The 574,371-nt window shown below is 47.0% G+C and overlaps 9 protein-coding genes, 3 long non-coding RNA genes, 4 other non-coding genes and 1 pseudogene across 30 annotated transcripts; 8 read left to right on the top strand and 9 right to left on the bottom strand.

Moving 5' to 3' along the window:
• The first annotated feature begins 8,879 nt into the window (after positions 1-8,879).
• SERINC3 (serine incorporator 3) lies at positions 8,880-27,481 on the top strand. Its single transcript, XM_015099893.3, has 10 exons — positions 8,880-9,011; positions 15,468-15,629; positions 16,193-16,383; positions 17,955-18,034; positions 18,688-18,825; positions 18,952-19,121; positions 19,910-20,000; positions 21,926-22,106; positions 23,730-23,957; positions 24,819-27,481. Exons 1-10 carry the CDS (start codon positions 8,973-8,975, stop codon positions 24,955-24,957), a joined length of 1,419 nt encoding a protein of 472 aa, XP_014955379.1. The 5' UTR covers positions 8,880-8,972; the 3' UTR covers positions 24,958-27,481.
• A 3,436-nt stretch (positions 27,482-30,917) lies between these two features.
• Positions 30,918-49,723, bottom strand: TTPAL (alpha tocopherol transfer protein like). Of its 3 annotated transcripts, XM_004014585.5 has the most exons (5): positions 49,608-49,723; positions 44,806-45,265; positions 41,322-41,515; positions 39,574-39,684; positions 30,918-37,078 (listed from the first exon to the last, which is right to left on the bottom strand). In XM_004014585.5, the coding sequence occupies exons 2-5, from the start codon at positions 45,248-45,250 to the stop codon at positions 36,800-36,802; spliced, it is 1,029 nt and encodes a 342-aa protein (XP_004014634.1). In that variant the 5' UTR covers positions 45,251-45,265; positions 49,608-49,723; the 3' UTR covers positions 30,918-36,799. The 3 variants fall into 3 exon arrangements, 2 of the variants coding, with proteins under 2 accessions (XP_004014634.1, XP_060253790.1); XR_009596128.1 differs by lacking the exon at positions 30,918-37,078 and having other exon boundaries at positions 39,573-39,684; positions 40,363-41,515; XM_060397807.1 differs by lacking the exon at positions 30,918-37,078 and having other exon boundaries at positions 38,910-41,515; positions 44,806-45,917.
• An 8,469-nt stretch (positions 49,724-58,192) lies between these two features.
• On the bottom strand, positions 58,193-78,395 carry LOC114117633 (uncharacterized). Of its 2 annotated transcripts, XR_003591289.3 has the most exons (3): positions 78,313-78,395; positions 76,806-76,844; positions 58,193-62,847 (listed from the first exon to the last, which is right to left on the bottom strand). It is a non-coding gene; the product is annotated as an uncharacterized LOC114117633 (long non-coding RNA). The 2 variants fall into 2 exon arrangements; XR_009596127.1 differs by lacking the exon at positions 58,193-62,847 and having other exon boundaries at positions 72,686-76,844.
• LOC114117704 (U6 spliceosomal RNA) lies at positions 73,472-73,577 on the bottom strand. Its single transcript, XR_003591362.1, has one exon. It is a non-coding gene; the product is annotated as a U6 spliceosomal RNA (small nuclear RNA).
• A 13,165-nt stretch (positions 78,396-91,560) lies between the features above and the next one.
• HNF4A (hepatocyte nuclear factor 4 alpha) lies at positions 91,561-158,276 on the bottom strand. Of its 5 annotated transcripts, none has more exons than XM_042229601.1 (10): positions 158,125-158,276; positions 116,717-116,891; positions 115,545-115,639; positions 109,193-109,299; positions 108,158-108,313; positions 104,195-104,282; positions 103,159-103,314; positions 100,104-100,340; positions 95,803-95,955; positions 91,561-94,752 (listed from the first exon to the last, which is right to left on the bottom strand). In XM_042229601.1, the coding sequence occupies exons 1-10, from the start codon at positions 158,171-158,173 to the stop codon at positions 94,610-94,612; spliced, it is 1,359 nt and encodes a 452-aa protein (XP_042085535.1). In that variant the 5' UTR covers positions 158,174-158,276; the 3' UTR covers positions 91,561-94,609.
• Positions 126,206-156,937, top strand: LOC132657645 (uncharacterized). 2 transcript variants are annotated; one of them, XR_009596126.1, is made up of 2 exons: positions 126,206-126,407; positions 150,169-156,937. It is a non-coding gene; the product is annotated as an uncharacterized LOC132657645 (long non-coding RNA). The 2 variants fall into 2 exon arrangements; XR_009596125.1 differs by lacking the exon at positions 150,169-156,937 and adding an exon at positions 131,149-131,444.
• A 7,992-nt stretch (positions 158,277-166,268) lies between the features above and the next one.
• R3HDML (R3H domain containing like) lies at positions 166,269-185,168 on the bottom strand. The gene is made up of 5 exons (XM_015099892.4): positions 174,655-185,168; positions 171,493-171,611; positions 171,248-171,380; positions 169,924-170,039; positions 166,269-166,782 (listed from the first exon to the last, which is right to left on the bottom strand). The coding sequence occupies exons 1-5, from the start codon at positions 175,093-175,095 to the stop codon at positions 166,650-166,652; spliced, it is 942 nt and encodes a 313-aa protein (XP_014955378.3). The 5' UTR covers positions 175,096-185,168; the 3' UTR covers positions 166,269-166,649.
• An 8,874-nt stretch (positions 185,169-194,042) lies between these two features.
• FITM2 (fat storage inducing transmembrane protein 2) lies at positions 194,043-200,042 on the top strand. The gene is made up of 2 exons (XM_004014584.6): positions 194,043-194,247; positions 196,704-200,042. The coding sequence occupies exons 1-2, from the start codon at positions 194,075-194,077 to the stop codon at positions 197,317-197,319; spliced, it is 789 nt and encodes a 262-aa protein (XP_004014633.3). The 5' UTR covers positions 194,043-194,074; the 3' UTR covers positions 197,320-200,042.
• Positions 200,043-204,490: 4,448 nt separating this feature from the next.
• On the top strand, positions 204,491-204,564 carry TRNAV-CAC (transfer RNA valine (anticodon CAC)). Its single transcript has one exon. It is a non-coding gene; the product is annotated as a tRNA-Val (tRNA).
• A 2,575-nt stretch (positions 204,565-207,139) lies between these two features.
• GDAP1L1 (ganglioside induced differentiation associated protein 1 like 1) lies at positions 207,140-231,677 on the bottom strand. 4 transcript variants are annotated; one of them, XM_042230165.1, is made up of 6 exons: positions 231,430-231,677; positions 224,097-224,289; positions 222,745-222,918; positions 217,653-217,750; positions 216,805-216,919; positions 207,140-208,623 (listed from the first exon to the last, which is right to left on the bottom strand). In XM_042230165.1, exons 1-6 carry the CDS (start codon positions 231,607-231,609, stop codon positions 208,280-208,282), a joined length of 1,104 nt encoding a protein of 367 aa, XP_042086099.1. In that variant the 5' UTR covers positions 231,610-231,677; the 3' UTR covers positions 207,140-208,279. The 4 variants fall into 4 exon arrangements, with proteins under 4 accessions (XP_042086099.1, XP_060253787.1, XP_060253788.1 ...); XM_060397804.1 differs by having other exon boundaries at positions 208,253-208,623; positions 216,787-216,919; XM_060397805.1 differs by lacking the exon at positions 222,745-222,918 and having other exon boundaries at positions 208,253-208,623; positions 216,787-216,919.
• A 1,136-nt stretch (positions 231,678-232,813) lies between these two features.
• TRNAS-GGA (transfer RNA serine (anticodon GGA)) lies at positions 232,814-232,885 on the top strand. The gene has a single exon. It is a non-coding gene; the product is annotated as a tRNA-Ser (tRNA).
• Positions 232,886-253,741: 20,856 nt separating this feature from the next.
• LOC105610214 (uncharacterized) lies at positions 253,742-262,499 on the bottom strand. Its single transcript, XR_006055711.2, has 2 exons — positions 262,171-262,499; positions 253,742-261,995 (listed from the first exon to the last, which is right to left on the bottom strand). It is a non-coding gene; the product is annotated as an uncharacterized LOC105610214 (long non-coding RNA).
• Positions 262,500-262,731: 232 nt separating this feature from the next.
• Positions 262,732-272,497, top strand: OSER1 (oxidative stress responsive serine rich 1). 3 transcript variants are annotated; one of them, XM_004014583.5, is made up of 5 exons: positions 262,732-262,807; positions 264,673-264,781; positions 266,478-266,594; positions 269,450-269,563; positions 271,671-272,497. In XM_004014583.5, the coding sequence occupies exons 3-5, from the start codon at positions 266,518-266,520 to the stop codon at positions 272,353-272,355; spliced, it is 876 nt and encodes a 291-aa protein (XP_004014632.2). In that variant the 5' UTR covers positions 262,732-262,807; positions 264,673-264,781; positions 266,478-266,517; the 3' UTR covers positions 272,356-272,497. The 3 variants fall into 3 exon arrangements, with proteins under 3 accessions (XP_004014632.2, XP_012044612.2, XP_004014631.2); XM_012189222.4 differs by having other exon boundaries at positions 262,732-263,971; XM_004014582.5 differs by lacking the exon at positions 264,673-264,781.
• A 9,059-nt stretch (positions 272,498-281,556) lies between these two features.
• Positions 281,557-359,971, top strand: JPH2 (junctophilin 2). Its single transcript, XM_027977219.3, has 6 exons — positions 281,557-282,375; positions 308,671-309,451; positions 348,810-348,928; positions 350,061-350,788; positions 351,515-351,608; positions 353,425-359,971. The coding sequence occupies exons 1-5, from the start codon at positions 281,997-281,999 to the stop codon at positions 351,593-351,595; spliced, it is 2,088 nt and encodes a 695-aa protein (XP_027833020.2). The 5' UTR covers positions 281,557-281,996; the 3' UTR covers positions 351,596-351,608; positions 353,425-359,971.
• TRNAG-CCC (transfer RNA glycine (anticodon CCC)) lies at positions 337,397-337,469 on the bottom strand. The gene has a single exon. It is a non-coding gene; the product is annotated as a tRNA-Gly (tRNA).
• A 12,606-nt stretch (positions 359,972-372,577) lies between the features above and the next one.
• TOX2 (TOX high mobility group box family member 2) lies at positions 372,578-527,877 on the bottom strand. Of its 2 annotated transcripts, none has more exons than XM_015099889.4 (9): positions 527,713-527,877; positions 466,745-466,810; positions 426,464-426,709; positions 381,037-381,276; positions 378,599-378,826; positions 378,036-378,116; positions 376,603-376,998; positions 375,787-375,914; positions 372,578-373,569 (listed from the first exon to the last, which is right to left on the bottom strand). In XM_015099889.4, exons 1-9 carry the CDS (start codon positions 527,809-527,811, stop codon positions 373,533-373,535), a joined length of 1,521 nt encoding a protein of 506 aa, XP_014955375.2. In that variant the 5' UTR covers positions 527,812-527,877; the 3' UTR covers positions 372,578-373,532. The 2 variants fall into 2 exon arrangements, with proteins under 2 accessions (XP_014955375.2, XP_042086097.1); XM_042230163.2 differs by having other exon boundaries at positions 372,578-373,372.
• A 21,726-nt stretch (positions 527,878-549,603) lies between these two features.
• On the top strand, positions 549,604-549,971 carry LOC105610215 (DET1- and DDB1-associated protein 1-like; annotated as a pseudogene).
• The last annotated feature ends 24,400 nt before the right edge of the window (positions 549,972-574,371 follow it).

Raw genomic sequence — 574,371 nt, 5'->3', positions numbered from 1 at the left:
TCAGTACAGTGCGTACGGTGCATGCGTGCTAAGTCGCTTCAGTTGTATCCAACTCTGTGCGACCTCATGAACTGTAGCTCGCCAGGCTCCTCTGTCCATGGGACTCTCCAGGCAAGAATACGGGAGTGGGTTGCCATGTCCTCCTCCAAGGGATCTTCCTAACCTAGGGATCGAACCCACGTCTCTTACATCTAACCTGCGTTGGCAGGCGGGTTCCTTACTGCTAGGACCAACTGGGAAGTGTCAACCACGGATTGGCACTCGCCGTGGGTGCTTGCCATCAATCTCTACAAGGATTAAATCATGTGCCACTGCAGCTGCTGACCTCCAACACCCCCTGAAGAAGCTCAGGGTGGAGAGCAGAAATGAGGGACCTTGTGCTCTGGGAAACTGGCAGGACAAGTCTTCAGATAGTTAGATATTCTCAGGAGCTGATTTTATGAACCCAATTCTTACATTTCCTCAATCTAGAGAAGCACTCAGATCCTTCATGGTGGCTATTGCTTCTCGTAACTAGCACAAACTTTGAGACCAGCAGAGAGTTTCTACAAAAAAATCTGTGCTTGACTGCATGTTCAGTTCAGTTCAGTCACTCAGTCGCGTCCGACTCTTTGCGACCCCATGAATCGCAGCACACCAGGCCTCCCTGTCCATCACCAATTCCTGGAGTTTGCTCAGACTCACGTCCATACAGTCAGTGATGCCATCCAGCCATCTCATCCTCTGTTGTCCGCTTCTCCTCCTGCTCCCAATCCCTCCCAGCATCAGGGTCTTTTCCAAAGAGTTAACTCTTCGCATGAGGTAGCCAAAGTACTGGAGTTTCAGCTTTAGCATCATTCCTTCCAAAGAAATCCCAGGGCTGATCTCCTTCAGAATGGATTGGTTGGATCTCCTTGCAGTCCAAGGGACTCTCAAGAGTCTTCTCCAACACCACAGTTCAAAAGCATCAATTCTTTGGTGCTCAGCCTTCTTCACAGTCCAACTCTCACATCTATACATGGGCACTGGAAAAACCATAGCCTTGACTAGACGGACCTTAGTCGGCAAAGTAATATCTCTGCTTTTGAATATGCTATCTAGGTTAGTCGTAACTTTTCTTCCAAGGAGTAAGCGTCTTTTAATTTCATGGCTGCAATCACCATCTGCAGTGATTTTGGAGCCCCCCAAAATAAAGTCTGACACTATTTCCACTGTTTCCCCATCTATTTCCCATGTAGTGATGGGACCAGATGCCATGATCTTTGTTTTCTGAATGTTGAGCTTTAAGCCAACTTTTTCACTCTCCTCTTTCACTTTCATCAAGAGGCTTTTAGTTCCTCTTCACTTTCTGCCTTAATGGTGGTGTCATCTGCATATCTGAGGTTATTGATATTTCTCCCAGCAAACTTGATTCCAGGTTGTGTTTCTTCCAGTCCAGCGTTTCTCATGATGTACTCTGCATATAAGTTAAATAAGCAGGGTGACAATATACAGCCTTGATGTACTCCTTTTCCTATTTGGAACCAGTCTGTTGTTTCATGTCCAGTTCTAACTGTTGCTTCCTGACCTGAGTATAGATTTCTCAGGAGGCAGGTCAGGTGGTCTGGTATTCCCATCTCTTTCAGAATTTTCCACGGTTTATTGTGATCCACACAGTCAAAGGCTTTGGCATAGTACTGCCCCCTTTACCAAAATCACATATGCTGTCCTTCCCCCCTGCCTCCTCAGAGCAGTCTCTCAGAGCTCTCTGAGGTGCTGTCTCCCAGGCTGCAATCCTTGCTTTGCCCCCAATAAAACTTGCCACTCTCATGTTGTGCGTATTTTTCAGTCAACAACAGTGTAAACTCTTCTAAGAGCATTTTGTTTGCTCCCTGCTCTTCTCTCATTACTGGGAACAGTGCCTAGCACATAGTAAGAGCTTGGTAAATATTTCTTAAATGAATTAATAAGTTATGTGAAATAAGCAATGTTACAACACCACATGGTTGGACTGCTACTATAGGTAAAAAAGGGAGAGGGAGATAATACATATAGAGTTGGCGTGGGCATACACGAACTCTGGAAACAGATTTGGGAGACGGAGGAAGTAAGCTCATACATTTTTATTGTATGCACTGTATGTTCTCAAGAAATAAAATATTGCCTGTCAGGTCAGTAAACAAAGGATCTAGCCACTAGATTTCAGGCAGTGAGCCCTGAGGGAACTCAGGGAGGAAATAGACTACCAGCCATCTAGCAGTCATCTTGAGGAATCTCAGGATGAGAAAACGCAGGATAAATACAGATAGCTGAAGTGCTGCAGATGGTGACTGCAGCCATGAAATTAAAAGACGCTGGTGATTGCAGCCATGAAATTAACAGACGGTTACTCCTTGGAAGAAAAGTTATGACCAACCTAGATAGGATATTCAGAAGCAGACACATTGCTTTGCCGACTAAGGTCCGTCTAGTCAAGGCTATGGTTTTTCCAGTGGTCATGTATGGATGTGAGAGTTGGACTGTGAAGAAGGCTGAGCACTGAAGAATTTATGCTTTTGAACTGTGATGTTGGAGAAGACTCTTGAGAGTCCCTTGGACTGCAAGGAGATCCAACCAGTCCATTCTGAAGGAGATCAGCCCTGGGATTTCTTTGGAAGGAATGACACTAAAGCTGAAACTCCAGTACTTTGGCCACCTCATGCAAAGAGTTAACTCATTGGAAAAGACTCTGATGCTGGGAAGGATTGGGGGCAGGAGGAGAAGGCTGGATGGCATCTTGGACTCGATGGACGTGAGTCTGAGTGAACTCCAGGAATTGGCGATGGACAGGGAGGACTGGCGTGCTGCTATTCATGGGGTCGCAAAGAGTAGACATGACTGAACTGAACTGAACTACTCTTTGGAAGGAAAGTTATGACCAACCTAGATAGGATATTCAAAAGCAGAGATATTACTTTGCCAACCAAGGTCTGTCTAGTCAAGGGTATGGTTTTTCCAGTGGTCATGTATGGATGTGAGAGTTGGACTGTGAAGAAAGCTGAGCATCGAAGAATTGATGCTTTTGAACTGTGGTTTTGGAGAAGACTCTTGAGAGTCCCTTGGACTGCAAGGAGATCCAACCAGTCCATCCTAAAGGAGACCAGTCCTGGGTGTTCATTAGAAGGTCTGATGCTGAAGCTGAAACTCCAGCACTTGGGCCACCTCATGTGAAGAGCTGACTCATTGGAAAAGACCCTGATGCTGGGAGGGATTGGGAGCAGGAGGAGAAGGGGACGACAGAGGATGAGATGGCTGGATGGCATCACCAACTCGATGGACATGAGTTTGGGTGAACTCCAGGAGTTGGTGATGGACAGGGAGGCCTGGCGTGCTGCCCTTCATGGGGTCGCAAAGAGTTGGACACGACTGAGCAACTGAACTGAACTGAAATGAACTGAAGTGATTATCAAAGGAATGGTTTCAGTTGCGCCTAGACTCTTGCACCTTCCCATACATAGGAAAGCACTAAATTCCTTAACTTGAGATACCTAGTTTTCTTTGACCAACAGTAACCTTTTGTTCTACCTAGCAGTTGTCGCAAAACCTCTAAATATCCCGGCTTCTCCCCTTGTTCTTTACAACAGTTTTCTCAGCATTTATCTGAGATGCTGCATCCCGGGCTTGGGCTTGAAGTTCCAAGAATGTCCGCCAAATAAAACAACTCTCAGCTTTTACGTTGTGCTTGTTTTTTTCAGTCGACATTCTTTTATGCGGTATTTTTAAAAATCAAATACATGGGCTACCTTTTCAAGCAATATATAGGAATATAAGTGATGAGATCATTCCACCCCCAAATATGCCACTTTGGCATAAGGATTATCTCCAGCTGAACACAACTGAGAAGTAGGTGCAGAAAAGCTCTCTGCCGTCCCCTAGAAATTTCCCTTTGTTCTTAACATCTGTGTCTCTTTTGCTGCCCTGTATGTAGGATCATCGTTACCGTCTTTCTAATTAAAATAAATTAATGTTTAAAAAATTTCCCTTCGTGGAGGTGTCCCTAATCTCCTCTCTACCAGGAAGAGCAAAAGTTAATCACAGGAGAGACAACTCTAGATAAACTCTTATCAGTGAGAGGAACAAAAACAAACCTGACTGAAACAATCCTTATCTTCCTTTAGTTTCAGCTGCATATTTACTTTCCCATAGGTTGCCACTTTTTAAAAGCCATAAACCCTTATCCTTTGTCTAATCACTTCTCTACAAATTTAAAATGTAAGGCTCCACAGGCTTCACTGGCCCAATCACAGAGCCTCAAAGGGGAAGGGGAAATTTTTCCTCTGCTTTGCATAACGGTGAGCCCCTCCATCCCAGAAGAGATGTTGCTGAAGGATTCTAACAGGAAGGGGGAAAGTAGAATATGATCTCAAAGATCCCTTGATCTCGGAGAGGCTGTGGTGAGTGGTGGCTTGAAGCCAGATCTAAGTTCCCTGCCCAGGAACTGAATCTCCTTTGCCTGGAAGAAAAGCAGGAATCCTAACCACTAGACCATCAGGGGCGAGAGGCTAGAAGCAAAATTACCCTGGCCCTTGTGCCCACTGAAAAACGCCATTTCTCAAGAAGGCAGAAACTGTAAAAACAATTACAAAGTTTATCATTAATAATACAGTACAAGTAGGAGAGCACACAGGCAGAGAAACAGTTTGTTAACAGAAGCGAGGCACCCCTGAAGAGAAAGGTGTGGGCGTGCCCCTAGTAAGGAGGAGCAGGAAAGAGGGGGTTGGTGTTGTTCAGCTGCCTAGTCGTGTCCCACTCTTCCAGACCCCACGGACTGCAGCACGCCAGGCTTCCCTGTCCCTCACCAGCTCCCGGAGTTTGCCCAAGTTCATGTCCATTACACTGGTGATGCCATGCAGCCATCTCATCCTCTGTTGCCCTCTTCTTCTGCCATCAATCCTTCCCAGCATCGGGGTCTTTCCCTAGTAAGGAGGAGCAGTAAAGAGGGGGTTAATTTCACTCAAATAGGGCAGTTCTTCCGGTTCTTTGTTTACCATTGGCCAATTATCTGGCTTCTTTTTTCACACCTGACCTGTCCTAGGACCCTCACTAACATGCGTGTGCAACTTTTTTTCCAAGATGGATTCCAGAGAAGGGGCTTTGGCATCGAGTAAGCCCTGGGAGTTGGTGATGGACAGGGAAGCCCGGTGTGCTGCAGTCCATGGGGTCCCAAAGAGTCAGACGTGACTGACCGACTGAACTGAACTATGGGGTGGTGCCCCCTCTTTTTTGACCCCCAAGGAGTCTTTCTGCGCATGTGCAGCATTTCCCTTGCCCCCAGGAGGGGACATATGTGACCTTTTTATCTTTTTCTCAAACAGGGTTTAGCCCCTTTTTGTCCTACCATAACTGTTATCCTCAAATGTCCACAGGAAACAAAGCCTGGTCATTTATCCTGTTTCTGTTTCTATTTCTATTTTGAAGTGCAAGTAGGAGGCTTATTATAAATGCCTAACCTGGAGCCCACCTACTTCCTGTCTCAGGAAATGCAAACAGGAGGCTAGTTTGTCTGGCCTAAAGCCCATCTATCTCCTGCCTCACCCTCTCCCCCACCTTTGCCACCTAGATGAAGCACATTTAAATGTTTAGGGTCAGAAACTAAGGTCTGTTTAGTCAAGGCTATGGTTTTTCCTGTGGTCATGTATGGATGTGAGAGCTGGACTGTGAAGAAGGCTGAGCACCGAAGAATTGATGCTTTTGAACTGTGGTGTTGGAGAAGACTCTTGAGAGTCCCTTGGACTGCAAGGAGATCCAACCAATCCATTCTGAAGGAGATCAGCCCTGGGATTTCTTTGGAAAGAATGATGTTAAAGCTGAAACTCCAGTACTTTGGCCTCCTCATGTGAAGAGTTGACTCATTGGAAAAAACTCTGATGCTGGAGGGATTGAGGGCAGTAGGAGAAGGGGACGACAGAGGATGAGATGGCTGGATGGCATCACTGACTCGATGGACATGAGTCTGAGTGAACTCCAGGAGTTGGTGATGGACAGGGAGGCCTGGTGTGCTGCGATTCATAGGGTTGCAAAGAGTCAGACAGCGACTGAACTGAACTGAACTGAGGGTCAGAAACATGGAGAGATGGGTAGGGTCCCACATGGGAAGACTAATGCTTACAGGTCAGAAAGTGAAAAAAGCTTCAGTGGCTGGCTAGACCCAATGTTCCTCACTGAACATAAACAAGTGCTCACAGAATATAAGCAAATATCAGACAAGGTCACTCTGTATTTGGAGCAAGACATAGACAAGGAAGGCTACTTTGGAACCACAAATATGACTCAACATTCTCCTCTAACAGGAGTGGTCCTGCTTCGTTTTCAAAGGCAACTCTAGCCTGGCTTGAATTCTCCTTCCTTCTGGATAAAATTTATTAAGATACCTAGTTTCTGAATTGTCCTTGCTTCTTGGTGGTGGTTTAGGTGGTTTAGTCGCTAAGTCATGCCTGACTCTTGGGACCTCATGGGCTGGAGCCCACCAGGCTCCTCTGTCCATGGGATTTTCCAGGCAAGAATACTGGAGTGGGTTGCCATTTCCTTCTCCAGGGGATCTTCTGACCTAGGAATTGAACCCAGGTATCCTGCATTGAAGGTGGACTCCTGCACTGCAGGCAGATTTTTTACCGACTGAGCTACAGAGGTAAGCCCTTGCTTCTTAATTGTGTCCAATTCAAAAATGTTCTTCACTTCCTTAAGCCCCTCGTTAGCAGAAACCAGCACAAACCCAAATTCTACAATAAGCTCTTCTCAACTCCCTCTTACTAAGATACCTTGTGGCTTCTCTTAATGCATTGTCCCTTCAAACAAGAATTCTCTATGCAAGAATCCTGGAGTGGGTTGCCATTCCTTTCTCCAGGGGATCTTCCCAACCCAAGGATTGAACCCTGGTCTCCTGCATGGCAAGCTGATTGTTTACCATCTGAGCCACCAGGGAAGCCCTGAAACAAGCTAAGTAACTCTACTCTTTTTTGACTGTGGGCATGTTCCTGGTAGAATCTGATCATGGCTTTATCACAGTTTTAGTTTTTTCCTGCCCAGTCCAATGATGCCCAGACAGAGAGAAGCAAGGATTTTAAGGGCTACCTGGAAGGTTCCATGGTCCTGAAACAACCTGACTTGGGGAGGTAGTTTGCAGTGCAGAAAGAGAAAGAGGCTGAGGCAGGAATTAGGAAAGCTTGAGTAATTCTTCCTCTGCCATCAACCCTTTCTGTGACTTTAGGCAAATCATTTCACTTTCTTTTTCCATTTTTTGTACAAGAAAAGATTAGAATCTACGTCTAAGACTTCTTCCAACCTGAGTATTTTAGGATCCAAGCCCTACAGGTTCTCATACTCCCAGGTAAAAGTTCCCCTGCTCTAGTTATTTGTATAACACTGTCATCATTATTGTCATATCTACATACCACTGATTCTGTTCAGTTTGGAAGTTATTTTTTCTAATTTTTTTCTTTAAATGCACTCAACTTATACTTCAATTTACAAAGGAAAATTTACACCATTACTTGCAGGGAAATCAAGTATTGCTTGGTAGAAGTGGAAGCATTTCTACAAACACATACATACACACACCCTAAAACAATGTGATGTAACTGTAGATGTGATTTACTTTTTTGTGTGTGTGTGATTTACCTTTTGATGAGATTTGAAAAAGGAAGCCTTCATCATGTTAAAAAAAAAAGGGAGATATGCAAATGTCAGAAAAATGTTAAATACATCCTAGTCACCAACATACTTTCTCTTTAGTTTGAAACAAGACTTTCTCACTCTGCCTTTCAGTTCAGTTCAGTCGCTCAGTTGTGTCCGGTGACCCCATGGACTGTAGCACATCAGGCCTCCCTGTCCATCACCAACTCCTGGAGTTTACTCGAACTCATGTCCATTGAGTCGGTGATACCGTCTAACCATCTCATCCTCTGTTGTCCCCTTCTCCTCCTGCCCTCAATCCTTCCCAGCATCAGGGTCTATCCAATGAGTCAGTTCTTCGCATCAGGTGGCTAAAGTATCGCAGTTTCAGCTTCAGCATCAGTCCTTCCCATGAATATTCAGGACTGATTTTCTTTAGGATGGACTGGTTGGATCTCCTTGCAGTCCAAGGGACTCTCAAGAGTCTTCTCCAACACACAGTTCAAAAAAAGCATCAGTTCTTCGGCGTTCAGCCTTCTTTATGGTCCAACTCTCACATCTATACATGACTACTGGAAAAACCGTAACTTTGACTAGACAGACCTTTGTTGGCAAACTAATGTCTCTGCTTTTAAATATGCTGTCTAGGTTGGTCATAACTTCTTCCTTCTTCTCTTTTGCCTTTCAGTGTAACTTAATGTCCTGTTTGGGGCTTCCTTGGTGGCTCAGATGGTAAAGAATCTGCCTGCAATGCTGGATACCCGGGTTCCATGCCTAGTCAGGGAAGATATTTACATATAAGTGGATCCTTAGATCCTTTCATTCACCCCAAGTGATTTATAAATGCCACATTTTAGAAAACAGTGCACATCTTTTCTGCTTAATTCGGGATTATCCTTCCGTTCTTAGACTAATTCCTCAGGTTAGCTATAAAGTCCTTCCAGGACTGCTCCCTAATTACCTCCTCCTTACACAGTAAGCATTAAATAAACTTTTATTGAAAGAATATGCCCTCATACTACTTTTTCATAGTAGTCACAACATGTCATAGTGTATTTCTGTGTCTTCTTAACTTGGTCATACATTCTTGGGCACTTTTGTACCCCAGATCTTGACAGAGCCCGCTGCGAGGGAATACACAGGAGGCGAAGGAACGTAACCAGCTCCTCTTCTGCACGGGCCCCCACCAGTTGAGCCCCGCCTTCTCCCCGAACCCCCAAGGCTGGTGGGCGGGGCCACGCGGTGACGCAAACCTTACGTTTCCGGTCCGAGAAACCGTCGCGTTTCTGGGGAGACGCCTCAGCCGGCAGTTAACCACCGTGCTCTGAACTCGGGTGTCGGCCGCTTCCATCACCCGCGTCACCATGGGGGCCGTGCTGGGCGTCTTCTCCCTCGCCAGCTGGGTGAGTTCGGGGTCTAGTGTCTCTGTTGGTCTTATGGCTTGGGGCTGGGGTGGGGGTGGCGCGACAGGGCTCCCCAAGCCGTGAGCCCCGAACGGGTCTGGGCCCCGGAGGCCAGGGGGTTGGGGGGCCGGCCCTGGGCTGCAGAGGGTATACAAACCCGGGGAGGTCCAGGGTGAAATCCGCGACGCGCTGCGATCGGATGCGGCCGTTCTCCTCCTGCGTTTGCTGAGGAACGTAAGAGGCCAGGTCTCCATTGTTTACAATCTGATCGCCCCGCCCCCGCCAGCCTTCCGGCTCTGGGTTCCTCTGGAGCTGGGATGGGGCCGGGGCTGGGCTCCCTAGGCCGGGGCTCTCTGGTTCATTTCCAAGCGCCGCCTTGGGGTGGCGTCATTTATTTGGGCGGTGGGGGCAGGGGGTGTGTGTGGATAATATATTTATCCCATAGCACAGGATTTGCCAAAGCTACAGAGTCTGTGGCAGAGGTGAGATTTTTAACCAAGGCCTGGGTGCGATTCTGGCTCAAGAGAAAGAAGGCCTTGTGATTATTCAGAATTGGAAGTCATGGCCTGAACATTTTGGGGCCTCGTACAAGTCATTTCTTTCTGGCTTCCCTTAAGATGAGGACCATCATCCCAGCATTCCTCGCCTCCAGAGCTGTTGTGAGGATGAAGTGAATAAATGGGTTGAATCACTTTGTATATATGGGTTGAATCAGTTTGTAAATTGTAAACGTCATATTTGCAAAAGGAAAATTATGGTATCTATGGAAGAGAATATGCTGAGTTCACTCATACATTCACTTCAGAGGGGCATGATTCCTTCACATCATTTCCTTGTTTCCTAATTCCCCGCCTGACTTAATTGGCCAAGGAGTCAATCTCAGCTCATTCCACGTCCCTATCTTAGGGACAGACTATATTTTCCATCCTTTAAGATTGTTGAACATAAAGCAAAAGAGCTATTGGTCATTAAGGGCCTCGTGGCTTTCCAGTATTTTGACCTTGCCAAAAATAAGAAATCTTACATGGTTTATTTAATACACCTGTTTAGATACAAGTTTCATGAAATAATTCTTTGGCCTCTGCTGTACTTTTTTCCGTCACAGTGAAAAAATAATCCTGGCCAGTTGATTTTTACAGTGTTTTACAAAATAAGTGTTTTGCAAATACTTACAGTATATTTACAAAATTGCAGCATTTACAAAATAAGATTTAGGGGAAAATAGTTAAGAAGGTCATTAACTAGGGAGTAATATGGTAACTTGAAATCTGAAACACATGGTGGCTTTGATATAAAGCCAAGATTTGAGCTGATGCCATCAAAACATTTCTACCTATACATCACTTTTATAGTTTACTGATTTCTTTTGTTCAATGGGAACAGCAAGTAATTGAGTGTACCAGGGAATGGAGTGAAGGGAAGGAGAATTAAAAGAAAGGTAAAGGGAGCCAAGTCATGTAGATGCCCAGTGATCAACCTAAGGACTTTGGCTTTTACTCTTTCCTGATGATGGGGATCCATTAGAGAAAAGAATGATGTGAACTGACACCGTGTTGCTGTGTGGAGAATAGATGGTGAAAAAGAAAGGGTAAAGCAGTGCTAGGGGAGGAAAACCTTTTATCCTGTTCTCTGTGGATTAGTGGTCGGGCCTGCAAATTAAACTAAGACAAGTTAGCAAGAAAAAAAAGTTTGTACTTGTGCAACCCACATACCTGTAGGAGTTTGCAGAGATGAACAACTTGAAAGAGCGGTTAGAATATAGGATTTTATTATATGCCTTTCTTAACGGGTGGAGGGGTGCAGGAAAGCGCTTCCCTGGGAAGAACAAAGAGGTTTCTTTAGGAAAGGGGAATGGGTTTTTAGGAGAACAAACAGGAGATAAGAAAGTGTGTGATAATACTTGTTTATGTGAGTGCAGAGGTCTTTTTCTCTTCTTCAAGGCAATAAAACTCCCTTGGAGAGAGAATTTATGGCAGTTGCTACATTCAGTCAGATGAGAAATGCTCTGAGAGGGCATTTTTCCCCCTGTGTCTTTGGAATCTCACATGTTTTCATCTTAAGATAATTTTTATACTAACTCAGGGTTCTGAATGGGTTACTGTAGCAGCGGAGCTATTGCATTTAATCCAGGTGAGAGATGATAGTGGTGACTGGACCAGTGTGATGACTGAGGATGCTGTGAAAGTAGCTAGATTCCGGATACATTTTGAGGTTCGAGCTGGTGTGCGGATAAATGGAATGAGAGTTTTGGGAAAAGAAGGCATCTAGGATGGCTGCACGGTGTTTGACCCGGGCAACAGGAAGAGTGAGCCTGGGTGCTTGGACTCTTTAATCAATAGAAATTAGTAGGAGGCCAGACGAGAATTTCAGGCAAGCAGGAGGAAGGAAAAACAAGCAACAGGTGCCTTTGCTTGCTCCCAAGGGGTGGAGGATCTGGTTCCTTAAATGGGATGTGGGTAGGGACGGATCAGTGGGTTGAGTAAGAGATGTGGCTAAAGCTGTCTGCCCCCCCCCCCCCCCCCCCCCCCCGCCTTGCTGCTGTTACATGCAGGGACCATGCACAATACCCTGTGCTGTTTTGCTCTCCGCGGCTCAGAAGTAGCAGTTGGTTTATGGCCCTGTTGTATCTTATTGTTCATGCAGGCAGTTATTTTTAGTCCCTTACAGTTTCTTTGTATTCTGCTGCTCAAGGGTTGGTCCAGGTGCAAGCACTCTGGGAAAGGGTCCCAGGTTCCAGCTTATCTCAAGTAGAGTTATTTATGGAGATAGGTGTGGAGCCTTATACCAAGGTCACAGATGCGGAGCTCCACACCAAGGTCATCTCTGGAACTGTCTGAGCCCCATAGCAACTGTTGCCATGAACCCCCCTGATCTAAACCAGCCTGCTCCCTGACCCCATATTAGGTACAAATACTCACCGTAATACTCACCCTCTAGCACCCTAACCAAGCACCTAATGCCACCCTTCCAGCAGGGTTTTTTTTCTGTCTTGAGGCTATAAAAGTGAAAGTGATAGTGTTAGTTGTTCCGTTGTGTCCGATTCTCTGCCACCCCATGGACTGTAGCCTGCCAGGCTCCTCCCTGCATGGACTTCTCCAGGCAAAATTACTGGAGTGGGTACCGTTCCCTTCCCCAGGGGAATCTTCCCGACCCAGGGATCAAACCCAGGTCTCCTAGTAACTCTCGAAGGGGTCTGCTCTCCCTTGAACCGGCCCACTGTTCTAACAGGTGGCTCTCCATGGTCTGTCCGGAGGTTGGCCCTCTGTGCTAACAGCCAGACTCCCACTCCAGTAAACTCTTCTCTTATTCTGTCTCGTGTCTGGAAATTCTTTTCTAACCTGCACACAGATCATGAAAATAGGGGAGTGACGTAACATATAGTAAGATACGTTTGTTGCGCAGTTTGAGTACCTATTGTGTAAGGTGCAAAAGATAGAATGCTAGGTGGTCATCCCCTGCCCACTCCAGGTACAGACAGTTATAAACAAGTAAGAAGGTGTACTGGTTTGCCAGGGCTGGATAACAAAAGACCACAAAGTGGATGACTTAAATAATAGAAATTGATTGGCTCGTCATTTGGAGGCTAGAAGACTTGAGATTAAGGTGTCAGCCAGGTTGGTTCCCAGAACTCTGTTCCAGGCTTCTTCCCTAGTTCCTGGTGGTTTGGCAGCAATCTTTGGTGTTCCTTGGTTTATAGATTTCTGCCTTCATCTTTGCATGACGTTCTCTCTGTGATGCTCAGCTGTATTCAGATTTCTCCTTTGTATGACACCAGTCATGTTTGATTAGGGGCCCACTTTTCTCCAGTAAGACATTATTTTATGGAGTTATATCTGTATTGACCCTGTTTCCAAATCAGGTCACATTCTGAGGCACTGGGGATTAGGACATAAACGTATGAATTTTGGAAGACATAATTCAATTGATAGCAAACAGTGGGCAGTTATTATTAATTGGCTAGAGGAAAAACAGCTAAAGGAGTTAGAAGCATGTGAGTGCAGACGAAATGAACTGGAAGCAATTAGTGTCATTGTTTTTAGCTGTAAAATGTCTGTATCTCTATCTATGACCAGACACAGACTTCTGTTATGGTCTTTTGACCCAGACTGTAGTTAAGGATTGAAGACTGGGGCTGGGGGGTCAATTCCCCATGGCTGTTTTGATTATGGATATTACTGGTTATCGTGATATATGGAGCCCCTGCTATGAAAGAAATTATGCTAGGTGCTATATACTGCTGACATTATCTCATAAAAGATTATCCCTGGGGCCATACTGTAAACCAGAATCCCCCAGTGTCTGCATCTGCTGTTTCTGCTGATGATTCTGAATTAGCCTATCCTTGTAATGTGCCTTGATAACGTCACCTGTCAATTCAAGTGGTTTCCTAATCAGGCATATAGAAGAACGGCTCAAAGCATGTCCTCTCGTCTGGAATGCTCGTTAGGAGAGTTTAGCTGACCAAAGATCCAGGTGACTCTTTTTTTCAAGTGAGGGGAAGTTCACATAACATAAGATTAACTATTTTAAAGAGTATAATTGTGTCATTTAGTACATTCACATGTTGTGCTGTCATAACATATGTCTGGTTCCAGAACATTCTCACCACCGCAAAGAGAAACTCAGTGTCCGCTTAGCAGTCACCTCTCTTCCAGCCTCTGGAAACCACTCCTCTGCTTTCCGTCTCCAGATCGACCTGTTTTGGGTATTTCATATGAATGAAATCACATAGTATGTGACCTTTTGTGTCTGGCTTCTTTCACTTGGCATCATGTTTTCGAGGTTCACCCATGTTGTACCAGCTATCAGTACTTCATTTTTATGGCTAGATAATAGTCTGCCCTTTGTGGGTATCTATATGCTATTTATCCATTCACCAGCTGATGGGCATTTAGGTTGTCTCTGCCTTTCAACAGTTGTAGATGGTGCTGTTTGGAACATTCATGTCCAAATTTTGTTTGAATACTTGCTTCAGTTCTTTTGGGTGTATGTGTGAGTTGGAATTACTGGGTCATATGATAATTCTGTGTTTAATTTTGAGGAGTCTCTGGGTTACTCTTCAGTGGAGCCAAAAGTCTTTTGCTTCTGTTATTTGTAAGGGTTTCTGTGTAATGTTGCCTTATGCTGTAATATTAGATTTGGTAGCTAGGATTCTCAGAAATCAGCAGGTGAAGTTAGGTTTCAGTTTTTCTCAGTATTAAGATATATTGTTTTTAAACAAAATATGCTGTCTGTGGGAACATAACCAACACTTAGTGGGCCTTTACTATGTTTTAAGTACTGTGTTGAGTGCTCATTTAATATAGCAGTGTCTGAAGGAGGAAGATTCTGTTACTGAGTTTATTTTACACATGGAGAAATAAGCTTACATTTTGTAACTTGCTGAGGTAAAATGGTAGAAATAACACTGACTCCAGAGCTTGCTGGGGTCCAGCCTCAGCAGGATCCAGGGATACCCTCAGGATGGACGGTGTTGGCAAGAGAGAAACTGAGGCAGCCTCTCAGTCTTTCTTTGGACTGCCTGTTTATTTCAAGCTTATGATTCTCTTTTATACTTTTACAAAAGCATTAGGTCAGAGGTTTGATATTTTTAGTTCCCATTGACCCAGATTTATTTTTCTCCAAAAATCATTGTTGCCCCTCAAAAGGAGTTCCTTCCTCAGCGATTCTCTTATCTACTTCTTCTCATGTGTCCTTGTGAATACACTGTAACTCATGCTAACGTCTGGGCTGCATACCGCGTTCCTCAGTTTATTTCGTATCTTTCTAAGTCCTGTTTGCCCCTAGTATCCTAAGTTCACTATTTCTTAGAAAGGGCTTCTAGCTAATAATATCTCTAAAGTCCCTAATTTCTGTAAGCTATAGTAGAATATGCTAACATTACAGCAATCCTTAAATCTTTAGCTTCTAACTATTTAAATTATTCCTAAGCCCTAAATTCAGCAAACTTCTTTGCCATAAACATTTTTCTCACAAATGGGCCTCAGATAGGAATCCCTCCCATGGTCTCAAGCTGCGGCCTCTGTGCTCACCCTGGAACACTCTTTTGTAAAAGTCCTTGAACAAATGTCAGTGATTAACTTTATGAATTATTCTTTGAGCACAGCTGCAGAAGGCTTTATGCCTTCTCTTGCTCCTCTCAAAAACAGTAAGCACCTTAATATTCTCTTCAGTCAACTCAGCAGAGGAAAGGAAAACACAAGTCAGAATCACAAAGCCTAACTCCTCATTCTGGGTGTGTGCCTACGGAACAAAGGGAGGGGGTTTAGGGCCGTGCCTCTAGTTTGTCAGTAATGCCTAACGCGGCTCCGACAAGAGCTCGTGCTTTTAACCACTTGCTCCCAGCTCTGACTCTCAGAGAAGGCTCTCGGAGCCTGGGGTGCCTGGCCTCTGTCCTGGATGCCGGGAAGGGGCCGCTGAAGGCCGTCTCACGCGGCGATGCTCTGTCCGTTGCAGGTCCCATGTCTTTGTGGCGGAGCGTCGTGTTTGCTGTGCAGTTGCTGTCCCAACAGTAAGAATTCCACCTTGACTCGCCTCATCTACGCTTTCATCCTCTTCCTGGGCACCGTTGTCTGTTTTATCATGTTTCATGAGGGGATGGAGACTCAGCTGAAAAAGGTAAGTAGAAGTAACATTACATTAACATTACAATAACAAGTAACATTATTAATGTAGTGGTTTTAATTATTTTATGTTTTGCAAAAATTTTAGTTGTAATTAGTATTTATTTCTTCACTGTTGTGAAACTCAATCAAGTTCAGTGGATTGGTTGGGATCGTACATTTCAGTTCTAGTCAAGACAGAGTAGGAAGGTATTAATCTTTTCCCAAAGTAAAGGTAGTATCAGAAGCAACATCTTTAGTCTAACAACTTTCGAAAAGATACTAAAAGAGTGGCCTCAAAGCTCTTTTAAATAAAGTATATTTTAATCTAGACTAGCCTTTATTTGCAGAGAAGGGCCAAAAAGAGAGCACTTGACTTTTATTTTTAAAATGCAACTTGTTTATATTGTTCGGTGACAAGATTGTAAGTGAATTGAAAGCCAAAGCAAAAAGTCCCACAGGAGGGTCTTGCAGTTGTTGAAGTGGCCGGTTTTATAAATCCAGGCTTTTCTGTGGTGGGATCGAATCTCTCTTTAAATGTGGGTATTCCCTTAGCATTAAAATGTTTTTTCTTTCCAGATACCTGGATTCTGTGATGAAGGACTTAGTACCAGGATTACTGATATTATGGATAAAGATTGTGATGTGCTGGTTCGTTATAAAGCTGTGTATCGAATCAACTTTGCCTTGGCCGTCTTCTTCTTTGCCTTTTCTCTGCTCATGTTAAATGTGAAAACGAGTAAAGATCCCAGAGCAGCCATACACAATGGGTAGGTAGGAATTATTTATTGTTAACTTGTCACAGTGTTGTATCTTCGCCTTCAGCGGTTAATGTTGCCATTTTGATGAAAGCAGTGCAGTATATAATCAGTGGCCCAGATGTACTTCTCATCTATTATACATGGGAAGTTGTGTCAAGGTCATTTTCAGTTGGAGCCCTGCAGTATAGCGGAGGTAGAGTGGACAACAAGAATCTTTTTTTTTTTTTTTGTATTATTTATTTATTTAGTATTTTTTAAAAATATTTTTGCGTCAGGTTCCTATATTTCTCGGCACACCTATGAAACCGTTCGAGCATTGTACTAGGCACTTCACACACAGAAACACACACTTTTTTTTCTGTTGTTAAAAGATAAACATGTACCTGATATGTTTAGACAGGATACAGAAAGATAAATAGTGAATATATTTGGGGCACTGATTCACATGTTCTGTCGCTTCCCACTCCTGATCCCCAGTTCCTCTTTTACATGTATTTCAGAGAGGTTAAAGAAATTGCCTAAGATCTCTCAGCTAGAGAGGGTTGGCGCTGGGATTGAAACTCCAATCTGTTCAGCTCCAAAGCTGCTTGCTTTCCACGCTGCCATGCAAAGTAGTGTTTAAAGGTTGACTAAAAGCCAGGTTTGGACTTGTGATGAGCTGTGTGATTGAGGGCAAGGGGTTTATGTCCAGTTGCCTGATGTGCAGCTTGCCAAACTGAGATGCTGAGATTTGCAGCAGAGCCCAGAAGACACATCTTGGATCCGCCTCCCTGAAGGCCAGAGGCTGTAGATACTTACGGGATAAAGAAGCAGGGTAGTCTTACTTGTGGGAATGGGAAGGTAAGGAACAGGTGCTGTAACCGGTGTTCTGCACAGGTCTTTATCTTAATTACAAGCTTGAAATGGCAACCCACTCCAGTATTCTTGGCTAGAAAATCCCATGGACAGAGGAGCCTGGTGTCCATGGGGTCGCAAAGAGCGACTGAGCGACTTCACTTTCACTTTCTTTAACAGGATACTTAGCATAATCAGGGGGTGGAGTTTTTGGCACTCTGAATTCATTGAACACCCTGTGCAGGCCCTGTTGTAGGGTCAGTAGTCCCAACCAGTGTTAACCAGCTTGAACTGGACAAAAACTAACTCCCGGTTTCTGAAAAACAGCTTAAGTCCCCGTTGCTGTAGCAACCCATACATCAGAGGCAAGTATCTATAGGGGTGGTTAAAGAGTCTTGGGATATATTATCTAGGCTGTAGGTAGGAAGGTATGAAATTTGAAAAAATTTAGACAAGCCTTTTGAAGGCAAGGCCACAAATGGAGGAGTTCTTTAACGAGCTGTTAAAGCAGGGAAACTCTAAGGTAATGTGTTTCTTTCTTATTAACGTGAATGATTGGGTCTCTGCTAATATTTGTCCTCAAACCGTGTGAAATACTGAGTGAAGTAGCTTCATGTCAGATGAAGAAACAAGCCCAATCATGTTGAAAGTGGCTAGTAAGGCTTTATTTTTACATTTCAGAAGTTTATTTTCTCAATGAAAGGGAAAAATTAGCATTTCATAAGTGTACTTTTATATTTTAATAGATTTTGGTTCTTCAAAATTGCTGCCATTGTTGGTATCATGGTTGGATCTTTCTATATTCCTGGAGGCCACTTCAACACAGGTATGGTTCACTATAACAGGGGCTAATTATAATGTACACAAACTCTATAGATGACTGCATTCATTACTGATTTCGCAGAACTGGTAATTAAGTGAGATGGTGTTCAATTATCATGACTTGATACTAATATTAAGATATTAATTGACTGATTAAAGCCAGGAGACATTCAGCCCACTTCACAGCTATTCTGAAACCAGATGTTAATTGTTTGCCAGTATTTTAGGTTTCCCTTCTCACTTGGCAGTATGAAGTTAATCGGGCTTGTCAGCATAAGGACTTGTAACCGTGTGCTCCACCATCCCCGTTTTAACCCGCTTCCTTTTTGTGGCGTCATATGGCATCTGTGGATTTCCATTGTGATTTATATCCCTATGAGTAAAGGAAAGGGCTTACATCTTTTCCATTTGTAATGTTAGACCATGGGCTCTCCTTAGCACAAGCTAGAATAGATTTTAAAAGGTCTGAAACCCAACAGAACACCTGTCACAGAATGCCTTTGAGTTTGGAATTGCGATAATCTTGCTGTACTGCTCAAGACAGAATATGTCTTATTATTACCTTTTCTTACTTGAAACCTTTTTAGTGCGTTGGACAGTAACACTCTGGTATGTTACTCCTGTGGTAAAGAATAACTTTGTGCTTTTGGTTTGTAGCCTGGTTTGTTATTGGCATGGTAGGGGCTTTCTTCTTCATCCTCATCCAGCTGGTGCTGTTGGTAGACTTTGCTCACTCTTGGAATGAATCATGGGTAAATCGAATGGAAGAAGGGAATCCAAGATGCTGGTATGCCGGTAGGTGTCAAACCCCTATGAGAGCCACACTGCATTATACTACGTTAAACTGGGTGAAAATTGATCCTCGTTAGTTTAAAAGTTTGTTATAACTGTGAGCATTCATGTTCATTTTCTATTTTCTAGCTTTACTGTCTATCACAAGCTTGTTTTATATCCTGTCAATCATCTTTGCCGGGTTGCTGTACAAATACTACACCAAACCAGATGGCTGCACAGAAAACAAGTTCTTCATCAGTTTTAATCTGATCCTTTGTGTGGTGATTTCTGTTTTGTCAATCCATCCAAAAATTCAGGTATGGTTATGATTTCTGCTTCTTCCTCCTATGAGAGATTTTTAATTAATGCTAAACTTGAAACCTAGGTAACCTTTTGTATGAATTTATGTCCAAGTTTATCTACTTAAATGTTTTTCTACTGTAGCGTGATAAAGTCTTCATAAGTAATCATAAAATGTGCCATTGAATGTCAGTATTATAATTAAATGAATAATTTCCCTATTATTTAAGGGGGGAAAAACTATGTAACTTGAGAATTTATTATCCTTATAAAATTGTTTATATCACAAGAATGAGTCTTAGAAATCTTTAGCAGAGGTATTTTAGGGGAATTAAACTAGAAAAATATGATTTTAATATTTAAAACACAACTCATGCTCCTGAGTTTCCTCATTTAAATACCATATTTTAAAAATTCATGGATCTTCAGATATGAAATATGAAAAGAACATCACCTCTCCTTTTAAAAGTGAGAAAACTGAAGGTCCAGAGAGTTGATGAATTACCTCGCTAGTTAAGGGCAAGGCTTAGCTTTGATTTCACTATACCAGGGAACTAGTGGTAAATCCAAGCCTTTGTATGATACACAGGAATTTCCAGGGTTAAGAAATGCCTGAGAATAGGTGGTATATGCCTCCTCTTTCTTGGTTATTTTTCAAGCTAACTTAAACTGAAAGGTTACTTGTCATCTTTCATCTGTCAAGCAGGGTCAAAAGGTTCTCAATAGCAGCTCAGTGGGTCCCAGGAAGTACGTTTTTAGAAATCCAGCCCTTGCAGTTCCTATTGTTTTCTTTTCGATTCCATAGGAACACCAGCCTCGTTCTGGCCTCCTGCAGTCTTCTCTCATCACCCTCTACACCATGTACCTCACGTGGTCAGCCATGTCCAATGAACCTGGTAAGCAAATTTTAAAAGCACATGCATTTGATGGAAAGAAAGTAAGAAATGGGAGTTCTTTGGCAGTGGTTAGGACTCAGCTTTCACTGCTGTGGGTGTAGGCTTGATCCCTGGTTGGGAAACTTAAGATCCCACAAGCTGTGCCATGCACACCACGAGTAAAAGAAAGTACGAAATAACTCCTTTGGTGGGTGCCAGAACTAGAGCTGGAGCAAATGTCAGACAAACAAATGAACAAACAAAAACTTCACTTAAATGTACAATGCCTTTGGTATTTACCTCTCAAATTTTATTCTCCATGTCTGCTCCTAGCTGTTCAGAGCTGAAAGCCTAAAGGACCACCTGAAGGACCTTATATGTCCAGGCTTTTACCCAGACTAAATCAGATTAGTTAAGGGCTGAACAAGGCAACATTGTTTTGGCCCTTTGTAGAATTACGTTAATTGAATTTTATGTTGGTGGTACAGGCTTCAGAAGAAATAGCTGCAGGAAATCTCCTTTTGTAGGTCTTATGGGATTGTTTCTCAATATAGTATGTAGATGGGGAAGCAGTGGAAACAGTGTCAGACTTTATTTTTTGGGGCTCCAAAATCACTGCAGATGGTGACTGCAGCCATGAAATTAAAAGACGTTTATTCCTTGGAAGGAAAGTTATGACCAACCTAGATAGTATATTCAAAAGCAGACACATTACTTTGGCGACTAAGGTCCATCTAGTCAAGGCTATGGTTTTTCCTGTGGTCATGTATGGATGTGAGAGTTGGACTGTGAAGAAGGCTGAGCGCCCAAGAATTGATGCTTTTGAACTGTGGTGCTGGAGAAGACTCTTGAGAGTCCCTTGGACTGTAAGGAGATCCAGCCAGTCCGTTCTGAAGGAGATCAGCCCTGGGATTTCTTTTGGAAGGAATGATGCTAAAGCTGAAACTCCAGTACTTTGGCCTCCTCATGTGAAGAGTTGACTCATTGGAAAAGACTCTGATGCTGGGGAGGATTGGGGGCAGGAGGAGAAGGGGATGACAGAGGATGAGATGGCTGGATGGCATCACGGACTCGATGAACGTGAATCTGAGTGAACTCCAGGAGATGGTGATGGACAGGGAGGCCTGGCGTGCTGCGATTCATGGGGTTGCAAAGAGTCGGACACGACTGAGCGACTGAACTGAACTGAACTGTGGACTAGTTTTCAAGGAAAACCATTACCGCAGACCCTCCAATGATGACTCAACTTATTTTTATTGTATTCCTATATAACTGTGCAGAGACAGGAATAGGGATAAACTCCTTGTGCCCCTTTTTTTTTTTTTTTTAAATAACCAGGCCAATTTTTTGAATCTACCTTATTTTGCAAACAAATTTATCTTTTTTAAACTTTTTGTTTTATATTGGATTATATTTGATTAACAATGTTGCGACAGTTTCAGGTGTACAGCAAAGTGATTTAGTTGTACGTTTTCCCATTTAGGCTGTTACATAATATTGAGCAGAGTAGGTCCTTGTTAGTTATCCATTTTAAACATAGCAGTGTGTACATGTCCATCCCAACCTCCCCACCACCCTTCCCCCTGGTAACTCCAAGTTCCTTCTCTAAGTCTGTGTAAACTCCTTATACTTTAAGCGCACAACTGTAGAGCCCCAAAGGCTTGCTAGTTAAACTTCAAAACCAGTTAAATTGAGATTGACATTTATAAAATTGGACAAATACTCTGTTGCTGTAGTTTTCTTTACTCTTTATCAAAAACCAAGTCTTTGATTGCAATACAGAGGTGTTACTTACTGCCCAGTTGCAGGTTCTTTGAAGTATAACATTCTCATGTTTGAAATTGTGTTTTGTTACCATGACTGAGTGATGTGTAAACACACCCCTCACATCCTTTTGGACCCCGATGAGTTATCCCTAAAGACAAAAAGCAGTTTCTCATTGTCAGATCGTTCCTGCAACCCTGGCCTGTTGAGCATCATCACACACATGGCCTCATCCACCTTGGCCCCTGCGAATACAACTGCTCCAGCCCCTACCCCTGCTGTGCCGTCAGAGAGCGGGCCTTCTCTGAATAAGGAGAATTTCACTGGGCTGTTAGTCTTTGTTCTCTCCCTTTCCTATTCTAGGTAAGTTAAAAAGTCCTTGACTTGCCTCAGTTAACTCTAAAGTGATGTTTCTATAAGTTCAGTAAATCCTCTTGTGAAATAATTCCCCCCAGCCTTACTAAGAGATATGTTCTCCTTTGTATAGGAAGATAAAGCCCTTACCTGACCTGACTCTAGATTAGCTAGAATAGTGGCTCTGTTTAGGGTGATGTTTATTTTATGATCATTGTAAATAATATACGGAACTAGCAGAATCTTATGCACGAAATGCTCAAGTTGGTATTTAATCCAAAACCTCAGATACAATCTATGTTAGCAGTTTGTACTCATTCTCTCACCCATTTTTATTGATTGATATTGTCTATCTAATACTGTGTGATACTTTAATAATTTTAAAATGTGAAATAATACAAATAGGCCAGGATATATTTATATAAACTAACAGTGTAAGTGAGGGCAGTTTAAAGTAGGAAATGAAATTGTCCTCCCTCTAAATTCACCTTTTCTGTGGTTAAATTTTGGCACATATTATTTCAGACTTTTTTATTTTGCTTATACTTACTATCTATTAATCTATTTGTATCTATATTATTATGTATATTTTTATAAATAGTTACATAATTTTATATCACTTGATATATAATTTAAAAACAGAGAACATACTATATAATAGTATAATAGTACACTATTCTGGAATACATATGAATTTGTCATAATTTGGACAGCTTTGCACACATAATGTGTAGTTTTACCCTTTTTTTTTCCTTTTTTTCTTTTTTTAATTATTGCTTAAAATATGGGTTGGCAGCCATATTTTGGCTTGGGCCGACTTCCTATTTCTCTAAATAAAGTTTTATTGGCTTATAGCTATGTTCATTTGTTTCATGCTCTCTGTGACTATTTTTGTTTATTTCCTTTGATTCTTGATCTTAAGAGGGGAGCTTTTAATCTTTCACTATTAAATACAACTTTTTCATAGAGGCCCTTTATCAATTTGAGGAAGTTTTCTATTTCTAGTTTGAGTTTTTATCATAAAAAAGTATCAGATTTTTGCCAAAAAATTTTTTTCTTAATGTCTGTTGAGATATTCATGTGGAATTTGTCCTTTATTTGTATGTACTTTTAAATTCAGTCATTTAACAAACTTTTAGTGAGCATCTGCTGTATATTAGAAATGCATAGATGACTAAGGTCATTGCCAGGTCATTCCTTGTAAATAGCAAGGAAGACAGGAGTGGTTAAGTGATACAGCAGAAGGAAGAATAAGGAACTAGGGCAGTTTAATCCAGCCTAGTGATGGGGTGACATCAGAGAAGACTTCCTAGAGGACACGGTATGATTAGAGAGTTAAAGAGTGAGTGAGTTAGCTGGGCGAAGGCAGGCATTGCATTCTGAGCAAAGGAGAGATACTTCTGGAATCCTGGGAGAAGACACCGTAAGCATAGTGTATTCTGGGAAACCCCTCCAGGCAGTTAAAGCACCAAATTGTAACTGTTAGGATCAGAACTTTAAGCAAACCCTTCAGAAGCCCTTCAGTCCCCAAAGCAGGAGCAGTTTAGAAATAACCTTCACGTGTACAGGCCCGTGACAGCACTTCATCTTCATGGCCCCCTTCTGATTTACCTTCCTGGGATCACTTTGCAGCATCCGCAATTCCAGCAATAGCCAAGTAAGTAAGCTGACGCTGTCAGGAAGTGACAGCGTGATCCTCCGTGATACGGCTGCCAATGGCGCCAGCGATGAGGAAGACGGACGGCCTCGGCGGGCAGTGGACAACGAGCGAGAGGGGGTGCAGTACAACTACTCCATGTTCCACCTCATGCTCTGCTCGGCTTCCCTGTACATCATGATGACCTTGACCAACTGGTACAGGTAGGAGGCAGAGAACTGAGGAAGCCCACTTAGCTCCCTGGGGTTGCCTGTAAGAGCTCCTGACCTCAGAATCCTCTTCTTTTACCCATATAATGAAAGTGTGTTCAGTGCTCACGTTTTTCTGAAATACTTCTGAATTTTTTTTCTCCTCTTGCATTTAAAATCCAGTTGGAATGCCTACAGTGAAAATTATGGGAAGCCCTTCCAAACTTGAGTAACTCGAGAGAGAAAATCATGACATAAAGTGATCTGACTTGTCTTTGTTCCCTGAGTTTTCTTTGTCTAGAGATGGCCATGTAGAGTATTATGATCAAAGGAAACATCTGGTAAAGCAGGGAAGATTCAGTAAATTCATTTCAGTCTTGAATTTTACCAGTATGTAGAATAGCCAGATGTTCTTGAAGAACTTTTTGCAAGGAATGGTCAGAGGTCTTCATGCAGGCTAAAAGATAAAAGTTGTTTGAGCGGCAGAGCCCCCTGCTCATAAAAACAAAAAAATAGCAACTTTCTCAAGTCCCTTCTGGTAACTGACTACAGAGTAGTGAGTGTCAGGCGAGTTTCAGTGGAGACTTTCTTAGCTTTTGCTGAGGGGCCCCTATATGCTGAAATTAGGCTCCTTTACTTAACTCTCAGGGGCTTCCCAGGTGGCTCAGAGAATCTGCCAGCCAAGCAGGAGACGTGGGTTCGATTCCTGGGTTGGGAAGGTCCCCTGGAGAAGGGCATGGCAACCCACTCGAGTATTCTTGCCTGGGAAATCTCATGGACAGAAGAGCCTGGTAGGCTGTAGTCCCTGGGGTTGCAAAAGTGTCGGACTTAGTGACTAAACAACAGCAACCACCTAACTCTCTGCCGTTTTCTCAGCCCTGATGCAAACTTCCAGAGCATGACTAGCAAGTGGCCAGCTGTGTGGGTCAAGATCAGTTCCAGCTGGTTCTGCCTCCTCCTCTACGTCTGGACCCTTGTGGCTCCGCTTGTCCTCACCAATCGAGACTTCAGCTGAAGCTGAGTGCCAAGGACACCACTGAAATTCATAAAGGTCTCCTTTGCTGAAAGCTCCCTTACTGTTTACTTTCGCTTCAACTAATATATTAAGCAAATGCTTTGCAAATAAGACTATATCCAGGTTTATATCGGAGGGCAAGATGGAATAATGCTTGATGCAGGATCAGAACCTTTCATTTATATCTCTATTATGTTTATTTGTAAGGATAGAGAGCAAAAGGAACAGATTGTGTTTTAAAGTGAACTACAGCTGTGCTGTGAAGAGAGTTCTTTATTAAGACTTGTAGGTTCCTACAACTTTGATTTAAAATGTAAGACAAAAATGTTGGATATTTGAGGTTGTCATTAATATATTTCTATTGCAGTATCTTTAAAGAACAAAGTAATTATAATAATGCATTTATATGACAGTTTTCTTCTGTGAAAGTCTTTACTGTGTGATACAGGCCCTCTGTTCAGTCCTTAAACTCAGTGCTTGGGGAAAGGAGTCTGTGTGCAGGTCTTGCCCCAGAAGAGGGGTTGTTGGTATGGCTGCTGCTGCTACGTCTTGAAGTTTTTTTATTTCCTTTTTATTTTTTATACTACAGCATTGATGCTGCTTGATTCAAGCCTGTGGCTTTGCTAGAAATGTTAATTTCAATAAACGCTTTGTATGTTTGGTTAAGCTGAAGATTCACTTGAAAAACTGGTGCAGCTTTAGTCTATGTCATTATCTTGTTACAAGTATGTAAACTATAAATGCATGTGAATATATTTGCACTATAAAGGTATTTGATTAAAATAGAAAGACTTACACTTTTTAAGGTCCTTTCTTTAACAGCTTTGATGAGTTAGCAGCATTTTAGGTTTTTCATTGTTTTAGACTTTTTTGGGCAGTAAGACTTAAAAAGCATCTTCTGGAATGCTCTCCTGTTCCTTCTAAAATTTAAGGTCTGACCAGTGAGTAAAGTCTTGAACTCATTCAGAAGTTCTACTAAATGTCTTTCCTGGGCAAGACACTTGGGTAGATGAGAGATAAGGCTTGCGTTCTCTGGAAGCTTCTTTGGGAGAGGTGGCACAGAGGGAAGTAGGGTAGAGCAGCCTGCGTGCTCGGCGACGGTGCACCGCATGTTCTGTACCGGCCCCGTCAGGCCTGGGGTACAGCCGCAAACGGGACAGGCACCAGCTCTGCCGGCCTGGACTTAGCGTTTCAAAGAGGCGTTGCAATTAGTGCTGTGATTTAGGAATTGCAGAGAACTCACAGGAGAGGTGCCGGGTGGGGAGGGTCATGGTAGGCTTCCTGAGAAAAGTGATATCTAAGCCAAGAAACGTTAGGAGTTCACGAATGAGAGGAATAGGGGAGTGGAGTGGCACTGCTGAAGGATAGACTGAACTGCATGTGAAGGGTAGGGAGATTTAAAAAATAGATACACTGTGTTCAGTGGAGCTTTAATGGGGAGAAGTGGTCTGGGACGAGGCCACGAAGGGCTTTGTAAACCACACTGAAGAGTTTGGACCTTGTGCAGGGGCAGCAGGGAACAGAGAGTGCCGTGGGCAGATGGTCTCGTCAGTCACTGCAGCTGATGTATGGAGATGGGATCTAGAGAAGGAGACCGGGGCAGTCCTTATGAGATCTGAAGCAGAGAAGGCAAGTGAGAATAGAAATTGACAGCTGAGAGTTCCTCAGTAATTAAACGTTTTAACTTGGCAGTTGATTAGCTGTGGGAGAGAGGTTTATTCCTGAGTGATGCTAGTTTAGCCACCTGAAATCTCTGGTGGTGCTGTTTATATGGTGAGAAAAACCAGAAGCGGAGGAACAACCTGCGCTAGAAGAAAGATTGGAGGTGGGCTCTGAAGATGGCTGTTTGGGTTTGGAAGCATGCTTTGTTATTTTCTGTCAGGCTGGTCAGTAAATATTTACTGAGTACATACTATGCTTTACAACCTTAGGCAAATGACAAGCCATCTGAGCCTCAGTGTTTCCTTTGTTTGAAAGCTTATCTTGGTACAGAAGAGCATTTAGAGAGTAAAATTACTTTGCAAAGTGCTTAACCATTGTAAGCACGCTGGTGGTAGCCGCTCATCGCCACATGGGCTAAAATGAGACTGGTCAATAGTCAGAGGTCAGAGTTATTCAGCCGTAATCTAATGGAGGTGAGATTTGAGGGTTCTTACAGAATTAGACAGGGCCTAGAGCGGACAGTCTCAGCTGAGCTGTAGGTGTGGGGTCAGGAAGCAGGGCTTGATAGGAACTGTTGGAACTGCTACCATTTAAACCAGTACTTTATGCCTTGGCTCAGAGAGAAAATTGCCAGGGATGTGGAGGACAGTTAGGGAAGGTATAGCCCTTTACGCTGCCGGTGTAAAGCAGTCACCCCATTTTCCTTAAAGAAGGGCCAGCTAGATTAAGACCTTTAAGGGTCCTGAACTTTAAAAACATCACCATGTACCACCCCTCCCCCACCTTATGTCACTTAAAAGCAATACTAAACTGTAAAATAAGTGTAACAGAGTCCAATAAAGTTTTTATTTTTTTCTCATGATGATAACTTCGATATTAATTTGAAATAACAAATTCGCTTTTAAAACTGAAGGGGCAGTGTCCCTACTTTGCTTGGTTATGAAAGCAAGTTAAAACTGGCCTGTTGCTGGGACAGCCAGTAGTGTACTCAAGTTCAGCTCAGTTCAGTCGTTCAGTTGTGTCCGACTCTTTGCAACCCCATGAACCGCAGCACGCCAGGCCTCCCTGTCCATCACCAACTCCTGGAGTTCACCCAGACCCATGTCCATCGAGTCAGTGATGCCATCCAGCCATCTCATCCTCTGTCGTCCCCTTCTCCTCCTGCCCACAATCCCTCCCAGCATCGGGTCTTTTCCAGTGAGTCAGGTCTTTACATCAAGTGGTCAGAGTGTTGGAGTTTCAGCTTCAACATCAGTCCTTCCAATGGACACCCAGGACTGATCTCCTTTAAGATGGACTGGTTGGATCTCCTTGCAGTCCAAGGAATTCTCAAGAGTCTTCTCCAACACCACAGTTCAAAAGCACCAATTCTTCAGCACTCAGCTTTCTTTATAGTCCATCTCTCACATCCATACATGACCACTGGAAAAACCATAGCCTTGACTAGATGGACCTTTGTTAGCAAAGTAATGTCTCTGCTTTTTAATATGCTGTCTAGGCTGGTGTACTCAAGACTCAAGTGAATTATACATGTTGAGTGCTGAATCATACACATGCATTAAAAAAAAATCAGTATTTTAGGTAAGCTTAGGATTCCTCTGTAAAGCAAGAGGGTATTTTGAATCCTCAGACCTCATGGTGTCATCCCATTCTAGAAGAGTCCCCTGGTGTCTCATTGCCATGAAGCAGGCCTGTCTGTCCTGCACTGTTGCTGATTGGGGGCCCTGGCTCCGAGGTCAGCTGTGTGCCCTAGGAATTCATTAAAGGCAACAGTGTGGCTGCCACTTCTGCACGCTTAGAGCTGGGAGAAAGCTTGTCGGCCCTTCTCGGATTTCCCTTTCTGGGTTGCTCTTGCTAGGCATTCTGTTGGATGGGAAATAAAACTCTTGATAATCAAAGATACTCCCAAAGAATGGCTGTGGACCTGGTTTTCCGTGCTTTTGATGTTCTGGACCAAACCGTAACTCAGACCTAATTTAAACCCGACAACTTTTGTGTTCATTCCAGTCCCTGATTGATGATATTTTTCTTTTTAGATATTGAGGCTAAAGTGACTGTTCAGTACTATGAGACATGTATTTGATCTCCATGGATGGATGGCTGATGCCAGGCTCGTGCTTATTAATGGGAGCTGCTGTTCATCTCTTTACACGTCATGTCGGTCTCTCCATCCTGTTACTGCCCAAATCGGGCCACCTGCTCAGTAGTCTCCTCACTACCGTGGGGTGACTTCAGTCACATGGTGCCTGCATCCTCAGGTGAAGAAAAATGAGAGCTGCCCCCAAATAGCAACATGTCCCAAGGAAGGAACGGATATTATCCACAGCTTTGTAAAGTGTTGCTGATTCTCCCCTTTTGTAGATCACACTGAGGTGTAGAGAGGCTAGTGTCTTGCCCATAGACACTTTAGTAAGAAGCAAAGCAGAGAAACAAATCCAGGGCTGATTTAGATCCCAGTCTCCCTTGGCCCGTAAGGATGTAGGAGATAAACTATAGAGACTGCTTCATGTAGGGGTGCCAGGCCAGCTGACTGTCTACCCATTACTAATGAAGGAAAATTAGTAGCTCCTTGAAGGCAGTAACTGCTGTCCTACTGGGTCAGTGTATTCCAAGAGGGTTGGTACCTTATCAGATAAGAGAGCAAACATTTGGTTAAAGTTTCTCTTTTCTTCCATAAAAGTAGTGCCCCTAAAGGAATTTATTACCAGCTTTTAAAAGTATATATATAATTTTTTTTTGTATTAATTTGGCTGGGCCGGGTCTTAGTTGTAGCATGTGAACTCTTAGTTGCAGCATGTAGGATCTAGTTCCCTGACCAGGGATTGAACCTCAGGCCCCCTGCGTTGGGAGTGCAGAGTCTTAGCCACTGGACCACAAGGGAGGTCCCCATCCATACTCAGCAGCTTTAAATGCGATAACATGAAACATTTGGTGCCATTTATTGTATAGAAGTGCTGAACAAGTACTGTGAGGCGTGGTCACTGGAGAAAACTAAGGGGTATTTTAGAAGAGAAACCAGAAAGAGCTGACTCACAGAAAAAACTCCCAAAGTACCTAAGTTGATCCTTTTAACACTGTTATGGAGGTAAAAAGAATTGGATCCATGAACTCTGTCTTTCCAGACATGAGAAACAGAGTTCCTTTGAGAATGCTGACCTGAAGAGGTGGTATGTTGCAAGGTCAAGTACTTACTGTTGCGTCATCAAAGCCAGCAGTAACATGGATATTCCGAGGGTTTCTCAACTGGCCCATCGCCAACAAACCAGACCCGCCACAGATGGGGACCTAGCCCCTGTCTCCTCTGGGGAGATGAACAGAGGGCAGAGACAAAGCCATGAGGTCAGAGAAACAGCTAAGCAGCAGGCGACCAGAGCTGAGCAGGCCACACCCAAGTCACCCTCAAGGAGTTTGCGTTTACTTGTAGGTGCTTCCAGAATGAAGTGTTCAATTACAATCTGGGTCTCAAAAAACTAGGAACTTCTGCTTTCTATTCTCCAGGAAGCCAGAAAACAAGCCACTTTTTACACTGACGCTTTCTGACTCTATAAATACCTCCCTTCTTTCTATGGTCTGTCTGGGGGCTGACTCCAGCCATCAGGAGGAGACTGTGGGCTCCAGTCAGAGTGCCTGGCCTTGAATCCCAGTGCTGCTTAACTGTTAAGAGCTGTGTGTCCTTGGACAAGCTGCTTTTCTGTACCTTACTTCTCCTCCAGGGACAATAATACTATTTCATTAAGGGTGCTTGAAGATGAAATGACATTTTGTACATGAAGCGCTCAACAAGATGGATGCACAGCCCACAAGAGCACTCAGGGACTGTTAGCTATCGGGGTTCAAGGCCAGTCTGGGAAGTATACCTGGGCCTCGCGAGTGGCCCTCTGTATCACTGTGGACATCTCGCTCCACTTCTTTCTTCACACTGGTGTCCTCTCACCACACCTGATCTCCAGAGGCAGCTGGCCTGCTGCCTTGAAAATGCACGTGCTGCCACAGCGCCCGCTTCCGGCCTCAGCAGGTGAGAGGCTCTCCCCAGGTCACTGTGAGGGAGTGAAAGGCACTGAGTTGTGTCCAACTCTTTGTGACGCCATGGACTATTCAGCCCATGGAGTTCTCCAGGCTAGAACACTGGAGTGGGTAGTCTTTCCCTTCTCCAGGGGATCTTCCTGACCCAGGGACCGAACCCAGGTCTCCCACATTGCATGTGGATTCTTTACCAGCTGGAAGCCCTGGCCATGAAAAATAAAACACTTAGAATCTTTACCCAAACTGCCATAGTCACAAAAGAACTCCACACACACTCAGCCTTACAGAGATTTTTTATTATTTAAGACCCAGTCATGCATACTAAAATTACATGTTTTCACCATTTTGACTTAGAAAATGCACTAGAAAAATAAACTTTTGGTCAAAACAAACACTGAAGTAGATGACTCCACCACCACGTGTCCCTATACTTGAAGCCAAACTGAATTTCAGTTTGAAGCGAGGAAGGCAACCAGTGGCTGAAATGATGCCCCGATCTGGTCACAATTAGTCCATCTCCAACCCCTTCAGAGTCAGTGTCAGAGGCTCTTGGCCCCAGAGAACTTTCAAGTATTATAACAGGTTTCCACCTGATATGCCAAGAGGTCAAGGCATATCCATAGGAATCCCAGTGGATGGCAGCTACTTAACTGCCCAACTAAACATGGTGCCCAGTGAGATGAAAGGACAAGTGGCTAATTGGCAAAGAGCAGAACAGTCACTAGCAAGGCTATTCACAAATCACCCTGGGCCTTCGCATGGAGCAAGCACTATGAAGGAAGAATACCTGACTCTGACATTATATATTACTTGTATTTCAAGCCATTTCTGTGTCAGGAGAGCAGAAGGGAATTTATTCGAGATTTACAAAACTCACAGACCTCAATGAAAAGTGTGGCTTTTCAGATGTCTAGTGGGACTAGACATCTTTCCTGAACAGTTGCCATGTTTTCTGTTTGCGATTTCCACACCTCTCATGCCACAGGACAGCCACACATCATTAGCTTAGCGGACATTTTACTTCCTAAATGAAAGAAGTGGTTTCAAAGGAAAACCTTAAAGTGAGGTATTATGATAATACCACAACAGTACCATAGCTTTTGGCTACCCAAATGAAAAAGCGACCCCATAACTGATCTGAGAATCAGATGGCATTTAAAGTAACTGCCTACCCAGGGAGATTTCTGAAAGGCTCAACATCTCACAGGAATTCAGGGAAAATATCTCTTATTACCCTGACTCTCTTTCTGGCAAAAATGTAGTATCTTGTGAACTGAAATGTTTGTAAAGCTCTTAAGGACAGGCTCATGACATTGAGCAGTGTCAGGTTCGTGACATTGTACAGGAGGCAGTGATCGAGACCATCCCCAAGAAAAATAAATGCAAACAGGCAAAACGGCTGTCTGAGGAGGCCTTACACATAGCTGAGAAAAGAAGAGACGCTAAAGGCAAAGGAGAAAAGGAAAGATACACCCATTTGAATGCAGAGTTCCAAACAACAGCAAGGAGAGCTAAGAAAGCCTTCCTCAGTGATCAAGGCAAAGAAATAGGGGAAAACAATAGAATGGGAAAGACTAGAGATCTCTTCAAGAAAATTAGAGATACCAAGGGAACACTTCATGCAAACATGGGCACAATAAAGGACAGAATTGGTATGGACCTGACAGAAGCAGAAGATATTAAGACGAGGTGGCAAGAATACACAGAACTGTACAAAAAAAAAGATCTTCATGAGCCAGATAGCCATGATGGTGTGATCACTCACCTAGAGCCAGACATCCTGGAATGTGAAGTCAAATGGGCCTTAGGAAGCATCACTATGAACAAAGCTAGTAGAGGTGATAGAATTCCAGTTGAGCTATTTCAAATCCTGAAAGATGATGCTGTGAAAGTGCTGCACTGAATATGCCAGCAAATTTGGAAAACTCAGCAGTGGCCACAGGACTGGAAAAGGTCAGTTTTCCTTCCAATCCCAGAGAAAGGCAATGCCACACAATTGAACTCATCTCACACGTTAGCAAAGTAATGCTCAAAATTCTCCAAGCCAGGCTTCAAAGTATGTGAACCATGAACTTCCAGATGTTCAAGCTGGATTTAGAAAAGGCAGAGGAACCCGAGATCAAATTGCCAACATCCGCTGGATCATCGAAAAAGCAAGAGAACTACGCCAAAGCCTTTTTCTGTGTGACCCACAAGAAACTGTGGAAAATTGAAGAGATGGGAATAACAGACCACCTTACCTGCCTCCTGAGAAATCTGTATGTAGGTCAAGAAACAACAGTTAGAACTGGACATGGAACAACAGACTAGTTCCAAATCGGGGAAGAAGTACATCAAGGCTGTATATTGTCACCCTGTTTATTTAACTTATATGCAGAGTACATCATGAGAAATGCTGGGCTGGAGGAAAAAGAAGCTGGAATCAAGACTGCCGGGAGAAATAGCAATAGCCTCAGATATGCAGATGACACCACCCTTATGGCAGAAAGCGAAAAAGAACTAAAGAGCCTCTTGATGAAAGTGAAAGAAGAAAGTGAAAAAGTTGGCTTAAAACTCAGCATTCAAAAAATTAAGATCATGGCATCTGGTCCCATCACTTCATGGCAAACAGATGGGGAAACAATGGAAACAGTGAGACTCTATCTGGGCTCCAAAATCACTGCAGATGGTGACTGCAGCCATGAAATTAAAAGACGCTTGCTCCTTGGAAGAAAAGCTATGACCAACCTAGACAGCATATTAAAAAGCAGAGACATTACTCTGCCAACAAAGGTCCGTCTAGTCAAAGCTGTAGTTTTCCATACGTATGGATGTGAGAGTTGGACTATAAAGAAAGCTGCACGCCAAAGAATTGATGCTTTTGTTTTGGTGGTGTTGGAGAAGATTCTTGAGAGTCCCTTGGACTGCAAGGAGATCAAACCAGCCAGTCATAAAGGAGATCAGTCCTGAATATTCATTGGAAGGACGGATGCTGAAGTTCAAACTCCAATACTTTGGCCACCTGATGCGAAGAACTGACTCCTTGGAAAAGACCCCAATGCTGGGAAAGATTGAAGGCGGGAGGAGAAGGGGATGACAGAGGATGAGATGGTTGGATGGCATCACCGATGCAATGGACATGAGTTTGAGCAAGCTCTTGGAGTTGGTGAAAGACAGGGAAGCCTGGCGTGCTGTGGTTCATGGAGTAACAAAGAGTTGGACACGACTGAGCGACTGAACTGACTGAAGGAAAGATAGGCTGCTCCTTGTGAAAGCAGGATGAAGTACTAGGGAGCTGAGGCCACCTTTGCCAACAGAAAATCAGAAACTCAAGAGGGGAAGCCAGGGTTGTACTTTTGGCTATTTCTGTAGATTACTCCCAGCCTCTGGCCATGAAAGAACAGAATTCCAGGAAGAAGCACAATTTTCCAGAATTCTGTATAAAAGAGAAGGAAGAACTCCCCCACCCCATTACCCAAGCTTACAGACTCATTTGGAAGCATTAGATGTCAGTTCATTCAGACCTAAACTGCCTAAAGAGTCATTCAGATGGCGGGGGTGGGGTGGGCGGGGGAGAACAAATCCTCCGATGCCAGGAACAGAGGGTTCAGGGCTCTCAAGTGTAGACACTCTTCATCATAGGATGATTTAGGGATTGTTCAGCAGCTGACCAAGGCCACATGGCAAAGTAAAGCTGGAACTTGGGTCTCCTGGTTTACTATTTCTTTCCTTTGCGTACAGCACATAGCCCTGAATTGCAGGAAACGTTCCTTTTCAGGTGTCTGAAATGAGTCAGAACTTTTCCCTTAAGTAAAACACTCAGTTCTCCTGGTGTTCAGTTACTTGCTCCGTCACTGTCCCCCCAGTGCTGAGTGAAACTCCCAGGGTGCCCCTGTGGTCATTCCCCTGCCCTGCAGAGGCAGCCGTAAAGAGAAGTCAGGCAGAGACCCCCATGTTTTTCACCCAGGGAGGTCCTGCTTTCGCAGCTCGGACCAAACCTCCTGAAGTGCCAAAACCACTTGCTCTCCCTGGAGCCAACATAAAACACAGCAGCTCCAGCACCTCCAGAAGGTAGACAACCCTTGGCTTTGACTCCTTTCGGAAGCTGAACGAAACAGCTCCTTGATCTAACCGGGAAGGTCTGGGAAATGGGTGACACCCCTTCCTGGTCTTTGAGAAATTTCTGGAGATGAGCTTGGCCGTCCCCACGTTAAGACACATGGACAAAGGCAACTGGCCAGGAATGCAATGCACAGTTTAAGCCTTGGAAATTTGGTGGGGCTGTTTGTTTTTTAATTGTTTTTTTGTTTGTTGTTTGTCTTTTAATCTTTGTCCTCTTTGGGACCTAAGAAAACCTGTGACCAGTTCTCCCAGGCAGTTGGGTTCTGAACTCATTACTACAGCCATCCCACTTGTCCCATTTAGACCTTTCCAGCAATGGTGGTCACACCATCATTGTCATGGCACTGTCTAGACGGGACTAGAGGCAGCCGGGGTGTGTATTTTGACACCTCCCACCCAGCCAGGTCCTTAGAGCATCCAAGGTTAGTTTCTATGGTGAAGACAGTTCTTCCTAGAATTGGCACGAATGAGGTAAGTCATTTCCACCAACAACTTCTCCAGACATTTAAAAAAGTGCTAGAGAGAGAGAAATAGCTTATGAACAACTGATTGGCCTTTACATGTCAGAGGACTGTTCTAGTCCTAACTGAGTCTTTCAGTTTGCCTGCTGCGCTCTAACAAGTGCACAGAGAGGGTAACACACACAATGCGTGGTACTTGTCACTTTTCAACACCACAGTTTGCATTGGAATGAATGAAAGGAAATAGGTCAAAAGCCATCAGATGAACCACCTAATTTGATGCTTGGGCTAAGGCTAAGTTCTTGACAGGAAGGGTCTAAAGTGCTAAAATGCAGGACATGAGAGATAGAAACTCAGGTGGGTTGGGGTGCAGGTGTCCCAGAATAACTTGCCCTTATTTCCAGAGGCCAAATTTTAAGAATGCCAATTAATTTAACCCTTTACCATTGCCAAGTTTAAAATATAAACCAGAGTCTCCGAGTTGGAAGGAATTCACCCAAGATCATGGGCATCGCATCTGCCTTCACAAAGGCCATCATTTTCAAGTTTAACCCTCCCTGTGAAAGGAAAATGGGTATTGCTGAGTCCACTCATTTCGTTAAAGACAGGGCCAAAACAATGACGCATCCCTCTTGGGAAGGCCCATGCAAACCACAAAAATACAGAATCCAACCACTGGTTTCTAGAGAGTGCTCTTTCTAGGCAGAAAACCAATGTCTAACATTCAATAAATAACCAAATCGCAGAGCCCCGTTAGTAGACAAAAGGGCCCTCATCATCACTTCATTCAGCCTCATTTTACAGATGAGAAGGCTGGAGGCCCACAGAGGCTCGTGTGTCCTGTCCAGAGAAACACATCTAAGGCTGGGGCCCAGGTCTCATAATTCTTAGGCCAGAATTCTTTTAGCTACACAGGACTGACATCCAGGCTTCTTGGTTGAGTAAACTCATGTGCGTCTAGGATCATGTATGATTCTTTTGAGAACCAGGACTAAGGCTTAATGGGTTCGGGAAAACTTTAAAGTTCTATTGCAAGATTCAACCCATGAATCCCAAGGGTACATAAGGTCCCTGGTTCCCGAGTTTGATCAGGAGGTGCTGCTTCTGTCCTCTTGCATGATTCAGTGAAGGTGCTTTCCAGACCCTCAGACTTTCGAGATGAGAGAGGTCTATAGTCTCTTTCAAGATCATCTCACCATCTTACATGTGGCCCCCTGGCAGGCGTGGTCAAATCGTCTCACAGGAATGCTCTGCCTGGCCAGTCGGGGTTTTCTCCTGGAATGTGGGATCAAAGTGACGTTGGTCCTGATTTTTCTTGCTTTGAGCTCTGTAATTACCAGACACGGCTTCCATGTTCATGGCTGCACACTGGGATTCCAAATATTTTGGAATTGCTGGGGGACTTTCTCCATGTCTTCCAGAGTCATTCAAGCTACCCAAACCTCACCCTGTGGCTCAGAGCTCTCCAGGCTTTTCCCCCATGCTGCAGTTCCGTTCCAAGGAGCAAGACAATCCCTGGCACCTCGAATCCTCCTTGGGCCTCTCCGAAGAAAGAAGGAAAGGTTGTAAAGATGGTGACGTTCGCGGGAGACTGGCTAGTAGCAGGAGTACAGCTGCGATTTCACGGCCCGCATGGAGTCATCACAGGGAGCCTCTGAGCTCAGCCCCTCGGGTGGCAGGGCCTGGCCCAGGATGCTGTCACAGGGAGGGCCCGGCTGGCAGAACTCCCTCACGAAGTCCTCCTCTGAGGCCAGCAGCACCGCATTCCAGGCGGTGATGTCCAGCTCTCCAGCCGTGCCCCCGTATTCCCTGGGGAGGATGTTTCTTGGAAGGTTTGTATGGAGAGAGTTCAGGTCAGACCCGTGAAGGAAAAACTACAGAAAATGAAAGGAAAGCACACAAGTCCTTGGGTTACTCAGTAACCTTTACTGGAAGGTGCTCAAACACACGTCTGTTGAATGAATAAAGGAACAGTTGATGGCATCTCCACTCTTCCAGTGCTGTGAAAAGCTTGAGGACCCTTCATCCTCTTTTCCTCACACCCTGTATCCTGTTAGCTGGTCCTTCAAAATACCTCCAGCATTCTGGCACTTCCCTGCTACCCTAGGGGGACCGGTTCACCATCCCTTCTTACCTGGATTCTCAGAACATCTTCCTCCGTTCTGTGTTTACACCCTTGTCCCACCACAACCTAAGCGCTCTTCAACGTAAGTCAGATCAAGTCACTCCTCTAAAACGTGCGGACTTCAGTGCACCCATCTGACGCAGACTAAACGCCAGAGTCCACATGATGGCCCACACGGTCTGGCCCGTTACACCTCTGCCTCCCATTCCTCCCACGCCCCACTACTGCTCCTCTAGGCCTGCTTCCCCCACCCCCCGCCCCGCTCAGAGTCCCCCAGATCCCTGCAAGGCTCACTCCCTCATTGCATTCACGTCTTTGCTCAAACACCAACTTCTCAATGACACCACCTCTGACTATCCCATGGAATACTACCACTCCTCTCCTTCCAGAACCTGCTGTCTCCTTTCTCTGCTTTATTTTCTCCATAGCATTAGCACATTCTCATCCTAGATAACAGACATAACTCACTGTCTGTCTCTCTAGAATGTAAGCTTCTTGGGGGTGGAGATTTTGGTCTGTTTTGTTCATTGAGACCATACCTGCACAAAGCTGATCAAAAAATATTTTTGAGCGGATGGATTAACATACAATGGACCAATTGAACAGATTATTGGACACCAGTAAGGTCATTTCATAGATGTAAAAGACCTCATCCAAAGACTGCTTTGGTAAAAGCAGGTTCCAAACAGAAGCTCCAGGAAGCAACATGGGTTCAAACCCAGGGTGGGAGGCCACACCGAGAGGTCCTCAATCCTAACTGCATCAGAATCACCTAAGGAAGTCTTAAAAGCACAGGTTCCTGGGCTCTACCCCTGAACCGATGAGTAGAAATCTTTGGGGAAAGGGCCTGGGAATCTGGATTTCAAGTTCCCTCCCTCACAAATGACACGGTACATTTCCTCTTTGAAAGTGAGAACAAAATTGAAGAGTATGTGAGTGACCATAACCATTTTCCTAGGCCTAAGAAAGAAGGAGAAAAATACCACCCATCACATTTCAGTCATGGTCCTCGGAAAGTTTAAAAGATCACTGGCTCTTCAGGGTCAGAGGAGGACTATCTTTTTTTTTTTTGGCTGCACCTTGAGGTTTGCAGAATCTTAGCTCCCCAACCAGGGATCGAACCCAGGTCCCCTGGAGTGAAAGTTCAGAGTCCTAATTCCTAGACCACCAGAGAAGTCCCCAGACTGTCTTTTTAAAGTGTCACCTATCCTCTCTAACATAAAAATTAAACTATAAACTCACAGATCTCATAAACCTTGATTTACTCTATAAACTTCACGCAGTAAGACAAAGTAAATGGAAAGGCTTAAACAACAATTTAAGCTATAGGGACATTCCTATAGCTTGGATGGTAAAGAATCTGCCTGCAATGCAGGAGACCTGGGTTCGATCCCTGGGTGAGGAAGACCCCCTGGAGAAGGCAATGGCTGCCCACTCCAGTATTCTTGCCTGGAGAATCCCATGCACAGAAGAGCCTGGCAGCTCCCACTGTAGGAGCCCTACAGTCCATGGGATCTCAAAAAGTTGGATACGACTGAGCGACAAACACACAAACAACAATTTTAAAGCACAAGGAGCTACAGTCAGAAATTTCCAGGACTCTTTTTAATAGCCTGCCCAATGCCCACCCTTTGCCATGTCCTCATACATAAAATATGATGTTGGTTCACAACGCCCAGGCCAGGATATTAAAAAGCCTAAATGATCACGGAGCAGAGATGCTCCTACAAAAACAACCCTGGGTCTGCTCTCTCTACAGTCAAGTATTATTTTCCCATTAATTTCATCTTCCCCTCAGAGAAAAGACTGTTCACTTATTTTATCTGAAACCCTGTACTTTCCAACTGAGTAGTCCCAGGCAAGAAAAATAAACTGGGCTTCTCCGGTGGCCTAGTGGTTAAGAATCTGTCTGCTAATGAAGAGGCCATGGGTTCGCTTCCTGATCCGGGAAGATCCCATGTGCTGTGGAGCAACTAAGTGTGGCCCAGCTACGGAACCAGCACTCTAGAGCCCACGGGAGCCACAGCTGCTGAGCCCATGTGCGTGGAGCCTGTGCTCTGCAACGAGAGAAGCCACTGCAATGAGAAGACCACGCACAGCAATGAAGACCCAGTGAAACAAAACATAATAAATACGTAAATCTTAAAAAAAAAAAAGCTACGTTTATAGTTGTTGCAATAAATTTAGAGATGTCACAGAAAAGGAAGCATAAAAAAAAGTATCGTTGACAGGATCATCACTTACTCTGTTTGCTATCTTCTCCTTCAGAAATGGTTTTATGATGGCAAAAATACCTTTAAATATTCGAGGTTCATTCACTACATGGACTGCTTTGATCCGAATGGGGAAACCGTCCTGTCGGGGAAGGGAAGGGAATGTTAGAATCCCGATGTTAGAATCTGAAAACTGTTAGTTACCACAGCCTGCCTTCCCCATTTTTAGCCCCAACATCAGTCTGGTCTGATTCTCCCAGTCTCTTCAAAGACAGCCCAAGTCAGGGCTAGACAGGAAGAGGCAAAGAGTCTCAGGTAAAGAGTCTATCTAAGGACCCAGAGCTGGCTTAGGAAAGGGTTAGGCAAGCAGGTGCATAGCTGCCCTTCTTAGGGCAAAAAAGCAGTCTGAGCCTGTGTGGATGGATCTAACAAATATCAGGCCTTCTAGATCAGTGTTGCCCAAAGTGTATTTCTCAGAATGTTACTAGCGTGTGATGCAAAAAGGGTTCTCTGGTAAACAACTGAGTTTGAGAAATAGTAGACTAAATACAGTCAAACAGGTTTCCTTAACTGCGGGACCGGTCAGGCTTTCAGTATGCAAATGTTTATGTTGAAATTCACAAGAAAGGGGCATGCTATGCTGTATTTCCCAAACACATTTAACCCTGGAACATTTTTTGTCCCCCAGACCATCTTACAGGACTAGAAAACCACTGATTGATGCATTATCCTGACATTTGAATCTGCACAATATTTGGCAAAAGCAAAGAAGAGTGGAAGCTAAGGGAAGCCCGAGTATTACCTCCACGCCAGAACTCACATTTCTGATAATGACTGGAAGTGACATTTAAATGTTTAAATAATCAGCCTGGTGCGCAAGACAGGCTCAAACACCGTGGAATTTGATGGGGGAGAATCGTGGGATCACTGGTGCCCCACAGCTCACAGGAGACAGTACCCCATCGACTGGGTCTGATGAACACGGGTCCAGGCTGCCAGATTACATCCTGAAGGTTTCCTCTTCTATCAACAAGGAAAGATAACTCTTACCTTGTATGTCTCAGAGGATTCCCTGAAGGATTGAATGGCTTACCATGACTGTAAGTGTGCTTTGCAGCAACAACGATATATTGGACAGCACAGGGAATTATAGTCATTATTTTGTAATAACTTTTAATGGAGCATAATCTAGAAAAATACTGAATCATTCTGCTGTACACCTTAAACTAACATCATACTGTAAATCAACTATATACTTCAATTAAAAAAATAAGCACTTGGCATGTGCAAACCATCTCACACACTGCAGACGCATGAGGAACTTTATGGTTGCCAGAGACTTGTTCTGAAATGCACAACATGAGGTGTGAAAAGTATCTGACCCAAACAGCCCAGCAGGGTTCCCTGTGCCCAGATACTACAGAAAAAAGGAGAGACTCCATCACCTCAGCAGAAATGTCTCAGTTCCATTTGTCGAGAATTTCTCTGTCTTCGGGGCTAAAAAAACCCCCCAAACAAACAAACAAAAAAAGCATAAAGCATTTCTCTGGTTTTTGGGCTCTTGTCCTAAAATTGATTTTGCCCAGTAACTACTGGAGACCTTAATGAGAATGAGTGGTGAACGGACTTTAACATTTCTTCCCATAATGCTTTTGTATTGTCCTGACTGTGGGGAGGCGTGGGAGATGGGGTTTGTGTATTAAGTGGAATTGGAGGTAGACAGGGCCCTGGGAAAGACAAACAGCCACAGGACAGGTACATGACAGATAGGAGCCATACCTGAAGGATGCCAATCACCTTTTTGGCTATAAAAGGGCCAAAATGAGATGCCTTTGATAAGCTCACTCCTTTGTAGTCTGCAAGAATTACAATTCCATTCACCTGGGTTTCTTCAGACTGAATGAGTTTCTCTAATGTCAGGTATATGGCTCGGATGTTTTCCGTAATTGGGTAGTTGCTCGGGATCCACCTGTCTAAGTTCGTAAAGATGGACAGTATGTTACAGAAATGAATACACACACGTAATCAGATAGGCCAGGATTTATCTCCTTCCTAAACCGTTGCTTAAAAATGGAAAAGAATTCTACTGGCATGACTATTTAGATCTTTAAGTGGGAGCTGATGCTTCTTGACTCCAAACATAGCAGCACATTCTGAAATGGAAAAGCAATTGAGTGTTGAAGATGAAATCGTGAGCTCTGAAGTCAGACGCACCTGGGGGTTTGAATCTTCCTAGCTGTGTGACCTTGGGCAAGTTTTCTCCTCATTCTGGGCCTACGTCTCCTCCTAAGTAGAATGGGATGATAATGCTTGCCTTAATGGACATGCACGCCTTCTGCCATCATAAATGCCCTTATCTTTGTAAGACCACCCTCATCTTCCTTGGGGGAACTACTTCTTCCCATGCTAGCCATACTGAGTGTGTAAAGTGACTTCACTCCTGGGTCCAGAGGTGAGCTTGGCCAGTGTGGGCACAGTATCCTCCTGGCCACAGCAAGTAATCCAAGTGAGGTCAAGCAGAAGCACAGGGACTCAATTCTTGGCCCCAAAGGACCTGGGCCCTTCGGAAAGAGAAGATCTCTCTTCTCTCTTGTAGTGGTGAGGCTGGGAGCCTGAGACCCAGGGACCCATGAGGCAAGAGCTGGTCCGAGGATGAAGCCCAGACCAAGGACAGCAGAGATGCAGATGGGTTCCCAATGGTGTAGCTTGAACAAACTCCCCTTTCCAGGCTGGTTGCTCCCTTGATGCTCCCCATATGATTGAGGAGTCTTTCTCTCTTTGGGGAAAAGATGAGAATGACAACTTTTGAGTGTTAACTACTATTCTCAAGAAAATCCCACCAAGATATGTGTGTCTCTTTTATCTCAGAAAGATAAAACTCCACTGGATTGTCCCCAGTGCGATTTGTGACATGTGCAAAATTTCTATACAAAAAAACCTTTGTCCAAAAATTGTGCCAGCTTGCTGTTTGTAGTGCTGCCAATTAAACCTGCTTCTACAGACTGGCTGTCATCCTTTTCAATCACGTATGTCTCAAAAGAGCTTACAAAAAGGCAAACCCAACACCTTCCAGCTTTCACACTGAAGTGAAGGTAAAGTTGTTCAGTCGTGTCCGACTCTTTGCAACCCCATGAACTATACAATCCATGAAATTCTCCAGGCCAGAATACCAGAGTGGATAGCGGTTCCCTTCTCCAGGGGATCTTCCCAACCTAGGGATCAAACACAGGTCCCCCACATTGCAGGCAGATTCTTTACCAGCTGAGCCACCAGGGGAGGTAGTTGAGAACAAAAGTCTGTCTGCCTCCTGCTAAAATGATGAGTTGGTGGGGAGGTGTTCAAACCTGCTCCAGACATGTGGGGGGTAAAAATCCATCTCAGGAGCTAAGAGTTGAAACCACGCAAGCAAAGAGGCAAAACCAGTGTGGTAACATCTGATTGTTTTGTAATATTCATATGAGTTGAGTACAGAGGAGCAGCAGAAACTCCCGTCGACTGGTTTCTAGGTTTCCTGGTGCCCTGACTGCTCGACCACCTTGTTTATTGTAAAATGCATGCATGCATGCTCTGTTGCTCAGCCATGTCCAGTTCTTTGCAACCCATGGACAGCAGCTTGCCAGGCTTCTCTGTTCATGGAATTTTCCAGAAGAGACTACTGGATTGGATTGCTGTTTCCTCTTCCAGGGGATCTTCCCAACCCAGGGGTGGAACCCGTGTCTCCTGCATTGGCAGGCAGACTCTTTACCACTGAGTCACCTGGGAAGCCCTGTTTTAATATGAACACCTCCTAATTTTGGTAAACACCTAAAGCAGCAGGTAAAGCAGTTAACACTGTGCCTGGTACATAGAAAAGGCTGGTCTCCCAGCAAGCTTTGGTAAATGACTAAAGGAAATGGTAACGTGGGGTCTCAAGGCAGAGGGAGGGTTCCACTCCCCATCAGCTGTCCTGTCAAGAAGTATTTGCACAGGAGCAGAAAGGGTGGCCAGCAGGTTCTCATGTTCCTGGCATGTTTGGGAAGAAGAACACAGCCATCTTACTTTCACATTTGCTCTCAGCTCGGCTCTGATGGAAAATATTGAGGCAGGGGAAGAGCAGAGAACTCTCCTGAGTGTACTATGTATTCAGGGTCAGGGAAGAAGGAGAAGACAGAGAATCAGAATGCTTGAGTTCCAGGACCCCTTGGTCTCTCTGTTAACCAAAAAGTCTTCTCTGGCGCTTCTGATACTTTGGTGGGGGAGGGAACAGGGAGAAAACTACCCCCACTGCAAACTACTGCACCAAGGAAATGTCAGGCGTTTCAGTTACCATCATGCACTGCTGAGATGGAGAAGTGCATCTGAAGTGAAGCTTTTCACTGACTTCACAAAGCAGAGGGGCGGGGGGAGAAGTCAGAGGAGGCAGGCAGACACTGATACCTGTACCTCACCTGCTCACTAAGGAGTGACAGGGTGGGAGTCGGGGTGTCCTGGAAGCCCTGCTCAGACCTGATGACCAGGGTTGCTTTCTAAGCTCACCAGATTCCCGACCCTAGAAATCTGGAATCTGCACTGAAGGAACTTAGTTGGGTGGCCAGGTAAACCTGGGAGCTGAGGGGTGTACAGAGGGATCAAAAGCCAGTACTCGGACAGACGTGCGTAGGAGACGTGCAAAGGGCAGCAGAAAACGTGGCCCAGGGGGACACACAGACTGACAAACCGTCAGAAGCAGAGACAGGAGAACGGTGGTCTCGGCTCCTGTCCTCTGAGGAAGGATTCTGGGTCTAGCTCCCGACTGGCGAGCATTGTGCTCCCTCAGCTCTCTGGTGCTGTGCTCCCGGCTGCTTAGACTACATCCTCCCTTTGTCTTAAGTCAGTAGAGCAGGGTTCTGTTCTCCTGTGGTCAAAAGAGCCTTGACTAAGGCCAGGAGGGGACAAAAGGGAATAAGGCAGACAGACAGAAAAACAGACACACACACACACACACACACAACACACACACACAGAGGAGTCTTGATTAAGGCCAGGAGGGGACAAAAGGGAATAAGGCAGACATATAGACACACACACACACACACACACACACACACACACACACACACACACGAGCCTTGACTAAGGCCAGGAGGGGACAAAAGGGAATAAGGCAGACATATAGACAGACAGACAGACACACACACACACACACACACACACACACACACGCGCACACAGAGCGCCCTGGGCAGACACATCCCAAACTGCACCCACGCCCATCCCTCCCCCGCGCCCCCAGCGAGCACCGTACCTGGGCGGAGGCAGAGGACGTGGCAGCCCCTGGGGTCGGTGTGCGGCAGCACCGTGAGGAAGCCGGAGGCCAGGACTTCCTTCAAGGCGGAAGGCCGCAGGTTGTTGAAGACTTCGGGCCAGCTTCTCCGGCAGCTGTGGTAGTTGACGAGCAGCTGCAGGGCCCGGTCATAGTCAAACTTGCGGGCGCGGAGGAAGCGCAGCAGGAAGGCGTCCTCCAGCGAGGTGCTCAGGTTGGGGCACTCCTTGCGCACCATGTCCCGCAGAGCCTGCACGTCGCGGAGCCTCCATTCCGGCTTCTCCTGCAGCTCCTCCCTGGCTTTGGCCACCAGGTCCTCGGTCAGCGAGCACACGTAGCCGGCGGGGGCAGAAGGCGGCGGCAGCTCATTTTCCGAAAGCGAGGCCGCGGAAGGGCTGGTTCTCAGCGAGTCACTTTCTTCTGACATTAGCTCCCAGGATCCCTGCGAATCAGAAGCCCTGCCTGATGCTGAGAAAGCCCGGCACTGGCATCGGTCACTCCAAACCCCTGAGCAGCGTGAGGGAGGGGGGCAGAGATGCTGTCGTCAAGCCGAAGTCCTCAGAACAGTGGTTCTCTCCTGGAGGAGTATCTGAACCACAGTCTGGTCCAGTCCAGCCCAGCCCCGGGGCAGCTCCAGCAGGATACACACATCCCTAGTCACACACACACACACACACACACACACACACACACCCTTGCTCCAGCACCCCTCATCCTCACACACACACACACACACACACACACACACACACACCCCTTGCTCCAGCACCCCTCAGCACACACACACACACCTTGCTCCAGCAGGATACACATCCCTTGCTCACAGAGGTATGATCATCACACACACACACACACACACACACCCCCCATGCTCACAGAGGTATGAACAGGTGCTTGACCTTACTGGTAATTAAAGAAATGGAAACTAAAACACCTTTGAATCTCAGATTAGCAAAAATACAAAACAGGGATTCTGATGGGCTTGTTGTTGTTGGGAGAATGAATTGACATAGCCTCTTTAGGGCAGTGTGTCAATAGTTATCAAGATTCCATGGCATGGATGGATGTCATATGGTATCATTTACATGTGGAATCTAAAAAAAAAAGGGACACAAATGAACTTATTTACAAAACAGACTCACAGACGTAGAAAACCAACTTATGGTTACCAAAGGGGGAAAGATAGGAGGGATAAATTAGGAATTTGTGATTAAGAGATACACACTGCTATATGTAAGACAGATAATCAATAAGGTCTACAAGGACTATATTCAGTATCCTATAATACCCTGTACTGGAAAAGAATCGGAATACATATGTATAACTGTATCACTCTGCTATATACCTGAAACATTATAAACTGGCTATACTTCAAATAAAGAAATATGCTTTGGCCCAACCGTCCATTTCTATGTATTTATATGTGTTTGTTAAATATGGATGATCATTGCAAGTATTAACTGTAATGGCAAAAGACTGAAAATACTTTACCTCCATCTCCTTGTTGGAGACTAGTTAAATAATATTACCACATGCCCGGACATGTTAAGGAAAAAGAAAGCAGGTTGCAGGAAAGTATGAAAAGAAAGACTTGTATTTATATTTTAAAAATATATACTTGTGAATGCACCTAAAATTTTTGGAAGAAAAGTACAAGAAAACTGTTAACCATGGTTCCCTTTAAGCAACAGAACCAGACACTGAACATTTAAGAGAAAAGGAGACTCTTCACTGTCCTTTAAAATTTTTTTACCATACCCACACATGACTTGGCATGGCGGCTGTAAAACTGATCAGATCTCCTGCGGGGGTGGAACCTAACTGATGGGTGTTCCCAGCTCTGTCCCTCTGGATCCACCACCCAGTGGATGTACACTTCCCAGACTGTCTCCAGCCAATGAATTAGTGAAACATAGGACTCCTCAAACAGGCAACTTTAACCTTGAGGATCCCCTATCAGCCTGGCCGAGTCTTTACTGCAGTCCAAGACTTCTTGCCCAAACCTCCTGCACAGGGACCAGGCTCACATAGCTGTCTGAAGCTCTCCCTGATTTCTCCAGTTTCCCCTCCCTTTTATGTGCTGCCACCATTAAATGTCTTCCATCTGTAATCTCACCCTAGTGTCTGTTTCTTAGAAGAGCTGAACTAACACACTTATTAAATGGAAAACCAAAACCAAAGAAACCAACATAGCTGCCTTAGATGTTCCAGGAATAAAGTCCCAGCAAGGTTGCCCAGTTCTGAAGCCCAAGCTCGTCTGTCCAGGGGCTGTCATTCTTCCCCCATTCTGAGCTCAACAAGGCAGGCAGGGGTCATTTCGGGGCCTCTGTGCGTAGCCAGTCTTCCCCACAGGCCACAGCAGCCACAGTGACCAGGCCACCTCCTCCAAATCTTAGGTCTGGCCACACTGTCACTTGTGTGCTAACCTCCAGCCCTACCCAGCTTCTTTCACTTTCTCCCAAAGGTGGTTTTCTTGTCTTTGCACATCCTGTTTTCTCTGACTAGCAGGCTCTTCCTTCAGTGCCTCTAGCCAATACCAATTCACCCCATTAGATGTCACTTCATGCATTCAACAGATACCAAGCACTTAATAGGTACCAGGCTCTTGACTAGGCACTGGGGGATACAGCAGTGAGCAAAGAAAAAATCCTGCCTTCACTGAGCTTACATTTTCATTAGGGAGACAGAATATAAGCAAGATAAATTGTATAGTCTACTAGAAGATGATAAGGGCTATGGAGAGAAATAAAGCAGGCAAGGGACTTGCAGGCAAGGGGGTTGCTGGTAAGGGGGCTGGATATACCTGGAGATAGGAGGTGCAGTTTTAAGTAAGGTGATCAGGGAAGTCTGCACCCTGATCAAGTGACATGTGTGCAAAGATGAAGGAGATCAGGGAGCAAGCCATGTAGGTCTGTCGGGGGAGGAAAGTGCAAAGCCTGAGGCAGGACCATGCCTGGCTTTATCAAGGAATAGGGAGGAGACAAGTATGGCAAGAGCCAAAAGCACAAGGCGGAGAGTATTAGCAGATGGATTTAGAGAGGAACTGGGGTCCCAACTGGTACTGGGCTTTGTAGGCCAGTAAGAGCTTAGTTACTCTGACTTTGGAGGGTTTTGAGTAGAGTGACATGATCGGATTTAGATTTTAAAAGGATCACTGGGTTGTCTCGAGAATGTAAGAGGATGGCTGTAAGACGATGAGGACAGCAGCAAAGAGACCATTTAGAGGCCACTGAAAGCCAGGTCAGGGATGACCGGCTTTGAAGCAGGGAAGACGTCTCTCTCGGACTCCGGTCAGTTTAGGAGCACCCGGCGCCTCCTGCAGGAACTCTATGGCATAGCACTTCACTCGCTGTGGCAATCCTAGGCAATTTGTGTGCAATATCCACAACTGTCTTGTTTATCACCATAAACACAGCACTTAACAGGGTGTCAGACACATAGCCTGCGCTGCATAAATATTTTTTGAGTGCGTTTAATCTGCTTGGCAGAGGTATGCTGGGTGAGGAAGAGATCAACAATCATGGTTCACAGGCCCCACCCTGGGCTCTGTTTTCTTGGGAGTCGCCAACAGATGCCCGTAATTCCGATCCATTACTTAGCCAGAAAACCGACTGTAATGTCCATGCACTACAGACCTACACTCCAAGTCCCACTCCCACCTTTCCTCCTCTCAACGCTCCTCTAAATGTCAGTCAAAACAAATGATCAAACTAATGAACACCTCATGCATTTCTGATACCTCTGGGAGTTTCTTCATTTGTTTCCAAACAGGCCTAGCTTCAAAGTCACCTCCTCTATGAAGCCTTCCTTCACTTCTCCAGGGTAACTCCAGTGTCCCACAGCACTCGGTTCCTATTTCTCTTTTAGAAACTGCAGTCCAGTGTCATGTGTGTTTATCCGAAACTCTTCTGGAGTCAGTTTTACCCATCTATTCATTTATCAAATAACTACTGATCACCTGTGGCAGGCACTATGCTTAGAAGTGCTGGGCACACAGCAATGTTCAATATAATTGCTTGCTTTATGAAATTTAACTCAGTGGAATGATGACAAGAGATAACATGTTCATGCATGCTTTATCATGTATGGAGCACTATGATAAGCACTTTACATCCATCTCTCGTTTAATCTTCACAATATTTTGGTGAGAACACTAATACTGTTACTATTTCACCAAGGGGGAATCTGCACACTAGAATGTGAATTTCATGGGAGCAGACAAATTGCCTCTCACATTCATTGCTCTCCCCAGTGCTTGGACCATGACGGTGCTCTGTAAATAACAGTGGATGAGAGAGGTTAAGGGCCCAAGGGTACCCATCGAGTGAGGCAGAGCAAAGACGTGTCCAGCCCCACACTGGGCTCCACGCTGCACCTAGAGCTTCCAGTTTAATCTCCAGGGCCCTGGCGGTATCGAATACAGAGCACGACTCGGTTAGTCTGGTGAAGGAATCGATGGGTGGGCATATAGATGGGTGCAAACACCATTTGTTAGGAGGAAGCCGAGAACCTTCCTCACTTGGAGCCTAACATTTTTCGAGCATCACCTTCCTCCCCACCCTCCCCCAAGGAGAAGTCAGGAATCCACCGTTCCTGGAGCCCCAAGAGCCCCCACGCCCCGTCGACAACCCTCCAAGGCCCCCCACTTCCGGTTGTCACCCCTTCCCCAGGGGTCCCCGTTTCTTGGGGTCTCTCCCTACGCGGGTACCCCACTTCCGGTCACCCCTCCCTCTCGGGGGTCCCTCTCCCCGGTCCCTCGGGCACACGGGCTCGTGGGCACTCACCGGCCCGGCTACGGGGCGGAGCGCGGGTCAATCGGCGGCGGGAGCCTCGTCCGGCAGCGCGCACAGAACCGACCCGCACTCCCTGCCCAGCCGGCCCGGCCGCTCGCGCCGGAAGTGACGTACACAGAGCGTGGGAAGGCGGGGCCCCGCCCCCGTGAGTGCGCATGTGCGACCTTTCCTTGACAGGCAAGCATCGAGTCCCCACCCGGTGGCCGAAACCGCGCCGTGGGTTCCTGAACCTGGGGAGAGGGTGGCTTCGAGGCACAGGTTTCGGTGGCATAGCTGGGAAAGCTGAGGACTCGAGAAGGAAGGAAAGGAGCTGCCGTTTGCCAAGAATATATTAACTATGTTATCTGGTGTATTACATTCGTCACCTCATTAGATTCTGAAACGGAATCCTGCTATTTTATGAAAGGGAAACGGAGTCAACCAATGAAGTATAGGGCTTCAAACCTAGACCTCAGGGTTAGCATTTCAGAATTCCAGAGCTGCCGCCAGGACTGGCTGCTCCAAAAGTTAAAACTACAATACAGGGACCGACATCTGTCTGTCTTTAGCCAAGTGACTTTGAACTTGTCTCCTCAAGTCTTCCTCCTAAGGAGTCTTCCTCCTTAGGCCTCCTTTCCCTCATTTGTAACATGATTCTTGCTCTGGAATCTTGATTCAGTAGTTCTTTGCTTCCTGCTTTGGTGTTCATGAAGTCCGTTTCAGAAAATGGTAACCTCAAAAAGGCTTTACTAGCCTTCTGACCGCAGTCCATTAAAATCCTCAGCGCCCTCCACCTCCCCGCCCATATATTTTGTACAGTTTTTTGAGACAATATCCTAGGTCCCTCTTTCAAGCAGAATAATACTGATGTCCTGGTAAAGACAGTGAAACGCTTTGGGGGGAGAAATTGTGTGGTCCAGGAGGACTCAAGAGCCCAAAGCAGTATCTAGGAGATGGCTTTAAACAATCTAGCCCCTTTCTTACCCCTGGAGCAAGAGGAATCCCAGGGAGATGGGAACTGACATAGGTGGCCCAGAAGAACACAGAAGTTTCTGCTAGATGTTAAATGGGCTGGGAGCAGGGCGCAAGGATCTTGGGAGTTCAGCGTTTTCGTTCCTGCTCTGACTACCACTTCTGGGATAAAGTCCAGAAGGCTCAATTAAAGTTGAATATCTTCATACAAACAAGAATTTCTTTTTAAGTATGCAATTTTGGGGGTGTACTTATAAAAATTGTTGTCTATCAGAAATTCAAATTTCACTGGGCATCCTGCGTTTTTTTTTTTTAATTAAAAAATTATTTTGGGGGCCATGCCACACAGCATGTGGGTTTTTAGTTCCCTGCGCGTTTATGTTCAGTTGCTTCACTTGTGTCCATCTCTGTGCGACCCTATGGACTTCAGCCCATCACAAACCTCTGTCCATGGGATTCTCCAGGCGAAAATACTAGAGTGGGTTGCCATACACTTCTCCATCCAGAGATCGAATCCGGGTCTACCTGAGTCTCCTGCATTCCAGGTGGATTCTTTACCGCTGAGCCCCAGGGGAAGCCCCTTTAGTTCTGTTAGTTCCCCTGCCACTCAGTAATAAGAGCATGAAGTCCCAGCCACTGGACTGCCAGGGAATTCCTGGGTGTCCTATGTTTTTTGTTTGTTTGTTTGTTTCCCTTAATCTATGTTTTAGTTTACTATTGCTGCTATCAAAAATTATTACAAACTTACTGGCTTGAAATGACACAAATGTATTCCCTTATAGTTCTGCAGGTCAGAAAGTCTAAAGTCAAGGTATTGTCAGGGTTGTATTCTCTCTGGTGACTTTGCCTGGCGTGGGCTGAAGGGATTGGGTTGGGGGGTGGTAATGCATCTTCTTGCCTCTTTAGCTCCCAGAGGCTGCTAGCATTCCATAGCTCTTCTTGAATCACTTCAACCTTTACTTCTGGTGTCACATCTATTGCTGACTCTGATCTTCCTGCCTGCCTCTTTAAAAATATTTTAAAAAAATTTTTCTTCTGGTAACAATATTTAACATATGAAAAGTGAAAGTGAAGTCGCTCAGTCGTGTCCGACTCTTTGTGACCCCATGGACTGTAGCCTACCAGGCTCCTCGGTCCATGGGACTTTCCAGGTATGAATACTGGAGTGGGGGTTGCCATTGCCTTCTCCAGGGAATCTTCCTGACCCAGGGATCGAACCCAGGTCTCCCGCATTGTAGGCAGACGCTTTACTGTCTGAGCTACCAAGGATGACCTACCCTCTTGACTAATTTTTAAGTGTGTGTGTGTGTGTGTGTGTGTGTGTGTGCACGCACATGTGCAAGCTGAGTCGTGTCTGACAGTTTGTGACCCCATGGACTATAGCCCACCAGGCTCCTCTGCCCATGGAATTTCCCAGGCAAGAATACTAGAGTGGGTTGCCTTTTCCTACTTCAGAAAATCTTCCCAACCCAAGGACTGAACCTGCATCTCTTGCATCTCCTGCATTGGCAGGTGGATTCTTTACCACTGTGCCACCTGGAAAGCCCCATACGCTACATCTGGGCAAGATCGAAGGCAGGAGGAGAAGGGGACGACAGAGGATGAGATGGTTGGATGGCATCACCGACTCGATGGACATGAGTTTGAGCAAGTTCTGGGGAGTTGGTGATGGACAGGGAAGCCTTATGTGCTGCAGTCCATGGGGTCGCAAAGAGTCGGACACAACTGAGCGACTGAACTGATGAGATGTCTCCCATCTCAAGATCCTTAATCACATCTGCAAAGTTCCTTTTACCATACCAGGTAAGATATTCACAAGTTCCAGAGACTAGCACAAGCGTGTCTTTAGGGGGGCCAATATTAAGCCTATCACGGTCTGGCATCTCTATTCCCAGCTGTGTGACTTTGGCCAAGTCGATCAAATTTCCAAAGGCAAAATGCTGATTAAATAAGTTCGTGAGAGGAAACACCTTGGCCCAGGTTGGGCAAATAGGAAGTGTTTTTTTACAAATAGCAGCTCTTGTGACAAAGTGCAAGGGACGACCCTGTCCAAACCATGTTGTACTAGGCATTTGGGATAAACCCCTCTCCTCGGCCCAGACCATGGTGGCGGCGAGTCCAGGTTGCCATCCCAGATACTGCCAGCAGGAGGAGAGGTGTGGGTACCTCGTCGCTCAGTCTTGTCCCACTCTTGCCTCTTGTGCCTCCTCCTTCTCTTGCCTCTTTATTTTTACAAGATGGGAAACAGGCTTAGAGAAGGAGAAGGAATTGCCTGTGGCCACGCATGATGAGTTTGTGATTGAGTTGGGAACTGAGCTTCTGTCTTCTGAGTTTCTGCCTTGGATCCTCAGACGTAATGGACTTTGAACTACTCCTTGAGAAGGTCCATTTCTTCATGTGTGAAATGATAGGTGGTGTTCCTTGTGTAAGGGGTTCTTGGGAGACTTCAGTGGGATGGCATATGCAGAATTCTGATACATTGAATCATGAAATATCTGTTGATTGATAATGACCACCCCACTCGAGAACAGAAAGATCACTGGAGGGGGGACAGCTTGCCCTGCATCTTGGTTTGAAGGACTCTAAATATCCTGCCCTCTAAACCTCCTCCAGTCTCTGAAGAAAAAAGCCGGACGTCGAATGTGTGCTGGAGGAGCCTGTTTGTTTTCAAGGCACGTGATTCTAAAATAAACTCAGACGATCTAGAACCAGCCTCAGTATTTTTTTGTAATAACCTAAATTCTGTTGTTGTTGTTTAGTCACTAAGTCGTGTCCTAATCTTCGAGACGCCTGCGACCCCATGGACTGTAGTCTGCCAGGGACTCTCTGTCCATGGGATTTCCCAAGTCAGAATACTGGAGTATGTTGCCATTTCCTTCTCCAGGGGATCTTCCCAACCCACATCTCCCTTTGGCATCTTCAAACTCATATCTTCTGCATTGGCTGGTGGATTCTTTACCATTGAGCCACCAGGGAAACCCTCAACCTAAATTCTGACTTTTTAATGTTTATTAATTTGGTGGCTCTGGATCTCAGTTGCGGCACACGAGATCTTCGATTTTTGCTGCATCACATGGGATCTTTAGTTGTGGCATGCAAACACTTAGTTACAGCTTGTAGAATCTAGTTCCCTGAACCAGGGAGCCAACCCAGGCCCCCTGAACTGGGAGTGTGGAGTCTTAGGCTCTGGACCACCAGGAAAGACCCTTCTCTGAGTTCTTGAAATAGCCACCAGTTCTTCCAGGGCAGGCCCTGTGTTGGAGAGAAACTATTGGGAAGGGAATCAAAAAAAAGCAGAAGGACTAGATGAAGATAGGGATGGGAAACGGAGCCAGAAAATCTCAGAGAACAGGCCATAGTTTTTCTTAATGATACGCAGAAAGCATATTTATGTATATGTGTATAGACATACATGGGCCTCCCAGGTGGCTGGTAAAGAATCTGTTTGCCAATGCAGGAGACATGGGTTTGATCCCTGGGTCAGGAAGATCCCCTGGAGAAAGAATGGCAACCCACTCCAGTATTCTTGCCTGGAAAATCCCATGGACAGAGGACCCTGGTGGGCTGTAGCCATGGGGTTTCAAAAAGAGCTGGACACGACTTAGTGACTAAACAAACAACAACAATATACGTACATAAAATATACATATGTGTGTACATGTATCTATATGTTTATAAATATTTGTATATATATAAATATTTAGTTCTAGCCACTAAAATAGCACAGAAACAATGACTAATCTAGCAGTACCTACCACTCAGATTCTAGTCTTGAAAGCCTATTTTCTCTTTAAAAAAATATAAGGACCTCCTAGAGAAACTGCTGATTCCAGATCAGCAGTAGGAAATATGCAAGATAAGCCTGGAATGTCTTGTCATATCAGATAATAAGGAAGCTATCAAAGGCCCTAGGGTCACATCCAAAGGACTTGGAAATCAACCTGAAGATGGGACAATTTCAGCTGCAACAAAGACAATACTTGCCGTTAACTGAAACATCAAATATGCTTCAGTACCTGAGTTCATAATATTTGGCAAAAACACGAATTGCTTATCTTCTGAAGATGGAATTGAAAAAGTATAATGCCTTTCCAATATGAATTCTACCACCAAGTAACCTAATAATAGATTAAGAAAAGCATCTTTTTGTGAAATTAAACAAGACCGGGAGCTGACTGTGGCTCAGATCATGAACTCCTTATTGCCAAATTCAGACTTAAATTGAAGAAAGTAGGGAAAACCGCTAGACCATTCAGGTATGACCTAAATCAAATCCCTTATGATTATACAGTGGAAATGAGAAATAGATTTAAGGGACTAGATCTGATGGACAGAGTGCCTGATGAACTATGGATAGAGGTCCATCACATTGTACAAGAGACAGGGATCAAGACCATCCCCATGGAAAAGAAATGCAAAAAAGCAAAATGGCTGTCTGAGGAGGCCTTACAAATAGCTGTGGAAATAAGGGAAGCGAAAAGCAAAGGAGAAAAGGACGGATATACCCACTTGAATGCAGAGTTCCAAAGAATAGCAAGGAGAGACAAGAAAGCCTTCCTCAGTGATCAATGCAAAGAAATAGAGGAAAACAACAGAATGGGAAAGATTAGAGATCTCTTCAAGAAAATTAGAGATACCAAGGGAACATTTCATGCAAAGATGAGCTCTATAAGGGACAGAAATAGTATGGACCTAACAGAAGCAGAAGATATTAAGAAGAGGTGGCAAAAATACACAGAAGAACTGTACAAAAAAGATCTTCATGACCCAGATAATCACAATGGTGTGATCACTCGCCTAAAGCCAGACATCCTGGAATGTGAAGTCAAGTGGGCCTTAGAAAGCATCACTATGAACAAAGCTAGTGGAGGTGATGGAATTCCAGTTGAGCTATTTCAAATTGTCAAAGATGATGCTATGAAAGTATTGCACTCAATATGCCAGCAACTTGGGAAAACTCAGCAGTGGCCACAGGACTGGAAAATGTCAGTTTTCATTCCAATCCCAAAGAAAGGCAATGCCAAAGAATGCTCAAACTACTGCACAATTGCATTCATCTCACATGCTAGTAAAGTAATGCTCAAAATTCTCTAAGCCAGGCTTCAGCAATACGTGAACTGTGAACTCCCAGATGTTCAAGCTGGTTTTAGAAAAGGCAGAGGAACCAGAGATTAAATTGCCAACATCTGCTGGATGATCGAAAAAGCAAGAGAGTTCCAGAAAATCATCTATTTCTGCTTTATTGACTATACCAAAGCCTTTGACTGTGTGGATCACAATAAACTGTGGAAAATTCTGAAAGAGATGGGAATACCAGACCACCTAACCTGCCTCTTGAGAAACCTATACTCAGGTCAGGAAGCAACAGTTAGAACTGGACATGGAACAATAGACTGGTTCCAAATAGGAAAAGGAGTATGTCAAGGCTGTATATTGTCACCCTGCTTATTTAACTTATATGCAGAGTACATCATGAGAAATGCTGGACTGGAAGAAGCACAAGCTGGAATCAAGATTGCTGGGAGAAATATCAATAACCTCAGATATGCAGATGACACCACCCTTATGGCAGAAAGTGAAGAGGAACTAAAAAGCCTCTTGATGAAAGTGAAAGAGGAGAGTGAAAAAGTTGGCTTAAAGCTCAACATTCAGAAAACAAAGATCATGGCATCCGGTCCCATCACTTCATGGGAAATAGATGGGAAACAGTGGAAACAGAGTCAAACTTTATTTTTTTGGGCTCCAAAATCACTGCAGATGGTGATTGCAGCCATGAAATTAAAAGACGCTTACTCCTTGGAAGGAAAGTTATCACCAACCTAGATAGCATATTCAAAAGCAGAGACATTACTTTGCCAACAAAGGTCCATCTAGTCAAGGCTATGGTTTTCCAGTGGTCATGTATGGATGTGAGAGTTGGACTGTGAAGAAGGCTGAGCACCGAAGAACTGATGCTTTTGAACTGTGGTGTTGGAGAAGACACTTGAGAGTCCCCTGGACTGCAAGGAGATCTAACCAGTCCATTCTGAAGGAGATCAGCCCTGGGATTTCTTTTGGAAGGAATGATGCTAAAGCTGAAACTCCAGTACTTTGGCCACCTCATGCGAAGAGTTGACTCATTGGAAAAGACTTTGATGCTGGGAGGGACTGGGGGCAGGAGAAGAAGGGGACGACAGAGGATGAGATGGCTGGATGGCATCACGGACTTGATGGACGCGAGTTTGAGTGAACTCTGGAAATTGGTGATGGGCAGGGAGACCTGGCGTTCTGCGATTCATGGGGTGGCAAAGAGTCGGACACGACTGAGCGACTGAAATGAACTGAACTGAGCTGAAGTGAACTGATACTGTCTAGGGATGCACACTTGGATGCTTAAACCATTAAGAAATGCAAGGATATAATTACTATAAAAGTCAGGTAAGCAGCTATTTGTGTGGAGAGTGGCTGTGATTAGGATGGGGTACACAGAGGGGCCTCTGGGGCGACTACAGGGTTCTGTTTTGTGACCTGGGTGGTGCTTATAAGGGCATTTTCCTCGTGATAATTCACTAAGATACAAAATTAATTTGCATGATTTTCTGCATCTGTGGTTTGTTTTTGTAGAAAGTTTTGAAGAAATGAAAGTAGAAGCACCCACCTCACTGCGTGTTAATGATGTGTGTACAAATACACATCTCTGAATATATGGCTTCTGGGAGCACCAAGTGCATAGAAGGTGGTCACTAAACATGAGTTCCCATCCCTGTTAATCCTGTAAAACACCCTTACTGGTGTGATTTCAGTGCCACGACTAACTTGTGTGACTAATCAAAAATAGTTAATGCTTATCAAGTGATTATTATGTGCCAGGCACTTCTCCCAGCATATTAAATCTAACTAAATCCTCATAACCCTATTATTATTATTCCCATTTTACAGAGAAGAAAACTGAGACTCAGAAAGGTTTTCATGGCCACACAGAACGTGATGGGGCAGCCTGATTCTGAACCTGGGCAGCCTGGCTCTCCAGTGGGTCTCATCCACTGTATGTATAACTTACTGTTTTCTATTTGGTGTTCAGTGCCCCCATTTGTGATAATAACTCCCCCTTATTGAGTGTCTGCCAATGTCTGTGCCATCCCTTGACACTCATTACCTGAATCTCACAACAGTCCTGGAAGGTGGAGAAGCTTGTTAACCTGCATTTAGCAGAGGGGAACTCAGGGCGGTGAAGGAACTTACCTGAAGGAAATGGCTGTGTCAGGGGTTTGAATTGTGGATGGGCAGGTTCATACTCTTTGGCCCTGTGATTCTGAAGAACAAAATGTTCCCTGCTCTTAACCAGATGCTCACCTGATGGATCTGACCCAGTGTGAGGTCACGGGTTGCTCAATCAGCCATCCAGAGCCTGACTTGGCTTGACAAGTGTCCAGACAAGTGTCCAGACCAAGGCTGGAGAAGCCAGGGGCTTGGCAAGTGCCAGGCACGCCTGACCCCATGAGGGGGTCGTAACAGAGCTTGTGATCCATAACCCCAGTGAGCCAGAGATTTGTTTCTCTGCGTGCCAAACTTTTTTGCTCCTGAGAGCCTCAGAATCAGGACCCAGGATACAGCTGGTCAGCTCTCTGACTTGAGATGAAGACGTGGTGTGGGCCGGTTGTATGGATTTCTCAGAAATGGTGAGGGCCCAGCTGTACTTTTCTGTTCACACACTGATTTTCTAACCTGAGTCAGGATGACTGATGGAGGTGCGGGCAGGCAGACTGAAGCATTTCCCAGACAGGGCCTGGAACGGTGAGGAGACCAGAGGGGCGTGAGACATCTCACCCCCTCTCTACCAGGACCAGCTGAAGAGCCTGCCTAGCTCAGTCTCACTGTATTATTTTTTAAGATACCTTTCATTACCAATTGGGCTTACCTGGTGGCTCAGCGGTAAAGAATCTGCCTGCAATGCAAGAGACTCAGTTTTGATCCCTGGGTCAGGAAGATTCCCTGGAAGAGGGCATGGCAACCCACTGCAGGATTGCCTGGAGAATCCTATGGACAGACGAGCCTGGCGGGGCTACAATCCATAGGGTCACAAAGAGTCGGACATGACTGAAGTGACTTAGCATGCATGCGTGTATTATTATCAGTTATTACTTTTATTATTCCTTCTTTTAAAAACCTTTTTTTTTTTTTTTCATTTTTTGGCCGTGCCACACGGCATGTGGGATCTTAGTTCCCTAACCAGGGATGGAACCCTTGTCCCCTGCAGTGGAAGCACAGAGTCTTAACTGCTAGACCACGAGGGAAGTCTGAGACACACTTTTACGATGGGGCCATCTTGCTAGTCCTGAGCCAGGTCCTTCGTTACAAGACCTGTGGACCCCCAATCAGACTGACCTAGGTTCAAAACCCGGCACCATCATATGAACTGCTGTGTGACCTTGACCAGTACCTGGCTCCTACAACTTAGTTTTCTCATCTGTAAAGTGGAAGAAAACAATCACCCCCCTCACAGGGCTTTATAAGGATCAAACACACACAGGCACCAAGAATAGTGCCTGGTACCGTCAATGCCACTATCATTATTCTTCCAGGCTAACAGCACTGACTCAGCGCAAAGGAGGCAGTCATTACATCTAGTTGAGGTTGCTGTGTCCTGGGATACGTCACCAGTCCATAGAGTGGCTGGGGTTCACTTGTAATAAAATAGCCACCTTTTATGAAGCGTTTACTGTGCACTCATCTCTGTATGCGCCATTTAACTACGTCTTCACTACCTTTCCAACTTGCTGATCTGCTGTGCTCAGTCACATCTGATTCTTTTGTGACCCTATGAACTGTAGTTCCCCAGGCTCCTTCTGCCCATGGGGGTTTTCAGGCAAGAATAGTGGAGTGGGTTGCCATTTCCTCCTCTAGGAGATCTTCCCAACCAAGGGATCAAACCCTCGTCTCCCCCGTCCCTTGCATTGCAAGCAGATTCTTTACTGCTGAGCCACCTTTCAAAGCTGACATGATTATCTCCATTTTATACATGGGAAAACAGAGGCTCAGAAAATCTGAGAAACTGTCTATGGGATCCATAGGTTAAAAAAGAAAAAACTAGTACATCTAGAATGGTTAAAATTGAAAAGACTGACTATGGCACTTGGAACTTTCGTACACTGCAGGTGGAAATGCAAGATGGTACAATTACTTTGGAAACTAGTTTGCAGAAGTTTCTTGAAAAGTTAAATATGGGACTTCCCTGGTGGTCCAGTGGCTCGGACTCCACGCTCCCAATGCAGGGGGCCCAGATTCAATTCCCGGTCAGGGAACTGGGTTCCTCATGCCGTAACCAAGAAGTTCACATGCGGCTACTGAGTTTGCATCCACAACTAGAAAAGATCCTGTGTGCCACAACTAAGACCTGAAACAGTCAAATAAATACATTTTTTAAAAAGTTAAACATACACTTATCAAAATATGAACTAGCAATTGATGGCTCGGTGGGTAAAGAATCCAACTTGCAATGCAGGGGACACAGGAGACGTGGGTTCAATCCCTGGGTCAGGAAGATCACTGGAAGAAGGAAATGGCAACCCATCCAGTGTTCCTACCTGGAGAATCCCATGGACAGAGGAGCCTGGCGGGCTACAGTCCATGGGGTCACAAAGAATTGGACATGACTGAAGCGACTTAGCATGCACAGCAAACATACTCCTAGGTTTATTTACCCAAGATTAATGAAAGCATTTGGATACTAAAAAGTGTGTACATGAATGTTCTTAGCAGCTTTATTTGTAATAGCCAAAAAAACTGGGGAAAAAATGTTCATCCACAGGAGGATGGGATTAAAAAACTGATATATATATATTACTATATATGTATATGTATGTTTATACATATCACAGAGTAGATATGTGTGAGTGCCTGTATGCTATGTCACTTCAGTCATGTCTGACTCTTTGTGACTTGATGGACAGTAGCCCGCCAGGTTCGTCTGTCCTTGGAATTCTCTAGGCAAGAATACTGGCATGGGTTGCCATGCCCTCCTCCAGGGAATCTTCCCGACCCAAGGAACAAACCTATGCATCTCCTATACTGCAGGCAGATTATTTACCCTCTGAGGCACCTGTGAAGCCCATACATATCAATGGCTTCTTTTTATTGCGAATATATATTCATTTTATATTATTATATTTATATTATATTAATACAGTTATATATCATCATATAGTATAGCATTATTTTATATTTTATTATTATATATAATATATATTTATTACTTATATTAGCAATAAAAAGAAGCTATTGATATGTAAGCAATATGGATGAATCTCAAAATAGAATGAAAGAAGTTAAACAGAAAAGTACAAGTTGTATGATGTCATTTCTGTAAAATTCCAGAGAATTTAAAGCAATCTGCAGTGAAGGAAAGTCATCTATGGTGACCGTAGTTGCCTGAGAACGGGGATGTGATGAGAAGCCAGCTTATAAAGAGGACTGAGGAAACTTCTGGTGGGATGGAAATGTCCATCATCGTGATTGTGGTGATGAGTTCGTGGGTACATACATATATCAGTACTCATCAAATTATATGATTTGAACAGGTATCATTTATCGTCTATCAGTCATACTTCACTAATGCTGTTTTTTTTTTTTTTAAACTGAGAGTGGCACGGTTAGGATTTGAATCCCTGTATGTCTGGGGTGATGGAGAAGGCAATGGCACCCCACTCCAGTACTCTTGCCTGGAAAATCCTGTGGATGAAGGAGCCTGGTAGGCTGCAGTCCACCGGGTCGCTAAGAGTCAGACATGACTGAGCGACTTCACTTTCACTTTTCACTTTCATGCATTGAAGAAGGAAATGGCAACCCACTCCAGTGTTCTTGCCTTGAGAATCCCAGGGATGGGGGAGCCTGGTGGGGTGCCATCTATGGGGTCGCACAGGGTCGGACATGACTGAAGTGACTTAGCAGCAGCAGCAGCAGCATGTCTGGGGTGAAATCACTCAGGAGCTGGTAAGTTATTAAAAGGCCTCCTTTCTGGGCTGGATTCATAGAATCAGCCTAAATGGTACCACCTCCAGGAAGCCTTCTTATTCCCTCCAAGAACTGTGGCTTTTGGAAACTGTATCCCCTGTGGACTTGACCCATTCGTCCCTCCTCCCTGGCTTCAGGATTTGTCAGTGGCTCCTTTTCTCTACATGGTCCTCCCCACTATTGTCCTCCTGGTTGAGAGCCCGGTGCCAGAATCCGACGGACCCGGGTTTGAACCGCAGCTTGGCCATTTACACCAGCTGTCTGACCGTGGAGAGTCTGTTTCCCTCTTTGACCTTCAGCTTCCTCATCTGAATAACAGTAGAAGATACCTCGAGCCTGGTGCCTGCAGTCCATGGGGTCGCAAGGAGTCAGACACAACTGAGCGACTGAACAACAACCTCGAGATTGCCTCAAGGATCAAATGAGAGATAGTTCGTGTTAAACAATTAGTATAGGGCCCGGTGTGTAATAAAGCACTCAATAAATGTTAACTATTACTGATCTTCACCTGGGCAGTGGCTGCTGACTGTTTCAGCTTCAGCCTTTGAATCAAGCACTTGCCGCCCCAGCTATATTTATTGACATGGAAAGATGCCCAAAGTGTACTCTTGAGAGGAAAAAAGCAGGCTACAAAACAATATATGCCGCACAGGTCATTTTAAGATTAAAGGGGAAAATGGATATATATCTCTTAGCATGGTGCCTGCACAAGTGATGAGCTCACTGAAGGTTGTGATTATTATTAATGTGAAAGCCCTTCCAATGCTTCCAAATATTACCATGTGTTCTTGTTTTTTTTGTTCAGTCACTCAGTCATTTCTGACTCTTTGCGACCCCAGGGACTGCAGCACACCAGGCTTCCCTGTCCTTCACCATCTCTCAGAGCTTGCTCAAATTCATGTCCATCGAGTCAGTGATGTCATCCAACCATCTCATCTTCTGTTACCCCCTTCTCCTGCCTTCAGTCTTTCCCAGCATCAGAGTCTTTTCCAATGAGTCGGCTCTTGGCATCAGGTAGCCAAAGTATTATTGGAGCTTCAGCTTCAGCATCAGTCCTCCCAACGAATATTCAGGGTTGATTTCCTTTAGGATGGACTGGTTTACAATGCGAGTTTCTGTAAAACAGGATGCTGTTTGTCATTGCCCTTGGACAGTGAGTCAGAGAGGCAAACCGGTGCATCCTCTTCTGCCTCCCTTCTGATGCACTGCCGGGGGCTGTCTTGGTACAGGACTGGAGTTGGACTTGGGACCCATTAGTCTCATGTGGATTCTGGTACTTTCTTCTGTGATCCTGGAGCAAAAGAAAAGCAAACCATTGCCCTTTGGAATTAAGACTCCAAGCTTAGATAAAGGATGTTCTTTGCAGTAACTGAGGTGCTATGACAAAAGGTAGACACTTGGGGGCGCTCCAGACAATCTGCATTAGAGAAAATGACAGAAGAGGATGATAATGGCAGGCTTCAAATTAACAGTGGCTTCTATTTACTGAGTTCTTGCTAGGAGCTCCTAGAATGCGCTAACAGACTCACAAACTTGATCTCATTTTGTCCTTCCCAGCACCTCATTAGTTTGATGCTATTATCAAAGATTTTAAAGACAGGGTGTATTGCTCTTTAGAATTTAAAACATGTTTTAATGGAGTCACAATTCACATACCTTGTAAAATGCACAAGCCCTGAGTGTACAGCCTGGTGAATTGTTCTAAGTGTACATACACAGATACCTGCACCCAGATCAGGGTCTGAAACTGCTATAACAACCTTTCCACTCACCACCCCCTACCCAAGGCAACCACTATCCTGACTTCTATCACCATTTATTCATTTTGCGCATTTTTGAACTTCATATAAATCAAATTATACATATATCATGTTTAGAGTTGCCAGGTCTATCACATAAAAAACCAGGATGCCAATTAAATTTGAACTTCCTATGGGACACTGTTGTTCATTTGCTAAGCCGTGTCTGGTTCTTTGCGATCCCATAGACTGCAGCACACCAGGCTTCCCTGTCCTTCACTGTCTCCCAGAGTTTGCTCACACTCATGTCTATTGAGGCAGTGATGCCATCCAGCCATTCCATACTCTGTCGCCCCTTCTCCTCCTGCCCTGAATTTTTCTCAGCATCAGGGTCTTTTCCAATGAGTCGGCTCTTTGCATCAGGTGGCCAAATATTAGAGCTTCAACTTCAGCATCAGTCCTTTCAGTGAATATTCTGGATTGATCTCCTTTAGGATCGACTGATTTAATCTCCTTGTTGTCCAAGGGACTCTTAAGAGTCCTCTCCAGCAACATAATTTGAAAGACTCAGTTCTTTGGGACTCAATCTTCTTTATGGTCCAACTCTCACATCCATACATGACTACTGGAAAAACCATAGCTTTGATTATACCGACCTTGTTGGCAAAGTGATGTCTCTGCTTTTTAATATGCTGTCTAAGTTTGTCATAGCTTTTCTTCCAAGGAACAGCCTCTTTTAATTTCATGGCTGCAGTCACCATACAAAGTGATTTTGGTGCCCAAGAAAATAAAATCTGCCACTGTTTCCACTTTTTCCCCATCTATTTTCCATGAAGTGATGGGACCAGATGCCATGATCTTAGTTTTTTGAATGTTGATTTCCAAGCCAACTTTTCACTCTCCTCTTTCATGAACCTCACCAAGATGTTCTTTAGTTCCTCTTCACTTTCTGCCATTAGAGTGATATCATCTGCATATCTGAGGTTGTTGATATTTATCCTGGAGATCTTGATTCCAGCTTGTAATTCATCCAGGCCAGCATTTTGCTTAATACACTCTGCATGTAAGTTAAATAAGAAAGGTGACAATATACAACCTTGATGTACTCCTTTCTCAATTTTGAACCAGTCTATTGTTCCATGTCCAGTTTTAACTGTTGCTTCTTGACCTGCATGCAGGTTTCTCAGGAGACAGGTCAGGTGGTCTGGTATCCCCATCTCTTTCAGAATTTCCCACAGTTTGTTGTCATGCACAGTCAAAGGTTTTAGCATAGTCAATGAAGCAGAAGTAGATGCCTTTCTCTAATTCCCTTGCTTTCTCTATGATCCAGCAAATGTTGGCAACTCGATCTCTGGCTCCTCTTTTCTAAATCCAGCTTGAACATCTGGAAGTTCTCGGTTCATATACTGTTGAAGTCTAGGCTGAAGGATTTTGAGCATTATGTCGCTCACATGTGAAATAAGTGCAGTTGTACAGTAGTTTGAACATCCTTTGGCATTGCTTTTCTTGGGATTGGAATGAAAATTGACCTTTTCCAGTCTTGTGGCCACTGCTGAGTTTTCCCAATTTGCTGGAACATAGAGTATAGCACTTTAGTAGCAGCATCTCTTAGGATTTTAAATAGCTCAGCTGGAAATTTTTATACTAAAAAAATTCATTGTTTATCTGAAATTCAAATTTAACCAAATATCCTATTTTTTTTCTGATGACTCTAGTACTCTTTTGTGCCTGGTTCCCTTTAACATAATTGTGAGATTCACCTCCATTGTTTTGGTTATTTATAACTTACTCTTTTCCATTGCTGTGTAGTATTCCACTCCATGAATGTATCCTGATACATTTATTCTTTGTATGGTTGAGGAGAAGGAAGGGTTACTTTCCGAAATGCAGCCTAGAAAGTGTTAAACAGTGTACTCTGGCATCAGAGTCTTGAGGGATTTGAATCCTAGCTCCACCTCTTACTACTTGTAAGACAGTAACCAAGTGACTTAATCTCAGCTGGTTTGACTTTAATATGGGTTAGAATGGCACCCCACTCCAGTACTCTTGCCTGGAAAATCCCATGAACGGAGGAGCCTGGTAGGCTGCAGTCCATGGGGTTGCTGTGAGTTGGACACAACTGAGTGACTTCACTTTCACTTTTCACTTTCATGCATTGGAGAAGGAAATGGCAACCCACTCCAGTGTTCTTGCCTGGAGAATCCCAGGGACGCGGGAGCCTGGTGGGCTGCCGTCCCTGGGGTCGCACAGAGTCGGACAGGACTGAAGCGACTTAGCAGCAATGGTACCTCAAAGGGTGCTGTAAGGTTTAAAGGAAATATTACATATAAATCTCTTAGAATAGGACCCAGTACAGAGTTAGCACCTGATGAATGGTGCCTGTGTCATGGTTCCCATTAGATCTAGGAGAAAATTGAAGTTCAGAGGTGTTAAGAGATTTGCTGAATGTCATATACCTGGTAAGTCACGGGGCCCTTTTGTCATCAATACTGGCTAAATTATGCCGGGGTCCAGCCCCGGTGGATCCAGGGAAATTCGAAGTGGGGACGGCGTTGGCGAGGAAAGACTTATTTATTTATTAATATAAGATTAGATTAGGAAGAAATAGTGTAGTAGGAAAATTAAGTGGAGAACAAGAGGCTGAATAACTTGGTATACGTGGAAAGCCAATAAAGTTCCAGACGAGGGGCTTGCACCATCTACGTTAGGCCGCCGGTGCCCGTTTGAATATCGGAGAGTGCCCGGCCTTGGGCTCCCTCTCTTACGGATCTTAGAAGCCAGGACGAGTAAGTATACATGGTGAGCCTCCACGCCCCAGATGGGAATTCAGCCTGAAATTAGAGTAAAGAGGAGACACGGGGGAAACCAGTCCTTCCAATGACTGCCCCCCCCCTCTATTGTCCTTCAAGGCCTTTTATACTTTTGATTATACATAGAGATCAATGGGTAATACAAAATTATGTAGCCTTAGCAGCCCAGACTCTTTTTGTATATCTTTTTGTATACAAAAGGTCTCAAGTGATTTACATTATCTTCTGGCCAAGAGGCTTGCTAACACTTTTTGGTTCTCTTCCTTAATGAATGTTAATTTCGTTTCCCCTGAAGTGTTTTTCTTTAATCTGCATCTCCTTAAAGCTCTAAAGTTACATCTCTATAGAACAAAGGCGCAGTGGGTTATAACAAAGAAGGTACTTAACTCAAAGATCTAATGTTGCTACTTGTTTTTCTATATACCAACTATATCAACAAGTAAAAGATATGAAAATTTGGCAGCAAGTATTGGCTCAACAAATGAAATCTTTAATCAGTCCTATTCTAATAATTTTGACTCCTCGGAAGCCCCTACATTCCTAGGATGTTTTAAGCTTCCTGTGCCTCCTGCGGTCAGAAGGCCTCAAACAATCACATGCGCAGGCAAGCTAGAAAGCCATCAGAGGGGTTTTTGGATTGAAACACTCTTTCAAATGCAGAAGACTAAAGCCTTGCGATGACTTTTTCCAGGCAAGCATATTCTTATTTTGGGGGGTACACACTCAGGAAATACCAGGGGGAAAACCTGAGATCTGACTTAACCTTGCCCATCAGATCTCTGCCGCATGACCTTGTCACTGGTGGGATTCCTCACGCTGGCTCCCGGCAAAATTATTTATTTATCAACAATTTCTTTTGATCACCTGTTATGCATCAGGCCTTGAAGTAACACAATGAGCAAAAGAGCCAAAGCCCCTGAGGATGAAATATACATCCTCAGGGCTCTCCCGGTGCTGTCTGCCTGCTTTACATGGGCCTCTCATTAGTTATGTGGTATTGATGCTTTTGAACTGTGGTGTTGGAGAAGACTCTTGAGAGTCCCTTGGACTGCAAGGAGATCCAACCAATCCATCCTAGAGGAGATCAGTCATGGGTGTTCATTCCAAGGACTGATGCAAAAGCTGCAACTCCAAACTTTGGCCACCTGATGCGAAGAGCTGACTCATTGGAAAAGTCTCTGATGCTGGGAGGGATTGGGGGCAGAAGGAGAAGGGGACGACAGAGGATGGGATGGCTGGATGGCATCACCAACTCGATGGACATGAGTTTGAGTGAACTCCGGGAGTTGGTGATGGACAGGGAGGCCTGGCATGCTGCGATTCATGGGGTTGCAAAGAGTCGGACACGACTGAGTGACTGAACTATAACTATATAGTGTGAAAGGCACTTAGCATGGAGCCCCACAGGCATTACTGTTCCAGAAACAACAGCTATTATCCGGGTAGTAGCAATCTCTATGAGCCTTCCCAGGTGGTGCAGTGGTAAAGAATCCGCCTGCCAATACAGGAGATGCAAGAGACGTAGGTTTGATCCTTGGGTCCGGAAGATCCCCAGGAGTAGGAAATGGCAATCCACAACAGTATTCTTGCCTGGAAAATTTCATGGACAGAGGAGCCTGCGGGCTCCTCAAGGGCTACAGTCCATGGGGTTGCAAAGAATCAGACGCGACTGAGCACAGCAATCTCTATGGCAACAGTGGCTCAGCAGCCCCATTTTACAGATGAGAGAACTGATGCTCAGGGAGATTAAGAGACTGGCGCGAGGTGACGCAGCTGGTACTGGCAGAACAGGAATTCAGCATCATATCCATTTGACTCTAAAACCCTCCTGGAGAATTTTTCTGTCTTGGGTTCTGCTTCTGGAGTCCAGATGTGAGAGATTCAAGTCCCAGCTTTGTGACCCTGGGCATGTTATTTGCTAGTTCCCATACAACTACACAGAATTGCCTTGGGCGTCTGCAGAAAGCTCTCTGCAGATACAAACACCTCTGAAGGGATGTTGGTGGGGATCTGCAGTCAGAAAGGGGCTTTTGAATGTGTAAGCTGTTCAGTGCTTCAAAACCTTCCTTCCAGGGAATTCCCTAGCGGTCCAGTGGTTCCACTGCAGGGGGGATGGATTTGATCCCTGGTCGGAAAACCAAGATCCCACATGCTGCATGGTGTGGCCAATAAATTAATTAATAAGTCAATCTATTAATTTAAAAATTCTGATTGTTGTAAAAAAATGGAAAGCCTTTCTTACATAAATGAACTTAAAGACGTAGAAAGATGCCTAGACTATCTTGTTCAGTATATTTAAAAATCCACTTCATGGGTGTAGCTGTATGTATGGAGCATGTGTCAGAAGGATTCAGTGAACAGTCACTTAGGTAGGAGCACTCATTCTGTGTGGGTGCTATGCTAGGTCTTCTGGAAGTAGTGCTCCTAACAGCCTTGTGTGGCAGGTGCTGCCTTAGACAACCGTGCAGGCGGACAGTTAACACTCTCTAGGCTGCCCAGGCAGCACAGAGCTGCCACCTGGATCAGGGCACTTTGGCCTCAGAGGCTGTGTGCTCTTGACCCCGTAGCTCTGCAACTCTTGCCACTTTTTTTCCCCTCTGGGTAGTAAAACGTCAGTGTTTTGAATTTTCTTCTTTATGCTTCTCTGCATTATCTGAGCTTTTATGATATGTAGATTTTGTTTTTCGTAAAAACTAGATTTCTAATTTGGTGTCTTTAAGAGCTGTGGATGCTTCTAGGGATAAGCCACTCCCAGTCTTTTTTGTGGTGGAGAGACTGCAGTCCTTAGACCTGGAACCCTCTGCCCAGTCCTGATGTCCCCCTGCAGGGCACTCTGACCCTGGGAAAATCAGTGTTTAGTCATCACCTTCCCCCTGGCCGCATTAGAGTAGGCACAGATGGGGACCGCAGTAAACGTCCTCTGATGCAGGAGGAACAGGTCACTGTGCCCTCAGGATCTCACTCCACCTCCAAAAGTTGTTCCCTACCTTCTCCCAGGACCCCAAGAATTAGTGACTGAACCAAGTCACTATAAAGTGCTGATAGTTTATAGGGTTTTTTCACACGGATCTTAGTTGCACCATGTGAGGTCTAGTTCCTGGACCAGGGATTGAACCCGGGCTCCCTGCGTTGGAAGTGAGGATCTTAGCCACTGGACCACCAGGGAAGTCCTCTAGTTTATAGGTTTTTAAAGAGGCAAGTGGCAAGAGACCCAAGCCACAACCAGATGGATGACTAATGGGGCCCATGGGCTGGGGGATGCGGCTGTCAGAGAGCCCCAGAAATCACTGCCCAGGATGGCAGGGGAGGGGCTCAGGCCTCACCCCAAGAAGGGGCTGCTGGGAGTTTTCTGCCCATGACCCCACTCGTGACCCCAACTCCTATCACCCCTGCCTCAAAAAGGCTGGGCCCACAGAGCCATAAATTCCTGCTATCATTAGACCGTATCTCTCCAGCTCGGGCTGTTTGCCAGGAGCCCTACAATTATTTTTTATCACTTAACAAGTCGTATAATTATTTTTATCACTTTTTTCTCACAGCAGGGCTACTTTTGCCTTCTTTCAGTTTGGAGTTGGGGGGAACCCAGCTCCCAGAGCATTTCACAGCGTTTCCTGGCTTTGTCCAAAGCTCTAGCGCAGGTCAGGGTTTGAACTCACAGCTCCTATGGGAGCTAAGTGGGGGCTTTTGTGAGGCCAGAGGCTTGGGAAGACTGGGAGGTGGAAACTGGGAGCCCTTGAGAGCTAGAGAAAGGCTTTAGGCTCAGCTACTTCCTGTGTGACCAAAGCAAGTCACTCAACCACCCTGTGCCCCAGTTTCTTCATCGGTTAAATGAGGAAGTGATAATAATACCCAACTCATAAGTCAGTACACATAAGTGCTCAAACACTATGAGATTCAATTTAATCTTGAGTTGGGACCTAGATTCCAAATTGAGACCCTGGCCTCCTGGATGACTTAGGCAAGTCCCTTGCCCTCTCTGAGTCTTAGACTCCTCATGTGTAAAATGGACATTATCTTGCCTGCCTCACTCTCTGCTCTCACATCTCCATCTATTGGCCTGACCTTCTTCAGGTCCTCAAGCCCCAACGCTCCCAGCCCCAGCTTTGCCTGGGTAACTCTATTATCATCCCAGGCATCCTTCCTTCTCCCCCTCCCTTCTCTTCTTTACTTATTCAATATATATTTTTTGAAGACCTACTGTCTGCGCAGACTGTGCTAAGTGGTAGAGAAGGCAGGCAAAGTCCCTGTACTCATGACCCGGAGATAGAAATAAACTAAAAAGAGAGTCAAGGACCTCCCTGATGGTCCAGTGGTTAAGAATCCACCTGCCAATGCAGGAGACACGGGTTCCATCCCTGGTCCAGGAGGATCCCATGTGCAGTAAGGGCGACTAAGCCTGAGCACCACAACCGCTGAGCCTGAGTGCTAGTGCCTGCAAGCTGCAACTGCTAAAGCCTGTGTGCCCCAGAGCCCGGGCTCCGCAACAAAGAGAGGCCACTGCAATGAGAAGCCGGCAGATTGCAACTAGAGAGTCTCCCCCAATCGCCACAACTAGAGAACCCCTCCCTGTGCAGCCAAAAATAAAAACATTTTAAAAGAGTCAAAGTAAAACAAAACAAAACCCAAGGCAGTTACAAACGGTATTTAAACACTTCATAAAGGAGAATGAGAGCACCGTAAGAGGAAGTAAATGGGAAAGGTCACTTTCCAGAGAGGCCTCCCGAAGGAGACATTTCTGCTTAAAATTAAATAATCCTTGAATATGCGCATGGTATAAAATTCAAAGAGTACACAACATCACCCAGGATGGTTCTGCCCACCATCTTCCTGTCCCCAGCTTTGCAGTCCTCCCCGGAGAGTCCCCTGTGTTGTCCATTGCTTGGGAGTGGCTGATTTGTGGTGATATCTGAATCGCAAGAACCAACAGATAGGGACTTCCCTGGTGGCCCCGTGGTTAAGAATCCATCTTGCAATGCAGGGGACGCAGGTTCTATCCCTGGTCAGGGAACTAAGACCCCACAGGTTTTGCAGCCAAAAATGCAAAACATAGAGGAGAAGCGATGTTGTTAACAAATTCAGTAAAACCTTAGAAAACGGTCCACATCTAAAAGTCTCAAAAAAAAAAATAAAGAATCAGCAGACATTTGAAGAGGTAGGAGAAGAGATGTCCAAGCCAAGAGAACGGTGAGAGCAATGGCCCCAAACTGGACCTGCGTTACTGGAGAGAGGGGAGCAGATCGATGCGGGGCCTGCGAGCCGCAGAAGGAATTCGGATATCACTCTCTGTGGCCTGGGTATAACTTTCGAGGTGGCTAAGATAGAAGTGAGCATCATCGTCTTTTTTATTAATTTTAAATAAATAAATTTATTTAATTTATTTAAATAAATATCTTAAATAAATTTCTTTTTAAATTTTATTTGCTTATTTATCTATGGCTGTGCCGGATCTTTCTTGGGTCTTCACTGCTGCATGTGGGCTTTTAGTTGCAACAAGTGGGGGCTACCTTCTAGTTGCAGTTTGCGGGCTTCTCATTGCAGCGGCTTCTCTTGTGGCTTCCCTGGTAGCTCAGAGGTTAAAGCGTCTGCCTGCAATGCGGGAGACCTGGGTTCGATCCCTGAGTTGGGAAGATTCCCCTGGAGAAGGAAATGGCAACCCACTCCAGTATTCTTGCCTGGAGAATCCCATGGACAGAGGAGCCTGGTGGGCTACAGTCCATGGGGTCGCAAAGAGTCGGACATGACTGAGTGACTTCACTTCACTTCACTTCTCTTGTGGCAGAGTGTGGGCTCTAGGGTGCATGAGCTGGAGTAGTTGTGGCACACAGGTTTAGGTACCCCACGACAGGTGGAATCTTCCCACACCAAGGATTGAACCCACGTCCCTGGATTGGCAGGTGATTCCTTAACGGCTAGACCACCAGGGAACTCCAGGAGTGAGCATCTTCTGATTTGTGTTTCGTAGAAACACTCTGAGAAGAGCTGATTTAGGGGCCTGAGAGGGGCAGGGAGATGAGTGAGGTGGCGCCCATGGAGTTGGGGATGGTAAAGGTCAGGGCCAGTTTGGAGGGTGGAGGCAGTGAGGAGGGGTCCATCTGGGTTGTTTGGGAGGTCGGTGGAACCCAGCAAGGGTCCCAGTCATAGGCTCTGATGGTGTCTTGGCAGTGTTAGGAGTCCCGTCTTTGTGATTCTAAGATTAACTTGCACACTTGTAACCTGGCACGGAGTGGGCACTTGGGACGTGTTTGCTGAAGTGGTGATTAACGGAAAGAAAGGCCCTTTGTAAATGGAGACACGCCCTCTGAGAAATGGCTGCAGCCGCCCCTCCCCACTGCCTCCCTCCTTACATGGACACTCCCCTCCCATCATCCTTGTCCTTGAACCACCTCCAGACACACATCCTGCTTCTGATAGGCAGGATTTTAGAAGCTCAACCTTCAGGCTCTCGTATTTTCTTAGCCACGAAACCCCTTTCCCATGGAAGCCTGATATATAAATGAGATAGAAAGTTATTTTATAATTTCAAACATCCAAGAATCTGAGTAAAAGAAATGAAGGAAACCAACAGGATTCTCAGCAGTTATTGATATACAAATGATCCTTGAGAAAAATGGAGCTGTTTTATTGAATGCCATAATTTCAAATCAGTGCATTCCTGACAATGTGTTCTTTTTATATACCCAACAAAGAGCTCTCAGAGGCTTTCTGCAGGGAAACCCAGCCTCTGAAGTCAATTATTCCAGCATTTGGTTTCCTTTGTGTTCAAGCACAATCCTACTTCATCCATAGAAATATTTTCAAATGGCAAAAGTTTGTGTACATGTATGTTTCAAAATTTTTATATAATTAAAGTATACAGCATACATTAAAAAAAAAAAAAAAAAGCACCAAGCCTAAGCGTACAGCTCAGTAATCCTCACGAAGAGAACACCACCATGTCCCTGGCACCCAGATGAAGACAGGGACCCTGGCCAGCCCCTCAAGCCCTCCTTGTGTCTCTTCCAGTCATTCACAGCTCACCTCTCTACAGAGTACCATGATCTTGACTCTTAATACCCTAGGTTATTTTGGTCTGTTGGACTTTCATAGACATGGAATAAAATGGGGCGTATTCGTTTGTATCTGGCTTGTGTTTGAGAGAGTCATCTGCATTTTTTACAGCTGGAGTGTATCTGTTCATTCTCATTGCTGTATAGTGCTCCATTGTGCGAATATACCACAATTTTAAAAAGCGATTTTTAAAATGTTTAAATGTTTTTGCTGTATTATTATTTTTCTTTTTTTACTGGCGTTTAATTGCTTTACAGTGTTGTGTTTGTTTCTTCTGTACAACAAAGTGAGTCAGCTATATGTTACATATATCCCCTTCCCAAAATATGAAAGTTTCATGAATTTGCAAGTCATCCTTGCACAGGGGTCGTGCTAATCTTCTCTGCCTTTTTCCAGTTTGGTGTATGTGCTGCTGAAGCAAGCACCAAATAGTGATTAAAACAAAACAAAAGAAAACAGGTCACTAGGGGTAGTGGGCAGGGACTGGGTCTGACCCACAGATAAGTTTTGGCTTATGCACCTAGTGTTTCTGTTTTGTTTTCACTGTCTTGGTTGCTGTTAAAAATCAATGTCTGGCCTCTCGTAGAACATCTGCAGTTGCTGGGCGCCCGATCTCAAGTGCCTGGAGCTGAATCCTGGCTGCACCTTCTCAACAATGCTTTTGCCACAGTCCCCACCACCCCCTATTGCACAGGCCCACCTTACCCACCAATATTGCCCACCTGGCTCTGTAAGCATTTTATTTATTGTTAGTTACATAGGACCTCTATTTTTAAAAAATTATTTTATTGAAGTATAGTTGACTTACAATGTTATGCTGATTTCTACTATACAGCAAAGTGATTCAGTTATACACATATGTATATGCATTCTTTTTCATATTCTTTTCCACCATGGTTTACCACAGGATATTGAATATAGTTCCCTGTGCTATTCAGTAGGACCTCGTTGTTTGGTCCTGTAAACATCTGAGTCTTCCACTCCAGCTTTAGTTTAGCGGAAGCGGCCCCCAGCATGCTTTATTCTGTGGTCTACACAACAGGCAAATCGGATCATCTAAGTTAGACTATAAATTGTCTCTACTGGGTTAGAATTTGGAGGTATACTTAAATGCTTAAAAAATTTAGGACTTCCCTGGCACTCAGCTGCTAAGACTATGCTTCTGCTGTAGGGGGGGCACAGGTTCAATCCCTGGTCAGGGAACTAAGATCCCATAGGTCTCTTGGTGGTGCAGCCAAATATGTGTATGTGTATATATATATACACACATACACACACACACACATATATATATATAATAATTATTACTATTTTTAAAAGTTTTAAAATATATTTCATGATTATTGCTATTATCATTATTTCATGCGTGCATGCTGTTTCTTCAGTCGTGTCTGACTCTTTGAGACCCTATGGACCATTAGCCGGCCAGGCTGCCTCTGTCCCTGGGATTATCCAGCCAAGGATATTGGAGTGGGTTGCCAGGCCCTCCTCCAGGGGATCTTCCTGACCCAGGGATTGACTCCGCATCTCTAACGTCTCCTGCATGGGCAGGCAGATTCTTTACCACGAGTGCCACCTGGTACACTCATTATCATTATTATTATTACTCAAAAGATCTTTTAAAATATACAGCTGACCCTTGAGCAACACGGATTTGAACTGCGTGGATCCACCTTTATGCAGATATTACAATACTATTATTGTATTCAACCCATGGATTCAACCAACCACAATCCATGGTTGGTTGAATCCATGGGTGCAGAACTGTGGATACTGGAGAAACCACTGCTATGAAGGAACCACTTGGAAGGTGGGCTGATCTAAGTTATACAGATTTTTGACTGCACCAAGGATGGGTGCCTGTAACCCCGACTTTGTTCAGGATCAACTGTATTCAAATGTATAGCAAAGGCCATAATCATAAATATGATTCTGATGATTTGGAATCAAATCCTGGCTCTATTACTCAGGAGCTGTGTGACCTCAGTAATTGTGGTACCTCTCTGTGCCACAGTACAAAGGGGGATACTAATATTTACCTCACTGGGTTCTTATGAAGATTAAATGAACTAATACTTATAACAATGTTAGACAAGCATCTGACACATAATAAATATTCAACATATCTTAGCCTTTTATTATTTTTTAAATTCTGTGGGCCGACCAATCATCTGGCCTGCTAAAGTGACAAACCATCTTAGTTTGCCCAAGACCTGAAAGGGCTTTCAGCAATCAGGACTTGCACTGCTAAAACTGAAAGGTGAAAGTCGCTCAGTCATGTCTGACTCTTTGTGACCCCATGGACTATATAGTCCATGGAATTCAAAAGTGGAAAAGTCCTGGGCTAAAAAGGATCAACTGGTCACCCTTGGTCTGCCTGACAGTGCCCCCTCACTGTAACATAACAGACTGGGGCTCCTACTTAAAAAAAAACCATTAACATAGCCATTTTATTTATTTATACTTATCTATTTGCGACTGCACTGGGTCTTCACTGCTGTGCGTGAGCTTTCTCTAGGGGCGAGCGGGGGCTGCTCTTCTTTGCAGTGCTCAGGCCTCTCGTGGTGGCTTCTCTTGTTACGGAGCACGTGTTCTCTAGAGCGCATGGGCTTCAGCAGTTATGGCACACGTGCTTAATTGCTGCATAGCATGTGAAGTCTTCCCAGACCAGTGACGGAACCCATCTTCCCAGACCAGTGACGGAACCCATCTTCCCAGACCAGTGACGGAACCCGTTGGCAGGCGGACTCTTCACCACTGAACCACCAGGGAAGTCCCACCATTAGCATTTGGGGCTGAATAATTCTCTGTTGGGGAGAGGAGCTGCCTTGTTCATCGTGGGATGTTTAGCAGCATCCCTGGCCTTCACCCACTTGATGCCAGCAGCACCCTCAAAACCAGGCATGGCAACTGAAAATGTCTTCAGATGTTGCCAGATGTCTCCTGAGAAGCAAGATCTCCAGGTCGAGAACCACTGGCTCAACTGAGGCAAATTTAATGAATGGCGTGTTTACAGAGGTGTGGCAGGCTAAGGGAAACCTCAAGGAGCAGTAAGGCACCCAAGGTCTAGAATGTGGGGAACTGATCTCACCCCCAGACCTACAGGAATGAGAGAGGGAACAGTGTTGCTGCTCCTGGAAGTAGCTGGAACTGTGGAAGAGAAGCCGTGGAGAAATGCAGGCCCTGTCAAATGAGGGGCTACATGGCATAGAGATCCATGGTTCTTGCTCATCCTGCCTGTTAATCTCCCCTTGATGGCTCTCTTTGGCAGAATCCAGTGAGAAGTCAGGAGGCATGGGTGCCTCCTGGTACACAAAACAGCTGATGAGGGTGTGTGGAGGTGCTGGACGGACAGACAGGAACCATCTCAGGGAGCAGCACCAGGCCTCAGACACTGGACATTTGAGTCCAGTCTTGTAAATTGCGTAGGAGTTTTCCAGGTAGAGCAAACCAGGAAAGGGTATTTCACCCAGAGGGAACAGCATGTACAAAGGCATGGAGTTACAAAAGAGCCTGGCTCCCACTTCATTGTTTATTTAATCATGATTGTTTGTTTGATCGATTGACTCTGTTCTAAAACGCTTGAAAGGTACAAAGGCACAAAATTAAAAGGAGAGCTTCCTCCCACCCTTGACCCCAGCTGCCCAACTCACCTCCCAGAGGCCACCTTTCTCTCCAGGCTCCTCTCACTTCTAGAAATAATCAGTGCAAATACCAGTTAGTAATGTGTGTCACAAACTCCTAATTTGACTTAATTTCACTGATGTTTGTGGAGCCCCTGCTGTGTGCAGAGAAACAACAGGTAGAGAGCTCTGGCCTTGAACTCCAAGCCCAACTCTTCACAAAACACCATGTAGTTTTAGGCACCTCACTCTCAGCTTCTAATATCCTCTTCCAGGAAAGGAGGGTCTCCAAGGGTCCTGTCAGCTCTGTGGGGTTTGCCCACAGTTGTGTAGTTCAACTGATGGTTTGTGAATTAAATGGAATTACAGCTGAACCTGGTAGCTCAGACAGTAAAGAATCTGCCTGCAATGGAGGAGATCCAGGTTCAATCCCTAGGTTGGGAAGATCCCCCCTGGAGAAGGGAATGGCAAGCGTGTTCAGTGTTCTTGCCTGGAGAATCCCATGGACAGAGGAGCCTGGGATCCATGGGTCCATGGGATCGCAAACAGTCGGACAAGACTGAGCAACTAACACTTTCACTTTTTCAAAGCTGAATCACTGGCAAGAAGCAAATTGTAACGAAAGAGCCTTGGGTCTCTCTCAGGCCCACGTACTGTCATTTTGGGGAGATGAATGAGGTTTCTGTCTCCAAAGACATGTTCCTGAATGAGCCAACAGAATCTTTGTCTAAGAAGAGAGTGCCTACAGTACTATAGCCTTGAGCATGGGCTGACTTGGAAGCTGGTTGGCTCCAACCATCTGGGTGGCACTTAGCCTGGCTCTGAGCTGCTCAGGAAAGACTAGACCCTGCTGGGCTACCCCTAGCTGGTGTGTGAAGCTCTCAGGGGAGTTTAAGATCAAAAGGAGGAACTGGGAAGGCCATCAGGCTACAGTTACAGGGAACCTGATGGCCAACTGGTATACCTGATGGTACCTGGAAGCAAGAAAACAAGTCTGGGCACCATTTGCCCAGCCAGAAGCCCAGAAACCAGAGCAATCCAGGTCACCAGGAGCAGACGAGAATAGGGCTATTCCCTACTTGTGTTTTTTCTTTCTGATCTGTCTTGTCACCATAAAACTCAGTTCTTTTTTGACAATACCTGTATTTGCAGCACATGGGGCAAAGTTGCCTACCACAGATGGACCACCTGCCTTGTTTTAGATGCTGACCACACACCAGCCCTCAGTTCCTGGCCACTTTGCAAGGAAGGTCTTGATGACCCCCCACTTTGCAAACAAGGAAAACTGAGGCTCGGAAAGAAGAGATGCAGGGCACTGTGAGGTCAGGGATTGTAAATATATATAGTGATACCAACAGGCATTTTGTGTTGGAGAGGTATGGAGTTTTGAGCACAGAGTCAGAGAACCTTAGAAGTCCAGGAGGGCTGGGTTCATAGGTTACCAGTACAGTCCATACCCGCATCTGATCACCACACCACAGATTAAGCATCTCTCTAGGGCCCATTTCCCATGCATTCAGGCCTCTTCTTCTCTCACCTGGCATCTTGTTCCAGCCTCCTCCCTGGTCTCTCTTCTTTTCAAAACTACAAGCAGCAGCCAGAGGCATTTTTCTAAACTCTAAGCAGACTGTGTCACTCTTTCTCTTAAAACCCTTCATTGGCTCCCTTTTGCCCTCAGGATAAAGTTCAAATTCCTTGACATGGTTTACTAAATCGTCTGTCATCTGGCCATAAGTCTCTTGCCACTCTGCCTCTCTCCAACACCCCCACCCCCAGCTCTGCACCAACTCGGACAAACCTCAGTTTAATTTACCAGATATGCCACATACTCTCTCTCTCCCTAACCCCTGGACCTTTGCACTTGCTCTTCCACTCACTTGGAACACAGTGTGCTCTAGCACTCCCTTTCTCTGGTTGAATACTCTCTCTCCTTTCCTAGCTCCTCTGGGAAGCTATTTCTGCTCACAGCCCTCCCAAGGAGGCTGGGTTGGTGCCTCCTTCCAACCCACAGTTGGAACGTCCACCCCCACCCACAGTTCTCGCCTACCTGTGTGACAATTCACTGTGGGTCATATATGCCTATGTGCTTGCCTGTGTCCCCATGAGCTCAAGAGGGAGGGCAGGAACAGGGATCATCTTTTCTCTGCCATGCCCCTAGCTCCTGACATTGTGCCTGGAAAAGAAGAGTCTCTGAACAAAAATACGTGTTGATGTTGTTCTGTTCTTAGTCATATCCAGCTCTTTGTGACCCCAGGGACTGAAGCATGCCAGGCTTCCCTGTCCTTCACTATCTTCTGGAGCCTTCTCAAACTCATGTTCACTGAGTCAGGAATGCCACCTAACCATCTCAGGAGGTGACTGAGGATGAGAGGATGAGATGTATTGATAGATGATTCATACGATGTCAGAATCAGAGAATCACAAAGTCTTAGAATCGTGGACTTGGTGAGACATAAACCTAAAGTCATATAATCACAGAATATTAGCAACACACAAACAGAATTCAAGAAGCTTAGCATCTCAATATTGGAAGAATTCTTGCATAGGCACCTTGTCCAAGGACTGCTAGTGAATTTGCTAACTGCTAAGTCACTTCAGTCGCGTCTGACTCTGTGTGACCCCATAGACGGCAGCCCAACAGGCTTCCCCATCCCTGGGACTCTCCAGGCAAGAACACTGGAGTGGGTTGCCATTTCCTTCTCCAATGCATGAAAGTGAAGTCTCTCAGTCCTGTCCGACTATTAGCGACCCCACGGACTGCAGCCTACCAGGCTCCTCCGCCCATGAGGTTTTCCAGGCAAGAGTACGGAAATGGGCTGCCATTGCCTTCTATTAGTGAATTTGGAAAGTCTTAATTGTGCCCTTCTATATTATTGAGTTTATATTCTTACATGTTTATATAATATTACATTTATACCTTTTACATAATTATTTAAATGTATTCTTCCACAACATTTCTTAAGCACCTAGTTTTTTATTCATCAAAGTGTAGTAGACAGTTAAGGGCCTGTGCAAACCCTGCAAAAATAGTATTTCAGGTATCTGCTAATTTAAAAAAAGGAAGAAAACAAAAGACAGTTTGCTATTTAGAAGGGATTCAATTCAAACTACCACAAAATATAAAGGACTGCAAAAATGTATACCATTCCAACAACATATATAAGTTATTAAATAAAAATTTGATTTAAAAGAATATAAATGAAGCCTTTAAGTAGGTCTTTTCTACATGCATATTATTTCTTATTAAAGAAAAAAATATGTAAAAAGGCCATTGGTAATTGTTTGTTAACATTTGTAGAAAATGCCAATTCTCTGGTGACAAACTCCACTAGGTTTAGCACTTAAGGTCTCTGCAGTTATAAACGTAATTTAAAATACTGTTAATTCTGTAACTCCATCGGTAAAATAATGTGACTTGGAATATGGCAGAAAAAGACACAAATTATCATGCTGTGTTTTAAAAGTAGTAGGTAGGTAGAACCAATGTATTTTTCAACTAATAAGTATATACTCTTGGTATATATAAATTAAAAGTTGGTTTAAGATAGTCATTAAAAAGGTATCCAAATATTTAAAGTATACAATCATAGTTTCTGTAATGACAATGGGTATTCTGCTTGTTTTACATTGCGATTATAGAGGAAGATTATTGTTTTTAAAAATACACATTTCACAATTTGGGGGTAAACAGTAATCTGAAAAGAAATAAGCATTACATTATCATATGAAATATCTGAATTTCTTTGGTTCTGGGGATATCTTCTGAAAATAGCCTAGAGCTATGGCTGTAACGGAGAAGGCAATGGCATTCCACTCCAGTACTCTTGCCTGGAAAATCCCATGGACGGAGGAGCCTGGTAAGCTGCAGTTCATGGGGTTGCTAAGAGTTGGACATGACTGAGCAACTTCACTTTCACTTTCACTTTTTTATTAATCAATGCTTACTAAGCCAATCGTTGTGCTGGGCAACTGTTGTTTTTTTTTTTTTTAATCTATGGCTGTATAATAAATTATCCTAGTTTGAAACAGCAAACATTTTTGACATCAAAATTTTTGCATGATAGGGCTTCAGGAGTGGCTTACCTCGATGGTCTGAGTCTTTCATGAGGTTGCAATCAAACTGGCAGCCAGGGCTTGACCGTGGCTGGAAGATCCACTTCTGAGATGGTGCACTCACATGGCTGGCAGCTGACAGGAGGCCTCAGCTCCTCTCCATGTGGACCCCACCACAAGGCTGCTTGAGCTTCCTTACAACATGGCTGCTGGCTTCCTCAGAGCCTGTCATCCAAGATAGCAAAATGAAGACCACCACGTCTCTTATAACCTCGCCTTCAAAGTCACACTTTTAAATTTTCGCAATATCCTTACACAGGACAGTCCTATTCAGTCTGGGAGAGAACAACACAACGGTGTGCATACCAGGAAGTGGGGCTCGTTGGGGGCCATTTTGGAGACGGGCTTCCACAGCAGTGTTGAACAAGACTGACAGCAGACTAGAGCTGACAGTTTGGGCGGAAAGAATAGAGGAAGACAAATCATTATACAAAGGAATAATTTCAGATCGTGGTAAGCACAATGACAAAAATCAAACAAGATGATAAGTTAGAGCAAGGGTCAGCAAACTATGGTCACTGGCCCAATCTGACCTGCTGCCGACTTTTGTCAATAAAGTTTTATTGGAACTCAGCCATGCCCATTCACCTTCATACTGTTTATGGCTGCCTTCATTCTGTAACAGCAGACTTAAGTAGTTGCAACAGAGACCATCTAGCCTGCAGTGCTTCGTCTATTTAGCTAACTTGGTCAGAGAAGGCCACTCCAAAAGGCAACATTTGAGCAGAGACCTGAATGGTTAAAAGGAACTGGCCAGGAGGAGAGTTGAGAGAATGTTCCAGAAAAATGGAACATCAGGGTAAAGGCTGTGAAGCTGTGAGATGAGAACAGTTTTGGTGTTTTGAGGAACAAAGGGGAGGCCAAGGGGTTGGAACAGAGTGAACAAGGGGCAGGGTGATAGGAGAGGATCTCAGATAAAGAGTCAGGAGCCACTTTATGTAGGATGTTGGGGCCCGAGTGAGGAAGTTGGATTTGGTTCTAGGAATAATGGGAAGCCATTGGAGGGTTTTAAGAGGGAGAGGTTGGATCTGATGTGAATGGGAAGATGACAAGTATAATTTGGCCCCATCCTCTGAAAAAGACAGCGCCTCTACTGCCCCTGTAAGCACAGCGGTCCCAGAACTTGTGGGTCTTAGAAGATCCAGGTAAAGACCTTCAGTGTATTTTACCAACTACGTGCTCAGGGCTTGGCATCATTCTGGCCAGAAAGTCCTCCCCATCGACCTGCTTGGGGTCTCTGATCTCTATCCCAGCTTGCTTCTTCTGGATCTAGGACATCGGTGAAGTTGGAAAGGCCGTTCAGTTTTGAGTCCTGGATTCCAGACTTTTCCTGACACGGACTTACCTATGACCATGAGAGAATCAGGCAAAGCCTCTGGACCTCAGTTTCCTCATCGGTAAAATAAGTGAGAGTCCGGTCTGCTTGGGGCAAGACAGGCGATTAAAGGTGGGGTTGTGCTGGGCACGTGTGCCATAGTTCTCGCCTGAGCCCAGAGGACGCGTATTGGCCCAGACTGGGGTGGGCTTGGCCAGGCTGAGGTTGCTGACTTGGGTGATGGGTAAAAAAGGCTACTGGTCCATTGGGCAAAAGGCTTCTGGCAAGCCCTCTCCTGATTAAATTTTGAACAACAGGGAAGCTTGCTGCCTCCCAGATCTCCTTAGGGATGGCAGACTTTGCCTGGGGGTGAGACTGTATAGGGAGATGGGAAATCAGTGTCCAGGTACAAGTCAGCTTTGGATATTAGACAGAACACAGGATCTGTCTATCAGAGAGAACCCCGCCCCGCCTCCCTTATTTAAACCATAACCTCTTTTATCCCTAGTTTTCTCACCTGTGAAATGGGTAGAGTCCAACCTAAGATGTTTTAAGGTTGTAAGGGACCCTAGCATTTTGTGTACTATTATAAAAGAAAACACACTGATGAGTAAGTTATGACATAATGCTTTCTCATCACTTAGAATTTTTATTTTATTTTTATTAAAGAGCTCTGAGACTTATTTAGATGTTATCTTTAAAAGCATACAACACCCTCGCACATAGATATAAAGGAGAATCTAAGTGAAATAAATTAGTTAAGAACTCCTAAAACTTCTTCCCAGTCAGCATCCAGCTCATCTAGATAGCTTTTCTGCACATCTTCTTTGTCCATATTTTTTCATGCAGTTTTGTCCTCTATCACTGTTGAAAGATTTGATCACCCATCACTCCTTGAAAGAATGCTCCACTATGGTCTTCAGGACTTTCTTCCAACCTGTTTAGTCCAATTCTGCAGGTTTGACCCTGGGGCTTTCTTGCTCTTATTAGAAGATGTCAGTGGAAGGTTTTCAGGAAGCAACCAGGACTCAAATGGTCCTTAAATCAGTAGTTTGTGACGAATACACAGAGGGGGCAGTGGACCAGTCAGGCCACCGGAAATGACAACCAGAACCAACCAGGTATGACTGCCACCTGATTTGACCAGTGTGATTGTCAGATATGACTGATTTAAAGACATATCCTAACCTCAGAGATGTCATGTGAAAAAAAAGGTGCATTGAAGAATTAAAAAAAAAAATCACAGCCACTGCTGCCTGTTGGGTTTCTGCAAGGATGAAGGGTGGAAAGCATGGGACCAGCTCTGCAGAAGCCATCCCTGGGCAGCTCTCAACTGTTCCCTGACTCTCCTGCCCGGGCCATCGCCCTAGCACGGCTGCTCAGGTTTATGGCGACAATCGCTGCTGCTGCCAGACGTGATCTCAAAGCCATAAAGGCCTTTAACAGTTTCATTCTCCTCTGAGATAAGCTCAGGGAGCCCTTCTCAAGGCCGGGGAGCAATTTCAGAGCCACAGGGGGAGGGGCCAGGGTTGCACAAGTCGGGGAAACGGAACAGGTTTTATGGCCCCGACTTCTCTAAAAACACTGTGTTCTCATATCCTCCGTTTGAACTTGCTGGTGACACCTCAGCACCTGGAGCACAGTGACATTCATTCATTCATTCATTTGACAAACAGAAAAGAGAGTGCAAGGCGTACCGCTGTGACGGTCTGTGTGGACCCAGGGCAAGTCACTTACTCTCATCTGTAAATCAAGTTCAGTTCACTGAACCTGCCTCCCAGCCCATTGAGCCAGCCACGTGAGACAGGGAGTAAGGCAGCACCCTCAGCATACAGGAGGCCCGCAACCAACATTGCCTGAATTGCTTTCCCTCTCCATCGACATCTGTCTCACCTGTCCTTGGTCCCTTTTCCTCTTTCTTTTTTTCTTTTTTTTCTTTTTTAAAAAGTATTGAATTTGTTACAATACTACTTTTGCTTTATGTTTTGGTTTGGGGCTGCAAGACAGGTTAGAATCTTAGCTCCCTGACTAGGGATCGAACCCATATTCTCTGCATTGGAAGGCTAAATCTTACCCACTGGACCACTGGGGAAGTCCTCCTTTTCCTCTTTCTGACCAGGATGGTGGAGGGACCCAGACTACAGTCACCCCTACAGCGCTCTGCCACCTATACATCCTCTTTTAAATGAGTTCAAGCAACTCTGGCTTTTTTTCTTTAATCTTAAAAAAACTAAGGTATTAATTTCCATATTCTAAATCTGACTTCTTTTCATGCATGGCTCTGCAAGGTTTGGCGACTGTATATAGTGATGTTACCCCCACCACAGTCAAGATACAGGACATTTCCATCATCCCAAGACCCCGCCCCTATACTCCTTTGTATTTAAACCCCCAAGCCAGCCCTAGCCCCTGGCAACCACAGTGTCTGCCCCAAGAGCCTTTGCCCTCACATCAAATCCCTCTCCTGCTTCTAATTTTATTTGCCAGAAAGAGCTCCCCAGGACCTCCTAACCTCAAGTGTTTGCCTGATTAGGGAAGGCCCAACAAGGATAATCTATACATCATAAAGTCACTGGCTTGGGACCTTCATTATGTCTGCAGAATCCCTTCACGGCAGCTCCTAGATTTGTGTCTGATTGAGAAGTATAGAGAAAGTGCGCAGAGACCAGGGGGCGGGAATCACCTTAGAATTTCGCCTACCCCACCAGCCTATCCAAGCTGTCATTGTCTCTCCCCTGAACCACCGCACAGACCACCGCTGGGCTTTTCTGCTTCCATTCTTGTTCCTTGGAGTCTGCGCGCTACACAGCAGAGAGTGATCTTTTAAGAACGTGAAAGTGAAAGTGAAGTCGCTCAGTCGTGTCCGACTCTTTGCGACCCCGTGGACCTATGTAGCCTACCAGGCTTCTCTATCCATGGGATTCTCTAGGCAAGAATACTGGAGTGGGTTACCATTTCCTTCTCCAGGGGATCTTCCCAACCCAGTGGATCGAACCTGGGTCTCCCGCATCAGAGGCGGACGCTTTAACTTCTGAGCCACCAGGGAAGCATCAGATCACATCACTTCCCTATTGGAAAACGTCTGAGAGTTTTCATTCTCATGGCCGCACCTGGTCCTGCCCACCTCTCAGACTCCATTGCCTCCCACTCTGCTCCAGACCGGAGAAGGCAATGGCACCCCACTACAGTGCTCTTACCTGGAAAATCCCATGGACGGAGGAGCCTGGTAGGATGCAGTCCGTGGGGTCTCTAAGAGTCGGACACGACTGAGCGACTTCACTTTCACTTTTCACTTTCATGCATTGGAGAAGGAAATGGCAACTCACTCCAGTGTTCTTGCCTGGAGAATCCCAGGGACGGGGGAGCCTGGTGGGCTGCCGTCTATGGGTCACACAGAGTCAGACATGACTGAAGCGACTTAGCAGCAGCAGCAGCAGCTGCTCCAGACACATGGACCGCGGTGCTCAGCCTCTAAGATGCTCAGCTGGCTCCTGCTGCCGAGCTTTTACACTTGCGGCTACATGGCATTCATTTCCCCCAGCCCCTCCTCAGCCTCCAGATCTCAGCCCAGATTCGCCTCTTTGGGGAGGCTCTCCCTGACCCCTAACATGATGTCATCGCATCCTCAGTACTTTCAATTGAACCCTTTTTATTTCCTGTTCACTCATTCACAATACCTTGTTTTACTTTCAAAGAACTTGACTGTTGGACTGTCTGACAGCTCTCGACTATTTCAAATTATCTTTTTAAAAGAGTAATTGCATTTTTCTATTTAAAAAATTATTTATGTATTTGGCTGTTCTGGGTCTTGGTTGCAGCATATGAACTCTAAGTTGTAGTATGTGGGATCTAGTTCCCTGATCAGGGATTGAACCTGGGCCCCCTGCATTGGAAGCACAGAGTCTTAGCCACAGGACCACGAGGGAAGTCCCTCAAATTACCTTTTTAAATGTATTCACTCAAGTACTGTCTGTCTGTTCCCTCTAGGAGGTAAATCTCATGAAGTCAGGGACTTTATCTGTCTTGCCCACCTGTGTACCTGGTGCCTAGACAGCGACCCAGCACATAATGGGCACTCACTACATATTTGTTGAGTGAATGAATGAATGAACATTTCTTTTGGATTGGTCCCTTCCTCTACATCTCTTGCCTCCATATGGTACCAGCTTCACCATCTCTCACCTGGTCCAGCACCCGAGCATCTTCACTAGTCTTCTTGCTTACAGCTGCACCCCATCAAATCCATCCTTGACAAAGCTGCCAGAGTGATCCCTTAAAAAACACAGATCTGGCCGCAACCTTCCCCCAGTCTCCTATCTCCAGTGATTTTTCTATTTCTCCCAAAGAAATTCCAGTTTTCCAGTGTTTGAGGGCCCCACCCCCTGGCCCAGACCATCCAACGTGGCTTGCTTCCAGGTGTGGACTGAAGACTTCAGTGGGCATGCTGAATGACTTCAGGGTTACACAGAGATGGCATTCAATCCCATTCAAAGCCTGTCTCTTTACAAGTCTTCCTTCCTTTCAAAAACTTTACAGAGAAAGTTTGGTAGCACATCTCTCTAGATATTTGTCAATTCCCCATTTGAAGAGGAAAGTGCAGAACTTTCCCTGGGTGATCCTCTCTGACTCCACCTTGAAAATAAATCACTTTCTTTTTGCCCTAATTTTGCAATCATCGTCTATCTACACAGCAAAGTGATACTGGCTTTCCATTTACATCAGTGATCAACGTAAAGACAATGCTTGTGAGTTGACTGAAAGAAAAAACAGGGGGAATTCCCTGACACGCCAGGGGTTAGGACTCTGAGCTTTCACTGCCGAGGGCTGGGGTTCAATCCCTAGTCGGGAAGTAGGATCCTCTTGGCTTCGCGGTGTGGCCAAAAAATCATTAATTAAATAAAATCAGACTACCTTATTTAAAAAAAATAAAGAAAAACGGTAAGTAAGCAAGGTGCAGTGGTACTCAGGTGTGGAGGGGATGTGACGACTGCAGTGACTGCAGGCTGGGAAACACTGGTCTCCATCCTTCCTCCCATCGACGGGCTGCCTGCCAAAACTCGCTGCCCCGTCTCTCTCCTCTGTGAACACACACCCATCTTTTCTCTGTCTCACCCCTGCCTCTAAATCTTCCAGCAAATGAGACTTTCCCAGACTGCCGTCCTCCCCCCATTCAAAGGACCATCTCGCCTGCTGTCACTCTCTTTTGGCTCTTAATATTCAACTGCTTGTAATTTTTTTTAAAAATTGTTAACTGGTTTTTGCTGCACGGGGTCTTCTTTGCTGTGCTCGCGCTTTCTCTAGCTGCCACGAGAGGGCGCTACTCTTCGTTGCGCTGCTCAGACTTTGGGCGCATGGGCTTGGCAGTTGTGGTGTATGGCAAGCATGCTCTGTTCATGCCGGGTCTTCCCACACCAGGGATGGAGCCCGTGTCCCTGTGTTGGCAGGTGGATTCTTAACCACCGGACCACCCGAGAAGTCCCTGCTTGTAATTTTCGCTTCTATAAGAGAAAATTGTAAACTAAGAGGGAGGCACCTCATGGTTCTACCCCTCCGTAAATCCCAGGATTCATTGGCACAAGTCCCTGCCCCTCAGTATTTGTCAAATAATGAACTTTTATCCGTTCACACTGCTTCTGTGCTCAGCATGCAGTGACTGACTCATCGGCTTCCTCCCAGGTCCCATCATGGTGGTCCCTGGGGTCAGACAATGGACGTTTGAATCTCGGCATTGGGCCAGCTCTGAACCATGGACATATGCCATCCTCATTTGTAAAATAGAACAATAGGAACATCTGACTCAGAGTGTTGTCATGGGGATGAACGTATGCCCAACAATGTTTGGCAGAGAGAAAGTGGTCAGTAAATGTGGGTCTTGAAAGAGGATACGGTTGTAGCTTCTCCATCATTAGATAGCGGTGGAGAATCCTGTAAGACAGGTCTCTTGGGTCTTGCCTTGGAATTTACAGATGACACACTAATCCAAGAAGGGTAGGACAAAGGTGATCTGGGTTCCACAGAAGAGGAAGTAGGGTGGTCCCACCAGTTTGGGGTGATTGCATGGACATTCCTTTGGATGGTCACACAACCCATCACCCAGAGTCCCCCCTCCCCACTTCTTCCCATTTATTGAGGGATTCCATTTGGGATAAAGAGATCAAAGCACCCAGTGCCATGGCTGGGGAAGGAGCCTCTGCTGTGGGTAGGTGAATTCCCAATTCTTGGGGGGTCACGTGGGTTGGTTGAAGAAGGCTGGGTTTGAGTCCTGGCTCCACTGCTCCCTGGCTTTGTGCCTGGGACAAGTTCCTTCACCTCTCTGAACCTCAGTTTCATCACGTCTAAAATGGTAATCATGGGATGTGGTGTTTGCCACCTAAGCTGATGTTTTGCAACGAAAATGGAAACCAAGCTTGCAGCTCTGGCTGACCAGGCTGAGATTTGAGATTAACGGGGGCAAAGGGCTGATGAGGTTGGAGGAGCCAAGGCCAGAGGAATTTATGGCAGCCCAGGGTTTATGGTTTTGATATGGATTTATTAAGCACGCTCTAGGACTGCAATAGCCTGCTCTGTCCCCCACCCCCGCATCCATGCTGGCAGCAGCATGGATGAGGTTTCTGATGCAACATTCGAGAGATTACTTCCTGGTGCTCATGAGTGGAGGAAAGGCCCAGGGGACGGTAGGAGTGGCTCTGCTCAGGCTGCAGCGAAAGGGTGCTTTTGAAGCTGGAGAACTCAGTGGTTAGCTTCTCACTAGACAGGAGCTAAGTGAAGAGTCTACATTCACAACGCCCCCCCTGAGCGGGCACTCTGTACACCTTATATACACGGCAGCTGTCATAGCTGCTGTGATCTCATTCAGTTCAATCCTGATAACACCCCTGGAGGGAGGGATCATTTCCTTTTTACAGATGAGGCTCAGAGAGGAGTGACCTGAAAGTCAATCACTGAGATATGTGACTTCCAGGTCAGAGCTTTGGTCCCCTCCCTTTGTGAAACAGAAAGGGTCACCCTGCTCTACCGTCACCCTGCTCTACCGTCACCCTTGACCACACCTAGGCATCCACTGCCCAGCTATCAGCAAGCCTCCATCCCACCATCACTGAATGCTGTGTTGTGCTGGTGAATGGTGGACAATTGGCCGGCCAGGAAACGCCCTGAATTGCAATGTTTGCCATTTTTTGTGGTGTAAATGCTTCCACCATTGCTATCCGTGTGGCATTGCCCAACACAGAGTTGGAAAGAGCAGCTAAAAAATCAAATCTCCCAGGCCAGCTCCAGCGCACCGCTGAGCAAAGCAAGGCTGTGGTGGCCAAGGTGCAAGCCCAGCCTCCTGGGTTATCCGGGGACAAAGTGGGTTCAGAGCTGGCTGGGAATTCCAAGTTTTATATTGGAGTGCAGTTGATTGACAATGTTGCCTTAGCCTCAGGTGTACAGCAAAGTGATTGAGCTTAACGTATACCTATTCTTTTGGAAGTTCTTTTCCCACTTAGGTCCCAAAGAAAGGCAATGCCAAAGAATGCTCAAACTACCGCACAATTGCACTCATCTCACATGCTGGTGAAGTAATGCTCAACATTCTCCAAGCCAGGCTTCAACAGTACGTGAATACCACATGTTCCATACTGTGAACTTCCAGATGTTCAAGCTGGGTTTAGAAAAGGCAGAGGAACCAGAGATCAAATTGCCGACATCTGCTGGATCATGGAAAAGCAAGAGAGTTCCAGAAGAACATCTATTTCTGCTTTATTGACTATGCCAAAGCCTTTGACTGTGTGGATCACAATAAGCTGTGGAAAATTCTGAAAGAGATGGGAATACCAGACCACCTGACCTGTCTCTTGAGAAACCTATACACAGGTCAGGAAGCAACAGTTAGAACTGGACATGGAACAACAGACTGGTTCCAAATAGGAAAAGGAGTACGTCAAGGCTGTGTATTGTCACCCTGCTTATTTAACTTATATGCAGAGTACATCACGAGAAACCCTGGGCTGAAGAAGTATAAGCTGGAATCAAGATTGCCGGGAGAAATACCAATAACCTCAGGTATGCAGATCACACCACCCTATGGCAGAAAGGGAAGAAGAACTGAAGAGCCTCTTGATGAAAGTGAAAGAGGAGAGTGAAAAAGTTGGCTTAAAGCTCAACATTCAGAAACATAAGATCATGGCACCCAGTCCCATCACCTCATGGCAAATAAATAGGGAAACAGTGGAAACAGTGTCAGACTTTATTTTTTGGGGCTCCAAAATCAGTGCAGATGGTGATTGCAGCCATGAAATTAAAAGACGCTTACTCCTTGGAAGGAAAGTTATGAGCAACCTAGACAGCGTATTAAAAAGCAGAGACATTACTTTGCTCTAGGTCCATCTAGTCAAGGCTATGGTTTTCCAGTAGTCATATATGGATGTGAGAGTTGGACTATGAAGAAAACTGAGCACTGAATAATTGATGCTTTTGAGCTGTGGTGTTGGAGAAGACTCTTGCAAGTCCCTTGGACCGCAAGGAGATCCAACCAGTCCATCCTAAAGGAGATCAGTTCTGAATATTCATTGGAAGAACTGATGTTGAAGCTGAAACTCCAATACTTTGGCCACCTGATGTGAAGAACTGACTCATTTGAAAAGACCCTGATGCTGGGAAAGATTGAAGGCAGAAGGAGAAGGGGACAACAGAGGATGAGATGATTGGATGGCATCACCAAGTCAATAGAAGTGAGTTTGAGTGAACTCTGGGAGTTGGACAGGGAGGCCTGGTGTGCTGCAGTCCATGGGGTCACAAAGAGTTGGACACAACTGGGCAACTGAACTGAACTGAATTTCCCATTTAGGCTATTACAGAATATCGAGTTGCGTTTCCTGTGCTATATGGTAGGGCCTTCTTATCTATTTTACATACTTTGATTCTTTTTTGATAACAATGCTTACTTTTATGAGATTTCCTATGCCTGCTTGTTCCTCATTGCTGGCAGGTTGACCCAGGTCCCTGGAAGTGACCCAGAACAGGACTCCATCTTAGAGCCTGATGGTCAGTGACAGACCCTGGAAACTGATGGTCAGTGACAGACCCTGGAAACTTCTTGCCATCACCTCCTCTCTTACCCCTCCCCTACTCTCTCTACATACTGAGCCGTCAGAATCAAGACACTGGATTCCAGCTCCCACCTCTCAAGGAAAATTGCTTCCCCTGAGCCTCATTTACCTCATTGATAAAGCAAGAGGTAATCATGTCTACCCTGCTTACCTTGAGAAGATGAAAAAACCATAACAGATATGAAAGCTTTCTGCATATAGAAAAGAACTATCTGAATATTCTCATTCTTATTTCTAACACCTGAAAGGAAGACACTCACCCAAGGACTTAGAAAACATAGGCGCCATTTATTTCTTTTTATAAACTTTTGTTAAAATGCACAAGAGTAAGAAATCTTTTTTGCTTCTTTGCCCCGTTGGATGGCGGTGACAGGGGCTCCGGGGACAGCACAGGACCCGATGACATCCGCCATGGGAAGATGTTGATCAGTCTGGCGGGATGCCAGCCCACTCTCAGAACTGCTCAATGTGAATTTCTAACTTCATCACAATCAAGGCAAATCACAGAGCAATTTGGCAAAAGTAATTGGCTTGGTCATCACAAGAAATCGAGGAGCGTCCACTTCCAAGGCTCTGCTCCCATTTGTCCACCCTCAGGAGAGCTGTGTGGGTTCCAGAAGCTACTGAGAGACACCCAGAGAAGAGGTTGTCTCAGTGGAGGAATTACAGGGTCCATGCTTGCCCTCCAACCCTCTTTGAGTCCATGAGATCTTACGTTTTAGGATCACAACTCAGGTAGTGAAAATAAAGATTTTTCCAACGTGGTGGCCTCAGTTTAAAGTCAGAAAAGTAAATTCTCTTTGTGTTTCCTGTGTGGCAATAAAATTATTAAAGTGGCATGGATTTCTCCTCCAGGGAGGTTGATTTGGGGCCGACAATTGGCCCCTGGCCCAGAAGATTGGCTACCGTTAAAAATCACAGCTACCCCACCCCACCCCACAGGAACTTCTTATCTCAGCTTTGTTCCCATGGCAGAAGTCTGGGCAACAGTGAGGCAGGGTGAGGGGGTCGGGGTGGCAAAGAGGGGCATGACAATGACCAGAAATGATCCCAGCTTCCCCACCTTGCCCCAGACCCATCTGAGCGCCCTGGATGGGGTTTCTGGGGGAACGCCCCCGGAATGAGGGGCGGCTGAGGGAGGCTGGGCTGCCCTGAGCAGGGAACAACCTTTCCTGGGACTGAGGACTTGGCTTGGTGGAAGCCGAAACCCCAGCTCTGACAGGACTGCAGATGTGGTGATTGTTCTCGGACATCCTGTCCCAATACCCTTCCTGCCTCTCTCACAAAAGGCAGTCCCTAATGGTAGAATTTGGGGGGCACTGGGGTGCTGCCTGCATCCACTCAGAAGCCTGCATGGGGGGTAGGTAGTCAGTCTGACTGCTCACTCTCCTCCCTAAGCTCCAGTTCCAGGACACATCCCTTTAATTCCCACTAGCCAGTGGCACTTTGCAGAATTTTCACAAAGCCTCTAAAATTCTGCATGGATGAGTACTGGCTGCTCAATTCTGGGGTTTAATGGTTTCAGAAGGTACCCTGAGTGATGCTCCACAGAGCGGGTCTGAAACCCAGTTCTCCTTACCTCTCCCCCGCCCCTACTCACACCATCCCACGTCCGGAATGCCAGGTCACATTGGTCCCTCTCACAATGAACTGCTGAATGCCCCTTCCCCACACTTGGGGACTGAAAACAAAAGGGGTCTAGGAACCACAACTTCTCGATGTTTATCAGCAAACAGGATTCTGGACCCAAACTGGACTTTAGTGCAGCCTCAGGCCAATCTTAGGCCTGGGAGTGGGCAGGGCTTCTGGGGAGAATGAGGCTTCCAAGGCTGCTGAAGCAGGTAGGAAGGTTCTTAACTCAATCCCAGTAAGGACAGAGGGGGCCTTTTAAGAGATGTTCAACCTGAGGCTAAGAGTGTCTGAGCCTGACAGATCTGGGATCAAATCTGGGTCACTTACTAGCTGTGTGAGTTCCAGAAAAATGATTTAACCACTGAGATCTCAATTCCTTCTTCAGTAATGATTTCTGGGTAATAAGGAGGATGAAAGGAGATGGGGCAGGTCAAGTGCCTTAAGACAGTACCAGGAGGAAGTGCTCGAGACAGGCCTGGTGGGATAATTCCTCCTCATTGCTGCTCTCACCTGAGGTTCACCCATCTGTCTTCTCCATCCCCAGCTTCATCTCCCTCACCTGGATGACACCATCAGACCCCATCTGACCTTCCTGCTCTCTCCCAAACTTCTGACCTCTGGAGGACTGTGATCTTGCAGTTTCTGAAAGCTCGGCTCCTGCACATCTCTCTCCAGCTACTCACAGCCTGGGGACCCAAGTCGCCATGCCTCCGTCTGGCGTGCAAGATCCCCAGGCTGTCCAGTGCACCCCCTCTCCTCTAGAGAGCCCCGTCTTTCATCACCTCCTTCCATGGCCTCCTTCTGACCTCCCCGCCTGGTCTAGGCTATCTGCTCTTCCTTAGAATGTTCTGGCTCACTTGTTCCACCAGCCAGAATCCAGCCCTTCCTTAAAGGCCTAATGGATGGTCTGCCCCTTCCTGCCTTCTCTGACCCCTCCCAGCCTCCCCATAGGTCCTGGCTGCAGTGTCCACCCTGGATTGTTCTTTCATGTTCAGCAGCCTATAGGTACCATCACTCTGACCCGAAGGACCCTCCTAAGTCCCAGAAGAAGGGAAGAGACAGGGGTTAGAGGAGAAACGGCGTCCACCTGCTCGAGAGCATCCCACACTGCAGCGAGCTCGTCAGTGCTTTTCAAACGCTCCTGGGATGACTGGGGGTGTTGTTTGCATGTCTTCCTCAGCCTCTGGAGAGGTGGCTTTGGAGAAACGAGGATGACTAAGGAAGGGGGACAGTGGTGGCTGCGGCAGCAGAACAGGGATGTGGGAGGAGCCGCCATGTGGCCCAGCCCAGAAGGGCTCTATGTCCAACATTACACCAGTCTAAGCGGGGAGGGAGTGGTGCTTCAGCAAGGTCACGTGTCGTCTCCAGGCGGCAGCCCTTTAGGGGTGAAGAAGTGAGGCAAAGGATGAGGGGAAGGCAGTGGTTTCAGCAGGAGAAAAGCTGTCCAAGCAGCAGAGGATTTTCCAGCTGGGGTCTCCCCAAGTCACAGCCCCGATATCCAGAGCAAGTGGTGAAGGGGGGCAGTGAGACGCAACCCACAGCCCGAGTTCAAGGGCCCTCGCCTTTCCCATCACTGCTCTGGGACTGGCCCGTGGTCACAGCTTGCTTCACTGTGACCAAGTGACCATCAAGGGCTCTCGGAGGGGGCGAGGGGATCAGCAGAGCCCCCGGCCCCCAGTGACTTGCTAGATGACTTCCTGCTTGGTGATGGTCGGCTGCGGGATGGCGGAGGGGGGCTTGACGATGGTAGCAATAGCTCCGGGCAGAAGCTTGTAGGGCTCGGACCCTGAACCACCGGGCGGTGAAGGCTGTGGAGTCTCAGGGGTGGCTGGAGGGGCAAAGAGACAGACAGGGGCTGCTCAGAATTCCAGCCCTTGGTGGGTGGGGGTCAATGAAGAGCACTAGAGAAGTCCTCCCCACTCTCTGACACTTAATTTCCTCTTCTACAAAATGAGAGAATTAGACTAGATTATCTCTACTGCTACAGCCCAAACCTTCTGACTTCCAGATCACCAAGTCTAAGTTCCATCAGGTCTGGAAGGCTATAGCTGGGTGAGGTCCTGCAGTTAGGACCTTTTGCCCACGTCCCTACAACCCCCGTCTCCTCCACCCTTTGATACGGAGTTGGATGCTTCTCCCAAACTGGGGTCTAGGTCTCCCTAAGGACCGTGGGACATGTGACAGGATCAAGCTTTCTTGGAGAAAAGGAGGAGCAGTAGATGAGACCCAAGAGGCCGGCTAACTGGCTCAAAAAATACTCTCCCTTTGATAGTTAGGTAGATGAGTAGCAGAAACTGATGGCCCCACCCCCATAACAAGTTCAGAATGTAATTTTGACTATGACCCTCTTGGCCAACTTTATTCAAAGGCCAACTTTCCCAAAGAACAATCTCAATGAAATGCGATCTCATTTTAGCGGACCCTCTCATCCCAAAGATAATCTTCCTCTTTGAAGGACCCTGCCCGATGACAAACTGACTCTTTTGAGATTTCACCTGAGGACAGTCTAGCCCAGTGGAAGCCTTCACCCAGTGAAGAGTCTCACCTAGCTGTCTAACAGACTGGGAAGTCTAACTCCAGTGAAAAATTTTACCTAGTGGACAACATCACCTAATGAAATCCTCACCGGAGTGGACATCCTCAACCGATCTACCCAGATGAGGACTGCCTCATCTAAGGACGGCTTCGTTCAGTGGAAGCTGTCAATCACCTCACTGAATAAGCAGCCTTAACAAATGGACAGTCTTGCCCCTCGTTCCCTACCCTGGAGCACAGAGAACTGCTTTACCCTATTTCCCATCTTCTAGACCCAACCTTCTCCAGATTCCCTCTCAGGCCCCAACCTCACCCCTTCCAGGGGAGAGCCCCAGTTGCCCACCTGCCTGCCCCCTGGGCCGGGGCCACTCACACATCTGTCCGTTGCTGAGGTGAGCAGGCATCGTGTTGGCAACAATGACGTTGGTGCCCATGTGTTCCTGCATCAGGTGAGGGTGCAGGGGGTGGTGGGCATGAGGTGCTTCACTGGAGGACCCTGCAGGTAGAAGGTGCTCAGTGAGGATGGAGAGTCCAGGATGAAGACCATGGGTCTTGAGGCACCATCGTCCTCAAGGGTGGCCATCAACCTGCTCATCCAGTCTTCACGGGGCCTATTGGGCTCCTATTTGTGGGTTAGTAAACTGGGGCTTTCCCAGGTGGTGAAGTGGTAAAGAATCTGCCTGTCAAGGCAGGAGACACAAGAGATGCAGGTTTGATCCCTAGGTTGGGAAGATCCCCTGGAGTAGGACATGGCAACCCACTCCAGTATTCTTGCCTGGGAAATCCCACGGACAGAGGAGCCTGGTGGGCTACAGTCTATGGGGTCGCAAAGAGTCGGACATGACGGAACATGCCCACACACAAACTCAGGTTTCCCTTCCTATTCACAGGCTTCATGAAGGTATTGAGAGGACTCACAAACCAAGAGGACAAAAGTGATTTGAAAGGAACAAGGGGTATACAAGGAAGCCGCGATCATTTAGATATTGCAACGAGCAGTGTATTGATTGCATGTTAATATAATGGATTCGATCAATGTCTCTCAAAGCTCCGTGGTATGCGAGCCCTTAACCTTTTGGTCCCAACTCACCTTTCAGCCTCATCCCCCACATCTGAAGCCCAACTAGCCTATTTATGGCATCTCCGCATCCTCTGGACTGACCTAGCTCTCTATTTTTCTCCTGTGTCGCTAAAGATGCCTTCTACCCCACTTCCTCCAACCCCCACCAATATCCCCAAGTCCAAATTCCAACTCATACGTTCCCTCCTTTGGACCTCTCCTGATTCTCCCTGCTTCAGTAGAAAGTAACCTCTCCTTTTTTGGAATTCACATAGTCACTGATTTGTAACCCATCTTTGGGGAACAATCGCTTCTGTCTATGAACGTTACAATTACAGGTGTATCTTTCTTCTCTCTTTGAGATCCTAGCAGAGTGTTTGGAACACAGCAACTGCCTCAAGAAAATGTGTCAAGAGAATGACGGTACCATATGTATAGCATATGGTCTAGTAATAGGCTATGGCACTAATACAACAACAGTGGAATTTTAGGGCTTGAAAGGGGTCTTTAAAATACACTGTTTCAGGGACTTCCCTGGTGGTCTAGTGGTTAAGAATCTGCCTTGCAATGCAGGGGACTTGGGTTCAATCCCTGGTCAGGGAACTAAGATCCCACTTTGTGTTGCTGTTACGCTCATTCACGTCCAACTCTTTGCCATGCCATGGACTGTAGCCTGCCAGGCTCCTCTGGCCATGGGATTCTCCAGGCAAGAATATTTGAGTGGGTTGCTATTTCCTTCTCTGGGGTTCTTCCTGACTCAGGGATCAAACCTGCATCTCCTGAGGCTCCTGCACTGGCAGGTGGATTCTTTACCACTGAGCCACCTGGGAAGTGCAAATAAGTCCATACACCACAACTAGAAAGCCTAAATGCCAGAACAAAAGATCCCACAAGATGCAACGGAAGTCCTGCATACTGCAACTAAGACCCGATGCGGCCAAACAGATAAATAGAGAAAAAGATTTAAAAGTACACCTGTTTCAATGATAGCTATCAACATACTATGTGCCAGGTACTGTGTTCCCGCATTTTCCAGGTTTGACATAATTTAACCTTCACAACAGCCCTAAAGGCCAGGTATCATTATTAACCTCATTCTACAGATGAGATGACAAGGCCCAAAGAGATGAATTATTTTACCCAAAGTTTATCTGGCAATAGGACACAGGCTCCTTGCTGATCCTAGCCTCAGGACATCTGACTCACGGTGACCCTGCATTCACAGGGTCAAAGTGAGAAAGAAGTGAGTTACCATGTGACAGTGGTTCTCAGCTAGGGGTGATTTTGGCCCCTCGGGGGACCTTTGACAATATCTGAGTATCTGTCACCACTGAAGGAGTGTTACTGGCGTATCACGGGTAGAGGCCAGTCATGTGCCCAAAGAAGACACAGAAGAGCCCCCTCAGCAAAGAATGACTCAGACCCAAGAATCCACTGAGGTTGAGAGACCTTGCCCTTGGCCATCACCAGTGATCACGTCACCTCCAAAGTCTCACGTTCAAGCATCTTTATGTAGACCCTGCCTCCTATCCTTCCGGCTGGCTTCCTCTAGCACCATCACTGCAAACATTCTTCAGCCCCGTTGAGGCTGTCATTTCACTGGCCCCCACTCTTCACTGACTGCCACCTGTCTTCATCCGTCTTAGTCCAGCCGAGATTCCACGGCACATCATCACAATCACTCCCCTGCGATCAGCCTTGGCTCCCTCCCAGCTCCCTTCTGAGCAAAACGTTTTCCAAAGGCAGTTGACTCTTGCTGTCTCCACTTCTCCACTTTCCAGCTCACTCCGTCTGCAACACCTCCCCTGCTTTCCTTTCCCACTGACACTGCTCTCAACACAATCGCCGAGAGCCCCCTTCCCTCTCCTGTGGAGTTTAACACCATTAAATGCTCTGTCCCCACTAAAGCACACTCTGCTCTTGGCTTCTGGGACTTCCCTTGGCTTTTCTCTTATCCTCCTGGCTAGGCTTTCCTCCATTTCCTTCTCTGGCACCTGGTTTCTGGGACACCACTAAGCTGACTCTTATCCCCAACTTTGGGCTTGTTTGAGCAACAAATATTATCTGCCTCCTGGATAACTCAACGTGACTATTCAACAATCATTTCACACTTCACTAAATTCTACAATGGATCTTTACCCCCTACCCCCACCCTCAGTCTCAAATTAGTTTTTTCCCCCCAGTCCTCCCCATCTCAATAAATTACTCCACCACCATTCCTGTTCCTCAAATCAAACATGTAGGTTTCATCCTTGACTCTTACCCTTCCCCTTATTGCCCCTGTCTGATCAATCAGCAACTTCTGTGAGTTCTTCCTCCAAATAGATGTTCAAGTGCATCTGTGTTGATCAATTTCCAGTCATGCCTTGGTCCAAGCCTCCCTGTCCTTCCCCTCATTGAAGACAGTGACATTTCTCAGGGGTTTCCGGTCTCCATTTTCCCTCTGATGTTCAGTTTCTACCCACCATTGGGATAGTTTGTTGAAAACATTAGTCTGATTTTCCACTTTTCTTTTAAGAGTTGCAATGAGAATACAATGCAAATCTCTAACCATAGCCTCTAAGACTATATTTATGATTTGGTTTCTTCCCAATCTCTGTCTTCATTTCATACAGTTCCTCTTGCCTCACAAACTTATCTTTCTCCAACACACAAACCTCTGCTGCTTTGGGGCCTTTTGCACTCGTTACTTGTGCTAGGAGTGTTTCTTGTTTGGCTTTTAAATGTTCTCTTTCCTTCCATCAGATCTGTGGCATAAAAGCCACCACTTTCGAGAGGTCTTCCTTGACCAACCTATCTAAAGAGGCCCCCTTTCAGTTATACTCTATTGTATTACTTGGTTATTTCAAAATTTGTAGTTGCCCTCTTTATTATATACTCAATTATCATCTGTTACCCCAAGTGTTAATATACACTGGCATGCATGCATACACACGCACACGCATGCACACACACGCACACACACGCACACGCATGCACACACACACTCATATATACACTCATACACAACCTCCAGGAAAACTGACTCTTGTTCTCTGCTGAACCTCCAGCACTTAGAACAGCGACTGGAACATGGTAACTTCTCAGCACCTGAATTAACAGGCCATTGTCCCCATTTTCCTGATGAGTAAACTGAGACTCTGGTAGATAAAAGGATTTGGCCAAAGCTACAGAACAAAGAAGTCATGGAGCTGAGCAGAGAGCTCAGGTCTGCATGAGGCTGGTCTCTTTGAGAGGCTACCTCTCCCAGCCTGGCCCACTGGCTCAGATGGTAAAGACTCCTCCTGCAGTACAGGAGGCCTGGGTTCGATCCTTGGGTTGGGAAGATCACCTGGAGAAGGGCATGGCAACCCACTCCAGTATTCTTGCCTAGAGACTCCCATGGACAGAGGAGCCTAGTGGGCGACAGTACGTGGGGTTGCAAAGAGTCAGACATGATAGAGCAATGAACACTTTCACTTTTTCACAGAGTGAGGAAGTGATGGAGCTGAGAGGTGAACGCAGCTCTGCATGAGTGAGGCTGGTCTCGGAGAAGCGGCCTCCAGCCCCGCCCACCTCCCGGCCCTCCCGGGCTGGACACCAACCTCCCAGCAGCATCTCCTGCAGCAGGTTGTCGATCTTGGCCATGCCGAAGAGCTTGATAAACTGGATCTGCTCAATCATCTGCCAGGTGATGCTCTGCAGGGTGGGCAGCAGCAGCAGCAGCTCGCCGAAGCGGCCACGCGAGTCGTACTGGCGGTCGTTGATGTAGTCTTCCAGGCTCACCTGCACCTGGGAACGCAGCCTCTTGATCTTGCCTGGGTCACTCAGCCCCTTGGCATCTGCAATGGGAGGGGTCATGCCAGGAAGGCAGAGGGCCAACCTGGAGCGCCTGGGGAGATGGGGCCCAATGTCCCGTTACTCCGGGGGCTCTTGCTGGGAGGCCTAGTGGCCTGAGGGCACCTAGAGAATCCTAGCAGTGCTGGGGCAAGACTTCAGGAACACTCCCAAGAGGGCACCTTGTAACCTTCTCATCGTACAGATGGGGAAACCAAGGCACACAAAAAGGAGAGGACTTGGCCCAGACCACAGAACCACTTGTTGGCAGATCCATGATGTGGAATTAGGGCTCCTGACTCCCAGGTAAGGCCCCACTGGCAGTCCAGTGGTCAAGACTCCATCTTTCAGTGCAGGGGATGCTGGTTCAATCCCTGGTCGGGGAGTTAAGATTCCACATGTCTCATAATTCAGCCAAAAAGAAAAAAAAAGCCCCACCCTCCAGGCCTCAGCACTTGCTTCTTCTCCTGCCTCATTAGTCTCCCCACTTGTCTGTTCCCTTGCCTGTGTGGTCTTGGGGTCTCAGCTTAGATCACACTTCCTCTGGGAAGCCTTCTCCATTCCATCCTACCAGGTCTGCACTCTGAGTGTTCATGATGTCCCCAAACCTCTGTGGCTCTTTTGTCACTACTGAGCACACAGGGTGGAATGTCTCTTCCACTAGACTGTGATCTCTATACAGGCATACATACATCTTTTAAACCCACCACCTTGTACCATGTATCGTCAACATGTGTTGAACAGATAACTAGATGAAAGGATGGGTACATGGACGGAAGGGTGAATGAATGACAAAAAAAAAAAAAAGCAATGGATACATTTTATAGTCTTAACCAGGAAAGTGATTGAAGTGGTTATTCAATAGTTAATCTCAACCTTCATGGAAGACATCTATTGTCTCTTATGGATAAAGTAAGTAGCAGAAAGAGAATTTCACCCACATTTCCAGTGCAGGGTTTTCTCTCTCCTGGGCCACATTTGTGCATTCTATCATTCATTCAATAAACATTTATTGAGCACCACCCACATGCCCGGCCCTGACCTAGGTCACCAGCCCCTCCAGGCCAGCCTGCTGACCCTGACTCAGCATCAGTAATCCTGCACATTTTGCTGAGCAGTTACTATCATCCAGGCCCATGCCAAGCACCACAGGGAGCACAGCTTGGGCCAGGCTCTAGAGGAAACTGGAACTAGAAATCTTATCCCCTCAAGAATCCAGGAATAGTGTGTGATAGGTAGGAACATGGGCTTGAGAGCTGAAGAGTCTGAAGTTCAAATCCAAGCTCTGCCATTTCCTAGTTATGTGACCTGGGCAAGTCTATCAATCTCCCTGTGACTCAATTTTCTTATCTGTAAAATGGAGATAATAGCAGTTCCTATCTCACAGATACCATGTCGCAAGTAACAGGTGAGATCAACAAGAGCCTTAGTGAGTGCTCCATACACAGTGTTCATTTCTGCTTCCTTGCTATGCTTACTAGACTCAATCTTCACCCAGAAAGGGCTTGGCACTAAGGACAGTGCCTGGCACGAGGCAGGACCTCTCCAACATGGAAGGACAGAAGGAAGCTTTGGAGCCCAGGCGTCCATCTTGACATTATGAGATGAAAACAGGTTTTGCACAAAATCACTACTACGGAAATGTGGTACAGGGACTTCCTTGGTGGCCCAGTGGTGGGGACTTCCTCCTTCAAGGCAGGGGGTGTGGGTTTGATCTCTGTTCTGGGAGTAAGATCCCACGTGCCTCACAGTCAAAATACCAAAACAGAGAACAGAAGCAATAGTGTAACGAATTCAATAAAGACTTTATAAATGGTCCACATGGAAAAAAAAAACGAAAAAAAAAAAAAAGACGTTGTGTGAAAATTGAAGTGGAGGGTTGGTAGATGGAAGAGGGAGAATGCAAATACATTCTCTTTATCCTGCTAATGAAAGGTTAGGAGATACTGCCAACAGTTGATGGAACAAAAAATAAAAGCATAAGCGCAGAACATTATAGAGGCAATCAGTAGAGACACTGAAATAGTAAGAAAAATGTATTAGGACGATGAGAGAGAAAAGATGGAGTGGTGATAGGGAAAAATACATTTCTCAACTATCACAGGAGGAAAAAATATGTTCTAAAATGGATAAATCAAGAAGTAGAAGGGTTAGCATTTTATTTAGAGCTGGAGAGATGGCAATAAAAAGAAACAGTACAAAGAATCAGAAATGGTTCCTCCTGGGGAGTGGGCTTTGGACAGGAAAAGCAGAGTGGGGAGGACTATTTCCATTTTAAGTATGTGCAGATATTATTTTGATAAAAAAAAACAATTCTGAGGGAAAGAAAAGGAGGATGGGAGGAGGTAAGGAACAGAAGCAGACAGGAAGGGAGAGAAAGATAAAAGTGAAGCTGCTCAGTCATGTTCGACTCTTTGCCACCCCGTGGACTGTAGGCCACCAGGCTCCTCCGTCCATGGGATTCTCCAGGCAAGTATACTGGAGTGGGTTGCCATTTCCTTCTCCAGGGGAACTTCCCGACCCAGGGACCGAACCCGAGTCTCCCGCATTGCGGGCAGACGCTTTAACCTCTGAGCCACCAGGGAAGCCCAAGAAAGGTAAGATGGGAAAGAAAAAAACCAAGCCTCTGGAGTCAGTGTGCCCCGTCGTCACATCAGTCATTTGAGCCTTGATTTTCCTCATCTGTTAAATGGAGCTGATAAAGATGTCTTCTGATTGTTGTACTAGAGAGATGGAGTGGTAAACTCGGGGTTCGCAGCTCAGTGGGAGCAGTTCGACAGAGGGTCTGGAGCATCAGGGGAGGGTGGGAGGTGTGGGCTGTACCTGGGTCAAAGAAGATGATGGCTTTGAGGCAGGCGTACTCATTGTCATCAATCTGCAGCTCTTGAAAGGGCAGCACCAACTCATCAAGGATGCGCACGGACACTCGACTCATCTCTGCCAGCTCCGGGCAGTGCCGAGGGACGATGTAGTCATTGCCTGGATGGGTTAGGAAGGAGAGGGGATGGGAAGCCACCGGGGTGTACCTCTCTCCTCTAGCTTTTGCTGTTTGCAGTTATAATGCAGCAGCTGCTCACGGAAGGAGGGGCTGGTGGGGACTGTCACACCCATCTTACAGATGAGGAAGCCAAGGCCCAGATTAAAGGAATGAGTGACTTGCAGGCATTGGAGTGGGCCCAGAGCCTGACTTCTTAGGACCCCTTTCATATCACCCGAGCTCCATTCTTCAATGGCAACAACAGACTACAAGACTGATGACAAGCAAGGGCTGTTTGAGAGGCATAAAAGCACCACGCATAAGGGCTCAGGTTCTGGAATTAGACCACCTGGGCTGAATCTTGCTTTTTCCACTGACTAGCCAGATCTATCTGGATAAATTACTTTCTGTGCCTCGGTTTTTCCATCTGTAAAATGGGAATAAATTATAGTGCTTATCTCATTGGGTTATCATACTCGAGGAGTTAGTATTTGTAAAGTACTCAGACTAGGGCCCACGGTGTGCCCTATGTAAGAAGTTAGAGTAATAAACAAACACGTTATGAAGGCATCGGTGACACAGACTGGGGGTTTGTGCCGTTCCTGGCTGTCTTTTGCTCCCTCTTCAGAAAGTACATCTGAATGCACAGGTTATCCCAGGGCTAAGCCTGACCGCTGTAACGTGAATGCTGGGGAATTTAATTCCTCGAGTCCACATTTCCTTGCATCTGAATCTGGTATCCAGTTGAGAATACTGAGGACAGGACCGTTCTGATCTGCCTCCCTCACTCTGCATACCACCAGGGAAATCTCCCATGCCCAGGTGCACTCCGTGCTGGGCATGCCTCCTGCAGAGCCCTGACTGGGCAGAAAGCATCCTCACCTAGAAGCAGAACATCCTTGAACACCATGGAGCGCTTGGTGGCTCCGAGAAGCAGGTGCTCGCCGGCGTGGGCTCTGAGCAGGGCCACCTGGAAGAGAGAGGGGATGGCGTCCGGTATCCGCACGCCTGGGAAGGCATCTATACCCCTGGGGTAGCTGTTCCCCGCCAACTCAATGACCCAGAGCAAGTCAGCATTAGCGTTCTGCTTGCCTTTACCTGCCTGAATGATAAGATGGGCATCAGAAAGCTGCTTCCTTCCTCTCATAACTGACAAAACTAGAAACCAGGAAAAGCTTCAGCTGACCACTGAAAGGGGAAACAACCTGTGCTAGAGCTGGGACACCAAATGCCAACTCTGCCCTTGAACTGCTGCGTTTGGGGTAAGCTGCTGCTCCCCTCTGGGCCTCGTCTGTCTGTCTGTGTGCCTGGTAAAATTGTAACACCACTCTGTGTGTGTGTGTGTGTTAGCAGAGACTTAAAGGCTTTCATCAGACTCTCAAGAGGGTCCACAAACCCAAAAAGTTCTAAAACTTTTAGAGCTTTTTTGGGGGTTCTGAATTCCTACTCATGGATCAGCTATGTAACACGATGAAGGGTGTTTTGTAAGACACAGATTCTTAGGCCTTGCTACCCGAGGCACTGATTCTCTTTATCTGGGGTGGGCCCAAGGGATCTGAAATTAACAAACTCCTCAGTTGATTCTGATGCATGGTTGTGTTTGGGAAATCACTGCTCCAAGAGATCTCTAGAGCATCCACCCACTTGAAGCTGGAAGATTCTAGATTCTGTTGTAAGAATCTGGATATGGATGCTGGTTTCCGAGGCAAAGGGTGTGAGCAACGGTCCTTGGCCAGAGATCCGCTTGACCGACCCCTTCCCTGCAGAGAGGCCAGAGAGGCCTTGGAAGTCTGAGTCTGAAGTCTGGCAGGTGGGAGCCCTGCCAGCCTACAGGAGGGCATTGCCCGCCTTTTCAGAACCACCTGCTTCAGTGCTGGCATGTGGACCAAGGATGGGGCTGGTCAAATGGTAGCAGGCTGGTGGCCTCCAGGATCTTATCTGCAAGGTAGGGTAGGGAGTTTGGAAATTCTTTAGCAGACTAAACTAGGAAGCAAAAAAATGCTTTTATTCATTAATGCAATGGATTGCTCATTTTTGAAGTCATCAGATGTTAGTGCCTACTAAGTGCCAGACATCACTTTGCCAATAAAAATCTGTACGGTCAAAGCTATGGTTTTTCCAGTAGTCATGTACAGACGTGACAGTTGAACCATAAAGAAGGCTGAGCACTGAAGAACTGATGCTTTTGAACTGTGGTGTTGGAAAAGACTCTTGAGAGTACCTTGGATAGCAAGGAGATCAAACCAGTCCATCCTAAAGGAGATCAGTCCTGAATATTCATTGGAAGGACTAACGCTAAAGCTTCAGCTTCAATACTTTGGCCACCTGATGAAAAGAACTGACTAATTGGAAAAGACCCTGATGCTGGGAAAGATTGAGGGCAGGACAAGAAGGGGGTGACAGAGGATCAGACAGTTGGATGGCATCACTGACTCAATGGACATGAGTTTGAGCAAACTCCAGGAGTTAGCAAAGGACAGGGAAGCCTTGTGTGCTGTAGTCCACGGGGTCTCACACCAGACTGGGACACTACTGAGAGACTGAATGACAACCACAAGTGCCAGAGGCTTGTTTGGGGACATAATAGTGAAAAGAAGGGAGGGAGGGAGGAGGAGAAGGAAGGAGAGAGGAAGGGAAGGAGAAAGAAAGAAGAGATAGATGGATGGAAGGAAGGAGGAAGAAGAAAGGAAGATGAGGCTCATGTGATGAAGAGCAATGGGGCAAATCATGAAAGGCCCTGCTGAGGATGTGAGGTAGTTCTAAGGTATGGAGGTCACCTGGCACAGAGTAGGCATTCGATAAATATTTGTTTGGATGAAAGAGGAAGGGACAGGTGAAAGGATGAGCCACTCTACTTAACATCCTCCCGGATTGAGCCCCTGTTGCAGCCATGTCCTTACCACGTCTGTGAACCCCCAAGGTGAAGCCTGGTGAGGATGACAGGAAAAGAGGGGGAATGGCAAACAGCCTTGGAGGAGGGCGAGAACGCCCTTTCCATGACCAGGACAAAAGGAGACCAAAGCCTGCTGATTATCAAGCACTTCCTACACGCCAGGCACCAAGCAGGACTTTTGTCACTTACTCCAGTGTCTTTGCGATCAGAAGACCTAGAGTCGAACCCTGTGGCTGTCTTGCTCTGTGACCTTGGGCAAATCACTCTTTCTCTCCAAGCCTCCATCCCCTTATCCAATGCTACCCAGCCTGCTAGGTTTCAATGGGTCGATGCCCAAAACAAACCAAGAAGCAAGCACGCTTGGTTCCTGGGGCAATGTTGACAGACAACATCCCCCAGTTCTCCCAGCTGTGCCCCAACCATCACAGGTAAGATAAGCTCCTTATACACTATGAATGGGGAGGTGGGAACCCTCCTGGCCCTGGGTCCAGCCCCCTAACATGGCTGTTCTGGGGGTGGGCAGGTGGTGGGTGGTGATGTTAATGATTATTCTGTGTTACTGGCCACCCATCACTGCTCTCTGAGAATGCTCTGAGCCCCAGCCAGGGAGGTTTGGGTGGGAAATGGAGGTTAACAATTGCTCAGCTTGTGGGGGAATCTTGTTGTCCTGCTGAGCCCCTGGGAAGGAACAGGAGGGATTAAACATTAATGGAGCCTCTCCAGCAGAGGGGACCGGGGCCAGAACACGAGGAGCAGGGAAGAAGGCCAGGGCAGCCTGGCCAAGATCCCTGCCTTGTCATCCCTCCCGAAGCAGCGAGGAATCCGTGTGAGAGGGCATCCGATCTGGCCCCCGTGTGAGGACCAGCAAAGCCAGGGTTTTCACAGCCTGTTTCACCACGTGATGCAAATGCATTCCAGGAGCGCCTGGGCACCAGAGGACTTTGAGAAGCCCTGGGCTTCCTAAGGTTCAACAGCTGCCTTGCCTGAGGACTTCTGAGAAACTTCAAGAGACCGAGACACGTTGCCAATTTTCTGTGCAGAATTGCAAAACAGAGAAGCAAATGTACCAGGAGCCGGTATCTGGAACACTGTCCACGGGTGCCGCCCCGCTTCCATCGGAGCTGAGTCGATGACCCAGTTCAGCCCCTCTTCTCCAAACAAAGAAAATGTCTGCAGTGGCCTCGGGGGCACCCTGAGCAGGTGCTCAGGAACTCGACTGTCCTCAGGGCCCCATCCCTCAGCCCCACCTTCTCCCCCTAAGACATTTTTGGTATTCCAAAGAAGGTAGTTTGGGAAATAAAATTGCTGAATGAAAATCCATCTTGGTAGGATACAAGGAAGAAACTGACATTTAGGGAGGCCAGGACTGTGTAGGTGTCCCGTTATACCACTGACGCTTTTCAAAGGGTAATGTTCTCCATCCTCCCAACAGCTTTCTGAAGGGGACATTACGATTCATACTTTACAGATGAGACAACGGAGGCTCAGGGAGAGGAAGTAATTTGTCCAAGATCACAGAGAGAAGCTTTCTTAGAGCCAAGGCTTAGGCCCTGCCCCTGAGCCCCTACCCACATCCTACCTGGGAGAGCTGTCGGATACAGCAGGGCAGTCAGTGGCTGTGGGCCTGGACTTTGAAGCCTGCCTGCTTGTTCTAGCACCGCCTGTGTTGGATACTAGCTGTGCGACCTTGAGCAAATTATTTAACCTCTCTGTGCCCCCAGTTTCCTCTCCTATAGGATGGTCATAATAGCACTTACCTTACCTAGGGTTGTCGGAAGGATTAAATGAGCTAATATTTGTAAAGTGATTTAAACAGCTCCATGCACACATGAGCACTATGTGTTTGTGAAATAAATCGAATCAGTCCAAGGCCATATCCAGGGGGAGGGGGGCGGGCAGCAGGACCCACCTACCCAGGGCCCGGACCGCCCGCAGACCGTGTCCACCCTCACCTGGTCATCCAGAGGGAGCTCACAGAAGGCTGGGATGTACTTGGCCCACTCGACGAGCACCAGCAGCTGCTCTTTCATGGACTCACACACATCTGCGATGCTGGCGATCTTCTTCGCCCGAATGTCGCCATTGATTCCAGAGACAGGGGAGGTGATCTAGGGGAGGCGAAGGAAAATGCTGGGGTGGCAGGGGCCCCCCTCCATACACTCTGTCCCCTGCACAGAGGCCCCCCCCACCCCCCACAGAGAGCTTCCCTGCCTGGGAAAGAGGAGCTGGACTGTGGGTGCCTTCTCAGCTCTGAAGGAAGCTGTGGGGAAACTGGAAAGGGAGGACGCCAAGGAGGCAGTTATGGGGGAAGACGGCTCTCTCTGGGCCTTCATCTGCCGCTTTCCCCCTACCTCCTCTTCCACCAGCTCCTTTGAAGCCTAAAAAACCCGAGAAGCAGGGCAAAAGTCCCCATCCTCATCGGAAGGTGCAGATACCACTGGCAGAGAGGTACTGGAACTCGCCTAAGGTCACACAGCAAGGGGGGCTGGCTGAGCCCCAGTGCGCTACAGTGTCCGCTCCTCTTTTCTCTCGGGGCTAAGCCAATCTCAGACCCTCGGTGAGCACAGAGACTCCTTGTGCAGGCCCCACAGGGCCTCTAGGTGCCAGCAGTGGTTTATGCTGTGCTTAGTCACTCAGTTGCGCTCGGCTGTCTGCAACCCCCTGGACTGTAGCCCACCAGGCTCCTCTCTCCATGGGAATTCTCCAGGCAAGAATACTGGAGTGGGTTGCCATCCGATCCTCCAGGGGATCCAACCCAGGGATTGAACCCAGGCAACTGTAGGCGGATTCTTTACCGTCTGAGACACCAGGGTTTGAGTCTATGCTACTAAATGGGCTGTGTGACCCTGGACTCAGTTTCCCTTCGTGATGTCCGAGGGCACTCCTGTCTGCTGCTTTAAGGCCCGGGTGGGAAGGAAAGGGGTGGAGTTGAGATTCCTCTTTAGGATGAGGGGGGCCCAGGTGGGTGGGGGAGGCTCCCCTGGTACCTGCTGGGACAGGACCTCAGCCTGCAGGAGCGCGTTGATGGAGGGCAGGCTGCTGTCCTCGTAGCTGGACCGGCGAGTGCTGATCCGGTCCCGTTCATTCTGTACAGCTGTGAGGAGGCAGAAGGAGGTGAGAGGGAGGAGAGGGGTCCCATGGCAGGAGGGGTGGCTGAAGGACAAGGGGAGAGAGGTGAACCTGGAGGGCTGTCCTGCAGGGCTGTCCAGGAACAAAGGGAACACTTGGAGGTGGGAGTTGGGGGGCGGGAGGGAGAGTGTCCAGGCCAGAGCCCAGGTCAGTGTGTGGGGATGGGGGCCAATGGCTCCTCACCCAGCTTGTGGGAGAACCTTCCCAGTGCCACTACTGCGCCTCACAAAACAGGGTGGCTTGAGGAGTGATCTACCCGTCATGGGAGGCATGCAAGGCTGTGATGACTTGGCAGAGGGCTTCAGGCAGGTCTTAAATTTTGAGCAGGAGATCTGTCTCAATGACAGGCTGTCAAGCTGTGTTTAGAAAAGGGTCCCTTCCTTTCCAGGTGCAAGTGGATAAGACAAGCAAAATGAATTGCTCTGGGTGATGGAGATGGCCCAGGGACTCCTGAGTACAGAGGCAGAAGCCTGGACAAGGGGGTCTGGAGGCCCCACCTGCCCTGGGGTCTGTACCAGTAGGAAGCACATGTGCTCTAGGCTAACCTTCTCAGAGAGCTCGCGAAAGCTCTCGCTTCCTCCTGCCCCACCACGGGGCTCCCGTCCCAGGAACTCAGAGATCCGGGGCCTCTGTCCACCTGTGCCCCACACCCCCTTGCTTCTCCACTCGGGTCAGTCTTGGCCTAAGATGTGGGCTGGTCCTTCTGCCACCCTGACAGGCCCTCGGAACCTGGGAGGCCTTTGTTGAAGCTGTAAGAAGGGAGGACAAGGCTGCAGGAGACCAGGGTTCCTGGTGGGATTTGCCGCTCAGTCTCCGTGCGCTGGTGGGGGCCACACCCTCTCTCTGGGCCTCAGTTTCCCCATCTACAGGCTTTTCTTTCCCAGACCCGCTCCTCTCGGTCTTTCCCATCTCAGGAACAGGCAGCTTTATTCTTCCTCCGAGCCTGGGGGCCTCGCTATATGTCCCTTTCTCTCACCTGCCCACCACCACCCCACCACCACACACATACTCCAAATGCTGTCAGTAGTCTGTGCAAACCCACCTGCAGCTTCCACTCTGGGCTGGGTCCTGGGGGAGTCCAGACCCTCCTCTCTGGCCACTTTGTTTCCAGCCTTACCCCTGCAGTCTGTGCACCCCTGAAACCCGACTCGGGTCACTTCCCTCCACTGCGGAAACCCAGGACCTCCCCATCATACCTGGAGTCAGGTCACCCTTCCTCACAGTGGTCCTATCTCCCCCATCTCACTTTTTACTCTATCAAACCTGCCTCCCAGCCGTTCCTGGGACTCACTCAGCCACTCTCCATCAAAGTCTTCCCCACTGCTGTTCCCACTGCCTGGAATTCTCCTCCTACTCACACCCCATCCCCCACAACTCAGCTTCTCCCTCTCCGTTTGCTCATGTCTCCTTGCACGTAACACCTCTCAGAAACACCCTCTCTGACCACCCTGTCTAGTGGGGATATCCCTCCTGCAGGTTCTGCCACTTTCTCCTGTTTTATTTTTCTTCTTGGTAATTGTCTGTGTTCTTTCTTCACTCTCTGTCTAAGAGAAAGAAAGCTCCAGAAAGCCAGAGCATCTTCCCTTTCATCCACTGCTGTAGCCCCAGCAACTGGAACAGAGCCTGGCACGCAGTGGGTGCTCAATAAATATCCACTGAGTGGCCGAAAGAAGGTGCAGGGGAGACCAGCTTTGATTCTTGGGTGCAATCTACACCCCATTTCTCAATGGAACATTGACATTCCTCTCTTCAGCTCTCTCTTGATTTCAAACATTGTTGAAATCAGAGAAGGGAAGCCAGCTAGTGTAGGACTTTCCTGGAAGTCCAGTGGCTAAGACTGCAGTTCCAATGCAGGGGGCGTCAGTTCGATCCCTGGTCAGGGAACTAAAGATCCCACAAGCCACGTGGTATGGCCACAAAAAAAAAAAAAAAACCACAACCAGATTGTGTAAAGGGAACCCAGAGTTAGTGAGATGTAACAGAGGTCCCAAGGTAAGAAAACTCCTCTTCTCAGACCCACCACCCTGGACGGGGGGCCAGCTTCCAGCAGTGCTCCCCTACTCAGGTCCCACCCCGCCTGCGACACCCCTCCCACGGCTGCCAGCCCGCACCCACCAGGGCGCCAAGTGGCGGCAGGCCTAAGAAAAGGGCTGCTGTCAGCAGCTGGGGATTGGGCTCCTCAAGGTTAGGCTGGCGTTATCAGTGCCCGGCGCGAGCTCAGTCACGGAATGATGTTTTCCAAATGTTTGCTCAGTATTAGCAGGGTCGGGGACCTAATGTAACTTCTATTGAATATTAACCGGCCCGGGCAGAGGCGGAGAGGATGAGCCTGTCTTCCGAGAGAACCCCTGAGTGGGGGTGTGGGAAGGGGGGCTGGGCTGGGGACCCCAGGTAGGGCCCATCCGTGGGCCCCTGGCCTACCGCCAGCTTGTACCTCCTGCATCCCTGGCCCTGCTTCGTGGGCTGAATTTCTGAAGCCGGGCATCAGACATTTGTCCCGGGTCTGACAGCTTAGGCTCAGGGAGGTGTAGGTTTATAGGAAAGATTTGGGACCCGCCATTGGGCCCACTGGCCCCCACATTTCTTCCCAGAGTCTCCGTTCTTTAACCCACTTGATCACCATGGAATATCCTCTGGCCAAACTTACAAGACTTTGAGATTCAGAGCCCTTCTCTATGGTTGAGAGGAAGTTTCAGAAGACTTGACCAAATCCAGGTGCCTCCCAAGGCCATCAGTCCTAGTTCTCATCCAGGGAATTTGGTGTCTGCTCAGCTCTGGGGAGCCCGAGGTCTAGTCCTGACTTCCTCTGCCCTTGACCCAATCATATCACCTCTCTGGTCTCAACTTCCCCATCTGTAAAGTGGAAAGATTTGATGACCTCCTATACACCCAAGTGGTCTGTGAATGCTACATTCACAATCCATGCTTTGCTGTCCTCATGGACAACTTTGGAGTTCTCATTTCTAGATTCTCCTAAGGCCATCGAGGAAGGGAAATAAAAACTGGTCCCAACTCTCCCAGTCCCTGGGGCTTCCATTGAGAATTTCTCTTGGCTCTGAGAACCTCCCACCAAGCCAAGGAGGGGTATTGGGACTATAAGACTTAGGTAGAGCTAGTCAAATCAGTCAATCCTAAAGGAAATCAACTCTGAATATTCATTGGAAGGACTGATACTGAAGTTCCAATACTTTGGCCACCTGATGTGAAGAGCTGACTCATTGGAAGAGACCCTGATGCTGGGAAAGACTGAGGGCAGAAGGAGAAGGGGATTACAGAGGATGAGATGGTTGGACGGCATCACCAACTCAATGGACATGAGTTTGAGCAAACTTCAGGAGACAGTGAAGGACAGGGAAGCCTAGCGTGTTGCAATCCATGGGGCCACAAAGAGTTGGCCATGACTTAACAAATGAACAATAACGACAAGAGCTAGTCATGCCCTTACTTCCCAGAACTTGACCACAGTGGCAAGTGGAAGACTTTGCTACCCTGGCCGTGTTCTCAAAGCAGCTGAGCCCACCGCATGTGTCAGGATCTTCTGGCTAACCCAAGCATGCAAACAACCACCAGCCTTTACTATAGCCCACACGCACCTGCCATTAGTCGATCCTCCTCTCCTCCTGGCATAATGCCACCTTCTCCAAGATAAGAAGCAACTGGCTGTTTTCAAGGCTAAGCCAAGGCAGAACGGCTGGGGACTCTCCCTCCCGGGGCCTGCCGTCTCTGTGGCAGTCCAGTGGGAGGACCAGGGAACAAACACACAAGTCCTGGTGGGCCGTGTGTGCTTCCACAGGTAGATCAGTGGGCATATAGCAAGACTCACAGAGCTGGAAGCGTTCATTATCCACCCCTGTGATTTTACAGATGTGAACACCGAAGCCCAGATGGGGCAGAAACTTCACTGAAGTGACACACATGAAAGTGACTCTGAATGTTTAATAAGAGACACCTATAAAGACCAGTGAGATGCAGGAACAGGCTACCTACAACCTAGGAAGGTAGCCGTCCGCTCAGGTGAGCAGCCAGCCTTTCTCCCTCCCACCTGTCACAAGGCTTGGAATTTTAACACAAGAGATTTACTCTCTCAAACATAAAATCTTAGGCTGTCGAGCTGATAGAAACACTGGCTCTTAGAACCCTAAACTGTTCGGCTCTTAGACTGTAGCTCTCAGTCTTTTCCTTGACTCTAGCTATTCACGTGTGCGTGATCAGTTGCTTCAGTCGTGTCCGACTTTGTGACCGCATGGGCTATAAGCTCGCCAGGCGCCTCTGTCCATGGGATTCTCCAAGCAAGAATACTGGAATAGGTCGCCATGCCCTCCTCCAAGGGATCTTCCCAACCCAGGGATCGAACCCGGGTCTCCTGCGTCTTCTGCATTACAGGCAGACACTTTACCACTGAGGCACCAGGAAAGCCCCTCGCTGTTCACACATGCCTCATATTCCCACTCATGGCATTTCTTTTACTTATTTGTTTTCTTTGTTTGGTGGCCATGGCCTGTCGAATGTGGGATAGTAGTTGCCTGACGAGGGATTGAACCCTCGCTTCCTGCAGTGGAAGCAGAGTCTTAACCACTAGACAGCCATGAAAGTCCCTCATTCATAACATTTCTCATTTGACAAAGTTGTGCTTAAGTTCAAGGCGAGAGCAGTGCGATCCCACTGAAAACTAGGTGGGGGAGAGCTGGGGGTATCTGCCCTTTGAAAAAGATTCTCCTTGCTCTTGAGAACCACTGAGGTCCAGATGAGAGAATCGTGGTGTTGTGAGCATCACGGTGTGTTCCTGAGGGTCATAGCCCAGGTTTCACAGCAGGAGTCATAAACTCTCAGGGTCCTATGGGGATGAGGCCCAGAGAATATTTCCCAGGAGGCGGGCAGAGAAACAGGGGCTCAGAGGCAGAGTCACGGAAGGGAGACTGCCAAAGCCAAGCTCCCCCCCTTCCCAGTTGGCCAGGAGAAGGCTGCGTCCCAGGATCCTGCTGGGGGTGGGGTGGAGCAGGTGTGTGTTTGTGCAGAACTAGACCAAGGGTTTTGGTTAGTGTGCCGCAGCTGCGGGCTGGAAGTGAAGGTCTGGGAGCCAGTCTCAGGGCTGGGAAAGGTGCGTTGAGCAGAGAAGGAGACAGAGAGATTTGAAAATGGACTCAAGTTACTCAGAGAAGCAGTTAAAAGATATTTGTTTCCTGAGCTTGGGCTAGAAAACTTCCAAACGTTCCTAGAGTCTGGAGGGCATAGCAGGCAGCATCGAGGTATCATCCAAACTGCATTGAGCTCAAGACCAAAGCTTGGGGTTCAAACCTCGGAGTTTGCTTCGACCAACTTGGAGGGGCCTTGGGCAAGTTGTTGACCCATTCTGGGCCTCAGTTCCCTCATCTATGAAAAGCAGGGGTGATAACAGTGCCCCGCAGGGCTGTCATGATAATGAAAAGAACTATGAATTGTGGGAAAGCCCAGGCAGGTAGAAAAGCCCAGCTTCTGTTGGCAGGAGATACCTTAATAAATGCTGTGCCCCAGCACTCCCAGCCTCCTCCACTCAGGACGAGTCTGACGCCTTGTTCCCTTTCTCTGGAGCCTGAGGACGCTGCACCATCTGATCCCCAAGAACGAAGACTAAGGAACTGGGGCACCTGACCCCAGAACAGGAAGATGGGAGATAGAGCTCCGCCCCATTCCTGTTCACATATGCTGAGTCTAGTCGTGGGGCCATGGAGGTTCGTCATGCCATTCTCTACGTTTTTCCTGATGCTTGAAATAGTATCTGAAGCAAAAACACCCAGGGACTTCTGAGGTGGTCCAGTGGTTGAGACTTTGTGTCTCCACTGTAAGGGGTGTGGGTTCAATCCCTGGTCAAGGAACTGAGATTCCACATGCCAAGGAGTGAGGCCAAAAAAATGAGAAAATAAAATCACGTTAAAAAAAAAAAAGAAAAAACACCCAACCTGGCTGCCTTGCGGTGGCGAAGGCAGGCAGGGGTGGTGGCGCTGGGAACCCGAGTAGCTGAAAGTAGGAGCTTATCTCTCGGAATCTTTCTCAAGACCAAGCCCAGCCCCTCCCTATGGTCAGATCTTCAGGCCCTCCCTCCTCTCAGCCATTAGCCAGTCACCCTGGGGCCTGTCACCGAGTCATAAAGTTGTGGCCACAGTTGTAAATGGCCGTCAGGAGCTTGTGGGCATGGGTGGGGCAGGGAGGCGGCAGGCGGGGGCCGAGGCTCACCTTCCTTCTTCATGCCAGCCCGGAAGCACTTCTTGAGCCTGCAATAACGGCACTGGTTCCTCTTGTCTTTGTCCACCACGCACTGCCGGCTAAACCTGGGGAGGGCTTGGGGTGGTTGGAGGAAGAAAGGACAGCCCTCCTCCCCCCAGGGCTCAACTAGGATCCTGGCCATCTGGTTGACCTCCAGGCTCCTTGCTCAAACCTTCCATCCCAGGAGTCCTCCAGCTAACCAACCAGGAGCTGGAAAGGCCCTGTGGACTCTCTGAGAGCCCAACCCTGTCCCCCTAAACATGAGGGAACTGAGGCTCAGAGAGCGGACACGTGGCCTCAGATCACTCAGCTATGAGTAGAAGGCACTGCTATTTCCCACGTATCTTATTAAAAGCCCAGAGCCCAGAGCAGGCTACTGGCTGTGAATCAGTTTCAGTACTTGGTCCACATAAAGCCACTTTCTGGAAGGGCATATGGAGTAGAGGCAGGCAGGCGCCACCGTGGTTCTGGGTGGTGCCCTGTCAACCCCAGGCTCTGCGGTTGATTCAAGCTGGGTGACCTTGGGCAAATTCCCAGTCCTCTCCAAGCCACAGCTTCCTCATCTATAAAATGAGATAATAATAGTAACCTCTGCAGAGGGGTGTTGACAGGTGAAAATGAGATAATTACCCAAATAGGGCTCAGTGCAGTGTCTGTTCATAGTAAGAGCTTGTAACTACAGGTGCTATTATTTTATTATTGTTGTTACCCAGCAGGGGAGATGCTTCTGAAGGACGACTCTCCAAGGCCTTGAGAGAGGTGGAAAGGCCTGGGGCCAACCCCCTATTCACCACAGAAAAAGTGCCAGGTTGGGGGATGGGCCTCATCCTCTGTGGTTTCAGAGGAGACTTGATCTTAAGCCTCAGAGGTCCCCATTTGCTAAATGGGAAAAATCACGAAGAGCTTCCGGGAGCAGTTAATACAGGCAAAAACTTAGTATGGTGCCCAGAACATAGTAAGTGTTCAATAAAGGGATGACTAGAATAGACACTCCCATCTGATCTGCAAGGGTGAAGAAATCAGAGGCTTGAAGGCCTTGAAGGGCAGATGGCTCCAAGACCTACCCAGGGAGAAGACAGACCCCAGGGGAACATCAGCCCAAGTGCACCCGTTTCCCAGATGGAGAAATCGAGGCTCCTCACCTGCAGGAGTACATGTGGTTCTTCCTCACACTTCTCCGGAAGAAGCCCTTGCAGCCGTCACAGCTCGAGGCACCGTAGTGCTTGCCCGTGGCCCGGTCCCCGCAGATGGCGCACAGGGCGCTGACACCCAGGCTGTTGGGTGCATTGAGGTTGGCACCCTCTGATGGGGATGTGTCTGCACCGGAAAAGCAAAGAGTGAGGACGCAGGAGGGGCAGGAAGTCACCTCTCAGAGGCCCTGCTGTCCTGGTGGTTTATATTCAGAAAAGGAAGTGAACCTTGTAGGGATCTTTCCAGAGCTTCAGCCTCAGCTAGATCCAGGTGCTACTGACCCCCCTCAAAGAACTTGGGCAAGTTCCTTGCTGTTTTGGAACTCCCATTTTGCATCCATAACTTAGGGATGGTTGTGACACTGACTTCGCAGAGTTGTTTAACGAGGGTCTGCTCCTCCCCATGGTGGCAATCGCTAGCCTCAGCTTTCTCTGGGAAGGAATGAAGAAACTGGCTGTCTCCTAGGATGCGTCCAACAGTTATGGACCCTGATTGGCTGGGCAGAGGGGGCTATGAGAGGGGTAAATATTCCCCCATCATCTCCAGAACCAAGTCCTATTTCTTACTGAGTGACCAAGGCTGGGTGAGTCTCAACTTGGTACTCAGGGGCCTTGCAAATTCTGCCAGGAAACAGGAAGACATACGTCAAGGACAGTGGCTTGTTTGCCCTCCTGGGAGGATCATAGCAAGGATCTGGGCACCCCACAGCAAAAGCTACTGCACTGGGACTTCCCTGGTGGTCCAGTGGTTAAGACTCTGCATGTCCAGTGCAAGGTGAGTGGGTTTGAGTCCTGGTCAGGGAAGTAAGATTCCCACACACCGTGGGGTAAAAAAAAAAAAAAAAAAAAAAAAACCACCTGCTGAATCTATGTGAGGAGGGGGATAAGAGGTAGATGGCTGTGGTCTTGGTGACTAGTGCTGCCTCTTAAGTCGTCTGTGACCTTGGGCAAGTTCCTTTTCCTTGCTTCAGTTTCCCCTGGGCCTCAGTTTCCCTAATTGCAAAAGAGGGCAGATTGACTGGTTCAGTCGTTTTCAATTTTATCTTATATTTCCGCAACTGAACCCTCATTTTTATAAGCAACTCTTCCACCGAGGATAGACCTCTTAGAGAAGATGACACTGTGAACCATCTCCCCAGGAAAATGCTTACAGACACACAACACACAAAGTCATACACACACACACACACGTGTTTTCACCCTGAATCCAATCTTGGGCTCCTAGGGAACATCTAGCTAAGCACTGGACAGGGATATAGTGCTGTGGTTAAGAGCGTAATCTCTCTAGCCCTTCTGCCCAGTTTAAATCCGAGCCTGCTCACTTCTTAGCCATGGGACCTTGGCCACATTAATGTATTTCTCAGTGCCTTCATTTCCTCACTTGTGAAATGCTGTTGCTGCTAAGTCGCTTCAGTCGTGTCCGACTCTGTGTGACCCCCATAGACGGCAGCCCACAAGGCTCCCCCGTCCCTGGGATTCTCCAGGGAGTGGGTTGCCATTGCCTTCTCTGCTTGTGAAATGGGGCACATAATAATCTCTAGGGCTGTTATGAATGTTCAGTGAATCAATATGTGTGAAGTGCTTGGCAGGTAAGAAGCACTATATCAGTGTTTGTAAAATAAAAACTTTTCTGCAAAAGACGACTCTGGGAGCAGATGATTTCCAGCCTCCAGGCACAAGCGGACACACTGCCACATCTCATTTCTGTCATGTCCTGGCTGAACATCTCGTCGCCTCCGAGGGTGCCCAGGAGCACGGCCCCCTCCACTTGGTGAATTATTCCTGGAGATGAGGATAATTGTTAAGCTGCATTGGTGCCCTTTCTCCTCCAGCCTTGCCTCCTCCAACCACCGGGACAGCTGACCCTACAACTCAGGCGGAGACTGGGGGAAGGGCTCACACATCCTGGGCAGGATAGGCTGGGTGCTGCCAAGTAGCTCATCCTACACCCCAGGGTCAGGGGATGGTGCCCATTCTCCAGGTGAGAACATCAAGGCTCAGAAAGGACAGGACCTTCCCAGAGATCACACTGCTGCTAAGTAAAGGAGTCAGATTTATGGTCCAGGCATGCAGGCTGGTGCTGATCTGGCCAGTGCTGTCCTGTTGGCGTGTCTGCTGGAGCCTCTGATAAAGGACCCCCTGGTCCTTCTGAATCAGGGATGGGAGGTGGGTAGGGAGCTTAGAACCTTTGAGCTACCAACCCAGCACATATGCAAAACATCGCCCCAACTTTCTGGCCCACTTCAAACTCCAATGGGGAATGTAGACCCTTCTTAAAGATGCTCAGAGTTCCTGACCTGACTCATGGAGGGCGCAGGACCAGTTACCAGTGCTAAGCCCTCAGGTGCCTTATCACATGGGATCCTCTGGTTAGCCCTGGGAGGCAGGCACTATGATTTATTCTCATTTTACAGATGAGAAAATTGAGGCTCAGAGAGGAAAATGGCTTCATAAGTTTACACTGGTAGGAAGGATGGATGCCAGAATTGGAGCCCTGATCTTTCTGGCTCCAGAGCTAGAGCTGGCCTGTCTTTAGGACATCCCGTAAGGAGCTTAGCCCCTGCCTCGGGGACACACACTTCCTGGGAGCTGGAGGCACCCACTCTGAAGGGGTGATGGGACAGTCCAGGGCTAGACGGTGGTCGGTGTCTCGCACGCTGTCTCTGGGGTCACACACACCCCACCGAGTGCAGCAGCTTCCTGTTTACTGTGTCCTACATGTTTTCCCCTCAGCTCCCTCACGTGATCCCTGGACACTCCTGAAAGCCAGCAGGCCTGGAGTGACTAAGCCCATTCTGCAGAAGGAGCCAGGAGAGGGGAGGTGACATGCCCAAGGTCACACAGTGAGTGAATGGCAGGGGGAGGTGAGCAAATGGTGAGAGCGACCACGCATCACGCCCACTGACCACGGGCAGGGCAAATACCTCCCTCTGGCTGAGCTGAGCTGACTCAAGTGCTACAGAGCTTGGCTAAAGCTGCAGAACCATGGAAGGAAGGCAGGTGGGCTGCCCTCCTCCTCAGGCTGGCTTGTGACTGGTCAGGTCCCCGCATCCTGGCTTCCAAGCCTCCTCCCTTCCCCCACCTCCTTGTGGAGGAGATGTGCTCTCAGTGATAACGGGAGCGGATGTACAAACCTGGGGAGACACACAGGCAACGCAATCTGGTCTGAGACAAATGGACGTGTTGCTGATGTGACTCGCGTGTGTGAATGGCAACGGCATATCACATGAGCGCTGAAGAGAGCTGACCCCCCAGGACGGGGATGTGCACACGTACACAAGCAGGTACAAATAGGGGCACGAGACAGGATGCCCAAACTGGATATATGTCCAGGAAACCCAGGACGCACAAACCAATCCACGTCCAGAGCTCATACGTGCAAACGTCATGGACACACATACACACTCATCACTGCTTACCGTATACACACATTGCCGCTTACTGTACACACACTCATCGCCACTTATGGACATAAGCAAGATAAACACAGATATCCCTAGAGATAACAACAAACACGGACCCACTCAAAGAAGAAATGCAACTAGAAACAAATGCAGAACACGTGCACACACAGACCAGTGAACACAAACATGCAAATGGGTTCCTGCAGACATACATTTGCAACAAAGTCCACCGCTTGCCCACGTGTGTACATGGAAATTCAAGCACCCATGCCAATGGGAGGTTACAATCGCATACCAGTGAGCTTGTGCGTGTGCGCACACACACACACACACACACACACAATGCGCGTGCCCATGCGCACTGTTGATCCCCATCTCATTTAGCAAAACCTCCCTGAGAACTCCATTTTCTCTAAGTGGGGCGTTCACCCCAGGAAAGTCCCAAAGACACCCTGAAACACAGTCATGTCTCCATCCACCGTCTCTGGGGACGGGACATAACCTTTCCATCTCTCTGGACCTCGGCCCAAGGGGTTCAAGCAGAGGTCATGCTGGGCCCAATGGCTGGGGCTGGATGCCGAGAGGACGCTCACCATGAAGTCCCCGCTCCCAGTGACATGCTGCACAGCGACAGCTTTGGTCACAGGGACCACGAAGGCCTGGCAGGAACACCCAGGGCCTACTCTTGCTGCAGATGGCCCTGGCAGACCACCCCGCCCCCCGCCACCACCCCGAAGGCTTCTGGTCACTGTACCTGGGAACATTGACTTCACCTGGCAACACCTGTGCCCTCACTGACGGGACCACCACGCTCAGCTACCGCTGTCCCCCCAGCCCCAAACCCAGTGCGTCAGACTCGCTCCGGTACCTGGGTACACCTGCCCCCACCTGGCACACCTGGGCACACCTGCCCCCACCTACCATTGCCCATCGTCAACACCTGCACATTCTCAAACTCCAGGGTGGTGTAGGCTGGGTCCAGCGCAGCACTGTAGTCGGCCATGTCCATGTCGACAAGGGTTTTGGAGAGGCGCATCCTCCCTCTCCCCGCCTCGGCCGCCTGCCCTGCCCAGGATGCCCACCCCGAAGGCTCTGGGCTGAGCCCCGGCCTCTGCGCTCCGCCCTCCCACCGCCTCCTCCCAGCTGCCCTCTCTGCCTTCCTGCGTTTCAAACCGTCCTCTGGGAGGGTCTGCCGGGAGTCTGGGCCTAGCCTCTGCGCAGGGGTGGAGGCTCTGCTGGGGAGGGGTGGGGGTTAATGGTTAATCGGCTCCCCCCCCCCACCCCGGTGGACTGGCTGGGCGGGGCCCTGGGGATTTGGCTGTCTGTTGGTTTCTGGCTGACACCAGGGTGCTCTTACAACAGATGGGGGGCCCTAACACCCCAATAACGTGTTACCAGTCCTGTGAGACGACGGACACATGCTGTTTCTCCAGCACTCACTGGACCCTGACTCAGCCACCCTCTGAGTCACTGTCACCCCAAGTCATGCTGATACTGACATGCTCACACGCGCCCCCAGACACTGACAGCCCACCTCCAAGACGCCCTAACTCAGGAACTTCCCAAATCATTGACTTCAACCCTCTTATAGAGATAACGCCGTCTCATGGCTCATGAATCAGAAGCGTCGGTCTCAGGCCCCACATACCAGGTTTCTAGATCCTCGTTCTAGGAGGCCCCTTCCGGTTTCTTGCCTTCCCTAGGGGCAGGAAGGACTGAGAGGCCCAGACTCCTGTCTAGGTCCCCTCCCCTGCTCCCCAGGACCACACTCTGGCAACCACCAGCCCCCACAGTGCCCAGGTGCTCAGGCCCAGACAGATTCTATCACCCCTTTCCTTGTCACCTCCTCCAGCTCCCCCCCCTCCACCCCGTGCCTCCCCCACCCCCCAGGGAAGAAGGGAGGCTTATAGTCCCTTAGACCCGGATTAACATTCAGGCGCCTACCACCTACTAATCATGACTCTGGGTAAATGATTCTCCTCTCTGAGCCTCAGTTTCCTCTTCTAGAAAAATGCACAATCAACTTCAAAGGGTGGTCTGAGTATTAAATGAGTTGGCGTTAGGAAAACACCAAGCAGGTATCCATTTCCCTCCACCCCCACCCTCTTGGCCTCCCTTTCAAATCTCCCTTGTTTCTCTCCTCCCTCCAGAGCGGGGTTCGTGAGCGGGGTTCGCGGGCAAGCCACCCGAGCAGTGCACTCTGGGGCAAAGGAGCTCCCCTCTCACGCTCCTGTGTTTGCTTTCATGCTCGGCTATTCTGAGCAAGGGGCCTGCATTTTTGTTTGGGACTGGGCCCTGCTAATCTTGTGGCCTTCAATTCACGCCTAACGTTTTTCTTCTCATCCCCTCCAGCCCTCACTGCCCGCTACACAGACAGGGGCAAGAGCTCCCGATCTAGCTGGGCAGATAAGGTCTCGAGGTAGAGGTGGAAAGTGCAGGTCTGGGGAGAAGGACCTACGATTCTGGAGGCCTGGGAGCTTGTCCTCCTTTGTTGGCAGGAAGGGCCAGGCAGGGGGATTTGGTAATAAGGGCAAGGTGGGGGTGAATTAGTGAAAGAGGGCATTAATGAGTGAGTGGGTGGGTGAATTAATGAAGGAGTGAATTAACGAGTGGGTGAGGGACTTCCCTGGTGGTCCAGTGGTTAAAAATCCACCTTGCAAAGCAGGAGACTCAGGCCCAAGCCCCGCTTGGGGCACTAAAATCCCATATGCTTCGAAACAACTAAGCCTGCACCTAAACGACTGAGCTGGAGTGCCACGATGAGAGAGTCCAGGCACCGTAACAAAAGATCCTGCCTGATGCCACTAAGACCCCATGCAGCTAAATCAACATGAAAAGAAAAAAGAGTGGGTGAATTACAGACAGGGTGCATTCATACGCGAAAGAGTGAACTGAGTGGGTGAATTACTGAAGGTCTGAAAGGAATCAGAGTGAAATGGTGGACTAGTGAGCAAAGGACCGCACGAGTGGAAAGGTGAGTGAGTGAATGAATGGGCACATTGGAGGGAGAGGCGGCTTGCGTTTGAGGGGTGTGTAGAAGCATCCTCCTCACATTCTTCCAACTATTAGAAGCCCTTTTTCGGGCTTGTGTAAGCCTTGTTCTCCTCCCTCCATTTTCCCCCTGGGGTTTAGATAATTAGGGTGGGAAGTTGGGGGCAGCAATTGTTCCGGAGAAGAGAGGCTGGATTTGGCATTAGGAGACGAGATTTAGGGCTTCCTTGGTGCCTCAGACAGTAAAGAATCTGCCTGCCACGTGGGAGACCTGGGTTCGATTCCTGTGTGGGGAAGATCCCCTGGAAAAGGGAATGGCAACCCACTCCAGTATTCTTGCCTGGAGAATCCCATTGATGGCAGAGCCTGGTGATTTACGGACTAGCTCTGTCACTACTGGGATAACTTTGCTTAAATCATGTCTCTCTAAGGGCCTCAATTTTCCCATCTGTAAAGTGGGGTGAAGACGCTGGCCCAGTTGTTTGTTGATAAGTACAAGACCTTGAGGGAGGGAAGAAGGGACAGAGATTCTAAAAGGGCTGGTGGAAAAGACTTCAGCTTCTGGTGAATTCCTCCCATGTTCCTCCAAGGACATCTGAGCCTGGTTCCAAGAGCCTTGGGCAGGAGACCCAACTAAGGGATAAATGTGGAGGAGAAGGAGGGACATTCCTGGGAGGGGCTACCTAGGGCTGGTTCCGGGTCTTGTCACCTGTCTGACACCTCTGACACAGACCACACACAGCTACTCCTCTCACAAACCTATACACAGGGTGTCTCCTCCAGTCTAAGGGGAGCAGTTCCCTATTTCCAAAAGTAGGCTGGGATCACTGAATGTCAAAGTTTAGTCCGTAATAAAAATAACAAATCTTTGATCTCGATAGACAGCATCTTAGATTAAATTAAATAAAGTCTATAATCAATAGAGTCAGCCATGCCACACACAAGAACTTCCAGGTGGGCAGCCTGGACACCCTAAGTTACTTCATACACAGGGACACAGATGCTTCACCAAACACACAACACAAGTGATCCACTGCCTATGAGATACATTCCAGAAAACGATTTCATACCCATCCATGTCCCACCAATCACGACCTACCACATAAGTAAATCTACCCACCCATGAACTGGAATTTGCGTAATCTATTACACACACGATTCACCCCATCCTTGAAAAGGTGAAAGTGAAAGTCACTCAGTCATGTCCGAGTCTTTGTGACCCCATGGACTATACAGCCCATGGAATTCTCCAGACCAGAATACTGGAGTGGGTAGCCATTCCCCTCTCCAGGAGATCTTCCCAAGCCAGGGACTGAACCCAGGTCTCCCACATTGCAGGCAGATTCTTTACTAGCTGAGCCACCAGGGAAGCCCAAGAATACTGGAGTGGGTAGCCTATCCTTTCTCCAGTGGATCTCCTCGACCCAGAAATCTAACCGGAGTCTCCTGCATTGCAGGTAGATTCTTTACCAGCTGAGCTACCAGGGAACCCCATCCTTAGTTGATCCCAAACAATATCTTCTAGATGCACATCCCTCATATAAACAACTGGCCACCTCTAAGATCCACCAACTCTGTGGTCTTGGACAAGTCATTATTTCCAAGCCTCAGTTTCTCCTCCTGTAAAATGGGCCAAACTTGAAATTTGTTGTGAAGATGAGACGGGATAATACTATAAGGTTCTTAGTCCTTCCCTCACCCCCACCCCACCCCTACAGAATAAACCGTGGACCTTGAAATCAGAAAGAGCTGGGTCAAAAGTCAGGCACTGCCACAGCCGTGCTGCACTGAAGATCGAAGATCCCACGTGCCACCACTAAGACTGGGCACAGCCAAACAAAAACAAAAACAAAACACTCAGGCACTGCCAACTTCCCAAACTCTGCGACCTCGGGTTCCAGCTTTCTCAACCTTATTTTTGGCACCAGACAGCTTGTACCTTTTCCCTGGGGGATGGTGTGGGCATGAAATGGCCAAGTGTAGGCATACAGGGCAATAGCAATGACTGCTGGGACTGACTCCTTGACCTTGGCTACATAGTCAGCTGGAATCGGGACCCCTGCGCAGGAGAACTCCAGGGACAGCTGGCCCAGCCCTGAGCTAACCCTGGCCTCTTTGCCATCAACTCTGCAGCCCTTCTTTATCTCGGAACTGCCTCCCAAGGCTGTCAGACCCCAGCTCAACATGTTCCAGATCCCAGGGGAAAACAGGCCTTAGAGCTTACTTGGAGGTCCCACTCCTTGTCATAGATGGAGAAGCAGGAGCCTCAGGAAGGGGAAAGAGGGGCATTTTGAGAGCAATGTCCTGAGCAGCCAGGGGTTGGGGAGGAGGGGCGGTGGGCAGGGTGCTCAAGCCTATGGTGCAGACAAAAGGTAAGGGAGCTGCCATTCTGGACCACAGCATTTTTCTTTTCAATGACAATAATGTTTCCAGGAAGATTCTGTGCTAGGCCCGGTGCTAAGACCCTTCCACTCTTCTTAGCTGATCTGTCCCGCGTTGTAGCAGACACAACTGAGGCTCAAAGAGGTGAAGCCTCTTGCTTAAGGCCAGCCTGATGTAAGAGGAGGGGCTGTAACTGGAACCCCAGTCTGACTCCAGAGCTTGAGGGTTTCACCTACTCCTTGCTGCCTCCCAGAAAGAACCTCGGACTTCTGAGTGCTGGTGGCTAGTGGTTCCGTCGTCACGTTACTGCTGAAGCAGTCAGGGGTCTGAGAAGCCAAGGAGCCTGTCCTGGTGCATGTGCAAGTTCAGAGGCATCCTCCAGACACTGGCTACCCCAGGGCCACCAGGCATCTTCATGTGCCCTGGGTGCTCACGTCCCCACTGTCTCCAGCCTCTCCTCCCCCACCCATCACCCAGGGAGCGGTGCAGGGAACCAGGGACTTATCAAGACAGAGAACAAAAGTCGTGGGGGAAAGAAGCCAAGAGCCATCTCCACTCTGGGGTAGGGCCCTTCAGTTTCGCCCCTTTGAAATTTCAAATTCCAGTTTGTGGACAAAGTCCTAACTTTCTCACAATATAGGTCCCCAAACACTGACCAAACTCCAGTCTGGGCAGCCAGCAGGGCCCCGTGTGGCCTTTCGGCTTCCTTTGGCAGCTCTCGAGGTCTCGGGGCACCAGCTGGGGTCTGTCAGGTCATCCCTGCAGCCCCAGCCCACCCCTCAGGGACCCATGCCTCCCACCTGAGAGGACAGCCCTCTTCCTGGAGCTGGGATCTGTCACTGGCTGGTACCAACAGCAGATACCAGGTAGGCCCCCTCCCTGTTCCGGGCTTCTTTTCTCCCCCTAACACAGCTCATCCCACTCTCCTTGTCCTGAGTACAGGCCATGTTGGTTTAAGCCAGTCACGGAACTTCAAGACTGGACAGGGTGGCTCAGCCAACCCACCCATTTGGCAGATGGAGAAACTGAGGCCCCCAGGGGCGTGGCAGCCGTCAAATCTGGGACACAGATGCAGGACCCCTCAGTGAGCCCTGAGGATGGAGGACTCATGCTCAAGCTCATGCAGAGGCAGTGGGGTGGGGGGAGCACGGTCTTAACAAGAAGACCACAAGCCCCATGAGGAGCCCTTTGCTTCACTGCAGTCCTCAAGGGCCCTGGCAGTGCCTCCTACGGACCCCAGAGGGTGACCTGTCTGATCACTCAAGGACTGATGGCCACTCGCTCAGATGTCATGGAAGTATCGGGTGGGCAGAAAAGTTCATTTGGGTTTTTCTGTCAGATGTTATGGAAAAACCCAAATGAACTTTTTGGTCAACTCAATATTTCCGAGAGGAAGAGGAGGAAGCTGAGGGCTGAAGGCCAGTGGGCTTGGAAGGAAACATTTATGTGGTTAACTGATAACTAAGCCCCATCCTTGGGCCCCTGGAAGCCTCCTTCCTCCTTCTCCTCAGCATGATTAAGACCAACTTACCTGCTCGCTAATCATTGCTGAGCCTGTTGATTTTGCCTTAAAAAATTAACTGGGCATGAGTTTGCGGTTTGCCTCACCCCTAACCCTGCAAAGCAAAAGGCCTGGGTGGGCAGGAGGCCGCTGGGTTATGCAAGAGGCCATCAGCCTCCCCACGCACAGCCAGAGCCACCTCTTGCTCTCCAAAGGGTAGGTTTTGCTCAAGAGTCAACAGTCTGCTTGTTCCCCCTGCTCTGGGTCCTGAGCAAATTTGCTGTGTTACCAAACAAGAGATAAAAGCAGCTTGGGGGGCGGGGGGCAAGGTGAGGGGGAGAGCTTTCCAAACAGGGATGCGAAGCGGCGGCTTTGAGCTGCCATTCTAGAATCCTGCAGTGTCAGAGCCAGGGGAGCCCTTAGGAGGATGCGACCTGGGGCCTTTCAGATGGGTTCTGATGTCCTAGGAGCCAAGGGAGTCTGCGCCCAGGCCCTACTTCACCCCGTGTCTGCCTTTTACGGACACTGGTCTTTAATATTTCATTTCAAAATAGAGCCAGCTGCTAATAATGAGAATCAGAAAACCACCGGTTCAGCCTCATCATACAGATGGGGAGATGGAGGCCAAGTAGGAAAGTGACTCGTCCAGGAACAGAAAGTCATCCAGGGTCTCCAGCTAGGCTAGGGCAGGCAGGAGCTCTCTCCGGTACTCAGGGATGTATCCTGGATGTTAGCGAACAAAATGGCACTGAAAGGCCCTTCTTTGCTGTTTACCCTCCCTCCCAGGGCTGGCTGTAAGCACAGTGGTGCCTGAGAGCCACTGGGAAGGTCTGAGTCAGGGAGGAAGGGTGGGGATGAGGGTGTCACCTGGCCCAGAGTCCTGTGGGCCCTCTGAGAAGCAGTCATGAGCTGCAAACCAGAGGTTCAAAGTTATAACCTGTCCCAGCCACACCCTCTCTCTGAAGGCATTGGGCCACAGAAAAAGACGCAGAGCCCTGCCCTGACTCTCTCGACCTCGCTGAGTCTCAGTTTTCTCACCTATAAATTGGGAATAATGGTACCTAACTCATAAGGTTATCGTGAGGATGAAACGGAGTGGGATCTATGCAATGATAACCATGGCCAATGTTTACAAAGCTGTTTTGCAGGCTTTCACGTATTAACAGGCTTCCCAGTTGGCTCTAGTGGTAAAGAATCTGCCTGCCAATGCAGGAGACAGGTGAGACACAGGTTCAGTCCCTGAGTTGGAAAGATCCCCTGAAGGAGGGCATGGCAACCCACTCCAGCATTCTTGTCTGGAGAAGCCCATGGACTGAGGAGCATGGCTGGCTGCAGTCCACAGGGTCACACTGAGTTGGACATGACCAAAGCAACTTAGCACACATACATGCACGTAATAACTCATCAATCCTCATAACCACTCTGCGATGTAAAGCCAAGTTTTTAATCACCGTCTTATAGACCCAGGGCACAGAGAGACTGAATCATGTGCCAGAGCTCACACAGCTTCTAAGAAGCTGGGAGTCCACTCCAAGTAGTCTGGCTCCAGAGTCTGTGCTCCTAATCTCCAAGCCACCCTGCCCTTCCAGGGCTGGCATACGGTAAATGATCAATGAAAAGTGGTCAGTGTGATGATAAAATAAGCTCCATCCCAAGGCACATGTGGGCTGTGTGTATGGATTGTGAGGGCTGGAAGGAGGCAGAAAGAAGACCTATCTCTGGGCTGGAGTGGTCAGAGAAGGCTTCCTGAGGGAGGTGGCATCCTAGGCAGAGGAAACTTCCAGAACTGAAGAACATGGTGGGTGAGGATGAAAGGGCATGGAAGCCACTCTGGCTGGAGAGCAGGGCATTAGGGGAAATGCTGTCCGAAAGGCCCAAGAGGTAGTATAGAGAGTGTGGTCTAGAGAATGATCAGGAAGGAAGCCAGGAGGACTTGGGTCTGTGTAGGAGGGGCCTCCCTACAGGCTGCCTTCTACCAGGTGGCTTGTGACTTCTAGGCTGCCGCTGTTTCTGTCCTCCTGTGTACATTCCTCCCTCCCGGGTATGTTCCTGACTTTCTCTGCAGAAGTGACTTTGGGAGTTGGATGGGGCCTGCCCAGCTCTTGTTGGGTCTGAAGGGTGCAGGTCCTGGTATTCAGGTGAGGGATGAACTCACATCCCAGGAACCACCCTTGGTCTCCCACATCCTTATTCTGAGGAGCTCCAGGGATCTGCCTGGAGGCCACTGAGTTGAAATGTTTGGGACCCTGAGACTTAGGCCACAGTTGCTGTGTACAGTTGTACAGATGGCTCACTGCACAAAGGTTCTCTGGGTAAGGGAGCAAGTGGAGGTGGAAATCCAACCTTGTTCCACTTACCAAGCCAACTGCCCATGGAGATCTGTCTGCCCAGGGGTGGGGCACCACTCACTTATTTTCACAAAATATCCATTGTAAGCCCTGTTGTAGTTCTGTGTCCAGCTACTATGTGACCTTGGGCAAGGTCATTTCCCTCCGGGGCCTTGGTTTCCCATTTGAAAAGCTGTCTAGCATAAAGCATAGATTCAACCCTTCAATTCACCATTAGAATCACCTGGAACCTTTAAAAAATACTGATGCTCAGGTCCTGTCACAGTCCAGTGATTGAATCTAGGGGTGAGTGTGTGCTGGCTCTGAGTATTTTTTAAAGTTCTCAGGTGATCCTAATATGCAGCCAAGATTGACAGCCATCGTAGGAGGGCTTAAAATTCTGGAGCTGGAGAAGCCTCGATGTGTATCCGGGTTCTACAACCTCCTGGTTGCAATTGCAATAAGGCTCCATTCCCCCATCTGTAGGATGGGAACATGATAGCTTCCTCATAAAGTCAGAATGCCAATTCAGCGAGATGCTGTTCAGACAGTGTTTTGGCACTGTGGTGGGCCTGTAGGAAGCTCCTGATTCTTGGTACTGTTGACTATTAATTTGCTATTGGGAAAATGAAATTGGCTTAAAATTCAAGGGCCTTTCTAGGTCAAGGATTCAGAGACTCAGGGTCTGGTCCTAGATCATGGGTCTTCATATTGTCAACAATATGACATTAGCCAAGATGTCATTGAAGTATGAGCAATTGTTCTTACGGTTTGCTATTTTCCCCAATCTGCTAAAAAAAAAAAAAAGTAAATTTCTTTTTAAATTGCTACTATATTCACATGACTCAAAAATCAAAACAAAATAAAAAGTGCAGGGACCTCTCTGGTGGTCCAGTGGCTAAGACACCTCACTCCCAAAGCACAGGGCCCAGGTTTGAGCCTTAGTGGGGGAACTAGACTCCAACATGCCACAACTAAGATTTGGTGCAGCCAGATAGATAAATAAATCCATAATTTTGTTTGACGGTGCACTTGAGGAAACTTGTGTCTTCCCCTGCCTCCTGTCCACCAGTAGCTAACATATAAGATCATAAGATATCACCTCCCACTTCTTAAACTGTTCTGCATCTCACTTTGTTCATTTACCAGTATAACCTGGATATTTTCCCACAGCAAATGAGAATGAGCTTTGAGGACGGAAGGGTTGTTGCCCCCTTTCACAGGTGAGGAAACTGAGGCTCACAATGCTGAGTCAAGAGCATTTGACCTATGGCTACTTGGATTCAGAGTCAGTGTTTGTTTTCCTGCCCCAGTGTGGCCTTCCAGGAAGCCTGGCCAGCAGCTTTGGAGCGAGGCCTGAATTTCTCCAACCCAGGCCTGGCAAGAGGAGATGGCATGGGGATGGGTTCTCATGGCCCCCCACCTTGTCCAGGTCCTGAAGTCACAGAAGGGCTGGAGCGTGGAACAAAAAATGTCCAAGGTCATCCAGATAGTGACCCAGTGTGGGGATGTCCCCTGGATGGAACAGTTAGGGCCTGGTGGCCGTGCCCTCCAGTAGAGTGGAGCCTGCCAGGGACATTCTGGCAGCCTCAGACTGTGCAGGTGGTGGGGGAGGGAAGGAGGAGGTAGGGGAGGTGGGGAGAGAAGGGAAGCCTGGCTGATGGGACAGGCCCAGGGGAGAGGAGGCTGAGGGGACGTCATGCCTGGAGGTCAGGAAGGAGGATCTGGGATTCATGGTAGAGGGGGCAATGACATTTGAACCAAATGTTTTCTTCCCAGGCAACCCCAGGGCTCCCTCTGCATTCCTGAGTTGCTTCAGTTCACTGCCTGACTTTGGACAAGTCACTTTCCTGTTCTGTGCTTCAGTTTCCCTAAAGCAAAATGAAGCAGATGAGGAAGCTGGTCTTCAGGTAGCCTTAAAACACCCCTAAAAGACTCTGAGGTGGACTTCCTTTAGTGGTCCAGTGGCTAAGACTCTGGGCTTCCACTGCAGGGGCTGTGGGTTCAATCCCTAGTTGGAGAGGTTCCACATACCTCGAGGTGCAGCCAAAAAATAAAATTAAAAATAAATAAAATTAAAATAATGACTGTAGACTGCAAGGTATTTAAAAAAAAAAAAAAAAAGACTCTGTGAGGCTCCCCTTGCCGTGTTAAGGAAGTTTGGGTCTTGCCTTGATCAGAAGAGGGTCTGCCTGTCAAGGCCCTGGGCCTTCCTGGGATGGGGGCTGAGGTGACAGCATCTCTGCTGCTGCTGCTGAGTCGCTTCAGTCATGTCTGACTCTGTGCGACCCCATAGACAGCAGCCCACCAGGCTCCCTCATCCCTGGGATTCTCCAGGCAAGAACACTGGAGTGGGTGGCCATTTCCTTCTCCAATGCATGAAAGTAAAAAGTGAAAGTGAAGTTGCTCAGTCATGTCCGACTCTTAGCGACCCCATGCACTGTCGCCTACCAGGCTCCTCTGTCCATGGATTTTCCAGGCAAGAGTACTGGAGTGGGGTGCCATTGCCTTCTCTGACAGTATCTCTACCCTGCTCCAAAATCTATACTCCTCCCTTTGGCCCTGTGTCTCTCTCCCACCATCTCAGCCTCCTCTCCAGGTAGATGTGGAGTCAGGATCATACCTGAGGGGTCCCGGGGGAAGCCCTGGCCCCAGTCTGACATCCTCCTCCTGATGTTATGGGGTCGCACACAGCAGGCAACCTCTTCATCCTTAAGGGAGCTCCCGCAGCCACTCTGGCACCCAAGACCCTGTGAGGGCTGCCAGGCAGAGTTAATCTCTTAATACTGGTCACAATGAGATTTCAGGGATGGATGGAGGCAGTCTCCATGGAAACTGCAGACCAGCCCAGGACCCATGCAAGGAATTAGCCAAGGGCTCAGTCAAGGATTCCTAGAGACTCAACCCAAACAGAAACGGGAGACACAGCAGCCTGAACTCCCTTTTCCTGTTCCATACCCCTCGCTGTACTGTCTCAGTGCTCTCCCATTAAATTGGATGGAGCCACCTTCACAGGGACAGCCCTGTCACCTTTCTGGGCCTCAGTTTCTTCGTTCCCCAATTGGACTTATAATCCTTAACCCTGAGCCTTTTCTAGAAGAGTCAGGCTTCAGAATCTGCCAGACCTGAGCTTGAAGCTAGGCCTTTCCCACTCAGACTATAAACCCAGACCAGGCATTTCCCCTCTCCTAGCCTCAGTTTCCTTATCTATATAATGGGTACAATCACTGTGGTACCTGACTGGTGGGTACTGATGCTCAGTGACTGAGTCTCCTTCTCACCTCTTTCTGACTGCTCCTTCCACACTGCACTTCTGCCCTGCACTCCAGCCATTGCAGTTTTCAGAATCTCATAGCCCCTAACTTATCTCTGGCCTTTGCACACACCACACTATCTGCCCAGAGCAGCTGTCACACCACTCTCTTCACCTCCTCATCCTCCAAGTCCCACCTAGGTCATCTTCCTCCAGGCAGTCCTGCTGGCTTAGACAAGTCAGGGCTCCCCTTGGAGCTCCCACAGCCCCTATTACTTTATACCATCACAGTTCAATCACACAGTGGTTACTGTTTATTTGTCTGCCTCCTCCATTGGACGATGTCTCATTTTGCCCTTATAGTCCCAGAACCCAGCTGGCAATTAATATAATGGGTTGGATGGATAGATGAGTGGATGAAGAAATTTGTCCATCCAATCATTCGACATTTATTCAGGGCATTCTATGTGCACTATCGTGGGTGCTAGAGGTGACATAGTGAACAGTTAAGATCCCTCCCCGACAGGGCTGCCGTATTAACAAATAAAAGCATAGGAGGCCCAGTTAAATCTGAATTTCAGATAAACAGTGAATAACTCGTTTAGTACAAGTATGTACCAACTAACACCATTTCAGTTCAGTTCAATCGCTCAGTCATGTCCGACTCTGCGACCCCATGAATCGCAGCACGCCAGGCCTCCCTGTCCATCACCAACTCCCAGAGTTCACTCAGACTCAGGTCCATGGAGTCGGTGATGCCATCCAGCCATCTCATCCTCTGTCGTCCCCTTTTCCTCCTGCCTCCAATCCCTCCCAGCATGTCTTTCCCAATGAGTCAACTCTTCGCATGAGGTGGCCAAAGTTTCGAGTTTCAGCTTTAACATCATTCCTTCCAAAGAACACTCAGGACTGGTCTCCTTTAGGATGGACTGGTTGGATCTCCTTGCAGTCCAAGGGACTCTCAAGTGTCTTCTCCAACACCACAGTTCAAAAGCATCAATTCTTCCGCGCTCGGCTTTCTTCACATTCCAACTCTCACATCCATACATGACCACTGGAAAAACCATAGCCTTGACTAGAGGGATCTTTGTTGGCAAAGTGATGTGTCTGCTTTTCAATATGCTATCTAGGTTGGTCATAACTTTTCTTCCAAAGAGTAAGCATACATGTATTTTTTTTTTCATACTTTAAAACTTCAGTTGTTTTATCTTCCATTTCAAACGTAACTGTGCATTCTACACTGGATCTGGCCACCTTATTTTCTCCCTCACGGAACTTACATCCTGGTGGGGAGGTGCGGTGGAATCAGGAGGAAGTAAACAAAAAAAAAAAAAAGAATTTCAAACATGAGTTAAGTACGGTGAAGATAATGAAACAGCACAATGTGGATAGCGCCTGGGGATAGTAGGGGCCATCTGTGTACTGGGTGATCGCCAAGCTAGTGACCTTGACCTTTAAGGGACAATTCTAAGCTCTAGTGAGAGGCGACCTAAGAAAAGCCCTCTGAGGGTCATAAAGGAAGTGGAGGCTGGTAAACTTGAGAGAAGAGCTCTGAGGAGAGCTAACAGCGCAGCCAGGGCTCACCTGACAAGACTCAATTTTGCAATTTGGATCTGGGCCCTCACAAACCTTCGCGACCCCGCAGCCCCACCCCCTCGGCCAGTCCAGGTCCTCTGAGGGGCTGAGACAGGGGAAGGCGCCAAAGGGCTATACGAGAAGCGTGGCCACCTGGGCCGGAGCGGGGAGCCCTGACGCCATCCTCCCACCTCCGTCCCAGGGTGGCCCTTGGGGCGCAGGGTAGAACATGCGCGGCGCTGAGCCCGGGGTCCTCCGGGAGGAAGCCGCTTAGACGCTTCTCAGCGCCGCACTTTGCGTGTCCCGGGCTCCTCCTAGTGGCCAACGCAGGGACTACCGAACAGAAACTTCAAATAACGCACGGGCTTCACCAATCACAGCCTACGTCGTACGACTCGCCAAACTCGGCGAAAGACAGTTGGACACAATTCCCTGAGGTTCTATTTACGAGGCCAGCAAACTTTCCTCCAGTCACACACCAGCACGTGGTCACTGGACCAATCAGAACGCAGTATTTAAAAACTGGTTCCCCAAGGCCGGTTTCGCGCTCCCATTGCACTATCTCCCAAATTTGTATTCTCAATATCCGGTGCCAACAGGGTCCTAGACTTTGTGCGGGAGAAGGCAACGGCACCCCACTCCAGTACTCTTGCCTGGAAAATCCCATGGACGGAGGAGCCTGGTAGGCTGCAGTCCATGGGGTCGCTAAGAGTTGGACACGACTGAGCGACTTCACTTTCACTTTTCACTTTCATGCATTGGAGAAGGAAATGGCAACCCACTCCAGAGTTCTTGCCTGGAGAATCCCAGGGACGGTGGGGGAGTGGGGGGAGTAGGGGGTGTGGGCTGATGGGCTGCTGTCTATGGGGTTGCACAGAGTCGGACACGACTGAAGTGACTTAGCAGCTTAGCAGCAGACTTTGTGCAGGCTCTATGTGGAAGCCCATGTTTGCTTTCAGGGATATTTCTTTATCTTAATATTTAATGATAATGTATCATTAACTATCCTACCCCCATTATAAAAATTAATATGTGGAGAGTGGGGAAAGCATGACCTTTGGAGTTAAATACACCCGAATTGGATGTTTCCTAGCTTTGTGAAGTAGGTCAATTCACTTCACCTTCCTCAATCTTTAAAAAAGAACTCATCAGAAAATCCAGTTCTTCCCACCTCCAATAGTATCTCAAATTTTATCATCTTTTCATCTTCACCACAGTCAACCTTGTCCCCACAATTGTCACGTGGAAGTGTGGAAGGGAGGGAGCTCCCTTAGCAACAAGCAACATAACAAAGCTTTAGTGGTTTTACTTGGCTGCAGCAGCCCAAACCTCTAACCTGGTCTCATGTGCCATTAGTTAATCTATAGTGCTCTGGTGAAATGAGCTAAGAAGCCCTCCATATACACCAACCATACACAAACAATTGTGTTTGACTTCAATTTTAATAGAAACACAATATTTTCCTAAGATGGGACAGGGTGAGAAAACCAATAATTGACTATCCAAAAGTTAACTTTCTGGGGACTTCCCCGTGGTTCAGTGGTTAAGACTCTGCACTTCCACTGCAGGGAAGTGGGTTGGATCCCTGGTCTAGGAACTAAGATCCTAGAGTGAATGCTGGGTGGTGCAGTCAACACCCCACTACCCCAAGCAAAAAGAAAACAAACAAGACCAAAAAAGTTCTGGGCTGACTGTTGGGGAAGAGGAGAGGGGCAGTGTAGCAGAATGGTCAAGGCTACTGCTTTTGAAATATTAATGGTTCTGTTTACATAACTGTTCTACCCTGTGAAAATAAGTTCTTCAAACCTTATTTGTTTCATCTGTGAAACAGGAATCAATAAGAGGACCTCTTCATAGATGGTTTTGTGGAATAAATGTGATAAACCACATAAACCGAGTACATGGTTGCCCATCACGTTACTGTGTTATTTCAGTTCAGTTCAGTTCAGTCGCTCAGCTGTGTCCGACTCTTTGCGACCCCATGAATCGCAGCACACCAGGCCTCCCTGTCCATCACCATCTCCCGGAGTTCACTCAGACTCACGTCCATCAAGTCCGTGATGCCATCCAGCCATCTCATCCTCTGTCGTCCCCTTCTCCTCCTGCCCCCAATCCCTCCCAGCATCAGAGTCTTTTCCAATGAGTCAACTCTTCACATGAGGTGGCCAAAGTACTGGAGTTTCAGCTTTAGCATCATTCCTTCCAAAGAAATCCCAGGGTTGATCTCCTTCAGAATGGACTGGTTAGATCTCCTTGCAGTCCAAGGGACTCTCAAGAGTCTTCTCCAATACCACAATTCAAAAGCATCAATTCTTTGGCGCTCAGCCTTCACAGTCCAACTCTCACATCCATACATGACCACTGGAAAAACCATAGCCTTGACTAGACGGACCTTTGTTGGCAAAGTAATGTCTCTGCTTTTGAATATACTATCTAGGTTGGTCATAACTTTTCTTCCAAGGAGTAAGCGTCTTTTAATTCATGGCTGCAGTCACCATCTGCAGTGATTTTGGAGCCCCCAAAAATAAAGTCTGACTCTGTTTCCACTGTTTCCCCATCTATTTCCCATGAAGTGATGGGACTGGATGCCATGATCTTCGTTTTCTGAATGTTGAGCTTTAAGCCAACTTTTTCACTCTCCTCTTTCACTTTCATCAAGAGGCTTTTTAGCTCCTCTTAACTTTCTGCCATAAGGGTGGTGTCATCTGCATACCTGAGGTTATTGATATTTCTCCCGGCAATCTTGATTCCAGCTTGTGTTTCTTCCAGTCCAGCGTTTCTCATGATGTACTCTGAATAGAAGTTAAATAAGCAGGGTGACAATATACAGCCTTGACATACTCCTTTTCCTATTTGGAACCAGTCTGTTGTTCCATGTCCAGGTCTAACTGTTGCTTCCTGACCTGCATACAGATTTCTCAAGAGGCAGGTCAGGTGGTCTGGTATTCCCATCTCTTTCAGAATTTTCCACAGTTTATTGTGATCCACACAGTCAAAGGCTTTGGCATAGTCAATAAAGCAGAAAGAGATGTTTTTCTGGAACTCTCTTGCCTTTTCGATGAACCAGCGGATGTTGGCAATTTGATCTCTGGTTCCTCTGCCTTTTCTAAAACCAGCTTGAACATCAGGGAGTTCACGGTTCACATATTGTTGAAGCCTGGCTTGGAGAATTTTGAGCATTACTTTACTAGCGTGTGAGATGAGTGCAATTGTGTGGTAGTTTGAGCATTCTTTGGCATTGCCTTTCTTTTGGATTGGAATGAAAACTGACCTTTTCCAGTCCTGTGGCCATTGCTGAGTTTTCCAAATTTGCTGGCATATTGAGTGCAGCACTTTCACAGCATCATCTTTCAGGATTTGATACAGCTCAACTGGAATTCCATCACCTCCACTAGCTTTGTTCGTAGTGATGCTTTCTAAGGCCCACTTGACTTCACATTCCAAGATGTCTGGCTCTACAAAGTACTTTTCTTTGGAAAAGGATGCTCACTGTTCTTAGAGCTTCACAGGACAAGTTAGGACCAACAGTGGATTGTACAGGAGGAAGATTTGTGCTTAAAATGAAGAACATTTTTCTACTGGATACAATGGCACCACCCGGGGAAAAGTTGCTTCATTAAGTAATGAGTGTTCTGTCACTAAAAGTGACAAGCCCAAGCTGAATGACCGTCAGGGAGGATGGTGAGAGGATTCTTCCAATGGATCAAAGGTTGAATCAAAGTAGCATTTCCTAGGTGCAAAAGCCTTAAACTAGGATCAAAACCAAATTCGTGTTGGAAAAACTGGATATTCACATGTGAAAAAAATGAAGCTGGACTCTTAGTTTACATGTATAAAATAATTAACACAAAATGGGTTAAAGACTTAAGTGCTTTTAGAAGAAAACAGGAAGAAATATTCATGATGTTGGATTTAGCAATGATTTCTTGGAGATAACACCAAAAGCACAGGTAACAAAAGAAAAAAATACATAAACTGGACTGCATTGAAAAGAAGAATTTTGTGCACCAAAGGACATTATTAAGAAAGTGAAAAAGCAACCCATGAAATGAGAGAAAATATTTGTAAATCATGTCTGATAAGAGGTTAATATTCAGAATATATAAAGAATTCCTATAGCGCAACAACAACAAAACTTGATTTTAAAATAGGCAAAGGATTTAAATAGATATTATTCCGAAAAAGATGTACGAATGACCAAGAACCACATGAAAATATGCTCGACATCACTAATCATTGCTTGCTTGCTTGCTTAGTTGTGTCCAGCTCTTTATGACCCCATGGACTGCAGCCCACCAGGCTTCTTTGTCCATGGGATTATCCAGGCAAGAATACTGGAGTGGGTAGCCATTATGTCCTCCAGAGGATCTTCCCAATCCAGGGACTGAGCCCTCATCTCCTGCATCTCGTGCACTGCAGAATTCTTTACCTGCTGAGTCATCTGGGAATTCTAATTATTAGTGAAATGCAGATCAAAACTAAGATAAGATACCACTTCACACCTATTAGGATGGATATAAGAAAAAAAAGATAATAAGCATTGTTAAGGATGTGGAGAAATTGGAGCCCTTTCTCACTGCTGGTGAGAATATAAAATAACACAGCCACTGAAGAAAGCACTATAACAGTGCCTTTAAAAATTAAAAATAGAATTACCATATAATCCAGCAGTAAAACTTCTGGGTATATACCCAAAATAATTGAAAGCAGAGCCTGGAAGACATATTTTTATACCATTTCACAGCAACGCTATTTACAATAGGCTTCTCTGGTGGCTCGAATTATAAAGAATCTGCCTGCAATGCAAAAGACCTGGGTTGGGAAGATCTCCTGGGAAAGGCAATGGCAACCCACTCCAGTATTCTTGCCTGGAGAATTCCATGGACAGAGAAGCCTGGAAAGTACAGTCCATGGGGTTGTTGCAAAGGAAAAACTAACACACGCACACACAAAGGCAGAAGCAACACAAGTGTCAATGAAAACCAGAATTTATATATACAATGGAATATTATTCAGCCTTAAAGATGAAGGAAATCCTGATAAATGCTACAACACGGATGAACCTTGAGAACTCTTTGTAAAGTGAAGTAAGCCAATCACAAAAAGACAAATGCTGTATAATTCCATTTCTAAGGGCACTTTGAGTAGTCAAATTCATAGAGTAGAATAGCAATTGCTAGGAGTTGGGGGGAGGAAGGTCAGTTCAGTCGCTCAGTCGTATCCGACTATTTGCAACCCCATGGACTGCAGCACTCCAGGCTTCCCTGTCCATCACCAACTCCTGGAGCTTGTTCAAACTCATGTCCATTGCGCTGGTGGTGCCATCAAACCATCTCATCCTCTGCCGTCCCCTTCTCCTCCCACCTTCAATCTTTCCCAGCATCAGGGTCTTTCCCAATGAGTCAGTTCTTCACATCAGGTGACCCAAGTATTGGAGCTTCAACTTCAGCATCAGTCCTTCCAATGAATATTCAGGACTGATTTCCTTTAGGATTGACTGGTTGGATGGTGCAGTCCCATGAACTGTAATCTGCCAGGCTCCTCTGTCCATAGGATTCTCTAGGTGAGAATACTGGAGTGGGTTGCCATTTCCTTCTCCCAGGGAACTTCCCAAACCAGGAATTGAACCCGGGTCTCTCATATTGCAGGCAGATGCTTTACCAACTGAACTATGGGGGAAGGCCCCTGGGAGGGGGTTATGGAGAATTATTTTCTAATGGAGACAGATTAAACAATTCTAGAGATGGATGGTGGTAAAGGGTGTATAATAATGTGAATGTACTTGATGCCTCAGAATTGTACATTTAAAAATGGCCAAAATAGCAAATTTCATGTTGTAAATATTTTAACCACAATTTTAAAAAATTTCATCAATGTATAAAATATATGTATTTCATCCTGACAAATTTAGGTTTAATTCCAGGAATGCAAGAATGGCTTAACATTAGAATATTAATAAATCAACAGACTAAAAGAGGAAAAAAAAAAGTGATTATCTTAGTAGATGCCAAAAAGCAATTAAGACAATTCAACATTGTGATTAAAAAACAAGCAAAATGTCTAGCTTATTTAGAACAAACTTAGATAAAAGTTAAAACTTACCTACCAAAACCCTAAAGCAGATATACTTAAAAGGGGCAAAGTGTCCCTGATAAATGTCAAGAATAAAACAAGGTTGCCCACTGCGGCAGAGGCTGCAAGTTAACTGTCCTGTGTTATACTGTCTCCTTGTTTTCCTTTGTAACATAACCTTCAATTTTCATTTGAATATAGGGTTACCCCTCGGAAAAACTTACCTCAAACTTTCCTTAAAGCTAGGGGAGATGTGAATATGTTCTGGCTGATGAAGTATAATCAGAAATGTAATGAGGGAACTTCCAGTAAAGTTGTGGGGAAAAGGGACATGTGAAACCTGCTTCTACTTCTTTTCCTTGCCTGTCTCTTGCTCCATCTTTCTGCCTGTAACATGGCTGTGTGGTCAGATCTCTGGCAGCCATTCTGGACCATGAGGATGAAGACTTCCTGCGGATGAAAGGAACATGGGTTCCTGAGGACTGCTATGGGGAAGAGCCACCATACTAACCTTAAACTGCCTACCTCTGGACTTTCATAACCTGAGGAACAACCTTCTGCTGCTATTTTGTGGCTCAGCTACTCATAGACAAAGTAAACCCTATTTGAAATACTCTATTTCTATTTGATATTTTACTAGAAGTCCAAGAGATGCAATAAGCAGGAAATTAAAACATCTACTAAGAGAATTTAATACAATTGCTGGCTACATTTTCAGTGTGTCAAAAGCAGTTGGTTTGTATACACTAATATCAGCAAAAAAGAAGATTCAATTTTAAAAGTATTCATGATAGCAATTATTGCTAAGATTAATCTAACAAAAGATCTTTATGTATTAAAATTATTGAACTTTATTTAAAAAAATAAAAGCACACCTATATAAATGTATCATGGTCAGAAGGATTTTTAAAAATGAGTTAAGGGAAACTTCATCAAAATGAAGTCAGAAGGCCAGAAGGGGGAGCTCTCATATACATACTGTCATACTACAGATCCCAACTGGAAGAGATACACCTTACATTTCCAGAAGGAAGTGACACTACTTTACTACAGGAGGAAAAAAGATTTTCCCCTTGCCTGTCAACAGTGTAGCCAATCAGAAACGAAACTGTCACAACTCAGCCAATGAAAAGCCGTTATACTTCCAATTTCCCCTTTCCTCTAATGGACTATTTATAACAGCCCATCCCAACTTCCCCTTCTTCTCTATAGAAGACTTTCTTCTTTGCTTTATGAGACTTCCACGTGGTTTGCCATAGTTGCATGTCTCAATTGCACTTCTTTGCTGCTCCCAAAGAAAACCCATTTTGCTGGGAAAAATAACTGACTAGTTTTATTGTCTTCATTATGCATAGCTTCATTATGCAGAGATGTCGGTTCTTCCCAAATTAACCAATAAGTTCAATGTAATTTCAATTAGAAGGCCAAAAGGACAAAGACCTTTAGCCCTGCACTTGGAAAATTGCAAACTCTCAAAATACAGTAGTTGGCTTTATTGAAATCCAGTGGAGACAAATAAGCCATTGGTCTCCAAACTTTGTCCTGTCCTGTTCAGTCTCATCTTCAAATTTATATGAATGAGCAAAGAGAATAGACAAGATCACTTTTTAAAAAACAATTATAATATGAGGAGAGTATGCTCTTTGTAGGGATTCACAACCTCCAGCCCAAAGACCAGTACCTCCTGTCAGATTAACAGTGGCATTAGATTAGAAATTAAATTCACGATAAAGGTAACGCGCATGAATCATCCTGAAACCATCCCCCGACCCCAAGTCATGGAAAAATTGTCTTCCATGAAACTGGTTGCTAGTGCCAAAAAGGTTGGGAACTGTTGCTACATAAAGCCAGAGCTTCACTGTCCAATATGATAACCACTAGCCACATGTGGCCACTGAACATTTGAAATCTGGTTAGTTCAAACTGAGATATGCTGTACGTGTAAAATACAGGTTGTATTTGGAAGACCTAGTACATGAAACAAGAAAAATACCTCGTTAATTATGTTTGATTGATTAGATCATTGAAATAAACATTTTAGCTATACTGGAGTGAATAAAATAGTATTAAATAATTTTAACTATTTCTTTTTTTCGACTTTTAAGAAAAATGAAGTGTTTTGTTTTAGTATAATTGTAGATTCACATATCTTTTTTTTTTCTCATTGTTTGAAAGTGACTACTAGAGATAAGTGGAACAGTATAGAGAGCCTAGAAATGGAGCTACGTGTGTTCAAAAATGAAAGACAAAAACAATGGCATTGTATAACCAACAAGGACCTACTGTATAGCACAGGTAACTCTGCTCAGTATTCTGCGATAACCTAAATGGGAAAAGAATTTGAAAAAGAATAGATATATACATTGTACAGCAGAAACCAGCACAACATCGTAAAGGAATTATCCTCCAATTAAAAAATAAATTTAAAAAAGATACATGATGTATAACTGACTCACTTTGCAGTACACCTGAAAGTAATACACATTGATAATCAGCTACACTTCGCTATTAAAAAAAAATTTAATGTAAAAAAACTAACACTTAAAAAGCAGTGGCATTGCAGAGCAGTCAAGAAAGGGTGTCCCAGTCAATAAATGGTCTGAACCAACTGGTTATCCATATGAAGAAAAATATAATGGCATCTCTATTTCATATAGCTCACAAAATCAATTCCTAAGGAATAAAGACTTACGTATAAGAAATGAATTTAAAAATGATAGAAAACATATAGCAGAATATCTTAATGATCTCAAGGCAATGCAAAAAACAAAAAAAGCACACAGCATAAAGGAAACGATTAGTAAATGTACTAACTTTACTTATAATTTAACTAAAATTAACTGCAACTGTAAACTTCTGTACAACAAAGATACTCTAAAGAGAGTGAAAAGATGAGCGATAGATTAAAGGCAGTTTCCACTAATACAACTGGAAAAAGCATTTGTATCAAGAATTCATAATCCCTTAAAATAGTTAAGGTAGATAATGCAATAGGAAAATGGGCAAGGGGTAGAAACAGGTACATTCAAATGGCAAAAGGAACTTTTGCCTCTCCAGCCATATGGGAAATGCAAATTCTCATTTTCCATCCGTCATCGTTCAGAGTCAGGGCAGATGAAGATGCCAAGCAACTAAAACTCCTAGCTGCCACGGTCCGGAAGCGGTAGTTGGCAGGCAAGACTGACCAGTTTATCAACATCTCGTCAAAGTAAAGATGCTCATTGCCTGAAATCCAGAGATTCCACTCCTACACATAATCCTAGAGAAAATTTCACCCACACATATAAGGCTGCTCTCTGTAGCATTGCTTAAAATAGCGAAAAACTGGAAACAACTCCGTCATCCAAAACTGGAATAAATATACTTTGGGATATTCATTCACAGCATTTTCAGTGAGTGCTCTAGTGCTGCCTGTAGAAGCATAGGAAGATCCAGAAAAAAAAAGAAAGTTGTTGAAGGATATGGACAACATTTGAATAACTTTTCCAGATAGGCAAAATAATGCTATCTATCTATCTATCTATCTATCTATCTATCTATCTATCTATCTATAGTATTGTAGCCATGTAGAGCAAAAGTATGAAAACTTGTCTATGGTACTTCCCTGGTAGCTCAGTGGTTGAAGACTCTGTGCTCCCAATACAGGAGCATGGGTTTGACCCCTTGCCAGGGAACTAAAGATCCCCTGTGTGCAAAGCAGTGTGGCCAAAAGTAGAAAAAGAAAAAAGAAAAATCATGCCTAGCAATGATGCACAGCAAAAGTTGACAGGGGTCAACTCTGTCAACAAGCAAGGGCTCAGGGAGGCATACAGGTGGCAGGGGACAGGGGGGTTCATATCATTAAAACAACAACAAAAAAATGAATCTCATGAAAATATGGTCATGTGCGTAGGATTTGACAAAACTGAGTGATGGGTACATCCATGTTCACAGTATTATTCTACTTTTTTGCAACATTAGGAAATATTACAAATTTTTTTAAAGGAGAAAGATAGTGAAAAAAATTAAAGATCTTTCAAGGGAATTCCCTGGCAGTCAAGTGGTTAGGATGCTGCGTTCCTACTATAGGGGGTGTGGGTTCAATCCCTGGTTGGGGAACTAAGATCCCACGTGCCATGGGGCACAGTCCAAAAAAAACCACTTAACTGTCTTTCTATATACCAACAACAATCAGTAATGTACTTGTTAAAATCACAATATTTAAAATATCAATACATTTTTTCTTAAATCTAGGAATGTATTAAGCTATAAAATGTCTCTGTGGTAGGGCAGAGAGAGCTTTCTGGGTGTTGATGTTTTCAAGGGGGCTCTGTGATGAATTAACGTGCACACATTGGAAGCTTCTCTTGGAGTGCCCAAGGCATTCATTTTCTTGTGTTAAGGGCTCTGAGACGTTCTCTGATACTGAAATTTATACAGCTTTCTAGGTCAGTCCTGGTGGTTCAGACAGTAAAGAATCTGCCTGCAATTCGGGAGACCCAGGTTCGATCCCTGGGTTGGGGAGATCCCCTGAAGAAGGGAATAGCTGCCCACTCCAGTATTCTTGCTTGGGAAATCCCATGGGCAGAGGAAGCTGGCGGGCTACAGTTCATGGGGGGCCGCAAAGAGTTGGACATGATTGAGCAACTAACAGTTCTGAGCTGGTATTTTTCAAACATCTCAAGATAGAATACTCTCAGTCTGAATGGTTTCACCTTGGGAAAGGCTGACCTAGTTACCTTCCAGTTTCCTTCCACTCCTCAGCATCACTGTTCTGCCACTGACTTGCCAAATCACCTTTCATCTTGGGATCTCAGTTTACTAAAATAGTAAATGGTGTGTGAAGTTTAGACTCTAAGATTCTCTTCCCTGTTCCCAGCTCTAAAACCTCACATTGGAGCCCAGCCTTATAGAATGACATTTCCACTCAATTTTATTCCTTTTTGCTCAATTAACATTTTTATGACTTAACTGAATCAAGTTCATGGTAGAAGAATTTTTAAAATGCACAGAAGTGAAATAAAAAGGAATTAAATCTATTACACATACCAACATGGGCCCTTCTGCAAAAGATATGATGATCGCTAGCATTTATGGAATGTTTGTCCAAAGCATTGTGCTAGAATAGAACTATTCTTATCCTCATTTTATACAGGCAGAGACTGAGGGTCAGAATGTAAAGTCACGTGTCCAATATCACACAGCTTAGAGAGCTCTCACCCAAATCTTCCTAAATCTGCAGCACAAATTCTCAGCCACTACCAAATAAGACCTCCTACAGTGATGAAGGGGGTCTTCATCACTGTGAGATTCCTTTTCCTCCCGGCCTCCTAAGTCCTTCCAAATTCTCTCATCTCAGAGGCGTCCTGGGAGGAAATTATCTCCTCCAAAAACAAAAGCAGAGCCTTCCCAGTAGAAGGCCACGTGTCCCTCCCCCATATTCAGTCCACCTTATCTCTAGAAAAACTGTGAATTGCTGTTGAGAGGGGGAAAAAATCATCCTCTCCCCTCCCTAATTCTACCCCCAAAATCACAGGATTTGGAGGTAAATTCACAGGCTGGAGAGAGAAGAATAGGTGTATAATTAAGTTTTAAATTGACTATTGTTTTATGTGAAAGTCTGATAAAGAGAACACAATGGCTGCCCATGGAGGATGGGAGATGAGATTTCCCAAGTGTAGAATTCTAGAAGACAAGTTTTGAGTTCTAGAGCCTGGGTCCCCACCACCACCACCCCACCCCCGACCGGCAAGCAACAAGGTTGAGGACACCAGAGAAAACTGTGAAGTGGGGAGAAGACCCAGCCAGGGATGGTTGGCTTGAACTGGTCTATTCAGAACGGGAAACGGAGGCAGGATGAGTTAGCTGCTGTATTAACAGAAACTGAGGGGCGAGAGCTGCAGTGTCCAACAGAAATGGAATGTGGACCACAAATTACAAATTGTAATTATATATAGTTGCATATATACAATAATTATAATTGCAAGTTATATGTAGTTTACAATGTTCTAGTAGTCACATTAAAAAAATGGTAAATCTATGAAACAGGAAATTGCGCTCACAAATACTGGGTTGCCCCTTAGTCGCAGCAATCGGGGGTCCCAAACTCAAGTATCCTCAATGTCCAGTAGAGGTTTATGGAGCAGATAGAGAATAAGCAAATTTCACACTTCCCTATAAGAAAACACAGCAAATATAATGGCTCGTGTTTATTAATATAATTTTAATGTAGAGACACTAAGGAATGGTGGGGACTGTGGCAAACTAGTGGAAGCCTAAATTAGCTCCAGTGGACATTTGTCTTGTGGTTACGGGGGTTCAGTGTTGCTAGAGCTTCCAAGTTTTTGAAAGAGGCTGGAAGTTAGGGTTTTTAAAGGTTAGCAGTTAACTGAAGTTTTATATAAACACAAAACAAAATTGGGTGGTCTGGATCTCAATCTCTGATCTCCTTTAAACTTTTGGCTACATTTTACAGAGGAGGAAACTGAGGTTCAGAAGGGTTACATTTTTTCCCAGCACACAGTAGAGACAAAGAACTGGCCCTTTGGGTCATTCCTGGTACTTCTGCTAATAATCAACTTTGGTTTTTCACTCTTCCTATTGAGAATTCACTTCTATCAGCCTAGATAGCATATTGAAAAGCAGAGACATTACTTTGCCAGCAAAGGTGGTTTTTCCAGTGGTCATGTATGGATGCGAGAGCTGGAATGTGAAGAAAGCTGAGTGCCGAAGAATTGATGCTTTTGGACTGTGGTATTGGAGAAGACTCTTGAGAGTCCCTTGGACTGCAAGGAGATCCAACCAGTCCATTTTGGGGGAGATCAGCCCTGGGATTTCTTTGGAAGGAATGATGCTAAAGCTGAAACTCCAGTACTTTGGCCACCTCATGTGAAGAGTTGACTCATTGGAAAAGACTCTGATGCTGGGAAGGATTGGGGGCAGGAGGAAAAGGGGACGACAGAGGATGAGATGGCTGGATGGCATCACTGACTCGATGGACGTGAGTCTGAGTGAACTCCGGGAGATGGTGATGGACAGGGAGGCCTGGCGTGCTGTGATTCATGGGGTCGCAAAGAGTTGGACATGACTGAGCAATTGAACTGAACTGAACTGAACTGAACTGATTGAGAATTCACTAGGTGCCAGGTTCTGGCCTGACCATTGATACTGTGAGGGAGGTACTGTTTAAGACACCAGATTTAGAGAAAGAAACCAAGGCTCAGAAAGGTGGAGTAGATTACCTAAGATGCCAGTGTCAGGCTTGAACCTGGAGGTAGATTTAATGACAAGACTCTCGCTGTGAACCTCAGTCAGAGACCAAGGAGGCTTGGTGGTTTCCACCCTGGGGCCGCTTTGAAGCGCCAGGGGATGTGGGCTAGCAGCATCCTGCAGCCCCACACTTTAAACCGAGGGCTTCCTTTGTATGATTCCTGCAAACTGGCTTCCAGTAAGATTTTGCTTAAAGAAAGAATGCCGCTGCCGTTTTTTTTTTTTTTTTAAGCTTGAAAACCACTGACCAGCCCACAGTCTCTTATTTACAGGAGAGGAAATCGAGGCCCAGAGGTGGCAAATGTCTGAGGTCCTTCTGCAAGTCGGGACCAGAGCCACGACCAGAACTGGGTTCCAGTGGCCAGGCCCTGCCCGGGAAGCTGCCCACAGGGTGTGCCAGGGCCTCCCTCCCGCTCCTCCCGGCTCTGCCCAGGGAAGGGCCAACTGCTCTCTGTCCCACCACCTCCTCTGACTTTCCTCGTGCCTGTTTGGGTAACTTTTTGACCTGTTCCTTCACACAAGCTCTCCCTGAGGCGTGGCTCCCTCTATTGCTTGTCCCGGGGAATCCTGGGGCCTTGGCTGTGTGATGGCCCTGGCTTGGCCAGCCCGGTGGCAGACAGTTGTCAAACAGGCGGCTGTCTGGGCGGAGGGGGGACTGTTTACCCAGGGCCGGGCCCAGGCAGGGGCTTGCAGCTTCCTGGCCCATCCGGCCCCTCAGCGCACTGACTCAGCTGTCCCCTTCTGACTCTGTTCATTCCACAAATATTTATGGAGCGCCTACTGTGTGCCAAGTGCTGTTCTACATGCTGAGGACGTCGCAAGGCAGCCAGATTCCCTGTCCTGATGGACCTTCCATTGTAGTGGAGGAGACAGATGATAAATGAATCCACAATTCCAGGGCTGTAGAGGATCACAAGATTGATAATGATGACTGGAGGAGGGGCCATCTGAGATGGGGGTGGTCAAGGAAGGCCACTCTGAGTAGGGGACATTGAGCTAAGAGCCAAACTTGGGGAGTTCCCTGGCCATCCAGTGGTTAAGAATTCACCTTCCAACGCAGGGGACGTGGGTTCGATCCTTGGTTGGGAAACTAAGATTCTACATGCCTCAGGGCAACTAAGCCCATGCGCCAGGACAAGAGAAGCCCCCCACGGGCTGTAGCTAGAGAAACTCCAAGTGTCACAACAGAGATCTTGCCCAACGGGGTGGGCGGGGGCGCGGGGGGAACAAGGAGAAGACATCAATTTGGGGAAGATCTGGAGAAAGGGTGTTCCTGCCAGTTGTTGCTGTTGTCGTTAGTCACCAAGTCGTGTCTGACTCTTTGTGACCCCATGGACTGCACCCCATCAGACTCCTCTGTCCAAGGGATTTCTCAGGCAAGAATACTGGAGTGAGTTGCCCATTCCCTTCTCCAGGGGACCTTCCCAACCTGGGGATCAAACCCATGACTCCTGTTTGGCAGATGGATTCTTTACCAGTGAGCCACCTGGGAAGCCCTGGCAGAAGGAACAGCCAGTACAAAGGCCCTGGGGAAGGAATGTGCTTGGTGTAACTGAAGGATCCTAGGAGGGCCCAAGGGGGCTGAAGTGGAGTGAGCAAAAAAAAGGGAGAAAGACAGGAGAGGCCAACAGAAGGGCAGATGGCATTTAGGGGGCCCTTTAGGTGAGAGAAAAGCGCTTAGCTTTTCTTTTCAGCGTGACACAAAACAATTAGAAGGTGTTCAGCAGAGATTTTAAATGCAACTGGATCCTGAACTTCTAACTTTAACTCTGCCATTTCCTTCTGTGGCTTTCTGTCCCAGGACTCTTGTTTTAAAGTACAGTTGAGGATGTTTGAAATACTGTTTAATTATTCCCTTTCCTTCTTTAATTTAAAAATTGTTCTGGGACTTCCCTGGCAGTCCAGTAGTTAAGATTCCATTCTTCTGCTGCAGCTGGCATGGGTTTGAACCCTCTTTGGGGAATAAAGATCTCACATGCAGCATGGCCAAGCAAAAAAAAATAATTAATTAAATTAAATTTTAAAATAGTTTCAAAAAATTTATTAACACAGTATAGGTACACAATTGAATAAATCAAACACTTCTAAAAAGTATTTGATATAATTAGCAGTAGTTACCCACCCAGTCTTTCCTGAACCTGATTCCCACACCACAAGGGTAACCACTTGCAACTATCGGGTTGGCCAAAAAGTTCAGATTTTCCTGTAAGATGTTATGGAAAAACCTGAACGAATTTTTTAGCCAACACAATATTTTAGCTCGGTTTTCCCTGCTCCTGGGGTTCTCCTTTGTACTTCTAAATATCGTGGCTATACTTTTTGATTTTTCACTCCCAGATGGTGCGGGTTAATTTGCTAATAGGAAAGATGCTATAAACTATTTCCAAGTTTGGAGGTAAGTTAATATGCCATTATTTCATTTGCCAGGCCTGGCAAGCTGCAATCCATAGGGTCACAAAGAGTTGGACACGACTTGGCAACTGAACAGCTAACTACCTATTATTACTACTATTCACAGCTGATGGAGTCCATATATGAACAAAGGCCTTTACATGCAATATCTCAATTAATCTTTATAATAACACTGAAAGGTAAGTGTTGGCCAACTTAATGACGTTACTAACACTTAAATCCACTGGAATTGGTTGCAGTTTGCAGAAGACCCTTGGACCCATCCCCTGATCTACAGAGCTGTCCTGAGAGGTAAGCAGAAACAGCATTACTAATCTTATTTTTCAGAGGAGGACCTGGAGACCAGAATGACAAAGGAAATTCTACTTATCACAGTAGGATAGTTAAAATAAAATCCATCTTCCAAACGAGGAAGGACCCTGGGTCCCTGCATGAAAGAGACAAATTCTTCTATCTGACATTTTGGTTTTGTTTATTACACCAGCTGGTGTTGTCTTTACTAATGTAATGCCCAGGTTTGAATCGCAGCTCTGCTTCCGATAATCTGGGCGGGTAGGTTATTTAAGCTCTTTGAGCCTTGGTTGCCTCTTCTGAGAAATGGATATGATGACAGTACCTACTCAGTGGGCGGTTGTAAGGATTAAAGGAAGTAATTTCTATGAAGTGTTTAAAACAGTGCCTGGTCCATCCTAAATACTATATGTGAGATAAAATAATCAACAAAGCCCTACTGTATAGCACAGGGAATTCTACTCAAGCATATCCTATTTTATATATATATACACATATAACTGAATTTCTTTGTGCTACGCCTGAAACTAACACAACATTGAAGTCAACTATACTCCAGTATAAAATAAAAATTTTAAAAAGAGAGAGAAAGAATAAACCAGAGCTAGAAAAGGAATAGACCAAGACCCATATCCAGGCCTTCTGATACCAAGTTCAGGATTTGACCCCAAAGCCCCAAACATTTTCATTCCTTTTATGATTTTTATTATAATCTGCCCATCACGTCTATTTTGTTTATCTATAATTATTTACTTGATAATTTTCTTTCTTTTGAAGATGTACATTAATCTTTTAAATAATATTTTATAGTAGTGCTTTAATAAGCTAGTTATACATTTTTCTAACATGTGGTAAAATTAATAACATTTAAAAGTGTTTGTCCATGTACTACCCAAAATCAGCCCCTGTTCCCTGTGGGGACACTTAAGGAAAAAAATATGCTATTTTTAGATCTATAAAGAACATTGGGGAACATTCTGTCCAGTGGCTTTAAACCCTTTTGACCATGACTCTTAGTAAGTAACACATTTTACATCGCATACTTTATATACAGTGGCAATAAAGGTGGTAGTCAAAACACAGACTCTGGAGTCCGCCCGCCTGGGCTGGAACCTCAATCAACGTCACCTCTTAAGGCATCTGTCACTTCCAATGAGTGACTCAGCCTCTCTGTGCCTCCATTTACTCATCCATAAAAGGGGAAGGACAATAAAAGCCCCTCCCTCACAGAGTTATTGCGACGATAAGGTGTTAATATGCGGAAAGCCCTAGTTTGTGATCTATGAATGGTTGGTATTATCATGGCCACACACACATATCCATAAGTATGTAGAAAAGAACAAAAGTTTCACACACACAAAATCTCCTATACATGAGATGCACGAGGCTGTTTTCTATTCTATTTTACTTCATTTTTAAAAAAAGGAGTCATCCTTGTTAAATTTCACTAGTCTATTTGTGATTTATTATTCATGCTCTTTGCTGCATGAACAATATACTTCAATAAACATATTTTTAAATAGCACATTTTTACTCAGAGAAAAAGAAATGAAAATGAAAGAAATCAGTTAATTATGTGAACATCAAAGGTCTGAAATGACTGTATCTTGCACAGCTAAGGTGTATGAACAGATTCAGTGTCCCTAACAGCATAGATACTGCTGGTCTGTACTTTCTTTCAAAAAAAATATTTTTTAATTTTAACTTTTTGCAGTTTAATATTGAAATAATCAATTCTAATAAACATGAAATATTAGATACATAAAATTCATCTTATAAATACTTTAGGATTTTTAATGTCACAGAACAAAAATGTATGATTTTAAAGGGCATATTTTATATTCAAATTCCAAAAACCATCTGAACATTTCTTTCTAAACTACAAATAGATTTGTTCTGCTCATCCGTAATGTCTAATAAAGACTACTGAATTGTACTCTAGGAATTATATATGTGGGGCTTCCCAAGTGGTGCAGTGGTAAAGAATCTGCCTGCCGATGCACGAAAGACGTGGGTTCGATCCCTGGGTGGGGAAGATGCCCTGGAGGAGAGAATGGCTACCCACTCCAGTATTCTTGCCTAGAGAGTTCCATGGATAGAGGAGCCTGGCGAGCTACAGTCCACAGAGTCACTAAGAGTCGGACACGACTGAGCATGCATTCCTAAATCTTTTTAGGAACAATAAAAATAATTCATGAAACAATCAGAAAAACCCCAAGATGCTGTGAAGAAAGGGTGGAATTAGCTGCTGTGGAATTAGCTGCTGTCAAAAGTTAGGTAAAATCAGTGCTGTGTATGGCCAGGCTCTGGGTCTGCGCATCTGCTGTGCCCCTGCCTCTCTCCTCCCGGCTGACTCCCGCTAAACCTTCAGGTTTCAGGTTAGATCTCAGCTCCCTCCTCCAGGGTCAGGAGGCCTCTGACCCCTTCCCCTCTTCCTAAGCCCCTCTGTGCTCCCACGGTGCCCTATTCCCACCTGTTATGGCACTCTGTTTTTGATTGCTGCCGGTCCATCTGTTTACCACCGCCACCCCCCAAACTGGACACTCCCCATGATCTGAAGCCACACTTTATAGTCTCCTACATTCCCTCAGTGCTGAGCAGAATGCCTTGCATACCATAAGCCCGAGGAGTCATTTGTTGAAGGAACAAACACGTGAGCAGGAGCCTTCTAGATGGAGACAGAATGCTGAGTATCCATTTCTTCTCTTTATAAAAGGGGACAAAACAAGGCCACGGTTTCCAAACTCTAGCTGACCCAACACCCAAAATCACTTAAGGAACTTAACAAACATTTAAAGGCTCTTGGAACTCTTTCCAGGAGATTCTGGTTTACCAGGTCTGAAATGGAGCCCCAAGGTGTCAGCTTAAGTAATTTTCCCAGGGCCTTCCCTGGTGGTCCAGTGGTTAGGGCTCCGCACTTCCACTGCAGGGGGCGCGGGTTCAGTCCCTGGGTCAGGGAACTAAGGTCCCTCTGGCCGCACTGCATGGCAAAGAAAAAGAAAAGAAAGTGTCCCATAAGCAGGAAGATTTGCAAACCACTGAACCAGAGGGGCTGAAATCAAATTGAGGTGGGACAGGAAGATAACATGGGGAGAAAAGCAGGAAGGGAGGGGAGACTATATTTATGGAATGAAGGGTGGAAACAGCCATGCCTGGTATCAGATATAGTCCTGTAGCCTGCCAGCAACTGGGGTTCTACCCAACTCTGGGCTCATTAACCATTCAGGGAGACAAAGCATTTTATAGTTTATGATACCTTTTCTTCTTCACAAGCTCATGGAGTCTTCACAACAACCAAAATTCACTTGGTTGATGAAATTGATGATCAGAGTTGGGGGCAAAGTGTCTGGCATCACACAGCTTTAAGTGGGAGAGCCACTTAACCAAATGTTGTCTTCTCTGACAACAGCCTCTAATCTAGTCTGAGACTGATGCCATTAGTCAAAGGAACTAGACCAGTAGACAGTCACCATCAATCTCTTTACTTGCAGATACTGCTATCCCAATACAGCCCACCTTGTCCATCTATATATCCATCTATCTTTTCATCTACCCACTCACCCATCACCTCCTTCATCCATCCATCCATGCACATTTCTAGTTATTTATTCATCTACTTACATATCCACCCACATATCTCTCCATTCTTTCCATTCATCCACCATCCACCATACCCATTTACCCATCCATCACATCTATTCATTATTCCATCCATCCACCTACCCACCTGCCCATATTCCCTGTTATTTATTCATTTGTCCTATGCATCTGTCTCTCCATATCATGCCCATCCATCCATCCGTCCATTCACTAGCCCATCACATTGGTTCATCAAAGCATCTACCTATCTACCCATCCAGGTATCCATTTATTCATTTATCTATTCATTCATCCACGTTCTCATTCACTTATTCATTAAGTAAACATCTATCATAATCTACTTGGGGCCCCGGTCCTGTGGTAACCTGGGGTATAACAAGATCAGACAAATACAGACCTGGCCCTCGAGGAGACTGGAGATGCTTTCAAGAATGACAAAGTCCCAAAGGGCCAAAATAAATCATTAAGGGAAGCTTGCTGAAAGCAAAACAAGGGTAGGAAAATAATGAAGCCAGGAGTGAGGTTAGCACAGAGACATAGCATCTTATCCTCACAGTTGCTAAGGGCAGCCCCAAATTTGGTGCTGAGCTAGATGCTGATACCCAAAACAAATAACTACCACACGAGTCGCAGTACATTCATCTCTGGCAGATCTGCCTCAGCTGCTACGCCTGCTTCCTTGTAACAGTGGTGTTATATGTGCCCAGGATACATTTAGAAATGGCAGGAGACATTTTTGGTTGGCACAACTGACAGGCAGTATGCTACTAGCATCTAGTGAGTTGAAGCCAGGAAAGCTGCTAAACATCCTACAGTGCACAAGCCAGTCTCTTTACAACAAAGAATTACCCAAGCCAAAATATCAGTAGTGTCAAAGCTGAGAAACCCATTACAAGGGAACTCCAATTTGGTTTGCAGCAATATTGTGTCAGACCCCAAGAGAAGACCATGGTTGGTCTAAGCCTGTGTTGGCTTTCTCATTTCTTTCCACTAGACACTTCCCCAAAGCCAACAGCGAGGAAGGCAGGGAAGAGGGAAGGGAGCAGCATGGACCTGGTTGACATTGCTGATCACTGTCCTTAGATTCTCCATCAGTTCATTCATCCAACGAACAATTACTTGTGTCTGCATGAGTGCTAAGTTGCTTCAGTCGTGTCCAGCTCTCTGTGACCCCATGGGCTGTAGCCTGCCAGGCTCCTGTCCATGGGATTCTCCAGGCAAGAATACTGGAGTGGGTTGCCATGCCCTTCTCCAGGGATCTTCCTGACCCAGGGATTGAACCCGTGTCTCCTGAGGCTCCTGCATTGCAGACAGATTCTTAAACGCTGAGCCATCGGGGAAGCCCAACTGATTACTTACTGAGCACTTATTCTGTGCCAGTCACCATGTGAGACTGGGAAGGCTGAACAAAGCACTGAGGTCCAGGGCCTCATGGAGTTTATAGTCTAGTTGGGGAGACAGACGCCACAGTGCACACAGTGACTTGACCAGTGATGAGAACTACAGAACAGAACTCAGTGTGCCGTGGATGCATTTCAAGACCAGCGAAGGGTCAAGTTTGCTTAGGACCACCACCCGGAAGACAGTCCATTAAAGACTCTCCTACTGGGACTTCCCTGCTGGTCCAATGGTTAAGAATTTGCTTGCCAATGCAAGGGACATGGGTTCAATCCTTGGTCCAGGTAGATTCCACATACCTCGGAGTAACTAAGCCACAGTGACTGAAGCCTGTGTTCCACAACAAAAGAGGCCACCTCAATGAGAAGATTGCACATTGCAATGAAGAGTAGCCCCTGCTTGCTGCAACTAGAGAAAGCCCACACACAGCAAAGAAGACCCAGCATAGCCAAAAATAAATCAACAAAATTAGAAGAAAAAAAGAAGACTATCTTTATCCTACTAAGGTTTTAAAATGTGAGACAGCATTTGGGATTGATTTCACGCTTATTCTGGGTCAGGCGCTATTCTAAGCACTTGCAGATTCATTCATTCCTGTGATCCTAACCACAGCCTTGCCCTCCATCACCTCTCCCAAGGCTCTGCTGTGAACAATGTTGCTTACCCAGCAATTTACCTTTGTGATTGCAACCTTTAGAGACTATTATTATCCCCGATGGAGAATTTCAAAAGAAAGGATTTTATTCAAAGTACTTTTTTGTTTTTAAAATCAGTAAGTGCATCTTTCCCAGAGCCTCGCAGCAGACTGCTCTCGTTTATTTTACAAATGAAATGTCTGAGACTCAGAAAAAGGTAGGTTACACAGCTTGGGGGGGCGGGGGTGGGAGGCAGATCCAGAATCTAACCCAGATTTATTTTATCTAAAAAGCAAGGTCTTTTGGTCAATGTCACACACACACAAATACACACACCAGCAAATGCCCATTCGTTTCCAGGACAGCAGTGTTCTCTTGTTGATGCGTGCTGCAAACCCGAACATGAGAGCCCTCCTTTCTCTGCCCAGCCATACCTGTAGCTGAGCCAAGAGGGGTTAGTACAGATGGACAACTGAGTCAGATGATTTTTTAAAAACAATCGTAAACATTAGTTTTCTCTTCTATCCTTAGAGATAATAGTGTTATTTATCTGAGACAAGCGTTTTGAAAATTAAATTCAGTAATTGGAGTAGAATATTCATCCATCCATCCATCCATCCATCCATCCATCCCTGTCTGATCAACTGGGAGAGGATGAGTCTTCCTCCAGCTACAGGATCAGCCAGGTCTCACACCTGTGTTTTAACCTTGGATTAAGCCCCTCAGGCATGCCCAGACCTTTAGCTATGCAATCTCTTCTAGCCACCACCCCCTGTGAGATAGGTCCTGTTCTCTCCATTTTGCAGATGAGGAAATAGATTGAAAGTTGGGAAGTCACTTGCCCAAGGTCACACAGACCTACAGGATAGGGCCCCAGGCGGTTGTTTTTTTTTTTTTTTTTTTTTTTTTTGTTTTTTGGTTCCTCAGCCTCAGCTATTTCCACTGCATCTCACATTGCTCCTGGATGCAGGGTCAATGGGCGAAGATTCCCCTGGACCAGGTTGATTCCTTGAGGCCATCTTCTCTCAGCCCCTGATGATATCAAGTAACACGAACTGTCCTTAGGATTTGCGAGGAGCTGAGGGCTTAGCGGGAGGGTTCACACTCTCGTCTTCCTTTAGATCTGCAGGGTGTCCCTAAAACACCCTCTGTCCCCTTCAGAGAGAAGGCAGCCAAGGCCCGTAAATGATGAGCAATTTGTATAAAGTCACGGAACAAGAGCCAAGATTTACTGGATTTTCAGAGGCCAAGCTCTGCACATGCGTGTGAATGAATCAGTTTACAAAATTCACCTACTTTTTGAAAATCCAAAATGTGCAAAAAAAGTGAAAACAAACGTTTACCTGAACTTCCTTCCTCTGAAACAAAGGTCTGTTACCGGTTTCTTTGTATCCTTCCGCTAATTTTCAACGCAAACACAAACGTGTGGGTACATACATATGCCTATATCTGTTTTGTTATCAGAAATGTCATATGCTATAGGCTCTTCAGCTTACTTTTTTTTTTTCCACGTAATGCACTTGAAGGTCCTTCCCTATCTGTACACAATTTTTTTTTTTTTCAACAACGGGATAATATTCCATCCTAAAGAGGCATCATGTTTTATTTACCCATCCGCTACTGCCGGACGTTTGGGGTTACCTCCAATTTTGGAGTTACACGCCGAACATCAAAGCCACCTGCGCTTCACCATCAGCGGACACACTCTTCCCTTATCCCTCATCTAAGTTACACACTTACAGCGAAGATGGTTTTCTTTTTCCAGTGCCCCGCTCTGTGCGTTGCTTTCTACGGCTTTCCCTTGCAGAATGATCCAGAGCTGACGGGCCTCGGGGCCAGCCAACTCTCCCCTTGGGTCGCATCCCACCTAGACCCGAAGCCAGCTCGGAGGCCGAGGCCCCGCAAGCCTCTCTGCGTGCTTCAAAGTGGGAACGATGCTTCAGCCCCACGTTTAGTGGAATTTCATAAATACTTCGGGATGCATCCCTAGGAAGGCAGTCTCTCTGGGCGGGCTAAATGAGCCGAGCCCCTTCCCCTGGGCTCCCGCGGCCCCTCGGAGCGCCTCCCACATTTGGATACGCCAGGCCTCAGGTTAGGAGGTTAGTCAAGGGGTCACTCGCCTCCCGGAGGCTTCCTGCCATTCTGGAGAAGCCCTTAAGGGTCTTCGGGGCCCTAGGAAACACACGGAGGGCCATCCCATGCTCTCCCAAACTTAACGGTGGTCCCACCACGTCCAGGCTTCCTTAAGCCCCAGCTACAGACCCCACTCACCATAGGGACTGTCCACCGGAGCCCCGAGGGGCGCGTTCACGCTGACCATGGCGGAGCCCACCCAGCCGGAGACCCGGGGGCATGGAGGAGCCGGGGCCCCAGGCACACAGCGGCAGCAGCGGGAGCCAGTCCACCAGGAAGGCAGTGAGTGCAGCCAGCTGCCACCGCCCGGTTATCTTATTGATTCTTCTAATCACCCAAGGTGGGTGGATACGTTAAAGAGTAACCAGTCACTTAGGGAACCTGCGGCTGGGGACTGTCATTGTTGCCATGGCAACGACAACCTGGCCAGACCAGAGGTCCACTAGGGCCCCAGTCTTGCCCTTTGGGGTTGGGAGGCTCTTGGAGCCAGAATATAGGGGATACCAGCCCCTTCACCCCCAACTTTAGGGAAAGGACTGACCAGGACAGGATGAGGAGGTGAGAGTCCAACCTGGGTTGGGTTTTATGGCTCCAAACAATGGGTGTGGCAAGAGGCCAGGAGGGAGGGGTAGAGGAGAAAAGGAGGAAGCTGGGGGGAGTGTATTTATTGAGCACCTACTGGATGCTGAGAGTTGCATACAGGCATTGCCACATTTAAAATTTAGGATGAGGGAATTGAGGCGAAGGAAGGAGTTACTTGCCCAGAGTCTCCCAGCTGGTACAAAGAAGAATTAGAATGACAACCCACGATCTCACCATTATCTAACGTATATTTTTTGAGTGCCTACTGTATACTGAGCTCTGTGCTAGACTCCAGTGATATAGAAATGAGCAAAGAGACATCACCCCTGAGCCCGTGGAATTGTGGACTAATGGAGGAGATGGGCATCAATTAGATAACTTTTAAAGATATACTATTCAGGGACTTTCCTGGTGGTCCAGTGGTGAAGACACCACATTCCCAGTGCATGGTGCCTGAGTTCAATCCCAGGTCAGGGAACCAGTGCCCACATGCCGAAACTAAGACTCAGCACAGCCAAATAAATAATAACTAAATAAATATATTTTTAAAAGATATTATTCAAAGATATTATTACAGATGGTGAGTGCTAAGAGGAATGGGGAAACACAGGTCTGCCTCCAGGCCTGTGGGGCAGAGGCACTCTGCCTACTCCTTCCACTGGTCCATGGGTCTCCTTTGCCTCACAAAACGCAATCTCCTGCCCGAATCTGCATTCTGGTCTCAGAATGCAGAATCATCTTACATCTTAGCTGTTCTATACAGTAGGCTACCATCTGGCTTTTGGGGGATTAGCCCCATTTCTTTTATTACAATGTTGGGGTTCACAGCTTGACTTGGGATCCTGAGCTCAAGGTCTTCATCAGATTGGGGATGCTCAAATGAGAGGCAGGAAAACGTGGGACTTAAGATCAGAAAACCCCAGCTCCATCATCATTATCTTGCTGTATGGACTTGGGTACAGTATTTCATTTTCCCGTAGTAACACCTACCTCACATGTTGCTTCACTTCTAAAATAGCTAATTGAGGTCCAGTGGCTAAAATCCATTCTCCTATTGCAGGGGTCCTGGGTTTGATCCCTGGACAGGGAACTAGATCCCATATGCAGCAACTAAGAGGTCACATGCTCCAAGTAAAAAATGATCACGCATGCCACAACTAAGACCTGACCCAGCCAAGGAGATAAATACATAAATAAATTTTTGAAAATATTGAATAAATAAATAAAACAGCTGATTGATCTATTTCTCTCTGTCCCCAGTCTCTTTTTTCCAGTATGCTCACTCAGTCACCTCAGCGGGACCTCCCATCCCCTCTTGATGGACACTGGTGTGTATCCAGCCCTTCCTTCCTTCCGTTTCCTCCCTCCCTTCATTTCCCCCTGTCAAGTTTGTAGCCCACAGTCCATCTTAGTTTCTCTCTTACTTCTCTCTCAGGCCCTTTACTTCTAACCATCTGACAAAAACCCAACCCTGGATGAACCTACGTATATTGCTTTCTTTATGCCTACACGCCAGCTGCCAATCACTGTTGAAAAAAATTAAAAATCATGTAGACAGACAGCTGGAGGCCACCAGAGATTCATAATCACAAACTTCGATGGGTTCCTCCACAATGCCCGGAACCTCTACCCTGTTTCTCTTCTCCTGGCTTTTCCATTTTCTACCCCTACTTCAGATCTTTTCTTACTCCAGAAATTGTCCATCTCATTCTCGGGAGGCTGAGGCTTTCCCTTCTTCATAGAGAAAACAGGAGCCTTCAACCTGGACCAGCCTCAAGTCCCCACAAAAATTCACCTGCATTTGCACTTTGCTCACCTCTTTCCCTCCTGATCCACATGGGTCCACACCCTCCCTCTTCCCACTGCCCAGGAGCCCCACATGACCATGTAAGTTCTCTTATATATTCAACCTCTCCCTCTTTAGGCTTTTAAAATCAACTTCATTGAGGTATAATCTGTATATAATAAAATTTTAGGTGTACACTTTTATGATTTTGACAGACGTATATTCTTATGTAACTATAACCTTAATCAAGACACAGAACATTTCCATCATCCCCTAAAGTTCCTTTTTTTTTTCCCTCTGCAATTAATCCCCCCAGCACCTCCCACTCCAAGCAACTGCTGATCTGCTTTCTGTCACACTACATTAGATTTGTCTTTTCTAGGATGGCATTTGTCTGTTCTAAAAGGGCATTTACTCTTGTGTCTGGCTTTTTTGCTCAGTATATTTGTGAGTTTCACTTGTGTCCTGGTACTTTTTTCTTGCTAAGTAGTATTCCATTGAGTAGATAGACTGAAATTTGTTCACCCAGTCACTTGGTAATGGACTTTGGGGTTATCTCCTGTTTGAGACAATTGTGAATTAAGCAGTGATGTGCCTTCATGGACAAGTCTTCTTTTACACATATGTTTTCATTCCTCTTGGTTAAATTTCTAGGAGAAGAATTGCTGGTGTTATGATATATATATATGTATGTATGTATGTATGTATGTTTAATTTATAAGAAATTCCAAACCTATTATCTATAGTGGTCATACAATTTTTCATTACTGCCAGCAGGGTAAGAGAGCTCCCTTTTTACTCCATATCCTTATCACCATTTGTCGCTGTCAATCTTTACTTTTTTTTTTTGGCAACACCCTAAATGGTATGTGGGATCTTAGTTCCCTGACTAGGGATTGAACCCATGCCCCTGCACTGGAAGCTCAGCGTCTTAACCATTGAACCACCAGGGAAGTCCCAGCTGTTGTCAGTCTTTTTTAATTTAAGCAAGTGATATGAGCTTTCTTTTGCCTTTTGTTTGCTTTACACTAGTTTTATAAATGAAGCCATTAGTACATTCATATGTTAAAAATGAAAATTTTATGAACAGCGTATAATGAAAAATAAAAGCTTTTCTCTAACCTTACTTCCCACATCTCACTCTATTGAACTTTTTTTTTTTAACGAGTCAGATATGACTAATCGACTTTCACTTTATTATTCATTTGGCTACACTGGGTTTGGGTTAGGTCTTAGGTGAGGCATGTGGGATCTAGTTCCCTGACCAGGGATTGAACCCCAGGCCCTCGGCATTGGAAGCGTAGAATCATAACCACTGGACCACTGGGGAAGTCCCACTATTGAACTTTTAAACAAATTCTTGTATATATATCCAGAAATTATACACATAGACACTGCTCTGCACAGAAAAGTGTTCCCCCAAATTCATATGTTGAAGATCTAACCCCCGATGTGATTGTATTTGAAGCCTTTATGAATGTTCAGTTCAGTTCAGTTCAGTCGCTCAGTTGAGTTCAGTTCAGTCGCTCAGTTGTGTCCGACTCCTTACGACCCGATGGACTGCAGCACACCAGGCTTCCCTGTCCATCACCAACTCCTGGAGCTTACTCAAACTCTTGTCCATCAAGTAGGTGATGCCATCCAACCATCTCATCTTCTGTCGGCCCCTTCTCCTCCCACCTTCAATCTTTCCCAGCATCAGGGTCTTTTCCAATGAGTCAGTTCTTCACATCAGGTGGCCAAAGTATTGGAGTTTCAGCTTTAGCATCCAGTGAATAGTCCTTCCAATGAATATTCATGAATGTAATTAAGGTTAAATTAGTAGGGTCCTGATTCAATAGGGTTAATGTCCTTATAAGAAGAGACATGAGAGGACTTCCCTGAAAGTCCAGTAGTTAAGACTCTGTGCTTCCAAAGCAGGGGGTGCAGGTGTGATCCCTGGTTGGGGAACTAAGATCCCACACACTGTGCAGCTCGGCCAAAAAAAAATTTTTTTTTTAAAAAAGAAGAGACATGAGAGTACACCCCTCTCCTCCCCTACCTACTCAGATAGCTGAGAAGGTAGCTGTCTGCAAGTCAAGAAGGGAAATCTCACCAGAATCCAACTATACTGGCATCCTGAATTCACACTTCTAGCCTCTAGAACTGGGGAAAATTTTTTCTCTTGGTTGAGTCACCCAGTCCATGGTGTTTTGTTATGGCAACCCAAGCCCATTTGGATATACACACATGTAAATGCACATAAACACATGGGAACATGTGAAACACACCCTTCTGTCACCTCCTCGGTCTCTAAGAGCCATCTCCACACCAGCATACCCACCTCATTCTTTGAGTGGCTATGTACTGTGTGGATGTCCCATAAATGATTTTTCTAGTCTTTTCTTGCTGGACACTTAGGTTGTCTCCAGGCTTTTGTCACTACAGTGAATGTCTTCATGAACTTCAAGTGTCCTGCGTCAGATGTGGGAGTTTATCTATAGGTCAAATTTCTAGAGGCAGAATCCTATCAATATGTAAATATGCTATGATATGTCTTTTATTAAAGAAAAAAAAACAACCTCCCTCCGTACTTTACTTTCCCATCTCAGTGACAACATCTCCTTCCTAGTTGTGGCATGCAGGGTTTTTGATCTCTGGTTGTGGCATGTGGGATCTAGTTCCCTGACCAGGTATCGAACTGGGGCCCCCTGCACTGTGACCAGGGAATCTTAGCCACTGAACCACCAAGGAAGTCCCTTGACATTGAACTTTTAAAGCAACTGTCTACACTAGTGCCAGGTACTGTCCCAGATGCTTCCTACATATTCATTCATTTCATGTTTTGAAGGACCTCATGAGGCAGATACAATTTATGTCCCCATTTACAGGTGAGACTGAGACGTTAAGATCTTGACTTACCCAAGCACACTTGGCCACTTTGTGTTAAATTTGTACTGAGGCATTCTGGTTTCAGAGTCCATGCTCTTAACTCTCTTGGCTGGTGAATGTATGAGCAAATGAATGATCTTCAAGAAGCATAAAATATTACGGAGGTTTAAGAACTGTTTCAGATTTCTTGCAGCAAAGGTTTCCAACTTCAAGAGGGGAGGAGAGGGTGAGATGTATGGAAAAAGTAACATGGAAACTTACATTACCATATGTAAAATAGATAGCCAATGGGAATTTGCCGTATGGCTCAGGAAACTCAAACAGGGGCTCTGTATCAATCTAGAGGAGTGGGATGGGGCAGGAGATGGGAGAGAGGTTCAAAAGGGAGCGGATATTTGTATACCTCTGGCTGATACATGTTGAGGTGTGACAGAAAACAACAAAATTCTGTAAAACAATTATCCTTCAATTTAAAAAAAAGTTACCAGCTTCAGTTGGAACAGCGGCTTAGCCAAACTAGAGTACTACTGGAGTTTTCACTGCCGCATCTGTAGGGGCCAAGGCTTGATAAACTCAAGCATGCCCACTTGGTTGATTCCTTCTTTGACCTGGGGTCTTCTCAGAGACAGTTTCAGAAATGGGGGATCCAGGAGGTCTTCTGTAATTCCCAATGGCACTTTATGCTTCATTTTCTCTGTTATTGTTTAGTCACTAAGTCGTATCTGACTCTTTGCAACCGCATGGACTATAGCCACCAGGCTCCTCTATCCGTGGGCTTTCCCAAGCAAGAATACTGGAATGGGTAGCCATTTCCTTCTCCAAGGGATCCTCCCGACCCAGGGGTCGAACCTGGGTCTCCTGCATTGCAGGTGGATTCCTTACCCACTGAGTCACCAGGGAAACCCCTCATCATTTCTACCTTTGTCCAGTCCCTGGTTTCTCCCTTCTTAGCTGAGAACCAGGATTCCCTGCCTTGGGAGCTCGGAGGCTTAGCCGCTGGACCATCAAGGAAGCCCTTTCGGCCTTCTTCCTGAGCTGGTTTCCCCGCAGCCCATCTCCTCTGCTCCGCTTCCTTCTCTCCTCTTTGACCCCCCTGAGGACCGAGATGGGGACCAGGAGAGTGACTCTGGACATTGGAGTCATACAGAGCATATTCAGACCCAACTTCTATGGCCTCAGTTTTTATGTCCATAAGATGGGAATAAGATCAATACATAGCAGGATAATTTAATGAGATTAAGAGTGTCCTCAGCATCTCATAAATGCCAATGGTGATTACTCTGGTTATCCTGTTAACTCTGGACATAGGAAGGCAAATCAGGGGCCTCCAAAGAGCATAGTCATTGGGATCGGAGGGAGCTGAATTCAAATCCTGTATCTGCTCCTTACTAGCTCTGTGAACTTATACATGTCATGGAATCCAGAGGGTCGCCTGCCACTTAAATTTCCAAAACAAGGTTTTCCCTGGTAGTGCAGTGGCTAAGATTCCACTCTTCCAATGCCGGGGGCCTGTTCGACTCCTGGTCAGGGAACTAGATCCCAGATAACTCAACTAAAGAGCTCACATGCCACAACTAAGAGCTGGTGCAGCTAAATAAATAAATAAACTTCTTTAAATCTAAAAAAAAAAATTTCCAGAACATTTTGGGAATTTGACAAAGGGTTGGCAAGTCATTCCCCCACCTGCCACATAAGGATATTATTAATTTTTAAGGAAATCTAACATTCATTATCACCGTTGTGTGATACATGAAAGGACATTTTAATACTCCTCCTTCCAAAAAAAACTAGGAAGAATATAATCTGAGAATAATGAATTCAGAACTACGTCCTTGTTTTTCTTATTTCATGCATCTCCAGCATTCGGAAATGGGCACTGCTGAGAAGTCTCATTTTTCTTATTTCATGCATCTCCAGCATTTGGAAATGGGCACTGCTGAGAAGTCTCATTTTTCTTAGCTGTAAAGTGGAGTGAGAAGTCAGACACCTGCACCTGTGATCCAGCTGATGTACTTGGTGCAAAGCAGGAGCTGAGGGACTGTTAGCACCTGGTCTTCTTTATTTATTTGGCTGTGCCAGGTGTTGGCTGCAGTCAGTATACAGGCTCTTCACTGCGGCATGCAGGATCTAGTTCCCTGACCAGGGATCGAACCAGGATTCCTGCCTTGGGAGCTCAGAGGCTTAGCCGCTGGACCATCAAGGAAGCCCTTTCGGCCTTCTTCCTGAGCTGGTTTCCCCGCAGCCCATGTCCTCTGCTCTGCTTCCTTCTCTCTGACCCTCCTGAGGACCAAGATGGGGACCAGAAAGAGCCACTGCATGAGATGTCAGAGAACTTTATTGAGGGCGGAGGAAGGTGATATTGGAGACACAGCTACAGGTCGTAGACTAGGTGGGAATGTCCAAGAGGGAAGAATACTCATTCCATCCAGGACCATGTAGGGACTCTGTGAAAAGGGGCTTGTTTTCCATCCGGGTCTTTGAATGAAGCTCTCTTCAGCCAGGCAGGGAGGGGGCCCCAGCTGGAGGGCAAGGTCTGAGGGAGAGATTTTACTATCTCTAAAGACAAAAGGTCTTTTGTGTGTTTTGATAACTGGGTGGGGTGGGGAGAGGGGAGGTTTCTGGGAATGAGAATGAGATTCTGTGGGAGAAATAAAGAAAGGAGAGAGAGACAGAGAGAGCCACAGGAAGAAAAAAAAAAAGCCTTAAAAGAGAATTCCCTCAGGTGAGCTTTGCTTTTAGCTTGTCAGTTCTGAGCATTCAGAGAGGTGTCTAGAACAGACTGAAGGAGCTGTCAGAGCCTGGGCTTCAACCTGGGTGCCTTCCCAGACAAGCCATGCAGCTCTCAGTAAGTCATGCCCTTTCGCTAAGCCTCAGTGTGCCCACCTGTAAAAAAGGTGCCTGGACCCTGCAGTGGCTTCAGCAACGTACACTAGGGGTGGGCTGTCCACAAGCTAACTACAGTTATTTTGTAAAAGCTTGCAACTGAAATGGTCCCAAATCAGAGAGGGAGACCACTGGCTCACAAAGACGGCCCAGAAGCTGGTTGGCTATTACTGAATGAATGAAGGTAGTTTATTGGATACACAAAGACTTGCGGGTTGGAGGCCTGAGAGTCCAAAAGCTGCTGCCACTGCTTCTTCCAGCCCTGGCTCTCTGAGAACTGAGTCAATTGAGGATGCAGGCCTCTTTCCTGGAGGCCGGAGGCCGGAGGAGAAAAAGATGTAACAGGTAAGAAGGAAAGCAAGGAGGCTGTTTTCTCCTGGTACATGCTGGACGTTTAGGAAATGGAAACAGGAGGGAAGATTCAGGTAGGTGAAGCGAGCCCAACTCACATCCTTAAAAAAGTATTCCTTGACCCCGTCTTGGGGAAGGGACTCTGGGAGCGTCAGGCCCAGCCGGAGGCCTGCCAGAGCCCATGGAAAATTCAGAACCACAGAAGCTTGTTGGACTTGCGTCTCGAGAAGCACAGGTTGCTGCTGCAGCTGCCTTGGTAGATGGGCGGGCAGGCAGAACACGGCCTCCCCGTCTTGTACGGTGCCTCTCCGATCCAGTTACCCCTGGAAGAGAAGAGGGCCCAGGGAGGCGGGGTGGCGGGGTCAAGGGGGAGGCGGGGTGGGGGGGTACAGATTCATGAGCCACCTTCACACAGGTTTTCAAATATCAGCAGGGCCGCTGACTGGCCCTGTAACGTCACGACTGCAAGCCTCAGTTTCTTCATCTCTAAAATCAAGAGAAGACATTCCTCCCGCACAGGAATGAGCATATCCAAGCACCTGGCTTGGCAGATAAGCAGTTCCCCAAGAAGTGTGATTTTTTTGATTCCTTCCACACAACCACCCCACCCCAGCCACCTCCCCAAAGAAATCCCTCCCTCCCCTCTCCAACAAGCAGATCTGAGTTCTGATCCTGGTTCTGCCAGCTGGTGACAGAACAAACCATCTCATTTCTTTCTTTCTTTCTTTTTTTTTTTTGATGTGGGCCATTTTTAGTCTTTATTGAATTTATTACAGTATTGCTTCTGTTTAATGTTTCGGTATTTGGCCCTGACCAGGGATCAAATCTACACCCACTGCGTTGGAAGATGAAGTCTTAACCACTGGAAGATGAAGTCTTAACCACTTACCCAGGGACCACCAGGGTATTTTAGTCCCTAAACTACCTCATTTCTTGAGCCTTGATTTTATCCTCTGAATAAATTAATGAAATGCTGTCCATAAAAACTATGCAAAAGCACTTTGTAACTTACAAAGAAAGAAAGATAGCACTAAGTCATGTCCAACTCTTGCGATCCCATGAATCGCAGCCTGCCAGGCTCCTCTGTCCATAGGATTCTCCAAGCAAGAATATTGGAGTAGGTTGCCATTTCCTTCTCTAGGGGAACTTCCCGACCCAAGAATTGAATCCAGGTCTCCCACATTGCAGGCAGATTCTTTATCAACTGAGCTATGTGGGAAGCCCCTGTAACTCATAAGGTGATATGCAAATAAGAACTAGAATAATTAGATACTGGGTGTAATTCAACCATGGGGTCATGCCCGTGAAACCTCTTTGTGTTCTCCGCTGTACATTTATTTTTCATGGACAGTCTTATCCAAAAACCATCCTACCTGCTATGGAGTTAATCTTCTCAATGGATTTTAGGAGGGGGGGGATAGGGAGCCATTGCTTAAAGGTAACAGTTTCTCTTTGGGGTGATGAAAATATTTTGGAAATAGAGGTGATGCTTGTACAACACTATGAATGCAGTTTATGCCATGAAATAGTGTACAGTACTTAAAAATGGCTAAATGGCAAGTTTTATGTTTTATATATATATTTTACCTAGATTGAAAAAAATGAATAATGTAATACACCAAAAACCCATTGAGTTGTACACTTCAAATGGATAAATTGTATGGTATGTGAATTATATCTCAATTAAGCAGTTTTTTAAAAAAGAAGAAACCAGGAATTCCCTGGCCATCCAGTGGTTAAGATTTGGTGCTTTCAGGGGCCATGTTTGATTCCTGGTCAGGGCACTGAAATCCCACAAGCCTCGAGGCATGGCCAAACAAACAGAAAAAACTTTTATCCCATCATTCTCCTGCTCAAGAATTTTAGCGGTTTCCCACTGCCTGTGCAGGAGTTTGCAAACTTTTTATATAAAGGGCCAGACAGTAAATATTTTAGGCTTTGGGGGCCAAATGTCTTTATTGTATGAAAGCAGCCCTAGGGATATGTGAACAAATGTCGTGGTCATGTTTCAATAAAAGTTTATTTACAAAAATAGGCAGCAGGTTGGATTTGGGGCTGTAGGCTGTAGTTTGCTGGCCTCTAGCTTATGAATCACAGCTATAGTTTTGGTCTGGCCTTCCAGACTGCTCGGGCTTCCCTGATAACTCAGCTGGTAAAAAATCCGCCTGCAGTGCAAGGGACCTGGGTTCAATCCCTAGGTTGGGAAGATCTCCTGGAGAAGGGAAAGGCTACCCACGCACTCCAGTATTCTGGCCTGGAGAATTCCATGGACTGTATAGTCCATGGGGTGGCAAAGAGTTGGACACAACTGAGCGACTTTCCCTTTCCAGACTGCCCCAGTGGCACATGGATCCAGCTTACACACGGATCTTCCCACAGCTCTTTTCTCCATCCAACCCACAGAGTTCTTTTTTCTCCCTCTTCATCCACCTCAAGGCCTAAAATCAGCCCCCCAGGATCTTGCTCGGGGTGGCCTAATAATCTCACCACTAGCTTGTAGTGTTCGTGATCTCTCAAGTTCCAGTGCCTTATTTTCTCAAACATCAAACACTCTTTGTAGGCAGAAATGGAATCTTTTTCCTCCAGAAGTGATGGCTGAATAACAATAAGTAAAGTCAGCCAAAGTGCTTAGAAAAGTGTGGATTTCTGGTTTCATATGGGTTCGTTCATTCATTCATTCAACCAAGACTTCTAGTGGGCATCAGGATTTATGTCAGATGCTGTGAGTCCACAGTTTTCCAGCGGGAAAGTTTAGGGGCAGGGAATGTGGGTGGTAGAGACACCAGGGGATGATGGAATAAAAGTTATCCTTTTTTTGTTTAATTTAACCACTTGAGGGAAAGTTTTGCTTTAAGAAAAACCAACAGTTTGAAATCACTGTAATAAAAGGATATAAGGTCTATTTCCTGCTCTCAAAGAATTCTCTTGACCTCTCTCCCACCTAGCTGATTGGAGAGTTTGGAAGAAGCAGCTGAGCATACTCACTGCATCCTTCCTTTCTTTCCTATGGGATCTGCCTGTCTGCAGGGAGCATGTGTCCTTGGTTGCTCTGTTTCTTGTGGGAAGCTTGAAGGGGCCAGCACTATACTTAGAAGAGGCCTCTGGTTGTCCAGTGTTGCTTGTTAATGGATGTGAAGGTCTAGTTCAACAGCAAGCTATTTGCAAGCCCACTTGGCTGGCAGAGCTAAAACACATTCTCCACTACTGGCTTCATCAGGGAGACTGCCTATCCACTATCCACCTGCCTTGGTCCTCTGTCTATCACCCAATTGACTGTGAAGCTTGGGTAAAGAAAAAGGATTCTCGATCAGCTCTAAAAGTACCAAACTGTATGGTGTATGGTTATTTAGAACAGAGGAAGGCAAGGTGTCCTGTGTGTCTTCCTTTTCTGAGACTCCTGCCTACTCCACCTTGTGATCCACCCTCCTGCCCCAGAGTCCCCTCGACCTCAAAGCTGCACTCACTTAATGGCGTAGTTGCAGACCAGGTACACAGCCTGGCGCCAGGTGCTGCCCCAGACGCGGATGCTGCCACAGGTGTGGATGGCACAGCCCAGCCGATTGGAAGATGCCCACACCATCTGAGAAGGGAGGACAAAGGCAAGGGAGGCTGTGAGAAGGACTTGGGCCTGGAAGGTTCCTGCACTTGCTCAGTTCAGGGTGGATGCATTAGCTGAGGTTTTCCTGGGGGAGGCAACTGTCTCAAAAGTGAGAGGATGGAGGCATATGGTACTATTGATATAATGTTTCCCAAACTTTATTTTTTACTACAATCAACAGTAGCGAGAACAGTTTTATATTGTTACCCAGTGCACCAACACACACACACACACACACACACACACACACACACCCCTACTCCTCTTGCACAAAAGTTTTATGAATATTTAATCTTATCATATAGAATGATACATGCTAATGTTTTCTATAGTGTTCAATTAGATTTCCTTCTTTCCCCCCTTGTGAACAATGCTTGAAAATCATTGTTGTGTTGGAGATTAGAACACAAACTTTGAAGATAAACAGCCTTGGATCAGTTTCTCAATATCAGAAGCTGTGTGACTTTGACCAAGTCACTTAACCGCTCTGTGCCTGGTTTCTCCTTTGGTAAAATGGAGGTAATATCTCATGGATGTCAGGAGGGACATTTGGCTTAAGCCTCACATTTCCTAGGGGAATTTCTCTAGTGTTTGACATTTACTGCAAATGAGTCACAGAGAAATTGGCAGGTCTCCAAAAGAAGACATTGGTCCTACCATTGGTCCTGTTTCTTATAACACTACACTGCCTTGTATTTTTATGTACAATAAGTGGTACCATCTCAATATGAGCACTCAAAATACACTATGATTTTTGGGTAATCTTATTTGGCATTTCCTTGGAGAAGGAAATGGCAACCCACTCCAGTTCTCTTGCCTGGAAAATTTCATGGATGGAGGAGTCTCGTAGGCTACAGTCCACGGGGTCAGAAAGAGTGGGATGCAACTGAGTGACTTCACTTTCACTTTTCTTTCACTTTTAAGATAGCATAGCCTTGGAAAATAGATAACACTGGGAAACATTTGGACCTATTGATAGCAAAGGCACTCTTGAACTTGTCAGACTACACATCTCCATTTTGGGGTCAAACAATATGGTCTGCTGACCTAAGACACTCAATATAAGATCCAGTTCAGTTCAGTTCAATGTATATACAGGAAAAGGCTCATTATGTAAAAGGAAGTCCGTACAGGTTGCTGTCCACCACATTCTATTTCTCCCACCAGCCCTTCAGCCCTACAAAGGGTACCTGGGTATAGTGGGAGCAGACAGGGCCACGGCAGCGCCAGGGGCAATGCGGGGTACAGTCCTTTGGGGCAGGAAACAAGTAATGCCGCTTCTCCTCTGACCAAGACCTCACAAGATCCACCACTGAGCGGTACCTGGGAAGGTGGAGGCGATGGAAGAAACTCAGACTGTGTGCTCAGCGAGCTGCTGAGTGATGGAGTGGAAGAAGGGTAGTGAAGGGACGGGGTGAAGGGAGGGCTCACTCACCGGCCGGAATGGACAGACAGGTTCTGGCCCACGTATCTCATCAGCTGTGAGGGCCCGTGGGCCCAAATGCACTGGGAGGCCCAGGCCTCAGCCGACCTGGCCAGCCGCTCGTCCCAGACCTGGGAAAGCAGAAAGGCCATGAAATTCCCCGAGGGAGGAAAACCACCACCATCTCAGTAGTGTCTAGAATGCAAATACACATGGTATCATGACTCCTCCATCTCCTGGGAACACTGCAATAAATCCACTTAATTAATAAGAAAACTGAGCCTTAGAGAAGGCCTGTGACTTCAAGGTCAATAGCAAGTCCACACAAGGGCTGAGATTCACACCTAGCCTCTGACTCTTAGCCCGATGCCCTTTTTCCTTCACTGGACTTCAAGCTTGGGGTTCCCTGCTCTGAGGGGGGGGTCCCAGGGATTGGCCTGGGAGTTCTCAGCTATCCTTAGAAGTGACTGAGCCCAGGATAATAGGAAGAGAATGGATTTTTTATTTATTAAAATTTGAAAATGTGTTTAACAGTAAATTTTTAAAATTCAAAATGTGTTTTTAATAGTGAAAGGATGCACATGCTTACTATGTAAGCTGTTGAAAGGAGAAGTGGAGAGTCTTTCATCTTCATCTTATACTAGTCCCTCCAGCCACCCAGACCCTGGAGGTAATCATCATCGTGAGTTTCTTGTGTCCAGTTGCAGAAATATTCCACACCCATAAGCATATAATATATATATATAATGTATATATGATTATATGTAGAAATATATGTAATTATATATAATATAATGTATGCAATATATATAATTATATATCATTGTGTTAATATATAAATAAAAATGTATTTTGTAAATATAATAATTACATATATATATATACACATACATATAATCCTTCCTGGAGAAGGAACTAGCAACCCACTTCAATATTCTTGCCTGGAAAATCCCATGGACAGTAGAGCCTGGTGGGCTACAGTCCATGAGGTCACAAGAGAGTCAGACATGACTTAGCAACTAAAGTGTTAGTCACTCAGTCGTGTCCGACTCTTTGTGACCCCATGGACTATAGCCCGCCAGGATCCTCTGTCCATGGAATTCTCCAGGCACGAATACTGGAGTGGGTTGCCATTTCCTTCTCCAGGGGATCTTCCCAACCCAGGGATTGAACCCGGGTCTCCTGAATTGCAGATAGATTCTTTACCAACTGAGCCACCAGGGAAAAACAGCATATACATACATATGTATATATATATGTGAAGTGTTTTGACAGATGGCAGGATGCCAGACATTCTATTTGGCACCTTGCTGTTTTCATTTAACCAGATAGGTTTGTCTTAGCGATGATTCTACATCAGCGCATAGAGAATACCCTCCTCCTCCTCTGTAACGGCTTCTTAATTTTCCAATCTGTGAATGCCCCAAGTTTTATATCTCGAAAAAGGATCACTTTTAAAAAAACACTAGTTCCCTTCCACTCTGACTTCCTGAGATTCTGAGATATTATTTGTTCCTTCATTTCATCTGTCATTTAGCAAATATTGAACAAGGACTCACAGTCTAGCAAGGAAATGAGACGTTAAGCAATCATTACAGTTGGCTGGTGTGAGAATGTGAAACGGAATCTGGTCTTTTTTGGAGCCATAGAGAGAAAGGGTTCCTTGAGCAAGGGATGTTTAGCCAGATACCTGTCCTGTGGGCTGAAGCCAGCTAGTGAAGCAATGGGGACGCCCAAAGAAGGGTCCAGACATCTCCCCGGGGTTGTGAGACTCATCCATTCTTAAAGAAAGCAGAGGAATGTTTTCTTCATGCTGCAAAGGGGTGAGCTGAGGTAGGGGCATGCAAACCTCTAACCCATACTCACTGACCCTCCCTGGGGCCCCTCCTGGTGGAACTGTCTAGCTCTCTTTCTTCCACAATACATGCAACAATCAAACACCTGTTGCAGGGAGGGCTTTGCACGCAGGGCTGGTGCTCAATAAATGTGTCATTGTTTGAAAACTGGAGGGCCTTCTATGTGCCAGCCACTGTGTTAATCAATGGATGAGTCAGTTAGTGAACAAATAAATGGCTCCCCCACCTTTAGCTGCCTGCCATTTGGGCTCCCATCCCCACCCCTCCCAACACCTTATTGCACCTGATGTTGTATTCTACATAAATGTTGTGGTTGATCTTTGTTTTTTATCATGCCCACTGAAATGGGAGCTCTGCGAAGGACAGGACCTTGTCCATCCTGTTCTCGGCAGTGTCCACAGGGCTTAGCAGTGGTGCCTAGCTCCAAGCAGGAGATGCTACATAAGTGAATGAGCACATTTCAAAAGTACAAGTGTTTGCAGGCAGTTAAGGGAGCAGGTATCCGTCTTAAAGGCGGCAGCTGACAATCCTTTTCCCTAAAGAAATCTGTAGGTGAGCTGGAGGCCTATCTCTCTACAGGCTAGTTTGGGACAATGGTCCTGGGGGAGGGGCTGCGATAATGAAAAAGGTTCCCTCCTCCCCTTTGGAGTCAGGCTGGTAGGGGGCTGGGGTGAGATACCCTCTTCTCCCCTGATCCCCCATTCTGCCTCTTTGAAGGAAGACATCCCAGCGTCCTTTGCTGGTCAGCTGCAGTTTCTCCCCCAGCCTGTGCCCTCCACCCCCACCCCAGAAACCAATCCCCATCTCTCCCAATTCTACTTCCAGAGACTTGTGGACAGACTGGGAGTGTCATCAAACCCCTGGGGCAAAGAGACAATGGCAGGGAAATCTCCAGCCACCCACCTACTGCGGATCCCCAGCAGGAAGCCAGAATTCTTAGAAAAGGCATTGTGTTAGTTAAGACAACAGCTTTAGCAGCTGGCAGATCTGGGGTGTAATCCCAAGTGGGTGACCTTCAACAAATTAATTCTCTGCTTCTTGATTTCTTTAAAATGCAGATAAATCCCACCTTGAAGGAAGAGGGTTCAGTGTAAGTGCCTGGCGCACAGAGGATGCGCCATAAATTGCAGTCCTCTGCTCCTGCCTGCAGAAAGGACCTATATAAAGCCTTAGTTTTCTCATCTGTAAAATGGGCAGACTTTACAGGGCCCAGATACTGGCTAGAAAGGCTAGACTCATGAATGGTCCAGCCCTTCCAGGGCACACTGAGTCAACTGGCATTTGCCAGAGAGGGCACTGGCAGAGTGTGAGGACTCACCATATACTCCATGTTGGCAGCAGGTGGGTGCACGCTGGCCCGGATGTGGTTGTGATAATCCAATAAGGCACTCATGTCCCGAGCAGAGATGTGGCGCTTCCGCCGGTACCGAGGCACCCCCAGGCCACTCAGGGGCCTCACAGCTGTGCCCTTGGTCTGGGCCAGTGCCAGGGTGGCGTTGGGCATCAAGGCGTTCATTGTCTGGCCTGCCCAGAAGAGCAGGCCAGCCAGGCCCACAGTGCTGGGCAGCGGGGGCATAGCTGGCTGGAAGGGGTCCCACGTCTGGCCTCGTGCAGTCAGAGCTGTCTGCCTGGAGGGGACGGTCATGAGGGCACCAAACCCTGAGTGCTCCCCAGCCTTCCCACCCCAGAGGATGCTAACTACTGAGAGCTTGACACAGACCTTCCAACACAGCTCTGGTGGTGGGGAGCAACACTCCATCCTTCCCACCCCATGGACTGAGTGGATGGTGCAGTGGGAAGAAATGCCCAGACAGGGACTTCCTGGGGGTCCAGTGGCTAAGACTCCATGATCCCAATGCAGGGGCCCCAGGTTCAATCCCTGGTCAGGGAACTAGATCCCACATGCCACAACCAAGAGTTTGCAGGCCACAGCTAAAGACCCTGTGTGCCTCAACTAAGATCCGGTGCAGCCAAATAAATATATATATATATTTTAAGATAGGAAGAAAGAGTAAAGAAATGCCCAGAGAGTGGCTGAATTCGGACCAGGCCCTGGAGTGAGACAACACTTCAAAGCCGGAGTTCCATCCCACCAGCCCAGGAAGCAGACCCCACACCTCCCCAGACTGGATACCCTCTGCACCAATCTCACTCCACACGGGCTTTGTCGGTGCCCTCAGAGGGGCAGCGCCCACCTCCCCTGAGGCATCGACCAGGGCCCTCTTGTCCCCAAGTTGCTGCAATTTCAGGGTGGAGTTCAGTTCAGTTCAGCCGCTCAGTCGTGTCCGACTTTTTGCGACCCCACGGACTGCAGCATACCAGGCTTCCCTGTCCGTCACCAGCTCCCGGAGCTTGCCCAAACTCTTGCAAGACACAGAAAGAAGACACTGAAAGAGGCACACAGAAGGAAAGAGAGAAACAGAGAAAAAGAAAACGAGGGAGACAAAAAGATCACTGACATAAAAAGATCCTGAAAAGAGCTATGAGACAAAAAAGGTAGAAAGATACAGAGAGAAAGAGAGACGACGTTGGGGCAAAAAGAGAAGGAACATGGGAGAGACAGAGAGAGAGAGAAAGAGCGGGGAAAAGAACAGACAAGATGGAGAAAGAAATACTGAGAAGAGAACCAGAGTGAGGGGTCCGGGAGACAAGGCGGCAGGCTCCCCAGGGGCGCGTACCCAGGATGGGCAGCCCAGGCTGGCGGCAGGAGGCGGCCCAGGAGGCAGGGGACCTCTGCAGACGCCCAGCCCGCCTGCCGCACAGCGACTTAAACGTTCCGCCAAGAGCTGATGGCATCTGACGTCCCAGCCCCCCAGCCCCCTCCCCTTCCAGCCAGACCAGGCTCGAAACTCCGCCTGCCGGTCCATGGGCTTCTCTCTCCTCCCTCTCTCTGCTGTTCCACCTGAAGTGCGAGGGGGCCGGGGCTGAGCTGCCGGTCAGGATGGGGGTGTGGTCAAGGCAGGGATTCCCGGACGAAATACCACCTCTCCTCAGGAGACCTCAGATCCCGAGTTTTTTCTCTGCCTTCCAGACCCCGCATATTACGGCCATCTCGCATCCAGAAAGTGTTTTTCTGTTTTCTCCACAAAGCCCTCCAGCCCCAGAGTTGGCAGTTTTCATATGGCCCCCATCTAACGAGCCTGGCTGAACTTGGATGCTGAGCTCGACGTATACAAGCTCAGCCAAACCCTCAGAAGCAGATACGATCCCTCCCTATTTTAGACGAAAAACCGGTCTCCAAAGAGGTGAAGGAACAGTCCAAAATCAAGCCAGCCTGTCTGCTGTGGGGCCAGGATTCACATCCAAGTCTGACCCCAGGGAGGGCCGTGCTAGCATGTAAAAAGGATGTCATTTCTGTAACCAAATCAAATATAGATGCATGGCGGGGAAAGCCCGATGAGAATATTAGAATATTTCCTTCGAGGCCACTCAAACATAGGACCATGCAGCCTAATTAATTAAGCCAGTGGATGTGGATTCAAATCTCCATTATTTTGTTTTTGAGGGGTTTTTTTTGTTTGTTTTTCTTTCTTGAAAAAAAAAAAAAAAGCCTTTTTATGCTAACTGGTGTCCTTGGGCAGATTACGTAACCATTTGTGCTTTATCTGGAAAATGGGAGAAATAAAGGTTCTTTCCAACACTGATGCCAGGATTAAATGAATTCACGTCTAATTGAGTGTGTGCTCTTTAGGTGTGTGTGCCTGTGCTTATGAGAGTATGTGTGATTGTTATAGGTGTACAAGCACACGCAGACACACACGTGAGGGCTTGTGTGTCATATATAGGTGTATGGATGCGTACATGATCATGCAGATGTCTGTACCTGCGTGTGTACTCGCATGAGTACGCATGTGTTGTATGTTATGAATGTGCAAACACATACAAGCGCATCCTTCTGATGATTTCTGCGTCATATGCGTGCGTTAATGCATAAGTATTCGAGGATGTGTGTGTGTGTGTGTGTGTTGACAGAACTCCTTTGATCTCTGAATTGCTGTACTTTGTTGTTGACAAAGAATTTCATTTTCTCTTCTCTGATTCCTTGTATTCTTCACAAATAACAAGCGATGCCTTTGCAACGGGAAGGGACAGACTTACAAGAAAGGTGTTCCATTAAAAAAACCCAAAGTTGAAGCACTTGTAATCTTCAGCCTCCACTTCCAGAGACCTTTCTGAGAAGTTCCAGGCAGAACCCAGTCCCCGGTGCCAAGCTGAGCCCTGGCCCAGGTGACGATGCAGGGCTGGGAACTGGGACGGGGCTACCCAAGTGCGGTCCTCCCCAGACGCATGGAATTCCAGCCCCAGGCAGCCGCCCAGCCTCAGCCTCGGCGGCCCAGACAGTGCGGCTGCCAAAGCACACACCTTTTCCCCCGGAGCAGCTTCCCCCCAGCCCAGGCTGACTGCTGGATGCTGGGGGAGGCGGGGCACACAGAGGCAGTGGGGGTTGGGGGCTGCTGACTCTGACCTCTACGTGGCTTTCTCATCACACAAGAAGGGCAAGAGGCACTGGCTCCGATCTAGTTCCATTCTCTGCCTCCAGTAGGCTGGGTGTCCTGGGGCAAGTCTTTATCCTTCTCCGGGCCACTGGAGCAATTGGACTTAGGGCTTTTCTGCCTACAGTGAGCTGAGATCCGTGACATACCAGGCAGCAGAGGAGGCAGACACAAACAGCTTTGGCACTGATGACCCAGGAGTGTGTGCCCTACTCTCTCTGAGCACTAAATACCGACCTCTCCCATGTCCTGGCCACTTGCAATGGTCCAGAGCATTACATCCATGACTCACTTGGTCCTTGCAGCTGCCTTTGAGGCAGCAACCCCGCCCGCGGACAGATGGGGACACAGAGCTTCAGTGGCTTGTCCTAGGGCCTGTTTGCTAATTGGGATTCTGGCAGTGAACATTCTCGCCCGTTTTATAGAATGCACACGCATCCACTCTGCACACACCACACACACATGCATGTATACACACACACATACCCTTCTTCCACAAATATGCGACAGCTGGTTCCCCCTGTCCCTTAAATTCTTGCTGTCAGATGCCCTCAGGTGCTTTTCCATAAATACACAGAAACCCACCCTTTACACACTTGATCATGTTAACACATATAAGCGGCAAGTATTTGTTCTTATCTCAGGGCTCAGAAACATTTCAAGCATTTGACCTGGATGAGACCATTCAATCTTCAGACCCACCCTATCAGGTCAGTATTATTATTGTCATCATAACCATTTTTCTATACGTGAGGGAACAGGCACACAGAAGTGAGTCACTGGCTTGGGGTCTCACAGCAGGTGGGGGGCAGAGGTGGGGTGGGCCAGGCTAGTCCCACTGCCTCTCCAGAGAGAGAGACAGACAGACATCTGAGGAAGGCATAGCCTCGTAGTCCAACCATGTGGACAAAATCACCATCTCCTGGGACTTCCCTGATCGTCCAGTGCTTAAAACTGTGCTTCCAATGCAGGGGGTGTAGGTTCGATCCCTGGTCGGGGAACTAAGGTTCCACGTGCCTCGTAGTATGGCAAAAAGAAAAAAAATCACTGTCTCCTACCTGACATGTTCACACATCCAGAACAACCCAGAAAATCGCACTGGTAGCAAACATACAGAAACACCCCCGGCCAGTCTACCAGGTAGGACCTTGCCTGCTGTCCTTGTTGACTAAGCCTGCCCCAGGTTCACTTTGACAGGTTGGTGTTGTTTAGTTACCAAGCCATGTCTAACTCTTTGTGAGCTCATGGACTGCAGCACGCTAGGCTCCTCTTTCCTTCATCGTCTCCCAGAGTTTGCTCAAATTCATGTTCATTGAGTCGGTAATGCCACCGAACCATCTCATCTTCTGCCACCCTTTTCTCCTTTTGCCTTCAATCCTTCCAAGCATCAGGGTTTTTTTTTCTGACAAGTCGGCTGTTTGCTTCAGGTGGCCAAAGTATTGGAGCTTCAGTTCAGCAACTGTCCTTCTGGTGAATATTCAGGGTTGATTTCCTGTAGGATTGACTGGTTTGATCTCCTTTCTGTCCAAGGGATTCTCAAGAATCTTCTGTAGCACCGGAACTCAAAAGCATCAATTCTTTGGCACTCAGCCTTCTTTATGATCCAACTTTCCCATCTGTACATGACTACAGCAGGTTGCCAGGGGATAAAAATGTTAGGGGTGAAGGCAGGAAATAATCAGGGGTGGCCCAGATCAATGTCCTGGGCTGGGATCTCACTTCAGGGTAAGAGCTTTACTCACCCCTGGATTTTGTCACGCTGGATTCAGCTATTGCTTCATCTTCACTCCTACCAGAATTTTCTCTGGTCTTGGGCAAGTGAAGGGGAAATTCTTCTAGATAGCAGTAGTATTTGAGGCAGTACATCTCAGTGACTAACACTGCTGACTCTGGATCCAGACAGCCTGGGTTCGTGGCTTACTAGCTGTGTGTCCATGGGCAAGTTACTTAACCTTTCTGTGCCTTGGTGTCTCACCTCTAAAATAAAGCTGCCTTGTGGAGTTGTTGTGAGGATTAAATGAACTGATACAAGTGACACAAGGCCTGAGTAAGCAGTCAATAAATGTTAGCTATAATTGATGATAATAATAACAACAACAATAACAGTCAACACTTATTTAGCACATACTAGATGGGCGTCCCTGGTGGCTCAGATGGTAAAGAATCTGCCTGCAATGCAGGAGACCAGGGTTCAATCCCTGAGTCGGGAAGATCCCCTGGAGAAGGGAATGGCTACCCACTCCAATATTTTTGCCTGGAGAATCCCACGGACAGAGGAACCCCGCAGTCTGTGGGGTCACAAAGAGTTGGACACAACCAAGCGACTAACACTTTCACTTTTTTTCAGGTGCCAAGCACTAAGTCCTATAGGGGTCCAATATAAGTTTTGCTCCAGTTTTATGGATTAGGGTTCAGAATCTCCATTCAACAGATGAAGAAGTGGAAATTCAGAGAGGTTAAGTACCTTGTCCAAGGTCACACAGCTAGTCCCAGTGGAAACTGGATTCCAGTGCCAGGTCTCTGATTCTTAACCCCAGTGTTCTTTTTAGACAATAAAGTTGCTTTTAAGAAGAGTCTGTGTAGGGACTTCCCCAGTAGTCCAGTGGTTAAGACTCCACACTCCCAATGCAGGGGCTCAATGAAAAAAAGCCTGTGTTGTACAACAAAAGGAATATAGCCCAAATTTTCTAATAACTATATATGGAGTATAACCTTTAAAAGTTGTGAATCACTACATTGTCCATGAATTTATATGATATGGTACATCAATATTGTACATCAAGAGTTGTGCCCGACTCTTTGCAACCCCATGGACTGCAGCCCACCAGGCTCCACTGTCCATGAGATTTTCCAGGCAAGGATACTGGAGTGGTTTGCCACTTCCTTCTCCAGGGGATCTTCCCAACCCAGGGTTTGAACCCGGGTCTCCTGCACTGCAAGCAGATTCTTTATGGACTGAGCTACAAGGGAAGCTTATTGCACATCAACTATACTTTAATTTTAAAAGAGAGATTAAGAAGAAGAGACTGTGGAACAGGAGCCTGGTGCTTGAGAGAGGAGACTAAGAAAGTTGGAATGTCCTTAGAGATCTTCCAGATCACCCTTTCATTTGCCAGTTGAGGAAATAGGTTCAGAGTAGGTGAGTGACTTGTCCAAGGACACACAGCAATTGGCAGACTCAAAACTTCAACCCAGATCTGTGTCACTCCAAATCCAAACAAGGGAAAGAGGGAGCTGGGAGGGAGGAGAGTACACGTGAAAGATAGGAATGATGATCCACACTCTTCAAAACTCTGGTCAAATGTTCCAAGTTCTTCTAAAAGACAACTGAGAAAATGAAAGAGATGGAGGTGGAAATCAGTAGAGACTCAAAAGATACACATTTTTTTTTTTAACGTTTATTCTTATTGATTTATTTGCCCCATGTGGGATCCTCAAAGTTCCTTGTGGCATGGGAACTCTTGGTTGCAGCCTATGGGATCTAATTCCCCGACCAGGGATCAAACCCAGACCTCCTGCACTTGGGGTTGTGGAGTCTTAGCAACTGGACCACCAGGGAAGTCCCTACATTATTTCATATGGGCAAATTTTTTATGGACTCCACTGTTGAGGTATGTGAACTTGAGTGCGGACAAAGAAATATTATAGAAGTCAAGCTGTGATTGAGGTGGGACATTTAAGGGGCTCCTATTTCTTGATCTGACTGGTGGTTACAAGAGCTTCACTCTATTGGGTCCCACATTGGTTTTATGTGACTTTCTGTACTTAGGTTTTATTTTTCAGTACAAAGTCTTAAAAAAAAAAAAAAAAAGGCAGTGGATACAATGACACCTTCCATCTGTCACTGTCCTAACCCTGCATGAGGATTTTAGCCTTCTTTCAACAGTTGAGGATGTGAGGTTCAAAAAAGGAGGCAGCTTCCTCATAGTCATACAGCAAGTAACTGGGAGCCGGGACTCAACCCTGGTGGTTGGTGTGCCTCTGCAGCTCTGCTGTGGCTGGGCTGCCAGTGGCAGGTGGTACCCGATCCCACAGTGGGGGGTGTTGGGGAGACCTGACAACAGATTCAGAAACACCGACTTCTCAGAAAATAAATAAAGCACGCCCAGAAGCACCTCTGGGCCCCCAGGTCTTCTGCTATCTCTGTACCCAATAAGTCTTGTCACCTCTTCGATGGGTTATCCAGAGGGAGGCAGCATGGTCTAGGAGTGGCAAGGACCAGAGCTGTGACCTCAGATGAGTGACCTTGGTCTGGATGACCCGAGGCAATTCTCTGAGTTTCAGCTTCCTCATCTGTATAATGGGAACAATAAACAAGCACTACGTTATTTGGCTCTTATGATAAATTCAGTGAGATACAGGAAGTGTCAACACACAAAGCAAGTTTGTTCAGTGTTAGCTATTAACCTGCCCAAGCAAACACCACGTGACTCCATTGAGAAGATGCTCAAGAACGGGCAAAACTCGAAGGCTTCCCTGGTGGTCCAGTGGTTAAGAATCTGCCTGTCAATGCAGGGGACACATGGGTTCAGTCCCTGGTCTTGGAAGATCCCACTTGCCACAGAGCAACTCAGCCCGTGCTCTACCCTGAGATGCGGTTACTGAAGCCTGCACGCTTTAGAGTGACGCTCTGCAGCAAGAGAGACCGCAAAAAGAAAGTAGCCCCAGCTCACTCTCTTTCCCCAGATCCAGGAAGCTTGATGGCATGTATATAAAAATTCATCCAAAAAAAAAAAATTCATCCAGCTGTACACTTAAGATCTGAATACCATAAGTTATACCTTAGTCTTCCCAGTCATAAAGAATCCACCTGCCAATGCAGGAGATGCAGGTTTGATCCCGGGGTCGGGAAGAAGCCCTGGAGAAGGAAATGGCAACCCACTCCAGTATTCTTGCCTGGAAAATTCCATGGAGAGAGGAGCCTGGCGGGCTACAGTCCAGGGGGTTGTGAAGAGTCAGGCAGGACTGAGCAGCTGAACACATGCACAAGTTACACCTTAAATGAAAATTGAGTTATAGATGGTTTGAAAAGCCTTTGTTTAATTTCAAAGAGTTCTTTTAACAAGTTTCAAATTAAAATCCAATATAAGAAAACACACACACATACCAACAGAAGTATCCCAATTTTGTCTTCCCAACATACACTTCCTACCCAGTACACAGACATATCCTTCCCAGTACACCCACCAAAACCCCAAACACTTTACACACATAGCCAAAGACCCCAACACCCACACAAAGAGAAGTCACAGCCCAACAGAGCAGACATACCTGCACTCCCATTCAACCTCACAGCACATCCATCTTTGAATAGATGGTTTTCAACTCTGGGTGTGTGTGAAAACACATCTTACTTTTATACACACAGAGACACACACAAACCAAACCCATAGACCAAATTGGCTTGGGGAGATTTGTGAGTCAGACAGACTGGGTTGGGGGTCTTGGCTCCGCCACTTCCTCACCACAGGACCTAGGGCGGCTCATGCAATTTATCTGAGCCTCAGTTTTCTGATCTGCAAAATGGGCCCAATAAGATCTTCTCTCATGAGATGAAATAAATTAGAAAGGAAGACCAGGAGTAAAAAAAGCTTATTGAGGGAAGGAGTTGCATGCTTTGTCTCTGTATCCTTGATGACTTACAACACGTCATTACAGTAGACTCACAGGTGTTGTCAGTTCTCACCAGATTAAATTTGCTACAATTCCAGTGGAAATTCCAGCAAGGTTATTGGAGGAAATTGGCAAGTGGATTCTGAACTTCGTGTAGGAGAGCCGTGGCCCTGGAATTCTCAAGACACTCCCTTAGTCATAATCTTAGTAATATGTGGTGATTAAGCAGACAATAGAAAGACGAAAAATGAGGGGAGGGTGAGCCTGGGACATAGGGGTGAGCCAAGGGGGACAGCATGGGCAAAGGCTCTGAGGCTGGAGGGCATTTGGTTCATTTGAGGAACTGAGAAAGGCAGGTTAGGGAGGATTAGAGGGGGCACTAGTGGTAAAGAGCCTGCCTGCCAACGCAGGAGACGGAAGACGCAGGTTCGATCCCTGGCTGGGAAAATCCTCTGGAGGGCATAGCAACCCACTCTAGTATTCTTGCCTGGAGAATTCCATGGACAGAGGAGCCTGGCGGGCTACAGTCCATGGGGTCGGCAAAGAGTTGAACATGACTGAAGCGACTTAGCAGGCGTGCACACAGAGGGGACAGAAGGGTATGAGGTGGCCCAGAGATGGGGGCAGAGGCGAGCAGAGACTATTTGTGCTGTTGGGAGGCCTTGAATGCCACCCCAGCTGCAGAACTGAGGACCTCAGTTTCACCTTGGCTTTGCCCTGTGCCCAGTCCTGGTGCCCCACTGGGGACAGGGGTTGGGGGGACACGGAGAGGAGAGGATGGCTTAGGTTTCAGGGAAACAGGAGCACATCATCCCACTATGATCTCTTAGGATCTGACTTCCCACGGACCCCCAGAATCCTGAAACCAGAGGGGTGCCCCTAAGGGGTCCTCCATCCTCCTCTTCTGAGTCAGCATTCTGAGCAGGGTGTTTTCAGGGGCTCTGCCGGGAAGCCCCTCATCCTCCCCGGTGTCAGGGAGGACTAGCCTCCTTCCATAAAGGCCAGGTGAAGAGGAGTAGCTGGAGAATGGGGCTGGTCCAGCGCGTTTAACCCAGCGGGAGTGTTCGGCGTTTCCCCCACCGCCCATGATCGCCAGGGGTCAAGACCGTGCCCTCGGGGGCCTGCGGCCGGAGGACTGGGGAATCCTCCTCCCGGCCCAGCCTGGACAGCTGCACGGCCAGGTGTGGCCGCGGAATTTGCTGTGTCGCCCGTCCGCGCAGCCGGAGCGGAAAAGCCTCAGCGTCAGCGCCCCCTCCTCGCCACCAGCGCTCGGGCCCCACATTCCTGCGGAGCGGGGCGGGGGCCAGGCGGCCACATCAGACGCCAGACCCGGAGAATTCTACTGGTCGGGGCCGGTAAGGGACCAGTGGACCCTCTGGGACTCCTCACCCCCTGGTGCTACCGGAACTGAGCCTGATCTCCCATCTGATTAATGCGGACAGCGACACTTGGCCTTGTCTATTTCCTAAGTGGTGAGCATCTTAATTTTAGAGGTGATCATCTATTGTGTGCCTACTGTGTACCTCACACCTGGCAAATAAGTTTTCACTTACTTGTCCTGGCAACAAAGTTGGCTGAATACCGTCCTCATTTTTCATGTGAGTTTAGATTTGAACCAATGTCTGTCTGACTGTATTCTTTAAAAAAAAAAAAAAAAAAATTCTTTATTTGGCCACACCTGGTCTTCCTTGAGATGGGTGGGATCTAGTTCTCTGAACAGGGACGAACCCAGGTCCCCTGTGTTGGAAACAGGGAGTCTTAGCCATTGGACCATCACGACCTCTAAACTCTACCAACTGTAAGTATTGTGAGTAAGTATGTGGCTGTCATTTTAGCAGTCAGGTAGGGTCAGATCTGGGAGGCAGTATGGGCCAGAAGTTAAGCTCTTTGCCCCTTGAGCACACTGACCCTAGTTTGAATCCCAGCTCTTCAGCACTGCTAGCTGTGTGACCTTGGCTAAGTTACTGAGCCTCTCTGGCCCTTGGTGTTTCCATCTGTAGACTGGAGTGATCACACTATCCACCAGCCGTGTGAAGGAAGAGTGTTAAGTCCAGTAAAGCACTTAGCACCGTGCCTGGCACCAGGTTAAGGCTCAGTATGTTATAAATTAATGTCACTTCCATAAAAAACAAAAATAAAACAACTAGCTAAATCTTTAAACTAGTAAAGGAGACAATTTAATTCATGTTTAACTCAACTTTAAGAATAGAGGCATTAAAATATGACGTAGGTACATCTGAATTCTATGCTGTACTTTGGATGGGAAGACTGGAAGAAAAAAAAGTTTCAAAAAACTCATTCGCAGAACCTAGGCATTTTATTCCCAGTTTGGTGTCCCCCCCTCCTTTTTTAAAAATACCATTTCTTAAATTGTGAAATATAACAAATATATAAGATTTATAACATATAAACATATAGTTAAATGAATATTTTTAAAGCAAATATCTCTATGACTCTCCCCAGGTAAAGAACCAGAACTCTGTCTACACCCCGAAAACCCTCTGATCCCCATGGCCTCCCTCGGTCCTACAGGTAACTGCTATGCTGACACTGACAGTCATTTCCTTGCCTTTCCCCCATCCCCTTATTTTACCAGTGCTCTTTCCAGCAAAAACAAATAAAAGACCAAACCATTTGGGAATGCATGTAAGAATTAAAGATTTTAAAATTTAAAAAATAAAATAAAAAAAAAAAAGAAAAAAAAAAACAAAAAAAAAAAAAAAAAAAAAAAAAAAAAGACCAAACCAAATCAAACCAATCAAAAAACTCTCCTTCCAAAACTTGGGATTCCCTGGTGGTTCAGATACGAACGAATCCTCCTGCCGATCCCTGGGTTGATCCCCTGGAGAAGGAAATGGCAACCCACTCCAGTGTTCTTGCCTGGAGAATCCCATGGACAGAGGAGCCTGGTGGGCTACCGTCCATGGGGTTGCAAAGAGTTGGACACGACTGAGCGACTAACACTCTCCAAGCCTCAGCCCCATGAATGTTTCAGAGAGGAGTGTCCTGGGGTCTGCAGGATGCAGTGGCCAAAGAGAAAGCAGGCATGTACTCAAGGCTGCTGGGGCTGCTGGCTGGCCCTCCTGCCTCTTTCCCTTTGGCCGGAAGATGAGCAAATCCAGATCCCTGCCCTGCGGTGCCAGCTCTCCTGATCCTGTTCCCAAGTGGTCCCAGAGGCTGGGCATGTGTGTGCTGGGGGCGCAGCCAGTGGATCCAACCCCTTCCCTGTTTGGCAGTCAGGCAGCCTGGCCTCTGGCAGCTGCTGGCTTTGCTCAGCTGCCTCATCCAAGGGAGCTGTTAGCTGTCCCCTCCGGCCAGAAACAGAGGTGGCCAGAGGTTCAGAATGAGGGAGGCATTGCAGAGAAGGGAAGGGCTGGCTGCTGGGGAGGAATACTTATGCCCTCTGGCCAGGAGCTGTGGACAGAGGGCTGCCCGCTGGGAGAATTATTGGGCTGTCTACTGCCCTCCCTGCCACACCAGGAATGAATTATTTCGGGCACACCAGCCAACAAAAAAGCACCTGCTGGTTGCTCTTCCTGGAATGACTGCTTCCCACTGTTCCTCTGGCCACCCTCTGGCCAGTCCTTCCAACCCCAGCTTGGACAGAAATCCTCTCTTCTAAGAATTCTTCCCTGACCCTTCCCTGACTCTACAGGGTCTTCTCCTCATGCCCCAAGCATCCTCTGCTTAACCCCTTCTCATTTTTTCACTACATCTTTCAAGCCTTTATGGACCAGTAACCCCTCTCATGGTGATTTATCATCTTGGGAACCCTTATTAGTAAAAACAAAAATTAAAAATTCATAATTATTACTTTCTGCTGTTTCTCTTCTGTTTATAAGGAAACAATTTAAATTTTAAAATAATTTCCTTCACATCCACATAATTACTCTTTAATTTGTGTAACAAAATACAATTTTTTGAGTGCTTAGTAGGTGCCAGATATGATTTTAATGCTTGGGATGCATTAGTGAACAAAATAGGCAATGCTCCCTACCTTCTAGGGATGATAAGCAAGTAGAAAAGACAGAAAATAATTAAGTAAATTATAAAATACATTTTTTATAAAGTACATTTTTTTTATAAAGTACATTTTTAAAAGACTCTTTGACAATGCTCCTAATCCATAAAAACCTCCTGCTTTTTGCATGAAATCAAGTGATACAGGACAATTTACTTTTAAAACTGACCAAGATCATTGTCAAAATAAATTTCTCTTTTCCAGTGGAAACACTCACTTTTTGTTGTTATTCTACCCCAGTAGAATTTAACTTTATGAGTCTGTGGCATTATAATGTAATATGGTTATAAAGAAGAAAAATTCTGTAGAGGAAGGCAATCAAAGCTTACATTTATTTATTTATTTGGCCATGCCAGGCCTTGGTTACGGCATGCAGGATCTTTCATTGCTGCCCATGAACTCTTAGTTGTGGCTGCTGCTGCTGCTGCTGCTAAGTCGCTTCAGTAGTGCCCGACTCTGTGCGACCCCATAGACGGCGGCCCACCAGGCTCCCCCGTCCCTGGGATTCTCCAGGCAAGAACACTGGAGTGGGTTGCCATTTCCTTCTCCAGTGCATGAAAGTGAAAAGTGAAAGTGAAGTCACTCAGTCGTGTCCGACTCATAGCAACCCCATGGACTGCAGCCTACCAGGCTCCTCCATCCATGGGATTTTCCAGGCAAGAGTACTGGAGTGGGGTGCCATCGCCTTCTCCGCTTAGTTGCGGCACGTGGGATCTAGTTCCCTGACCAGAGAGTGAACCTGGGCCCCCTGCATTGGGAGTATGGAGTCTTAGCCACTGGACCACCAGGAAGGTCCCACACTTTCTCTTTCGCAGTTGTGCTGGGTCTTCACTGCTGCATGAGGGCTTTCTCTAGTTGTGGAGAGCCAGGCTACTCCCTAGCTGGAGTGCCTGGGCTTCTCACTTCCATGGCTTTTCTCATTGCAGACCTCAGGCTTCACGGGCTCAGTAGTGGTGACCCTCCAGCTCTAGAGCAAGGACTCAGTAGTCGTGGTACACAGACTTAGTTGCTCTGCTGAATGTGGAATCTTCTTGGACCAGGGCTCGAACCTGTGTCCCCTGCATTGGCAGGCAGATTCTTAACCATTGGACCATCAGGGAAGTCCCCACATTTCCTTTTATTTAATCTTTGGTGTATATATATTCATGTTCAGCCTGGCCAAAGCCCAGTCATAGCCTCAGAAGATTCCCACACAACCATTCATAGGTTTAGTAATTTTACATTTTTCAAAGAACACAAACTGCCATCAAAATAAAAAGACAAATAAACATGATTTTCAAAAAATTCAAAGAGCAGACTGTTTGTCTGTCCAAGGGAGACTTAGACGCCAAGATAAATTCTATAATCTCCAAACTCTTACAGCAAGTGACGTACATGTGGAGCTTGCTTATGAAATTGCATTTTGCATTCAGCAAGAAAAAGCTACTTTTTTTGTAGCAGACATATTGTTGATTCTAGTTCTCCATTTCTATAGTAAACATGAAGCCATGTGCTTGTAAAATCTGACAGCAAGAAACCTAAAATATAAAATTCTGAGCAAAGGTCACTATTATGATAATCTGATTTTAAATTTTGAAACCTTATGGGATGGATTTGTAGAGATTTAGTTGAAAGTGCTTTCAAGTATGTATTAAACTTTTCTTTTTATGAATATCCGCAAACTTATTTTTAAAAAGAATGAATCTGGCTCACCAACATTTCAAATGAACATTTTAAACTTTCATGTCTGATTCTGTTGTTCCTTCATTTACTCGCTGAGATATTTCTTTAACAAGAAATTCACTGGCTCCCTGGTTATTCAGTGACTTTGTTCCCATAAGAGTGGCAGGAAAAATGCTTGATTATTTCCCTTTATTTAATAGCTGTCAAAATAATGAGAGCTGATTTCTCCAAAGGTAGCCATTACTTTTTTTTTTTTTGGTAGCTACTACTTTTAAAGCACATTATGAACCTCTGGGACATCCCTGAAGGTTCAGCGGTTACAACTTCATGCTTCCAATGCAGGGGGTGAAGGTTCTAGGTTCGATTCCTGGACAGGGAACTAAGATTTCACATGCTTCACAGCACAACCTGCAAAAAAGCTACTAAACAAATGTGTGTGTTTCCATCCATTGCAGTTAATACTTTTATTTAGGCTCAAGTTGTCCCATCTTTGGCCTGTGGGAGCTTTTCTAATTGGCTTCTGCGTCCTCCTGAAATGACCTTAGCAGTCCTTGGTAGGTTATGGCTTCCTTACTTTCTGGTTTTGACAAGATGGCCCAGCTTCATCTTGCCTCAGGCTTGAAAAATGTTGTTTTTTAAGAGAGGAATCTATAGTTATTAAGGACACTCGTCCATCCAAAACATCAGAGATCTTAACATCTGGCCCAATGCTCGGTGCATGGCAAATAGTTCATAAGTGTTGGTTTGCTGAATAAATTAATGATGATCACCTTCACTAGGGGAAGTTGCTTGAGGTCAGAGGCCATATAATTCAAACAAGTATTTATTTATTCTTGAATAAATAAGTGGAGGAATGAAACCCAACAAATTAAGGGATACCACTCAGTCTCAGGCAGGGCAAAGCCGTGATGTTTGTAGTTTTCCATCCCCTCCTGGTGGGGAAGGGTAGGGCATAGTCCTCCAAATGCCTTACAATCTTCTAGATAAATGTTTCTCAAATTACAGATCCACACCTGTTAGTGAGTGGGTCATGACCAGCATGTTTTAAAAATTCAATTTATAATTGAATAGAAACTATCAGAGTGCCTCATACAGTAGAAGCAAACTCTGTCGTGAACTGTCATGAAGCTCTATTTACAGCTATGTCTATATGCTTATTAACAAACTTAGTCACTTATGCTACATATGTGTGTACTGGATCACAACCAGTGATTTGTTGATAAGTGTTTAGCAACTCTCTCTCTAAGGGAAAATGTGTAAGTATTGTGAATGTTGTTGAGCTTAATCACTTCAGTCATGTCCAGTTCTTTGTGACCCCCATGGACTGCAGCCCACCAGGATCCTCTGTCCATGGGGATTCTCCAGGCAGGAATACTGGAGTGGGTTGCCATTCTCTCTTTCAGGAGATCTTCCCCACCCAGGGATCAAACCCGCGCCTCCTGCGTCGCCTGCCTTTCGGGCAGATTCTTTACTGCTGAGCCACTGGGGAAGTTTGTACATACATAAAAGTATAATACATTTCTCTTAATATAAAGAATGTAGCACATAGTTTTAAAATAATAAAATATGCAAACACTCTTCACTCTGAATCCCATATAGAGAATTGGTTCTTCTAGAATGCTTTCATTGATGTTTAATTTATTGGTCTCTTGTCTCCACAGCCAACCTCATGTTTCAGTTTAACCATGTTTTGACAAATGGAGTTTCATCTCAGTGCAGACAATCAATAAACACTCAATAAACCAAATAAAGCCCTGATTTACAGTACTTGCCATTTCTCTTAATGTAAATACTCCCACCAGAGCTGGTTTCAAGCTACAAATTGATGCCGACAAACACACAGTTGGCGAATTTGCGCCATAACATACAAGAGATACAAGCAACCCGAGGGGCATGGATAATAGAGTAAAATAATTAGGGAATGATGACTTTTGAATATTTATTTTGCATTTAATTGTTCATGTATACATTGTGATTTTTAATGGTGGCTTTAACAATCAACTTGCAAAAGTCCTAAAAATTTAACAATTTGTTCTCACAGGCACACAGCTGGACTTACAACGTGAATATGTATTTCTTAATGTAGGTTGAAGTTTAACCGAAACAAGAAAAATTCTCTAGAAACCTACCATTTTTCAGGTCTGGATTTAACCCTGTCTTTGAAAATCGTGAGGGATGAAGCTGCAAAGTCTCAACTGGAACAAACCTATTTCCTTTCTAGAGGAATACAAATCCTGAAATTCACAGGAGGTAAATTTTTTGCTAGTTCCTCTGGGTGATGTCTACAGTTTTTGTCACCCAGAAGAACACTTTCCCTTTCTCTTGGGACGGGGGATCAACATTTGGATTTTCACGAGGAGGGACCACTTAGCTTATAATGTCTAGCGTACCTCTCTGTTCCTAACCATCATGCAGCTTGCTCTAGAAAGTGACAATAATTGAGCAACTGACAGTCTGCAGGAGACAGAGAGAGTTTCAGATACTATTTACGAGCTGCCTTCACAATTAACATCTTTCTGGCTGTGTGGTTTTCATCCCCAGTTATGAAAAGCCAAATTAGTGACTATATAATCAGTACTGTTGTTGTTCTGTTGCTAAGTTGTGTCCGACTCTTTGCAACCCCATGAACTGAAGCATGTCAGGCTTCCCTGTCCTTCACTATCTCTCAGAGTTTGCTCAAACTCATGTCCATTGAGTTGGTGATGTCATCCAACCATCTCATCCTCTGTCATCCCCTTCTCCTCATGCCCTCAATCTTTCCCAGCATCAGGGTCTTTTCCAATGGGTCGGCTCTTCGCATCAGGTGGCCAAAGTACTGGGGCTTCAGCTTCAGCATCCATCTTTCCAGTGACTGTTGATTCAATCCTGAAATCCAGGGTTGATTTCCTTTAGAATTGACTGGTTTGATCTCCTTGCTGTCCAAGGGACTCTCAAGAGTCTTCTCTAGTACCGCAGTTTGAAAGCATCAATTTTTTTGACGTTCAGCCTTCTCTCACATCCATCCCTGACTACTGGAAATGTAAACATCTGCTTTTTTATGAAAGTATGTATTCATTTCAGGCCCATGTTGGGTCTTAGCTATGGCATTTGGGGATCTTTCATTGCAGCGTGAGGACTTTTCTCTAGCTGTAGCATGGGACTTAGTTACCTAGGGGCATGTGGGATCTTAGTTCCCAGACCAGAGATTGAACCCATGTCCCCTGCGTTGGAAGGTGGATTCTTAACCATTGGACCACCAGGGAAGTCCCACATTTGCTTTCTTAAATCTAGTTTTTTAAAGACCCAGAGATATCTTGATATATAAAAACTATTATCAGATCAATGCACTTTACAGATGGAAGATCATCTTGAGATAATTTTAAGGAATTAATATTTTTATTATTTTATTGACTCTGCAGGAGAGATTTTAAATATCAGTCTATTATAGGCATAAATCAGACAGGTGTTCCCCAAAGTGCAGTAGCTACCCTTGGTTTAGGGACAGAGGATTATTTTAGGCAGATAGAAAAAAGTGTCAGTTGCTCAGTTGTGTCCAACTCTTTGTGATCCCCTGGACTACAGCATGCTAGGCTCCTCTGTTCATGGAATTTTCCAGGCAAGAATTGGAGTGGGTTGCCATTCCCTTCTCTAGGGGATCTTCCCAACCCAGGGATAGAACCCTGATCTCCTGCATTGCAGGCAGATTCTTTACCATTTGGGCAGATTCTTCCCCAACAGGGAAGCCCATAGAGATAACGAATATTTCAACAGAAACATTATTTTTGTCATAGAAGAAATATAACTGGAACACAGAATCTGTTATTCCATGGATATTTCTGCTTGGGAGGTGGTCCTGTCAGCAGGTTGATTGCAGACTTCTGGCCTCCAGAATTGTCAGAGAATAAATTTCTGCTTGTTTAAGCCAATACATCGTCGTAATTTGTTATGGCAGCCCTAGGAAACTAATATAGCAGCAAAGAAATGCTTTGAGTTTGGGAAACTCTGAATCAGATACCCAGCCATGACAGGGGAGGAGAGGGTTTTGCTGTTGTTTAGTTGCTAGGTCGTGTCTGACTCTTTTGCGACCCCATGGACTGTAGCCCTCTAGTCTCCTCTGCCCACGAAACAGTTTAACTCTGTGTTAAATGAGTGACTGACTCATTAACACGTTCATTGGATTGCCATTAACTCCCAGGGTCCAGCATTTTCACTCAATACAAATATGTAGTTGTTTTAAAAGGGAAAATATAGTATTTTAAAATGTAAATATAATAACAATTTCAAGCAGTTATTTCATTTTCTTACATCCCCGCATCTGGACCACCATAAGGAACCTCGAGTTCATAATTAACTCTTAGGAGAGGTAGATCTGTCCTCTTCCCATTTTACAGGTGAGAAAACTAAGGCTCAATGGAAGAAGAAGAGCTGCCAAGAGAGAGACTAAATGATGCTGGGACCACTGCTCCAGTTCCTACAGTGCTACTTTCATTCTCCCCCTCCTGCAGCAAATATTCCCACAAGCATTTATTCCTCTGACCAGAGCAAGGAACAGAAGTTGAAATTCTAATCTGCCCGACTGTGCAGGCCAGATTTGGAGAACAAGGAAAGGACGGATCCGGGCCCAGGGCAGCCAAAAATAAATAGATAGATAGATAGATAAACAAATAGTTGCTATTTAATAATAAGAGAGAGTGAAGGACAGGGAAGCCTGGCTTGCTGCAGCCCATGCGGTCGGACTGCGCAATTGAACCACAAAAAAGAGGGATGAGCAATCGGAGACAGGCGCGCTGCAGAGGCTGCAGGCGGCCAGGAGGGGGAGCGCGCGGGCTCCAAGCCCGACGCCCCTCAGGGGCGGGACCTGCGAGCGGCGCGCATGCGCCCAAAGGGAGGCGGTGGCGCCGGCCCGGATGAAGGGCAAGACGGTGGCCGAGAGGGTGCGCGGAGGCGGACGGTGGCCGACGAGGTCGGTCATGGAGCATCTGGAGCGCTGCGCGTGGGTCCTCCGGGGAACGCTGGTGCGATCGGCAGTGCGGAGATACCTGCCCTGGGCTCTGGCGGCCTCTATGCTGGCGGGCTCCCTCGTCAAGGAGCTCTCCCCGCTGCCCGAGAGCTATCTCAGCAACAAGCGCAACGTCCTCAACGTGTGAGTGCGCCCCGGGTCCTCTCCTGCCCCCGCCGTAGCCATCACTGTCGGCTTGCCCAGAAAGCCGGGGCTCAGCTGCTCTGATGGACGGGTCATTGGAAGGGGAGGTCCTTCTCCGCATCGTGGCAGCTCTGTCTGCACGCGTGTCTCGATGAGGGGACCCTGGGATAGCTAGTGTCACTAGCAAGTCGCGTTTGCACATCCAGAGCAGACAGTCTGAGCTTGACTGGGCAGGGGTGACGGGCAGGGTGTGTGTATCTCTGTGTGTGTAGAGGTGGGAGATGGGAAGGGGGCTTGAACCAGCCTCTATGGCTGCTCCCCGTGCCTCCCCTCGGGATTAGGAGTTGGCCCCTGCTCTAGGGGAGATGCCACCTCCCGCCTGCCTGCCAGTGTCAGACCATGAGCCTCCGCCCTAAGTCCTGTATTCCCCCCAGCTGGTGACGGAATCCCATCACACTTGGGTGGGGCAAGTAAACCTGCCTTCTTTCCCCAACACCCCTTCCCCACCCCCCACCTTGAAAGCCTGTGAGAACCCCCCACTCCAAGATAATCACCCCGGAGTGGAACCCTCCAGTCCATGACCTTTCCCCTGGATCTGCTTGGATCTTAGCTACTCAAAGTTCATGGCAGTGGCCCAGGAATGCAATTCCAGCTGAGCTCTTTGAGACTTCTCCTTAAGTCCACCCACCCGCTCCTTTTTTTTTTTTTAATTTATTTATTTTCAGGCCATGCCCTGAGACATGTGGGATGCTTGTTCCCCGACCAGGGATTGAACCCACACCTTCACATTGGGAGTGTGGAGTCTGAACCATTGGGTGGCCAAGGAAGTTCTTTTATTCTTTTCTTAAACCTCTTGGATTTTACGTTTATTGACACAAACACTGATTTGCAATAGTGAAGGGAAACTCTGAAAGATAAAACGTCCCCCTTGAGGTGAGCTTCCGTTCTTCTTTGGAATTACAGTGTCTGCGGTATCTTGCAAGAGTCAGTCCAACTTTGCTCATCTACTTAAAACCCTAGTTTCTTTCTCCAGCAGCTTCATCAGATACCTGACAGGTCTTGACTCTAGCCAGATCCTTGCATGTCAGTCCCAGGGAAGACTTTCATGACAGGTGCTTGGGTATTGTCTGAGGAAGCTTTGGGACCCAAGAAAGAGTCTGACTGCCTCTGGCCCACCTTCCTTCCTTGCCCGCTCATGGAGGCTGGGCTGAGACTAGATGATGAGCGTGGTCCTGGCCCCAGGTGTCTCTTGTGTCTGTTGACCGCGCCTGGTCTCCAGGTCAACACCTTTGATGAACTCAGGGGTGGCTGACAAGGCAGCCGCTTGCTTAATCCGGCCTGTGTGTGCTGGGTGCCCAGCAGCCTGGCAGACAAGTTCCTGTCATTTGAGAGTTTCCATGAATTCTGGTGTTTTGTTCCACACCTCTGTGCTGGTTATTGGGTTGGCTGAAATGTTACGGAAAAACTCTAACAAACTTCCTGGTCAACCCGATAATTAATTAAAGGGAGCTAGTGAATTGTTGGCTCTGAAAGGGATTTTAAAGGTCATTTCGTCCCCTCAGTTCTATTTAACAGTTGAGAAATGGAGGCCCAGAGAAGTGTGGTGATAAGTCAGAGTTAGGATTGGAACCTGGGTCTTCTAGCCTGAAGCCAAGCTTCTGTCTGATCATTTCTGCCACGTAGGAAAAAGCTTTGGTGTAGAAAAAGCGTGGGTTTGGGGGCTGGCCAAACCTTGGTTTCACCTGGGCTTGCTGGTCGTGTGAGTGTGATCCTGGGCAAGTTACCAAGCTATTCTTTATCTATAATATGGGGCTAATGACACCTTCCTCACAGGGTAGCTGAGTGTTCTGTGGGAAAGTGGATGTACATAAAAGGTCTGTAATTGCTTTCCTGAGCAAATAACCTAGTGCTTAAGATAGTAGGCCCTGGATTTGAACCCCAGCTCCACCACCGATGACCTCCGCTTTGGGCACGATGCTTCTCTGTGCCTGAGTTTGTATCTCTGTACAGATAAAGTTTTCTTATTATAAAGTGGGGATAATAGCAGTACCTCCCTCATAAAGTTGTGTGAGGATTAGGTGTTAATGGCTTCCCTGGTGGCTTAGATGGTAAAGAATCTGCCTGCAATGTGGGAGACCCAGGTTTGATCGGGAAGATCCCCTGCAGAAGGGGATGGCTACTCACTCCGGTATTCTTGGCCTGGAGAATTCCATGGACAGAGGAGCCTGGTGGGCTATAGTCCACAGGATCGCCAAGAGTCGGACACGACTGAGCAACTAACGCTTTCACTTTCTTGAGGTATTCATAGTTAACACACTCTTATAGGTGAAGTTGTCGTCTCTAGCTTTTACCACCTTTTTGCCTTTTTCCCTGCTCACGAGTCCAGAGTCCTGAGGCATGACACGGGACTCTCCGCCACATCCCTGCTCTTCACCTCCGCTTTCCTCCTCTACCAGGTATTTTGTCAAAGTGGCCTGGGCCTGGACTTTCTGCCTCCTCCTGCCTTTCATCGCCCTCACCAACTACCACCTGACGGGCAAGGCCGGCCTGGTCCTGCGGCGGCTGAGCACCCTGCTCGTGGGCACGGCCATCTGGTACGTCTGCACGGCCATCTTCTCCAACATCGAGCACTACACGGGCAGCTGCTACCAGTCGCCAGCCCTGGAGGGGGAGAGAAAGGAGCACCGGAGCAAGCAGCAGTGCCACGGGGAAGGGGGCTTCTGGCACGGCTTCGACATCTCAGGCCACTCCTTCCTGCTGGCCTTCTGCGCCCTCATGATTGTGGAGGAGATGGCCGTGCTGCACGAGGTGAAGACGGACCGGAACCACCGTCTCCACACAGCCATCACCACCCTGGTGGTGGCCCTGGGCTTCCTGACCTTCATCTGGGTGTGGATGTTTCTGTGCACGGCCATCTACTTCCACAACTTGTCCCAGAAAGTGTTTGGCACCCTGTTCGGTCTGCTGGGCTGGTACGGGACGTACGGCTGTTGGTATCTGAAATCCTTTTCTCCAGGACTCCCTCCCCAGAGCTCCAGTTTGAATTTGAAGCAAGACACTTACAAGAAATAAAAGAGAAACAAAAGGGATGAGGGCAGGACCGGGGTTAAAAGGTTTTTCTGTTTCTTTTTCTCCTTAATTGTTTGACTAAATGATCGATCCTGCTTCGGGAAGGAAGCTTACCGGGCAGTTTTGGGGTGGGGGGGGTGCGGTGGTGGAGTCTGGGGAGCCGGGCCGGGCCTGGCGACATCACGCCGTGTCACAAGCACCGCCATCCCCAGTCAGGCACTTTGCGTCCCTGGCAAGACTTGACCTTAATCTATTACGTCCCTTTTGTTCCTGGATGGCGAGCTCAGGCTCAGCGAGAGGGCAGAATCAGGAAGGCCTCTCTGGTGTGGCTGAATGGGGTGGGGGGTGCTCAGGACCCTCCCTTGCTGGCGTCACTTGCTCCCTGATTCTTAGCTGTCTTCTGTGTCAAGGGCTGCTAATGCTGTTAATTAGCAACCATGCCCTCTGGTCAGTTTTGCATAAGTATTTATTTCCAGCAGGGTTCTTTATATAACACTACCTACCGCCTAAAAGACACACTCTGGTTGTAGTATTTGTTCTATCTGTGGAATGTCAAATACCGCAACTGACTTGTGATTAACTACCAAAACAGTCACACTGGAGTGCCTCTGCAACAAAGTATTGGATACTTTTTATAAAACGAACACTGATAATTTTCTGTCCATGTTGTCTAGTATATATTGGTTTTTGGAGCAATAAGGTTATCTTCCCTCCCCTTCTGTTTTGAGTGAGTGCTTTATAGTTTTTAATAACAACCGTGAAATTTGTTCTTTGTTGAAAGAACTTCCAAAAATAACTCATGACCCAAGTGTTGCACTTTGGCACATGTGTTGAGGCCTTGAGGGTTTTTTAGAATACTAAAACACTCTCGGCTTTATGGTGTTAAATTCAAGCTCGCGGGGCTGCTTTCTCGGTTAAGAATCAAACTGGGAAGCAGACATTTGAATAACTTGTTGAATTTTAAGCTGAGTCAGAGTAATTTTGCAAAATGCCTATTTGTACTGAAACTCTCCTGACCATGCATCAGTGGTATTAGACTGAACAATGTTTCAGAGTCGTGTGGTAATAAGTCTTCTGTCCATTGCTATGGCCCAGGACATTTTTACCTGTTTAGACAAGATTATGATAAGTCAGAAGTGGAGGAAGGTGTCTTCCCTTGCTTCTGAGGGCAAGAAGCCAACTTGTTTGCAAGAACTTCCCTGTTAAATGTGGCTTGACTTTGGCCCCTCCCTCTTCTTAACTGGACCACCACCCAAACCACAGCAAACCAGGGTCTGTTCATCTGCCCTTGAACTTGACTTTTTCTTTCCTGTTTGCAGCATTCTCAGTTTCCAGCCTTGTCCTGTGTGGTCTTCACCGTGAGAATGATGGAAAGGGTTAGATACTCTGTTCCGTCTGCCCTGCAAAGATGCAGTTAGTGCTGTGATAAGATGCCCCTGCCCTTTCTCAGTGTGTCTCCGTAAACCTTTCATCCCCAGCCCCTTGAATTTTAGATAATCATCCTGGAAGCTTCTTCAGTACTCTTTGCCTCAAGCCTGATAATAGCATTAACTGATAAGCACTTGACTGGTTTAACTCAAGCTTAGGTTGCTAGGAGCTTGATGTCTGGGAAATCTTCAGTGTAAAACACATTGCTTACAAAGATGTATTTAAAATATGTATTGAAAATACATATCTCATCTGGCCACAGGTTATCCTGTATCGATCAAAATGTAAGGTGCAACACATTGCACCCCACCTGGCAGTGAGATTCTGGAGGTGTTGCCACGGTGTGCTGGGAGCACTGGCAAGATGCGATGGGCCCCTCAGGAGAATGGTTTTGCTCTCTGGAGCTTCATCTGTAAACCAGGGGTGGCCGAGGGGGTGGGGTAGGTGGCAGGGGCTTGTTGAAGGGATCAAACTCTCTCCTAAGTGTCACGTTCAGCACCGAAAGGCAACAGACACGAGGTGATGCCAGATATTTGTTTGACCCAGGTAAACATCTCCAGACATTTCTCTCCTGCAGGTCTGATTCAAGCTCAGCCCTACATTAACTCTGTGGAACGCGTCCCTTACCAAATCTTACCAAGTCATCAGTCTCCCTCCACTTCCTGCTCAGTCTTATCGCTTTGCCTGTCACTGGGGGACATGCTGTCCATCCGTATGTGAGACAGCATGGCAAGGCTGAAAGCGTTTGGGTTTAGGCAGGTGTGAGAGGTGGGTCCAAATCTCGGCACCACCACCGCCAAGAGCGGTCTGACCGTGGGCACGCCTCAATTTCTGCATCTGTAAAATGGAGGTGGTCCTGTCCGGATGAAGGGAAAACGATGCAGGTCAATGCCCAGCACATGGGCGTAGCAGGTGACCACCCCCCTGCACCCTTTTTCTTGATTATGCCTTTAGGACTTTTCGGCTCCTCTAGAGAAGGCAGGGAAGCCAGCATCTTCTTTGGAGTGCCATTCAGGGTCTGGGTGTCCTGCAAAATAGCCTCGTCTTTTGAAAAGTGTCTGTTCCCCCGGTGCTGAACAAGAGGCTTCCGAGGGCGTCTGCAATCACAGGACACCACCGTGCTTGGTTTGCCTCCGTGTTGAGGTTCATTCACTGGTGCCTCGTTTTCCACGTGCATCTGTCATAGTCTGAGTACCAGATTGTATTTAAGCGAACGGCTCTTGCCGCCGTTTTTGTATACACACAGATCGTGTGTGTAAACAGGCAGATGAAGTAAACTGGAGATAATGAAAACCCCACATTGCTGCATTTTGTGTGTTCTTTTCCACAACCCTTAATTCCAGAACCAGGAGAGCTCAGGCCGCTTTACGGAAGGAGGGTAATTCTTAGTGGAGCCCCTCGTCACAGGTAGGGAATTTCAAGGCTGTCGCCTCCCTTAATTATTTTCTCCTCAACCCTGGAAACTAAGGATGGGTTGTCACGTATTTCTTAGCTTGCTTTACTCCTTGCCCCTGTGCCACATCTGTGGCTCAGAGCCCTGAGGTCTGTATCTGCCAGATTTGCAAACACTTTTCTTGGCAGTAGGAGGACCGCTAAGCCTCGTAGAAGTAACACAAAGGGCGGTTACAAAGTTGACTCACACGAGGTCATCTGTGAAAACGCCTTCTCACTCTGGAGGCCTGTGTGCCTGTGAGGACTTTCTGTACTTTTTAGCACCCACTCCTTTTGTCAGCCTGACCTGCTCAGTCCTTCCATGCAGTGTCTATAGAAAGTTCAAGGGCTGCAGGATTTGACGCTCCTCCTACGGCAGAACTTCCCAGTTCAAATGCCCTCAGCAGCAGCAAACCCTTCTTGAGTTTATCCTGTGAGCCAGGAGCTGGGACAGGATAATAAAGTCCCTCCCTTCTGAAGCTTGTGGTCCAAAGTCTGCCCCTTCAGAGCTTGAGGCGTGTGCTGGGGTTGCAAAGGTGAATTTGCTACATCTTTGCATCTGAGGAATTTCCAGTCATGGAGAAGATGCCTGATGAGCCGACAGCTGCCATCAAGCGTTCTGAGCGCTGGCCAAGGTCAGCGCCTGGGAACACAGTGCAGGGGGCCACCAGCTGCCCTGCGGAATCATGGGCTGTTTCCCCGGGACCTAGTTCTTTTGGGTCTGGAAGGATGGGGAAAGGTTCAAACGGTTGGGCAAAGAAGAGAACCCAGGAACGTGAGAAGAGCACACACAGAGGCACGGGCATGCGGTGCCACGATTTTCATTCAGATAGCTCTTTTCAAGAGACCTGACTTTCCCCTAATGGTCAAGAGCAACGGAAGGAAACATGGCAAACTAAAAGAAAGGCAGTGGGGATCTGGATGCGCCCTGCTGTGCCATCAGAGCCCTCAGCTAGAAGTGCGAATGCCTGCTTTCAGCTGGCTTCCCCCACTGCTTTATCTGCTCTTCTGTGTGACCCTGACCGAGTCACTCAACATCTCTGGGCCTCAATTTCCATATCTGATAAATGGTGGGCACAGATTGGTTAACCTCACCAACTCTTCGACTCTATTTCTCTGTTCCGCTTGATGAAAAGTTCTCCCAAGCGGGTTAGGACTTTTATTTAAGGAAACAACATGAAAAGAAACTCCCACTCTGCTGAGGTGGCAGCTGGCTTCCCAGTGAGTGATGGGGAAGCCGATCTCTGGGTGCACTTGATCATATCCCGGCTTTTCTCTGCATCAACGATCAATTAATGCAGTTCAGTTCAGAACCAATGCAGTTCAGACCTGATTGCTTGGCTTCATAGCAAGTTCCTGGGCACGGAGAGCTGGACCTGGCTCCCAGAGGGATGAACTTCAGAAGGCTTTTACAAAAAAGTCTCCAAAATAAAACCAATTTCAGTATCTATCAAGAAGAAGGCAGGTTCTGTTAAGGGAAACCCTGTACAGTATAGTCACCTTCAGAAATTGTAGAAACCCCTAATGCAGTCTCTGGGGAGTTTTAAAGTTGAACACACACAGCACAGAAAACAGGTCTTTCCATACCCTGGGGAGAGGGGAGATAGTACATTGGGCCCATGTAATTACTTGGTAACCTTGTTGTATCCAAACTTAAAATGTACAGACCTGGGAGTTCCCTGGTGGTCTAGTGGTTAGAACTCAGGGCTTTCCCTGCCTCGGCCTGGGTTCAATCCCTGGTTGGGGAACTGAGATCCCACAAGTTGTGCAGCGTGGCCAAAAACAAAAACAAACCAAAAATTTGTGCAGACCCAGCAATCTCTGTCTAGGGATTTAGGCTAGGGAGTGCTCACCAAAGTGGGCAAAGATAAACAGAAAAGATTTTATTGCAGTTATTTGTGATAGTGAAAAGTTGTCAAGATTTATCTGTTGCCAATCAGATAAATAAATTATGGTAACTGTATCGGGGGCTTCTCTAGTGGATCAGATGGTAAAGAATCTGCCTGCAATGCAGGAGACCCAGGTTCAATTCTTGGCTCAGGAAGATCCCCTGGAGAAGCGAATGGCAACCTGCTACAATATTCTTGCCTGGAGAATTCCATGGACAGAGGAGGCTGGCAGGCTACAGTCCATGGGGTCGCACAGAGTTGGACACAACTGAGCAAATAATGTACATACCTATCAAGAATATAATACAGTCACTACAAAGAATAAATAGTGTTATATTTAGGGAATCTAGAAGCAGAAAGACTGTGTTTGTGCTGTGCTAGAACTTGTAGCTGTGTGTCCTTGGTCAGGTCAGAATCTTGGAGCCTCTTTGTGAAAGGTAAGATGGGGATAATGCCACACCTTACTCAACATTGATTGCCCCACTAGTTGAGGGGGCACAGTGTTAATTCAGAGCCACTGTTCTGCCCTCTGGGGGTTTATAGTCTAGCCAGGCACAGGCAAATCCAAAAGGGTGCAAAGTATCAAAGGCAGAATGTTTCCCCACCCTATCCCAACACTGTCCCAGCTCAGGCAGAGATGATGTTCCTAACATTTGCAGAAAAGCAGAGAAGGGGACTTGCCTGGTGGTCCAGTGGCTGAGACTCTGCACTCCCAATGCAGGGGTCCCTGGGTTCAATCCCTTGTCAGGGAACTAGATCCCACATGCTGCAACTAAGAGTTCACAGGCCTCAACCTATAGGAGCCCACAGGCTGTAACTAAGGCCCAGTGCAGTCAATTAAATAAATAATATACTGGGGGGAAAAGAAAGAAAAGGAAGGAGAAGATTATTCTGCTTCTGCCATACACACTGGCTGTGTGACCTTGAACAAGTTCCTCAGTTTCTGCACCTGTAAAATGGAAATAATGTAAGTACCTAACCTGTAGAGTTGTTGTGAGGATTAAATAAATCGACTTACAAAGGGCTTCCTTAGAACAGGGAGGCACTATATAAATATTTTTCAAGTGCACAGTAAGTCCCTAATGTGCCATCAATACTATAACTACTTTAAAATCAGAAAAAAGAAACCTCAGAGATGTCAACGTTTCAATTTTAATTGACTCAGAGGTAGTTAAAATACACAGTCAAACGTGGAAGGCCATGTCCCAGGATCTCTAGAACAAGCGAGTCTCTGGGATTGCAGTCTGATTTCAGGGTTAACTAGGGGGTGGGGGAGAGTGAGAGGTGTTTTCAGGGAGAGCTGAAGGGAAAGGACATCCATGCATCGCTGGGGTCCTTTGGGCCAACATAAAGTAAGTGAATGCTGTCCCCTTGGAGCTAAGCTAAGGGCTGCATGGCCCTGGTTTCCAGGCTGCTTATTTGAGGGATTGGGCTGGGAGCCTTATCACTTCCCTGTCTTCTCTGCCAGGGCATCGCTCCCGCGGGGTGTGTGTCTGAGTACCCAGGAGGTGCGTAGGTGGGGTAGCCTGAGAGCTACTCTGATTAGCATCTTAATTTCTAGAGCAAAGGTATCAGGCCCCACCTGAGCACACAGCTGTCACCCTTTCCCAGCTTCACTTTTCTCATGCTTTAAAAAAAAATTTTTTTTAATTGGAGGATAATTGCCTTACAATGTTCTGTAGATTTCTCCTATACAACAAAGTGAATCAGCCATGAAGATCCCCTGGAGAGGGAAAGGGCTACCCACTCCAGTATTCTTGCCTGGAAAATTCCATGAACAGGGGAGCCTGGTGGTCTACAGTCCAGGGGGCTCCAAAGGGTTGTAAAGGACTGACCACACACTTACCCATGGATACATATGTCCCCTCCCTTTTGACATGGAGGGAACCTCCCTCCCAAACCCCATCCCACAGCTCTAAGTTGTTACAAAGTACCACCATGAGCTTCCTGTGTTACACAGCAACTTCCCACTAGCTATCTATTTTACATATTTTCATGCCTTCTTGCCTTCAGTTTGCATCTCCTGAGCATCTGCCAGGGATGGGGAGGGATGCAGGGCTGAATAGATGGGGGCATAAACTGACTCTTACCTGGAGTTATTAGAAGCCTTGAACTAGAGCAAGCAGACTGTTCAAATCCTGCCTTTCAATGCCTCAGCTGTGTGACCTTAGGCAAGTCACTTAACCTCTCTGGGCTTGTTACGCAACTATGAAACGGGGATGATTCTTTCTACATAACTGGTCTTTGACTGATTTAATGAGATCATAGACAGGAAGGTATGTCATAAGTTTTAAAATGTTGAGCTGAGAGATTTACTTTGGTGACTGTCTCTCTCAGAAGCCAGGACACTGTAACTTCTACATGTCCCCAGTAACCTGAACTGGCTTGGTGTCTTTAATATAATTTTTAAAATGCAGCATTGGGACTTCCCCATGGTCCAGTGGCTAAGACTCTGCACTCACAATGCAGGGGGCCCGGGTTCAATCCCCGGTCAGGGAATGAGATCCAATACGCTACAACTAAGAGTCTGCAGGCTGCAGCTCAAGATTCCACATTACGCAATGAAGATCAAAGATCCCTTGTGCCACAGCTAAGACCAGGGCAGCCAAAGAAATAAATTTTAAAATGCAGCATTGACTAAGAATTAGTAACAACTAACAAACATTTAACGAACATTTGTTGTGAACTTTTAAATCTGCTGCCTGATATTTTTAGTGAATTATCTCAGCTGTAGTTCCCAACTAGGCCATAGAGGAAACAGGAAGGGCTTTGGCTTCATCCCAGCTCTGCCACTGTACTAGTCAGCTATTGCAGTAATAACCTGCAAACCTGATGATTTATGACAGCAAATGCTCACAGGTAGCTGCAGCTCTGCGGATATGGGCTGGCCTCAGTTGGTGAGCTCTGCTCCTGGCAAGCTGGACTTGGTCCCGGGCCACAAGCTGGGCTCGAGTCTGTTCTACTTTCATTCTAAGATCCAAGTGAAAAACGCAGCAACTGTAATACCTGGGGCCAGATTACCCTGGTGGTTCAGTGGTTAAGAATCCACCTGCCAGTGCAGGGGAAACCAGTTTGATCCTAGGTCTGGGAAGATTCCACATGCTGTGGGGCAACTAAATCCACGTGCTACAACTACTGAAACTGCAGCCTGTGCTCCACAACAAGAGAAGCCACTGCAGCGAGAAGCCCACGCTCTGCAACTAGGAATTAGCCCCCGTTCGCCGTAACTAGAGGGGCCTGGCACACAAAGACCCAGTGCAGCCAAATACAAAGAATTAATTAATTAATTACTTTTTAAGACTATGTCTATAATACCAGGGGCCTGTTCTTCTTGTGATGAACACTGAGGCACCCACATGGCATGTTTAAAGCCTCTGCTCCCATCACATCCTTCCACTAACAGTCCACTGGTCACAGGGGCAATTCTCTCGGGCAGGGAATATACTCCACCCATAGTCAGAGGTGCTGCAGTCACATGTCAAGCGTTATGAATGTATAAACCTATTTGTTGTTTAGTTGCTAGGTGGTATCTGAATCTTTTGTGACCCCATGGATTGTAGCCTGCTAGGCTCCTCTGTCCCTGCGATTTCCCAGGCAAAAATACTGGAGTGGGTTGCCATTTCCTTCTCCAGGGGATCTTCCCCACCCAGGGATTGAGCCCAGGTCTCTTTTGTCTACCTGTATGGGCAGGTGGCTTCTTTACCCTTGAGCCACCAGGGAAGCCCATCAGGGAATCCAACAATCCAATCTACCACTTGCACCGAGGGTGCTAACTCTCTGAGCTGGCTGTTTCCTCATCAGTGAAGCATGAGAAACTATGCTGGGGACTTCCCTGGTGGTCCAGTGGCTGAGATTCCACGCTCCCCACGCAGGGAGCCCAGGTTCAACTTCTGGTCCTAGAACTGGATCCCACATGCTGCAACTAAAAAGCCTACATGCCACAACGAAGACCTGGTGCAGTCAAATAAACATAGACATGTGTGTGTAAAACAATGCGTTGCAGAGTTAGAGAGAATTTCTGTGAATTTCCTACTTCCTGGTTAGGACTCAAAGGATGGCAGCTACTGTTATCAGCTCCATTGAGAGAAGAGAAAACTAAGGGTTTTAGGCAATGTGGGCCCAGGTTGCAAGGGAAGAACCAAATAGGTCTTCGGAAATATGCTGTTATGACCTGGGCAGTAGATTCTGTGACTTTGGCAATGAGCAGCCAATGAGCTGAAGATGACACAGCACAACCTTCAGCAGCGCTTACTGTCCTCCCAACAGCATCTTTCTGTGAATGCTGGAGAGACTTTCTCAACAGTGGAAACACTGGGGGCACCCATTACCACAACCCTGGTGCTGGTGGTGCTGTCTGTCTTCATGACTAGACTGAACTCTGATAGCCCCACCTCCTCTTCATCTCTGCGTCCCTCCAAGGGACCTCACAGAAGGTCCAGCAATGGATGGATTCTGGGTAATCGTTTGCATGTTGACTCTTGTCCACACCGCAGCTCTCACTTGGCTCTCTAGCTCACTCATAGTGGGATCCTGACCAAACCAGGCATGTGCCCATCCCAGGCTTCAGTTTCTGCATATGTAGAACAGGGAGGTGGGAGCTCACAGAAGCTTTGAGTCTACAGTTCTCCCTAGAAGTCTGTCTGTGCCTCTTCTCATTTAGTTTCTCCTTAAAATCTGCTCTCTCCTTCCTGAGCAATAGGCTGGCCAACCAGGGACTGCATTTCCCAGCCTCCTTTGCGGCTGCTTGAGACCCAGCAATTAAATTCTTAGCCTTGAACCAAGATCGGAAATCACTTGGCCCTCTTGCACGACGGGGCCTTAAAATACTGGACAGGTGCTCTAATATCCTCTCTATCCTTTCATATCAGATAAAACCTGGTCTCTCCAGCTCAAGCCTTGGGATCCCCCAAAGGCATCAGTCATTTCCTCTTTCTTTATAGAAGTGAAATGGTCAAAACTGATGACAGAGTCGGGAGAGTCAGGTTCACAGAGTCTGAATGGTGTGTCTCTACCCCTCTAGCCCTGACTTCTGGGAACGAGAGCTAGATGGACAGCTCAGGTTTAGAAACGAAAAGTGGCGGCTCCTCCTGGATGCTTTATTGGGGGCTTTCAGTGGTTTCTAAGCATGAGCGGCAGTGATACCAGACCCTTTCCCACCATGCAAAAGGCACAGGGAAGTGAGATGCCCCGGGGGCTGGCAGTGTGGGTACAGAGACACCGCCTCCCCCCCATCCCACCCCCACCCCTACCCCCACCCCCACCCCCAACCGCCGCGAGACATGGTGGGGCTCGGAGGAAGCCCCGAGAGTGATGGGGAAGGCAGGCATCAACAGAGATGGCTTTGGCAGAGGCAGAAGGGACCCAAGGACCATCCATCTTCAAACCCAACACTCTGGCCAGGGCTGAACTTCCGAGAGATGGTCAACATGGCTTTTACCGAAGGTCTACCTCACATGTCGGGAAAACTCAACTCCAGGTGGAAAGAGGAGGATGGGATGGACGCTGCCTTCAGGAACTTCCGGTAAGGCGCCAGACCAAGCTCTGCTCAAATCAAGAGGGGAATGGCAGGGTGTGCTTGTGGCATCCGTCCCAGACACAGCCTCTGGTTGGATGTCACTGCCTTGGCTTCAGCCAGTGCTGACTCAGTTCAGGTCCAGGAGAAGAATGAAGCCCCTGAGCCGATCTTCAGGGGTCTCCCGTGCGGGTTTCCGGGTCTCCAGCCCCACCCGGAAGTACCGCTTAGAAGAGTCGAGTCTTGATGTTGGCTTTGTCCTGTGGAAGAGTTTCCCTGGGCAAGAGGGAAGAGGAGGCGAGGGTCAGGCCCTCTGAGCCCCCAGCACCTCCCAGAATGTGGGCCCTGGTGAATGAAATGGCCTGGGACTCACCTCAGATCCCAACTAGTCCCCACAGTTCCATCTTGAGACCTTGAATCAAAACAAAAAAAGGCATTCGTGTTTTTGTTTTTCCTTTCTCTCTCTCTTTCCCACTCATTCTTTTTCTCCTTTAGTAGAGCCGTGGCCTCAACTCACGGCATTGGCAATGTCTACTCCTAAACTATGGAATGTTTTCACACTGACTCTAGAATTACTCCAAACAAGGGGTGGGAGGGGGCTGTCCAAGTGTTCGTGAGACGAGACGGTGTGTTACCGAGAGCTCGTGGGGAGTCACACAGCACAGAGACACCGGCAGTCAGACACCAAGCCCGGGGCCTGGCTTTAGATGTATTTTTTCTTGAGGTACCAGTAGGCAAAGTAGCCCATCCCTCCCAGGGAGCCCATGAGAAAGGACGCCCCAAAGAAAGATGGCGGCTTCCGCTTGACCAGCCGGAACGCGTTGGGGATGACCGCCGACAGCAGAGTGGTGTGGATGTCGCCCAGAACCTTCCGGAAGGCAAAGCGTTTCTGGACCCTCTCAAAGAAGGACTGCAGGTTGGGCCGGCTGCCATCTTCCCAGTATTTCTTGGACAGTCCCAGGAATTTGAGGCGGTGCAGGGTGGCTCCCAGGAGGACATCCGCAAGGGTGAAGGCACAGCCGCAGAGCCACAGCTCGCATTTCTGCCCTGGAGTGGAAGAGAGACAAGATGGCGGTGGGGCGGGCTCAGCTTCTGTCCTCCCATAACTCCCTTCTCTCTCATCGCTTACACCTCTGGCTTCTGTCTGCCGGACATAGTGTTTCCCCAAGGTCGCCCGCTCCTATACTTCTTTCATGATTTTGGCCATATGCATATACTTCCTATATTACTCTTTTCTTTTAGATCAGCTGACTTGATAAATGCAAATATATATATTTAGGGGCTTTCCAGGTGGCACAGGGGTAAAAGAATCCACCTGCTGATGGAGGAGATGTAAGAGGCCCAGGTTTGATCCCTAAGTCAGGAAGGTTATTTAAACTCTGGACTCACATATCACACTGCTTATTTTCCAGCTCTACTTGTCTGTTCACTGGGTGTTTCAAACTGGACAAGTCCAAAGCTGAATTCCTGATCCTCACCCCAAATCCACCACACTCATCCACACATCAGTAACAGCACCTCCGTCCATTCAGTTATTCAGGCCCAAAGCCTCATGCCATATTGAATTCTTCTCTTTGTTTCACACCCACATACACTTTGGCAGCAGTTCCCATCCACTTTACTTTCAAAAAACATCCAAAGTTAGATGTCACCTCCACTGTTAGCACCCTGGTCCTAACAATCATTGTCTTTTGCCTTTGACTCCCTAGAGTCTATTCTCAGCACAGTAGTCGGGGGAATCCTGTTAAACCTTAAGTCAGATCATGTCCTTCTCTCTGATCAAAGCCCTGTAATGACTCCCTGTCATGGTCAGAGTAAAAGTTGAAGCTTTGGGCTTCCCTGGTGGCTCAGTGGTAAAGAAGTCACCTGACAATGCAGGGGACATGCGTTTGATCCCTAGTCTGGGATGATTCCACATGCCGCGGGGCAGCTAAGCCAGTGTGCCACAACTACTGAAGCCTGAGCACCTACTTACCTATGCTTTGCAACAAGAGAAGCCACCACGAGAAGCCTGCGCACTGAAATTAGAGAGTAGCCCCTACTTACTGCAGCTAGATAAAGCCTATTTGCAGCAATGAAGACCCAGTGCAGTCAATTAATTAATTAATAATTTAAAACATTTAAAATGTGTATCTGGTGGTATGGTCCATGGGTCGCAAAGAGTCAGACACAACTGAGCATGGGTGCTGGTCATGAAGATGTGATAAGACACAATGTCCTCCCTCAAGAGGTTCGTGGTTTCATGGGAAGAGGAGCTAAAATGTAATGAAGGCTCTGATCAAAAGCTTCTTCTTGACTATGGAACCTTCCAGATGCTCATGAGACTTCTGAGGAGAGATGATGTGTCTGCAGTTAGAGGCACAGGTGCGTGGCATCATCAAGGGCAGGAGTGGAGACAGAGCTGAGAACGGGACCAAGGATGGAGCTTTGGGGGCATCATAATTGAGATCTTGGGCAATAAGAAGCAACCAGCGAAGCAGCATGAGAAGGAGCAGCCTGTGGGGTGGGAGATGACCCAGGAAAGGGCGGTGCCCTGGAAGCCAAGATAAGAAAGTGTGCCAGGGAGAGAGGGCTCAGCTGAGGTCAGACGCTGCCGGAAGGTCGCAGAAGGGGAGGCTGAGACCCGGAGATTGCATTTGGCAGCTGCTGACCTTGACAAGAACAGCCAGAGTAGATGCTGACAATGAAAGCCTGGCTGGAGGGAGTCCAAGAGAGAAAGGGAGGAAGGGAAATGGAGACGTTGAGCAAAAGTCACCCTTCTAAAGAGTTCTGCTGTAATGGGAAGGATACATGGACACTATGAGATGGGTCAAGAGTGTTTTCATAAGTTGGAAGAAAAAAAAAAAAGTTGATGGGAATGATTGAGCCAAGAGGGGAAGAGATGCTACAGGAGAAAGTAGAGAGAATTACTGCTGTGCTTGTCCTTGAGTGGATGAGCGTGGGTGGCATCCAGTACACAGGGATGGGACTGAGCTTAACTAGTTCAAGAACAGTTCATCCTTGGTAACAAGAGGGAGTACAGCACTGTCTTTGAAGACATCGAAGCTTCTAATTCTAAGTTTCACATGTAAGACATCCACCCGAGAGAGAACAAGCGATGCCAATTAAACTACTGAGAACCTTCCAATTTCAGGGATGTTGACGTGATTTAACAAAGATGCAACTTAGAATCGATAAAATACAGTGTACATACAGGCACTAGGACTGGTGGGAGGGTAGCTATGAGGGTGAGTTGAGAGTAAGGATGTGGGAGAAGCAGCTGGAGGGTTCAGGAGAAAGGAGAGGTAGTAAATCGCCATCTGAACAGGAGGCAGTGGGAGGCCTGGGGCAGCAGGACGGCCATCTAAGGCCAGTGGTCATGAATTCAAATGAGACCTGCCGGGGACTTCCCTGGTGGTCCAGTGGCTAAGACTCTGCATTCCCAATGCAGGGGGCCCTGGTTGAATTCCTGATCAAGCAACTAGATCTCACGTGCTGTAACTAAGAGTTCGAATGCTGCAACTAAAGATACCACATGTGGCGCCGAAGATTACATGTACTGTAACCAAGACTTGGCACAGCCAAATAAATGATCATAAAAAAGAAAGAAAGATCAGCCACCATCCTTGTACATTTCTCCAGCCATGTTTAGGCTCCTGGGTATAGGCTGAATAGGTGGAGAGTGGTCTGAGGTATTGAAAGCAGTTTGATTCCGGGGTTGGGAAGGTCTGCTGGAGAAGGAAAAAGCTACCCACTTCAGTATTCTGGCCTGGAGAATTCCATGGACTGTATAGTCCATGGGGTCAACCTAGACATCATATTAAAAAGCAGAGACATTACTTTGCCAACAAAGTTCCATCTAGTCAAAGTTATGGTTTTCCCAGTAGTCATGTATGGATGTGAGAGCTGGGCTATAAAATAGAAACTTGAGTGCCGAAGAAATGCTGCTTTTGAACTGTGGTGTTGGAGAAGACTCTTAAGAGTCCCTTGGACAGCAAGGAGGTCCAACCAGTACATCCTAAAGGAAATCAGTCCTGAATATTCATTGGAAGGACTGATACTGACGCTGAACTCCAATACTTTGGCCACCTGATGCGAAGAACTGACTCTTTGGAAAAGACCCTGATGCTGAGAAAAATTAAAGGCAGGAGGAGAAGGGGCAAGAGAGGATGAGATGTTTGGATGGCATCACTGGCTTGATGGACATGAGTTTGAGCAAGCTCCGGGAGTTGGTGATGGACCAGGAGGCCTAGCGTGCTGCAGTCCATGGTATCGCAAAGAATCAGACACAACTGAGTGACTGAACTGAACTGAACTGAGGTTTTGCAAGATGTGATGAAGTAGGAGAGGGATAAGGGAGCTGAAGGTGCAGACAAAGGGCTGCCAATAATGATGGATCAGGGAATTACTGCTGTGTAAGAAGAGGGGCAAGATCATGATCAGGGTGACGGACAGTGAGAGGAGGCAGGACCAAGGGATGGAAGTGCTGGGGTATGCACTGGATTAGTGTAGACAGGTTTGAGAACAGGACCAAGGACTAAGCTGTGGGACACGCCAAGGTTTAGAAACTGGGCAATGAAAGAAAGTAGTGATGGTGCACGAGGAGGCACAGTCTGTGAGGTATGAGGTGAACCAGGAGAGTGTGGTTTCATTTCCTTAATCCACACATCAATCCAATCAAATAGGTGCTGTTATTATCCCTGTTTCACAGGCAAGGGAATTTGAAGCCCAGAGAGGTTAAGTAACTTAGTAGAAGCCATATAGCTAGTAAGTGGCAGAGCAGAGTGTGGATTTGAACCCAGGCCATCTGGTTCCAGAGCCTGTGCTTATAACCACTGCATTAAGCTGCTTCTTTCTATGTGCAAATACGCACATCTGTATGTATTTCTGCAGACACACAATCCCCTTTCAGTGGGTGCATTCTGATCTGGGTCTGTGTGTGGACCCACGTGTCTGCAACCTACGTGGTGTGTATGTTTAGCCATGTGAATGTCTGCTCAGATCCGTGCAGCTGGTTGTGTATAGGCATGTAGACAGCTGCACACGTGGGTGTCTGTGTCCATGAAGTGGGCTGGATTACCACATGTGTGAGTGAAGTGTACACCCACGTGCATCTGGTGTTTGCCTGCAGACAGATGTTTGGAAGCATGTACATGTGCGTCACTACTTAAGAATGTCCATTCCAGGGACTTCCCTGGTGTTCCAGTGGCTAAGTCTCTGCATTCCCAATGCAGAGGACCCCAGGTTCGATCCTTGGTCAGGGAACTAGATTCCGTGTGCCACAGCTAAGTGTTCAAATGCAGCAACTAAAGATCTCGCATGTGGTAACGAAGATCGGAGATCCCGCATGGTGCAACTAAGACCCAGTGCAGCCAAATAAGTAATAAAATAGAATGTCTTTCCATAAAGAAGAGAGAAAATAAACTAGTGGTTGGACTTTCCTGGTTGTCCCGTGGTTAAGAATCTGCCTGACAGTGCAGGGGACACGGGTTTAGTCCCTAATCCCGGAATATCCCACATGCTGTGGAGCAATTAAGCCCATGCACCACAGCTACTGAACTCACAGGTCCTAGAGCCCTCGAGCTGCAGCAAGAGAAGCCACCGCGTGAGAAGCCTGTGCACAGCAACTAGTGAAAGCCCACTTGCAGCAGTGAAGACCCAGAGCAGCCAAAAACAGCTAATTAATTAATTTTAAAAACTGTAGTGGTTACCAAAGGGGAGAAGGAAGGGGGAGGGGCAAATTAGGGGTATGGGATTAAGAGATGCAAATTACTATGTATTGCATAGATAAGCAAAAAAGATGTACTGTATAGCACAGGCAATTATGGCCATTACCCTGTAAAGACTTTTGATGGAGTATAATCTGTAAAAAAACTGAGTTTCTATGCTGTATACCTGAAACTGACTTCCCTGGTGGCTCAGAAGGTAAATTGCCTGAAACTAAAACAACCTTGGCTGAAACTAATATAATGCTGCGGATCAACTATACTTCAATTTAAAAAGAAAAAGAAAAAATATGTCCAAGATTACTTGATACTTATCTCTTTTGTGGAGCCTAATTTTCTTCCCCTTGAATATGGGCTGTATTTAATGACTGGCTTTGAATGAACAGAATGTGGCAGAAGTGACAGAATGACTTTCAAGGGTAGATCATAAAAGATAATGTGGCTTCTGCTGCTTCTATCTCTCTGGGGTCACTCACTAAGGGGAAAACCAGCTGCTATGTTGTGAAGAAACTCAAGCAGCCCTAATAAGATGCCCACGTAGGAACCGAGGTCTCCTGGCATCAGCCGCTGACAACTGAGACCTCTAGACAAGACCCCCATGAATGAGCCATCTCTGATCCTTCAGCTCCAAGTGTTGCAGCCCCAGCCAACAGCTGGACTGCAGCCTGCATCATGCAACCCCAAATTAGAACCACTCAACCAAGCTGCTCCAAAATTCCCGATTCACAGAAAAATGTGTGCTATGACAAAAGCTTTTTGTTTAAGCTGCTGAGTTTGGGAACACTTTGGCATAAGCAATAAGTAACTAATAAATAAGCAGGTCTTGATGCGTCTTTCTCTCTCCACTGTTCTCTACATGACATTATCCAATTCTATAACTTGAATCACAACATATATGGGAATTCCCTAGCGGTTCAGTGGTGAGAACTCCATGCTTTTGCTGCCAAGGGTGTGGGTTCAATTGCTGGTCAGGGAACCAAGATCCTACAAGCCGCATGGCCAAAATAAGTAAATAAATAACAAAACCAAAAAACCAAAGATATGCTGAAGACTCATAAATTTCCATCTCCAAATTCTGACCTCTCCTTTGAAAGTCAGACTGGAATATCTAATAGCTTACGTGACATGCCCTCTTGGGTGCTGCAAAAGCATCTCAAACTCACTGTGTCCCAAACTGAACTCTTGAGTCCCCCTTGCCCATATCAGGAAACGGTATCATCAGTAACTCAGATCAAGACCTCAGAAGTCCTCTTGGATTCCTTTCTCCCCTCTTACTCTCCACCCTTCCCCCAACACCCTCAACCTTTCACCAAGTTCCTGCCCATTTTCATCTCCAAAATACCTCTGGAGTCTTATCTCCACAGCCACCACCTCAGTCCTAGCGACCACCATCTCATCTGCGCTTCTGTCTCCCTTGAAACCCACTAAAAGTAAAATCAGAACACCTCACCTCAAGGAGACTGCAGAAACAGCCACAAATTCCTCCTATTCTGGCAGGCACAGCCCTTCGCAAGCCTTTACTGATTCTGCCACCAAGAGGCAGAATCCAACCCTCCACCTGTTAAACCCTAGCTCTGCTGTGTCACTTGCTTTAGCCAATGGGGCTTTAGTCAATGTGACACCAGAAGATGCTTAATATGTGTTTGCACACTGGGTCTTTGCTCTCTTGCTGCTCTCAGAATCCCTGTGACCATCATTCCACTTAGTCTTGCTTAGCCTTCCAGATGATGGGCAACATGTAGTCCAGCTAAGTCCACTGGCCCCTGAACACTCTTCCGTAATAGCCCTTCTTCAGCACCCTCTCAGAGAGAAATGAGAAAATTCCTTCTTGGGGTATCAAGTTGGTCAAAAAAGTTCATTCAGGTTTTTCCATAATATCATGTGGACAAACCCAAATGAACTTTTTGGCCAACTCAACATATATTCTTTTTACTCATTTAGCCATACAGCACTTTTTTTGTAGAAAGGATTTATGACAAGTGGTTTCAGCATGCATGACCGCATCCCTGTTTAGGACCTTAGGTACCTGTGTGCCTTGCACTTGGAGCCTCAGCTGTGAAATGCTGGACGAACATTGGACCCACCAAAAGGGAAGCTGTTCTTGTCCTAACTATGCCATTTAAGAGCTGTGTGACCTTGAGCAAGTCACTTTGCCTCTCTGAGCCTCAGTTTTCTCACCTGAAGAATGCACATGTCTTTAGCTGTCACATATAATAAGCTAGTTTGTTCTAAACACTGTGCTGAGTGCTTTTCACTTTTTAAAGAGTTCAACAGGATGGAGTTAAGGTTTTAAACTGTACTATTACCATCCTATTTTGGGCTTCCCTGGTGGCTCAGAGGTAAAGAATCCACCTGCAGTGCAGGAGCCACAGGGGATGTGGTTCAATCCCTGGGACGATCGCCTGGAGGAGGACATGGCAGCCCGCTCCAGTGTTCTTGCCTGGAGAATCCCATGGACAGAGGAGCCTGGCGGGCTGCAGCCCACGGGCTTGCAAAGAGCCAGATGCAACTGAAGCGACCGTGCACGTGCACACACATCCTGCTTCACAGATGAGGAAACTGAGGCTCCAACAGGGAAGGAAACTTGTCCAAGTCACACAGTATAGGCAGCAAAGCTGGAACCCCAATTCGAATCTGTCTGACTCTACACCTGTGTTTTAGAATACCATGCTCCGCAACCTCTCCAAATACACAGACATCTCTGTGTGTGTGTGAAGCTGTAAGTGTAGCAATGCAAGTTGCATGGCTTCCACAAATTTGCATTGTTGAGGAGACCGGACTAACAGGCCACCTAAAACAGAGCAAAATGGGAAAGTCCAGAATGAAATCTGAAGAAGGTGATGGCAAAGATGGTGAATAAATGAAGACAAGGAGCAGAGTGGTATGGAGAGGGTACCCCAGCCTGGAAGAGTGGCAGATGCAAAGATGTGGAGGTGGAGATGAGGCTGGCATGCTTAGGGCCCCAAGGAGAGTCGCACTTGAGAATAGAAAGAGTCAAGATCAGAGAGTCTGGGTAAGCCTAGATGTATGGCTACAGCATGAAGGAGCCATAACACATCCTTCAGTGGGGGAAAGGTGGGTGGTATAAGGGATAATGGTCACTGCCATCACTACCACCATCATCATCTTTCAGTTCAGTTCAGTCGCTCAGTCGTGTCTGACTCTTTGTGACCCCATGAATCGCTTAACCTTTATTAAATACCTACTGTGTGCGAAACACTGATTTAAGCATTCTACATGTATAATTTCATGCAATGTCTCAGCATCTCTCTGAAGTAGGTCTTATTATTATCCCCATTTTATAGACAGGGAACTGAGGTTCAGGGAGGTGAAGTACCTGGCCCAGGGCCATTCAACTAGCAAGTGGCCAACCTAGGACTTAAACCTAGGTTTTCTGACTCCGTGGCCCATGATCCTAACCACCTGGACAGTCCTCTGAGATCTTTGGGGAAAAGATGCTGAGACATAGACAGGGTGGGCTGGATGAGCTCCAGCACTCACCTACCCCAGAACTGGCACCCACCCTCGTTCTCAAGCTTCCTCTTCTCCAGCTCAGCCTCGATCTGGTCCAGCACCATGGCCAGCTCCCCCAGGATCTTCTTCAGGTAGCTCACGTCATCGTGTTCCAAGATCTTGGCCTGCGGGCCAGACAGGCAGGAGCTAGAGGAGCTGAGTTGGCTTCAATAGGGCAAAGATGACCAGGGATGGAAGACTCTTGGTCCAAACCCCCTTCTGCAAACCCAGTCTCCAAATAATCCCTCAAGTGTATTGGGTACCCCAACATTACAAAGCATCCTCATCTGCTGCTCACAGCAGCCTGGTGAGCTTAGCTGTCCTGACCAGATCCCTTTCATGGGTGTAAAAGCTGGTTGATAATGGCTCAAAGCTGCCCCTTCTCCAGAGAACTGCTTTTGGTCAAAAAGGAGTTTGCTGGAAATATTTGAGAAATACTTGGGCCAATGGCTAATACAAGGGTATAAAAGTTTATCCCTTTGTTCAAGGTGACTTTGTGGTGCCCTTTAAGGTCCAGATCAGGTGAACTTGAATCCTTCTTCATTCCTACGCCATCCTTACTGGGTTCTCCTTAAAGCACTCTCTCAATACTACATTTACCCAGGAACCTCAGTACAAAGCTCTGCTCTTAGAGATACAACTGAAGACATGAGGAAAGGGAGGTTCCAGGCGCACAGTGACTTGCTCAAGGTCAAAGAGCCAGTAAATGACAGAGGAGACAGGATTGGCAAAGCAAGCCAGTGGTTTTCCTATTTCAGGTCATCAAATGATTTCTACTTAGAACCAGCTTCTCCCAGTTCTTCTCTTCCATGGAAAAGATGGTGGGAGAGGGGAATGAGCAGACCTAGGGTCACTCACCATGAGCTTCTTCTGTTTAGAAAGGTAGGGCTCAGAGAGCTGGGGCTCCTCTTCATGGTCCAATCTCATGAGGTCCGTGGTGGCATTGGCTAAATGTCCTGGGGAAAGAATAGGAAAGGTCTTATTCATCTGATACCTGGTGCTTTCCCTTTCCCTTCCCCCATACCTTAGAATAGGTCCCACTCAAACACTAGTCTGGAAAGTAACAATATCAACAGGCATAATCAGCAGACACTATGTCACTTCAGGCCAGGATATAGGGATGGATGAGATGCCATCCTGCCTTAGGCTCAGGCTAGTGGGAGAGACAGACCCTTAAGAGATATCTATGGCATAGCATGGCCAACCTCTAATGAATAATGAATGGATACTGTGGGACCCAGAGGGCCACCTGCCTAGGGCACAAGGTATCAAGAAAGCTCAAGGAGGAGAAGACTCTGAGGGATGAGTAGGAGTTTGGCCAGAAATGAATATCACCCTAAACCTGGACAAGCTCTTATTTCAGTTTACATTTTCCCCACCCATTTCTGTAGTGAAGAAACAAGTTCAGGGGGGGCTAAATAATGTAACACAACTAGTAAACAACAAGCAGAGATTTTGAAGCTGGATCTGTCTGATTCTCAGTCTGGTGCTCACTCACTGTAACCCACAAGGAAAAACTTGTTCAGTTAAACAAACGAAAAATCATAAGAGAGCTGGGTGTCCACTTCTGGTGAGGGAACTTCCCTGAAGATATAGGGACATACTGACCATGTTTTCCGGGAAAACTGGCTTTTTAAAGATGCCAAGAAAGCCAGTGGTGGAACATGGGGCAGTGATGGAACTCAAGGCAGCACCGTAGAATTATTCTTCATGGGAGAGAGGAACTGTCCTGTAATCTACCTTAAAAAGTCTAACTGTGAGCCATGGGTTTTACAAGAGGAGGTGGAAAGATTAAGTGGCATAAGATCCTGTGGAACAGATTCCATGTGTGGGGTAGAATTTCTCCAGAATTCTGGGACACAGTGGGTCAGGTGGTGTGTAAACTTGACCTGCCTTCTCCCCTGAGCCCCAACTCCATTTGGACATCTCTTGGGCTCCTCAAACTCATCCTCACCCAACCAACTCCATCACCTTCTCAACTCCACCTGCTCCTTGTTTGCCTACTCCCCCAACTGCAGCTTGCTTGCCCCACACTAAGCCAAGCCAGATGCCTGGGCATGCATGTGTGCTAAGTCACTTCAGTCGTGTCTGACTCCTTGCAACCCAATGGACCATAGCCTGCCAGGCTCCTCTGTCTATGGGGTTCTCAGGCAAGAATACTGGAGAGGCTGGCCATGCCCTTCTCAGCAGATCTTCCTGATCCAGGGATCGAACCTATGTCTCTTAGGTCTCCTGCATTGGCAGGTGGGTTCTTTATCAGTAGTGCCACCTGGGAAGCCCAGATTACTGGGGGTTGTCCTCAACTCTGCCTTCTCCTTCCTCCCCAAACCAAATCTGTCACAGTTTCCATTGATTGTCCTATTTAATCTTTCTCACGTTTAACTTCTCCCTTTCATTTTTCTGACTTGCCTTTAATTTAGCCCTCCCTTGCTCCACTGATCTCTTGCCTGGATACTGTGACCTACCCCCAGTCACCGGCACTCTCTCCCCTCCAAGCCCTTCTCCCTGGTTCTGCCAGAGAGACTCTCCTCAAACACACACCTGACTATGCCACTCAGCTGAAAAGCCATCTGTTGCTCCTCATTGCCCTCAGAAAATGTTCAAGCTCTTCAACTTGCCTTAAAAGATGCAGCAGGATCACCTCCTCTTCCCTTACCAACTCCATCTTCTTCCACTGAGTTCCCCCAACTGCCTCTGTCCCCATATGGTAACATTTCAGCCCCTCCAAATTCTGAGTACTCCCTGAATGTCCAGATCATTCCAAACCTCTAGGCCTTTGCTCTGACTGTTTCTTCTTCCTGGAAGGGCCCTCTCCTGTATTCCTGAAACTCCACTTCCAGATTCAGCCCAAGATCACCTCTTCTATGAAGCCCTTCCTGATCCTCTAGGTCTCTTTGTCCTCCAGTGTATGCTGTACAGATTTTCAGAGAATGTAAACACATTAATCAGCTGCCATTACACAAATCTATTCACATTGTGGTCTACGTGAAAAGTGCCCCCCTGACTTGTGCAATGCACAACATGTACTGCTGTACATGGAGATTTTGATGCCAGTGTACTTATCTCTGGATGTCCATGTCCCCCACCAGAACCCGAGTATCTGGAGAACAGTGAATATATCTGATTCATCTCTGTTCCCTCAAAAACCAGTACAGGCCTGGCACAGAACAGGAGTTTCTGAATGAATGCATGGAACAGAATGAGAAAATAAATGAGTGACTGCAATTGTGCAGCTTCTGTTTCTGAGGTTTCACTGTCCACCATCCTATCTCTTGGCTTGATATCAGCAAGCACACTTCCCAGATCTTTCAGCTATGGGGCTATATTAAGTCTCATTGATGTTTTATGAGTTTGAAGTTCAAGGACAGTATCTTCTCCTCTTGCCAGTCACCCAAGGCTGCCCATGTGGCTTTCTTTAGACCCCAGGAGGGCAGACCAGGCCAAGGAAAGACATTTGACTAATTGGGATGGGGGAGGGGTCACTGCAGAATGACTTCTGTATCCTGTGAGGTCCTTCCTCTCTCCCTCAGCTGGGCTGGAGTCTTGAGATCCTCTCTGCACCCCAGTGCCTTCTAGGTACCTTCAAATAACTCAGGACAGGATGGGGGAGCACGTCTATCTTTCAGAAGCACTTAGGAACTCCTTCCACCTAGTCCAGACCAGCATCATTGCTCACCTAGATGACAGCCAGGACCCTTTAACTGTCCCACCCACTCTTCTTTCTGTTGAATGATTTTTATAAAATGTGAATCTGATCCTGTCACTTTCCACCACTGTTTCTCTGCTGCTCACCAGATAAAATTCCAGTTCTGCCAGTCCTACCCCTAGATTCACACCAGGACCACACCTACCCCAACTGGCCTATATACATCAACCCCATTAAGTGTCCTTCGGTTTCACACCACGCCCTCTCCTATCCCTGAACCTAAAAGGATTCTCTTTTCTATTTCCCTTTCTAGTTCCTAGTCATCCTTGAATATTGCTGCCTTCCAGAAGCCCTCTATGACCCCAGAGGCTGGGATGGGCATCTTCTTTAGCCCCAGCCTCTTGTGTTCCCCTTATCATAACACTGATTGGTACTAAATTAGAAAAATTTAAATCAATTAGTCCTGGACAAACTATACATGCATCCTTGCTTGAGAATTCAAACAATATTAAAGAATGTACCGAGAAAAGTAAATCTCTCTTCTCTCAATCTGCAGGTCCTTAGTCCTGCTCCCTTAGTCTTCTCATGCATCCTTCCAGAAATACACTTTGTGTTTGCAAGCACTTGTGTATCAGTTGGACCCCCTTTTACATATATAAATGATAGCACTGGATGCTTCACTTTCTTCCTCTTTACTAATACGTCTTAAAGAGCATTCCATATGCCTATTATTTTTTTTTAACACCTGCACAATGGTCTATTGTTTGTAAGAAATAGAATTTATCTACCTATTCCCCAAATCATGGACAACAAGTTTATTTCCCCGATGACTCAGCGGGTAAATAATCTGCCTGCCAATGCAGGAGACACAGGAGACTCTGGTTCGATCCCTGGGTTGGGAAGATCCCCTGGAGAAGGAAATGCCAACCTAGACCAGTATTCTTGCCTGGAAAACCCCATGAACAGAAGAGCTGAGGGGGCTCCAGTCCATAGGGTCACAAAGAGTCAGACATGATTGAGCATGCATACACATTCACGCATTCATTTCCCCAGATCATGGACAACTAGGTTATCTCCAGCTTCTTGCTGTTAGCGCCTATGCTACAATGTGTATCTTTGTACATACTACTTTGGCTCACACATCCAATTGTCATTGCGGGACAATCTCCAAAGGTGTGGGCCTTTTAATATTCGATACAGAGTGCCAGACTGCTCTCCTGAGAGGCTGTTCAAATTTACTTAGTCTTGCATTATAATTACCTAGTCATTTGTCTTTCTGCTTCCAGGAAACTATGACCCTGGGAGGGTAGACGCTGTGACAGTCCCCTTCTGTCCCCAGCCCCCTATCAAGGCCTGGGTCATAGAAGACCTCAAAAATGTTGTTGATTCACTGGGGACAGGACAATATAGACAAATCCTGAGTCTTGTTCAGGGGCACTCTAAAAGGATGAAATCAAGTTCCACAGTCTGCCTCACCTTCAGACATGAGCTTTGTTCCCTTGAGAGAGAGGAAGTGACCATTTACCAAGCATCTATTATCTACTTAGACTCATCACGCTTCCTTTGTGTATAGGACCCCATGGTGTCTGCATAGACCCTGGACCAAAGTCTGTAAACAGTTGTTGATGGATGATCTGATTTCATCCAACCCTTATTTACTGAGTACTGAAAAAAAAAAAAAATGAAAGGATAACATAGGCTGTGGGCATATTCAAGCTGGCAGTTATAGACGGGTGATAGACTAATCAGAAATCAGAGACTCCACTGGGGGCCTTGCAATATCTGGGCAGTCATCCTTGGTGATGCCAGCCGGAATCACTCAATGCCCTGGGCTGCCAACCCCAGACATCTTTGGAGGGCTGGGACACCTTTGGAGAAGTGTCCACGCTCCTATGGACAGACAAGCCTCTGGGGTGACAGATAGCCGAATAGCCTCTGTATGGGATAGCAGAACAAGAGGAAGGGGGCAGGAGAGGGGGATGAGAAAGGGGAACTGTCAGAGATGGAGAGAGACATTCAGTTCAAAACAGGGTGAGTGAGATGGAAAGCCAGAGAGAGAGAGAGAAACAGACAGACCCAGAGTGAGAGATAGAGAAATGAACAAACAGACACAGGGATGGAGAGAGATATCCACGGGGAAGAGGAGAGAAGGAGTAAAAAGAGGAGAAATGAAAGGAAGAAAGTGAGTAAGAGACACAGAAATAGGAAGAGGAGGAGGGGTGAGGATGGCTTTAGAAGGAGAAGGGGGGCTGAGCCAAGGTTACTGGAGGGTCCTGCAGCCCCACCCCGGCGCCCAGCACTCACTGCGGATCTCGGCCGTGGCGTACTTGGGGATCATGGAGTCGGTGGTGAGTTCGGGGTGCAGAATGCAGCCGTGCGTGTAGGCGTCCATGGGCAGCGCGTCCAGCAGCTCGCGGTACTGCAGCACGCGCGCATGCTGCGGGCTGCCTGCCTCTGGCATCAGCGCCACCACATGCTCTGCGGGGCACAGCGCGGGGCTGGGGAGGGGATGGAGGGCCCAGTCTTGGGCCTCCCGCCCCCCTGATTCAGAGGCCAGCCTCTGGCACCACAGCCCCCAACCTCAGCATCCTGGAACCACGAATTATCCAGCAGTCTGGGGCCCACTCCCTTTCCTTGACTTCCCAGGTGATGCTAGTGGTAAAGAACCTGCCTGGGGATGCAGGAGATATAAGAGATGCTGGTTCAGTCCCTGGGTTGGGAAGATCCCCTGGAGGAGGGCATGGCAACCCACCTCAGTATTCTTGCCTGGAGAGTCCCACGGACAGAGGAGTCTGGCGGGCTACAGTCCATGGGGTCACACAGAGTCGGACATGTCTGAGCGACTAACACTTTCTTGGGCCCACCCCGTTTCCTTGACTCTTGGGATAAAGTCCTTACCAGGCTAACAGGGGACGCCAGTGGTCCTGCCCGCCTACCTCTCCTCCAGGGAGCCCTGCCAGACTGTCCTTCAAGAGGCAGCTCCTCACCTGCCCAGGCCTGTTTTCAGGTGGAAGTCTAAGCCTAGTGTTGCCAGACTTGAGGAGAAGTTGGAATCCTGGATGTTTGAAACTGAAACTTCCTTGATTTTTAAATGTTGGCAACTAATTCATATATTTTTTTAAACACTGCGCATCTGGGCCTGTCTCCGCCATGGGGACTGAACTGCTGAACTTGAGCTGGGCCAGAGGGAAGGAAGGAACAGGGATGTGATGGAGAAGGACTTGGGGGCTCTGAGGTGCTGGGGCCTGCTCACCTCTGGAAAGTTCTTGGGTATCTGAGCTGGTCTCCGGCTTCCTGGAGAGTCTGTTGGTTCTGACTATGCTTTCAGGGTCCTCGCTGAACCCTGGCCTCCCTGGGTGATCTGGGTCCTGTCTGTGGGGACTTAGAAGGGGGTCTGGGCCCTGCTCAGGCCTGGGGGTCTCGGGAGGGTCTGTAGCCCAGTCTGTGACTCCTGAGTTTCTGGGAGGAGGCTACAGCCCCAGCACTCCAAGTGGGGGTCCTCGGAGATCTGAGGATCCTGGAGGGGGTATCTGAGCCCGGCCTGTATCCGGTGGTTCCTTGTCGGGGAGACCAGGCCTGGGTCGGGGGTTGGGGGGGTGGGTTCCCAGGTTTTCCAAGCTTTCGGGGTGCTGTCTGGGCCTGCGCGGCCGTCGTACCTCCAGTGAATGTGCGCTCCACGTAGTCGATGATCTGGTCGTAGTCGCTGATGATGTTGTCGCGGTGGATGATAACGGGCACCTCCTCGCCCAGGTTAAGCCGCATGAACCAGGGCTCCTTGTGCTCGCTCTGCGGCAGGCTCACGTCCCGCTCCTCACACACCAGGCCCTTCTCGGCGATCACCAGCCGCACCTGCAGGCGCCAGGGTCAGAGCGGGGAGGGCCAGCAGACACATGGGGATCCTCTGCCCAAGTGGGGCAGGGCGTGCAGGAAGAGGGTTCAGAGGTCACACACCAGAGGGGACATGTTGCTGGAACCCATTCTTGGGCCCCTGGGGCGCAGGACGAGGTGGCGTACCTCCTGGAAGCCTGGTGCCTGGTGGAGGGAGGAAGACAACTCTGCCCTGGGGACCAGGGGCAGTGCTGACTGATGGTTAGGGAGCTGGGAGTCACAGTTGGGCTTAGCTGGGATAGGATTTCTGGCTCTGCTGTGTGTTTGGGCAAATTCCTTACACTTTCTGGGCTTCAGATTTCTTTGTTGTTGTTGCAGAATTGAAGTATTGATAATAGCACCGACACAGTGTCTGGTACATAGAAAGCACTTAATTCATGATTCTCATGATCAGGATTGGACTCTCAGCCTGGCCTCCAAGTGTGAATCTGACCAGGAAATTTGCAGAATTTCTCATTACCATCATAACCAACAGCAAAATTGCTCAAATGATTTGAGAAATCTAAAGTGAAGGGAAAAGAATTTGCTGACATCAGCCTAGCCCTTTATTATCCCCAAACACCTTCCTATCTGGTCGTTGGATGCCCACAACAGCCTTCCATAGGGTGGCAGAGCGGGGACCATCTCCCTGTTTTTCTTGATGAGAAAATGAAAGCCCAGAGAGGGCAACTAACTTACTCAAAGCCACACAGCCACTTTGGCAGTCGACCTAAAACTAGAAGGTTGCTGACTCCCAGACTAGTGTTCTCTGCCCCGGGGGCTCCTTCCAGAAAGTCTTGGACCTGCCCTTTCCAGACTCCTTCCCTAAGGTCCACAGGGTCCCAGACAAACACTGGAGCTGGTAGATGCTAGTGGAGAGTTTTGAGGCTAGTTTGCTCCTGATCCAGCCCAACAGTTCTGAGCTGGGAGATGGTTAATGACCACCTAGTCCAACTGTCCTCTCCCTGTGGACTGAGACTCAGAGAGAAATCTGGGCTTGTCCAAGGTCCCCCAGCAAAAGGATGGCAAGGTCCATGCCTACAAGCTCTCCCTACTTCTGTCCCCAGCCCAGGAGTAAGAGAAGGCATCCCAAGAGAAGCACAGGTCGATGGCCCCCCTCCATACCTAGGTGGTAACTCCTGAGCCTGGGCGTCCCCAGTCTTCCTCCCAGATGCCAAGAGGTAAGCTCCCAGAAGAGCCAACATGGTGTTATAGTCAAAATGTTGAGCTGCGTGCCAGACTGTGCCAGTTAAAGTCCCAGCTCTAGCACTTAATTGCTGGAGAAGGAAATGGCAACCCACTCCAGTATTCTTGCCTGGAAAGTTCCATGGATGGAGGAGCCTGGTAAGCTAGAGCCCATGGGGTCGCAAAGAGTCGGACATGACTGAGTGACTTCACTTTCTTTCTTTCTTTCTTGGCTTTCCAAGTAGCTCTCCATCTGTGCGCCTCAGTTTCCTCATCTGTTCAATGGAAGTCTCACGAGTAAATTCCTCAGAGGGTTGTTGTGAGGATTAGATAGATTAGTCCCCGTGGAACAGTGCCTGGCATACTGTAGGGGTAATGTGTGCCTTGGCTCCTTGAATTAGACTAGGCAGACAGACCTGAACTTGAAGGCTGACTCTCCTGCTTATATGCTGTGTGACTTTGGGCAAGTCACTTGACCTCTCTGATCCCTAGCTTCTGTGAAATGAGGAATGTATTCTACTCCTTCAAGGCTGGCAAAAGGTTGAGGTGGAATGACATGGATAAAGTCCCAGCGTGAGAGGTTAATACATGGGTTCCAACATCACTGTTATCACACACACAGACACACACACACACACTGCCCTACCCTGCATTCCTGGCTGATGTCTTAGCGTACTTGATGCCCCACCCTCAGAGCTAACATGAACAACCCCTTCTGTGTGCTGGACTGTGGGGAAGAAGGGGTAATCAGCCCTTGAAACCCCCAGCCCTCACCCAGATTCATTTGCTATAGTAGCCAAAAGTAGGCCCTGTGGGCGGGATGGGGAGGCAGGGACGCAGGTCCTCAGCCTGGCTCTGCCACGGCAATGCTGTGTGACCTTGGAACTATTGCTGCCCCTTTCTGAACCTCCTTTTAACTGTTAGTAAAATGAAAGCCTGAACTCCGTGTTCTCAGAGTGTCCCATGGCCCTGCTTTGAGCTGATGCTACCTTCAGATCCTGTGGGAGACAGAGCTGGCTCTGCCCTCCTCGGCAGAGGGTGGGAACTGCTGGTTCTAAGATGGTGCAGGGGCGGGGGGGGGGGGGGACTGTGACAGAGGTAGTGCCAGGGTGGCATTTGTTAGGTCTAGTTGTGTGAGTGTGTGTGCATGTGTCTGAGTGGCAGCTGTGTAAGTGAGCAAGTGTCTGCGCATGTGTGTGCACGTGTGGGTGTGTATGGATACAAATCAGTGTGAGCATCCAGTCTTGTGTGAGCATGTGTACATGAGTGTGAATATGAGTGTGTGTGCCTGTGTGTGTATAAGTGTGAGTGGGCATGAAGGAAAGCATTTATATGTGTATCTTGGAGCTCATGGGTGGTGCCCGTGCCCTGTAGGAGCTGCAGGGCAGTCGAGGCTGGAGTTCTGCTGGAACCCAACCAACCATTCCCCTCCAGCCAATCCTGGTGGCCTCTGCCGGGCCATCCAGCCTCTGGGTCAGGCTGGGATCTCTGGATGTATGGAAACAGAAACTAAATCAGGCCTTTGCCCTTGGCAGGTCCGGACATTTAATGGTGAATCCTGGCAGGGCGTCTGCTCCCAGGACCTTGCTCTTGAACTTCAGTGAGGATGCCTGGTGGTGGGACTCCTGCCTGGGGAGGGGACTCTCTTTAGAGGAACAACAGTCCTGCTTGGAGCTGCTTCGGGGTCACTCTGGCAAGCAGCCAAGGAGACTTTCTCCTTTAGCTGCGCTGCAGGCCACAGCCATGTGCCGTTCTGCGGGGGAGGAGAGTGTGGGAGGAAGCCAGGCCCGGGGGAAGGGCATGCGGCCATCAAGGCCATCTGCCATCTCCACCTCTTGGAGGCCGGGTCAGACTCAGGTGGTCACCACTCAGGCATCAGCCATATCTGGGCAAACTGTCTCCCCTGTGGGTGCCTGGAATTCACCCACTGGTGCTTCACTGTCACGGTTAGGCACTGTCCCCCCTCACCCAGGCCCTTGAACAAATGGTGATGGGCTGGGTTGGTGTTTCTGTCCAGCCACTTAGTTGCTGTGTGACTTTGTAAAAGACACTTGGGGTCTCTGAACCTTAGTTTATTTGTCTCAAATAGTTTTTTGAAAAAATTAATAAGCTTTATTTCTTAGAGCAGTTTTAGGCTTACAGAGTCAAATGCCTTTTAATATAACATCTTGAAGCTTACAAATGAGCCCTTTTTCAGCACTTAGTTGCTGAATGCTTACTCTGTGCCAGGTCTTGTTCTAAGCGCTCAAAACTCAGCAGTGAACAAAACAAAGGTAACTGCCCATGCGGAGCTGACATTCTAATGGGTGCAGACAGAAGACAAGCAGTTAAAATGAGATAGTGTGTCAAAAGATAGTGAGTTCATTGGGAAAAAAAGAAAAAAAGTAGAGCAAGGTAAGGGAAATTGGGGGTCCAGGGCATTTTAAATAGGGTGATCCAGGGACTTCCCGGTGGTTAACAATCTGCCTACTAGTGCAGGGGATGCAGGTTCGATCCCTGGATGGGGAACTGAGATCCCACAGGCCGTGGGGCAACTAAGCGCACATGCCACAACTCGAGTGCCTGTGTTGAAACCACTGCGCCTGCCTGCAGTAGTCAGTGCTCCACAACTAGAGGGGCCCATGCACTGTAACGAAGATCCAGGGCAGCCAAAAAAGAAAAACTAATAGAGTGATCCATCAGGGCAGGCCTCTCTTAGAAGGTGACATTTAAGCAAAGAAGAAAGTGAAGGGGTAGTTCAAGCAGTGATCTGAAGAAGAGAGTTCCAGGCAGAGGGGGCAGCCCGTGCAAAGGCCCTGAGGTGGAGATGTCTGACATTTTTCAGAAATGATGAGATGGCCAGAGTGACTGCAGCAGGGTGCACGGGAGACAGAGGAGAGGGGATCAGGAAGAGTCGTGCACACAGATTTTTAATGGAGATTCCTAGACCCAGGGGTCTATGAATAAAATCAGGGAGTCCTTGAACTAGGATGGGAAAATTACAGGTTTATTTTCAGTCATCTCAGGCTGACACTTAGCATTCTCTTCAATTATGAGTGTAGGCGACAAAGCATGGTAGAGTCAGCAGCGCCTGCAATATTGTCACCACTAGGAATCAGATACTGTCATCACTTCACAGTTGCCGCAGTTATAACTGTCACGACTTCAATGTTACAGTAGTCATCAGTCCTGCCACTCAATCGTGTGATACTTTGGGTTCATACAGAAACACATATTATTATGTAATTAAATTTTTTTGGAAAATATGCCAGTAGCTGTACTTTGGTAGGACTGGTTTTCTTTCTAATCCAATGCTCCTATGTATTGATGTTACTCAGTTAAAAACACTATTCTGAGAAAAGTTCATAGGCTTCCCCCGATTGATGAGGATTCCACGACCAGGCAAGGTTAGATCCTGTAGGAGGGCCTGAGGCCATTATGACAACTCTGGCTTTTTCCCAGAGGGACTTGGGAGCCGCTGCAGACTTCTGAGCAGAGGAGTGGTGGGTTGTGCAGTCCTCGCCTGTGGAACTCCTGGGAGTGGGGGTGGAGCTGGAACATGGCCAAGGGCAGCATGGACAGGACTGGGGCGCCAGTGCCCAGGAGCTTGGAAAGCAAGGCCAGAGTGGCAGGTAGAGCCCATTTACTTGCCTTCTGCCATGTCTGGGAGGGCCCTCTGGGAATTGCTGTGCATACAGGCAAGGCCCTTTAGGACTGATGGGAAAGAAGGCAATGCTAAGCTCCTGCTGTGTGCCTGACACTTAACACGTGTCCACATCCTCTGAATCCCCCAGAAATCCTGTAGAGCCAGATGCAAATGTCCCCCTTTCCAGAGGAGGATATAGAGGCACAGAGAGGTGAAGTGACTTGTCCAAGGTCACACAGCCAGTGAGCACTCAAGATGAAACCGGAAGCCAGGACCATCTGACTGCACAGCCCAAGAGCTTTCTGTCAGGCTGCACTGCCTCTAGAACCCGCCATGGGCACCTGGGCAAGGAGAAGGCCCTGGCAGGAGAGGCAGGAGAATGCCTTTGTCAGAGGCTTGGTCACAAATGGGATTGCAGTGGGTGGTCCCATCCTTGACTTAGGGGGCAACTTAGCCCTGAGCTGAGTTCATCCTGAATAAGAAATACTCAGGAGGCTTCCTCGGGAAATGGTGATGGGAGGTGCCACCCCCAACCCCCTGCCCAGTCCTGGACACTGGGACTTGGCTCCTGAGGTTCTGGGGGAGGAGGAGATCCTGGCATCTGGAAGTGGGTCTGACTCATTCCCAAATCCCCAGCAACTTTGTTGAGCCTGGCGTGCAGTAGGTGTTCAGCACGCATGTATAGAATTTATGGACGAGTCCCCGCGTGACCTTGGTTAGCTCCATCTCCTCCTTTACCTAACACTTTAGTGATATCATTATCAACAGAGCCCTGATCTCGTGCCAGGCATTGCTATCGACACTTTTTGTGCATCATCTCATTTCACCATCACAAATAGCCCTCTGTAGAAGGTACTGCCATTAGCTCCATTTTACAGATTATAAAACTGAGGCTTTGGGGGAGGCGAAATGACCTGCCAAAAACTCCATGGTGAATTATTGGGGAAGATGGATCTCCTGCTGGGGACTCTCTGGCCTCAGAGTTTGTACTTTAAACTGGGAACTACTCAAAGGAGAGTCAGTGGACTAGCTTCGTCAGCATCACCTGGTAGCCTGTTAGGAGGCAGCATCTCTGGCCCCACTCCAGATCTACTGGATCAAAATCTTTGAGGTGGGACCCAGTGTTCTGTGTTTGAAACAGTAATGTATGCTCACATGAGACTAGTGCCGGTGTAGAACACGACTTAGCAACTGAACAAGTGTAAAGCTATGAGCTATAACACCTTTTCAACAACCCTCTCAGCAAGCCTGAGAAGGGGTTGCAATTAGAGGAAATAGCTATAATTGCTATTATTATCCCATTTTCCAGATGATGAAAACTGTGCCCGAACCCCAAAATCAAACCAAAGACTAGTTCCAAGGCCATTTCTCTTTAAGGCATCTATTTCTCCATCTGGAAAATACGTGAGTGGAACGGAAGGATCTTCCAGGGAGAAATGGAAGGGTCAGGCAATGGGTGACCCGTAGGCTCCACCAGGACCCGGCTGCTGGGACCTGGCCATGGTGCTGAATTTGTGCCTCATAGATAGGACAGCCCAGGGTTGGAGACTGCGCCCCTAGAGGTGCCCGGGTCTTACAGGCGCGGGGTTCGGACCTCACCCCCAGAAAGCGGGAACCCCGATAACTTAACACCGGGCTGGATTCCCAACCACCTTCCAGCTCCCCTGAGTCTGAGAAAGGGCCGTGGGGTTGTCTGTGCCTTTAAGAGCAGAAAACACCTCTTATGGGCCGAGCTGAGGTTTGGGGAGATGGGTTAACTCGTTGCTTCTCAGCTCAAAATTAGGGGGTGTAAGGGGAGGACTAGGGTCAGACCCTTCAAACCCCAGTCAGAAGAAGTCCCCCGGCCGGACAGAGAGGCAGGGGAGCTTTGACCCGAAGGCCTGTGGTATCGGGATAGAAGCGCAGAGGGCAGGCCTGCTATGGGACTGGGGCTGGAGGCTGGACCCCAGGAAGCGCTCCTCCCCCTCCCCGCAGCAGCCGCCCCCTCCAACAGGCCGCCTTCCCAGCAGTGCCCATTCCCTTCCCCTTGCCTTTGTCTCTCTTCTCAGCCCTCCAACAGATCGGGTCTTTCTGGGAGGGAAAGAGGCAGAACGGCTGTGCCTAGGATGAGGGTCGGTGCTCCTGGGGCCCAAGATAGGGCCAGTCACCTCCCCGGAGAGCAGCCCAGCGTCCCCCGTCCTCCGGGCCCCCCAACCCCAGATTCTACCCTCCAGTCTCTGAGCAGATCTTCAGATTCTTAAACCCTCCCGGGTCCCCTCCCCCAAGCCTCCCAGCCGCGGGGCGCATCGGGGTCCCGGCTCCCTCCAGGCTACCTTCTGTGAGCTGAAGGACTGAGCCCAGTGGTACAGAACCAGGCTCTCCTTGGGCCAATGGGCGTGGCTGGCCGCTTCGGGTGCGTCGGGGGCCTCCGCCGGCCTCGCCGCATCGCTCTCCAGCGCCGAGATGGGCCACCAGCTGCAGTTGGTGGGGGTCAGGTTGTTGGGGGTCGCCATGACAGCCCGAAATCCGAGGGAGGAAAGCAGGAGGCTTCGGCGGCGGCGGCTCTCTCGCCCAGCATCACATGGCCTCGCCGAGCCTGCCCCTCTTCTTCGCTCGCTCGCTCCCTCCCTTCCCCGTGAATGTCATTACTCACTGGGTTCGCGGGGGAGGGGCGAGGGGATCCCAGGAGCTCACTCCCTCCTCCTCCCCTTGGCCCGCCCCTGGCCCGTGTCGGAAAAGCCGTCAGTCCTCGGTCAAGCTCGGTGGAAGGGCGCGAGGCACCGTAGGAAAGTGGACCATGCACCCAAGCAGCTCCAGTCTGGCCAGTCACCTGCCGAAGATTCCACCATTGCAAACACATTCTGCCTCTCAATCTTCTAAAAGGCAGATGGGACCACTGGAATTATAGGAATCCATTCCTTTTATCAATTAGAGTCTGGAAATAGCTGGTTTCTTTTTGAAGCTGTTATTTTCTAACTTTTCTCCAGAAAGACCTTTAGGGGTTAAAGGGAACACATTATGATCTATTGAACAAACACTTACATAGCACTTCCTGTGTGTCCAGACTCTTGTCCTAGAGGCTTTTCAACCATCCATTCGTTTAACCATCACAATAATCCTATTAGCTTCGTTTTATAAACAGAGGGGGAAACTGAGGCACAGAGGGTCTAGGTGACCTTGGGCAAGGTCACCTAGCTAGTAAGTGGTGGAGCTGAGATCCAAACCCAGGCTTAGTAGCTCCAGAGTCTCTGATTTTAGCCATAAGGTCATTATGTGACATTAATATAAAGGACAGCAGAACAAGCATTTATCAACCCAAGTAACATGCATCATCTCATTTCATCTGCACAGTAATCATTTTTCCCAGGTAAGGGAGGTGAGGCTCAGAAGCATCGAGTCATTGGTCCAAGGTCACATCTTCACCCCCAGAAGACTGAAGCATAACTAGAGGAGCCCTGTATTGGCTTTGCTGTCACACGATTTACCCTAAACATTCATGGGTGTGTGCATACTAAGTTGCTTCAGTCGTGTCCAACTGTGTGACCCCATGGATGGTAGCCCATGGCTCTTCTGTCCATGGAATTCTCCAGGCAAGAATACTGGAGTAGGTTACCATGCCCTCCTCCAGGGGATCTTCCTGACCCTGGACTTGAACCCAAATCTCTTACATCTTCAGCATTGGCAGGCAGGTTCTTTACCACTAGTACCACCTGGGCTTCCCTGGTGGCTCAGTGGTTAAAGCATCTGCCTGGAATGCAGGAGACCCTGGTTTGATCCCTGGGTCGGGAAGATCCCCTGGAGGAGGGCATGGTAACCCACTCCAGTACTCTTGCCTAGAGAATCCCATGGAGGGAGAAGCCTGGTAGGCTACAGTCCACGGGGTTGCAAAGAGTCGGACACGACTGAGCAACTTCACTCACTCACTCACCACCTGAGAGGCCCCAAATTCATGGAACTTTACATAAAGTTCCCTAATATATTCTTGCTTGCCTTGCTATATTTTATTTATCATTGAGCAAATAGATGCAAATAGAAGCACTAGCTTCTCAGTTTGCCCTCTACTGCCCACCCCAGGTCATGCTACCAAGGGCCCTTGAGCCCATCACCCCCCCCCCCCCAGATCAATTAGCATATCTCTGGTGGAGCCAGTGTCCTTTCTTCTACCAGATAACAACAGTTCTGTGGTCCAAGAGTTCCCTTTTTGTGTTGGTTGCCAGGAACCTTGAAACCATGTCCTAGTTGCCACATCAACCTCCCTGGTTCAGCAAAATCTCTCTCTCTCTCTTTAACAAATGTAATTAATCTATTTATTTTTGGCTGTGTGGGGTCCTTGTTTCTGCTCTTGGGATTTCTCTAGTTGTGGCAAGTTGGGGCTACTCTCTAGTTGTGATGCTAGGACTTTTCATTGTGGTGGCTTCTCTTGTTGCTGAAGATGGACTCTAGAGTGTACAGGCTTCAGTCATTGCAGCACGCAGGCTTAGCTGCCCCAAGTAGACATGTGAAATCTTCCCGGACCAGAGATCAAACACTTGTCCTCTTCTTTGGCAGGTGGATCCTTAACCACTGGCTAATCAGAGAAGTTTAGCAAATTTTCCTTTTATGAAAGTTTTATTTCTTCCTCAAAATGTCTTGTTCACAGTTTAATTTTACAAAGGACATGATGTGTCTTGGAAAATTCAAAAATCTATGAATACAGGAGAGTAAGACCTTAGGAATTTGATCAGTATGGAAAATCTGGGCCCCTATCTGTATCTTTGACCTGAATGCATACACAGAGCCTGACTCAGAGCAGTCACATTGAAATATGTATTATTTATCTCAACAAACATTAATATAAATCATGTACTCACTATGTGCAAAGCACTTTTTGAGGCAAAGTAATAAGACAGGCACTGGTTTGTTGTTTGCATTTTCCACTTAGCAATACATCTTGGAAAGAGTTTCCTACCAGCACAGGTATAACCCATACTTTATAACAGTCCACACTGTGTGGATGCAACATAAATGGATGAATATACATTCTGTCTCCAGTCTTTTGTTATAAAAACAATGCCCCAGTAAATATCCTTATTCATATAAACTTATGCACGTGTTTGAAGATAATCTATATGATAAATTTTAGAATTGGAATTGCTGGATCAAAAGTATATCTTTGCCAAAGTTCCCTCTGAAGAGGTTGTGCCAGTTTATGCATGCCTGCTAAACTGCTTCAGTCTCTTTGCAACCTCATGAACTGTAGCCCACCAGGCTCCTCTGTCCATGGGATTCTCAAGGCAAGAACACTAGAGTGGGCTGCCATTCCCTTCTCCAGGGGATCTTCCCGACCCAGGAATGGAACCCTTGTCTACTGCATTGCAGGCAGATTCTTTATTGTTTGAGCCATTAGGGAAGCCCATACCAATTTATACTCCCCCACTAATGATCTATGAAACTGCCCATTTCTCTACACCCTTGACAGCACAGCATACTTTTAAACTTTTTTTCTATTTTCCTATGGGTGAAAATGATACCTTGTAGTTTTTATTTGCTTTTCTTTTTGACTTTTATTATAAAAAATTCTAACATATGAAACAACAAAGAAAATAGTTCAATGAACATCCATGAATCAATCACCAAGACAGAATCATTGTTAAAATTTTACATTTGTTTAATTGGGTGGGGGGGGGTGCAGTGAGGACTTGAAGTATTTTGAAATAAATTATATGATCTTTTGAAACAAATTGTATGATATTTTGAAATAAATTGTATAATATTTCATTCATTAAATATTTCAGCATTACTTTGTATCTAACCTAGGTCATTTTTTAAACGTCATTTTCACATTTAAAAAGTTAAAAATAAGATCCTGATATCTAGCTTAGACAGTAAGTCCCTTACAAATGAATGAGTTCCATTCCAAGAGCATGTTCATGGATCTAGTTTGTAAGTCTAACAAAGTTAGCCTAGGTACTCTATTAACACAATCGGCTATATACTACTACACTAACAGGTTTATAGTCTCTTTCACATATAAATAACATATAAACAAACAAAAAATGAAGAAAGTATTTTTAATCTTACAGTACAGTGCCTTGAAGAGTCGTAGTACAGTACTGTAGTACAGTACAGCATCTGGCATATGGGGCTGGCATCAAGGGTATGGGCAAGAAGCGTTACTGACCAGAGGAGAGAAAGGAGGTGGGAGATGGTAGAGCTGAAGGATCAGAACCATAGGGGACGGAGGGCAAGCTGCACTTTCACTCAGGCCTGAGGTCAGTGACACAGGTTCTGGTTCTTCTCTGGGTTCAATTCTATCTACCTTTTTGAAAAAAGGACCCAGTGATGTCTGGGTAGTAGCTCTCTTTTTCTCATCAGAGATGACATGGGGAGCACTGGATTGTGTTGTGAACAGCGGCTGCAACCTTCATGTCCCATTCTACATTCAGGTCCTATACCTCAAAAACTAACAATGCCTCCTCGAATAAAGAAAGCCCTCTTGCCACTTCCTGCATGGTGGATCTCTTTGACTCTTCAGTGACTTCTTCCTCCTGTCTCTCTGCGTCCTTTCTTCAGGCCTCCAGTTCCATCAGGTCTTCATGGGTAAGTTCCTCCTGTTGCATGGCAACGGGTTCAGTGCAGCTGTCCTCTTGCAAATGTCTTTTGAAATAAAGATACTGTACTACTGCACTCTACGATACTGTACAGTATATGCAAAAGCACAACAACTTGCAGAAGATTCACACGTGTGACAGTGTACACCAGACATATGAACAAGCTACCGTGATTGGACATGTCAATGCATGTTCGAATAAACTTTGAAGGTTCACAGCTTGAAAGTTCGAATGTAGGGGACTCACTGTATTTGAATTTCTCCAGCTGTACCAGAATGTCTTTATAGCTGCTTTCAATCAAGGATCATGCAAAACAAGTTCTGTTCTAATTCTGTTACATCTCTTAAGTCTCTGAATCTAGAATGGTTCTCACCCCTCTCCTCCAACATTGACTCGTGAAGAGCCTGGACGGGTTGTCTTGTACAATGTCCCACTTTGGGATTTGCCTAACTGCAGGATCCTTTAACTTGTGGTGCGACCCCACTTGCCCTGCCCCCTGTATTTCTTTAAATTAGTGAGCGAGTGAGTGAGTGAAGTCGCTCAGTCGTGTCCGACTCTTTGCGACCCCATGGACTGTAGCCTACCAGGCTTCTCCCTCCATGGGATTCTCCAGGCAAGAGTACTGGAGTGGGTTGCCATTTCCTTCTCCAGGGATCTTCCCGACCCAGGGATCGAACCCAGGTCTCCTGCATTCCAGGCAGACGCTTTAACTGCTGAGCCACCAGGGAAGCCCTTTAAACTAGTACTTAGGTCTAAAGGATAGATTAGACTCAGGTTAAACATTTTGACGTCAAGAATTTAATCAACACGTCATGGGTGTTGCTGTTTGCTTCATCCTGTTTCGCACCAGGAGGTCCATGATGTCTTGCTGTCCCATTATTAATGATGCCAAGTCTGATTCCAGGGTAAGGTGGTGATCATGTCTCTCCCCAAATGTCTATTTTTCTTCTTCCATCAGAATCTGGGGTATCCAGTTTGTCATCCATGGATGGTCCTTGACTGAGTCAATAATTGGAGGTTGAACCATGATTTTCTAATTTTGTCCTTTCAGTAGCGTTTCTCAGCTGGCATTCTTCATTTGAATATCATTAATTATGAGTGGAGTTGACCATCCTCTCAAGTGTTTAAAAGCCATTTAGATTTCTCTCCCAGTGAATTACCTGTGTTTCCATGGGGACCTGGGCGATTATGGCACAGCGTGATGAGGGCTATGACTGAGATAGGAACATGGGGTTCAGATAAAGCCTGGAAGGGACCATGGGTCTGCCCCACCTAGATGCTGGACTTGCCAGGGAAGGCTCTCAGGAGATTGAGGCTCCTGATATGGGTTCCTCCAAAGCAGACCTTGAGACAAGAATTGAAGGATAAGCAATTGATTTGGGAAATGAAGGAAATCCTGGAGGCAAGGGGTGGGGAGAATGAGACAGGAAAAGCAGTCAAAGAAGGCGTGTTATCAAGCAAGTTAGTACTGTGAATGCCTAGAGCTTAGTTTCCATGGGGAAATTCTAAGGCCATTGTAAAGTACCTTGGCATTATCTGCTAAAAGAAGAGAACTCTTGTAATTGTACACCAAGTCCAGTCCATCATTGCTTAAATGTTTGTCCTTGGGGGAGTGTTAATTTCCCAGCATTTCAGGCCTGCCTTGAAGTTGGCAGAGTGGGTTCTAGTGACCACAAAAGCCCTCAGGCAACAAATTTCCTGTGCTGCTAGCTGGGGTCAGCCAGCATGCACCGAAATGGTAAAAGTGAAGACATTAGGGCACCACCGGCATCTGCAGGGATCTCTAAGCAGAGACTTTAAGGATGCAGAGACATGAGCCTGTTGAAGAGAAGATGGGGCAAGGGATGCATGCTCCAGGCATAGAGAGCAGCAGGTGCCAGAGCCCAGAGGTGAGAGTTAGGTGAGCCTGAGGGACCAATGGACTTTCCTGTGGCTGGGGGCAGAGGTGAGAGGTGAGGCCATGTCAGACCTGTTCAGCCACCTTTAGGACCTGTCACCTCATGCCGTGGGCACTGGGGAGTCACTGGAGAGTTGGTTTTTACATTTATTTTTGGCTGCTCTGGGTTTCTGTTGCTGCACAGAGGCTTCCTCTAGTTGGAGAGAGCAGGGCTGCTCTCTAGCTGCAGTTTGCTTCCCCCTGCGGTGACTTCGCTTGTTGGCAGAGCACAGGCTCCAGGGCCTGCAGGCCTTTCGTCGTTGTGACATGTGGGCTCCAGAGCCTAGCTCAGTAGTTGCTGCGCATGGGCTTATCTGCCTCATGGCATGTGGGATCTTCCAAGACCAGGGATTGAGCCCAAGTCGCCTGCATTGGCAGGTGGATTCTTAACCACTGGACCACCGGGGAAGCCCACCTGGAGAGTTGTAAGCAGGGAAGTAACATTGCTTTGGGTACCAGAAACGTGGAAAAGCTAAAAATGTGCATACTGTCATGCCAATGGATTAATTCACATTGGAGGCAAGATGTTCCTTCCTCACTAGTGATGGGACTCCTGTCCTTCTCCCATGACAACTAGGGATGGACTGGGCTTGAATGTGAGCTCAGGGCACAGTGAGATGGAGAGTCTTAGGGAAACATTTTCCTTGGCCCCACTACTGGCAGATTTTAATGTATAATATATGCTTTTGTACTAACAGCTCTGAGGGTTTCCCATGTGCCAGACATTGTGCTAAGCACTGCGTAGTCACTGTCTCAGTTGAGGTGACATTTTTATCATTCTGATAACACAGATGAGGAAACTGATGCTCAGGTGGATGGAGTTATTATTAGGTCAAAGCCCGAAGCAAACAAACACCCAAGTCCATAGAAAATGGAACTATGATTGTCTAGACAATTGAGGATTAAATATATGAGTAAATCCTTACAAGGGGACAATTTGTATTCATTATACAAGGAAGGTTACAATTAACAATGAGTTACAATGATATGTTACTATAAATTTTCTATTTATCTTAGATTACTATAAATGCAAAAAGAAAAGAAAAAGCAGGTTACCAAAAAAGTAAGTGGAATTCAATTTTAATTTTAAAAATATATGAATCATGGAAGGAGAGTCAATAAGAGTGGTTCTGTGGTTAGACTGGGGTGGGTGGAGACAGAGGCAAGAGGAAATGATGAGTGATTTTTTTTCCTTCTTAATTGGATTTGCTGGTTTTCCTACCATTATTGTCTGAATTTTGCATCCCCACAAAATTCATATGTTGAAGCCCTAAGCCCCAGTGTGCCCGTATTTGGAGGTGGGGTGTTTATGGAAATAATCAAGATACCTAATAGGACTGGTGTCTTTTAAGAGGAAGAAACACCAGATCTCTCTCTCTCTCTCCTCTTTCGAGCACCACGGAAAGGCCATCTGGGGACACAGTGAGGACGTGACCTTCGACAAGCCACAAGAGAGATCTCCCCAGAAACCAACCCTGGCAAGACTTTGATCTTGGACTTTCAGCTCCCAGAACTGTGAGAAAGTACATTTCTGTTTTTTAAGCCACCAATTTGTGATGCTTTGTTAAGGCAGTCAGAGCAGATTAATACACCTACAACAGAAACGCATAATTTAAATATTTCCAAAATAATTCAAAGTTGATTTTTAAAAAAAGATACTGCTGGATTTCCCTTTACTCGTGGAAGCAAAGCTGGTTTTGGTTCCCACACTTACAGGCTTCAAAGAGGGAGGAATAAGCATGGTCTGTGTCTGACTCTTTGCAACCCTATGGACTGTAGCCTGCCAGGCTCCTCTGTCCATGTGATTTTTCTGGCAAAAATACTGGAGTGAGTTGGCATTTCACACTCCAGAGGATCCTGCCCACCCAGGGACCGACCCCAGGGATCAAACCCGCGTCTCCTGCATTGGCAGTCGGAGTCTGTACCACTGAGCCATCTGGAAGCCGCTCTGTGTCCTGTAGCCAGACCCTTTACAGAAATCCCACAAGAAGAGCACTAATGTCCACACTTGACAGAGGGGGAAACAGGCTCAGCAAATATGAAATGCCTGATCTCACATTACTCTCTAGGGACCAGCCGAGCTCATGCTGGGCTCCAGGCCTACCTGATCCCCAGATACACCTGAGTTCTCCTCTCCTCCTACCACTGTCTGCATGGAGCAGGTGCTGAAATGGTCACAGACATGGGTGGGGTGGAGGTAGCCGACATCCTTCGGCCAGTAAGCAAAGCATCAGTCAGGAGATTTTCCTTCCAAGTTCTCGGCAGGATGAATGGTTCTCCTGAAAGTTATTAATAGACGTCACCTGAAGGAATTCACTGGGAAAAATCCTAACGGCAAATGCATCCAATGGCTACATTTATTACATCAGGAGACGCTGACTCGGGAAGCTACAGGGATCAGAGAAATGCCATAAATGCTGTAAATATGAGGTTAACCAGGTATGAACCCACAGGGCGGGGTGGAGGCTGTGGCAAGTCATAGACCACAAGTCCCACCCTATGGGGCCAGATGCTTCCTATACTTGCTTTACGGGAATGCAAACCCAGTTGCCAGTTATTCTGGGTTTTCAAGAACTTGGAAATTCAGAGGTTTGTGGGAAAATTGTTCAATTAAAAGTTTTTTTGTAGATTAAAAAAAAGCCACAGGGCAAGCATAACAAAACGACTTGTGAGTCAGAGGCAAACTCTCTTACAGTTAGTTTGAAGCCTCTATTTTTGATAATTTAATTTTTGCCACAATCCTGGAGGCAGTGTGTTAGTTAATGTAGCATCACTGCTGCTGCTGCTAAGTCGCTTCAGCCGTGTCCGACTCTGTGCGACCCCATAGAGGGTAGCCCACTAGGGCTCCTCTGTCTCTGGGATTCTCCAGGCAAGAACACTGGAGTGGGTTGCCATTTCCTTCTCCAGTGCATGAAAGTGAAAAGCGAAAGTGAAGTTGCTCAGTCGCGCCCGACTCTTCGTGACCCCATGGACTGCAGCCCACCAGGCTCCTCCATCCATGGGCTTTTCCAGGCAAGAGTGCTGGAGTTGGGGGCCACTGCCTTCTCCAGTGTGGCACTAGCCAATGAAACAGCTAAACTGCCAAGTCATAGTGACTTTACGCAGTTGAAGTTTATTTTTCACTCATATTGGTCCAGTTAACAGCAGGTGAGGAGAGAGGCAGGGTGTGCAGTCAATCTGCCTTGTGGCTTCAAAGATCACCCAGGCATTGACATCCAGTGGGCACTGATCACTGACGGGCAGATAGTGAAGAGAGAACACTGAAGACCAGATGAGCGCTCCTTACTCTGCCCACCTTCTGTTGGACAGAACGCTGTGGCCACCTCGCTTGAACACAGACCAGAGCTGGGTATGTAAGTCCCTGGCCTGTGGCAGCCACTTTCCAACAACTCTAGGCTGCAGACTCATCCACAGATCTTATCTATCCCTGCCTCAGGCAGTTATCATCTCTGGTTTATCAGTGGAGATCCAAATCTCAGAGAGGCAAATTGACCCATGAGAAGTCACATAGCCAGGAGCACTGTCTTTCTGACCCCAACCGAGGGATCATTTTTCTATTTTCAGTTCAGTTCGGTTCAGTTCAGTTGCTCAGTCGTGTCCAGCTCTTTGTGACCCCATGAATTGCAGCATGCCAGGCCTCCCTGTCCATCACCAACTCCCGGAATTCACACAAACTCACGTCCATCGAGTCAGTGATGCCATCCAGCCATCTCATCCTCTGTCGTCCCCTTCTCCTCCTGCCCCCAATCCCTCCCAGCATCAGAGTCTTTTCCAATGAGTCAACTCTTCACATGAGGTGGCCAAAGTACTGGAGTTTCAGCTTTAGCATCATTCCTTCCAAAGAAATCCCAGGGTTGATCTCCTTCAGAATGGACTGGTTGGATCTCCTTGCAGTCCAAGGGACTCTCAAGAGTCTTCTCCAACACCACAGTTCAAAAGCATCAATTCTTCGGTGCTCAGCTTTCTTCACATTCCAACTCTTGTATCCATACATGACCACTGGAAAAACCACCTTTGTTGGCAAAGTAATGTCTCTGCTTTTCAATATACTATCTAGGTTGGTCATAACTTTCCTTCCAAGGAGTAAGTGTCTTTTAATTTCATGGCTGCAATCACCATCTGCAGTGATTTTGGAGCCCAAAAAATAAAGTCTGACACTGTTTCCACTGTTTCCCCATCTATTTCCCGTGAAGTGATGGGACCAGATGTCCTGATCTTCGTTTTCTGAATGTTGAGCTTTAAGCCAACTTTTTCACTCTCCTCTTTCACTTTCATCAAGAGGCTTTTTAGCTCCTCTTCACTTTCTGCCATAAAGGTGGTGTCATCTGCATATCTGAGGTTATTGATATTTCTCCCAGCAATCTTGATTCCAGCTTGTGCTTCTTTCAGCCCATGATGTACTCTGCATATAAGTCAAATAAGCAGGGTGACAATATACAGCCTTGATGTACTCCTTTTCCTATTTAGAACCAGTCTATTGTTCCATGTCCAGTTCTAACTGTTGCTTCCTGACCTGCATATAGGTTTCTCAAGAGGCAGGTCAGGTGGTCTGGTATTCCCATCTCTTTCAGAATTTTCCACAGTTTATTGTGATCCACATAGTCAAAGGCTTTGGTATAGTCAATAAAGCAGAAATAGATGTTTTTCTGGAACTCTCTTGCTTTTTCTATCTTAACCATTCCCAAACTTGCCATCTTGTGAGCATATACAGATTGTTAATGTACAGATTCCTAGCCCTCATCCCAGACCCTGAACTGAATGTTTCGGGGGAGAATGTGGTAACCTGTACTTTCACTGAGAATCCCAGGATGCACCCTGGAATTACCTGCGGAACTTTGTGAAATGCTAATCTCTGGGTTCTAAGCCCTAGAAATTCTCATTCAGTTGGTCCAGAGGGAGGGTCCCTGGCATGGGCCTGTTGTCAAGCTCTCAGGTGACTGTGATGTGCAGCCAAGACTCAGATACACTGCCTCTGGTCCCCAGTCTAATGGGGCTGGGGGAGATCTACAAACTAAAGCAGCAAGAGAGAGGAAGGAAGGAAGGGAAAAAATGAGGGAGGCAGAAAGGGAGGGATATCAGGTGATTCTCAGTCTTCAGAATCAGCATTAAACAACAACAACAACAACAACAACAACAACTTCTGGCCGCACCGCATGTGAGATCTTAGTTCCCCAAACAGGGGATCGGACCCATGCCCTGAGGTGGAAACATGGAGTCTTAACCACTGGACCACCAGGGAAGTCCCAGAATCACCATTTTTTAAAAAACTCTTCAAATGATTCTAACATGCAATCCATGTTGAGACCTACTGAATAAATGGACCAGAAGATTCTGGTTCAGTAGGTTTGGGGTGAGCCAAACTTTCTGTATTTTTAAAGTGGAGACTGTGATTCCACTGCCCTAGGGCTTTGCTACTCAAAGTCCGAGCTGAAGTATCAGTGCATCACTGGGAACTTGTAAGCAGACTCTCAGGCCCTATCCTCGACCTGCTAAATTGAAACCCGCGATTCAACAAGACCCCGAGGAGATGAGCACATACATGAACGGGAGAGGCACTGCTCTCAGGCTCATGAGCTTTTTCCCGGGAGGACAGCAGTTTAGTCCTTCAATCAGGGCCGGTCCAGCGTCTCTCCCATTTCCACTCACCCCCTTCTGAGGCTGCAGAACCTTTTCTAGTGTCACCAGCATAGTCTATCCTCAAAAGGTAGACTATTCTCAAAGGTCTGGGCCTTGCTGTCCCCATACCGTGGGCATCTGTTCGTGGATACTTTGTTAGAAGGTCTGGACATGCGCACTGGTTGATGACTTAAGAGGGGGCTTGCAGATCCCTCCTGCCAGGGCAAGACGTCACAGACATGAGACATTGACTTGAGGACCAGATTGTGTTTGCTTCACAGGAAGATCTCTTTATGGACTCCCCTGGTCGTCCAGGGGCTAAGAGTCCATATTTCCAATGCAGGAAGCCTGAAGTTCGATCCCTGGTCAGGGAACTAGACCCCACCTGCAGAAACTAACAGTTCATATGCCACGGCTAAAGATCCTGAGTGCTGAAACTAAGACCTGGTGCATATAAATTAATTAAATAAATATTTCTTAGAAAGAGGAAGATGATCTCTTTAGATCTGCAGGTTGGAGAATGCAGACTTGTTTTGTGAGGTTCTGGGGCCAATCAGAGGAAGTCATAGGGACGGAGGTTAGAATTCAATAGAAGGAAAAGTTTCAAACGAGCAAGAAGGGACTGAGTCAGGCAGAGAGAGCTTCTTTTTCCTGGAAGTTGAATGGCCTTCATTCAGAGGCATCTGGATGCAACTTCTGGATTGGATGTGAGCTTGGGGGAGACCCCTGCTTGAGGCTGAAACATATAGTGCCCTGGAAGGCAGGGAGGCTCGGTCAGGAAGTGAGAGGACTAAGATAATTCAGCGTTCCACTGTGCCCGTCAATCATGAAGGCCGTGTGGCTAAATACAAACTATTGTTGGTGCATGAAATAATTTCCCTGTGGGTCTCCACTGGTTTGAAAGCTCAGTGAGGACAGTGGCTGGGCTGCTGGTGGGGCCCACGGCACCTGACATAGAGTCTGGCATACGAGAGCATCTGCCCAGTAAATGTTTGTTGATGTAAATGTAAATGGCTGAAAGTGAAAAGTGAAAATGTTAAAATGGCTGAAAATAAGATTCAATCTTTTCTGTCTGCGAATGGTAATTTATGTGCACTCCTTTTGTGTCCTTTAAAGCGTTTTTTGTCAGGTGTTCAGATTGAGTTTTTCTTGTTTTCTCATTAAGTTCTAGTTTTTTTTTTTCATCTAGCCTCTTTCTACATGGTATTCACTGTAATGGTAAAACAACTGAAATATCCTAAATGGCCCATGAGAGGGAGTTTGCTAAATCATTGATGGGGGGCAGGGATTGGGGAGGGAACTTCCTTATTGGTCCCAGGGTTAAAACTCCACACTGCTAATGCAGGAGGATCTTGGGATTGATCCCTGGTCAGAGAACTAGATCCCATATACTGAAAGTAAATATCTGGCATGCTACAAAGAAGACTGAAGATCTCACATGCTACAGCTAAGACCCAGCACAGCTAAATAAATAAATATTAAAAGATATATATTCCTGAACTCTCTTCCCCCAAAGGCTATTCACCAATACACATTAGAAACTTCCTAGCTGGAAGGATCCCAACAAGACGTCAACAGCATGGTCTCTGGATGTATGGTAGTATGTTCTCTAGGAATTCTGTATATGCTAGTTTTTGGTTGGCTCTATCTTCTGACTTTTTCTCTTCTGAGCATCTATTACTTTTGAGTAGGAAAAAATAGCCAACAGGAGCTGGACCTGTTCTAAACTTGTTTTTCAACCTCTTATTTATTTTTGCCAGCTTTATCTAATTGACTGTATATTGTCACCTTGCTTATTTAACTTATATGCAGAGTACATCGTGAGCAGTGCTGAACTGGATGAAGCACAAGCTGAAATCAAGATTGCCGGGAGAAAGATCAATAACCTCAGACATGCAGATGACACCACCCTTATGGCAGGAGGCAAACAAGAACTAAAGAACCTCTTGATGAAAGTAAAAAAGGAGACCAAAAAAGTTGGCTTAAAGCTCAACATTCAGAAAATGAAGATCAGGGCATCTGGTCCCATCACTTCATGCAAATAGATGGGGAAACAGTGGAAACAGTGACAGACTTTATTTTTTGGACTCCAAAATCACTGCAGATGGTACTACAGCCATGAAATTAAAAGATGCTTGCTCCTTGGGAGAAAAGCTATGACCAACCTAGACAGCATATTAAAAAGCAGAGACATTACTTTGCCAACAAAGGTCCGTCTAGTCAAAGCTATGGTTTTTCCAGTGTCATGTATGGATGTGAGAGTTGGACTGTGAAGAAGGCTGAGCACCGAAGAACTGATGCTTTTGAACTGTGGTGTTGGAGAAGACTCTTGAGAGTCCCTTAGACTGCAAGGAGATCCAACCAGTCCTAAGGGAAATCAGTCCTGAATATTCATTGGAAGCTGAAACTCCAATACTTTGGCCACTTGGTGCGCAGAACTGACTCATTTGAAAAGACCCTGATGCTGGGAAAGATTGAAGGCAGGGGGAAGCCTGGCATGGTGCAGTATATGGGGTCCCAAAGAGTCTGACACGACTGAGTGACTGAACTGAACTGATCTAATTGACAATGTTTTTATTTGTGAAAATTGCACATTGGAAAAAATAAAAAAGTTAACGTTACCAATAACCAATGAGCAAGGAAGCTGATAGCCAAAGAAGTAAAGGGCTTTCTGTGTCCCAGAGAAATAGCCGGTCAGGGGCAGAATGTAGGCCCTGCCTTGCTGATGGGCACCCTTTCCCTCACCGTGCTCCTTTCCCTGTCCTCTGGGAGCCTCTGACAGCACTCTCTCTCCTCTTGTCTTCCTCCTTCTCTCTTTCATTAAGTCACAATTCAGGGGTGCTTCAGACATCCATCATCCATGGCTTCACAGGCTGGCCATTCTGCTGTGTAGGGTCTGTGTGGATTCCAGAGGCCAGACAGTCATTAGCCCAGGCAGCCTCTTTTGCCTGCCCTTTGCTGTGCTGTGCTTAGTTGCTCAGTCGTGTCCGACTCTTTGTGACCCCATGGACTGTAGCCTGCCAGGCTCCTCTGTCCATGGGGATTCTCTAGGCGAGAATACTGTAATGGGTTGCCATGCTTTCCTCCAGGGGATCTTCCCAACCCAGGGACTGAACCGAGGTCCCCCACATAGCAGGCAAATTCTTTACCATCTGAGCCACTAGGGAAGCCCAAGAATACTTGGAATAAGTTGCCTATCCCTTATCTGGGGCATCTCCCCAACCCAGAAATTCAACCAGGTTTCCTGCATTGCAGGCAGACTCTTCACCAGCCGAGCTACTGGGGAAGCCCTCATCTGCCCTTACTTCCTGTAAAACCACAGCAGGCTGCAGAGCAAATGCACCGAACTGCTGACGAAGTCCTGCCCACCCATCCAGCCCCAGGACAGGAGCTGTCTGCCCACTTCATAAAGCTTTTTAAAAATGTGTTTATTTCGGCCACTGTGCACAGCATGCAGGATCTCAGTTCCCAGACGAGGGATGGAACTGGAGTCCCTGCCTGGGAAGCCAGATTCCTAACCACTGGACCACCTGTCTGCCCATGTTGAAAGTCTGCTTTTGGGAGATCTGCGAAGGCTGATGGCAGGCCTATGTATTTCTGCCATCTGGGACGTTACCTGGGAGGATCCAGGTAATACTGATAAGTCCTCCACAGGCCTTTCCTCTAGGCTGGCTGTGACTTGCTCTGAGCCAAGTAAAAGGAGTGGGCCTCTTCTGTAAGTGTCCTTGGCATTTTGGGTTGGGCTTGTGTTGGGGCTGTAACCCTTTTTTCATTTGGATAAAGCCCAGTGGAGGTCAAAGCTAGTCAAAGCTATGATTTTTCCAGTAGTCATGTATGGATGTGAGAGTCGGACCATAAGGAGATCAAATCAGTCAATCCTAAAGGAGATCAACCCTGAATATTCATTGGAAGGACTGATACTGAAGCAGAAGGTCCAATACCTGATGTGAAGAGCTAACTTACTGGAAAAGACCCTGATGCTGGGAAAGATTGAAGGCAAAAGGAAAAGGGGGTGACAGAGGATGAGATGGTTAGATAGTATCACTGATTCAATGGACATGAGTTTGAGCAAGTCCATGCCAAGTCTATGCCCCAACCAGTAACGCTGAAGAAGCTGAAGTTGAACGGTTTTATGAAGACCTACAAGACCTTTTAGAACTAACACCCCAAAAAGATGTCCTTTTCATTATAGGGGACTGGAATGCAAAAGTAGGAAGTCAAGAAACACTTGGAGTAACAGGAAAATTTGGCCTTGGAATGCGGAATGAAGCAGGGCAAAGACTAATAGAGTTTTGCCAAGAAAATGCACTGGTCATAGCAAACACCCTCTTACAACAACACAAGAGAAGACTCTACACATGGACATCACCAGATGGTCAACAATAAAATCAGATTGATTATATTCTATGCAGCCAAAGATGGAGAAGCTCTATACAGTCAACAAAAACAAGACCGGGAGCTGACTGTGGCTCAGATCATGAACTCCTTATTGCCAAATTCAGACTTAAATTGAAGAAAGTAGGGAAAACCGCTAGACCATTCAGGTATGACCTAAATCAAATCCCTTATGATTATACAGTGGAACTGAGAAATAGATTTAAGGGACTAGATCTGATGGACAGAGTGCCTGATGAACTATGGACAGAGGTTCATCACATTGTACAAGAGACAGGGATCAAGACCATCCCCATGGAAAAGAAATGCAAAAAAGCAAAATGGCTGTCTGAGGAGGCCTTACAAATAGCTGTGGAAATAAGGGAAGCGAAAAGCAAAGGAGAAAAGGAAGGATATACCCATTTGAATGCAGAGTTCCAAAGAATAGCAAGGAGAGATAAGAAAGCCTTCCTCAGAGATCAGTGCAAAGAAATAGAGGAAAACAACAGAATGGGAAAGACTAGAGATCTCTTCAAGAAAATTAGAGATACCAAGGGAATATTTCATGCAAAGATGAGCTCTATAAGGGACAGAAATGGACCTAACAGAAGCAGAAGATATTAAGAAGAGGTGGCAAGAATACACAGAAGAACTGTACAAAAAAGATCTTCATGACCCAGATAATCACGATGGTGTGATCACTCGCCTAAAGCCAGACATCCTGGAATGTGAAGTCAAGTGGGTCTTAGAAAGCATCACTATGAACAAAGCTAGTGGAGGTGATGGAATTCCAGTTGAGCTATTTCAAATCGTCAAAGATGATGCTGTGAAAGTATTGCACTCAATATGCCAGCAAATTTGGGAAAACTCAGCAGTGGCCACAGGACTGGAAAAGGTCAGTTTTCACTCCAATCCCAAAGAAAGGCAATGACAAAGAATGCTCAAACTACCGCACAATTGCACTCATCTCACACGCTAGTAAAGTAATGCTCAAAATTCTCCAAGCCAGGCTTCAGCAATACGTGAACCATGAACTCCCTGATGTTCAAGCTGGTTTTAGAAAAGGCAGAGGAACCAGAGATCAAATTGCCAACATCCGCTGGATCATGGAAAAAGCAAGAGAGTTCCAGAAAAACATCTATTTCTGCTTCATTGACTATGCCAAAGCCTTTGACTCTGTGGATCACAATAAACTGTGGAAAATTCTGAAAGAGATGGGAATACCAGACCACCTAACCTGCCTCTTGAGAAATCTGTATGCAGGTCAGGAAGCAACAGTTAGACCTGGACATGGAACAACAGACTGGTTCCAAATAGGAAAAGGAGTACATCAAGGCTGTATATTGTCACCCTGCTTATTTAACTTATACGCAGAGTACATCATGAGAAACGCTGGACTGGAAGAAGCACAAGCTGGAATCAAGATTGCTGGGAGAAATATCAATAACCTCAGATATGCAGATGACACCACCCTTATGGCAGAAAGTGAAGAGGAGCTAAAAAGGCTCTTGATGAAAGTGAAAGAGGAGAGTGAAAAAGTTGGCTTAAAGCTCAACATTCAGAAAATGAAGATCAGGGCATCTGGTCCCATCACTTCATGGGAAATAGATGGGGAAACAGTGGAAACAGAGTCAGACTATTTTTTTGGGCTCCAAAATCACTGCAGATGGTGATTGCAGCCATGAAATTAAAAGATACTTACTCCTTGGAAGGGAAGTTATGACCAACCTAGATAGTGTATTCAAAAGCAGAGACATTACTTTGCTGACTAAGGTCCATCTAGTCAAGGCTATGGTTTTTCCTGTGGTCATGTATGGATGTGAGAGTTGGACTGTGAAGAAGGCTGAGTGCCGAAGAATTGATGCTTCTGAACTGTGGTGTTGGAGAAGACTCTTGAGAGTCCCTTGGACTGCAAGGAGATCCAACCAGTCCATTCTGAAGGAGATCAACCCTGGGATTTCTTTGGAAGGAAAGATGCTAAAGCTGAAACTCCAGTACTCTGGCCACCTCATGTAAAGAGTTGACTCATTGGAAAAGACTCTGATGCTGGGAGGGATTGGGGGCCGGAGGAGAAGGGGACGACAGAGGATGAAATGGCTGGATGGCATCATGGATTCGATGGACGTGAGTCTGAGTGAACTCCGGGAGATCGTGTGAACAGGGAGGCCTGGCATGTTGCGATTCATGGGGTCGCAAAGAGTCGGACACGACTGAGCGACTGAACTGAACTGAACTGAACTGGGAGTTAGTGAAGGACAGGGAAGCCTAGTGTGCTGCAGCCCATGGGATCACAAATAGTCAGATATTACCTAGCAACTGGAAAACAACGACAGTGGAGGGGACATGAGAGTGTCCCTGCTGCACCAGAGCCCATGCCAGCAGCCCCAGGCTCTGCAGAAGCCCAGTAAAGGCTGACCATGCTGCCTGGGAGATACATGGGTGAGTGGATCTCAGGTTTCACAGCTGAGAAAGGAGCCTGAGGATTTTCCTGGCTTCTGGGCAGACGAGTGCATGGCAGGTGTTCCGGGGGCCCTAAAGTCAGCCTGGGATACATTTTGTCCTGGAGCCCTGGTCTGTAGTGAGGCATGTCTCTGGGCTAAAATTGATTCTCGGAGGCAGCTCCTAGGCTTGGGTGTCTGGTGGGAGAAGGTGCTTTGGAAGAGCAATCAAGAAATTCTGAAGGCAGAGGATGGGGGACTTGAACCTGAGATACTGGCAGCTTTTCTGTTCTGAGCATCTATCACTTTTGAATAAGAAAAACTAACCAATAGGCACTGGACCTGTTCTAAACTCGATTTTCAATTTCTCATTTGTTTTAGCCAGCCTTATCCAATTGACCATGTTTTTATTTGAGAAAATTGTACCCATGGGAAAATGGACCAGGCAGGAAGCAAGTTAACACAGACATACAAACCCTATCTAGGGTTTGTGGGACACCTCAGTTAATTTATTAACGTTATAAAAGGTAATGTATGCGGAAGCACCTTGGGCAGGAAACCATCTCCCACCAACTCAGAGAAACGTGTTGAATAAAAGTGACCTTATAAAAGGAAGGGCAGCCACAACAGCCAGACTTAAACACACTCATCTCACTGATGGAGAGGGTGTAGGGAGGTGGGCCTGAGTGTGTAAATGGGCGATAACCTTTCATTCAGGCAACTTATCAGTGTGTTACTGGGGACTTTAACAGTTCATACCTTCTCACGCAAGTGTTCCAGGTATAAAATTCTAAACAAATAGTCATTCTTACATACTTACCCACACACACACACGTTTTTATGTGCATGCATGGGTGTGTGCCAAGTTTCTTCAGTTGTGACCAACTCTGCGCAACCCTGTGGACTGTAGCCCACTGGGCTCCTCCGTCCATAGGATTCTCTAGGCAAGAATACTGGAGTGGGTTGCCATGCCCTCATCCAGGAGATCTTCCCAACCCAGGGACTGAACCCATGACTCTTATGTCTCCTGCAGTGCCATCTGGGAAGCTCTTTGACGTCTGTGTGTGTATGTTAGTAGCTCAGTCGTATCTGACTCTGCAACTGCATGGACCGTAGCCCACCAGGCTCCTCCATCCAAGGAATTCTCCAGGCAAGAATACTGGAGAGGGCTGCCATTTCCTTTTCTAGGGGATCTTCCCAAACCAGGGATTGAACCCAGGTCTCCTGCATTGCAGGCAGACTCTTTACCATCTGAGTTACCAGGGAAGCCCCCTTTTATGTGTATATGCACACAAACAAGGGTTTTTCAGCTCAAAGTTCTTCTCATTTTTATTGTTGTTTTTATCGAAGTATAATATACATTAAAAAATGCACATGTCCTAAGAGCACAGTTTGATGAATTTTCACAACTAGGAGGACCCATGGACCCAGCACCCAGATCGAGCAACTGTATGTTATGAGCATCCCAGACGGCCCCTCTACTCCACTCTTCCAATCACTTCTGCCCCCCACCCCCACCATGTAACCTTGACCCTGACTTTATTTTTCTGACTTTTAAGAGCATTGATTAGTTCTATTTTTTTTGCATTTTATATAAACGGAATATAAATAGTATGTGCTCTTTTTCAGAGTTCTTTGTTATGAAAACTCAACACACATACAACTCACACACACAACTGTCCAAAAAATAAAGCAATGGTTAACTACAGAAGAAATTATATTTAAGTAATGGACTAGAATTCAGTCATTAAAATTACGTTTTGGGGGATTATTTTGTGCCTTGGAAGATGCTTCCAATAGTTAACAGGAAAAAAAGGCAGAATATAAAACTGTATATAAGTTTATCAGCAATTAAAATATATATACTACTACTACTACTAATAACACCAGCTGACATTTGTTGGACACTCCCCAGGAACCAGGCAGTGTCCTATTACATCACTCACTCTGTTCTCTCCAAGCCCTCTGAGGTGGAGCTGCTATCATTTGCCCCATTTTTCAGAGCAGTAAATGGAGGTACCAGGCTTGGCAGCATGCCAAGGCCACACAGAGGGGTGGATGTGGTGAAGTCAGACTTCTAACAGGGCCAGCCTGGCTCTTAGGCACGTCACAACGCTACGACAAATGCAGATGGGGGTCATCCCTGGGTGCCGGCACTGGGGGAGAAAGTCTGCCGACAGCCACAGAGCCTCCCAGAGCTTCTCTCCTCAGAACCTGAATCCTGTGCAGAGGGGCACGGGGAGAGGGTGTCGCAAATGCGTGGCATCTGATGACCGTGCCCCAGAGAGGCTGCCTGCAAATTCCTGGCACCTGGGAAAGGCTCTGTCCCCAGCCTGATGAGGTCTGGCCGATTCAGCATTTTCTTCTGTTGAGTGAGCTGACCACCTTGCAGTCAATTCCTTTTCCACTCAAGCAAATCAGAGTGGATGCCTCTATGCTCTGACACAGGTTCATCGTGGGGGGGGGGGCGGTGAAGGGGAGGTAAGAAGCGTGGTGTAGGGAGGCCCCGGCACGGCAGAAGGGTGGAAGAGGAGCCTGGGGAGGAGACAGAACAGGAGAAGCAGTGAGGATGGCCCTGGGTGCAGGGACCGCGGAAGCAGGGAGGGGAGCGAGTTAAGGAGGCCACGTCCAGTGCCGGATGGTGCACAGAACAACGTTGAGAACTGCGAAAGGGGCCGCTGGATTCAGCAGCAAGGAAGCCTCTCCTGCCCTTGGCCACAAGCACTTCAGTGCGGATGGAAGTCTGGTTGAAGAATGAGAATCAAAGAGGAAGAGACATTGACTGTAGTTCTAAAGGAGAGATAAGGACAGGTGTTTAAGGGAAATCCAGGTAGAAAGGGGCTTCGTGGGTTTGGATTTTGTGTTGTTTTTTTTTTTTTTTTTTTAATATGGGAGAAGACACATGGTGTGTTTACACGTACAAAAAAAATACTGTGAGTTTCCCGAGAAGGTACGAGAGGCTGGCACCACAGTGACACTATGCTGTGGGCTGGTCTCGGAGGGAAGACCCTCTGAGGGGGAGGAAGGGGAAGAGAATGGCTGCAGAGACAGGCAAAGACGAAAGGATGAAGGACAAGATCTCCAGCAGCGTCTGAGGACACACCAAAACAAAAGGTGCACTTGTTTTTGTGTGAAACCTTTCCCTTTTCCCTCAAGCAGAGTAAGATGCTCATGAATTATAGGTAAATGTCAACACTTGAGAGGGCAGACTGGGTTAGAGCACAGGCAGGGCAAGGAAAGAATTCTCAGGAGTCAAGGCTGAGCCAGGAAACCTTGACGCAGCAGCTCAAATGTATCAACAGAGGAAGCTGAAGACTCTTTATCGAGACACAGCTTCACTCAAATTAAAAAAAAAAAAACAAACCTGCCATTGTGAGGTTGGTAGCTAAGTATGACAGCCTCGAGGCTTTAGCTCAACAGCTTCAGAGCAGGACTTTTTAAATCTGCTGCTCTTGTTTTGCGTAGGTAAGACAGGGACAGGATTAAAAATTCAGAACACAAGGTCCAAGCAAAGAAGTCTGGCTGCCCCCACCGCCCCCTTCTCTGACCTGCTTCTCTTGCTGTCCTGCACGTATTTTCACTCTTCATTCAGACATGAGTAGCACAAATAAATATTCTTAGCTTGCATCTTTTTCCCTTCCTTCCTCCCTCTTTCTCCATTTCTTTTTTTCCTTTCCTTCCTTCCTTTCCCTTTTTCTTTTTACTGCCTGTATCTCGGAGGGCTCTCCTAAGTCCACAGAGAGCTTCCCATTTCCAGCTACCTACACTCCTGCACGCGGCTGCACCACAGTTTGGGTGTCTAGTCTGTACAGATGGACACCTGGGTTGTTTCCATACTTTTGCTCTTACAACCAATGTAACCTTCACACAAGTCATCACATGGACGTACAGATGTCATCTGCAGGGTGGGGTTGCTAAACTTGTCACTTTAAACCTGTCATCGTGCAATCCCTCCAGCAATATCTGAGAGAGCCTTTGCTACCTCCAACCCCACCCGATGTGCAGTCAAACTTTGGGACTGCTGCCAACCAGAGGTTAAAACTAGTGTCTCTGTGCACTTTTAATAAGCATTCATCTTTTGCAAATTAAAACTGAGCATCTTTTGATTTTTGTCATTTGAATTTCTTTTTCTGTGACCTATCTGTTTTCATCCTTGGCTCCTTTTCTCTGTTTTGCTGCTGCAGAAGTTCTTAACCAGGGGTCTTTTTCAGAGGGTCTTGTGACTCAGATAAGGTTAAGAACTAAGGGATAAAAAGAACAGTCACCCTAATCCAATACATATCTTGTGTTAAACATAAGAGGATTTTTTTAAGTCTTAAAAACAATTATTGAAATTTAATACATATACAGAAAATATAAACTGAACACACTCCTATAATCGATATGAGATCAAGAAACAGAATTACCAGCACACCAGGAAATAAGTAATCTTTCTCAATAAATAATCCCTCTGGTCCTCACCATTTATAGACTCTTTTTTTCTGTAGTTTCATTGCTTGATTCTATTTCTTGACTATAATACCTTCCTGATGTCATCATTCAGTTTCCATGACAAAGCTGAATGAAATTTGAGCAAGAAGGCAAGTGATTCACAACTCTCAGTCTTCAACAGCTTTGAAAACCCACCCTTCAGTTCAGTTCAGTTGCTCAGTCGTGTCCGACTCTTTGCGACCCCATGAATTGCAGCACGCCAGGCCTCCCTGTTCTCACCATCTCCCGGAGTTCACTCAGACTCACGTCCATCGAATCCGTGATGCCATCCAGCCATCTCATCCTCTGTTGTCCCCTTCTCCTCCTGCCCCCAATCCCTCCCAGCATCAGAGTCTTTTCCAATGAGTCAACTCTTCACATGAGGTGGCCAAAGTACTGGAGTTTCAGCTTTAGCATCATTCCTTCCAAAGAAATCCCAGGGTTGATCTCCTTCAGAATGGACTGGTTGTATCTCCTTGCAGTCTAAGGGATTCTCAAGAGTCTTCTCTGTAAAATCTCTGTAAAAATGTTTTACCACAATTTTACAGAAGGGATGATCTTAGGGCTCCCCCTGCTGGTGACCAGTTCAGTTCAGTTCAGTTCAGTCGCTCAATCGTGTCCGACTCTTCGTGACCCCATGAATCACAGCATGCCAGGCCTCCCTGTCCATCACCAACTCCCAGAGTTCACCCAAACTCATGTGCGTTGAGTCGGTGATGCCATCCAGCCATCTCATCCTCTGTCGTCCCCTTCTCCTTCTGCCTCAGTCCCTCCCAGCATCAGGGTCTTTTCCAATGAGTCAGCTCTTCGCATGAGATGACCAAAGTATTGGAGTTTCAGCTTCAGCACCAGTCCTTCCAGTGAACACCCAGGACTGGTCTCCTTTAGGATGGACTGGTTGGATCTCCTTGCAGTCCAAGGGACTCTCAAGAGTCTTCTCCAACACCACAGTTCAAAAGTATCGATTCTTCGGCGCTCAGCTTTCTTCACAGTCCAACTCTCATATCCATACATGACCACTGGAAAAACCATAGCCTTGACTAGACGGACCTTTGTTGACAAAGTAATATCTTGGCTTTTCAATATGCTATCTCGGTTGGTCATAACTTTCCTTCCAAGGAGTAAGCATCTTTTAATTCCACGGCTGCAATCACCATCTGCAGTGATTTTGGAGCCCCCCAAAATAAAGTTTGACACTGTTTCCACTGTTTCCCCATCTATTTCCCATGAAGTGATGGGACCAGATTCCATGATCTTCGTTTTCTGAATGTTGAGCTTTAAGCCAACTTTTTCACTCTCCTCTTTCACTTTCATCAAGAGGCTTTTTAGCTCCTCTTCACTTTCTGCCATAAAGGTGGTGTCATCTGCATATCTGAGGTTATTAATATTTCTCCCGGCAATCTTGATTCCAGCTTGTGCTTCTTTCAGCCCATGATGTACTCTGCATATAAGTTAAATAAGCAGGGTGACAATATACAGCCTTGATGTACTCCTTTTCCTATTTGGAACCAGTCTGTTGTTCCATGTCCACTTCTAACTGTTGCTTCCTGACCTGCATATAGGTTTCTCAAGAGGCAGGTCAGGTGGTTTGGTATTCCCATCTCTTTCAGAATTTTCCACAGTTTATTGTGATCCACACAGTCAAAGGCTTTGGCATAGTCAATAAAGCAGAAATAGATGTTTTTCTGGAACTCTCATGCTTTTTCAAAGATCCAGCTGGTGACCAGTAGTTACCAGGAAAACCTTCCCATCTTCTCTCCAGGCTCTTGAGGATGGAGTTTGGGACTCAAGTCACTGTAGACTTACTGTGAACCAGTGCACAGAGGTGTCAAGTACAAATTGCCACTTACCTCTACAAGGATTAAATCGTCTGCTGTTGCTCCTGCTGATTTTCAACACTCCCTGAAAGGAGTTCAGGATGGAGAGCAGAAATGAGGCACTCTTCTCTAGGAAAAACTGGCACAACAGGCCCAATTCCTGTATCTCTTCAAATCTAGAATAGTACTAAAATCCTTCATGGTGACAACTACTCCTCATGATTAGCAGAATTTCTGCAAAAAGTATGTGCTCGATTGCACGTATACCAAAATCACATACATACTAACCTTCCCCTTGCCTCTTTGAGCCCTTTCTCAGAGCTGTCTGAAATGCTGTCTCCTGGGCTGCAGTCCTCATTTTGCTCCAAATAAAACCTAACTCACAGCTCTCCTGTTGTGCATTTTCTAAGTCAGCAGAGGGATGCAGTGAGGTCACTTAGCAAGGCAACCAGAAGTCCCCTTTCCCTTCGCATTCCCTCAGTCAACATCTGAGGAAGGCAACTATCAACTAATGGACCATAACAGCTTTGGGGGCTAAGAATAGAATGACAGGAAAGCGCAGTTAATCTTTGCTTCCCCACCTCTTGCTTCAGCTCAGTTCAGTTCAGTCACTCAGTTGTGTCCGACTCTTTGTGACCCCATGAACTGCAGCACGCCAGGCCTGCTTGTCCATCAACAACTCCTGGAGTCCACCCAAACCCATGTCCATTGAGTCGATGATGCCATCCAACCATCTCATCCTCTGTTGCCCCCTTCTCCTCCTGTCCTCAATCTTTCCCAGCATCAGGGTCTTTTTCAATGAGTCAGCTCTTTGCATCAGGTGGCCAAAGTATTGGAGTTTCAGCTTCAACATGAACACCCAGGACTGATCTCCCTTAGGATGGACTGGTTGGATCTCCTTGCAGTCCAAGGGACTCTCAAGAGTCTTCTCCAACACCACAGTTCAAAAGCATCGATTCTTCAGCGCTCAGCTTTCTTTACAGTTCAACTCTCACATCCATACATGACCACAGGAAAAACCATAGCCTGGACTAGATGGACCTTAGTCGGCAAAGTAATGTCTCTGCTTTTTAATATGCTATCTAGGTTGCTTATAACTTTCCTTCCAAGGAGTAAGCGTCTTCTAATTTCATGGCTGCAGTCACCATCTGCAGTGATTTTGGAGCCCCCAAAAATAAAGTCTGACACTGCTTCCACTGTTTCCCTATCTCTCTGCTATGAAGTGATGGTACCAGATGCCATGATCTTCGTTTTCTGAATGTTGAGCTTTAAGCCAGCTTTTCCACTCTCCTCTTCCACTTTCATCAAGAGGCTCTTTAGTTCTTCTTCACTTTCTGCCATAAGAGTGGTGTCATCTGCATATCTGAGGTTATTGATATTTCTCCCAGCAATCTTGATTCCAGCTTGTGCTTCCTCCAGCCCAGCATTTCTCAAGATGTACTCTACATATAAGTTAAATAAGCAGGGTGACCTCTTGCTTATTCTTCCCCAAACAAGGGACTGTTGTGAAGGGCCCTGCTGACTAATATTAACTTGTCAAAGGAGCCAACAGCCCCAGTTACAGGTCTCAAAAAGCAGCAGGCAAATAATTATTTACTGAGCAAGATCATGGATTGATCAATTGGCAGGCTCTCACTCAGCAGATTCTGTAGCATACTCTGTGCCAGGTACCCCGGTCACATGAGGCAATCCCACCGACGATGGGGAAGCGTGAGGGCCAGGGGAGGAGCACTGGGTATAGGGACATTTAACCCATGCGCCTGCAGGGGAAATAGAGGCTGTGTGTGGGGGGCGGGGGGTGGGGAATGGGGGAAAGCTGGAGGAGGAACTATGCTTCTTGATCTCTGGAAGCTTAGAATCTAGTTAGAGACACAAGAAATGTATGAATAAAAGGCTAAAAAACACTAACTTGAGGTGGTGCCTGGAGTTGAGAAATGTCACTTGGGACTCCAGGCACCTCATTTTGGAGCCCTGGAGATGGAGAGGGGCCCTGGGCTGACAAAGCTGAGAGGGGGTAGACAGAAGAGCTGGAAGCCCTTCAGTTGCTGTGAAGAACCAAAAAAAAAAAAAAAAAGTCCAGGAAGTCAACAGGCCACTAAGTGGGATCTCAGGGAGGAAAGAGCTGGGAGGGTCATCACCACCCGGGATGTCCTTAGGGCTGTGGGTCCAAGAACTCTGCCATGTCAGGGGCCCCAGAGCTGAACAAATTCAAGGACATGGACTCAACGAATATTGGCTGGTGACCTAGAGATCTGATGCCAGTTTATTCATGTACAAAGGAAAGATACCTCCCCCACAACTGGAATGCTTACTGCTTGCCTCCCAGGGTTCCCCCTACCTTTTTAAAAAAAATATTTGGCTATGAATGGCAACCCACTCCAGTGTTCTTGCCTGGAGAATCCCATGGACAAGGGAGCCTGGTGGGCTGCAGTCCACGGGTCACAAGAGTAGGACACGTCTTAACGTCTAAACCACCACCACCATGAAGTCTTAGCCACTGAAACTCCAAGTAACCCCCTGCCCCACTTGTTTCTTTCCTCCTGATAGCTCCCACCTCTCCAGTGGGGGGTGGGGGAGTGGGCTTGCCCTCCCTATGGCTCCACTGGCCACCTGCGTGCTGACTCCATAATCTCTTTCCAGTCCAAATCTCTCACTTGAACTTCAGACCTGTTTCTCTTTCTGTTCCTTGGACACCTCCATGTGGCTGCCCCTAAAATCTCTCAAGGTCAATGTGTCTAAACTGAGCTCATCATTTAGAAGTATTCTATCACAGGAAGGCACAGAGCATGTGAGAGCAGACTCTAGCCTGAGCGCCTCCATTCAAATTCCAAATCCACCACTCACCAGCTATGTGACCTCAGGCACACAAGTTACACAGCTTCTTTTGGCTTCAGTTTCCTCATCTGGAAAATGAAGATAAGGATAATCACATGGGACCATTGTGAGAAATTAAAATGAGTCTTCTGACACATAGGAAAAGCTAAAAAAGTATTAGCTTTTATTGTGATCTTCCACTTAATTGTGGTTCTTCATCTGTCCTCTGTCAACTGGATTCGACAGCGACATTAGAAACAGGCAACAGGAACTTGCCAGGCAGTACAGTGGTTAAGACATCACACTTCCAATGCAGAGATGAGGGGATGTGGACTTGATCCCTGGTCACGGAACTAAGATCCCATATTCTATGCTGTGTGGTGTGTCCAAAAAAAAAGAAAAAAAAGATAGAGAGAAATAGGCAACAATACCCATTCAGTCGCTCAAACTAGAAAGCAAATTATTGTTGACGTCCTCTCCCTGCCCCTACTATTCACACGCAACTTCTGATTTTTTGAATATCAAAAGCTTTGACTTTAAAATTAAAAAAAATTTATTTTAAATCAAAAGTTATCTTCCTATATAAATTATTTCTGCAGTATAATTTGGTGGAGTTAAGTCTCCTCTATTCAATCACTTTCCTGGAGAAGGAAATGGCAACCCACTCTATATACATGCCAGGATAATCCCATGGACAGAGGAGCCTGGTTGGCTACAGTCCATGTGGTTGCCAAGAGTTGGACACACTGAGCAACTGAGCACACACGTATGCATTCAATCACTTATAAGATTCATGTAACAAGGAAATAAAAACTGCTGAAGGAATTTTACAGCTACCTTAGCTTTCTGATGAGCTTGCCTAGTGGCTCAAACAGTGAAGAATCTGCCCACAATGCAGGAGACATGGGTTCAATCCCTGGGTTGAGAAGATGCCCTGGAGAAGGAAATGGCTACCCACCCCAGTACTCTTGCCTGAAGAATTCCATGGACAGAGGAGCCAGGCACGATACACAGTCCACGGGGTTGCAGAGTTGGACACGACTGAGTGAATAACTTTCATTTCATAGATTCTGGTTAGACGGCATTACTATGTGCATTAATACCAAGTCAATTTCCTGAACAGAAAGTCTCCACGTAAGTTCAGGGCCTTCTCTATGGCTAGAAAGATCCTGTGTTGCTGATGTAAGCAGCACACTGGGATTCTGGTTCCCTCAGGTCACGTGGCTTGTGGCTTCTCCCTCATTCTAGGTCAGGAGGTACCAGTGAGTCAGGGCTGTATCTAATGATGTGAAGTTTCAGGAGACATCAATGAGGTATGAGTTAACAGACTTTATTTCCTAGAGGCTCTCATCTTTTGAATACTCCCCAAGTGAGCTATGTTCTCAGAAGGCATCCAACTTTATGATGGAGACATGCTTACCTAAAACAAAGCATTTAAAACCATTTTTGCCTTAGTATTTTAATACCATGTGGGTATAAATAAGGTAAAATGAAGAATTCATCAAAACTGTATGGAGCACCTACTAACCTCCAGGATCTGTCTTAGGCTTTGGGAATTCAACTCATCTAGATACAGTCCTTGCCCTCAAGAATGTGTGGTTTTATCTGAAGCAGTATTTTCAAATAGCTTAAGAACACATCTTTGGTCATGATGAAATTCACTTGGGAAATTCACTGAGGGAAAAAAATGCATCGTATTTTCCTGTTTTTTTAAAAATAATTTTGGCCACGTGAGGCAACTAGAGGGATTACAGTTTCCTGACCAAGGACTAAACCCTAGCCATAGCAGTAAAAGTGCCAAATCCCAACCACTAGACCACCAGGGGGAGAAGGCAATGGCTCCCCACTCCAGTACTCTGGAATCCCATGGACGGAGGAGCCTGGTGGGCTGCCGTCTATGGGGTCGCATAGAGTCAGACACGACTGAAATGACTTAGCAGCAGCAGCAGCAGCAGACCACCAGGGATACTTTCCTGTTTCTTAATCTTTTCTAAAAGATGTTGAGAGATGGGCAGCAGTGGATGGCCAGGCTTCTGAGACTGTTTCAATCCTTATTTTGTCACTTTCTAGCACTGTATGACACAGGAAAATGGGCGACAGAACAAGTTATCTGAGTCCCAGTTATCCTCTCTGTAAAATGTGCAAAAACCACAGGAATATTAAATGTGCAAACATGTGCATGGCTGTTGCATAGTGGAGGACAACCATTATTAGCATTATTAGGCTTGATGTTGGAAGTTAGCAATTAACACGTTTTTTTCATCCGTTGTCAGTTACTGAGCCTCTCCTACTAACAAGGAGATTTAGAATCTTTTACCCAGCGCCCATGGCATGCTTTAACAACCATGTCCAGTGACCTGTACATGGGTCAGGCCTTCCAAGATCTAGCTGTAGGTAGGTTAAATATACATTTTCAGCAGCCTATCTAGCTAGGTGATTATAGCTAAGGTACTGGGGAGTGGGAGGGTCCTGTTTTGGTTCCGGTGACAACTTCACATAAAGGCTGGGCCAGGACCAACTTTAGCCCATTCTATTGAGGAAAGCCATCTTTTCCCATACAGCCCTGATAGCTGACCTGAGGGCTGCAGACGGGAGCTTGGGTGCGGTGAGTGAGGAGAGAGGTACTGCGAACTCCGCAGAACCACTCCTCTTGTTGGAGGGAGTGGCAGCTGAAGGGAAGCCCACTCCTTCTCAGCCTGTCATGAGTCATACAAATAGACAAGATACCTAAAAATCACCTACTTAGGTGACCTGCTCAAACCTTTTCGCAAAATTTAGTATGCATGTGCGTCTCCCTGTCGAGATGGTCTACAGTTCTCCTCAGATTCTCAAAGGAGTCCATGCCTGGGGGAAAAAAAAAAAAAAAAACAAAACGAGATTCGCTGAAATAGTCCGAATGGAGAAACTGAGGCCCGGAGACGAAAAAGCGAGTTGCCTCAAGTCAAACAACAGGGATATACTAAAGGCATTTCAGTCCCGATTCCGGTGTCACGTTCACGGTTCTGACCGTGTTGAATACCTCCTTGATTTCTCTGCAGCCCTGGAAGATCCTTGGGAGGGGAGGGCTCTCGTCGGAGCTCTGGAGATGTCGCAGCAAGTCCAATTCGGGCGTCGAGGGGGCTCTCGCCAATCGCTCAGACGGGGTCCACTGCCGTGAAGATTCCCCCATCATGGCCTCACCCCGAGGAATCCTTGTCAATTCCAGGTACGGCACCAAACACCAGGAGACCCGCAGAAGTGGAGGCGGCTGGCTGGTGAAGCACGCCCACTCACTCGCCTGACCAAGGAGAAGCGCGCAAGCCCCAAAATCCCATCCCCAGCGAACCCTTCGCGGAGGGAGGAGCCAGTGAAGAGAATAACAGGAAATGACGCCAGGCGCACGTGTTTCGCGAGGGGCTGGCGCCAGGCTTTTGAGACGCGCGGCTACGGCCTCGCGCCTGCGCAGCCGCTGCCCTCCCGCGTCGCCAAGTCCCCAAGATGGGAGGAGAATGAGAAGGGGGCGGGGCGCGTGCCTGGGTGACGCAGGCGCAGTGCGACTTCGGAGGCGCTGGTCGTCCCTCCGCGGGTTTGGATCCGGGTCAGTCAGGCGCTGTGATCGGGGAGAGCCGTTCTAAACTGACCGAACTGGCTTACCGGAGCGCCCCTGCTGCGAGGAGGTGAGTACCCTGACGTGACGCGGACGCGCCGCGTCACCGCGTCTGGGCCTCCTGGCCCGGCCTGGCCACCGGCGGCTTCCTTTGGCCCTCCCGCCTCACGTCGAGCCGCGTCGCCCGCCGGCGCTGGCCGCCTGGGCCGGGCCGTCCAGGCCGGGCCTGCGCCTTTCCGCGCCCCCTCGGCCACTGCGGCCTGGCCCTGCCAGAGGCTCTTTTCTCTCGCCCCTTCCCGCCTCCGCGGCCCCCGCGCCGTGCCTCCGCCCTCTCCCTCCGGTCCACAGCTTCCCCTTTTCGCCCTCCTCGGCCGCCCTTTGCCCCTTCCCGCCCTTTCCCGCTGGTTCTCGAGCCCCAGTCTCGTTGGCTGCCTCTTCGGCTCTGTTCCCGCCTCCTTCTGGATCCCTCACTCCTTTGGCCCGACGCAGGCCTCTCATCCTGGCCGGGGGAGTATTCTTAAGGGGAAACTTTGCAGCGGGAGAGCTCGGGCGGGTTCGGGCGCCGGACACAGCCCCACTTCCCGAACCCCCCCAGGCCCTGACCTTTCCCCACCCCATCGTGTTTAATCACGACCGACCCAGTTTCTGGGTGAAAAGAATTAACATTGTGCTGTATCTGGCACCGAGGGTGTAGAAGTTGAGTGGGTAGAGAGACGTGAACGTGTTTTGTCTCCGGGACCGATTGTTGCAACTTCGTCTTGTTTGCGTCTTCCAGAGTTGCTGGACAGGATTTTCTTTTCCCGGACTCCATGCTTCCTGCTGGGCTGGGAAATTTTCTAAAAGCTTTATTTAACATTGTGATGACACGCTTACGCGCGGATCCTTTATTGATCGTTCTCAGGTCTTTTCAGGGTCCGGGAAATTTGGACCTAGGCTTGTGGTTGTTAAGTGGGCTTGGTTAAAATTGCAAGATATAAATAATATTGTGAGACTTACTCTTCGTTTAAAGTCAGAGAAAAGTCAGGAATTTGCCCTTTTGATGGAGGACCTTAGAAGAATTTTGTGGTTTTGTTTTGTTTTTTGAAAGGTTAGGGGAAACTCCAAATCCCCGTGTGATTTGACTTAAAGTATCTTTAAAAGTTTGACCTTTGCGAGGATTGTTCAATTTCAAGAAGATAGTGCAGTAAGAATCGGCAAGAACGTCTCCCACAAACTTAATGAAGATAAATCAAGTGTAAGATCCCCGGAGTTGGTTGTGCAGCTCTTGATTTGAGTGAATGGGAAGAGGGAGGAGCATGGTAAAGCCTTTTAAAGTTACAAACACGCTACTATTTAGCTGTTAAGGTCATACCTGAGATTCACCTTTGCTCTGGGTTAATTTAACTGAGGGAAAAGATGAGTAATCAAAATGCTCGAAGTCTGAAAATAGTTTAGATGGAACTTTATTCCTAGAGTTTTAGTTGGTAGCCAGTCTTATTCTGGTCTGTTTTGGTTTGTAAATGATGGATCTTTTGGTGTGTCAGTAAGAATGTTAGTGGAGTTTGTATTAACATCTGGAGGTCATTTACAGTATATTAAATTAGCCCTGTATAATTAAAAGTTCTATATCTGAGTGCGAAACATCTTAGCACAGTGTTAGGGCAGGAATGGGGTTCATAGACTGGGTTCACACTTATATGCCTAAGCATCCAGACTAGTGCTAAAAGCACATTGTAGGGATTCTGTCAGTATTTGTGTAAGGAATGGATTTCTGCCTGTAGAATTCAGCAATGCATATGTAGATGTGATGTGTGCTGATTTCTAGAGAGGCCCGAAGAGAGATTGTGTGGGGTCCAGAGGAGTGGGGAGACTGGCTCAGATGATGTTCCTCTGTGAGGGCCAGCGTTTGACTGGTCATTAAGTAATTGAGGAAAACTAATAAAAACTTTATTTTAGTTCTGCCAGCAGGAGGAATTTGTTTACAGCCTATGGATAGCACCGTTTTCGATGCTGTGGAGCTTCAAAAATAAGAGAATATCTGATCTTTGGTCACCCCTCTCCCCAGGTATAAATATACATGTATATAGGATGTTATTGTGTATCTGGGAGAGGATCCTCCTGTAAATCTAGAACTGAGTTAGTAGCTGGTGAAATACGGAATTGATACCGTTTCTTCACAGTGACGTACTCGTTAAATCAGCAAAATATATGTGGGGAGTGTATTTCAATATTTTGTTTTAAGAAGTTGAGGTGAAAACTGGGTAAATTCTTTTGAGACTGTTTTCAGTGTTCTCAGAGAAGTCTGCCTAAAATACCTTCTACACATAAATAAAACTATTGATTCCTTGCTTCCTAATTCTGTCTCTGGTACTGTGTAGTTACATTATCAAACATATTATGACACTCTGACCTTTAGAATATTAGAGGTCTCACAATAACATAAAACCCACCCCTGAGAAATGAGCAGATATAGAATCAAAGAGGCTCCAAGGATCCAGGCACTGTTCACTGGGAGAGTGCCCAAGGCGAGGTGGGGGTGGGGGGTGGGGTATCGGGGTAGAAATAGAGAAGGTGAAGTGAATGCTTTAAAAATTCCTCATTTTATTATTTTTTTGTTTTACTTTTTTCTTTCTGATTTCCAGTAATATGTTTATAGAAACTTTTTTCATTCTGGATTTGGTATCAGGAAATTTTTTACCCTAAAAGTAAAAAAAATGGAGTGATTAGAGTCACTGAATTGATTGACTTCTCTATTGTATCTCTTGTTGTTTTGGTTGGTCTGCCCCCCGCCCCCCTTTTGGTTTAAATATAAAAATCAGGGTGGGGGAAATGGAGAACTTTGGTTAATCAAGCTAGTTGATTAGGTAGAGATCATTTAAAGGTGTATCTGTAGAACAATTTCAGTTTTTTCCTTTACTTCCTATCTCTTTAGCTACATTTAAGATTTTGAGTTACAAATATAGTTCATCTATCTTTGTGAGAAAGTATTAGAAGCTAAAGAAAGCAAAGGTGTCAACCTTATAGATAATGTGTGGAGTAGTCAGTATCATTGAAACATGTTCGTAATCCTGCCTTGACAGTGGTATCAGCATGATATCTATCTGTGTGATTATTAATATGAGTATAAATATTGATATCTGCGTCAGGATTGCTTTAGAGAAACACTGTTGTGTCATGTAGTTATTCTTATCTGAAATATTTAGCATTAGATGAGACAAATACTCAACAGCGGGTTTTTTTGTTGTTTAAAAATTTTTGCTGAAGTATATATAGTTGATTTACAATATTAGTTTCAAGTACACAGGAAAGTGAATGTTTGCATATACATATATACACTTTTTAAGAGTAGCGTTTTAAAGATCAGAGTCTTGGAGGCTAAGCTTTTCCCTTTTATTTCCAATGCAATGATCATCTTTTCTGTAGGTTTCTAGACTTCTACAACTGGAGGGATTTCCCTTCCTGTCAAAAAGTATACTGAAACACAGATTTTAGGTAATGTGATCTAATTTCCAAAACTGAAACAGGATGTTGGGATCAAGTATTTGGACAGTTTAAATACCATCATAATAAACACATGTTTTCTGTATAATTTCATTTGTCTCCTCTTAAGAAATAATACCTGCGGTTTCCTAATCATTGAAACTTCCTTTTAGAAATAGAAATTTGCACTTTATCCCACTAAGAAGCAATGGTAGGATCAGGAATACAGATTTTAACCTGTTTTCACTTTGCTCATTTAATTTTTCTTTTCTTTTTTTTAGTATTAACCGGAACATCCATAGTAGTGTAAAAAGTTTCACAATGAAATCGGAAGCCAAGGATGGAGAGGAGGAGAGTCTACAAACTGCTTTCAAGAAACTAAGAGTGGATGCATCAGGGTAATTAAATATGAAGTATATTATTGGGGAATTGTTTACTAGATTTAAATAGACATTTCCTCAAGGGAGCTCTTTCTGTTCTAAAGTTTCTTTTTGTTTGTAGGAAGTATAAATGTTAATAGTGTGATATTTTACCAAATTCTGTATAACATTGTTATAAAAGAAACTCTTCTGTTAAATTTTGAGAAGTAGCTGCTCATTTGTATTCCAAGGTTGGGAATTAACTTTGGTAGAGTACCGCTCTCCCTGTCCCCTGCCTCTTTTTAATCACACATTAGCAGTCAGTGTCCCATCAGAGAGTTCCTCCTACACCTCTAGGGAATCACAGTATTTTTCACTGAAAGTGAGTTGGTTCAATAGGAATCTCTGCAGACATTGTCAATTTCATGGGCTCTGATCACTGAGCCTATCACTATGGAAACCTCTATTCATTAGGGTTCTGTCACTGAGATCAATAGTCTTGGACCCTTTGGCCAAACTAATTAGAGCACCTGCAGACCAGCTGCTGTCTGAATGTTAATATTTCACCCTTTGCAAAATGTTCTATGCAGGACTCTTTTCATCCCCATTCTTTGCCTCAGGCCAGAAGATAATCTTAAATTTTAATGGATATAACAATATTTCATTTCATGAACAGAAACCCAACACTCAGCAAGGAGCAATAATGACTGTTAAAATTTATTACTCATTTTACTGTGCCCTCAATACTGACTGAAGTACTCTGTACATATCATCTAATCCTCACTACCAACTTAGAATATAGACAGTAGAGAGTATACTATATAGTTTACAGAGGAGCTACAGATGAATTGTCTTGTAAAAGGTCACATTGGTAAGATGTGGTAGAGCCAGAATCTGAACCCAGATAATTGTTCTCCAGAACCTCTGCTCTTAACCATTCCTTTTTATGGTACCTTGAAGACAACATGAAGAAACACATTTAGTACCTGGCACATAGTAAAATTAAATAGATGTTAGTTGTTACAGCTGTCTGCCTATTGCTAATACTGTTTTTGGCCTACCAAATGAGAAGATTTATACTCTTGGATTTGCACAGTAGCTCTTACAGGTGCTGACATTGTTTCCATGATACAGCAAATAAGTATCTTCTAGTGATTTTGCCAATATGGTTATCTTGCCATTAGAATTGATTAGTACTTGCTATTTTGGGAAGCAGAAACAAAGCAGAGAAACACATAGTTCCAGACTCTAGTCATAGTGTAATTTTCTGTGATTTCTGGTATAGACATGCAATTTTTAAATCAGGAAAATACTTACAAATGCACAGGTATATGTAAATCCCTTAGTGTATAAATTTACTTAACTCTTGATACACAGACTTCTTTCCTGGTATTTTTGTTGGAACTTAAAATTAAGCTATTTCTGTGCCCCTAAAAATTACTTGGAACATAAAATCTTTCAAGATACTCTGTACAGTTTATGGTCCGATATTATGTATTTGTAGCTTGCAATCTACTGTGTGTAAAATTGTAAAGAGAAGGAGCAGTGGAGAACATTTCAGAAAACCAAGTAAGAGTACAAGGAGTGAGTCATTACTGTGACTAAGCAGAATAAGACTTGTATAGTGTATCATACAATTCTAGTTGGTGGTTTCGAATCGTTGCTGATTTACAAATGGAGCATGTGAGGTAGTGACTCATAAACTAACCAAGCCTTGCCAAGGAATTTAGCATGATCCTGTTGAACGGGTTTTGGTTCCTAATGGTATTTGTTTTATCAGGACAGACTATATATTTAATTGCAAAACAATATAGTTCTTTTTTTCAGACTATATATGTATATAGCATAATACATGCTTATTTATAAATCATAAAATGGATAAAAAAGTAAAAATCACAACTTACCATTACCACTGTTAGTATCTAAATCATCTGTAATATCACTGTTTTTACACAGTTGAAATCATAATATATGTACAGGTATTCATCCATGCTGTTTTCCCTTAATATTATAAGCATTCTCCTATGTCATTAAAAGTTCTTTGTACACTTAATTTTTAATAAATTCCTAATATCCCATTGTGTACCGAACAACACTAATTTTATATAGTATGGTATTTTCTGTTATTCGACATTTAGTTATTGCCAGCTTTTAAGTTATATTTCAGTGAGTGAGCATCTTGTCACTTAGTAGACTGTCTCTTTCTATAGGTTAGTACAGTGCTACAGCGTGTATAGTAGGAGCCCTGTGTAAGTGTGTGTGTATATTGAAAAGGTCCAGAAGAATTTGATGTTAAATGTTAATGTTGGTCTCTGGATTGTGAAATTAGAGTTGATTCTTTTCTCTTTTAAATTTTTTCATCTTCTTTACTGAGAACCCACATTACTCGTGTAGTTTTAAACTGCAGAGATTTAACTGAGTAATATTTCAGGTTTATTGGTTGTAAAAATCAGAATATTTTTGTGTAAGTTGTATACTATTTGAAAAAGGATTCATTTAGCTTGAGTCTCCCAAAGTTAGATTTTGTCTCCTGAAGTTCATCCTCCTGCACTTGGTTTCCACAGTTCTGGTTTGCCCACATAAAACAAGTGCTCAGTGCCATTAGCACTCTCCCTGGACATAAGGCCTGATCTGCCCCAGATAAACAGTCTATTTATATCCCACTGCTGGTTATACTTAAGAATCATTCTTTAGCTTACGATTTTGGAACTGTGAGCTCTTAGGGATCCTCCAAATTTGGTTTTGGAGGACAGTTTACAGTAAAAGCTCAGCAATTCTTGAGAAAAGCAAACTGAAAAGGCAATAAAGGTATTAACACAAGTTGCATTTGGGTTGGTGAGAGCAGTGTGTTCTTGCATGGTTTTCTAAGCAGTAAACTCTGTTCTTGTCTTCAGGTCCATAGCATCTCTGTCTGTTGGAGAAGGCACAAGTGTCAGAGCGTCACTCAGAGCAGCAGCAGAGGATAGCAAACCTAAGACCGCATGTGCATCTAAAGACAGTTGGCATGGGTAAGAACTTCTCACTGCAGGTGGTTTTTATCCCAACACCTCAACGTATTACTGGATTTTCTTTCCTGAGAATTCAAAAGAGAATGTCTTATGATACAGAGCCCAAGATGCACCAGTGAAAGAAGAGCCTTTCTTCTTGTTGTGAATTTGCTGAGACTTGCTGTCTGGCCTGGTTCGTTGTCAGTTTTTATGAATGTTCTATGTGTGTTTGAGAAGAATGGCTCTCCTCTAATCATTCTTAGGTTTTATAAATGTCCCTTAAAGTAAGCTTTTAAATGTCTTATTTATAGGATCTTTTTTCAAATAATTTTGTTGTTGTTAGCTTGGGCTATTAATAATTGAGGGGTTTGTTGAAGTCTCCCCCAGTAGAGTACATTTGTTTATTTTCTCTGTAAGTTCTATATTTTTGCTTTATCGTTTTGAAGCTGTTTTGTTTATAGTCTAGGTTCATGCCAGTTTAGAATGTTTTCTTCCTGTTAAATTGAGACTTTTGCTGTATTTAGTGACCTTCTTAATCCCCCATAATGGCTTTGTCATAAAGTCTGTTTTGTCTGGAATTAATAAAACTAATACAGTTGTCTTTTAGTATTTGCCTAGTGTATCTTTTTCTATTATATTTTCAACCATTTTGTGTTTCACAATTTTTGGTGTGTCTGATATAAATATGTATGGCTTATTTCATTTTACTCAGTCAGTCTTTTTTTTAAAGTTACATTTATTTTGATTATTGATATATTTGGATTTGTTCTGCTCTTTTATGCTGTTTGTCCTGCTTTTTCTTTTTTATTTCTTTCATTCCCACCTTGTCTTTCCTCCCCATTTAAAAAATTGTTTGGAATATGTTTGTTTTTCTCCATACCAGTTTTCCTTTCATTGGTTTGGAAATTCCATACCTTGTTTCTCTTCGCCTTCCTCCTCAGAACTGGTTTGCTCCAGTCTCCTTCCACGATGTGATGGCCCATCCTTCAGTTCTGTCACTTATTTTTTGTCTCACCAGTTCAGTTTTATTGACCCTACTTCATTTTATTTAAATTAGAGAGTGTGTGTTTAGATTCATCTCATGTATACTTTCTTTACTCTCACCATTGTAGCATCAGAGCTTCCATATAGGGTCACTCTCTTCCTAAAGAAGTCTGTTATTTGGTTTAAAAGCGGGGGGCAGTGTGGGGAGGCTCTCTGTTAGTTGTCCATATAGAATGTTTCTCTGAAAATGTCTTTATTTCATCCTTTTTCTTGAAAGGTGTACCTGATTTAGTATACCTGAAATCATGGTCCTCGTTAACAGTTATTTTCTCTTAGCGCTTGAAGGTATTGTCTTCTGGCTTCCATGTTGTTGAAAAGCCTCCTTTCAGACTTAATTTTTCTTCTTTCGGCAATAATCCATCTAGTCTCTAGCTGCTTTTAAGATGTTCCTGTTGTTTTTGGTATTCTCCAATTAGTTGTCCTGCTCGTTAGCTGGTTTGTAGATTATCTGCATCAATTCAGAAAATTGCTCGGCCATTATCTCTTTGAAATTTGCTTGGCAATTTTGAACCTTTTTCTCTTTGCACAATTCTTATTAAAGAGTTTTTATAAAAATTACATACTGTGCCTGATAATTCCCACTATCTGAAAACTTGAGAGTGTCTAAATCTATTTTTCAGCTGTTTCCAGTGATAGAAATGAATTCTAAATCTATCATTCTGTTGAACGAGTGACTATTTATAGCATTAGCACCCCCTGTGGTGATACTGAAACTGCCTTGTTTAGAGCATGGAGCCCAGCATTGAGGTTTTTCTAAGTTGTCTGTGCAGGGTGCTTCCCCAAACCACTGGTCAGAAGTTCCTAAGCCAACAGTTGGGACAGGGCAGACAGGTCTACTGCACCAAATGTTTGGTCATAGAAACATGACTTAAAACTACCTTTAACCTCTCCTGTAGTAAGGGGGTGTTGGAGTTTTTGAGATGCACAGACTCAGGCAGCTTGACAGTGGAGGTGGGCACACGTCTTTGGGGAGAACTTATTTCCACTCATTCACCAGAGAAGTGGCAATTTCCCAACCATTTTAAAAGATCTCTTTAGAAGAACTCTGTATCCCAACATCCTCTTGTGTGTTTTTTCCTCTTAGGTCTACAAGGAAATCTTCACGAGGAGCAGTGAGAACCCAGCGTCGCCGCCGTTCCAAGTCTCCTGTCCTTCATCCTCCAAAGTTCATACATTGCAGTACAATAGCTTCTTCCAGCAGCCAGCTCAAGCACAAAAGCCAGACTGACTCCCCTGATGGCAGCAGTGGGCTGGGAATTTCAACCCCTAAAGAGTTCAATGCAGGAGAATGCTCATCTTCTCTCGATACTAATCACACAGGGGCGGTTGCTGAGCCTTTGAGAACTTCGGTTCCAAGGCTCCCATCAGAGAGTAAGGAGGAAGATTCCTCTGATGCTCCCCAAGTCTCCCAAGCAAGTCTCCAGGCCAGTGATCTCTCTGACTTTCAATCGGTCTCCAAGCTAAACCTGGGCAAGCCATGTGCATGCATAGGCAAGGAGTGCCAGTGTAAGAGGTGGCATGACATGGAGGTATATTCCTTTTCAGGCCTGCAGAATGTCCCTCCCTTGGCCCCAGAACGAAGATCCACACTTGAGGACTACTCTCAGTCGCTTCACACGAGAACTCTGTCTGGCTCTCCCCGTTCCTGTTCTGAGCAGGCTCGCGTCTACGTGGATGACGTGACCATTGAGGACCTGTCGGGCTACATGGAATATTACTTGTATATCCCCAAGAAAATGTCCCACATGGCAGAAATGATGTACACCTGAGAGCAAGAAGCTCCTTACTATGCTTTAACCAATGAAGGGTTGTCAGAGAGTTAGTTAACAGCAGACCTTGCAGCTACTTTGTGTGAGAAGACATCTCCTTCTGCTCACTGTGCTTGCAATAAAAACTTTTCTTGGCATCTCAGTCAGTTAATGTTCGTTCTTTAAACTTAACTTTCTGAGTTCTTACATACCCACCAAGGTGAGCAGATCATTTAGAAATGTCCCTGGGGGATGAACAAATGGTCATTGCTTGACTGGTAGCAGCGGGTTTATGGTGAAAGCCTTTGAAAAAACAGTGCGTTTTTCAGATGTGTGTTAAGATTTGGGTGCCAAGGAAGATGAAATGTGGTTTTTTAACTGGACCGAACGTTTGTCATGCTGTAGTTGCCAGCCCAGCGGTATTGGAAGTTACATGACAGGTTTAAACCATCTCTGATTTACGTAAGATTTATTGTGTCTTTAAAGGTTTCCTATGTTATTGTTAAGCCAGCGATCTAAGGTTTAGATTCAATATAAATAAACTGGCTGGCCTGCCCTGTATTGTTTGAGAGAATCATTAACCATCACCAAGCAAACCCCTGCTGGTGCTCTTCGCCCTGAGACACGTCACATAAGGTTTCTTACGTGAGAAGCAGCTTGGAGTGGGCTGCTTCGTTGCGGGAAAGGGGTGTGATGTTGGACACTGCCGTGTATCTGCTCCATCTCTGGCATTCTGGTATATATGGCATGTTCAGTCACTTGCAGTATAGATCTCATACCTCAGTTTCAAATGTTCTGAATGGATAATATCTCTACTGCCCTCCCACCCCAGCAGGCCCCAAAGATAATTTTATCCATGCTGTGTCCTGTAATAAAGGCCAACCAGGCCACAGCTCCCTCCAAAGTGTTGTACAAAAGTCTGTCCACAGTTTCCACTGGAGGAAGAACTCTGTCTTTTCCAGGTGGTTCCAAAGTGAATTTGACATGCTGCCATGTAAGGCAAGAACACTGGTTTGCTGTTCTCTAATTGAATATATCCAATGAATATACTCTAGTATTCATTGGAAGGACTGATGCTGAAGCTGAAACTCCAATACTTTGGCTACCTGATAACAAAAAACTGACTCATTGGAAAAGACTCTGATGCTGGGAAAGATCAAAGGCAGGAGGAGAGAAGGGGACAATAGAGGATGACATGGTTGGATGGCATCACCAACTCGATGGACATAGTTTGAGCAAGCCCCAGGAGTTGGTGATGGGACAGGGAAGCCTGGCGTGCTGCAGTCCATGGGGTCGCAAACAGTTGGACACGATTGAGCAACTGAACTGAACTGAACCTAGGCCACTAGCGCTTACGGTTATGAAGGCACCTATGGCCCCTCCCCCACCCACTCCCCAACTTACACAGCTAGTGTTTTGCTTTTCCTTTTTTACTAGAAAGAAGAGCAAATTGAGCTGAACATGTTACTTGAATTAAAATAATTCCTAAGTCTGTTAAGTCTTTTAAGGTTTCAGTTTGCTTTTCAAAGCAGCAGTCCAATTATTAACTCAATTCTGTATATTAACAGAATAGTCACAGGAGAAGGGTAAGTGATGCCCGCTTTTTACTCAAGAGTTGTTAAGAGGAGCATCAGAACTGAAAAGGACCAAGTTCCAATGGCTGAGTAACCTGTTGGAGAAATCCACACTTAGACAAAAGCTTGGGAACTCCGGATTTGCAGGAATGAGTTGTAAGATTTACATCTTAGTCAGAATCTTCCTTTAAACCTGAATCTTGGAAGCCCAAGATCACGCCACCAAACCCAGTTGGGCCAGCTTTAATATGTGTCCCTAATTGGAACAGTCGACCATTTGTGAGTCCAACTTGTGGGACCAATGTTTGTCAGATGCATCCTGGAAAACAGATTCAAATTGTGGTTTGAAGGATTTTTACTCTGATGTTTTGAAAAGTAGCATCCTGACGTGTAACTTCATTGAACATTCATTCAACAAATCTTCACTAAGTGCTGTCAACACAGTCATGCTCTACCAGGTGCTGGGAATAGGGCATCATCATATCCTTGGAGAAAATGCTATGGAGAGAGGAGGATTAGGAGACAGCAAGGGCTAGGGCAGGGGGAGGAGTTGCTGCTTCATTTGTGGTAGTCAGAGAAGTTTCTGTGAGGAGGTGGCATTTGAGCTGAGACCTGAAGATAACGAGAGTGAGCCATGTGGATATTTGGGGGAAGAGCATTCCCGGCAGCATTCCTTGAAGCAGGCGAGGTCACAGAAGCATGGGTCACGGGCAGATCATGGAGACCCTCCTGGGCCGTTTTAAAGGCATTGGTTTGTGAGGAGACAGGGAGCCTTTGAGGGGGTCTGGAGGACAGGAGAGACATCAGACTTGTCTTTTATAAAGAGCACTGGCTGCTCTGTAGACTAAGAGGGGAGCTAGGAAAAGGAAAGGAAGGAGGCAGGCAGGAGGCTACTGCAGTGAATCAGACAGTGGTTTCAAGTGGCTCAGACCCTTAGCAGTGCAGCAGAGAAGACCTATTCTAGAATTATCTTGAAGGTCGAGCTAAAGGGATTTGCTGATGGATATAAGGTGTGATGGATATAAGGATATGGGCTTCTCGGGGGTGCTCGTGGTAAAGAGTGAGTGAGTGAAAGTCGCTCAGTCATGTCCGACTCTTTACGACTCCCTAGTCTGTAGCCCGCCAGGCTCCTCTGTCCATGGGGGTTCTCCAGGCAAGAATACTGGAGTGGGTTGCCATTGCTTTCTCCAGGGGATCTTCCTAACCCAGAATCTAACTCAGGTCTCCCGCACTGCAGGCGGATCCTTTACCATCTGAGCCACCAGGGAAGTTCAGTGGTAAGGAACCCACCTGCCAATGCAGGAGACATAAGAGACATGGGTTTGATCCCTAAGTCAGGAAGATCCCCTGGAGGAGGTCATGGCAACCCATTCCAGTATTCTTGTCTGGAGAGTTCCATGGACAGAAGCGCCTGGCAGACTTCAGTCCATAGGGCTTCAAAAAGTCAGACATGACTGAAGCAATTTAGCATGTGTACACATAAGGTGTGAGAGAAGGATTGAAATTAAGGATGATTCCCAAGGTTTAATACAGTGGGAGTTGGCTGGAGGAGCAAATTTGGGAGGAGACTTTGGGAGTTTGGTTTTGATATCATGTAGAGATGCTGAGTCGGTGGTTGGATATGCAACTGAAGATCAGGAGCGGGACAGGCTGGAGATCCAAAGTTAGGAGCCATCAGGGTGTGGGTGTTACTGAAAACTCTGCTGCCAAAGGAGATCACCTAGAGAGTAAATGTAGATACTCAGTAAGAGGACCAAGCTCTGGGTCATTTCCAAAGTCTAGAGCTCAGGGCAATGAGGAGGAACCTGCAGGAGACTTGTGTGGAAGCAGCTAATGAGGCAGGACAGAACCGAGAGACAAGCCTTAGGAGTAGAGTGAAAAGGCATCTCAAGACGGGAGTTGTCAGCTGCCAAATAGGAAGGAAAGATGAGGGCACGTAGTTTGTGGGGGTGCTGGGCACAGAAAGATGAGCTGAAGTGCCAGGTGGGCACTTCGGAGGTATTCAGGCCTTTTTTTTTTTGGAAGGAAGATAATCTTTGCTTCAGACAGCTCATAGGTGGGGGAAGGAGTCAGCGTGTCGGAAGGCATATAACCCAGCCAGGTAACTTGTCTGGGGAGGTGAGGCTTCTTTAACCAAGTCTTCGGTGCTGAGAAGGAACGTGAGCCCTGAGTAGATTTCTGTGTGCGTTCCCCTCTGTTCTGGATTTTCAGTCCCTCCCTCCCCTCCCTCCCTTGGAAGCAGTCACTCTAGAGAAACTGAAGAGACAAGGGAAGCAAGTGACTGCACCTTCTGACCGAAGAACAACACTGTGGAGTGAGAAAAACCTGCGAAAAAGAGAGAATGGGATAGCTACCTTTAAAAGCAATTTAAAATTCGTTCCAAGTTTCAAATGTAGAACTTGGTTTTTCTAAGAAAAATCTGTTGTAATGCACATGTGGCCACAAGGGGTCTCCCTTTCCCTGAAAGTCACTGGTTTAAAGGGCGAGGCAAAGAAGTGATGGCTGGTCAGGTAAGGCCAGTACCAAATTTGGCAAAAAAATTGACCGAAACTTCTGGCTGTGCTGCACGGCCTGTGGGATCTTAGTTTCCCGACCAGGGATTGATCTCGTGCCCGCTGCATTGGAAGCGCAGCATCTTAACTACTGGACCGCCAGAGAAATCCTCACTTAAATTGTCAAGAAATCGGTGTCCCTTTGCCAATAATATAACTTATCAGTTTGAAAAGGGGAAAATCACAGAGTAATGTTGAGTAAATACACATTGGGAAGAGTAAGGAGTGCTTCAGTGTTAAGGTACTTAATATTTAAGGGGTGATTCTTCCCTTAGGCTTCCCTGGTGGCTCAGAGGTTAAAGCATCTGCCTGGAATGTGAGAAACCCAGGTTCGATCCCCAGGTCAGGAAGATCCCCTGAAGAAGGAAATGGCAACCCACTCCAGTACTCTTGCTTGGAGAATCCCATGGAGGGAGGAGCCTGGTGGGCTATATAGTCCATGGGGTCACAAAGAGTTGGACATGACTGAGTGACTTCACTTTCACTTTCTTCCCTTTGGTAATAACTTTATTAAGCATTATAGTGTGAAAAGCAACTTATTTTTTTAAATTTATTTTATTTTATTCAAGTATAGCTGATTTACAACAGTGTGTTAATTTCTGCCATACAGCGCAGTGATTCAGTTATACGTACACATGCATTTTTTCATATTCTTTTCCATTATGGTCCATCACAGAATATTGAATATAGTTCCCTGTGCTACAGTAGGACCTTGTTGTTTATCCACTCTATATATAATAGTTTGCATCTGCTAATCTCAGACTTCCACCACATCCCTCCCTCATCCTGCCTGCTACCTTAACAACCATAAGTTTATTCTCTATGTCCATGAGTCTGTTTCTGTTTTGTAGATAACTTTATTTTTTGCCATATTTTAGATTCCACACATAAGTGATATCATATGGTATTTGTCTCTCTCTTTCTGACTTACTTCAGCTCAGTTCAGTACAGTTCAGTCGCTCAGTTGTGTCCAACTCTTCGCGACATCGTGAATCGTAGCATGCCAGGCCTCCCTGTCCATCACCAACTCCCGGAGTTCACTCAGACTCATGTCTATCGAGTCGGTGATGCCATCCAGCCATCTCATCCTCTGTCATCCCCTTCTCCTCCTGCCCCCAATCCCTCCCAGCATCAGGGTCTTTTCCAGTGAGAGTTGTCTGAGAGGTGGCCAAAGTATTGGAGTTTCAGCTTTAGCATCAGTCCTTCCAATGAACACTCAGGACTGATCTCCTTTAGAAAGGACTGGCTGGATCTCCTTGCAGTCCAAGGGACTCTCAAGAGTCTTCTCCAACACCACACTTCAAAAGCATCAATCCTTCGGCACTCAGCTTTCTTCACAGTCCAACTCTCACATCTATACATTACAACTGGAAAAACCATAGCTTTGACTAGACGGACCTTTGTTGGCAAAGTAATGTCTCTGATTTTGAATATGCTATCTAGGTTGGTCATAACTTTCCTTCCAAGGAGTAAGTGTCTTTTAATTTCCTGGCTGCAATCACCATCTACAGTGATTTTGGAGCCCCCCAAAATAAAGTCTGACCCTGTTTCCACTGTTTCCCCATCTATTTCCCATGAAGTGATGGGACCAGATGCCACTTACTAAGTGATAATTTCTAGGTTCATCAATGTTGCCTCAAATGACATTTCATTCTTTTTATGGCTGAGTAGTAGTCCCTCGTCGGAGAAGGCAATGGCACCCCACTCCAGTACTCTTGCCTGGAAAACCCTATGGATGGAGAAGCCTGGTTGGCTGCAGTCCATGGGGTCGCTGAGTCGGATATGACTGAGCAAGTTCACTTTCACTGTTCACTTTCATGCATTGGAGAAGGAAATGGCACCCCACTCCAATACTCTTGCCTGGAGAATCTCAGGGACGGGGGAGCCTGGTGGGCTGCCGTCTATGGGGCCACACAGAGTCGGACACAGCTGCAGTGACTCAGCAGCAGCAGCAGCAGTGTTCCCTCGTGCATATGTACCTCATCTTCTTGATCCATTCACTTGTCAATGGATATTTAGGTTGTGAAGAGCAATCTATCGTGTGAGGATAATATTAATAACAGCAAACATTTATTAGGTATTTAGTGTCTTCTGAGCCATTTTACAGGCTTCCCCAGGTGGCGCTAGTGGTTAAGAACATGCTTGCCAATGCACGTAGAGGTAACAGACCCAATGCAGACTTACTTCCCTGGGTTGAGAAGATCCCCTGGAGGAGGACATGGCAACCTGCTCCAGTGTTCTTGCCTGGAGAATCCCATGGACAGAGGAGGCTGGGTGGGCTATTGTCCATAGGGTCACAAAGAGTCAGGCATGACTGAAGTGACTTAGCATGCATGCACAAGTGTTTTTACACCATTAACTCACTTAATCCTCATCCAGCCATATAAAGTAGATACTATTATCCTTGCAACTGAGAATTCTTGGGAGGGATATTCAAGAGGGAGGGGACATATGTATACCTATGACTGACCCATGTTGATATTTGGCAGAAAACAACAAAATTCTGTAAATTATCCTTCAATTAAAAAATAAATAAATTAGAAAAAAAAAAACCTAAGAATCCTTTGAGATAGGTGCTTTTACAGACAAAGAATTTGTGACTTAGAGAAATTAACAGTTAGTCTAAAGCCACACAACTTGTGAGGGCCAGAACTAGGATCTGAACACAAATCTAATTCCATAACTATCTACCCTACACAGTGAAGGCATGGATCTGTACATTATTAAGAAACTGTTTCTTAATTTGAAAACCGACAGTAGTTCTTTACTGGGAATGAGAGTCAGATTTGTCCGAGGAGATTTTAAAAAGAATGCAAGTGCTGGAGCCTCCTCCCAGGACAATCTGGTAGGTTGGGGAGGGGGTGGGATTCCGGAATCTGTTCCCATTTTTAAGTTCCACAGGTGACTTTTACGTGTACTAGCCGTTGGGAGGAACCACTGTAGGGAGGCGTATGGATGAACAGTTGCTACACTTGGAACAGCCAGGACACAGCAGCCAGCCGCCCAGCCTTAGGACAGGATTATGCCGATTTGCCGGGCATTTAAACTACAAAGGGTATTGAACTCAGAGTCCTCTGGCTTCCAGTTGGAGATGCTCTTTCCTGTCCCCTGGAGAGCAGAGGTGGAAAGAAATGCGTGGTTTTCCAGGGTTGGTCAGAAGTGGCAACAGCAGAGTTCTACAGGGGCAGCACTGAGATGGCCTCAGCAGTGAACTGGGCAACCAGGCTGTCAGGCAACCTGCGGGGCAGGGGGCTGGGGTGAGTCAAAACCCAGACGAGACAGTCTTTATCTGCTGCTTTTTGCTGCGTGTCTGCTTGGCAAAGAGCTCCGGGGCTGGGTGTTTCTATCTGGGGGTAAAATGTGGGCAGAGAAGGGTTCTTCAAGGCAGGGGACTGTGAAGAAGGAAGGAACCAAGTGGTAATAAGAACCAGGATCAGCTAAGAGTGAAGGGAGAGAGGCTTGTCTATCCATTTCTTAAACAAGGACACATCTTTGGTGGTGACTTGAAGTGGCCTAAGTCATCATGGGTTTCAGAGTATGACAGATACGTTTGAAGTGAGATAATAATAGTTGCATGTTCTCAAGTGCCTTCTGGGCTTTTTTTTTTTTGGTGATTTCTATCCTCCTCACTGCCCCCCCCCCCCCCCCCCCCCGCCCCGCAACACACAGAGACACACAGACACACAGACACACGCTTGCACAGCTTCCTGTGCTTGCTGGCTCCTCTCTTTCACAGAATTACTGTGCTCCTATTAACCCTGGGTTCAGTTGGGATTTCCATTTTTACAAATGAAACCCTAAATCTGTTATTTGTTTATTAGTTTTGGCTGCACCGGGTCTTCGTCGCCGCCCGAGGGCTTTTCTCTAGTTGCGGTGAGCGGGCTTCTCATTGCGGTGGCTTCTCTTGTTGCGCAGCACCGGCTCCAGGCGCTCAGGCTCAGTAGCTGTGGCGCACGGGCTTAGCTGCTCCAGGGTATGTAGGATCTTCCAGAACCAGGGATCAAACCTGTATCTTCTGCACTGGCAGGCGGATTCTTAACCACTGGACCACCAGGGAAGTCTGAAATTTCACCCCTAGGTCTTGGCCACCGCCTCTCATCATGGAGATTAATTTGTCCCTTTTCCTGGAGTTCGGTGGGAACCTGAGGGCTGGTCAGTCTCTTTGCTGTTGACCTTGCCCTGGGAGCTTTCTGAAATCTGGCCTCCCAGGCTCTTAGGAGAGCACAGCAAAAGAGAGCTTGGAAAGAGAATTTTAAAAAAACAAAAAAACATGATCCTTGAGTATTTCTATGACGATCTCCTGGCGGTACAGGAGATCGTCTTGGAACTAGAGAGCAGAGGGTGGTGGGCTCCTCGCCCTTGAGAAGAGAGAAAGGGAGTGATCCAGATGATGCTTCTTGCACGGGGCTCTTCCCGGGTTTTCCCAGGGGGCGGGGGCGGGGCGGGAATTGGGTTGTCAGACTTAGATTCACTTTATCTAACCGCACTGTTTCTGGAACTTCACCTTTCTTCCCGAGTTTCCTCCTCCGCTTTCAAAAGCATATGTGACCCCATGCCCATTCCTTTCTCTTTAAGTCACCAGATTCCTTTATGGGGTTGGCAGCGATGCTCTGATAGCCCCGGGTCCTGTCGGGGCATATGAGTGGCGCGGGTGCTGAGGTTCGCCAGCTTCTACACTCAGGGGGATTTCAAAGTGTTTCAGGACTCGGTCTTCCTCTCCCCTCCCTGCCGGACACTCAAGGGACCGGGGAGGTGGAACGGAGCTCTTCTTTACCCAAGAGAAGAAAAGCCGCCTATCGCCTGCCCCGACTACCCACACTTGCTCTCAGCTTCCCTTCCTCATCCCTCCAGCCACTCCCCGAGTCTGAAGCACTAGCCCAGTTTGAAACACCCCTCCCGCTTTGAAGGAGGCTGGGCCGGCCGGGGGGTTATTTTGGGAGCAGCCTCTGAGATCCAATGGCCTTGTTAGGGCAACACTGACCTTTCCATCCCAGGAGGAGGGTAGGATTGGAGGGGGGCGGGGCAGGGCGCGGAATCACAGCCCGGCACACCCGGGGGGGTGGAGGAGAAGGGGGCCAGCCGGCTGCCGGGAATTCAGCCTCTGAGCTGGGGGCTGTCACCGAGGAAAAGTTCTCCTTTTTGAAGACAGACTGGGGACCCCTCCACCCCACCCCTCCCATTGCACTTCTTAAAGGGATCACAGCACTTTTTCCTTTGACTCCATGGAAGCCAGGTTGGGGACACTCTGTGGAGACTTCGAACCTTTCCTTCCCACTTCCTCCTCGGTTGGCAGCCTTCCTCTGGCCGACTGAGTGGGGGCCTCCCAGGCATGGCACTGACCGCCCGACTCAGTGCTGACTTGGCTCCTAGGTTCCTGCAGCCTCGGGTGGCATCTCGCTTCCCTCCTCCCGGGGCGCGGTGAGTCAGGGGGCCGCCCAGCCCTGAGCTGCTTGGAGAGAGTTGCTGGCACCCCCTCTCCCCATCACCTTCTCCCCCAAAGCTGGAGAACGGTGAAGAGGTCGGGGGCTACGATGAGATGAGCGGGGGTCGCTTTGACTTTGATGATGGTGGGGCGTACTGCGGGGGCTGGGAGGGGGGCAAGGCCCATGGGCACGGCCTGTGCACGGGCCCTAAGGGCCAGGGGGAATACTCGGGCTCCTGGAACTTTGGCTTTGAAGTGGCGGGTGTCTACACCTGGCCCAGCGGAAACACCTTCGAGGGATACTGGAGCCAGGGCAAACGGCACGGGCTGGGCATAGAGACCAAGGGACGCTGGCTCTACAAGGGCGAGTGGACACACGGCTTCAAGGGCCGCTACGGGACCCGGCAGAGCAGCAGCAGCGGTGCCAAGTATGAGGGCACTTGGAACAACGGCCTGCAGGACGGCTATGGCACCGAGACCTACGCGGATGGAGGTGAGCCCGGCCTGAAGCCTGCAGACCTGGGGAGGGGCCAGATGGGGTGAGGAAGGTGGCGGAGGGTGGGGCAGGAGGGGCCAGGATATGATTTGCTGTGTGGCATCGGGCAAGCAGCTCCACCTCTCTCTGCATCCATTTCATTGTCAGGAAAAGTGAGGCCAATAACGGAGCTGCCGAGAGAATTGGCAGACATGCTTGGTACAAGGCCTGTCATAAAAACACACATTCAAGACACATTCAATAAGACACCACTGCCACTGTGGCAGGCTAGGTGTACAAAGAGCTCTGGAATATACTCTAGAAGAACTGATGTCTAATGTCAATTTTGCCATGAAAATTATTTTCAGCCAGTAGATCATGAAGTGTTCGTTCATTCATTCATCTATCCACCCCCATCCACTCATCCATTTACCCATCCATCCATCCACCCACTCATCCATCCATCCACTCATCATCCATCCATCTATCCACCCAAGCATACTTTTGTTCAGTGAATATTTCTGTAGTACCACTTATTCACCAGGCACTGTAAAAAGGGTTAGAGGTAGAGAGAAATAGGATAGAGTCCATGGGTTCAAAGATATGCTGGCAGACAAACAATTATATACAAGTATTTACAGTGTGCTGTGGCAGAAAAGGAAAGTTAGGTCTGAGGAGGTCAGGGGAGGCTTTAGAGGAGGTGACATCGGAACTGCATCTTGATGGGAAGATTGTGTTTGTGAGGCTTGTAGACAGTGGTCTCAGGTATAGGATGGGCTTCTGACTGGGTTACCTTCTGCTGGCTATCTGGTGAGGGCTCAACCTCCAACGCACCTGGATGTTAACAGGTTGTTAACAGAGTTTTCGTGGCGCAATGGCTGGCTGGAATTGGACTAAATCTGGCTCCACATTTTCTAATTGGGTGACCTTGAGCTGTTTGCGGAACCTCTGCAATTCAGTGCAGTTCAGGTGTTTATACTAGTCACTGCGCAGAGTACTGGGGATGAGCAGAGAGCAAACCTCACATGTTCCAGTTACCAAGTGGAGTTAGTCCCTGCAGGCTTGCTGGGCATCAGTGAACCAGGCAAAGTGGTGCAAATATGCATGTGCAGAAAGTTCCTTCCCTTCCTTACACTATTGCTCCTCCCCACACAGTGTGTGTGTGTGTGTGTGTGTGTGTGTGAGCATGAATGTGAGTCACAGGGATACAGCAATATTTCTGGGAAACTACAGGCTGATGTCCCAATATGTCTAAAACAGGAAAAACCCATTCATTCCTTCATAGAGCACAAGTGATGTGTCAGGCACCCTCCCAAAGCAAGTCCCAGGGTCCGAGGCAGTGAGCAAGCAAAGTCCTCAGGAAGCTCCCTGTCTAGTGAAGAAAACAGAAATAAACAGGAAAACAAACACAGATGCAATTTCCAAAAGTTACCTGTGTTACAGAAAAACTAGCAGAGAGGGAAGAGGGAAATTTTTTTTTGGAGGGCGGGTGTCTGAGTACCTAAGTGGGGAGGACGGGAGAAGGAAGGAAGAGCCCAGGCAGAGGGAAAGGTGACTGCAGAGGCTCTGAGATGGGACTGGGCTTGGCACATATGTATGTACGTACGAGGAACAGCAAGAATGCCTGGGGGCGGGGAGGAGTGGGAGAGGCGTGAACGAGGGGTGCAGGCTGGGCTGCTGGGGCTGCCGCTGGAGATGTGGGCGTGGGCTGGGGCACGAAGGTTTGCAGGGCCCTGGGTTTTAGCCTAGGCATGTCCAGGAGCTCTTCGGGCCAGGTCATTGGGAGGTCTGCCCCTCTGGTTTGTCAGAAGCCCAGATTCTCCTCTCGGATGAGACAGCTCCACATCCAGGGGGTCTGGAAACCTCAGAGATCCTCTCCCCCAAACACAACCCTCCAAAATTAGATGTGGCCACTGCTTCGGAAAATCTCTTTAATCAACCTGTCATCAGTTTTCCCAGGGGTTGTTAAGGACCTGCCCTTTGCCCCATCCTGGGTAGCACTGAGGGGAATGTGGACAAATAAGATCCGGGGATTAGGGACGGCTGGGAGCCGGGCAGCTTTGGATCACCACTCTGCCCCTATCGTATTCTCTTGTCTCTTGGAGCTTCAGTTTCCTCATCCCTAAAATGGATTTATACTAACCTCTCCTAAGCTTTCTCATGGGATGAATGTGCAGTTGCCATTATTACTATTAACTATCACTAATTCATTCAGTAAATATTTATTGAGTGACTATTAGGAAGCCAGCACTGGGTGGGTGGGGTGGGGGATGGGGAAAGTGTAGAACTGAACAGGATGGGAGAGGTCACCCTGCCTTCCAGGGAATGTAACAGAAAATTGTATTGGGTGCCAAGCAGGGATATGCTGGGGGCTAAGTGAGCAAGAAGCGGGTGGCTAACCAGACTGAGGCAATCAGGGAGGCTTCCTGGAGGAAGTGACAAGTGGGGCTCTGAAGTACAGAGTGAGCCAGGTGACAACCTGGAGGATGCTTGCTCCGGGTGGTGAGAACAGCATACAAAGACTGAAGGCCAAAGCTTGCTGTCCAGCGGAGATCAAGCTGAGATTTGCGTCTTATTCTGTTTTGAGAAGCCTTGATCCAAGTGATAACACATCTGCTTTCCTCCATTCCCTGGCTTACCTTGCAGTCTGATGTTACAGGTGTCTGCCTGCTCCAAACCAAAGAATAGCTTTCCAAACTGGAGGTGTCGACCCATTGGCCAAATCAACTTAGTGGGTCATGACTTCCATTTTGAAAGCAATGAAGAATAGAACAGAACAGAATAGAAAATATCAGAGTGTTTCATAGAGAATGAGATTAAAGTATTGATTCCTGAAATGTTTGTTCAGTTGGAAATTATATATCTATATTTTGTGTATCGAAACATCTGTTTATGTGTGTATCATGATTCAGATGTATTTTTTGTTGCAGATCACAGTCAAAAAATAGGAATATTACTGTTGTAAAGTGACTTGACCTGACATCTTCATGGCTGCCCCAGTCATCCCTAAACCCACAGACCTTCCCTCTCCCCCTCTGCTTGTCGCTTTGGCTGGAAGTTCCAATTCTCTGGTCGGAAGGGGAAGATAGTCCAGGCGGAGGAGTCTTCCAAACCCTGCCCTAAGCCTCCTGGCACCCCTCCCCCATCTATAGCCCCACATTCCTCCCCTGGCCATATATAGCAAAGCTAAAAATAGCTGCTGACTTAAAGCCCAAAGCCAGCACACCCGGCCCTTAAGTAGTAATCCACAGCTGCATGGCTGCCTGGCGGTTCCCACCCGAGACCCAGAGACTAGAACCGCCACTAGTTTTCCTCTGATCTTGACCTGGGCCTGAGCCTAGGATTCCAAGGCCCACGAATAGCCTGAAACTGCAGGACTCTCTGTGTTTTTTCTGGGAGGTATTTCCTGCAAGAGCCATCAAATTCTATAAGGAATCTGGTGCTCAAATAAATTCCAGGACGATGGATCTAATTCAATAATCCCCTCCCCAAAATGTGCAGCAGGAAAAAGCAAGCCCAAGGTTGACTTTTTTCCCCCTAAAGCTAATAATAGGTAACATTTTTGGAGTATGAACGATGTGCTTGGTGCTGATCTGGGCACATGGCAAGCACTGTGTTACTTAAACTTTCACTCTAACCCTTACCAGGAAGTACTATTATTACCCCTATTTTATAGATGAGGACACTGAGATCGACAGTCCTCTAATTGATAAGAGGCCGAGATGGAATTTGATCATCATAAGTGACAATTAAATATTTTATACTATAAATCAGCATTTTAATAAATGATAAACAACTACACAAAATAATCAAGACTGGCTACATACTTTAGGGACATGGTGCAGAACAAAAATGCGGGGCCCGTTCTTCAAAATTAAGAATTTCAAGATGGTGACATCAGAGCCTTAAACCCAATTCAGGGCCCTTCTGAGCTCAGAGTCTTGTGTGACTGTACAGGTTGAATGCCCATGAAGTTGGCCGTATCAAGACCAAGTAGTAACAACTGTCTTCTCCACCATTTGTTGAACCTTCACCAGTTTTTATTTTTTGGCTCCACTGGATCTTAGTTGTGGCACGCGGGCTTAGTTGCCGCAAGGCTTGTGGGTTCATAGTTCCCCAACCAGGGGTAGAACCTGCATCTCCTGCATTGGGAGGTGGATTCGTAACCACTGGACCACCAGGGAAGTCCCGAATCTTTATTAGTTTTTACCAGACTCTGTGACAGTAGTAATAACCATCTCTACCATTTACGGAGTCTTTACTAGTCTTTATCAGACTCTGTGCTAAGAATCATACATGCATTATATTATTGAGGCTTCTTAATTCTCTCTTCTACTACACTAGTGACTTTCAAATTTTAATGATTATAATCCACTTTAACATATGTATTTTCTATTATAGTTCTATGCATACATATAAAAATGTAAAGCTGAAACAAATCATTGTGAAGTAATATTTCTCTCCCTATATGTTATACTTGCTATTTTCTTTTATGTGATCTCATTGATAGAATTGGGCTTCCCTGGTGACTCAGCTGGTAAAGAATCTGCCTGTGGATCCCTGGGTTCGAATCCCTGGGTTGGGAAGATCCCCTGGAGAAGGGAAAGGGTACCCACTTAATATTCTGGCCTGGAGAATTCCATGGACTGTATAGTCCATGGGGTCACAAAGAGGTGGACACGACTGAGCAAATTTCAATTGATAGAATTGTTATTTTCTCTTTCTGAGAGAATTAAATGAAGTATTGTTATACATTAAATACTTAGAATTAGGCATGTGGTTAGTGCTTTATTATTATTATTATTACATGCTGAAATGATGGTATTTTTATGTGTAAGTATGACAACTGGGTCAAAAATGGAAACTTCTATGCTCTGGGTACAGATTTCTTTGTTTTTCCCCACACTGATGGCTTCAGCTCATTTTAGCCTAACTGAACATGGGAGTTAAATGAATTTTCCAAGCTAGAGCCCTAAGTAGCTCAGCTGGTAAAGAAACGTCCTGCAATGTGGGAAACCTAGCTTCAATCCCTGGGGGGAGAAGATCCCCTGGAGGAGGGCATGCAACCCGCTCCAGTATTCCTGCTTGTAGAATCCCCGTGGACAGAGCAACCTGGTGGGTTACAGTCCATAGGGCACAGAGTCAGACACGGCTGAATGACTAAGCACAGCACAGAGCCCTGAGTAATATCTGCTGTCACATGACCTGGGTCTGTGCCATGTATTCCTTGAAGAAACTTAACTTTCATATTTCTTTCTATATTCGCTCCCCATAGGAATATCATTTCTATTGATTTATGTGTCTATCTTTGTGCCAATATCATGATGTCTTGGTTCCTGGAACTTTAAAGTAAGTTTTTATTTATTTATGTTGTAAATTTTTATTGGGGTATAGTTGATTTACAATGTTGTGTTAATTTCAGGTGTACAGCAAAGTGAATCTGTTATACACCCACTCTCTTCTAGATTCTTTTCCCACACAGGCATTACAGAGTATTGAGCAGAGTTCCCTGTGCAATGCAGTAGGTCTTTCTTAGTTATCTGTTTTATATACAGTAGTACGTATGTGTCAATCCCAATCTTCCATAAAACAAGTTTTTCAATCAGAGTAAATCCTCCAACTTTTTTTGTTCAAGACTTTTCAGGTTATTCTAGATTATTTCCATTTCTGTATACATTATAAAATCAGCTTGTCAATTTCTACCAAAAAGGCCTGATGGAAATTTGATTAAAAACGCATTTGATGGATCGTGAGGAAGTATATTCAGCACAACTTCACAAGAACCAAAGGCAGTTTGGAAAGAAGTGATTATGTTAACTCTTCACTAGAGAATTTGAGAGACTCATCCATACAGATCTGTGCAAACTGTTGATCTTGTTGCTTTTTTAAAAAAATATTTAATGTATTATTTTTGGCTATGCTGGGTTTTCGTTGCCGCGCATAGGCTTTCTCTAGTTGTGGCAAGTGGCGGCTGCTCTTTGTTGCAGTGCCCTGGGTTCTCAGGGCTTCTCATTGTGGTGGCTTCTCTTGCTGCGTAGCATGGGCTTTGACGTGCAGGCTTCAGTAGTTGCAGCTCATGAGCCCTAAAGCATTGGCTCAGTAGTTGTGGCACCTGGGCTTAGTTACTCCAAGGCAGCTGGGATCTTCCTGGACCAGGGATCACACCTGTGTTCCCTGCATTGGCAGGCAGACTCATAACCACTGGATCACCAGGGAAGCCTTTTGTTGCTTTTAAATTCTTTTTTTCTAGTTTTTGGATCCTAGTTAGTTTTCTAACAATTGGATGCATTGTTCATACTGATGCATTCATTACATTCCTTTTATTCTGTCAGTTCAGTTCAGTTTATTCCCTCAGTCGTGTCTGAGTCTTTGCGACCCTGTGGACTGCAGCAAGCCAGGCCTCCCTGTCCATCACCAACTCCTGGAGTTTACTCACTCATGTCCGTTGAGTTGGTGATGCCATCCAACCATCTCATTCTCTGTCGGCCCCTTCTCCTCCCACCTTCAATCTTTACCAGCATCAGGGTGTTTGCAAACGAGTCAGCTCTTCGTATCAGGTGGCCAAAGTATTGGAATTTCAGCTTCAACATCAGTCCTTCCAATGAACACCCAGGACTGATCTCTTTTAGGATGGACTGGTTGGATCTCCTTGCAGTCCAAGGGACTCTCGAGAGTTATTATGAGTAAAATAGTTAAAAGAAAAATGCATTTGATTTTTACATCAATTTGGAGGGAATGGACATCTAAACAGCAGTGAGCCTTCCAATCCATGGACATGGTATATATCCTTTCTTACTTACATCTTCTTTAATTTCACTCAGCAATGTTTTAGCATTTTCAGTGTTTTGCACTTTTTTAAAAAGTAATATTAACAAGTATTTTATTTCTTATGATATTATAAATGGCATTTATGATACTATAAATGGCATTTAAAATTTCCTTTTTCCTATTGTTCATTGCTAGGTTATAGGCATATAGTTATTTTTGTACATTAGCCTTCAGTCCTTTTATGTTACTAAATTAATTTCTTAGCTTTGGTGGGGTTTTTTTGGGCAGGGGTTTTCTTCAGGTTTACAAGGAACGTCTTTTAGTTTAAAAATTCTTGATCACTATTAAAGCTTAAGTGTAGAAGGCCTAAGAGAATCTAATGGGACTAAAGACGTGTTACTTAAGCACTTGGGACTTCAAGTGGCCAGATCTGAGTCCAAGTCCAGGTGGAGCCACCTCTTCATTTTACAAACATGGGCATATCATGTGGCCTCTTGTATCTTCCATTTCCTTTTTTTCCACTAAGGCTGTCAAAATCTCCCTCAAAATATGACTGAAACCATGAAATGAGATAATCCATGAAAAGGGCTTAGCGTGATGCCTGGCTCAGAGGAATGGCTGAAATGTACCCCTTCTTTTCCATGTTTCCTTCGCAGACCAAAGGGCGAACTAATTCAGGATGGTCTGAACTACAGCTGCCTCTGTTTGGGGAAAAATATTTCAGTACAAAACCTAGCTTTTGATTTGGGAGCACCTAAGAAGCCAAGCATTTGATTTGCTTAGTACTGTGTTGGGTCCTGCCAGTGCAGGCGGAAGCCACGTCAGGTGGATTCCATTGCGAATGTAGAATCAGCATAATTGAACCTCATCTTGAAAATCTCACATCCCAGTTCACGGCCAGGGGTCAGCATGACAGGCAGCTGGGCCACTGTGAAGGCAGCTTCTTGGCATTTATCTGGGCCCCCAGGGGAGCAGAGTGGACCCTGAGTAAGACAGGGAAGTGGACGTCATTTGTCTCCTCTCTGCGGCTTTGTTCTCTGGGATGCATGTGTCCAGCTGGCCAAATCTCCCCAGACGTGCCCCTGTCCAAGGCCAGGCCCTTGGCATTCATCAACCTGGCATGTTTCCAGCGCCTGCTAATTCCGTGTCCCCAGCAGCTGTTCCCTGGACCAGCCCTGGGTGCCGCACCTTTGTGGGGAATGTCCAGTCTCATTTTTTAAGGGCCCTGGTTGAGGGCAGAATGTGGGGTGAGGGAGACAGGCTTGCTTCCTGCCCTAGACCTAGTTCTCTCCTATCCCTTCCCAAGCTAGAGCCACAGAGTAGGTGGGTGTTAGGTCTGGTCATGACTGATTCCCCTACTTACTCCTGCATAGCTGAGAGTTGAATGGCCCAGACTTCCCTGGCAGAATCCACAGGGCGACCCAGGGACATAGGAACTCCAGAAGCCCCTCCCCTCTAGCAAGGAGTGAGCACCTCGTGCCTGGAAGCATTCAAGCATGTGATGTGCTGCTGACAACTGTTTGAACTGTGTAGAATGGGGGCGACACCCCAAGGCCGGAAGGTGGCCCAGTTCTGTGTTTCATGCACCATGCTTTTCTTCCTTTTATTTATAATACAACTTGAATCCTTTATGTATATCATCTTAACAAAGTGATCAAATTTCACATTGCTGACGACAGGACAACTTGGCAACAGGGGCCCTTGGTGGGATGTACAGAGAAGGCTGTCACTTCCCCTGTGTAATATTCCTGTGGGACAAGTGTGGAGAGAGGGCTGTTCATGCAGAGCCTAGGAGGCCGTGGTAAGAATCTGGCTGTGATCCTGAGGGAAATGGGGGCTATAAAAGTGACACGGTTTGGGATGGACTGGTACACACTGCTATATTTAAAATAGATAACCAGTAAGGTCTTACTGTATAGCAGAGAGAACTCTGCTTAATGTTATGTGGCAGCCTGGATGGGAGAAGAGTTTGAGGTAGAAGGGATAATTGTACATGTATGGCCAAGTCCTTCTGCTGTCCACTGAAAACTATCAGCACATGCTTAATTGGCTATGCTCCAATATAATATAAAAAGTTAAAAAAAAATTTTTTTTTTTTTTTAAAATTTTTTAAGTAATATGAGGGAATTTCCTGGTGGTCTAAAGGTTAGGACTCTGCAATTCCAGTGCAGGGGGCACTGGTTCCATCTCTGATCAGGGAACTAAGATTCCTGCATGCCTCATGACCAAAAAATAAAAAAAAAGACTTGCTCTGACTTTGTTTAAAGGGATTGCTTTGTGTTGGGAGACTGGGGGAGGAGACGGTGCAGAAAGGTAGAAGCGCGGAGATCGGTTAGAATCAGTTATTGCAATGATACAGCTCAGAGGCCACGATGCTTTGGATCAGCCTCCTGGGGCAGCAGAGGTGGGGAAAAGTGGTTGAACTCCGTGTCCATTTTGAAGGTGGAGCCGATAGATTGGCCTCATGGGTTGCAGAGCAGGTGTGTGGAGAGAAAGAGGAGTCAGGGAAGGTTTCAAGGTCTGAGCTGCAAAGGATGGCGTTGCTCTGAGCTGAGATGGGATGAGGACTCAAAGAGGTAAGATCAGGAGCTCAGTGTTGGATACTGAGGGTGAGGGATGCCTGTTACACAAGCCACGCGGACGTAAGGGTTGTGCGCAGGCCTGCACACAGACAGGGGCCTCGGAGCAGCCAGTGGGGCGTCTGAACCCAGACTCTATCCCCTTGATCCCTTTGCGCCCTCCACCCTCAATTATTCCTGGCTTCCTAGGCCTTCAGCATGGCCGAACTGACCCAGGACCTGGCAAAGTTGCTTTCCCCCAGGCTCCAGGATTGTCAGCATCCAGGCAATGTCACTCGATTAATCCCCTGCCTCCAATGCAAGCTAGGAGAGCAGCCTCTATGTGTGTGTGTGGGTGGAACCCTGCAGGCTACCAGGGCTTGTTATATACCCACTGCAAACCAACCCTGATCCCAGGAGCTGGTCGCCCATGCTGTCAGCCCCTCCACTTTGGGTGCCCTGGTGGTAATCCTGGAAAGTGAAAGACCATGGAGCTTTGATGGGAGGGAGCATTTGGGGGCCATGGGAAGAGACATTGGTGCCACCTTGCAGGCGAGCCAGAGAGCAAGGCCTTGGGATGGTTACAGCAGAAACAGAATATCGTCTATACAGTCACCCAAAGGGACTGTTCAGTGAATCCATGAGACCACGCCAGGAAGGACTAAACCCGTTAAAAAGACAGAGGTCCAGGGGTTAAGACTCCATGCTTCCACTGCAGGGGGTGTAGGTTGGATCCCTGGTCCAGGGAACATAATCCCACATGCCAAGTGGTGTAACCCTCTGAAAAAAATAGAAGTGAAACTATACTTCAATAAAAACATTTTTTTTTAAGAGAGAGGGGAGGAAAAAAGAGACAGATTCACCTATACTCATACAGAAAGGAATCTAAAGCATTTTAATCAAACAAGAGCAACTGGACGAATATTTATTGAGTGCCTACTGTATGGGCGGCTGTGTTCTCATTGAGAGGGAGAGTGGTAGCGTGGGGAACAGCTAATCTCTTAGTCCACTTGTGCTATGCACAGGCTTGTAAATAAGCAGAAGAAATCCTGGAAGGACCAAAATTGTTAACAGTGATTACTCCTAGGGAGACAGTACAGAGATTTTTTTTTTTTAATAATTAAAGAATATATATTTATCTATTTGGCGGTGCCAGGTCTTAGTTGCAGCATTTGAGATCTAGTTCCCTGACCAGGGACCGAACCTGGACCCTCTACATTGCGAGTGCAGAGTCTTAGCCACTGGACCACTCGGGAAACCAGTACACGATTTTTTAGTTTAAACACTCCTCGATTGTTTGAATTTTATGCAGTGAGTCTGTGCAACTTTGTGATTTTTTTCAGAAGTGCCTTCCCTTAAACAGATGAACAACACTTATGTGCCGACACGCTAAGAAGCCTTCAGGTACAAAAAGACTTTGGGAGCTCTAAGCAGAGCCCCCCCAAATCTAGGCTCAGATCCTAGATAGTTTCCCTTTGTTCCACCCTACTCTGGGGTAGGCTGCTCTTCAAGGCAAGGCAGGAGTGAAAGGGCAAGCCAGGCAGGTGATCTGTTCTTTAGTCCCAGCTGAGCCACTGCCTGGCTGTGTGACCTTGGGCAGGTCCCTCTACCTCCCTGTGCCTGAGTTTCCTCTCCTGTATAATGAGGGGCTGAACCACACTTACTCCTAGAGGTAAGTCAATGTCTCTTATGTGCAGCATCAGCTACTTGACTGTGGCTGCTTGGAGACGCGGTGAAGGGAGCTGCATGGCCGTGTTAGGAGTCAGCGTCATGATCGATTAGCAGCGTCTGCTGTGGACACAGGATGGATGGGAAAGAGGTAGCCCACATGATAGGTGACTTGTTGCCTTGGACTAGATGCTCTTCAAGGTCCACTCAAGCTGTGCCCTTCTTGGAGCTGAAATAACGCCACTTACCCCTGCATTGAGGTCATGTATGCCCACACTGTGCATGTGCAGATAGCAGGAATACGACAGTTAGTAGTGGCTACAGGGCTGCCACTAGCTCCTACTGATGCGTGACAGCCATTGTTAAGTTTTCAGGAATGTTGCAAACTGGCTGTTCAACTGTTGGTAGCTTGATTGGCCGTGGGGAGGAATATTTAGATGATAGAAATTAGTCAACACTGGGAATGAGGGTAGGGCTTCCCAGGTGGAGCTAGCGGTAAAGAAACTGCCTGGCAGTGCAGGAGACGTAAAAGATGCAGGTTCGATCCCTGGGTTGGGAAGATGGAGCCTGGTGGGCTACAGTCCATAGGGTTGCAAAGAGTTGGACATGACCAAAGTGACTTAGCATGCGTGCACACACGTGAATCAGAGTTGTTTTTCCAAGGAGCTGTTTTACCAGCATGCCATGAACACTGTACTAATTAATATGAAATGCCCTTGTCTCCTTCTCACCCAGATTTAGGTGACCAACCCTCCTGATCTGCCTGGGAACTGTCCTGTCCTGGCTTTAGTACTGAAAGTAATAAAGTTTCTTGGGAAACTCCTCAATCTCAGGCAAATGGGGAAGACTGGTCACCCTGCAATCTTTTCCTAAAAAGTGAAGGGAGCCAATGTTTGTTGAGAGTCTGAGGTCTCCCCTAGATAACTCACACTTTACTTGTCCAAGGCCAAGTACTCATGCACTCAACTGACAGTATCTGCTGAATGCCTTCTATGCCTCATCACACTGAGGGTTGGAGATGCTGTGATGAGCAAGGCAGTCTTGGTCCCTGCCCTCAGAGCATGCATTCTAACAGCAGAGACCAGCATCAGACAGTTATTTAATTACAACATGGTATTTATAATTTGAAGGGTAAGAAGAAAGGTTTATGAGCTGATGATGGGTGAACCTAATCTGGTTGGGTAATCAGAGAAGGCTTCCTGGAGGAAGTGATATCAGCCTTGAGGCTAAGATCTGAAGGATGGGTGGCCGGAGGACCACACTGCTGTGCCAGGCAAAAGGAATATCGAGGACTTCCCTGGTGGTCCAGCGGTTAAGAATCCACCTGTCAATGCAGGGGACACGGGTTTGACTCCTGGTCTGGGAAGATTCCACGTGCCCTGGGGCAGCTAAGCCCAAGAGCCAAAACTACCAGGGCCCACGCTCTAGAGCCTGCATGCTACAGCTATTAAAGCCCACGTGCCCAGAGCAGCCACTGCAAGGAGAAGGCTGCACACCACAATTGGAGAATGGCAGCCCCTGCCGCAACTAGAGAAAGCCCACACAACAGCAAAGACCCAGCTCAGCCAAAAAGGAATGCTGTTTTTATAAGAAAAGGAATATTGAGTGTAAAGTTTGGAGGTGGGAGCAGAGCATTTGTGTTCAAGAAAAGTGGGAGCACAGAGACTCAGAGGAAGAATGGCATATATGAGACAAGGGTTGGCAGGACCCAGGCCATGAGGGTTTGTTTCCAGGGTCACAATGAGAAGTTTGAATGTCATTCTTACAGGGGAGGCTGTGGGACACCATCAGACATCCCTCAGGACCAGGGCTCTTATTCCCCTATTTGCCAGGAGTGTGGGTTGCTGATGGCTCATAGCTGGACACTGCCTTCTGTCAAAAGGCCTCCCTCTGGGGGTGACCCACAGTTAATGAGTTGATGCCAGAGTACAAAGCCTCCTCGTTTCAATTTCAGACTACTCTGAAGGGTCATACCAGCTCCAGCGACCCCATGGGATCTGTTCAGCTTCTTCCACTTATGGAAACCTGCTTCCTTCCTTACGGGTGTTTGTCCTGAGAGTCCCCCTCCCGCCAAAATCACCCACATGCAGTCTCAGCCTCAGAATCTGTTTCCTAGGGGACAATCCTTCCTCAAGGCACTGGGAAGCTGTCACAAACCAGGTTTTATGTGATCAGATCTGCATCTTAGAAGGGAGAGGACTCTGGTGGCAGCGAAGGGTGGATTGAAGTGGGTATCCGGGGAGGCAGAGACTAGGGAAGATGCTATTGTCTGTCCGGGAGAACTGGTGCAGCCAGACTAGGTGGATGGGGTGGAGATGAAGAGAAGGGTGTTTTGGGGTATTAAAGAAAGATTCAGAGTCAGGTTTGATTCTGAAGCCCAAGCAATTTCCATTATTCTTTGCTGCCTCTAGAGATGCCTCAGGGTTGCTTGACTTGTTCTCGCTGGGACACAGGGTCCGTGGTCATTACCAAGGTGGGTTAGAACTAAGCTGGGATGGGTCCCCTCTACTCAAGAGCATCTATGTGGGTGTCCATGGTGTGGGCACATGTGTTCACCATAATGTGCATACCTGGTTTACCTGGTCTGATTTGGGGGTGCTTGGACAAGAGCTATGACCATTGGACTCCCTGGTCCTCACTCCCCTACCTGTCATGTACACGCATGCCAAGTTGCTTTAGTTGTGTCCGACTCTTTGCAACCCTAGGGACTGTAGACCCCTAGGCTCCTCTGTCCATGGAATTTCCCAGGCAAAAATACTGGAGTGGGTTGCCATTTCCTACTCCAGGGGATATTCACGACCCAGGGATTGAACCCGCATCTCTTATGTCTCCTGCATTGGCAGGCGGGTTCTTTACCACTTGCGCCATCTGGGAAGCTGCAAGAGTTGTCTTCCTTTGAGCCTTAAGAACTTGGGGTGTGTATGCCAAGTTGCTTCCGTCATGTCTGACCCCGGTCTGGATCTGTTGATGAGGCTTCCACGGTCCTGCCCAAAGATCTTGAGCTAGCTCCTAAATAGAGGACCTGGGGAAAAGGATCAGGGAAGGCTGTTGGATGAAACAGACAAGATATTGACAAGATAGCAGCTCTTAGTGGTATGAAGTGATGAGTGTTTGGAGGAAGGAGGTGGCCTGGGTAGTTTTCTGAAGCAGGTGGCTTTGAAAGTGGGCTTTAGTGGATTTTGGAAGACAAAACTGAGAAAGTGAGCTGGGACCAGGTCATGCAGACACTGGACTGTCAGCTGAGGACTTCCATGGACAGTGGGGACCCCCGGAGAGGAGCCTGTCCTGATTCCTTCCTCTCCATCTCTCCTCAGTCCGTTAGGGACACTGACATTTGGATCTCAGACAGTTTCCTAGAAATAGGCAGGTGTCATTGGCCAGAGGGAATGGTTTTCTCAGTGTCTAGTCTGTATTTGAAGGCAGAATTCACGGTCTGATCCACATATCTCGTCTCTGTCTCAAAGTGGACTCTGTGTCTCCTAGACTCCCTGAGGGTTTCTCTCTCTCTCTTTTTAAAATCACACTTTTATTTCCTTTATATACTTTTAAAAAGTTAATTTATCTTTTATTGAGGGAAATTGCTTTACATCCCTGTGGGTTTCTGAATGGTTGCACTTCTTTAGGGCTGAGATTTGGGTGAAGGCTTCTGAACCTTTAACTTGTAAAGGGTGTTCTCAGGTTCTTAGAGGTGCCGAGAAGGCACTGGTCCGGATGCTCAGCTGTGATCTCCAACAACTGCCACACTGGTATGATCATGAGCAAGTCATTTACATTTTTCATCTCAATTTTCCTGGCTGTAAAGTTAGAATGATTATACCTGTATCTCTTAGGATATTTTTTCTGTCTGTAAGTAACAGAAAGCCCTAAACCTAACACTTCCCAACAGAAATATAATGTGGGCTCCAAATGTAATTTAAAATTTTCTAGTAGCCACATTTTAAAATGTGAAATCAATTTTAATCGCATCTTTTTTTAAAATTGGTGGAAAATTGCTTTACAATGTCACATCTTCTATTTAACTCGTTATCCAAAAAAACTATCATTTCTACATGTAATCAATATTATTTATTAGTGGGATATTTTACATTCTTTTCTGTACTGAATATTTTCAATCCAGTACTCAATAACCACATGCAGCTAGTAGCTACCATTATTGAACAGCACAGATCTTTTTTAATAAGGATATTTCTAATTGCACATAACAACACTCCAGAGGCAGGGAAGTCTCAGGATCAGTTAATTCGGAGGTGCAACAGCATCAGCAAGAACCCAGACTGCTGCTATCTTTTTGCTCTGCCATCCACATAGTGTGAGTTTTGCTCTCAGCTAGTTACCCTCATGGTGCCAATATGGCTGCCTCTGCTCCAGGAGTCATGTCCACATTCAACAGCATCCAGCAGAAAAAGAGGGTATGTTTCTCCACATGTATCTCTTTATTAGGGCTATGAAACCTCTCTTGTCTCCCTTGCCCCAACCCGCTAGCCAACTTACCCTCGAGTCTTAAGGTCAGATTTCATCACATGTCTAATCCAATCACTGGCAAGCTAGATAGACTTTAATGCTTGACTTAGAGCAATCAGGATTTGCCCCTGGATTAAGAACCTTTCTCAGAGTCACATGGGAGGAGTACTGGACACTTGGGCAAAAATTGAGGCTCTGTCACGCAAAGTGTTGGGTCAGCAATTGTAATGTCATTTCCCAAAATGGGTTCCATGGAACCCATTACTAATCCTGATAGATATTCTTCAGGATGGCCTTCTGAACAAATAGCAATACCACTTGGAGACTCATGGTCCCCAGGAGCACTTAAAGTGTAAATCAGGATTTACCCCTGAATTGAGAATCTTTCTCAGAGTCACATGGGAGGAATAGTGAAGAATTAAGAAAAATTCTTGAAGAATAATTCTGGGGACTTCCCTGGTGGTCCAGTTGCTAAGACTCTGCGTTCCCAATGCAGTGGCCCAGTTTGATTCCTGGTCAGGGTGCTAGAGGAGGAGGCAATGGCACCCCACTCCAGTACTCTTGCTTGGAAAATCTCATGCACAGAGGAGCCTGGTAGACTGCAGTCCATGGGGTCATGAAGAGTCGGACACAACTGAGCAACTTCACTTTCACGTTTCACTTTCATGCATTGGCGAAGGAAATGGCAACCCACTCCAGTGTTCTTGCCTGGAGGACCCCAGGGATGGGGGAGCCTGGTGGGCTGCCATCTGTGGGGTCGCACAGAGTCAGACATGACTGAAGCGACTTAGCAGCAGCAGCAGGGCACTAGATCCCACATGTCCCAATTAAGACCCAGAGACCCAAGCACTGCTATTTTATACTATTTTATAATATATATAGTTTATATAAAATATATAAAACAATATATAAAATAATTCTTCTGGCATAGTCTCACAGTCAGAAAAACTCATTTCATTTAACCTCCTCAAGTTGTCTTGACGTCAGAATTTTTTTCATGACAAACTATTAACACCAGTTTTGAGAAACACATTTTTTGAGAGCCTGCCTCAGTAGATCATTTGGTTGTATAGCTGGGAGAATCTTCTAGGCAACACATCTTTAGTTTGGCCTCTTGCGGTCTGAACAGAATGACCTGCACCTACCACGTTGGGAAAATTCCAATGGACCAGGTAGAAGACAGAATCCCCAGTGACTCAGGTCAGAAGCATCCTTTACTTGAGAAAGAAAAACAAAAGTGCAGTGTTGCCCTAAATAAACTCATCCAAACCTTGCATTCACACCTTATGGGAAAGTCACACATCAGGGTACTGGCATACACAGACTTTTATTCTCCTTGTCTTAGTTTCACTTACCCATCTGGTATCTTCTTTCCTGAGATGGACCATCTCTTTGTCACAGCAGATGTATTCACACTGATGTTTAAAACCGAAGTAGAAGCCCTCTAATCTGCTGTCATCAATGCCAAATGCAACTTGGTTAATTGAATGTTAGTGAGAGCAGAGAAAGATTTTTAAATGATTTATAAACCTTAAGATATTCATTTTTTATTTATTTTCTCACTGCACCATGTGACCATTGGATTTTAGTTTTCCAACCAGGGATCGAACCTGTATACACTGCATTGGGAGCTCAAAATCTTAACAATTGTACCGCCAGGGGAAGTCTCTTGTGATATTTAATTTATATCACGTTTAGGTATGTGCTGTGTTGATTCTGTGACCCCATGGACTGTGATTCCCCATCCAGGGGATCTTGCCAACCCAGGGATCCAACCCAGGTCTCCTGCATTGCAGGCAGATTCTTCACCATGTGAGCCATGAGGGAAGCCCAAGAATACTGGAGTAGGTAGCCTATCCCTTCTCCAGGGATCTTCCTGACCCAGGAATTGAATCAGGGTCTCCCGCACTGCAGGCAGATTCTGTACCAGCTGAGCTACCAGGGAAGCCCTGTCACATTTATGTACAGAGTGTAGATATTCAGTGGAGTTTCTCATTGTCTGCCTTCCATTCCTGTAATGTATCATTTACAATTTCTGGTTTCTGTTGGTTTCTTTAAAATGGAGCAAAAAATTAAATTTAATTTATAAATTAAAAATTTATATTTTTTCCCAAGTCTTTTATAGTTAGCCCATTCATGCCAAGTTTGAGAGCGATTCTTAAGGAACTCTCTACCTTGCTGCTGCAGCTGCTGCTAAGTCGTTTCAGTCGTGTCTGACTCTATGCGACCCCATAGACGGCAGCCCACCAGGCTCCCCCGTCCCTGGGATTCTCCAGGCAAGAACACTGGAGTGGGTTGCCATTTCCTCCTCCAATGCATTAAAGTGAAAAGTGAAAGTAAAGTCGCTCAGTCATGCCTGACTCTTAGCGACCCCATGGACTGCAGCCTACTAGGCTCCTCTGTCCATGGGATTTTCCAGGCAAGAGTACTGGAGTGGGGTGCCATCGCCTTCTCCTCTCTTATGAACACCCAAAAACATTCAGCTTGTTTTTGGAGAAGTTAGACTCTCTTCTTCTGTACACTCATCAGTCAGTCAGTCAGTTCAGTTGCTCAGTCGTGTCCAGCTGTTTGCGACCCCATGAATCGCAGCACACCAGGCTTCCCTGTCCATCACCAATTCCTGGAGTTCACTCAAACTCACATCCATCGAGTTGGTGATGCCATCCAGCCATCTCATCCTCTGTCGTCCCCTTCTCCTCCTGCCCCCAATCCCTCCCAGCATCAGAGTCTTTTCCAATGAGTCAACTCTTTACATGAGGTGGCCAAAGTAGAGTTTCAGCTTCAGCATCATTCCTTCCAATGAACACTCAGGACTGATCTCCTTTAGAATGGACTGGTTGGATCTCCTTGCAGTCCAAGGGACTCTCAACAGTCTTCTCCAACACCACAGTTCAAAACCATCAATTCTTCGGTGTTCAGCTTTCCTCACAGTCCAACTCTCACATCCATACATGACCACTGGAAAAACCATAGCCTTGACTAGACGGACCTTAGTCGGCAAAGTAATGTCTCTGCTTTTCAATATGCTATCTAGGTTGGTCATAACTTTCCTTCCAAGGAGTAAGTGTCTTTTAATTTCATGGCTGCAATCACCATCTGCAGTGATTTTGGAGCCCAAAAAGGTAAAGTCTGACCCTGTTTCCACTATTTCCCCATCTATCTGCTATGAAGTGATGGGACCAGATGCCATGATCTTCGTTTTCTGAATGTTGAGCTTTAAGCCAACTTTTTCACTCTCCTCTTTCACTTTCATCAAGAAGCTTTTTAGTTCCTCTTCACTTTCTGTCATAAGGGTGGTGTCGTCTGCATATCTGAGGTGATTGCTATTTCTCCCAGCAATCTTGATTCCAGCTTGTGCTTCTTCCAGCCCAGCATTTCTCATGATGTACTCTGCATATAAGTTAAATAAGCACGGTGACAATATACAGCCTTGACATACTCCTTTTCCTATTTGGAACCAGTCTGTTATTCCATGTCTAGTTCTAACTGTTGCTTCCTGACCTGCACATAGGTTTCTCAAGAGGCAGGTCAGGTGGTCTGTATTCCCATCTCTTTCAGAATTTTCCACAGTTTATTGTGATCCACACAGTCAAAGGCTTTGGCATAGTCAATAAAGCAGAAATAGATGTTTTTCTGGAACTCTCTTGCTTTTTCCATGATCCAGCAGATGTTGGCAATTTGATCTCTGGTTCCTCTGTCTTTTCTAAAACCAGCTTGAACATCTGGAACTTCACAGTTCACGTATTGCTGAAGCCTGGTTTGGAAAATTTTGAGCATTACTTTACTAGCGTGTGAGATGAGTGCAATTGTGCAGTAGTTTGAGCATTCTTTGGCATTGCTTTTCTTTGGGATTGGAATGAAAACTGACCTTTTCCAGTCCTGTGGCCACTGCTGAGTTTTCCAAATTTGCTGGCATATTGAGTGCAGCACTTTCACAGCATCATCTTTCAGGATTTGAAATAGCTCAACTGGAATTCCATCACCTCCACTAGCTTTGCTCATAGTGATGCTTTCTAAGGCCCACTTGATTTCACATTCCAGGATGTCTGGCTCTAGATGTGTGATCACACCATCGTGATTATCTTGGTCGTGAAGCTCTTTTTTGTACAGTTCTTCTGTGTATTCTTGCCACCTCTTCTTAATATCTTCTGCTTCTGTTAGGTCCATACCATTTCTGTCCTTTATCGAGCCCATCTTTGCATGAAATGTTCCCTTGGTATCTCTAATTTCCTTGAAGAGATCTCTAGTCTTTCCCATTCTGTCGTTTTCCTCTATTTCTTAGTCCACTGGTTTAGAGAACAAATGTTAATAAAAAACAATATTTCAATAATGGGTCCAGGGCTTCCCTATTGATCCAGTGGTTAAGAAGCTACTTTGCAATGCAGGGGGATGTGGTTTTGATCCCTGCACTGGGAAGATTCCACATGCCTTGGGGCAACTAAGCCCGTGGACTGCAACTTGAAGCCTGCACACCCAGAGCCTATGTTCTGCAATAAGAGAAACCACCTCAGTGAGAGGCCTACCCACTACAGCTAAAGACTAGCCTTGCTCACCACAGCTCGAGAAAGCCTGCACACAACAGCAAAGACCGCGTAGCCAAAGATAATTAAGAGAAACAAATAAGTAATGCATACAGTAGAAGTGAATAGATTTAGGAACAGTTAAATAGACAGACAACTCCACATGTGGGAACAGGGGCATGGATCTGCTAGAGCACAGGCTGCCAATGGGTACATCAAGGTGCTAAGGGTCTCAGTTAGCAGGCTTTACAACAGAGGGACAGAGCATGCTGGCTGATTGGAGGTCAGTGGAGAACGTTGACAGAATGCATATTACAATCATCTGATATGCTTTCTAGTATCCAGGTCAATTAAGCCATAAACTCTGGTCCAAGGGGGGTGGATCTTATACGACAGATGTGGCTTCCAGAAACTCCTCCATTCTGTGTGTAGGGGACAAGTCTCACTGATGAACAGATCCCCCAAATGTTCTTCCTCCCAAGGACAGAAGCTCTGAGGCCTCCTTGACTCAGGAGTGTCCCCAAACAAGCAAAAGCTGGGCATCCCAGGACATAAGCCCGCCTTCTTACAATCACGCAGACCTAGGCAGAAAACCAGAGCTGGTCTCATTCTCTCCTCCCTGGCTCCTCTTCATCTTCCCAGTTAATCCTTTCTGGGCCAGCTTTTCTGAGCAAAGACTTTGACCTGCCAAAAAGCTAGCCTTTATTGAGCACTTGCTGTGTGCTAGCTGCCTCACATAGAGTTCACTTAATCTTTGGTCAACCAACCCTCCCCATCCCGCTGCCAACCAAGAACTGGACGGTCGTCTCTCTGGATCACACTGCTGGGGCTGCCTAACGTTTATTCCTATGATGATTAAATAAATCCAATCTATTGCTGGCACTAGACTCCAAGCCCCTTGAGGGCAGGGACCACATCTACTTATTTGCACTGCATCCCCAGCACCTAGACCAGTTCATTGCAAACACTTGATTCACAGGAATGAGTGAAAAGCCACAGGAAGGAGGTATCATTACCTCTGTGTTATAGTTATAGACATAACTGAGACTTAACTGGCTTCAATAACTTATGCATGTTTTAGAACTACCCAGTGTCAAGAGTTATGATTAAAACTCAAGTTATTCTTTTTGATATAATTTTATGCATCTATTTAGTTTTGGCTGGGCTGGGTCTTCGTTGCTGTGCAGGCTTTTCTCCAGTTTTAGAGAGTGGGGGCTACTCTCTGGTTGCAGGTCTCACGCTTCTCATTGCAGTGGTTTCTCTCGTTGCGGAGCAGGCTCTGGGTCACGTGGGCTTCAGTAGCTGTGGTGAGCAGGCTCTAGAGAACAGGCTCAATAGTTGTGGTGCATGCACATGGGCTTTGTTGCCCCGTGGTCTGTGGGATCTTCCTTGATCAGGGATCGAACCCGTGTCTCCTGCACTGGTAGGCAGAGTCTTTACCACTGGGCCACCAGGGAAGCCCAGCCCAGATTATGCCATACTAAACCTGAATGAGAATTGCAAGGAAAAGGCACTACATTGGTTTTATTAAACTGAGGAGTCTGGTCTGTATATTAGGATGGCATTTACTGTGGTTACAGCCATCATCAGTATTTTACAAATATCCTAGTAACTCCCAGAGTTAGTCGTGAATATTCTTGGCAGCCACTGCCAGGCCCAACTGAGCACTTACTATGCGCTGAGTTGTGAGGAAAAAGACATGATACAGTTCCTGACCGTGAAAGAACAGTGAGGTTCACTCAGGAGATGCTCCCAGGTTCCCCAGCTATTCACTCAGGGCTTCCTTATGCCTGGGTACTGTGTAGATGCCGCTGCTGCTGCTAAGTCACTTCAGTCATGTCCGATTCTGTGTGACGCCATAGACGGCAGCCCACCAGGCTCCCCCGTCCCTGGGATGCTCCAGGCAAGAACACTGGAGTGGGTTGCCATTTCCTTCTCCAATGTATGAAAGTGAAAAGTGAAAGTGAAATTGTGTCCGACTCTTTGCGACCACATGGACTGCCTACCAGGCTCCTCTGTCCATGGGATTTTCCAGGCAAGAGTACTGGACCCATTATTGAAATATTGTTTTTTATTAACATTTGTTCTCTAAACCAATGGACTAAGAAATAGAGGAAAACGACAGAATGGGAAAGACTAGAGATCTCTTCAAGAAAATTAGAGGTACCAAGGGAACATTTCATGCAAGATTAAGTGAACATTGCCTTCTCTGGTGTAGATGCTGAGATCATGGCAAATAAGCTAGATAGGATCCCATCCTTCTTGGAAGCCACAGTCTGGTAGCAAAGGCTTCAGGTGAATAAACGGTCATAATCATTGTTTGGCTGTGACTGCACACAATGCCCAGAAGTACTGACATCATGTGGCAGTATCTGGTGGGGGGTAGGGTAGGGCTCAAGAAATCATCCTAGGTAAAGTCAGATTTAAGCTGAAGCTTGAAATGTCACTAGAAGTTGACTAGGGGAGGAAAGAGGAGAAAAGCACACCAAGAAAAAGAGGGGAGGCATGTGCCAAGGCCCTGAGGTAGGAAAGCAAGTATTCTTGGAGAGCCATTCAGGATGAATCCGGAGAGGTGGGCAGGGGCAGCCCACATCAGGCCTTGCAGGCTGCTGAGAATTTTGGTCCTTACCCTGCAGGCAAGCCCTGTAATGTCTACAAGTTCAAGTGAGGGGCCATCCCAAAGGGTATGAGGAAGCACTTCCTTACACAGAGGGCCCTTCTCAGCCAGATGGCTGTGGGTGGGTTCCCCTCTCCCTCTTTGGATGCATTCTTCTTGTCCCCAGAGAGAACTGTCCTGTCTTAGAGAGAGTCAGGCAGGGAATGACCCCAGCACTTGGCTCTTCCCCTTCCCAGGGCCCCGTCACTCCCAACCTCCCCTGGGTGTCTGCGCTTCTTGTCACTTGCTTGTAAGTTTCCTAATATAGCCTGGCCGTTTCCTCCCCAACTGGAGGCCAAGAGCCACTCTCCTATTGCAGTCTCAGTTTTTCTTGGGCTTAAAGGGGCCACGTCAGCCCATCTCATGCCAAATTTAAGCTAAAGGTAGATTGGTTGATTTGATTTCACAAACTTATTCAATCCAGAGATTAGCTTTTTTTCTTTCCATCTTCTCTGTCCTGTTCTTGTCTCATTGTCTGTCCAAAATGTCCTGTCTCTTGTCCACTTCTCTGTCTCATTTTTTTTCTTTTTTCTTCTGCGACTTTTGGAAGGAGCACAGTCAGATATGGATGTGAGTTGTGACACTCTGCATTTATTAACTGTGTCATGTTGGGTGAGTCTTATAGGAGCCATTATAAACATCTCTCTGGTCATTTTTGCAGATCCATTTTCAGCTGGCTAGAGCAGAAAGAAGAGAAAATAGTTATAAAATGCGTGCTATTCACTCACTCATTCCTTCAACAAATATGTATCGAATATTGTTATTCAACAATATTTATTGAATGATGTTATCATTTTAGGTCCTAAGGATACAACAGTGAACAAAAAAGAATGGAAATCCTGCATTTATGGAACTTACATTCTGCTAGGGAGACGTGCTGTGTATCTGTGTGTGTGTGTGCGTGCTCAGTCATGTCCAACTCTCTGCAACCCCATGTAGCCTGCCAGACTCCTGTCCATGGGATTTTTTAGGCAAAGAATACTGGAGTGGGTTGCCATTTCCTTCTCCAGGGAATATTCCTGATCCAGGAATCAAACTCGCATCTTCCATGTCAGCAGGTGGATTCTTTACCACTGATCCACCAAGAAAACCCAGGGAAGATAGTCAAAAAACAAAAGAGAAAGCAAAATATATGTAATATTAGATATGCTATCAAGGAACAAAAAGCAAGGAAGGAAGGTGAAAGAAACCTGGGTGGGGGGTAGCATTTTACTTATTTTTACAAACATTTATTTAATAGTTAGTTGCATCGGGTCTTGATTGCAGTATGCGGACTTCTGTTGTGTCGCACTGGAGCTTTTGTTTTGGCGCAAGGATTCTCTAGTTGTGGTCACAGGCTTTGTTGCTCTGCAGCATGTGGGATTTTAGTTCCCTGACCAGGACTCGAACCTGTGTCCCCTGCATTGCAAGGTGGATTCTTAACCACTGGACCACCAGGGAAGTCCCAGGCAGATTGTAATTTTAAATAGGGTGGTCAGGTAAGCCTCACCGAGCAAACACTTCAAGGACATTGAGAGGGAAAAGAGTTCCAAGCAGAGGGAACAACCAGTGCGAAGGTCTGAATGGGAGCATGCCTGTTGGATTGACCTTAGGGGTCCCTTAGCAGCCATCCTGGGTATTTGTTGGGAAGCCATTTGGTTGTTTGGTTAACCAGGGCTGCATATCAGCTTGTGTTTAAAACAAAGGCTCTGAATTGCCCCCACACTTCAGCAAACATGATGTGTCAGGCACTGTTCTGTCTATTCCAGGCACAAAGATGGAGGCAGAGAAATGGTTTTCAGGGGTGCTGCTGCGGGCAGGAAGATCAAGAAGGCAGAACAGGTGTTGGGGAGCTGCGAGGGGAAGTGACGAGTTGGAGATGTGTGTCACATCTGGGGGCACCTGTCTTCAAGGTGGAAACTGCAGAGGGGAAGAGGTCGGGGATATAGTCAGGATAACCAGCAGGAGATAGGTGGCAGTTATAAAAGCACCAGATGATGCAATCCTCCAGGGAGGACAGGGGAGGGGGGGGGCGGTCTTGGATGGAGCCCAGGGAGCACAGCCTGTTAGGTTGGGAGTGTAATTCATATGAAGCTATTTTGTAGCTTTGTATCAGCTTGTTCATGCAGCTAGGTGACCACACACACTAGCACAACTTTGCAGAATCACAAAATCACAGGCATATCTTTTCCTTCATAGTTCATCAGCAATATTAACTCATTTAAACCTCCAACAACCCTATGAGGTAAGAGGCAACTGTTAATCTGTTCTAACGGGTGAGACAGCTGAGACACAGAGAGGTTAAGTCATTTGCCCAAGGTTACACAGCTAGCAAGGGCCAAGGCAGGATTCAGACCCAGCAGCCTGGCTCAGGAGTCTGCGCTTCTAACCACTACTCTCTTCTGCCCCTCTATGCATGTCACAGTCACACGCACAGATTCTAGTTCCCAGGAGCTCATGTGTTCACACCCACGGACACTCAAGGCCGTCTGGCTACTAGCTCCCTGTACACGCCACGCCCTGCACACATGCAGTGTCACACGGTCTCAGTTTCGTTAATGCGCCCAACCTCACACCCTCACTCGGCATCGGGTGTCTCAATCTCAGATTATGTTGCACTTTAACACTCAGATGGCCTTGCGTACTCAGACCTCACACATACCCGTAATGTCACCTGTGCTAGGCACTCACGCCACGTGTACACACTGCATCACACACATGAGCCTATACAGTCAAAAGACCGTGCCAAACAGAGCGAGGTCTTCTCTACACATGGCCTTGCACAAATACACACTTGCCCATGCCCTCCAACATTCATACCACCATGAAAACACCGCCTTAGCCATTCATGACCTTGGACCTTCACTTTACCTTGAACACCAGGATAACCATGCACAAACATTTAACCTCACATACAGAACCCTGCCTGCTCACCAGTTTGCACTTTTGGATCCTCTAACAGTCTTGCACCTTCACTCAACTTTACCTGTCCTTGCACACTGAAGACCGCAAATGCTCTCATAACCTTACATACATCTCATGACGACCCGCTGGTGATCTCGGTCACCCTCTGTGCACACACTGCCTTGCACACTCATGCTTCCACATGCTCCCCTACCTTGCACACTCACACAAATGCAATTTTCACACTACTGCACAAACTCACTGTCTTACCCACTCTATTTCTGGCACTTTTCATTTCTCTTGTGTGATTCCATTTCTATACAAGCTCAGTTAACTTTACACTCACAGAGCCTCACCTGCTCACTCTTCACTCTTCACTCTTCACTTAAAAAGGCTCTCTCAACCTCACTCTGTTCGGCGCACTAAAGACTCTAGTTCGTTCCCACCAGCAGAAATATACACATTGTCTGCTCATGTCCTGGCACACTCGTGTAACTCCATGCATTCGAGGGGCCTGGCCTGCTGGCACAGCTTCACACACTGATGCTCTGCGTCACTCCACCTCACTCCGTCTGGCATGCTCGTGACCTTGCCAGGTTCCCACCAACGGGACTATTCACACCACTGCATCAACGCCTGGCTTTCAGGCATGTGTTCTCACACAGGCAATCTCAACCCTCGGAGGCCTGCTGGCTCCGGTCACTCCAAATCCCCTGCCCCTCGACGGCCTGGCCCGGGGCATGGCCGGGCTCCCTGGCAGCCCTGGGGGCCCCACTGACCGTCTTCTCCTCGCCCGCAGGGACGTACCAAGGCCAGTTCACCAACGGCATGCGCCACGGCTACGGCGTGCGCCAGAGCGTGCCCTACGGGATGGCCGTGGTGGTGCGCTCGCCGCTGCGCACGTCGCTCTCGTCCCTGCGCAGCGAGCACAGCAACGGCACGCTGGCCCCGGACTCGCCCTCCTCGCCGGCCGCCGACGGCCCCGCGCTGCCCGGGCCGGCCATCCCGCGCGGCGGCTTCGCGCTCAGCCTCCTGGCCAACGCCGAGGCGGTGGCGCGGGCGGCCAAGGGCGGCGGCCTGTTCCAGCGGGGCGCGCTGCTGGGGAAGCTGCGCCGCGCCGAGTCGCGCACGTCCCTGGGCAGCCAGCGCAGCCGCGTCAGCTTCCTCAAGAGCGACCTCAGCTCGGGCGCCAGCGACGCCGCGTCCACCGGCAGCCTGGGCGAGGGCGCCGACGAGGCCGCGCCCTTCGAGGCCGACATCGACGCCACCACCACCGAGACCTACATGGGCGAGTGGAAGAACGACAAGCGCTCGGGCTTCGGCGTGAGCGAGCGCTCCAGCGGCCTCCGCTACGAGGGCGAGTGGCTGGACAACCTGCGCCACGGCTACGGCTGCACCACGCTGCCCGACGGCCGCCGCGAGGAGGGCAAGTACCGCCACAACGTGCTGGTCAAGGGCACCAAGCGCCGGGTGCTGCCGCTCAAGAGCAGCAAGGTCCGCCAGAAGGTGGACCACAGCGTGGAGGGCGCCCAGCGCGCTGCCGCCATCGCGCGCCAGAAGGCCGAGATCGCCGCCTCCAGGTAGGACCCCCGGGCCGGGCGCGGATGGGCAGCGTCCCACCCCGGGAAGGGGTCCCGGGCCAGCGCAACCTCGGAGGCCCTGTTTCTGCTTCTTTCACCATCAGGGGGTTCCCCCGAAGCCTTTATTTTATTTATTTATTTATTTTTAATTTATTTTTTTATTTTTTAAATTTTAAAATCTTTAATTCTTACATGCGTTCCCAAACATGACCCCCCTCCCACCTCCCTCCCCCCAAAGCCTTTATATAGAGGGTTTATTGGCGGTGCTTCGGGATCTCATGTGTCCTGTTCACCCATCCATTCATTGTCCATCCATCATCCATCCATTTACATACTCTATTCTTCCCCCCCACCCAACCCCTCCCTTCACTTAAACCTTACGTTCACCCAACTTTTATAATATTGACCTAAACAACCATCTCTCTACCCAACTGTCCATCCCACCCACCCAGCCACTTAATTTTCTGTTTACTCATACCACCCAGTTACCCATCCAACCACCCAACAGCGTATTCAACCACCTAGTCGCCCATCAACCACCCTGCCATTTATCCATTCATCCAACCCCTTCGCTCACCTAACTTCTCTACTACCCACCCTAACAATCCCTCCATTCACCCAACTCCTCTATCCATCCATCCACTCAGCCCCTGTATAATATCCACCTTCTCCACCCAACCATTGCTTCATCTATCCATTCAGCTTTCCATCTTTACACCCACTCAACCAAGCACTCACCCCCCCATCCATCCACAACCATTCTTCCAACCACCCAGACACCCGTTCAACCACCCACCCATCCATCCCTTCATCCCCAGCACCTACATTCACTCAGCTTCTCCCAGCCATCCCATTTACGCCACCACCTTCATTCATCTGATTTCCTCCATTTATTCAGTCACCCCTTTACCCAATCATGCTTCCTTCCACTGAAACAACATCCGCTTCTACCACCTGCCCAGTCATCCAGCCATCCACCCGTTATCCATCCATCCAACCACCTTCATCACCCAAACAGACCCAGCAACCTATCCCCCTGTTCGTTCTCTCAGCCACCTCCGCTGACCTGTCCGCCAGCCCTTCATCCATCCACTCTCCATCCCTTTAGTACCTACGCTTTCCTCCATATTCGAGCCCCTCTATGTCTTCTCACTGTATTTCAGAAAAAGTTCCAATATTACCTTCAAACGTTTATAATACCTGCTGTGTGCATGGCATTATTTTAAGTGGTTTACAAATATCGACTCATTCAGTCTCCTTAATGACTTTGTACTATTTTTATCTCCATTTTACAGATTATATAAATGAGGCTCTGAAAGATAAAGTTGCAAATCACCCAGGTAGTGAGTGGCCAGGTAGTAAGTGGTTCCTACCTTCCTATCCAGCCTCATTTTCTACCACCGTGTCCTGGGACCTGGATTTTTGGCTCTGTACTAGTCATACTGGCCTTTCATCATCCTTCTCTAGTTCTTTCTATCTGAAGGCTTTTGTTCCTGCTGATTCTTCTGCCTAGCCTACTCTTCCTTCCTCTTACTGCCCCTTAATTTCTATTCCTCCTTCAGAGATTGGGTCAAGTCTGACCCCCATATAGAGCTGATGAAGCCTCACCCCCTGTCACAGCCTGACTCTCACTCAGCTGCATAGAGGTCTTCTTACAACATTCGCAGTTGCAACTTTATGCTGCTTATATGATTTGTTTATATTCTAACTCTTAAAATGGGCTTCCTGTGAGCCAGTCACCATTCTGATGTCTTCATGTATGTGTATTAGTTGCTGAGTCGTGTCTGACTCTTTGTGACCCCATGGACTGTAGCTCACCAGTCTCCTCTGTCCATGGGATTCTCCAGGCAAGAATACTGGAGTGGTTTGCCAGTCCCTTCTCCAAGAGACCTTCCCGACTCAGGGATCAAACCCAGGTCTCCTGCATTGCAGGTGGATTGTTTACCATCTGAGCACCAGGGAAGCCATCAGGGATGTATAGTAACTCACTTAATTTTTACAAGGTCATGAGGAGGTAGTACTGCTGTTAATCCCATTTTGCAGGTGTTGATGAACTGCGGGGGCAACAGAGGGTCTGGTAGGACAGCAGTGAGAGGTACCAGCCTGTCCTCTTGCCGAGAACCCTCCTGCTGGCGGCTTGAAATGGCCTGGGATGGAGGGTTTCACACTGTAGTCTTTAGGGTTAAGCAGGTGAAGGGCCGAGTCTTAGCTCTTTCATCTTTCAGCTCAGACCTGGGCAACTCAGTTTGCCCATCTGAACTTCTGTTCCCAGTCTGCGATGCCACCATTTCTTAGTTGTATGTTCTTGGCTAAATCAACCTCAGTTGTCTCATCTATAAAAATGGGGTGGGTCTGAGGGTTAAGAAACATAGTGCACGTCCAATGGTTCACAGTTCTGTTATGGGATAAGTTCTCTTGGAAGCCAACTTTGAGATGGAGATTAATATGCAGGAGGTTTACAGGCACATTCTGAGGATCAATATCTGGGGAAGGAAAGGAGACAGGATTGGGCAGAGGGTCATGCGGGGCTGCAATGCAATCTCCACAATGCCTCAGCAGACCCCAAGGGGCACCCTGCAGTGGAGAGGACCTTCAGAGTTCTCCCAAGTTGAACTGAGGAAGCTGGATCTTTGGAGCCTCTGCATTAAATCCGAGCTGACCTCCAGAAGGCGCATGACCTGGGGCTGTTCGGCTCTCTCTAGCTAGTGGCAGTCCCTGGACAGGACTGACAGTAGGCTGCACTCTGAGCAGCTGGATTGAGGGCAGGAGGAGGGGAGAAATAAGTCCTGGGTTCTGAAGGGGAAAGTGGGTGGCCCATCAGAGTACCCACCACCATGCTGGACACCTAGCCTAGGGCTCCACAGATACTGCTAGTCATCGTGTCCTTTCGTGAATCCGTTTTACAGATGTGGAAACTGAGACCCAGAGAAGGAAGACAGTACACTTCAGGCCACCTGGCAAGCAAGTGAGAGAACCAGGGCTTCAGCTCCTAGATTTCTGGTTCCAAAGCTTTAACGGGCACATTTGCCCACTCTAAACATTGTAAACTTTCAGTCACTAGGAATGTGTGAATAGTTACTGTCATTAAGGCAGAAAGAAAGTGTGGGTAATTTTCTTAAGATTTCTTGGTTAGGGGCAGAGCCAGATAGTCATATGATTTATTGGATGCTTTTATGAGCACTTTATAATATTTATTTGGCTGCGCAGAGTCTTAGTTTGCATCACACGGGATCTTCAGTCTTTACAGCATGTGGAATGTAGTTCCCTGACTGGGGACTGAACCCAGGCCCCTTGCCTTAGGAGCTCTCAGTCTTACCCAGTAGATCACCAGTGAAGTCCCAAGGGGTCACTTTTTAAAAATAGTACTCTGATGTTGGAATCACTGTAGACTTACTGAAGAGCTGCAAGGGTAGTACAGAGAGTTCCCATATGCTCTTAACCCCGATTCCTCCAATGTCAACTTCTTTCATTACAGTGACACATTCATCAAAGCCAACATTCATACCTTACTGTTAACTAAACTTCAGACTTTAAGGTGGTGTCTGCTGGGTTTCTCTGCTGTCAAATTACCATTTTCTCCTTCCCCTAATTTAATCTTTGGATCCCAGACATCCAGTTCAGCCCACACTCAGAAAGGGTCTGGGATTAACCTCTACCTTTTGGAGGGGAAAGTAATCCATATACGTAACTAGAAATTCTTCTGTATGGAAGATTTGTCTCTTCTCTCCAAAGGAACATTTAAAGTCATTATGCCAAGTGTATATAGTTACGACAGGCATAAGCCAAGACTGTCCTGTGCCAGCCTGGGGCTCAAAAGAGCTTAAATGAGGTAAGAGCTTAAACTCTTGATTTAGAAGTCCACGAGTTGGAATTCTGGCTCTTGTATTGAATTGCTGTGTGACCTTGCCCAAGTTGCCTCACCACTCTGAATCCTGCTCTTCTTTCTTTCCTGGGTTTGTTTTAGGGAGTAGATGAGATAATACCTGAAAAAATGCCTGGCACAGAGCAGCCAACAGTCAAAGCAGTCTTTGCCATCATTTAACATGTTTGATTTTAAAGGTGATGAAATGGAAGCTTGCAGAGAAGGAAGGATTTCCCCAAGGTCTTCCCCTGCTGGGGACAAAAGCTTGCCCCTCTCTGCCCCTTGCTTTCCCTACCTTCCCTGTCCTTCCTGCCAAGGCTGTGCCCTTGAACATGAAGACACTGAGCTCCCTCCAAGAAAGCTCCCAGACCCATGGCTGGGCACTGAGTCTCAGGAGTGAGAAGGTGGTGCCAGCTTCCTCCACGCGGTGCCACCGGGAGGGGAGGTTAGGATTCCTTATCCTGGATGCCCACAGGGCTGGTGGTGCTGGGGTGGGGGAGGTAGCGTGGATAGCTGCTTGACTTGGTTTTAAGCTCAGATTGAATTTCCAATTAAGGGAATCTTTGGGTTAGGAGGAGCCTTGCTCCCGGGGGCCTTGTTGAGTAATCAGGCTGCAGAGAACAGAGAGCCTTCCTACCAGCCTCCTTGGCCCAGGCAGCCTGGGGTTTCTCTCCATTGTGGCCTCAGATTGTCTGCTCTGAGCTTGAAAGAACTTCTCAGCTCAAAGTCTAGGACCAGGACCGCTTTCCCAGGGAGAAGGGAGAGAGCTGAGATGTCTCACTCCCTAAAATGGGCTCTAAATGAAGGCGACTCTGGCTCTGTGCTGTCCAATATGGTGGCCCCCGGCCATGTGCATCTGTTGAGGTCTTATAAGTGTGGCTGATATGAATTGAGATGCACTGTAAGTGTGAAGCAGACCCTGGCTCTCAAAGACTTCGTAAGAAAAATATGTAAAGGAACCTAGTAATAAATTTTTATATTGATTACAGTTTGAAATGTTTATATTTTTGGGCGGGGGGGATGTGGACCATTTTTAAAGGCTTTGTTGAATTCACTACAATATTGCTTCTGTTGTTTATGTTCTGGGTTTTTTTGGGCCATGAGGCACGTGGGATCTTAACTCCCCAACCAGGGGTTGAACCTGCAATCACCTACGTTGGAAGGCGATGTCTCAACCTCTGGACCGCCAGGGAAGTCCTGAAATGATTATATGTTAGATATAATGGGTTAGAGAAAGCATATTATTGTAATAAATTTCACTTGTTTCTTTCAACATTTTTGAATGTGGCAACTAGAAAAGTAAAAAAAAAAAAAATTTGCACGTGTGTCTCATGTCATACTTTTCTTGGGCAGTGTTGCTCCTAGACCCATTCAGGGCCCTAAGGAGATGGTCCAGCTCCTTCACTGACCAGATAAGGAAACTGAGGTATGGAAAGGGACAAAAAAAGGCTCATAGCCACTAGGTGGTCAAGGGGGAATTCTCTTCAGGGTTTCTGATCTTGTGGCTACTCTCGCTTTTTGTAATGCCTTTTAAGGTCATGGATGCTGGGCCGTGGAGGGAAGCTGGGATGTTTGAGGAGGCATCTAAACCCTTCAGGTTGTCATGCCAACACCCTGATAAATGGCTCCCTTCTGGAAGGAGCACAGGGGGAGGTTCTGAGTGGAGCTTGCCCTCTGCTGCTGCTGGCCATGTCTTGTCTTCTCTCCAGACTGCAATGCTCTGATGTCTAAAAGGAGATGAATGTTTGCCTTGAAATGTTTTCACAAAAGTTAAACCAGATACTATATACGCAGCATTCAGGACAAGGGCCAGAAGTGGGACGCACTCAATAAATATTAGGTGCTGTTGTCATTGTCTAGGATTCTTGTTGTTATTGTTGTCATTGTGCCTCCGCGGCAGAGGCAGGGGCTGGTCTGCGGGAGTTCTCAGCCTCCCCGGGGTGTAAGGCTTGCAACATCTCAGGTTCTGGACCACGGTGGCATCGGTGTGACCCTGAAGATAGGGTCCCCTGAATACATGTGTCCTCCACGTCCCCACCCCGATTCTCACCCACTCCCTGACTGACCCTGGAAGTTCCCAGGTTGAATGCAGGGTTAGAGATGGTGTTGTGAGTTTCTGGGAGGTGAATTTCTCAGATGAGCAGAAGCTAGGAGCTTGGCAAGCTTAGAGCCAAGAGCCTGGCTATGACATTGGACAGATCCCGGTTTGAATCTGGGTTCGGCTTCTTACAAACCGTGCGACCTTAAGCAAGTTCTCTATGCCTCACTTTCCATTTCAGTCAACTGGGAATCACATTAATTCTCTTTCAAAGTATTATAGCAGAGGATAAAAGAGATAGCCCACGTAAAGGGCCTTTGCTTTGAAGGTGTGGCAAGGAGGTGTACACTGTTAACAATGAATTGTGTTATAACGAGTCATTCTGCACTGATCTGAGTCTCCCTTGAGAGTGATATTAATATCAGCTGGAGGGAAGCCTGTCATCTCTCACAGTCCCAAAAACAGTTTCCCAGGCTTGTATCTTCTGCAGGCCACATCCCAATTTTTGCTACATCCACATATTACCTCTGTTTTCCAACCTCAGTCATTTCAGTCACTCAGTCATGTCTGACTCTTTGCGACCCCATGAACCGCAGCATGCCAGGCCTCCCTGTCCATCACCAACTCCTGGAGTCCACTCAAACCCATGTCCATCGAGTCGATGATACCATCCAACCCGTCTCACCCTCTGTCGTCCCCGTCTCTCGTCTTCAATCTTTCCCAGCATCAGGGTCTTTTCTAATGAGTCAGTTCTTCGTATCAGGTCGCCAAAGTATTGGAGCTTCTGCATCAGCGTCAGTCCTTCCCATGAATATTCAGAATTGATTTCTTTTAGGATTGACTGGTTTGATCTCCTTATAGTCCGAGGGACTCTCAAGAGTCTCCTTCAACACCACAGTTCCAAAGCATCAATTCTTCGATTCTCAGTTTGCTTTATGGTCCAACTCTCATATCCATACATGACTATTGGAAAAACCATGCTTTGACTATATGGACCTTTCCGATTTAATCTCTATCTTTAAATCAACTTGCTTTATGTACACTTGCTGAAAAGGAAGACTTTGGAACACTGTTAAAAATAAGAGACCCATATCACGGGACGTTCTGAAAACAGAATGCTATTCAAGTCTGAGGTCAACCTGAGATCAACCTTAAGGCCAAAGATGCTAAGCCTTTTTGCTGAAAAGAGACATTGGCTAGAGATCAACAGATGTGAGAGACCTGTACACCTGACCAGGGTTGGTCCTTGACTAACAAAAAGAATGGGTCTGGTGCTATTTCTTCCCTTTTTTTTTTTATGAAGAGTTTTTATTTATTGGTTTAGTTTTGGCTGCACTGGGTCATTGTTGCTGCTCACAGGCTTTCTCCAGTTGCAGTGAGTGGGCTTGATATGGTGGTTTCTCTTGTTGCAGAGTGTGGGCTCAGTAGTTCTGGCTAACAGGCCTAGTTGTCTGGTGGCATGTAGGGTCTTCCCAGGCCAGGGATGGAACCCATGTGCCCTGCCTTGGCTGGGGGATTCCTAACCACTGGACCCCCAGGGAAGTCCTGGTGCTGTTTCAGGCTGTGATTTCACATCTGCCAGCGCTCATTTTCGGAGAAGGCACTGGCACCCCACTCCAGTACTCTTGCCTGGAAAATCCCATGGGCGGAGGAGCCTGGTAGGCTGCAGTCCATGGGGTTGCTAAGATTCGGACACGACTGAGCGACTTCACTTTCACTTTTCACTTTCATGCATTGGAGAAGGAAATGGCAACCCACTCCAGTGTTCTTGCCTGGAGAATCCCAGGGACTGGGGAGCCTGGTGGGCTGCCGTCTATGGGGTCGCACAGAGTCAGACATGACTGAAGTGACCTTGCAGCAGCAGCACTCATTTCCAGCACCTCCTGGTTTTGCAGACCATCCTGGGAAGAGGGGCTGGCCTTGGGCTAAGTTTTCCCATGTTTGTGCCTGATTATTTAATTTTTATTTAACAAGAATCTATGTAGTTTTTAGGAGTCAGAAGGATTCTAAGTACCTTAGTTATATTAACTCAATCCTCAGAAAAACCCTATGAAGAAGGTACTATTATTCCCATTTTATGGATGAGGAAGCTGAGGCACAGACAGATTGAGTATCTCAAACAAGATCATTCCTCTGAGTAATGGCAGAGCTGGGAGTTGAGACCCCAGAGCCAAGAGATCTGGTTCTAGAATGGCCTTAACCGTGACCTAACCTTTATCTGGTTTTCTTTCAGAACTGTTGATTAGCACTTACTCTGGGCCAAGCTTGTACTGGGACACTGGACACCCAAGGGATCAGCATGGCTAGCAACTTCTGGGGACTCACAGCCTAGTGAGCAAGACAGGCTGGAATTTGACACGATCAGTGGTGTGTTAGAGGAGCAAAGAGTAACTACTTGCCCCAGAGGTGGTCTGGGAGATTCCCTGCAGGTTGTGGGTAAGTCTGCTTAGGAGTTTGCCAGGTGGAGAAGTGGGAGAGGAAGGTCATTCCAGGTAAAGCCATGGAGGTAGGAGTGTGTGTGGTTTATTTTGGGAGCCATGAGTCATTGGCTGGGGTGCCATGGGTGGGGAAAGTGATTAGAGACGAGGCTGGGAAGGCAGCTGAGGGCCAGGTGAGGACGGCTTTGAACGCCAGGTTAAGGAGTTTGGAACTAACTATGCAGCAGGCACTGTTCTAAATGCTTAGCTAAATCCACTCATCTAATTCTAACTGTGGCACATAGAGACTGTTATAACGTACTCCAAGTCACATAGGTAGTAAGTGATAGATCTATAATTCTGGCCTCAGAGTCTGTGATCTTACCTGGGACAGTTTCTGCCACTTCAGATCGGTAATTTCTCTCTTTTCTCTTTTTCTTTTTTTTTACATTGTTCAGAACAGCATACTTGCTGAAATGTAAGGAAATTCAGAATGATAGAAGATAAAAACTAATAAAACCTCATTTCTACTTCCATTTTGATTGTACCTTTAAAGTAGCCATTGTTAACACTTTACTCATAGCATCATTCCGTTTACCTATTCTGGTTTGTGATTTTTTGTTTTTATTTTCCACAACTGAACTGCCTACATAATGTTCTTCATTTTGCTTTTAAACTCAATATGTTTTGAGATCTCTTCATCTTATGTACATACGGCCTTCGTCTTTTTCACAACTGCATAATATTCTGCAGTTTGGATGCAGCATGGTTTATTTAACCGGATCTCTCTTGACGGAGATTGAAAGCATTTCATGTTTTCACGATTACAAACAAGGCTGCAGTGAACATCCTCGGACCCATGTTCTTGCTCATGGATCTGGTTAAAGGGATGGCTCAGCCAGGTACCCTATCCTATCAGGGCTACTCAGGCATCATTTGAATGCATTGGAAATATAAGGCCATTAGCCCAGGTCTCTGCAAGGGACTGACTCTTGACATTCATGGTCAAAATGTAAATTCAGTGGTCTCTCCCCTGAAAAGGTCTATGGTACCCTTGAGTGGATTAACACAAACAAGAAAAAATCCAAATCCCCCCTATCTAAGGTCCCACTGCTCCCTCCCCATATATGTTCAATAGATATTTCAGAGTATTCATTGCAGGGCAGGCCAAGTTGTTAGCCTGCTGGGATGCTCCCATGTCTCTGCCTGTCATCCTTGCTTGCGCAGATGTACTTTTATGGGTTAAATTCCTAGAAGTGGAATTGCTGAGTCAAAAAGAATGTGTGTTTTAATTATTATCAGAATCCCAGTTCATCTCCAAAAAGGGTTGCACCAAATTTATAACCCACCCCAACAATGTATAAGAGGTATTTTCCTCACACCATCATCAACACCATGATTATTAGTCTTTTGCATCTTTGCCAAATTGTTTGAGGACAGTCGGGTGTTCCATGAACCCAGTGGTCCCTGTTAACTTGCCCAGGCCCACAGAAGCAGAAATTCTCCCTTGTTCTATTTCCAGCTGACCTCCAGAGATTCCTGGATATGGGGTTCCATCAGGGAGGATTAAATGCCCAGGGGGTGGCCTCGACATGTTGGAAGTGCCCCAAACCCCGGATTCCTGCCCCCCTATCCTGTCCCTCTTCTGAGAAGTGCCAGATGGACAAAATCCCCTTGCTCCCAGAGACCGAAGCCCAGGATGAATGGAATTTCCTGAGTTGTCAGAGCTGGATTCTCATGATATACACGAGGCAGCTGTGACTCTAAGGCCTCTGAGCCCAGTGGTCTAGGGAGAGAGAAGAGATTGCCTGGGTCCCTGGCAGCAGGGAGATGTTCAGACTGTAGGGCAGAGTGGGGGAGCCAGGCCTTCGGAGCTCGGAGAGTGGAGGTGCAGAGAAAACACTCAACATCACTCCTCAGTCCTCAGACAAAGCTGGTCAGAGAATGCCGCCCAATGTGTTCATTTAGCAGATGGAGAAACTGAGGCCTCAAAAGGGGCAGTGACCCAAAGAGAGGAGCATGGCCAGAGGACAGAGTGTGGGGGGCTCTTGTGAAACCTCACTTGGTTTCTGGGTCACGTTTAATAGATCGATCAGGAAGAGGACAGGGATCTGGGAGGTGGAAAAGAGCATTTTATCTTCCCCATCCCTGGCCCTATAAACTGTGGCTCAGTCTGGCTCTGGAACTTTCCAGCTTGATATTTCAGCCTAAATAGCAGTCAGAGAACAGATAGGCCAACAGCCTGCACTTTGGGGAGAAAGATCATCTTTTTGTTCCAACGCCAGGATTTCCCCATGTCCCAGTAGAAGGTCCAACCCTGCGAAGCCAGTGCTTGGCCCTGACCGTGGCACCTGAGCTGGGCCTCAGTGCAGCAGCTCCAGGGACTCAGGGGGCATCACTGGAAGGGCCTGGACACAGGGTGTTGGAATAACAGTAACGGTGGGAATAATAGAGGTGGCCATACGACCAAGTTTTCGAGGGCTCAGACTCAGGGCCAGGCTGCCTGGGTTCTAGTCCTGGACACTTGATAGCCTTATGGGCGAGTACCTTCCCTCTAAAGTTTGTCTCTCCATTTCTGTTTTTTTTTTTTTTTTAAGTTTTGCAGTTATAGTTTATTTTATTCATTTGGCCACAGCAGATCTTTAGTTGCAGCATGGAAGATCTTTAGTTGCAGCAGGGGGAATCTAGTTCCCTGACCAAGGATTGAGCCCAGGCCCCCTGCATTGGGAGTGTGGAGTCTTAGCCACTGGACCATCAGGGAAGTCCCTCTGTCCCTCCATTTCCTCATCTCTAAGATGGGAATCAGGAGAGGACCAGCCTTGGGCACATGAGAGGATCAAGCCCTTAGGATGGGGCCAGGCGCAGGTCAGGGCCACGTTCTGACCACTGGGTACCGGACTCTGTGCTAATTCCCTTTTATACGCATCATTTCATTTAATCTTCATGAATGTGTTAGTTGCTCAGTCGTGTCCGACTCTTTGTGGCCCCATGGACTATAGCTGCCCCCCCAAGGTTCCTCTGTCCATGGAATTCTCTAGGCAAGAATACTGGAGTGGGTTGCCATTTCCTTCTTCTGGAGATCTTCCCTACCCAGGGACTGAACCTGGGTCTCCCGCATTGCAGGCAGATTCTTTACTGTCTGAGCCACCAGGATGGAGCCAAATCCTCATTGAGGGGAGTGCTATTTATTATAGTAACCCATTTCACAGATGAGGAAACTAGCCCAAGGTCCCCAAGTAACTGATACTACAAGGCTTCAGATTTTCTGATCCAGACTCTACCCTCCTAAGCACTGTTGGAAGAAAAAGTCTTTTAGTGCTAACATTTCAGGTTACTATCCTGCCAGTCTGATATTCCGTGCCTTGACCTTGGTGCCTGGCCAGCCATCCTTCTGCATGGCAGAGCAGTTGAAAGCCTGGGGAGGTGAAGAAATTGGGGTTCAAATCCCGCTCTGTTTCTTTTTTGTGGTTGTGCTGGGTCTTCATTGTGGTACAAGGGCTTAGTTGCCCCACAGCATGTGGGTTCTTAATTCCCCGATGTGGGATCTTAGTTCCCTGACCAAGGATCAAACCAGCGTCCCCTGCATTGCAAGGCAGATTCTTAACCACTGGACCACCAGGGAAGTCCCCTACTCTGTTTCTTGCAGACATTATGTCCTTTGTCCTTCCTGAGCCTCACTTTCCTCATCTGCAGCATGGGAACAGTTAACAGCCTGGCCTCCCACGTTGTGATGAGGACTAAATGAGATGATGTGTGTAGAGGACTTTATGCAGTCTTGGTGTTTGGTAAGGAAAAGCCCCGGCCAGCTTTATCATCATCCTTCTTACCCAGAGAGTCAGGCGAGTGGAACTCAGAGAGGCAAGCTGGCATTTCCTCTAAGCTTCATCCTTCCCCAAGCGCAGGCTGTTTCACTCCCCTGGGTTTCCAAAGCCCAGTCCAACTTCCACTTAACTTCCTAAGTCCACACCAGTGGGTCCCTGCCATTGGGAGAGTAGTTAAAAATAAAACCCAGTCTTCAAATCCTTCAAGTAAACACCCAGCTCTCTAAAAATAGCATCTTTTTGCCACAGGTCTCCAGAGCCAGGGCGGGCTTGCAGGATGGAAATTGGCGAGCCTGGTTCTCACAGATAGGCAGGCTGGGGTCAAGTGTCCATCACCCTGCCTTGCTGCTGAGCTTCTCGGCCTGAGGGGCAGCCAAGGGCCCCTTGGAGTCTACAGCCTCAAACTGGCCACGAGCGCCTCTCACTGCGCCACTGTAAGGGCCCTTCATCAGCTCTTCAGTCTTCCTGCCCTAGGCTCTGCTCAGTAGCTGGAGTGAGATTTTAAAATGTAGACCTGAGGACTTCCCTGCTGGTCCAGTGGTTAAAAACTCCAGGCTGCCACCGCAAGGTGTACAGGTTCGATCCCTGTTTGGGGAACTAAGATCTGGCATGCACCATGGTGCCGCCAAAAAGTAAAAAAATAAATAAAATGTAAGCCTGACCATACGTATCACTCTCATGAGCAAAACTTTCATGGAGTCTTCAGTTTGGTTTCCCCTGAAAGCAGAGCCTGAAACTGGATTTGGGTGCAGGAAGTGGATTTGGGAAGTGATGCTAGGAAGGAGGAGGTGAGAGGAAGTGGGTGGGTAGAGAAAGACAGAGAAGAAGGAAAAGCGAATATAAATGTGTATCATGGAGGCATGGTGGCAGCCACAGGAACTGGGTTGGATGGGGACTTCAGACTGTGCCCCTGGAGAATAGGGGGGAGGGTAAGTGGGCAAAGCCTTATCATCTGCCTCCAGTCTCCATTCATGGCAGATTTCTCTGGGGCATAAATCCCCTGTCCTTTTCAGGTGTGCTTGCATTTGGGGTGGGTTGAATGGGCCTCCCTCCTGCAGCATCAAGAGCAGGCTCTGGGCAGAAAGCCTGGATGGGACCCTGGTCATGCCAGAGGCTTCCTCCTGTGTGTGGAGCTGTCCCGAAAAGCTGTCGATGAAACTGGGAATTAGACTGAGGGGGTGTGATGTGGGCATCATGGGTGTCTGCCCTTTAGAGAAATTTCAGATTCCTTGCTTTGGCCCCCAAGACCCTTCCTGTCTGGCTCAAGCTCACCCCCACCAGCCTCATCTCACACCGCTCTCCCCATCACTCACCTCCAGCCTCAGTTCCTCCAAAGGGCCATGCTCTTTCCTGCCCTTGGTCCTTTGCACATTCTGTTCCATGTACCTAAAATGCTTTTCCTTTACTCTTGGTCTTGCTAACACCTTCTCATGTATCAGACCTCACCCAGCTCAATTGTTCCTTCCTCAGGGGAGCCCTGAGCTCTTTGCTAGTCTGGGTTCCCTGTTAACATGTTTCCTGTGCGCTCCGGCCTCAGCTGCCACCCCGCCATTGTCCCAACTCATTCTGTCTTCCCTGCTGCTTTGTCCATTCTCAGAGCATGGGGACCCTCGTTGGCTGTGTTCACTGCCAGGTCCCAGCAAACGGCACAACACCCAGCACTTAGTGAGGCTCAGGAAGCCTTGTTGACTGACTGATAGGTGGGTCTCCAACAGCTCGTAAATGGAGGCATCCTCCATTTGACTCAGTTAAGCTTTCTATCAAATCCAACAAATCTGTATTGAAAAGCAGAGATATCAGTTTGCCAACAAAGGTCTGTATAGTCAAGCTATATATGGTTTTTCAAGTAGTCTTGTACAGATGTGAGAGCAGGACCTTAAAAAAGGCTGAGCACTGAAGAATTGATGCTTTTGAACTGTGGTGCTGGGGAAGACTCTTAAGAGTCCCTTGGACTTCAAGGAGATCAAGCCAGTCCATCCTAAAGGAAATCAGTTCTGAATATTCATTGGAAGGACTGATGCTAAAGCTACAGCTCCAATACTTTGGCCACCTGATGCAAAGATCTGACTCACTGGAAGAGACCGTGAGGCTAGGAAGCACTGAGGGGCGACAGAGGATGAAGTGGTTGGATGGCCTCACTGACTCAATGGATATGAGTTTGAGCAAACTCAGTGAGTTGGTGAAGAACAGGGAAGCCTGGTGTGCTGCAGTCCACAGGGTCTCAAAGAGTCGGATGTGACTTAGTGACTGAACAACAACAACCTACTGTGTGCTAGGGAGTGTTGTAGATGCTTAGGGAGGAAAACCTCAAGATCCCGGCCTGCGTGGAGTTACATTCTGGCTGGGGAGACAGCACAGCAGACAATAAATAAATTTTAGAGCGTGTGGGAGGGGGCAAGTTGCCTTTCTAAATATGTGACATGAAGGAGTTGAACCAGTTAGCCAATGGAGTACCTGAGGGGAGAGCATCCCGGCAGAGGACAGAGCTAGGAGGTGCCTGGAATGTTCTAAAAGCAGCAAGGAGACCAGCATGACTGATGTGGAGCGAGAGAAAACCATACATAGTATAAGAGGCTGGGGAGAGTGCAGGGGTGAGGTGGGGACAGGTCACTCTGCCAATGTGGGGGCCGCTAGCTGCGTGTGGCGATTTACTCGTTTATTTTTAATTTGAGGATAATTGCTTTACAGTGTTATGTTAGTTTCTGCTGTGCGACAGCATGAATCAGCTATGTGCTAAGTCACATCAGCTGTGTCTGACTCTTTGTGACCCTATGGACCCACCAGTCTCCTCTGTCCATGGGATTCTCCAGGCAAGAATACTGGAGTGGGTAGACATTCCCTTCTCCAGGGGATCCTCTTGACCCAGGGATTGAACCCATGTTTCTTATGTCTCCTGTATTGGCAGGCAGGTTCTTTACCACTTGCACCATCTGGGAAGCCTTGGATCAGCTATGCAGTGCTGTGCTTAGTCGCTCAGTCCTGTCTGACTCTTTGTGACCCCGTGGACTGCAGCCCGCCAGGCTCCTCTGTCCATGGGATTCTCCAGGCAAGAATACCGGAGTGGATGGCCATGCCGTCCTTCAGGAGATCTTCCCAAACCAGGGATCCGATCCAGGTGTCCCGCATTGCAGGCAAATTCTTTACTCTCTGAGCCACCACGGAAGCCCAAGAATACTGGAGTGGGTAGCCTATCCCTTCACCAAGGGAATCTCCCCAACCCAGGAATTGAACCAGGGTCTCCTGCATTGCAGGCGGATTCTTTACCAGCTGAGCTACCAGGGATCAGCTATACATGCATGCTGATCTTGTATACATACATGCCCTCCCTCACACAATACACACACACACCCGCTCCCTCTTGAGCCTCTCTTCCACCACCACCCGCATCCCGTCCCTCTAAGTCATCACAGAGCATGAAGCTGAGCTCCCTGTGTTATACAGCAACTTCCCACTAGCTCTCTATCTTACACATGCTAATGTGTATATATATATATATGGACTTCCCTGGTGGCTCAGAGGGTAAAGAATCTGCCTGCAATGCAGGAGACCTGGGTTCGATCCCTGGGTTGGGAAGATCCCCTGGAGAAGGAAATGGCAACCCACTCCAGTGTTCTTGCCTGGAGAACCCCATGGACAGAGGAGCCTGGCGGGCTGCAGACCGTGGTCGCAGAGAGTCAGACGTGACTGAGCACAGCAGTGTGTGTACGTCACTGCTGCTCTCCCAGTTTGTGCTCCGCCTCCTCCCCCGCTGTGTCCACAAGCCCGTTCTCGATGTCTGTGTCCCTGTTCTTGCATGTGTGGCAATTCAAATGGCAATACATTGAAATGAAAGTGCCATTCCTCAGTCTCAGTAGCCGCATGTCAAGGGCCCCCTGGCTACTGGGCAGGACAGCACAGATGTAGACGGTTGCCCTCATTGTTGAAAGTGTAGACACAGCCTGGGTGGGGCCTTTCAGGTCATCGCAGGGCAGCAGCCTGGCCCACACATGGCTGGGCACACATCCTGGGGTCCTTTCTTCACCTCTCAAAGTGGGTATGATTAAAGCATGCAAGGCTATTTGGTCCAGCCCCAGGCAATGTCAGAATGCCTTGCCCATCATCCTTGCCAAACAGCCCTTCGGTCACTGCCTCTGTGTCTCCAGGTGGAGGAAACTCACTCCTCTTGAGCCGATCCAGACCAACTTTGGACAGCCTTGGCTTTAAGATTGGCTCAAACCAGGAGAATGCTCTGCTTCTCTGTCACTTCAGTTCATGGGTCCCAGTCCTGCCCTTGGGGACTGTGTGGGTTAGAAACGTGTTCAGCTGCGGGTAGCAGTACTTGTCTTAAGCACTCGACTTATCTTCTCCCAGAAGACCAGAAAGACAGTGCAAGGCTGACGTGGCCTCTCCAAGACGCTCTGGGGGCCCACCTCCCTCTGTCTTTCCTTCCTGCTCTCCTTAGAAAGTGGTTTCTGGCCTTGTACTCAGAGGTGGCTACGGCACCCCTAGCTTCACCTTCGTATCCAGGGGCAGAATGCACCAGTGTCCCTTGATGGAGAAAGAAGCCCTCTGGGGACTCACATCTTCTTCTGCAGAGTGGGTCATGTGGCCTTCCCTGAATGCAAGGGATCTGGGAAGGTGAATATTTTTAGCTGGACACATTGCTTCCCTGAGTAAGGTGACACTTCTGTTAGGAGGCAAGAAGGGGAAGAATGGATATTTGGTGAGCGATTAGCAGTGCCTTCCCCGGACATCCCTGGGGAGATGGAAAGATTGTTATCTTAACACCTTTTCAAGAGTCTTCTCTGGTCTAAACATCTCCAGCCCCTTTCCTCAGCCCCTGTTTACAAGCCTTGTTGCTTTTTTCCACTTTTCCAGGTGGAGAAACAGGCACAAGACATCCTTTAGTGATCAGGAGCACGGATTTTGGGGTCAGATGACACTGCTTCATTCAACAGGTCACTCTTCTTGAGCTTCAGTTTCCCCAGCCTTGTAGTATGGTGGCAACTTCCCAATGAGGGCGTTGTGAGGCTAAAATGAGATGGTTGATGTCAAGTACTAGCCACTAGTGGTAAAGAACCTGCCTGCCAGTGCAGGAGACATAAGAGATGCAGGTTGGATCCCTGCACTGGGAAGATCCCGTGGAGGAGGGCACAGCAACCCACTCTAGTATTCTTGCCTGGAGAATCCCCATGGACCGAGGAGCCTAGCAGGCCACAGTCCATGGGGTCGCAAAGAGCTGGGCACGGCTGAGGAGACTGAGCACGCATGCACCCTGCCCCAGTGCCTGGCACACAGGTGTCACTCAGCAGCGGCACTTGTCATTATTATTATAACTATGCTTCTTCTTCAGTGATTCCTTTGGGTGTTGTTGAATGAGGAACCAGAGAGCAGCCCAGACTGGGGACAGCCGTTCTCCTCCCATCTCCAGGAGGGGTGTGGAGTGGGACCACAGTCTGGGGAGGAGCTGCGTTGGGGACCCATCTCTCTAAAGCCATGTTTGGCTAAGCCGCATCCCTGGTAAGGGCGATCGCGTGACTGCCCCAGCGCTCTTCCCATCAGCCCTCACTCCGTGCAACCCTATCTGGGAAGGGGGTATCACCCCAAGGTCACGGCAGCCTGCTGCCAACCCCGTGACCCTACAGGACTGGCGGCAGCCTTGCCAGAAGCCTGGCCAAGGCTGGGGGCCCCTGAGCTCTGACCCAGCAGGTAGGCTCAGAAATGTCACCAAGCAAGTCCTGTAGGTGGGAATTTGTCAGAGGCTCCCCTGGGACAGCCCCCACCCCCACTGGGTGTCAGATGTACATAGTTCTTCCCTGAGCATCCTCTCTGGCATGGATATAGACACAAGCACTCCGTGCCAGAAAAGTTGGCTCTGGAGCCCTAATTATTCATTCTTTTATATTTTTAATCGGTTATACATTCATGTGGTTCAAAACCTCATGTTTAGACAAAAATGTAAAGTCTATCTTCTTCCTTTGTCGTCCTCTGGTTCCTTGCTCCACACTCCCTGGTCAACTGTTATTTGCTGTTTTTTTCTTTTCCTTCCAGGGTTACTCCATTAAGGTGGAACATCGTTTGACTTGCAAAATGGCAGTGTCCCGTTGTGCCATCTAATATGAGCAAACCCGTAGGTTTCTGTTTTGCTCTCTCTGCCCCCAAAGGCAGCATAGCATATTATACATACTTGTCTGAACCTTTTCTTCTGTTTAATATAATTTTATTTATTTATTCCTTTATTCATTTTTGGTTGTGCTCGGTCCTCGATGTCGCTTGGGTTTTTCTGTAGTTATGGCAAGGAGGCTACTCTCTGGTTGCGGGCACAGGCTTCTCATCGAGGTGGCTTCTCCATTGCGGAGCACAGGCTTCAGGGTGTGGGGCTTCAGCAGTTGCAGCTCATGAGCTCAGTAGTTGCAGTTCCCAGGGCTCTAGAGCACAGGCTTGTTGGTTGCAGGTCACAGGCCCATGCTCCGTGGCACGTGGGATCTTCTTGGATCGGAGGTCGAACCCGTGTCTCCTGCATGGGCAGGTAGATTCTTTACCACTTAGCCACCAGGGAAGCCCTGAACCTTGCTTTTTTCTCTTTGCTGTGTTTATATATCAGAGAGCTTTCCTGATCTTTCTAAATAAAGAACTTTATCCGCTTTAATTCCTGCATAGTATTTCATTGAATAGCTGAATCATCGTTTGTTGAATCAAGCCCCTGTTGTTGCAGGGATTGTTTAGGTAATTTCCAGAATTGTGCTCTGCGAGATAAAGCTGTACATTCATCATTTCACTCGTGGATCAGTATATGTCTAGAATAAATTTCTCCAAGTACAGTTACCGGCCAAAGTCTCTATAGTGGTGGTGCTATTCTGTCCTCCCATCCATATTGTGTGAGGGTGAGACGGCCTCTGCCCCAGCCTGCTGAATGACCCTGGGCAACTCCCTTCTCCCCACTGGTCTCCGTGTCCTAGGTTGCTGAACTGTCCTTTCTTTGTTTTGGGGAAAAACAGCCGCCCAGATTTGCCTGTTTGGCTTGGCCTTTCCCATGCCCTACCACGTGCACATTGTTACCATAGCTTCTTTGGGAGATGACTTCAGCCCGGACCAAGGCCGCGGGAGCCTAGCGAGGTAAGGCCCAGAGGCATGACCCTGGCGTGTAAGCCGGAGTTTCCCAAATGTTGTTCACTGATGTACCTTCCCAAGCCGAACCATGGCCATATATACCCTTCGGGTTGCTATTTCTTTACTATTAAAAAAACAAAACACTTAGCTTTCCTAAGCCTAAATTTATTTATTTTTAATATTTTTGGACATGTGCACACTACTATTTATTTATCTATCTTCGGTTGGGCTGGATCTTTGTAGCCTCACGTGGGCTTTCTCTGGTTGTGACTCCTGGAGACTGTTCTTCACTATCATGTGTGGGCTTCTCATTTCGGTGGCTTCTCTTGCTGTGGAGCACAAGGCTCTAGGTGAATGGGCTTCGGTAGTTGTGGCACAGGGGCTCCTTAGCTGTGGCTCATGGACCCTAGAGCGTGCGGTTTCAGTAATTGCATCATGCGGCTCAGTAGTTGTGGCCTGCAGGCTCTAGAGCACGGGCTCAGTTGCTCGGTAGCTTGCGGAATCTTTCCGGACCAGGCATCGAACCCATGCCCCCTGCATTGCCAGGTGGATTCTTATCCACTGCACCACCAGGGAAGTCTGAAACTTATTTTTATAAAGGATCTTTAGATCATTACCATAAATAGAAATCCAGTGTTACATAAAGAGGAGTTAGTGGGAAAAAACAAAAACAAATAATACCACAAGAACACCAGAACAACACACAACACAAGAAAAAGAAAAAAAGTACAGTGAAGCAAAGCATCATTCAACTGTCCCCAGTACTGTCCCCAGTAGGGTTGCCTACTAAGAGTTCAGATCAAGGCTACTTGCTGCTCTGGTCTCTCTCTGTTAAAAAATGGAATATAAGACTCATTAAGAATATATAAGGGACTTCCCTGTGGTCCAGTGGCTAAGACTCCATGACCCAATGCAGGGGACCTGGGTTTGATCCCTAAGGGAACTTGATCCCACATGCTGTAACTAAAAAAAAGATCCTGTGTGCTACAACGAAAGATGGAAGATTCAGCAAATAAGATCTGGTGCCTCCAAATAAATAAATATTTAGCAAGGGGAAGAAAAAGATATATAAGCATGAAATGAGACTTTCTTATTGAAGAAGTCAGAATGGTTGACTTTGAATTTTAAAGGACCAGTATTATCCAATGAATGTCCTGGTACCGCCTATCATTTTTGGTCCTATCAGTAGTAAGCTTTTGAGTCATTGGCCTGAAAGGGTTTTCCTCTCCCTCTTTCCAGAGCCTGAAAGGGAGGGAAAGCCGGTCTTTAGAAGGGCAACTGGGCTCTGGAGTTGTGGACGGGAAGAGCCCAAGCTTAGGCATTATACACGGTAGACGTTCATTAAATGCTGGGCAGTGACCGACTCATTAATGAGCCTGTGGGGCTCTTTTAAAAGAAGGATGGACATTCATACTAACGGTGCGTTCCTGAATCTTGTCCAAGAAGAGGAGGTGTCCTGCTCTCACTCTGGCCTCCAGTGGCGAACAGTTTACCTCCTGGCTGAGACTCGCTGCGGGAGCCCTGGAACAGAAGTCCCCTCTCCCCCAGGCTGGAGACAAGATGCACAGGAGTCCCTTTGTTGTCTTTCTTCATCTGCTTCTATCCCTCCGTTTGTAGGGAACCAGCAAACACACAGACACAGAACACATCCAGCACAAGTTTATTTTTCACTCATGTAAAATCCAAAATGGGTACTCTTAACACTGGGCAACTGTGTTCCACGCAATGATTCAAAAACCCGGTCTCCTCCCATCTTGTGGCTCTGTTGTCTTCCACACGTGGCTTTCAAGATCATCAGGCTCTCTGCGTCAAGCCAATGAAAAGGAAAAACGCATTGAAAGAGGCAGTGGAAGGTTCTTATTGGCCAGGAAGTAGGGCGCATCATGTCTTCTCACATTCCATTGGCCAGCTTCTGGTCCGTGGCCACACTTCCCTGCAAGGGAGGCTGGGAAATAGTCCAGGCTTGTGCTTAGGAAGCAGACAGAGGAAAGCACTTTAGTGAAATGACTTTGTCAGGTTACTACTTTTCTCAGTTTCATGAAAACTATGTATGTGTTTTAAACACACCTTTCTTTGCCTTGACTCCTGCACGTCCCTCTATTTAGACCACCCTTTCTTCCCTTCTTTCTTTTCCATCTGACCAGCTCACATGGACATGGAAACAGACTCAGAATTGAAAATAAGACTTTGTTATTTTCCCAGGACTACACGCAGGGAGAAGAAAGGATGCCTATATACAGCCTGGAGGGATCCCCTTCGCTTCCCCAGCTCACTCACAGAGCAAATTGCAGGTTTTATACGCTGACACCGCCTGAGACCCACTCAGAAACTGTCCTGTGATAAGTAGGGAGGGGAGATTTTGTGCTTGCAGATGGCAAATTTAAGTGCTTTTTGTCAAGAGAGCTAATAACGTGTTTTTCAAAAGGATGGGGGGCGGGGGATTGTCCAGGTAGAAGGTAAGACATAATTTGAGTCTGCTGAGACTGTTAACTTTTTTCTAGTTCATGTCTATTCTGAGAAGTAGTGTGCTGATTAAGTAGCTCTTGGAGGGGCTGGTGGGTGGGGGTCGGAGTAGGAGAACTCTGCTTCTTGGAGTTTGCCAGTTTCCATGGTGTAAAGATGGCTATGGCTGAACTCAGGCTACCAGTGTCCTGTCCAGAGCTTGCCTAGGTCACCTGCAGTACATGCTTAGTACCAGGCTTGATTTCTCCATCTCTTCTCTGTTTCAGGCTGTAGCGCAGAGCTCTCATCTGCAGACAAGTTTACCATGTCTCTTCCTCTTCTGGGCTCCCTGTTTTCAAAAGCCTGAACTTGGAAGACTTTGCCTTTCAATACAGGGAGTGCAGGTTCCATCCCTGGTCAGGGAGCTAAATATCCTACATGCCTGGCAGCCAGAAAACCAAACATGAAACAAAAGCCATAATGTAACAATTCAATAAAGACTTAAAAGAGTCCATATTTTTTTAAAAAAACTTAAAGAAAAAAAACACCCTGAATTTTCTCAACTGGATTATTTTCCTGTAGATTTTCTTTACAGGTCTGTAAGATCCTTAAGGCCAGAATTCTGGTTTTAAGTTTCTTTTTATCCCCGTTATGTTGTCAGATGCCTGCACTTAGTAGGCACCTAGGGAATGCTTATAGAAGGCAGGAGAAAAATAGGCAGGCAAGGAGGACAGAGGAGTTGGGGTTGAAGACCCTGGCCGGGAACCCAGATCCTGCCCTGTGACTTACTAGGAGTATAACTTCAGGCAAATCCTTTCACCTGTCTCAGCCTGTTTCCTCATCTGTGAAAAAGCTCCTTTGTTTTCATCTGCTCCAGCTCAGCCAGGCCTATTACTGCATAATAATTATAATAATATTTACAATGGCTGCTGTTTATTCAGTCAACAGATTTTTATTAAGCACCCACTGTGGGCCAGGTCCTGTTTTTGGTGCTGGGGATTCATCAGTGAACAAAACAGACAAAACCCCTTCCTTGTAGAGCACGTGTTCTCCGTTTGCAGCCAGCCTGTGAAGTGAACGGAATTTCACAGGCATCATCTCATTTGGTATTCGGGCAACCCTGAAGGGCGAAGGTATTGTTTGCTCCATTTTATTGCTGTGGAAAGTGAGGCGATGTAGATTGTGTGAGTTGTCAGGGGTGAGCCAGTGCGTTAGGGGTGGAGATGAAACTTGGACCCTCAATTCTGGTCCAAGACCTGGTTCTTAGCCATCACAACACGCCCTTCCCAAGCCTGAGGTCCCCTTCCTGCCCACCTCTCTGCCTTTGCTCTGCATTTGATCTGTTCCCATGGTTACATCCTTGGCCCACCCTTGACCTGACCCCTCCCTGATGGTGTCTTTTCTGTCTTGAATCCTGTCCCCAAATCCTCTCTTATTATCTGACCAACTATGGCTGGTCACTGGGAATGGAATCCTTTACTTCTTTATTTTTCTTCTTCTGACACTTCTTTCTCCTCCTCCTTCACCCCAGAGCCCAGGCATGGACCCACATAAAAAGCTCAATAGATATCTGTTAACTAATGCATTGAAACCTTTATGTTTTTCTTTGACTCTAGCTCAAATTTTGGTTTTACGTGTCTTCCTCCTGGGAAATCTGAAGGTCAGATCAGTGTGCTGGGTATGCTGTTCACCTCTTGCAGGGCTGGCTTACAGAGATGACATATAGTCGCTGTCGGTGACAGCTGGCACCTTAGTTGTGGTCAAGTCTGGGATGACCACACGGCCTCGTGTGCCCGAGATTGCCTTGGATCATGCAGGGTATACTTATAAACAGCTCCCGCTTTCACCCTCAGGCACCCTGGTTTAAATGGTAGGCTCTCCGGTCGGTCATCCTGAACAGATCCTGAGGATATGACCTCCTCCTTGCTGCTCTGAGCAGTTTGCAAAACCAGTGTGCTTAGTCCTCCCAACTCTGAGGTGGCTGCTGTTATTCTCCCATTTCACAGATGGGGAAATGAAAGCCTAGAGTGGTTAGGTAACTTGTTCAAGGTCACACAGCTAGGTAGAAGCAGGGCTCGTATGGGAACTCCAGTCATCTGGTGCCAGAGTTCCCGTGATCAACCCCTGCCTCAGCAAGAACTTCTCGAAGACGTAGTCCCTGGCCCCATGCTCTGGACTAGCTGTGTCTGCCTTCCCCCACCCCACCAGGAGCAGGTGCGAGTGCTGGGGCCTGGTGTGGGGACGGGGAGACAGCAGTGTGGTCAGAATCTCCGCTGGAGCCCTCACACCTGACACAGTGCCCGAGGCCAAAGAATATCTCTGGAAATGCTTTTCGAACCAAGGGATGCAATTTTCCAGGGTTGGGGCTGGGTTGGCCCCTCCCTGCAGTTTCTTCTTCTCCATGTGGCAGCCGGGATGCCAGCCCCCAGGAGCAGATGGAGCTGCCTGGAATTCCTCCGGAAGGCTCCTTAGCAGTTATCAGAGAGGCCTGGGCCGGGGGAGGGGGTGTTGGGGACTTCGGGGGCTGCTCTGGGAAAAACTGGAATGCCACACCTGGGGAGGGGCCGGAGGCGGGGGAGGGTGCCGGGCGGGCGGGCTCAGCTGTCACATTCCTCCGCTTGCAGAGAGCTCTCCTGGGCGCCTTGTCCTTATTTAGGCAGGAGATGTCTGCTGACTGGAGCCTTGTGGGATGCTATTGCTGGCTGGGTCACCGGGGTTGGGGGTGGTGGTGGTGGGGGTGGGGGTGAGCCGAGGCGGTGCGGGGGGGGCGAGTGAGGGACGCAGAACACACCCAGACCCAGGTCACCAGTAGACCCAGGTGGGAAGACCAACCCTGGGGAAGAAGAATCACTCTGATAGTAGCAGCTACCATTTATGGGGTTCCACTGTGCGCATGCTGGGCTAGTCTGTAAGTCCTAGGAGGTAAATTTCTTCTGTTCATTGTTGTGCCCCTAGATCTAGCCCAGGACATGGCATGCAGTAGGCGCTTAGTAAATGCTTGTCATGATCAAATGAATACACACTTCGCATGGCACAGTTCACTTGATCCTCAGGGTAGAGTTCTAGTGACAGCTAAGCGCAATTACTAACCTGAGTTGTTGTCCTTGTTCACTTGTTGTGTCTGACTCTTTGCCCCCCCGTGGACTGCATGCAGCGCATGAGGCTCTCTGTCCTTTACCATCTCATAGAGTTAAATGGCAACCCACTCCAGTGTTCTTGCCTGGAGAATCCCAGGGACAGGGGAGCCTGATGGGGTCGCATTGAGTCAGACACAACTGAAGCGACTTAGCAGCAGCAGCAGCAGAGTTTGCTCGGATTCTTGTCCACTGAGTCGGTGATGCTGTCTTACCATCTCATCCTCTGTCTCCCCCTTCTCCTACGGCCCTCAGTCTTTCCCAGGGGTCTTTTCCAGTGAGTTGGCTCTTCTCATCAGGTGGCCAGAGTACTGGAACTTCAGCTTCAGCATCAGTCCTTCCAATGAATATTCAGGGTTGTTTTCCTTTAGGATTGATTGATTTATCTCCTTACAGTCCAAGGGACTCTCAAGATTCTTCTCTAGCAGCACAGTTCAAAAGCATCAATTCTTTGGCACTCAGCCTTCTTTATGGTCCAACTCTCATATCTGTACATGTCTACTGGGAAAACCATAGCTTTGACTATAAAGACTCTTGTCAGCAAAGTGATTAACTTGAGTTACAGATGGCGAAACTGAGACTTGGAGAGGTTCCATGACTTGGCAAAAGTCATACAGTTTGGATGTGAAGGAGCTCGGGTTTGAAACCAGGTTGTCTGACTCCAACACTAACACATGCTTTGTCTTATTTTGGTGTTAAACACACTGGAATTCTTGGCTTTCCTCCTTTATTGACTGTGTGAGTTGGACAGGTTACCTAACCCTGTCATCCTTAGTTTTCTTGCTTGTAAAATGGGAATTGATAGTGATGTCTACTTTAGAGAATATTATGAGGATTAAATGAAATAATACATGCAAACATCTAAGCACAGTATTGACACGTAGTAGGTACTCAACAACATTGATTATACCTTAATGTAATCAACTAGTTCCCCCTTCTTGCTTTGGCTTCATTTCCAGTGTTTTGTTATTACAAACAGGATTGCAGTAAATACCCTTGTATGGGTGTCATTTTGCACAGTTTGAGTATGTCAGTTGGTCGGATTCCCAGAAGAGGAATCACTAGCACAAAAATACATGGATGTTGGGACTTCCCTAGTGGTCCAGTGGCTAAGGCTCTGTGCGCCCAATGCAGATTGGTGTCAGGTTCAACACCTGGTCAGGGGACTAGATCCTGCATGCTGCAACTAAGACCCAGTGCAGCCAAATGCTTAAGTAAATACATATTTTAAAAATAGGTAGATGTTAAATTTCAAAAGAAGAAAGGTTAAGGGGTCTGAAATGATAAACATGAATATGTGGAAACATGAAAAATTATGTAAGTAAGAAATGTATAATAGTGAAAACTAACACCTTCATACTAGTATAATATGACACCACTATAGTAAATACTGTATGCAAGGCACTGTTCTAAGCCCTTTCTGTATATTCAGTTCAGTTCAGTTCAGTCACTCAGTCGTGTCCGACTCTTTGCGACCCCATGAATCACAGCACACCAGGCCTCCCTGTCCATCACCAACTCCCGGAGTTCACTCGGATTCACTTCCATCGAGTCAGTGATGCCATCTAGCCATCTCATCCTCTGTCGTCCCCTTCTCCTCCTGCCCCCAATCCCTCCCAGCATCAAAATCTTTTCCAATGAGTCAACTCTTTGCATGAGGTGGCCAAAGTACTGGAGTTTCAGCTTTAGCATCATTCCTTCCAAAGAAATCCCAGGGCTGGTCTCCTTTGGAATGAAAACTGACCTTTTCCAGTCCTGTGGCCATTGCTGAGTTTTCCAAATTTGTTGGCGTATTGAGTGCAGCACTTTCACGGCATCATCTTTCAGGATTTGAACTAGCTCAACTGGAATTCCATCACCTCCACTAGCTTTGTTCGTAGTGATGCTTTCTAAGGCCCACTTGACTTCACATTCCAGGATGTCTGGCTCTAGATGAGTGATCACACCATTGTGATTATCTGGGTCATGAAGATCTTTTTGTACAGTTCTTCTGTGTATTCTTGCCACCTTTTCTTAATATCTTCTGCTTCTGTTAGGTCCATACCATTTCTGTCCTTTATTGAGCCCATCTTTGCATGAAATGTTCCCTTGGTATCTCTAATTTTCTTGAAGAGATCTCTAGTCTTTCCCATTCTGTTGTTTTCCTCTATTTCTTTGCAAATTTTCATAACAACCCAATGAAGTAGGTATTATGATCCCAATTGTATTAGTTGTCTATCGCTGGATAATAACTTATGCCCAAACATAGCAGCATGAAACAGCACACATTTCTTATCTCACAGTTTCTGTGGGTTTGGTATCAGGCTCAGCTGGGCCCTTTGGCTCAGGGTCTCCCACGAGGCTGCTGTTGGTCAGGGCTGTAGTCCCATCTGAAGGCCCCAGTGGGGATGGATCCACTCCACCCTCATGCACTTGTTTGTAGGATGATGCAGTTTCTGGTGGGCATTTGAACTGAGGCCCTTGGCTTCTCACTGATGTTGGTGGGAGGCTGTCTTCAGTTCCTTGCTATGAAAGCTTCCCCAGCATGGCAGCTTGCTTCATCAAGGCCAGCAAGAGTCTGTTATCAAAAGCAAAGTCGCCGTCTTTTGTAAACTAGTCATGGAAGTGATGTCACCGTTGTCATGGTCTTTTATTTAGAAGCCTGTCACTGAGTTCAGCCCATCCTCCGTGGCGGGAGGGGTGGGAGCTGAATCCCATAAAGGTGTGAACGCCAGGAGCCATCTGAAAAATCTTCTTGCCATGTTCACTTTTCAGAAGAAGAAATGGATGCACAGAGAGGTTAAGTGATTCGCCCAGGCCACACAGCTAATGTCTGACTCAGGGATTGAGACCTCGGTAGCGTGATATCAGATTCCATGCTCTTAAATTGTGGGCTTTACAATGAACAGTTCTTCATAAAAGGCTCAAAAGAAGGCTCAAAAGCTAACACAGCCATTGTTTTAGCACAGTGGGTTCACAGTGCCGTTTGCTTCGATATTACTGTTCTCATAATTCATAAAATGTGATTTTAAAATCTGGCATAGGCTTTTCATTTTTAAAATATTTGTTTATTTATTTGGCTGCCCAGGGTCGTAGTTGTGGCCCATGGGATTTTCGATCTTTGTTGCGGCGTGTGAACTTGGCTGCAGCATGTGGGGTCTAGTTCCCTGACCAGGGAGTGAACCTGGGCCCCCTGCATTGGGAGTGCAGGGTCTTAGCCACTGGACCACCAGGGAAGTCCCCAGCACAGAATTTTTAAAAAGGAAGCTTCTCTGTACAGCCAGCTCATGCAGAAAAGGCCTCACTGCTGAGAGCTGGGCTTCAGAGTGGACTGTAGAGCCCAGTCCCATGTGGGGAGGGGGAGCAAGGCCTCATGTCCCCTCTCTGTCCATTCACTGGCTGCCATAGCAAAACCAGACCTCAGTCATATGTAGTCAGCCAGGCGATCCCAGTTTCCAATGGACTAGCCTTTCACTGGGGAACTTGATGGTGTCCCTGCTGGTAACCACTAGCTCTGGATTCTCAGGCAGGCAGGATGCATGCTAGGGATGCCCAGGCCCCTGGGGGAAGCAGCATAGTTTTGGCCAGTTCCAGCTGCTGGTCTCTTCTGGCTTAACTGCAGTGTGCAGCAGATGCGTGGGTCAGCAAAGGCTCTGGTGCCAGACAGACCTGGAATCGTGTTCCAGCCGGCTCTGGATCTCACTAGCTATGTGTGAGTGATTGTGCTAGGTTGCTTCAGTCATGTCTGACTCTTTGTGGACCCTGTAGACTGTAGCCTACCAGGCTCCTCTGTCCATGGGATTCTCCAGGCAAGAATACTGGAGTGGGTTGCCATGCCCTCTTCCAGGGGATCTTCCCGACCCAGGGATCAAAGCCATGTCTCTTACGTCTCCTGCATTGGCAGGCCAGTTCTTTACCACTAGTGCCACCTGGCAGCGAGCCATGGGCAAATAATTTCCTGAGCTTTCCTTTCTTCTGCACAGTGAGTTGCCTTGAGGATGGCATGAGATCACACAGGTTGCTGCAGTTTCCGTTGCTTCTGTAGCAAATTACTATTAACTTGGGGGCTTAAAACAGCACAGACTTACTCTCTTACTGTTCTGGAAGTCAGAAGTCTGAGATCGGTCTCACTGGGCTAAAGCCAAGGTGATGACAGGGCTGGTTCCTTTTGAGGGAGGGCTGGTTCTGGCAGGAGAATCCAATTCCTTGATTTTTTAGCTTCTTAGTGGCCACTGCCATTCCTTGGCTTGTGGCCCCATCCTGCATCTTCAACGGGCATCACTCTCATCTCAGTTTCCATCATCATATCATCTTATCCTCCTCCTGTGGTCACATCTGCTCCTGCCTCCCTCTTATAAGGACATGCATGGTTACATCTACAGCCTGCTTGTCTAACCCAGGATAATTCTTGCATCTCAGGATCTTCCATTTAATCACATCTGCAAAGCTCCTTTTGCCGTATAAGGTAACATTCACTGGTTCCAGGGATTTAGGACCTGGATATCCCTGGGGCCATTATTCAGCTGACCACATAGGTCAAGGGTCTGGCACATAGTTAGCACTTAGTAAACAGCAGCTTGTCACCCTGCCTCCTGCATAGAGACTGGAGGATGGGAAGGGGTGTCACGTACCCACTCACACATGGTGAAGATTTCCCAGCTGGGCTGGTGATTCTTTTTCAAGAAGAGGAGAAACGTCTTTTAAAACATAATCTGGAAGAGTTCACCTCCACAGCCTGGGGATTTCAGTCTGGGCTTCCAAGGTGGGGAGGTTCTGCTTAAGCTATTGGGGGGTGGCACAGCCCCCCAGACTCAAAAGCCATGCCCCTCCACTTCAACTAAAACAAATCAACTTTTTCAAATTTTAAAACACTTGCATAGAGGTTTCTATGTGCCAGATTCTATTCTAAATACTTTATGTACGGTAATTCTACAACTCTGTGAGGCAGGGGCTATTCATATCCCCACTTTACAGATGGAAAAAAAATCAAAGTACAGAGAATTTATGTCACCCACTGTGGAAAACTGCTCTTAACCACCTCAAATACCAAAATATTTAAAAAATCTGTTTATTTTTCATATTTTGTTGTGCTGATTAAGCCATATTATACTACATCTTTAAAATAATTATTTATTTGGCTGCATCAGGTCTTCACTGAGGCATGTGGGATCCAGTTCCCTGACTGGAGATCGAACCCCAGGCCCCCTGCATTGGGAGCTCAGAGTTTTAGCTACTGGACCACCAGGGAAGGGAAGCCCTCTACTACATCTTTTTTATATTTATAATAAATAAATATAAAATATAAAAATAAGAAAATGCACGTTATGAACACGCAGCTCACCACATGGGCTTTCTCCTGCCCTGTAACCTTCTGTTTATGTTTGTTCTCAAAACTTTTCACCTTGTCTTGTCTTTCCTACCAGACTCTAGATCCTTCCAGAGCAGGGGCCACTTCTGGCATAATGTTCACAATAAAAATAATGGCCAAGTGACTTAACCTCACTGTGTCTCAGTTTCTTCATCTGTAAAATGGTTGTAGTGCCTGTCTCCTAGGACAGTATGAACCCTTAGTTTATTTCCCATTTTTTTTCTAATTAGAAGTAGTCTTCCTAGATCTAAGTGTAAAAACTGAACTATAAAACTCTGAGAGGAAAATATGGTAGTAAGTTTTTGTGACCTTGAGTTAGGCAAAAGCTTCTTAGATGTGATAGCATCAGTATATGCAACAAAAGGAAAAATAGATAAATTGGAAATCATTAAGTTTGAGAGCTTCTCGGCTTCAAAGGACACCATCAAGGAATTGAAAAGACAAAAGAATGGGAAAAATGTTTGCAAATCCTATATTTGATAAGGGACTTGTATCTAGAATATATTGAGAACTTTTACAACTTAAAAAAATTGAAAACAGGCAAAGAATCTATATAAACATTTTTTTTCCAATGAAGATAACATAAATGGTCATTAAACATTTAAAAACACGCTCAACATCATTAGCTACCAGGGAAGTGCAGATCAAAACTACAATGAAATGAACCTCACAAACCATTATGTGACTAAAATTTAAAAATGGATAATAATAAGTGTTGACAAGGATGTGGAGAGATTGGAACCCTCGTGTTACTAGAAGAAAGTACAATGGTGCACTCAGTTCAGAAGTTCCTCAGCCTGGAAGTTCCTCAAAAGCTTAAAAAGAGTTACCACATGACCCAGCAATTCCATGCCTTAAGGTGTACACTCAGGAGAAATGAAAACCTACATCCATCCCCAAACTTGTACAGGAATATCCATAGTAGCATTATACGTAGTAACCAGACAGTGGAAACACTCCAAATGTCCTTCCTCTGAGGAACAGATAAACTAAATATGGTTTATCCACACACGCAGTGGACCATTGTTGGCAATGGAAAGGGATGAAGTACTATAGATGCTACAACATGGGTGAACTTTGAAACGAAGTTTACATGACATGTCCTGCTACAAGAATACCTATTTAAACACCAATTTGTTGGCTGCTGCTGCTGCTAAATCGCTTCAGTCGTGTCCAACTCTGTGCGACCCCATAGACGGCAGCCTACCAGGCTCCCCCATCCCTGGGATTCTCCAGGCAAGAACACTGGAGTGGGTTGCCATTTCCTTCACCAATGCGTGAAAGTGAAGTTACTCAGTCGTGTCCGACTCTTTGCGACCCCATGGACTGCAGCCTACCAGGCTCCTCCGCCCATGGGATTTTCCAGGCAAGAGTACTGGAGTGGGGTGCCATTGCCTTCTCCGAATTTGTTGGCAGTCCTTAGATTTTTGGAAGGGAATGGCTGGTAAACTTTGTTACGTGCCCAGTCACTTCAGTCGTGTCCGACTCCTTGTAGACTGTAGCCCGCTAGGCTCCTCTGTCCATGGGGATTCTCCAGGCAAGAATGTTGGAGTGGGTTGCCATGCCCTCCTCCAGCGGATCTTCCCCATCCAGGGATCAAACCTGAGTCTCCTATGTATCCTGCATTGGCAGGCAAATTCTTTATCACTGAGCCACCTGGGGATCCCCAAACATTGTTATAACAATAACCAAAACGGTAACAATAATGAAAGCTAATATTTGTTAAGTGCTCGGTTTATGCTAAGCACTCTTGTGCGATCTCATTTCAGACCCCCAGTAATTTTGTGAGGTAAATGTTATTAACCGCATTTCACAGTTGAGGAAACTGTGACCAGAGAGCAAAAGTCAGAATGTGATGGACTGGAGCTTGTGCCCTTAACCCTTCTGATGAGTGTGTATTCATTTATACTCCTTATACCATTTCTCCAGGATAAGTGCTGTTATTATCCCCATTCTACAGATGAGGAGACTGGGGCTCAGGGGGCTCAGGCTTACCTGAGAGTATAAGGAGCAGAGCCAAGACCTACCAGAGCTGTCCCCTCTTAGCTGCACCGCCATGTGGCTTAGCGGCTTTGCTCTGCCCCCGCCCCATCATCCGCTGCTTTTCAGAGATGCTGCACAGTTGGCTTGGTGGGGCTGCATTAGGCTGGGAGCTCTTCAGGTGCCTGCTGGATCTAATTCATCCCCATCCCTAGTACCAGCATGTGGAGGACCTGGTCCAGTTAGTACCAGGAAAGCACCAGCTCAGTGTAATGGGGAAGAGCTTGGGCAGATACACTTTCTAGCTGTGTGACCTTGAGAAAGTGACTTCACCTCTCTGAAGTCATGTGTGTAAAGGTGACCACAGCACAGAGCTGGGTACAAAGAGCTCAACTAATAGTAGACTAATATTATTAGTTAGAATAGTAGGAGAGACCATTGTTGAGTGGATGCATTAGAACTGAGGTGGGCAAACTTCTCCTGTAAAGCACCAGATGGTAAATATTTCTGGCCTTGCAGGTCATGGACTTCTATGGCAACCGCTTAGCTCTAGACAATAGTAAACAAATACGTGTGACTCTGTTCCAATAAAACTTTATTTATATGGACACATTTAAATTCTGTATAATTTTCATGTGTCATAAAATTACTATTTAGGTTTTTTTTTTCATAGCTTTAAAAAATATATAAAGCATTCTTAGCTCACAGGTGATAGAGAAACAGGCTGGATATGACCTGTTGCCCTAATTTGCTGACCCCTGCAACAGAATGTGAGTTCTACAAGGGATTTTTAAAAAAATCTTTATTTATGTTCTTTGGGCTTCCCTAGAGGCTCAGTTGGTAAAGAATCCGCCTGCAATGTGGGAGACCTGGGTTCCATCCCTGGGTTGGGAAGATCCCCTGGAGAAGGGAAAGGCTACCCATTCCAGTATTCTGGCCTGGAGAATTCCATGGACTGTATAGTCCACGGGGTCGAAAAGAGTCAGACCCCTGCTGACTGAGTGACTTTCACTTAATTACTTATCTACTTTGGCTGTGCCGGGTCTCAGTTGTGGCAGACAGGATCTTAGTTCCGGGACCAGGGATCAAACCCGGGCCCCCTGTATTGGGAGCATGGAGTTTTAGTCCTTGGACCACCAGGGAAGTCCCCCTACAAGGGATTTTTAGATACTTGGCTTGCTATCATAGCCACAGCACCCAGAAAAGTCCTAACATATAGCAGGCATTCCATAAAGTTGCATGAGCTGAATAAATCTGGAAGTCAAAGTGGGTCTGAAGCTGGCCCTTTAAGGCTGGGAGGTGGAAGGAGGGAAAGGAACATTCCAGATAGGGGAACAGCCAGAGCAGAAGAGTCAGGGGTACCTCCTGTGTGCCCCCGCTTTGGCACAGTAAAGCCATCAGAGCTTGATGGAGACACCTGTGCAACGAGGCCAGCTATTCTGGGGTGGTAAGGGGTCCAAGGTGGGGAAGGGAGGCAGGAGTGAGGGTCAACACTCTCAGGATTGCTCCCACTGGGTTATGGCCCTGCCGCATCCCTGAGCCACCACCAGCCTTATTTTTAACCTGCTGACGAAAGAAAATCTGATGAAATCAAGAAGGGTGACTGATCCCTGCCCCACCCCCTGCCCCAGTTACTGCTCCTTCCCTTCTCTACAGAAGGGGCAGAGCCCTCCTTGGGACACCCTTCCCAAGAGCCCCTCCCCAAGTGGTTATAGGAAAAGAAATGGTGCCTGCATTTCCCTAGCAGGCCCTGGATTCAGGGAGGGAGCCTGGTGCTTGAAGGGAGACCCTCAAGGCTCCTAGATGGTTGAGCAGGCTGGGAACTGCCCAAGAGAGAGCTGGATGTTTCTATCTGTCCAGCACACGCTTCTCAAATTTTAATGAGCAGTGGAAGCAGCTGGAAGGCTTATAAAACACAGATTCCTGGGCTCCTCCTCAGAAATTCTGATTCAGTGGATCTGGGGTGGAGTCCCCCCAGTCTACATTTGCAACAAGTGCCCAGATGATGAGGGGCTGGGGTCTGCATGGACCACACTGTGAGTGCCACTGGACTAGAAGATAGCCTCTGGACCGCAGCAGTTCAGCCTGCCCTTTACCTGGTAAGCTGCCAGCTACACCCCATCAGGGCCGCTTCAGGCTGAGAATCTGGGTAGCCTTGAAGGCCGTGCTAAGCACTTTGGACTTTACTTTCAGCAAGATAGGAAGCCTTGCAGAGACTGTCAGCAAGAGGTGAGGCAAGCAGGCTGCCTGTGACCAGTTGCAGGGAGTGAGTCTGGAAGCAGGGAGGTTACAGAGGGCAGTGGGGGACCTGGCAGGAGAAGCCACGGAAAGATGAAGAATAGGCAGATCAAGAGCCTCAGGGGAGCAGGAGAGACAGGAGCTGGTGGTGCATGTTTGTGAATATTGAAAGATGAGGAAGGAGGGTGTGGGAGATACTGGGATTCCTGGCTTGAGGGCTAGGGAGCTGAGGGGCCATTTCTGAGATCAGAGGCATTGGAGCGAGGGGCTGGTAAGGTGTTCAATCAGTCATGCGTTCCTCCTTCAAACCCAGCAGCCTTTATTACCTTGGGCTGTGTGGCCATTCCCCTCTGACCCCTGTTCTGGTTGCCCTGGAGGGTCCATTGTTGATTCTCTAGAACCTTCCAGGGCTCAGTGTGAAGACTGCCATTCTGGCCTGAGGAGTCCGTGCTGCAACACAGCTTCCCAGGAAACAAGCCTCATCCAGCTCACACAACCAAAAAAGGACATTTTCTCAGTTTGAAGGTTTGCCCAGTCTTTTCCCTCCTCCCCCACCCAACCTGGGGTTTCAGGTTTCCCGGGAAGTGTCTCTGAAAATTTAGGTCTTTGAATCACACATACCCATGTGCAGGCAAACGTGTGTCTGGGGTTGTGCATGTACTATTGTTTTTTCTTTTTTTTCAAGTTTTTAATTGTATAGTTGATTTGCAATATCATGCACATTTCAGATGTGCAGCCCAGTGATTTGATTATACATATATGTGTGAGTGTGTGCACACTCTTTTTCAGATTCTTTCCACTTATAGGTTATTGCATAACATTGAGTATAGTTTCCTGTGATATACAGTAGGCCCTTGGTGGTTCCACACTTGGTTTCCATGTAACAAATGTTATCTTTCTCCTTCTTTTTCTCCTCCTCCTTCTTCTCTGCCACTGCCAACACCCTCATCAACACCATCACCATCACCATCACCATCACCACCACCACCATCACCATCCCTCAGCCCCATCCCGGGCTAAACATTTTCCTATGTTGCTTCTCAGCCATTCACAGCAACTCTAAAAGGGGAGAATTATCCTACAGACGTAGAAAGGAGGCACGGAGAGGCAAAGCCATTTACCCAAGGTCCTAGGGTTCTTGTAGGGTTGGGACGGGGGGAGGTAAGTGAGGTGAGTCGTACAAGTACAGGATCTGGATCTGGACTTTATTGACATTTTTTTCATAGGTTGTTCATCAAGGATTATTGCTGCATTAATTTTGACTTTAAAAAATACTGCATTCAAGTACTATTTATCTGGATTACTGAGTTGTTGTTGTTTTTTTTTTTTTGGTCAGCCCCCTAAATTTTGAGCCTGAGATGAATGCCTCATTTGCACACTAGCCCCAGCCATGGCCGAGCCAAAATTAGAATGCAGGGCTGCTTATTCCAAAAGCATGCTCTTTATTCTCTGTGCTGCCCCCTTGCCCGTACAGATGTTCATGTACGTATGCGTGCATTCTTTTATGTATTCTTTCATTCAGTATAATCTTATTTTCTTCAGTAAACATTACTGTGGCAGTGGAGAGGGCAGGGGCTTAGAAACCAGACAGTTCTGGGTGTGAACTCCACCACTTCGTATTATTTTGGCTGTGCTGGGTCTCTAGCTGTGGTGCACGGGCTTCGCCTTGAGGTGAGTGGGGCTTCTCTTGTAGACCACAGGCTCTAGAGCCCGCGGGGCTCAGTAGTTCCTGTGTGTGGGCTTAGTTGCCCAGCAGCATGTGGAATCTTAGTCCCCCGACCAGGGATAGAACCCATGTCCCCTGCACTGGGAGGCAGATTCCCAATCACTGGACCACCAGGGAAGTCCCCCACTACTTATTATTGAGTGGATGGACAAACCTGTGACAAAAGGCACAGACTCTAGACTCAAGAAAGCCTTTGTTTGAAGCCTTGCTTTCACTTGCTGGTTGGATAAGTTGTAGGTGGGCTCCTTAAACCTTCTTGTGCCTTTGATTTCTCCTCTGGAAAGAGGGATGATGGTGATAACGCGGGCCACAAAGAGTACCTGGGGAAATTAAATGGATTAATTTCTATAAAGCTTTTGGCATGTTGTAAATGCTTTGTAAATGTCAGTTGTTACTTGGCATCCTTGAGCAAGGTATTGCTCTGAGACTCAGTTTCCCCACCTGTGGAGTAGAGACAGTAAAAGCTACCTCCCAGGCAGTTTTGAGGATTGTAAGGCGTAATGTAGGCAAAAGGCTTGGCACCTGGAGGGAGCTTAGTAAACTTCGTCTCTAGATGGGGCTCAGTTCTGTGCTGGAGGCACACGCAGATCAAATCCCCGAGGAAGTAACTCATCTGCCCATGGGGACACTGATTGGACCTTTCAGTTCCCCAAAGACATGACGCTTGTACCCCTTTTCAGGACCTTTGCACGTGCTCTTCCCTGCCTGGCTCACTGTTCCCGCCTCTCTGCTGATGAGCCAATGGATGTGTCAGTTTCAGGTCTCAACTGGCACATCCTCGAGGAAACCTTGCCTGATCCCTGCCTCCACCACCGATCTACATCAAGCCTTCCTGCTGGACATCCTCATCACATTCTATACTCTTCCTTTGTGGCACTTCTCACAATTGCACTTAATTGTGCTGTGCTTAATCGCTCAGCCATGTTCCACTTTGCGACCCCACGGACTGTAGCCCTGCAGGCTCCTCTGTCGGTGGGATTCTTTAGGCAAGAATATTACCATGCCCTCCTTCAGGGCATCTTCCCAACCCAGGGATCAAACCTAGGTCTCTTGCATTGCAGGCAGATTCTTTACCGTCTGAGCCACTACGGAAGCCCAAGAATACTGCAGTGGGTGGTCCATCCTTTCTCCAGGGAACTTCGTGACCCAGGAAGTGAACAGGGGTCTCTTGCATTGCAGGCAGATTCTTTACCATCTGAGCCACTACAGAAGCCCAAGAATACTGCAGTGGGTGGCCCATCCTTTCTCCAGGGGGACTTCGTGACCCAGGAAGTGAACAGGGGTCTCTTGCATTGCATGCAGATTCTTTACCAGCTGAACTACCAGGGAAGCCCTTTTATTTGATTATATTATATTAAATAATTTTGGTTGTTTGCATCCAGCCCATCTCCTTCTTTTGAAAGGCACTTGTCTTGCCCCTGGCCCTGGAGTCTCGGCTCCTGACCAACCACGGCACACTCCAGAGTAGCACAGGGTCTGGAATCATCTTGCCTGGGTTCAAAATCCCAGTTCCTGCACGTAGGGACTCTGTGACCTTGGGCAAGTTACCTACCCTGCCTATGCCTCAGTGTCCTTTTCTGTAAAATAGACAGATAAAATAGAATAAATAGAATATTTATTTAGATATTTTATTTAATATTTAAATAAAATAGAATATTTCTGTAAAATAATGTAATAATAAGAGCACCAGCTTCCTAAGGCATCATGATGATTACATGAGATAATCTTTAATTTCTTTACATTGAAGCCCTTTGGTTAGTGGGGCTGTTAATATTTTCGTAGGTGCTTTTCCTAGTTAGGTTAGATTAACAGCTGAAATAAACATCCCCCAAATCTTAGGCGCTTAACACAGTAGACATTTAAGGCTTGCTGAGTGTAATGTTTCAATTTAATACTCAAATATTGCATGTTTAATATGAAACTGTTGGGGAGGTGGGCTTTGCTCTATGCAATAATCATTTGTGGACCCAAGTTCCTCCCACCATGTTTCTTGACCGTGGGGACCACAGGGGGTTCTGTGGATAGAATTCAGCGAGTCTGTGAATCTGGAAGCTGCCTTAGGTTAGATTCCCTAGAAGCTGAGTCTGAGATGAGGATTCTTGCACTGGCAATTTATGGAGCAAGTGCTCTCAGAAGCAAGGGGGAGTGAGAGAGGCAGGATGGGACACAGAAGTAGCTAGGCAGGGATGTGTTCTGGAGTCCTGCTTCAACCTCATCCCACGCTGGGGCTTTGGGGCCTGAGTGGTACCTCAAGAGTTGCTTCCTCTTGGGGCAAAAAGGGGCTGGCTGGTGTCAGTAGTCATTGGTTATAGGCTCCTTGGATTGGGGAGGGGTATGGACCTTTGGAACAAGATGGCTTCTTATTGGTTGCAATTCTCTGAGACAGCAGTGAGCCATCAGCAGTCAATTCAGCAGGCAAGGGTGGGTGCATTTGCCCAGTGAAGGGATCCGGACAGGAAAACCACATCTCTATTTTTACTGATGTGTAACTGAAATTTAGTATTTTCTTCAATTATAGAAGTCGGCAATAAATCACAGTAATATTAGCAGTATCTCTGACTTTGTCACTCATAGGAATCACATATATTTTCATGCCACATTCCTGTTGTTGCATGTATCCTTAAAATATCCTTTATGCTAATCTGTGCTTTTAAATTATGGTGGTCAATAGGCCTGCTGAATATTTTGTTTAATGTATTAATAAAGAAGAATATACATTATTATATTACAGATTTGTCCCTTTAAATATTCTGGTAACAGTGTGTCAGTGTAATTGCATCTCTTTGTAATCCTGTGTAATTTATGCGTTTTAAAACAGTATACCAAGAAAGGGTCCAGAGGTGTCACCAGATTGAAAAGAGCTGGTACACAAATGAGGTTAAGTCCCTTGTTCTGGGGGCTTGGCTTCTGCATTTTATCAGCAACAGGGGAGAAGAGAGAGGACACTGTGGATTACAGAACAGGTTTTTGTGGACCATGCCTGGAAATGGCATCATCCTGTCTTCCCACAATGCTTTAGCCAGTCATCTGACCACACCTAACCCCAGGGAGGCTAGAAAATGTTGTCCATCTGTGTGCCCTGAGAGAAGAGGAAATGGTCTGGGGAACGCACAACAGCCTGGACCACAGGGCTTAATAAATATTCACTGACAGCCCAAGTGAACAAAAGTGTCGTCCAGGGTGTCTCTTTGTGGGTGGGGAGAAAGGGCAGAGAGGGTTGGTTCTCTGGAGGGATCCTGAGACTCCACCATGTCATCTCCTTAGGACAAGCCACGCCAAGGCCAAAGCTGAGGCAGCAGAACAGGCTGCCCTGGCTGCCAACCAGGAGTCCAACATTGCCCGCACTTTGGCCAGGGAGCTGGCTCCAGACTTCTACCAGCCAGGTAGGGCCAGCCAGGGAGGGGACTGGCCTGGATGGGGTGGGGGAAGTCCGCAAGGTGGGGGTGGGAGGTGGGCACCTTTTTCTTTGCTTGGTGGAAAGCTGAGATGCTCCAGTGGGTCCACACATGCCTGTGAGCATCTGTGGGGCGTGATGCCGGCATGGGATGGGATGAGTCAAGGGGACTCAGGCTGAGATTGTGGTGGTAATAACAGAGGCTCCCCCAACTGGAGCCTGTCTCCTCTCTCTGGGAAATGAGGCTGCAGAGTGAGGAGGACCTCCTAGCTCTGATCCAGACTTTGCCCTTGAATACAGTGGTGGCAGTCCATCAGGGTGGGCGACTGATGCTCTCCACGTTGAAGGGTTTTTAAGGAGACCTAAGGGAGAAGGAAATGGCAACCCACTCCAGTGTTCTTGCCCGGAGAATCCCAGGGACGGGGGAGCCTGGTGGGCTGCCGTCTATGGGGTCGCACAGAGTCAGACACGATTGAAGCGACTTAGCAGCAGCAAGGGAAGCTAGATGGAAGACCTCAGATGCAGATCTCTGCCCAGCAGGAGGAGTCGCGCGTCCCATCACAGTGCGCCCCCTGCTGGTCCCAGGAAGAGCGACGCTGGCTGGTAGCCTCCACCTTGGGTAGTCATAGCAACAGCTGTCACCACGTACCAGGTTCTGCGCTCAGCATTTCACAGGATTCCCCCCCCCCCCACCTCGATTTCAGTTAGTATTTATGAAATAGATATCATTAGGCCTGTTTTTCAGATAAGAGAATGGAAATAGGCCGGTGTGACCATAAAGAGCATAAACTCTGCAGCCAGACTTAGCCTGTGTGCTAGCCCCGGCTCCGCTCTTGGTCAGCTGGGTGACTTTGGGTAAGGCATTTTACCTCTCTGAGCCTCCTTTTCTTCTTATGTGCAGTGGAGGCTAAATAATAGCATCCACCTCATAGGGTTATTCAAAGGAGTAAATGAATTGGTATTGGGGATGGCTTAAAAACAGTGTTCTTGGCGCCTGGTGGCTGCAGGTCAGTGCTGGCTGAGTAAGTTGACTAGACAGCGGAGTTGGAGCGGCTTGCCCAGGGTCACCCGGTGCGGGGACCCGGCCTCGAATCCCGCCTCCCCTTGTGGTCCCCCCGCAGGTCCGGAGTATCAGAAGCGCCGGCTGCTCCAGGAGATCCTGGAGAACTCGGAGAGCCTGCTGGATTCCCCCGACCGGGGCCCCGGCGCCGCGGGCCTCCCGGAGCGGCTCCGCGAGAGCCCGGAGCTGCACGAGCGGGAGACCCCGGCGCCCGAGGGTGGCCCCCCGTCGCCGGCCGGGACGCCCCCGCAGCCCAAGCGGCCCCGTCCGGCCGCGGCGTCCAAAGACGGCCTGCTGAGCCCGGGCGCCTGGAACGGTGAACCCGGCGGCGGCGGCGGCGAGGGCAGCCGACCGGTCACGCCGTCCGACGGCGCGGGCCGCCGCAGCCCCGCCCGGCCGGCCAGCGAACGCATGGCCATCGAGGCGCTGCAGGCGCCGCCCGCGCGGCCGGAGGAGCCGGAGGTGGCGCTGTACCAGGGCTACCACAGCTACGCCGTGCGCACCGCGCCGCCCGCGCCGCCGCCCTTCGAGGACGAGCCCGAGGCCCCAGCCGCCGACTCCGCGCCCCCCTCCCCGGCCGCCGCTGCCGCTCCCGGGACGGCGCTCCCGCCCCGAAGCCCCGCGCCGGCTCCAGAGAGCCCCGCCAAGCTGGAACCCAAACCCATCGTGCCCAAAGCCGAACCCAAGGTCAAGGCCCGCAAGACGGAGGCCCGAGGGCTGACCAAGGCTGGGGCCAAGAAAAAGGCTCGGAAGGAGGCCGCGGCGGCGGCAGAGGTCGAGGTGGAGGAGGTGAGGCTGCTGGTGGAAGTGTGGTGGTGGGGGGAGAGGGGCGGGGAGCTGGAGGTGGGATTCTGGGGGCAGATGACGGGGGGGGGGGGGGGAGGCGGGGGGGGGGGGGGGGGCGGGGGAGCCCAGGGTGATGGCACAGGACAGGGCAGGGGGGAAACCCCTGCCGGGATGTGGGCTTAGTTAGCCCTGACCCAGGGTTACAGGGCAGAATGCCCCCACCTTGGGCAGGGGCTGGCCTCTGTACAGTTGTCTGGGCGCTCCTCTGGAGGAGGTGACTAGGAGTCCCAAGCAGCTAGGCTGTGGGCTGCTCCTGTTTATGAGAGATCTAAGCTGGGCTCCAATAGCCTCCAGTACGCGGTGTAGCAGGGAGAGCTTGGGGGGATGAACCCATTAAGGGGGTGGGTCCTGGCCCTCTGGCCTTGTTAGGGGAGCAGGAAGCTACAGTGCCAAAGACTGGAGCTGGGCCCAGAGGGACTGAGAGATGCAGCCCCAGAGGAACTAGCAGTGGGCACAGCCATGCTCTTGGATTCCAGTCCCAGCTCTACCCGCTGTGTGCCCTGGGATACGTTCTCGACCCTCTCTGGACCCTGAGCAGTTTGGTTGATTATTTCCTCTAAGAATCCTTCCAACTCGGATGGTCTGTCCAGGCGCTGGACACTGTGGAGGGTCGGGATGGGGGAGTGTGCTCTCCTGGGGACTCAGGCAGCCTGTCTCTGCTGTTCCCAGGTCCCCAACACCGTCCTCATCTGCATGGTGATCCTGCTGAACATCGGTCTGGCCATCCTCTTCGTTCACCTCCTGACCTGACCTCGTCCCCCAGGTGCGGCCAGGAAGAGCATGGCAGTCTCTGGGGAGGAGAGGCCCTGCTGGGCCCTGCTGGGCTGCCATCCTGTGGTTAACTGAGGCCCATCCCCCAGCTGGGGCAGGGACCTAGAGTGTGGATTTGAGAGATCATCTCTCCCCAGTGCGCACGCCCACACACACACACACACACACACACACACGCACCCTTGTTGGCTCAACATGCACAGAACACTGCCTGTCTGTCAGGTGAACCCTGGGGGCTTCATTCATTCACTCACTAACACATCATTCATTTGTTGTGGTTGTTATTTAGTCCCTAAGTGGTGTCCAACTCTTTTGCGACACCACAGACTGTAGCCCTCCAGGCTCCTCTGTCCATGGGATTCTCCAGGCAAGAATACTGAAGTGGGTTGCCATTTCCTTCTCCAGGGGATCTTCCCCACCCAGGGATTGAACCCGCGTCTCCTGCATTGGCAGTTGGATTCTTTACCCCTGAACCACAAGGGAAGCCCACTTAACCACCCTTTACTGAGTGCCTGCTCTGCTGGGAATAGGGAGACAGCAGGGACACATTCCTGCCCTAAGAAATGAGGCGAACGTGAGAGTAAACCTTTAACTTATGGCTCATTATGTAAAAGTCTTGCAGTTTAAACATTAAGCAAAATAGTTCCTGACCTCCTCCCCACAGGCCCCCAAAAATCTAGACTGAGGTCGCCGGGGATGGCCGGATCCTCTTTCCCTGTCCTCCGGTTCTCTCTTGCTTGCACTCTCCACCCCCCTCCCTCAGTCCTCTTCCTGAACCCTGCTGTCAGTCGGTTCCATCAGTTGGTTTTCTCCCCACGATAGAGCTCAGGAGCTGGGTAAGGTCCAGTGAAAAGGAAGTGGGCAGGGCTGGGGTGAAGGAAAGTGGCCCTTGCTGGTCTCAGGGTGAAGTAGCAGCCACGTGCATGCATCCTAAGTCGCTTCAGTCGTGTCTGACTCTTTGTGACCCTGTGGACCAAACCCCACCAGGCTCCTCTGTTCATGGGATTCTCCAGGCAAGAATACTGGAGTGGGGTACCGTGCCCTCCTCCAGGGCATCTTCCCGAGCCAGGGATCCAACCCATGGTCTCTTAGGTCTCCTGCATTGGCGGGCAGGTTCTCTACCATCACCACCTGGGAAGCCCAAAGTAGCCACAAGGCAAATCAAATCTTTCTCCCACTAGGACCAGCCTTTACACTGTAAATCCTGTGTTTGGTGCTGCTAACAAGAGTTGCTGCCTCTTGCCTTGCTCCCCTCAAAGATCCCCTCCCTTGACTAGCTTAGTGTGGGCTGGAGGTTCCTACTCAGTCCCAGAGGAGAAGGAGAAGGGTAAATAGCCAGTGACAGGATTAGCCTGGTAGGTGCTGCCCTGAGAGTGGATGCTGGCCCCAGCGGGGTCTGTGTTTCCTGGGGGATATGGGAATGGTTGCAGCAGGGACTGCCGACTTCCTGACCTGAAGGATGGCGAGGGGTGAGGCAGGTGGCAGTGAGGGAGGGGAGGAGAGGAGGGCAGCGTGTACCAGACAAAGGGAACAGGCAGAGGCAGCCTCCAGCAGGGCCTTGCATGGGCGAAGGAGGGGCCTCTGGGACTTGTTTCTGGTCCCACTGAGTCAGAGCCAGGGCCAAGGCTGCTCTGGGGGCTTGCAGAGGCAGGGATGGTGCTGGTGATAGAGATCTTGCCCCAGAGAGGATCAGGCCTGCTTCTTGAATCCTGCCTGGAGCCTGGCTCAGCCTTGCCCCCACCCCCCGCCCCTGCCTTCCTCCCTCCTCCATCCTTCCCTCACCTAAACCTCTTTTCTTCTCTTTGCAGAGCCAGGAGTTCCTGCTGAGGACGCATGGAGCCATCTTTTGCAGTGCCAGGCAGGGCGGCTGAGGAGGACTGGACCTGGATGCTGGGGGTCCACTCGCATCCACACCACGAACGTTTAAGGAGGCTTCCCGTGGCATCTGTGCCCAGATGAAGGCGGTGCCAAGAGGAAGAGAAAGCTCTCTGCCCAGCAGCAGGGAAAGCCCTGAAAGAAGAGCCCTGGTCTTGAACTTCCCGATCTGCTTCATCCCCCATCCCGTCCACTCCCCCGCCTCCACCCCTACCCTAGGTCACCCCCTCCCCAGGCTTTTTGTGTTTTGGGAGAAGTCACCAAACCAGGATGTTAAATCCCAGCCCCCTCCTTCCTACCCTCCTTGGCTTTATTTTAAACTTCTGAGGCCTCCCAGGAAGCGGAGGAAGTGACGAGATCCCTGTGGTGGGTCATGGAGGGTGATGCTCTCAGCCCACCAGCCCTTCTTGTCTCAGTCCTGACCCCTCCCACACTCTGTCCCTTGCTTCCAGATGCTCAGGATGACAATAGAGGAAATGGACGTCTTCTGTTTGAATATCCCAGAATACAGTGCTTCCGTCTCCTCCCACCGGTCCAGTTAGCTTCCCTCTGGACCAGCAGGAGAGGGGGAGACGTGAGGGTTTGGGACCTTTGGCTGGGAAGCCGCTGACCAGGTGGCCAGGGGGTGGGGGGGTGTGGGGAGAAGGGCTGAGGGGCAGTTAGGATGGCTCTGTTTCTGAGGGCGCCTGAGCCTGGGGCTGGCATTACACATGGGGGCTTCGAGGATGCTGAGGGTGAGGAGAGGTCGCCCTGCAGGAGCTGTGGGGCCTGTGAGGTAAGGCCCCAGGGATGCCCCATGAACTGGTTTGTCCGCTTCCGCTCCCAGGGGCCACAGCAGGCTTGGTTGGAGGTAGAGGTGTGCTGAGTGTGGAAGCCCAGGCAGCTTTCGCTGGGGCAGACACTCAGGCCGATGCTGAAGACAGGCTGCTTGTCAGCCAGCGTGTCCCAGGGAGAGGGGAGCAGGTGTGGGGTTCCCGCTGGGCGCCGTCTGTGATAAGCTCCTCGGCTTGCTTGGCAGGAGCCGGTCTTTGCATGTAGCCCCTTTCTGATGTGCTGTGTACCATGCTGGTTTCTCCTGTCCTTGGTGCTGGCTGGGGGTGGGTGGGGGCTGAGGACTGTGGCCTCGGCCCTGGGGAAGGATGGAGGGCCAGTGGCCCAGGCCCCTTTGAGCCGGGGAAGGACGTGACCAGGACATTTAAACTGAGTTGGAGGGAGCAGCTGCTTTCCTGTCTTTGTTTCTCTGCTCCTTGGGGGCTGGGGTGGGGGTAGTCTGGCCTCCCCACCGGGGTTGCTCTTTGACCTGAAGTTTGTTTCTGACAGGGTCAGCTTTCCCTTCCTCCCTCAATACTTGAGAACCTTCCCTCCAGCTCCACACTTACTGTTTCAAGCACCGCTGGGGCCTCGAGGTTGTTGGATTGCATTTCTGCGGAGAGGAGCCTATGGGTTCTGCTGTCCTCCAGGGGCTCCTCCATCGTGTGTGGGCTTTTCTGGACAAGTAGGGCAAGAGGAGGGTGGGCTGGGGTTGCTGCTCAGGGGAGACAGGCTCCAGGCCTGGGCTCTGAGGTCACTGTCCGGGGTTTTTGGTCTGGCTCAAGGTTGGGGATAAGCCTGTGGCTGCCAGGGCTCCTGGGTGGGGCCTTGTTTGGGGGTTGGTATTTGGGGTGAAGGTTCAGGAAGCTGCCGTCTATGCAATAATAAACTTGCATCTGCTCACAGGCTCTGCCTGGGCTGCGGGGTCTGCTTGTGGGTTCAGGACGGGGGACTAGTCTGAGGAGGAGGAGGGAAGCTGAGGACACTGGGTCATGCTGGGTTAGGCCCTGCCTCTCTTACAGTTTCCATAATACCGCCCGTGTGGGCACCTGCTCAGTCGTGTCTGACTCTCCGCAACCCCGTGGACTGTAGGCCACTAGCCTCCTCTGTCCATGGGATCAGCTCAGCAGGAATACTGGAGTGGTTTGCCATTTCTTCCTCCAGGGGATCTTCATAACCCAGGGATCGAACCCATGTCTCCTGCAGCTCCTGCATTGGCAGGCAGATTCTTTACCATTGCGCCACCTGGGAATACCTCCTGAGGGGTGGCTGAAAGGCTTCAGTTCTGACAGGGGCTCCCCAAAGGCCACAGACCTTCTAGGGAAGACCCTGGGTTTGTAAGGCCAACTTCTAAAAGATTCCCTGAGCAGCATATAGCAAAAGAAAGAGCCTGCCTTTAGGAAAAAAATCTTTGGCCACCCACCCCGCAGGATCTTAGTTGCCCAGTCAGGGATGGAACTTGTGCCCCTGCTTCGAGAGTCTTAACCACTGGACCTCCAGGGAAGTCCCGAAAGAGCCTGCCTTTTGAGATTGGCCTCCCTGGGCTCTTGTCCTGCTTAGGATACTTATTTCACTTCTCCGAGCCTCAATTTCTCATCTATAAAACAGAGAAAATACTACTACTACCTCCTGGGGTTGTAGTGAGGAGAACTTTAAACGTTAAAGCTCATATAGAGCCCAGCGGTTGAGGGCAGTAAGTGCAGACTTCCCATTTTGGGGTCAGTACTGCTGTTGACCTGAAGTACAGCCATTAGCCCTCTCACAAGCCGTTAGCATTTTAATTGAAACCCCAGAAACCTCGAGGGGATGGAGATGATTCGGGCTCCTGTCAGAAAGTCAGAGCGTCTCAGTCAAAGGAAGGACCTAGAGGCCATCATCATAGCTTCCAGGGGCTCAGATGGGAGAAGAGACTTGCCCAAGGTCACACAACAAGCCAGGGGTGGGAAAGCAGTTATCGTGACTTGTTTCTGTGGCTAAGTCAAGCCAGCAGCCTCCATGAGATAGTTGGAGGGGAAGGTCCCTCACCAGTCAGTAGGCTTGAGTTCAGGCAGGTTCCAGAGTGCTTCGGTGCTCAGGAGTCCTGGCTGTCTGCCCAGCGTCATCACTGACCTGCTGCATGCCAGACACCTCCTCTTTCTGGGCCTCAGTTTCAAAGAGGTCTTTTGCCAAAGAGACCATCATCCCTGCCCCGTTGCCTTCTTTACAGGTATCATGGTTGTGAGCATCCAATGAGGTAGCTCATGAGTGGTAAAGAGGTTGTTGGCAAAACCCTGGAATAATCCAGGGGTCCCAAAGAAGAAGGATGGGCTTGGAGGGACCACAGGAGGGACGGAGGGGCTGGGAGTGAGGAGGGAGGAGTTGCACTCTGCAGAGGACTGAACAAAGTGCACCAAGAGAAGGGGAGGTGGGCAGCCAGCCCACTGGGGGGATTTACAGACTGGCCCTGTGCGTGTGTATATGTGTGTGTGTGTAAAGTGGGAGTGTGGGGTGAGGGGGCAGGCAGACAGCCTTCAAATCCCCTTGAATGGTTTGGGGGGAAAAAGCTCATTCCAGAGCCGGCTGGAACACTGGAGTCAGGTAAGGTTGGTTGGAGTCCGGCGCCCCCTGGGGGCTGAAGCACAGCACACAGCCTGGCTGGTCCCCTTTTCAGCCTTGGCCACTGACACCTCTTAGAAGTTTGTCCTCCGCTGCCAGGTCCAAGGTCCTTTGAAGGTGTCTTGTGCCCTAGGGGAATTTAAAACCACCTCAAGGACGTTAACTAGGGCCTGTGATTACTACCACTGCCTTGGAATCTTGGCAGGACTCTTCCAGGGCAGAAAAAAAGATGAGGGGCCTGGGAGCTGTAGGATCCAGATGAGGGATTTGTGACAAGATGAAATTTTTCATAATTTCTGAGGAACCAACAAAGGATCTGACTGTGCTGGGAGAGATGAAGGCCCAGATGATGACTTTTGGCGGCCTCAAGCCTGAAAAAGTTCTATGGTGCACCCTCAAATATGTAGCTCAAAATACGATAGCAAAACTGTAAAACACAAAACTAGCATGTATGCTGAAATTCAAGTAGCTCATTTTTCCTTTGTCCAAAAGGCTGTCTCTGGAGGTGAAACTTCTCCCTCATTAGTGCTTCTTGGCCATATGGCATCTCTCTGAAAGTGAGCAGATTACTTCCTTCAAGGTCAGCTTCATCAACGTGAGCTGTTACCCTATTCTTACTTCTCACTTGGCAGTGGGACAGGATGCCCAGGGAGCAAGTAGAGGCTCCTCTTCCGCATTTTCCAGTTGGAAGGGGCTTCTGTTTGCCAGAAAAAGAGCCCAGGACCTTGTAATAGGATATGGGAAGAGAAGCAAGGCTGACATGGGAGGAACTGTTTCAGAGGGGGCTGAAGGGGGCAGACCCTGTGGTCTGAGCCCTGGTCTTGCCTCGGGCTCTGCAGTGGGGGGGTGTGGAGAGTGGAGGGGGGACTCTCTCACCCTAGGTTCCTCCTGATTTCTGGTCACCTTGGCCCAGAGCGGCTTGTAGTGGGGCTCCCAGCCAGAGACTGAGGTGAGGCCACAGCCGTGAAGACACCACATACTGGCCGTTGGACCAGTGATCGGGCTTCCCCAGTGGATCAGATGGTAAAGAATCTGCCTGCAATGAAGGAGACCTGGGTTCAATCCCCGAGTCAGGAAGATCCCCTGGAGAAGGAAATGGCAACCCACTCCAGTGTTCTTGCCTGGAAAATCCCATGGACAAGAGAAGCCTAGCGGGCTGCAGTCCACCAGGTCACAAAGAGTTGGACATGGCTGAGTGGCTGAATACACATAGAGACTAGTGATGATTGACAAGGCCCTGGCCCTTTGACTTTGCTGAAAAATAATTCTAACAAAGATGGAAGATGATGAAACAAGTGAAGTATTTATTAGAAGGGAAAAAAAGAGTACTGTATATGTGGATAGACACACAGGCAGACTCAGTTGCAGGGTTGCACCCTCATGGCAGTTTAAATCACTTACATGGAGCATTTCTTCCAGTTTTCCTTTGGCTAATCATTTTGATTTGCCTGGTTCCTATTTGGTGTATCTCAGGGCCCTCCCATGTGCATGCATGCATCTCTTCGCCAAGATGGATTCTGCTGAAGAAGCCTGTGGGTAGCTTGGCATCAGCATCACTCCCCCTTTGACCTCAAAGAACCCTTTCTGCGCATGTGTAGTCAGGGAGGTCTCTTGACATTGAGAGTGAGAAATAAGTGATCTGTTATCTTCTGTCTGGGCAGGGCCCAGCCTCCTCTCTCAATTGTCCTGCCATTCTCATCTTGAAGTATCGGTCCACAGGGGACGAATCTCCAGTTGCTTTCCCCTGGGTGCAGGGGCATGTACCTCCTGCTTCACTGCTTGCCTCTGGACTCTGAGAAGGAAGGAAGTCCTCTCTCCAGGCAGAACAGCAAGTGGGGTGGAGGGTGTGTGTGGAGCGAGCGGGACGGGGTAATGACACACAAAGTGTCTCCCAGCCCCCTCTGATCTGGGAGGCAAGAAGCTGGTTCATTCATCCTCGCCTGGGCATTTGACACAAGGATATTAGTTATCCTTCCAGGGGAGTTTTCACTTGAGAAGTCTGGAGAGAGCAATGCATTATCCAAAGGAATATTTTACTCTAGAAAAATTTCAGATATCCACAGAGTATCTTTTTTGGCCAGGTGCTCCGAGCCAAAGAAACAGCTCCTCACCCCTACCCAAAAGAAGAAAAGGTAAATAATCACCCACCCATTTCCCTTCTCACATGAGGGAGGGATGTTAGCAGTCTGTGGCCCGTGGTGTTCTGGGTGCTAGGATCGTAGCCAGCACTTATTAAGAGCTAGGAATACCACTTGCATGCCAAGTGATATTATATTGTCTCATTAAATTGTCAGAGCCATGGGCTTGCTTAGTGGTCTTGTGGCTAAAACTCCGCACTCCCAATACAGGGGGACTGGGTTCGATCTCTGGTCAGGGAACTAGGTCCCACCTGCTGCAACTGAGTTCACATGCCACAACTAAGACCCGGTGCAGTCAAATAAATATTTAAAAAAAAATAGAGCCACTCCATGGAATCATAACTGTTGGGAGCAGGGAATGGAGGATAAGGGTGAAGGTAAATGACCTGTGTTACCTACTTGTGTCTGGCAGAACTGGATGCAAACTCCTCATCTATTTGACCCTAAAGACCAGCTTGGCTCCTAGTTAACAGTTAGGCTGGCTGCATTGCCTTGCAGTTCTTAATTATGACCACCAGAGGCGCCACTGCTCCACACATGAATGCTTTCATAAACGGGCTCAAGAAAATGCTGCTGCTGCTGCTAAGTCACTTCAGTCGTGTCTCTGTGCAACCCCATAGACGGCAGCCCACCAGGCTCCCCCGTCCCTGGGATTCTCCAGGCAAGAACACTGGAGTGGGTTGCCACTTCCTTCTCCAATGCATGAAAGTGAAAAGTGAAAGTGAAGTCGCTCAGTCGTGTCCGACTCTTAGCGACCCGATGGACTGCATCCTACCAGGCTCCTCCGTCCATGCGATTTTCCAGGCAAGAGTACTGGAGTGGGGTGCCATTGCCTTCTCCCCAAAGAGCGCTGCTTTTATTAAACAACAACAACAACAAACCATCACCATTGCCGTTCTGTGATTCACTTTAACAATAAAAGCTGCTTTAAATTAAATACTATGTGCCAGGCTTTGCCCAAGCGCTTTACATGCATTATTTCATATATTCCTCACAACTGCTCTGTGATTTCAAATGCCACTGTGTTCCACAGATTAGAAACTAAGATTTAAACCCAGGACTGTCTGTCCATCTTCAAAGCCCATACGCTTAACCATACCCTCAGTGGAAGGCACAAACTAAATGCTTGGAGGGTACATTCCGCTGGCAAACTTTTGTTTGGGCCAGGCTGGTACCTTAAAACACATTAAATGCTTTGGGGCAGGGCATCAGTCTAGACTTGTGGGCTTCGCAGTGGCTCAGCGGTAAAGAATCCACCTGCAGTGTAGAAGATGTAGGGGACCCAGTTTCGATCCCTGGGTCAGGAGGACATTCTCCTGGAGGAGGAAATGGCAACCCACTCTTAGTATTCTTGCTTGGGAAATCCCGTGGACAGAGGAGCCTGGGAGGCTACAGTCTATGGGGTGGCGAAGAGTCAGACACCACTGAGCGACTGAGCACGCACACATCGGTCTCGGCTTAGCCACAGTCCTCACCACGCCCTGTTGCCTCTCTCTTGTTTATCTTACCTGCCCAACTCTGACACCATTTGAATTTGCAACCCCATTTATGCCAATGACAGTGCTGACTCCATTTATACTAATAATATTTGGTGGACTGGGAAAAAAAACTGGGTGGAATCTTGGAGTTTTAGGAAGACAACCAGGAAAGGTGACAAATGGTCCTGGCCCAATGTCATTCCAGAGATGTGGGAGGCAGCACGTCCTTCAGTGCTGTCCCGGATGTGTCAGTAAACGAGTTAGCTGCAGTGTGCGTGGCACACAGATGTGTGGGTTTCCTGGGACAGACGACAGTGAGCTGGAAGTGGATGTGCGTCACAGCATCCTCCCAAGCAGGGTGATCAGGGTGCTTGGCTACTTCATGGACCCATGCAGAATCTTGCCCAATTTGCGTGTCTTTTTCGATTTCCATTTGCTTGGCCCCTGACCCAGTGGTTGGACTTCATCAGCATTGTGGGGTTTCTAATGAATATCAATCACTCCATCTGTTAAGGAGTGAATTGTGTCTCCCCTAAAATCTGTGTGTTGAAGCCCTACCCTCCATACAGAAGAATGTGATTGTATTTAGAGACAGGGCCTTTGGAGAGGCGATTAAGTGCAAACGTTAGGCCATCAGAGTGGACCCTCAACCAGTTTGACTGGTGTCCTTACAAGAGGAGGAAATCTGGACAGAGTTGAGGGAAGCAAAGGTGGAGACGGATGAGCCCTAAATCCTCTCTTTTTCTACTAAAAGAGGTAACTAAATTCTTCAAAGTGAGGTGCCAAATGTGTGACCTATGACCACATCCCCCACCAGCTACATTGGCAGCCAGGGGCTGGCTCTGAGGTTTGCAGGTTAAGATGAGATGCAAATGGAGGGCCCTTCCCCCCATACCCACCAGTTTGTCCTTCCCAGCTCGGAGAAGCAGCCTGCAGTGGAGGGGCCTGGAATTTGTGTCCAGACCACCTAGTTCACCTGTTCAAATGTCCAGCTCTGCGCACCTCCCTCCAGCCTCAGCAACACCCTGGGCCACCTCTCAGGGGTAGAAGGACATTCTCCAGTAGCCAGGAGAACTGGCCGCAAGCCCAGGCAGGCTGTGGGAAACAGAATGCTGTTCAGAAAGGTGGAAGCTCTAGGTAGGCGTGTCTCCTTGGCTCCATGGACTTCTCACACCATAGGGAAAGCAGTGGCCAGAGGGGGGCCCTCAAGAGGCCAAGCCTGGCTCCCCACCTAAGGCAGCACCAGTCTACAGCAACAGGAAGTCCAGCCCAAGCTTCTGATCCATCGGTGGTTCTCAACTGGGGGTGGTTTGGCCTCCCAGGGGTCATTGGCAGCGTCAGGAGGTATTTTGGGTTGTCATAAGTCAGGAAGAGGGATGTTACTGGCATCTAGTGGTACCAGCCAGCAAAGCTACCTAACATCCTGTGATGCTCAGAATAGTGCTCCACCCCCTCCCCCGACTCCCATCCAGCAAAGAATTATCCAGCCCCAAGTGTACATGACACAGTGGAGCAACCCTATGACACGTGAGTAAGTATGAAGGCTACAGGCTTGGGGTTCAGACCTGACTCTGCCACTGACTTGCTCTGGGATCAATTATTTTTTTCATCTCTCTTTGCATCTGCTTTTTTCATCTGAGAAATGGGGTTAATGGCAACTATTTTACAGGGTTGCGTGAGAAATAAAACAGACTTTATATAGAAAATGCCTGGCACAGAGTAGGTCCTCAAAAAGTATTGTTGTTACCGACCGGGGTTCTTGGCCTCCTTGATTGATAGAAATTGATCAGTGGCCAAATTCAGGCTCGGCTTTACTGGGGGTCCTAAAGCATCAGGGTTTCCCTGGCTTGCTTCCCGAGGGGGTCAAGCTGGTTCCTTATGTGGGGTGAGGGTGAGGGTGTGCTTTGGGTGCTTTGCACCCCCTCCCTTAGGTGGTGGTGTGTGCAGGGGATATGCACAGTACCCTGCTTTTGCTCCAGGCTCTTCAAAAGCGGCAGTTGGGATTTTTTTGGTCTCTTTGTATCTTTCATCCAGCTTTGCCCCAACTCCACATATACGCAGTTATTTTCAGTCCCATGTAGTTTCTTTGTATTTTGGTGCTCAAGGAGGAGCGATGTATTCAGGTGCAAGCACTGCAGCAAAGGATGCCGGATCCCAGCTTGTCTCATTGTAAGTGTCCCTCAGATGGAGGGAAAGAAGTGAATAAATAATAATTTTAAATGGATAAATCACAAAATAGCAGTACAGCCATATTTCTGTGTGAAGCCAAAATACTAAAAGCGTTGAGGGAATAATAGCAAATGAAGCAACTGACAAACAACTAATCTCAAAAATATACAAGCAACTTCTGCAGCTCAACTCCAGAAAAATAAACGACCCAATCAAAAAATGGGCCAAAGAACTAAATCGACATTTCTCCAAAGAAGACATACGGATGGCTAACAAACACATGAAAAGATGCTCAACATCACTCATTATTAGAGAAATGCAAATCAAAACCACAATGAGGTACCACTTCACACCAGTCAGAATGGCTGCGATCCAAAAATCTGCAAGCAATAAATGTTGGAGAGGGTGTGGAGAAAAGGGAACCCTCCTACACTGTTGGTGGGAATGCAAACTAGTACAGCCACTATGGAGAACAGTGTGGAGATTCCTTAAAAAATTGCAAATAGAACTACCTTATGACCCAGCAATCCCACTTCTGGGCATACACACCGAGGAAACCAGAATTGAAAGAGACACATGTACCCCAATGTTCATCGCAGCACTGTTTATAATAGCCAGGACATGGAAACAACCTAGATGTCCATCAGCAGATGAATGGATAAGAAAGCTTTGGTACATATACACAATGGAGTATTACTCAGCAGTTAAAAAGAATTCATTTGAATCAGTTCTGTTGAGATGGATGAAACTGGAGCCGATTATACAGAGTGAAGTAAGCCAGAAAGAAAAACACCAATACAGTATACTAACACATATATATGGAATTTAGGAAGATGGCAATGACGACCCTGTATGCAAGACAGGGAAAGAGACACAGATGTGTATAACGGACTTTTGGACTCAGAGGGAGAGGGAGAGGGTGGAATGATTTGGGAGAATGACATTCTAACATGTATACTATCATGTGAATTGAATCGCCAGTCTATGTCTGACGCAGGATGCAGCATGCTTGGGGCTGGTGCATGGGGATGACCCAGAAAGATGTTATGGGGAGGGAGGTGGGAGGGGGTTCATGTTTGGGAATGCATGTAAGAATTAAAGATTTTAAAATTTAAAAAATTAAAAAAAAAAAAAAAGAACAAAAAAAAAAAAAACAAAAAAAAAAACCTCACATTTAAAAAACTAAGTTCATGGCATCTGGTCCCATAAAAAAAAATAAAATAAAATAAAAGCGTTGAGGGTAAGAGGGGAGGTGGTAGGAGCTGGGGCTGGAAGATGTGGAGAGCCGTGTCGTTACAAGCTGCGTGGTAGTTTGACTTGTTAAGCTCCATACATGTATGACTGGTTTAAATGTTGAAGTCGAGGACCTTGAATATTAACATCCTTCCTCCTGTGTCCCTGATAATTGCTGTTAGGAGACAGCATGAAATTACTGTGGACGTCCCACTGGCAGGATTTCATGCTGCCGAGCCCTGCCCAGTTCTGCACGCTCCAAGTGCCAGAGGGTCCTGCCCCTGTTTTCCTGCCCCTCCAGAGCCCTTACTAATTCTCAGGGCGTAGCAGTCAGTTTGGGCTGCCATGACAAGCACCGCAGACCGAGGGGCTTCAGCCACAGAAATCGATTTTCTCACAGTTCTAGAAGCTGGATCTCCAAGATCAAGGTGCCACCAGGGTCTGATGAGAGCTCTGTCTTGGAGTGAGGACAGACGGCTGTCTGCTCCCTGTGATCTCTGCTGGCAGAGAAAGAGGGGGAAGGGGAGGAGGGAGGGGGGAAGGAGAGGGAGGAGAGAGTGAGAGGAATTAATTACACCTCTTTCGTGTCCCTTCTTTGTTGTTGTTCAGCTGATAAGTTGTGTCCGACTCTGTGACGCCATGGACTGCAGCACACCAGGCTTCCCTGTCCTCCATCACCTCCCGGAATTTGCTCAAGTTCGTGGCCATTGAGTCTGTGATGCCATCCAACCATCTCATTCTCTGTTGCCCCCTTCTCTCCCTGCCCTCAATCTTTCCCAGCCTCAGGGTCTTTTCTAATGAGTCGGCTCTTTGCATCAGGTGGCCAAAGAACTGGAGCTTCAACTTCAGCGTCAGTCCTTCCAATGACTATCCAGGACTGATTTTCTTTAGGACGGACTGGTTGGATCTCCTTGCTGTCCAAGGGACTCTCAAGAGTCTTCTCCAGCACCACACTTTGAAAGCATCACTTCTTTGGTGCTCAGCCTTTTTTATGGTCCAACTCTCACATCCATTCATGACTACTGGAGAAACCACAGTTTGACTATATGGACCTTTGTTGGCAAAGGGATGTCTTTGCTTTTAAATTTGCTGTCTAGGTTTGTCATAGCTTCCAAGAAGTAAGTGTCTTCAAATTTCATGGCTGCAGTCACTGTCCACAGTACTTCTTTACAAGAGCACTCATCCCAACGTGGGCACCCCCCACCCCTGCCACATAACCTCATCTAAACCCAGTCACCTCCAAGTGCTATCACACAGAGGTTCAGATTTCAACGTGATTTTTTTTAATTTTTATTTTTTACTTCTCGTTGCACTGGGTCTTCATTTCTCTAGCTGTGGCAAGTGGGGATTGCTCTCTAGTTAGGGTGCATGGGCTCTAAAGTGCACAGACTCAGGTGCAGGGGCTTAACTGCTCTGAGGCATGTGGAATCTTCCTGGACCAGGAATGGAACCCCTGTCCTCTGTGTTGGCAAGTGAAAGTGAAAGCGTTAGTCACTCAGTCATGTACAGCTCTTTGCAACCCCATGGACTGTAGCCCACCAGGCTCCTCTGTCCATGGAATTCTCAAGCAAGAATACTGGGGTGGGTAGCCATTACCTTCTCCAGGGGATCTTCTCAACCCAGGGATCAAACTCGGGACACCTACATTGCAGGCAGATTCTTTGCCGTCTGAGCCACCAGATTCTTAACCATTGGACCACCAAGGAAGTCCTCAACATACAATTTTGAGGGGACATAATTAAGTCCACACCCAAGGGCGACAGCCACAACACAGCTGGCCCCCGTGTCCATTTCTGCCTTGACTAGAAGGTCTTCAGAGTAGTTTCTTTAACTGCTTCGAGGCTGCAGTTGAGCAAGCCCTTTCCTGCCCAGTACGCTGGTTCTGATTCCTTCCCAGCCCTCAAAGTCAATATTAATCCCACCGTTCATGGTGGGACCTGGTGAATGTACAGCGAGGCAGAGATGGGCTGAGCTTCCTACGAACCAGGCTATGAACTCCTTGCCCCGAGTGCTGCTTCTCTCGGCCAACAACTGTCCTTGAGCCACTACACCTCGAGCCCCCATCACTTCCAGTGACACGGTGCACCTGAGCCATCTCAGTCCCTCTCGTTCACTGTCACTAGCCTGTCTGGTGTCACCACTGTCCTTCCCCTGGATGACTGCATAGCCCCCCTGACGAATCTCTCCGCTTCTACTCCCCACCCCCAGCAGCCAGAGGGACCTTGTGAAAAGGCAGTTTGGATCGTGCCCCTCCTCTACTTGAGTGACTTCCTATTGCCTTGACCACTAAGCCCAAATTCCTTATTGTGGCCTAGGAGTCCCCATCAGGCCATCAGCTGCACCCTCAGACCCATCTTGGTCCACACTTGCATCTGATCATCCCTCACCCACACTGGTTTCCTTGCTACTCCAGAGCAAGACGGCGTCTTCCTGCCCCAGGTCCTCTCCACGAGACTTTTCTTCTCTCAGGCAATCTGTCCTCTAAGATATGGTCACTGCTGCTTCCTCTCCCTTCTCAGGGCTCTGCTTGGCCACCTCCATCCCCTGTCTGAACTGGCCACAGCTCCCTCCACCCCTTCCTCTCATGTCACCCTATTATGCTGTCTTTGGAGCATTTGTCACCATCTCCAACTATCCATCTTATTCATTAAGCCGTGTTAGTTGCTCAGGCATGCCCGACTCTGCAACTCCATGGACTGTAGCCCACCAGGCTCTTCTGTCCATGGGATTTTCCAGGCAAGGATACTGGAGTGGGTTGCCATTTCCTTCTCCAGGGGATCTTCCCAACCCAGGATCAAGCGCGGGTCTCCTGCACTGCAGGCAGATTCTTTACCGACTGAGCTATGACGGAAGCCCTCTTACTCATTACTCATTTGTATAAAATATGTTGGCTGGAGGGAACAGCTCCAATGGCCCAGGGTGGATGACCAGAGCTACCTTTGAGGCGTATGTGTTAGAGAAGTTGATTCGGGGCCAAACATCACCATACCCAACACACTCATACGTGGAGCTCCAGAAGAAATGGGTGAACAGACATCTCCTGGAGCCAGCATCCTGACACTATCCACACCTGCATCCCGTGGGAGGGGATGGCTGGAGCCATGAGGGCCGCCAGGATCACTTCCTCAAGAGCCCTTTCCCCACCACTTTCTCCCAAGCTAACACACCACCATCTGCTATTCTTGATTGGAACAACTATTTTGGGGCCCTTCTAAAAGGACTTATTCTTGGGCTTCCTTTGTGGCTCAGCTGGTGGACAACCTGCCTGCAATGTGGGAAGACCTGGGTTCGATCCTTGGGTTGGGAAGGTCCCCTAGAGAAAGACTACCCACTCCAGTATTCTGGCCTAGAGAATTCCATGGACTGAATAGTCCATGGGGTCACAAAGAGTAGGACACGACGGAGCTACTTTTTTACTTTCTAAGGGGCCTTACCAATTGATATTTTATAAGTACTGGTGAAAGGAAAGAAGGGAAGGTGAAGTTGCTCAGAGGAGGCTGCCAGGCTCCTCTGTCCCTGGGATTTCCCAGGCAAGGATACTGGAGTGGGTTGCCATTTCTTCCTCCAGGGGTCTTCCAGAGAGAGTGCTAATTAACCCGCTTTGTATTTCATAGGAACCTCTGGAGGGCAGTCTTCCTCCACTGCAGGGTCTAGCTCTCCTGCCGAAGGTCAAGGGCGGACAAGGTCAAATGGACAGAGATGGGTGGGTGGGGTTGGGGGTGCCTTCTGGCAGCAGGAACACCCTTCCTTTGGAGAGAAGGGAGGCTGGAGGCCCAGGTAAGCCCTGAATGTGGGGTGAAACTCAGGCCAGAGAGATGAAGGGCTGCTATGCGTGGTAATGAGGGACAGATCCAGGCACAGCTTGCCTGGGAGAATATTGGCTCTGCATCCTACGAGTCCCATGACCTTGAGCAAAGCTCCTCCCCCATTTTCTCATATGAAACTTGGAGTAATAGTCTCTTCTTCAAAGAGCTGCTGTAAATAATAATGAGCTAATACATGGAAAGTTCTTTGAAGTTATTATTATTGTTGTTACTCAAGCTGTATGCAAGAAGGTAAATTTTCTCGTATTATGTACTAGCCAGGATGTACTGGGGTTTATGGATGGGCCTGGCAGGCATGTGGTATGTGATGTGTATGGCGTGTGTGCCCATGTGCTATGCATGGGTATACATCTATATTCTTTTCTTTCTATTCTTTTCCATTACAGGTTATAACGAGGTATTGAATACAGTTCCCTGCACTATAGAGTAAATCCTTGCTGCATATCTATTTCATGCACAGATTGTGTATCAGTTAATTCCATACTCTGAATTCATCCCTCCCCGCCCCCCTTCACCTTTGCAGAATCACAACCACAGAGTCAGCCTCTGAGGTCAGGATCAGGAAAACATGGCATTCTTCAGGCACGGGCCAGTCCTCCAGCTCAGTCCTGGTCACCGGGCAGGGCACAGTCCAGATGTCAGCTACCCAGGAAGCCTCAGCAGATTCCCAGTTGGACTGGGGGCCCCTCTTCTGCCTTCTCGCGGCTCCCTCTTTTTGCACTGGCCACATAGTAGTTTTAAATGTATTTTTTAAATGATTTATGATATGAAATTATAAATTGAGGATTAATTTAATATTATTGGTTTCATTTTCTACCTCCCCAACTTGGTGTAAGCTCCTAGACGGGCAGACTCTGTGTCCAATTCCACTTGGTCTCCCGGGTGCTCAGCTGAGGGCCTGGCAGAGAGTTAACTGCTCACTTGTTGTATTCCTGCTGAATGAATAAATTGAATTTTAGCATCCTGGACTCTGAAAATTCATCGGAAAGCCCATCCAGGCCATGTTGCCCACATTCTGTCTAATGTGGAAATTCAGATATAGCCCTAGAGGGAGGGATTACCTCTGGGCAATCTCAGGACCAGCCACGCCTTCCTTTCAGGATGAGAAGCTTGGCCTTTGCCCCTGCTGTGGCCCCTGCTAGGATTCCAGGGTTTTGTGGGGGAGCTGGAAGATGCAGGCAGCTGAATCAAGCATTTGGTACCTGGAAGGGCAAGCAGTTTTGGTTCCCAGGCCAGCTCCACAGACAGGGGAGATGGGTGGGGGAGGGGCAGACTGCAGGCAGGAGCTGAGGGTCCTCACCAGGTCAGGGGCCCTGCACTAGGGACCAAGCAACAATAACATGTGACTTCAAAGACTGGTGGGTCCAGGCCACAGACTGGCCTTGGCAGATGGGGGGCGCCATGGCTGCAGCGGTAGGTGGTCTATTCTGAGCCCAGGGTGGCAGCTTTAGGGGCACAGGGATAGGGTGGGGACATCTGTGAAGAAGCCTCAGTGCTTTTACAGTGGGTGTGGCATCAGGCTTCCAGGGGCTCCATGGGCTGAACCAGCATCATCTCTGGACAGAATAGGAAGAGGTAGCAGACACTGCTTCCTGGAGAGAGGACTTCCTTGGGCAGACAATTTCTTTTTAAAAAATATTTGACTGCTCTGGGTCTTAGTTGCAGCACGCAGGAACTTCGATCTTCATTGCAGCATATGGGAGCTTTAGTTGCGGCACGTGGGATCTAGTTCCTCAACCAGGGATCAAACCTGGACCCCCGGCATTGACAGCGTGGAGTTTTAGCCACTGCACCACCAGGGAAGTTCGAGAGGATTTCTTTGCGAACATGTGAGAACCTAGATCTCCCCTGCGGAAGGCTTGGGTTGGTTTCAAGGGCTGAAGGTCTTCACATTTGAAGGCAGGGCCAGAGCCAGGGAAAGAATATGGAACGTTACTGGTGTGGCCCTGCTCTGCTCAGCTAGGATCGTGGGTCCATCGTCTGAGAAATAAGAGCCTGAGATGGGGTTTCTGGGTTAAGAAGTTTACCAGGCAGGTGCTCTGAGTAGGGGAGTGAGAGAAGCAGGGCAGGGTGGAGAAGGAGCTAAGCAAAGATATGGAGCCGCTACATTGTGATCCCACGGAGCTCTGGAGCACAACAGGTACCACGGAGTGGCTGCTCCATTATTTGGTTAGAAGGGCAGCTCTGGGGCGTGGGGCATCCCCTCCTGGTCCAGGGTGATGACTAGGACAAAGAGGGCAGCTGTGACCAGTGAACAGCCAACACTCAGGAGCCAGCCCACAAAGGGGTCTCGGCGGGGCACCAACACCTTCCCCTATAGCAGGCATCATGGACTTCCTTGCCCTGAAATCAACCTTGTACCCTCCACTATCCATGCACTCTGATCCCACTCTCTGGACCCCCAGGATGCACCCACTTGGCCACCCCCTGATACGTGTGGGCAGGGTATTCAGACTCCGTCTGGGTGCCTCCGAGCATCCCTGGAGCTGAGAGAGAGGCCAGCATCAGCACGTGGATGTGGCCAAAGGAACCCTGAGATCCTGATGTAGCGATGTGGGGTGGCGGTGGGGAGATCAGGTGTGAGCGTCCACCTCAGCAGCAAGAACCCAATAGCCTAGCACTCTTGTTATTTGGGACTGTGTGTGTGGATCCCAGTGATCCAGCAGTGTTGCTTTCTCCAATGTATTAAGAGACTCTCTTAAGTCATCTGTGTGTCACTGACAAGCTCCACACAGGAAATTGTAACCACATGAAATATTTATGCTTCACACTGCAGCGATGCTACTGACATGACAGCACGTTGTTTTTGTTTGTTTGGCTGGGTTTTCTTTTTTTCTTTTTCCAAAGTGGATTACAAGATGCCCTCCGGTGAGGAAACGGCTCACAGAAGTTGTGCCCAGAAGTTGTTATCTGGGTGAAGCAGGGTTATGTGATTGGAGAATGAGGGGCCAGACCCATGGATGCCGGGAGCCAGCGTGAGGAACTCTGCCCGTGGCAAAGGTCATGAGGAAGGAGGCTTCAACATACACAAAGATGGGATCGAGCCTCAGGAAACCCCCTGTTCCTGAGCGTCTACCCCCCAAACCAGAGTCTGCCTACTTTACTGCCTTATGCTCTCACCTATACCTCTGACTTTACGGGGGGCTGTCCCCCACCTCTCTTGGAGAAGGAGTTAACCTACAGCTCCAGTCAATAAAAATTCCTGGGCGTGACAAGGGTGTCTCTCTGCTGGCAGACTAGTTTGTGTGACAGGATTATCCATACTCTTGCTACTATGTACATGATTGTTTACCACCTCTCAACCATAAACAGCACAGAGAGTTTGGAGTATTTTGAAAGTCTTAGTTAGCATTGGGTTTTTCTAAAGATAAAAATCATGTTGGTGAGGGGTTTTTCATTTATTGGGCCAATGTTTGCTGCTAAATCCCCTGCCCTTATACATGTTAATGAATATATAACTAGCATATAGAAGAAATAAGTATTAACCTTTAAGATTGATCATGTTAAACCTTAGGCTAAGTAAATTCCTTTCTTAATTGTAACCCACTACACCCTCACCCTATAGGAATGCAACTTTATCTGGTGCCTTTGGAGAGTGGTGCCTAGTTTAAGAAAAATCACCCCTGGAAAATAAGTTTCTGATTGACTGACCGTTATCAGAAAGAAAGGATCCTAAAATGTTAGCAGGCCCCCTGGCCAGAAGGTGATGTAAAACCCCTAAGACCTTTTTGTATACATTTATATGAAGCACCTGATTTTGATAAAGGTCAGGACTGCTGACGCCCACGTGACTTTGATTCCCCCGTGTCGTTCTTTCTTGTTCTCCATTTTTCTGGCTGAATTCCCATCTGGAGCGTGGGTGCTCGCCAAGCCTGCTAATTTTGCCCTGGCTTTTAAGATCCAAGCGAGAGGGAGCCCAAGGAGGGGCACTTTCCACTATTCAAGTGGGTGCCGGAGGCCTACGTAGGTGGTGCAAGCTTCTTATCTCGAAGCTTTATTGGTACCCCACATAAACCAAGTTATTCAGCCTCCTTTTCTCCACTAATTTTCCTACTACACTACTCCTTTCTAATCTCTCTTTATACTTCTAATTAAATAGCTTTTTCCAAGGACGCCAACTCTGTCTCCGCTTCGAATTACCCTGGATCCACCAGGGCTGGACCCCGGCACATAGAGCTTCCTCTGTCTGGGTCATGGGCCTGGTTTGGGGGTGCCTAAACCTGCCCCTCATCTCCAAACAGCTGTGTCATGAGGCCCAAGAGTTGCAGTCTCCCCATAGCTCCTCCACACCAGGCAATTGTGATTTTTCCAGAAACGGTTAAAATATTCACATAATTATTATTTTGAGGTTATCACCCCTAACATCTGTCAGGAAAACCAGTTAAGAGTTCCCTGTCTGAGATGCTTGCTATACTCGGGTTTGGAGGAGTCCCTCTTCCCACCCTGGGCTCCTGCTGCCCTGAACACACCTCTCACCTCTACCAGCTTGGAAACTTCCAGAGGACAGAAGCTCCATTGGGGGCAAGGGAGTCGTTGGGAGGGGCTCACTGTGGTTACCTGCCAATGGGAGCTCCCTGTGTGGCCAGCACGCAAGGCCAGAGCACCTTGAATCACCATGGGAACCTACTTGCTGGCACCGTCATTGCCCCACTTCTACAGATGGCAAGACTGAGCCATCCAGGCTCTGTCGCCCGCAGAGACCCTCAAGGATGGAGAAAGGGCAAGGGGGACTTTGCCCTCAACCTGACTGACACCAGGGGCTCTGTCCTGGGAATCCCACCACCAAGCACCACTGCAGAGGGCCTGCCCCTGGCTTACCAAGTGTAAAGAGAGACAGGCTTGTTTCCAACTTTTTATCAGTTTTATTATAAAGAAATTCGAGAGAAGCACTGGGCACCAAGACAGACATTTGCAGGGTCAGAAAACAGCTGCAAACATTAAGAACCCAAACCCAAACCAAACCCCCAAAGCACACACACTTTATGATAGAAACTGCAATTTTGTTCTTGATTGTTCCTCGTAAATAGACAGAAGTAGTTGCTGGCTGTTTTAAATAGATGAATGTATGATTAAAAAAAAAAAGCACGATGTCTCTGAATGTGGCTATAAATTGTCCAGTTCCTGCTGTACAGAGGGTGAAATGGTTTGGCAGCCTCTTTTGTGCACGTCTCCCTTAAGATAAAACTTAAAAAAAATGTGCTAAGGGTCATATAAAATGCTTTTTTTTTTTTTTTAACTTTTAAGGAATCTACTTTCCACCCCACCCCATCCCAACAAAATAATCTTACAGGTGTCTTCAGCACAGCTTCTAAAACACGTAGTCAACTAATACTTACATGGAGCCAACAGTTTATAAGTGTCATAATGTCTTGTTCACACTGTAAAACCGGATTTGCACGTCTGGGGCTGAGCCGACCCCCGCCCGGCGCATCTGGGGGTGGTTTCCTGCGGCAGGGCCACCGGTCCAGGGGCAGCTCCGGAGACCATGGGCTCTGGCGCCAGACGACCAGACGGAGGGGACGGCGGCAGGCGAGGCGCGGGGTCCACAGGAACCCTGGAGCAAGCGGTCAGGGGGCGGGAGGTTCCAGCAGGGTCTTTGGGCTGGCGGCGGGCGGCGGGCGGCCTCTGCAGAGTCTGCCGGGAGGTGAGGAAGAGCCTCAGCCCTGGGCCCGGGCGTCTCACTGCGCTCCGCGCCGGCGCCCTGCTTTCTGCCGAGGCCTCTTTTCTGCTGTCAGCCCTTCAGGCTCTGAGCAGCGCCCTTCCAGCAAGCCTCAGGGAAGGCAGGGAGACGGGCTTAGGTGAGGTAGAGCGATTTATCCCTGGGGAGCAGGCTGGGGAGAGAGGAGGGGCTGTCAGAGCTGATGTGGCCGCCCCCCACCCCCGCCCAGGAGTCCCCTGGTCCTCACAGGGCTGGACACAGAGCCCGAGTGCGTGGGGACAGCCGCTCACTGGCCGTTCATCCCCTCCCCGGATTCAGCGGCCCCTCGGAAGATGCGTGAAGGTCTAGGCCAGTCCCGTCTTGACTCTTGACTATGCACCGGCCGGCGTCGGAGGGGTGTGTGTGTGTGTGTGTGTGTGTGTGTGTGTGTGTGTGTGAGGGGTATGTGTGTGTGTGTGTGGGAGGGGTGTGTGTGTGTGTGTTGGAGGGGTGTGTGTGTGTGTGTGTGTGGGAGGGGTGTGTGTGTGTGAGAGGGGTGTGTGTGTCAGAGGGGTGTGTGTGTGTGTGTGTGGGAGGGGTGTGTGTGTGTGTGTCGGAGGGGTGTGTGTGTGTGTCGGAGGGGTGTGTGTGTGTGTCGGAGGGGGGTGTGTGTGTGTGTCGCAGGGGTGTGTGTGTGTGGGAGGGGTATGTGTGTGTGTGTGTGGGAGGGGTGTGTGTGTGTGTGTCGGAGGGGTGTGTGTTTGTCGGAGGGGTGTGTGTGTGTGTGTTGGAGGGGTGTGTGTGTGTGTGGGAGGGGTGTGTGTGTGTGTCGGAGGGGTGTGTGTGTGTGTCAGAGGGGTGTGTGTGTGTGTGTTGGAGGGGTGTGTGTGTGTGTGTCAGAGGGGGGTGTGTGTGTGAGAGGGGTGTGTGTGTGTGTGTGAGAGGGGTGTGTGTGTGTCGGAGGGGTGTGTGTGTGTGTCAGAGGGGTGTGTGTGTGTGTGAGAGGGGTGTGTGTGGGGGAGGGGTGTGTGTGTGTGTGTCGGAGGGGTGTGTGTGTGTGTCAGAGGGGTGTGTGTGTGTGTGCGCGTGCACGCGTGCGCGCATGCGGAACCAAACACCCTTCCTGGAATCCTGGTGGGAGACCACCTGGTCCTCAGCGCTGAGGATACAAAAAGCTAGAACTCTTAAAAGTTGGGACCAAATCTCCGTGCTTGGTGCGGCCAAAAAATAATAAAAAATTATTTTATTTTAAAAAATGGGACCAAATCTGTACTGTGATTGGAGCCCAGAGCTCCCATGAGATCAGGCCAATGCCAGAGAGAATAGCACTGAAACATGTATATTACCATATGGAAAACAGATGACCAGTGCAAGTTGGATGCACGAAGCAGGGCCCCCAAATCCAGTGCTCTGGAACAACCCAGAGGAATTGAGGGGGGGCGGTGATGGGGGTTCAGGATGGGAGGACATGTATATCTGTGGCCGACTGATTTTGATGTGTGGCAAAAACCATCACAATATTGTGAAGTGATTATTCTCCAATTATAATAAATAAATTAATTAAAAAATAAAAGCCAGTCTCTGGCTGAGGCCACACCCTCGCTAGGCTCCTCCCTGCTCCAGCTGCTGCCCTAGCCCCACTACTGGTACAGGTTCTCCCTGAACAAATATATGTCATCAAGGACACCAAATTCCTGCTTCAGGCTCTGCTCCGAGGGAAGCTGACCAAAGACGGTCGCTCTAGCTATGAATGCCACGTGGAAGCACTTGTGAGAAAAGAAACCAGGGTGGAGACATCCCTGGTGGTCCAATGGCAAAGAATCCACTGGCGGGTGCCACCCCTGCCCCAGGAAAATTCCACGAGGCTCGGGGCAACTAAGCTCCTGTGCCACAACTACTGAGCCTGAGCTCTAGAGCCCGGTGAGCCACAACAAAGACCAGTGCAGCCAAAAATAAATAAATCTGCCCGTGGAATCCTCCAGGCAAGAATAACTGGAGCAGGTGGCCATGCCCTTCCTCAGGGGATTTCCCTGACCTAGGGTCGAATCTGGGTCTCCTGCACTGCAGGCAGATGCTTTACCATCTGAGCCACCAGAGAGGACTAAATAAATAAATAAATCTTAAAAAAAAAAGGAAAAGAAAAATAATAGGATGGAAGGAAAAACAGCAAGAGCGAAGATGGGCCTCAGTGTCCCCCACAGGCCTGGCCCCAGACAGCTGAGTCCCCATGGGTCCTTGCTTTGTTCTACTTCCTCTCCTGACGACGCCGGGCACCTGGTGCCCACGAGGCCCTCCTGCAAGTGACAGTGATCTGCAGTGTCCCCGTTGCCCTTTCCACCCTGTCACCCCATCCTCATGCTACTCGCATCAGCAGCGCCCACCGTGGGCAGGGGTGGGGGTGAGGGCCCACCTGCAGGTGCTGACGCCACACTCGGTGCTGGGGTAACTGCTGTCCCAGTCTCCGCTGCTCGTGGGGTTGGGCGGGCCAGGGGAGCGGGATCCAGAACCGCTGGGGAACTCAGAGATGTGAGGGAAGTCCTGCCGAGGGGGGAGGAGGAGGCGGTGAGCAAAGGAGAGCCAAAGGGGTGCCTCTCAGGCAGCGCAGGGATGGGGCTGTTCCCAGAGACATTGCCCTGGCTTATATGAAATTTCTGCTCTGCCCGTCTGCCTGGACCACTTCTTTCTTTTCCCTGGTAGAGCACCTTCTGGAAAATCCAGTCCTAGTCTTAGCTGCAAGGGTGGGGTGCTGGTGGTGAAGGACTTTCCTTCCCTGGACCTCAGTTTCCCACTCTGTAAAATGGACTTACTGGGCTGCATGACCTCCCAGGGTCAAGCAGGCCTTGTAATTCCCAGTGTCTGTCGAGCAATTAGCAGGGGTCAAGCTTCAAAGGCTTTGGGGAGAGCCAGGGGCTAAGGCTCTGTGGCCTCAGTCTCTCTGGCCAGAGCGCAGGAATGGACAGAAGCTGAGAGAGGAGGGCCTGGGATACCCTAGGAATCTGAAGAATCTGCCTGGCAACCTGCCAGCTGTTCTCTGCAGCCAGTGCATCTCAGGCGAGGCGTACTCATCCCATTTCACAGATGTGGTCACTGAGGCTCAGAGGGGTAAAGTGCCAAGGCTGAGGTTTCACAGGCCATGAGTGGCAGGGCCAGTATTTGGAACCCCAAGCTGCCTTCCCTTTCCACAAGGGGGTTCCCCAGGAGTGCATTCTCACTGGGTCCTGCTTACCTGTGGCCCTGGAGGTGAGGGGCTCACGGCCAGCTGCACCTGGAGTGCCATGGGAGTGGGCAGGACGGGAGGCTGGGGGGCTGGGGACATGCTGACGGGTGGGCTGAGGAGGGTGCCCTGGGCGTGGGGTGGCAGCGGCAGCTGCTGGTGCAGGGGTGTGCTGAGAGGGAAGGAGGGGGGTGGCGGCGGGGAGGCGCTGAGGCTGGGCAGCAGCGACTTGGAGCCCAGCGTCCGGGCGAGGCTGGCAGGGGAGGCCCCACTGCGGAAGGCCTGCAGGTCAGATGGCGTCAGGAAGGAGGCCAGGCCCGGCATGGCGTACATGGGCTGCTTGGGGGGGAGCATCTTGGCCGGAGGGTTCACCTGAGCGCTCTTGGTCTCACCCTGGTCAGGGGAGCTCTGGAAGGAAACAAGACACCAATCTGGATAAGCTGGAACCAACGTGGATAAGCTGGAACTTGGGCCACAAGACCCATGTGGTTTTGTAACCCACTGGCTGGCTCTCGTGCCCCTCAGGGGAGAGCAAGGGATTCACGAGAGATCACTCAGGACCCACCACCCTTGGCTCTGACCATCCAACCACCCCATATTTTGATCCCCGGGGGTTCCCCTGTCCATGGGCGAACCCATGCTTCTCAGCCTGGCCCGAGGCATGAGCATCGCCCAGCTGGGTTATCCTCTCCGTGGGCTTCTCCCAGCCTCTGTGCCTTGGCATGAGCTGTTCCCTTGATTTGGGACACCCTCTTTGCTTGACCCTTTCTGGCCCAATTCAGAAACTATGTCCTCTGTAGCAGCTGCCAGATCACCTCCCTCCCCAGCTTGGACCACGCAACCACCACTATGCTGAGCCTCCTGTGATACTGGTGTCGACAGAGAAAGCTGAGCGTAGGACAGGAGTAAAGGCCAGTTTTGAAGACAGGCAAAACCGGGTTTGAATCCTAGTACAGCCATTTAACAGACTGGATACTTCCAGGCAAGTTGCTTAACTCCGCTGTGTACTGGGTTCTTATTGGAAGAATCATGTGAAATGAGATGCGTGTAAAGTACTCAGCAAGAGCTGGCACACAGGAGGTACCCCGGAGAAGGGGCTGCGTGCGTGTGTGCTAAGTTGTTCAGTTGAGTCTGACTCTGTGTGACTCTGTGGACTATAGCTCTCCAGGCTCCTCTGTCCATGGGGATTCTCCAGGCAAGAATACTGGAGTGGGTTGCCATGCCCTCCTCCAGGGGATCTTCCCCACCCAGGGACTGAACCCAGGTCTCTTATGTCTCCTGCATTGGCAGGTGGGTTCTTACCACTAGTGCCACCTGGGAAGCCCAGAGAAGGGACCACATTGGTCTTATTCATCCTTTTCAAGACCTGTGGTGTTGACCATTCCCATGGACTTCAGTTCTTGCTCTATTCCTCAAGGACTGGGCTTAGGGATCCCAGATGTTACCTTGGAAACAAGGCTGGCCCTGTAGGCTGCCAGAGCCTTCAGATACTCCTTCTTCGCTGCTTCGGTCTTCCTCTTGTAGGCCTGAAAGATCCAAGATGTGGGTGATATCAGGAAGAGGTCAGGTGGTCAGCCTGAGCTCATAGGGCTGGTAACCGGCACTAACCTCTGAGCTAGGTCTGCTTCTATTCCCCCCGCAGGCCCTTGAGGGGAAGCCACAGGCTTACGGCCAGTGGGTAGGAAAGCTGTGACCTGGACCCCAGACTTTCAGAGTTGGAAGCACATGATGGATGGAGATGCTTGTTTCCATTTAACAGATGAGGCAGCAGAGGTCCAATTTCCTCCCCCACTTAACCAAGTCGCTAGTGAACACAGCTACAGAACAGCCAAATGGGACCGGCCCTACCTCCCCAGTTTACAGATGGGCAAAGTGAGCCCAGTAGAGTCCTCAGCAGAGGCTGGGCAGAGGCTAGTTCCCCTAGTTCCAGAGGCTGGACCTGGTTCTAGACCTTCCAAGTCTGACTACAGAGCCTCGGGGGATGGCCCAGGAAGGGATGGGGGCTCACCTGCTTCTGCTCCTCTCCCAAGCTGTCCCACATGGAGGCCACGATTTTGGACACATCCCCGAAGGTCGCGCTGGGGTTCTGTCCCTTGATGGCAGCCTGAGTATCTCTGAAGAAGAGTGCGTAGGCTGACACAGGTTTCTGCGGCTCATTGGGGTCCTTCTTCTTCTTCTTCTTTGGGTTCTTGGCCTTTTTGCCAGGATCAGCTGAAGGTCTCTTTTCTCCCGACATCTGCCCGGGTGAGGGGAGTCAGCAAACCAGAGAAGCCCAGGACCTCCAGCTAACCGACCCAGCCTAGACTGAGCTGGACCTTCCTTAGCTTTTCCCAGCTTGCCCAGCCCTGCTCACACATCGGCAATGCCCTGGCCAACCCCCCTGGGCTTGAATACACACACACATAAATCACACACAAGCGAGTGTGCACACATGCTCTGGGTACGAGCCCTGGGTTTTTCATTCAGAATGATGGTAAAGTTCATTCAAAAAAAACTCAGAGAAAGAAACAAGTTACTGCCCTATAGAGCAATAAGACTATCACCTCTGGGCCTTTAGTCTTTTCTGCTGCACAGAAGTCATTTGTGTCTCTACAGGGAAAAATTAATTTGCCTTGTAATCAAACAAAAATTGCTTACCTCTTCATCACTTTTCCCCCACCCCAAGTTAACATCTTCCTTTACAGAATGTAAAAGCCCCCATCAATAATGAGGGAGGGATCAAACAGAAGGTATAATCTCCCAGAGAATCATCAGATAATTCTTAAGCCTATTCGATGAGGCAGTGATATGCCATTGAAAGACTGTGCAGTCATCTGTTTTTGGACTATTTCCAAGTTTTGGATATATATATTTTTTCTTAACACCTCTCCCCTCTTGTGATCACAAATAATCCCCAAAGATTATTCTTGATTGAATAAGACTGGTCTCTTCCACCACTTTTCAGCTCTGCGACTTGGGGCAGGTGGCTTAGTCCCTCTGACCCTCTTTGAAGTTGCTGGATGGAAGAGAGATTAATATAACTGTCAGCAGGGTGACCTCACCCTGGATACCTGGCCTCTGATGCAGTCAGACTCCAGGATCTCAGTACTGTGGGCACCTGGCTTCCAGGATGGAGGGGGTGGGCACGTCCCCCACCGACTAGGACTCCCAGGCCACCCAAGGACCAGGGATTTTGGCCAATGGCTGTGGATCCTGCTACGAAGACTGTGGTTCTAATGCTCCAAGAAAATGAAGGTAATATCGTAAACTGATAAGGAACCCATGGGCCAGACTCGGGTCTGCAGGTCTGAGGGACAGTGAGGGGCAGTCTGTGGGCCCATCAGTCCTGTTCTTGAGTGTTTCTCTGCGGTCACCCACCTCTCCAAGCCTCAGTTCTGTCTGCCGAGCAGATGAAGCATTGCGGGTGGTTTAAGAGTACGTGTGCTGGAGCCAGACTACAACCATCTTGGTTTAAATCCTGGTTCTGTGACACCTGATAAGTCACTTGACTTCTCTGTGCCTTGGTTTCCCCATGTGCCAATCAGATATAATAAAGGCACCTACCACATAGGGTTGTGATAAAGATTATATGGATTAATACCTGTCATGTCCTTAGAATAGTATCTGCCCCATGGAAGTCTTTTAGAAGGGTTTGTTAAATACAAATTAAATTAAAAGCACTTCCTGCCTGGACTACAGTAGCGACCAAGTTACCCTGAGGATAAAGCTAGACCAGGATCCAGATGTGCCCACCCCAGCCAGGATGTCAGGGTTTCTGATGGATGCCACGGTTACTGCCCCAGGCCTCTACAGGGACCCCACGTGGAAAGAGGTGAGAGGCCCTTTTGAAGAAGAAAGGGAGGCAGGCATTGTGGGAGCAAGTCTTGATTTTACCAGAGGCTCACTGGGAGATTCCGGGCAAGCACAAGCATCCTTGGCTTTGATGGGTCTCTGTTTCCTGCTCCAGTAAAACAAGATGCTCTTTGACAGGGAGGGAGGCTTGGGGTCAGTGCAAAGAAAGGTCAGGAGCTGGACAGGTGGTGAGCTCTCATTCCCTGGCATGTTCTTGAAGAAGCAGGACAACCCCTGGTTCCAGGGATATGCGGGGGGTCATGTCCCCAATGGGGGGTTGTTTTTAATGCTCCCTCCCACAGTGATGCCCAGAGGTGTCCTGTGCTGGGCCGCACATCTCTGTGGACCTCCTGAAAGGTCAGAGTGGCCTCAAAATGTGGCCCTGAGGATCTTGCCAATGCCATCAATGCCACTGAAATGACCCACTGGCCATTGAGGAATTAGATGTCATCATGTTTTCCCAGAATTTTCCTTGTTTTCTGACAACGGGGACAGTTATACTCTTGTAGTCTTTTCTAGGGGTAGGCGATGCCCATTTCCCCACAGGGCCTGTCCCTTGCTGACGGGAAGGCATTCTAAGGCATCTGAAGCCTTTGCATCTCTATCCCCACGTACCTTGAAATGTGCCTCCGATTCCTCCTCCTGAGTTGAACTGGAGGGAGAGGGGGTCGCTGACTTGCTCCCTGGGGGTGATGGGGAGCTGTGGGCGATGCCGCTCCGGATGCCCATCTGAGAAATGAGCTGGGACTGGCTGAGGGCGCTCATGTGGCTGGCCAGCATCGCCGGGCGGCCCAGCAGGGGCCCTGGTCGGCCCGAGTCATAGGCAGCAACCTCCGAGTGGACCATCTCCTGGATCTTAGAGAGGATGAGATTGTGTGCCGAGTTAGAAAGGGCCAGCACATTGGCATTGTCAGACTCAGAGGAGGGGGTCCGCTCTGACCTGTGGCTTCCTCAGGGCCCCCTGCACGACTCGGTGCATCCCTGGGGAGCGCCATTCTGCTGATGGTCAACCTCAACATCTAGACGGTCAGCATCTCAGCCCTCGTGAGAAAGCCCAGTTCAGTTGTGCATAAGTTATTTGATGATATTGGATCTTCCCTCCTGAAACATGGTATATCTTTGCACTTATTCCCTGTACAGCATAACAGCAAAGAACAGAGATGCTGGAAGCCGCCTGCACTTTGAAATCTGGTTCCGCTTGTACGCTGGGTGACTTTGGCAAAGTTACTTAACCTCTCTGTGCCTCAGGCTTTACATCTGAAAAATGTGGCTAATGATTAAACCTACCTTCTAGGGATGTTAAGGATTAAACATGCCTGGCACATGGTAAGCCCTATATTGTGTAAGGGTTTGTTAAATACAAAAGATAAATAAATCCCTTAAGAATGTTTGCACTTTCCTCCCGCCGCCACAGGTCAGTGGTTTTCTTACTATCTATTCCCCAGGATATTTTCTAACTGGTTATTTTTGGAATATAAAGAAAACTACTGAGTTTGACATACAGGCACTTCTCGTACTAGTCATATTTAGAACAGTGTGTATTTTTCACCTAAATATTATATATGTATATAGATACGCACTGTTCAATGAAGCATACCAATTTGTATATTCTTGTAGTTACTTTTATTTCCTTTAAATTTGTGGTCAAATTCTAATTTCTAATATCTCGTATCTGTGTTTTCCTTTTACTTTTTATTAGAGAAGTTCATCAGTTTTCTATTTTACTTTGTGGGATTTTTTTTTTCCTCCTTAAAAGAATCAAATCTGAAATTTGTTTATCTGGTCTACTCTTTCTCTGCTTTCTAATTCTTTATTTTATCTTTATTCATCTCTTTATAGTATCTTTATCTAATTCTTTTATATTTATTAATCTCTTCTTCTGCTTTTGTAGATTGGTTGGTGTTGCTTCCCCCTCAATTCTCAGTCACATCTTCAATTCATTATTTTCATCCTCGATGTTTAGAAATATGTTTCATGCTATGAATTTCCCTCTGAACATGACCTTAGCTTTTCCCAGACTTCATCTCATGAGATTTTCATTATTATTCCTTTTGATATACTTATTCCTAAATTTTATTTGAAATTTCCTCTCCCATGGAACTGATGTTTAAGAAGACTTTGGGAATTTCTGAGGTTAAAATTTTTTGTTGTTTCTTTCCTTTTTGCTATTCATTTCTCATAACAAAAGTGATCAAAGAATATAATCTGTACTATTTGTACTTTAGAGAATTTATTCCGGTTTCCTTGGGGACCCAAACACGCTTATTTTTTAATATTCTTTTTTTATTGTAGTAAAACGTGCATGACATGAAACTTACATTATAACTGTTTTTAAGTCTACAGTTCAATGGCATCAAGCCCATTCACATAACCATCACCACCATCGAACCACAGAACTCTTTTCATCTGGCAAAACTAAAGCTTGGTACGCCTTCAATACCCCTCCCCATTCCTGCTCATTCTGCCCCTGGTAACCACCCTTCTACTTCTGTCTCTATGAGCTTGACTATTCTAGGTACTTCACTTAGTAGAATCATACAGTATTTGTCCTTTTGTGTCTGGTTTATTCCATTTAGAGGCCTCCCAGGAGGCTCAGTGGTAAAGAATCTGCCTGTCAAGCAGGAGACGTGTGTTCAGTCCCTGGGTCGGGAAGATTTCCTGGAGAAGGAAATAGCAATCCACTTCAGTATTCTGAAATCCCATAGAGGAGTCTAGGGAGCTACAGTCTATGGGGTCACAAAGAGTTGGACACGACTTAGCAACTAAACAACAACAGTATTCCACTTAGCATAATGTTTTCAAGGTTCACTCATGTTCTCCCATGTGTCAAAATTTCCTCCCTTTTAAAGACTGAACACTAATTCCCCTGTATGAATATACTGGACTTCCCAGGTGGCCCAGTGGGTAAAAAATCCACCTGCAAGGCAGGAGGCACAGGAGACACAGGTTCCATCCCTGGGTTGGGAAGAGCCCCTCGAGGGGGCATGGCAACCCACTCCAGTACTCCTGCCTGGAGAATCCCATGGACAGAGGAGCCTTGTGGGCTCCAGCCCATAGGGAGGCAAAGAGCTGGACACGACTGAAGTGACCGAGCACGCACATGAATGAATATACTACATTTTGTTTATCCATTCATTCATCATCCGTTTGGGTTGTTTCTACTTATTGCAAAGGATGCTGCTTTGAACACTGTGGTACACATATCTGTTTGAGTCCCTGCTTTCTTTTTTAAAATTTCTATTGGAGTATAGTTGCTTTACAATGTTATGTTAGTTTCTGTTGTGGAGCAAACTGAGATCAGTTACACGTATACATGTATAATATATCCACTCTTTTCAAGATTCCCTTCCCATTTAGGTCTTCACAGAGCACTGAGTTCCCTGGGTTACACAGCAGGTTCTCATGAACCATCTATTTCATACATGGTAGTGCTATATGTCAATCTCAATCTCCAAATTCTTCCCACTCCCCAGAGATGTTTACGTTTTGTGTACATCTCCCAGTATTTGGCACTGTGTTTGCAGATTAATAGTGTAACATTTCTCTGTCCTGTCAGTGATGATTATTTCGATTCCTTTGGTTTGTCTAAAGTGAAAGTAGAAGTCGCTCAGTTGTGTCTGACTATTTGTGACCCCACGGGTTATGCAGTCCATGGAATTCTCCAGGCCAGAATACTGGAGTGGGTAGCCTTTCCCTTCTCCAGGGGATCTTCCCAACCCAGCGATCGAACCCAGGTCTCCCGCAGTGCAGGCGGATTCTTTACCAGTTGAGCCACGAGGGAAGCCCAAGAATACTAGAGTGGGTAGCCTATCCATTCTCCAGTGGATCCTCCGGACCCAGGAATCGAACGGGGTCTCCTGTGTTGCAGGCAGATTCTTTACCAACTGAGCTATCAGGGAAGCCCCTTTGTTTGTCTAAGTTGCCAATAACTTTTCTGCTTCCACCAAAATCTTTCTCTGAAGCTTTTGTTTTGGGAATTTGATATTGGTTTTTACACTTTACAATGTTGTTCAGCCACAGAAAAGAAGGAGACCCTGCCTTCTGCGCAGTGTGGACAGTCCTGGAGGGCATTATGCTGAGTGCGATGAGTGAGACGAGAAAGACAAATCCTTTGTGTTCTCACTCCTATGTGACTGGCGCAGTTGGTAAAGGACCTGCCTGCTGATGCAGGCAGACATAAGAGGTAAGGGTTCAAGCCCTGGGTTGGGAAGATCCCCTGGAGTAGAAAATGGCAACCCACTCCAGTATTGTCTGAAAAATTCCATGGACAGAGGAGCCTGGTGGGTTACAATCCCTGGGGTCACAAACAGTCGAACACCACTGAGAGATTAAGCACGTATGTGCGCATGCACACACACACACATATACACACACACACACACAAATGGTAGAACGGTGGTTGCCCAGGGGTTGGGGGAAATGGGTGAAGGTTTTCAAAAGTCAAAATTTCTAGCTATATAATGAATAAATTCTGGGGACCTCATGTACAGTATGGTGATTATAATTAACAATACTTTATTATATAGTTGGGGAACTTCCCTGGTGGCTCAGACGGTAAAGCGTCTACCCGCAATGCGAAAGACCTGGGTTCAATCCCTGGGTCAGGAAGATCCTCTGGAGAAGGAAATGGCAACCCACTCTAGTACTCTTGCCTGGAAAATCCCATGGATGGAGGAGCCTGGTGGGCTACAGTCCATGGGGTCGCAAAGGGTTGGACACGACTGAGCAAGCGACTTCACTACTATACAGTTAAAAGCTGTTAAAAGACTAGATCCTAAAAGTTATCACCACACACACACTTATAGTGGTAATTATTTCACATTCCCTGGTGGCTCAGTTGGTAAAGAATCCGCCTGCAATGTGGAAGACCTGGATTTGATCCCTGGGTTGGGAAGATCCCCGGGGAGAAGGGAAAGGCGAGAATTCCATGGGCTGTATAGTCCATGGGATCGCAGAGTTGGACACGACTGAGTGACTTTCACTTCACTTCACTTCATATACATGCATCAAATCATCAAGCTGTATCCCTTAAACTTGAATATGTGAAATCTCGATAATATCTCAATAAAGCTGGAAAAAATTTTTAAACACTTTAAAAAAAGAGTAGGCTTTAAAATCTATTCTCTAAGCACCCCTTTTCCATCCCGAAATGTATACACTTTTCTTTCCGTGAGTTTTAAACAAGGGCCTGACATTATTTCTTCAAGGGCAAATTAACCTTGGGGCTCTGTGTATAGGGCTTGCTGTCTGTTTCTTTCTTTCTTTTTTTTTTTCCCTTCCTGGCTGCCTGCTTTAGAATTCTTCAATCAGATACTCCTGCCTCAGGAGTTTAATATATGACCAACACTTGATAATGGCAGACTTTGAATTTTTGCAAATTTTCTAAGTCTGAAATGCTCCCAAAGTTGTTCTAATTTGCACTGCCCTAGAGAAGTCAGACATCTTTTCATTTATTTCCTGGACATCTGGGTTTCTGTTTATACTACTGGTGGGGGTATAAACTAGTAAGATACACACTTTAGGAAGCAATCTGATGATACATATCCTATAATCTAGCAAATCTACCACCAAGATGTAAAGAACTTTCCCACATACACAAGAACACATATATACTGCAGAAAATTTTAAAGACTTTGAAATGGGCAAATGAAGGCCCTTTCAATGGCATCCTAGGTGTTGGCTTAGGGTCATCTGTTTCTATATTTTGTCTTTGACTAGGCTATGGGCTTCCCAGGTTGAGCTAGTGGTAAAGGGCCTGCCTGCCAGTGCAGGAGACATAAGAGACATGGGTTCGATCCCTGGGTGGGGAAGATCCCCTGGAGGAGGGCACGGCAACCCATTCCAGTATTCTTGCCTGGAGAATCCCACAGACAAGGAGCCTGCAGGCCACAGTCCATAGGGTAGCAGAGTCAGACATGGCTGAGTGACTGAGCATGCACACAGGCTATCTGCTGTTTCACAAATTTAGTTGTGACACGTGGGATCTTTAGTTCATATAAACTCTTCATTGTGACATGCGGGATCTAGTTCCCTGACCAGGGATTGAACCCAGGCCCCCTGCATTGGGAGTGTGGAGTCTAAGCCACTGGACCACCAGAAAAGTCCCCCTTGCTTTTTTTTTTTTAAGGTGTTTTTATTTTATTTTATTTATTTTTTGGCTATGTGGCATGTGGAATCTTAGCTCACCGACCAGGAATCAAACCCGCACCCCCTGTGTTGGAAGTGCAAAGTCTTAACTACTGGACCACCAGGGAAGTCCCTATTTTACAACTTTGTATGCTGTACAAAAATGATATTAGTGCAACTTATTTTTTATCATTAATTTTTTAAAGGAATTGTGGTAAAATACACATAGGATTCCCCAGTGGCTCAGCAGTAAAGAAACCGTTTGCAATACAAGAGACCTGAGTTTGATCCCTGGGTTGGGAAAGATCCCTTGGAGAAGGAAGTGGCAACCCACTCCAGTATTCTCACCTGGAAAATCCCATAGACAGAGGAGCCTGGTGAGCTACAGTCCATAGGGTCACAAAGAGTTGGACATGACTGAGCACAGAAACCCACACATAGGATGAGATTTACCATCTTAACGATTTTGAAGCACAGAGTGCAGTGGCATTCATATAGTCACATTGCTGTGTTCCTGTCACTACAATCCATCTCCAGAGCTCTTTTCATCTTGCAAACCTAAGACTCTGTATCTATTAAGCCATAACTTCCTGATTCCTTCCTCCCTGAAGTCCTTGGCAACCATTATTTTACTACTATGAAATTTGACTAGTATTCTATGAATTTGATTATACTAGGTACCTCCTGAAGTGGAATCATACAGTTCTTTTTCTTTTGTGACTGGCTTATTTCACTTAGCCTAATATGCTAATGGTCATCCATGTTGTAGCGTGCATCACACTTTCCTTCCTTTTAAAGGCCAAATAAAATTCCATTATATTCATATACTGCATTTTGTTTATCCATTCGTCTATGGATGGACACTTGGTTGCTTCCACATTTTGGCCACTGTGAATAACGCTGCTATGAACGTGGATGTCCAAATACCTCTTCAAGACCCTGCTATCAATTCTTTTGGCTATGTACCCAGAAACAGAATTGTTGGATCATATAGTGATTCTATTTTTAATTTTTGAGGAGCTGCCATATTGTTATCCTACGGGCTTGCACCATCTTATATTCCTACCACTAGTGAACAAATGTTCTAGTTTTTCCACATTCTTGCCAACACTTGTTTTCTCTCTCTCCTGTTATTTATTTATTTTTCTTGATAGTAACCATCCTAATAGGTGTGAGGTGAAATGCAACTGACCGTTGTGCATAAAAAGGCAAAAAATGTTGTCTCGTAGAGGTACTAATTGATCTTACCATGTAGAAAAGAAGAACCTGAACATTATATTCTTGCTCTATAGATATCAATCAGTTTTGCATTTATCATAAAATTTATTTCAGCACTCTTGATTGCCTATATACATACTCATTCATTAGATTCTCCTTTGAGCCGGTTATAATATTTTACTGGCTTCTTCATTAATGAATAAATTAAATAAACTGATGTTTCATTTTATATTTATATGAGAGTTATGATATTACCTTTCAAAAATGACACATTACAACAAAGTTTGTTATGGCATCTTTTAACTTCAGAAAAATTGGAAATAATCTGAATGTTTGCTAGTTGGGAAATGGTGGAAATTTGTGATCTATTCACACAATGGAATTCTGTGCAGAGTTCAAGCGAATGGCGTGGAGGTACACCTACCAATGATGATGAACTCAAACCAATGCTGAGTGGAGAGTTTCAGAAGGAGGCACACAGTAGAACAGCTTTACGTAGGCATTCAAGACATAAAATATCACTGTAAACTGTTTATATAGGATCTGAATAGAGACTTTTAATCGTATCCAATTCTTCATGATCCCATGGACTATAGCCCACCAGGCTAATCAGTCCATGGAGTTTTCCAGGCCAGAATACTGGAGTGGGTAGCCATTTCCTTCTCCAGGGGATCTTCCCGACCCAGGAATGGAATTTGGGTCTCCTGAGTTGCAGATAGATTCTTCACCACCTGAGCCACTAGGGAAGCCCAAAATGTATTTATAGACTTATAAAAATGTAATAAAGGCCTGAAAACACCTTCTGTGGTGCAAGTGTGCTGAAGTCTTTACTCTGTGGATCCCGATTCCTCTCCTTCAGTAAACAACACACACAAGAAGCCTTGTCTCAGGCCTGAGGCATCCTCCATCTGGTCAACTGGTCTACCCTTTCTGTGGCAGCATCTCACTGGCATTGAATCACGCTCACTTCTTTCCCATCTTTAAGTGAAAACCTCCCTTATTTCCAAGGCTCCTAAAGACTTCTGCCCCAACTTTTCCCAGCACAGTCAGCTTCCTCCCTGTCACTAGGCCCTCCCCTCCCACCAGCAGCTGGTCATCTAGTATCCTCATTACTACCAATACCACTTAATCATCTTCACCTTCCTCACTGCTGGCCTCATCAGAGGAGGAAGAGGAGAAACTTTTGTTAAGCATTTAATATGTGCCAGAAGCAGTGCTAAGTTTTTCCATCTATGGCCCATTTAATCATCAAATAAGGTGGATAATATCATCCACTAAAGCCAAGACTCAGACAGGTTCAGAGACTTGCCCATGATCACACAGTTAATGCAGGTGGAGCTGGGTTTCCCCAGACCATTGTACTTTCTCTCTAAGCTATGACACCTTCCCCAAAGACACCCCTCAGTCCCTGATTCCAAGAACTGCTGCCTCTCCAGGCAGCCCTCTTCCCTCTGTCCAGGGCCTGGCTCCTGGTTGCCCAACTACCTCACTAGCCTCTCCTTTCTGGTCTTTTCCAGCCCACTCCTTCAACACTGGCATTCCTCTAGCTTTATCTGACTTTCCCTCCTTTCTTCCAGGCCCCCTGGGTGAGTCGTGGCTTCTGCATAGATGCCTACAGATAGGGCGCATTTCCCAGAGATGATTCCAAATTCCCATATCCTGCCTAAGAAAGTGTTTTGGTTAAAGCCAATTTTAGAATTTGGAAGGAAAAAAGGTGAGCTCACAGGAACAGTACACAGAAATGGTCAGACAATGTCAATCCCTCCACACATTCTAGAATTCTCCATCAGCTCACAGGACACTTTCCCCAATCAGAATTCACCCTGGTGAACTGTTGGACAACCATTGCCTTTTGTCCTAATCAACTACAGCAGATGCTGTGAGGGGCCTGCCCGTTTGCCTCTGGCCTACTTTGGAGGTCCCCCCGCCCGAGTCCAAGGGTTATTGCACCTGCTGATGGCTTCCTGCATCTCCCTTCCTGAGAGTGTTTTCTGTCCGAAGAAGTTGGAAGTGCTGAACCCAGAAGTAACCCTCAACCCCCAAGGGACAGCAGTTTGTGGGTAAAACCTTGGCATCCCCTGCTCAAGAGGACACTTCTGAGTTGCATCCCATACACTTCTTGGAGGGTCCGGAACAGGATTCCAGGTGGTCACAGCTCACCACTCCGCCCTTTCCTGGCTTTCTTCCCTTCCCGTCCCTTTTCCCTTCTTCCTTCCCAGAGCATCCTGGGATTACCCCCAAGCAAACTGTGTGCACCTAAACATTTGTGTTGGGATCTGCTTTATGGGGGATCCCAAATGGGGGTCACAAATTAAGACACCAGCCCTCCTCTTGGCTCCCAGCAAAGCTTCTTCAAGCCCAGGTGCTCTGCTGGCCACCAGAGTGACCCTTCAGGAGTATAACTGTCTCTTCCCTGCTCAGAAGCTTCCTGTAGCTCCCTCACGACCTGCTGGCATGGTCCTACCCTTGCAGGATGCCCCCACCCTCTGCACCATCGCTTTCCTCCCAACCTCTCCAGGTTCTTCCCAGAGCTTCCTCGGACATGTGGGCTTCTCCCTAGAATGGAGACTGCTTCCTCCATGGCTCACTGGTCCTTTCTTCTGTATTATCATCTTCGAGGCTAATCTGAAACATCACCTCCTCAGAGAAGCCTTCCCTGACCTCTCCCCCTCCTCCCTCCTTTGGCCACGACTTTTACCTGGGCCTGGTGGGGAGGGAGCATCTGCTTATGTGCAGAGATATAACGTGCTTCCCCAGCACCAAGCAGGTGGCCCAGGCCACAGCTGGCGCTTATGAGATGGCTGGTAACTAAATGAACCAAGCCTCCTGCTCGTCTCATGGAAACATATGGTCACGTCCAGGAGCCACATCTGAGCCTCTCCCGGAAGGATGAAACAGAGGAAATGGTAAGGCGGCGGCGCTGTGAACATAATTAGGTTCTCCTGGCTTAATAGATTCTCAGGGCTGCAGGACACAAAGGTGTTTTTCCGCAAAGCTTCATTTGCAATCTCTATGGAGAGCAACCCAGATGCCGAAGGCACCCTCACATAGCAGGGGGAGAAGCAGTCACACCCGTCTCCTTCCCGCATTCTGCTGATTCACGGCCACACATCCGCCCTGCTTCCTCTGAGGCAGGGACAAGGTGTCATCAATACGACCTCACGCTCTGCCCAGGGACTTGGAGTTTTTTTTCTGGAGGCAACAGTGGCTCTGCTTAATTCTCTCATTGAAACCTCTACCTCAGCTCCAAAGGGTCTGGGAACTCCTCCTTATTTCTGAGCACAATCAAACCCCAAAGGAAAATGAACAAGCCACTGACCATCATTTTACAATCCCTTCCATAGTCTCAGAGGAGCTCTTTCCAACAGATACTAATACCTCTGTTTCATAGAAGATGGTAAGAATAGTCATAATAATACCAATACTTACTATCATAGTAAGTGCTATGTCCCAGGCATTGTGGTAGGAGCTTCATGAACAAACTTTGCCATAAACCCTCCTATCGTCTCCCTTTTATAATAAAGATGCTGAAACCCAGAGAGGGTAAGTAACTTTCCCAAGGTCACACAGCTAGGTAGTGGGAACGTCAGAATTCTTGCTGTCTTCAAAGACTGAGATCATTTTCCTGCATTCGCTGATCTTTTTTTTTAACGGTTTTAAATTTTATTTACTTATTTTGGGCCCCACTGGGTCATCATTGCTGCATGCAGGCTTTTCTCTAGCTGTGGGGAGCAGGGCTACTCTCTAGCTGCGGTGTGCAGGTTTCTTACTGAGGCGGCTTCTCTTGTTGCAGAGCACAGACTCAAGGGCACTCGGGCTTCAGCAGTTGCAGCTGGAGGGCTCTAGAGCACGGGCTCAGTAGCTGTGACACACAGGCTTATTTTCCCTGCAGTATACCCACAGGTCTCAACACCTCTAATACGGGTGGAGGGCAATGAACCCGCTCTCACAGGGCAGCTGTAAGGAGCCAATGAAAAGAGAGCATTGTAGAGAACCTGGCACACAGTAGATCTTCTACCTGAGAGGTTTCCTTTCCTTTATGCCCTCATGGACTTGCTCAGGGTGTAAGCTTCAGTTGGATCTCAACTGGGCTAAGAGGGCAGAAGCAATGGCAGTTTCTGGAATATGAGAGAAATATGCAAGAAGCCAAGAGGAGGCAGTGATGGCAATAAAAATAACAGCACAAGGCCTGGCACAGGGCTGGTGCTTCAAAGATATTGTCATAGTTGTTAGATCAGGAGTTGGGAAACTGCTTTTGTAAAAGGCCAGATATTAAATATTTTAGGCTCTGTGGACAAGATGCAAGTACTCAATTCTGCCATTATAGCACAAAAGGCAGTCACAGACAAGAAGTCAATGAATGGGCATGGCCATGTTTCAATAAAACTTTATTTATAAAAACAAGTGGAGGGCCAGGTTTGACTTATAGACATGGATTGCCAACCCCTTGAATGCTGTTAAGTAAATAGAAATGGTGATAGAAGCACTACTCTGTATTTGGCAGTTAACATCTGCCAGGCAGTGACCTGACTACATTTCATTCTCACCCAGTCATGGGAGGAAGGTGTGTTTATCAGGAGCATTTTACAAAGGAGGAAGCTGAGGCTCAGAAAAGTGCCTGAGGTCAACAGTGGTAAGTGGCAGAGCTGGGATTTGAATTAAGAGTTGACTAGTTCCCTGTGTCTTCAGGTACTACCTCACCCTCCTGCTCAGCCCTGTCCTAGAACACAGCTGCTCAGTGTGCTGCCCCGGGCCCAACCCTGCCCTGGCCACCAGCTGGGCTCTTGCTCTGTCTGACTCATATCACAGCCTCTGTTTCAAATCAGAAAGGTCTGGAAGAGCGGGAGAGACCTTTGGCCATTGTCTTCTGACTCTGAGCTCCCGTGGCTGTCTTGAGCCTCTTTCTCATGTCCTCAACTGGGCCTCTGCCTTCAGCTGCCCTCATCAGAACTGCCTCTGTGGTCCTTTTACTTCTCTAGTCCTCCTCCTGTTACTTATTCATTCAACAAACCTTCCCTGAGGGCTGCTATGTCTGAGATCCTGGGATAGAACCAGGGGACTAAAAACACCCCACCTGGGGTGCACAGTCTGACGGGGAGGCAAAGATGCAGCCACACAGTTTCAACCGGTGCAATAGCATGGTTGTGTAGGAGGATCTGGGGAAGGGGACAGAGAGGAGCCCCTCCAATGGCTGGAGAGCCAGCAAACCTTCCCACAAGAAAGACTCTGAGCTGCTCTTGGAGGGGAGGTCTGCAGAAGACAAGAGCAGGTGGATGGTGTTGCCACATGTGCAAAGGCACAGAGGCATGGAGCAGTGTGATGGCTCCACTTGACTGGCTACAGGGTACCCAGACATCTGACCAAACATTATCCTGGATGTGTCTGTGAGGGTGTTTCTGGACGAGATTAACATCTGAACCAGCAGACTGAGTAAGCAGCCTGCCTTCCCCAACGTGGGTTCAATTCAATTCAGTTCAGTTGCTCAGTCGTGTCCAACTCTTTGCAACTCCATGGACTACAGCACGCAATGTGGGTGGGTATCATCTAATTAACTGAAGACTCAAACAGAACAAAAAGGCTGAGTAAGCTGGATTTAGAAAAGGCAGAGGAACCAGAGATCAAATCGCCAACATCTGCTGGATCATCGAAAAAGCAAGAGAGTTCCAGAAAAACATCTACTTTTGCTTTATTGTCTACGCCGAAGGCTTTGACTGTGTGAATCACAACAAACTGCAGAAAATTCTTCAAGAGAGGGGAATGCCAGACCACCCGACCTACCTCCTGAGAAATCTGTATGCAGGTCAAGAAGCAACAGTTAGAACTGGACATGGAACAACAGACTGGTTCCAAATTGGGAAAGGAGTACGTAAAGGCTATATATTGTCACCCTGCTTATTTAACTTATATGCAGAGTACATCATGCAAGATGCTAGGATGGATGAAGCACAAGCTGGAATCAAGATTACCAGGAGAAACATCAATAATGTCAGATATGCAGATGACACCACCCTTATTGCAGAAAGAGAAAAACTAAACAGCCTCTTGATGAAAGTGAAAGAGGAGAGTGAGAAAGTTGGCTTAAAATTCAACATTCAGAAAATGAAGATCATGGCATCTGGTCCCATCACTTCATGGCAAATAGATGGGAAAACAAAGAAAACAGTGAGAGATTTTATTTTCTTGGGCTCCAAAATCACTGCAGATGGTGACTGAAGCCATGAAATTAAAAGACGTTTACTCTTTAGAAGAAAGGCTATGACCAACCTAGACAGCATATTAAAAAGCAGAGACATTACCAACAAAAGTCCATTTAAGTCAAAGCTATGGTTTTTCCAGGATTCATGTATGGATGTGAGAATTGGACTATAAAGAAAGCTGAATGTGAAAGAATTGATGCTTTTGAACTGTGGTGTTGGAGAAGACTCTTGAGAGTCCCTTGGACTGCAAGGGGATCCAACCAGTCAATCCTAAAGGAAATTAGTCCTGAATATTAATTGGAAGGACTGATGCTGAAGCTGAAACTCCAATACTTTGGCCACTTGATGCAAAGAACCAACTCATTGGAAAAGACCCTGATGCTGAGAAAGATTGAAGGTGGGAGGAGAAGGGGACGACAGAGGATGAGATGGTTGGATGGCATCACCGACGCGATGGACATGAGTTTGAGCAAGTTCTAGTAGTTGGTGATGGACAGGGAAGCCTGGAGTGCTGCAGTCCATGGAGTCACAAAGAGTTGGACACAACTGAGTAACTGAACTGAACTGAAGAGCGAGCCTGCCTCCTGAGTGCTGGGACATCAGAGCCACACCGCCAAATCTCCTGGGCCTCCAGCCTGCTGACCACAGATCCTGGGAAGAGCAGGAGATGAGGATGAAGGGGTAGTGGAGGCTAGGATGTGCAGAGCCGAGATGCGGGGACGGTGCCTGCCAGATGAGAGCTTCAGGCAGAGGTGGGTCAGAAGCCAGGTCTGTGCACCGACAGCCACCAGGGTGTCCTGTGATTTAGGCAGAACTGCCTTCCTGGAGGAAAGCTGTCCCAGGACTCTGAGAAGCAGCAGAGACCCTGTGTGGCAGTTTCCCATCGCTGTTGCAACAGATTACCACAAACGAACACCAGCTCATTACTGTACAGTTCTGGAGGCCAGGGTCCGTCTCACTGGGCTAAGCTCAAGGTGTGGGTAGGGCTGGTATGTCTCCGTGATTGTTTTTCTTTAGGATGGATGTGGTCCTTACTCTTGGGCTGGTGGCTTTGCATCACGTGGCCTTTTCTCTCTCTGCTTCCATTATCACATCAGCTATTCCGAATGCTGGACCCCCCTGCCTGCCTCTTACAAGGACTCTTGCTTACATCATTGAAGTGAAGTGAAGTGAAGTCACTCAGGCGTGTTCAACTCTTTGAAACCCCATCGACTGTAGCCCACCAAGCTCCTCCATCCATGGGATTCTCTAGGCAAGAACACTGGAGTGCATTGCCATTTCCTTCTCCAGGGGATCTTCCCGACCCAGGGATCAAACCCGGGTCTCCCGCATGGCAGGCAGATGCTTTTAACCTCTGAGCCACATTGGGTCCATCCAAATAATCCAGAATAATCTCCCCATCTCAAGGTTTAAACTTAATCACATCTGCAAAATCCTTTTTGCTGTATAAGGTAATATATTCAAAGGCTTCCAAGATTTGGCATGGCCATCTTGGGGTGGGGGTGTTCTTTAGTTACCTCACCCCAGAATCAGTGATGTGGACAGTCACAACCAAAGCTCCCCCAGATCGACATTCCTAGGGATACAGCACTCTCTGAAGCTTCCTCAGGCTTTGAGTCAAATATCACAAAACTCTTTTCTTGGCCATGCCACGAGGCATTCGGGAACTTAGTTCCCCAACCAGGGATCGAACCTGTGTTTCCTGAAGTGGAAGCACAGAGTCCTAACCACTGGACAGCTAGGAAGTCACAGAAAACTTTTTTTTTTTCTTTTAAGAAAAAAAACTTCAGCACGAGGACTTCCCTGGTGCTCCAGTGGTTAAGAATCTGTCTGCCAGTGCAGGGGATACAAGTTGAATCCCTGGTGGTAGAACTAAGATCCCACATGCTTCAGGGCAATGAAACCTGTGCACCACAAACTATTGAGCCCACGCTTTAGCCCCTGCAAGCCGCAACTAGACAACTCACCGCAATGAGAAGCCCGCCCACTGCAACTAGAGAGAGATCCCGCTCGCTGCAACTAGAGAAAACCCGTGAGTTGCAACGAAGACCCAGTGCAGCCAAAAATAAATAAAGTATAAAACTCCAGCACAGAAGAGATAGGGAGCCAATAGGAAGCATTCCTCAGCGCCTGCCTCTTGCCCTGAAGCCTCATCAGTAAGTATTTCTAATAAACTTTCATGCTTGGCGGGAGATCCGTCGCACACTGACAAATTTCTCCAGAAATCTGAGATGTCTTGTTCAGAGTAATAGCTACAGTGCCCAGGTGCCCAGCTGCTATTGTAAAATCAGTAAGCATTTAATTGAAACAAACGACTATAATAATAGTACATTATCCCTGCAGGCCGAGCACCATCACAGTTTTAATTATTGAGTTAAGCGTCAGACTAATTTATCCTTGAAAGCAACAGCCCCGTTCCTGGTTACAGTGATCATCCCGTTATGAATATGAAGGCACCAGCAGGGAAGGATCTAAATGGAAAGCCATTTGTCCTCTTAGGGGCTGGTTTTGTCTTTGAAGAAAGGTTTGCAAACACAGGATGCTGAGACACTGGGATTGTCCTGCTGGGGGTGTGAGATTTCTGCTGGGTTGGGATTTCTCCAAGGGGTGGGGTCCTCAGGCTTCCCCTCTCTAGGATGCAAGCTCTTACTCCTCTGGATGGAGCCTGCACTAGCCCCCAGCCTCACTCTGAGTTAAGGCCTGAGTCTTAACCAAGTTATATGCTTCTGGACCCGGAGAAGAGAATGACAACGCACTTCGGTATTGCTGGGGCTTCCTGGTTCAGAGGGTAAAGAGTCTGCCTGCAAAGTGGGAGATGCAGGTTCGGGTCTCCCTGGGTCGGGAAGATCCCCTGGAGAAGGGAATGGCTACCCATTCAGGTATTCTTGCCTGGAAAATTCCATGAACAGAGGAGCCTGGCGGGCTACAGTCCATGGGGTCGCAGAGAGTCAGACACGACTGAGTGACTAACACTTTCACTTATGTTTCACGCTTCTGAAACAACCCACCACCATCACTGCCACGCATACCACTCTGGTCTCTCCCTATTGGTTTTTTCCTCATTCATTCCACTCCAGCACCCGAACCTCCTACCATCCCTTGCACAGCCAAGCTCAGGGCCCTCCTCTGGCTCAGTGTGATGCCCCCTAGTGGACATCTGCCAATATTTGGAGATACTTTCATTTACAATAGGAGACCTGGGTTTGATCCCTGGGTTGGGAAGATCGCCTGGAGAAGGGAAAGGCTACCCACTCCAGTATTCCAGCCTGAAGAATTCTAGGATCACAAAGAGTCAGACACGACTGAGCCACTTTCAGTTTCACTTTTTTTTTCAGTTAACGACTAGGAGATGCTACTGGCATCTAGTAGGCTGGTTGTTGTTCGGTAGCTAACTCGTGTCCAACACTTTGTGACCCCATGGACTGCAGCATGCCAGGCTTCCCTCTCTCTCACCATCTCCTGGAGTTTGCTCAAACTCACGTTCATTGAGTCAGATGTCCATTGAATAGGTCAGGGATGCTGCTAAACATCCTGCTAGGCATGGAACAGCCCCCCACCATGGAGAACTACCCAGCCCCATATGCCAAGAGTGCCAAGGGTGGGCCACTTGGAAGTTAGCCATTGCCTTTGTTCGGATGTTCCTCTCCACCTGCAGGAACACCCACCTGCCTTACTCCCTTATCTCCTTCCAGTCTTCGTTCAAACCTCCCCTTACCTGAGGCCTTCCCTGACCATCCCATCTAACGCTGCAACCTATCCCCACCCCTCACCCCTTCTGCCTTCCCAAGCCCCTTTGGACCACTCTTCTTTGTCTTCCTTCCAAAGCACTGACCACCGGTGAACACACCATCTGACTTCTTTGTTAACTGTCTTTCTCATCGTGCTCCCCCTGCCAGGATGTACTTTCCACATGAGCAGACAGCTGTGTTTCGTTCACAGATGCTTGTACTGGAAGCGCACTTGCCACAGAGCAGGATGTTGGCTGAGTGAATTGTCTGCTCAGTCTCCTTCTTCCTGCATCTATTCCGCCTCCAGGTCAGCCAAGGCCACCTCCTCCTCATCTCCCACATCCACCCCTCTTGCCCAGGTTCAGGGCCTGGGACAATTAATTTTAGTTTTTACTTATTTGGGGGACTGCACTGAGTCCCTGTTGCTGCTCAAAGGCTTTCTCAAGTTGTGGCGAGCGAGGGCTACTCTCTAGTTGCAGTGCATGGGGTTTAGTTGCCCCGAGGCATGTGGGATCTTCCTGGACCAGGGCTCGAACCCATATCCCCTGCATTGACAGGCAGATTCTTAACCACTGCACCACCAGGGAAGTCCTGGGATAATTAATTTTATGTGTCAACTTGACTGGGCTAACAGATGCCCAGGTGCTGGTAAAATGTTATTTCTGGGTGTCTGTGAGGGTGTTTCCAGAAGTGATTAGCATTTGAAATCTGTCTCCTGAGTAAAAAAGAAGGCCCTCCTCAATATAAGTGGGCATCAGACAGTCCATTGAGGACCCGAATAGGATAAAAAGGCAGAGGAAGGGCAAACTCTCTCTTCTTGAGCAGGGACATCCATCTTCTCCTGCCCTCAGTCACTGGGGCTCATGATTTCAGGTCTTTGGACTTGGACTGAATTATATCATCAGCTTTTCTGGTTCTTTAGCCAGCAGACAGCCAATTATGGGACTTCTTGGTCTCCAAAACCACAAGAGCCAATTCTTGTAATAAATTTCCTCTTCCAGGTATCTATCTATGTCCTGTTGGTTACGTCTCCTTGGAGAACCCTGACTGGCACATAGCTCATTTCTTTTTCCTGGACAATGAAACATCTCTTGCTGGGCTGCCCAGGGGTGTCTCCAGCAAGCGTTTTGGGGGTTACTCCCATGAGCCACAAGTGATGTTCTTGGTTCCTTGAGGGCAGAAAATCTCTTCAAGTCCCAGGGTCCAGAGGGCACTGCCTCTGAGCCACAGACCCTGGGACACAGGGAAGGCAGCTACAGGCCCTGTCATTCAGGAAAGGCCACCAAATCCAGCAGAGGGACAGCTGAGCGAATCCATGATTTACTATTATGCACTCGCCCATTCAATGAGTGCCGTGTGTCTCCTATAACCTGTGCTCCCGGGACACAAACTACCCCATCCCTGTGAACGGGCAGAGGGGGCACCACGTGGAAGCCCTGCTCATGCACAGGTGATTCTTCTAGAGCGTGAATATTTTGTGCCACCAAGGAACAGCCTCAGAATGCAGGCAATGCTAATCCAGCCGAACTCAGTGAGCAGTGGAGGAGTCAGTACTCCTCAGCAGTCAGAGGAGCACTCCTCTGGCCCACAGGCTCTACCATCTAACTCTCGTCCCGTCTGGCCACACATCCTGGCATGCAAGTATCTCCCAGTCTTCGTGCATTTTGCTGTAACCCAGTGGTGAACAGGTATCTTTACACACCCTTCCATCAAGCCACCCTCCCAGTTCTCACTGAGAGTTTATCTGGTAAGGGTTTAACATGGATCTATCCACTGTGCAAGAATCTGCATTAGGGATCATTATGACTTTCTAACTACAAAGCTGCAGAGGTCTTGAGAGCCCTGTTTTTCCCATAAGCTCTGTTTTTAGGATTTTGCAGCATCTCGCATCACAGCAGAACCATCTAGATTGACTGTGTGTGTGCACGCATGCTCAGTCATGTCCAACTCTTGCGACCCCATGGACTGTAGCCCACAAGGCTCCTCAGTCCATGGGATTTCCCAGGTAAGGATACTGGAGTGGGTTGCCATTTCCTACTCCAGGGGATCTTCCCAGACCAGGGATCGAACTGGCATCTCCTGCATTCAGGCGGATTCTGTGCAGATTCTGAGACTCACAGGAAGCCCATGTGTATGAACTAGGTATCTGCTGTGTGCTCAGCTCTGCACTGGGGATTCACAGTGACTAAAACAGGTGTGGTTCCTGCCCCAGGGAGCTGATGGTCTTATGGAGGAGACACATTGATCAATTCCACGCCTAAATCAAGGTGCAGTCACAACAGTGATGAGTGCTGAAAGGAAAGCCAAGGCCACAGGGATCGTTTGAGGCAGACTGGAAATCCAGAAAGGAATCTAGAAAGGAATTCAGAAAGGATTCCAGAAAGCCTGGCTGGGATGAAGGAGAGTGGGGAGGGGTGAGAAGGGCAGGGAAGGATGAGACTGAGATGCAAGAAGGGGCCAGGCTGGAGCAGGACTGGAATGCCAAGTGAAGACCTTCAGATTTCATTCCATCACTGGGAGTCCAGAACAGCAGATCAGTGACTTGAATTTTACAAAGGTGAGCTTGGCTGCTATGTGGCAGGTGGCAGCTCCCAGGTAAAAAGTGACACAACCACCATCACAGATTCGGGAAGATGGAAGGTAAGAGTTGGCTATCAGAGACACAGAGGGAGAGAGGCAGGATTCGGGACAGGTCATGGCAAAGGGTCAAGGATGACACTGGACAGCCAATGATGTTCCTGGGCTGGTCACGAGGGAGAAAAGGCAGGTCCAGCCACGTGGGGAAGAGCAGACACCTGTGACCAGGCTGAGCTCTGGCACAGCATCGAAGTGGGGTCTCCACGCGGGGATGGTCGATCACGTGGTCTAATAAGTAGGGGACTAAGCAGTGGAAACTGGCCTGGGGTCCTAGAGGTACCCAGCCACAACGGAGGATCAGGCAGGGCATTGGGGGCTGAGAAAAGGCCTGGAAGGGAGGCCGGGAGGGGGTGTTCTGAGCAGCGAAGGACCTCAGGAGCCTCACTGTCACACTAAGGAGGCAGAGGAGCAGAGCTGTTCCAAGAAGAAGGAGTGTCGAGTTGATCTAATTGAGCTAAATGTCAAGTGTTGGCTTTGGCAATGCAGAGGCCACCGGGGCCCTAAACTACTACCAGGTTTCATATTCGGGGTGGGGTGGGCAGAGGCCAGAGTGAATGCAAGGGGAAGGAATACAGACAACCTGGGCCAATGACTCCTTCTGGAAGCTCTGCTGGGTGAGATGGGATAGCAGGACAGTGTCAAAGGATGCCTTTCTATTTAGATGCCGCAGCACAATCCGGGAGGGCAGGTGTTCCTGTCACAGGAATGCCCTCGCGGGGACCTTCACTGCAGAACTGATGCGGGGCATCCTGGCTCTGCCACTCACGGGTCACGTTCTCATCCTGTCTCCAGCAATCCTTTTAACAGCCCCGTGAGGCGGAGGCTGCAGCCTCCACTTTACAGAGGAGCCCACGGAGTCTCAGAGGGGAATCAACTGCTCCGCGTCCACAGCTCAGATGGAGCAGGGCCAGGTCCCACCCCAGGTCTGCCTGACCCCACATCAGAGCTCTTCTCAGCACTGAGGGTGGAGGGTGCAGCGTGGGCTGGGCGGGCCCGGGGTTAGAGTGCCCGAGGGAACGGTTCTGTTATCTGCCTTATTTTGACTACTGCCGGACTCCTCTGTGTCTCTGTGAAGGACTGGGAGGGGCCGACTATCCACCAGGAAACTGCTATGGTTAAAGCAAGACTGGAGGCAAAGCCTGGGGTCTGGAGTCAGCACGATGGTCGTCTCTGAGCCCCAAGGCACTCCTAGCACTGGGGACGTACTGGGGTCAAGGCAGGGATGCAGCTCGGGGAGCCCCCAGGGGCACATGAGAGGCGAGGGGTTTGGTCCTGCAAGTGGCGGGAGCCTAAGGAGCTGTGAGGAGTTGACAGTCTGGCAGATTCCCTGTGCTCAGGATAAGAGGCCAGAGCGGGGTCAGGAGGTAGGCGGGGCAGATGTGACGGACGAGGGAGAGCTGAGGAGGGAGCCAGCAGCCTCGGTCACGGGAGGCCGATAACCAAAATGACCTGTCCAGCTGTGAATCCTCCATCTTCCTGAACTTGATCTTCGGTTCCTACTGGAAGGAGGCCTGGTGCCCCTGCCCACATCCGTGCGGTTGAGCCTTGTTCCGGGAAGATGCCTCTGCTGAGCTGTTAGCCAGCCTCACTTCCCCATCTGGGGGGCAGGAAGGGTGTCTTTTACTCCCCTATCTCCTTGTCTGTCTCTCTGTCTTCCCCACTGGATGTAAGCTCCACGAATCAGGGACTCATCTGCCCAAGGCTTGGGAGCGTGCCTGGTACACAGTAGATGCTCAATAAAAGCGTACAGAATGAATGAGAAAACACAGGAAGGAATCATGATGAAATAAAGCTGAGAAATTTCCTACGTCCTATTCAAAGTCTCGCAGCTATAAGTACCGGAGTCAAGATTTAGGACCCGAAAAGGGGGTTATTTCCTCCCAGCAATGAGTTCCCTGAGGACAGACAGACACCCCTTCTTCATTCCTAGTCCAGACCCCACGCCTATTACCAGCTCAGCCCCATCCCCACACCAGACCACTTGGCGAGGACTCCGCCAGATCCCTGTCCTCAAGCACCGCCCTCTGGGGCAGCTCTGACCTGCGGGCCCAGCTCCCTCTGCTGAGAACCCAGTTTGCCTCCCAAACCCTGACTCGCTTTACAGGACTCTGCTCAAATGTCAGCACCTCCAGGGAGGCCTCTTGGGCTCGCCACCTAAACCAGGGTCCCCAGGTGATTGCCTCTCACACACCTTGCTATTTATTTTTATTTTCCTTGTCATGTCCAGAATCATACATTCACCAGCATGCGGACATGGTCCTGGTCATGTGCTTCATCCGTGAAGGCGGGGACCGTGGCTACTCTCCTTGGAATTGTTTCTCTAGTGCCCAGCCCCAGGCCTGGCACCCAGCAGGCATTGGGTAGATGTAGGAGTGAACCAAGGAGGCCTGGGAGCTCTGGGCTCCACAGTGGCAACCTCCGGAAGCCAGGCCCATGGAGGCTGAGCCCCCCGTGAGACCCGCCTCCCAGTCCTCCTCTCCAAGCATCGAGGCACAGCTAGGTCCCCGCTTCCTTCAAGCCTCTCCCCGCCCGGCCACCGCTGGCTGTCCCCACATACACGGCAGCTTCCTGCTTCTTCGCCTTTGCTTATGCTGTTCCTTCTGCTAGTGGTGACCTCGCCCATCCCCACGGGTCTAGAGACTGGCTGAGGTCAGCTGGTCCCGGTGTGCCCCTGCAGACCCGAGTGACCTTGCTTAACCTATTTCCTCTCTCTCAGTTCAGTTCAGTTCAGTCACTCTCTCTGGGCTTCCTCAATTGAGGGGCTCCGAATGAAATCAGACTTGCATTTCAGAAAGCTGCACTAGTGGTCCGGGTGGGGAGGCACCAGCTCTTGAATGAACCAGAGGGGGACAGACGGAGGCAGGAGACAAGTTCAGAGGCTTCTGTACCAGACCCAGCCCTGACTAGGGGATGCTGAGCTGGGGTGCGGCAGTGGGCCTGAAGCTGGGAGCAGCGGAAGTAAGAGGGACTCAGGAGGTAGGCCCAGCATGGCTCAGAAACTGCTGGAAGGTGGCGGGACCCCAGGTGAGAGGGAAAGGCAAGGAAAGGGAAGGGTTACTCACTCCCCTCCCCCTGAATGGGGAACATTCTACATTCTGAATTAACACATGTGCTAATTAAAACCATCTTTCCAGAGAATTTATGATAGGATATTCCAAGCTAATTATGAATTCTCTGTAGCAGATCCTGAGCAGTGTGCTAATGTGGTGTTGAAATCTCTTTGGCCACCCTCGTTTAAATTATTCATCAGGCCCTGCAACAGTTGTGAACTGTAATTTAAACAGTCAGCTCATGAATATTCAATTAACACAACAAACACTGGCATGTTTTACTGCCTTGCCGCTCAATATTTTGTATCCTCGCCTGTGTTTACATGTTTTTATGAACTCTCGAGAACAGCGCTGCCTGTTGAAGTCCCTGGTTAAGGGGAGATTGAAATGCTGGGGAGGGGGCGCGAGGCAGCCGACATTATTTCTGACAAACTTTCTCAGAAGAGTTGTGGGTGATCAGGCTGGAAGGGTCCAGAGATGGGGGCCCAGAGAGGGCAAGGACTGGCCCTGAGGTTGCACGGTAGATCCGAGGCACAGAAGTCCGCGGTGGTTCCCACTGCCTAATTCAACACAAATTCACTGATGAAGTGGGTCTAAAGACATCTGGCTTTGAGTCAATATGAGGGGCATACGAGGAGGCCAGGCCTTTCCTGCCCCCCAGCTTCCTAAGGGCCATGGGCAAATGCTCCCAAAGCAGGAATAACCGTTCAGGGTTAACAGGCTGGATTAGAATCCAGGCTGAAAATCAGAGCTCCCAGCCCCCTCCATGGCCAGGTCAGAGGAATGTGCGCCTCCTCTCCCCACTGTGAGCCCCTGCCACCTGTAAATAGTTTTTCAGCTTTCACAAATGGCTCCTCCTTCATCCTCGCATCCTCCCATGAGGCAGGAACTATGCTGATTCCCATTTTATGGAAAGATTGAGACACAAGAGGACTTGCCCAGGGCAGAGTTCTCCTCTCCTCCCTCTCCTGACACCACACCCTCCAAAAGTCATTTTCACAACTCCTAAGGAACCCATCTCAAGAGGGTTTTATAATAGAGAAAAGTCAGAAATAGCCTAAACATCTGTCAATAAAATACTGGTTACATTCACAATGAGATATCCATAAATCGAATGTTAGGCCACCAGGAAAAATAAGGGCACGTCCTATAATTATGGGCGTGGAAATACATGCACTGCCTACTGTTGTAGAAAATCAGCAGGTCACAGAACGGCTCCAACAGAAGAGACTAGAAACTACAGGGAATGGTACTGTATCATGGTTCTTTATGTAAATCACGTGTGTAAGTCACAAGTTCAGTTCAGTTCAGTTGCTCAGCCATGTCCGATTCTTTGTGACCCTATGGACTGCAGCACACCATGCTTCCCTGTCCATCACCAACTCCTGGAGTTTACTCAAACTCATGTCCATTGAGTCAGTGATGCCATCCAATTATCTCATCCTCTGTTGGCCCCTTCTCCTCCCACCTTCAATCTTTCCCAGTATAAGGGTCTTTTCAAATAAGTGAGTTCTTCGAATCAGGTGGCCAAAGTATTGGAGTTTCAGCTTCAGCATCAGTCCTTCCAATGAATATTCAGTACTGATTTCCTTTAGGATGGACTGGTTGGATCTCCTTGCAGTCCAAGGGACTCTCAAGAGTCTTCTCCAATACCACTGTTCAAAAGCATCAAGTCTTCAGCACTCAGCCATTTTTTAAACAGTCCAACTCTCACATCCATACATGACCAATGGAAAAACCATAGCCTTGACTAGACAGACCTTTGTTGGCAAAGCAATGTCTCTGCTTTTTAATATGCCGTCTAGGTTGGTCATAACTTTTCTTCCAAGGAGTAAGCGTCTTTTAATTTCATGGCTGCAGTCACCATCTGCAGTGATTTCGGAGCCCCCCAAAGTAAAGTCTGTCACTGTTTCCACTGTTTCCCCATCTATTTGCCATGAAGTGATGGGATCAGATGGCATGATCTTAGCGTTCACAAAGCTATGACGAAAAGGATACTTAGCGAACCATTAGTCTAATCATGGTTATCTGTGGATGGTGCAGGTTTTCACTGTTTTTTTTTTTTTTTTTTTGGCTGCACCACACAGGTGGTGCCAGTGGTGAAAAATCCTCATATCAATGCAGGAGACTTAAGAGATGCAGGTTTGATCTCTGGGTTGCGAAGATTCCCTGGAGAAGGAAATGGCAACCCGCTCCAGTATTCTTGCCTGGGAAAGCTCATGGACAGAGGAGCCTGGAGGGCTACGATCCATAGGGTCACACAGAGTTGGACATGACTGAGGCTATTTAGCCCACACACAGCATGTGGGATCCTAGTTCCTTGACCAGGGATCAAACCTGGGCCCTCAGCTGTGAAAGTGCAGAGTTCTAGCCACTGGACCACCAAGGAATTCCCAATGGTGCTGTTTTAACAGTTTTATTTCTTCATTGTATTTGCTTGTGCTTAAAACTAACACCCCAAAAGATGTCCTTTTCATTATAGGGGACTGGAATGCAAAAGTAGGAAGTCAAGAAACACCTGGAGTAACAGGCAAATTTGGCCTTGGAATGCGGAATGAAGCAGGGCAAAGACTAATAGAGTTTTGCCAAGAAAATGCACTGGTCATAGCAAACACCCTCTTCCAACAACACAAGAGAAGACTCTACACATGGACATCACCAGATGGTCAACACCGAAATCAGATTGATTATATTCTTTGCAGCCAAAATGGAGAAGCTCTATACAGTCAGCAAAAACAAGACCGGGAGCTGACTGTGGCTCAGATCATGAGCTCCTTATTGCCAAATTCAGTCTTAAATTGAAGAAAGTAGGGAAAACCACTAGACCATTTAGGTATGACCTAAATCAAATCCCTTATGATTATACAGTGGAAGTGAGAAATAGATTTAAGGGCCTAGATCTGATAGATAGAGTGCCTGATGAACTATGGAATGAGGTTCGTGACATTGTACAGGAGACAGGAATCAAGACCATCCCCATGGAAAAGAAATGCAAAAAAGCAAAATGGCTGTCTGGGGAGGCCTTACATATAGCTGTGAGAAGAAGAGAAGCAAAAAGCAAAGGAGAAAAGGAAAGATATAAGCATCTGAATGCAGAGTTCCAAAGAATAGCAAGGAGAGATAAGAAAGCCTTCTTTAGCGATCAATGCAAAGAAATAGAGGAAAAGAACAGAATGGGAAAGACTAGAGATCTCTTCAAGAAAATTAGAGACACCAAGGGAACATTTCATGCAAAGATGAGCTCGATAAAGGACAGAAATGGTATGGACCTAACAGAAGCAGAAGATATTAAGAAGAGGTGGCAAGAATACAGAAGAACTGTACCAAAAAGATCTTCATGACCCGGATAATCACGATGGTGTGATCACTCATCTAGAGCCAGACATCCTGGAATGTGAAGTCAAGTGGGCCTTGGAAAGCATTGCTACGAACAGAGCTAGGGGAGGTGATAGAATTCCAGTGGAGCTATTTCAAATCCTGAAAGATGATGCTGGGAAAGCACTGCACTCAATATGCCAGCAAGTTTGGAAAACTCAGCAGTGGCCACAGGACTGGAAAAGGTCAGTTTTCATTCCAATCCCAAAGAAAGGAAATGCCAAAGAATGCTCAAACTACCACACAATTGCACTCATCTCACACGCTAGTAAAGTAATGCTCAAAATTCTCCAAGCCAGGCTTCAACAATATGTGAACCATGAACTCCCTGATGTTCAAGCTGGTTTTAGAAAAGACAGAGGAACCAGAGATCAAATTGCCAACATCTGCTGGTTCATCGAAAAGGCAAGAGAGTTCCAGAAAAATATCTATTTCTGCTTTATTGACTATGCCAAAGCCTTTGACTGTGTGGATCACAATAAACTGTGGAAAATTCTGAAAGAGATGGGAATACCAGACCACCTAACCTGCCTCTTGAGAAATCTGTATGCAGGTCAGGAAGTAACAGTTATAACTGGACATGGAACAACAGACTGGTTCCAAATAGGAAAAGGAGAACGTAAAGGCTGTATATCGTCACCCTGCTTATTTAACTTTTATGCAGAGTACATCATGAGAAACGCTAGACTGGAAGAAACACAAGCTGGAATCAAGATTGCCAGGAGAAATATCAATAACCTCAGATATGCAGATGACACCACCCTTATGGCAGAAAGTGAAGAGGAACTCAAAAGCCTCTTGATGAAAGTGAGAGAGGAGAGTGAAAAAGTTGGCTTAAAGCTCAACATTCAGAAAATGAAGATCACGGCATCTGGTCCCATCACTTCATGGGAAATAGATGGGGAAACAGTGGAAACAGTGTCAGACTTTATTTTTTTGGGCTCCAAAATCACTGCAGATGGTGATTGCAGCCATGAATTAAAAGACGCTTACTCCTTGGAAGAAAAGTTATGACCAACCTAGATAGTATATTCAAAAGCAGAGGCATTACTTTGCCGACTAAGGTCCGTCTAGTCAAGGCTATGGTTTTTCCAGTGGTCATGTATGGATGTGAGAGTTGGACTGTGAAGAAGGCTGAGTGTTGAAGAACTGATGCTTTGAACTGTGGTGTTGGAGAAGACTCTTGTGAGTCCCTTGGACTGCAAGGAGATCCAACCAGTCCATTCTGAAGGAGATCAGCCCTGGGATTTCTTTGGAAGGAATGATGCTAAAGCTGAAACTCCAGTACTTTGGCCACCTCATGTGAAGAGTTGACTCATTGGAAAAGACTCTCATGCTGGGAGGGATTGGGGGCAGGAGGAGAAGGGGACGACAGAGGATGAGATGGCTGGATGGCATCACTGACTCGATGGACATGAGTCTGAGTGAACTCCGGGAGTTGGTGATGGACAGGGAGGCCTGGCGTGCTGCAATTCATGGGGTTGCAAAGAGTCGGACACGACTGAGTGACTGAACTGAACTGAATATTTTTATTACAACCATCTGCCATTTATAGAAAAATGGATAAAGCTATGTTTTTGACAGAAAAAAGTAAACGATGTAAGAACACTTCATTTCAAATTTATAGGGTACAGCCAAAGCCATACTCAGGAAAAAGGTATAGCCATAAAATTTTTTATTATGAAACAATAAAAATAAAGGTAAATGAATTAAAAAATTTAAAATGGAAACTCTAAACACACACAGGAAAAAAGGGAAGGGATTAATAAACATACAAGAGGAAATTAATACAAAAAAAGAAAAGAGAATTGAAACATAATTCTGATGGCTGGTTCTTTGAATAAATGAATAAAACAAAATTGATAAACTAATAATGTGATTAAAGATGAGCATAAAAAAAGAGAAACTACAAAACACAGCTTTTGGAATATGAATGGAGTAGAATTAGAGGTACAATGCTATAAAAATATAACATTACACTAAATATGATTTAATGGTAATGACTGTATAGATCTCAGTGAGATAACTATTCATTTTACAAAGATGGTATAACCTGTATAGTAATTATATATGGTATAGCTTATATTTCAGTACAGAAATATGAGAAAGCTATCTTATAAAATGAAAACTACAGACCCATTTCACTATAAAAAAATGCAAAAGAAACATCTTAAGTAAAATAGTACAACATTAAATTCAGCCTCATATTAAAAATGTATGTGTGTATGTACATATATTTAAATATGTATGTCCATACCATACCCAATCAGAATATATTAATAGGTACCAGGAACCTATTAATAAAATTTATTAACTCAGTATACTAAGAAAGAAAAATGCATATGATTATCTCAATGCACATCTTCGAGGCATGTGATAAAACTCAACCAAAATTATGAGTGAGTTCAAAGATTAGAAATGTCTTTTAAAGTATGCTAAAGAAAACCGACTTTACTCCAAGGTGAATTTCTTTCATATTTTTAAAATTTATTTGGCTGCACTGGTCTTAGTTGTGGCATGTTGCGTCTAGGTCCCTGACCAGAGATTGAACCTGGACCGCCTGCGCTGGGAGATCTTAGAGAGGAGTCTTAGCCACTGGACCACCAGGGAAGTCCTGCCAGGGGCGAATTTAATTCGCATTAAATTGAGGGAGAAAGTAAAGATCACTGGTCACTGATACCGTCCCTATTAAGTGACAGTCTGACCCAATGCCATGCAACAAACAGAGATGAGAGATGAGTTACAACAACAAAGAAGATGGAAAAGCTTCTCCTTTGTAGATGTGACAGCATTTCTAGAAAACCTCAATTTTTTTAAAAACTAGAATTTGAGATAAACATAAAAGATACACTGATTTCTTATTTATTCTCACACACACAAAAACAGAAAACATAATCAAGAAGTCCTAAGCACAATAGCAATGCAAAAATATACAATTCTAAAAAACAAATGTCTATGGAGTATGTTGGATCCGTATGTATGGATATATATATATATATATATATAGACAGCTATAGAGCAAAAATTATTTAAATAAATGGAGATACACATTGTTTCTGAAGGGGACAACTCATGAGTATATTGATATAAAATCTCCCCACTTTAACCTGTAGATATAATGAAAGTCCAAAATAAAAAAGTACATCTAGGATCAAACCCAAGCAGGAACCAGAGGGCCTGAGTCGGTCAAATGGGAGCTAGGAGACCACATATCACACCACAAAACACAGGTGCACCAGTGCCCCTGCCTTAATTCAGATGCCTGGCTGTGACGAGGAGGAAAAGCCCGACTCAGCCAGCACCACTCCCTGGGGATGGAAGGAAAGCCTGGTCTGCAGGCATGGACGGTCACCTGGTGTAGCATCCCACCAGGGGGCCCACTTCACCAAGACAGAGGTACGGGGATGGAACTGTCACCACGGGTTATGGCTCACATCACTCATTGGGCCAGCATCTGGCCTCTAGAATGCAGAGATGGCCTTCTACAGAGGCAGAGGAAGTGCGGGCTTGGAGACAACGCTCTGGGAAGATGGGGCACTAACCCCGAAGTCGTGGTATTTGCATTCAACTGGAGGCCTCCACGTGGTTGAGTGCAGTCCATGTGTGCCGAGGAACCCAGGCATGGAAGCAGGAGCGCCCCTCCTTCTCAGCACTCCCAACGACCCACAAGGGGATTACCCTGACCCAGCAGCGCTGGGCTCTGCCGAGCTGGAGAAGCTGGTACCCGCGGAGGGTGTGTTCCTGCCAGAGGACACAGGAGGTCCTGGCTGCTCTCAGGACCCTTTGGGTTTCTTACGTCTGGGGTTGTGGATGAGAGAGAACTCTGCCATCAGGGCAGCAGGAACTGGCCCTGACTGGCGGGAGGCGGGAGGACTGCCTCATGGGGGCAAGGAGGTGACCCCCTCCTGCCATCTCCTTCCCCACCGCGACTGTACGTGGACAGGTGCGGTGACCCGAACCTGAGAAGCGTATGAGGGCCAGGGACACAGGTAACACGTTAAGTCATCAGATCAGCGGGGGTGATCGCTGAAGGGGAAGGGAACTTAGCCGAGGCCCGCCCGGGAGCATAAGGACTGATCACAGTTCCCAGCAAGGCAGGCTGTCGTGAGTTCCACTACATCTCCTATAGGAACAGAGATCCGAGCAACCATGGAGGTGCCGCTCCCTCGCCCGCGTGGAGGAGTTGGTCTGTGCGGACTCTGCCGGCCATGGAAATGCTCTGAGAGCCCAGCTGGGCTCCTCCGGCCCCGTGAATGTGCCCTTGCCATGGCTACACTTTCCACAGGCCACCCCTCCTCCCTTCCCTCCTCCTTTCTCTTCTTCCTTCTGTGGATGTAGAATTCTGGTTGTTATCACCATCTGGAATTCCACCTCCCCACTCCCTGCTTCCTGCCTTCTTTTTCTCCCTCATCAACAAATCTCTCCCATGTTCCATCCCGTCCAGCGCTGCTTCTTGGTGCACTTGAACTAGTGCCGACCAGAAGCCCTCTCTGGGAGCAAACCATCCCTGTTTGACTGTACTCACTGAGAAATAGACCAGTGCCTTGCTCAGGGTGGAGGTTGGACCCAAGGATGCTCAGTTCAAACCAAAGGGGCCCTGAGCTAACCTCCAAGGAAGGCAGGTCCTATTAATGGAGGAATCTTCTTGAAGTCGAGCTCAGAGGTATGTCTGCATCCGTAGGTCTGGGGGCATATGCTGAAACTGAGGGGATTATGGGTGTGAGAGAATCAAGAGGATCGTGACCCTGCACAGGTGCCATGGGGGCAGAGATGAGAGAGATAAGTCATCACAATGTTAGTGTGGGAAAGAGGGGACTTGGGAGCACAGACACATGTCAACTGTCTGTGATGGAGACCCGCCCCCCACCCCAAGAAGGTCCCCAGGGAAGTAACTTTGTCCACCAGTACTTTGGTAGGTAGATTTTGGGGGGAAAACTAGGAAGGATACAGAGTCCTCCATGTGGGTTGGCAGAGAAAAAAAAAAAAACAGGCAGCTCATACACGAAGTGCTTAGAGACAAATAATAGCATATTTATGGCTACCATGCTGAGCATTTTATAAGCATTATAACATTTAATTTTCAAAACAAGCCCATAAGGTAAGGGTTATTAACATATCCATTTTATGCATAAGAAAACTAATGATCAGAGTATGTGAATAACTTGTTCAACACGGCAAGCAGCGGGAGGAACTTAGATTTTTTGCCGGGGTGGTGGGCACTTGGGATCTTAGTTCCTGAATCAGGTATTGAACTTCCCCTGCAGTGGAGTCTTAACCTCTGGACGGTTGGAGAAGTCCTAGGAACTCAGATTTAAATCCAGGTATCTGGAAGTCCAGTCAGAGATATTAATTTTTGCAAAGGACCCCCCCCCTTTCAGCAGGGCAGTGGTCAGGGGCACAAAGACACAATGCAAATGTCCAGGGTAAGGGGCGTCAGTGGAGGCTAAGCCCCAATCCCTGAGGACAGTTTTGTTTCTAGTGTCATTGGCTGGCCGTTGGTCACTTGTGCTGTGGACACCTGCAGGGGTGACAGGCTTCAGCCACGTGCTGGGGCTCAGAGTTATGAGAAGATACATCACTGTGACCAAGGTTGCAATGGGGGGGGGCGGCGGGGGCCATGCAGAGAAGGGCTCAGCCAACCTGCTGGCTGGAGTTAGTCTGCTCCTCCTAACAGGGCACAGCAAGTAAGAACATGTCAAGCACACAGGCAGGTGAAAGGGGTGGAGAGGAGGACTCTCACGTGCTAAGGGAGAGGGGCGGAGGTCCGGGGTTCCCAAGTGATGAGTCCTGTGGGGTGGGGGAGTGACTGTCTCGGGCTGACCCTTTGGGCCCAGGATCTCGGGCAGGAGGCCCATGCTTTGCTGTTACCCTGCGCCTCTAACCAAAGCCCAGGTCATGGGGTCCAGCTGCGGCCAGCACTGCAGTGTCTGCTTGAGTCTTTGTGTCCAACTCCTCATACCCGGTCCTCTCGTGATTTCCGAGAACAGGCTGCCCTGATCACCCGTGATCACCCCTCCTCAAGCACCGCACTGTCCCCCAGACGCCACCTCCCATTCATACAGAAGTCCCAGTAACATCCCCTGCCCGGGGTTCCCTTTCTTTACCCTCTACTACATTTTGCTTCTAATTCTGCATAGGCCCCTGGTGCACAATTACCCGTGAAGCCTCACAATCTAAGGAGATGTGGCCTGGAGTCCTTCTGATCCCAGGGGGCGGATGGTCCTCATGCCAGTGTGTCTGCTTCGAGGCCTAGCCAAAAGGAGGCAGGAGGGGCTGGGAGGAGTCAGGAGTTACACGTCGGGGATAAAAGGTTGGCAACTGTCACAGGTGTGATGAAATTCTCAAGGCAGACAGAAACACAAGTGACAGTTCCAAGGGTCTTAAAACAATGGAAACCAGGACTCAGCTGAGGCTGATGGCCATCCAGCGGTTCTGGGCTGGATCAGAATCTCCTGGGGGACTGGTTAATAAAGGTTGAGAGGTTTGGGTGGGGCCTGAGAAATCTGCATCTCTTAACTTCCCAGGATCTTGTAGGCCTTTTGTTGTTTAATTGCTAAGTTGGGTCCGACTCTTTGCGACCCCATGAGCTATAGTCCATCAAGCTCCTCTGTCCGTGGGATTTCTCAGGCAGGAATGCTGAAGTGGGTTGCCATTTCCTCCCTCAGGGGATCTTCCTGACCCAGGGATCGAACCCACATCTTCTGTATTCTCCTGCATTGAAGGCGGATTCTTTACCCACTGAGCCAAGATCTCATTTTTGATGGCAATACTGCTGGAGTCCCATAGATATGGATTCTTGGGAGTGTTGGCTGCCAAAGGTTCCTGGCTGCCTCCTTCTCTAAAAACTGCCCACGGCAAGTGGGAACCATCTTGCCTAGGAAGTTATGCACAAGCTCCACCCTGGCCTGGCCTGTGACCAATGCCTGATCACACCGCACACAGCGGTCTGATTCATGCTTGAGAGGTCCCTACAGAACCAAACAGACCTCCCTCTAGCACAGATCCGGACACCATCTGAAATATCTCATTTACGCTTCACAACAATCCCGTGAGGAAGCTGCAGCACAGAGAGGGTGAGCGGATGGCTGAGGTCACACAGCCAATCGTACATCTGACCTCGGAGTTCCTCTTGACCCCCGCCCCCCAATCATTGACAACAGCCCCCTGCAGGGCCCATTCATGAAATGCTTTGGAGGTATTGTCTCTCCTGATCCTCACCACAGCTCTCGCTGGGGTTGGTCCATTCAGCACATGAAGAAAGTATGGCTGGGAGGAAAGGGGTTGTGTTCTATCATCCATCAGTGGTGGGGAGATGGGCTATGAACCCAGGCTTCCTGCTTTCAGATCTTTCTACCAGTTCCGGGGTGACACTAAGAACTAGCAATGGCTTATTCGGAAGGGAATCCTCAGAGCTCCAGCATCTCGGGGCTCAAAATTTCATCCAACCAACACAACCCAGTGACAAGTTCTAAATGCTTTTTTCTTGCTACCAAGAGTCTGGAGAAATAGCTAATGCTTTTACCCCACCCCCATCTCTGTGTCTGGTGAGAACTCTGACCACAGGCTGGGCAAAGGATGCTTCTGTGCAGTGTTAGGGTAAAGGGAAGAAGGTTCCTATCCTGCCTCCACCACTTCTTGGCTGTGTGTCTCTGGACAAGCCCCTTGTCCTCGGGGACACACCTGTAAGTGAGATCAACTCTGTCTCCCTCCAAAGTTGATGGGAGGGTTAGATAAGGTGGGCCATAAGATGAAATAGACTATTTTCAATAGAACAGAAAATAGAAATAGGGTCCCCATCTGGCTTACTTACCAGCAATAGCGTAGGCAGCGCTCTACAGTTTGTCAAGGGTTTACCTCGGCACCATTTACTTTTCATTCATTTACTCACCCACTCACTCACTCAGTCATTCAACAAACCCATATCAGACACCTGTTACACCCCACACAAAGCTAAGCATCACGATTATCCAACAGTACAGCTGGTTCTCACAGCCACTCTGGGCAGGTGGGGGGTAAGGGGCGGGGTAAACAGCATCAGCTCTGTCTCACTTGAGGCTTGGAGAGGAGGAGTAATGCCCAAGGCCACCCACCAGGGCAGAGGAGGAACCCCAGGACTCCCGACTCCCTGTTAAGTGCTACTGCTGGGACCCTAGGCTGCCACTATCACAGCTGGGGCCACAGCCCAGACCAGCCAGTGTGCCGAAACCTCCCCCAGGACACCTTGGCCTCAACAGTAATACAGCGATGCTCTCCTCTGGAGCCTTAATATTTTGATGAGTTTTATTTGTCTTGCCACCTTTTATAAAGACTCTGAGTACTAAATGGACAAAGCCGCAAGACGAGAGAAAGAGGGAAGGGGACTGACTGACTTTTCATTATCCAGCAGAGCCGGGGGAAAATGACTCCAATAGATCTCAAGTTTTATGTGCTCCAGACATTCTGCGGAGCCAGAGATGGTTTCTCAGCAATGCTGATGGTACATTAAAAGCTCATTTTCCCAAACGCGGTACTGAATATGCACTAGGAGGAAAGAGCCATTATACTGGGTAATATCGAAGCTGCAGCTGACGAATGTTGCTGAGATTTTCTGTGAGTTTTCCCTCGTGACTCAGGAGCAGGTCTCAGAGGGAGAGGTACTCTGCCAAGCTGGGCTTCTGGCCCAGAATGGAAGTAAATGCCTGGTGGCCCTTGCACCCTTCTGGGCCAGAGGGTCACAGCTCCGACTGGGAGCCTGGCAGAGGGTGGACACTAGAGGGCGCTCAAGTGATCTATTACTAAAACCTCACAATCGTTTTGTGAATCCCAGTGGAACAGGTGGCAATTCGGTCTGAACAAGGAAGTCCAGGCAGGTGTGAAATTTCCTCCTCCTAGGCATCTGCTGCTGTTGTCTGGTTCCAAAGGCCCAACCCCTAGGATGCCACCTCCAGGAAGTTCTCTCTGCTACCTCTCTCTTCCGAGCTTGTTAGTACTCATTTGCTCTTCATTCCGAACTAGCACCTCACGCTTCATGCTGTGGTTACCTGTGAACGTGAACAGCTTGACTCAGAGTCAGTTAAAGTGGGTCTCAGGCCTGGCTCACTCACCCCCTTGCTCATTCATTAATTCACGTGAAGGCTGTACAGGTTGGATACTGAGTTCACAGGCAGGGGAGTCAGCACCTGGGTTTCAAATCTGGGCACTACCATTCATTCGGTGGTTGTGTAGTTTTTCTCTCTGTGCCTCTGTTTTCTCATCTGCAAAATGGCAATAATAATAGTACCTCCTTCTCAGGATGGAGGACTAAATGAGATAAATACAAAGGGCTTAAGTGTATGTGGAGTACATAGTAAACGTTTTAATAAATTTAGCAGATTACAGATGAGCCTGGTGGGCTACAGTCCATGGGTCATGAAGAGTCAGACACGACTGAGCAACTAAGCACAGGGTCCACACATTTAGAAAAATCTCACCTAGAGGAAAGTGAAAGCGTTAGTTGCTAAGTCATGTCCGACTCTTTGCGACCCCATGGACGGTAGCCCACCAGACTCCTCTGTCTAAGGAGTTCTCTAGGGAGGAATACTGGAGTGGGTTGCCATGCCCTCTTCCAGAGGATCTTCCTGACCCAGGGATTAAACCTGGGTCTCCCACATTGCAGGCAGTTTCTTTACCATCTGGGTCACCAAGGAAGCCCCACCTAGAGTAAATGGGGGTCAAATGAGGCCTCCAAAGGCCAAGATACAGAATCCATGACCACGGGGAGCATTAATGGTGCTCCCGGAGGCCCATCGTCACGGTCCTGTTCTAGGAGAAGCTCTACATCAGTGAGCTGCTACCTCTCGCCTGGCACAGGGCTGGTGGCTGCATAAGTCAGCCACAGGGAAAGCCAAGTGGCCACCAAGCTGAAATCACAGCTGCTGTTCCCTTTCCCCCTGCCCCAGGCTGGGAGCATCCCATTGCATCTTTGAATCCCCTGTGACTTAGATACCACCCTGTAGGCAACCTTGATTCACTCCATACACAGCCTGAAGGGTGCAAGAAGGCACTGGGCTTCGAGGCAGAGACTTGGGTTCAAATCCCATCTCTTCCCTTATTTTCACTGTGTGACCTTGGACAAGTAATCTCTCCTCCTGTTTATTCCATCAATAAACAGAGACTGAATGTTATCTGCAAGCCAGGCCCTTTGTTAGATGCTGCTGCTACGTCGCTTCAGTTGTGTCCGACTCTGTGCGACCCCATAGATGGCAGCCCACCAGGGTCCCCTGGCCCTGGGATTCTTCAGGCAAGAATACTGGAGTGGGTTGCCATTTCCTTCTCCAATGCATGAAAGTGAAAAGTCAAAGTGAAGTCACTCAGTTGGGTCTAACTCTTAGCAACCTCATGGACTGCAGCCCAGCAGGCTTCTCCGTCCATGGGATTTTCCAGGCAAGAGTACTGGAGTGGGGTGCCATCGCCTTCTCCGTTGTTAGATGCTGGTGCAGAGCAAAGCATAAAGCACAGATCCAGCCTTCAGGCTGTGCCGGGCCGGTGGTGCGGAAGGCATCTAAATGGACAACCACATATTTCCAGGAATTTAGTCAGATACTACCTTTATTTAAATTTTTGATACATGATTCATCATATTTTTGGTGGCAATTCTGCCTTTTAAAAATGCTGCATGAGAAAAAGGACTTATCTTGATTCCTGAGTTTTGGCACATGCCCTTAAATCTTGTATGCCTCTCCATACATCCAGCTCAAAGGATCCAGAGAGCCTCCGAGAGAAAATGACTTTTGAGTCGGGTCCTAAGGCAGGAATAGGAGACCACCAGGTTGACAAAGGGAAGAGGAGTCCAAGCAGAGGGGCGGCATGCAGTGGGGCTCGGTTGGGGTGATTCTGTTCCCAGGGAATATCTGGCCATGAGAGGAGCTATTTTAAAGTTTTTCTCTTGACTGGGGATTGTTCCTAGAGGCCAGGAGTAGTGAAAGGAAGCCAGGGATGCTAGACATTCTACAATGCACAGAGCAGCCGGCCACAGCAGAAAATAATCCCTCCACCAATGCTGGTTGGGCTAAGTTGAGAAATGCCATACTAAAACATCAAGGAGCAAAACATCATGGCATCATGCTACCTTGGGCTGACTCCTTGACTTCTCTAAGCCTCAGTTTCTGGATCTGAAAAATGGGGATAATAGTGGTACCTACTTTAGAGGGTTGTCGGGAAAAGGCAGTGGCACTACATCTGTACACAGCAGGTGCTCAATAAACAGCCCTATCTTTTCCAACTTTGAACATACCTCAAACTTCAGAGCAAACCCTTCTCAAAAAAGACAGCTTCCCCGGGTTCCAAAGAAAACTGGGACACAGAAAAGAACACATTTTGTTCTTTTCTGACCTTTCTCTTAGAGAAAACCACGAGTCTTATCTCTCAATAGAACGTGAGCCTGTTTGCAGAGAACCAGCCTGTGTGTTGGCTTATCACTGGCCTGAGTTTTAACAGGGACTGAATTTTTATGATGGCGTTATAAACCTTTGCAAAACCCACTTTTAAACTAAAATACGCCGACAGGTTCTTAACTACTATAGCTACTAAATTAAGCATGAGGGATGGAGGGAGGCGCAGAGTGCAGGAGAAAACAAAAGTGCCCTGAAAGAGTCAGTGGAGGTAAAATAATGTTCATTAAAAATAGAAAAACAAACACACACAAAAATCTTTTGTGTTCAACTTCACACTCGTACATCATAATGTTCCAGTAAAAGGCCATTTCCCCCTGAGATAATAAAAGAATTGAATTTTTCCTTATCGGTCATCTATTTTTCTAGCTGAAGCTATTACTCCCGCTCTGGGGTTGCTAGGCAACAAGAAATATTAATAGCAGCTTTTATTAGCTTAGCTTTTGCAGCCGAGTACCAGAATGAGAAAATGGGAAACATAAATGTGTTACATAAATCTTTCAACCTTTCAGAGCCGGTGTTAGTCTCTGTTTTCATAATGATTTATTGAAGTGATGGTTCATTTATGAGAAAAAGGAGTGCAGGATAAGAAAACGGAGCAGTCCCCTGCAGGAGTGTTTGAAAATAAATAATTATAGCAGGAGAGCAAAAGCTGTTTAAAGCCATTTTTCTGAGTTTTATAAAATGTAAAAAGACATATTTCTTTCGCTTACTGCCTCTAAAAAACAGAGGGAGGGAGTTTCATCCAGACTCTGTGGAATAAAAAGGACCCTCTGGACCTCTGGTCCACCGCCACCCTGTATAGGATTCTCAGAGGTCCATTTGGGAGATAAATACCCTGACTCCCACTCCCCAGAGGGAAATTAGCTAAAAACATGGCAGCCTGGGCCGGGAAGATCCCTTGGAGAAGGGAATGGCAACCCACTCCAATATTCTTGCCTGGAGAATTCCATGGACGGGGGTTCCAAAGGGTCAGACACAACTGAATGACAAACACACACACACACACACACACACACACACACACACACACATTACCCAGCAGTTAGGAGCATGGGCTCTGGGTTAGGCCAACCTAAGTTCAAAACCCAGTTCTACCATTTGTTACTCTCCACCCAGTGACTCAGAGCAAGGGGTCAATCCCCCCATGCCTCAGTTTTTTCTCATCTGTAAAATGGAGGTAATGTTACTTATCTTATGGGAACTTGTGTGTGTGTTAGTTGCTCAGTCATGTCTGACTCTTTACAACCCCAAGGACTATAACCCGCAAGGGTCCTCTGTCCATGGAATTCTCTAGGCAAGAATACTGGAGTGGGTTGGGCTGCCATTCCCTTCTCCAGAGGATCTTCCTGGCTCAGGGATCAAACCCAGGTATCCTGCAATACAGGCAGATTCTTTACCATCTAGCTACAAGGTCTTACAACTGCTGGGTAATACTAAGCATCAAGGAAACAACACACACACAAATGGCCACAAATTCCTGCCCTTGCTGCATCTTTACCTTTCTGCAGTTTTACTCAGCCATTTCTCTCTTTGGGGTCTATTTCTGGGCTTGGCCATATGACTTGCTTTGGCCAAAGGAACATTAAAAAATGTGATGTAAGCAGGTTTGAAAAGTGGTTGCACGTCGGAGCCTCTTCCTCTTGATGCTCTCGGGAGCCCTATCACCATCACCATCTGAACAAGCCCGGGTCACCATGTGAAGAGAGACCTGTGGCCACATCACCTGCACAGACCCAGCCAACTGCCAAGTTGTGAACAAGACCATCCAAGGCCACGCAGCTCCAGCCAAGCTGAACCCAGAAACCAGCCAAGCCGACCCCAGAAACCAGCCAAGCCAGCCCAGGTCAAAAGAACTACCTTGCTGTTCCACAAAAGAACAGGAAATAGAAAAAGCTCATTGTTTGCTTTAAGCTACTGAGTGTTGGGGTTTAAGCCACTAAGTGTTGGGGTAGTTTTGTTACACAGCAAAAACTAACTGATAACAATTGTAAAACCAAACAAAAACCAATTTATGCACTAAGAGCAATCAAATTAATAGGTTGGGCAGGGTGATGGGTATCCACTGGCCTTGCGGCTCAGAAGTCCAGAGGATCAAAGCTTGGGGGCCTTTGGTCCCTTTATCTCAGACTCCAGAGAGGATCTCCTGCATCTCAATTTGTGAGAATAATTTAGAGGGAGACCAAGTCTTTTGCGTGGAAGAGGAATGAGTCAGGGATGGGAGGAGGGGAGGAACAGGAGATTGGAGGGGAAGAGTGAGGACAGGAAGAGAAGGGGGCAAGTGATGGGAAGATGAATATGAAGGACCCCCCCCCAGCCCCGGGTCAACACACAGATCCTGCCCCGAAGCTCTGAGCCCTGCTTTCAGGCTCTGGAACCTAAGCCAGGGCTGCAAGCTGTCTTATGGGAACCACCTCTAAGGCAAGGGGGTGAAGTGCAACTTCGAAACTGCTCAGCCCTCTCCCTCAGCCTATCCTAGGATTCTAGCCAGGAAAGATCCTTCACTCGGTATGCCCCCAGCCCTCTTTGTGTAGGGAGAAGGTCCAGTCTTGGCAAGATGTTTTGGGACAAGGACCTAGAGCATGAACAGTATAAAACTACCAGTCCAGCACTCAGGATGTGAATCCAAGTTGATGAGCCTTGAGCCCCCCCGGCCAGTGGCATGTGTGGTGGTCACAGTAGGGGGGAGTCTATCCAACCCCAAACCCATATACTTATTCAGTGTGTCATAGCTGACAAAGCAATCACTCCCATTTTCCTATTTGTGAGTTCACCAGATCTAGAATTCCAGTCTCCATTCTGTCGATGGGAAAGAAAACAGGCTGGGAGAGAAGTTACTTACTCAAATCCCCAGAGAAAGCAGTAAATAAGAGTCAATGCTGGAGGAGAATGTTTGAATGATGACTGTGTGCCACTCTTGTGCTAACTGAAGCCCACAACTGGACCACAAAGTTCCAGTGACCTAGAGAATGGCCCAGTGACCAGCGCTCATCTTAGGGAGACCCCATATTACCCGTCACCAGGACCCATGGCTGATTTTGCCAGAACTCATTTCCCATCATGGCCCATCTCCATCTGTTCAAGACTCTCCAAGGAGTTTCTCTGGTCTTGAAAAAGGAGCAGCTTCCCTAAGAACTTATCTAGGAGCATCAAGCTTTGCCCTTCCCAGGATAATTCCTCTCCTGCGTAAGCCAGGACAGTGAGCTCAAACATTTCCCAAGGACGACTCCAAAATAAATTATTTCAGACTTAACAGAGGCTGTTTAATAAATTCCACTCTTCTAGTTTCTTTGGGTATTTTAGAAACTGATTTATACATACAATATCTCTCTCAAAATGAGACAATCAACACAGGATAAAATTATTGAGTTATGAAAATAGGGGTCAGATGGAGGTGCAGCGCTTTAAATTAAACTGGCAAAATATATCTTTCATACTAAATTGACTCTTTTTGTCTTGGAAATGAATGTTTAATCAGTTAAGATGCTGAAGTCGAGGGAGAAGCCTTAAGCATATTTAATTTTGTAAAAGAAGCCTGAAGCCAATATTGTACAGGCCTCCTGCCGGCAGCCATACCTTTAAAACCGAAGAACCAACTCCCACACAAGCTGGGAGACCACGCGGGCTGGGCAGGCGACCAAAAGGAGCTAGTGACCTCTGGCATCAGAGCCAGGAGGGCCTGGCGTTAATGAGAGGGCTGTTAAATGCCTTAGTGTCAAATGTCACTGCTCCAGGGACCACTTCCTTGACACATTGCAGCCTATACAGAGGGTACCTGGTCACTGGGCCATCCTCTGTGCCCCCGGTGGCCCTGTGCCCAAGCTGCTCCACCCCTTGGGCAGCTGCTAAAAACTGAGAGGCACACGGTAGGGGACAGAGCTGGGAGTGAATTCTGGTTTGGGGACTTAATAACTATGTTATACCCATTCATTGATAAAGTACGTAAACTATTAATACTAGGATCAGGTTATCACTTCCCCTAGGAAGCAATAATCTCACATCTGAGCCAGGTGCCTCCTCTCTGTGATTTCAATTAATTAATTAGGCTGCATCAGGTCTTAATTGTAGCACGTGGGATCTTTGTTGCAGCCTGTAAACTCTTAGTTGGCCAGGTGCCTCTTCTAGGTGCACAGAGCAACATGCACTGATTCTATCAGAGGATTTCTTACATGTTCAGAAGTGGGCTCCTCACCTGTCTCTCTAAGGCACTAGTTGTTCCTCAAGGGCATCTTGTAGGTCCAGAGCTCAGAACAATGTCTGGTACTTGGCTGCCTTTTAATCAAGACTGATCACTGTGGTTAAGCCCAAAAGTGGCCCCTTTAAGATATCAGATTCTAATCCCTGGAACCTGTAAATGGTTCTGTATTTGGGGGGGAAAAAAAGAGTCTTTGCAGATGTGATTAAAAGTTAAGGCTCTTGGGATGGGGAGAGGATCCTGGATTAACCCTGTATGTTGTAAGTCCCTAAGCATCCTTATAAGAAAGGCAGAGGGAGATTTCACTGACAGAAGAGAAGGCGAAGTGATAATAGACGGAGACTGGGGTGATGTAGCCACAAGCGGAGGATAGCCGGCGACCCCAGAAAGCCGGAGAAGCGCAAGATGGATTCTTTCCCAGGGATCCCAGAGGAAGGTCACCCCTCCCGACTGGACGTTTCTTAGTCCAGTGACACAGATTTTGGACCTCCATCTTCTAGAGCTGTGAGAGCATACATTTCTGTTGTTTTTAAGCCACAGTTTGTGACAATTGTTAGCAGCCGCAGGAAACTAACAATCACCTGCCTGCTCTGAGTCTCCATCTCCTTACTGCAGTCGTTCCCGCCTCACTTGGAACTTGGGAGTGTTATGTGAGACAATGTTTGTAAAGCCCCCTGCATGGTGCTTCACATCTTGGGGGTCTGACACAAACTCCAGCGTCACCCACATAGCACGCATGTCCACACATACTCACACACACACACACACACACCTTCAAGCTTCAGCTCAGACAAATTTAAAACAACTGCTGGGCTTCCCTCGTGGCTCAGTGGTAACGAATCTGACTGCCAGTGGAGGAGTGTGCATGCAAACGTGTGAGTGCTCAGTTGTGTCCGACTCTTTGCGATCCCATGGTCTGTAGCCCACCAGGCTCCTCTGTCCATGGGATTTTTCAGGCAAGAATACTGGAGTGGGTTGCCATTTCCTACTCCAGGGGATCTTCCTGACCCAGGGATCCAAACTGTGTCTCTAGCATCTCCTGCATTGGCAGGCGGATTCTTTACCTCTGATGCCAATGCATGGATTCAATCCCTAGTCTGGGAAGATCTCACATGCTATGGTGCAACTAAACCCAAGCACCGCAACTCCTGAGCCCACACTCTAGAGCCTGTGCTCTATCTACAACACTGCAATGAGAAACCTGTGCACCTCAACTAGACAGTAGCCACTGCTCGCTGCAACTAGCGAAAAGCCTGTGCAGCAAGGAAGACCCAGCACAACCGAAAATAAATCAATAAAAATATTTTAAAAAAACATTTTTTTAAAACAACTGTCTTTTTAGCATATGGTCCCAATGGATGGACGTTTTCTTAATTGGTTTCCCACTTGGTGTGGCAGCCTTCCTCTGGGTAAAATAGTTTGGCTTACCTTTCATTTCATAACGAGGGAATAGAAAACCCAGTGAACCGTTGATAACTCTCACTAATGGAAGAATTAAAGCGATCTGAATTTGTGAAGCATCTTAAACGTGCACTAGTTTTAAAGGAATCTGGAAAATGGCTGCAAACTGCCTATCTGGACCAAGCCCAACAAAGGCATTTCCTAGGTGAGGGGATCAGGGGGTCATCTCGGATAAACAGATAACCTCCTTTGCGATGATCAGAGCTCTTATAAACAGGTGACTCTACCAAGGTACCTACGAGTATCTGGAGACTGTTCCTTTAGGTAAGTGAGGCTTATGGGAAAACACTGCCACTGGTTAGAGTGGGAACTCACTTTTATGACTAATAATAACAATAGCAAATATTCCCTGATTGTTTACTCTCTGCCAGACATTTGCTGAGACTTTACGTACATTATCTCAGATACCCGTCACTGCAAGAAAAGAGGACTGAAGCTCAGGATGTGGGGCCAGGGTTAACACTGGTCTGTGGGATGCCAGAGCCTATGCACTAACCACTACCCCACACTGTCTGCTGGAGACTAGCATCCCAGGCCAGTGACACTGTGACCGAGAACCCCAGGCAGACGCATGCCTGCATCCACCGGCCTCCCCAGGGTACACGACAGAGATGTCAGCCGGGCCTTGCCCTCGCCTGGGTTACCGGGACCGTCTGGAGTTGTGAAGTTTTTGCTAGGAAATTAGCTGGGCAAGCAGCTAAGGCAAAAGCATTGTAACAAAGTGGAATTAAAACCACACACTGTGGAATCTGCAGGTCTCCGAGAGAGAAGAGGAAGCGGAGGGTCTGCATTATTGATGGGCTCCTTTTTTCAAGAAATGGAGCAGCAATTTCCACTGAGCACTTTAGTGAACAGTAGAAAATGTGGGCCTTGAATTGGCTTCCTCCTGCCTTCCCTGTCTCTCATCTTTCCTTCTACGTCTCACCTAGCTTCACAAAAATAAAAGTGATGTGGCTCTTGAAAATACCTAGAGCATGCCAGGTTGTTTTTCTTTTTTTAAGCAAGGAGATTTGATGGTAATAAGAGTAAACAATAAATAAATAGAATATAGTCAAGATTGGTAGATGATAAACAATACAAATGAAGGTCTCAGATATCTGATAGAACTGGGCCACAAATCTGGCTGTGACCTCTGAACAGCCTTGGTAGGGATAAACATGATCCATCCAACATCATGTGATTCTTATAGAAATCAATTTAGCGGTCCCTCCTGCCCTCCCACAGGTGTGTTTCTGACAAAATCAAGGACTGTTTTCCTCCTAGATACAGTGGTTGGTCCATCCAAGCTGTCAGGGTCCTCTTTGGAGACTCAAACTGCCACCTGCCAGAGACGTCAGAGGGGATGCTGGCTACTGGTGGCCGTCGTGCCCGCTGTGTGGATGATACTAATGATGTTGCTGGAGTTCCTGGATCCAGCCATGCCTGAAACCCTCTGTCCAGCCCTCAATACCTAGATATTTCAGTCTTTTTTTTTTTCCCTGCATCAGCTTCTTTGAATTTTATTCTTGTTACTTAAGAATGAAGTTAAGAGGTGTGACTATCAATATAATATTAACTGTAAAGGAAAAAGCAAAAAGAAACATATACCCCAGTCATTCAGAAGAAGTACTAGAATTCCCTTAAGGATTCCCCCCCCCCCCATTATACAAAAGAATTCTCTACTGTCTTTCTATAAGTCTTGATTGTTCAAACCAGTCATTCATGCTGAAAACTCATACCTTGCTCAGCATGGGATTCAGGATCCTTATGATCCAGGCCCTACTAATTCTTTCACGTCCTCTCTTCCTATGCGACTCCATGTTCTTTCTCTCCAGCCTAGTAAGGGCGACCCACATGCCACACCTGAGCACAACATGAGCCTCCTGCTTCTTGCTTTTGTACATGCTGTTCCCCAGCCTGGAAGGTCCTTTTCCGTGCTGGTCTGCCTGCCAAAGTCCCTCCTATCCTCAAAACTCTAAGTCAGTCACCACCCTCTCCCCTCCCAGCTTAAGCAAGACACAATATTTTTTAAATAATATGATTCCACTTATATGAAATGTGAAGAAGAGGCAATGATACAGAGACGGAAACTAGATTAGTGGTTGCCTAGGGCTAAAGATGGGGGTGGGGTTGGGAATGATGACTAAAGGGTATAAGGTTTCTTTGTGGGGTGATGAAAAGGTTCTAAAATAACTTGTGTTGCTGGTCACATAGCTCTGTGAATATTTTAAAAGCTACTGAACCGTATACTTTAAATAGGTGAATTGCATAGTAGGTGAACAATATTTCAATTTCAATAAAGCCCTTTTTTTGACCGTGTCAAGTAGCTTGTAGGATCTTGGTCCCCCAACCAGGAACTGGACCCAGACCCCCTGCAGTGGAAGCATGGAGCTCTAACCACTGGGAAACCAGGGAATTCTCCTTCAGTAAAGCCTTTAAAAGGTAAGACTATACTATTAAAAATAAAAATAAAATAATATCACTATATTATAAACAGAGCTTCAGAAGTAAGTAGCATAAGAACATAAACTTCCCTCCATGCCCACCCCCCATATTCTGCAGACCCCCATGCAAGTAACCAACAGAGCCCAGACCCTGCACCTGAGCAGAGGGTCCTCCCTTCTTTGCCGTAACCCGGCAGGAACCATGGCGGGTAACAGGGACTCACCGTGGGCAGCTGCCCTGATAGCAGGTGGCTGTCCTGGGCCAGCATGTTGGACACCATGATGGCTGGGAGGTCCATGGCCTGGTAGGAGTAAGCAGGGAGCAGTCCGTTGGGCGTGAGGCCGTGGCACAGCGAGTGGTAGCCGGCTTCGTGGTCCCCCAGGTGCAGGAGGGATGGCTCGGGGAGGTTGGGAGGTGTTATTGGGGGGATCTCATAGTCTTCGTTGCTCTCGTTCTGGCTGTTGAAGGTCTAAAATATCAAAAGGGCAGGCTATTGCAGGTCAATGTTGTACAACTGCAGAACAGGCTTGACAGCACCAGTGACAGCCACAGTGACCAGCCCTTAGCAAAGCAGAGAGGGGGTGGTCCCTCTGCAAGGCACACAGTCGAGATGTTGCAGTCAGACTCCCGACCCATCCCCAGTGGGTGCTTCCTCCTGCTGGACAGTCTGTAACAGAAACCTGCCCTCCTGGAAAGTGGGGCCACCACCTGCTCACCTGTTTTTTGTTTTCCCACCAGATCTGGCCACTGCAGCCCACCATGAATCCATCTGTCTACATCCACCCATTTTACAGATGGATGAACTCAGGTCCTGGAGGAAAGTGGCTCATGCAGGGTTAGTAAAAGAGCCAGGAGTGGAGCTGAAGTATTCTGGCCCCATGCCTGGTGGTCTTCTAGGGCAGCTGGATGACTTTCTCTTGGGTATCCCGATCTGTGCCCTCTCTTCGTCTTCTCATCTCGGTAAATGGTACAAACATTCCCCCGGGAACACACACTATTCCCCCAGGAGCCACACTGGACACTTTTCTTTCCAAACGTTATTTGTTCATCTTCCCTACCTCACTGCACTGACCAGGAAGCTCTAGTGCAATGCTAAGTAGGAATGATGAGAGTGGACACACTTGCTTTTTTTTTCTTGAGTATCTCAATATTTTACCACTAAGCACCCAGGTGGTGCTAGTGGTAAAGAACCTGCCTGCCAATTCAGGAGGCATGATCCTTGAGTAGGGAAGGCATGGCAAGGGGGAGGAAGAGGGCATGGCAAACCACTCCAGTATTCTTGCCTGGAGAATCCCATGGACAGAGGAGCCTGGCAGGCTACAATCCATGGGGTTGCAAAGAATTGGACATGACTGAAGTGACCCAGCATGCAAAATGTTTGCCATAGATTCTTATAGGTATTCTATAACAGGTTAATGGTATTCCTTCTTCTTTCAATTAGGCATCAATTTTTAATTTTATTGAATTCTTTTCTCCTGCATCTACTGAAAGGATCAAATGAGCCTTTTCTCCTTTAATTCAGTTAAATATGGTAAATTGCTACACTTGGTTTTCCTAATGCAAAAGCAACCTTGTATTTCTGCATTGGACCCTACTTGGCCGTAATGCATTTCTATTTTATCCATTATTACATTTTGATCGCTGGTATTTTGTTTAGGATTTTTGCATCTAGTTCATGAGTGGGATGGGCCTATGATTTTCCTTTTCACACTGCTCCTATTGGGTTTCAGCACCAAGGTTATGTTAGCCTGGAAAATCATTCTTCCTTTTCTATGCTCTGAGAGTGATTAGACCTAGGAGAAGAGTTATATATGAAATGCAAGATGGATCTGAGACAACATGAAAGAGAAGTTTCAAGACATAGAGGAAAAAGTGAGGAAAAAATGGACATCTCTTTAATCAACAGACTGGAGGGAGAAGAGTGAGAATGAAGCAGAGGAATAACTGAAGAGATAATGACTGGGAATATTCCAGAACTGATGAAGGACACTAAAAGGTACCGGTGAATATGATGGTGACCTGTGGTCACCTGTCTATGACAAAAGAGGCAAGAATATGTAATGGAGGAAAAACAGGCTCTTCGATAAATGGTGCTGGGAAAACTGGGCAGCTACACGCAAAAGGATGAAATGAGAACACTAACACAATACATGGAATAAACTCAGATGGACTGAAGATTAAAATGTAAGACTGGAAACTCTAAAACTCTGGGGGAAAAACATAGACAGAACACTATTTGACGTAAATTGCAGCAAGATCTTTTTTGGTCCACTTCCTACAGTAATAAAAATAAAACAAAAATAAACAAATGAGATCTAATTAAACGTAAAAGCTTTTGCACAGCAAAGGAAAACATAAAGAAAGCAAAAAGACAACCCTCAGAATGGGAGAAAATCTTTGCAAATGAAGCAACTGCTGAGGAATTAATCTCCAAAATATACAAACAGCTCCTGCAGCTCAATATCAAAAAAAGAAATAACCCAGTCAGAAAATGGGCAGAAGATCTAAACAGACATTTCTCCAAAGAAGACATGCAGATGGCCAGAAAGCGCATGAAAAGATGCTCAAATTACTAATTATTAATATTAGTGAAACTCAAATCAAAACTACGCTGAGATTTCACCTCACATTGGTCAGAATGGCCATCAACAAAAAATCTATAAACAATAAATGCTAGAGAGGGTATAGAGAAAGGCAACCCTCTTACACTGTTGGTGGGAATATAAATTGATACAGCCACTATGAAGAACAGTATGGAGGGTCCTTAAAAATCTAAAAATAAAACTACCATATGACCCAGCAATCCCACTCCTGGCCATATACCCAATGAAAACCATAATTCCAAAAAATAAATGCAACCCTATGGTGAAGCTGAAACTCCAATACTTTGGCCTCCTGATGCGAAGAACTGACTCATTGGAAAAGACCCTGATGCTGGGAAAGATTGAAGGCAGGAGGAGAAGGGGACTAGAGAGGATGAGATGGGTGGATGGCATCACTGACTCAATGCACATGAGTTTGAGTAGGCTCTGGGAGTTGGTGATGGACAGGGAAGCCTGGCATGCTGCAGTCCATGGGGTCACAAGGAGTCGGACACGACTGAGCGACTGAACTGAACCCTGTGTTCACAGCTGCACTATTTACAATAGCCAGGACGTGAGCAAATGAAATGTGCATCACCGGATGAATGGATAAAGAAGATGTGGTATGCATATATACAGCGGAATATTACCTAGCCATAGAAAAGAACAACATAGTGCATTTGCAGCAATATGGATAGACGGAGAGATTGTCAGATTGAGTGAAATAAGTCAGACACAGAAAGACAAATATCATGATATCACTTATATGTGGAGTATTATTTTTTCAAGGGTACAAGTGAATTTATTTGGAAAACAAAAGTAGAGTCAGAGATGTAGAAAACAAATTTATGGTTATCAGGAGATGGAGTGGCGAGGGATAAATTGGGAGATTGGAACTGACATATGCACACTCCTATATATAGAACAGATAACTAACAAGAACCTACTGAACAGCACAGGGAATTCTACTTAATACTCTGCAGCGGTTTGTATGGGAAAAGAATCTAAGGAAAGATACACATACACATGTACACGTGTACGTATAACTGATACACTTTGCCGTATATCTGAAATGAAGACAACTTTGTAAATCGACTATACTCCAAAAAAGTTTAAAAAAAAAATTGCTAGGGCAGTTCAAGCCCATTACAATATCCGGTTCTTGGTAGACTCTTAATAAATATTTGTTGGATGAGGAGTGGGATGGGTAGGAGTTATGGCGGGAGACTAACTGAATTCTGCCAAGAAAATGCACTAGTCATAGCAAATACCCTTTTGCAGCAACACAAGAGATGAGTTTATACATGTTCATCACCAAATGGTCAATATCAAAATCAAATGCATTACATTATTTTTAGTCGAAGATGGAGAAGCTGTATACAGTCAGCAAAAACAAGACTTGGAACTGACTGTGGATCAGATCATCCGCTTCTCACAGCAAAATTCAGGCTTAAACTAAAGAAAACCAGGAAAAAACACTAGGCCGGCCAGGTATGACTTAAATCAAATCCCATATGAATTCTCAGTAGAGGTAACAAACAGATTCAAGGGACTAGATCTAGTTAACAGTGTGTCTGAAGAACAGGGGTCCGTAATATTGTACAGGAGGTGGTGAACAAAACCATCCCGAAGAGAAAGAAAAGCAGGTAGACAAAGGGGTTATCTGAGGAGGCTTTACAAATAGCGGAAGAATGTAAAGCAAGGGAGAGAGGGAACAATAAATCCAATTAAATGCAGAATTTCAGAGAATAGCTAGGAGAGACAAAAAGGCCTTCTTCAATGAACAGTGCTTAATAACAGAAGAAAACAACAAAAGGGGAAAGACTAGCGATTTCTCCAGGAAAACTGGAACCATCAAGGGAGCATTCTGCCAAAAGATGGGCACAATAAAGGATAAAAATGGTAGAGACCTAGTGGACACTGAAGAGATCAAGATGAGATGGAAAGAATACATGGAAGAACTCTATAAAAAAGATCTTAATGAACCGGATTACTGCAATGGTGTGGTTAGTCACCCAGAGCCAGACAGTCTGCAGTGTGAAGTCAAATGGGCCTTAAGAAGGACTGCCGTTAATAAAGCGAGTGGATGCAACGGAATTCCAGTACAACTATTCAGATCCCTAAAGGATGGTGCCATCAAGGTTTTGCATTCATTATGTCAGCAAATCTGGAAGACTCAGCAGTGGCCACAGGACTGGAAAAGGTCAGCCCTCACCCCAACTCCCAAGAAGGGCAGTACCAAAGAATGTGCTAACCACTGGACAGTCGCACTCATCTCCCATGCTAGTAAGGTCATGCTTAAGATCTTGCATGCTGGGCTTTAGCATTATGCAAACCAAGAACTTCTGGATGTCCAAGCTCGGTTTAGAAAAGGAAAAGGAACTAGAGATCAAATTGCTAACATTTGCTGGATTATAGAGAAAGCAATGGAATTTCAGAAAAACATCTATTTCAGTTTCATCAACTACACTAAAGCCTTTGATTGTGTGGATCGTAACAAACTGTGGAAAGCTCTTAGAGAGATGGGAATATCAGACCACCTTACCTATCTCCCAAGAAACCTGTATGCAGGTCAAGAAGCAATAGTTAGAATCCTGTATGGGACAATTGATTGGTTCAAGATCGAGAAAGGGTACGACAGAGCTGTCTGCTGTCACCCTGTTTGTTTAACCTATATGCTAAGCACATCATGAGAAATGCCAGGCTGGATGAGTTACAAGCTGGAATCAAGATAGGCAGGAGAACCATCAACAACATCAGATATGCAGATAATACTATTCTTATGGCAGAAAGCAAAGAGAAACTAAAGAGCCTCTTGATGAGGGAGAAGGAGGAGAGTGAAAAAGCTGGCTTAAGACTAAATATTAAAAAAACTAAGATCATGGCATCCGCCCCTGTTACTGCATGGCAAATAGAAGGGAAAAGGTGGAAGTAATGACAGATTTCCTCTTCTTGGCCTCCAAAATCACTGTGGGTGGGGACTGCAGCCATGAGATCAGAAGACGATTACTTCTTGGCAGGAAAGCGATGACAAACCTAGACAGTGTGTTGAAAAGCAGAGATATTACTCTGCCGACAAAGATCCGTATAGTCAAGGCTATGGTCTTCCCTCTGGTCACATATGGTTATGAGAGCTGGACCATAAAGAAAGCAGAATGCCAAAGAATTGATGCCTTTGAACTGTTGTGCTGGAGAAGACTCCTGAAAATCCCTTGGATATCAAGAAGATCAAACCAGTCAATCTTAAGGGAGCTCAACCCTGAATATTCACTAGAAGGACTGATACTGAAGCTGAAGCGTCAGTATTTTGGCCATCTGATGCGAACAGAAAACTCACTGGAAAACTCTCTAATGCTGGGAAAGATTGAGGGGAGAAGGAGAAGGGGGCATCTGAGGATGAGATGGCTGGATGGCATCACTGATGCCATGGACATGAAGTAAGGCAAACTCCAGAAGGTGAGGGACAGGGAGGCATGGCCTGCTGCAGTCCATGGGGTCACAAAGAGTCAGACACGACTGGGACTGAAAAACGACAACAATGGTGGGAGTGGGGACCACATGGTCTCTAAAACCCCTGCTTGGTGTCAGCACCTTTCTCCTTGGGTGCCTGTGGTTTGAACCTCACCACAACTTGTGGGCAAGAGCCCTGGACTGTTCTTTGAGGAGCATGCATGCACGCTCAGTCCTGTCTGATTCTTTGCAACCCCATGGATTGTAGCCTGCCAGGCTCCTTTGTCCATAGGATTTTTCAGGCAAGAGTACTACAGTGGGTTGCCATTTCCCTCTCAAGGGGATCTTCCCAACCCAGGGACTGAATCTGTCTCTCCTGTGCCTCCTGCGCTGGCAGGCAGGTTCTTTACCACTGAGCCACCTGAGAAGCCGGACTGTCCTTGATATCCACAGAAACCTGATCTGAGAGGATAGTGTCTTGCCACATTCATGCCCAGCCCTTAGACCCAGACCCCAAGCCACCTCTTGCTCATTGGATCCCTCTGCAGGGATGTTGTGAGATTATTTCATATTATCGGCAAATAGCAGTCCAGGAAGCAGCGACCCTGTTGGTGGGAAAGGGCACTGGGAGCCCTATGGAATAGGACTCAGTCTTCCCACACCAAGATCTGGCTCTTTCCTACCATCTGAAGTTGCTTCCAAGAGCTGGGCCAAGCTCACATGTTTGGGGACCAACCTCTGCCTAGCTGCTCTATAAGCATACACCCAAAGTCACATCTCTCTTCCTGCACGATCTGAGGTTGTCATCGCCTCTCTCTGGGCTCAATCCTCACTCTTGCACTAAGAGGGACAGGGGATGGGCTCATCCACCTCTCAGGTTCCATGGCTAATGATATACATTGGCTATTCAATCAAATCAATGAGATTTCAATCCAACTCGATGGGAGTCCCACAGCTGGTGCCCAGTACTAACAGAAGGACAGGGGAGGGGACCCAGGGAAGATCCAGTTTCTCCTGATCAACCTTGACCCATAAGTGGAAACCATGTCCTGGTAGGCCTCATTTCTACTGAAAACAACTTCATTGAGCATGGTTTCAATTTGGAAATATAAATAAATAACATTTACTGTACATTTAATATGCTAGTTATGAACATTTTACAGATAATTAATGTATTGAATTCTTACAACCTCTTCATGAAGGAGGTTCTGTTATTATATGCCCATTTTACAGATACAGAAACTAAGGTACAGAGAAGGGAATTTACTTGCCCAAAGTCACACAGTTAGAAAAAGGTCTCACTCCCTCCACTGTCTGCAAAGGAAGGCAACGTTTTCTAGTCTGTGACATGGATCCTGGGACTCTGGGTCCTTATAATCGTTAGAGGCTGTGCCAGTTCATGGCCAAACTGAGGGCTTAAGCACTAAAAAACAAATTTTGGCCCAGCCATGATAACCGTAGCTATCGCTGTTATTGTTCACTCAGTCACGTCCAAACTCTTTGGGACCCCGTGGACTGCAGCACGGCAGGCTTCTCTGTCCTTCACCATCTCCCGGAGTAGCTCAAACTCATGTCCATTGAGTCGGTGATGCCATCCAACCATCATTTCCCACACTGGGTCAGGATTCCCCCTCTACAGCCTCACATGCACTCTCCGAGCCTTCTTAACACCTGCAATGATTTGTGACTCTTTCCTTACTTTCAGTTTATGTCCCCTTCCTCCAGACCCCAGGCCAGGGGTAAAGGCTGTTGTGTCACCAGTGCCTGGCACACAGTAGGTGCTCAATTAGAATGTGATGAGTGAGCACATGTAAGAGGGTGATGCACTAGGCTTTGGGTTTAGACTCATCTGGGTATTTCCACATCTGTCCCTCCCAACAGACCGGAAGTCCCTCAGTCACCTACTATTCACGTCTGCGGACGGCTGACTTCCTCTCTACTCCCTGCACCCACAACAGGTGCTGTCACAAGGCACACGACAGTGAAAGCCAAATGACTGCTTGAGTTCACACCTCTCATTCAAAAACCAAAACCTTAACACACTGGAACCAGCCCAAAGGACCAGAAGCCTTTTGCAAAACTAAGCATATGTTGTATCAAAATATTGGAATCACGATTATGACAATTCATTTAAAGAGGCAATTAGCACACTTAAAAATAACTACACATTCAGACACGTACATGCCTCCTCTGAATGCAATTAAATCCTAAATGCATGACACCTGAATACCAGCCCAGCCTGCTATGGCTTCATACTGTCTGTCAGTCGCTGGACCCGGCATTTCCACACCCACTGTCCATTTAACTCGTGAGTTCTGCAAAGAAGTGACTGTTCTCTCCATTCTGTAGATGAAGACGATGAAGTTCAGTGAAGGAAGGTGTCACAAGTAATTCTCGGTTGGGACTGAAGCCCAGGTCTTGTGACTCTGAATCCATCATTTTCCCACACTGGGTCAGAGACCTCTTCAAGACTCAAGTTCCTCACCTCCTCTAAGTAAGAGATGGGCCTCAGTGATGCCTAATTTGCTCTTCAGCACAGTGTCCTCATGAGAATACAGAAAGAGATGCCAGGTTGTAAAAGCTATAGAAGCTGAAATATTAGCAAAACCTTACAAGGAAACTTCTGGGAAGAGCTGTCTCTTCCTATCCACCCATCCTCTCTCATACCCACTCCAATCACATTTTCATCCCACCATCCACCAAAACTGTTTGTCAAGGTCTCCAGTAACCTCTGTGTTACTAAGTCCAATGGTCAGATCTCACTGCCCTCTTGCCCCCCTTGACCTTCTCAGCAGCATTTGACATACTTGGCCACCCACTTTCTCCTGGGAATAAATTTCTTCAAATGTTCTAGGACATCACAGATATTGATCTTCCTAAATCACTAGCCATTTCTTCTCCATGCCCTGTGCTGGTTCCCGTTCTTTCCCTCAACCTATTAATGATGTCACAGAGCTCAGATCCCAGACCTCTCCTCTAGACACACTCAGTCTTTGAGGATTTCATCCAGTCTCTTGGATTTAAATACCATCTATGTTCTGCTGACTCCCCAGCTTATGTGTCCTGCTCAGAACTCTCTTCTGAACCACAGATTCATGGACCCCACTGTTATTTGACACCTTTGCGTTTTAATGGACATCTCAAATTTAATGCATCCAAAAGAGAACCTGTCAATCCACGGTTTTCTCTTCCTTAGCTAATTGCAAGTCCAACCTTGCAATTGCTCAGGCCAAATGCCTTGGAGCTGTCCTTAGACTACTTTCTTTCTCTCATACCCAGCACCAAATCTGTCAGGAAATGCTAACGGCCCCACCTGCAGAACACATACAAATGGAACCACTACTGTCCAAGCCACCATCCTCGTCATCCTGGGGGCTGCAGTCGTTTCCTACCTGGCTTGCCTGCCTCTGCTGTCGCTTTGGTCTATTCTCACTCAGAGGCCAGAATTCCAAGCTAAAATGTAAGTCCATGTAATTCCTCTGCTCACCACCCTCCAGGAGTGCCCTTCTTACTCAATAACAGAGTCCTCCGCAATTCCATTCCTGGTTATAATCTAGAAAAAACCAAAGATATGAATTCAAAAAGATACATGCACCCCAGTGCTGACACTGGCATTATTTACAATTGCCAAGGTATGGAAGCAACTTAAGGGTCCATCAAGAGATGAATGGATAAAGAAGAAATAGCATACACACACACACACACACACACACACACACACACACACACACACACACACACACACACACACACTGGAAGGCTACTCAGCCATAAAAAGAATGAAATTTTACCATCGGCAGCAACATGGATGGAACTGGAGGGCATTATAGTAAGTGAAATAAGTCAGACAGAAAAAGACATAGACTGTATGATATCACTTACATGCGGAATCTAAAAAATACAACAAATTATAGCAAAACAAAAGTGAAAATAGAAAAAAAAAGACAAAAATATAGATAAGAAAGTAGCGGTTACCAGTGGGAAGAGGGAAGTGGGAAGGGGGAGTACAGAGTAGGAGGGGAAAAGCGTTATTATGAGATGATATGAAACCATGTGTGTGAAACTTTTGAAAACTGTAAACATAAAAAAACTGTAGAAGTTTTTTTATATTTATTTATGGGTCTTAGTTGTGGCACAAGCTTTCTTGTAGCACGTGGGATCTCACCTTCCCAATCCTCAATCGAACCTGTGTCCCCCACACTGGAAGGTGGATTCTTAACCACTAGGCCACCAGGAAAGTCCAGCACTGCAGAATTTAAAGAATCTTTCATTCAATAAAAAAGAACAAGAATCTTATAATGGCTACATGGCCCAGCTCCCCCACTCCCACCTACACCCCTTTTACCCATCTGACGTCACCTCTTAACATGCTCCTTCTTTATGCCAGTCTGGCCACACTAGGTATGGTTATGTATTCACACAACTCACTCCTTCATCCATAAGGTCTCTACTCAAACATTCGCTTGTCAATGAGGTCTACCCTCCCTGTTTAATTTAAAGACACAAATCATCAGCCATGTTCTACAATTGCTTTGTTTCTACCACTTACTAATGGCAGCTCACTCCAGTATCCTTGCCCGGGAAATCTGATGGACAGAGGAGCCTGGCGGGCTGCAGTCTCTGGGGTCACAAAGAGTCGGACACGACTGAGCGACTTCACTTTCACCTTTCACTTTCATGCATTGGAGAAGGACATGGCAATCCACTCCAGTGTTCTTGCCTGGAGAATCCCAGGGACGGGGGAGCCTGGTGGGCTGCCTTCTCTGGGGTCGCACAGAGTCAGCCATGACTGAAGCCACTTAGCAGCAGCAACATCCACACATTTATTGATTTATTACGTTTATTATGTATTACCTTACTCCACTAGAATATCTTCATTGAGGGGGAGATTTTCGCCTGTTTGGTCTACTGCTATATCCCCAGTTTCTTCAACAGTGCCTGGCATATAATGAGTGCTCAAAAAGTCTTTGATACAGAAATGAAGAAATGAACTGCTCAGCAAATGCCTGAAGAAAGAGTGGTAAGAAAATGGATGGACTGGCAGACCATGAAGAGTCCCCCCTTCTAAGGAGAAGGCTTACTCCAGGCTCTGATCCAAGGCTAAGACACAAGTTGTTTGAATCAGTCCAACATTCCCCCTTCTCAGAACTGGTGGATGAGAACCTGTAAGTTACCTCTGTGGGAGCGGGTGGGAGTGGGGAGAAAGAGACACTGCAGCAAACAGCAGGGCTAGGAAGTAGGGGTTTACCAACCCATGACATCTACCATACAGAGGCGTGTTAGGAGGCTGCCAGAATCAGCTTGTTTCTCAGTTCCCCCCTTTGTGCTTTTCTTTCCAAATCAACTAAAGAACGAGTTCGTTGAATCAACTATACTCAGAGCAAAGCAATAGAGATGCGGTAGAAGGGGCATCCGGGAAACTGTCCGGTTTTTCACACACCAATTCCAGGAAAGGAAGACTACTGCACTGATCCAAAAGACCTCTGTGGCTTGTCCTTGGGTCAGAAGGCTAAGTCTTCTCAGGGAATTCCTAGGAGGAAGAGTCTTAATTAAACATGGAAGCTGATGACTTCTTGAGGTAAGGGAACAAACAAGCAAGGGTGGGGGATGGGCCCTGGGCCTTGAGAAAGTGATGGAGAGGAAGGAGTCTAAGAACACCCAATGGACCAGAGCCTGTTGCAGTGATAAGCCTGTGTTCCATGAAATGACCAGAACAGACTCATTTGCTTACCACAGTAAAATAAAATGACAAGTGAATCGATTAGCCATAGGAACTAACATGGTTGTAATATAGGAAGTAAAAAAATAAATACGTGTGTGTATACGTCCTAAGTTGCTTCAGTTGTGTCCGACTCTTTGCAGCCCCATGGACTGTAGCCTGCCAGGCTCCTCTGTCCATGGAATTTTCCAGGCAAGAATACTGGAGTGAGTTGCCATTTCTTTCTCTAGGGAATCTTCCTGGCTCAGGGATCAAACCTGTGTTCCCTCTGTCTCCTGCTTTGGCAGGCAGATTCTTTACCACTAAACTACCTGGGAAGTCTATATATATATATATATATATATATATATATATATATATATTCTTTCAAATAACCCTTTCTGAAACAAATAGTCAAAGTTCAAACCTAGAGAATGATTAAAAAAAATCAAGAAAAGGATTCTAGAAAGAGTAGTGAGCTGAAAAATTACAATGTATATGAATTCAAAATAGCTGTTCATAAGGTGACTATAGTATTCAATATGTAATGTGACTATATTGGTTCCTAAAAGAAAAGGTACCAGATAGAATTATAAAATTAATAATGATCACAAACTAAAAATCTAGATTTCATTAGAACCTATGCCTTCCCTTAAGATTACCAATATTGATTAGTAATTTATATTGCAAGGAAAATTAAGTTTAAATACTTCTGTTATAATTTTAAAAATTTTATTGAGGTGACATTCAAACAAAAAGATAATTCTTTTAAGATTAACACTTGTGTGGCATTTAGTGCACTCACTCACAATGTTTTGCAATCACTGCCTCCATCAGGTTCCAAAATATTTTCATCAGCCCCAAAAGAAAACCCCATGCTTATTAAGCAGTTTCTCCCTAGTCCCCTGGCCTCAACCCCTGGAAACCACCGATCTGCATTCTGTCTCTGTGGATTCACCTATTCTGAATAGTTTAATATACGTGGAACCATACCATACGTGATTTTACGTTCTTCTTTCATTTAGCATAACGTTTTTGAGCATAATGTACATTATTCACAATGTAGCATTTATCAGTAGTTCATTACTTTTTGTGGCTGAACAGTATTCCGTTATATGTATATACCCAGTTTTGTTTATTCATTCATCCACTGATGGGCATCTGGGCTGTTTCCACTCTTTGGCTATTGTGAATAGTGCCGCTATGAACAAGTGTGTACATATATTTGTCGGAGTCCTTATTTTTAATTCTTTGGGGTATACAGCTAGGAGTGGAATTGCTGAGTCATATGATAATTCTATGTTTAACTTACTGGGGAACTCAAACTTTTTCCACTGTGGCTGCACATTTTACATTTCTACCAGCAATGTATGAGTGTTCCAATTACACCACATCCTTGCCACCAACACGTAAATTCCATTTTTATTATAGCCATCCTAGTGAGTATGAAGTGGTATCTTCTAGTAGTTTTGATTTGTATTTCCCTAATGACTAGTGATGTTGAGTATCTTTCCATGCGTTTTTTGGCCATTTGCATATCTTCTTTGGGGAAATGTCTAGAACTTTTTTGTTCATTTTTAAGTTAGGTTGTCTTTTTATTGTAGTGTTGTAAGAGTTCTTTACATATTCTACGTACTAGACCCTTATAAGATATACGATTTGCATGGGGTGGAAAGTAGAAGGGAGGTTCAAGAGGGAGGGGACATACGTTTAGGTACGGCTGATTCATGTTGATGTATGGCAGAAACCAACACAAAGCAATTATCCTCCATTTAAAAATAAAGAAATAATTTAATAATTAATAATTAAATAATGAAAACCTAAGCACAGAGTTTAAAAACAGATATATGATTTGCAAAATATTTTTCTCCTATTCTGTAGGCCTTTTTTTTTCACTGTCTTGATAATGCCCTTTGATACAAAGGAATTGTTAAATTTTCATGGAGTCCAATTCATTGTTTTTCTTTTGTTGCTCATGCTTTTGATGTCCTATCTAAGAATTCGTAGCCAAATCCAAGGTCACGAAGAATTACCCTATGTGTTCTTCTAAGAATTTTGTGGCTTTAGTCCTGAGACTTGGGTCATGGATCCCTTTTGAAATAACTTCTGTATACAGCATGAAGTAGAGTCCAGTTTCATTATTTTGCCCATGGTTATCCAGTTGTTCCAAACCATTTGATGATGAGACTGTTCTTTCTCTGTTGACTGGCCTTGGCACCCTTGATGAAAATAACTGCAACTAACCACAGACACAGAGGTTTATTTCTGGACTCTTATTTCTATTCCATTGGTCTACATGTCTAACCTTATACTACAACCACTGCAGATGATGACTTCAGCCATGAAATTAAAAGATGCATTTTCCTTGGAAGAAAAGCTGTGACAAACCTAGACAGCATATTAAAAAGCAGAGACATTACTTTGCCAACAAAGGTCCATCTAGGCAAAGCTATGGTTTTTCCAGTAGTCATGTATGGATGTGAGAGTTGGACCATAAAGGAAGCTGAGCACTGAAGAATTGATGCTTTCAAAATGTGGTGTTGGAGAAGACTTGAGAGTCCCTTGGAGAGCAAGGAGATCCAACCAGTCAAACCTAAAGGAAATCAGTCCTGAATATTCATTGGAAGGATTGATGCTGAAGCTGAAGCTCCAATACTTTGGCCCCCTGATGTGAAGAACTGACTCATTGGAAAAGACCCTGATGCTGGGAAAGACTGAAGGCAGGAGGAGAAGGGGATGACAGAGGATGAGATGGTTCAATGGCATCACCGACTCAATGGACGTTGAGTTTGGGCAAGCTCCGGGAGTTGGTATCAACAGGGAAGCCTGGTGTGCTGCAGTCCATGGGGTCGCAAAGAGTCAGACATGACTAAGCAACCGAACTGAACTGAACTGAATAGTATGAGCACTGTGTTCTGACCGTGGTGCTCTTGTACGAACCGGGAAGTGTTATCCAACTTTGCTCTTCTCTTGTAAAACTGCTATGGCAATTCAGGATTCATTGCAATTCCATATGTATTTGAGGATCAGTTCTTCTATTTCTTCTAAAAAACGTGACAGGGATTGCATTGCACATGTAGACTGCTTGGACTGTACTGCAATCTTACCAAAATTAAGACTTCTGATTCACAAGCACAAGAAGTCTTCCCCATTTATTAATCTCTTCTTCAGTTTCGTTCAGCAGTGTTTTGTAGTTTTCAGCATTCAAGTCTTTTACCACCTTGGTTAAATTTATCCCTAAGTATTTTATTATTTTGGATGCTGTGACATATGAAACTGTTTTCTTAGTGTTTTTTTTAATTGTTCTTTGCTGGCATATGGAAACACAGCTGATTGTTGAATATTGATCTTACACCCTGAAACTTTGCTGAATTCATTATCAATTTATTATAATTTTAAATAAAAGCAGAAATTCCACACCATTAGAGGAACAAAAACAAAAATAAAAACAAACGGAAAAGAAAACAGAGCCTGATTAATCTAACAAAAATGTGAAAAGAAAAAGAAAATAGAAATGAATTATGAAATATGATAACCTTCATAAAATGGGAGTATTAAGACTACTAGCAATCACAATAAATACAAATGATTTCAAGTCCTTTATTAAAATATAAAAATTTAAAATTTTGATTAAAATAAGTGATTCCAGTATGTGACCTGTATAACAGGCATGCCTAAGATAAAATTACATAGAAGGCTAAAACTAAGCAGATACATCAGGCAAATAAAAAGCAGAAGTGGCAAAATTAATAACAAGTTAAGCACAATTTGGGGGCAAAAAGCATTATAGAGACCAAGAGCAATACTTAAGTTGATAAATGACACAATCCACTAAGAAGAAATGACAGACATAAACTTTTATGTAGACAGATAAACCACAGGAATATAAAACGTTGACAAACTATTAGAAGCACAAAGAGGATTTAACCAAATCATAAACATAAAGAGACACTAGCACATTTCTTCAAAAACTGACAAATCAATCAGATAGAAATGACTAAGGACAGAAGATTTGAATAACACAATTCCCTCTCTTGATTTGTCTCAATTTAAAGAACACACATTCTTTTCAAATGTGCACGGAACACTTAAAAACCATGACCATGTGCTAACTACTCAGACAATTACAAACTTTTCAAAAGGTAGAGATGGCATGCCACATTCTATGATTTTTTTTTGCACTAATCTAATTTTTAACAACAAAGAAAGAAGAGAGAGAAAGAGGGAACAGAAGAGCATGGAGGGAGACAGACCCTCTTAAATACTTGGACATTTTAAGAACAAATGTAGTAAATCTGGGGTCAAATAGGAAATCACAACTGAAATTACAGACAATGAAAATACCACCTGAAAAAAATCTGTGAGAGGCAGACAATGAAAAATTTATAACTTCTTACCTAAATGAATTTATTAGAAGACAAGAAAGACAAAACAGATGAATTCAGCACTCAAGAAGCTGGAAACAAAAACAAAATAAGCCAAAAGTTGTTAGAAGAAAGACTAAACAAAGTACTGTAGAAGGTAAATTTTACATAAATATGAGGAGGACAATGTTTTTGAAGAGGTTAACAAAATAGTACACAACTGACGAGGAAAAAAAAAGGGTGCCCCCAAAAGGAATGAAAAATACATAGAATCTTTGGAAGTTATTGTCGAGAATTCCTTCGTAACAGAGTATAAGGCTGATTTTCATAAATGTTTATTATTTTCAGCTTAATTCTGTCGTGTAAATCTTCTAAATAACTATTAGTTTTCTTTTTTCTGTTTGATCTATTGGTTCCTGAGACAGGTAGGTCAAAAAATTTTCACCATAATTGTGATTTTATCAATTTCTTCCTGTATGTCCATTTTTGGCTTCATATATTTCAGAGCACTGTTATGTATTTGCAAATTAACAATGATTGTATCTTAGAGAAGTATACCTTTCATTATTTAATTGGTTTATCCAATGAATGCTTACTAGAAGGTTGTCTGGCTGACATTTGGATTACCAGTTTCCATCGCCCACCCCAGTGCTGTGGAAGGTAGAAGATTCACTGAGGAGGGATCTATAGGAGTTGAGGGTGATTTGGCTTTACTCTCATCCTGAACCCCACTTTCAAGCCAAGTGAGAAAGACCTCTGTCGCTTGTCAGGACTTGGAGTGCAACACAAAAGGGTCGTGGCACCTCATTCCCTGGTGAAGTCGGTGAGAAAGAGCTTTCAGGAGGACTCAAATTGTGTCTCCAGAGTCGAGAGGCTCTGTGACTAGGAGGTTCTAGAAGATGCGAGGAGAGCTGGAGCCGCCAGAAGAGCCTGCAAGGAGAGTCAGAGCGATCTGCACGTCCATGGCGTGGCAAGTTCGGGATGTGTGAGTTGCTGGGGGCAGCTGAAAGCTAAGGACAGCGGTTGGCTGAAGGTATCTAAAGAGGTTCACCCAGGACAGCAGCCTGACAGGGCAGGGGTGGGGTTGTCTTAGCAGCAGGAGGTTTGTCAACAGGTATGTCACCTGCAGAGTGGATCCCCAGCTCAGTGCACCCCACGGAAAAAAGGCCACATGTGAGGGTCTGCTGCAGCAGCAGGCACAAAGGCCAGCATATCAACAAGACTAGTGAGCGTGATGTTCTGATCCTCTTCCTTAATCCTGCCTTCCCCTGTCCTGACTCTGAAGCCTCCAGCAGCATCACAGGAAATGGGAGTGGGTGGAGAGGCAACAGACCACCGCCTGCCCACCGCAGGTTTCCAAGACCATGAGCCGGGAAGGAAAGGACAAGGGTGGACCTCTGCTTTCTCGTGCCCTGTGGAGTCCAGCCTGCTGAAACACCCAGGCTGACAGCAACACCTTATGCGGACACAGGACTTTGGAGCTCCAAACGCTTTCATGTATTTGAAATACTTTTCCCACAAAACCTTGAAGATTCTTGAAATATACAACCAGTGGGTACTATTTTTTTTTTTTTTAATCTATAGAAACAGCGCTGGCTTTGGACTTAGACTGACCTGGGGGAATTCCAGTCCTGCCACATAACTTGCTGAAGGACCTTTGGTAATTCATCGCAACTACCTACTCGTGGGTGTCTTTATCTATGAACGAACCCCACCTCACTGCAGAGAGAATTATACAAGGATATGAAAACACAAGGCCAGAGGTCAACACAATCCCCTCCCCCATACCCAAGGAAGCCACACAAACAAAAAACTCAGGGTGTAAGCAATACAAGTGTTAAATATCTTTTCTGTTTTGGAAACTGAGGTTCAACATGGGAAAATGACTTATCCAAAGTCACACAGGCAGTATTTCACAAAGACAAGAAGCCCTGACTGATTGGGGCCAACACATGCTCTACCATTATTCACGCCTGTCCCAACACATATATCAGTCCTCATTAGCCCAGAACTGTCCTGCTTTATGCCTCTTGTCCTGCACTAATTTTTAATAGTGCCCTCTTTCACCTTAAAATTGTCCTGGTTTGGACAGTAAATTATATGGCCATCTACCATCTTAACAAATCAAACCCACACCCTGCAAGAACATCTCAGACAGAGGACTGTCATTCAATTCAGCGTTTCCTGACTCTGTATTCAAAATAAGGAAAACAGCATCTTACCCCAACCTAACGCCCCATCAACTGGATCAGGGCACCCAGCGCCATAACTTATTATGTGTACAGTGATTTTATGAATTCAGAGGGGAATGAAATGCAATTTTGTCAGGCTTGTCTATGTCCATAATGACTGAGTCAAATTAATCATCTTGGATAATACCCCTGTGTCTCCCGTCCCAGAGATGTTTAATAGAATTTTTCTGATTCATGTCTTGCAGTCCATCAGATCTGGAGTATTGCCACCCTTCTGAAAATCAGTACAATAATGTCTTCTTGTTGGGCTATCATTTTCCAGGGCTAAAAATGCTTCTCAAAAATAAATAAATAAAAGCCCATGCCATATATAAGCGAAACGGGAGTGAAAAAGCCATATTGTTAAAATTAAATGTGGATTCCGGTGGCGGCGGGGAGGGGAGGAGGATGTAATAGCTTTTTAAGCCTTTATTTACAGGCAGAACCTCCAAGCCATGGCAACGGGGATGGAGGAGACTGTAGAAAACTCTCCCACTGGTGGTCCTGACCCTGAAATGCTTAGGTTGGAGCAGACAGAGGCGTCACAATGTGATAATGGCAACCAGTCCCACTTGACATGAGTTTTGTTTATTAAAAGTGTATCTGGGAACAAACATGATAATCCTGCAGATTTTTTGCTCAGGAAATTATCTGAGTCACTTTAAGGTTCAGGCAGCTTTCCAGACTGATCCACTTGTGGGGGATGCTTCTGGAAAAATGAGCAATTAGTGGAAGGGTTTCCTTCTTCTTTAGGAGAAAGCAATTCCAGGAGAACTGAAGTAGCAAGGCTGGGAATAACTTGGGGGTCACAGCTTTTGAGTGACAGGGTGTGGCCTGGGCACCATCATTATTCCATTTTACAGACAAGCAGGCTCCCTTTTCTAATAACTGGCAGAGGTTTATTTTAATAACATACTTTTTTTTTACAGTCACATACCCAACTGCCTCTTTGATACTTTCCCTTGGATGTCGTAAAGGCGAGGTCTGCACAATTTTTTCTATGAAGGTGGAGATAATAAACCTTTTTGGCTTTGTGGGTCATATAGCCTCTGTCACAACTATTCTACCTCTGCTTCTGGAGCATGAAAGTAGTCAAGACAGTATTGAAACTAATGAACATAGCTGTGTTCCAATAAAGCTTTATTCACAAATGTCAAGTGGTTGGCCAGATTTGTCATGGTTTGCTGACCCTTGTCCTAGAGGTGGTTTTTCTTCTCCTTAGAATTTTTACCATCTAACACACAAAATTCTTGACTTTTTAAAGATACTTATTGCTGGTTCCAAAAACCTGTACGTGGGTCAAGAAGCAATAGTTAGAACTGGACACAGAACAATGGACTGGGAAATGGAAATGGGAAAGGAATATGACAAGGCTATATAAAAGGCTGCTTATTTAACTTATATGCAGAGTGTATCATGTGAAATGCCAGGCTGGATGAATTACAAGCTGGAATCAAGATTTGCCAGGAGAAATATCAACAACCTCAGACATGCAGATGATACCACTCTAATGGCAGAAAGTGAAGAGGAACTGAAGAGTCTCTTGAGGCAGGTGAAAGAGAAGAGTGAAAAAGCTAGCTTGAAACTCAACGTTCAAAAAACAAAGATCACGGCATCTGGTCCCATGACTTCATAGCAAATAGAAGGGGAATAAGTGGAAGCAGTGACAGATTTTATTTCCTTGGGCTCCAAAATCACTGCGGATGGTGACTAAAGCCATGTAATTAAAAGCCTCTTGCTCCTTGGAAGGAAAGCTATGAAAAAACTAGACAGTGTATTAAAAAGCAGAGACATCACTTTGCCGACAAAGGTCCATTCAGTCAAAGCCATAATTTTTCCAATAGTCATGTACAGATGTGAGAGTGGGACCATACAAAAGGCTGAGTGCCGAATAATTGACACTTTCGAATTGTGGTGCTGGAGAAGACTGTTTAGAGTCCCTTGGACTGAAAGGAGATCAATCCTAAAAAAAAAATCGACCCTGAACATTCATTGAAAGGACAGTTGCTAAGGCTGAAGTTCTAATACTTTGGCTACATGATGCAAAGAGTCAGCTCATTGAAAAAGACCCTGATGCTGGGAAAGACTGAAGGCAAGAAAGAGAAGAGGGTGGCAGAGGATGAAATGATTAGATAGCATTACCAACTCAATGGACATGAATTTGAGCAAATTCCGGTAAATAGTGAGGAACAGTGTAGCCTGGTGTGCTGCAGTCCATGAGGTTGCCAAGAGTTGGACATGACTTAGTGACTGAACAACAATAATTGCCTGTTCCCTTCTCTAGAATATAAATTCTACTGTTTGGCCACTAATTATCCCAAGGACTGTGCAAGAACAGTGCCTTGCACATAGTAGGGCCTCAATAAATATTTTTTGAATGAAATAACAAATGAATGAGAATAGGGGTTTTGGACTGTTGGGTTTGCAGCTGTGTCTCCATCTCCTAGGACACTGTGTGGCACACAGTAGGTACTCAGTAAACATTTTTTAATGCATGAATACATGAATGAATTTATTAACAGCCCACTGACGGTACAGAGGGCTGGCTCAGCACCATCTTCCCTGTTCTAAGAAGTTAGAGCAAAGATCTGAGGTGGCCTTCTCCTTAGAGACGCTGCTTAGCACAAAGTAATTCTAACTTGACCCATGGACATCTCTTGGTTCACTGTCCCCATCTTAGAAATCATCTTCCTGCGAAAGTGTCTGAATTCCAGCTCTGCCCTTCACAGTCTTGTGTAACTTTAGGAAACTCCCTGGCACTGCTGCTTCTGGATCTCAATTATACCAACTGTGAAAAGAGGGAGTTGGACCAATGGATTTTCAAACCCAAATTCAATCCATGTATGTGTCACTGATTCACAGGTACACAGGCAGACATGAAGCGGCACTGATTTTAAAAGCATTTTAAAATGATGAGTAGGCTCTCCAGTCGTTTCTGTGTTAAAAGAGCTTCTGGGAAAAAATTATGTCTATTTGCAGCTTTTTTTCTTTTCCATTTCTACCTTTTGAAAACTACATAAGTAGCATCACCTAAAAATGTGCTGCGCTAGCTGTCTGGGGCTGCAGGCACTGAAGTCCTCAGAGATTGGTCTCCATGAGTGCTCTGAGGCCCTGTGATACTGGGATAAGCAGGGAAGACCCCCAGTTTGCGTTGCTCCAGGAACACTGCCCTGCTCGGACCCTTCCGAGGCTTACCTGCCTTCAGAGCAGGGATACAGTACCTGTCTGGCATCCAAGGACTCCTGTATCAAACCCTGCAGCATCACGTGACACCAGGCACGGTGAGCCCCCTCAAGACCCCAGACACTGCACACTCTGGTATCACCAGGTCCCTGGGTGTGCTGGACCCTCTGCTCAGGTCATCGTCCTCCCAGGTGACATCTGCTCATTCTCAGAACAACAATACCCTTTTGTCTTCCCAGGTGGTGGCACCAAGGACAGAGCCCAGCACCCTAAGCCTGCTCTGTACAGAATGGAGCAGGGACTCCTACAGCCTGGACCCCACACTCCCTCTAATGTGCCCCAAAAGTCCCATCAGGAGACTGCAACCCAGAGCTCATCCATACCCCTAAGGTTTACTGTGAGCCAGCTCTGTGAGCCAGCTTTTGCTGTTCCATTTCTCTGAAGCTTTGTTCAAATAATAATAACAGCAATATATCTATATACTACTTACCATTTACTCAGCACTTCCCTGCCCTATGACTTCTCATACATGAATTTATTTATCTTCATAACAACTCCAAGAGGTAGGGCCTACAATTATAATCCATTTCACAGAGGAAGAAAAGGAGCCATTGAGATTTGAAACTAGCTGAGCTGCGAAGGGTTAGGACCAGGATTCCAACTCAAAAGTTTGGCTCAGGGGGTCTGAATCCTTCCAACAACCACTGATGAGCTTGGGAGCAAATCTCCCTTCAGTTGAGCCTTCGGATAAGACCACAGCTCTGATCAACACATCAGCTGAAGTCTCAGGGGAGATCTTGAGCCAGAGGCATTCAGCTAAGCCACACCTGGATTTCTGACCCATGAGAACTGTAAGATAATGAATACATGTTGTCTTTATATTTAAAAGTCTAGCTTCTTAATCTCTGTGGGATTCTGCCTCTTTAAAAATAGGAGGGACAGGCTCCCTCAGGAACGATGCTGAAGGCCTGTGTTGATTCTGTCTCCATGGGCAGCTCCCAGCTGCCTCTTCCCTTATTCTCTGATCTCTCCTCTCCAGCAGTCCTCAGGTGGGCATATGCCTGTGCCACACCCAGCTGGTAAGCCCCTTGAATGTGGACCCTCCTTAATGTTTGAGGCAGTGTACCCCAGGCTATGCCTCTCAATCTGTACTGTGCACGGAAACCACCTGGGGACTTTGAGAAAATGCAGGTTTTGACTTAGGAGGTTAGGGTGGGACCTGCATTTCCAACAAGCTCCAGGGGATGCTCCTGGCCCATGGGGCACACTGTGGATAGCAAGGCCTTAGGTATGAAAAGCACAGACTCTGACCCAGACAGACCATGGTTCAAATGCCAGTTCTGTCACATCCCAGCTTGGAATCCTTAACCTCTGAGAGGTGGGAAGACTTACCCAAGACCCCATAATAAACATGGAGCCACAAACAGAACCTTTGTTCTGACTTCCAGTCCAGTCTCAAGACTGCAGCTAAACACCCCCTCTCCTGATTCCTGGGCCCGGACGGACATGGCTGTTTGGGTGTGTGCATGTCTATGCCCTATGTATGTCAACACATGTGAATGGGTGGATAGGCAGACATGTATCCATGTTTAAAAAATGAGTATGTGTATGTGCCAAAAGTTAGCATGTGTGCCAGGGCATTAGTGAGAGTTGTTCATTCACTCACTATGTCACCAGATATTAACTGAGCTCCTACTATGTGCTAGGTCCCCACATCCATGAAACCAACAGTCTAGGAGGGAGGCAACCATCTACAAATAAAAATATCATTTGTGTGTGTCTATATGTGTGTGTACTGCACACAACAGTGCCAACAGCTGGGTGCCCTTATCGTCTCCATCTCAATGAGGACACTGAGGCACCGAGAGGTTGAGTAACTTGCCCCGGGTCACAGAACGATGCTTAATGCTTGCAAGGTTGTGTATCAGCAAGCATGACAGGGTGAGTGTGATGTGCATATATGCTTGTACTTGTGCATGAATGCCTGCAGACGTGTGTGTGTGTGTGTGTGTGTTGGTGTGCTGGTATGTAGGTGGGGTGTGTGGGTGTGGGTGGTGTGTGTATGTGCCCAGAGGCACTTTTCCACAGGTATCTCTAAATATTCCATAAACAAGATTTTCTGACACCACAACATAGCTTCACAAGGACACACGAGCACACAAACATTTTTTTAGATGTTCGTGTTTTCAGAGCTCCTAAAATTCTGTCCATGGAGAAATGGGAGTGAAAGTCAGGGCCAGCAGAGAACAGCAGATCCAGGGAAGCTCAGACCCCCTTTTCCCCTGGGGTAGCCCTGGAGCAATTTCACAGCTCATCATCCATTATGAGGCTAAAAGAATTCTGCCCCTCCCAGCAAGTTAAATAAATTGCTCAGGCTGTAATGGGCTAGTCCCTCCACACTCCCAGTGGGAAAAGGCACTCACCTTGGTGAGCTGATTGACACAAGATACAAATGACCAAATCTGGCTAGGTTCCCTTCTCCATCATACCACATCTCTAAAAATAGAGACATCTATACAAATACCCTGATAATTCTTTTTCCTTTATGTTGAAACATAGGATATAAATAGGAAGTGCTGAAGTCTTATGTGGACAACTCAATGACAAATCTTCACAAAACAAAAATACTTGCATAACTAGCACCCAAACAAGGGCAGAAAACTTACCAGCACCTCCAAGGCCTCTCAAGGCCCCTCTCTACCCGCCCTGGCCCCTACCACCAGGGTAACCACAATTCAGATCTCTATCACCACACATTAATTCTGCCTGTTTCTGTGCTTTATGTAAATGGAATCATATGGAACGCTCTGTTTGGGTGTATGGAACGCTCTGAATGGCTCCTTCCATTCACCCTGTTGTTTGTGAGATTTATGCTCTTGGTTATAAATTGTCCCTTCTTGATGCTGTGTAGTATTTCACTGTGTAAGAATATTCTGCAACAATCTATCCAGTCTGCTGTTCATAGGCATTTGGACTGTTTCTAGTTTTGTGCTTTTATGAAAAGTGCTGCTATGAACATTCTTATACATGTCTTTGGGTGATCAGATGAATGCATTTCTGTTGAGCGAACACTCAGGAGTTGAATTACTAGGTCATTGAACTCTCGATACTGAAAAATGGTTTTCCAAAGTGGTTGTACCAATTTATGCAGCAATGTATGAGGACACCAGGGCTCCCCTAGTAGTTTAGCTGGTAAAGAATCTTCCTGCAATGCAAGAGACCCTGGGTTGATTCCAGGGATGGGGAGATCACCTGGAGAAGGGACAGGCTGCCCACTCCAGTATTCATGGGCTTCCCTGGTAGCTCAGATGGTAAAGAATCTGCCTGCAGTGCAGGAGTCCTGGGTTCCATCCCTGGGTTGGGAAAATCCCTTGGAGGAGCGCATGGCAACCCACTTCCAGTATTCTTGCCTGGAGAATCCTGTGGACAGACGAGCCTGGTGGGCTATCCATGGGGTCACAGAGTCAGACACAACTGAGCGAGTAACACACACATGAGGGCATCAATGCCTCCACCTCCTTGCCCAACTTGGTTTCTTCTATTTTTTCCACTCTCTACATTCTGGGGGAATGTTTAATAAAATATCTTCTTCTCCTATTGCTGTCTGGATTGTTTGCTAAGGCTGGCAGCAAGTGTAAAACTATCAATGCTCCATGTTCACATATCACACAGACACAATCTCTAGCCACAACCCACCACTCTAGAGGGCCATCCCAGCACAGGAAATAGCCCAAAGGAGCACAGAGTGACTTGAAAGGCCTTGAGCTGTTACAGGAAACTTTAAGGTTTTCTTGAGGGGACTTTGATCAGGTCAGGCCACCTCACAATGCTAACAAGGCTTTCACAGGCGCTCCTTCTCCATCTCCCTCTCCAAAGAAAACACTCATTCCCACGGCCTATCTCCCCATTCTTCACTGGCCAGGCACACCCTCCCCTCCAGGCTGTGCACCCCAGCCCCCCAGGCTCCTGAGAGCCACCATCTTGCTCCACGTCCCTGGGCAGTTGTGCAGACTCTGACACCAAGCAAACAGGTCCATCCACAAGGCCCTGGTGCTGACGGTATCTGGGCTGGATTTCTGTTTACCTGAAACATAAGCCTCATCTAATTCATGCCACCCTGGCCCTATGTAAAAAAAATTTTTTTTTTCACCAAAAACTGGAACCTAGCTCCAAACATTTACCTACCTCCTTCACTATTTCACTTCTCTACCTGGCATATTCTAACAAAAACAAAAGCTTTATCAAGTTCCTATCATATTCATCACTGGCCGAGCAGGTTATCCTAGACCCATTTAATTGGTTTTCTTAACTAACGTACACCCACTTAAACAGTCTAACTCAACTGAACCACTTAACTAGGCTACACCCGCTGGTTTTTTTATCCTGCAGGGTAGATAAGGCTGCTTGCTGCTGCTAAGTCACTCGTGTCCAACTCTTTGCAGCTCTTTAGGCTGTAGCCCACCAGGCTTCTCTGTCCATGGGATTCTCCAGGCAAGAATACTCAAGCGGTTTGCTTTTCCTCCTCCAGAGGATCTTCCTGTCCCAGGGACTGAATCCTCGTCTCCTGTGTTTCCTGTACTGCAGGCGGATTCTTTACCTGCTGAGTCATCAGGGAAGTAAGGCCGGTAATAATACCCCCACTTTACCGAACCAGAAAGTTAAGACAAGAGAGGTTAGGTAATTTGGTCAAGGTTACACAGGGAGAACGAAACAGAGGTAGGAGTCCCAGGGAGCCCAGACCTGCCTCTTACTCTCACCTGACTCCTTGAGTCCCTGGCACTCCACACTTTTCCAGGGGCTGGCAGGATGCGGGATGCCAGGTCTGGCAGGGGCAACCAGGTCACACCCAGGCCTTTGTTTCCCATCAGAGTCTCAGGCTTTGACTATATGAGAGACAGAGACACTGGCTGTCTGGACCACATGAAGGTTTAGTAATAATAGTGAGAGGAGGCTGGGCAAACCCAGCCTGGGGCACCAGACTGGAGTGTGGTCAAACGGAGTGGGGGTGGGGAGGGGTCACATTTTAGCCGACTGGCAATTATCAGGAGGCATCTTCTACTTTTGTGATTGGGGGGGAGGGTGCATTTATTGGAACATTTTAAAAGAAAGATAGTTCCAACATCATCTTTTCAATTTCAACCCTTCATATAATTTGACTGGCATTAGATATAATGACTGACTGGCCTCCCCTTTGCTGATATTTCTGATGCTGTTTTTATCTCCTGTGCCCACCACGTCCTGGGTGGATGACTTTGGCAAGTTGTTTCACCTTGCTGAAAATCAGTTTCTTCATCTGTTAAGACGTAGCACCTCATGATATTACCCCTGCCACGTAATGAGCACTGTAATAAGAACTTTGGGTATAAATGCACCTTATTTACTTCCCCCCTATATCACTTTGAAGAACTTCTAAAGACAATATTGAGGCTCAGAAAAGTTGGTTGACTTATCTATGGTCGCCCAGCCATGAAATGTCAAGACTAGAACTTGAGCCCAGCTCAGTCTGTCTTCCCCTGTCATTACTTTTATAACTCATCTGACCAACAGCATCTCTTTATGGTTGCCCATGGTGGGCTAAAACCTCCTTCAGAGTAACCAGACTCCATCTCGGGGGCCGCTCCAGCCTGGGGGCGACTTTAGCCAGCTGTGGGAGGCCAGTCCCTGGTCAGTTGAAAAGACCACTGTCCCTTCTAGGGTTCAGGCAGGGGGTGGAAGAGGCCAACCCATCAAAAGAGATAACCCTGAGACATCCAATCAGCCCCCATTCACGGATGCAAAAAGCAGGGCTCAGAGAGGGCACATAAACCACCCAAGGGCGCCCAGGGAAAGAGGCTGAAGAGGCCACAGTCAGGCTCTGGCCCCTCCAGAGGCCAAGGACCCAGCACCACTCTGGAAAGGTCCCACCTCTGGCCCACTCCAACTTGCTAATCTCTGGGTGAGCTTGCACTGTAACAGTGAACAAGTGTGTGGAATCAGGCACTCTCCCATCCTCCCCAGGAAAGACTCAGGCCCTATAGAAGATGCTGAGTTCCAGGTGGCTGGGAGTGGGCAAGGGGTGTTTTCAATAAAACCCTTGAAATTATGTTTCCAATGCAATGCTGTTCCCTCCCCCCAACCCATAAACTTCCTGCACCATCTTCATTGTTTCCATCCCTTTTAGAGAGAGTGAACGTTTCCTGGGATTCAATTTCTCTCATAATAGTTGGAAGGAAACAAAACTACATGCCATAAACATTCACTGCATTGTACAAAAAACATCAGCATCATGGGGGAGGCATAGTAAGTGCAGACCAAGGTCCTCCCCAACCCCTGCCCCACAAGTGTTCATTTCCCGGTTGTGTCTGACTCTGAGACTCCATGGACTGTAGCCCACCAGGCTCCACTGTCCATGGAATTCTCCAGGCAAGAAATATTGGCATGGGTAGCCATTCCCTTCTCCAGGGGATCTTCCCGACCCAGGGATCAAATCTGGGCCTCCTGCATTGCAGGCAGATTCTTTACCGTCTGAGCCACCAGGGACGCCCTAAATTCTGCCCACAAATCCATGCCCTAATGCCTCCCACGCCTGTGCCCTCAACTATTTAAACTTTTAGCAGTCAGGAGGCTAGAGCTTGAAAACAAATATGTATATATTATATAGATTAGCTATTGCAGTACGTAATTAAGACTGGTGAGGTGTAAGCACCGACTCTTTCTCAGCAGTTTTCTCTCAAAGAAAACAAGAGAGGTTGGTCCATTTTTCCGAGCACATGTGTAGGACACCTGAGAGAATGTTCATTAGTTCAGCCTGACATATACTCAATTCTCTCCATATACATAGCTTGCATGGGTTGTTTTTTTTTTCCGCTTTCATACATTTTCTTCTCCAGCTGCGAAGTGATATTACATTTCATCAGATTTGAACACAATCTCTAGTCTTGAAACAGTTTCCTTTAAGGCCCCTCATATTTATTCAGAATTCATGAATCATGTTCCGATAACACAACCATAATTATTTTTAAAGTGTGATGTTTGTGGCTTTAATAGGAAATGCTTGCAAAAGGCCTTTTCTCTTTGATTGTTTGTAATCTTAGCAGTAATCGCTGCCGTTCCCTTCTCTGTACCACAGCAGGCAGAACACAATTTCATTTTCATATGAATCGGGAGCTCTTCACCCAGGTTTTAATTAAAGCAATAAAAGTCATGTCATCTTTGCCCTTTACAATGTAGACAGACTCAGGGGCCGGAGTTACTAAGCCTAGAGTCTTAGCTTTCAATAGTGGCAAGAGGTCTTCTGTCTCCTGGTACATTTGCTGGAAGTATTTTTGTTTGCTTCAGAAAGACTCTCTACGGCTGCGTGTCTTCCTCTGTAAAACGGGAGAGCAACCCTACCTACCCGAGAGACGAAAGGACACCAGCCGTGGAGAACGCGGAGCCCCCGAGCCTGAGCCCAAGGAAGTGCCTGGTAAATGTCCATGACCATCCCCAGCAGCTGAATTATTTAGGGCTGGAAAAAGCCAACAGACCATCTTCCTTCATTACTCACACGAGCCAACTGAGGCTCAGAGAGATACCAGTGCAAGGGTGAGGGGAACAGGGCAGAGCTGAACCTAAAATCCAGATTCTCCGGGCTCTTTCCCCATTCTGGGCACCCTACACTGCCCCCTGCTGGAAGGAGGCTGAACCTTCGCGACAGGGACAGTGACTGGCGACTGCAGATCTGACCCTAACCAGCAACCTATCTTCTGACCTCCAGGTTAGACCATCTACCTAGTGGAGGTCAATGCATGATCCAGGTGGTAAGAAAAACAGACCAGGCATCCCCGAGGATGGGGTTGACATCCTTCTCTTGTCCAGTGTCCCAGGCAGACCACTGTCCACCTCCCCTACAAATCCACCCCACCCTCTGCAGCTCCATCAGCACCCAGTGACTCACGCCTCTCCAGCGTGTCCCCTTTCCCCAGCATGCTCCCAGCTTTCAGCTCTGGCTTCCCATCCATCACACTCCAGCATCACCCCGAGTCCCTCCAGCTCAGCCATCATGCTGATGACGCTGCGCCCTCAGCTCCTCACCCCCAGGAATGCCTGCTTCACTCTGTCAACACCCTCCCCCTAGAGAGGAGAGCCTCCACCAACGCCCACGGCTGCTCGCCTTCAAATCACCGCTCACATCCCACTCTGATTTAGATGTCCTACTGTCCAGCTCCTCCCCCAGGGGCTCTTGGAGGCCAGGGTGCCCTCTCTTCTCTCCTTTCCAAACTTTGACTTCCAAGTCCTTCACTTCAGTCCCTCTTTTGGTCAATGAAGCTTGGATGTCCTTCTGGTACATCTGCTTGGAAAATCCTTGCCCTGGCTTCACTCTAATAATATCCACCCCGACAGCACCTGAACCAAGAACTCAGTCTTCCATCAGTTCAGTTCAGTTCAGTCGCTCAGTCGTGTCTCTTTGCAACCCCATGAATTGCAGCACGCCAGGCCTCCCTGTCTATCACCACTCCCGGAGTTTACTCAAACTCATGTCCATCGAGTCGGTGATGCCATCCAGCCATCTCATCCTCTGTCGTCCCCTTCTCCTCCTGCCCCCAGTCCCTCCCAGCATCAGGTTTTTTTCTAATGAGTCAACTCTTCGCATGAGGTGGCCAAAGTGTTGGAGTTTCAGCTTTAGCATCAGTCCTTCCAATGAACACCTAGGACTGATCTCCTTTAGAATGGACTGGTTGGATCTCCTTGCAGTCCAAGGGACTCTCAAGAGTCTTCTCCAACATCACAGTTCAAAAGCATCAATTCTTTGGCGCTCAGCTTTCTTCACAGTTCAACTCTCACATCCATGACCACGGGAAAAACCATAGCCTTGACTAGACGGACCTTTGTTGGCAAAGTAATGTCTCTGCTTTTCAATATGCTATCTAGGTTGGTCATAACTTCTCTTCCAAGGAGTAAGCATCTTTTAATTTCATGGCTGCAATCACCATCTGCAGTGATTTTGGAGCCCCTCAAAATAAAGTTTGACAGTTTCCACTGTTTCCCCATCTATTTCCCATGAAGTGATGGGACCAGATGCCATGATCTTAGTTTTCTGAATGTTGAGCTTTAGGCCAACTTTTTCACTCACCTCTTTCACTTTCATCAAGAGGCTCTTTAGTTCCTCTTCACTTTCTGCCATCAGGGTGGTGTCATACCCACAACAAATATTGCAGACCTTCGCCACCCTCTTCAACCTCTAGTGCCCTCTCAGCAGGTGACCCACCCACAATCTCTCTGAGAATAGGTGCTTACTGGTACAGGTGCCCTCTGCTCCCAGCCATCCTATCTATAAAGCAGCACTCCTTTGCTCCTCAGTCCCCCTTCTGGCTAAAAGGCCAGAGCTTCCACCTCTGGGCAGTGGTGCAACAGTACCCATGCCTCCCACCCTCTCCAAAAACTTAAGCCATCAATTAACTCCTCCCTGTCCTGAGCTCTCAGCATTACCCTTTCTCCTAGATGCCTTCTATTGAGATTAATTCTAAAGACTCTCTTGTTTTAAAAAAACAACCGCTTCTAAGGAGTCTTCATCTCATTTCAGCTATGGCCCTTGCTCATCTCCCCTGCTAGACTTCTCATACATTGTCTAGACTTACCATTTATGTCCTCACCTCATACTCCCTCCTCCATCCACCCTGGGAGGGGTAGGACATCCCCTACACATCAGAGCTGCTCCTTCTGAGGTCCAGGGTGACTTTCTCTTTGCTACCATCAAATGAATATCAACTCCTTTCCCAACCAACCCCTCAGAAGCATGGACCTTCTGCTGCTTCTTGTTTAAATTTTATTTAACTTTTTGAAGTGATAATAAGTCATCACGGTTGGAAACCCCCAAAATGTAAAGAGGTACAGTGAAAAGTCTCTTTGTTATGCTTGTCTACCTCCCCAATAACCATAACACACACACACACAAGGTACAAAGTCACTTTTACTAGTTTCCATAAATCCTTTCCTGGTGGCTCAGACTTAAAGAATTGTGTGCAATGCAGGTGACCCAGGTTCAATTCCTGGGTTGGCAAGATCCCCTGGAGAAGGGAATGGCTACCCATTCTTGCCTGGAGAATTCTATGGACAGAGGAGCCTGGTGAGCTACAGTCCATGGGGTTGCAAAGAGTCAAACACGACTGAGTGATTAACACTTTCACTTTTATCTATCCTTCCAGAGTTCTACAAACACACAGAAACATACATTCTTACTATGCTTTTGGCATAAATGGTAATATACTAACTGTTCATTGCTTTTTTTCAGTAAGAAATGTGTTTAAAGAATTCTATCACTTTGGTTTCCTCATTCTGTCTCTATAACCACACAGTATTCCATTTGCTAGATGTACATAATTTCTGCAACTAGTCCCATATTACTGCACTTTTGGTTTTTTTTTCCAATTTTTTGCCATTATAAACAGTACAAAAATGAATAAGCTTGAATACATCATTTCTCATGTATACAGATATATATGTAGGATATATTTCCAAAAAGTGAATTACTAGGTTAAAGGTTGATACATTTTTGATTTTGGTAGATGCTGCCAATTTGCCTTCCATAAAGGTTATATCAATTTACTCTCCTTTCAGTGATGTATAAAAGTGCTTCTTTCCCCCCGTGGACTCCAGCAGAGTTTGTTTTCAAATCTCTGGATTTTTGCCAATCTAATAGGTGAAAATGTTAGTTTTGTTTCTCTCATGGACTATTTTTTAGCATTTTTCATATATTTAATATTTATCTGTAAACTATTGCTCACTGGGTTTTGAGTTGATTTCTAGGAACTCTTTATATATGAAGGGAAATCAGTCCTTTCACTGTATCATAAGTTGAAAACATTCTTGCCCAGCTTTTTGTTTGTCTTTGACTTGACTCATGGTGTTTTGGCCATGCCAAAGTTGTGCTTCATTTTAATTTACAGTCAACCTTTCAATGCCTTTTCTTTTAAGACTGAGTCGTGGAAACACCTTTCCTACTCCAAAGTTGTAATGTGTACTGTAAAGACTTTTTTCTAGTGCCATTATGGTTTTCTTGAGTACATTAAAATTTTTAATTTATTTAAAGTTTATCCTTTGATAGGGAAGTGGCTGGGCCCAACAGCATCTTTCCCCAGATCTCCTCCTTCCTTCTTAGAACCCTGCCCTTGGCTTCTAAGTCTCCATGGTCCCTACTTCTCCAGCCACTGATTTCAACCTATCTCACAGTTGTCTTCTCCTCTATTTTGCTTTCAAATGTTAGACTTCAACACTTCAAGAATCATTTGCCTTGTGGTCTTCTCACTCCCTTCTCCCTCTATAAATGTCATCCTCTCAAGGTTTGAATACCATGGGCTAAGGACTTTCAAATTCATGTCCACCGTGAGCTTCAGACTTGTATAATCATCTACCTACTTGGACATCTTTACCTGGATGGATATCTCCAATGTAACACATCCAATTCTGGCCTTATCGAACCTGCATCTCCCCAGACAATTTCCAACTTAGAAAACTATGCCATTGTGCCAGAAAACAGACTCATCCCAGAAGCCTAAGAGTCATTCTTTACTCTTCTATTTCTCTCTCCCTCTGCATTCATCATTATCAAGACCCACCGACTTTATTTCCAAAACACATTTCAGATCCATCCACTTCTTCCGATCTCCTCTGCCTTTACACAATCTAGGACAATACCTCATCCTTCACTGAGACTATTACCACATCCTCCCATTTGGTATTCCTGTATCCAATCTTGCCATTGAGAATTTTTAAGCCCTCTGCAAATCTGATCACATCACTCAATCTCAGTCTCCCTCTATCTCTCACTAACAAAGTCTAGTAACTTGCTTTGACTATGAAAATACGCTGGAAGAAGTCATGTGCCAGCTTTCTCTCTCTCTAACACACACATACAAACATATACACAAGTTCTTTCAGTCATTCTTAAAACGATGTCTGAAATATTTAGCAGAACTGCTGTTTATAGATAGCCAATATGCACATGAAAAAAAGATGCTCAGCATCTCTATTAAAGAAATACAAATCAAAACCACTGTGAGGTATCACTTCTCACTGGTCAGAATGGCTATCATCAAAACATCTACAAATAAGAAGTGTTGGGGAGGGTGTGGAGAAAAAAAGGAACGCTCTTATACTGTTGGTAGGAATGTAAATTGGCACAGCTGCTACAGAAAACAGTATGGAGTTTCCTTACAGAAACTAAAATAGAATTGCCATATGGTCCAGCAATCCCACTCCTGGGTATATATTCGGAGAAAACTCTAATTTGAAAAGATACACGCACTCCAGTGTTCACAGCAGCACTATTCACAATAGCCAAGAAACAACCTACACGTCCATCGACAGATGAATGGGTAAAGAGGACGTGGCATACATGCTCTCAGCCATAAAAGGGAGTAAAATAACGCCACTGGCACTAACACGGACGGACCTCGGGACTAAGGACAAATACCGTATGCTATCTGCCTATGTGGAATCTAAAATACGGTACAAGTGAACTTACTCGCAGAACAGAAACAGACTCACAGACACGGTGATCAAAGTGGGACTGGGGTGAGGGAGGGATGAATCAGGAGTCTGGGATCAGCAGATACAAACTAGTACATAGAAAACGAACACCCAGGACATGATGTACAGCACAGGGAACTATATTCAATAGGCAGAAATAAACCATAATGGAAAAGAATATGAAAAAACATATACGTATGTACATATATAGCTGAACCACTTTGCTGTACACTGAAAAGTAACACAGCATTATAAATCAACTACACTTCAATTAAGAAGCGGTCTTTACAGGCACAAGACTGGAAAAGTCTGCCCACAGCCAGGGAGGCTATAATGAGGAGGTGACGTCTGCAATGGCCCTGAGAGAACAAACAGGTATTTGCTGGGTGAGAGTGGCCAGGGGATTCCCATCGGAGGAAATGCTGCACACAGAGGCACAGAGCCGTAAATGAGCACAAGAAGTGACCAGAGGTTCACCCCCTGTGACCAAAGCGTTATTTACGGTAATAAGAACAATAAGAAGAAGACACAGCTAGGTTTTTTTAATTTTGAACACTGGTGATTTACATATCTCTTAGGTTAGGTTCTCTTGAAGTGGAGCTGAGATGGGGATTCCCACGAGAGCCACTTACTGAGAAGTGATTCTAGCGAAGGGGAGGGAGGGAAACAGGACAGGGCAGAGAGGATGGAGCTGAGGTAGGGTGCTGTCTCAGCTGGAGCTGGCTAGAACTCCATGGGGAGTGGCCCCATTGGTCCCCTCTAGGGACAAGGGGCATGGCCTTCTAGAACATCCCACTCCCCTTCCTGATTCATGGTCCCCGTTTAGCAGAGAATTCTCTAGGGAAGAGGCAGCTGTGAACAGGTAAAAGCCAACACTCACAACACCTGGGCAATGGATGTCTTGGGCGGGCGAAGGGAATCCGCAGGGGAGGTACCAATAGAATCCACATTACACACCTCATTCAGTTCTCAAAACATCTTAGGACAGAGGTCCCCAACCTGATGATCTGAGGTGGAGCTGATGTAACCATAATAAGAATAAAGTGCACAATAAATGTAATGTTCTTGAATCATCTCAAACCCCACTGCCCCCAACACCACCACCACCACACTATCCGTGAAAAAATAGTCTTTCAGGAAACTGGTGCCCAAACCGATGGGAATTGCCGCCTTAGGAGGCAGGCATTTTGTCTCCCACTGGACAGAAAGCTGACATAAATTAATAAGGGCATTTGGCTGGTATATGGGAAATCTGGAATTTTTGGTAATCTGGAAATCTGGAATATGGAAATCTGAATCTAGGTCTGCTAAGATCCAAGCACAGTTCTTTTCCTCCTCACTCTCATCCCAAGAAAGGGGGAACTCTTTCTGGGTCACTTGACCAGGAACAATCAATCCCTGTAACTCTTCAATGGGGTATCCTCTCAGGATGGGGAAGAGCTGATCTCTATCAGGCCCGCCACCCCCAGAAACTACTGAGGGGCCAGAAATTATGTCTGCCTACTGCATCTCAGGCTCAGACCACCCAGGAAAGTCTGGTAGCAAAGAAACTCAAGGTCCTCAAGGGAGGGAGGAGAAGGGATAATATACGGAAACTAAGGCTGCTATGCAGGAATTTTGTAGACTTGCAAAAAAGCAAACAATGAAGCATTCATTTACAAAAGAAACTTCAAGCCTATGAGAACCAGTTTGAAAGGTTTTACGAGGGGACACAGTTGGCTAATATACATCCTGTAGGAACCTCTGTCTCAGCTACAGAGATAAGGAAAACCATGTTTCAGCAGAAGGCTACCTTAAAGAGCAAGGTTTTTAACATGATGAAATTGGACTTTCTGGAAGGAAACGTCTTCTAGAAATGGCTTCCTGCTTATACCTAGAGCTTTTGCACATAATAAGTGCCCAATAAACATTTAGTAAATAGATGATGCTTGTATTTAACTGTATTTATAAAATAGTTGTATTTATAATAATACAATGTAAATACAATTTATTTTATACATATAAATACAATTATTATAACATACTTATAAATGCATTTCATGCCATTTCGAGTGTTTATCCTCTGAATCCTCTATTAGCTATGAGGCCTTTGTTTGCCCACATGTTTATGTCCATCCCTTGATAACCGGGACAATACAATTCCTACAGTTGATAAGACCACACACCATGACTGGTTCTCACGTACAAATGTGCATGTGTGGGTTCAAGCAAGCATTCCAGGGAGAAGACTGGAAGGAAAGACACAGAACTTTTGCCATGAAGAACTAGAGGCCTTGTCCTATTCAATAGATGGTCTTCATCTATTCAACAGATTAATAGATAAAGATGTGGTGTGTATATATATGTGTCTCTCTATATATAATGAATAATATATATACATAATGAATATATATATACATAATGAATACTATGCAGCGATAAAAAAGAATGACATGTTGCCACTTGCAGTGTCATGGATGGACCTAGAGAATATCATTCTATAGTGAAGTAAGCCAGACAGAAACAAATATCTTATGATATCACTTATATGGGGAATCTACAAAAATGACACAAATGAGCTTATGACCCAGAAAGATGTTATGGGGAGGGAGGTGGGAGGGGGGTTCATGTTTGGGAATGCATGTAAGAATTAAAGATTTTAAAATTAAAAAAAAAAAATAAAATTAAAAAAAAAATAAAAAAGAAATAGACTCACAGTCATAGAAAACACATTTAAGGTTACCAAAGGGGAAAAGGGAATGAGGGATAAATTAGGAGTTTGGGATCAGCAGATACACATTACTATATATAAAACAGATAAACAACAAGGACCTACTGTATAATACAGGGAACTATATTCAATAGCTAGTAACAGCTTATCATGGAAAAGAATTTGAAAAAGAATATATATACATATATATGTGTATATGGATGTATCAAATAACCAAATCACTTTTCTATATACCTGGAACTAACACAACAATGTAAATAAACTATACTTCAACAAACAAAAAGAACTAGAGGTCAGCGGAACCCTACCAAACCACTGGAGCTGCAGGTCTTATTTTTATTTGTAAGCAAAATTGGCATGTACTACATCCCACATGTTTCCCACATGTGATAGTTTGTTAAAAGACCATATTGCTTTCCCATCAACAGAGTCTATTTCCTCATTCCTTGACTCTAGACTGACCCTGTGACTTGCTTTGATCAACAGCATGTGCTAGAAGCAGTCATATGCCAGACCTCAAGAGGTCATGCAGCTATGGCTCTTGCTGCTCTGGGAACCCTTCTCCACCATGTAGACAAATTCGGTCTAGCCTGCTGGAGCAGGAGAGACCATCTGAAGTAGAAGGGGGTCCCCCATAACAATTAGCCAACATCCTACCTGGCTGCTGACTGTTGCACTTAAATGATCCTAGCCATGTCCAGAAGAGCCACCCAGCTGAACTCAACCAAACTTACAAGCCATGGAATCATGAATTAGATGAATATGTGTTGTTTTATGCCACTAAATTTGGGGGGTGGGGTGTGCAAGTTATGTAGCAAAAGCTAACTGATACGCTTTAAGAAGTCTAGACTGTAACTGCTAAGTCTGCTCACGTCAAGGTTGGCTCAGTCCACCATATGGACTCTGGGAATCCTGATATCTCCTTTATAAAGTTCTAAGTTAGGGAGACTCTCTGAGCGACAGTGCCGGAGACCAGGAAGGACCCTTAGGGAGTCCAGCCACATTGTTCCATTGTTGAGGAATGCATTCATTACATAAATGTTTCCTGAATGCCTCCTTTGTGCCAGGCAGTGTGGCCCAATAGGAAGGCACAACAAAGAAAAAGAGAGACCAGATCCTTCCTTCAGGGAGGTCACAGTCCAGGGTGGAAATCAGATGTTAGCTAAGTCATTACTCAAATAAGCAAAAACCACAGTGACAAACGCTGTGAACTAAAAGGACGTGGTACCACGAGAGAGAATTATGGAGAAGGGACCTACTTGGATTCAGAGCTCACTAACAGCTCTGTAAGGAAGTGACGTTTAGGCCGAAGCAAGTTGATAATAGCCTTGAGGTGGGTACGGAGCTCTCCACAAACACAGTAAGGTAACTCAGAGCTTTGGGTCCCAGCCGTGCAGATTCAAATTCCATCTCTACCGTTCCCTGGCTGAGTCAATCAACATCCTAGAGCCTCAGTTGCCTGATCTATGAAATGGGGTTAATGGTAACGTCTTACTTTTTTATGACACTTCTCAAAGCTGTCGTGAAAGCCAGTTGAAATAACCACGTTTATCTGTCCTGTAGTTCCCCTTTGAGGGACTATGCCCCTCTGCCCAAGCCTAGAGCAGACACAGAGCTCCGGAGTCTCACTTGCCAGTTGAAATAACCACGTTTATCTGTCCTGTAGTTCCCCTTTGAGGGACTATGCCCCTCTGCCCAAGCCTAGAGCAGACACAGAGCTCCGGAGTCTCACTTGCCCTTCTCGGTGGGTGGAAGTGCAGTACCAACCCTCTCCATTAGGGACGGAGCCAGAGCAGACTCCAGCATAGCACAGCTCTGAGTCAGGATGTTAACAAAACGCAATCCAAAGCTGAAGCTCCAATACTTTGGCCACCCGGTGTGAAGAACTGACTCATTGGAAAAGACCCTGATGCTAGGAAAGATTGAAGGCAGGAGAAGGGGACAACAGAGGATGAGATGGTTGGATGGCATCACTAACTCAATGGACAGGAGTTGAGTAAGCTCCAAGAGATGGTGAAGGACAGGGAAGCCTGATGTGCTGCAGTCCATGGGGTCGCAAAGAGTTGGACACGACTGAGCAACAACAAATAGAAACACTGCGAAAGGACTCAGATAAGAGGTTCAGGAGTAAGCTCTGGCTTTTGAACTAACCACATTTCCAAGTGGCTTATGGACAGTTAAATGACTTCTGTGATTTCTTCCAAAGTGGGCATTTCCAGGACTGGAGTCTTACCCACCAGTTCTTGCAGCTTGTCAGTGCAATATAAAGGCAGCTTTTCAGCAGTGCCTCTGGTGCTCACACGGTCACAGACCAGAGAAGGGGATGGCGTGTGGGCCCACCAGCGCCCTGCTGCAGTGGCAGGGGTGGGGTGGGGTGAGGGTCGGGGTGGGTGTGGGCTCCAGAGCCCTGTAACAGCGCTTCCACGCCACACTGAGACACAGTCTCTTTCCTTGTCAGTAGCGTTCCCCAAGAGCTACAAGCCCATGTCTTTCTCATCTGTGTCCCCAGTAGGACCTCTCACGCAGCAGGGCACATACATATTTGTGAATATATAGGCTTCTGTTTCTCCAGCTGGAAAACGTGATCCTAGCCACCCAACTGCCATGACGGCTATGATTACACAGCCAGGGAGGGCACAGCAGCTCCAGGGACAGGCCTGTCTCCCAGATCCCTCACGCTTGTCAATGGCTACGAAACCCCTTCGCCCTCCATCCAGCACCCCGAGCTGCTGCCACCCAGGAGGCACCACTGGGAAGCATCTTCCAGGATCTCTGCAGGACCCTCCTTGGGGTCCCAGACTGCAGTGAGGACCGTCTGTGGCATCTGAGTCTAGACTGAGGATGCTCCTGGCTGAGAGAGACCTTAATTTTCAGAGGCCAGGCTGACAGTGGAAAATCTGTCCAACTGGTGTCTGGGACTCACAGGGGGCTGGACTGGGGCTAGGGCTGGTCTTCCCTGGGATGACTCAGCTCCTGTCCCCACCAAGAAAAGCTGCCCAGGAAGCCTCCACTCTCTTCCCTTTCCTCCACATCCACAACCCTCCCCAGAGCATGAGACAACTCCAGGTGGGCAGAAGAGCCCTGAACGCTGACGCATGGGTGTGAGCACCTCCACACCAGCGTCTGTCCCCACGGCTGCCATGTGGGAGTGAGAGGCAGGGCCACCAGGGACATGTGACAGGTGTATTCGTTGCTGCTGAAAATCTCCCCTCTGTGAGTGGAGAGTGCAGACAACATGTTTCAAGTATCATCAAGTTTTCAATGATGCCAAGAGTAGCCAGGCAGCTGATTTACAGAAAACACTATAGTCCCAGTTTGTCCATTAGAAGGAAAACTCAATCAACATTGCTTTCTAAAAAAATTCAGAAGTTTATAGACTTGGTTCAAAAAAGCTTATAAAGGCTTGTTTTTTTCCTGTTAAACAATTATAGTCTAATTTGGAAAGTCACCAGTACAAGAACAATGACATCTATGATTTAGACAGGCCTCTTAACAATTACATGTTTTTTGTTTTTTTAATTTTTTGCTGCATGCAAGGCATCTGGGATCTTAGCTCTTCAACTGGGAACTGAACCCATGCCCCCTGCATCGGAAGTACAGTCTTAACCACTGGATCACCAGGGAAGTCCCTAACAATTAGATGTTATATAACATCTATAACAATTTGATGTTAACAATCAATTGATATTCTTGATCATTCTGAGAGGACAGTAGTGGGCTATGCCTCCAGCTCTGCACCCCTGCCACCCCACCCTGGGAGCAGCTCAGCTCCAGCAGCCCAAGGGAGGCTGGGCACCCACCTGGCTGGTTGATAGGAGCTCTGGGTTTCCGTCACTCATCCCCACGTAGGCACTCTCACCATCAAACTGGAACAGAGAAACAGAGAGGCAGCTCTGATGAAAATGTTCTCCAGAAGGGCCCAGAAGCCCGAGGAGGTCAGGGGACTATAGTACTGAGGGGAAAAGACTGGAGCCCAGAGAAGCAAAGATTGAACCCAAGATGCCCAGTCTCCATTTCAGCAGAGCTCCCTCTAGGGTAGAAGGAGGTGTCCTTATTTCGTGACCACCATAGCTTGGGTTCATCACACTCAGGATACAGACTGGAATACCTTTCTGCCCTTTACACCTTGTCCATAGATGTGACAGATGGCTTTGTCAGGTACTGAGCTCCCCATCTCTGGAAGTATGCGAATATTTCTCAAGGCCAAAATGACATCAGGCTCTCAGCTAGAGCTGGAATCCCACATGCTGGAGGGAGGCCAATATCTCCAGAGCCCTGGGATCAGGACAGCCTGCGCCCGACCCATCCTCCAGGTACCCTTGCCCCCCAGGCCGACCCTGACCACAGGCACTGAGGACTGTGATAGAAACCAGGTACAGGAACTACAACCCTGTGTTTTGAGAAGCTGCTAAGGCTGGATTTGGGAAAATCCGTCTGCAAGAGGGAGCAGGAGTAGCTGGAGAAGCTGGGGCTCTGGAGTCGCTGGCTCCCCTTTCTCAAGATGTGTGATCTTGCGCTGGAGACTATACCCCGGAGGTGCCTCGTCAAAAGGGGGTGACAAGAGTAAACCTCTCTCCAGGCAACGCTGCACCAGAAAGTGCAAAGCACTTGGCTCCATTCCAGCTCCTTCACTGGAGACAAGCAATCAGGCTCTCTAGAAGCAGAGCCTGAGACCAGGATTGAAAGGCATGTGATCTTTGAGAAGGGCACTTTAGGAATAACCTGTAAGGGAGGGAGGGATCAGGATAGAGCACGGGAAGGGGCAAAGCAAGAAGGGAGCCCCAGTGGGAGGCTTGCTGTAGGCTGATCCCACCACAAGCTTGCTCGGGGCATGAATGGTACAGCAGAGTTGTTCCTGCCTGAAGCCAGGGGCGGGGCTTCTGTAACCCATATACGTCAGTCATTGGTGGTGGCTTAAGGGGCAAAAGGGAGTCATAACCTGAGAAGGGTGGCCCCCATTTGGCCAAGGACATTTTTCCAGAGAACTGTGCCAGCTGTGAGCCATTTTCAGCCTGTGCTCATCCCTGGTGGCTCAGACGGTAAAGAATCTGTCTGCAATGCAGGAGACCGGGGTTCAAACCCTGGGTCGGGAAGATCCCTTGGAGAAGGGAAAGGCAACCCACTCCAGTATTCTTGTCTGGAGAATTCCATGGGCAGAGGAGCCTGGTGGGCTACAGTCCATGGGGTCACAAAGAGTCGGACACAACTGAGCAACTAATACTTTCACAGCAGATGGGGGACAATAAAGAGATCTGGGTGCGGTACCAACAGCAGCTGTCCATTTTATTGTAATTGAAAAGAATTTTGTATTAGGTTATATTCACATGATTTAAAATTCCCAAAGTACCCAAAGAGCAACAGAATGAAAAGTCGCCTGCCCCCACCACCCAGGCATCCACTGCCCCTCTACAGACACAATCACTGCCTCCACCAGCTTTCCATACATCCTTTCAGAGAGAGCCCCTGTATATACATTAGAGTCACTTCTTTTCTATAAATGACAATGCTCTATACACACCATTTCTCACCTTATATTTCTCCTAGCAACACATCCTGGAGAGTATTTTATATCAGATCATAATTTTGTCTTCTGGTATGCCCCAGCATGGCTGTAAGTTATATATTGAACTACTTGAGCACACGGGCAATTGAGTTGCTTCCACGTTTGTGCGATTCTCACACTGCTCTGGTGAATATTTTTGTATATTCGTCATTTTGCATGGGTATGAGTCCATCTGTAGGATTAGTCCGAATAATTCCTGCATCCAACTGTGGGTGCATCTGTAATTTGGATGGACATCACCAAGCGGTCCGTATGGAGGCTGGAAAAGCCCACATTCCTGCAATCATCAGTTCATCCAGACCCTCTTTGCTCAGAGAGGTTTTCATAACAAACTGGCTCAGACACCAGCCTCCGATCTCGGTGGGCTCCGAAGCCCAGCATGCCTGACTCCCCTTGCCCTGCTCACCCTTGTTCATTGTTCCATCACCCCTTCACCTTCTAGCTTTCTATGTAATTTACTTATATACCACATTCATTGCTCACAGTTGGATTTCCCCTATGAAAATGAAGGGCCTTTGAGGCCAAGGGGTCTTAGTCTTTCTGTACACTGATGATGCCTCCTAAATATCTAGACTAGCACCTGACATGGAAAAGATACTCAATAAATGCTTGTTGAATGAATGAATGAAGCAACTACAACATCACTTGCGTTGTCTTTTACCAGGCCAATCTTTTCATCAGGGCAGCGGCATTAGGATTTATACCCAAGTACCTTCCCAACACAGGGATGGACAGTCCTTCAGTGACTGCTGGACTCACAAAAGAAAAGGCTGTGTCATGCCTAGAGTCTGGGCATGACCCCAAATGCAGGGCTTCTTCCATCATACGGAGTTCAGGCTTCAAGTCTCTGCTCAGAAACCACCTCCTGCAAGAGGCTGCACATCATTGCTTTCATTTCCTTCGGCTGTCCCTTAACAACCTTGATTGTCTCTACATCTGTCCTCTGCCCAGCATGGAGCAGCATGAAGGCTGGAACTGTGTTCTGATGGTTTCCCAAGCCCCCATCGCCCGACAAGACTGGTATCGAGGATAGGACTATGACTTGGGCAGCATAGCGACGTTCTCACCGAAAGCTCCTAGGTTCTATCTGATAGGTCACCATGGCCCTATATGTACTCTTTGATAAAAATTAGATCTTTCTAAAAATCACACATAATCGATCAGTTCTAAAAGAAGGAGGGCTTCCTTTGTGACTCAGCTGGTAAAGAATCTGCTTGCAATGCCGGAGACCTGGATTCGATCCCTGCGTTGGGAAAATCCCCTGGAGAAGGGAAAGGCTACACACTCCAGTATTCTGGCCTAGAGAATTCCATGGACTTAGCATAGTCCATGGGGTCAGGGAAATGGAGGGGGACTAAATTTTTTAAATAATTAAATAATAATTAAATATCTTTAAAAAATTTATTTATTTTTGGTTCAGTTCAGTTTAGTTGCTCAGGTGTGTCTAACTCTTTGTGACCTCATGGACTGCAGCACACCAGGACTCCCAGTCCATCACCAACTCTCAAAGTTTAGGCAAACTCATGTCCATTGCGTCAGTGATGCCATCCAACCACTTCATCCTCTGTCGTCCCCTTCTCCTCCCGCCTTCAATCTCTCCCAGCATCAGAGTCTTTTCAAATGAGTTAGTTCTTTGCATCAGGTGGCCAAAGTACTGGAGTTTCAGCTACATTAGTTCTTCCAATGAATATTCAGGACTGCTTTCCTTTAGGATGGACTGGTTGGATCTCCTTGCAGTCCAAGGGACCCTCAAGAGTTTTCTCCAGCACCACAGTTCAAAACCATCAATTCTTCGGCACTCAGCCTTTTTTATAGTCCAACTCTTACATCCATACATGACCACTGGAAAAACCACATCCTTGACTAGACAGACCTTAGTTGGCAGTGTCTCTGCTTTTTAATATGCTGTCTATGTTGGTCATAACTTTTCTTCCAAGGAGTAAGCGTCTTTTAATTTCATGGCTGCAATCACCATCTGCAGTGATTTTGGAGCCCCCAAAATTAAAGTCTGACACTGTTTCCATTCTTTCCCCATCTATTTGCCATGAAGTGATGGGACTGGATGCCATGATCTTCGTTTTCTGAATGTTGAGCTTTAAGCCAACTTTTTCACTCTCCTCTCTCACTTTCATCAAGAGGCTCTTTAGTTCTTCTTCACTTTCTGCCATAAGGGTGGTATCATCTGCATATCTGAGGTTATTGATATTTCTCCCGGCAATCTTGATTCCAGCTTGTGTTTGATCCAGCCCAGTGTTTCTCATGATGTATTCTACATATAAGTTAAATAAGCAGGGTGACAATATACAGCCTTGACGTACTCCATTTCCTATTTGGAACCAGTCTGTTGTTCCATGTCCAGTTCTAACTGTTACTTCCTGATCTGTATACAGATTTCTCAAGAGGCAGGTCAGGTGGTCTGGTATTCCCAGCTCTTTCAGAATTTTCCAGTTTGTGGTGATCCACACAGTTAAAGGCTTTAGCATAGTCAATAAAGCAGAAATAGATGTTTTTTCTGGAACTCTCTTGCTTTTTCGATGATCCAGCGGATATTGGCAATTTGATCTCTGGTTCCTCTGCCTTTTCTAAAACTAGCTTGAACATCTGGAAGTTCACAGTTCACATATTGTTGAAGCCTGGCTTGGAGAATTTGCTAGCGTGTGAGATGAGTGCAGTTGTGCAGTAGTTTGAGCATTCTTTGGCACTGCCTTTCTCTGGGATAGTTTTGGTTGGGTGGGTCTTTGTTGCTGGGCTTTCTCTAGCTGCAGCATGCAGGGGCTACTCTCTAGGTACGGTGCATGGGCTTCTCTTGTCGCAGAGCATGGCCTCAGGCAAGCGGGTTTCAGTAGTTGTGGCACATAGGCCCCAGAATGCAGTGCATGGGCTTAGTCAACCCACGGGCTGTGGAATCTTCCCAGAAAGTGAAAGTGAAAGTGAAGTCACTCAGTCATGCCCGACTCTTTGCGACCTCATGGACAGTAGCCTGCACCAAGCTCCTCCATCCATGGGATTTTCAAGGCAAGAGTACTGGAGTGGGTTGCCATTTCCTTCTCCAGGGTATCTTCCCAACCCAGGGATCGAACCCAGGTCTCTCACACTGTAGACAGACGCTTTACTGTCTGAGCCACCAGGGAAGTCCTTGTTCCCCGTATTGGCAAGTGTACACTAAGCCACTAGGGAAGTCTGAGGGGACTAAATTTAACAAGGTATTTGAAACATTCTATAAAGCAAAAGTCATCAAACAGTATGGTGTATGTTAAAGATACAGGAGATATCTTTTAATGTATGTTAAAAGATATGCCCCCAAACTCTGTGTAATATCTCATTTATTAACTCCTGGCTAGAACAGAACCACCCTGGTCTGCTCTCTCTCCCCACCCCATCCCTGCTCCCCAACATGCACAGCAGGCGATGAACAAATACTTGGTGAGTGTTGTTCACTGGGTGAATGAATGAATATACTTGGCACTGAGCAAAATGCTTTCCATAAAAGAACTCATTTAGCTTTTTCAACAACCAACATTTTGGGCTTCCCTGCCCAATGCAGGAGACTCGGGTTCGATCTCTGGGTGGGGAAGATCCCCTGGAGAAGGAAATGGCAACCCACTCCAGCATTCTTGCCTGGAGAATCCCATGGACAGAGGGGCCTGGTGGGCTACAGTCCATGGAGTTGCAAAGTGTCAGACACAACTGAGCAACTAAAACAACAACAGCAGAAACCAATGTTTCAAACCGTGGAAATAAGCTGAGAAGATAAACAGTTGTCCAAGATCACACAGTTAGGGAGATGCTGCACAGCAGTGGTCTGTCTGCTTCTTCGGCTTGGTCTCTCCCACGAGCATATAAGCTCCTTGGCAGCAGGAATCCCGGCCTGGCTGCAGCCCCCCTCCCCAGACATAACCAGTCATTCTTCAGGGCCTGGCACATAATAGGGATCTGATGAGTATGTATTTGTGGTTCATGCAGGGAGGACCTACCCGCAGTGAGCAGTGGGGAACGACACTGCTGGGAAGAGCAGCAGGGATCCTGGATGTTGAGGTGTGTGTGCCAGGGGTTGGGCAGGGGATTCCCATGAGGTCATCAGAGTCCCCCCAAGTGGGCTTATTCACTTGTCCTTTATTCAAATAAGAAAGAGCAGCCACATGGCAGAGTAAAGCTTGCTTCCTACTTCAAGGAAAATCTGAGAATTTGGCAGGGCTGGGTCAGCCTCTGCGGGTTCCCTGCTGGGTGCTTTGCACAGTGCCCTGGAGCACAGGATTCAGGACCGGCTACTGAGCACCTGTGAAGAGAGGGCCCCAAGTTGGTGGTTTGGGGGCTCTGTTCTTCACCCGCCTCTGTCCAGTGTTCCACCACCTCTGAGCCCTTGTAGGGGAAAGGAAGGAGGGGAGGGGCCTCTGAAACCTCCCCGGTTTCCCTGGCTTGGCCCCTAGGGCAAAGGGGAGAAGTCACAGAGCCTGGACACAGCAGAGCCACCTCCTCCACGTGCACAGAAAAGCTCCAAAGCACCCACATGGACGCCCAGCGTACAGCGGTGATGCTGCGTGAGTTCATGGACACACAGGTAAGTGACGCATGCACTGTACCCAAGCACGGCGACCACACGTGCAACACAAACTGGCGAGGACCCACCTCACACAACAGAGTGTTCAAGACAGCACTCAGTTACACACGCACCCCAAGCATGGGCGACACCAACCGTGACAGACAAAGGTGTCCAGGGCACAAGCACGCGTGCACACAGCACAGACCCTTTACGTGACTGGTACACAACACCCGGAGTCTGCTCACGGGGGAGGGAGGGGATGCCCAGGCGTGAATAAATACACCATCCATCTGCGACTGAATCCGTGTATAACGCACAGAAACGTGCACACAAACAGATGACATGAGCGTGTGGAGACACACACAGACACCCAAGAATTAAATTCTGTGCACATTTCAGCTTCTCGATCCTTCAGTCAAAAATCTTTTTTCACATCACACAACCTTCTGCACACTTTAAAACATGAAAAAAAAATGTGTGTGTATGGGAGGGTGGGGGACAAGGGCCTAAGAATTTCCATGAAACGCCAGGAGAACATCTCTTACCACTGACTGGAATAGATTAATTTTCCCCATTTCATATTCTAATTATAATTCCTTTTCCCACCGCCATCTTCAGTCGTCATTACAGCTGGAAGATTGTTCTGCAAAAGCCAGCCCTTCATCTTCTCTTCCCAAGAGTTTTGTCATGGAAATGAGTTTGGGAATCTGAAAGAATCCACATTTTTGCAAACAGCGAATGTGTCAGGATAACCCTTTCATGACGGCCACCAAGAAGAGGCTTCTGAAGGGTCTGTCTCTCCTCAAAACGTGTGGTCCCCTTGGTGAGAGGGGTAGCCGGCCCGCAAGTCCAACAGCCACTCCCCACACACTCCAAGAAAAGGATACATCCCTTTTCTATCTTTAAGCAAACTTAGCAAATAGGTAGGCAAGATGAAAGGCAAGACGCCCTGATTTTTGCAAGTCAGATGATGCCAGCTCCATCTGTGAAAACTTGGGCAAGCTCTGCAACTGCCTGAAGCCTCAGTTTCCTTATTCTTCAGACCCACAGAGCCACTGATTCATAGTAGGTGTAAATTAAACATCTGTGGAATGGACAAATGTGATAACTGCGTAGATGGATGGATGGAAGGGAGGGAGGGACTGAAGGATGGGATGACGGATGGATAAATGGATGGATAAGTGGATGATGGATGGTACAAGTCAGCACAGTTCCACAGCAATGTAAAGCAAGCCACAAGTGTAATATAAAATTTTCTAGTAGCCACAGTTTAAAAAGCAAGTATAAACAGGTGGGATTAATTTTAAAGACATTTTATTTAACCCAATATATTCACATTATGATCGATACAAAAAATTTCTAAATGAGATGGCTTACCATCTATTTTTATGGTACTGTCTTTGAAATCCAGTGTGTATTTTACCTTCCACTATGGCTCAGGTTAGACTTAGCCACATTCTGAGTGCTCCAAAGTCACCAGTGGCTGGTGGTAAATAGAGACATAAATAGTTGGGATGGGTAAGATGAGCGGATGGATGGTGGGGAGGTATATGGGTGGGATGAATGAATGGATGGATGGTCAGGGGAGATGAGTGGTTTAGGGAATGAATGGAACAGATGGGCCAGAAGGTGGACAAAGAGATGACTCAAGGGTCAGATAGATGGAATTAGAAGGTGGGATGAATGGATGGACGGGCAGATGAGTGACTGAGATGAGAGGGATGAGAGACAGATGAATGAACTGGGATGGGTGAGTATGAAGAGACAGGTAATGGGAAGATGCTTGGGATGGTGAGTGAGATAAACAAGGAGATGATTGGCATGGGTGAGTGAGATGCCTGGGTTGATGGAATGGGTTGAACAGGTGGGTGGGATAGATAAGTCTGGTATTTCCTCCTCTATTCACACTTGCTTTGGACAATGAGCTTGAGCAAGCTCCAGGAGTTGGTGATGGACAGGGAAGCCTGACATGCTGCAGTCCACGGGGTCACAAAGACTCAGACCCGATTGAGTAACTGAACTGAACTCAGCTGATGGCTTCTTAGGGTGGCCACGTGTCACCGACTCTCAAACACTCATCTTCAGCCAAGCTGTCTCCAGATTCCAATGCAGTTTACCCCTGAACGTTTCCCCATTTGGTTCATACACACCTCAAATTCAACCCACCCAACACTGAACACAGGACGCATGGATGAGCCTGCTCTTTCTCTGGTGGTTGGCCATCGCGAAAGATGCCACCTTCTACAGAGTTCCCCTGGGGTGACTCTGGACCCCTTCCACCCGACATCCTCCTGATCCAATCACCAGCAGAAGTCTTCTGCTCAGCTCCCTCCCACCCAATCCATCTTCCTTCCACCCTGGCTATCACTAGCAATCTTGTGGTAATCATTTCACTGCTCAGATCAAAACCTTGCAGTGACCCCACATCACTAGCTCTGGCATACGGGGACCCTTAGCCTCGGCTCCCATTAAGGCTGCAGAAACCTCCAGAACCTTGAAGCTTGCATGTGTTTCCCCATCGTCAGCCTGGAGCACCCTCCTCCTCCCTTTCTCTACCCACTGAAATCCAACTCTTTCTAGGTGTTGTTGGTTTGTTTTTTTTTTCTGGCTACACACTCCAACCTTAACCAGTACGGCTTGCTTCTATCAACCCCTATTCTTGGGCCCAATTTTAAAGTCCCCATCTCAAGTCAGCTTTGGACTTAATTCATCTTCCCTGTATGGTGTGACATCCTGGTCAACAGCATTGATTCTTGAATAGAAGTATTGGTTCCAACACTTTCTAGCTGTGGGTAACCTTGGATTTAACTTCTCATTGCCTCAGTTTCATCACCTGTAAAATGGTAATGATGGCAGTTAATTATTACTGCCTCAAAAAGTTTTTCATATGTGTTATCATATATTAGGTACGAGCTATGGTCATGTATGGATGTGAGAGTTGGACTGTGAAGAAAGCTGAGCACCAAAGAATTGATGCTTTTGAACTATGGTGTTGGAGAAGACTCTTGAGAGTCCCTTGGACTGCAACGAGATCCAACCAGTCCATCCTAAAGGAGATCAGGCCTGGGTGTTCGCTGGAAGGACTGATGCTAAAGCTGAAACTCCAATACTTTGGCCACTTCACGCGAAGAGTTGACTCATTGGAAAAGACCCTGATGTTGGGAGGGATTGGGGTCAGGAGGAGAAGGGGACGACAGAGGATGAGATGGCTGGATGGCATTACCGACTTGATGGACATGAGTTTGGGTAAACTCTGGGAGTTGGTGATGGACAGGGAGGCCTGGCATGCTGCAACTCATGGGGTCCCAAAGAGTCAGACACGACTGAGCGACTGAATTGAACTGAACAGAACTGATGAATTCTCTGTAACATAATACTTCATAATGGTGATAACTTTTGACAAGTGTTTAACAAATGTTATCTTTTATTATTATATGCTAGATTATTATCCCTGCATCAGCCCCAATAGCCCTCAGTCTCACAGAGAACCATGTCTCCTGTGCCACAGAGGCCATCAGAAATCCCCTCAAGTCTCTCCCCTCCCCTACTTTATTAACATCACATCCCATCTGACATCCTTTCCTTTAGTCTACATAGGTGAAGTGTCTCCCTTCTGTTCAAGGTGAGCCCCTTCACTTTGACCTCATCCCCCTCATGTCTTCCTCTCATTGACTCCCACTCGTGGTCTTAGGTCTAAGACCTAATTTACATGTGCTGAGGCAAAATGAAATCAGTCAATGCCCTTATATCAGGTACCAAGCACCTACAATGTACTGAGTAACACGTCTCCCAACATCGAGGGTTTATGATAAACAAAGCTTGTCACGGGGCCGTGAAAAGAGGTAACAGCAAGGAATTCTGAGGTCACAGAAGGGGCAACAGTCATTGTTCATTGATAGTATCTAGTGATTGTCTGTTATGTGCCTGGCATTGTACAGATACCAGGCTTACTGTAACGGAAATGATGCAGCCCCTAAGGAGTCTCCAGTCCTTTGGAGAAGCTTCGGCGAATAACATGTTCCTATTTCCCAAACCTGAGAAATGAACACAGGCCATTCTTTGGCTGCTGTCTCATGACAGGAGCAAATAAAAACTTTGTCTGAAAGCTTGTCCTAATTGGTCGGTGACCGTTTTGCACCTACCCATCCTCTGAAAGGTCAAGAGATCAATCAGCAGTCTCACTACCACAGCTACACGTCCACAGGTGGGGGTCAGCCTATCTCAAGAAAGTCCCCTATCCCAGGACTCCATGCTTCCTCAAACCCTACAAAACTCAGCTCTTGCTTGATTTGGACAGACTAACTTTGCAAAGTACGGCAATGAATTCAGCGTCTTGTTTCTGATATTGAATGGCAGCCTCATCTTTGACAAATGTGATCATGGTAGGGTAAAGTTATCATAGAAGAATGGAAGATGAGAGAAGGGTCTTTTAAGAGAAATCTTCTGCAGAGGGTAGCCTGGAAGCCCCATGATGGAGAACAGACAGGAGTTGGCCAGGCAAAGAGCAGGGAACATGACATCTGAGGCTGCTGCGAGCACAGGCCAGTGGGCACCTACTCTATTCCAGACCTCCTCCCAGAGCCATGCCTGGTCATCTCATTGGAAAGCCTAGAATTCCCAAGGCTGCATGACCAGCCCCACTGTAGAGGTGAGCAAGGCAATGCTCAAACTGGTTGGTAGCTTGCGCATAGCTCTCCAATCAGTTCCGAATCTACCCTCGATTCTAGGTACCAAAGCAACAGTTGTTGTGTACAAGTTGCTGACCCTCCCCTCTGCACAGAGACACACATCAAAGACCAAAGATGCACAGTCCTCAACCCGGCCAGTTGCAGACACCAAGAGCTGTGCCTCATGGAGATCTAAAGAGGAAACAATCAAAGCAGCCTACACGGCTCCCGCCTGCCCCCACACCGGGCCGTGAGAACATTTGTTCTGCATAGATAAAACACAGTTCAAAAGCAGCGAGGCAGCAAATGAGGCAGCTGTGCCCTGGGTCCTGCCGAGAGTGCGGTTTTATGTGGAAGTCTCACAGAGAGATACACCTCGGAGCAGGGAGGTGGTGGAGGAGGGGCAGAGGGGCCCTGCAGAGATGCAGCTGGACAGGGAGAGGGCCTTGGGCTCAACTCCGACCAGATCGCATACGCTCAAGTCCAGGCCCACCATCTCTTATTGAAGGATGATGGCACCATGGATACAAACATGGGCTCAGGTGCCAAGCTGCCTGGGTCCAAATCTGCTGGCTTTTCAAGCTGTGCAACTTTTAAACTAAGTTATTATGTCTCTGTTTCCTCATCTAGAAAACGTGTATGACTATCATTTGAATTAAATAAATTAATTTCTGTGCTTAGAACATTGCCTGGTACAGAGAAAGCACTCAACATTGTTAACTATTACACACACACACACACACATATATATATAACTTATAAGGTAATATTATATTACTTACATTGTTTATTTCTTACAACAACCCTTCAGTTCAGTTCAGTCACTTGGTCGTTTCCGACTCTTTTCGACCCCATGAATCACAGCACGCCAGGCCTCCCTGTCCATCACCAACTCCCAAAGTTTACCCAAACTCATGTCCATCGAGTCAGTGATGCCATCCAGCCATCTCATCCTCTGTCGTCCCCTTCTCCTCCTGTCCCCAAGCCCTCCCAGCATCAGGGTCTTTTCCAATGAGTCAACTCTTCACATGAGGTGGCCAAAGTATTGGAGTTTCAGCTTTAGCATCAGTCCTTCCAGTGAACACCCAGGCCTGATCTCCTTTAGGATGGACTGGTTGGATCTCGTTGCAGTCCAAGGGACTCTCAAGAGTCTTCTCCAACACCACAGTTCAAAAGCATCAATTCTTTGGTGCTCAGCTTTTTTCACAGTCCAACTCTCACATCCATATATGACCACTGGAAAAACCATAGCCTTGACTAGATGGACCTTTGTTGGCAAAGTAATGTCTATGCTTTTTAATATGCTCACTTTCACTTTTCACTTTCATGCATTGGAGAAGGAAATGGCAACCCACTCCAGTGTTCTTGCCTGGAGAATCCCAGGGATGGGGGAGCCTGGTGGGCTGCCGTCTATGGGGTTGCACAGAGTTGGACACGACTGAAGCAACTCAGCAACAGCAGAAGCAGGAGGTTAGTCATAACTTTCCTTCCAAGGAGTAAGCCTCTTTTAATTTCATGGCTGCAATCACCATCTGCAGTGATTTTGGGACCCCCCCCAAAAATAAAGTCTGACACTGTTTCCACTGTTTCCCCATCTATTTCCCATGAAGTGATGGGAACAACAACCCTAGGAGGTTGATATAATTGCTTCTCTTCTGTAGATGAAGAAAATGAATGGGGTTTCACGCGAACCTGTGAGGTCTCAAGCGGGATTCTTTCCTGCCTGCCATATGTAATTTGGTGCCCGCCTGTCATATATAATTTGAAATAATATTTGCAAACTAAAATCTCTGTCTAATGGGGTTTGTTTTTCCCATGATGATGACTTTCGTGCTTTGTTCCTGAATATCAAACATCAGTTTCTCTCCAAAGAAAAAAGCTTTTCTCCTTATCAGTCCTTTGCACATTCTTATTCTGCCCACCAAGAAATCCAGGGCTCAGAGGCCCAGAGAGGTTAGGGGAGCTACCCAAAGCCACACAGCCAACAAGGGCCCAATCTGATTTCTGTATTCCAGGCTGCTGAACCCCCAAAGCCCACACTGGCTTCCTACCCCCACAGTTTCTAAGCTGAGTGAACCAGAGCAGGTGACCTCATGACCCTGGGCCAGGGACTTTGTCTACCAGGAAGGAGAGACTATGCCTTGGATATGGCCTGCTGAGGGGCTGGGAGTCTCTGGAGCAAGTTTGGTGCTGCAGTCACTGCAGGAACCACCTCCCCACTGCTAAAAAGAGTCACGTAGGATGGTGCCATCTGTTTTATCAATAAAAACTATCAGGAGGTAGTGAGAAAAGACAGTGATCAATACAACTTTGGCGGCAGAGTGCGCAACCAGGCACTTGGCTCCTCTGGCAGATAAGAGTTGTTGCCCCATTTTACAGACAGGGAAGTAGGGCCTTCCTAACTGGCCCTAACCTCGCTTTTTCTAGACCTGGGCTATAACAGTGCAGTGGTCCATGAGCGCTTGGAATGTGACTGGTCCAAACTGAGAGGTGTTTATGTGTAAAACACACATCAGGTCTCAAAGACAATAGCAAAAAAGACTATAAAGATGCCTCATCAATATATTTATATAGATTACATGCTGAAATGATAACATTTTGGGTATGTGGGGTTAACTAAAATATTTTATTAAAATTAATTTCAGCTGCTTCTTTTCCTTTTTAAAATATGACTACTAAAAAATTGAAGTTATATAGGCAGTATGCATACTATTTCTATTGGACAGTGCTGGTCAAGATGCTGTCCCAGCCACTACAGTTTCAGACTCAGAACCTTAGAGATAGCAACAACTGAATCCAATTCTCCACTCAGAAATGGGGAAACTGAGACCCATAGAGGGAGAGTGATTTTTAAGGCAAGAGGCTGGCACAGAGGCATTCATTCACTCAACAGATGTTGTTGTTCACTTCCTAAGTCACGTCCAACTCTTTTTGACCCCATGGACTGCAGCATGCCACGCTCCCCTGTCCTCCACTAACTCCTAGAGTTTGTTCAAATTCATGTCCGTTAACTTGGTGATCCAACCATCTCATCCTCTGTCGTCCCCTTCTCCTCCTGCCTTCAATCTTTCCCAGCATCAGGGTCTTTTCCAATGAGTCGGCTCTTTGCATCAGATGGCCAAAGTATTGGAGCTTCAGCTTCAGTCCCTCCAATGAATATTCAGGGTTTATTTCCTTTAGAATTGACTGGTTTGATCTCTTTGTTGTCCAAGGAACTCTCAAGAGTCTTCTCTAGCACCATAGTTTGAAAGCATCAGTTCTTTGGTGCTCAGCCTTCTTTTTGGTCCAACTCTCACATCTGTACATGACTACTAGAAAAACCTTAGCTTTGACTATATGGACCTTTGTCGGCAAAATATCTTTGCTTTTAACATGCTCTCTAGGTTTTCATAGCTTTCCTTCCAAGGAGCAACTGCCTTTTAATTTCGTGGCTGCAGTCACCATTCACAGTGAGTTCTGGGATACAACAGAGGACAAAATGTGGACCCACACTCCAGACCAGAGGTGACAAGGTGATGATGCAGGTTTCCTTGCCTGGCCCAAGACCCCAAGGGTAGCCAGGGTAGCCAGACTTGCATCAACCCCTCAGTTCCTCATTGTCAGCTCAGACCACAGAGCTCAGCAATGGGAAGACACAAGAAAACTCCAGCTCCAACCCAGAGCAGGTCCACCTCAAAGACCCCTACTGAGCACCCCCAGCAGCTGCCAAGACAACCTGATGGACAGAGTGGCTCAGTGGGCACAGCCTGGCCGCCTGTCAGGCCTGTGATTCTACCCCTGGTGGTAACTTACACACTGTCTGCGTTACTGCAGATTTATGGCAAAAATTATCCTCTCTCTCAGCTCCATTTAAAGCCATTTGGAGCTCACTCCCATCCTCGATTATAAATCTAATTGCACATTCCAAACAGACAAGCACTCATTAAGCTTTAATTATGCACATGTTGTTTTCAACAAACATTTTCATTTGGCCGCTGTGAGGGGGAATGGTTCCCCAGGGGCTGTCGGTGCTGCCTGTGGCTAGAGGGAGCTGGGGCCCGAGAAGTGGGTCAGGGTGGGGTCCAATGGGGACGCCCAAGAGCAGGGCCAGGACCCCATCAGACCTGGCTCATGACCTTGATGACATGGCAGATAAGAACCCTGTCTGGTTCTGCGCAGGTGACTCTCCTTCAAGGTCCATCTTCCCCATGGTGGGGGGGAAAGTCAAAACCCTTTACCATGGCATTCAAAGCACTTAAGGACCCGAGTCCTGCCAGCCTGACCATTGAGGCTGGCCTCTCATCCCTCTCTCACATTCCTCCCTTGCTCTTTTGGAGATGTGTGGACCTCCCGGCATGGACCATGCTTTCCCTCCCTCTTGGTCTCTGCGGCTCTGAACTCTCCACCTGAATCTCCCTTCTCAGTCTGTTCCCTGTTGGCAGCTCCCTTTCACTCCCACACTGTCCCTTCCAGGAAGCCATTGCTGATACCCATTCCTGGATCAGGCTGGCTGCCCCTCTGCTGGGAGAAAGCTATGGAAGCATTTATTGGACCCTGGTGCTGTAACTGGGTTTCCCTGGTGTCTCAGATGGTAAAGAATCTGCCTGTAATGTGGGAGACCTAGGTTTGATCCCTGCATTGGGAAGATCCTCTGGAGAAGGAAATGGCAACCCACTCTAGTATTCTTGCCTGGGAAACCCCATGGACAGAGGAGCCTGGCGGGATACAGTCCATGGGGTCCCAAAAAGTCGGACACGATTGACCGATTAAACAACAATGCTGTAACCAACTGCCACATGTCTGGCTCGTAAGACCAGCCTGTCCTACTACTTCCCCATAGCACCCTCTGCTCCAAGGGCTGGGAGGAGAGGCACCTACTCGTTGTGTGGCCTTGAACAAGGCCTTCTTCTCTCTGGGCCTCAGTTTCCCCACTGGGACATGGAGGGTTTGAATGGGTGAGGCTCTCTGGGCCCCTTGCAGTGCAGTCAGTTTTAAGTTTCGTGGTTTGTCCAGGAGCTAAGAGCTTTCTCTTCCCCACCTGAATAGTGGTCCTGAAGCCACCGACCCCCATTCAAAGGTTCATCCAGGACCCTAGGAGCAGAGGGAGCCTGCCAAGCCAAGTCTGGAGTGGGCAAAGGGAGCCCACCCAGAGATGGGGACCAGGGGTGGTGGAGAACTCTGAGGCCACGCCTCGAAGAGCTTCTGGAAAAACAAGGGAAATAAATGCTTGCTTTAAAATGCATATCAAGCTCCATTCACAACTGATGATGAACTGATGTTTCAGGGCAAGTTCCATGGAAACAGACTCAGAGTCAAATCTGCCAGCTGGATGTTTATTGGGGAACACCATAGAAGAGCAAGGGAAGTTGGTGGGCAGAGGGCAAGTTGAACTGTGATGCAGTCAAAAACAGAGGCTTCAGTCTGTCCCAAGGAGACTCTGGAGCTGGGATGGCTCTGCAAAGATGAGAGGCAGAGCCAGCCACTGGGTGCAGGTTGCGGCAGAGTAGGCTGTTTGATAAACTTGGACAAGGCTCCTCCTTCCACCAAAGGCAATTAATACCCAGAGACAGACTCGACTGTGAGTAGCAGCAGCCGCCACTCCTCACAGCTGGCAGGATAAGCATCTTAGTCGGGAAGGGATCTGGGTGATTTACAACAGCTTCCACTACATCTATGATCATCTGTTCATTGTAACTAAACTGTGTGACACTTACAGCCTGCTTAATATGTCAGTGAAAGTGAAAGCGTTAGTTGCTCAGTCGTGTCCAACTCTTCGCGACCCTGTGGACTGTAGCCCACAGGGCTCCTCTGTCCATGGAATTCTTCAGGCAAGAACACTGGAGTGGTTAGCCATTCTCTTTGGGAGTTTTTAACTCATATAATCCTTACAACAACCCTGCAAGGTGAGCTGCTACTTTCTAACTGGAGTTAAATTGCTTTACGATGTTGTGTTAGCTTCTGCTGCATGACAGAGTGAATCAGCTACCTGTATACATATATCCCCTCCTTCTTGCACCTCCCTCCCACCCCCTCCCACTGAGTTACCACTTCTAAGGCTCCCATTTTACAGATGAGGAAACTGAGGTCAAGTGAGGTTAAGCAGCTTGCCCAAGGCCACATAGCTAGTAAGCGGTGGGAGTCAGGACTCAAAAGTCAGAATGTCCACCTCCAGAGCCCGTGCTCACGACTGGGCTGGGCTACTTCCACGGCCTTGGCTGCTACTCACCAAGGCACAGAGCTACCTGCCTCCAGCCTGCTGCCCAGAGGCTGGGCTGCGGTCAGCAGTCTAGAGCCTCAGGCTGCCCAGAGCGGCCAGTATTTGTGCCTGACAATTATCCATCATCTGAGTGGTTGGGAACAAGTCCCAAAACTGATCCTTGCCAAAGACAATTAACTAAAAGCCACATGAGCATACGTCGGGGGGAGGAGGGGGACTGTGGCATGGGGACGGGTGGGAGTGAGTGTGACTGAGACAATGAGAAGCAGATGATTTGGAAGATATTTTCTCCCCAGCGCTACAAAACAAGCCCTCAATCATGCCACAAAGGGCTGGTATTGTTGGAAGGGAAATATGTCAACGACAGCGTTCAGTCATGGGGCGGTTAAAAAAAAAAAAAAAGAAAGGAAAAGAAAAAAATATCTTTTGAAATTGTGATTTGACCTAGAAAGGTTTTTTAGGTCACCTGAACTTGGCACTGATGCCTCTAACCCCAAAACCTAACACAGACAAAGTACCAAGTTCACTTCCTTTCGTCAGTGCCAGATAACCCAGGAAATGATTTATAAAAACACTGCTGCTGTATTTTTTAGTGTATGAAAATCAGCCCTCGGACTTAGGAGCCAGGAGGACAGTGGAGCTGGGCAGTTTTGGAAGCGCAGGCTCTGCACTTAGTCACTGTGTGGCTAGGACAGGGATCTCGGTTCTGTCTCCCCTGTGAAATGGGAATGAGACTGGTAGGACTGCGTGTGCTGCCTGGCAGTGTGTGGGCACCCTGGTGCCCGAGAGAGGCTAGACCCTTCTGTCACTCCTGCCACCTGCCTAGGCTGAGGGCCACCCTCTGCTCTTGACTATGGGACTCCTATGCCCCAGGTCTGGACTCTCCCTGGGGACCTTGCAACACAGAAGCCAGAAAGGCAGTTAGAAGCAGTTGGAATCTCTGTCTTAACAGGGCTTTTCTCCCCAGACTCAGGGAGGGAGAGCAAACCCCATTCCAAGGCGGAGCACATGCCAATGAGTTCTCCCAAATTCATCTCCACTATCAGGCCACCCAGTCAGAGATACATTATAGAACCTCAGGACTGACAGGCTCTCAGACTTTCTCATTATCCCTCTGGGGAAAACTGAGGCTGGTAGATGGCCCCCAGTGGCTGGCAACAGCATGCCAACAGTTGCAATCACCACATTCCTAGGGTCTCTGACCCTATGTTCCCCCGAAATGACAAACTTATCCTGGTTACCCTCAAAATCCAAGGTGGTATCAGCATACCCAAATTCCCCAACCCCCAATCTGAGAATCTATGATGTACTGGCCATTGCCAGGCTCTGAGGGTACCAGGGACACAGAAACGATCCCCAGGGAAGGTTGGGTTCCAGAGGCAATAGAGACACCAGCATTGATGACAGATGGAGTGATGAGGTAGACACAGGTAGAGACAGGCCAGGTGAGTCAGCTGATACACACCTGCCAGGTAGAGGAGCCACAGGATCAGAGAGCTGGGACGTGAGGCTGCTGGGAGGGTGAGAACACTGTGTGTGTGTGTGTGTGTGTGTGTGTGTGTGTGTGTGTGTGTGACAGATAAATAAACAGTTAAATAATTAAAGCAGCGGGGCAGGGATGTCAAAGGAGAACGTCACATCAATGAAAGAGAAAGAAAGTGCAGAATCAGATCCAAGTCTGTATGGAAACACATTACATTATGGTTACAGAGGGCACTTACTCTACGCCAGGCACAGCATGGAGTGCTTTACCTAGGATATTTCAGACAGCCTTTGCAAGGAGCCTGAGCCTGTAAGGGAGATGCTACGACTCCCTTTTTACAGAGGAGAAAAGCTCCATGTAAGCAAGTGCTCAAGGTTACATGGCTACAAAGTGACAAAACCAGAATCTTAACTCTGCTAGCTCCTGCCCATAACAGCCACTCTATTTTGCCTCTCCTTTTGGAAACAAAGAGACAAAGACCAATTATTTCATGAACAGAATGAGGGGTTATCCTGTTCCCACTTAGGAACACCGGACTAGATACCCATCGCAAGCCATCCACCAACATGTCCTGAGAACAGATTCTAGAGTTAAGTATAAAAAGTCACGTTACAGGGAAATATCAGAAAACAGAAAGAAGGCTTATCAGATCTCTGGCAGCAGGATAACTTCCTCAGTCCTCAAAGCAATCACGGAGGGAGGGAGATTGACAGATTCAAATATATACGCATCCCTATCTTCTGTAGAGGGAAGCATAATAAAACCAAAATGAAAAGGACATCAGCACCAACTATGAGACAGTTAATGTATACGACGCAGAAACAGCGTAGTCAAATTAAAGAGACAGCAAGGTCCCGACAGACAAAAAGACACGAGAACGAACAGTAACGTCACACAGGAGGCAGTCTAGCAAGAGAAAGTACATAGGGAAAAACCGTGCGCTTGATTCTGTGGACATGGGAGAAATGTACATGAAACACACCTACTGTAATGAAACTGGGATACTTTCCACCTTGCTGCCGTGGAAAGCAGCTTCCAGCCTACTGGAAAGGAACACGGCAGCCACCCCCAGGCAGCCAGCCAGCGGGAAGCAGGGTAGATGAGTGCCCGAGACCCCTGCCGGCTGCCTCAAGAGTCACCCCCTCACCACGCTGCCTATTTGTCTCAAGTCCACCGAGTTTTCCTGGAAGCAGCTTCTGTTCTCCACGCCAGGGATGGTACCAGTGATGGACAGGCCACAGTCTTTGCCCTTCTGAGCATCTGGTGTAGTGAAGAGGAAGGACCAGCCATTATGAACGGGTGATAAGTGCACTGGGAGCCAGAGGTCACGGGAGCCTAGAGACTTCTCAGAGGAGGTGGTTTCTAAGCCCACCTACCTGCAGGCTGAGCAGAGTTAATCAGGTGAGGGAGAAACCACGAGGTGGGAGAGGGTGGTGGAAATAGCATTTGCCAAGGCCAGAGGGCAGGAGAGGAGGACCTGCTGAGGGGAGGCAGTGAGAGCTGAGCTGCTCAGGCAAACAGGACCTGATGAGGCTTTTCAGGGCTACATGAGGTGGGGGTGGGAGGTGGAGACCTAAGTCCATATTGTAAGCTACATTTTATTTTTTTACTAATTAATTTTTATTGCAGTAGAGTTGCTTTACAATATTGTGTTAGCTTGTTGTTGTTTCATTGCTAAGTTATGTCTCTCTGTGACCCCATGGACTGTAGCCTGCCAGGCTCCTTCTGTCCACAGGATTTCCCAGGCAAGAATACTGAAGTGGGTTGCTATTTCCTTCTTCAGGGGATCTTCCCGACCCAGGGATTGAACCTGACTCTTGGCTTCCCTGGTGGCTCAGAGGGTAAAGCATCTGCCTGCAATGCAGGAGACCTGGGTTCGATCCCTGGGTCAGGAAGATCCCCTGGAGAAGGAAATGGCAACCCACTCCAGTACTCTTGCCCAGAAAATCCCATGGACAGAGAAGCCTGGTAGACTACAGTCCATGGGATGGCAGAGTTGGACACAAATGAGCAACTTCACTTTCTTTCTTTCCTTTCTTTCTCCTGCATTGCAGGCGGTTCTTCACCACGAAACCACCAGGGTAGCGTGTTAGCTTCTACTGCAGAGCAAAATGAATCAGCTGTACATATACATATATCCCCTCTGTTTTGGATTTCCCTCCCATTTAGGACACCACGGAGCAGTAAGTAGAGTTCCCTGTAGTTTTGGAAGTCCAAGCCACAGCAATCAGAGAAGAAAAAGAAATAAAAGGAATCCAAATTGGAAAAGAAGTAAGATTGTCATTGCTTGCAGATGACATGGTACTACACATAGCAAATCCTAGAGATGCCACCAGTAAGCTACTACAGCTAATCAATGAATTCAATAAAGTTGCAGGATACAACATTAATACATAGAAATCGCTTACATTCCTATACACGGACAACAAAAGATCAGAAAGAGAAGTTAAGGAAACAATCCCATTTACCATCACAGCAAAAAGAATTTTTCCAGTGGTCATGTATGGATGTGAGAGTTGGACTGTGAAGAAAGCTGAGTGTATAAGAATTGATGCTTTTGAACTGTGGTGTTGGAGAAGACTCCTGAGAGTCCCTTGGACTGCAAGGAGATCCAACCAGTCCATCCTAAAGGAGATCAGTCCTAGGTGTTCACTGGAAAGACTGACGTTGAAGCTGAAACTCCAGTACTTTGGCCACCTGCTGTGAAGAGCTGACTCATTGGAAAAGACTCTGATGCTGGGAAAGATTGAGGGCAGGAGGAGAAGGGGACCACAGAGGATGAGATGGTTGGATGGCATCACCGAATCGATGGACATGGGTTTGGGTGGATTCTGGGAATTGGCGATGGACAGGGAGGCCTGGCGTGCTGCGGTTCATGGGGTCACAAAGAGTCGGACACGACTGAGCAACTCAACTGAACTGAACTGAACTGAAGGAGGCAAAAGACCTGTACACAGAAAACTGTATGATACTGATGAAAGAAATCAAAGATGACACAAACAGATGGAGAGACACACCATGTTCTGGGATTAGAAGCATCAATATTGTGAAAATGACTATACTACACAAAGCAATCTACAGATTAAGTGCAATCCCCATCAAATTACCAATGGCATTTTTCATAGAACGAGCTACATTTTAGAAACTGGCCTCTGGCCTTGAGTAGAAAATGGATTGGGGGAGATAGGATTGGAGTCTGTCTACGGAGCCAGGAAGAAGCTTCCGTGATGATCCAGGGCCAGTGCCTAGAAGCAGGACTCTGAGCAGGGTAGAAACACTTGCTAAAGAAATAATAAGTAAAAGAGCATGGCAGTGATTCAAAAATAGAAATTTATATGGATGGTTAGAAAGGGAAGCAGGGTTGAAGTCAGAATAAAACCACGACAATCTCCAGTGTATTTTCCAAAATTCAGAACTAAGAGTCTCAGAGATGAATGAAACCTGCCAAGAGCAAAGGATCACCCAGGAGTCAGAAAAGGGGTGACTCACACAGTTTTGCAAACCCTAATTTCCTCTCCTTGGTCACACACTTCCTTCTGATTTCTTTTTCTGATGATTCATAAGAAAAAAAAATTTCCCCATTTAAATTCAAACCCAAAATGCTTGAACTCCGGAGCTTACCCTACCCAAGCCTTAACCTCTGCCCCTCAGCCAACAGAACTCAATTTAACCCCAGGTAACTAAAAAGACACTGGCTGCCAAGAAACCAAGAGGAAACTAGAGGTTTCTAGCTTTATTGTGGCTGCCAAAGGCCCCATGGGGCCTCTGAGACCCTAGGAGGGTCTTCAAGTGGCAACTCACAGGCCCAGGTCCACAGCCCTTAGCCAGGATCCACAGAGTTTCAGAATTCAGAATTTGTTTGGATTTCAGAAAAGTGAGGAAGCGATAATTCCACAAATTAGGTAGTAGCCTCTGTGGGGTCCGAGTTAAGACACTTTCAGATTTCTACAGTGAATCCCTAGAGGGCTAGGTAGAGATTATGTCTGTCCGTTTAGATCAGACTTGGGAGCCGAGTGAGTTTGCAGCATATTTGCAAAATAACTGCTGGTTTCAGAGCCTTTTGGATTTCAAATAAGGCAGTTTAGAGTTGACTCGAGCACTGGGCGCATATGTGCTGGGCCCTTGGGACACCATCCCACTGTATGCCCATCTTACAGATGAGGAAACTGAGGCTCAGGAAGGTAAAGGAAACTGCCCAAGGTCTCACATCTATTAGGCGACTGAGCTGGGATTAGAACCCAGATCTTACATCCTTCCATGGGCACACATGGATCTGCCAGGCTGCTGAAATGCCAGGCAGAGTGTTTAGCATTACAGGGAATGTGGGTGGCACTGGGATCTGGCCAAGATTTGGCAGTCCAGTGGTTAAGAACCCACCTTCCAATGCACGGGGCACAGGTTTGATCCCTGGTTGGGGAGCTGAGATCCCACATGCCTCGGGGCAACTAACACAGCCAAAAATAAATAACATAAATAAATATTTTTTAAAAGACCAGGTGCAACAGGAATTGGGTGCCTGGAAGATGTGTTCCCTCAGGCAGGCCCAGGAGCATCGACCCTCCTCACAAGCCCAGAGCTCCCTGCATCTACTGGAGATACGGTCCTGGCCCCCAAAAGCCTCAGAGTCCACTGGGGGGCAATTTTTTAAAAAGAAAAATGATAAATGTAGTAAGTCATTTACGTAGTATGTTGGATGGTTCTGAGACCTATATGAGAAGAAACGGTGGGTCAGGTGAGGTGAGTCGGCAATGGTGAGAGTTTGAACAGGGTAGTCAAGGTGGGCCTCCCTGAGAAAGTGACAGTCAAGCAAAGACTGCAACGAGGCGAGTGAGCCAGCCAGGCAGGTATGTTGGGGAGAGGCCGGGCAAAGAGCCAACCGTAGGAGTGTGCCAGTGGAGACCACTAAGGTGGGCAGAGCTAGTGAGGGGAGGCCAGAGAGGTTAACAGCGGAGAGCATGCACCCCCAGATGGCACTGAGATTACCCCTACCCGGAGAGAGGAAGGAGAACTTGTTCCACCTGCCTTATCTGATGCTGTGGCTGGAGGAGCGGGCGAGGGCAGGCGTGGGGTATGCACACGCAACTCGGCACACCCGAGGAACCTCAGAGGGGCCCCGGAGCAGCTGACATCCGCTAGGCCTGCGGCTTCTTCCTGTGGCTGCTGCATGTCAGGCTGCCCCGATGGCTGCTATTTTTGCTTCTGTTTGGGGTTCAAGGCAGGGCTCCTCTGTGCACGGGGCCAGGGGCTGCTGGGCCCAGCTCCTCTTTGGGTTTGCTCTGCTCAGAGCAACGGGGAGGAGCCGTTTAAATGTTCCAAGTATCTTTGGGGACACTTCCTATTCAGTAAGTGGGAAAAAAGTAGGAATTTGTTATAGGTATCATCCTGTCAACCTCTTGACTCTCTAAGCTCAGAGAGGTTAGGTGGCTAGTCTGAGGTCACACAGCCAAATCAAACCACAGGCTGAGGATTCCGATTCAGTCAGTCTAGGTCTGAAGGTTGTTAATTAGCAAGGGGCTCTCTGCATTTACTATCTAAAGTAATGTTTACCAAGCAGATAGTCTGTGCTATCCAGACTTTTAGAAGGCATGAGAATAAAGGTGCATCATCAGTTAAGTTCAGTCGCTCAGTCGTGTCCAACTCTTTGCGACCCCATGGACTGCAGCGCCCTAGGCTTCCCTGTCTATCACCAACTCCTGAGACTTGCTCAAACTCATGTCTATCAAGTCGGTGATGCCATCCAGCCATCTCATCCTCTGTCGTCCCCTTCTCCTCCTGCCCTCAATCTTTCCCAGCATCAAGATCTTTTCAAATGAGTCAGCTCTTCACATGAGGTGGCCAAAGTATTGGAGTTTCAGCTTCAAAGTCAGTCCTTCCAATGAATATTCAGGACTGATCTCCTTTAGGATGGGCTGGTTGGATCTCCTTGCAGTCCTAGGGACTCTCAGGAGTCTTCTCCAACACCGCAGTTCAAAAGCATCAATTCTTCAGTGCTCAGCTTTCTTTATAATCCAACTCTCACATCCATAAAAGACTACTGGAAAAACCATAGCTTTGACTAGATGGACCTTTGTTGGCAAAGTAATGCCTCTGCTTTTTAATATGCTGTCTAGGTACATCATATATGCCTTCAATCCCCTCCAAGCATCATAGCACTGATGGGAAGGACTGTGATACAGTGGGCACAGCAGAGGGGCTCTGGCTCAGACCGTTGGGGCTGGGATGAGGTGGCAATCAGAGAAGGTTTCTAGGGAGCAGTGACCACAACACTGTCTGCGGGAAAAGGCAAGGAGGGACTTGCCTGGTGGCTCAGTGGTTAAGAATCCACCTACCAATGTATGGGACACGGGTTTGATTCCTGGTCCGGGAAGATCCCATATGCCAAGAAGCACTGAAGCCCGTGCACCACAACTACTAAAGTCTGCACACCTAGAGCCCCTGCTCTGCAACAAGAGAAGCCACTGCAAGGAGAGGCCCACACACTGCAGTGAAGAGCAGCCCTCACTCCCCACAACTAGAGAAAGCAAGCGCACAGCAACAAAGACCCAGCGCAACCAAAAATAACGACTTAATTTTAAAGTGAGTTAGTCACTCAGTCATGTCTGACTCTTTGCGACCCTATCAGATCCTATCAGGATCCCTTCAGGCTCCTCTGTCCAGTTCTCCAGGCAAGAATACAGGAGTGGGTAGCCATTCACTTCTCCAGGGGATCTTCCCAACCTAGGGATCAAACCCAGGTCTTCTGCAATACAAGTGGCTTTTTTTTTTTTTTTCCATCTGAGCCAATTTATTAACACAAAAAGAACAGGCAGGAGTTCGAGGGTAAAGGAAGCATATTCTGGACAAAAGAGTCTGGGTGCACCAAACCAAGAAGCATAAGTGCTCAGCTAGCAGGGAGGAGCTTTAGGAAGCAGGAGGGCAGTGATTCTGCCTGGGAGGGAGGAGGCAGAAGCCAGCTCTGACTGCAAAGCCTGAGATCCAACAGGGGCCCCAGCTCCACTAGCAGGCATATGAAAGATTTCAGAACAGATCCAGCAGCTCCAAGTGACCAAGGCTTCAAGCAGAGGAGCTGTTTGTGGAGACTGCACTGCGGGGGTGCGGTCTGTGAACAGAGCAGACTCTAAGAGGGAAGGAGCAGCTAGGGAGTCCTGGGTAGAAGCTCCTGTGTTGCCCAAGCACAGGTGAGAGAGAAGCAGGGAGACGTGGCTGTAGCCTAGGGGTGCAGTGGTCAGGGAGTAAGGCAGAGAGAGGGGTCAGGGATGACTTAAGCCAAGCACTGGAAGGCCATGAGGTTTACCAGGATGGGGTGATGGGAGCGGGCATGTCTGGGGGTGGGCACACGTGTGTCAAGATAAGGACAGTTCAGAGGCACCATCTCCTTCAAATGAACCTTCTGCTGGCTCTGAGGATGCACAAATCAAGGCCGCCTCTCTGCACTATTTCCCCATCCTTAGTGGCTGGCAGTTCCCATGCCTCAGTTCTAAGACCTGCAGAAGGTGAGAATGTTGCCTGAAGTCTCAGAGTCAGAAATCATGAGAGCAAAGCCTGCCCATCCAGGCTCACCTATGCCCATTCCAATGCCCAAGTCGACAGACACTCAACAGCGGGGGACCCTCACACCCTCCCTGGAAAACGGCACCGCGGGGTCTGGGAGAAGCTAGGGAATCCAATCCCATCTGTGATAGTTCAGGACTTTGTCTGTCCTTGTTCCACATGTGTGAACACCTGCCAGGGCCCCTGACTAGACAGAGACCATGACTCCTGGATAGCCCTCGGGCCCCCAAGACAGTCTCAGGGGGATGCCACAGGGGCACCCCCTCGGGAAACTCTGCACTCCTGCCTCTGCCCCTAATTTCATTAATTACTGGTTTGTGGCTACATGAGGAGGCGTTGTGGGTGCCACTAATCATGAGAAGGAAATTAACTTCAAACACGCAGTTCATCCTCTTCTGGAGGGTCTCCACACAACCCTGATTTCTAACATGGAATAAAGCATCTGGAGTTTCTGGGACCAGCCTAAATTATTTCTCTGAAGGAATCAGGGACCAAAAAAGGTGGAGAACTTGTCCCAGATCACAAAGGAATTACTTAGCAGGCTATGCACAGGCGACTCCGGTTTCCCACTCCTCGGGCACCTTTGTTCTTTCCGTAAATTTTCAGGGGTGCCTGTTGTGTGCCACACTCTGTCAAAGGCTCTGCAGTGTGCCTTCCTCTAGAGAGACAAGTGTTTTTATTTACTGAGCACCAACGAAGTGTTTGTTTAATCCTCCTAACAATCCATCACCTTGTAGGAGAGGAAACTCTGGCTCAGACAGGTAAGGTGCTGAAGATCACACAGCGAGCAGGGAGCTCACAGCCAAGTCTTAAACCTGGGTTCAGCTTCTGTTCTCCCGGTTCAGGGTGGGTGTAGGTGATACTCCAGCCACACCCTCTCCTCCAAGACCTCTCTTCCCTCCCTTCCCAGGTCTTCCTCCCTGACCCAGGGTTCTCAGCAAACACTGGTTTACTAAGGGGACTATTGTCTTGAGATCCCAATTGTATTCTACAATGCCGGTGACTGGTATTCAGTAAGCCTTCAGGAAGTGTTAAAAATAAGAGTCAGTTCTGTGTCAAGACAGCCAGTAAACCCCTGTAATTTACTCCTCTCCCTGTCAAGAGCTCATGGGTGTGATCAGAGACAGAGAGAAATCTGTATCAGCCTGGGCCGCAAACAACAGACTGTGGCCCTGCATTCGAGCTTCCTAAGAAGAGAACCAGAACACAGAGCTTCGGGCTACAAGCACAAGGGGAGAGCTCCCCGGGTCATACACACCTATGCGTGCACACACACACAATCATCACAACACAGAAAAGTAGGTATCATTGTTCCCATTTTATGGATGAGGAGGCTGAGACTCGCGAGGCTCAAGAAGCTTGCCCAGTGTCACAGACTGTATTTGAGGCAGAGCTGACATTTGCAACCAGTACCTGATCTGCCCCAACACATAGTGGACACTCAACAGCTACTTCCTCCATGGATGGCTGGCTCCAAAGCCTTCTGAGCAAAGCCTGTGACTGCCTGCTTTGAGACCCAGTGTGCAGAAAGTAGAGATCACACACTCCTTGGTCTCAGTTGACCTGGGATATTCCAAGCCTGGGAAAGAAGGCCTGAGCATGCTACAGGGCTTCCATTTCTGGGACTCACATGCTCACAGCTGGATTTGCAACACCAACAGTGACTGTGATGAATCAGAGCGCCAGAAGAGGTCAGGCCTCCTGCTCGCTCTGCTCAGCGGGGTGCAGCCCTGTCAAGTGTAACAAGCCCCACCTCCAACTCAGCCAACTCCTATCACAAAGAAGATCTCCCCAGGGACGGCGGGGAAAATGCCGCGGATGTTGGGTTTCTGCACTCACATTCCCGGTCACCTGTTCCGTGTGTATGTGTTCACCCTGAAATCTGTCACCGTGTCCTTTCTCATTTTTTGCTGTCCTTTCAACTGGTTATCTTTTCAAAATCGTTAATGGAGAAGAGAAAAAGGTGGCACTCACCACAATGGGTGAGGGTTTTTTACTGATTCCACAAACTTCTAAATCCAATGGAAGAGGCAGCTGAAACTTTGTTCCTGGTGACATCCCCGGCTACCCCTCACCGCCCACCCCGCCCCGCCCGCCTTGAAAGGCTCTTCCCACCCCTCATCCCAGGTACCTGGTGGGCTCCTACCATGCCATGGGCCAGCTCCATCCTTGTTTCAATCTGAGTTAGCCAGATCGCCCCATCATACCTGGCCAGGCCTACTGCAGGGCATGCTAAATGGACGGATGAGTGAAAGAACAAATGCTCTCTGAGCATTTAGGCACCAACACCTGCTCTCCGGGGGTTGGTACCAGCCACTGCCAGAATTCCTTTTTAGGAAGGCGTTGCCATCTGCAGGCCTCCTGGACCTTCCAAAGCATCTTCATTCTACAACATGACAGACACCTGTCCATCCCTGCCCGCCCCCACCCGGACATTGTCTTTACCCTGGCAGTGCCAGCCTGACCACCTCTACCCCAGGAGGTGGCGGGTGCCCGCTGCTTACCTTCTGCTGAAACACACCTGCAATGCACCAGCGTCTTGTAAGTAGAAGGAGCCCGAGTCTCATTCCACAGAAGCCCAGGCAGCGAGAGAACGCGCCCGCGACAGCCTCTGTGCAATTCTGCTGCATAATCAGCAGAGAAAGAGAAAAAATGCCAGAAATAGCAAGCTTTATAAGCCCTCCTGACAACTCTTGGTCCTCTATTGGCTGGAGGCCCAGCACCCCCGCCCCCCATCCCATTCCTATAAGGTGAAATGGAAAAACCTGTTATTTAACCTCTTTTATCAAAATCCATCTTCTATCCCAATTTGGGCCTGTGCGTTTGGAGCTCCTGGCGGCAGTCTCCACGCCAGGTCTCACAGAGCGGAAGGGGAGGCAGCCTGGCTCAGTATTATTTGTGGCTTAAGAGCCTTCCCCACTCATGTCCACTGCCCTGGGAGTGGGTGCTGGACTGTAAAGGCTTTCAGAAGGCAATTTGGCAGCACCTGTCAACGTCTGAAACTTGCATGCTGTTTCATTTGGCAATTAGACTTCCAAGTATCCATTCTGCAGAAATACGTGTACCTGCGTGCACCATGCAAGCCCACTGATGTTGCTCATTACAGAGCAGAATTAGAGGCAGGCTAAATGTCTACAACAGGGTCAGGCTGAATCGACTGAAGTGCATCTATTCTATGGAATATGATGGAATGGGGAAGATGTGTAGGTGCTGACTTAGAACCGGTTGGGAGAAAGTCAAGGACATGACCCCTTTTTATAATAACCATAACTGCATGTGTATTTGGATATGCACTGTAAAAGATGCCAAACTGTTAATAGTGCTTACCCTGGGGAGTAGGAGATGGAGGTATTTTCAGCTGCTGCTTTTTTTTCTATTTCACTTTTTTTTTCTTTTCCACAAGCATGTACTACATTTGTAGTTTAAAACAAAAACATAAGAGCCTCCCTGGTTCCTTTCCCACTCCTCTGAAACCAGCAAGCCAAGCAAGGCCCAAGGTCACCCACCACAAGGCGGAATTAAGCCTAGGACAGTGCTGGCCTGAAGCACTATGGATCCCCCAGCAGCCTCACTGACATTCATACAAACACAGTTAAATTAGGGCTTGGTGAAGAAGGTGGACTTTGGAATAAAACAGAACTGGGTTTGAATTGCTGCGCTGCCTGCTGGAACAGATAACTTCCCTGAGCCTCAGTTTCTTCATCTGTTAAATGGGGATGACAGTGCCTACTAGATACCATGTAGTGTGCAGGATGCTATGAAGCTAATTTTAATCTTTTGGACATTACAGAACTATCAGAGGCTGCTGAGAAAGCACCACAGAGCTGAGGGCATCCAGGACTAAGTGAGAGGGGTCCTGGGGGAATCACCCCACTTATCACAATAATAAACTATGAGACAGAGAGAAGGGCCTGGGCAACAGCAACTGCCACATGATAATGGGGGTCACTACCCAGCACGTCAGTAGTAGGATGGATTGAGGGGATTAGAAAAGGCTTCAGAGAGAATTCCCTGCCAGTCCAGAGGTTAGGACTCCATCCTTCCACTGCAGGGGGCATGGGTTCCATCCCTGGTTGGGGAAGTAAGATCCCACATGCCGCACAGCATGGCCAAAATAAATAAGTAAATAAAAATAATTTCAAAAAAAGAAAGAAAGAAAAGGCTTCAAAGAGAAAGAAGTCCTGCTTCTGCCTCTGGCAAGCGATTCTTCATTGCAACATTATTTTTGAGAATATGGTAACAAAAATAAAATCCACTGAGAGGGGACTGGTTAAATCACAACTTTCTGGACAGTGGAATACTAGGCGCCTATGAAATGGCCAGCATTCACTGCTATGGAAAGAAGCTCACGTTTGTTGAATGTTAAACTCAGTCACTGGAAACCAGAGGCGCTGATAAGTAAAAGGTGTAACTGACTGGCACACAGAGAATGTGAAGATAAAAACCCTTCAGTTACCATGTATTCATTCATTCACTATAGGTCCCACATCAAGAAGGGTGGGTTCCAGACGCCAGGGCAATGTGTGAGCAGGGCACTGTTGGTATCATCAAAAAGACATCCCAGGGGCTTCCCTGGTGGCCCAGTGGCTAAGACTCTGCACTTCCAATGCAGGGGCCCCAGTTCAATCCCTGGTCAAGTAAACTAGATCCCACACGCAACTAAAAAGAGATCCTGCGTGCCACAACTAAGACCCATTGCAGCCAAAATAAATGTTTTAAAAAATTTAAAAAAAAGACACCCTAGCTCACGCACGTAGCGAAAGGTTATGGTGGAAGGAAGACAGTGCTCACAACTAAGGGCCCAGGGTCATGGGCTGAGTGAAGGCTTCACAGAACAGGTGTCATTCGGGCTGATATTTGCAGGAGGGGCCAAGTTTGGGTGCACGGAGAACAGAGGAAGCATGCTAAGAGCGGGGCTGATACGGGATAAACGCAGGAAGTCCTGACATTCTCCATCAAACACAACTCCACCACGTGTTGGGGGGAAGGGAGGCTGAGTCTGAGGACAGAAGATTCTGGATGTCTTGGAAGGAGGAACGCTGGGGTTGTGACCATGCTGTCCTCAGTGTGCAGTGACAGAGGAGCATCCCAGCGTGACTCGCTCACCCTGAGAGTCCCAGCCCCACGGGGCAGACGGTGCTGGGTGGGGCAGGAGCGCCCCTCTGGCAGGTTGGGTACTGGTAGCTCAGCTAGGTGAACGCCAGCACCTAGATTCCAGAAGGAAGGCTCTTTGCTCAGTGCTGAGTACTTGGCCCAGCAGTGCAGGGTGACGGGGGTCCCAGCTCGAAAGATCCTCCTCTGCTCAGCTGCCCATGTTGCAGAGCCAGGGAGGGGCTCCTGCACCATGATGAAACTCAGCATTCTTTTAGTTTTATTTTTATTTTTCAGATTTTCGATGGTTCTGCTTCAAAACAAAGAGAGATGACTCAGCTTCCTGTGAAAGGGCTGCAACCCTTTTGGAAAAGGTGGTTCTGTTCTAATGCTTCTCTCTTCCCCATCCTCCAGGCAGCTCATCCCAGCTGCCTTGTTTTCCTTGATGATCAGCTATTCCCAGAGTGGGGACAGGGACAAAAGCCAGGCTCTAGGGGGGTGAGGGTCAGATGGCCTGAGTCTGAATGCTGACCCAGGTCCTTACTCACTGAGAAGACCTGGACAAAGTTAAACCCTATCTGAGCCTGCGTTAAGAATCTCTCACAGGATGTCTGTACACAGCAGCAGTCTCCTATGGAAACGGTGGACCATAAACATCACTGCTACTAACAGCAGGCACCTTTGCTGAGGTCCTACTGTACCTACATTATCTTACTGAAGCCTCACACCTGCCCAGCCCAGGTTCCTATCTTACAGATGAGGAAACTGAGGCTGAAAGCAATGAGCTGCCTCGAGTTCCCATCTCCCCATTCCCAAGAATCAGGGCCCACATCCCAAGCCAACTGAGAACTGAACCCTGGAAGAGCTTGTGCTTTCCATCTGACTCTCCCAGCCAAGCACTCACCAGCCCCTCGCTGCCTCACTCTTGACTGGCAGCACGGAATCATTGTTCTCAGATGGTGGAAATTTTCAAGCCAAGGCTTCATAAAAATAATTCCATGAAGGGCTCAGAAAGAAACCTTCAATAATAGCACATCATTTCATCCCCCGCCCCAGCCCCCCCGCCCCCCGCCCGGGTCTAGGAGTCCACAAAAGCTGCCTGTGCAGCATCCCAAGGAGATGCAAGAAGCTGTTAGGAAAACCCCTTCAGAGTGTAGAGAAAACCGAAAAGCTGAGAATGAGGTGTGAGCTCGTGCAAGTAAAGAGGAAAAGACTCTAAAAAGGACCTGGATTTCAAACAGCCATCCAGCAGCACAACAGGGTGGGGTCTCTCAAACCTTTGTCCTAGAACTAATGGAAAAAAACAGATCTGGCGCAGGTGAACACAAGGTAACTCAAAACAGCAAGAACCCCACTTTCCATGGCCCTTTCCCATGCATCACCCCAAAGCATACACTGACAGGGCAGCCTTAATAGTAACCGACTAATTTTAAACCCTGTGATTACCAGGGTTGATTTCCATGGAACCCTCCTTTCACAGCACAGAGACGCGCTCATGAGCTGTAATTGCCAACTTCAGTTTTAGCTCTGTCATACCCAGTCATCGGCACTAACTCAGGCGGCCGCTCCCTTGCCAGGTAAGCTGGTAATGAAGTCGGCTTTGCGGCTGAATTTCACAATATTTTGATGCCGCCGTCAGCACCTACAAGTGCTGAGAAGCTATGGAGCTGCTTCGAGGTAGAACGAATCTCGCCCCAGGGAAGCGACTGTAGCCAGTCTGAGTCTCTAAGGGGTCCTGCCTGGATCCTCATACCCACCAGGGTTCGTGGTTGCTTAATCCCACGTGCTGCCTCGCTGGAAATGCTGATCACCGAGGGGCCACGCTGCACACGTCAGGGTGCTGCCTCCCGACGTCCTCTGCAACTGCCTCCCACTTTCCCCCTCTCCATCCCGACGGCCCTCCCCGCATTTGAACAGTTTCACCCATTGGGCCTTTGCCGGTCCTCCAACCACTGCATGGACTCGCCTGCGGCGAGTTCTGCACCACACCACGTGCCAGTCTCATTTTATAAACGCTCTCATTGGCCTTGGCCGCTGACCTATTTTTTTTATTATTTACTTATTTATTTGGCCGTGCCAGGTCTTCGCTGCAGCACGTGGGATCTAGCTCCCTGACCGGAACCTCCTGCGTTGGGAGCGCGGAGTCAGCCACCGGACCACCAGGGATGTCCTGTGAATTGGAACTCACACAAAACCCTCCCCCGCCTGCGTTCTGATGGCAGAACTGTGCTCTAGAGCACGAGCAGGTATGTGTGCGCTGACCTCGTGCTGACTTCAAACTTATGCCCAGACACTGAGAGGTGCTGCTGTGATGGGACAGAGAGCTGAGAACCACTCCCTTTAGGCGCCCTCTGCACCCCCGGCGTGCACACGTACCCTCGCCCACAAGCAGCCAGCCAGACAGGGAGAGAGCAGGGGCTCATTCCCTCCCCAGGGAAACTGAGCCCTGAGGATGTCAATAAAGCAGGTAAGAGGGGTTTCTCTTCATTCCAAATGCTGGTTAAACCTGAGGAGCTGCCGAGCCTCTTCCCCTGATAAAGAAATCCTGGAATAAATCTATTTCCCTTTTCACTTGTCCACCAGGAAGCCCAGAGAGGCAGATGTGTATGTCAATTTCAGTAACTATAGGACCCAAAGCCAACATATCTGTTTTCATTTTTCACTTAGAATTTGTTCTATTCTATATTTTCCTGGGCTCTAATTCTCTTTTTATTGGAGTATAAGTGTTTTACAATGTTGTATTGGTTTCTGCTGTTCAAGGAAGTGAATCAGCTACATGGATACATATACCTCCTTGCTCATGGACCTCCCTCCCCACCACCACCACCATCCCAGCCCTCCAGGTCCTCACTGAGCCGAGCTCCCTGAGCTATATAGCAGCTTCCCACTAGCTATCTATACTAGACATGGCAGTGTACGGACGTCAACCTCAATCTCCCAATTCGCCCCACCCTCCCTTTCCTCCTCCTGTGGTCACATGCCCATTCTCTACGTCTGCATCTCTATTCCTGTTTTGCACATAGGTTCATCTGGAGCAGTTCTCTAAATGTATTATATATACTTTTATATCTTCATAAGTGTTCCTGTGAAAGAATGACCAAAGTTGAGCAAGCACCAAAAGCCAGACACGGAGAGGTGGACAGGGTCCCACAGCTGGTCCAGGAGTCTGTCTCCTCCATACTGATCCCATCCACTTCCTCCTTTCCTCAACCAAAAAGCTAACAGTGTCCGAGCGTCTGTTTCCTGCCAAGCACGACAGGTCCTGCTACGTCCACACCAACTTCCCAGCAACCCCAAGAGGTACCACTAGTAAAAGCATGTCCTCTGTCCCAGGTACCGTTTCCGCACATTTACGAACAGTGTTCCCCACGACAACCCTCTTAACCAGGTATGGTCATTATTCCCATCTTACAGGGGCGTGAACTGAGGTGCAGGTTGGGTAACTTACTGGATGTGCACAGCTATTCAGGTGTCATAGAGAGGACTGGAACTAAGGTTCTGGGCTCTATTGTGCATGTTCCCAGCAGGATCCCTCATCTTATAGATAAGGACATGAGGTTTCAAGAGACCAGGGGTTTGCCGAGCTTGGGCTCTGACTGTCCAGTCTGAATGGCTGCAGGCAAAAAGGGAGAAGCCAGGGACTCCAGGAAACCCCTCTCCCAACTCCCGGCCAAGCCAAGGCCGTCCTTCTAGAAGTCAGGGCACATGTTCACTCCTGCCAGAGATGCAAAGAGAGACTGCCAGGGAGAAACACGAGGACCGGAAGGCATTCCTGGTCTTCCAAGGCCACCTCAGGGCTTCCCAGGTGACTTAGTGTTAAAGAACCTGTCTACAACGCAGGAGACTCATGTCAGATCCCTGGGTTGGGAAGATCTCCTGGAGAAGGGAATGGCAACCCATTGCAGCGTTCTTGCCGGGATAATCCCATGGACAGAATGGCCTGGTGGGATAATTCCATGGACAGAGGATCCCAGTGCACGGGGTCACAAAGAGTTAGACACAACTGAGTGCACACACACACACGCACACGCACACGCACACACACACACACGCACGAAGGCCGCCTCAGCTGTCTCTCCACCACCGCCCTGGACCCCTTTGTGCTGGGGGCAGGCATCCCAGGCCACCCACCCCTACTCAGGGAGCTCCAAAACTCCCTCTTCCCTGTCACACTGGTGGCTGAGTGCCCAATTCAGTCACAGGCAGTGTGGAAATGAGGTTTTTTTGTTTTGCTGGTATTTTTGACTCAAGTGTTTTAGTTAGTTCTTTTTTTTTTTTAATGTGGACCACTTTTAAAGTCTTTACTGAATTTGTTACAATGTTGCTTCTGATGTTTTGGATTTTTTTTTTTCTGGCTGTGAGCCATGTGGGATCTTAGCTTCCTGACCAGGGATGGAACCTGCATCCCCCGCACCCGCCTGCCCCCCACCCCCCACCCCTGCATTGGAAAGTGATGAAGTCTTAACCACCGCATTGCCACAGAAGTCCCTAGAAATGAGTTTTGAAGCACGAAGAGCCAGGTTCAAATCCCAGCTCTGCCACTTACTAGCCGTGAACCCTGGATGAGGGTGAGCCCCTCCATATACTGGGTGTTAAACCCACTGCCTTGCTGCATGTCTGGGGAGACTGGCACCCGTACCCTCTCTCCCTGTGTAGATTTGCCACCAAGTGGTGCCCGCCTGACTTCCAGAATCGTCCTGGCAAACCCCTCCAAGGCCTCCATCAGCATATGCCAGAGGGCTGGGAAGGCCAGGGAGGTTTGCTCCAACTTACCTCATTCAAGACATGCCTTCTGAAACAGGATGAAAAAAATTAAGTAATAAAATTTGAGTTTGAACAGAAAGCCCAAATCCGGACTCATCTTTCCAGAACTTCTCCGTCCTACCTCAAGAAGGGAAGGGGATCAAAGAAGTCTCTGGGGGTCAACCCACCTCTAGTGGGCCTCAGAGACAGGCCTTCCCCTGGTCATCTGCAGCAGGATGGGCTGCTGGCCCACGTGACATATCCCGGTTGCCATGGTTTCTGTTTATTCTGGGAAAGACAGCTTCTCTGACATCCAGGCCTGGTAAAGACGAGTGTTTGCTACACTCTGATCGTGTAATCACCAAGGTCCCTTGCTCTGTCCTCGACTAAACACAGGCTAGAGCCTGCAAACACAGAAGCAAAGGCACTGATGGTAACACACGCCCCCCAGGTCCCCCCTCCACCCAGTCCAGGGTGGATGGAACCAAACCCCACTTTCAGATGAGAAAACCAAGGCTTGCGCTTGGGCCGTGACTTGCCCAGGGTCAGCGAGAGGCAGGGATTCAAACTTGGGTCTGTCTAACCTGTCCCATTTTTTCCAGCTGTGCGCTGGTTCATTTATGATCATTACTCTGACTCCCAGGAAACTCAGGCCTTTTCCCAAAACTGCACCTCCTCATATGCCTTGAGAGGACCGTATCCAATGCTCAGAGACATCAACAGGAGTAAGCAGGGAGTTCCCCAGGGGGACCTAACACTCAGGTCCCCACCCCAGATCTGACCACACCATTCTCAGTTCATGGTTCAAAGACTGCTGGCCAACAGAACTAAATCTGAGCCTCCCACTTAACCAGCACCCCACACATCCTCAGTTTTATGCCTATGACCCTTCCCATGCTGTCTCTTTGCCCGTTCCAATACTCAGATCCTCCTCTTCCATCGGGATTTCTTGGGTGCTCACGGGAGCATCAGTCCCCCCTTCCTCCCGAAGACCACCAAGCCCAGCTGCCCCTGCAAGTGGGCCACCCATGGAAGGGTCTGTCCCCACTCCTGTGTTACATGGGACAGCTATGGAGCAACAATTCCCTTCTCAGCCCAAGTCTGCTGACACTGACAGGGAACTGGCACTTCACTGGGAGCTCCAATGTGCCAAGTTCCTCCCTCCACAGGGCCTTTGCACATGCCGTCCTATCTGGAATGCCTCCCCTTTGTCCCTACCATCTAGCAATTCCTGGTTCTCCTTCAAGTCTCGGCTTAAGGGTCACAGAAGGCCTCGCTGACCCTCCCTGTTACCCAGCCAGGCAGCGCACGTGCAGCCCTGCTAATCACACCTGTCATAGTCAGATCGTGCTTCGTTGTGTGATCATTTATTAACCAGACTAAAAGCCACGTAAATACAGCGCTAGGTCTGTCTTGTGCTGGGGTCCCTGGCACAGTGCCTGGCACCCTGCAGGGACTGGGTAAGTGTTTGCTGTTCTGAAAGAGCGTGGGCAGCTGTGGTGGATTAAAATGATGCCACAGGGTCTCAGGTTTCACATGCACCCTCTGCACTGTAATGTTACACCTCCTCCCATCAAGCACCCGGGTCTGTCTGTGCATGCCTTTGAAGGCAGGCTTAACCATGTGACTCCATTTGGCCAATGAGACGGCAGCAAATGTGCCGCAAGCAAAGGTCTGAAAAGCACTTCTGCCCTGGGACAGTCTCACTCGCTGCACTCACAACTGAGGAGCAGCAGATGAGCACGCCAGAGTGAGCTTGTTGGAGGATGAGAGACTCTGGGAAGAGCTGACCCACCAATCAGCCCCCCACCTGTCAACTGCCAGACACATACATCAGTGAGGCCATCCTCAATCATCCAGCTGCCGACTGACCGGCCAACTGACCACAGATGCAGGACAGAGCCTTGAAGAGGCCAGCCTGGCTTAGAAAGCCCTCCAGCCAACCCACAGATTGTGACCAAATAAAATGGTGGTTTTAAAGCACTAATTTGGGATAACTTGTTATGCAGCAAAAGGTAACTGATAGAGGAGCAAAGATATGCTCACAGCCAAAGAGCTCAGGTCTGACCAATACAACATCAAGCTGAAAACAACAAAAGTGTCTTGGGAGGTGGAAAGCAGCTGGGGGCTGAAGGTCAAGTCTCCGGGTTTGAGCCCTGCTGGTCTGTGACTTTGTCTTGAGCCTAGACAAGGTGGGCACTGCCTCTGTGCCTACGTTTGCCCATCTCTGCAATGAGAATGACACATCCCAAACCAAGTTTCCCCAGGAGGGGTAGTCTGAGTCTAAACAGGGAGTGGATGTGAAAGAGCTGCCCAGAGGAAGCTAAAGACTCTGGTAGACACGTGCCGCAGAAGAAAGCTCACCAATTCCGAGCAGACAGATGCCGGTTCCTGATTCACCCTGCTGCTGTCAGGCTGAGTGACCTTGGGCAAGTCTCTCAACCTCTCTGAGCTTCAGGTGTCACCTGATACATGTCCCCTGACCTGGCAACAGTACATAATATGCAGGGCTATGGTGAGGGTTAAATAAGACAGTATACATAAGACATGGAACACTGTGCCTGGCACATAGAAGTCCTATAAATAGTAGTTCCTCCTCTGTCCCCACCTCTACTCCACTGGCACCGCTTTCTGCCACTTTGCCCCAACACACCGCGTGGAGTAAGAGTTCCCATGTTTCAGATCAATATCTTGTGCCAGGTGACAAGTCTTGACTGTTGCTTACATAACATTGAGAGAGAGAAAGAAAGAAAGGCTTGCTTGAAGGATGAGAGGGAAAGAGCTCCATGTTGGCAGCTCTGACAAGGGGAGAAAACTCAGGCTGCGGTGAAGAGCATGAAGAGAAATGGAGATGATTCAGACCCGAGCCCCTGCCCTGAAGGCAGACACACCCCAAGCCCACATCTGTCTTCATCTGGGATGATTATCTGTGATCCTTCCTGCATTCACCGCCAAGGCACCAGCAGGCAGCCTGGCACCGGCCACTCAGGAAGGATGCAGGTGGGCACATCACAGGCGCAGGCAACCCACTCTGAGACCCCTGAATGATTCCCAGGCCGCAGTCGGCATCTTGGGCTTCCCAAGTGTCTCAGTGGTGAAAAATTACCCCATGCCGATAAAGGAGATGCAGGGGATGTGGGTTTGATCCCTGCATCAGGAAGCTCCCCTGGAGGAGAGCATGGCAACCCACTTCAGTCTTCCTGCCTGGAGAATCCCATGGACAGAGGAGCCTGGCGGGCTGCAGTCCATGGGGTCACGAAGAGTCAGACATGACTGAGCATGCACACGTTGGCATCTTAGCCTGGCCTCTGTCCCACAAAGCACCTACCGCAAATGCAGAGGCCCCTCCGCCCCAAGGACTCCGAATGTCAACAGGTGGTCACCAGGAAGGCTCCAGGATGGATTCAGCAACTGCCCGCCCCCCGTCCCAACACACACTTATGAAGCTGAATCCAGGGAGGGCTGACTTGTGGGGGAGCTGGCCCCTCATGGGGACAGAAGGCTCCCTGAGCAGAGGGGAATGACACTGGATGACTCCCCTTGCAAGCGTCACACCTACCCCATGGCCTTCCATGGCCCCCACTACAGGATCCAAACCCTGAGGGCTGACACTCCAGGCCCTTCCCAAGCCCCAAACCCATATAATTTGGCCACCTGATGTGAAGAACTGACTCACTGGAAAAGACCCTGATGCTGGGGAAGATTGAAGGCAGGAGAAGGGGATGACAGAGGATGAGATGGTTGGATGGCATCACCGACTCGACAGACATAAGTTTGAGCAAGCTCCTGGAGATGGTGATGGATAGGAAAGCCTGGCGTGCTGCAGTCCATGGGGTCACAAAGAGTTGGACACAACTGAGTGACTGAACTGAAACTGAAACCAATCCACCCAACCCTACCCCAGGCCCCATCACAACCTGAGTATAGGGACCAAGGACCAATCACAACCAAAATCTTGTGAGGCTACAGCATAAGAGAGCAGAAGTGTCTTACCCAAGGTCACACAGTGAGTTCAAACAAAAGCCAAGAACCCTGTCCCCCATCCACACTCCTGAAGGTCACTGTCAGGCAAGGATACAGTGTGGGTGTTGATGGGGTCTCCCCTCCCATACCCCGATTTTCCTTTTCAGGTTGTGCAACCACCCCTCAGCGACAATACAGGCTGTTCTTCTCCGTAGAACTGCTCTTGGCTGATAGACAAGCCTAGGAGGCATGACCCAGCTTCCCCACCCCTCCTGAGGAAGCCCATGGCCATGACCGCCTCAGATGGAGGTACAAAAGGCCACCCTCCATCTCAAGATGGGACCAGTCCTATAGCATCTTTCGTGCTTCAGGGATCCCTGTAGGATGAAGCAGGTCTCCAGGCAGACCACCTCCTTGCTCATCTTCTCCCGGCCCTGCTGCCCCCACTCCCCTTCTCATGAAAGCACTCCCCACTGATTCTCTTTCACAAGAAGCAGCTCTGCTGCTAGGGAGCTCAGCCTCACACAAAGTCCTCGGTCCTCAAATTGTGGTCCACTCACCAGCAGCAGCACAGCATCACCTGGACCTCATGAGAAATGCACGCTCTCCGACCCCACCCAGACCTACTAAATCAGAAACTGCCTTTTTATAGAAACCAACTCGCATGTGATTCCCATGCAAGTTATAATTTGAGACGTTCTGGCTTAACAGAGATAGTTAGCCCATCGTGGGGATCACCCAACCATGGTATTGCCCAAACCTGCCCATCTGTTGTGGCAACCGTATGGCTAAGAAGCTATGTCATCTCCATGCTCCATACTCTGGCTGGATGTGAGCTCCAGCATAACCGAGGGAGAAGCACTATGTTCTTCTGATTTGACTTCCAGTCTCACACACTTCACACGGTCACCAGAACTCTGTTTTTCTTTCTTCTGTTTTTCTTTCATGCCTGTTTCATTTCTGTTTTTCTTTGCTTGCATTAGTCAGAGTGTCTGCCTCTACTACCTTCTTTATTCAAAAAACCTATTTATTTATTTATTTATTTATTTATTTATTTTTGGCTGTAGGGGTCCTTCGTTGTTTCGTGGGTTTTTCCCTAGTTGCAATGAGTGGGGCGAGCTCATTGCAATGAGTTTTCTCTCTAGTTGCGCTCGCATTTCTCACTGAGGTCGCCTCTCTTTTTGCAGAGCACGGGCTCTGGGCTCTAGGCACACAGACTCAGTAATTGTGCCACACAGGCAGGCTTAATTGCCCCGTGGCATGTAGCATCTTCCCGGACCATGAGCGAACTCGAGTCCCCTGCATTGGCAGGTGGATTCTTAACCACTGGATCACCAGGGAAGTCCTCTACTGCCTTCTTGAAGGGACCCCAACTCAACACCAGACAGCTAGGAAATTTTCCTCAAGGGCACTTTTGGGGGAAGATGGTGCAAAGAGGTCCAGATTCCCCAGGGCCCTGGAGGGTGGAGGGAGGGGGAGCAAGGCCACTGATGTCACTGCCTTGGAAGAAGAACATTCCTGACCAGCCATGAGTCAGAAACCCCTCTTCAGAGGCCCCATTCCAGCCCACCCCAGGGAATGAGCCCCACAGAGCCCCTCCAAGGGGATGCCTATGACCTTTGCAAAAGGAAAGGCAATAACCAAGTCCTACATGCCTAGTGGACCCCAGGGCCATTCCCGGAGGCTGCAATAATCCTGCCGGGTGTTTGGACAGGAGCATCCGTGCAAAGCTTGTCATCTCTGCCTGTTGCCTGAGGAGGGAAGTGGTTCACCTTTTGCTAATCGCTCTAATTCATTTTTTATTACTAACTTTCCTGTTTTCTATTTGCCGTCTGATTGAAGGTATTACCGAAGGCATTTAAACAGCATCAGACCGTACCACAATGGCAAACATAACTCTTCTGATTGAAATCTGCATTAATATACATATAATTCCCTGATCACAAAAATCTCACGATCCACATGTTAGACCCCAAGTGAAGGCAGATTTGACAAGAGACATATACACAACTGAAGGTTTTTCAAAAGACAATCAGCCGTGCCAGCTGCCTTAAGATGGGTGCTTTCTTGGGCTGTTGGTGGACATGGCTGACCCTTTCGTACCACGTCCTGAATCCAGAGGCATAAAAACACTCACTCCTTTGAGCCAGGAGTTCAACTTTGGCCGTGGCCAACAGCCTCGGTCTGAACCTTGACACCCCATCTCGAGCATGTCCCATAGCCAATCCATCCCCAAATCACACGTAGTCTCCTCCTGACATCTCCCATATCCTTCTATTTCTCTCCACTCTCATCCCAGCAGTTCAGTCCAAGCCAGAGTGGTCCAACAGAACTTTCTGCAATGACAGGAATGTTCTATATCTGCACTGTCCATGGGGGACATAGAGAACTTGAAATATGGCTTGCATGAGGAAGGAACTACATTTTATTTGATTTTACTTTAAATCTCAATAGTCACGTGTAACTAGTGGCTACCATGTTGGAATGTGCAGCCCCAAGCGATCATCAATCCTCTTCTAAGCCACAGTGATCACCTCCCCACTGTCCCTTTGCATCCATTCTTTGTCCTATCCACTGCTTTCCCCATAAGACAGCCACAAAGATAAGTGCAGCATACCTCAACTCTCACTACCGTTGAGACAAAGTCCAAACTCCTGGACATGGCCTTCAAGGCCCCATCTCCTGGAGCAGAAACAACTCCAATTCTTGGGGAGGCCATGGTGTGCCAGGTGCTGGAGCGGGGGCAAGCAGCGAAGGCCTCCTGGAGGAGGTGTCACTTGAGCAGAAACTTAAAAGACATGTCCATAGGAGCCAGGCGGGAGGAAGATGCCCAAACCAGAGGCACCACAGTGAGAACTGCTCTCGTAGCTACAACCATGAGCCACCGGCAGAGAGCCAGCCCTTGTGAAGCTGATAATCTAGTGGGACAAAAACAATACACAGAATGAACAGGCAAACGACACGTGAGACGAGAAAAGAAAAAGATGGGTAAGGGGTTTCTGGTGGACTGGCTGGAAAGGAGAAATCAGCAGCATTAAACTGTAAGGAAGGAAAGCGCCCAAATAAACATGCTCTTGAGTCAGCGTGGCTGGAGAGTAGCGGGGGGTTTCTTCCCCATTCCTTAAACATCTTGGCAGGGAACCCAGTCTTCACAATTTATACTTTAGTAAGAGGAAGTAGGTGATCTTGCATGACCACACTGATTTTTTTATAGACGTTTATTTTTTATCTATTTATGTCTTTCTATTTATTTGGCTGCCTCAGGTCTTAGTTGTGACAAAACCGGGGACTGAGATCCACCAGCCTGTCCCCCATCTAGACAAGCACTGATGAAAAATCCTAAGGGTTTCAACCACCAACCCTCTTGACTCCCATTTCAACTTTCTTCCCTGGGCTCTGCATGTCTTTACGATGTGAATTCATGTAGGATCTTTCATTGTGGTGTACAGATTTTCTAGCTGCAACATGCTGCCTTAGTTGCTCCATGGCACGTGGGATCTTAGTTCTCCAACCGGGGACTGAACCCGTGTCCCCTGCATTACACCATGGATTAATCACTGGACCACCAGGGAAGTCCCCAGCCACACAGAGATCTTGATTATAGCCTGATGCCACCACTTAAAGGAAGACCTTTAGCAACCTTGATAAGGGGTAGTACATAAACAGTGGAACCTTTCTCTACAATATTTATCATTCACTATGGATGTTTACACTTAACTGTGATTTTGCTCTACATGGTTTATTTTACAGGGTGAATTTAGTTTTTCACAAGTAATTAAAAACCTTTCCTTATAAAGTTAAAAAAAAAAAAAAGTCCTGCCTTCCCAGCAGAAGCATTCCCATGGGCTAGAGAGAGATTTCCTTATCTCTGAAGGTCAGGCTGACTGCACTCCAGCTCCCCCAACCCAAGCAACTGGGAGTGATGCCTCCCTCCTAAAAATGGCAAGGTCATCACCCACAGGGAGAATGGAAGTGGACAAAATGGGGCTGAGATCCACCAGCCCTTCCCCCAGCAAGCTGATGAAAGATGAAACCACATTGATGAAAAATCCTAAGGGTTTCAACCACCAACCCTCTTGACTCCCATTTCAACCGTCTTCCTTGGGCTCAGCGTGGTCTTTACAACTCACATTTATTAACATTTGCAAAGCCCCAGATACTGTGTCTCTCATATTTACGCATTTAATCCCCTCGGCAACAATGCACAAATACCCAATGGAGGCCCAGAGAGGGTGACACCGAATTATTCTTGGAAACACAGCCTGGGATATGTTATGATGGCTATCTCTGGCAAACATAACCACCACACCCATTGTTTCATTCTTTCAACAACTTATCACCGAGCACCTACTACCTAGCAGACACCACGTTTAAGTGCTGGGGACTCAGTGTTGAAAGAAACAAGTGTGACTCCAATGGTTGGAAAGCTTACTGTCCTCAAGGTGGAACAGGCCCTCAAATCGTCTTACAGATCTAGCATGCAAAGGGGAAAAACACACTGGGGGCTGAGATAGAAAATAACAGGGTAACTGCAAAGATGAGGGGGTCAGAGTCTTGGAGAAGGTGAGGATAAAGCTGAGACCTGAAGGATGAGCAGGAAATAGCCTTGTACAGAATGAAGACAAAGACATTTCACAGAAAGGCAATGGCGTATGCAAAGACCTTCAAGCAAAAATAAGCATGTGGGTGGGGGCATCTGGGGAAAAAGCAAGAAGCCTGGGGTGGCCAGAATGGAGTCAATGGAGGCTGGTTTTGCTCCCCATCATACCCCCAACTCAAAGCCCAGGGCCTCGGACAGAGCAGCTGGGAGTGAGGCTGGAAAAGCAGGCTAGATCATACCAGGATGTCTGGACCAAAAGAGGCATTTAACATTACCTGCACATCCAGGGGAAGCACTGGAAGGTTTTAAGCAGAGGTCTGATTTTGGTTGGGCAGAGTTCACTAAGCCACCATGGAGACCCATAAGCAATTGTGCCCAGAAAAATGACAGGATCTCATTCACAAATCAAACAAAACCCGATCACAGTCGAGATGGCTCCTCAGCACATTGTGCTGTCACTCGTGGCCATTGGATAGCGACTGTCCCCCAAAGCTAAGCGTCCCCAGCTGGTATGTGGGAGGTGGCCATCTTTCGGAAGAGCAAGATAAAGCAGCAAGTGACAGGACATGCTGACCGAGCATTGGACAGAGGCAAGGCCGTTGGCAGAGAGAATATTGTGCCAAAGATGCTGCAACAGGGTCGTGGCTTGTTGTTAATGGGGAGCCATCAGGAAAACACACTTCTGTGCTTCACTGATACTGTAAGACATAATCTAAGAGAGTGTGCAAACATTTAGTGCTCCGTTCACAAGATAAGGAAATCAGCTAACAGAAGAGCCAATGGAGGAAATGCATGGCACAGGCGGGAGGACAGGCCCTTCAGGTTTGGAGGTTTTTTCCTCTTTGTCTCATTTAAAATCAAACTTTGGCTCTTAGACATCAATAAACAGATTTGGAAAGAGAAAAAGAAATTAAGTATCTCAGATGCTTAAACACACTTATCTCATTTAATTTTATCAACAGATAGCACAGTTAATGCCATATTGCAGATGAGGAAACTGAGGCCCAGAGGTAATAAGTAGCTTTCCAAATGCCCTCTCGGCCCCTTCTATGCCTTTGCACATGCTGTTCCTTCTACCTGGAATGCTCTTCCCTGTCTTCTTCACCTGGCCAGTTCATCTCCAAGCACAGGCCAGGTGTCCGCTCCTCTGAGAATCCTTTCCTGACTCCCCCCACCCCACTCTACCCTCTGCCTGGCCTGGTAGTCTCACATCCATTGGAACTGCTTCTTTTTGCCTGTCTCTCTAATATATCAGACTGCGGCTTCTCAAGGACAAGGACTAGGTGTTCATCATCTGTTCATGTCTGGCATCTACCTCCAAGGCCTACATACAGCAGGCAGAGAATGTTCTTTGCTTGGCTGAATGAATGAAGGAATAAATGAATTAGCTCTAACGTTCAAAGCCAGAATTTGATTCCGGGTCACTATGACTCCAAGGCATATCTCTTGACCGGAATGTGAGTGTGTGTCTTTATATAATCAATCAGAAAACATACAAAAACATGGGATGCACTTCAAAACATACTGAGAGCTTCATTTACCCCTCTGAAAGAGCTGCCAAAAAGTGACACCCCTGGGGAAAAACAGGATGGCGAATGTGGATAAAGGGTTCACCAAACCCTTTCGCAAGAGCCTTTCACCTTGGTTAATTGTCTAGCATAACTCCCCTGGAAACTTGGAGAAGGCAGGAGGCTAACTGTGTTACTAGGCCACTCTGCTTATGGTAAAAATGACCCTTGATTGAATAAGTTGCATCTGGACTGGAAGGAACTATAAATAAACTATAACTATCTGATTAAGAGGCTGTATTTGGGACCTCTCTTGGTGGTCCAGTGGCTGAGACTCTGTGCTCCCCACGCAGAGTCCCCAAGTTTGATCCCTGGTCAGGAAACCAGAGCCTGCATGCTGCAGCTAAAGATCCCACATGCCTCCACGAAGATCAAACATCCCAAGTGTTGCAACTAAGATCTGGCACAGCCAAGTTAATACATATTTAAAAAGAAGCCACATCTGACGTTTCCCCTGAGTGTAATGACTCTTGTAACCGACATGCCCCTTGCAGGGAAGTAGATACTAGAGAATGAGATGGTCCTTTGGGAACTGAAGCTTTTAAGTCAAGTGGTTTCCAAAGTCACCTACTGAGGATCTTCTTCTCTTGCATCTGAACTAAAACCTGGCACTGGGGGGAGCTGACAAAGAAAAGAGAAGTCCCCCTCCATGGACAACGTCAGAGACCTCTGCTGGAACCTCTCCCACGGAAGAGGCACAGATCACATGTCCTGCTGGCCAAGCAGCGGTTCTTGTTCCAAGTCCTTCGAGGAGACAGGTACCCAGGGTTGCCCAAGTGAGTCTTTTGAAGCTGAATGTTTCATTGAACCTTAGAGTCTTTGTGAGAGCGTTCATGAGAAAGAAGAGAACTGATGTAGAGGAGGAAAGAGACGATCCCAATCAGAAACACCACTACACTTATTCTGCACTTGAAAGCTCCTTAGACCTCTCCTTCACAAAAGACATGAAAACCTGGGATGCGGACTGCCCTGGCGATCCAGGGGTTAAGGGAGGGTGTGGGTTCAATCCCTGCTCAGGGAACTGAGATCCTATATGCTGTGAGGTGCAGCCAAAACAAAACTTGGGATGACACCTATGCTCACTGTCCTTCAAGGGCCCAGATGACCTGAACAACACCCAGGACTAGAACGAGGGAGAATACGACTTACTTGATCTCCCAGAGGCCTCACCACAAACCTGCGATGCAAATGCAGTTATGTGAGATAATTGAGGCTCAGAAGGCAATGGCACCCTACTCCAGTACTCTTGCCTGGAAAACCACATGGACGGAGGAGCCTGGAAGGATGCAGTCCATGGGGTCACTGAGGGCTGGACACGACTGAGTGACTTCACTTTCACTTTTCACTTTCATGCATTGGAGAAGGAAATGGCAACCCACTCCAGTATTCTTCCCTGGAGAATCCCAGGGATGGGAGAGCCTGGTGGGCTGCCGTCTATGGGGTCGCATAGACTTGGACACAACTGAAGTAACTTAGCAGCAGCAGCAACAGCAGAGAGGTTAAGTGAGTGGTCCAAAGTCACACAGCTTGTAAGTGCCAGGATATGAACCCAAATACCTCCACAGAATTCGAAAGTCATTGAATCCACTATCTGGTTTTGCATAAAAATTCACTTACAGCTCAGGTGGATGTATTAGGCAGAGAACGCATGGGGTAGAGGTGGGGGTTGCTGCTCAGGTCATTTGGCCCCTTGAAGGTCAGCAAGGAACCATCCCAGATGTTTTTTGAGGGGGGTGGGGGGAGAGTAAAGGGATCTCCTTAAATAATGTAGTGCCCAATAGGCACTTATTGAATCTTTGCAGAACAAATGAGCAATGAAAGGCCCAGGGTCCATCTTCCACATCATCAAGTATGTGTGTGCAGGCTAAGTCACTTCAGTTGCGTCTGACTCTTTGCTCTGCTATGGACTGTGGCCTGCCAGGCTTCTCTGTCCATGGGATTCTCCAGGCAAGAATACTGGAGGGGGTTGCCATGCCCTCCCCCAGGGGATCCTCTTGACCAAGAGTTGGAACCCGGGTCTCTCGTGTCTCCTGCACTGGCAGGCAGTTGCTTTACCACCAGCACCAATTACCAAGAATACTTCAAGTCAAAACACAGCACCATGCAACAGCAAAATTTATGCATGAGATTGACCCTGGGTTAGACTACTGAGGTAGATTCCTTTCCAACAAGTTGCTAAATCATTCCTACAAATTAGGCCCGACTTCGATATAAGCATGTTTTAATTAGCTTTAATGTGAAGGCATTCTACTACCAAATGCTGTTTGAAGCTGAAAACCAAGGCAGGAGGCCCAGCTGGGAATCCCCTGACCCCCTAGAATAGACAATGCCGAAACAGTTGAAACAAGGGGTGAGCTGGTCCACTCTTGCATCCCTGCAGAGGGAGGAAGCTCTAGCTGGCACCACGGAGGGGGCAGGAGAAAGGAGCAGGGAGGGCAGTCTGAACCCCAGCTCCGCCAGCCAGCTCCTCTGCTGCCTTCTGTAACGTGATTTATTAGGACCTCAGTCTTCTCACCTCCACAGTGGGGATGTGTGTGTCTAGCACAGTTCTTACAAAGACTTAGTGAGATGATACAAGTGAGAGAGCCTGGCTCTGGGCCCGCAGTAAATGCTCAGATAATAATTTGTGCTTATTCTGACCCTGCTTTTCTCCATAAAACAGCACAAACCTTAGGAATAAAAGTCAGTGAGACTGTGCTTTTTTTTCAAGATGGTGGGTGGAACACATAATTTTACCTCCCCCCTCTTCCAAACCCACTAGACTGGGGTTTCCTGGGTTTCGGTTCAACCCTCTTTCTCTTCAACTTCTTACTTTCCAGCACCCTCTCTCTGTTTCTGATGCCCACTCCTTTGTTGTTTTCTTACAGACCCTTTTGGAGTTATTTAGCTTTCATCTATCTGAATTATGAATACATATGCGTGTATATGAATTATGAATATCTGTGTTATATCTGTCTCCCCTTCTTTGTCATTCTAGTGGGGTTTAGAACAGAAACCCCATTTTCTTAACTGAAATCCAGAAAATCCCAAAGAACAGGCAGCAAGGGCTGAAAGCCCTGAGAGACTTGACCTTTGTGTTAACCTATAGTCCTCTGCAAGGAGATCACACCGGTCAACCCTAAAAGAAATCAACCCTGAATATTCATTGGAAGGACTGATGCTGAAGCTGAAACTCCAATACTCTGGCTACCTGATGCAAAGAGCTGACTCATTGGAAAAGATCCTGATGCTGGGAAAGACTGAGGGCAGGAGAAGGGGCAAGAGGATGAGATGGTGGGATGGCATCACTGACTCGATGGACATGGGTTTGGGTGGACTCCGGGAGTTGGTGATGGACAGGGAGGCCTGGTGTGCTGCAGTTCATGGGGTCGCAAACAGTCGAACACACTTAGTGACTCAACAACAGTCCTCAGAGAAGCTGACTGTTGGCTTTAACCTGGGACTAAGCCAGGGAGAAGAACTCTATAATTAAACAGGAAGTCTGTCTCAGGGATTCCCCCTTGCTATGGATGCGATGATGTAGGAAACGCAAAGTGCATTAGTGCCCATGGGTGACTACTGGCTGATAAGAGACATGGAGGTCCCCACCCAGCTGCCAGTGAGCTTGTCCCATGCTCTAGCAGAAGTCCCCAGCTTCAAACGTCTACACACAGACCATCCTCAGGGCACCTCAAACCAACATTTGCATTGCCTACCTACATGCTCGTGGCTTTCACAGATGTTGAGGAAACTTACAACCACAGAATAGATCAATCTAGAGCTTTGTTTACAAATAAATGTCAACCAAGAGTTACCAGGCATTTGTAGAAAATAACAGCATAAAAGAGGGACCAGGAAGTGAACCAAAGAGCTAGTCAACAAGAAAACAGAGTTAACGCAGCAAACAGAAAATGACTTTTTTAAACAATTGAATTATCGTCTTCAAAAAGATTCAAGATGTTCATATATCCGTTTAGAAAAGGATGGGCTACTATAACATAAGATCAATCAAGAAACAATACAGTATTCTGGGAAATGAAAAAGTGATTACAGAAATAGAAATGATACTTATTAGAAGCATTGAACTAAAGAACGGTTATGCCTGGAAGTATACCCACCACACTTCACTCTATGATTAACCCTAGGGAGCAGGGCTGAGAGGGTAGTGGGGAAAATGAAAGAGAATGAGAGAGGCTCTACTTTTTTTACTCTTAACCTATTTCAGTGTATTTTATAGAGAATAAAAACAATTTTAAAAAAAGAGAGAAAGGCAAGGAACTTTCCTGGTGGTCTAGTGGTTAGGAATCTGCCTTCTAATGCAGGGGATGCAAGTTCGATCCCTGGCTGGGGTATTAAGATCGTATAAGTCTCAAGGCAACTAAGCCCGTGCTGCAACACTGAGCCCACACACTGCAATGAAGAGCCCATACACCTGAATGAAGACCCAGTGCAGCTAAAATTTTTTTTAAATAAAATAAAAAATAATATTGCCTTCCCTGGTGGTTCAGAGAGTAAAGCGTCTGCCTGCAGTGTGGGAGACCCAGGTTCGATGCCTGGGTTGGGAAGAGCCACTGGAGAAGGAAATGGCAACCCACTCTGGTACTCTTGCCTGGAAAATCCCATGGACGGAGAAGCCTGGCAGGCTATAGTCCATGGGGTCGCAAAGAGTCGGACATAACTGAGCAACTTCACTTTCACTTTTAAGACAAAGAGGGAAATGAAAGAAGAATGAAATGAAATTGGGAGTGAATTAATGAGCAAAAGATGTCCTATGATATCCTATGTCATGCCTACAAGTGACCCAGGCATTTGCCTCTGAGCTTCTTGGTTGCTCAGAGAAGATGAAAGATTGGTAAAGAGACCACCATGGCTGCTGACTTACACTGGGGCAGGGCAAAGAGACTCTTGAAGAATGTGACAGGACCTCAGTCCAAAGAGAAAGCCACGGCCCCCTGCCCAGATGTGCCTCACTCAGGCAGGACCCAGAAGCTCCTCAGGAACCAAAGCGGTGGAGTCTTCCCCACCACACAGGAAAACGTGTGACATTTCAATGCAAAAACTCTGGAATCCTACCTAGGAATGTGTCAGAAACTCGCTGGGCCCCAGAATATCTCACTAATGACCATTTTTCTTCATTTGGTCCTAAGAAGCAGTTATCCACCTGTTCTCACTCACAGCATGAAATAAAGAAGAATCCAGTCAGTGACTCAAAAGTCTCTAAAAATTAACAACACGCTGGCCCCTGATTTCTTGGGGTCAGAGAAGAAGGTGGGTCTTCTCCCCCAAATGCAGCTCCCTGAAACAGATACTGCGATGCTTCCCTTTCCACTCATTCACTCCCAAACTGCGGGGCTCACAGCTATACGTGGGGCTGCCTGAAGACAGCGACCAGAGGACACAAGAATTCAAGGAGTGGGCAGCCCCCTTGCCTCAGTTTGGGACACACTGGAGCCCAGCTCCAAACTTCCCTGTGGGTCACTTTCATCATTACGTATATTCCAGGCCAGTACCTCCCTCTGCCCAGTCACACTTCCCCTATTCCGTTCAAGGTGCTCCTCCTGAGAACGTCCCTGCAAATACACCTTCCACAGGCAACTCTCCATCTGAGTCCATTTCCAAGGAGTTCCATGTGAAGTTGTCTCCCAGATGAAGGAGACACTCCCCCTGACCCACAGGGGTCCTGAAGAAGGCAAGAATCTCAGAGACACCTGACCAAGTCCAATCCAGGCTTACATGCCCCAGGCCAGCAGCACATCCCTGCTGGCCGAGGCCAAGACACAAAGTTCTTCCATCGTCCAGACGAGAGCCGGTTCTCTAAGTGTGCTCCCTAGACTAGCAGCACTGCCATAGCCAACTGTGGGCAGTGTGCATTTCCAACTCCTGCCCAGACCTACTGAATAAGAACTGCAGGATGCGGCGAGGCGGGGGTGGTGCGGGGGTGTGTGCATGGCACCGGCATTCTGAGTTCCAACTGCCCTCCAGGTAATTCTGTTGCACTGAAGTTTGAGAAGCAGAGCATCTCTGACTACTGAGGGAAATCAAACATAAGTCATTAAACTTTCCCACAGCAGAATGTAAATTGGTGCAGCCACTATGAAAAACAGTATGGAGGTTACTCAAAAAACTAAAAATAGAGTTACCATATGATCCAGCAATCTTACCCCTAGGTATACATCTGGAAAAAATGAAAACTCTAATTCAAAAATATACATGCACTCCAATGTTCACAGCAGCATAATTTACAATTGCTAAGACATGGAGGCAACCTAAGTGTCCAACAAAAGACGAACGGATAAAGAAAATGTGGTGTGTGTGTGTGTGTGTGTGTGTGTGTGTGTGTTTATATACATACATACATATATATAATATTACTCAGCCATAAAAAATGAAATATTGCCATTTGCAGCAACATGGACAGACTTAAAGAATATTATACTAAGTGAAGTAAGTCAGACAGAGAAAAATAATATATGACATCACTTATATGCGGAATCTAAAAAATAATAAAATCAACTTATTTACAAAACAAAAACAGACTCACAGACATAGAAAATAAACTTATGATTAACAAAGAGGAAAGGAGAGGAGGGATAAATTAGGAGTATGCAATTAACAGATAGACACTGCATGCACACTAAGTCACTTCAATCGTGTCTGACTCTTTGTGACCCTATGGCCTCATAGCCCGCCAGGCTCCCCTGTCCGTGTATGGGATTCTCCAGGCACCAATACTGGAGTGGGTTGCCATGCCCTCCTCCAGCGGATCTTCCTGACCCAGGGATCGAACCTGCATCTATTACATCTCCTGAACTGGCAGGTGAGTTCTTTACCACTAGCGCCACCTGGGAAGCCCAACAGATATACACTACCACACATAAAATAAACAACAAATTCAGTATCTTGAAACCTATAATGGAAAAGAATCTGAAAAAAAAATACATATATGACGACTAAATCACTTTGTTGTACACCTAAAACTAACACAATATTGTAAACCAACTATATGCAATAAAAAGAGAAAGAGAATGCCAGATCCATATAGGTGAAGAATATTTTATAGGCATTTATAATAATATTAAACCCTCTACCAAAACAAACAAAAATTTTCCTACAGCAGAAGACCAAGACACGGTCACCAACAATGGTGTGGATCCAGCAACAACGAACAGTTCATACTCTGAACGATAACTGTAGCGCCCCCGCGTCTTTCCACTTAAAACCTAAGCAGCTCGAATTCAACCCTCCGCATAATGACCCCTACTGGTATCCCTCTCTCCTGCAGGCCAGTCTCCCCAACTTAGGCTGACAGTATCCCCAAACCACTTTGCAAGAGCTGCCTCTCTGCCTAGAAGGTCTTCCCACCACTCCACATGCGCCCCACATAGCCCGCTTGGTGTTTCTTGTAAGACTTTGCTATTTGAAGCCTACTCACACCTCTGACACTGTCATTTCCCCAGACAGTTATATAGTTAATTGTGACTCTGCATTCTGAGCCAAAATATTACAGAGCTACATGGTCTTTCATCTAGGAAAGCCAAGTTTCCTATCAAGTCACTGACCCTTCAGGACAGGGCTGAATCCCCTAGCACACAGTAGGCACTCAAGAAAACTTGTTGAGCATCAGAAAAACCCAGCAGAAAATCCAGCCTTGTAAAACCACAACCCTGTTGCTCTTTCTTGCAGGCACCAGAAACAGCAACTGTACAGTAGGAAATTTAAGCCTCAGGATAATTGATCAAAATTTATTATCCTGTGTTATACAACATGTTTTCACTAAGTTATAAAATTACAATTTACTACGACTCATTAAGTTAATAATTACTTGCCATATGTTTTTCCTGCTGCTCCCAAACCATGCTGAAACATCACTACATAGGTTTTCAGTCCATGTAAACAAATAAAAAAAAGATAATGGCCAACCGTGTGGATAAAGGATTTGCTGACAGGGAGACACAGGACTAAAATACCAGACAGAAAGCGTGAACCTCAAACTCTGCCATTGACATCACCATCATCTCCTAGTTTACCTGCACCACTTTCCAGATCAGTGGTTCTCAAACAGGGGTGATTTTGCTCCCCACCCCTCAGGGAACACTTAGCAAAGTCTGGAAACATTTTTGATTGTCATGACTCGAGGGGAGGTGCTACTGGCATCAGTTGGTAGCGGCCAAGAATGCTGCTCCACATTCCAGCATGCATGGAACAACCCCTACAACAAGGAATTGTCAGGTCCAAACTGTCAATATTGCTGAGGTTGGGAAACACTGCTTTAGATTACAGGGAACTTCCATATCCGTTACTTTAATCTGAGCTTCAGAGCAACAATATGAGGAAGGCATTATGCCTCCCTTGTACAGATGAAAAAAACTGAGACTTGGAGAGGTTAAATGATGTGCACAGGTCACCAGCCCTCGCCAGTGAATCACACAGCTGCAATTTGTACTGGTCTTCTCTGCCTCCAAAACCCACCTTCCCTCCCACACAGATTCAAGAAGGAAGAAGGAAAAAAAAGACGCAAAGGAAGTGCACAGCTCCTTGTCCCTCCATAATGCTGTGCAGTGACCGCTTCAACCTGGAGGCCCGGGAAAATCAGATCCAGAGACCACGGCACGAAGAGACCTCACGCTAGGAAGACCCTTTCCCAAGCAGCTTGCGCTGAAACTAGATTTCTCTTGCATTTTAACTTTCAATTGTGCTGTTCTTTGTGAATAGAAATGAAAGCATTTCCTGCTGGCGCTGAGTGCCTTACAAACAGGATTTCTAGTCCTCAAGGGAACCTCATGGGGGTCAGGGGTTGGGGTGGGGGGAAGTATTGATGTGCCCATTTTCCGGATGAGGAGACTGAGGCACAGGGAGGTGAAATAACTTCCCTGCATTGAGGATCAAAGCCATGTCTGCTGGGTTACAGAATTTATACTGCCTTTCTAACCTGAGACCAGCACTGGGAAATCAGAGGAGCAAAATAAATGCCCTACAGAATCACATGGGGCTGGCAGCTATGCCACACAGAGATCCTTGGGATAAGGATAAGGCTCTTCCCAGCTTATTGGCTGCTCTCCATGCTGGGCTCAGTCCCCTGGGCCTACGCAGGGAAGCTCTTCTAAGAATGTCAGGTCAGCCAAAAGACTCTTGGCCTCTGCCCTGCCCTGAACACCATGCGCTCACTGCAAAAGTCTTCAGATTATAAGAGCCAAACAGATGCTAAGTTCTTCAAGCCACAGGGAACAACAGGCCAGCCCAGAATTCATTCATTCAGCAAATATTTACCTAGCACCTATGTGCCAGGCCAGCTCTGGGAATACAAAAGTAAAAGGAGACAGAGACGGTGGTAACCTACCTACTGAAGTATATGAGAGCCCAGCTCTTCAAAAAGCATAATCCTCATCCTTGCCAGGAGGACCCCACTCTACAGTTATAAAGGACATGCCCAGACTTTATTTCATTAGATTTCCACACCACAGCCCCCCATCTCACGAGACTAAGGGTCACTAATTTGCTCTCCTTTTTGCACAGAGGGGAACACAGGTCCCGGGTATGGCATTTTCATGCTCAAGGTCATCCAGTAGACTGGGGACAGCTGTGCCAGACCTGGGCTGCTGCTCCTGACATCGGTAAGGTACAGAAGTGTGGTCCTTGTGGAATCTTTGGGACAGGCTGGGGGAGGACATCCTATAGAGAACATCCTATAGAGGACATCCTATAGAGAACATCCTTGGACAGAAAGTGAAAAAGCCTCCTAACAGAAACACAGGCGCCCTTCCAAAGTTCCCCCAGGACCAGCCAGCCCAGGGCGCCTCCCCCAGGGACCTGCCCACAGCCACCAGTGTCCCAGCAGAAAGATGCCATGGGGATCTCACCTACCAGGGATGCTGAGCAGGCCTCTCCAATCTCAAGTCTGGGTGAAGGTCGGACCAGGCCCTCCCACTTCGTGGATTTTCGTCACAAGGAGCCACCAATCACTCACTACCCAAGCTTGTCTAGATCGCATCCAGGGGTAAGATGCTGTGCCCAGAGCTGTGGGGGTGGAGAGTTGAATCATTCACCCACCAGCACAATTTCCTGAGTAATTATCAGTCAGGCACTGTGCCAGGTGCTGGGCACGGTTCCTGCCTGGTGGGAGCCCACAAAACCCTGTATACAAACAACTGAACCACTGCTACATAACATGTGGTCTCTGGAGTGGCAGCAACAGGACTGGGAACTCGTCAGACACGCAGACCCTCAGGACCCCAGCACAAATTAGCTGAATCAGAATCTCAGGGCAGGAAGGGTGCCCCAGAACCTGTGTTTCAAATCTTGCCAGATGATTCCTATTGTGTCCATGAATTTGAGAACTCCTGGTCTAGACCACAAGGCCTTCCCCAACCTCACTACTTAAAATGGCAAACCAGTCCCTGGACTTGACACTCCTAACTCTCTTCCCTGCTTCCTTTATCTCCATAGTTGTACTGATGGCATCGGTCACAATACCACAATGATCTCATCCATATATTTATGACTTCCCATGCTGATACAAGCTCCAGAGGGAAGCAATTTGAGTCACTTTGTTTCACTTCTGTTGCCAAGTACGGTGCCTAGCACAAAGATGTGCTCTATAACTGTTTGTTGACTGAGTGATGGATGGCAGAACATGCCAAAACCCAAGCAGTAACCAGTTCTTGGGGGGATGCCTGGAAAAAGACAGAAGGTTACTGACCATGGAGCACTGCATGGAGAAAATGGTACCCAACTTGGCCCTGAATGATGTTTGAAACAGGGATGAAGGATATGTGGAACACAGAGATGCTAAGCCTCTCACTGGAATAGGTCCCAAGTGGTGGATACCATTGCTATCTAATTAGTAGCTGGTATGTGCCAAGAACTTTTATACCCTATATTAACTCAATTAACTCTCCCGAACCTCAGAAGTAGACAGTGTTGTCCTTAAGAGGACACTGAGGCTCAAAGATATTAAATAATTTGCCCCACTCACAGAAAACTTGTATAAGGATGTTCACAGCAGCTTTATTTATAACAGCCCCAACATGGAAACAAACACAAATGTCCATTGGCAGGTGAAGAAATAAACCAATACAATGCAATATTACTAAGCGATAAAATAGAACAAATCAGGGATAAATACAACATGAATGAATCTTAAGGACACTTTATTGAGCAAAATGAACCCAGATGCAAAAATGTATATCCTTCATATGAAGTTATAGGACTTCAATTGACTTAGTACACATAAACTGAATTTAAATAAACCACTGATAATAGAAATCAGGTAAGTAGTTTCCTCCAGAGGTAGGGAGTGTTGACTGGAAAGAAGCATGAGGGAACTTTCAGAAGTGACAGAATGTTCTATATCTGGATTGGGATAGGGGTCACAAGGGTGGTTATATTTGTCAAAACTCATGGAACAGTACACTTCAAATTTCCATTTTAGTGCGTGTAAATCACACCTCAATGAGCTAAAATCATTTGCCCTAGGTCACAAAGACACAAGCGGCAATTTGAATCCAGATTTGTTCAATGCCACTGGCCAGTTTCCACTAGTCTGCCATCGTTGAGCGGGGAGCCCCAGGCAATGCACCCATCCTGCTAAAGCACCTTACCAAAACCCAAATAAAGGGACTTCATAGTTACCCTAGAAGGATGTCATAACTTCCAACTCCCAGACCATGACAGAGACCTGTGCGGAATGCCAGACAAGCATCAAACTGCGAGTCCAGGACCTCGGGTTCAGGCCTCCGCTGTGCTCTTCATCTGCTGTGTAAACTGTGAGTGTCCTACTCCATGACTCAGTCTCCCCTTGTGTGAAGGAAGAAGGAGGGGATCAGTGGTTCCCCGTAGGGAGACACACAGAGCTACAAGGCCGCAAATCCCTATGCTCAACCAGGCACCATTACTACATGAAATAAGTAATGTGCCTCTTTCATATCTTATAAGCTATTTTTCAAATGCATGCTAATATTATTGTGATTAATAAAATAAACATCTATTTCAAAGCAAAAATGAAACCCTAGCAGCTTTGTCATTGTGCATTTTCTCAAACAAAAGATACCAAAAGAACAGCCACTGCTCATGACTTTGGTTTAAAGAGGCTGGAATCTCTATGTTAGAGGATTACTAAGGGGACAGTCACCAAGGGCCCTTCCAGATCAACTGCCCCATGGTTGTCCAGCGTCACTTGGCAAAGGCTTATCCTTGCGTTTCTCAGGTTGGGTCCTTGTGGGGACCGGGCTCTTATCTAGATTCCAGTGACCAAGCCCCCAACGTGTGGGTCACGTCCTGGCTGTGCACCCCAGTCTATAGATCCCAATTGTGGTCATGGTTGCATCTTGGGTGTGTCTCCCCTCCAGTCTGGAGAGTGACCAGGATCTCCCCAGTCCCTCCTTGCTGTACCAAGAAGCTTGGGAGAACAAGGGGCATCAGTTCCTTGGTACAACTTGCACCACCACCCCCAACCACTAGCACTGAAGGCGAGTGCCTATTGGTGATCTGCTACCAACAAACAGGCTTCTGACTTGTCCCTCCCTGAGCCAAGTGACATCCTCTGTCTCCCCCTGCCACCAGGCTGCAGGATTGAGAAGCATTTCCCACATCCAAGTAGAAAGTCAGATCTGGTTTTCACCTACCCTAGTGACCCAAACGCCACCCTCCTCCCACCTGGACACACCCTGCATTCTGGGCCAGGGGTCGGGAGATCACAGACAGAAACCAGAATCACCAGCTTCTCCTTTCCTGACTGGTTTCCTCCCACCAGGGTTTCACACTGGATCTTGGTGCTGAGTCAGAGCTTTACAGAACATCAGAATAAAGCAAGGGCCTCGGCTGAATGCCACCTCCCAAAGGCCCCCTTAGGAGACCACCTCACTCTAAGGGCGTTTACAGAAACACCACCCTGCAAAGGAGCACTGCAGGTGAGGGACACCCACCTAACCAGACTTTGAGGCACACATTCCCAGACTCACCCATGCCCCCAAACCAGAGGCTGGAACCTGGCCAACTTCATATTTAAAAAAATAACAAAGCCAAGGACAGCAGATAGACCACTGCCCACCCCCCACCCCCCCATCCAACTGTCTTCTGCTTCCTAAAGATTCCACTTGCTACTTCTCATCAATTTCCCCTCCATCAGATGGAAACGGCCAGAGAACCGGCCTTCTCTTGAAGACACCATCCTCCTCTTTTGCTTCTAACTTTGCAGGTCACCGGACCAAAGATAAATCGCCCCATCCTCTGCGCGATCTCACTTACCGCCCGTCCCTGCTCCAGGTCTGGGGGCTCCGGACCCCACCCCATGCCCCAGGGGAACTGCGCAGGGCTCTGCCCCTAGACTTCAGAACCCGCTCCCCAAAGCCTGAGGACGCAGCCAGCGAGGCTCAGCCGGGGCGGCCCCCAGGTTCCGCGCAGGGACGCCCCCTCCCCGCAGCATCCCCATAGCAAGAAGCTTGAAGAAGAGCCTGCGGGGTGGGGTTAAGACCCCGGAGGGGCGCCGACCCAGCCACCGGACTGGCACTCACCACGCAGCGCCACGGAGCCCGCGAGTCTGCGCCTTGGCCGCGGGGAAACCCACGCGCGCCGTTCAATCCGGGCTCCGAGTGACGAAGAGCCGCGCTCGGCTCCGGCCAGCCCGGGACCGACGCACCGACCCGCGGACGCACGGACTGTCCGGCTTCCTAACTTAAGTTTGAAAGTTCCCTCCCGGGCGAAAGAAGAGTCTCGGACTGCGCCGCTGCCCCGCAGGGTCCAGGGCTGGGCTGGCAGCGCGGAGCGGGGTCGGACGCCGCCCGTCCCGGCTTCCAGAAGCGAGAGCTCTCACCGCGCCCGGGCCGCGCAGCGCGGCGGAGACTTGGTTGCGGGTATGACCTGGTCACGGGTTGGGGTGGCGATCTCGGGAAAGAAGGGGCGCCTCTCGCCACAATTCCAGTCGGGAAAGCGCCCGCTCGCCGTTCCGGGGAGGGGACAGGCCTCGATGGGCCATTACCAGCTCGGAATCCGAGGCTCCGCCGGGCGATGACAACCGATTCGTAAACGGCCCAATTCGTGCGCTTCGGCGGCAAGAAGTTAAAAACCCCGACGCGCGGGTGTGGACGGCCGGGCGCGGGATGCTGCTGCCCCTGGGTGTGACCGCGCGTGACTGGGTGACTGTCAGGGAGATTCGTGTGCCTGAGATTCACCGTCCACGGGGTGGGTGGCTGTGGGTGACAGCATGCGACTGTGGAAGTCACTGGGAGCGCGGGCGAGTGACTGTCGGAGCGACTTCTTTGTGTGCTTGTCCCGAGTTGTGGCCGCGTGTGGCGGCGTGGGGGCACGGGACGCGGTGTGCGGCGGCGTCGCGTGAGAACCGTGACTTGTGCGCGGCGGGGTGACAGTGCAGGTGGGCGCGTGACTGTGTGGTTGTGTACGGACGAGGGTGACCTGTGCGGGACGGTAGTGTGAGCAGGTGCGTGGCTGGGCGGCACTGGGTCACTGCGCATCGGCTCGTGAATGCGGGCGAGGCCGTCAGGGGGGACGTGGTGAGTGTGTCACTGTGACTTCGTGTGAGCAACTGTCGGGTGACTTCTGCCTGTGATCCCAACAACTCCGGGCGTTGAGTGTCACCGCCAAGGGGATCGGCGCGAGCGGCGTGTGTGCCCGTCGGCAGGGCTGGGGGGTGCGTGTGCCCGCGCGTCCACACCGCCAGCGTCTCCCCGCGCGGGTCCCCGAGAGCGCCCGCGTCCCGAGCCGCCGGGTGACCGCTGCCCGCGCGCTCCAGCCCGGGACGCTCCGGCGCGGCGCGGGGTCCGAAGGCGCGGGCAGGCCCCGCCCGCCGGGCCCCCACCCCGCCCCCGCCTACCTTGCCGCAGTGGTAATAGTCCAGGGGCGCCAGGCCGGCCGGCTCGGCCCCGGGCCGCGCGCCCACCGCGGGCGCCGAGGGGTACAGGCGGACGTCCATGGCGGGCGCGGCGGCGGCGGCGGCGGCTCCCGCGGGCAGTGCCTGGGCGGGCGGCGGGTGGGAGCCAGTGTGCGCGCGGGTGTGCGAGCGCGGGGGGCGGGCCGGGGGCGGCGCCCGGGGAGCGCCCCGCCCCCGCCCGCCCGCCCGCCCGCGCGCGCTATTGTTCCGGCCGCGGGCGCCGCGGAGGGCCGGGGGCCTGGGCCCGGGGGGAGGCCGCTCCCGCGGGCCCCGCAGCCGCCGGGTCCCCCGCCCGGCTCGCCGCCCCCGCGGGTCCCGGAGGGTGGCGCGCCCGTCCAGACGGCCCTTTCCCGTCCCGCCTTCCGCCGCCAAGGGTGAGGGGAGGGAGAAAGCCGTCCTACACCCCTCCCCAGAAGTGCGACTCTCCCCGCCCTAGATACCAGGGCGTTGCTGAGCCCGGAAGGTGGCAGAAGAGAAGGAACACTTTCGCAGATGGATGCTGCGTTACCCGGAGTGGCCCAGAGCCCGAGGCCGGCCGATCGTAGGATGTCCTCGCTCCCGGTCCTACTGATCTGAGTCACTGAAAGAGCGGCCCTGAGGGGCCTGGGGGGGGGGCTGCTGCTTAAATTCTCACTTTACAGATGAGGAAACTGAGGCAAGGACTTGTGGGATCGGTAACGGAGTGGACTCCGCGGTCCCCAGAGGATCTAGGACTGAAACCACCTGGAGGAGTCTAAAGCATCCTTTAATGACAGAGAGGGAAGGGGCATAGAAAGAAGAGACTAGGAACTGAAGTTCTGGGGAAGCGGCCAGAATCGGCCACCCCCATCATCACGACCAACAAACGCCACCACTAACCACCACGGTCTCCTGGAGTGAGAGACTGGGAGTGAGATGGCTCCCACAGTGGAGCAGAGCGGTGACTGAGACGAGCTCCCCCTCCCACAAAAAAAGCCCCTAACTCTTCCCATCACCAGCGGACAGCTAGCCTGTGTTGCTCCTCCCCTTCCCATCTAAGAATTGTCTACTCGGAGGACCTCTACGCCCTCCCTTTCCACGGACTGGGCCACCAGCCCTGCCCTCTGGTTCCCGACTCTGGCACACTCAGGATGCCTGGCTGGGAAGGGTCTGAGGCCAGGAGGTGGAAGCAAGTCAGAACGGGAGTCTTGAATGGCAGCAGAACATGAGATGGCATCTGGAGAAAAGGCAGTGAGCCTCTTGCCCTCACAGGAACCAGCTTGGAACTTAGCTCCCAACTGTGATCTGGGCTTTGCTGGTCCTGGCTTCAAGCTAGGACCACTTATTCATGACCATAAGGATGCCCTGATACAGGATAGGGAAAGAGGCTTTCGCTAAAGGTTTGGGAACAACAGAGGGAAATTGCAGCTCAGAAAGGAAAGAACTTCTAAATACATTTCATCAATCATTGTTTCTAAAATTCATTGTCATATCTCATTAGAATGAATTTCCACTGGTCCCTCTCCTTTTTTTTTTTTTTTTCCAATCTGAACATCCAGCTGATCCAGCAGCATTTATTGAAAAGATCACCTTTCCTCCCACTTCTCTGCAGTGTTCACTTTGTCATAAACCAGGTAGTCCATATGTTCATCCGACGGTTTCTGAATTTTCTAGTCTGTTCCATTAGCCTGTTTGTCTGTCCCTGAGCCATTGTCACATTGATTGAATTTACGTAGTTTCCAATAAGTCTTTAATGTCCCATAGACTAAATCTACCCACTTTTAAAGTGTAGAGTGCCTTGCCTATTCTTGACAGTTGCACTTTCATAAAAATTTTAAAATAAAGGTTGTCTGTTTACACGCACACTGGCACACACACAATCCTGCTGAAATTTGATTGCTATCACATAGAATCTTTAGATCAATTTGGGTAAAACTGACTTTAGTAAATATTAAGTCTTCCTATCCATAAACATGGTATGTCCCTTCATTTATTTAGGTTTTTAAAAAAAGTCATCTCAGCAGTGTTTTGTAGTTTCTTATATATAGAACTTGCACACATTTTAATAGATTTAGTCCTGGATATTTTATGGTTTTGATACTATGGTTTTTTTGATACTAATGGTTTTTTTATTTGTGAGGATTTTTTTTTTAAATTTTCTGTTTGCTGCCAGTATAGTGTGCTGGTTTTAAAATACGTCAGCAATTATTTGCTGCTGCTGCGAAGTCACTTCAGTTGTGTCCGATTCTCTGCGACCTCATAGATAGCAGCCCACCAGGCTCCCCCATCCCTGGGATTCTCCAGGCAAGAACACTGGAGTGGGTTGTCATTTCCTTCTCCAATGCATGAAAGTGAAAAGTGAAAGTGAAGTTGCTCAGTCATGTCGAACTCTCAGCAACCCCATGGACTGTAGCCTACCAGGCTCCTCCGTCCATGGGATTTTCCAGACAAGAGTACTGGAGTGGGTTGCAAATTATTTGATACCCTCCCAAATAATGGAGCCTTATAACCTTCCTCTTTAAAAGTGTTGGTTTTAATGGTTTTTTACAAATTGAATGTAGCAGAAGTGATACAGAATTGAGTCTAGGTTATGAAAGTTGATATATCTTTTGCCTGGCTCTTTGTCTTGGGACATTTGTCTTTGGAACACTAAGCACTATGTAAGAAGCCCCAGGCTGCTTTGAAGAAGTCTAAAGTGGCCCACACAGAGAATCTATATGCAGTGACCTTAAGACTGAAAAAGGAGAGGAAAATGCCACCAGTCCCCTGCCGTTCTAGCTCCATATACTGACTGACTGCAATCTTGAAAGAATGAAAAATCCTGAAACATCCAGCTGAGTTCTTCCTCAATCCAAAATGCACAGAAATCATGAGAGATAATAAACAATTATAATTTTAAATCATAAAGTTTTGGAATGATTTGTTACTTGGGAATAGAGATCTGGAACATACATAGAAATAGATTTTTGTGCAATGCCTCTATATCTAGCAGCACTACCAAACTCGCTTATTCTAACAATTTTTCTGTAGATTCTTAGGTGGCACAGTGGTAAGGATCCACCTGCCAATGCAGGAGGCCCAGGAGACGCAGGTTTGATCCCTGGGTCAGGAAGATTCCCTGGAGGAGGAAATGGCAACTCACTCCAGTATTCTTGCTTGCAAAATCTCACGGATAGAGGAGCCTGTGGCATTACAGTCCATGGCGTTGCAAACACAACTGAGTGTCTGAGCACATGCAAACACAACTGAGTGTCTGAGCACACACAAACACACGCAGGCAAACATTCTATTTCATCTATAAAAATGAGAGTTTTCATTTTTCCTTTTCAATCTTTAGACATTTATTTCTTTTTCTTGCCTTGGTGCACTGGCTAGTATTGCCAGTACATTTTGGAAAGAAGTAATAGTAACAGGCATCCTTATCTCATTCCTGATCTCAAAGGAACATTATCAATATTTCACCATTTATTATGTTGCCTGCTGTAGTTTTTTTTTTTTACTTGCTTTTTTGTTTAATTTCATTTTGTTTTTGCAGGTTGAGGAGATCAGTCCTCACAGTAAATCTTCTGGGTTAGGAAATAAGACTGCTGTCATGATTTTACAGATAAGTATGAGGCCTAGTGAGGAATCCTCAGCATCACAGTGTTAATAGCTGGACTAATCAATCAGTGGTACCTAAGCCTGGAATCCCACTTTCCATTGCCCATATTTCCACAGTCTTGATCTCACTGACTCTGGTTGGGTCTGTAGAACAATAAGCAGCAGAGGATGGAGGCCCAAGTGCAATGGGTCAACTTCGGGAAGCAACTTGGCCACCCTGTCAGTCACCTATGTCCACCCCTGTCAATCACCTATGTCCATTCCCTTCCCTGAGGCGAGGTCAGCACCAAAGAGATCTCTGGGCATTTTGGCAGTGGAGCGCAGCAAGGAAGCCACGCAGACCCCAGAGCTTGGGCTTGCCCGTTTTTTGTTGGGAGTTGATCAGATAGGAAGTCAATGACTCATTTCCCCCAAAGAAATGCCTCAGCCTCATTTGTTGTTCTCAGGACAGGAGTGGGGCTTCTCTTCCTCTGGGAGATGGGGGTCTCTCAGCTGGTTGAGGCTGGGTTGGTCTTGCCCTGCCTGCCACAACCCAGCTTGAGGACCCAGAGTATCTGCTTTTGCATCTCCCAGTTCTCAATTTCTGATATCATCAATAGCTGAGATATCAGAATATGGATGTGTCTTGATATGTTTTATTATTATTTAGCTACGGTAAGGAAGATAAATCAGGAAACAATTGACATTGAAAAGATCATTTGTTGCTCACAGTTTCCAAGAGAAGAGGCAGGCCATACCATAGGGGCCACATGGGGAAACACCAGCGTCAGTTAGGAGGCAAGGGAGAGGGAATAATTGTAGGCAAGAACATTTATTGTGGTTACCATGTGAAGGAACAGGCTTCCCCTGTGTCTCAGTGATAAAGAATCCCACTGCCAATGCAGGAGACACCAGTTCGGTCCCTGGGTCAGGAAGATCTCCTGGAGGAGGAAACAACCCATTCCAGCATTCTTGCTGGAAAATTGCGCTGACAGAGGAGCCTAGAGGGCTAGAGTCCATAGGGTGGCAAAGAATTGGACACGACTGAGCACACACATACTCGCAAGTGAAGCAACAGCCAACACAGCGTAAACAAGTTTAGATTGGCTAGTTTGGATCATTTCCATGCAGACATGTGGTAGAATTGTACTTCCCCACCCACTGGTACTTAGGTATATGACCTTGTGACTTGCTTTAGCCAAGGGAACATGAGCACAGTGGTGCATGTCACTTCCAGGTGGGAGATTTAAGTGTGTGGGCATTCTTAACCCACTTCTCTTTTCCTTCCACCACGAAAACCCTAACAAGTTCTAACTCATTCACTAAGACCTGACCTGCCTCTTGAGAAATCTGTATGCAGGTCAGGAAGCAACAGTTAGAACTGGACATGGAACAACAGACTGGTTCCAAATAGGAAAAGGAGTACGTCAAGGCTGTATATTGTCACCCTGCTTATTTAACTTCTATGCAGAGTACATCATGAGAAACGCTGGGCTGGAAGAAACACAAGCTGGAATCAAGATTGCCAGGAGAAATATCAATAACCTCAGATATGCAGATGACACCACCCTTATGGCAGAAAGTGAAGAGGAACTAAAAGCTTCTTGATGAAAGTGAAAGCGGAGAGTGAAAAAGTTGGCTTAAAGCTCAACGTTCACAAAACGAAGATCATGGCATGTGGTCCCATCACTTCATGGGAAATAGATGGGGAAACAGTGGAAACAGTGTCAGCCTTTATTTTGGGGGGCTCCAAAATCACTGCAGATGGTGATTGCAGCCATGAAATTAAAAGACACTTACTCCTTGAAAGAAAAGTTATGACCAACCTAGATAGTATATTCAAAAGCAGAGACATTACTTTGCCAACTAAGGTGCATCTAGTCAAGGCTATGGTTTTTCCAGTGGTCATGTATGGATGTGAGAGTTGGACTGTGAAGAAGGCTGAGCACCGAAGAATTGATGCTTTTGAACTGTGGTGTTGCAGAAGACTCTTGAGAGTCCCTTGGACTGCAAGGAGATCCAACCAGTCCATTCTGAAGGAGATCAGCCCTGGGATTTCTTTGGAAGGACTGATGCTAAAGCTGAAACTCCAGTACTTTGGCCACCTGATGCGAAGAGTTGACTCATTGGAAAAGACTCTGATGCTGGGAGCGATTGGGGGCAGGAGGAGAAGGGGACGACAGAGGATGAGATGGCTGGATGGCATCACGGACTCAATGGATGTGAGTCTGAGTGAACTCCGGGAGTTGGTGATGAACAGGGAGGCCTGGCGTGCTGCGATTCATGGGGTTCACAAAGAGTCGGACATGACTGAGTGAACTGAACTGAACTGAAGACTCAATGAAAGTAACACCTCTTCAGTGAAGACTTCTCCAAGAATCCAACTCATTGCTGCAATTTGCTGCTCCAATAACTGTCTGCACACAGGACTGTTAGTGTTAGATTTCACCCAACCATAATAACACAACTGCCCTAAGAGTATCTTAAGGAGGGATGATGGCTCATTCATCTTGGTGCCTCCAGTGACTAACACAGGATGGATGTTTCATGCCCACTTCCAGGGGAGGTAGAGCTCTCAAGGGATTTCCTATCTACACACACACACACACACACACACACACACACACACACACACACACACACTCAGGAAGAAGTAGCCTCTGAACTGTTCAGATTCCAGGGACCAGATGGGCTGCATCTGCCAGTCGGGGGAGTCACCGTGTAGCACATGTGGCTGGCTTCCGGCAGTGTCTCTTCCCTCCCAGTGGCCACTGTGCATAAGATCTGACCCGGGCTTCGATGTCATGGGATATGTTAAGCTGGGTTGGGGAAAGGCTTACCTCTCTTAGTCGGAATTTTCCAAAAGCTGATTCTGAAGCAAGAATCCTTGTGCAAGTAATCTACTGGAGAGGGATTCCAGGACACATGGCAAAGGGGTGGAAAAGTGATCCCAAGAAAGAAAGACAGTCAGTAAGGGGCACGTTATCAAGCAAATTACCACTGCAGGCAAATGGAGCCTCACTCCACTGGGGAATTCTGGAAAATAATGTAGAACACAGCCATAGAGTCATTCCACTTGAGGGGTGGAGAGCTGGATTCTTTACCCACCAACTCCTCATAGTGTTGGTTGATGGTTGCTCTCAGAAGACAGTTTGGCCTGGGAGGTAGAATGGGGCTCTGGCAACCAGAGAGTCAATAGGCAAAGAGATGCAGGTACCAAGAGCTGGCAGTTCAGGCTTCATGCCCTGGAACGGTGAGTCTGTGGGGATGTGGACAGAGCCCCAGTAGTGTCTGCCACAGGGTTCAAGTCCATCTAATAGCGGAGCAGAACTCTGCTTTCTTTAGGTACTCTCAGGTCATGTGTGTGTGTGTGTGCATGCACGCATCTCCTTCAGGAACTTGGTTGAAGTGGGTGACTATTGTCTGGTGCATCCGTTGGGCATTCTTGGGGCCCTAACCATTATGCACCCTCAATAGCACTCCAATATATGATTTCTGACCACTGGCCAAGTGAGCCCACAACTTCCACTCAAAACGAATGCTGGATGAAAGATCAAATGAACCAAATGCACGTGTGGCAGAGACTTTAGCACAGGATAATGCATTCAGGCCCTGCGTGTAACAGCACTGAGACACCAAAGGCTCCGAGTTTAAATCCCCAGCTCTGCTCAACTCCCTGTTTTGCCCTATCCAAGTCAATGTACCTCTTTGAGGCTCAGTTTCCTCTTCTGAAAAATGGGAAGGTAGAGCCTAGTCCACGGGTTTGTTGTGAGAAGCAATGAGGACACCAATGGTAAAGCATTTCTGGAACTCTGAAGCACCACTCAGCTGTGAGTCGCTGTTAGTAAGGCACATTTTCCTAGCAACTCTAAAGTCGCCTCAGAAAAGGAGGGAGCTTCGCCCTGATGTCCCACCCATGGACCCCTCTCCAGTCTTCCAGAAGGGCAGTGCCAGAGCCCATCTGGGAGGCGTTGCACTCTTTGGACTTTCATGGGGAGGAGAGGGGGTGCTGGGAGGAAGGAGGAAGGTTGGAGAACCCTTGGGAGGATTCCTTGGGCGGGAACTAGAGATCACGGAGCCCTGCTATGGGAACCAGCGCGTCATCAGCTCCCCCCACCAGCCTTCGTGGTGGGCATTATTATCAAAGCACTTTTTACAAATGAGGAAACTGAGGCTTAGAGAGAATTCCCTGAACCTCAGACGCACAGCCAGGACTTTGCAGAGCTGGGATTCCTCATGCGTATTTGGAATTCATGCTCCTTCTGCAAGAGCACGCTGCTCTTGAGTTTAAATTACATCATGCAGATTGTCTTACAACGCAAAGAGCTTGTAATGAGTGAGCTATCTGGAACACATTCCCTGAGAACTCTCAGGGATTCCTTACCTGTCTCTGCCGTGTGCACACCTGTATTACAGAAGGAGAGAACACAGGAAAATTAAATGTGAATGAACCCCACTCAAAAAAGAAACAAGAAATCTAAATAAACCACCATGGGCAGTTCTCTAAGAAATTAAAAGAAGTTCCAATAACAGCTAAAAAGTACCTAGTACCAGGTGTATGCCTGACTGTGTTAAATGTTATACATATATTACCTCTTAATCCTGACCAACCCCATGAGGTAGGTTCTACTCTTATCCCTATTTTACAAATGAAGAAACTGAGGCACAAAGAAACCAAGTAACTTATTTGTAGTTCGCACATGGTGTAACCAGGATTTTCAACTAGTTGATTTGACTCCAAAGCCTATACTCATAACCACCAGACCTCACTGTGTGTGCTTTGACGCTCAGTCATGTCCAACTCTTTGTGACCCCATGGACTGTAGCCTGCCAGGCTCCTCTGTCCATGGGGATTGTCCAGGCAAGAATACTGCAGTGGGTTGCCATGCTCTCCTCCAGGGGATCTTCCCAACCCAAGGATCAAACCCAGGTCTCCCGCATTGCAGGCAAATCCTTTACTGTGTGAGCCACCAGGGAAGCCCACTAGACCTCACTGTATCTCTCTAATCTTACATGTAAATTTCACCTTATACAAAAAATAAAACTCTGTTAGTGTTTTATTGGAATTGTATTTAGTTACTAAATTAACTTGGAGAGAATTGAGAGTTTCTTGATAAAAAAAACTTTCAATATTTAGAAATTATATATATACATATGTATATATATAAATATAAAGTCTTCCCTGGGGCACACAGTGATAAAGAACACACTTACCAATGCAGGAGACACAGGCTTGATTCCTGGGTCAGGAAGATCCCCTGGAGAAGGAAATGGCAACCCACTCCAGTATCCTTGCCTAGGAAATCCCATGGACAGAGAAGCCTGGTGAGCTACAGTCCATGGAGTCTCAAAGAGTCAGATTCTACTTAGTGACTAAACAACAACGACATATAAATATAAAGGAATACTATTAAAGTTGTGGATGAATATTTTATATCAACAAAACTAAATTAACTAAATTACTCTAACTAAACTCTCTCATTCTAACAGTTTTTCCTGTAGATTCTCTTGAACTTTCTGCATGAATGGCCCCATTATTTGTACAAAGAGGATGGGAGGGAGACTGAATCTGCTTTTCTGTTCCAATCATCTTATTACTTGTTTGTTTTTTCTTATTGCATTGTCCACCTCCTCTAGAATCAATGCTATATAGAAGTGTTGATATCAGGAATGCTGTCTTTTTCCTTACTTTAATAAGCACACAGTTTACATTTCATCATTAAGCTATTAAGTAAGATACTTACTGTAAACTTTTGTTAATACTCTTTATCAATTAAAAAATTTCTTTTTAGTTCCTATTCTGCTAAGAGATTTTTCTGGTGATCATGGATTAATTCTAATTTATAACACTTTTTAAGCATTTATTAAAATAATCATCTGGATTTTATCTTCTAACCTACTAACATTGTAAATTCCGTCTAGTCAAGGCTATGGTTTTTCTTGTGGTCATGTATGGATGTGAGAGTTGGACTGTGAAGAAGGCTGAGCACCGAAGAATTGATGCTTTTGAACTGTGGTGTTGGAGAAGACTCTTGAGAGTCCCTTGGACTGCAAGGGGATCCAACCAGTCCATTCTGAAGGAGATCAGTCCTGGGATTTCTTTAGAAGGAATGATGCTAAAGCTGAAACTCCAGTACTTTGGCCACCTCATAAGAAGAGTTGATTCATTGGAAAAGACTCTGATGCTGGGAGGGATTGGGGGCAGGAGGAGAAGGGGATGACAGAGGATGAGATGGCTAGATGGCATCACCGACTCGATGGACGTGAATCTGAGTGAACTCCGGGAGATGGTGATGAACAGGGAGGCCTGGCGTGCTGCGATTCATGGGGTTGCAAAGAGTCGGACATGACTGAGTAACTGAACTGAACTGAATATGTATTTTCATGGTGAACCATCCTTGAATTCCTGGGATAACTGTTGGAAATTCTATTCAGTCATAATTCATTTTTTAGCTCACTGCTAAAACCATTTGCATAATTTCATTTAGAATTTTTGCATCTATGTTAGTAGTTGAAACTGTTCTTAAATTTTTTTTCTATTATTGCCAAGCTTTGCATGTCAAGGCTATATTCATTTTGCCTAATGAGTTGAGGGAGACTTTTGGTAACTGATTCAACTGCTTAAATTATAATTGTATCATTATGTCATATTTTTCTCCAGTGAGTGTTGGTAAATTATATTTCTAGAAAGTTGTTCATTTTCTCTAACTTTTCAAATGTATTAGTGTAAAGGTGTTTTAGTCTTATGGTTTTAAGAACTCTTCTTATCTATTATCCATTCTTTCTCTCTCCTTTTTTTTAAATCAAGGTTTGTCTTTGTCATTAGGCTATATTTTTTCTATATTATCTATGTTCTATTTTCTATATTCTCCTCTAATCTACAAATTTTCTATAGCAACTGGATTAAAAATTAATATTTTTAAAGAAAGGCAATTATAAATTATCTGGCAATTAGAAAGTATTTGGCAAATATTAGTAAATGTAATATGTGAAAAATATTTTTGATCACATATCAGAGACTAGAGATTGAAGTAAGATAAAGACTTAATTTGTGCTCTCAAGGGACTCATAGCTGAATTGAGAAAGCAGACAAACAAATATTCAATTAAATAGTGTACGAAACACAGTTCAGTTCAGTTCAGTCCAGTCGCTCAGTCGTGTCCGACTCTTTGCAACCCCATGAATCACAGCACGCCAGGCCTCCCTGTCCATCACCAACGCCTGAAGTTCACTCAGACTCACGTCCATCGAGTCAGTGATGCCATCTAGCCATCTCATCCTCCGTCATCCCTTTCTCCTCCTGCCCCCAATCCCTCCCAGCATCAGAGTCTTTTCCAATGAGTCAACTCTTCGCATGAGGTGGCCAGAGTACTGGAGTTTCAGCTTTAGCATTATTCCTGCCAAAGAAATCCCAGGACTGATCTCCTTCAGAATGGACTGGTTGGATCTCCTTGCAGTCCAAGGGACTCTCAAGAGTCTTCTCCAACACCACAGTTCAAAAGCATCAATTCTTCGGCGCTCAGCCTTCTTCACCGTCCAACTCTCACATTCATACATGACTACTGGAAAAACCATAGCCTTGACTAGACGGACCTTAGTCAGCAAAGTAATGTCTCTGCTTTTGAATATACTATCTAGGTTGGTCATAACTTTTCTTCCAAGGAGTAAGCGTCTTTTAATTTCATGGCTGCAATCACCATCTTCAGTGATTTTGGGGCACAAAAAAATAAAATCTGACACTGTTTCCAAGAAACACAGTAGAGGTGAGAAGAAGAATGAGAATGGGAACACACAAAAGGGCTTCCTGAAGGAGGTGATGATGAACTGGGCATAGTAGGATATTTAGGAGTTAGGCAAGTAAAGAAATTGGGTATCTCTTGGTTCTACCCTTGAGCCCATCTTCAGTTGACTCAGCTTGAGAATATCTGCTTATGTTTCCCTCTTCTAAGGATAACAAGACTCCACTTTGGGCCCAGACAGCCCTCTGGTCTATATTCTCCATCACCTGTAGTAGCCTTAGTGATATACAGGCTTGGGCAAATGAGAATAAATATAGAGTTTATTGGTACTTCTCATGTTGAAGAAGATATTTGACAAAGCCCCTTAGAGTAACAGCCACTCCCCAATTGCTGATGGTTTGTAAATAGGCCCAGCCTTAGAAGAAATATCAGAACAAGTACATTAAAATAAAAGATGTACAACTCTCTGATCACTCTCTTCCAATTCTCTTCCTTGGTGGTCTCAAGAAACTACTTGGGAGAAGCCTAAATTTCCTGGTCCAAAGATGTTCAGGAAAGTAGGGCTTGGAGTCGCTGAAACTGGACAGAGAGAAATCTGATTATGGCCATGAGAAATAAGAAGGGTTTCTCAGTCCTGGAATACTGAGAGCAACCACTCAGCTATGGACTCTCTGAAGAACCCCATTGAGCACGTACTATGTACTAAGTGTTTGACGTGTATTATTCACCTAATTCTCTCAGCCACCTGTGAAGTTGTCATTGTTAGCCTTCCCAGCTTACAGGTCAAGAAAGTGAAGCTCAGAAAGGTTAGGTGACTTCCCCTAAAGAACTCTGGACCTGAGATTCACACCCAGGCAACTTAGTTCCAGAACCCTTATGCACCATCTCATATGGGGTCATGTCTCCAATGCCTGGGAGAGAGCAGACCTTAGGAAACTAAAGAATGGGATGAGTGAAAAGCACAGATTACCATGAAGGCTAGTGAGCAACAAGAAAAATTGTTTTAGTACAGTGGTAAGTGAAAAACAAATAACAAAATGGTGGTGGTGGGGTGTGTGTGTCTGTGTGTGCGTGCGTGCGTACACATATGTGTTAACGAGGAAAGAGCATGAGGGAACTTTCTGGAGTGATCCTAATGTTTTGTATCTTGGGTTACACAGGCATATGCAGTTGTCGAAACTCAGAGAATGTACATTTAAGATTTGTACAGAGCTTCCCTGATGGCTCAGTGGTAAAGAAACCATCTGCCAATGCAGGAGACACTGGCTTGATCCCTGATCTGGGAAGATCCCACCTGCTGCAGAGAGGCCAAGCCCGTGTGCTACAACTATTGAGCCTGCAGTCTAGAGCCCAGGAGCTGCAACTCCTGAAGCCCAAGTGTCCTAGAGCCTGTGCTCGGCAACAAGAGGAGCCACTGCAATGAGAATCCCGCGCACTGCAACTAGGGAGTAGCCCCCGCTCTTTGCAACTAAAAAAATCCCCATGCAGCAACGAAGACCCAGCACAGCCAAAAATAAAAATGAATAAAATTAAAAAACTACCTTTGTGAAACAACCAGTATGCACCACTCATTGGATTAGAGGCTAACTAAACAGCAGAAAAAATGTAACAGACTCTCAATAAAAGTTTGTTTAAAAAAAAAAAAGATTTGCTTGTTTCATTGCATGTAAATTTCAAATCAAGAGAAAAAATGTAAACAAATATCAGACTCTTATTAATTACACACATACTGATGTATTCCAAGGGAGTTAAAAGATGCCAGCATTTGAAATGTGTCCAAATAATAAGGACTGATGGATGAGTGGAGAAATGGCTAGATGGATAAATATGTAATAAAGCCGGAAAACTTAAGTCAATAGCCAAATTCAGGTGGTGGGCATACGGGTGTTGGCTGTAATATTCCTTCAGTATTGTTTACTAAACTGTTATGAAAAAGTATTGAAGGAAAAGATCTTGGTATATTGTGGTGGCGATTGTTTAAAGACCTTTTTTGTTTGCCTGCCGCTTTGCCTGCATCCTGCTATTTACGATGCTTTCCCCTTTAAAAGAATGGAGAGAGAGCCCTGCCTCCCACTCTTCCTTCCTTCCCTCCCTTCCTCCCTCATTTCATCCAGGAAATAGTGACTAAGTGCCAGTGCTGGGTTGGCAGCAAATCCCTTCTCAGGTTCCCCCTCCTCTATGCTGCTGCTCCCCTTTCCCCAAGCAGCACTGGCTACTCCCTCTGAGGAGCAACTGTCTTAGGCTCCAACTAAAGTGCATTTGGAGTTAGAAGGAGAGCATGGTACTTGGGAACACCACCATACCATCCACCTTGGAGTGAAAGAATCTGCCTTATCTTTGCATCCCCCACCCCAGGTCTTCGTCTGGCATGCAGTGGATCATACAGGACTGTCTAAGGAAAAGACAGAGAAAAAGTGTCCTGAATCCAGCAGGTAGAATTCTAGATGATTTTGCTTTCAAACTTTCTTTACTGGTGTCTGATTGCCTTTTGGATAAGGAGAACACACAGTTCGCCCAGGGGCCCCAGTGATGCTGACGACAAGCCTTTTTACCCATCAAGGGAGGACGAACCTGCTGGCTTTGCGACTTGCAGTGATATTCGTTTGCTTGGCTATTTGTTTATCATTGGCTTGTTTATTTTTCGTTTGTTTGCCAGATGATTCCTTTAAAATATCCAGAGAAGGAAACCACTGTACATAAAGAAATTTGAATTTTTGAATGCCCGCTTCCCATCTGAAATGTCACTTGCACGTTAAGTCTCTGTCCCTGAGTTGCTGTGGCAACCTCGGCAGCACTCTTTGCCCGGGGTGACAAAGGGGCCCTTTGTTAGCCGGGAGGCCAGGTCTGGGTGCAGGGACATCCTATTCAGCCCATCGTAACAAAGGAGCACACGTCCCCCTCTCTGAGCAGGGCAGCCGCCGGCCCGATTATGCCAGCACTGTTGACAACCTTCCATGGGGAGACCAGGAAAAGAAATCCCCTATTATTGGCATCTTTGAGCCAAAGTTGTTTTTTTCCCCCTTTTTCTCTCTGTGCTGCTCGCTGTACAAAAACCCCTGCAAAGGGCCCCACTCATGCTCTTGCAAAGAAAAAATACCAATTGTGAGGCCTCCCTGGAAGAAGGATGTGGTTCCCAATCTTAATTGAATCTCCTAAACTTGGTTATTAAATGGCAACTCCTGCAGCAGTGGGTGAGCAAATGGGTTCTTCAAATTTTAGCAAGCGGCCTGGCTCTGGCCCAGAAAAGACTGCTGGCCACCCTTGGATCTGCAGTGATCTCTATTCCCAAGAGCAAGGGGCTTGTGCTAAGGACAGGGGAGCACCCCTCACATACTCTGATCAGAGCTGGGGCTCAAGTGTGCCACTCAGCCTTGGACTCTCCTCGTCCCTCAAAGCTGAAACCCTGGAGAGGAGGTGGGGCTGGGCAGTACCTAGGGAGATGACTGAACTGGTCCTGTGAGAGCAAAGCTAGGAACCCAGCATCCTGACTTCCAGGCCTCAGTTCTTCAAGGTCACTGGTGGGTGGAAAACAGCCCCAGACCCAGGCTACACTCACGGCCCTCTGTCTGCTGCCAGAGCCTTCTGCCTGCAGGTTAGGCTCAGTTGAAGCTCTTACAGCCTTTTTCATGTTCTCTATCACTGCTCCCATCAGCATCATTTTTCACATTCCTCTTTCTGATCCAGCGATGTATGTATTAATAGAAGCTAAGACTGGGGTCTCCACCAGAGCCAGACCTGTCTTATTCACTGTGCGGCGGCACAGTGCCTGGCATGCAAGGTGGACTCTGAAAGTATTTGTTGAACCAGTGGATCAAGAATGAGCGAATCTCTCAGTATGGATTCATCTCATTGTACCAACCACTCCTTGAGGTCAAAGTCATCTTCCTCATTTAGCTCCATTCCTGCTGTCCTCTGTTGGCAGGTCCAGGGCTGGAGCAGACTATCTGGATGACAGACATGGTCCCTGCCCAACAAGGGCTGCATTCAGACAGTTGTGTGCGCAGACAGTGCAGTGGAGGACAGCGAGTGCCCAATACTGGAGGGACCCTGGGCTGCAGGAAGCAAGAAGGGAGGATGCAAGGAGTACAGAAAGACTTCCAGGCCGAGGACACTCCCAAACAAAGGAATGACCAGAGCTGGCTGAGCAAAGAACAATGCTTTGTTCATTTAAAACAGCAAAAGCAAAAAGACAGAGTGGTGAAGTATTAATAGTCCATGATATGTAATAGCTCCGTGAAGCTGGCAATAGGTAGAGAGTACAGAGCATGGCAGAGAGGCCTGGATACTGCTGGAGAGACAAAGCCAGAGGGAGGACCCTGTGAGCCAGGCTTAGGAGCTCAAAGCCAAGGCGACCATGGACAGTTGTACATGTTGTGCACTGTGTAAAGGCGGTGAGTAGAGTTGAAATTCAGCCTGCATTCTGTTGGCTAAGCCCAGTGGCCATGTCCAAATACTTCTACTTAAAAAGGCAGTAAGGTCAGTTTGTAAAAACATAGGTTACTCAGATGGCTATTCCCAGGGGTGGGCAATAGTGTCCTCAGTCCAAACTCCAGGCAGTGTTTGTTGAGGGGAGGGGGTGAAAAGTCCAAAGGAAGGCCAGGCAAGAATCAGGATAAATTAGCAGTTTCTCCAGTATCATTAGGGCCTACTTGGGTTGCCAGGAACATGCACACTCCAGTCCACCCAAATTTTCTAGCCTTCCACAACACAGGGTGAAGGTATTTGCAAAGGAGCAGTGAAAACTCTCAATCTCCAAGTCAATCCTAATTAAGAGAAGAGAAGGCAGGAGGGGATGGAGTATGCAAAAGGGTGGAGGCTCTGGTTTTTGAGGTCTCCATGGGATGGGGCTAGAGGAACTATGAGAAGGCTGCGGATGGTATAGTGAGGCCTGCCAGGTTTTAATTTAATACAGGGGAGTGGCAGCACTAAGGGAGAGACAGTCTCTAGGGTATGTCCACAGCAGTGAGGGTAGGCTGTCCTTCAGAGAGAAGGTGGAGTCCAGGACCAGAAGACTGGGCTGTGAACTGGCTCCTGAGATGGGAGGGTGAAGCCTCAGGCCAGTAACTAGACCATGAGTTCCTCCAGGAAGGACGGGGTGGAATCTGCTTTGTGTTCCAGGTGCCCAGCCCTGCTTCTCATACGTGGTACATGAGCTATAAATATTTGTTCAATTAATGACTGAATTGATAACATCAATGACCCCAATATTCTGATTGTTACCTGTGAATATCTGAGAGGTTTGGAAGGGAAGGAAGCAGGGGAAGGTGTGCCAGAGGAAGCAAGTACACAGAGACAGTGTCTCTTTTAGGGTAATGTTAGCTGCTATAACAAATACCGCCCCCCCTCAAGTATCAGTGGTTTAACCTCACTGTTACTCTTTGATTGACAGCTTTCCTCCATGTGGTGATTCAGGGATCCATGCTTCCTCTCTTTCAGGCTCCATCATACCCCAAGGGCCTTGGAGCCCTTTGCATTGAGCAGGCAGATAAAAGGCCAGGAGAAGGGAAAAGTTTCAGCTACTTCATACAAACCCCAACCAGGAAGTAACCCATCACTTCCGCTCCCCTTCTCTGGATGAGAACTAGTCCACAGCTCACCCTGGATGCAAGGCAGGCTGGGAAATGTAGTTGGTGCCTGGAAAGACACTTTTTCAGAAATGGAAGGGGCACCCCTGATGTTTGGTTCATGGACACAGGAGGTGACACGGATGTGAAGAAGGTGGGTACAGAGGTGTGGTCATGGCCAAGGACAAGAGCAGCCAGCAAGTGAGCCTTGGATTGAGCTCTCGGCCTTGCTTGAGATTCTAACTGGACCATACAGGTGAGTTTTGTGGGGGTGGGGATGGACTCTCTCATGCTGGATCCTCATGGAGTCTTGGGAAATAGAACTCACTAGCTCATGACCCCTTTTAGACCGATGAGGAAACAGGGCCTCAAAGACCTTCGCCAAAGTCAGAAGTCAGAACTAGAACCCAGGGCATCTGTTCCCAGTCTTGTGCTGACCCACCTAGTCCCCAACCTCTAAATCAGTCCCCCAGAACACGACTGAGATTTTCGTGTCATTTCAGAAAAACAGCCCAGCGCATCACTCTCTTCTGCCCGAGCTTGGAGAGAGCAGCCTGTGGCCATCAAGACTGAGTATTTGCTTTTACTGACAGCTGGGAGGAGGAGCCTTTATTGTCAGCCTCTGTGGGCAGGGCTTGGCCGAGCTCTCCCTGCTGGGTCAGGAATTCTTCCATTATTGCTCAGCAACTCGGTTACAAAATATAGGATCTTTGAACTTGTTTTTAAACACTATCAACTGAGCTCTGTGTTCGTTAATATCCCTTTGTCCTGAAACTGGACCCCAACACAAACATCTTTTCCATCAAAAATTCAAAGGGACCCTTTTTTTCCATCAAAAATTCAAAGTGACAGAGGATTAGATAGCAGTATTTATGATAAAATCCCCCACCCTCTTTTTTTTTTTTTTTTGGCCTAGCACCAAAAATCAAATGCCAAAAAGGCAACCCATCTCAGCTGCTTTGAAACTGGCTGTGTCAGTTCAAAGATTGTTTCACTGCGGACACTGTGTGACCCTGTGTTTGCGCCTCCATGAAATTAATAAGCAATGGAGATTCATGAGCCCTTTATCTCAGTGTCTCCCCCAGACCTGGCACACAGCAGGTTTAGGAAACAGGATGGAAACCCAAACCCTGGTTTTTCTCTGATCCCCGCTCCCCGAGAAGGCAGCGACTTAGAGTTGCTGAGAAATCTGTTATTCATGGTTTTCCACTTTAAACCTGTGTTCTCACGTTGCCTTAAAATGTGTCAACAAAGGCATGGGGAGTATTACCAGCAACCAGCACGGTGTGAATCAGAGCAAATGATCAATAAGTCATCTTTGAATGAATAAAGCAATTAAGTAATTAAGTCCCAAGACAGGCTTTCATACATCACATCATTTCCTGAAAACAAGGACATCAGGGTACCTCCTCTTTAGCAAAGGGAACTCACTGCAAACTGGAGGATTGGGGTGTGCAAAAATGACATTTCTGGGGCCTGTGACACTCCCCTCTGACCTCAGATCCTACCCACCTATGGCTTCCATCCCCACATCTTCTTCTTCTCCAATCCCCTTCCTGATGTTGCTCACAACATCCACATGTCCCCCCATCTACCCTCAGGCTGCACACCCCTTACCCCCTACCCACCAGTTCTAGCTGCTCACCCTCCAGGGTGGATGCCCAGGATGGCTTCAAGTTCCCTGGGATCAGCCTCAGAAAAGAGGACTTGGATGACTCCTCCTGGTCCCCATGGCCACCCCTTTGGTGGGGATGGAACAGGAGGATCCAGGGGGGCCTCTGGGTGGAGGAGTGGGGTTCTTTCAGCTCCTGGGTTCTTTTCAACCTCCCCATGGCCCAGCCTACCCACCTGGAAGATGAGGTGGAAACCTACTGGAGGAAGGGCCAATAGAGTCTAAGGCAGTCAACCTAAGCATTTATTTAACCCTCAACTTTAACCTCAAAATTAATCTTAATGGTATTAACCCCTTCTCTCGTAGATGTTTTAAAGTTTTTCTTCCACATTAGTGTTTGTCTTTTAGCTTCAAGCCTTCTTTTGCTGTATAGAAATGTCATCTAAAAAACAACAACAAACTAAAAGAGAAATCTGTTTTCTTGCAATTAAATCTGTCAATCTTTTCCTTTAGTTTTTCTAAAAGATCACTAAAATGTTCTCTTGAATTTTTTTATGCTGTATGGATTTAAGGATTGCTTCCTCCCCCGACCCTTTTCATCTTTGATTTATCTCTGCAGTTTATTTTGGAGTAAGACCTGAGGATAGTTTTTAACTTAAATTTGTATCCCAAGGGTAAGCCAGTTTAGATAGGATTTAATAAATAATTCATCATTTCTTCCCCAAATGTGAAATACTCACTTCATTATATGACAATAGCCATGGACTCTTGAGTCTATATTTTCATTCTGGGGCCTCTTCAATTCAACACCCCATCTCTTTTACTGGCAACATGTTTTATGAATGGGTGAGTCCCACTCGTGCTTCCTTTTCAGGAAAGGCTCTATTCTTTCACACCTAATGGTCAAAATTCATAGTAACTGTTAAATTCCCATCAATTTGAGGGAGACGTTTTTATTGGGATTACCTTGAATTAATGACTCATCTAAGAGGACTTCCCTGGTGGGCCCAGTGGTTAACACTCTGAGCTTCCACTGCATGGGGTGGGATCCAACCCCTGATGGTGGACTAAGATCCTGCATGCCATGTGATGTGGCCAAAAATTTTTTTTTAATTTTTTAAAATAAAGACTAATCTAAGAAGAAGGTACATCCTTTCTATACCAATACTTCCTATTCAGGATAGGAAGCCCTATTATGTACTTATTATTATATTGATTAAAGTCCTATTTTATATCCTTGAGTGGATTTTCTCTTTGTCATTCTTTCATTATTCTCTCCATATTAAACCATTTTCTGATCTTGTTTTCAGGAACCCTCCTTGATGCACTGTTCTGTTTTGACTCCCAGGACATCACATGCCCTTTCTTTTCCTCCTACCTCCCAAATGGCTCCTTCATGGAATCTTTTGCTCACTCCTTCCCGGCTCTCAGACTTCTCAAATGGGCCCTGGAGCTCAGACTTAGAATTCTCAAGGATTCTCCTAAATAAGTGAGTACTTAAGTGATAGATATCTTTGTGCTGGGATTTCCCTGGGGATCCAGTGGTTAAGAATCTGCCTTCCAATTCAGGAACACAGGGTTTGATCCCTGGTCAGGGAACTAAGATCCCACTTGCCGCAAGGCAGTGGAGCCTGGACACTGCAACTACTGATACTACATGTCTTAAAAAAATAAAATCTTTTTACAAACGGGCTTCCCATGGCTTGAGTATTTTTCTCTTTATGATTCCCCTCCAGTGGGAAACACTGAGCAAAAGAGCCATGTAGGGTAGATTTCCTTATCACGTCAGTGCTGACCATGGTTACCTTACAGGGTTATCTTGGCTCAGAGCAGAGAGCTTTGAGATGCTGGGATAAGAAAGCTACCTTGTCTTTGAGTTAAGCTTCCATGTTCATCTATGAGAATAGTAATCTCGATTTGAAATGCCAATGCAGGAGCTACATTTAGAAGGAAATTATGGTAGACTGCAAAAGTGGCCCCTCCTCTACATGCAGAAGAATGATTTCTAAACTCATCAGTTCTGGGGTCAAAAATCTATTCATACTGTTTATAGTGTGGCCTTGGGGAAAGTAACACCTTCTGAACCTCTGTTTCCTGGTTAGTAAAAAAGGCAGTAATGTGTAGTTGTTGTGGGCAGTTCATTCATTCATTTGACAAACATGTACAGAGTGCCTGTCATGCACCTGGTGTTGTTTTTAACACTGGGAACACAGCATGTTTGATAAAACAGACAAGCACTCATACCTTCTTGGGACTTACATTCTAGGAAAGAACAGACAATAACAAATTATCAGAGCTAGTATAAATGCTAAAAAGAAAAACAAAAAAATAGGAAATGAGATGGAGTGAGGGGCTTGCATTTGAGGCAGAAAGGACTCTTGTTAAGGTGACATTTGACTGGAGCAAGTCAAGGGTGAAAGAAGCAAGATCATTTAGGTGCTAGAGTGATTATTGAGGAGAGAGGTAATGGCGGCTTAGGATGGGCAGCCATGAAGATGGTAAAGATACCGTACCCTGAGTGTGTGTGTGTGTGTGTGTGTGTGTGTGTGTGCGCGCGTGCAGGTATTCAGTCATTCAGTCATGTCTGATTCTGCAGTCTCGTGGACTGTAGCCTGCCAGGCTCCTCTGTCCATGGGATTTTTCAGGCAAGAATATAGGAGTGGGTTGTCATTTCCTCCTCCAGGGGATCTTCCTGACCCAGGGATCAAACCTGCATCTCCTGTGTCTCCTGCACTGCAGGTGGATTCTATACCGCTGAGCCTTGGGGAGGTGGAGGAGAAGATGTAGTAAGGACTAGAAGGTTCAGCCTGCAAAAGTATAAGAATTGAGTTACTATTGAGATTGAGAGTGGAACAGGCATGGGGGAGATAAGGAGCTGCTGGAACAAATTCACTGGAGAAGTCTGTTCACTTTCAGGTGCAGAGAGCAGGCAGGTAGGTGGATGTATGAGTCTGGAGCTCATGGAAGTAGCCCAGGCTAGCAGTACAAATCCAAGCTTAAATAAGAGAATCAGAAAAAGTGTTTGGACCCCTGTGAATCTCAGAAAGACGACAGACAGGTCCATGCCCAGCTGACTCCCTGCTAACTTGAACGTATCAACGTGCGCAATTTAAACTGATGCCTCTGTAAAATCACCCACTTTTTACACGTCACAGTCCTTTAGAGTCTCTCATGAATGGGTGTGAGCAGTGCCATCAGGAGGACCTTCAGAGCTCTCCTCAAACACTCAATCCCCAGTTAATCATGCCCTTGCCAGGATTCCAGCTCAACTGGTCAGGTCTTCATTCTATAAAAGCTCCCCACGTGGTTTCTGTGGACACCCAAGTACCATCCACTGGTCAGAACCTTGGGTGCTAAACTCATAATGCCAAGAATTTTGTAAAAGTGGCGGGGCGGGGGCGTTACTGGGGGCAAGAAGGCGGCTGCGGTGGCGGCAGCTGAGGAAACAAGATGGCAGATTTTCTGAAAGCACTGCCTGTTTACAACAAAAGCGATTTTAGTAGATTTCATGCCGACTCTGGGTGCAAAGCCTCGAACCGACGTCCCTCAGTCTCCCTGCCCACTCGGGAGTACCCGTCTGAACAGATCATCGTGACAGAAAAAACATTCTTTTGGGCTTCCTACATCAGCAATGGGACAGAAAGAATGCCGCCAAGACAGACCTGGAGCCAGTGGACCCGGAAGATGAGAGCTCGGCATCCCGCGCCCTGCAAGGTCGCACGGACTACAGCCCCCGACGAGGGGGCTTAAAACTCACGAGGACACTTAAAACTCACGCTCCCCCACGGGCGCCTCCTGTCTTGTCTGCTCCTCGCCCACCTGAATTGTGGTAGCTCCCCCGACCCCCACCCCACCTCACCCCCACCCCCACCTCACCCCCACCCCCACCTCACCCCCACCCCCACCTCACCCCCACCCCACCCCCACCCCCACCCCTCCAGAGGCCCACCACGCTGCTTCCACACCGCCTCCAACCTCATAGGAGCCAATGTATTTATTTTCCTTGAGTTTTTATTTATGCTGGTAAACTGTACCAGGTGATGGTTACAGGGGATGTCAGACCAAGTAGTGTGATGTCAGTAGATGCTTAAAAAATAAATATTGTTACTCACCTCCTCACCCCCACCCCCGTCCAGTTCTCCTTCCTCCTCTTGCCCCCCAGTTCTCTGGAAAACTGGAACGTGTCTATGAGGGTCTAGAGCCGGAACCCTGCTGGGCTGGACGGCAAAGGTGGGGGGGCCCTTCTCCCAGCCCCTCCTCCCAGTCCAGGCCTTAAAGACTTTGCCTTGTCTCAAGTTCCACTGGGACCTATTCTGTGCCCAGACTTTGCTCTAAGACTGAGTAAGGGGGGAGAAGTCAGCCCTTCTGGATCTTTCTCTTAAGTCATTTTATCATGGACTAGTGCGTGCTCCATGTCCACCCCAGTAAAAGGATCTTTCCTGAAAAACAAAGAGAGAAGGGAGGAAAGAAATATCCAAGTAATAAAGGTGGGTGTGCTTATCCTCTCTTCCCAGGTGGCACGTGTGGTAAAGAACCCGTCTGCCAGTGCAAGGAGACATAAGAGATACAGTTTTGATCCCTGGGTCAGGAAGATCCTCTGGAGGAGGGCATGGCAACCCACTCCAGTAGTCTTGCCTGGAGAATCCCATGGACAGAGGAGCCTGGTGGGCTACAATCCACAGGGTCCCAAAGAGTCAGACATGATAGAAGTGACTTAGCATGCACGCAAGCATGCTTATCCTCATTTTATAGGCAAGGAATCAGCAGCTCAGAGATGAAACAAGTTTCCCAGAGTCACATAGCTGGTGGCTGATAGCCAGGATTTGACACAGGTTTCCAGGTCAGATTCAGTGGTATTCTTTCACCACACCACTCCGCTGCTTGGTCACTTGTCACCCCACCGAGGAGGAGAAAGCCTGTTCTGGGAGTTTGAGTGACAGAAATGTGTCAGGGGTAAGTTTCCCTGCCCTCTTAGCCAACTCTTCAGCCTGAAAGAGGTAAGGATTAAGTCAATGTGTCCCAAATCCTAATATAATCAGAGTCACTGGGAGGATTCCTATGCCTCCATCCCCAAAGTTAATGCTTCATTAGATCAGAGTGAGAAACACAATCTTAGATGCAAAGTGCTGGCTGCTCCAAACACTCAAGTCATTTCTCAGAATCTTTCTTCCACTTCCCTCAGGTGCCCAGCATCAGATCGTGAACCTCCCCCAGGTTGGCTCTGGTCCCTGGGTCCTGGCAGGAGAGGGTTAAAGCCCTGAGAACTCGGGGCTCTTCTCTCATGAGAATGGAATGTGGAGGGGAGCAGCTGAGTGGGATCCGGGCTGTCCAGGGCTGAGCATGGCCATTGTTGCAGAACAATTGACCCCCAGGAACAGAACAGCAGACGCTAATTATGGGACACTCGTGTTGTCATGTAATTATGAGGCCTCTGGAACCATTAGCATAAGAAACTAAGCTCACTGGCTTGTTTTGGTCATAACTTTTCCCAAACTGCTCTGCTCAGAAATCTGAAGAAGTAAGACTGTTAACTCAGAGTTTCATAAAAGACTCAGTCCAGAGAGTCTCAAGTTTTGGTCATGCTAAAATCTCCCAGTTGCTTGATACATATGTGGATTCTCAGGACACACTTCCAGAAACTGAAACCCAGAAACTGGGTTTGGTGGAACTGAGTGGAAATGAAATTAGCCATTGAAATTCACGGAAGTCCAAATTTAGCCCTCCTTGGGAGTTGGCAGAAGTCCTGGCAACCATACTGGAGTTTTCTAAGTACCCTCACTCCCTTACCAAGGACTCTGATGCCTGAGCCTTTTGAGTTAATCAACACATCCTCAAACACCAATTGAACCCCCAGATAGCTCACCAGAAGACCAAGTCGAATGATTAAATTTCTCTGCACACAACCTCAGATCTGATGGGAAAGTAAGAATCACAGAGAAGACGACGATATAGAACTGGAGTGATAAAGGCTCTGAAGAGAGAAAGGATGAAGGAGCAAAATGACCTCATGCGAGGGTCCTTCAGTGTCTGATCACTGAATTAGGTGACTTTAGACATGAGTCAGAAATCTATGGTAATCTAGCTTGGGCAAGATAGAATATGTGATATGTGTGTTTGTTTAATACAGCACGAGCTACAGCTGCTGCAGAAATAACCAGAAACCAAAGAGAAATGCCTCCAGAGTGCTTTCTAGGCTTCATTCTTCCATGTTGACTTCCTGGGCCACCCGGACACCACCAACTTCCTGCCTCACACCTCCCACACTCTCCCATCTGAAAGATGCTACACCTCTTCCTTTAACTCCGATTTCTGCTTGACCCAATGGGCTCCATTCTCCAGCTCTGGTCCAGGGAAAAATAGCTGCAATGATTGACAGCCCATAGAACCAAAGGGTGAAAACAGGATAGGAAGCCTCTCCCTCAATAAGAGGAGAGAAAGATTGAGCAAGATTTGGTCCCTATCATTACATACCCTATTCCATTTAAATCTCACAACCAGGTTGGGAGGAGGTAAACACTGCTGAAGTGTTCTAAGACCCTTGCATTGACTGGGAAGAAGATAAAAATACACATTAATGTTGGACTTTGATACGTCAAGGACACTTGTTGTAGTCTCTATGGTAGCCTATAAAGGAATAGTAAAAGTATGTATAATTATTAAGATGACAAAAGAGGCCACAAAAACACAAACTTCAACAGAACAAAATAAAGGATAGAGGAAAATAGAAATTACACAGTAAAATGGTAGATTTAAAGTTAAATACATTCTTAATTACACTAAATATAAATAGTCAAAAGGGTCAAAATAAATAAAAAGATAAACCATATTAAAAAGTATAAAGCTCATATGTTCTTTAACAAGAGATAAATCTGAAATAGAAGGACACAGAAAAGTTGAAGGTAAGGTGTCAGTGGGTTGCTTTTGGGAAGAGGACATCTAAACATCTCTTTCATCAGAGGCCTGAATGAAATGAGTCCTATGCATGTCCAAAGGGACATGTTGCAGACAGGAAATAGCACATGAAAAGGTTTGAAGATGAGAATGAGTGGATTTTGAAGGAAGTATTAATAGAATTTGGGATGAATTGGGTAGTGGGGGTTGATGAGGGAAAGAACAGAATAAAGAATAACATTTTGGTGTTTGAACCTGAGCAGAAAAATGCATGAAGTCATTAACTGAAATAAGGAGGAGTGGGGTGGCTCAGCAGTAAAGAATCTTCCTTGCCAATGCAGGAACTGCAAGAGATGTGGGTTTCGATCCCTGGGTCAGGAAGAACCCCTGGAAATGAGGAGGAAATGGCAATCTACTCCAGTATTGTTGCCTGGAAAATGTCATGGACAGAGGACCGTGGCGGGCTATAGTCCATGGAGTTGCAAAGAGTCGGACACAAGTGAGTGACTGAGCATGCACGCACGAAGGAGAAACAGATTCTAAAGTAGGGAGTGAGGGGATCAATCAGTACTTTGGTATTCTGCTTTGGATGGTTTACATTGGAGATGCTTACCTAGACATCAATTGGAAGTGTTAGGTTGCCAGGTGAATATATAAGCTGAGATCAAGGGAGATGTCAGAAGGTATAAAACTGAAAGTCATCAGTGTGTAAATGATACTTAAAAACAACTGTACTCAAAGCCTGCTGATTGTTGGATCAAAGTGTAGAACCAGAAATAAGGAGATCATGATGAAAGAGGACTGGTAATTAGTAATAAGACCAATTCAGTACAGAATTTAAGTATTATATATTTCTAAAAATTAACTCTCAGAAAAGAATTGCCCTAAATTTTAGTCCTTATAAAATCTCATATTATGGGAATTCACTCTCAGTTTCTTTGTTTCGAACAAAAATCCTGTCTGGGGAAGAAACGACGACCTGAAATGACCTCAATCAATGCTGGTCTGGGATGATTAGAGATGGCACCTGACAGAGTCAGTAAATAAGGAAGGCAAAGAAATTTGACACAGATTTAGTAATTATTGCTGGAGGTATCACCTCACAATTGCAGGCGTCCGATGTCTTTGTAAACAAGCCTCTTAAAGCTTGCTTTAAAATCAATACAGGAAATGGTTGTCTGTGGAAGTCATGCACAAACACCACCAGGACAAATTAAACAACCCAAACCTGCCCTGACATAATGCATTATTGTGGCTTGGGATACAGGTTTCTGTGAAAGCAAAAATATAGATTCAAACATTAATGTATCTCAAATACCTTAAACGGAAATAAAGATAACGTGGTGTGGAAAACTGTTAAGATGATACCCCCCAAAATGGCCCTACAGATGACAAGAACACTGATGTCCGAGATGCTGGTGAAGACCTTGAACAAAATTGCTTTTTAAAATATGAGTGGCAGGACTTCCCTGGTGGTCCAGTGGTTAAGAATCTGCCTACCAATACAGGGAATATGGGTTTGATCCCCGCTGGGAAGATCTCACATGCCTCAGGGCAACTAAACCTGTAAGCTGAAACTACCGAAGCCCATGTGCTCCAGAGCCCGTGCTCTGCAACCAGAGAAACCACCACAGTGAGTAGCCCCTGCTCGTCACAACTAGAGAACAGCAGCAGTGGAGACCTAGGGCAGCCAAAAATAAATAAATAAATAAATTTTGTTAAAAAATAAATGGAAAAAAGCAATAAAGCAATAAATAAAATTTTTTTTGTAATATATAGTTCTAAATGTGTGTAATTATTCCAAAAAATTTTGTAAGTAAATACCTGTTTCCACTATGCCCTAAAGGTTGTTTTTTGTGTTTTTTTTTTTAAGATGACTAAGAATCTGGTGCTGGTGCTGCTGCTGCTGCTGCTGCTGCTGCTGCTGCTAAGTCACTGCAGTCGTGTCCCACTCTGTGCGACCCCATAGACGGCAGCCCACTAGGATCCTCCGTCCCTGGGATTCTCCAGAGGCTATTCTAAATTGGAAAATGGATGGAGATATGTGTTATATTCTGGTTGGCCCTGTATTTAAGCATGTATGGTGGATGTTCCTATGGCTATAAAGGGCTTCCCTGATGGCTCAGATGGTAAAGAATCCACCTGCTATGCAAGAGAACCTGGGTTCAGTTCCTGAGTTGGGAAGATCCCCTGGAAAAGGAAATGACAACCCAGCTGTTGAGGGGCTTCCGAAGTGGTGCTAGTGGTAAAGAACCCACCAGCGCAGGAGATGTAAGAGACATGGGTTGGATCCCTAGGTCGGGAAGATCCCCTGGAGGAGGGCATGGCAATCCACTCCAGAAATCTTGCCTGGAGAATCGCATGGACAGAGGAGCCTGGTGGGCTATGGTCCATAGAGTTGCAAGGAGTCGGACTTAGAGAATTAGCACACATGGCTGTAAAACTAACGCAAAGTTATGGCGCTGTCTCCACATAGGAGGCATGAAGAGAAAGACCTAGGTGAGTCCTGAGAAAACCTGAGACCCAGATCCTTACATAAACAGCATTCTGAAACCGTGGCAATGGAGCCAATAAGAGCAACGCTCCTATCACATTTCTCTGAGCCAGAGTCTGAATACTGCTGAGGGCACAGCATTCTAAAGAATGAGGAGTGTATGCACGCACACGTGCTCATGTGTGCGTGCATACACACACACACACACACACACACACACACACGCCAGATGTTATCAAGGTGAAGGCAGAATCATGGAAGATGGGGACAGTCATCCTGAGACTATTCTCACAAATACAGACCAAATCATCAACAAATAAGGTTGGGGTGGGAATACCCTTAGTCTTCAACACAGAAAGCCTATAGTAATGAGCTTTTCCTTTAGCTTGACATCTCTTCAATCTGATTGATCCACTCCCAAAAAGGGGGAAAAATTGAGAATCAGAAGAGGCCTCCCTCTGCCAACAGTGGGCCAGGGCACTTCCCCATCTCCATGTTGCCCAGTAGGTACAACAAATATAGAAACATGTACCAATTTCCAGTTAAAGATGATGAGTTGAACCCAAGCATTGCGCTCTGCTCTCTTTAGAAATTCCATGAAAGCAACACAAGGGGATTTAGCAACAACAAATAAAGCACAGATTAAAAAGGACCAATAAGAGGAAAAGCAACAACAAAATTTTTGAAAGATGGAACAAGTGAAACATATTTAACTGAGAACTAAGAAAGCTGAGTTCTAAGACAGCAGGGGTAAATCCAAGAACCCACTCAATTTATATGAACCCCCTCCCACCTTGCCAAAATAATCAGCAATTGTTACCAGGAATCTCTAGAGGCAGAGAAGATTCAAGTAGAAGCTGGATGGTGGGTTGAAATTCTGTTGGGGAAACAGTCCAATATCCTTGCCCCTTCCTCCCTCCCCGACTCTTCATACCCAGACAGAGGACTGAAGGTCTAGTCTCTGCACAAAGGACACCAAGCCACACTGAAGGAAACAAAGAACAAAGTCAACACTCACTCCCTGGATTTTGAAACCCCCGACTCCTCCCTTACTCATCTTCAGAGTGTGAAGGCCAGGCCCTCTTCCTCCAGGCAGGCGACTGTGAAAGTTTTCTCTGGGAATCAGAGCAGTGCGTCAGGAAAGTCCCGAAGCTACTAACATTGAGTTTGCCCATGGATATGTCCATTCAAGTGGCTTCCTCAGTGGCTCAGCAGTAAAGAATCCGCCTGCAATTCAGGAGACTCAGGTTCGATCCCTGGGTCAGGAAGATCCCCTGGAGGAGGTCATGGCAACCTATTCCAGTATTCTTGCCTGGAGAATCCCATGGACAGAGGAGCCTGGTGGGCTACAGTTCATAGGGTCGCAGAGTCAGACACGACTGAAGTGACTGGGCACGCGTGCAAGACCAGTCAAATCACTCACAGGGAGTTTCAGTCAACAAGCTTGGCTCATGCTTTCAGAGCTTCTGATACATTCCTTAGTTCCCCATTATTAAATATGTTCAGATAACTAAGGACTACCAGATATCTGAGAAAACCTCTAATGTGAAAATCAGAACTCAAACTTGTTTTTTAAAAAAATGGCAGGCAGGATAACGACCCCCTCAAAATGTCCATGTCTGAATCCCCAGAACCTATAAATGTGCTAAATACGTTACATGGCTGCAAAGGCAAATAAGTTTCATAATCAACTGACTTTGAGATGAGATTATCCTGGATTATCCGGATGAACCCAATCTAATGACATGCATCCTTGAAAGCTGAGGACATTTCCTGGCTATGGTCAGAGAGAGGTGTGACAGCTAGAGAAAGGGTCAGAGGGTTGTGAGTTTCTGGCTTTGCAGATGAGAAATGGAGCTGCGAGGAAGGAATGTGGTGGCCTCTAAAACCTGCGAAAGCCTAGAAAACTGAGTCTCCAGAAAGGAACACAGTCCTATGATTACAGCCCAGTGAAACCTGTTGTTGTTGTTCAGTTGCCCAGTCAGGTCTGACTCTTTGCAACCTCAAGGACTGCAGCACGCCAGGCTCCTCTGTCCTCCAGTATCTCCTGGAGTTTGCTCAAATTCATGTCCATTGAGTTGGTGATGCTATCTAACCATCTCATATTGAACTTTTTTTCCCTACAGAATGGTAAGACAATAAATTTGTGTCATGTTAATTTGTTACAGCAGCAATAAAAACCAACACAAAGGGATTTCAAAAAAAGAGATATGATTCAGGAAGAAGACCTCTTTTTACTAAGTATTCATTTCCTCAAAGGTATGAAGGGTTGCAAGCATGAAACAGGAACAGGATTCTATTTTTGAGAAAAGCAACATTCTGAGAACAAGAGGGTGCTCTTAAAGTTAAAAATAAGATAGGAGAAAAAAAAAATTTTTTTTTTAAATCAGCAGCAGGGTTGGAAGATATAGATGAGGAAATCTCCCAGAAAGTGGACCAAAAAGACAAAGATATAGAAAATTGGCAAGAAAGGTAAAAATGATCCAAATAAGAGGAGTTCCAGAGGAGCATAGGGGAGTACATAAATGGGTTCTGGTAGCAATTTCAATGTGGGAGAAGGTCCCCATGCCAATAAGCAATTCTCAGACCCCAGCTGGGAGTCCTACAATTCAGCTCGATCCTGACACCATCTACCTGGATGAGGCATCAGATTCCATGGGTAAACGATTCAATCCTATGTGACTCCCTCACCCAGGCCAATCACAGGTCCAGTTTTTCCACCTGTGCTTCTGACCCCACTGGCTAGAAATCAGATTCCAATCACCCCCTCCTCAGGTTTCAGCAATTTGCTGGAGTGGCTCATAGGACCCAGAGAAATAATTTATTTACTAGATTGCTGGTTTATTATAGAAAAGGTAAAACTCAGGAAATGCCAGATGGAAAAGCTGTGCAGGGCAAGGTGTGGAGGAAGGGCACAGGGCTTGCAAGCCCTCTCCAGGACAGCCACTGTCTTCGCATCTCCATGTGTTCACCAATCTGGACGCTCTCTAAACCAGGTCCTTTGGGGTTTTTTTGGAGGCTTCATTATCATCTGCCATTGGTGACTGATTCACCCTCCAGCCCCTCTCCCCAACTTCAGAGGTTGGAGTCGGGGATGGAGGGTGGGGTACTGAAAGTTCTAACCCTCTAATGACATGGTTGTTCCCCCTGGCAACCAGTCTCCAGCCTTAGGTTACCTAAGGGCTATCCAAAAGTGACCTCATTAACATAACAAGACACTCTTCTCACAGGAAATTTGAAGGGTGTTAGCTCTGTGCCAGGAAAGGGGTCAAAGACTAAATGTATATTTCTCATTATAAATCACAATATTACCATATGTCAGTAACAAAATAATAGCAATTCTCCCCAAAGAGAAGGATCTCAACTTCCAGATTGAAAAAGTCCATAAGTATCTAGTAAGATGCACAAAAAAAATGGACTAAAGCAGGAGTCCCCAACCTCCAGGCCATGGACCAGTACCTCCTGTCAGATCAGCAGTGGCATTAGATTAGAAATTTTAAAAGAACTACAGTGCACAATAAATGCAGTGCACTTGAGTCATGCCCCCACCCTGATCCGCTGAGAAATTGTCTTCCACGAAAACTGTCCCACGTGCCAAAAAAGTTGGGGGCCACTGAAAGGATATCGTTGTGAAATTTCAAAACACTGGGAGCAAATAGAAGTTTTTTTTCTATATTTCTGATTATTTTTAGCCTACTTAATCTGTCCATTTCAGAGTAGAATATGATAAAATGTCCAATGACGACTAATGAATTATCAGCATCTCCTTGAGGTTCTGTCAACTGTTGCTTGATCCATCCTATCTCTTGAATTCTTTCCTTCAGCTGTTACGTTTTCCACGCTTAATATTGCTTCTTTTAAACAATTTCTTAGTTTTTCTTCACACTCTTTACATCTTCCTTTATTTCTTTGAGTCTTTTTGTAATGCTTATTTTAAATTCTGGATCCATCGGTCCCAATAATTCTGTGTCAGGCGGGATGCACTTAGTTCCCTGTCTTTCTTCCCTAAGAAAGGCACTCCCTGTCTAGTTATTTTGGGGGCTGTGAGTTCATGGTTCCATGATGCCAGCAGAGCATCTTGCTGTTCTGTGTTTACTCCACTGACACTGGAGGTCTGGGCTGTTGCTTCCAGTTTCTGTGGTGAAGTGACCGTCAAAGGTGGTATGACGGCGTTTCAGGAGCAGCAAAGGCGGGACTTTTAAAAAGCTTTCCTTCATCCCAACAATGGGTTTTTATCCTGGTTCTTAAAAGTGCCAGCTCATCACACACTGATAAAATCAGAATACCTGGGAATTTACAATACGCATCTCCAGAGGTCTGGGGATGTGCATTGATTTTCTCAACACTGTATTTTAGGGAAAAAAAATTCAAACCTATAAAACAGTTGGAAAAGAAAGTATAATGAACACCAGTGTGATCTTCACCTGGATTTACCAAATGTTGCCACATTTGCTTTTGCCCTCTCTTTCTCTCCCTTCCCCTCTCACTCTCCCTGCTTCATGGGAGTACAGAGTGTTTTGGTTTATTTTGCTGAACCATTTGAAAGTAACTTGCAGACATAACTTTTCATCTCTAAGACTTCAGCATGATTCTCCTAAGAACAACAACATTCTCCTATTGTTATCTGGTGTGAATATTTTTAGAAGCTTCCTTGAGTAATATTTAATGTTCAGCCAGGACTGAAAATCACTGCTCTAAGCCATCTTCCCAGCATTGCCTTTACTTGCCTTATCCCCTACCCATCCACACACATGAGCGTGCACACACACACACACACACATGCCCCAAATGCAACACACACACATACACCACACATACTACATATCATGCACATAACCTGCCACACCACACATATACACTATGAACATACACTCACACCACACACACACACATACACACACACACACCAGCTCAAGGCGACCTGGCAAACTTCAAACTCCTCAAGGATTTTCGACAGTTTTTTTGTTTTTGCTTTTTTGGCCACTCTATTCAGTTCAGTTCAGTCACTCAGTCATGTCCGACTCTTTGTGACCCCATGAATCACAGCACACCAGGCATCCCTGTCCATCACCAACTCCCGGAGTTCACTCAAACTCACGTCCATCAAGTCGGTGATGCCATCCAGCCATCTCATCCTCTGTCGTCCCCTTCTCCTCCTGACCCCAAGCCCTCCCAGCATCAGAGTCTTTTCCAATGAGTCAACTCTTCGCATGAGGTGCCCAAAAACTGAAGTTTCAGCTTTAGCATCAGTCCTTGCAATGAACACCCAGGCCTGATCTCCTTTAGGATGGTCTGGTTGGATCTCCTTGCAGTCCAAGGGACTCTCAAGAGTCTTCTGCAACACCACAGTTCAAAAGCATCAATTCTTTGGCACTCAGCCTTCTTCACAGTCCAACTCTCACATCCATACATGATCAGTGGAAAAAACATAGCCTTGACTAGACAGACCTTTGTTGGCAAAGTAATGTCTCTGCTTTTGAATATACTCTCTAGGTTGGTCATAACTTTCCTTCCAAGGAGTAAGCGTCTTTTAATTTCATGGCTGCAATCATATCTGCAGTGATTTTGGAGCCGTCTGACACTGTTTCCACTGTTTCCCCATCTATGTGCCATGAAGTGATGGGACCAGATGCCATGATCTTAGTTTACTGAATGTTGAGCTTTAAGCCAACTTTTCCACTCTCCCCTTTCACTTTCATCAAGAGGCTTTTTAGTTCCTCTTCACTTTCTGCCATAAGGGTGGGGGCATCTGCATATCTGGGGGTTATTGCTATTTCTCCCAGCAATCTTGATTCCAGCTTGTGCTTCTTCCAGCCCAGTGTTTCTCATGATGTACTCTGCATAGAAGTTAAATAAGCAGGGTTATGTACTCCTTTTCCTATTTGAAACCAGTCTGTTGTTCCATGCCCAGTTCTAAAGTTCCTTCCTGACCTGCATATAGGTTTCTCAAGAGGCAGGTCAGGTGGTCTGGTATTCCCATCTCTTTCAGAATTTTCCACAGTTTATTGTGATCCACACAGTCAAAGGCTTTGGCATAGTCAATAAAGCAGAAATAGCTGTTTTTCTGGCACTCTCTTGCTTTTTCGATGATCCAGCGGATGTTGGCAATTTGATCTCTGGTTCCTCTGCCTTTTCTAAAACCAGCTTGAACATCTGGAATTTCATGGTTCACATACTGCGGAAGCCTGGCTTGGAGAATTTTGAGCATTACTTTACTAGCATGTGAGATGAGTGCAATTGTGTGGTAGTTTGAGCATTCTTTGGCATTGCCTTTCTTTGGGATTGGAATGAAAACTGACCTTTTCCAGTCCTGTGGCCACTGCTGAGTTTTCCAAACTTGCTGGCATATTGAGTGCAGTGCTTTCCCAGCATCATCTTTCAGGATTTGAAATAGCTCAACTGGAATTCCATTACCTCCACTAGTTTGTTCGTAGTGCTGTTTTCTAAGGCCCACTTGACTTCACATTCCAGGATGTCTGGCTCTAGGTGAGTGATCACACCATCGTGATTATCTGGGTTGTGAAGCTCTCTTTTGTACAGTTCTTCTGTGTATTCTTGCCACCTCTTCTTAATATCTTCTGCTTCTGTTAGGGCAGGGATCAAATCCTGCAGTAGAAAAGCACAGATCTAATCACTGGACTGCCATGGAATTTCCCAGTATTTCTTTGTTAATTCCTCAAATCTAAGTTTCTACAGTTTCTCCAGGGTAGAGTTTGAGGACAAGAGCCACCAACTAGGGATCAAAGGTCATCTTGTAGCCCTCAGGCTTTGTATGTATCTATTCCCAATGTTGATGTATTTGGTATATGATAAAGCAGTGGAGAGATATCAGCATTGTAAGTGAAATATCAGTCCAGAAAAACTGAAAGCAATCTTAATGCAAAATTAAATCTGATCTTGAATTTGTTCATAGTATTCTTAAGAGTATATGAATTATTTCTACATTGAAAACAAAATATACTAAGACTAAATTCACCCACTCTATCCATAGCCCATTTCAATGTGGGTTTTAAAAGCTTAAAATAGCGTTTTAAGTTACATGACATGGTTTTAAAATTGCCTTTAAAAAAATTTCTTGTAATAGTGCATCTTTCCCCATATTTTTACCATACTAGATATTATAGAATTTTAATATTTTTTCCAAGAGATGATGTTTCAGTGTTGTTTTAATTTGCATTTCAATAGATATCAGTGAACTCAAGCATCTTTTTACAAGCAAATTTTATTTGCCATTCATAATGTTTGCCTATTTTTAAAAAGAGATTTTTAAAGACAAAATTGAGTTTTTCTTTCCCTCTACTCCTACCTTGAAGTAATTGATAGATTCTGTTGGTTTTGTATCCCTCTTAATTTTTCTCTAATTGCAAATATGTAGACACTTAGATGGTACTTGTAAGGTGATTCCAAAGCCACTCAAACACATAGGGATGGAGTGTGAGGTGTGGGGAATCACGAAGGAAAATCTGGCCATGTTCAGTTCAGTTCAGTCACTTGGTTGTGTCCAACTGTTTGCAACCCCATGGACTGCAGCAAGCCAGGCTTTCCTGTCCATCACCAACTCCCGAAGCTTACTCAAACTCACGTCCATTGAGTTGGTGATGACATCCATCTTATCCTCTGTCATCCCCTTATCCTCCTGCCTTCAATCTTTCCCAGCATCAGGGTCTTTTCAAATGAGTCAGCTCTCCACATCAGGTGGCCAAAGTATTGGAGTTTCAGCTGCAACATCACTCCTTCCAATGAACACCCAGGACTGATCTTCTTTAGGATGGACTGGTTGGATCTCCTTGCAGTCCAAGGGACTCTCAAGAGTCTCCTCCAACACCACAGTTCAAAAGCATCAATTCTTTGGTGCTCAGTTGGCCATGTTAGTCTGAGACAAATAAAAATCCCAAATAGAATCATAGTCAAAGGTGATAAAAGGAGACATAAGCAAAAATTTCACCACAAAAGAGAATGAAACAAACACAGCAGTATAAAGATGTGAAGAGTATGTTTCTGAAAACTGAACTCATAAAACAGACGAAAATTCTGGGTGAATCAATTTTCAACAGCATGGGGAAAAATTGAACACTCTTAAAGAAAAAGGATGAAGAATGAGGTCCTAGAACAACAGATCGGTTAACAAAAGAATGGGCAATACTAAGAAAAATATTAAGACAATGAACAATGATATTGCAACATTTTAAAAAATGGCATAAGAAGCAATGAAAAGCAAACATCATTGGCGGAACCCAAATCAGCAAGATTGCAGGAAGATGTAAGGAAAATAATAGAGAACCTAATTAGAGGTAAAAAGCAAGAGAATAAGAAAACCCAAATAGGAAAAACAACAGAGATCCCATATATGGTAACTGGTATTCTTAAAGAAGAGATCTGAATAAACTGTTTCAGAAAAAACATTCGAAACATGAAAGAAGACATCTTTCCTCATATAAAAGAGGACTTCAGGTTGAAGCAGGAAGCAGCCCACCAAAGAGAGGAAAAAGAAAAAGACAATAGCAAAGCGAATTCTGATATAATCATTTCATTTTACATATAAATAGAAATTTATGTAAATATCCATGGAGAAGAAATAGAACCTTGACTTTTCTGCCATTCAGTTTGCTGCCAGAAGACAAAAAAAGGTTTGAAGGAATAAAAGGAACTTGGTCCCAGAATTCTAAGCCCAGACAAGATACCTGTTACCTGTTAAAGAAACAGACAAGATGTTATTAAACATTGGAGAAATTGAGGAGGAGATTACTTTAAAACTCTTCCTCAAGAACTACTCAAATAAATAAATATTTTTGAACATGAAAGTTGTGTCATGGAAGGGTTGTGGTGAGCCTCAAATCCTAACTATGGAATTGACTTAATAACTACGGGAAATATAAAACAAAATGAAGATATTCAATTCCTTGACAGAGAAAGACATGATGCAAGAATTAATAATAATTTCATTATAATACACTGGAATCACTAGCGGTAAAGGACCCGCTTGCCAATGCAAGTGATGTAAGAGACGTGCATCCCGTCTCTGGGTCGGGAAGATCCCCTGGAGGAGGAAATGGCAAGCCACTCCAGTATTCTTGATTGGGAAATCCATGGACAGAGGAGCCTGATGAGTTACAGTCCACAGAGTCACAAAAAGTCGGACACGACTGAAGCAACATAGCATGCACACAATAGCGTGGAACAAAAATTCAGGATACATAGGTAAGTAAATCTGGTAGTTTAGATTTGGAGTTGAGATTGACTGAGGGAAAAAATAAAAGGAAGTAAAAATGTATATTTTCTTACTCTTATAGAGAGAGGTGAAAGACCAGGTCTTCTAAAACTGATGAATTAGAGAATATAGGGTTAACTGTCTTCAATTATTAATAGATCCAAAGCATGGAATCTATGTGGTCATTAATTACTTTTAAAATTATAAGCAATACAGCAAAAGATACAAAGCAAATAACACTGCCGTGAATCATAGCACAAAAGACACAGGAGCCTAACAACATTTTTATTTATTTATTTGGAAATTAAAAAAAAAATTTAATGGCATCATTAAATTTATCAGCAAGGATGAGGCATTTAATAAACTGCTGGGAAAACAGGTTAGCTATTTGAAGGAAAAAAAAATCAATTACCTTATTCTTCACATGCGAGTAAGTTCCATATGGATCCAAGAATTATATTAAAAACGGAAGCATAAAAGCCAAATTAAAAGAAAGATTACAAAGTTTTCTATATAACTGTACGCAAACAAATTTTAAAACTTGAATTAAAACAAAAGTTAAAAACTCCAAAAACCCAAAGGGGAATTTACCAGGTGAATCCCAAAAGCCAGGTGGGAAGTGTGTTCCAGGACAAGTCTGACCCCAAATGCCCTTCCTTCCACAGTCTTTAGTCAGATCTCTAACACTTTTAAACAACAGAAATTATTATGGCAATAAATGAAAATGGGATAAACACATATTTTTAAAAAAAAAACTTACTTGAATTAAAACTTAAAATACAGTTCCAGAATGTCAACAAAACATTTAAGTAAAACAAAATAATTCAAAAAAATTATGAGTAAGAGGGAAAGCAAAGATGCTCTAGGAATTGCAAACAAACGAGAAACAGGCAGAGCTGCAATGCTAACATCAAAGTAGACTTCTCTCAAACATTCAAATACTATAGCAGTCTCTTGCCATTTAAATAATTCCAATGCATAATGAAGTTAAAATTCAATTATTTTTATAAATTATGCAGACTCAGTGTAAAAACGTAGACAAAGCATGAAACGGACCAATCCAATTCTGAATGTACCTGCAAGAATATTAAATAAAATAAAGCAAATAAGAGACAATGTGAGATGAGATTAAAAATGTTAACAGAAAAAAAGTGTGAGATTAAGCAATGATTGTTCTGAATTTGATAGACTATCCATATAAAAAGAAAAAGAAAAAGAATAATCTCAATAAATGCCTAAAAATCATTTTTAAAAAAGAGTATCTACCTTTGATAGCAATGTTTCATAAAATAATAATAGAGGGATATTTTCATAGCATGAACTCCTCCCCACCCCCTGAAATTTCACACTGACAACAAATGACTGTTAGCCTCACAATCAATGGGAAGACATTTAGGAACATTCCCTTTAAATCATGAGAAAAACAAAAGAGACTGCTATCACTACCCTTTTTGTACTCTCTTCTGAGGTGCTATCAGTGTCACTCGGCAAAAGAATGAAATAAGAGGCGTAGATATTAGAATAAAAGCAAAATGATCAATATTTGTACATTATATAATTTTCTATGTAGGGGAAAAAAAACAAGAAAATCAATTAAAACCCTGTTAGAAATAATCATCATCTCAGTGAAAGCAGGTGGTTTAAAAATAAATACACTAAAATCAATATTTTCCTAGATTTCCAACAATGACCAATTAGAAAATATGGCAGATTTTAAAAATTGCATTCATGTAAACAATAAAAGTAAAAGATACCTAAAAATTAACTTTAAAAACTATTCCTGATCTATATGGGGAAAAAAAAACAAGTACTACTTAACTTTATTAAAGTATCTAATAGTTTAAAAAAATAAGAAAAAGAAAAATAATATTTTGGGGGATAAGAACAAATTGGTTGGGGTAAACACTTTTAGAAGGTAATCGACAGTGTCTATCTAAGTAGCAAATAACTATACCCTTTTATTCAGCAAACCCAATTCCAAGGACTCTACAGAAATTCTGCCACAAAATACAAAATTACTATATGTAGAATGAGTCAAGAATTTTGACCTGAGCAGCTGAGTACAGTTTCTAAAGTTAGCAAAGTTTATCAAGTTGACAATATGTAGTGACAGCCTTAAAAAATGTTACCCTTGTTTTTCTATTCCTAGGAATTTATTCTTAGGAAATAAGCATGGTCATGCTCAGAGTTAGTTTCTGGGAAATTTACTGCAGTGGTGTTTATAATATTGAAAAAATGCAAACAACTTAAATGTTAAACAGTGGAATATTGGGAAGCTCTTTAACACTGATGTAGAAGAATGTTTAATGATAATGAAACAGATGCATGATACACTGTAACATGAAAAAATCATGTTACCGGACAAGACAATAGTTTCTGCATGTAAATGTGTTTGAAATTCGGCAAAAAAAAAAAAAAAAAAAAAAAAAAACAACCAGCATACAGATATAATATGAATATGTCTAGAAAAAAAGACTAGAAAGATACAGACCAAGTTGTTGTCTCTGGGTTATAGATATGATTTTTAATTTTCCTTCCAGATATCTTTTCTGAATTTTCTCTAATAATTGTGTCTTACTTTCATAAAATAAAAATGTTTTTAAATCTCTTTTTTCTTTTGTACAAGGTCCCAAGGGAACTCAACTTGCTACCTTGACATGCTGAGAGTACTTTTTGATTTTGGAAAAGTTTCTTTTCCTCTTTCCCTCTGAGGACTTCAGTTCCTCATCTGTAAGCCAGAGGGCTGGTGATAGCCCAGGTCATCTACACCCTTGTCATGCTCTGGGGCTTCCTTTAAACTACCACCATTCACCCCAAGAGACCCTTATGGTACTGCTCAGAGTCTGTTGCTGGTAAATTCATTCTGGCCCCTGGACCCTACCTAACCATACCAGTGCTGACCCAACTTCTAGCTGCCATCATTTGCATATTGCCTAAGGGCTTTCCCTGGTGGCCAGAGCTCTCTCCCCACCCTTGCATCCATCTAAGTGCTGGGGACCTAAAGGAATCCCCAGCCAGGAGCAACCTTCAAGCAAATACTACCCAAGCTGGCATATAGATACCCTAGCTTCCTCCAGAATTCTCCACTGGGATGGACCTTCAGTTGCCCACTGTGGCAATGGGCTTGACCACGTACCTCTTACTGGCTTCCTCTCCTTCTCTGCCTCGATCCTCTGCCTGTGTATCTTGGGATCGCCTTCCAAATAAACCACATGCTCTGGGATTCTTGTCTCAGATACTGCTTCTGAGCAACCCAAAGGAAGATAACTCACACTCTTCATCTCCTCTCTTCTCAAATCTCCAGTCCCCACCACCTCAACTGTGGACCTTGTCTTTGAGTTTGTAGAGGAAATAGAAATGGTCAGGCATCAACAGGCATTCTCAGAAGAAACTTGAAAGGCTAATACACACATGAAAACACACTCAGAGTCACTGATGATAGTGCTTGTGTGCTAAGTCGCTTCACTTGTGTCGGACTCTTTTCAAACCCACGGACTGTAGCCCGCCAGGCTCCTCTGTCCATGGGATTTCCTAGGCAAGAATACTGGAGTGGGTTGCCATTTCCTTCTCCAGGGGATCTCCTCTCCCACAAAGGGATCAAACCACATGTCTCTTATGTCTCCTGCCTTGGCAGATGGGTTGTTCACCACCAGCGCCAGCCGAGAAGCTGGATGATCCAGGAAATGCAAATTAAAACAACTGATGATAGACCATTTCATAAAACCAGTTTGAGGAGAGTTATCTGACAAGACCAAATGTTGTGGAGGAGATGGAATAAACAATACCTCTCATACATTCTGGGTGAGGGTGTCGGTACTCTCACCTTGGAGATTTGGCAAAACCCAGTAAAGTTGGAGATGTGTCTGTCCTGTGATGCTATGACCCTATGATCCAATCCTCCCACTTTTAGGAAAACACCTGAGAGTGGCTCCTACACATGGGCTCAAGGATAATCACTCCAGCATGAATATTAATAGGAAAAGAAGAAGGAAACGAACTCACGGCCTGTCAGTAGGGTACTGGCTAAGGAAATTTAAAACCATTCTTACGCTATAACACTATGTTAAGGCAAATGAACTACATCTACTAACAGAAAGGTAAATGGATCTTAAAAGCACATGCTGAGTAAAAATAAGTTGCATACATTACGCACACACATTGTGACACTATTTTATGTAAACATCAGAAGTCTCCAGCACAGTGTAGTATATTATCTGTGATCATGTACAATGCAATGAGTTTTAAGACTTGGGGAGAGCTTGTTACCTTTAGACACAGGTGGTGACAGTGGCTGAGCGTCCCTGGTGGCTCAGTGGTAAAGAATCTGCCTGCCAATGCCAGACACACAGGAGACGTGGACTGGATCCCTGGATCAGGAAGACCCTCTGGAGAAGGAAACGGCAACCCACTCCAGTATTCTTGCCTGGAGACTCTCATGGACTGAGGAGCCTGGCGGGCCACAGTCTATATGGGGTCACAAAGAGTCGGAGACTTAACAACAACAAGAGGTGACAGCAGTTACTTTTGGGGACTGGAATGAGGAAGTCTCCAAGCATATCGACAGCGCTTAACTTCTTCAAAAGAATTTGATTCCATTTCTTTAAAAAGGGAGAGTAGATGAAGGGAGAGGAAGAGAGAGAGTGAGAAATAGAACAAACCAAAGCAAATACAGCAAAACAGTAACCTTTGCTAAATCTTGGTGGCAAATTCATGCTCTTTTGAAATACTAAACTCTGTATTTTTTCTGGATGGTTGCAATATCTCTAAATTTAAAAAAACTGATTGAGGTGATGGAAATGTTCTGTCTTGATTGTGATGGTTCAGTTCAGTTCAGTTCAGTCACTCAGTCGTGTCCAACTCTTTGCGACCCCATGAATTGCAGCACGCCAGGCCTCCCTGTCCATCACCATCTCCCAGAGTTCACTCAGACTTCATCCATCGAGTCAGTGATGCCATCCAGCCATCTCATCCTCGGTCGTCCCCTTCTCCTCCTGCCCCCAATCCCTCCCAGCATCAGAGTCTTTTCCAATGAGTCAACTCTTCACATCAGGTGGCCAAAGTACTGGAGTTTCAGCTTTAGCATCATTCCTTCCAAAGAAATCCCAGGGTTGATCTCCTTCAGAATGGACTGTTTGGATCTCCTTGCAGTCCAAGGGACTCTCAAGAGTTTTCTCCAACACCACAGTTCAAAAGCATCAATTCTTCAGTGTTCAGCCTTCTTCACAGTCCAACTCTCACATCCATACACGACCACTGGAAAAACCATAGCCTTGACTAGACGGACCTTAGTCAGCAAAGTAATGTCTCTGCTTTTGAATATACTGTCTAGGTTGGTCATAACTTTTCTTCCAAGGAGTAAGCGTCTTTTAATTTCATGGCTGCAATCACCATCTGCAGTGATTTTGGAGCCCAAAAAAATAAAGTCTGACACTGTTTCCAATGTTTCCCCATCTATTTCCCATGAAGTGATGGGACCGGATGCCATGATCTTCGTTTTCTGAATGTTGAGCTTTAAGCCAACTTTTTTGCTCTCCTCTTTCACTTTCATCAAGAGGCTTTTTAGTTCCTCTTCACTTTCTGCCATAAGGGTGGTGTCATCTGCATATCTGAGGTTATTGATATTTCTCCTGGCAATCTTGATTCCAGCTTGTGTTTCTTCCAGTCCAGCATTTCTCATGATGTACTCTGCATATAAGTTAAATAAGCAGGGTGACAATATACAGCCTTGATGTACTCTTTTCCTATTTATGAATGTGGGTCTCGGTCAAGGCTCCTTGAACTGAACACCTAGAATGGGTGCATGTTCCCACATGTAAATTATACCTCAGTAAGTCGATCTTCAAAAGGAAGGACAAGTCAGTGAGATATTGACTGGCAGGGGTGCAGGTCTCCTGTGGGACTCAGTTCTACATGGAAGTGCACAGAGGGAAGAGATGCCTACTAACTTAGGGGAGCCTTGGGGGTCTGCCCCCCAAACTTCAGGACCTCAGGGCAAGTGGGACACCCTTTGCTTTGGGGGAGGAGTGGACCAAGCCCTCCTCACAAGGTCTAATCCGAGAGTTTTGGGGGCTGGGGAAGCTCTCTCCTGCTATGAGTTCATCATGTCCTCTGACATCTCAATGTTCTCTCCATTTAATTTTTAAGAAGCACCAACACATCAGAAAAGAAGTCTGCCCTGAAATCGCTGTTTGGATGAATGTGACATTTGTAGGCCAGCAACAGAAACTGGAGGAGCTGATGTGTTTGCAACTCACAGCCTCATCTCGTGGCCCACACTCCCAAACAGTGCACACACTTGGAGGGTGGGGGTGGGGAAAACATTTGCCTGGATGGATAAATAGAGCTCAGTAGACAGACTCTCCATGAGGAAAGGAAAGAAAGAGGAAGGAAGGGAGGACAGGCAGGCTGGCACAAATATACCCCTGTGTGCCAGGTCCACTGTGCCATTTCATGTTCAAAACCCGTGTTGTTACCCTCATTTGCAAGTTGAGAGAACAAGCTCAGAAATGGGATGTGTTGCTTTGCCAAGAACACAAAGCCAAGTTGGATTTGACCCAATCCATGTGATATCAAATTCCTTAGAATACGCCGGCAACAAAGAGAAGGGACTGTTTCCTTCCTCTTACCTTTCCTCTCTCCTCTTTCTTCCTCTACGAGGAAAGGGGTTCAGCCAGGCTGGGGGATGTATGATTATTTGGGGGGCAGAGGCAGGACAGAATAATTAATGGGATGGTGAAGCTGAGGGAGACTGAAGAATCCTGGACAAGTCACTGGTTTCTGTGCTGGGGTCGGGCACAGTGGTAAGGAGCGACTGGGGGATGTATGGTTGAGTTATTTGGGGGGCAGAGGCAGGACAGGATAACTAATTGGATGGTGAAGCTGACGGAGACTAAAGAATCCCGGACAAGTCACCGGTTTCTGTGCTGGGGTCAGGCACAGTGGTAAGGAGCCTTCACAGGAAAAGCAGCTGCTGGCAGGAAATGGAGGGGTGGGATTGGCTTCAAATCTCTCTATCCTCCAATAAAGGAGTCCTGAGACAACTGAACTGCTTGTTATATACTTGTGGAGAGAGGGGTACGCTAGGGAGTTGGCGATCCTTCCAAAAATGAGCCTTATTGTGGTTAGACTTTCTTCTCAGAGTCTAGGATGACTCTTCAATATAAGGGGAATATAATGGTGGAAAATTCCAACCCAAGGTGAGCCAATATTTTGGTGAGATTTCTTTCACTTCCAATAGGCAGGGGAGAAAACCACATTCGCATATCGTCACATTTCTAATAACATAATAATGGTGAATTTTTATAGTTGCCCAACAACGAGACAGAAAAAGAAATAACAAAAATGTGAAAACCCTGGGTAGTTGTTCCAGTTAAGTTCAATTAAACATGCCCATAGGTAGAATAGATACGGTGGAAAATGTCTTGTCAGAATCCAATTTCCTTGATCAACACACTTGCCAGCAGACAAGGAGGTTATTATTTCGTTTGTTGATAAAGATTGCAGTGTAGCGGAAAGGACAGAAAATTTCGAGTCAAGCAAATCTAAGCCACATCAGCTCTCTAGCCACAGACAAGTAAAACCCACCAAAACATGGGCATAATCATATCTACTTCAATAGGCTGCTGGAGAATTAAATGAAATGATGCACAGGAAAGAGTGATTTGAAAATGTACCCTCCCCAATAGTCATAGGAAATCAAATAACTGAATTATTTGTAAGGTTTTCTTTAAAATTATCTGAAACATTCAAGGAAGATAGAATAGTCAACACGGGCTTACTAAACATCCCTTGCTGCCAACTGAATGGAATGAGCAAGAATACATTTGATTTTTTAAGCTTTTTACTTCATATTGGAGTATAGCCAAACAACAATGTCGTGATATTTTCAGGTGGACAGCAAAGGGACTCAGCCATACATACACACGTATTCAGTCTCTCTCAAGCTCCCCTCCCATCCAGGTTGCCACATAACATTGAGCAGAGTCCCCTGTGTATACAGTAGGAAATAAGACATTTTAAATGACCAAGAATTAGCCAGGAATTCTGATGCTAGGAATGGACCCCAACCCCCCTGGGTTGAATTTTGAAAACTGTCTTCCTGAAAAAAAAAAAAAAACAAAAAGGACAAATTTGGAACCAGGAAAAATAGGACTTAGGAATGGATATGTTGATTACCCCTGCAATGGTGAAAATGTTGCATGGATGATGTTCAGAAGAACCTCATGACATCACCCCGTTTGGTGGGGTGGGGACCAGGAGAATGCCCTGTCCAAGAGAGAGGCCAGGGAATGCCAGTCTAGAGCAGGCTTTCCAACCTCACATGATGGAAACATGGGACGAGAGAATTCTTTGCTCTTCTGGGTGGTGTGGAATGCTTAATAGCATCCCTGGTCTGTCCCAGGTTTGATCCCTGGTAGCTCATTTGGTAAAGAATCTGCCTGCAGTGCAGAAGACCCGGGTTTGACCCCTGGGTCAGGAATACCCCCTGGAAAGGAAGTGGCAACCCACTCCAGTATCCTTGCCTGGAAAATCCCATGGACATAGGAGCCTGGTGGGCTGCAGTCCACGGGATCGCAAAGAGTCGGGCATGACTGAGCGACTAACACTTTGGTCTGTCCCTCCCAAACTGTGCCAACCAAAAGTATCCCTAGACTTTGCTGAATTTTTCCTGGGAGGAAGGGGCCAGTATCACTTCCAGGTGAGAATCACAGGTCTGGAAGACCACCCTCCTTACCCTAGAAAAGAGTGAGTTGGCCAAATGCAGACAAGCCTAGGATCCCTGCCTCTAGCTGAGAGAGAAGCAAAGCTCTTTCAACGGGATGAACATCAGGACAAACAGTCTGACAACAAATAGAGGCTCTGCAGAATGGAGAGAGAAAACAACACTTCCTATGGGCAAGGCAGCCCAGGAAAGATGTGCAATGCAAAGAATAACCCCCTTGGCCTCTCTCCCTACCTGTCAGTAGCTGGAGGAGCTGGGACCTTTAAAATTCAATCTCACAAGAACGGGGGAGAGCTTGGCTGGACCTCTGGTCTGAAACTGATTGTTCTGATGGCCGAGACGTGGTCTCCAAAGTTGGACTGTCTCTGAAACTGCTGGCACTATCTGAAACTAAGAGTGTCCCCGTCCCCACTGTCCCCGACTGGATGTGTCCCTAATGGCGCCGAGTGACTCTCCTGCATGGCTTTAAGCTCACCTTGTGCTATATGGAGAAAGTCACAAAAGTTCCACTTGTAACTGCTGCCCAGGTCCCCACCTCCTCCTTTGTCACCTTCTAGGCACGAAAAGCAGCCTTGAAATTTGAGATGTGATGGGTACAGAGAAGACCCAGGTAAACAGAGAAGGATGTATGGGAGACTCCAGCTGTTCTGGATCTAGGCAAATAAGAGACATGGTATAACTCCTCCAGTTCAAAGATAAATAAGTTGAAATAACAACAGCAATAACAACAAAATAACATTAAAACTACACAAATTTTCAAAACACAGCAGGAAAGGAAAGGAAGGGATCAGTTCAGTTCAGTTCAGTCACTGAGTCTTGTCCAACTCTTTGTCAC

The sequence above is a fragment of the Ovis aries genome, chromosome 13 (genome assembly GCF_016772045.2).
Source record: "Ovis aries strain OAR_USU_Benz2616 breed Rambouillet chromosome 13, ARS-UI_Ramb_v3.0, whole genome shotgun sequence".
In the NCBI taxonomy this organism is placed as follows: Eukaryota; Metazoa; Chordata; class Mammalia; order Artiodactyla; family Bovidae; genus Ovis; species Ovis aries.
This window is presented reverse-complemented; position numbering and strand designations above follow the sequence as displayed.

What these genes read in the sequence shown, in the direction of transcription:
- SERINC3 (XM_015099893.3), top strand. Translation starts at nt 8,973, where the DNA reads ATGGGGGCCGTGCTGGGCGTCTTCTCCCTCGCCAGCTGG. An exon ending in TGGAGACTCAGCTGAAAAAG is followed by an intron (nt 15,630 to 16,192) that starts GTAAGTAGAAGT and finishes TTTTCTTTCCAG; the next exon opens with ATACCTGGATTCTGTGATGA. An exon ending in CAATCCATCCAAAAATTCAG is followed by an intron (nt 19,122 to 19,909) that starts GTATGGTTATGA and finishes TCGATTCCATAG; the next exon opens with GAACACCAGCCTCGTTCTGG.
- TTPAL (XM_004014585.5), bottom strand. Translation starts at nt 45,250, where the DNA reads ATGTCAGAAGAAAGTGACTCGCTGAGAACCAGCCCTTCCGCGGCCTCG. An exon ending in CGTCCTCTGCCTCCGCCCAG is followed by an intron (nt 41,516 to 44,805) that starts GTACGGTGCTCG and finishes TTACGAACTTAG; the next exon opens with ACAGGTGGATCCCGAGCAAC. An exon ending in AGGTGATTGGCATCCTTCAG is followed by an intron (nt 39,685 to 41,321) that starts GTATGGCTCCTA and finishes CTTCCCCGACAG; the next exon opens with GACGGTTTCCCCATTCGGAT.
- HNF4A (XM_027976354.3), bottom strand. Translation starts at nt 121,204, where the DNA reads ATGCGCCTCTCCAAAACCCTTGTCGACATGGACATGGCCGACTACAGT. An exon ending in AACCACATGTACTCCTGCAG is followed by an intron (nt 115,640 to 116,716) that starts GTGAGGAGCCTC and finishes AGCCCTCCCCAG; the next exon opens with GTTTAGCCGGCAGTGCGTGG. An exon ending in CAAGGATGTTCTGCTTCTAG is followed by an intron (nt 103,315 to 104,194) that starts GTGAGGATGCTT and finishes TAACCCATCCAG; the next exon opens with GCAATGACTACATCGTCCCT.
- R3HDML (XM_015099892.4), bottom strand. Translation starts at nt 175,095, where the DNA reads ATGGAGTGTTGCTCCCCACCACCAGAGCTGTGTTGGAAGGTCTGTGTC. An exon ending in CTGCCAACATGGAGTATATG is followed by an intron (nt 171,612 to 174,654) that starts GTGAGTCCTCAC and finishes CTGCTTTCCCAG; the next exon opens with GTCTGGGACGAGCGGCTGGC. An exon ending in CTGTCTGTCCATTCCGGCCG is followed by an intron (nt 171,381 to 171,492) that starts GTGAGTGAGCCC and finishes CCACCTTCCCAG; the next exon opens with GTACCGCTCAGTGGTGGATC.
- FITM2 (XM_004014584.6), top strand. Translation starts at nt 194,075, where the DNA reads ATGGAGCATCTGGAGCGCTGCGCGTGGGTCCTCCGGGGAACGCTGGTG. An exon ending in AAGCGCAACGTCCTCAACGT is followed by an intron (nt 194,248 to 196,703) that starts GTGAGTGCGCCC and finishes CTCCTCTACCAG; the next exon opens with GTATTTTGTCAAAGTGGCCT.
- GDAP1L1 (XM_060397804.1), bottom strand. Translation starts at nt 231,609, where the DNA reads ATGGCGACCCCCAACAACCTGACCCCCACCAACTGCAGCTGGTGGCCC. An exon ending in CTAAACAGAAGAAGCTCATG is followed by an intron (nt 216,920 to 217,652) that starts GTGAGTGACCCT and finishes TCTGGCCCGCAG; the next exon opens with GCCAAGATCTTGGAACACGA. An exon ending in GGGTGGGTGCCAGTTCTGGG is followed by an intron (nt 208,624 to 216,786) that starts GTAGGTGAGTGC and finishes CTTCCACTCCAG; the next exon opens with GGCAGAAATGCGAGCTGTGG.
- OSER1 (XM_004014582.5), top strand. Translation starts at nt 266,518, where the DNA reads ATGAAATCGGAAGCCAAGGATGGAGAGGAGGAGAGTCTACAAACTGCT. An exon ending in CTAAGAGTGGATGCATCAGG is followed by an intron (nt 266,595 to 269,449) that starts GTAATTAAATAT and finishes TCTTGTCTTCAG; the next exon opens with GTCCATAGCATCTCTGTCTG. An exon ending in TCTAAAGACAGTTGGCATGG is followed by an intron (nt 269,564 to 271,670) that starts GTAAGAACTTCT and finishes TTTTCCTCTTAG; the next exon opens with GTCTACAAGGAAATCTTCAC.
- JPH2 (XM_027977219.3), top strand. Translation starts at nt 281,997, where the DNA reads ATGAGCGGGGGTCGCTTTGACTTTGATGATGGTGGGGCGTACTGCGGG. An exon ending in CGAGACCTACGCGGATGGAG is followed by an intron (nt 282,376 to 308,670) that starts GTGAGCCCGGCC and finishes CCTCGCCCGCAG; the next exon opens with GGACGTACCAAGGCCAGTTC. An exon ending in GCCGAGATCGCCGCCTCCAG is followed by an intron (nt 309,452 to 348,809) that starts GTAGGACCCCCG and finishes TCATCTCCTTAG; the next exon opens with GACAAGCCACGCCAAGGCCA.
- TOX2 (XM_042230163.2), bottom strand. Translation starts at nt 527,811, where the DNA reads ATGGACGTCCGCCTGTACCCCTCGGCGCCCGCGGTGGGCGCGCGGCCC. An exon ending in AGCTCCTATCAACCAGCCAG is followed by an intron (nt 426,710 to 466,744) that starts GTGGGTGCCCAG and finishes TTGATATTTTAG; the next exon opens with ACCTTCAACAGCCAGAACGA. An exon ending in AATCGGAGGCACATTTCAAG is followed by an intron (nt 378,827 to 381,036) that starts GTACGTGGGGAT and finishes TCACCCGGGCAG; the next exon opens with ATGTCGGGAGAAAAGAGACC.